The sequence below is a fragment of the Aotus nancymaae genome, unplaced genomic scaffold (assembly GCF_030222135.1).
Source record: "Aotus nancymaae isolate 86718 unplaced genomic scaffold, 86718_ANA_hifiasm-v0.15.2.pri h1tg000057l, whole genome shotgun sequence".
Classification (NCBI taxonomy): domain Eukaryota; kingdom Metazoa; phylum Chordata; class Mammalia; order Primates; family Aotidae; genus Aotus; species Aotus nancymaae.
Genome location: NW_026988471.1, coordinates 67,659,306 through 68,208,468, shown reverse-complemented (window position 1 = coordinate 68,208,468; position 549,163 = coordinate 67,659,306). Strand labels below are relative to the sequence as shown.

The 549,163-nt window shown below is 40.7% G+C and overlaps 5 protein-coding genes, 1 non-coding gene and 2 pseudogenes across 6 annotated transcripts; 4 read left to right on the top strand and 4 right to left on the bottom strand.

The window, feature by feature from the left end:
* Positions 1-75,228: 75,228 nt before the first annotated feature.
* Positions 75,229-335,615, bottom strand: ANTXR1 (ANTXR cell adhesion molecule 1). Its single transcript, XM_021671061.2, is given in 19 exon segments — positions 75,229-79,042; positions 79,044-79,175; positions 130,487-130,567; positions 141,980-142,147; positions 142,760-142,855; positions 154,417-154,458; positions 173,001-173,096; positions 199,766-199,844; positions 201,345-201,414; positions 225,331-225,429; positions 248,901-248,961; positions 264,068-264,148; positions 265,876-265,944; positions 268,630-268,709; positions 269,929-269,962; positions 270,936-271,017; positions 303,255-303,326; positions 307,895-307,966; positions 335,033-335,615. Coding segments are annotated over 19 exon segments (1,701 nt in total). The 5' UTR covers positions 335,191-335,615; the 3' UTR covers positions 75,229-78,913.
* LOC135269764 (U6 spliceosomal RNA) lies at positions 141,659-141,762 on the bottom strand. The gene has a single exon (XR_010338026.1). It is a non-coding gene; the product is annotated as a U6 spliceosomal RNA (small nuclear RNA).
* Positions 335,616-372,680: 37,065 nt separating the features above from the next.
* GKN1 (gastrokine 1) lies at positions 372,681-378,727 on the bottom strand. The gene is made up of 6 exons (XM_012433965.2): positions 378,665-378,727; positions 376,000-376,053; positions 375,774-375,911; positions 374,667-374,777; positions 373,591-373,738; positions 372,681-372,927 (listed from the first exon to the last, which is right to left on the bottom strand). The coding sequence occupies exons 1-6, from the start codon at positions 378,674-378,676 to the stop codon at positions 372,833-372,835; spliced, it is 558 nt and encodes a 185-aa protein (XP_012289388.1). The 5' UTR covers positions 378,677-378,727; the 3' UTR covers positions 372,681-372,832.
* A 19,495-nt stretch (positions 378,728-398,222) lies between these two features.
* Positions 398,223-405,813, top strand: GKN2 (gastrokine 2). The gene is made up of 6 exons (XM_012433926.2): positions 398,223-398,262; positions 400,327-400,380; positions 400,828-400,965; positions 403,811-403,921; positions 404,601-404,757; positions 405,596-405,813. Exons 1-6 carry the CDS (start codon positions 398,251-398,253, stop codon positions 405,676-405,678), a joined length of 555 nt encoding a protein of 184 aa, XP_012289349.2. The 5' UTR covers positions 398,223-398,250; the 3' UTR covers positions 405,679-405,813.
* Positions 405,814-475,892: 70,079 nt separating this feature from the next.
* BMP10 (bone morphogenetic protein 10) lies at positions 475,893-482,153 on the top strand. The gene is made up of 2 exons (XM_012433929.1): positions 475,893-476,305; positions 480,779-482,153. The coding sequence occupies exons 1-2, from the start codon at positions 475,972-475,974 to the stop codon at positions 481,717-481,719; spliced, it is 1,275 nt and encodes a 424-aa protein (XP_012289352.1). The 5' UTR covers positions 475,893-475,971; the 3' UTR covers positions 481,720-482,153.
* A 26,785-nt stretch (positions 482,154-508,938) lies between these two features.
* Positions 508,939-509,476, bottom strand: LOC105704620 (AP-1 complex subunit sigma-2-like; annotated as a pseudogene).
* Positions 509,477-510,890: 1,414 nt separating this feature from the next.
* Positions 510,891-543,493, top strand: LOC135269646 (ankyrin repeat domain-containing protein 36B-like). The gene is made up of 17 exons (XM_064363784.1): positions 510,891-511,153; positions 513,861-513,975; positions 514,143-514,316; positions 518,701-518,807; positions 520,056-520,193; positions 522,626-522,696; positions 532,195-532,223; positions 532,318-532,390; positions 534,354-534,382; positions 534,477-534,549; positions 537,376-537,404; positions 537,499-537,571; positions 539,169-539,197; positions 539,300-539,372; positions 540,330-540,358; positions 540,453-540,525; positions 543,380-543,493. Exons 1-17 carry the CDS (start codon positions 510,891-510,893, stop codon positions 543,484-543,486), a joined length of 1,485 nt encoding a protein of 494 aa, XP_064219854.1. The 3' UTR covers positions 543,487-543,493.
* LOC105710148 (U3 small nucleolar ribonucleoprotein protein IMP4-like) lies at positions 524,805-527,389 on the top strand (annotated as a pseudogene).
* Positions 543,494-549,163: the final 5,670 nt, after the last annotated feature.

The window sequence follows — 549,163 nt, the reverse complement described above, 5'->3', positions numbered from 1 at the left end:
GAGTGAGACCCTCCTTATTCAAAACAAAAAACATGGTTTCTCCTCTCTCTCCCATCTTCTTACTCTCTATCCTATTTGATGTAGTGATTTTTAAATGCTTTTATAAATTAATTCTTAACACAAAAGAGACTTTGTAATGAGGCAAACCACTAAGTGAGCCTGCCCAGTTAAAACCAGTGTAATACAGGATAAGGAAATCGGATTTTTCAAAAAAGATACTCTACATAAGTTCTTCATATACAAAGTTTTTTCTTGTAATACATTTAAAGTTTGTTTTTTGAATGAAATATTTCCCTTTAATAAAAATGTTCACATCATATATTTAACGGGAAACAAAATATCATCTGAACAGCCCAGAAATAAGATTGCCTTACCTTTCAGATGATCTTGTATTTTCTGCACAAAATCTGTGCATATTCTTTTGCTGCTTCCAAAACTGATTCTCGATTCTCATTTGCCTCGTATGCAAATCCTAGATGAGAAACTATACAGGATCCAGGCTCATATTCAGTAGCAGCTGCTACTCCTGTAGATATATCATTTTCCAACTTCCGCTGCATCTTGTAGTATTAGCAGTGGCTGGATATCTGGTCTTCTCTTTCTCCATAGGAAGCTGGGTACTGAGCTCTGCTATCATCGCATTGTTTCTTGTCACTTCATTTGACAAGGATCTTAGAGCTGTTACTTTTTCTTGGTAGAGTTCCTTATAGCTTTCCAATTCGGTTTTACAGTCAGCTTCTGAAATTTTTATTCTGGAGAGTTCAGATTCCACATCTTTGATTCTGAGTTCCATCTGAGGTTTTGCTGAAGTATTATCCGAAATTTTTATTCTGGAGAGTTCAGATTCCAGATCTTTGAATCTGAGTTCCGTCTGAGTTTTTGCTGAAGTATAATCATTCACCATTTGCGCTAACTGTTCTTGAGATGCTGCTTGAGTCTGTTTCAGCTGCTTATACTTCTTCTGTAGTGTTTCACATTTCTTTTCTATTGCTTTCATAGAGAATAATGTCTGCTGAAGAACTTCATTCTCTGTGTCCAGATGTAGACATTGTTGAAGGTGCAGTTTCCTGTGCTTCTGTAAGGTCATCCTCTGACGTACTCCAGGATCTTTGGGAGTTTCCTCCCCTAACCATGTCAACTTTTTTGGATTCTTGCTCTTGCATGCCTCCCTCTTCCTTTTTTCCACATTTAAAGTTTTAATTCACTCAGATATAACGGAGAGATCCTTATCCTCTGAGCCCTTTTTAGGCAGGGGAACATGTCAGTAAATGATTATTACATTGCAATCAGTTTTTCAATCTTTTTTTAAAAAAATTCTATGCCATAGGAATAAAACATAAAGAGAAAAATTAATGTTAACTATATTTAGGTTATTATAACTATGTCAACAAGTATTAATACCTATTACGGGCAAGTCACTGTGGCAGGTATTGCAAATTACATCATCTGTAAAGCAGTTTTTCTCCCCTTATTGGCTCATCACTAGCAAAGACTAGGTTCACTGGAAGGCACGGGGTGAGATAATGGGAAGATGGAGTGGAGGTGGGTTGTTAAAGTGCTGTGAGTGAGTGATTTTGTTTACTTGAATAGTGATCCATGTTTGGGGATATATTGTGTTCATAAGAAGTGAAAGGTATTTGCGAAGTGAGCTGTAAATGACCCATAAATCTGTTACAACAGCCCTTAATACACAAAGATGAAAAACAAGCATTACTGCTACCCAAAGGGAACTGATGTTTGGTGATGTGCAGATGGGGCTGTTAGTTAAAAGAGCTAATACAGATTTTCTCTGTTAGGTTTCATAGGAGGTAGTTTCTGAGATGAGATTGTTTTATCTTTTTGAATTTAGATGTCTTGTCCTGAGTTCTGAGGATGGGAGGACAGGAGTCTTTTTTTTTTTTTTTTTTGACTCCTTAGTAATACTCCTCTGACATTTATTTCTATTATTCTGCAAAGAAAGAAAACCAAATGAAATGTTTGCTTTAACAAACATTTTAAAAAGTTCTTTGGGTTGATTTTTTTCTCTTTTTTAAAAAATTAGGATATACCATAGCAATAAAATAACTAATGTTAACTATTGTATGCTACAATGTAAGTGATTTTTCTAAAGAAGCACAATGCCATTGAAAAGTATTATTGAAAAGGATCATAGTTCACGTTGAATTTGTGAAGGCCAAAGAAATTGAAAGGAGTGTGGTATTTTCATTTTATGATATTTACATATTTAGTAAATTTTGTGTACAAGAATACCTGGCATAGTGTTTTACCCGTGGAAACAGGTTTCAGATTACTTTGTTTGTACTGTTAGAGTCTGAAGTTTAGAAGTGTTAACATTTAAATCAGTTTTTTTTCTGACTATACTTAAAGATTGTTAATATTTTGATATCTTCCTAGCTTGATGAATTTAAACATATCTTCAGATGTGTGACAGTGACAACCAATAAGACTAATATTAGCTTCAAACCAGTAATATCCAGGGTTAAAAGTCATAGTGAAAGCACGATTGTAAAATTATGCCATATTAACTTTTAAGTCTTGATATCAAAATGTTATGTAATATACCATAAATAATGGCTATCGAGAACATCTTTGGAAATTCTCAAGTTACCTTTCTTACTACACTGTTTTCAGAATGAATGTAGAAATGATTCTGTTAGATTTTTGAATGTTCTGTGGTTGAATGTGTTTTTGCTTAAATAAAGCTTTTGGTATTTGTTTAAATTACACTTCTTGTGAGGTGGAAATTTTAGAATCATCTTTGCTTTGTTTCAGTTTTGTGTTTTTGAAATGAATATTTACTTTACTGAGCCAGTTGGTCATTTCTTCCTCATGTCTTGTTAAGTCCAGTGACTAAGCCTGAACTGTGAATAAATTACCAAAAACTTGCTTAGAATTTCATTTTGAGGCAATTTGCTAATATTTGAAGCGTCTATACATTTGTAGTCATGTTAAAAATTGTATTGTACTAAGAGTGTAGTCAATGTCTACTTTAGTTGTGAATATTTCTGATGTCAAAACTTCATTCGTTACTGTTGATTTTAAGAATAAGAAATCACTGCCTAAATATTACCAAAAAAGCCATGTCTTTACCCCAACTTCTCGGTTTGGGAAAGAATCACTAGATAAAACAAAGGCTCTGCCCTTTCTGATATCACACTCCACAGATATTTTTTCACATCTTTTTAAACATTTTGCAATAATATGTTCTTTATAGGAAGTTTACAGGATATGCAATGATTAAAAATTTTAAGTGAATTGATAGTTGCAAAAGAAGGATAATCTAAAGTTTCTGTAGCAAGACAATCTAAAGTTTCTGTATTATCTGGCACTCTTAATTATAGAGCAAAGATTCCCTTACAGAATCCTTTTATGAACAGCAAGCTAGAGTCTATCCCTAGTGGTTATAGCACTTGCTTTGTTTTTCAGGAGACAGTTATGGCAGGGTGATTTGAATTGATAGATGTGCTGTTTTGCCTGCTTGTAGATTAGCCCAGTCTTTGGTCTCTCTCTTTGTGTCTGTCTCTCCTTTGCCTCTCCCTCTGTCTTCTTCTGCAGCAGAGCCTAAGGCTGCCCCACCAACGTGTGTCATTTTTTCCAAAGCCTATATTTTTGACATAAAATTCAGCTTTACTTCTAGTGAACAATTTTCTTTAAATTCTACCCACTTGGCTCTCAGTAAGTACTTACTGAGTGCTTACTAAAAGCCAAGAAATGATTTCCCTAAAAATTAAGCAGCTGCTTTTCATTGAAGTGGCATTGAGAGAAAAGTAAATTCTTTAACTTGTTTGGATGAGAGAAAAAAATAAAGGTTAAGGTTCTCTCATTAATTGAAGATTAATAGTTTTCCTTCATTTTTTAAAAAGATGCTGTAGGAGCTTTAGTAGCTTAACAAGCATCCTGGAGTTGCAAACTTAATCTTGTGAGAGTACACAGAAAATTTCTAGGTTGTACGTTATTTAATCAGCTGAACCCTTCTGGGTAGTGTATATATAATAATTTTATTATTATTTTTTGGTTAGCATGAATACAACAGATTATTTCCAAGGTTGAAAAGGCACATTTGTGAACTTCATATTAACATAATTCATTGACTCAAATTCCAAGGTTTACTTATTTTCTCATAGAGAATGTTTTTATGTAGCCATACTTCCCTTTTTATACTCTAGGAGGTTTTGAATATGAAGTGTAGATGTGTAACTGAAAATATGGACTCAAATCCAAATAGGAAGCTTATAAGCAATTAGAGAAATCCTCTCTGGATAGAATTAGAGTTATTTCCTTCCCATTCATTTATCATTTGCCTTCCCTTGTATAAAATTAAAAAGATTGTGCTTATTAGGATGAAAACAGCTGGCATATTTTAATATGCTTTTAATTTTTGCAGTTTGCTGAAGAATTTAGAGGCATCCAACAGTCCAAAAAACAGAACCATGAAATAAGTTATTATAATGGAACTCACAGACATACCAATTTTTTTTCTTGAGGTGGAGTCTTGCTCTGTCACCCAGGCTGGGGTGTAGTGGCATGATATTGGCTCACTGCAACCTCTGCCTCCTGGGTTCAAGTGATTCTCATGCCTCAGCCTCCCGAGTAGCTGGGATTACAGGTGCCCACCACCATGCCCAGCTAATTTTTGTATTTGTAGTAGAGATGGAGTTTCACCATGTTGGCCAGGTTGGTCTCAAACTCGTCACCTCAAGTGATCCGCCCACCTTGGCCTTCCAAAGTGCTGGGATTACAGACGTGAGCCACTGCACCCTGCCCTGACATATCAAATTTGACAGGTATTGTATACCCTTTGGATCTTTAGGAGTTAATTTTTGCCTCTCAGTTTAGTATGTTTTGAAATGGAAATAAGTATAGCGAGGTCATGAAAGGAAAATTGCCAGAATTCCCAAAGCATGTAACACTCATTGAGAATTCCAGACCCAATATACCTAAAGGGCAAGTGAAGGAAACACTATTGTGAACTGGGTATAACTCCTTGGTTCTTAACTAGTACATTCTTATTTGTGAGACTCAAAGGTTGATATCCAATAATTTAAGATTGTACGGTACTCTAAACATCTGCAGAGGTCTAGATGTTATCAGTATCACTAGTTTTTATTTCTGCCAATAGCTCCCTTTTAGGTGACATCGTTCTCATTCCATTGTGGCATCTGTCATTGGTGTTTTACTATATGGCAAGTTCATTAAAAAGCTCCATTCATGATTGTCTTCAAGTAATGCCCATAAGGAGATGAAAGATATCTGAGACAATGAAGGCTTTAGTTTCTAGGCAAGAGACATAGCATTGCATTAAATTCTGAGTTTCTGCTAGACTTGAATGTGTCTAGCCACTCTAACTTATGGGGGCTTTTGGTTTTTTTCCTATTGTGCTTTGTATGTAGAATTGTTTTGAAATATCAAGTATATTTGCTTTGATTTTGAACTCTCTTAATTTTGTATTTATCCTTTGAATAAAATGTAAATCCAATATTTATCTTATTATTAATTTACTTTTATTGCTGCTCTGTAGAAATCTAGGCACTATTGGGAATCTTTGTAGGATTTCTATCTATTGTTCTTGGTTGTTAACTTGGACCCATGTGTTACTAAAGTTTAGAGCATTTATTTGAAAAAAATTAATTTAGGAACTTTTTCATATATGTAGTCTTTTTTTGGTGCTTGAAGTGGGGAAAATATGCTGGCCTCTGAATACAGAATTGACTTTGCTGACATAATACTTGAAATTTAAATTATTTTTGTTTTCTCAGCAGGGACAGATTTGTATAGTTTGTGCATTCCTAGTTCTATCAGAAGATAGGGCTGATTTTTTAAAATTATTACTATTTTGAGAAAGGGTCTCTCCCTGTTACCCAGGCTGGAAGGCAGTGGCATGATCATAGCTCACTGCAGCTTTGACCTACTAGGTTTAAGCTATCCTCCCACATCAGCCTTCCAAGTGGTTGAGACCACAGGTGTGCTCCAGTACACAGAGCTAATTTTTTTTGTGTGTGTAGAGACAGGGTCTCACCATGTTACCCAGACTGGTCCCCCAACTCGGCCCATGTGATCCCTCTGCCTTGGCCTCCCACAGTGCTGGGATTACAGGCATGAACAACTGTGCCCAGTCAATTTTACTATTTTTAAAATTAAAGAACCTAACCATGGCTTGGCTTTTGCCCAAATAGGATGCCTCAAAACTTGGATCATTATTTAAGAATTATTACATTCACAAAATGTAATAGCCACCTCTTGCAATTCTCCTCTCCTACCTTGTGTTGTCCAGTGTAGTGGGGACACTGGTCCATGAGCAGTACTTGGGGAAAAATGGACTCTGCCTAAATGACATACACGTTAGTGCCTGGGCACAGTGATTTCACCACAGTAGTTGCTTAATAGAATACTTACTAACCTAAGTTATACTTCAAATAGCATTTCTATTCCTTATTATTATTTTTAATGCCTTTACCTGCCAAGTTAGAGTTTGGTCAAGAAATCAGAAGTCACTGTTGTCATTTCCAGTAGGAAAGGATTTACATGAAAATTGGGCTTACCAGCTGTCTGATGCCTGTTAGCCTGATTGCAGTTACCACTGGAGAATACTCCTGCTTCTCTTTCCTTTCCTTTCCAAATTGTATATAAATGGTACTCAGATGTGAAATCTAATTTGATCTCTGTGGACAAGTATCCAGCAGCAGGGTGGGGATAGTACAGAATATTCAGCAGACACTGTCCAGCACATTTCACCCTTTGCAATATACATCTATATTCACCCTTGAACTCATGTTTAAATTTCCAAAGAGAAAGAATATGATGATTCTGCCTGTCATGCAGCAGCTATTCCTGTTGAAATGAAGACACACTTACTCTCTTCCCGAGGAGATCAGAAGTTTCACAAATTATTCTATCCATTTCTGTGTGATACTGTTCCTCTTGCTTAATCACAACCTCCCTTGATATAAAAATCTTATATACAGACATCCTCTCTTGTCCACAGGGGATATGTTCCAAGAACCCCAGTGGATACCTGAAACCGCAGATAGTACCAATCACTATACTGGTTTTTGAAAAATCTGATAACTGAGATAGCTACTAAGTGATTAATGGGCAGGTAGCATATAATGGATAGAGACACTGGACATAGGGGTGATTCGTGTCCTGGGTGGGACAGCTCAAGGTTTCATCATGCTACTCAGATGGCATGCAATCTAAAACTTTATTGAAGCCAGGCATGGTTGCTCATGCTTGTAATCTACACTTTGGGAGACCAAGGCGGGAAAATTGCATGAGGCCAGGAGTTTGAGACCAGCCTGGGCAAACATAGCAAGACCCCATCTCTACAGAAAGGAAAAAAATCAGGTGTGGTGGCATGTACCTGTAGTCCCAGCTACTCAGGAGGCTAAGATAGGAGGATTGCTTGAGTCTAGGAATTGAAGGCTGCAGTGAGCCGTGATTGCACTATGGCACTCCAGCCTGGGTGACGGAGTGAGACCCTGACTCAAAACTTATGAGTTGTTTACATCTAAAATTTTTTATTTAATATTTTCAGACTGTGGTGACTGCTGGTAGCTGAAGCCATGGAAAGTGAAATTGTGGATAAGGAAGGATTACTGTAGTGTTAGAGTAATTGGAAGGGGAGAGAGGAAAAGTTGATTAGTAGACATAAATGTGTATATACCAAATAGGGAAAGAGAATTATGCATTGTTACTAAGGCCTTTGTCAAGTGTCCATAGCTTATATAAATATATACATAGGTATATACAAATATGTATATTGTACATACTAATACATATGTTTTCCATTACTCATTTTATGTTCCCTTTGATGTCATCCAGCACCTAAGTAGTTGTGATTTTTTTTTGCCAGAACTTTTTGCTGCTTCTCTCTGTTAGTAAGATTGAGAAACCTCTCTACCTTTCGCATTCTTGTATGTAAGCTGGGGGTCATATGTATGGGGAATTTCTGGCAATATGGTAGGCTAGCTAACCTTTGGAAGTTCCCAGAACAGAAAACAGTGATGGATGAGAATGTAAAAGAAAAAAATTCCTCCCTTTAATCACATAGGTGAGTTGTCAAGAAATTCTCAGAAGCAAAAAGTAAGAAAACACTAGTTAGAGAAGTAACAAGTACTGCAGGTGCTGTTTACACTGGTGGGGACATCTGCTCTTAGAGATTAGATCTTTCCATTTTAACAGACAGCATATGGGGGACAGGAAGTAGACATGGACTGGAGAAAGGTGGGAAGTCTGTGCAAACTAGAAAATAATATTATTGGCAAGAGAGTAAATCAGGAAATAAAACATGTCAGAGATGGACATGATAAGGAAAACTGCAATCTTCAGCCTTGATAGTGGTGAATGGGAGAAGTCTTCCATGAGAATTCCTTACCACATCTACTTCCTGTGCAGGTTTTATGTAGAAGTTTGCCCTGCCTGTATGAACTGAAAAGCCTCAAACTGGGAATTTATTTTACAGCGATCCCAAGTTGATATTGCCCCCATGCATTTGGCAAAAGCAAACCCAAATCCTCTCTGGAGGAATGTACTTTAAACACAAGCCTAAAGGCATTCCCATAAGTATTCCAAGAGATAAAAGGTCAAAATCCAAAATCGTACACATGGGAGATAAGATAAATGATAGAATCAAATTTGCTAAGACTGCAAACATTTTAGGTACAATTTTTTTTTTTAAGGTATAGTTTTGCTCTTGTCACCCAGGCTGGAGTGCAATGGCACGATCTTGGCTCACTGCAACCTCTGCCTCCTAGGTTCAAGTGATTCTCTTGCCTCAGCCTCCTGAGTAGCTGGGATTACAGGCGCCTGCCACCATGCCCAGCTAAGTTTTGTATCCTTTTTTTTTTTTTTTTTTTTTTTTTGAGATAGAGTCTTGTTCTTGTCACCCAGGCTGGAGTGCAATGATGCAACCTCAGCTCCCTGCAACCTTTGCCTCCTGGGCTTAACCGGTTCTCCTGTCTCAATCTCTTGAGTAGCTGGGATTACAGGCACCCACCACCGTGCCCAGCTAATTTTTGTATTTTTAGTAGAGATGGGATTTTGCTATGTTGGCCAGGCTGGTCTCAAGCTCCTGACCTCACGTGATCCGCCTGCCTCGGCCTCCCAAAGTGCTGGGGTTACAGGTGTGAGCCACTGTGCCCTGCCTTAGGTACAATTTTTGTATTGAGTTGTCCTTCAGTATACATGGTTCCAGGACCCCCTGTGGATACCCAAATTCATGGATGTTCAAGTTCCTTATATGAAATAGTGTAGTATTTGCATATAAATTATGTACATCCTCCTGTATACTTTAAGTCATCTTGTTGGGGTGCAGAGAACAATATCCCGAAGTATGGTGCTTTGGCATTGCTAACCACTTTGGATTAAAAGAAATTGGAAGGCCTAGTAGCTGCCTCAGAACCAAGAACTTTCTAACCTTCTCTTGCTTCTTTCCCTCAAACCCCCTCTCGAAAGAAGAGGGGACTCTCTAGAATCTCTTTATCTAACTAAGGAAACGACTTTCCAAAGAAATGCAATTGTCTTAAGACCCCTCTTTCTAGGAATCTTATCAAATAACCAGGAGAGATTAAACCACTGGAGAAGAGAAAGAGACTAAAAGTTGTCACCATGCCCAGATAGACTTTTCATCTATTTTGAGAGCAGCTCTGAGAGTTTACTTGCAAGACTATTTGCATAAGGCAAACTTTGTTCACAGTGTAGTTCCACCCCCCTGTAATTTGTTGATCATAATGAGTTTTCTAAGAGAATCATTTATAAGATAATGTCTCCCTCCCAGGTTGAGTCATTTCCCCTTAAAATTATTTACTACCCTTCCAAAATTGCCTACAGCTCCTTACCCCATTTTCTTCTTCCTTATAAAGAGGGTGTTTGAATTTCAGCCATGTGTCCTTGCTTTGAGTCTCATATTTGTGGGACTCTTTTGTCCACATGCATGTGAAATTTGTATGCCTTTTCTCTTGTTAAACTGTCACCAGCTCATTTCAGCAAACCTTCAGAGAGAAAAGAAGGGAAGCTTTATTTCCATCTCAGCAATCTCTAGATTACTTATAATACCAAATACAACCAGGCATGGTGGCTCACATCTGCAATCCCAGTGCTTTGGGAGGCTGAGGCAGGAGGATTGCTTGATGCCAGGAGTTTGAGACTATCCTGGGCAATGAAATGAGGCACCATCTCTAGAAAAAAAAAAGAAATTAGCCAGGCATGGTGGCATGTGCCTGTAGTCCTACCTACTCAGGAGGCTGGGACAGGAGAATTGTTTTGAGCTTAGGAGTTCAAGGTTGCAGTGAGCTATGATTGTGTCGTTGCACTCCAGCCTGCATGACAGAACAAGACCCTGTCTCTAAACAGAACAGCCCAATACAATGTAAATGGTGTGTAAATAGTTGTTATACTGTATTTTAAAATTGGCATCTTTTTTTATTGTAATTTTACATATTTTTTTAAACAAATATTTTGGATCCATGGTTGGTTGAGTTGATGGATGCAGAACCCATGGATATAAAGGGCTGACTGTATCAGAAGCAATAAGGGGAATCAAATGTATGACAAAGGAATAAGACAATAAAGATGACAAGTCAGATCTCAGGAAGGACTAAAAATGAAATACAACAATTTAAATTAGAATGGATAAACAGATTAGACCCAGTTGAAAAGAGAATTAGTGAACAAAAACCTAGGTCTGACGAAATAATCCAGAATGCAGCATTTACTATAGAGAGTGATAGAAAATGAGAAGTTAAAAGTCAAAGCTTATTGACTTTTTAGAGAATATTCTGGGCCAGATTAAAGGCAAATCCTAGAATTTAGAGTGCTTTTTTTTTTTTTGAGACGGAGTTTCGCTCTTGTTACCCAGGCTGGAGGGCAATGGTGCGATCTTGGCTCACTGCAACCTCCACCTCCTGGGTTCAGGCAATTCTCCTGCCTCAGCCTCCTGAGTAGCTGGGATTACAGGCACGTGCCACCATGCCCAGCTAATTTTTTGCATTTTTAGTAGAGACGGGGTTTCACCATGTTGACCAGGATGGTCTCGATTTCATGACCTCGTGATCCACCCTCCTCAGCCTCCCAAAGTGCTGGGATTACAGGCGTGAGCCACCGCGCCAGGCCTTGTTCTAGTTTTGACCATTGGGAGTTTTTTCAGGTTGGCTCTTGTGTTCCCATGACTCTTTTTTTTCCCATTTTTCTTTTGGTAGAGATGGGAATTCAATGTGTTTGCCCAGGCTAGTCTCGAATGTCTAGTCCCAAATGATTCTCCTGTCGATCCTCCTCTGTGCCAGGATCAGACATGAGCCACCATGCCTGGCATATATATATATATACACACACACACACACATTTTTTTTTTTTGAGACAAGATCTCACCAAATGGTGAATAAATCTTTGTCTCTCATTATGGTTTTAATTATATTTCCTTGATTATTAATGATTTGAGCCTCTTATGTGTATTGACTGCTTTTTTTGTGATGAATCTGATTAAATCTTTTTAAAATCAGGTTTTTTGTTCGTTTGTTTGTTTTTGAGACGGAGTTTTGCTCTTGTTTCCTGAGCTGGAATGCAATGGCGCGACCTCGGCTCATTGCAACCTCCGCCTCCTGGGTTCAAGCAATTCTCCTGCTTCAGCCTCCTGAGTAGCTGGGATTACAGGCATGCACCACCATGCCTGGCTGGTTTTTGTATTTTCAGTAGAGGCAGGGTTTTTCCATGTTGGCCAGGCTGGTCTCGAACTCCTGACCTCAGGTGATCCACCTGTCTTGGCCTCCCAAAGCGCTGGGATTACAGGCATGAGCCACCATGCCCAGCCTAACATGTATTTTAATTGTATTTTCTATTTAACACCATAAATTATTATTATAGTTTAAAAAAGGTTTTTGTAGAGATAGGGTCTTGCTATTTTGACCAAGCCGGTCTTGAACTCCTGGCCTCAAGCAATCCTTCCACCTTGGCCTCCCAAAGTGCTAGGATTATAGGCATGAGCCAACTAATTAATAATTTAATTACTACACCTGGCCAAGAAGTTATTATAGTTTAATACATTCAATGTTTATTTAGACTTATCCATATTTGTCTTTATTCTTTCTTACTTCTCATACCTTGCATCTGGGAGCGCTTCCTTTGGATTTCCCTCAGTGACAAACTTCTGGAGGCAAACTCTGTTTGTGCTTGTCTGAGTATGTCTTTGTTTTGCTGAGCATAGAATTCTGAGTTGGCAGTTATTATAATATTTATTTTTGAGATGGAGTTTCACTCTTGTTGCCCAGGCTGGAGTGCAATGGCATGATCTCAGCTCACTGCAACCTCCACCTCCCAGGTTCAAGCGATTCTCCTGTCTCAGCCTCCTAAGTAGCTGGGATTACAGGCACCTGCCACCATGCCCGACTAATTTTTGAATTTTTTTTTTTTTTTAAGTAGAGACAGGGTTTCACCATGTTTGCCAGGCTGGCATTGAACTCCTGACCTCAGGTGATTCTCCTGCCTCAGCCTCCCCAAGTGCTAGGATTACAGGCATGAGCCACTGCACCCAGCTGGCCATTGTTACTATTTTTTAAAAAATATTATCTCTGGCTTCCATTGTTGCTATTGGGATGTCAGACTAACTCTTGCTCCTTGGAAGGCATCTGTTATTTCTCTGTGAATGCCTTTTAGGATCTTGACCTTGGTTTTGGTGGTCTGCCCCTTAGCCCTGTTGTTTCTCAGTTTGGATTTCTTTTCTTAACCTGTTTGGTGTTCACTGGATCTACAGATTTTGGATGGGAAAATTCTCATCGAATTATTTGAATATTGCCCCTTCCCCCTTCTCCTTTCCTTCTGGTATCCTGATTAGACGTATGTGAGACCATCTCACCCTATCCTCTGTGCCTTGTAACCTCCCATACATGTTTTTCATCTTTTTGTCTCTTTATGCTTCATTCTGGATAATGTCTTCTAATCTGTTTTCTGGTTTACCAATTTATTCTTAACCTTTCAGGTTTTTTTTTTTTAAATAGCTCTATTGAGGAATACTTCCTGTATCATAAACTGACCATTTTCATTGTACAGTTCATTAAGTTTTTGTGACTATATAAAGTTATACAATAATCAAACTTCAATTGTAGAACACTTTCATTGCTACAGAAAGTTCCTTTGTGCCTGATTGGAGTCAATCACTGATTTTTTAAAAAAATTTTTAGAGATGAAGTTTTGCTATGTTGCTCAGACTAGATTCATGAGAATCTAGACTCAGATTCCTGAGCTCAGGCGATTCTCCCATCTCAGCCTCCTAAGTAGCTGGGATACAGGCATGTGCCATTGCACTCAGATCCACTGACTTATAAATTTTAATTTTTTTTTTTTTTAACGGAGTCTTGCTCTGTTGCCAGTCTGGAGTGCAGTGGAGCGATCTCGGCTCACTGCAAATTCTGCCTCTAGGATTCAAAGCGATTCTCCTGCCTCAGCCGCGCAAGTAGCTGGGACTACAGGCACATGCCACCATGCCCAGCTAATTTTTGTATTTTTAGTAGAGATGAGGTTTCACCATGTTGGCCAGGATGGTCTCGATCTCTTGACCTTGTGATCCGCCTGCCTCAGTCTCCCAAAGTGCTGGATTACAGACGAGAGCCACCACGCCCCGCCAAATTTTAATTATTAATATATATATATGTTTGCTGAGAAGTCCTTTTCGGTTATTTGCAACTTTGGTCATTATGTCTTTTCTCTTCCGGAAACTATTTTTAACCTTGTCTTTTACTTCTTTACACATGGTATGCAGCTATTTTTAAGTCTTTTTTTTTTTTTTCTTTTTTTTGAGACAGGGCCTCACTCTGTCACTCAGGCTGGAGTGCAGTGGTTCGATCACTGTAAACTGCAGCCTTGAACTCCTGGGCTCAGGTGATCCTCCCAACTCAGCCTCCCTAGTAGCTGGGACAACAGGCACTTGGCACCATGCCCGGCTAACATTTTGTATTTTTAGTAGAGACGAGGTTTTGCCATGTTGCCTAGGATAGTCTCAAACTCTTGAGCTCAAGTGATCTGCCCTCCTCAGCCTCCCAAAGTGCTGGGATTACATGTGTGAGCCACCATGCTTATCTGATGTTTCCAATATCTGGATTGTCTGTTGTTTATGTTGACATTCACTCTCAGTGCATTGTTTCCTTGTGTGCTTTGTTGGTTTTGACAGTGAGTTCCCTGGACAATTACTTCTGTGCATTCTTTGAGGTTGAAGGTGACTTTTGTGAGAAAGACTTTCCATTTGTTTCTATGATATGCCTAAGACCCAGGTTCAGGATTACTTCCTGCATTTATTGCTTGAGGCTTTGTACCATCTACTGAGGTGAATTTGGGGCTTACATATGCACAGCTCTAACCACTAGAGGACCTGCTTGGTATCCTGGTCATCATTGTTTTCCAGCAGAGTACAACCTTGCAAAAAGATACTACTTAGTCTCTCTTCACTTCCTTTTATGCCTGAGCAAAGTACCTCTCAAATGTTAATGAGCCTGAGGAGCCTATTAAAAAGTAAAGATTCCCCAGTCAACATGGTTCAGTGGGTGGGGTTGTCGGCCAGGAATGTGCATTTTTAACAACCACCAAGGATGATCTGGATATAGGTGGCAGAGGTACATTTTGAGAAACATCGTCTTTATTTTTTTATTTTTTGAGATGGAGTCTCTCTCTGTTGCCCAGGCTGGAGTGCAGTGGCGTGATCTCGGCTCACTGCAACCTCTGCCTCCCAGGTTCAGACGATTCTCCTGTCTCAGCCTCCTAAGTATCTGGGATTACAGGTGCACGTCGCTACGCCTGGCTAATTTTTTCCATTTTAGTAGTGATGAGGTTTCTCACTGTGTTGCCCAGGCTGGTCTCAAACTCCTGAGCTCAGGCAGTCCACCTGCCTTGGCCTCCCAAAGTACTAGGATTATAGGAGTGAGCCACCGCAACTGGTCGAAACATCGTCTTTAGATCTCATAGTTTTAGTGTGTCCATTGTACAACCTCAGGCAAGAGTGTATAGGAGCCACAACTTTCTGTCTTCCTGTAGGGGAAATATCCATTGAAATGTGTTCAGGAACCATTTTCTCTTTATATACGTGGACGGAGCCACTTAAATCTACTGTTTGAACCTTGGTATGGGAGGGAGCACTGTGTGCTCATGCAGACCTGGATCTCAGTGACATAAGACGGGCAAAAGTACCTTGCATAGAGTTGCTCATATGCGGTGGCTCACGCCTGTAATCCGAGCACTTTGGAGGCCAAGGCAGGCGGATCACCTGAGGTCGGGAGTTCAAGACCAGCCCAACCAACATGGTGAAACCCCATCTTTAAAAAATAAAATAAAATAGAAAGATGTAAAAAAACCAAAAAACACTTTTTTTGTTCTGGAAGAAAGTAATGATGAAAAGTCCTGATTGATGCCAAAATTTTGTTTAGCTTCTCTCTCCCTGCTCCTCAATTGGTGCTAGAGCTAAAGAGAGAGACATCATTTTCTCAGTGTTATGTTTGAATTGAAATACCAGGAGAAGCCAGTTTGCTCTTATCTAAAAGTCATTTGATTTCCATCTACCCTGGGTTGAGCTGGAAACTGAGTTGAGGTGTAAAAAAGCAAATGAAGATCTTACACATGTATTCACTGAAAGAATGTCTATAAAAGGGCGTTTAGTGCTCTAATATATGTAACATGCGTAACACCTGTAACATGTGGAAGGTAAGACTCATCAGAAATGTGAATGGGAAGTAGATCATGGACAGGCAGAGACAGCATTATTTATTCTCTATTAAATGAAGAACTTTAAAAACGTTGAAAAGTAAGCAAAACTATGGCAGGCCAAGTAAGAGAAGCAGAGAAATACCAAAACTGACCAAACTCAATAAATAACTTTAACTTGGTTTATTGCAGAATCACTGTATCTCTGCAGGTCTGGTTCCATATCAGGCTGTTTTCCTAATGTATCTCTTGGAGAACATTTCAGGGCAAAGCCATGCTTTATGCTCAGCCATAAATCTCATGCTTTGTTGCTTGAAAATAATAAAAGTTCTAGAGTCCAGTTAATTTCACGTCTTTCTTTTATGTTATTAGTGCTCTTGTCCTTTTGGAGATTGGAATGTGGAATGCAATGTGGCAAATATTAAGAAGTGGGAAAAGATGTAGGAAAATAATCTGATGTCAATTTACTTTTCCCCTGGAGTGGAGCAATGCCTTCCCCCAGAGCTTAGGCTCAGCTTGGCTTCTTGGCAGCCTAGGGCAGCCACATGGAGAGGGTGGCTCTCCCTGCTGCCTTCTCGAATGGGCTTTCTCGGATGGAGAGGATGGAGAAGGGATGCCACTTGGGGCTAAGTGGAAACAGACATGCTTGGACATGTCGGAATGGGGTGGCTAGGCCACCCAAAAGACTTCTTGGGGTCAGGGCCTGAGGAACTTCCTGCAGGGCAGAAATGATGAGTTTGCCCTCAACCACAGGAAGGAGCTGAGAAGGGCCACGTGCCATCACTTGGACAGGCTCTGGGGTCTGTGGCTGGTAGGGGCGTGTGAGTAAACTCTAAGATCTGCTGCTGACAGTGCCTATGAGGCAGTGGGCAAGGCGGCCTCGTTGGGGACGTGTTTCTTGAGTGTAGCACGAAGGGAGGTGAGAAGTTGTCCTCGGCCTCCTCACCCACCACCAAGTGCCCTGACTTCCAGGGACAGCACAGAGGTGTAAAGTTGGGCCTGCCGGGCCCTGCTGCAGAGACAAGCCGCCCTGTGTCTGGCAGTGGATTTGTTCAGGGCCACATCCAGGCACACCCCCCAGATGACTCAGAGACCTCCTAGGAGGCAAGGCCCTTGCGAGCAAGTGGGAGAAACACCCGGAGCCCGTGGGATCTGCGTTCCCGTGGGTCACATATTAGTGTCATTTCATTGGCCCTGCAGGCTTGGGAGGCCCAAGGAAACTTGCGTTACATAAAAAAGGAAGAGCATACTGTAGTTTGGCAAACCAAATGTGTCTTTGTGTATAACAGTGTGTGTGAGAGAAATGAGCTTTCATTTAGAAGCATCGGCAGCGGTTCTAACTGGTTCCCAAGTCTTTTTTACATGATATTTTCTGAGCCTGGAAACCAAGCAGGCAGATCATGGAATTTTGGCTGGAGATGTTTTTTAAAAAATGTAGGCTAGCAATGAAAAAGGAGGTGGTGATTTGGCTCTGAGGCCTTTATGGGCTGCAGAGCAAACCCAGCAGGGTTACCATGGTGGCGCTTCTACTGTTTATATAAACAAAGGTTTTTTCTTCCCTGACAAACATACTTCATATTTAATAATCCTCAATCCGCAGGGGCCTCTTCCCTCTCTTTGTGTGTAGCCAGTTCATGCCATTTGGAACTGGGGAGAGTTTTATTATTGGATGTGGTCGTTTTTGGGCACCTAATACACTTCAGAATTAAGTGTTAAGTGCTGGTATCTTGAAGTGCAGGGTGAGAGGTGCTCAGTGATTGTGAGAGAGATGAACCTGTGTGAAAAAATGCAAAACAGGCTTTTCCTGGGTCCAGAGTCTCCTGGGCCAGCCACACCGAGCATTCAGAAGTACATGGAGTGAGGTCTTCACTGGAGAGTCTAACCTTGGGGACCCTCCACTGGAGGGGCTGAGGGGCCCCCAGTTGATGTAAAGAAGCCACTGGCTGCCAGAGGGGAAGGGGCATTTGAGGATGGCCTAGCAGGGGAGCGTGGGGCAGCCAGGCTTTGTGGTGGGGCCTTCCACAGGGGCACACTGGAACTCAGCACTCAGAGCACTGGGAAGAGAGGGACAGCTCTCAGCAGGAGAAGGTGTGACTGCCAGAATGGCCCAGACTCCTGGAATTTCTGAATTACCATTGCTCTGTGATTGGTTGAAATTTTGGGAGGTCTGCAGAATCCACAGTTCTCCAGGTAGAGCCGAACCAGAAAAATGCTACTTTGTGGTGTTATTGTGACCTCCAACCCCGCGCCGTATGCATCCCGGGTGGGTGTGAGCGGGGGAGCCGAGTCACACAAACGGACAGAGCGGCGCTTGTCACAGCGGAGAGGCGCCCCGCACGACAGCCTTGCGGTGACGGGCAGCGGCCACACGGGGGCAGCGCCTCCCTAGCCTGAATCAGCCCGGACGCGGCGAAGCCCCCGGGAGTTGGGAGGGAGCGCAGAGAGGCGGCCACGCGTCTAGGCCCTGTGCCCTTCCTTACAATTCTCTCTCTGGGGAGCGCGCCATGCCTGCAAACACAGGGCGTCAATGGCCCTGGGAGGCTGGGGTGTGGGGTGTGCTGAATCCACCCAACGCAGTCTAGGGCAGGACCCAAGGGACACCCTGTGGTGGTGCCCCGGGCTGGTCCCCTCCAAGTCCCTCTGCCCCCTTCCTGATCTCACCCAGATAGGCCTTCTCCCCTCAGTGAGCGGCCCCTGGGCTTCTGGCACTTTTCTAGGCCCTGGGGACACAGCCGTCCCGGGGCGCCCTCTGGAGGGCAGGGACAGTGAAGTCGCCGCAGCGCCTTCTACCTCGCCGCCACCTCCGCCTGTGCCGGGAGCCCCAGACCCGCCAGCCGAGCCCGGTGCGGAGGAGGCTGCAGGCGCTCGGGCCCGGCCTTCGGAAGCAGGGATCGCAGAGGGGCTCCGGCCTTGCGGGTTCTAGTGTCGGCCGCACCCCCGGGTGTGGTATGGGGCGGGGAGTGGGGAAGCTGCAGCGGCGCGCAGTGATCCCATAGGGGCGTCTGGAGACACAGAAGGGGCGGTGCTCACGGGACCGGCATCTTTCCCGGGGGCCACCGTCGGGCCAGCTCTGCTCGGGGGTTCACGCTTCCATCCTCGGCGCGGGCCCTCCCTGCCTCCCCGTCCGGAGCCCCCGAGCGGGTGTCTAGGGCAGCCGCACCCAGGCGGAAAGCTCAGTTTCCCCTCCTGTCCTTTAGGTTTCTGTGGCTTCTTTCTGCCTCCGTAGCTGGAACCAGGACGTGGCCGTGGTCCGGGAGAGCTGGGCCCAGAGTCCCGGCTTCCTGCGTGAGGAGGAGCGGCTGGGAAGCGGGTTCCTGGCGGCTAGACCACCGCCCCAGGTGGGCGTGGGGACTCAGGGGTTGGGTTCACACACACAAAGCCCTCCCGCAGCGGTGCACGCCCCGCGCCCTCCCCCTTTCCTGGTTTTTGGTGGATACAGCCAATCCCAGGCCCACCAGTTTAAGTGAGTTTAAATCCCCGTGCAGCCGACTTTGAGCAGAGAATTCAGGAAGCTGGCACGGCTGCGTCTCCAGCCAGAAGATTGTGTGTCTGACATTTGATTACAAATTGCAACGTTTTAAGGCTTTATAGTTGAGGGATTGAAGGCAGGAGAGGGAGCCTATCTGTAAATATCTTTCTCCTTAAAATGTGGTCTCTTGCTTTTTGGCACAGGAAGATGGCTGAGGGTTGTTTCCCTGCCCACAGTGCATTAGGGACCAGAAAAGAATGTTGGCGTCTCTAAGGTGAGCTGCTGTCGCCTCAGGGTCCCGGGCTGGGGGTGACAAGGGCTGAGCTAAGACGAGGACCCTAGGTGAGTGGGTTTTGGATTGATTTGGAAGTTGGATCTGGCTATTCAAATTCTTTGGTGTTGAGGTCGCTTTGGAACTCGAGGTCCCACTTATGCCTGCTTCTTACTCCAGGCGACGGGTTCTCGTGGAGAAAGGGATGCCGTGTAGTCTCTCAGGTGGCCGGATAGAGCTCTATCTGCCTCTCTTTATTCAGGAGAGAGGATGGGGGGTTCCATTCACCTTTGGAACAGCCTTTACTTTGTCCCACTAACCCACACTGGCAGCTTGTCTGAGGTCGGGTTGCAGAGCTGTCTGGAAGGAGCTGGGCTAGGAGATGCCGGTGGGGTGTCCCAGCCACACCAAACTGCAGGCACAAATGGGTTGACCATGCCTCAGTCTTGACTGCCCTCCTACTGCCCACCCCAATGCCTGACCAGCTTGCAATTGCCTGACCAGTCCATGTGACCCCCAGCAGTCACCTGCTAATATATACTCCCATTTCAATCCACTTCACATGCCCCTGCCCATGAAGGGCCCTCACCTTCAATGCCCTCCAACTCTGCCCCCATGCCAGCGTGCCTCAACTTTCCGAGTCTGGCTCAGCCTGTTGTCTTAGAAGAACTAGTTGTGTGTGGTCCTGGGCTCTGGCCTCTGCATGGTGTCAGCACGTGGCTGCCCTGGGCTAGAAGAGGGATATTGCTGTCCCTTCTGCTATTCTGTGCAAGTAGATGAGTAGGCTGTTCTCCAAGGTCCTGTAGCGCAGCTGAGATCAGGCTGAAATTTTTATCAGGACTGTCCTGGATGCTTGGACAAGCACAGGGCAGTGAGGTGCAGAGTGCCTATCTCCCAGAGTGGTGGCTGCTAGGGCCACAGGATCATCCTTGGGGAGATGGGGACCCCCTGCAAAGTGGTAGCTGCCATCATCTCTCCCCCAGAGAGAGGGCTCTATCTGCCTCTCTATCCAGCAGAGAGGATGGGGCTTCCATTCACCTTTGGGACAGCCTTTACTTTTTCTCCAGGCCCAAAGAGAAGAGAAAATTCTTCCTGTAGCCCAGGACTCAGATCCTCTCATTTCTGTGCCTTGGTCTGTCTGTACCTAGGACACTTGACGGTGGGGTTCATCCAGTTCTGGAGAGGGACAGTAGCCCCATGGTCAGCGACAGCAGCCCCACCCTCAATGACAGCCCCACCCTCGGCCCTGCAGGCTGCTCCACACAACTGCAGCTACTATCAGCACCCTCGGGCATTAGCCACACATGTGGGATGTCGGGAGTGCAGTCCGTTCCCTTCTCTCCACCTCCCCTCGGATCAGGCAGCTCTCAGGTCTGCCTGGAACATTTATGTTCAGGTTCCTGAAGGCTTCACAGTTACCTTCAGGGATAACATGGGCATTTGCTTCACTCAAGATGGTTTTCCTAGAAGAGGGTAAATCTGACTCTGGGGTGGATTTAGGCATCAACTCGTATGGACATAAACTGCTGGAGCCTTGAAGTACTGCTTATGCAGAGTTTAAAAATTCTCCAGGTTTGGGTCCAAGCTATAGTGTCACTTTCCATGGCTTTCTCTCCTCTCATCTGTCTCCTGTTCTCCACCCTACCTGTTTGAAAGCTCCCTATTCCCCTCAAATCTCCTACTAGCCCCTTCCCCAACTGCCTGCCCTCAATTCTGGGTGACTGTCCTAATTTGGGGTGAAAATGGAAGCCGTCAGTCCACCGTCCCTCAGATTCCCATCAACTCACCTACGCAAGGAGGCATGGTGGCTCCTAGCCTCTCCTTTTCTCCTGTCATGCTGGAGAAGGCTCACCACACTGCCAAGCCTGGCCCTCCTGCATCTGGGAGGAGGAGGGAGGCAGCAGGAGGCTGTGTAGACAGCCTCTGAAAGACCCTGGCTTCTGTCTTGCTTGCCCTCTCCTGCTCTTTGACTTGCTTACTCTGCTGCAAGCTGGCTACTGTGTTATGAGCTGCCTTGCAGAGAGACTCATGAGGCATGGAGCTGAGTTCCTTGGTTCAATAGCCTGTAAAAAACTGAATTCTGCCAACAACCACATGAAGGGCTTGGAAGTAAGTCCTCCTCCCTGGGTGAGCCTTCAGATGAGACTGCATCCCAGCTGACTGCAGCCTCATCAGAGACCCTGAGCCCAGGAACCCAGCTGCACCAGTTCAGATTCCTGGATCACAGGAATTGGGAGAAAATAAATGTTTATTATTTTCAACTGCAAAATTTGGGAATAATTTGTTGTACAGCTATAGATAACTAATACAATGGTTCTTAGATTTATTAATTTCTCAGCCCTGAAAATTTTGGAAAAAATTGGGGAGTCATATAAGTTTGCCAGATTCTTATTTTACAAAATAGGTCTTAAAAATGACAACCACTCTTTTCTTTCCTTATTGTTGTTATAAAAGAAGGATCATCATTTCATTTTAATTATTTTTTATGTAAATATTATTTTCACTTTAGGAGGCCGAAGTAGGAGGAAAACTTAAGGCTAGGAGTTGGAGACCAGCCTGTGCAACATAGTGAAACCCCATCTCAATGAAAAAGATATTATTTTCATACAATACAATTTATCTGTTTAAAATCTGAAGGTTGGCCGGGTGCAGTGACTCACACCTGTAATTCTAGCACTTTGGGAGGCCGAGGTGGGTGGATCACCTGAGGTCAGGAGTTCTAGATCAGGCTGACCAACATGGAGAAACCCTGTCTCTACTAAAAATATAAAATTAGCTGGTCATGGTAGCACATGCCAATACCAGCTGCTCAGGAGGCTGAGGCAGGAGAATTGCTTGAACCAGGGAGGCAGAGGTTGTGGTCAGCTGAGATCATACCATTGCGTTCTAACCTGGGCAACAAGAGTGAAACTCCATCTCAGAAAAAAAAAATCTGAAGGTCAAAAGTAGTTGCTACAATTTCCCAGCCAACAGGAAGGGAGAGGATGTGTCCGTAGCATATGTCTTCAAGGAAATAGCTTCAAAATTTCACACCTAACTTTTGCTGAGATATCATTGGCTCAACATAAGTCACATGAGCAACCTAACTGTATGGGAGGCTGGGAAATGAAGATTCTAGTTGGTTGACTAAATGCCCACTTAAAAGCCAGGGGATTCTATTATTTAATGAAAGGAGACAGTTCTGTGCTGTCTTCTAAATTGTCAGCCTCTGCCTCTCTTCTGGATTCTATCCATCGGCATGTCATGTGCTTCTCATAAACAAAAAACACTCCTTTGACTGCACATGATGCATGCCCCTCGTTAGCACCTGCCCATCCTCTTCCTCTAACTGCTTTTCATTCGTCCTCACTCCCATTGACTCCTCAGCCCTAAGCAGTGCAGTCCTTCCCTGACACTCCTCTGAGGCCAGTGATCACTTTTTGTTGAATTCATTCTTTTCAGAGCCTCCCTTACTGGCTGTCCCTGTAGCTGCCAGCATGTTGACACTCTTTCCTTGAATACTCTATGTCCTTCATTTATTTGCTTTTATAACCTCATGTTTTCTACATTAATTGTAGTTGCTCATGGTCAGCCCCTGCTATGAATGACTCCTTTCCTGCCTTCTTATTCTTTTTTTTTTTCTTTGAGATGGAGTTTTGCTCTTGTTGCACAGGCTGGAGTGCAATGGCGTGATCTAGGCTCACCACAACCTCTACCTCCTGGGTTCAAGTGATTCTCCTGCCTTAGCCTCCTGAGTAGCTGGGATTACAGGCACGTGCCACCGTGCCTGGCTAATTTTTTTGAATTTTTATTAGAGATAGGGTTTTACCATATTGGCCAGGCTGGTTTCGAACTCCTGACCTCAAGTGACTCATCTGCCTTGGCCTCCCAAAGTGCTGGGATTACAGGCGTAAGCCACCATGCCCCATCCTTTTCTGCCTTCTGTTATCTCTCAGCATTTCCCAGAGCACTCTCTTATATTCTTTTCTCCTTCCACTCCTTATACTTACTCTGGGCAGATCCACTTCTAGGATAAGCCAGTTAGGATTGTGTTTAGCTGCATGTAACAGAAACTCAATAAATAGTGGCCAGTACAAGCAAGGGGTTCATTTCTAATGTAGTAGGGAGACTGGGGGCCTGTCATCAGTCCAGAGCTCATTGGGCTCCTTCTGTATTCTGCTTTGCCATCTTTAATGTGTGTTTCTTTTCCCTATGGTGCAAGTTGGCTGCCACATCCTCAGGCATCACATCTATATTCCAGGCAGGAAGAAGGAAAAGGGAAAAAGGCAGGAGGCAAAGGGAGAGTGCTGACTGAGTCCATTACATTTTATAAAGCCTGTCTCAGGAGGCTTCCCGGTCCCTTCCGCCCCCATTTCACAGCCAGGTCCTGTGGCCTGCCCTAGGTATAAGAGTGTCATAGGAAATGAGTCATTTAGCTGGGCACAGTGCAGACCAAAACAAAACCAGGGGTCAGGGTGTTAATAAGAAAAAAGGAGAAGATAAATAGTGGGTGGGAAAGCAGCCATGGGTGCCACCTATGACTTTAATTGGCATCTATCTGCTGACAACTCAAAAAATCCATATCTTTTATATGAATGGCCAGTAAGCACATGAAACAATACTAACATCACTAATCACTAGGGAAATGCAAATAAAAACCATGATGAGATATCACATCACGCTCCTTAAGATGGCTATTATTTTAAGTAAACCCCAAACAAGTGTTGTACAGATGTGGAGAAATTGGAATTCTTGTGCATTGCTGGTGGGAATGTAAAATGGTGCAGCTTGTGTGAGAAACAGTCTGGCAATTCCCCCAAAATGAAACGTAGAATTACCATAGGATCTGGCAATTCCACTTGTAGGTATATACCCCAAGGAATTGACAGCAGGGACTTGAATAAACATTTGTGCACCTGTGTTCATAGAAGCATTATTCATAATAGCCAAAAGGTGAAAACAACCCAAGTGTCCATTAACAGATGAATGGATAAACAAAAGGTATATATGCATCCAGTGAAATATTATTTAGCTTTAAGTTTTTTTTTTTGAGATGGACTTTTTGCTCTTTTGCCCAGGCTGGAGTGCAGTGGTACAATCTTGGCTCACTGCAACCTCTGCCTTCTGGGTTCAAGCCATTCTCCTTCCTCAGCCTCCCAAGTAGCTGGGACTACAGGTGACCACCACCATAACTGGCTAATTTTTCCATTTTTAGTAGAGACAAGGTTTCACCATGTTGGTCAGGCTGGTATCTAACTCTTGATCTCAGGTGATCCAGCCACTTTGGCCTCCCAAAGTGCTGGGAGTACAGGTGTGAGCCACCACACCTGGCCTGAAAAATCATTGAAGTTCTGACACATGGTACAATATGAATGACCCTTGAAGACATTATACTAAATGAAACAGATCAGACACGAAAGGAAAATATTGAGTGATTCCACTTATACGAGGTACCTGGAATAGGCAAATTCACAGAGAATAAAGTAGGAAGTAGAACAGAGGTTACCAGGGGCTGGAGTGGGGGATGGGGAGTTACTGCTTAATGAGTACAGACAGTTTTAGTTTTGCAGGATGAAAAGAGTTCTGGAGGTGGATGGTAGTGATGGTTGCACAATAATGTGAATGTACTTAACACTACTGAACTGTACACTTAAAAGTGGCTAAAATGGTATTTTTTTGAGACAGGGTCTCTGGAATCTCACTATATTGCCCAGGCTGGTCTTGAACTCCTGGGCTTAAGCAATCCTCCTACCTCAGCCTCCTGAGTAGTTGGGACTACCTGCCACCATGTCTGACTTAAAATGATAAATTTTATGTTATACGTATGTTACCATAATAAGAAAAACTCCCTATCTTCAGTTTTGGACTCTCATACTTTCAAGGCTTGTTTATTCAAGCATTGGACATTTGACTTGGATGTCGCCTTAAGTTCTATGCTCAGAACTGAACTCATGAAGTCCCATGCTGGGCTCTACGTGTTAGCTCTCTGAGGTCACAGTCACAAGCTTCGTCACTGGCCTGCAAAGCCTCACACCTTTCCAAGACGGGAGGGCCCAGAGCTCCATGTCCCTCTGGAGTGGGAGGGTCTTAGAAGGTTCTGGCCTTAGCCCCAGGTCCAGGGGGCCCAGGCTTCTCCACCCTTGGCTTCCTTATCCAGTCCAGATCATCATCCCTCACCCTTCCAAAAACAAACAAAACACCTCCTTTCTCTTTCCCTCCTAAGTTCCTTTTCAGAACCCTTGGTGTCTATTCCTGCTTTGATCTTGAGGGAATACCATCCTGTCCATGTTGCCAGATTTGGGACAAGAGGTTGGGCTCTGCCCTTGGGACAGGGGCATGCCGCTCTGCCGTTTTCCAGAACGGGTCTCAGGGTGGGCAAAGGCTTGTCAAGCACCCAGGGTTCTGTCACATCCTTCCTCAAGACGAGGAGCTTCCCTAGGGGAGGACGTATCAGCCGGCGTCCTTCCTGGTCAGGGGCTGTTGACTATTACCCCAGCGTAGGACTGTGCCTACTCTCTGCACGTTCTCAAACAGGTGGTCTGCTGACTCCGATGAGGAGGAAGATTTACTCCAAAGGGACTTGTAGTGTCTGCCTACATATGAAAAAGTCTGGTGTCATGTAGACATTTCTGCTTCACTCAGCACTTCTACAAACAAAATGTAAGTCAATTCTTGGCCAGACAAGGTGGCTCATGCCTGTAATTCCAGCATTTCAAGAGGCCAAAGCTGGAGCATCACTTGAGGCCAGGAATTAAAGACTAGCCTGGGCAATACAGTGAGACCTTGTCTCTACAAAAAATATAAAAATTAGCCAGGCATGGTGATGTGCTTGTGGTCCCAGCTACTCGGGAGGCTGAAGCGAGAGGATCACTTGTGCTCAGGGAGTCAAGGCTGCAGTGAGCCCTGAATGTGCTATTGCACTTCAGCCTGGGAGACAGAGCAAGACCCTACCTCAAATAAAAAGAAAAAGAAAAAGATAACTCACTAGGAGACATGCTAATTAATAGTGAAGATGGGGAATTGACTGAGATTCGGGGACATTTCTGATCCTATCAGCCATAAGTCATTAGCTCAGGCACACACACAATCTTGTTTCTTAGACCTGAAAACCTGATTGAAAAGTATCTGTTATCTCCTGCTGCATAACAAATTCCCCTAAAACTCAGTGGTTCAAAATAACATTTATTATCTCACAGTGTCTGTGGGTTAGGAATACAGAATGGCTTGACTGAGTTACTGGCTCACGGTCTCGCAAGCTGCGATCGAAGCCTCAGCTGGGGTTGCAGTCATCTCTCGGCTCTCCAGGGCAGGATCCTCTTCTAAGTGCACTCGCTCGGTGTTGGTGAGAATCAGCTCATCGCTGGCTGTTGGCCAGAGGTTACCTCACTTCCTTGCCATGGGAGCCTCTCTGTAGGGCAGCTCACAGTAGCAGCCAGAGTGTGCACACTGGAGGGGCAGAAAGAGTGCGAACAGGAAGGTGGTCAGTCTTTTATACCCCAAGCACAGTTTTGCTGTATTCTCTTAATCAGAAGCAGGTCCGTAGATCTAGCCCCCATGCAAGGGGAGGGGAGGAGACTAATCAGAGCATAAATACCAGGAGCTGGGGGTTATTGGGAGTCATTTTAGAAGCTTCCCACCACCCCTGCTAAATAGCTACTGAGTTCTCTTTTGGCTTTGGATATTTCATCTTGCAAGGAACTTTGGTCAATCACTCAGATCAATCAGAGGTTAGTTCGTGGAGAAACAAGTAGACACAGGTTTGTGCAGCTCCCCCTGCCTTTCCCAATAGCTGTCTTTCCCACTTGTGTTGATTTCAGCATTTTCAGACACAGATGGTGAAGTTGCGCGTGTGTGTGAAGGGCCAGGGTTTCTCCTTGGCCTCTGAAGAAGGAAAGCACAGTGGTTCTCAGGGCTGCCTTCTCTCCCCTTGCTCTGACTCGCTCTGGTGGTTTGGCCTTGCTCTGTGGTTTGTTTATACGGCTGGGCAAGGAAGATGACTTACCCTATCCTGGCTCCTAAGCCACATGGAGCCCTGGTAGGGCTGATTTCAAAGTGAATCATCAGTCAAAATAAGTTCTAACCAGTGCCATGAGCGAGCATCCCTGTCTGTGGGGACGGTCTGTCTTTCCTGGAGACGCACATGACAAATCACACTTCTGGGTCTTTGCGTGTGCTATTCCTCATCTGTAAATCCCTTCCTACTGGCCCATCTATCCTTGCAGGTAGAAGTTCTCCTCTGGAGTTCGAGAGCAGGCAATGTCCGTGGCACGCAGTCTGGCTCCTGGTTCCATCTTGCCTCGAAGAGTTCTTCATTGCCCTCATGTGGGCCTTATGCCCTGCCTGCAGCGAGGCAGAAGCCTCTCCAGGGAAAGCCCTTTGTCTAATTCTTTCATCCCCACTTTGCTGCCCAGTCTTGGGTAGAGCTCGCAGATATTTGAGGGTAGAAGCCTGGTCAGGCCTTGTATTTGAAGCCTCCCTCTATCCCTCCCCCAATCCCCTTGCACAGCTTCAGGCCACAGCAGGCTTTTTCTGGGTAAATGTAAATTAGATGTTGGTGTTGCAGCATTTGCACTGATGGAACCTGTTCTAGAGGAGGCAGATGGAGAGGGGAGGCTGTGGCCTCTTCCTTCAGGCAGCAGTGATGACAGAGCCTGCTTTGACTCACATCTACCTCTGCCCATTCACTCACGGGGCGCTGTGATGCTGGCACCTACAGGGCATCTCGGTCAGACCCTCCCTCTGTGGGGTGCCCAGGAGGTGCTGCCTGTGGGGTGGTGCTCAGTCTGGGGAAAGGAAGTCTAGATCTTTACCTTCAGGCAAGCAACCCCCGCCCTCCCCCTACATTCCTGCCTTTTGGAAAGGGCAGCTGTTTTTTTGCTTTGAAGAAAGGAGAAGGAAAATGTGTGTGGGATCAGCAGGGAGGGGTTGGGCATCGCTCAGGAGCCTCCCTGCACAGGCACTGCCTGAGTGCTGAACAAGGGAGCTCTGGGTGGGGCATTCAAGGGCTGCTGCAGACAGAGGAGCCGGCCTGTGGCGAGGACCACGCCATGTATTCTATGCTCAGCTCCGCAGTTCCAAACTCACAGGACAAGGCCTAAAGTGTCCTGGTGCTTGGGTTGCCACTGGGAAGAGGAGGCAACGAGGTCCTTTTGATGGAACTCGTGTCTCTTGTGTGTGCTGGGGATCCTGGGGCTGCCTTGACTGGGTGGGTGCGAGGGCAGCACCTCTCGTGCTCTGCTGTAACCACATTTGGCAACAGCGTTTCTGGAGCCCTGGCTGTGCTCTGGCCTTCGGGGTGGTGGACCCTGAAACCGCAAAATCAGATGTGGCAGGTCCTTGCCCTGGAGCAACCCTTGCAGTCTAAAGGGAGAAAGGGTGACATCAGAGGTTTGTGTCCACTGCTGTGGGTGGTCAGAGGAGGGGGCATCAGGCAGGAGACGTCGTGTGTACCAAGGCAGAGTGAAGTAAAACTGCACAGTGTGTTTGGGGGTATAGAATAGGTTTGGCCTGACTGCAGTGTGAAGATTTCAACCAGGCATGAAACAGTCAGGCTTATATTTTAGAAAGATCACTGTGGCTGGTGTGGAAAGAGGGGGAGTACGGGGGGGTACCTGGAGGGCGGTGGCTGTGCTGGGTGGAGGCTCTGCGGCCATCCAGGGGAGTGCTTCCAAAGGGCAGAGAGCCGGGCAGGAGACATCAGGGAAAGCAGCTAGAGTTCCTCCTGTTTTGTGTGTGGTACATGTGCATGTGCATGTGGTTTTGATTGTGTGCATGCATGTGTATGTGCTCACATGTGTACCTATGTGCACATGTATGTGTGTGTGCACACATGAGTATATGTATATGCATGTGTGTGAGCATGTGTGTGGGCTGTGGGAGGGTATGAGAATGAACATTTACTGAACTTGCTATTGTAGTCTTCATTTTACATTTGAGTAAACTGAAGCTCAGATATTTTATTTTTTTTTTTGAGATGAAGTCTCCCTATGTTGCTCAGGCTGGAGTGCAGTGGTGCAATCTCTGCTCATTGCAACCTCCACATCCTGGCTAATTTTTGTATTTTTAGTAGATATGGGGTTTCATCATGTTGGCCAGCCTGGTCTAGAACACCTGACCTCAGGTGATCCACCTGTCATGGCCTTCCAAAGTGCTGGGATTAGAGGCATGAGCCACTGCAACTGACCTCAGATATGTTAAATACCTTCCCTTTTTTATTCAATGAATATTTGAGCATTGTCCATTTGGAGGGCATATTTTACATATTTTGCCACATTTAATCCTTACAGACACTTATAAAGGAGTTACTATCATCTCCTCATTTTGTAGATGAGGAAATTGACACTTAGATATAAATCTTGACAAGGTTGAACTGGGTGATGTATTTCTACATGGCAAATGTCATCTGAAACATTTTCAAATGATGGGCTTCTTATTTTGAATACTCAACATAGTCTTATTTTTTACACACAAAGGGCAATCTAGGTGCCTTTCATAATCCTCCAGAATGAAGGCAAGAAGGAGGGAGGGGATAGGTATGGATTTCATAAAACAATAGGAAGGCACAAAGTCAAGTCTACAAGCACACCATCCTTAAAGCAGCATCCTCTGACAAAGTCCAAAGCAATAAATGGGGGTGATGGAGGGTTCCACAAGGCCTGCATCAATGTATTTCTTCTTATTCTTCTTCTTTTTTTTTTTTTGAGATGGAGTTTCGCTCTTGTCGCCCATGCTGGAGTGCAATGGCACAATCTCGGCTCACTGCAACCTCCACCTCCCAGGTTCAGGTGGAGTAGTTCTCCTGCCTCAGCCTCCTGAGTAGCTGGGATTACAGGCATGAGCTACCAAGCCCTGCTAATTTTGTATTTTTAGTAGAGATGGGGTTTCGGGGTTTCTCCATGTTGGTCAGGCTGGTCTCCAACTCCTGACCTTAGGTGATCTGCCTGCCTTGGCCTCCCAAAGTGCTGGGATTACAGGTGTGAGCCACCGTGCCCGGTACTTCTTTCTGTTTTAATGTTAAGCCTCTAACTTTGGAATGTGCTAATACAACGTGAAAAGGAAAGGAGGAGTGGTTGTAAAATGTACTGTAAACTAGCACTTCCGGATTTAAACCCTTGCACGAGCCCCCTGGGTGTGATATTAGAAGGCAGATTCTGATCCAGTAGGTCTAGGTAAGGCCTGAGAGTCCCCATTTCTAACAAGCTCCCAGGAGATGTCTCTACTGCAAGGCTGTCAAGGAAGTGAAGAGGTCACAGGAGCCTGCCGTTAGTGGAGAGCGGGAATGTGGGTGAGAGAGGGGAGAAGATGAGTTTTGTTTTGGATGTGTTGCATTTGGGGCACTCTGATTTTTCCAGAAGAGTCAGGATGACAAAATACAAGTGAGACGAGTCAGTGGGATGCGTGGGCGTGCTGGTTGCTCCTGTTTGCCTCCAGATCCGCCACGCCCAGCTGTTCTCACTGTGCTGGCAGCCCGGGAGGAGCACCTGTCAGGGCTGTCAGCAACGGCTCTCTCGCCTTCTGGACTCTGGTTGGGTTCAAGCCAATGGGGAGCCCTGCAGGAGGGTGTTGGAAGTAGGCGAGTGGGTTGGGGTGTGTATTTCCCTGACCCTTACCCTCCATTGCAGGCCCCAGCTTGTTGGGGTGGGGGTTCTTCTCAACATAGCTCACTCCAGTGCTGGTAGCTTTTCTCTGTTACTGGCCCTGGAATACTGCACTGTTCCTTGTTAGTGAGGGGACTGTGTATAGAGATATGGGCTGGTGTGGACAAGCAACCAACTTGTGTGTGCCATCTGTATTCTGTTTGGCAGTGACCAATAGAGAGGACATGATTGACGATGCTAGATGTTGCAAGAAAAGGAATTGGAACCAGGACATCCGATTTTGCAATTAGAGCTCTGTTTCCCAAGAGCAATTCTCAAAATATTCCCAATATGATGGACATAGTGAATTGAGAGATGAATGAGGCTTGAGAAAGTGTTAGACGACTTCTCCAAAAAGTTTGGCTATGAAGAGAATGAGGGAAGCCGAGTAGTAGCCAGAGTGAACATTGGAATTGAGGAAGGGGATTTAGGATTGGAGACCCTGGAGTACATTTGCTGGCAGAGAGAAACGCCCTGTCAGAGACGGAGAGATTGAAGATGCAAAAGAGGAAGAGTGGATGATGGATGAAGGATCCCAGAGGTTCAAGGCCTCAGGATCAACACAAGACATGGAAGGCTCAGCTTTGGAAAGGAGGAGGCATGTTCCCTTATAGTGGATGAGAAGGAAGGGATAGCAAGTGATGAAACAAGGTCTTGGCACAGGGAAGGGCATCAGCTGATCTCCTCTTGGGTGATTATCTTTTCACTGATGGAGGAGGCAGATCTCCACCTGAGAGTGAAGGGGCAAAGGGCAGGTGTGGTAAGTTTAGCTGTTATAAGGAGGAAAATCAGAAATGTCTGGAGAAGTCTGGGCACGGCGGTTCACGCCTAAAATCCCAGCACTTTAGGAGGTTGAGGAGGGCGGATTACTTGAGTCTAGGAGTTCAGGACCAGCCTGGGCAACACGATGAAACCCTATTTCTACTAAAAATTCAAAAAATTAGCTGGGCATGGTGGCATGCACCTGTAGTTTCAGTTACTTGGGAGGCTGAGGTGGGAGGACCATGTGAGCCCAGGAGGTCAAGGTTGCAAATGAGTTGTGATTGTGCCACTGCCCTCCAGCCTAGGTGGCAGAATGAGAGCCCCTGTTTCAAAAATAAAATAATAAAATAAAATAAAAATATCTGGAGAAAAACGGAAAGTGATGTAACTGCCATGTGCTATGGCCTGAATGTTGATGTGCCCCTAAAAATCATGTGTTGGAAGCTAATCCTCAATGCGATAGTATTAACAGGTGGACCTTTTGGAAAGTGATTAGGTCATGAGGTCAGAGCCCTCGAATGGGGTTGGAGGCCTTAGAAAAGAGGCTGAAGGGAGCTGCCTCGCCCCTTCCACCACGTGAGGATGCAGTAACAAGGGGTGGTCTTTGACGTGGAGCGTCCTCACCAGACACTGAGTCTGCTGGTGCCTCAGTCTTGGACTTCTCAGTCTCCAGAACTGTAAGCAACATATTTTCTGTTGTTCATAGCAGCCCAAACAGACTAAGACACCATGTTACGTATTTCCTAATTGCTCTCACTGTGTGGCTGCCCTTTATGCATTTGCTCATTCCCTCTATCCTCACAACCACTTCCGTGGCAGCAGTCAATACCAGATGCCTTGTAATTATGAGGGCTTTTGCCTTTGTGGGGTAATTACTTGTTGTTCGGGATCTCTCTGTCGGCCCTCCTCTGTTCCTACCTGGTATCTGGTGCAGGATGAAGCACGTGAATCCTCATGGGGTTTGCCTGCTGGCTCTGGCTGACCTCAGGATGAGGTGCAGCCCACCTTCCCCGGTCTATGGGCATCTGGCTGCACCTTGCATTTCGTTCAGTTCACCATGGCACAGCTCTGGCATGACATGGAATTCCAGATCCAGTGCCTAGATCCATCTTATCCTTGGGGTCTCTCTTTTGAGAGGGAGAATCTAAGTGACTCAGGCCAACCAGTGAATTGGTTTCTCCTGGGCCAGATCTTCACTCGGGTTTCAGTTAGCTCTGGCCAGAGTGTGGGGTCCTGTGTTACAAACATCAGCCCACAGACCCACTCACCAGCAGAAATTGTGGATGGTGTTCCAGCAACTTTATAGAAGTTCTTTGTGAGATTAACACCCTCCTGAGAGTTTAGTACATTGGGCTTTAGACTGATGTGAATGAAATTGTTTGAGGAAAATTCCTTTGGTTGTTACCCTGGGATGCTGAAAGGTCCCTAAGGGATAGCAAGGAATTAGCTAATGGTTCCCTGAAGACATTTCATCATGAAGTAGAAATAAATCCCTTAGAGGAAAGGAGTGACTTGTGGGAGATGTGAATTTAGAGGCTGAGGCAGCAGAAATGGACCCTGGGCATGTTGATCGTCACTGCTTGCTCAGAGCAGTCATACCCATAGGCTGAGAAAGCATGAGATTGCAGGCTTGGCTGGACCTCATAGCTCAATGAAGAGGCTCCATCCCGTTCTTCCTAAGGAAGGAACCTGGGATTTGGAGTTGAAGTGTCTTGCTCTGCACCATGTAATTTTAGGCAAATCTTTATCTCACTGAGATCATAATCTTCAGAGACAACATCTTTGGACAAATAATACATTGGGTTAAATTCACACCAAGGTGTGGATGATAGACTACCCACATTTTCCTTGGAGCAAGACCATGGAGGGAAGATGTCAGGAGTTCTATTAAGGAGATTATTGCACACTTAGCCTTGGGCTGATTAAGCTTTGGCTCGAGTGCATAGGAATGGTGTTCACTGGCCTTTAAACGTTCATGTCTATGTGGAAGAAAACCATTACTTAGAAGGTCTGTAGGCCGGTTGTGGTGACTCACTCCTGTACTCCCAGCACTTTGGGAGGCCGAGGTGGGCAGATCGTGAGATCGGGAGATCGAGACCATCCAGGCTAACACGGTGAAACCCTTTCTCTACTGAAAATACAAAAAATTAGCCGGGTATGGCGGCAGGCGCCTGTAGTCCCAGCTACTTGGGAGGCTGAGGCAAGAGAATCACTTGAGCGTGGGAGGTGGAGGTTGTAGTGAGCCAAGATTGTGCGGCTGCATTCCAGCCTGGGTGACAAAGAGAGACTCTGCCTCAAAAAAAAAAAAAAAAAAAAAAAAAAGTCTGTAAGGTGTGTGTCTCCCTCAAGTACTTTAAAATTTGGGCCGTTTTCCATGACTGTCCTTTCCTGAGATAACTTGCTGATTTTCCTCTTGACTTTGTACACCAATCCTGTTTGAAACAAACAATTTCAAACGCTGTCAGCGTATTCAGCTGCGACTTTTCAGCCTGCACCCATGAAGGTATGTGTTCCCTCCACAAAGGGCCAATCTCCCTGGCTCATTGCTATTTTTATTTAAAAGCAAAGACAGAAACAAACTGGGAAGTTTCCTACCCAAAACAACAACAAAACCCCATTGGGTTTGTTTTTCAAGGAAAGGACCCATAGTTGAGTTATTTCAAATCTCACATGCCTCATGCGTTTCTTTTGCAAAAGATTCCTGACTTAATGTCTCTCCAAGGACCTTGCAAAGATGACCTCATCCCTTGAAATTGGCAGGGAAGAAGCATTCTGGCTCTGTTCCAGCACAAGAACAGAAAGGTGGTTGTTAAGCCGAAATTATCCAGTTAATAATCAAACAAACCCGGCCTCTTCTTCCCAGAAAGATTTTGTTCAAATTCTGGAGATACTTTCTGCAGGCTGGGTTTACCCGAGACCCCACAGGCATCTGAATCTGGCTTCTGTCAGAGGTTTAAAGGCCTGGTTGGTTTTGAGGGCCTCTGTGGAGGAAAAGGGGGCTGGAGAGGAGCAGACTAATGTGGAACCCTGCTACCCAAACACACAGAAATGCGGGATGAAAGGAAACCAAATTAGTCCAATTGCTGCTGGGACTGAATAGGGAATGGAAAATCATAGCTGGAAGGGGTGAGCAGCGCCACAGCAGACCTGGGGTGTGGGTGGGTCTGTCTGTGCTGTTATTAGGCTGGGTTAAGATCCACGCAGAGATGAGAATCAGAGGCTTGGGCTACTGCCATGCACGAGCCTAAACAAGAAAGCAAAAAGCTGGGCAATTGCAGGACTGAACTCTTAGGGAAAGGGAGACTAGGACAAAAAATCCACCCGCTGAATCAGGAAGATGCCAAGAAAGTTTGCTTGTGCTTAGGTTCTGGGTGAAAAAATAAAATCCTTTTGTGAGAAAGTAAAATCCCAAGCTAATGCTTTGGGAGGTTTGATGACTGAGTTTATACTGCCTGTAATCACGAACATCATAAAATAAGAGATGCACGTGAAAAGTGGGCCTGTGTATGTTACTGCTAAGGATACATGCTGACACAGATGAAAAATCACTCTGGTCATAAAAGATTTCCATTGAAAAATCAAGCTCAGCTGAAGATGAGCTTTCAGTAAATAATTACAATACACCTGGTAGGAAGACCCACTGTAAACAAGAGTTTTCAGACCCTTGTAGGAGGATCAGCAACCCCAAACTCTAGATCATAGAAAAACAATTTGAAAGAGATCATCAAAGATAGGGATGTTTAAATGATTAAAGAGATACAACAGCTGGGTGTGGTGGCTCACACCTGTAATCCTAGCACTAAGAGAGCTCGAGGCAGGAGGCTCAATTGAGCCCAGAAGTTTGAGACCAGCTTGGGCAACACATGGAGGCCCTGCCTCTACAAGAAATAAAAAACTAGCTGGTGTGGTGGTGTGCACCTGTAGTCCCAGCTACTCAGTAGGCTGACATGGAAGGGTCACTTTGTTGTAACCGAGCGAGCGCAAAATCACCACTGAGACAAAGACTAGGCCAAATTACAGAGTCTTTATTGCCAGTGGCCACGGAGGACTCACGGCTCTCTAACCTGTGGCCGCGAAAGGAGGGTTTCAAGACCTTTTATGCCTGCAAACCACCTCCTGGGCAGGGGTGAGGGCGAGGGGCTTTGGACATTCCGATTGTTACTTAAGTGGTTTACAGAAGTCAAGATAAGTGTTAGTTTACACATTGTCTGGGTAGGGTGGAAAATTACAGACCTTAGTTACTTATTACAAGTCTCAGTTTTTCTTAAAATGGCACAGGGGCCAAAATGGCGTTGGTTTGGACTGCTTGCCTGTCACATCAGTGTTACAGAGAGCAGTTTCAACGGAAAGCTGAGGTATGGTTGAGGCATGCAGTTTATGGGACAATTACCATGTCACAACTTGAGCCCAGGAGGTCAAGGCTGCAAGGAGCTGTGATTGTGCCACTGCACTCCAGCCTGGGCAACAGAGCAAGGCTCTGTTTCAATAAATAAATAAATAAATAAACAAAAAGAAAAAAGCCACGAAGAAAGAATAATACGTTATGAAAAGGAATAGGAGCAACACTGACAATAAAACATTTGTGTTCACGTTCAGACTTTAGAAATAAGTAGACTAAAACTGAGGATAACAGGTTGTCACCAAAATAAAATGCAAACACACAACGCCAACAATTCAGCAACACGGCCACGAGCCCCTAAAAAAAGCAACTCAAAAAACACCAAAATACAGACCTTGGAAAGAGAAACAGAATACTTACATCTTGTTCTTGCATATTTCAGCCCACTGAATTTAGTATAGTTTATATACCCTTATTAAATATACCAGCTAGCATTAGGATTATCATGAAGGAAAAACAATGCAGACACCAAATTGGGTTACCTAGGATACAAAAATAACATTTCTGTTATAACAAATGATAATGGAAGGAATTGAGAATACTGTACCAGTAGGGTCCTTGGATGAGCAGCTCCGTAAAACCATACAGTGGGAGATAGTGAGTCGAGAATTTGAGTGGAGTCATGGGATGGAAAACACATTAAAAGAAAATCATGTGTGCACGTTCCAGCATACATGTTGGAGAACTTCAGTATTAAACTTGCCTGATGATCAGCCACCATCAACGTAACGACTCAGAGTTAGCTTTGCCTCCTCCACTCCAGTGTTGCTATAGAGACTGTAGAGTCTACTCTCTTGTTAGTCCCTGTGTGCTGAGTTGGAATGGTCATGATTGCAGAAAAAAGGAAAAAAAGCTGAAAAGAAAATAAATTATCATTATTTGAGATTATTTGATGGCCATAATAGAACATTTATGAGAACCTACAGCCAAAATATTGGAAATAACAATGTTTAGTAAGATTACTGGAAACAAGAACAGTATACAAAACAATTAGTAAAGGCTAGGGGTGGCTCACATCTGTAATCCCATCACTTTGGGAGTCTGAGGACGGTAGATTGCTTGAGCCCAGGAGTTCGAGACCAGCCTGGACAACATGGTGAAACCCTGTCTCTATAAAAAAAAACAAAAAAACCACAAACCCACAAAATAAAATTAGACATGGTAGCATGTTCCTGTGGTCCCAGCTACTCAGGAGGCCGGGGTAGGAGGACTGCTTGAGCCCAGGAGATCAAGGGTGCAGTGAGCTGTGACTGCACTACAGCACTCCAGCCTGCGTGACAGAGGGAGACACTGTCTTAAAGCAACAACAACAACAAAACCAAAGGAATCAGTAAGAAAATTTGGAAAATTTACTTAAAATACATTTAAAATAACAATAGCAACAAAAACACTGTGACTATGCACATCTATTATATATCAATAAAAAAGTAAAAACACTACAAACTTCTAGAAAGAAATATGAGGATAAGACCTTTTAAGAAAAGATGAGAACAATTTTTTGAAAGACATAAAACAAGACCAGATAGTTGGGAGACAAAATATCATATTCATGGGTAAAAAGTCTTGGTACATAACATGTCAATTTTTGTCCAAATAAAATTAATTCAATCCCAACAAAAATGCCCGAGGTTTTTGACAGAACTTGACAAAATAGGTCCAAAAATTTGTATAAAAGAAAAAACAGTAACAGATTTCAAAAATCTTAATCATGATAATGCTGATAATGAGAAATATGCCCCTTCAGATTTCAAAAAAATTTTACAAGCTATAGAAACTAAAACAGTGTAATATTGGCATAGAAATAGAAAAAGCTACCAATGGGAAAAACTGGAGAGTGTAGAAAAAGACTTATGTAGATTAAGAATTTGGTTTATGACAAAAGTGGCATTCAAAGCGGTGTGAAGAAAGAATATTTAATAAATTGGTCTTGGACAATATGATAAAAGATAAAGTAGGATTCCCACCTCACTATACATACACACGTGTGCACATGCACACATATACAATTCCAGCTGGATTAAAATCTAAGTATAGAATGTAAATTTTTAAAATATTAAGAAAATAGAGACTCATTGTTATAACTTCAGGATATGGAAAATGTTTTAAACTGGACAACATAGGCAAAAAAGAAATTTGATAAATTTTCATGAAAATGGGAAGATACTTACTATATATAGCTAATAAAAAGTGTGCAGAATATATTGAAACTCTTAAAAATTAATGCTAAAGATACAGGCAATCCAATGGGCAATTCAAAGGAAAGAAGATTGAGGGAGTAATAGCCATATGAAGAGCAGCTTACTTTGTTAGTAAGGAGGGAAATGTAAAATAAAAGAAAAAAACAATTCACACTATCAGATTGACAAAAATTTAAAGTAATGGCTGGGCGCAGTGGCTCATGCCTGTGATCCCAGCAATTTGGGAGGCCAAGGCAGGCTGATCACTTGAAGTCAGGAGTTTGAGACCAGCCTGGCCAACATGGTGAAACACTATCACTACCAAAAATACAAAAATTAGGCATGGTGGTGGGTGCCTGTAATCCCAGCTACTTGGTAGGCTGAGGCAGGAGAATCAATTGAACCTGGGAGGTGGAGATTGCAGTGAGCAGAGATCGCACCGCTGTACTCTAGCCTGGGCAACAGAGTAAGGCTGACTCAAAAAAAACAAAACAAAACAAAACAAAACAAAACAAAAAAACTAGCCAGGCATGGTGGTGCATGACTGTAATCCCAACTACTTGGCAGGCCGAGGCATGAGAATAGCTTGAGCCCAGAAGGTAGAGGTTGCAGTGAGCTGAGATTGCATCACTACACTCCAGCCTGTGCAAAAGAGTGAGACTGCGTCTCAAAAACAAACAAAAAAAGTCTAATAACACTAAGTGATGGTTAAGATGCAGGGAAATACTTTTTATTAGTGCTGAAGGCAATGTAATTCATACCCGAATTTCTAGGAAAATTTAACAGTTATTTACTGTTGAGGTAAAAGTATTTAACTCAAATAACTTCACTCCAGATATGTATTCTAGAGAAACTTTTGTATTTATGTTCAAGAAAATTCACTGTAGGACATCTTGGAATCATGAAAATATGTGAAATATAAATAATCTATCCATAAATAAGAGAATTAAATATCAAGTAACAGCCTGGGTGACAGAGTGAGACTGTCTCAAAAAAAATTAATTATGACCTGTCTGTAGGTTATGAAATCAATTTAGTGGGTTACTGCCAACATCATAAATTAGAATAGAAAGAAAATATCAGGCCGGGCGCCTGTAATTCCAGCACTTTGAGAGGCTGAGGCAGGTGGATTACTTGAGGTCAGGAGTTTGAGAACAGCTTGGCCAACATGGTGAAACCCTGTCTCTACTAAAAATACAAAAATTAGCCAGATGTGGTGAGGTGCACCTGTAATCCCAGCTACTCAAGAGGCTGAGGGAGGAGAATTGCTTGAACCTGGAAAGTGGAGGTTGCAGTGAGCTGAGACCATGCACTCTAGCCTAGGCAACAGAGTGTGACTGTCTCAAAAAAAAAAAAAAAAAAAAAAAAAAAGGCCAGATGTGGTGGCTCACGCCTGTAATCCCAGCACTTTGGGAGGTTGACATGGTTGGATCACCTGAACTCAGAAGTTCAAGACCACCCTGGACAACATGGTGAAGCTCCCTCTACTAAAATACAAAAAATTAGCTGGGTGTGGTGGTGCATGCCTGTAGTCCAAGCTACTCGGGAGGCAGAGGCACGAGAATCATTTGAGCCTAGGACGTGGAGGTTGCAGTGAGCCAAGATCTCACCACTGCGCTCTAGCTTGGGCTACAGAATGAGACTGCATCTCAAAAAAAAAAAAAAAAAAAAAATCAGAATGTACCATAAGTAGTTAAGAGTGTTATTTCATGAAAATTGTGTTTTAGATTACATACGCACTCTCACACACAGGCATAGATGTCCACATGTGTGTGCGCGCACACGTGTATGTTTGCAAGGTCAAAGTATAAAATGCTTTTCTTGGGTTGAATGTGGTAAAAAGAAATTCGTTGTTTTACTACATTGTTTTACAATATTCTATGTTTATAGGTGCAAAAGTATGCATGGGAGAGATATAGTGTTAAGACAGTGGTTCCCTTCAGAGTGAGAGGGAAAGGGAAGACTTGGGGTCATGGTGTGAGGATTTGCTCCATCTATGTTGATATATTACAAATTATATCCAAAACAGAAATGCAAACTATGCTAACATCTATTGTCTAGGATGTCCTTGGGTGTTCATTACAGTATTATCTGTGCCTTTTCATATGCTTGAAATATATCATGATTAAAAATAAAAAATTAAACAAAACTTCACCAATGGCATGGCATGTGCCTGTAATCCTGGCTACTTGGGAGGCTGATGAGAGAGGACCACTTGAACTCAGGAGTTTGAGACCAGCCTGGGCAGCATAGTGAGACTCTGTCTCTAGAACAAAACAAAACAAAAAATTTAACCAACCATAAAAGGCATGGGGATGTGGATAGGGAGGGAACAGGGACTCAGATGTCTTCAAGAAGCTTGGAGCTTAGGGACCAGTTGTGTTGACTTCTCTGTGGCCAGATGTCCCAGCAGCCTCTGCGCCTGTGGGCTGGTGGCTGATGAGTGACTGCCACATGTTGTTGTGGCCTTGTTGCTTCACTCCTGACTGGCATTGCCACTGATTTTATTCTTATCCAGTTAGATCACAAGCCATCTGAGGGCAGCAATGAGTCTGAACATTTTCATCATCCTCCAGTTCCTGGCACCTGGCAGGGCCATAGCTCTGACAAAAGAAAAACTTGCTGCTTGCTTTTTATTGAACATTCTTTCCCCAGGAACCCACTGTGCCTCTGGTTCTATACTTCTCATTAGAAAAGTTTTTCCATTTTTTTATTATGAAAAAATTCAGACTTAAAGTTTGGAGAATATATATATATTTTGATACAGAGTCTCACTGTGTCACCCAGACTGGAGTGCAGTGGCACAATCTTGGCTCACTGCAGCCTCCGCTTCCTGGGTTCAAATGATTCTCCTGCTTCAGCCTCCTGAGTAGCTGGGACTACAGGCATCTGACACCACACCTGGTTAATTTTTGTATTTTTAGTAGAGACAGGGGTTTCACCATGTTGGCCAGGCTGGTCTTGAACTCCTGATCTCAAGTGATCTGCCCATCCTTGGCCTCCCAAAGTGCTGGGATTGTAGGCATGAGCCACTGTACCTGGCCTAGAGAATAATTTAATGGATACTGATGCGCCCACCATCTAGCTTAAAGAATTTAAAAAAATGCATTTAAAACTCCCTGTATCTCCTCCTCATCCCATTATCTCCTCTCCCCTCTAGTTTGAGGTTGGTGTTACCATGTCTCTGTATCTATTCATAGATTGATTACATATCGTATTAGCTCTAAGCAATACATAACACTGTTTTGCATGTTTGTAAACTTTATATACTGTAAATGATATAATAAATGCCATTTGCTTTTTTAAACTGAATGTTTATGAGAGTTATCCATGCAGATAACCACTATCCAGTTCATTTTTGTGAATATGCCACCATTTGTTTATCCATCTAGGTTGTTTTTATTGCTTACTATTGCAAATAATGCTGCAGAGAACATTCTGATTCATGTCTCCTGGAGGGTAGGGTGTGTATACCTAGGAGCAGATTGCTCAGTTGAAGGTGATATGGCTTGGCTTTACGTCCCCACCCAAATCTCATCTCTAATTGTAATCTCTATGTATGGAGGGAGGGAAGTGATTGGATTATGGGAGTGATTTTCTGCATGCTGTTCTCGTGATAGTGAGAGAGTTCTCATGAGATCTGATGGTTTTATAAATGGTAACTTTTCCTTTGCTGTCACACTATCTCTCTCCCCTGCTGCCGTGTAAGACATACTGCTTCCCTTTCCACCATGACTGTAAGTTTCCTGAGGCCTTCCTAGCCAAGTGGAACTGTGAGTCAATTAAAAACCTTTCCTTTATAAATTACACAGTCTCTGGCCAGGTGTGGTGACTCACACCTGTAATCCCACCACTTTGGGAGGCCGAGGTGGGTGGTGGATCACGAGGTTGGGAGTTTGAGACCAGTCTGGTCAATATGGTGAAACCCTGTATCAACTAAAAATACAAAAATCAGCCGGGCATGGTGGCAGGTGCCTGTAATCCCAGTTACTCAAGAGGCTGAGGCAGGAGAATCACTTGAACCTGGGAGGCGGAGGTTGCAGTGAGCAGAGATCACGCCACTTCACTCCAGCCTGGGCAACAGAGCAAGACTCCGTCTCAAAAAAATAAAAATAAAAATAAATAAATTACACAGTTTTGGGTAGTATCTTTATAGCAGTGTGAAAATGGACTAACATAGGCCATATTTCTTGAGAAACAGGATGTGAAATGCAGACTGTCCTATGATCTTATGGAGGAGGCCTCAACATCTGGGCCCAGTTTTTCCTGATGGGCAGTTGTTCTTATTTCTACTGACTGGTAGGAGCTTTAAAAATGTTTTCCGGATACCACTTCTTTGTCGATTATACTCACTGAGAATGCCAGCTTCTAGGCTGCATTTGCCTACGATTTCTTAGTTACACTTTCCTCTGCTTGAAAGTGTTTTTAAAATTCTATTTGAGTCAAATTTTTTTGTCTTTTTCTTATTGCTTGTGCTTTTTGGGTCTTGTGTGTGAACTTTTGTTAGAATTTCATCAAGCCCTGTTTAATGGAGAGATTATTCTCTGACTCAATTCTGGTAGTTTATTTTTAGTGGATAATGGGTTTTAGTTTATATCCTCTGGTAGGGTCCTCTAGCCAGGACTACTTCTATTATAATCCGTGTAAACTAGTACTTAGGCCTGCAGAGATCCAAGCAGCTTCAAGTCCTGCCAGACCCATTTCATCTCATGGGTGGGGCCCTCTTCACCTGTCTTTCATCATAATCCTCCAAAAGAGCTGCCACAATCTAGCCAGTGAGCTTGGCTGGAATTTTTCCAACAAGGGCAGATTGAAATTCTTTTCTGGAATAGAGTTAAAAGAAGAAAATAGAAAATAGGGGTGGTTTAGTTTGGATTTGGAACAAGGCAGTTCTTTGGAGCAAGAACTTGCTTTGAAATCCCAGTCATGTCATTAATTCTGTGTCTTACTTTTTAAACATCTATAATATAGGAAAAATAGGACCTCAGTTGAAGAATTTGTGATGAATATTAAATGTATAATTCTGGATATAGAACCACCACAACAAACAATAGTAGCTAAATTTGTTGAGTACTTAATATGTGCTAGTCACAGAGCTAAATATTTTGCATGAATTATCTCACTTGGTCCTTATGACAATTCTATGAAGTTAAGTACCACGACCATGTAATGTAAGGGTTAAGGTAAAGGTTTTAATTCTCAGCTCACCTACTTACTGTGTGACCTCAAGTTCTTGGGTATTGGTTTTCTTATCTGTAAAATGGAAATGCAATAACACATATATACATATAGTCATCCCTCAGTATTTATGGGGGGATTGGTTCTAGGATCTTCCATGGATATCAAAGTCCATCAGTGCTTAAGTCCCTTATATAAAATGGCTTAGGTCAGGCACAGTGGCTCATGCTTGTAATCTCAACACTTTGGGAGGCTGAGGTGGTTGGATTGATTGAGCCCAGGAATTTGAGACCAGTCTGGACAATATGGCAAAACCCCATCTCTACTAAAAATACAAACATTAGCCAGGTGTGATGGCAAGGACCTGTAATTCCAGCTACTTGGGAGCCTGAGGCAGGGAGGGTCTCTTGAGCCCAGCAGGTGGAGGTTGCAGTGAGCTGAGATTGTGCCACTGCACTCCAGCCTTGGCAACAGAGGGAGGTTCTGTCTGAAATTAAAAAAAAAAAAAAAAAAAAAAGGATTAGTATTTGCTTAGAACCTATGCACATCCTCACTTATACTTTAAATCATCTCTAGATTACTTACAGTACCTAATACAAAGTACATGCTATGTAAGCACTTGTTATACTGTAGTTTTTCAAATTTGTGTTTTTTATTGTTTTGTTTTTCTGAATATTTTTGATTTGTAGTTAATTAAATCTGCAAATGTGGAACTTGGAAATGGAAGGCTGACTATACATAGAGTCACAGGTTACTTAATAAAGGGGATATATTTTGAGACATGTGTCATTAGGCGATTTTGCGATTGTGTGAACATCAAGGAGTGTACTTACACAAACCTAGATGGTACGGTCTAATACACACCTAGGCTATTTGGTATAGTCTATTATTTCTAGCCTACAAACCTATACAACATGTTACTGTGCTGAATCCTGGGGCAGTTATAACACAATGGTAAGTATTTGTGCATCCAAATATATCTAAACATAGAAAAAGTACAGTAAAATATGGTACTGTTTATCTTATGGGACCATTGTTGAATATGAGATTTGTATTGATGGAAATACTGTTACGCAATGCATGACTGTACGTATTTGCTAGGGCTACCATAACAAAGTACCACAAACCAAGTGGTTTAACCAGCAGGAATTTATTGTCTCAGTTCTGCAGGCTAGAAGTCTAAGATCAGGGTGTCAGCAGGGTCATGCTCCCTCTGAAGGCACCAGAGAAAGACCTGTTCCTGGCCTCTCTCCTAGCTTCTGGGAGTTCCTTAACTTGTAGCAACATAATTTCAATCTTCGTGCGGCATTATCCCTACGTGTGTGTCTCTGAGTCCAAATTTCCTTTTTTATTTTATTTTTTTCTTTTTGAGACTAAGTCTTGCTCTGTTGCCCAGGCTGGAGTGCAGTGGTGTGATCTCAGCTCACTGCAACCTCTGCCTCCCAGGTTCAAGCAATTCTCCTGCCTCAGTCTCCTGAGTAGCTGGGATCACAGGTGCATGCCATCACACTCAGCTAATTTTTGTATTTTTAGTAGAGACTGGGTTTCACCATGTTGGCCAGGCTGGTCTCAAACTCCTGACCTCATGATCCACCTGCCTCAGCCTCCCAAAGTGCTGGGATTGTAGGTGTGAGCCACTGCGCCCAACCCAAATTTCCTCTTTTTGTAAGGATACCTTTCATATTGGATTAGGGGCTCATCCTACTCCAGTAAAATGTCATCTTAAATTTCTTCATTACTTCTACAACGATCCTGTTTCCAAATAAGGACACATTCTATGATACTGGGGGTTAGGATTTCAACACCTAAATGTTTGGGAAATACCATTCAACTCATAACAATATACATGAAAACTCTGTCATGAGATTGAAAAGAGTTGATGAACGTAGATGGCTTACAACATTGGTACATAGAAAATGATCAAGAAAGTCTTAGCTCTCATTATTACTACCATGAATTAGATGGAGAAACTGAAGCTCAGAGAGGTGGAGTGACTTTCCTAAGGTCACACAGCCACTACATGGCAGATTCTGGACTTTCACTCAGATATGGCTGATTTCAAAACTTCTGCACCATGTGTCTTCATTGCCTAAGAGGCTAGAAGACAGGGAGGCATTATAATTCAAGGTCCCATTCAGAAGAGAGGCTCACCTGGGTGTAATTATCTACAAAGAAGGTTCTGAAAATTGTCCTCAGTACTTCATTTGCATATTTGTATTGCATTTAAATTTTCTTATTTCCAAGTAAAATAGCTGTCAATGAATGAAATGAAATAAAGAAAAAATGAGCTGTAACAAATCATTGCGTCATTTTCTTTTTTATTTTTTCTATCAGTTGTTTACGGCATTGCATCACTTATGCTCCATTTCCTTCTTGCTATTTGCTCCACTTAGTATCGCTCAATGCAGGGTCCCACGTTTCCTTATCAGGGCTGCCCTCCTTGTAATATCTCTTATCGGGTTTTCCTTTCCTCCCAGTCAAAACCTGCCTCTCCTATGTCTCATTCTCATAACAGAGCTCTCACTTGGTTGTTTTGGTTGAAAAAAAAAAGTAATGCAGGTCAGGTGCAGTGCCTCATGCCTATAATCCCAGCACTTTGAGAGGCTGAGGTGGGAGGATTGCTTGAGCTCAGGAGTTTGAGACCAGCCTGGGTAACATAGTGAGACCATGTCTCTACAAAAAATTTAAAAATTAGTTAGGCATGGTAGTGCATGCCTGTATTCAGCTACTCAGGAGGCTGAGGTGGGAGAATCGCTTGAGCCCAAGAGGTCGAGGCTGCAGTGAGCCATGATTGTGTCACTGCACTCCAGCCTGGGCCACAGAGTGAGACCCTGTCTCAAAAAACAAAACAACAACAAAGAAAAACAGTGAGACAAGCTTTGCTGGGGTGTATTTGTTATACCCCTGGTGGCTTCCTAAAGGCTGTCCCTCTGACAGCCTAGGAACAGGTGGGGGTGGGGTTTACACCAGGGACAAGTGAAAGATGGTCATGACTGGGCAGGCCTGTTAGGGTTTGAAGGTTGAGAACAGCCTTTCCACTTCCAGCCTCAAGTTTTCAAATTCCTCATTGAGGTTCCAGGGTGGCTGGTCTTATCTCTCCCTCAAGACTCCCCAGTGAGGGTCCTCGTCTATGAGATTCATGTCTTCAGCCCCGTTTGGGAAGCCTTCCCTCAACGTGGTAACCTTTTGGGGTTCCACGAAGAGAGGTCCTGCTGTAAATCTGGATGGGCATCAGGCACTAAGGAATTATGATCTCCTTTTCCTTTTTTCCAGTGTGGTTCATTGCGCAGCTAATTCTCACTGGTTATGCTGAGCGAGGATTCTTTGAGATTTTGGAAGGAAATTTCCTCACATTTTCCATTCCTTTCTTCCCAGAGATATTTTGCTGGCAGAGCAGCAGCCACTTCTCTCAGCAGCCAGATGAGAAACAGAGCTTGGAGGCAGAGGCAGGAACAGTGCTGATGTGGCTGTGCTATTCCTTGGAATTAAAAAAAGGCAGTCCCACTTGGGGCCACTTTTCTGAAAAGTGAAGGAAAATGTAAAACGTAAAACAGACCTAATCTCAAGAAAAGTGGAACCTGCTATTTGGGGAGAGATGGTTCTGGGTGAGATGATGCCACAGTTCTCTATTAATATTTAGGTCATTGACACTCACTTTTTCATGTCACAAGCCTAGCCTTGGTCTCTGATCATGGACATGCCACACTCATGTGTCCTGAGGGTCAGCCGGCTGCCTTGTCTTCCCCAAAGATAGAGTCGCTGGCCCCTGACCCTCAGGGATCTCCAAAAAAGGGCCTTTTTTTGTGGGGACAGTCCCATCGTCCCAGCTGGTGGCCACCTCCCAGAAGGTGTTAATGTGGCCATGTCCCAGTTCCCAAATTGCTGACCTTGTGTGATGTCTTCCCACCTAATTCTGCTATGATGCTGGAATGACAACAGTTCCTCAAATCTGCAGGGCACTTTCGACTTTCAAAGGGCTTTGGCAAACACTGCCACAAATTTAATCCCCAACTTTCCATTAAGTTTGTGTTTAAGGAATTGTTATAACTTTTACAGAAAATTACAAAATCAAAACAGTATACATACATGGCTTTTAAAAAGCAGAAAATGTTACAGAGAGGCCAACAATGAAAACCTCCATTTCTCATGTCATCACCATCCACCCCATGTTCTCCTTCCCAGAGGAAACCAGTCTTAATAGTTTGTTTCTTTCTTTTTAATTTAGTTTTTATTTTATTTTACCATGACTTACAAGGCTTGTTATTAAAACAGCAGTATTATGTTTCTTATCAGGATGATGAAATGATCTAAAATTAGACTATGGTGATAGTTGCACGACTCTGTGAATATACTGAAACCCATTGAGTTGTATACTTTAAATGGATGAACTTTACAGTATGTGAATAATATCTCAATACAGAGCTGAACATTTTTCAGCAACTGATATGGTGATTTCAGTTGCTTTTATCTATAAGGCAGATAAAACCTTTGTGAGGGCTTTGAGAAGACACATAATCCCTAAATGGATAGACATATGGTATTAATTCTTGATCACAATAGTTACTATCCTTATAGTCACTGCTCTTAGAATAACAGAGTATTGTCTTTGGTCTACAAAGTCACATACACACAGAAAAATTCTTGTTTCTTTAGATATTGTCTTTGTTGACATATATTTAAAAATGTTGATGTTCTTTCACTTTACTGAGATCATATTAGTTTTCATTAAATATATGCTGCAGTATACTAAAAAAAAAATCTCGATAAAACTGTCAGAAAAGGAGGGGGAGGCCGGGCGCAGTGGCTTATGCCTGTAATCCCAGCACTTTGAGAGGCTGAGGCGGGTGGATCACTTGAGGTCAGGAGTTTGAGACCAGCCTAGCCAACATGGTGAAACCCTGTCTCTACTAAAGATACAAAAATGAACCAGGAGTGGTAGTGTGTACCTGTAATCCTAGCTACTTGGGAGGCTGAGGCAGGAGAATCCCTCGAACCTGGGAGGCGGAGGTTGTAGGGAGCTGAGATCACACCACTGCACTCCAGCCTGGGAGACAGAGTGATACTCCATCTCAAAAAAAAAAAAGAAAAAAAGAAAAGGGGGGATAATACTCTCCAAAAAAGCAGTCTCCTGACTCCCCACTTCCAACCCCTACCACTGTTTCACTTCCCAAAGGCCATCACTTTCAAGCAGTGTGATGTTTTCTTCCATATTGCTAAATTATTTGCTTGCAATGCTATTTCTTCATTACTTAATTTTAGGAATTTACTACTGACTTTCCATTAGATGAGGCTTTAACTTTCTTTCATATCACTGCCTTGGTCCCCACCACATCAAATATGCACTTCCCACCCCTCATCCTTCTCACATAGAGTTACAGATATCTTGGTTAGCTCAGTGTTCTGTTTATATTAATATAGTAACAAAAACACCACTGGTGGCTGTCCAGTTGTGTGGCATGGAGGAGGGCATTTGAAGTTTTCACTGATTGTTAATTTGTCAACTCCCTATCTTCCCCCATCTCTCATTCCTATTTCCCAAGGACCCTGGATTCCCAAATCTTTTGTTTAATCCAAGGTGTAAATGATGCTTCATTGAGGCTTTCTCTACTGTGAGCTTGTAATTCATTTTTTTTGTGAGGGTCTCTTTGGTTATTTATCACTCATCCATCTGCCATTCAATTTCTGAAATTTTGTTGCTATTTTTGCATCTCACATTCTCGTTTTCTCTTCTTGAAACAGATTTGTTGACATATAATTTATAGACCATACAATTTGTTCATTTAAAGAGTACAACTCAGTAGCTTTTAGTATATTCATAGAGTTGTGCATCCATCGCCACAATGAATTTTGGAATATTTTCATCTCTTTTTCTTTTCTTTTTATTCCTCCCATCCTTGGTATCCTATCATCTCTTTTCCTTTGTGAGTTTGTGCCTTTAAAAATTCTTTTCAGTTCTTTGAATTCCTTAGAATTTCCTTTGAATTCATCAGAGCCCAGGAGTTCGAGACAAGTCTGGGCAACACAGTGAGACTCAATCTCTACAAAAATAAAAAAACACTTGCTGGGTGTGGTGGTGTGCACCTGTAGTCCTAGTTACTCAGGAGGCTGAGGTGGGAGGATCACTTGAGCCTGGGAGTTGGAGGTTAGAAGTTTAACTTCCTGCATTGGATCTATTGCTTTCTGGGTCCTGTGTCTTATCCTTTCTTTTTTAATTGTCTTATTTTGCTGGACTATATCATCAAATATATTCATTAAAAGGTAGTAAATTTTTCATTCTTTCCAGGTCTGAAAATGTCTTTGTCCTAATTTTATACTTGATTGATTGATTGGCAAGGAATAGAATTCTAAATCGAAACTGAATTTTTTCTCAGGAGTTTGAAGGTTTTGTTCCACTGCTTTTTAGAATCTAAGATTTCTATTGAGAGGTCTCATACCAATCTAGTTCTTGTCCCCCTGTGGACAACTTTTTAAAACCTTTTTGGAAACTTTTAGCATTTTCTCTTTATCCTTGGGAGGTCTTAAAGTTTCACGATATGTCCGTCTGTCTGTATCTGTCTAGCTATCAATCTTCTTCTATCCATTCTCTTGTGCAGTGTACTTGGTTGATCCTTCAATCTGAAGACTTGTGTCTTTCAACTTGGGGATTTTGGGGTACTATTTTAAAAACAATTCTCTTCCTTCTGTTTCCCATATTCTCTCTTTTTCCTTTGGCTTTTACCAGTCAGATGATGAAAATTTCTGGATTGGTTCTCTGTCATACATATATACACACACATACATACATATATATATATACACATATATATGTATGTATATGTGTGTGTGTGTATATATGTGTATATGTATCTGTATATGTGCGTGTGTATGTATATATATGTATGTGTATATACATATATATACATATATATATATACACACATATATATAATATTTCTTTTTTTTTTTTTTTGAGATGGAGTCTTCCTCTGTTGCCCAGGCTGGAGTACAATGGCATGATCTCGGCTCACTGCAACCTCTGTTTCCCAGGTTTAGGCGATTCTCCTGTCTCAGCCTCCCAAGTAGCTGGGACTACAGGCACCCGCCACCACACCTGGCTAATTTTTTTTTTTTTTTTTGGTATTTTTAGTAGAGATGGGGTTTCACTATATTGGCCAGGCTGGTCTCGAACTCCTGACATGCAGTGATCCACCCACTTTGGCCTCCCAAAGTACTGGAATTACAGGCATGAGCCACTGTGCCCGGCTCTGCCTTAGATATATGTTTTTAAAAATTAAGATTTCCTTTTGTTCTCCTTGATGGAAAATTTTCCAAACATTGTTTTCCAATCATTCTGATGATTTTTTCTCTCTTCTTAGATTGTTCCTTTTGTTATTATTTTGTGTGACATTGTCTCAAATCTCTTTGAGTACTGTAGAGATCTCCTTCTCTTCTGCCTTTGAATTACCTGTTTCTGGTTGTTTGCATTGGTCTTTTTATTACACAGTATAGGCTTCCCTCAAGTATATAATGAGGTCTTAGTTGTTTGGTTATATTTGAGAATGAGGCAATAGGAAAAGGTGATTGTGAATCTCTGTGTGGAAGCAGAGCTTGTCAATAGGTAGATGTTCCTGTAAGGACAGTGGGCAGGAAGTTGAATCTTAGCAAGAAAACTGCAAATGCCCTACACTGACTGCTATAGCTTTTCCCAGTTTTACCACTCCCAAAGAGAAGAACCTTGTGCTTTGTTTCGAGTGGTGGTGGTGGTGGCGGGCGGGGGGCGGGGGGGTGGTTATTAGAGTACACCAGCCTGCTTGGAATTCTGTACGTGGTGGAAGTAGGAGATGAGTTGGAGATGACTGCTCTACATATAAACTTTCATTGATCTCTCTGTTTTCAGCCCTTCATCCCACTTCTTATGCTAGCACCTGGCATTTCTGAGTTGGGAGTCTTTCTTGGGCTGTTCAGGGCTGAGGTCTTCCCCTGTAACTGCCTCTACCTCCACTCATCAGTCTTACAGGCTGAAGCATCCTCTGCCTCATTTCATCTTTTGTCAGCTTCTTAAGTATTGTTTTTATTTTTCAGAAATCCATTGAAATCTATTGTCCCTTGCTGGCTACTCCCACTTTCGTCATGGTGATGGACTTTTAGATTTGATTACTGTCATTTTAATGTGGTCTTGCAAGACAATGTGCTATCTTGAATTAGAAACTGTTAGTTTCATCAGGTGTAGTGGAAAGATCTTGGGTTCCTTGACAGCTCTGGGTTCTAGTTATATAGTTCAATGCATTTTTATGTCCTATCATTCTTTCTAGCTGTGGTATTGTTACAATGTGGAAGACATGAGAAGTATTGAGAAGAGTTAGCTAATCAGTTTATCTTTCTGAGGTCCAGTTCCCTATTTTTAAGTTATTCCTGCTATTAGCTACCATGAATCTACTATGTATATGGTTTTGTGCAAAATGCTGAAAAAACAAAGAAGAATAAGTCATGGTTCCTTCCTGTCAGGTAATTAAGGTGGGGGTTGGGTAGAGACTAAAGAATAAGATTTTGTTGTGGGTGGTATGATAGAGATTTACCAGAATAGGAAAAATCAGGGAACGTTTCACAGAGAAAGTAATATTTAAGCTTTAAATTAGAGTTCTCCAGGCTTACAAGGGGGAAGGTAGGCATTCCAAGCAAATGGGCCAGCAAGTACCTAAATGGAGTCATGACAGAACTCGGTGGTTTCAGAGACTGAGCATAGGCTACTTGTAGAGGAATGGTGAGAAGTGAGACTGGAGAATTAGTAATGGCAGCCAAGGCGTCGTAGATGTGCAATCACTATTTATATTTACAGATGGGAAAACGGAGGCACAGACTTACCTGACCTTAAGGTCCCTTAGTTAATAAGTCAGGGAGCTGAGATTTGGTCCCTGGCAGTCTGGCTTAGAGCTCATTGTTTTTGTCAGGGGTTAGGTGATATGGTCTTATTTTTATTTTTTAAATGACACATAATAGGTGTACATATTTGAGGACACATGATATTTTGATTCATGCATATAATGTTTAATTTTCAAATCAGGGTAACTGGGATATTTATTACCTTAAACATTTATCTTTATGCAGAGAACATTTGAATTATTTTCTTCTAGTTATTTTGAAATAGCTAGTGTTCACACCAGACCTTATTTCTTCTATCTAACTGTATTTTTGTACACATCAATTAACCTCTCTTCATCCCTCCCCTTTCTCTACATTTCTTGGGTTCTGGTAACCATCATTCTACTCTCCATCTTCATGAGATCCACTTTTTTAGCTCCCAAATATAAGTGAAAACATGATATTTGTCTTTCTATGCCTGGCTTATGTCATTTCACATAACAACCTCCAGTTTCATCCACGTCGCTACAACTGCAAGATTGCATGTTCTGTTCATTTTCATGGATGAATAATACACATTTTCTTTTTTTTTCCCTCAAATACTTGTAATTTACTTGAAGGATTTAATTTTAACACAGTTTCATCAGATAATTTAGGTAAATATCTACTCTAGGCCCAGATTTATGGTGACTGATAATACACATTTTCTTTATCCATTCATCTATTGGTGAACACTTAGGTTGATTCCATATTTTGGCTATTGTGAGTACTGCTGCAATAAACATGGGAGTCCAGATATCTCTTCAATATATTGATTTCCTTTCTTTTGCATATATACCCAGTAGTGACATTGCTGGATCCTATGGTAGTTCTATTTTTAGCTTTTTGAGGAATCTCCATACTGTTTTCCATAGAGACTGTACTAATTTACATTCCCACCAAGAGTGTATGAGGGTTCTCCTTTCTCCATATCCTTGCCAGCATCTGTTATTCCTTGTCTTTTTTATGAAATCCATTTTAATTGGGGTGACATGATATCTCATGATGGTTTTGATTTTCATTTCTTCGGTGATTAGGGGAAAATGGTAAGTGTTTTGGTAAAGAGTTTGGGTTTGTTCCTGCATGCAGGCTTTAAGGTAGGTGAATAAAATAATCAATGCTGTGTTTGAGCCATAACTCTGGAGCCACCAGTTGAGAGAGTGTTAGACCAGAGTCAAGGAGCGCTGAGAGCAAGTTAGGGAATACTATGTACCAACACAGATGGTGGCTTCTGAATTTAGAAGAGGAAAGGGCTGCAATGGAAGAGGCAAGTATGAGAGTTATTTCAGAGATCAAATTAACACAACATGGTCTCCTACATAGGTGTAGGAGTTCGGAGAAAATTAGGGTCAGGATTAGGTGGCTAAGCCACTGGTAGTTTGCTAAGTTTGAGAGTGCAAGATGAGCATGCTTGGAGAGAAGAAAGAGAATGAGTCAATTCTGAGCATGGTGCAACTGAGGTGACTGCACAATATCCAGGTAGTCATGCCCAGAACTGGTTGGGAGGATGCGTCTGGGATGCTGGGAAGACATCTGTGTTGGAGGTACAGATTCAGGAGTCACTGGCTCATAAGGAACATTGAAATCATGGGCATGGATATGATGAGAATATATGTTATGGAAAGAGAGTCAAGCTCAGAGTCCTGGAAAGCATCAGATGTATGAAGACTGTGCCTGAGAAGTTGGTTGATGGCATCCTTGAGGAGGGGCAGAGAGGTATGGGTAGGGGAGGAGTTGGGAGGATTCCAGTAGTGCCTCCAGGGCTGTGGAACATGAGGCTGAGGACTGGGAGGGAGGTCCCTGAAGGGCAGGAGGAGGTCAGTGGTGAGGCAGTAATAGAGACAGGAACCTTCCCAGAGATGAGGACTTTTGGGGCAACAGAGGAAAGGGGTGGCAGGGAGGGTAGCATTCAGAAGTGCTGGAGTGAAGAGAAGATGCTTAATTGAGTTGAGTGACCAAAGGTGCCATAGAAGGTGGACGAGGGAAAGGCAGGAACCATTCCCAACTGGCCTCTCTTCTTCCAGCAATTTCTGGTCTGCTCAGGCGGGCTGCCTGTCCCTGTAGGTGGTCAGCCCATATAGATCTACAGGGTGGAATCTGGCTTACTGAAGTGCTGATGTGCTAGAACCACTGCAAACATTTACATCCACATATTTTGCTTCCCCTGACCTGTGGACAGATGTGGAAATAGGAAGCCTGGCCAGCCAAAGTAAGCAGAGAGGCTTACAGATCCAAACCCTCCTTCTGTTTTAACTGGAACACCAAGACCCTGCTTCATTCCTCTAATCTGTTCCAGTCTCAAGGAAAATAGACCACCTCTTGGCCTCATATTTTAGAGCAAAGCATGGTGACTGCACACCACATGTCCCACTGGCTGGTCTGTACTACCACATCTCCCTGTGCCCTGGCTGTACCAGAGAGTGCAGTGGGCGGCTCCAGTGGGCTGACACCCTGAGGGTGCGTTGAGTGGTTTCTGGGTATCTTCTACTTCTCATGACAACCCGTCTAGTAGGCATTAGATTAGTCCTGTTTACAACAAGTAAAAAAGGAAGCTCTGTATCATACAAACACTAATGGGAGAAGTGGAATTTGTTTTATCTAACTTTTCTTTTGTCAGAAAAATTTTTAAACAAACAAACATTCAAAGAATAATGTAACTGGAGCCAGGTGTGGTGTTGTGTGTCCATAGTCCCAGCTACTCAGGAGGGTGGGGTGGGAGGATTGCTTGAGTTCATGGGTTCAAGATTAGCCTGGGCAACAGAGTGAGACCCTGTCTCAAAAAAAAAAAAAAAAAAAAGAATAATATAACTGACACCTCTGTACCTACCAATAGTTCTTTAAGACTACTCTAACATGTAGCCATCCCTGCATCTGACTTTTTAAAGAAAATGAAATATTAAGATACACAGTGGAAACTCCCTTCCTGATGCATTTCCCCCCTCTCTTTAAAGCTCACCACTATTTGAAGTTAGCGTTTATTACGATGCAAGTGTTTTTATTTTTATCAAATATACTGTATTAAACAATCTGTTATTGTTTTGTATAATAACATAATTGTCTAGACTGCATTGCATGCTTTTAAATATTGAATAAATGGTATCACACTCTGCACTTCTTCTGAGTCTGTTTGAGTTTACTTAGGATTTTCATTGGAGATTGCAGACAGTGTTAACCTCACCTTGCACTGAGTAATCGGCCTTGGTCAACTCCCACATAAAGAGATTATAGGCCCTGCAAATTCAGTGTCTGACGATTCCTTCACAGTTTTAACCCAAATATCTAACTCCTCGAGTTCCTTATTTGGATGTTTAGGTCAATTTCCTCACTTCCCTGGATACTATTACAGGCTTTATTATTAAAAGTTTGTCTTTGTCAAGCCTTATTCTTGCCAAACCATTCTGTATAATGAACGAAATATGAACAGTATTTTCCACAGTGCAGAGGTGGGGTGGAGGGTGGTGGAAAATGCGGATCAACCACAAAGTCAAAGTCAGAGGACGGAGGAATATCAGGAGCTTCTCCACAATGTTTACAACAATCCCTATGCTCTTTCTACTCCTGTTTCTTGAGGAATCTCTCCCAATTTGGCACAGGACACTCTCCGAGTATTGAACCCAACAGGAAGTAGAATATCTGGGTTTTATTGAGGCTATTTCTCATGTTTTGCCTGATTTTTTCTTTCTGTGAGTCAAAGACCATGAAATAAAAAATTATAACTGTCTTCATCAATAATGAGCTCTTCAACTTTTAGAACAGTGATGTTCAATCTTTTCTGTAGAATTCTAGAATTTCCTGCAAAGATCAAAGTGTTCTATATCCATGGTGTGTACTACAATAGTCATTAGCTATTAGCCACATGTGGCTACTGAGAACTCAAAATGTGGCTAGTAGGACTGAGAACCGAAGTTTACATTTTATATAATTTCACTAGAGTAGTCACATGTGGCTAGTGACTACTACATTGAGCAGCACGGTTCTAGAGGATTTATACCAATATGTGTTGGTAGAATTTTAACAAATCTTAATACATCAAATAAGTTCACATAAATTGCAGTTGATTTATTTGCTCTTTCTTTCCCAACCTGAAGTTAATATATGAAACGGGGTAGCTTGGACTGCTATGCTTGCTCAGCCCACTCTATTATACACTGTATTGTTTCTCCAAGAGCTTCTGTTAATTTATTGTTTGTGATTTTGATGACACTGATGAGCATCAGCTATTGGTGGGTGCATCCTCCTGCACCCCATCATTGGACCTTGTCCCTCACATAGCTCACTCAGTCCACAACATCATCCAGCTTCATTGATTCTGCCTCCTTTAAATTCAGACTGTCTTTCTTTTCTGTCTGCCTCAGCACAGTCTCCCTTTGGGACATGAGCCATCATGATGGCTTAAAAAGAAAGCTAATTAGAGGGGATAAATCCATGAACAGGAAGATAGAGCTGAAGAAATTTTTCAGAATGCAAGCAGAGAGGCAAAGAGGTAGAAATATGAAAGGTTAAAAGACACGAATGATGGAGCGTGAGGGTCTGACATATATCTGATTGTCATTCTAGAAGGAAAAAAGAGGAGAGGATCGGCAATTTTTGATTTGATAACGACTGAGAATTTTTTCTAATTGGTGAAACATATATGCATACTTCAGATTCAGGTATCCTGATGAATTTATAACACTATAAACAAATTCATCCTTCATAGTGAAACTGAAGAACACTAAAATCATGGAAAGGTCTTAAAAATAATGAGAGAGTAAAGACAGATTAATACAAAGAAACTGCAATACCCACAGTTCACTTTTCCACAGCAAAATGGTATTCAGTAGACAAGGACATAAAATCTTCAGTATTATGAGAGAAAACAACTGTCAACCTAGAATTGTAGAAAGACTTTAGAAGAAAATATAGATGAATTTCTTTACAATCTTGGGGTAGAAAACTCACAATTTATATGGGAAAAGATTAATACATTTGATTACATTAAAATAAAGAGACTTCATTATCAGAAACATCTTAAAGACAGTGGAAAGAGAAATTATAGAATAGGAGAAAATATTTGCAGCACTTATAACAGTAAAAAGATTAGTATCCAGAATATATAAGCTCCCTTAAAAATGGATATGAAAATGATGAACGACCCAATAGGAAAATGAGTGAAATACTTGAGAGGCATGGTGGCATAGAAGGGGAGCACAGATAACCAATAATCACTCAGAGATAGTACAACTCATGAGAAACCACAGAAATGAAATTTTAAACTACAGCTACAATGAATTGTTAATATGTACCCACAAGATTGGTAAAAATCAATGGGTCTGATATGTTGACGTGGGTATGGAATAACAGAAACTCTTAAAGGCTTCTGGTCAAAGTGTAAATTGGTACCATAACTGAAAAAGAAGATCATTATTGACTGATGTTGAAAACGTGTGTGTCTTATGACCCATCAGTCCTGCTTTTTGGCATATACTCAACCATTATGTTGTGTAATGCAGTAGCCACTAGCCATATGTGGTTTTTGAGCCCATGAAATATGTCTAGACTGCATTGACATGTGCTGAAAGTATACTTTGAATTTTGAAGATTAATATAACAAAAATTAAAAATATCTCATTTAAATACACTTAAAAATAATGATTATAAGTTGAAATGATAATATTTTGGATATATTGGTTTAAATAAAATGTAGGATTAAAATCAATTTTATCTCATACTTTTTAATGTAGCTGAAATAAAATTTAAAATTACATATTGGGTCTCATACAGGTATCACCTTGTTTTACTTTTAGATAGCACTACTCTGGAGACATCCTAGGAGACAGGTACAAGATTGCAAACCGCAGCATTGTTTGAATTAGAAATAACCCAAATGCTCATTGAGAAGAGAATGCAGAAGTAAATTATGTTATATTAATTTAGTAATAAGGAACGTTATACTCATTCTGTGATAATCAATAAAACATGGCTTTTTTTATGAATGCTATGTTAAGGGGATGAAGCTAGTTGCAAAGAATACTGACAGCGTGATTCCATTCATTGAAATTTCAGATTAAATGCAATATTGAAAAATGCATTACTTAGGGATACATCCATAAATGGTAAAATCAAAAAGAAAAACAAGGGAGGAAGGTGGACGGGGAGAGGAAGAAGGGTGGTTACTTTGAAGGTACTAGAATATTCTGTCTTCAGCAATGTGGAGTTTACAAAGTGTACTTTTGTTGTTGTTCTCCAACTTAAACTATTCGGTGTTGCTTTTTTTTAAACCTGCAACTGGAGTTGAGGGACTGATTTTTGTGGGGGCAGGGAAGAGATTTTGACTACTGATTTAATTTCTTTTAGAGAAAGAGGGCAGTAGCACCATCTCTCAGCTCACTGCAGCCTCTGCCTCCTGGGTTCAAGTTATTCTTGTGCCTTAGCCTCCTGAGTAACTGGGACTACAGGTGCCACCATCATGCCCGGCTAATTTTTGTATTTTTAGTGGAGACGAGGTTTCATGACGTTGGCCAGGCTGGTCTCAAGCTCCTGACCTCAAGTGTCCCACCACCTTGGCCTCCCAAAGTGCTGGGATTACAGGCGTGAGTCACCGTACGCAGCATGATTTAATTTCTTTAATCATTTTTAAAATGTTTCCTATGTAAAGTGATTTTTGCTAATTAATATTTTTATAAGAAAGTTTTTCTTTTACCTAAGTATTCAAATTTATTTGCATTGGTTTTTTAATGTTTTTATATAATTTTAAAACATTTCTGCTGTTTCTATAGGTATATCTCCTTTTTAGATCCTTATATTTTTATTTATACATTTTCTCTTTACTAATGTTTGTTCTTGCTAGATGTTTGATCATTTTAATAATTTTTCCAAAGAAATAGTTTTTGGTTTTTGTGCATGGACTTTATTGTTTTCTTATTCATCAATTTCCGTCTCCATCTTTATTGTTTTCTTTCTATAACTCTCCTTAGATTTACTCAATTATTCTTTTGTACTTTTTTTTTTTGAGATGAAGTCTTGCTCTGTCACCCAGGCTGGAGTGCAGTGGCATGACCTCGGCTTACTGCAACCTCTGCCTCCTGGGTTCAAGTGATTCTCCTGCCTCAGCTTCCCGAGTAGCTGGGATTACAGGTGTGCACCACTGCACCTGGTTAATTTTTTTGTATTCGTAGTAGAGACGGGTTTCACCATATTGGCCAGGCTGGTCTTGAACTCCTGACCTCATATAATCTGCCCGCCTTGGCCTCCCAAAGTGCTAGGATTACAGGCATGAGCCACCGTGCCCAGCCTGTTCTTCCTTAAGTTAAATACTTGTTTATTTCTGGTCTTTATTGTTTAGTAATACTTTTTATGCTATTAATTTATCCATAACAAGTTTACTGTTTTTTCTTTTCATAGATTCTTGACTTGAATGTTTAACTCATTCACTTTCAATCATTCATGTTTTGTAACAAACGTATTTAATGCTACAAATTTGCTTCATCTCTTAAGTTTGGATATGTGATTCTTTGATAATTTCTCAATACAGTATTTTCTAGTTTCCTCCTTTCATCCTTGAACTATTTAGGAGTTTATTTAAATTTTTCCAAGCATAAATTTTAAAAACATTATTGTTAATTTATGACTTAATTGCACTATAGCTAGGTTGCACTGTCTGTTATGAAATTGGTTGAGAATTTTTTTGACATCTAGAAGGTGGTAGATTTTTATAAATATTGTACAGATCCTTGAAAAAAACACCTATTCTCTGTTTGTTAATTATGTGATTACATGAAGCTCTATTGGATCAGGGTTAGTTAACTGTGTTATTCGAAAGTTCTATACCCTAATAATTTTCATATTGCTTAATCTATTTCTAATAGAAATAAATTTAAAATCTCTTATCATTGTGGGTTTGACTATTTCTCCTTGAAATTCTCTGTTTTTGCTGTACATATTTCAAGTGTGTGATATTTAGGTACATTACAAACTTATGGTTTTTATATCTTCCTGGAAGCTTGTTCCTCTCATGTTTATCAGTTAGGATTTTGTGAAGGACACTGAAACTGCTCTGGGTGTCTTAGAAAGAGCTAGAGCAGAGAGAATTAGATGCTCTAAGATTGTTGGTCTAGTTGAAGGAGTTGGTTCTAGGCATTTTCAAGAATGATTCCTTGAGGAATATAGAACAGACTCAATAGAAGACCGATATTTCTAAGGCTACCATCTTGGCTGTGCCAAAATCAAGAAGCCACCCTTGCTGCACCAGTTTCCTCTCAGGATCCAAGAAGCTGGAGAACAGACATAGAAAAACGGCTACAGTCAAGCTGTCACTGCCACAACTCTGCTTGTTAGTGAAGACAGCCAACGAGTTTGCAGGAACATGGCCTCTGTCTCAGTTTCATCTTCTAACTCTTCAACTGGTATAAATGATGTGTAACCTCACTTGCATGCAAACCTTAGCCTCAGAGAAGATTGGGAAATGCCAGCCTTTCCAGCTAGAAATTGTCCATCTTTATTTTTACTACTTCCCTGCCTCTTTTCCTGTCTTCTATTAGACTCATAAAATTATCTATATTCTCTTTCTTTTTATTCTTTGCCAATTTGGAAGCTATAATTATATTGCTATTCTTTTAGTGAGTACCTTAATTTTTAAAGCTAAGTTTAAATTATTTTAATATTTTTATTTTATTTATTTATTTTATTTTTAAAATTTATTTATTTTACTTTAGGTGCATATTATATCTGGCATTTCTCCCCATGTTATCCCTCCTCACCCTCCCTTCCCTCCCCATACCCCATTCCCTCCCCATCCCCCACTGTCTCTCCCCTTACCACCCTCCGCAGCTTCCCCAGTGTTTGATGTTCCTCTCCCTGAGTCCGTGTGTTCTCATTGTACACCCACCTATGAGTGAGAACATATAGTGTTTGGCTTTCTGTTCTTGTGTCAGCTTGCTGAGAATGATGGTTTCCAGATTCATCCAAGTCCCTACGAAGGACACGAACTCATTGTTTTTTATGCCTGCATAGTATTCCATGGTATATATGTACCACATTTTCTTTGTCCAGTCTATCATTGATGGGCATTTGGGTTGGTTCCAGGTCTTTGCTATTGTACACAGGGCTGCAATGAACATACATGTGCATGTGTCTTTATAGTAGAACAATTTATAGTTCTTTGGATATATACCCAGTAATGGGATTGCTGGGTCAAATGGAATTTCTATTTCTAGATCCTTGAGAAATTGCCACACTGTCTTCCACATGGTTGAACTAATTTACACTCCCATCAACTGTGTAAGAGTGTTCCTATTTCTCCACATCCTTTCCAGCATCTGTTGTCTCCAGATTTTTTAACAGGCGTGAGATGATATCTCAGTGTGGTTTTGATTTGCATATCTCTAATGACCAGTGATGATGAGCATTTTTTCATATGTTTGTTGGCCTCATATATGTCTTCTTTTGAAAAATGTCTGTTCATATCCTTTGCCTACTTTTGAATGGGGTTGTTTGCTTCTTTCTTGTATATCTCTTTTAGTTCCTTGTAGATTCTGGATATTAGTCCTTTGTCAGATGGGCAGATTGCAAAAGTTTTTTCCCATTCTGTTGGTTGCTGATTCACTCTAATGATGGTTTCTTTTGCTGTACAGAAGCTCTGGAGTTTAATTAGATCCCATTTGTCTATTTTGGCTTTTGTTGCCAATGCTTTTGGTGTTTTGGTTTTGAAGTCCTTGCCTATGCCTATGAACCTGAATGGTTTTGCCTAGATTTTCTTCTAGGGTTTTTATGGCGTTAGGTCTTATGTTTAAGTCTTTAATCCATCTGGAGTTAATTTTAGTGTAAGGTGACAGGTAGGGGTCCAGTTTCTCCTTTCTGCACATTGCTAGCCAGTTTTCCCAGCACCATTTATTAAACAAGGAGTCCTTTCCCCATTGCTTGTTTTTGCTGGGTTTGTCAAAGATCAGATGGTTGTAGACGTGTGATGTTTCTTCTGGGATCTCTTTTCTGTTCTATTGGTCCATGTCTCTGTTTTGGTACCAGTACCATGCTGTTTTGATTACTGTAGCCTTGTAGTTTGAAGTCTGGCAGTGTGATGCCTCTGTCTTTGTTCTTTTTGCTTAGAATTGTCTTGGCTATGCGGGGTCTTTTGTGATTCCATATGAAGTTTAAAGTGGTTTTTTTTCCAGTTCTGTGAAGAAGGTCATTGGTAGCTTGATGGGGATAGCGTTGAATCTGTAAATTACTTTGGGCAGTATGGCCATTTTCATGATATTGATTCTTCCTAACCATGAGCATGGAATGTTTCTCCATCTGTTTGTATCCTAACTTATTTCCTTGAGCAGTGGTTTGTAGTTCTCCTTGAAGAGGTCCTTTACATCCTTTGTTAGTTGTATTCCTAGGTATTTATTCTCTTTGTAGTAATTGTGAATGGGAGTTCACTCTTGATTTGGCTGTTTGTCTGTTATTGGTATATAGGAATGCTTGTGATTTCTGCACATTGATTTTGTATCCTGAGACTTTGTTGAAGTTGCTTATCAGTTTGAGAAGATTTTGGGCTGAGATGATGAGGTCTTTTAGATATACAATCATGTCATCTGCAAATAGAGACAGTTTGACTTCCTCCTTTCCTAATTGAATATGCTTTATTTCTTTTTCTTGCCTGATTGCTCTGGCTAGAACTTCCAATACCATGTTGAATAGGAGTGGTGAGAGAGGGCATCCATGTCTAGTGCCTGATTTCAAAGACAATGCTTCCAACTTTTCCCGTTCAGTATGATATTGGCTGTAGGTTTGTCATATATAGCTTTTATCATTTTATGATACATTCTGTCAATACCTAGTTTGAGAGTTTTTAGCATGAAGGGCTGTTAAATTTTATCAAAGGCCTTCTCTGCATCAATTGAGATAATCATGTGGTTTTTGTCTTTGGTTCCGTTTATGTGATGGATTACATTTATGAATTTGCGTATGTTGAACCAACCTTGTGTCCCTGGGATGAAGCCTACTTGGTCATGATGGATGAGCTTCTTGATGTGCTGTTGCAATCTGTTTGCCAGTATTTCATTGAAGATTTTTGCGTCGATGTTCATCATGAATATTGGCCTGAAGTTTTCTTTTTCAGTTGAGTCTCTGCCTGGTTTTGGTATCAGGATGATGTTGGTCTCATAAAATGAGTTAGGGAGGATTCCCTCCTTTTGTATTGTTTGATACAGTTTCAGAAGGAATGGAAACAGCTCCTCTTTGTGTGTCTGGTAGAATTTGGCTGTGAACCTGTCTGGACCTGGACTTTTTTTGGTTGGTAGGCTACTGATTGCTGCCTCTACTTCAGCCCTTGTTATTGGTCTATTCAGGGTTTCAACTTCCTGCTGGTTTAGTCTTGGTAGAGTACAAGTGTCTAGGAATTTATCCATTTCTTCCTGGTTTACTGGTTTATGTGAGTAGAGCTGTTTGTAGTAATCTCTGATGGTAGTTTGTATTTCTGTGGGATCAGTGGTGATATCCCCTTTATTGTTTTTTATTGCATCTGATTCCTCCCCCCGCTTTTTTTTATTAATCTGGCTAGCAGTCTGTCTATTTTGTTGATCTTTTCGAAAAACCAGCTCCTGGATTTATTGATTTTTTGAAGGGTTTTTTGTGTCTCTATCTCCTTCAGTTTGGCTCTGATCTTAGTTATTTCTTGTCTTCTGCTAGCTTTTGAGTTTTTTGATCTTGCTCTCTAGCTCTTTCAATTTTGATTAATTTTAATATTTCTAAAATTACTTGGTATTTATCTTGTCTTTCTAAGCAAGGCAAGGACTATCATGTTGAATGATGCACTGACCATCCCCCTTTCTAATCTTGTTATTGTTGTAAAGTTTTATTCTTACATTTTAATACAGAAGTTAGCTTTACTGTTATTTCTTTGCTGTTGACAGTTAAATTTATACTATTTAAATGTGGGGTTTTTTTTTTTTTTTTTTTTTTTTTTGCTTACCATGGTTTATGGTAAACTGTACATTTACTGTTCTGTCTACTGAAGTACATCTTTTAGGGCACACACAGAACAAAAAGCTGACAGGCTGAGGCTGTTCCTAGCAATCCAAAGCATTAGTAATGGATATACTTACCTTGCAGTTTCATTGTGAAGATTAAATGAAAGAGCAAGAAAGTGTGGGACAGTTCCTAGCACATAGCTGGAGATCAGCAATATTCCTCCTCCTCTTCTTCTTTTTTTTTTTTTTTTTTGAGACAAAGTCTCACTCTGTCACCACCAGGCTGGAATACAGTGGCACAATCTCGGCTCACTGCAACCTCTGCCTCCTGAGTTCAAGTGATTCTCCTGCCTCAGCTGGGACTACAGTAGCACACCACCATGCCCAGCAAATTTTTGTATTTTTAATAGAGAAGGGGTTTCATCATGTTGGCCAGGATGGTCTCGATCTCTTGACCTCGTGATCTGCCCGCCTTGGCATCCCAAAGTGCTGAGATTACAGGTGTGAGTCACTGTGCCCGGCCACAATATTATTCTTAATATTACTGTCTTGGCCTGGGATGGGGTTTGGAGGAAGCAGTTTCAAAGGCTTCTGCTTGGCCTATCCCACTTCAATATTTCATAGCCCAAAAGCCAAGGAATCAATGTAAATGTTCTGCAATCTACAAGCATGTTCATTGCATTATACATTTGAGATCCAGTCTGTGGACCCAACTAGACCCACTGTGAGCTGAATCTGGGTCAAGACTCCATTTACTTAACCTGGCCCCCATATGGCCCTTCTCTAACAAGGGTCTATAACCTGTGATGCTTTGGGTCTCTGGTTACCAATGTGAATTTATATCTCAATTCCAACAATCCTCAAAAAGTCTGGAAAACTCTCCTTCTCCATTTTGTGAGTACCAGATAGCCTTTGGGGAAAGGTTGAGGAATTATTACTACAGTTGTTATGGTGTAGCAAGACTTTTTCTTATAGGAAATGGTCTCTCCTTCATCAGTGAATTCCTGGTCTGAGAACTCGTTAGATCCAGAAACTGGGCAACAGATTGAGATTTTGTTTATTGGGGTGGCTGTCCTCAGCTTCCTCATCCATCCTTGGTTCCTTTTGATTGTTTAAATTAAGCAACTTCTTTGTTGGCTGCCCATCTATCTTGCCCCTAGGGACCCTGTGTCCTATTAACCATCTTCACAACGTTCTGTGGGTTGGGTCCCCCACTTGTTACTGTGGTCTTCTGATCATTGTACCCATATTGCTTCTGATGGGTAAGTATCTCCATTTGGACTCCAACATGTTGGGATTCTGTACTTCTCATTGCTATCAGGGATTCTATTTCTACAGCAGCATCTCTTAATATCAACCCTGGCCTATAGAGGATAGCCCCACTGAGCTTCTCAGAAATGCTGGTGTTTCCTTACCCCAGTGCATTCCTTACTGTTCTGGTCACTGGAGTACTTCTGGCCCTCCCAGACAGCATAGTCAGCCAATAGGTTTTCCTGTCTTACTAGTATAACATGAAGCCATGCCTACTTCCCCAAGCCTTTTGATCCCTTCTTCCTCCATCTGCCATAGAAATTCTGGCTTTTCTAATTCACTTAGGGTAGGTCATTACTGTTTCCAAGCTTCCAAAACCTATCTTGGTGTATTAGTACCGTCTCCTGGGGTTCTTGCCAGAGTGTAAAGTCATTTGTTTCGGGAGAGTGTTCCCACATTGACAAACTCTCCTTTATTCTACCTTATCTCCTGCCTACTCCCCCTTGATCCAGGTTTCTCGGGGTTGAGGTCCAGGCATGTGCTCCTGGCTCCTTTTGGAACATGCTAGCCATGTCCTATAGCTTCTCTGGTGTGCCGATTCTTTCTTGCTTTAGCAGCACTTTGCCAGTTGGACCATGTTGGGATTCCACCCTTATGACTGGTCTGGTTGTCATGTTGGTAGGTGGAGGTCTATTCCAAGAGGGGCAAGCAGTGTCTGCAAGGCAACTGCCTCATCTGAGGTTTCTGCATGATTTTCAAGCAGAAAAGGCAGCAGTATCTTTTAAAAAAACTTCAAATTTAAATTAAAAAAATTAATTTTTGCGGGTACATAGTAGTTGTATATATTTATAGAGTATATGAGATATTTCGATACAGGCACATAATGTGTAATGATTAAATCAGAGTAAATAGGGTATCCATCACCTCAAGCATTTATCATTCCCTTGTGTTACGTGCAATCCAATTATACTCATAGCTATTTAAAAGTATACAATGAATTATTATTGACCACAGTCACCCTGCTGTGCTATCAAATATTATATCTTATTCTAACTATATTTTTGTACTCATTAACCCTTCCCACTTACCCCTCGCACCAACTACCCTTCCCAGCCTCTCTGGTAACCATCTTTCTGCTGTCTCTGTGAGTTCAATTGTTTTCGTTTTTAGCTCCCCCAAATAAGTGAGAACATGCAGTTTATCTTTTTGTGCCTGGCTTATTTCACTTAACATAATGACCTCCACTTCCATCCATGTTGTTGCAAATGACAGGATCTCTTCTTTTTTATGGCTGAATAGTATTTCACTGTGTATGTACCACATTTTTCTTATCCACTTGCTTGTTGATGGATACTTAGGTACTTCCAAATCTTGGCTATTGTGAATAGTGCTACAATAAACATGGGAGCACACATATCTCTTTAATATACTAATTTCCTTTCTTTTGGGTAGATACCTAGCAGTGGGATTGCTGGATCCTATGATTGTTCTATTTTCAGTTTTTTGAGGAACCTCCAAACTATTCTCCATAGTGGTTGTACTAATTCACATTCCCACAACAGTGTCCATTCCCACCACATTCTTGGCAGCATTTGTTGTCTGTCCTTTGGATAAAAGCAATTCTAACTGGGGTGAGATGACATCTCATTGTAGTTTTGATTTGCATTTCTCTGATGGTAATGATGTTGAGCACTTTTTCATATGCCTGTTTGCCATTTGTATGTCTTGGGAAGTGTCAATTCAGATGTTTTGCTCATTTTTAATTGGATTATTAGATTTCTTTCCTACAGAGTTGTTTGAGCTGCTTATATATTCTGGTTATTAATCCCTCATCAGCTGGATCGTTTGCAAATATTTTCTACCATTGTCTGTGGATTGTCTCTTCACTTTGTTAATTGTTTCCTTTGCTTTGCAGAAACTTTTTAACTTGATGTATGTTCCGATTTGTCTGTTTTTGCTTTGGTTGCCTGTGCTTGTAGGATATTGCTCAAGAAATCTTTGCCCAGTCCAATATCCTGGAGAGTTTCCCCACTGTTTTCTTTAGTAGTTTCATAGTTTGACAGCTTAAATTCTTTAATTCATTTTGATTTGATTTTTGTATATGATGATAGATAGATCTTCTAACTTTCATATTTTTCCTTGAATTGATTAATGACCCTGAGTCTGTTGTATCTTTCTTCAGTGAATCAAGTCATAGCAATGACTCTCAAATTTCATAGCCCTTATATTTACCATCTGTTATCCCTTTTAAATACCAGATATATTGCGCCAGCAAGTGCATCTCCTTCCACCAGTATCCCATCCCAGCTCACCACCTGTGAAAGTTTTAATAACTGTACCACCACAGGCAGCTAAGGGCTATCCATCCCCTACCTATCATAGGTGATGGGGTCCCCACTGCCCAGATGATTGCTGTAAGTGATCTAGAATTCAATGTAAGAGTTTGCTTCTAAGGTCTGTTTCTGGTAACAACTGTATTCGATCCCTGGGAACAGACACAGAGTTGGTGAGCTGTATTAGGAAATGCTCTCAAGAGATTAGAATGAAGGAAGGAAAGATTGGGTGGAAGGAGAAGCTGATTTGCAGTACAGTTACAACGGGAGCCTTAGCTGACCTCTGGAGCTGGCATGGCTCTTCTGAGTATTCCCCAATTTGGAGAAAGGGTGCCAAGCCTTTGTATTAAGCACCAGCTGGTCACTGGCCATAGGCCCACCGTGGGAAGGGACCATAACCTTGGCTAAGACCAAGAGTGAGTCCTAGTGAGGGATGCAGCTGTGAGCTGCCAGCAGCTGCTATTCCCAGCAGCTGGGGGTGGGTAGCAGGGGAAAGTACTTTGAAGAGGGGATCAGAGCAAAATACCTACACTGCCCCTATCCATTTTGTAATATTAAGTAAAAAATACAAGGTAGAAACTTGTATTTATAGAATTTCAATATGTTAAAATTAACTACATAAAAATGACTAGAAGGGAATTAAAATGGTTAAGAGGTTTTCATGCTGGGAAAATGAATGAAGTTCATTACTCACTTCTCACCACCTGTATCTTATAAACACATAAAAAAACCTTAGAATACTTTATTGAAAACACAAATCTTCCCATTGATTCCTCTCTATGGGCTTTTCAAATCAGTTAGAAAGTCAGCCTCAGTATTCCTTCATAGGTGGCTGGGTGAACAAGCTGTAATATATCCAGATAATTAAATATTATTCAGTGATTAAAAAACGAAATGAACTATCAAGCAATGAAAAGTCATGGAATAAATTTAAATGCATACTGCTAAGAGAAAGAAGCCAACCTAATAATCCCATGTACTGCATGATTCCAGCTATATGGCATTGTGGAAATGGCCAATTATGGAGACATTAAAAAAAATCATGGAGGCTGACACAGAAGGATATCTTGAGCTCAGGAGTGTGAGATCAGTCTGGGCAACATAGCGAGATCCTGTCTCTTCAAAAAGAAAAAATAAAAAAAATTAACTGGGCATGGCTATGTGTGTGTCTGTGGTCCCAGTTCCTTGGGAAGCTGAGGTGGGAGAATCGCTTAAGCCCAGGAGGCTGAGGCGGCAGGGAGCCATGATTGGGCCACTGCACTTCAGCCTGGCTGACAGAGCAAGACCCTGTCTGAAAAAAAAAAAAAAAAAAGATTAGGGGTTTACAGGGTTTGGGGAGGAAGAAGAGGATGGATGAATAGGTGAAGTGTAGGGGATATTTAGGGCAGTGGAACTATTCTGTATGATATGTGGATGTGTGTGCATGTGTCAAACCATAGAACTGTACTAATACAAAGAATGAACTCTCATGTACTAAACTATGAATTTTAGTAAATAATAATGTGGGCTGGGTGTGGTGGCTCATGCCTGTAATCTTAACACTTTGGGAGGCTAAGAGGGGCAGATTCTTGAGCCCAGGAGTTCAAGATCAGCCTGTGCAACATGGCGAAACCCCTTCTATCAAAAAAATACAAAAATTAGCCAGGTGTGGTGGTACATGCCTGTGGTCCTAGCTACTTGGGAGGCTAAGGTGGGAGGATGCTTGAGCCCAGGAGGTTGAGGTTGCAGTGAGCCATGATTGTGCCACTGCACTCCAGCCTGGTGACAGAGCAAGATTACCCTGTTTCAAAAAATAAATAATAAATAAATAAATAACAATGTGTCAGTTTTGATTCAACAATTATAACAAATGTATACCAATGGAAGATGTTAACAGCAGGAAAAACTGTGTGCAGGGAAGAGGGGATATCAGAGAACTCTGCATTATGTCCTCAATTTTTCTGTAAACTTAAAACTGTTCTAAAGAATAAAGTCTATTAAGAAAAAAAAGTAGGCATCAGTATAGTCTACTAGTAACGTCAGCAGTAGTTGTGACTGAATTAACAAATTGCGTGATTAGTGGGCAGAAGAGAGCCTTCCTTCTCATAGACCTTTCTGGCAGTTGTGAAATATCAGAACATAAATCTACAAATCAACAGCTGCCTTGTTTATGGACAAATTAATAGGTATCACAACAGCCTGACTCTTGATTCTGGAATCTTGCTGTTTCCTCAGTGAGCCATGACCCAACCATTGAGTCTTGCTCTATGCATTCAAAGAACGGCAGGGGATCGGTCCTGTGACAGGACATTTGATAAACAAATGAGACAAACTGGAGTTCAGTCTTCTGACTGCCAGGGCTGGCACCGTTTTTTCTTCTGGCACCTACCCCAAATTTCTGGCATCTACTCTTATTTTTCCTCTCAAGCCAAATGCAAATAGGACTTGACCTCAACTGACATAGATTGTGGAAGAATGTGTATGCATTGAAAAGTAATCCAGTAAATTGACAAAGTTAATGAATTTTCAGAGAAATCATTCAGTACCACCCAGGGAGAGTCAGCACTTTGAATATTTGCTCAAAGGCAATAGGCAATAAGAAAATGGGAACTTGTTTATTAACTTTGGCTTTTGAAAGAAAACATTGTTCCATACATAGCTTCCTTGTCTATTGTTGATTTGCTTAAACAATCTAAATTTTAAAACATTGAGATTCTTCATTTATAAGTTTATTCACTCATTAATTACTTTCAACTCTTTATAGTTTTATCACTGATTACTATGTGAAAGGTACCCTATGCATGAAATTATTAGTGGAGAAGTTGCAATAATATATGTTCTACTGTAGTACCAGAGTGTGGGCAGTGGAAGGACCCTTTTTCTTTTTTTCTCTTTATTCCTGACTCAACTACAGAGGAGACAACTCCTTTCTGCTCTTCCACTTCTCTCTCTACTCTTTTCTGGGAGATGAGATCTGTCTGATTGGCAAGATTATAAGAACCTTCCATTCATAAGACAGTGTTACTAAGGGACACTGTCACTGTTAATTAGAAGCAAGAAAACTTGGCATGCATTTGCTTTTATTTAATCCATTTGGAATTTATTTTTCTATGTAGCAGCGATAGGAATTTCATCTTGTTCTTCCCAATTACATGGTTGTTTATTCAAGAACTAGTTTTGGAAATGCCATTATTATGATAAACTAAACTTTCATTTATTTATAGGTCTGTTTCTGAAAACTATTCTGTCACCATATATCAACTATAGTTGTCCATTTTCTTTTCTAATTAAAACTTAGAATCAGCATTTGAAATTAGTTAAAAATCTTATTAATTTTTTTATTGGCACGATTTGAGTTTGTAGATTATTTGAGAGAGAACTGACGTCTTTTCAATATTAACTCTTTCCATTCAAGAATGTAGTATAGTTCTCCATTAAGAATATTTCATTAAAGTTTTATAGCTGTCTTTCTATAAGTTTTGCACATTTTTTTTGTTAGGTTTGTTTCTAGTTAATTTCTGGTTAATTTATACACACACACATGCACACACATGCATATATATAATTTTTTCTATTATGAATGAATAACTTTTTCTTATTTTCTAACTGATCATTGATAGTGTTTACCATGTACTTGGCCAACTTTCTCATTCTAATAATTTTTAAATTGATTCCATGGAATTTTTAGATAGTAAATTATATTTTCTTCAAATAATTAGTTTTTTCTTCCTGATAATTATAATTACTTTTTCATTTTGTTTTATTGCACTGGCTAGGAACAAAGATGGACAATAATAGTGATGGTTAGAATCTTTTTCTTTTTGATTTTAAAGGAAATATTTCAAAATATTTTTTATTAAGTATATTTCCTGTAGGTTCATGGTAGGTACATTTTATCAGGTTAACAATGTTGCTTTTTTCCTCCAAATTCCTAAATTGCTAAGGAAGTTAAAGATAAAAAAAATTAATTACACTAAGACATAGTGATATGATCACTTTTTGTTTTTACAAATGGTCCAAGATTAAATAAAGATAATTCTCTTTTAAGGATTTCGTAAAAGCAAATATTGAAGGAGCCTATAAAAATGCTGATCTGAACACTAGACTGCACTGAAAACCAACAGTCACAGCAAGTAACATGCAGCATGCCAGGGCGTGTTGAGAGTGAGCATTTGTTGAGGTAGCTTTCATGGGCAAGTGAAAGTGTCTGACAAGTATAGGAGGTGGAATCAAAATCTCGTGGAGCTCTGCAGTCTTATTTCTTGTAGCATCACTGGGGTCAGATATAACGCAGGCATTGACAATGGCCAGAAATACTCCTAACGTCCAATTCTGCCCATAAAAGAGAAGGCAATCTAGGGTATGGCATCAGAAAGGATTATTTGTGGCAAATGCTTACAATGCCTGTTTGAAGTAGGAAAAAGAATTTCTCTTCTTGGAGAGATGACTGGGACCCACATTATTCCCCTTAGGGATGGGTTTATTCACCTGAGGTTTGAGACCCACCATCTTCATCACCATTTAGAAGAAGAGGAATTGAACAGAGTTCACCCCAGTCAGGAGAAGCTCCTTCCCACAATTCAGATGAATGTGGGCGCTTCTGCCTCATCTTATTTATGAACCACGTTTTGGGTTTGCATGGAATATTTATCTTCACAAGAGCTTGGCTGGAAATGCAGATTATCATTAATTCCACACCAGTCTTATATTTGCAGGTATGCTGTAAATAATGTTATGAGTAAAACTAAGCAAAAAGACATGGGCTCTGTATCCTGCAAAGTTGGGGTAGGAATCACAGGGAAGCAAATGTCTCAGTGTTTGTGTTTTAAAAACAGGTAGGAGCTGTATAGGATTTCCTGGCTACTCTTGGGGATATACATTTTTGGAAGGGACTAATCATCATGAGTGGTTGACAGTTCTCTTGTCTTACGACTTCTCTTTCAGAAGAAAGTGAAATGTCTTCTGCACTCAGCCCTCACAATAGCATTTCTTGTACTTTAAAAATCCTTGGCTGGGTTTGGTGGCTCACGCCTGTAATCCCAGCACTTTGGGAGGCTGAGGCTGGTGGATCACAAGGTTAGGATATCAAGACCATCCTGGCCAACATAGTGAAACCCTGTCTCTACTAAAATACAAAAAATTAGCCAGGTGTGGTGGCATGTGCCTGTGGTCCCAGCTACTCAGGAGGCTGAGGCAGCAGAATTACTTGAACCCGGGAGGTGGAGGGTGCAGCAAGCAGAGATTGTGCCACTGCACTCCAGCCTGCTAACAGAGCGAGACTCCATCTAAAAAAAAAAAAGAAAAAGAAAAAAATCCTTTGCAAGAATGTAAACTTACCCAAAGGAAAATATATTTTATGAGTTGCATCTATTTTAATGTTTACAAGGAAGCCCTAACTAAAGATGTTGGCTAAAGTACTGAATGTGCACAATTAACCTACTATCTTTTAACAGATCCTTGCTTTGAGCTCTGAAGTGACTCAGAGGCTACTGTGTTAACTGAAGCGATTGCTTTATAAGTACACTGCGAAATGGCACTTAAAACCAAGTAAAGGAGATGCATACTTTCAAACTCCAAAAAAACGGAAATAAAATGTCCCAACTTAAGTAGAGAAGGAATAATCTTTATAACTTAGTGACCTTTATAACTCACTTGAATTTTGAGGAAAAAAAATTACAGTAGTGGAATCATAAGGCTTCTAATTCATTTAGATATGATAATCTGGGATGGGGTGTGGTGATTCAAAAGAACACAATACAATTGTAGTCAGAATAAAATTACAGTAGAATTGTAAAGAGAATAAAAATCATCTGTTTGACATATGCCAACTCTATACCATTATACCAAATATTTAGTAACTGTTAAGTGATACTGACCTTGTTTACAATGTATTTAGATGGACAAAGTGTTATTCTGATTGTTTTATCCCTAAGTGATACTCCACAAAACAGATTTATCTGAAGACAGATTAGTGAACAACTGTGGATCTCAAATTCATGTTCACAGTTAGCACCTGATAAATGATCTTATTCCTGTTATTAATGGTTCTTTTGTTTATTCAACTTAATGCACTGGAGCACTACTCAGGGTATTTCAAGCCATTTCATGTGAAAATTGATTGATCATGCAAACAATATGTAGAATTTTAACACACTTTATACTATACAGAAAACTTTTTTTCCTGTTTCTAGTACTTTCCTAGTTCTATTTTTTACACTTAAATTCAGTTGGAATTTATTTTGGTGTAAGCTTTTCTTTTTTCTTTTCAAATTTCTAACCCATTATCTCAAAGTCATTTACTATTGGGAGGCTGAGGCAGGAGGATCACTTGAGGCCAGGAGTTTGAGACCAGCCTGGGCAACACAGTGAGACCCTATCTCTAAAAACAAACAAACGAACAAACAAAAAAACAAAACAAAAAACCCCCAAATTAGTCAGGTGTGGCATATGCCCATAGGCCCATCTACTTGGGAAGGTGAAGTGGGAGAATTCTTGAGCCCAGGAGTTTGAGGCAGCACTGAGCCATGATTGCATCACTGCACTCCAGCCTGGGTGACAGAGCAAGATCCTGTCTCAAAACCCACCCCCAAAACATACTTATTAAAGATATAATTTTAAAATGGGTATGTGCCCAAATCTATTAAAAAGCAAATACTAATGAAAACTTAGAAAAACTTGTGGCATGACTTTCTGTTTGTTGATGGTTTTGTTCTAATTAAGATATATTCAAGGCTTAATGAAATCTTACAAAGAAATGAATTCAGGAACTAGAAGGAGATGCTCTTCTATCTGTAAAAAATTAAAATGGAGGAGCTGAATTAAAACTGCTAGGAGGGATAAAGTGACTTCTCTCAGAAATGCAGAAGCAATACAAAGATTCTGAGATGTACATAGAAGGGTATTTACTGCAGCACTGTCCACAACACTGCCTGGTTCTTGGGTTGCTGCAAATCTCTGGACTCCTTGTGAGTACAGTCAATTCTAGTTGCCTTTCTGCTATGTTAGTCAGACACAATCTTAACTGATGCAGTACATTTTTCCTGTGTGTTCTCTGTTTCCACTTTTTATTTATTTTCCCTTAGCATGGATTACATTTTTAATGTAAAATTTGTTATGAGAAATAAGAAATACTTACTAAAGAAGAAGTGACAGTAATCCAGACAATATAGAGTTTAGTGGAAGGCAAGAAATCATTTGAGAAACGTGATGTATAGCACGGCAACCACTGTATTATGATCAGGATATTGAGCACTTGAATATGTTGGACTTTATTTTTATAACAAACAGACAAATAACCAGAAAAAAGAAGTGATTTTAGAAATTTATTATTTTTTTAAAAAAAGCAACTTCCAGGGTTGTCATTGTACAGGTTTTGCCCAGTCTCCTGTAGCATGGTATAGTGATAACTGATTTTTTATAACAAGGACTCAGAGGCATTGAAGATCCATAACTATCTTCTGAATTATCACAGAAAGAAGAAAGAGTTAGAATAGTTTAATGTTAAGTGTATTTAAAACCATATTCTAATTCTTTTAATTTGGTTATCTGAGTATGATAATATAGAAGAGCTCAGATAACTAGAAAAGGCAATTGACTAGAACACTCCATTCCCACAGGATGTGCATTAACAGACTTTTTACTGCATATATCTTTATATAGTTTGCAAACTAATTCAACCCATTTTACACAGCATTAATTTTTGTTCTACTGACATTGGGCTGAAATATTTGCTTGTCGTCTTACAATTATTTTTTTCCAGTTCTTTAATGGATTTTACCCCCATCTGACATAGTGTTTGGACTTTGGTGTACGTGACACTTCAAGATCATCTCTGCCCATTCTAATCATAGTTACAATGAGGTTACCCATGGCCAGATACCCAAGACTGTTAATTAATCCACCAGCTCTGTTCTTGACTTTGGTAAAAGAGACATCTTGTGTCTTACTGGAGGGTGCGCCAAGCTTCAGGCAAGAAACTGTGAGCTGGTTGTCAACAGAGACTATGGTTCTTACCAAAGTTCTTATTAATGCTGTGCAAACAAGGGTCTCGTCATTTCAGTAACTATTTGTACATTTATAAAAGCAATACAGTCATGGGAAAAACCAACAAGCACAGCTTGGTAGAATAACCTGCCATGAAATATCATCGGCTTTATAATAATTTACTACAACTGTTTTTATTCACACTGGATAGGAAATGCTTCCATCTAACACATGGAATATGAATATATACAACAAAAATTTGGCTTTAATTAAAAAAAGTTCATAAGGACAATAACATGGGGGCTGAAAAAAATAATTTTGTGCAGTTTTCTGATCACAATCATATGTCTCCTGCCTTTTACAGGGAATGACACAAGTATTGATGGATTTTGTAAACCAGTTAAAAAATTTTCCTGCCTGTAATAGCCCACTATGAAGATAACACCTTTTTCATACAGTCTATAGAAGTTTCTCCTTAACTGTAATTCTAAGTGACTGGGGATGACACACTGAGTCAGTTTTAAGAACAAATCTTGCTAAACCTTTTCAAAATCATCATACATTTGCAGTTCCCTATTCCATCAAAACGCGTTGCAAAAACAACATCTTGTAACTGCACTGGGCGTATGACTGATGCACTGTTGAGATCCTGCATGGTGCATTTGCACTGATGCTCACCATCTCGTTGCTCAGCAACGTCAGCATCTTGGCGTGAACTTTTGAATGGCCGCAGGAATCATGTGGCAGCGGCACGGGGTGGGTGGACCGTTTTAGACTGCCAGCAGTCAAAACAGCTGTGATGGGCTCAACATCTCTACACTGTGAGCCTGGGGAACCCATTCTTCTATGGAATGGTTTTCAAGGGGCCCAGCAATGTTACTGCAGGTGGCTGAGATATTCTGGCCCCTGCTTATGAGGAACTACATGAAAGAAGAAGCCTAGTGTTCTAAAAATAGACAATGTGGCAGGGTTGGGGAGAGGCTGGGAGGTTGCTTTCATGAGTCTAGAAATCTCTGGTTTTAGCTCTCTGAGAAGGCTGGGAGACTCTGTTGCAGGCAGCTGTGGGAGAAGGTTAGGGTTGGAGGTACACTTGGAGATGTGTCAGTTTGGCGTTGGCACTGCAGATTCAGTGCCAGTGGTCCCTGACTAAGGCACTCTGCCTAGATCTATTTTCCCCTGACTGTACCTTTTATGCCCCCTGGCTTTCCTATTCTCCCTGGAAACTCCTGTTTGTTTTTGCTTTCTAAGATAGATAAAACAAGTAGGGTTCATTTCTCTTATCTGACTGTTGGGTCCATCTGACTGTTGAGTGGTGCCTCTCTGGAGTTGTAATTTGAGAAGGATTGTGAAGAAATCATTGGACTTAATAGGAAATAGTGCTGTGATTGATTAGCAATGTCTGCCATGGACACAAAAATTGGTATTGATAAAATAAATGCATTCCAGGCCCTTATATCTCTGTTCTAAGTAAAGTGAGAGAATGAAGCTGGGTTGATGTATTCTTGAAGGATCTTTGGAGACCACATCCCAAGCCACTATATTTACATTTATTTTATATTCTGTTTTGTTCTAGAAATGATGTGAGAATTTGGGGGGCTTGGGACAGGAATTTTAGGACTTGTGGAAGGCTGGAGAAGGAGATAATTTTGAACAGGCTGATGCAGGAGGCCCCTAACAGTGATCTCTGTTTTTACTCCTGGGTAATGAAGCCCAATGTTTAGTAAGTGATTATAGGGCTTATTGATTAAACAGATCCAGAAAGACCTGGAGAAACGAGGTGAGCCCAGGCATGGTAGGAATTTCAGGCAGAGCATCTCCGTGTTGCACATCTGATGTATTTCCCCTTGGTTAACAACTGATATTCTGTGTTGAAAAGCCAAAGAAAAATATGTTTGTGTACACACGCATGCCTTATGGAGGTTAATCAAAGAACCTGGGGATTATTTCCTTATTATGTCAGGATCATTGTCTCTCAGCTCTACCCAGAAGTCTCTGGTGCACAACTCTACCAAGAAAAAAACAAAACAAAACTAGTGATACAATGTGACAGTTTCTAATGATGCTATTTTGGAAAGATCATCTCATGTTTATCTCTGGAAAACAGGATAAACTTTATACCTCAAATGATTTAAACTGAAGCCAAACCTGATTTTTGACATGAATCATTCACAGGTTGCTCTTCGACAACAGCATTGTCTGTTGATCTAGGGACCACGTCTGGCCAAAGCCAGCCACCTCTAGCTGCGGATGGCCTGTGGGTTTTAGAAACTGGCTGATGCTCCCATAAATACGCCCGTCAATTGCACACAACTGATTTCACTTACACATCAACATAGCAACATACCTTTTCCATCAGTAAACACCTGCTCCCTTTCTCACTTGGAAACTGGAAGACTTTGCAAGGAAAAGATGGCATATATTTTTAGATACCTGCAAATATCAGGAGAATGTCCTTTTGCATACCCGTCTGATGTTGAGTTTCTTACCGCACCAGGGACCCCAGTATTTCCAAAGTTGTAGGCAAAGGTTTCCTCCTTCCTGGGTGGTGCACAGGGGTGAGGGTCCTTTGGCTCCCAGGCCAAGGGTCTAGGGTCCAGGGTCCAGGGATGGAGGTGGAGGAGAGGCGGGAAGGCAGCATTTTAGAAACCCAGCAATGTATTCCTTATCCAACGCTGCATTTCACCCTCAGATAAGTGATTTTCTTGCTGGTCTCCATGAGACACATTCCTGTTGAGAGCATCTTGCAGTTTCATGGTCTCTGGAACCTTCTAGAAGTGATAGATGGCTGGCTATAAAGGTGACTGTAGTTGCCTCATCATTTGCTTTCCGGCCACTTAAAATATCTGTTTCTTTCTGCTGATCATGATTGTCGTTATACTGGCATTGCCAACCAATTTTTAGAATGTGTGAAAGTCAGTGGGCTTTATCACCACTCCTCTCCTCTAACTGGAAAGACTTGTTCTAGCACCTCCCAAAGTTTCTGAGAGAGCCCAGAGCAGGAACTTTGGGCTCTAGACAGAAGGCCTTGGAGGAGGGCGGGAGGGAGGAGGCGCCCTGTTGGGAGGTGGAGCCTGGGGAGGAGGGGGAAGGATGGAAGGTGGGGATGGGATGGGAGGGGTGGGGGCACTGGGGGCGGGGGGGAGGGCAGTGGGGTGCAGGGGGTGGGGGCGTGTAGATGGGGGCAGGAGGCGGTGAGGAGGTGTGGTAGGCGTTGTTGAGTGGGTACTTGGCTGGCTGGTTGTTCTTGACCCTGGTGAAGTTGATGCAGCGCCCCTAGAAGACAATCAGAGAGAAGGAAACATGAGCAGACGGCTTCACATCAGGGCCTGTGGTGTGTGGTGGGAGGCTTGCAAGGAGTATGTGGAAAGCAGGCCCCTCTAGGTGACAACTCTCTAGTGGCACCTAGTAGAACCTGAGGACAAGTGGGCTCCCCGCTTCCTTTTCCTGGCTAAAGTTCATCTTTTCCTGGAGTCCAACTGTCTCAAGTTGGAGAAAGGGAAGGAGGCTGATATTAACTGGGTGCTGTGTACAGAGGTCATCAGATTGAATCTAACAGCCCTGCTAACCGGGAATTATTAACTGTTCCACTGTATGGATGAGAAAACAGGTTCAGAAAAGCGAAGTTAACTTTTTCAAGGCCATACAACTAGGAAGAGGTTGGATTGGTGATTCTAACCCAAAATAGACTCTAGAATTATTCTTCCTACTGCTACTTTGCCTTCTGGAAGGGGTCCTCATATTTCATAAACAAAAGTGATTTATTTTGATTCATTTCACTTACATGCCTGGAAATGGCAGAAGGTTAAGACCATGAGCTTCTCCTATATGGTAATTCAAGGATGTAGCTAGAATCTGTGATTGGAGTTGTCATGGATGTGGCCAATAGAGGTGGGCCTCAGAGGCCCTGATGCATTTACCTCGCCTGTGCCCACTCAACTGCTTGTCATGGGTAATAAATGAAGGAGGCAGCTATCTCTACTGATGTGATCAATACAGCTTCCCCATCCATGCCTTGCCTTCTCCAAAGTGTCCTTGTTCTGGCTGTGGGATTCCCTCTTCCACATGCGGCTGCACCTGTGCAGGTACCTTTAGTTGTCACAGGAAATGACAATCTATGTACCTTAAGAAATACAACCTGGGGACATTTTATTGCCAAGCAGGCATCTACCCTGAATTCTGCTTTTCCCCTACCCTTCCTGGGTACTCAACTGAACAATGCAGAGAAGACCCTGGAATCCTTTACAGCAACCTCCTGAAAGGCAGCGTCCAAAGCCAGCCTTAAGTAGCCCTGTCTCCCCTATAGTGTCTCTGCTCTGCTCTCCAGAGTAACAGCCATGCTTTCTCTGTCCTCCACCAGATACCCCCTAGTCTCAATTGGCACTCAGGAGCCTCTGTGCAACACTCAGCTCTGCAAGGGAGGGGAGACAGGGGCTCTCCTGCTCACCTCTTCCATGCTGGTATAAGCTCTCTTCACTTGGCCACTTGCCTGGTTGGGTACCCACTCCCCTGCAGGCTCCTGGCTCCCCTCACTTCCCATGCCTGTGGGTCGTCTTACTGTTCCCTCTCTGGCATGTCTGGATGCCTACAGAATCGCTCTCCACGGAGGCCAGGGTGGGGCCGCACCTCTCTGAGGCTGCCCTGTATGCTGAGCCTGGTGCTTGGGTGTGAAATTGTTCCTGGCCACATGCTCCAGGATGGACGCTATCCTGTGGTGTCCAGCCTGAATGAGACATGTCCAGAGAGCACAGAGTTTCCCTTTCCAGGCCTTTTAGGGACAAGCCTGAATGGGAATGAAGAGGGTAAGGTGTGGAATTTGGGGAACAATTGTTGCTTAAATTAGCTCCAGGACAAGAGGAAAATGAGAGTGTGTTGTTAGAGACTTGGCTCAGGATGGGCCGCAGCAGGGACAGGCTGCATGCTGGTGGGAAGCTGTGGGGCTGAGAAAACCTTCCCTCCCTGTACACAGCCCTGCGCCCACTTCAAGTCATGAATCATGTCCCTTTTCCTCCACACATTTTCCCCACAGCGACTCCAGCCTCCACTTGCCCTTTGCTTCCTTGAGTTCTCTAGTTCTCTACACCACACATTTGAGCCTGCATACTACAGTTATTTCATCTGTAAATGCGTTGCCTCCCTGTCCAGATGAGAAACTTTGGGAAGGCTACAGCCTTGTTTTGTGCTTTGCTGATCCGCAACTCACAGCCTCACAGGGTGTTCTCCATGGTATGGGGACTCTCGGTAAAAACGAAGTTATTTGAGCCACTTAGGAAAAGTAGGCGGTAGAGAACCTTAGCAATAAACTGAAAATTGCCTGTAATCCCAGCACTTTGGGAGGCCGAGGCGGGTGGATCACGAGGTCAGGAGATCGAGACCATCCTGGTCAACATGGTGAAACCTCGTCTCTACTAAAAATACAAAAAATTAGCTGGGCATGGTGGCGTGTGCCTGTAATCCCAGCTACTCAGGAGGCTGAGGCAGGAGAATTGCCTGAACTCGGGAGGCGGAGGTTGCGGTGAGCCGAGATCGCGCCATTGCACTCCAGCCTGGGTAACAAGAGCGAAACTCTGTCTCAAAAAAAAAAAAAAAAAAAAAAAAAAACTAAAATTACTTCCCAGGACATAGCATTAGCCAGAGGGAATCTCGGTGAGGAAGGGCCCAGCTTGATGGGACTGCAGTTGGTTTATGAGTTGCAATGTCATGTTTAGATGCCAGCACCCCGCTTCTCTGAGCTAGCATTACATGCGATGAAACCAGGGGCTAAGCAGGGGAGGCTCTGACTGGGGGTCCACTTACTGCAGAAAGAAGATCCCCTCTTCTTGCTGTACTGCCCAGAGCTCCTGGTTTATGTCCAGCCTCTCAGGCATGATGCTGATTTTGTAACCCAGTACTGTACATTCCCGGCTGTTCGAGCTGCCCTCTTTTATAGCTTTATAAATCTAAGCCTTGGTTACAGTTTATTTATGATTCTGGATAAAGCTTTCCTTTAAGATGTGAGGGCCCTAATGACTACCATCTGTGATGAATTCCTGTGACGACAGTTTTGAGCTGGGATTTACTGTGCTATCTGTTCTGCCCTTTGTTCCTAGACATGCTAAGTGAGACTGAGAGGCTCAAGAGATTATGTCCTTTAAAGATGATGGAAAACCTTCATCCTGGGGAAGGAGCTGCTGGTGCCTGGGGTTGAATGCCCATCTGGCTTCAGATCTTCTCTAGAGCTGGCCACTGGGTTGGGCAGAGGAAAGGCTAATTAATTAATCCAGAAGTTCATGTACTTATTCTCTTCCATTGAAATAAATCACTCTACTATTTTTACCAGAGGCTGTTGTGTCCAGAGACAAAATCAGAAGCTCCCAGCCTTCTTCTGCCAATACCTATGTTCATAATCCATGTTAGGATTCCCAGGTGTTTCCAAAAAGGTGTGAAAGTATCCACGGACTAAAAGATGGTCTCTCACATCTGTCAGCTGAAGATGGGATGAAAGAGGGCAGCGGGGGCTGGTGGGGGAGTGAGGTGGGGAGGAAGACCTCCCAAGGTCAGCACTTCTAGCTGCTGCCATGGTGTCTTGGCCAGAGCAGCAGAGGGACAGATGGGGTTGGGTAAAATGGTGATGGGGGAGGCAAAGAGTCCTCCTTCCTCTGGTTAGTAACACCCCAGGGGTGCACCCATGGGTCACCTACCACAGAGCATTGCACTGTGGTTCATTACAGCACCACACCCCCCTCCCCCCCAACCTGGTCCTTTGGATCTGAGCACAAAAGCCCAGAGCTCTCATCAAGCAGCCAGAGTGGACGGGGCAAGCTCATAGCTTCTGCCTTGCCCCCACTGTGGGACACCCCATAGTGTGATGTGAGGTGGGGGTAATTATAAGACCTGCCACTTACAGGTTTTAGGAGGACTCCCTTACCCAATGTTATGAAGGGCTTGGAACAGTGCCTGGCACATGCATTGTGTTTAGCAAATGAAGTTGAGTCTAACTCCGTCTCTCTGCAGGTGGGGATGTGCAGACATAATTATGACCCTGTCTATGGTGGAAAGGTCAGTGGGAGGTGGTATCAGGTGTTCCAAATCCTAGTTCAGTGCTTTCTGAGTGAGCTGCAGACTAGAGCTTCTACACTCCACACCTGGCTTCCATAATAAAATTGGTACATAGGAAAAAAGTAGCAAAATTGTAGGGAAAAACAAAGCAGTCCCTAGAGCCTGCTCTCTTATGTCTCTTCTCTCCTGTTGCCACTAAGTCCTGTAACTCATTTCTTATAGGACCTCCCACAGTGCACTGCACTGCACACACATTTGATTGATGATGAATTTACACGTACTTATCTTCCTGAAAAAAAAGGTGCAGACTAGGCATCAATAAATCCCTGGGGTAATATACAGTAAGACCCATAGTCTTTGTAAGAGGGGTGTGGTTACAATAAGTTCTTAAAACCTGGAGTCAGAAGCGCCAACACAAACACGGTAACACTTAGACCATATAATTGGCCTAAAGATCAGTTTATACAACATCGTTTTTTGCCTGCAAGAGGATAATAGAAAGGCCAGATGTTCTCAGTGTCAATGTAGGCCAGCAAATCTGCACCAGTGTTTGGTTAAAAGGTTGCTAGGACGATTGGAACTCTCACTTCATAACACTGGTCTTTGTGACCCAGTTTTATTTTCTGCAGTATTGGTTTTGGGTAGTTTGATTCAGATCCAAGATTTGGCTTTGACCTCAGTTTACCTCGGCGTCCTCATTTACGGGAATGAATGCTCATTATTTTCACACATTAGCAACAAAATTTTGAGATTAGATTCTAAGAAGAAAATGCAACAATATCTCCTGCTAAACGTAGGCTTAGCAGGATGCTAGCCAGCTTTCCTCCTAGGCTTAAAAGTGCCATTTTGATTTGCCTGTATCTAATGGTGGTGGGAGGACTATTTAAAATGTGCAGGTACATTAGCTTCTTTACTTATCATCAAAATTCTGTCAGTTAAGTATCATTATTTTCACTGTACAGAAAGCAAACTCAAGTCTCACACCTATTTAAATAACTCGCTCAAGACTACACAGCCAGTAAGTGGCAGAGTGGGATTAAAACCCAGCTCTGTTTGCCTCAGGAACTCATCCTCTTTATACTGTTTTCCTGAATATAGACTAAAAGTGCAAGTGATTTCTTGGAACACTTGTAGATAGCATCACACAGTGTAGCACCTGACCACAATCCATCAGCTCTTGACACAGCCAAGTGATTCTTCCAGAACCTAAGTGTGGTCAATTCACTCTCCATGTCAAAATTCTTCAGTGATTCCCCATCACCTTTAAAATAAAAGCCTAACACCTCCACTGGCATATGCAGCCCTTTGGGATCTGGTCTGTGCTTACATCTTTCAATCGATGTCCTATTCTTTTATTGCAGGATGTCCAGCTTGGTCTACCCTATCCCCTTCACAAATATTTGTCCAATGAAGAATATAATTTGCCATGTGGCACTCTTCTCTAAATGTTTCCCATTAGAAACATTGCTCCTTAACTGGTTGGTGAGCACCTCTGAGGCAGCCTCAAGGGCTTTTCCTCTGGAGCCTAGTACTGCTCTAAAAAGCTCAACGTTCAAGTTCAGGTTGGCACTCAGCAAATACTGCTCATACACTAGAGCTCCAAGGTGCAGCAAGATGTCTTAGAAAGCTCTGATTTTTCCCTGCAGGTTTAGGCTCTCCAGAGGTCCAGGATCCATGAACACAGCTGTGAGTTTAGGGCTTCTCAGTCACCTCTCCGTGGTCTCCTTGGACATCTCCTAGGTTCTTGGATAATAGAAGGCAAGAATCCTATGTACTCCCCTTGGCTTCCACACTTGAAATGTTAACATTACCTCTAAAAATACTTTTTGGGTTAACTTTGATTGCTTTATCAAAGGAAATTGTGCCTCAACAAAAATCTTTACCTAAATTGGAGGTGACACATTCTGAAATGCTTATGATGAAAAGGTTATGATGAAAAATCTTGTTGATCAGGTTCTGGATTTCCCTAGGTTTGAACTCCTGACATTGATGGTCCGAGGATTATAGAGACAGGACACTGGTGGTGGGGCTGTGGTCTGTGGGTTGCAGTTAGGAGACAGAGTGCTACCTCTAGTTCTGCCACTAACATACTCATTGTGAAACCTGGGGCAAGTCACTTTCTCTCTATGGACCTCAGTTTCTTCATCAGTACAATAAAGTTTTACCAGCTAGATGATGTTCAAGGACCTCCTAGCCCTAATATTCTCTAATTCCATCAATTTTTTTTTTGAGACAGAGTCTCACTCTGTCACCCAGGCTGGAGTGCAGTGGCATGATCTTGGCTCACTGCAACCTTTGCCTCTTGGGTTCAAGCGATTCTACTGCCTCCCAAGTAGCTGGAATTATAGGCATGCACCACCACACCCAGCTAATTTTTTTAATTTTTATTTTTAGTAAAGACAGGGTTTTGCCATGTTGGCCAGGCTGGTTTTGAACTCCTGAACTTAGGTGATCTGACTGCCTTGGCCTCCCAAAGTGCTGAGATTACAGTCATGAGCCACTACACCCAGCCTCTGTCAAAATTTGAATTCCTTTGAAACCTTTTCCTTGGATACTTTAATCTGAATTCTTTTGTGGGGCAGCCAGTTTGCATATTTCTTTATACTAATTAGTTTGGCTAATGCGTTGTAGTGCATATTTTCAGGTCATTAGATTTTTAAAAATATTAATACATTGAAAATTCAAAATTGGAGGTCTGCCTATTGCTTTTCTATTATTGTGGTAAGAGTTTGAGCTTGCCTACAAGTTCTGAATTTAGGTTTGTGGGTAGACAGGGAGATGTGAGAAGAGGTGTGGGCTGATTGTGTGCAAAAGACTTGCCAGTGGTGAGCTCATGTGTGCTGAGTGTTATGAGACATCTGTTTGGGCATCAGGCACGCTCAGTGGAGAGGGAGCTGGTCTTTGGAGATGGTTAAAAATATGCTATGGCTCCCACAGATTAAACCAAATGGTTTCCTATGAACAGAGGTCATCTGAGGAAATTGGATTTCACAGGAAGAACACTAAAATAATCAGATGGAAAAAGTATAACATATATGCCAAGTTTCCTGGGACAAATACCCTTTCTTTCTGGCCTAGTTCTCCTATTGATTGTCTTGTTTGGAGGGGTGTAGGTATTTCTCAAGTTACTAATGAATTAGGTTTCCAAAGTTTGTTTGGAAGTCAGTTGTTTGGAATTATAAGCATAGTTCGTAACTTAAATCATTCTTGTAAACTCGGGCTAGACCACAAAACCTCATCGACATATTGAAGGCAACTGACAGTCCTGCTGAAGGTGGTGCTCTAGTGATGAATTAAACAGAACAATGAATGGATGGCTGGGTTGGATGACTTAATAGTTAGCCTTCTATCCTGTCTATGATTCTCTTCATTTGTTAATTTATTTGTGCATTTATCCTTTTGACAAGTGGGTTTTGAGTACCAGCTGTGTCCTCAAAAGGTGCTGCAGACAGTATTGAGCAAATGTGAGGTCCCTGCCCTCATGAAGAATATAGTCTAGAGGTGAGGACAGACAGTAGTCAAATGACCCCACAAACAGATGGACCCCAGCAACCACATTTGTGATCTGTGACCCTGAGCTTGGCCACAGTTGATTGGACCAGAGGTGGACAACTGTGCTGAGCTAGACCCATCAGATTCTCTCTCCTGTGAATTTGGAATGACCACTGAGTGGTAGGTACTCAGGACTGATCATTTGAATAGAGGGAATGTAAAGTGGGATCTTGGGGATGAGGGGCAGCCATCTTCTGCCATAGTCAGGGAGAAGCAGAGAAAGCTCTGATTCGGTTTCTTAAATACCCTTCACACCCATTCATTCTGCCCCACCCTCATTGTTGCTCATCATCTATTACTTGGCCACCACTAAACCAGTCTTCCTGCTTTCAGCCTTTCCGTTTCACTTTGGTATTTTGGTTTTCCATAAAAAATTCATACGCATGCAAGCACACACACATATACACATATAAATAAAAATGTGCATATACATACACATATATGTATGTCAGCATATGTATAGATGGAGGCACGTATAGAATGTATGTATACCTGTATACACAAAATGTGTATATACACAGACACATTCAAAGTTATCTTCCTGGCCAGGCAAGGTGGCTCATGCCTATAATTCCAGCAATTTAGGAGGCTGACGCAGGAGGATCGCTTTAGCCCAGGAGTTACAGACCAGCCTAGGCAACACAGTGAGACCCTGTGTCTACAAAAAATTAAAAAAATTAGCCTGATGTGGTGATGTGTGCCTTTAGTCTTAGCTACTTGGGAGGCTGAGGCAGAAGGATGCCCAAGAGTTTGAGGCTGCAGTAGGCTATCATGGCACCACTGCAGTGCACTCCAGCCTGGGCAACAGAACGAGATCCTGTCTTGCTCCTTCCCCTTCCCCAAAGCTGGAGCAAAGAGAAGGGTGTGTTGTGAGTGGTGATGGTCTGATCCTTCTCGGCTCCCTTTTCTCCACCTCAAACTTGCCCTGCCTATAAATCTCATATAATAGCCTGCCTTTTATGCTCTGTTCATAGAAAGGGATCCAAGGTCAACTCTTTTAGTTATTTGATTCATTTTGCTGACACACATACTGGCACACTCTCCATAATAACGTCTTTGGATGCCAGAACTGAGGGTAAGATGAAAGCACACAGGAAATATTTGGTAACATGAGGAAACTAGAAAAATGAAGGAAAGGGTAGAAATAAAAATGGTATCTCTTTAGTGGGACATGTGTAAATACAAGGGTTGTCAAGAATTAATGTTGAGATATAACTTATTTAACAAAAAAATCCCCTTTTTTCATCTGATTACAAAGTTCTTTGTTTTCTTTGTTGAAAATTTGAAAAATACATAATGAAAAGAGAGGAAGGAAGAAGAGAATGTTAAATTACAGCATTCAGAATTAATGTTTTGTGCTTATATTTACAGAACAGAGGCACACACCCAGTGGTGGATATATTTGAGAAAATAGAATCATTCTGTATAAAAGTTTTACAGTAGTTTACTGTGACCATTTCTCCCTTGTCATTTTCAATGGTTGCATAATCTTCTATCACATGGAAGCACCAAATGCAGTTAAGAAGTTCTTTATTGTTGGGCATTAAGAGTTTATCTAATTTGTCTCTATTATAAACAATACTGTGATAAAACTATTCATCCATAAATATTTTCATACATCTGTCAATTGTTTTAGAACAAATTATTTGAGGTAGAATTTCTGGGTCAAAGTTTATGTACATTTTTACAGTGTTTGATAATATATTTGTAGTTGCAATAATAGTTTATGAGAATTTCTATTTCCCTACACTTTCAGAGTTTCAGAATTAAAAATTTACATTTCCCTACACTTTAAATTACAGAGTTTTAGAATTAAAAATTTTGCCAATTTGACTGTCTGAAGGAATTGTATGTTTCCATGTTCACTGTTTTATTTGTGAGATGAAAGTTTTAAAAATGTGTGTGTGTATATATGTAAAGATATATGTGTCACATATATATGTATGTATATATATGTCACTCATACACACATACACACATATATACACACACATAAATATATATATATTAGTCCTTTGTATTTCATCTTTAATGACTTGTCTGTTCATATGCTTTGCCCACTTTTACTGAGGTTTCGATTTTTTTATTAATCTTTTTTATGGATTTGTAAGAGCTCTTTATAGAGTAATAGTGAAACCGGTTGATATGGTTAGGCTTTGTGTTCCCACCCAAATCTGATCTTGAATTGTAATCCCCACACGTCGAGGGAGAGAAGTAAATGGATTATGGCGGCAGTTTCCCCCATGCTGTTCTCACGATAGTGAATACGTTTCTCGAGACCTGATGGTTTTTAAAGGGGAGTTCCCCTGTGCTTGCTCACACTCTCTCTCACCTGCCACCATGTAAGACATGCTTGCTTCCCCTTCTGCCATGATTGTGAATTCCCCTAGGATTCCCTAGCCATATGGAACTGTGAGTCAATTAAACATCTCTTCTTTCCAGTCTCGGGTAGTTCTTTATAGCTGTGTAAGAACAGACTAATACACTGGTTATGTAAGCTATTTTTTTTGTTTGTGATTTTAAAAATTTTACTGATGATATTTTTTATGTACAGAAGTTAAATATATTTATGTAGGTAGCTGATTTTATTAATCCAAAAAGTTTATTATTTTTTTTTTTTAGATGGGATTTCACTGTCACCCAGGTTAGAGTGCAGTGGCGCAATCTCAGCTCACTGCAACTTCTGCCTCCTGGGTTCAAGTGATCCTCTCACCTCAGCCTCCCAAGTAGCTGGGACTATGGGAGTGCACCATGACGCCTGGCTACTTGTTTTGTATATTTGGTAGAGACAGGGTTTCACCATGTTGGCCTGGCTGGTCTCAAACTCCTGAACTCAGATGGTCCACCAGCCTTGGCTTCCTAAAGTGCTGGGATTACAGGTGTGAGCCACTGCCCCTGGCTCACAGAGTCTGTTTTTCATAGGCCTTAGAAAGGCCCTCATCATTCTTTTCTAGTTATGTTATAGTTTCACTTTTCTATGTTTATAGAATGTGGACTCTAGAGCTAAACTACTAGGATTCAAGATCTGGTTCTGCAACTCATTGTTATCTTGGACAAATTAATTAACTTCTCTTTGTTTTCTGTAAAGTGGGTTAAATAATTGACCCTAGCTCATGGAATTATTGTTAAGGATTAATGAAAATGGTAAATAACTCTTTTTGAGATGAAGTTTTGCTCTTGTTGCCCAGGCTGGAGTGTAATAGAGCAATCCCATCTCCCAGGTTCAAGTGACTCTCCTGCCTCAGCCTCCCAAGTAGCTGGGATTACAGGAGTGCACCACCATGCCCGGCTAATTTTGTATTTTTAGTAGAGACAGGTTTTCACCATGTTGGTGAGGCTGGTCTCAAACTCCTGACCTCAAGTGATCCACCCGCCTCAGCCTCCCAAAGTGTTGGGATTACAGGCATGAGCCACCGCACCTGGCCTATAAGTAACTTTGAACAGTGCTGGACACATAAAATTACTCAATAAATGTTAACTATTATCATTCGGAATATATTTTGCTATAAGATGTGAGGTGCAAGTTCAAAGTTATTACATCTTTTTCTAAATTAGCCAGTTGTGCCAATACCATTTGTTAAATAATCTACCACCTTCCAGCTAATTTCATGCCAGCCTTATCATATAGCAAATCCTCACTTGTTCTTCTGTTTGTTTTTTCAGATCTCTGCTCCACTTCTCTGATGTGTCTGTCTATATCTAGCAGCAGTGTTGATTGTTAGTTTCGCAACGTATTGTGATATTGGTATTATATCTTTATTAGTTTTCAAGATTATCTGCACTAGTCTCATCTGATCGTTCTTCCAAACAACTGATTATTTATAATAGTGTGATTCATAAATTAAGTTGGAGAAAATGGCCTTTTATATTTTTATATTTTCTCATCTGTCAATAGCACATTCAAGATTTGTGATTTTCTAATATCCAGCCTTCTTTTAAACATTTATTCCTGTATTTATTTTATTGTTGGTATTGTAAAGTTTCTCTATTTTAGCATCCTACTCTTAGTATATTTATTTTGTATTTAAATAATTCTCATAGTATTTCTGTTGATATAATTTAATCTTTTCCATTTCTAATATTTATCTGTTCTTATTTTTCTTGTTTTATTGAATAGATTTGAAGTGATGTCAGGTGCTCTTATTACTGTCTTAGTAGGAATATCTTCAATATTTCATAATAAAGTAGTTTAGATATCCTTACTTCTGTTAAGAATACACTTTAATTTCATATAAGTGTTTAAAAATTTAAGCAATTATCAAATAACTTTTTGCTATAAAGTAAGATAACCATATTGATAGATAATTTTATTCATGTTAAGAAAATAATTTCCTCTTCACAGTCAGTTGATAGTTTCAAAAATAACATTTTAAATTGTATCAGATATCTTTTTGATATCAATCAAGATCATTATATTATTTCCATATTTTCACCTACTGTGAAAATGTATATTTTATAAATGTGTATTTAAGAGATAAAAAGAGATAAAATACACATTTGAAAAGTTCTGAAGTCAATTATTTTTGATTTAGGATTTTTGTACCCAAATTCATAGGTGAATTTGGCCATGTTTCTCTTGTTATGAGCTACTTTTCATCAAGATTATGTTAACTTCACAAAACAATTTGGGAGGATTTTCATCTTTATATATGTTCTATATTTCTGAAATAACATAAGAATTACTTGTTCTTATAACAAGTGGATAAGCATGGGATAATTCTCTCAAAAATTTCTGGATATGGTGTTATTTAAAAGCATAGTTCTTTGATGCCTTAAAAAATTTTTGCCACAGATATTGACCTATTCAGGTTTTGTACTTTTTTGGGGGTCAACTTCTATAATTTATCCATTCTTGAAAATCACTCATTCATCAAGATTTTAAAAGCATTTGCATAGATTTGTACTTTGTACATAGGGCATTCTTGTAGGTAAACAATTCTCCTTATTCGTTGTGATACACCTTATGTCATTCTTAATAATTACATATTTTCATTTTCTGACCTTCTTTTTTGGATTTGTCTTTCAAAGATTCATCAATGATACTGGTATTTCCAAAGAAAGTCTTAAAGACTTATTTCTCATTTCTACTGATTTTGCTTTGTTTTCATTAATTTGTTCTTTATTCATAGATTCCTTGTTTCTGTTGTCTGTAGATTTGTTTCATATTATTTTCTAAGTTTTAACTAATGCTTACCTCATTTGTTTCCATTTTTTCTTGTTTAATAATGAAAGAATTTAAGGTCATGATATTTCCAAATCCCATGAGTTTTTATTGAGATGTTCCAATTGTCATTATTTTCTAGGATCCCAGTTAATTGCAATTCTGATTTCCTCTTGGACTGAACAGTAACTTATGAGAGTGCTTCAAAACTTCAAAGTGCTTTTCTTTTTTTTTTTTTTTTTTGGGACAGAGTCTCTTTCTGTCATCTAAGCTGGAGTGCAGTGGCATCTAAGTGCTTTTTTAAAGCAAGAGTTTAATCCTTTATTGCTAACTTCTAGCTTTTTATTTTTATTTCTGGTAGTATATGTTTACAGTAAAAATTATATGTTCTCTTTTTTCAGGTTTTCTTTGTGGCCTAAGTTATAGTCAATTTTTACAAGTTAAGAAAATAATATGAATTATCTATTTGAAGGGTGCTGCTAAATAAATATTCATTAATCATTTTTTGATTAGATTTAATTAAAGTCTCTATATCTTTTACTTTTTCATCTGCTTGCTTTATTGAAGTCCAAAGGTGGTTGTGTTTATTAAGTTACTTTTCTCCAATGTTTTACACAATTATATCTGCACAAATTTTACTTTGCTCATTTAATCACTGGGCCACCCAAGAGTAGCAGGGAGGGTGCTCTTTGAGGGCTCTCTGGGAAGAGGGAAAAGCTTCCATCCCAAATAATTCTTGCTTCTTGTTTGTGGTGGTGGTAGCTTACTTGCAAAGTGGCTGCCATCCTTTCCCCCTGTAGGCCACATGTGCTGTGGTGAGGGGGAGCCCATGCCTCTACTCCCTCAAATCTAGGTTGGCTGTGATCGTTTTGAATGTAAAGGAAGTGATGTTGTGCTAGCTTTGAGCCTGCCTCTGAGGCCTGACAGTTTCTGCTTCCTGTTTTTGGTGCCCTCTGCCTCCATGTAAGAAATCCCAGCTAGTCTACTGCAGGAGGCCTGTTGAGGTACAATGAAGGGCAGTCAAAGGGGTGAAGAAGCCCTCTGGGATGTCCAGTCAACCTTCCAGTGATTCCAGCCCCAGCTGCCATCTGACACAACTTCATGAGAGACTCAAAATGAGAACTTTCCAATTGAGCCCAACTGACCCAAAAAATGTGAGGAAAAAATAGCAAATTGTAGTTTAAGTCACTAGGTTTTGGGATGGTTTGTTATGGAATAATACTGAAACAAGTAGCTACTCATCTCTTTGCCTAGTGGAGTCATTCATGGTATGTGGAAGCTGAGAATAAGTTGTAGGTTTCCCTTATTTTTGGATTCTGAACTTGGCACCCTTCCCAAAGGTGCTGTGAAGGATCTCAATGTGTGCTGTCATCATTGCCTGACACCGCTAGAACCAAGGTCCCCAGGAGAAAGATGGGATAACTGGATGACAGAAAGATATAATCCCAAAGGTAAACATCCCACACTTCCCTTTCTGTCCTCTGGATATTATCAAGCACTGTTCATTTTGAAATGTAGGTTATAGATTGGATAAGGAAAATGTGGTACATATACACCATGAAATACTATGCAGCCATAAAAAAGAATGGGATCATGTCTTTTGTGGGAACATGGATGGAGCTAGAGGCCATTATCTTTAGCAAATGAATGCAGGAACAGAAAACCAAATACTGCATGTTCTCACTTATAAGTGGGAGCTAAATGATAAGAACTTATGAACACAGAGACAGAAACAACAGACACTGGAGTCTACTTGAAGGGGGAGGGTAGGAGGAGAGAGAGGAGCAAAAAAGATAACTATTGGACACTAGGTTTAATACCTGGGTGATGAAATAATCTGTACAAAATCCCCCATGACACATGTTTACCTATGTAACCTTCACATGTACCCCCAAACCTAAAATAAAAGTTAAAAAAAAAAGAAATGTAGGTTATTATGGTGATGAGAAAGGGCTGAACTCAGAGAGGACTGGGAAAGATGCTACAACATGGAAAGGGGTTTTTGCCTCTTTACACACTTGTGCATGCTTACTTGTTGAGCCTATGATATCCTATCACCTTCACGCAGCCAGTGGGTAGCTCACGGTTGAAAAGTCTCTCCTGATTCTGCAGTTAGGCTAAATATATATACTCAAATTGCCATTTTGACTTGAAAATCTTAAAAAATATTAATGAATACCTAGAGGAAACACAGTAAGATAAAGTAGTCTTGCCATCAAAATAGGAATGAACAAACTCTGTCCTAAGGCTACATGAAATACTAAGTGTCCAAGTCTACCCTACGCATAAAGTTACAACTAATTACTTGTCATACAAATGAATACATTCGTAAGGCCAAATGGTGAAGGCCTCACTCTGATGGCCCCTGAGGAAGGTCAGTAAACCATCGTAGCCAAAAAGGGCAAAAATACATTAGGTGACATATGGAAATAAAATCTCCTTGTGTGTTGTTTAAATCCCTTCTTTAAATCTCATCACTATATAAAATCATGGCATGTTATGTTTGCACCTGTTTAGTTCTGACAAATTTCAAAAAATCAAGAAAAATAAGATTGGAGAAAGGAGATTTAGGAAAAGTGATCAGGTGGCCAAAATGCTGTCACTGAACAGGGGCTGGCTCTGAGAATTCACACCTTTCAAAGGGGCAAGAAAAAGACTTATGCAGAGATACCCTGGGGAGTATACTTTAGAGGTGGTGGAGAAGGTTGAAAACATTAAGAGGAAGCAAATCATGCTTGAGTGGTGACTCAGTGTGGCACATCCTAAATATTGTTTCTTAACTTTGCTCTTCTAAAAACCAGCCATTGGTACTGACTATCTTCTCATCAATGTCCATGGTATACTCCTGGGTCCTGCCAAGCAGTGTAGCAATTACTTTGCCAAAGAGCCTGGTTTTAATCAACATTTTGGATGGGTCAAATACTTTAGCTTTAATGCACTTTTCTAAGATTTACAAAACAAAACACCATGGCATGGTCATGCTGAGTGAGTGAAAGTCTGACTCAGGATGAACTAATATTATTTAGAGACTTCCTTCTTGCCCTTTCTGTCTCCCCCTGTTAAGAATCTTCAGGATATTTTTCCTGTTTCCAGTTAAACGACTCTAACTACTTAGAACCACCGTTAGTATAGTCTTTTGATTTATTATTTTATTTATGTTGAGGTATTGGCTTTAAATATTGGTGCCAGAAGATAAACTGACTAAGATTGTTTGGTCAAGAACGTTATTTAGCTTGGATGTGGAAATGTAAAATTATGAAATTACTGATTCATCTGGTGCACACCTCCAACCTCATCCTGCTCCATATGTACAAGCTCACGGATGAAGGTTTGTTTTCTTCTTTTGCACCAATATGAGGAATGGCATCTTCAGGATGAGTTCTTTTCCTATGTCTGTAGCTGTCAACATCTTTCCCCCAAAATGTAATATTAATTTTTTAAAAAAACAAATTTGCTTTTGTGCTTCCTGTATTGTTGCCAGTGAGTGGCACTGTTATGGACTGAATATGTGTCTCCCCACATCCATGTGTTGATGCCTTAGCCTCCAATGGGATGGTGTTTAGAGATGGGGTTTTTGGGAGGTACTTAGGGTTAGATGAAGTCACGAGGGTGGCTCCCTCATGACGGGGTTGGTCCCCTTTTAAGAAGAGTTTCCGCAGAGCTTCCTTTCATTCTTCACACATGTGCACCAAGAAGTGGCTATATGAGCACATAGCCTAGAAGAGGGGCCTCACCAGAACCTGATCCCACTGGCACCCTGATCTCAGACTTCTAGTCTCCAGCACTGAGAGAAAATAAATTTCTGTTGTTTAAGCCACACAGACCATAGTATTTTGTTATGGCAGCCTGAGCACACTAAGAGAAACATCCTAAATGGGCAGGAGTCTGCTAAGTTCTCAGCACTTCACACACACACTGCTTTCCTATCCCACGACATTGTCACACTGGCCAAGCCCCCTACTAGTATGTATTCATTTGAGGGACCAGCTGTTTGTGATGGAGTGAAAAGTTTTATAATAATCCCATCTGCCACTCACTGTGTGCTTACTCTGTGCCAGGCTTGGCATGAGCTGCCTTATATGCATCAACTCATTTTGTTCTCCTAAAAGCACTGTTAGTTCATATCCCCATTAACCTGATAAAAAATGTAGAAATGGCTCAGAAAGGCTAAGTAATTTTCCCAGGCTATCTCTGTAAGTGACCAAGAGAAGATATAAATCCAGGTCTGTTTAAACTCTATGCTCTTTCTTTTGAGAAGCATGTGCTTTTAGATTGGAATGAATGTAGGGCAGAATGAATCAAGAGGTATAGTCATGAAAAGAGTTGGCCACGAGTAATATTACCCATTTGAGAAGTTGCCGTGAGTCCCAACACTTGCCCAGTCTCCACCGTTCTGTTCCAGCTTTCCATGACTCTATTTCTTCCTTCTTTAGAATTTCAACGCCCTCCGGCAACCCTTCCTGGAGAATTGCCTTGTGTGTCCCTATCCCTTTTTCCAATCACAACTTGCTTGTCTTATGTGCCTCTCCCTTATAATCCTCTGTGCTTTCTAAGAGACAAACCTTTAATCTGATCAACAAGCTGGGTCCACTACGGTGGTTTATTTCTTAATCTATCTTTCCATAGACACAAAAATATACTATGACAGAGATTGACAACTGTCTCCCATATGCATTTTCACTTTCTTCCTTTAGTAGAATCCCTGAGTTTCACTGGCCACATGACCAGCCAGCAATGACTACATTTCCCAGCCTTCCATGCAAAAATTGGTTCAGGAGGCAGTAAATGATGCTGGGCTTGATGTAGCGTGGTGCGTGGATTGTAGATGGGTGTGGCCTACTTTACGTCAAGGTGTGGCCATGTAACCGATGCTCTGGCCAGCTGAATGTGAGCAGAAATGATATATCCAAATTCCAAGCTGTGCCTTAAAAGAAAGAGCACACGACTATGCAGACAAGAACCACACTCTTGGGTGGTGGAGAAACAAGATGGAAGGAGCCTGGGCATGTGACAGCATGGAGCTGCCATGTCGACCTGGATAGTTTATTCCCAGAGAGTTATATGTGAGAGGAAAAAAAAGTTCAATGGTTGAAACTTGTATTATTTTGGGCTTTTGGCAGGTCAGCTGAACTTCTAACCTAAATAATATAATTCAAGAAAGGAACCTTCTGATAACAGTATTTTATTCTAAAGGAGTGGCCCCAGTGCTGGGCATTTGGGGTGCCGTGATAGGCTCTTGTGGTGATCATCTGCGATCAGGCTGGGCTTTGGGCAGCTTCTCAATTTTGACCATGGCATTGGCTGCCCACTTTAAAGAGGTGAGACCTGCCCAGTTGGCTCCCAGAAGCCTCTAAACTGTTTCCTGGACTCATCTGCTTTTCAGGTAAGGGCTGCCATGATCCTGCCAGAGTGCCTCTCAGATTGAAACTAAAGGAAGACAGTAGTCAAAACCCTGAATGTCAGACAGAGAAATGGAAAATTTACAGCACTCAAAATCTGTGATTCATTTAGGAGTAAAAAAAAAAGCATTAAGTTATCCAACCTCAAAACTGTTTTCAGGCTTCCACTGGACCCCATACTCTTCCTAATTGCAAGACCATGCAGAGTTGGATCTGAAATAAGACCACGAGCCAGTTTCAAAATGCCCCATTTTCATGGTGCACAAAAGGCTTCACGAATCCAGCCTGCACTAATGAAATGTCTGTGATACTTCTCCCCAGGCTGGGCTGAGCTCATGTTCTACATGATCTGGGAAGAAGTGGTTTGTTGGACTCACATTAAGACCTTGTAAGAGGAAAAAAAAAAAAATACATGTTAAATCCTTTGGAAAGAGGTAGGGTAAAGCTTTGGGGATGATTTCAGCACCTGGATTATAAATAAAGAATGTTGCTAATTACTAATGAATTTTATTTGTTCATTAAAAGTGGACTCAGCAGAAAGCTCCACTGAGAGAGATGACAAATGGTATGTCCTCTAATTCATTTCTACTATTTAAATAGTTCTTCTTAGTTGCACATACTCTTACCAGGATAACAAGGTCACCCCAGGGGCCTTGATGGGCCTCTGACTCTAGAATTCTCAGCCTCCACTCACTGGTTATGTTGCTGCTCCTGGCTTGCAGCCCTCACCTCCCTTCCTCTTCTCTCCTCTCCCCTCCCCTCCCCTTCTGTCTTCTTTTCTTGCTCTGTCTTTCAGGCTGGAGTGCAGTGGGATGGTCTTGGCTCATTGCAACCTCCACCTCCCAGGTTCAAGTGATTATCCTGTCTCAGCCTCCTGAATAGCTGGGACTACAGGCACCTGTCACCGCATCTGGCTGTTTTTTTGTATTTTTAGTAGAGACGGGGTTTCACCATGTTGGCCAGGCAGGTCGCAAACTCCTGACCTCATGAGCCACCTGCCTTGGCCTCCCAAAGTGCTGGGATTACAGGTGTGAGCCACTGCACCCAGCCGGCTTACACCATTTCTTACCTCTCGACCACCATTTTGGCTCATAGGCTCTCCCATTTCCTACCGACTGATGAGGCCTTTGGAACTAGCCTTTGTCTTCTCCTGGCCTCATGGCCTGCTACACATCCTTCCCCAATTGACTGATCTTTTACCAGGTCCCATTCCACAGGGGATGAAGATTAGACCTGGAGGGGCCTCTCTGAGCTAGACCCCAGGGCCTGCTCACAGAGATCAGTCCTAGAGTGAATTCAGCCAGAGAACCCAAATAAACTGTGAACCCAGACAGTTCAGGAAAAAAAAGATGACCTCATGCTTAGTAAGAACAATCTTTGTTCAGTCTCCAAAGACCCTACAAAGAGTGGGGGTGCTCGTGGTTTGGCCCACTCCTCCTCCTCATACTATGGCTACCAACCCCCTCATTGAAGAAGAGGCTTCCTGAGGCTGAGAGATGTGGCTGGGACCGAGGCAGAGGAATGCAATTGAGAGGCAGTGTGGGGACACACTGAAGTTCTGAATAGCTTACTCTGATTTTCTGGGAGCCTTAGCTGTGCAGTGGTTGAAATTAAGAATAAGCAAAAAGCCTATAGTAACAGCAATACTCCTTGTCCTCTTTCTGGCCATCACAATTCCCACCTGGTCCTTTCCTGCTTTTCAGCCTTCTTTCTTTGAAGGCAGTGGCTCTGTCATACTATGTGGTCTAAAAGAAGCTTCTGGAATAGCATCCAACATTTTCTAGTGTTCAATGAATAAGCTCCCTGAAGAGGCTGAAGAACTACATTGTGAAGTTGGAGAGGGAGCTTGGGGGTTTGCATTGTCAGTTTCTCTAAACTTGCTGCTTTTTCTCAGCTCACCTCTCCCCTTTCTCTTACCTTCCTTGCTTCTCCCCTACCCATGAGGTTAATGAGTGCCTCTGGGAGTGGGCTGGCAGAACACCAAAATTTCCTTCCCTTGAGGCATCCTCTTCCTACTCTGTGTACCCTGGGCACATCCAGAGTACCGTTTGGTCTGATACATTTTAAAAAATTTGTTTATTTTTGAGACAGGGTCTCACTCTGTCGCCCAGGCTAGAGTGCAGTGTCACGATCATGGCTCACTGCAGCCTCAACCTCCTAGGCTCAAGTGATCCTCCTACCTTGGCCTCCTGAGTAGCTGGGACTACAGGCGTGTGCCACTGTGCCTGGCCCAATCTGATATTTTCAACGTTAGGGATCCACTGTTGTCATCTCATGGAGACCCCCTTTTTTTTTTTTGAGACAGAGTCTTGCTCTGTCACCAGGCTGGAGTGCAGTGGTGCAATCTTGGCTCACTGCAGCCTCTGCCTCCTGGGTTCAAGCGATTCTTCCACCTCAGCCTTCTGAGTAGTTGGGACCACAGGCGTGTGCCACCACGCCTGGCTAATTTTTTTGTATTTTTAGTAGAGATGAGGTTTCAACGTGTTGGCCAGGATGGTCTCGATCTCTTGAGCTCGTGATCCGCCCACCTCGGCCTCCCAAAGTGCTGGGATTACAGGCATGAGCCACCGCGCCCGGCTGGAGACTCCTTTTAAAATGCCAGAGTGTTACCCAGGAGACAAATTCCCTGGACACTAGCACCCAGTAACATGTGGGTTAGCCAGCATAAAGATCTATTCTTTTGAAGCCAGGGAAAGGGTGCTCAGGACGGTTAAATTGGAGTGGTAGTGATCTGGATAAAGGGACACAAGTCAAACTTTGAAGGAATGGGGGAGGCAAAAGGACCAAAGTGTGCAGAGCACTACAGAGAAGGGAAGGGAGGGGCTGGCCTGGAGGTTAGCACATGAGCCCGTTCTCACAGGCTGGGAGCATCACAGAAAACGGAGGGAGGGTGACGCTCAAGATCTCTCCAGGAGCTTCTGACCTGGGGCTTACTTCCCCAAACTGTGCAATGAGCCCAAGAGAGACTTGTTTAATCACTAAGAAGATTTCTCTTCATATGTTAGTCACACAGTATAATGTGGACTAAGCACAAACATTAATATTTTAGGAGGAATACTTTTGTAACAGAGAGTGGAACTGAGACTCTTCTACAGACGAAAAAGACATTTTCAAAGCTGCCAGGAGCCACAGATTTACGTGTTTGGGGATGGAAGAACAGCTGTATCTGAAGACTGCTGTGCAGGATCACACCAGGGTGTCTGACAATCGTTTATGCTCTGGTCAAAAGAGTGCCTGAGCAGGTGGTGCCCTGCAGGCTCTCCCTAGGGATGGAGTGGCATGCAAGCCCATGTTCTGGAACTTGGAAGCAGGGCACTTGCAGGGAGGTAGAGATTTGAGGGCAGGGGAGGGGAATAGGGAGGAAAAAAAGGTGATAAAACTAAAGTGAAGAGCAGCAGCAGGACATGGTACTTAATTCTTCCCGTAAACAGAACAATTTTATGGCCAATTACCATGTGGATTACCTTTCACCCACTCTCAAAGTGTGTTGCCACAACCTTCTGTCAACAAAAACCAACAGTGAGCTTAACCTTCTGCTTTCAGAAGGTGTAGTTACATGAACATTTCTTCTGATTTGAATCTCTGAAATAATTATCACACACAGTCTGACAATTGACAAGGATGGTATCAGAAGGAAAATTCCCAGTCTGTAAGCCTTGAAAGTACTTCTGAGGAGATTCTATTTGTGCTTTTGGCTTGCGTATGCCAGAGATAACCTGGAATCTGTATCAGTACAGGTCATCTCTCAAAGGCTATTGGCGCAGTAGCTGATTTTTTTCTATTACCTAAATGCTACTCAGGGGCCCTGGCCATGCAGTTATAGTAGACAGCATTCAACTTGTCATTGTCAGGACCAGGTGGACGTTAGAACACAGTTTATGTGCCAGAGTTTAAAACTCTTAAGCGAAGGGTTGGGGTGTGGTTTTTGCTCACTACATACCCAAAGGCTAATTGAAATTGGGTATACCTTACATTTGAGATTAAGCAAATCATCTGTAGTTTTTAGCCATTTCCTCCTTTAGGCAATTCATATTTCCCTAGGTAAAGTCTTGCCTGATTTTCTGATATTCTTTCTCTTAACACCTCAGTTCGATTATTCTGATTTAAAGAATCCAGTACACAATGAAAATATTAAAACCTTCTTCACTTTAAGCAAACCTCCTCAAAAATTAGAACGTTTTTGGATCATTGTGGTGGTGATGACGATGATGATGGTGATGACAATGATGTTGGCCCTTGTTTGAGCTAAGCTTCAGCGGTGACCTCCCAGTTTGCATCAGCCTTACTGGAGCTAAGGGAGACAAGCTTGAGTTGCTTTTCTCATGTACAGAGTGCTGTTCTTCCAATGATAGTTTTCCTTATTCCTCCATTTGTGTAATAAGGAAGTAGGAAAACTCAGGACTTTCATCTCTTCAGGTTGGTAAATTCATAGGAAAGAAAACTTACCAAACAAAAGAGAAAAGACAATGGGAGGAAGACTGCAGGGGACTTGGAGAGTGACACAGGAAATTGCTTCTAATCTCATCTAAAGAAGAGAAATTGGCTCTGAGTAAGGCATGGCATTTCCTTTGGTCTGTTCATGTCCAAGTTATAGGTCACATTAGTCTGCAGAGCTTTCCTCCCTATCCATGCACCCTTGAAGTGATCCCAAGTTCTGGGCCGTCTTCCAGCCTGCACAGGCCTCTGGGAGCCTTCTGAGTAGAGGTGACCTGACGCTGATCAGAGCTACTCCAGACTGAAGGAGAGCCCACTCCTTGCTTCTCCACACTGGATGTCAGGTCCCCAAAGCGTGGGACATGCTGATATTAAAGAGCCTCTTTCTGAAGGCAAATCATAAAGACATGTATTCTTTACAGAAATGAAAGGATGCCACCTCCCCTCATATCTGAATGCATGTTAAAGAGCACAAAAAGTAGTTATAAGAAGTGATTACAAAACTGTAATTTATGCAGAATGGAACCTCACAGAAGGTTCTGGGCATGCAAAAGTGGTTTATACACCATAGATGTCAGAGTCCCACAGCGTCAGAACATATCCCTTCCTTGTGAATGAGAAGAGTCCTCTGAGTTTCTCAGCTTGATGTGCAAGGGCTGGGGCTGGGTCCCTTCTGCAGGAGTCTGAGGCAACCTGGATAAGGATGCCTCCTCCTCCAGCATCCTTTCACTCTCCACCCCTTCTTCACCATCCAGTGACTCCAGGGTCACCCCCAACCCCCTTCTGGTCTGCTGTTATTCTGTCTGATATTACAGTAGCCTCCTAACTGGTCTCTGGAGAAAAGAAATTTTTCTGGGGTTGCTTATTTATAACTAGAGAGTTTATTACTGTTACAGAGAATGACTAACTACAACTTTGCTGTAGGGACAGATGGAGACAATGATAGTTCTGTCACTCTGGAATTAGCATCTGGGAAGACATCACTGTCTGCTTAAGATCACTGAGGGAATATTGAACACTGGCCTTTAAGCTCTCACTGTTTTTCACTTTTGAAGGTTTAAATCTTGGGAGAGTCTGCCAGAAAACATTATCTCATCACACTGTCACTGGGTGAAGAAAAAAATCATAAACTAAATGAAGATTGAATTTCATACCAAGGCTCTGGGTCCAAAAACCTTGGGGATCACTAGACAAGGAGAATGACAAGACCGGAGAGTGATTTTTAACAATGGGGAGCTTGCAAATGAGTGTCCTGGGAGACCTGGGCCACAGAAGTGAAGGTGGTGTTGGATGTAATATCAGCAGAAGTGACCACTGCAGAGAACCACTGTGTCCTAGTGTGACCAGTCACTCACACCTCGTCACTCAGGCTTTAAATTAATGGGGTGGAACATTTTTCCACCTGCCAAGGAGTCTAGTTCAGACATCATAGATCTGGATTTAAAGTCATCTCTTAACACTCACATCTGCTTCTCTCTCTCTCTTCTCTTAAATTACCATTTCTTTTATTAAATCAAAGCAATTAAAGGCATTAAAAACTTTATGGAAAAAAGAGAGGGGAAAATCCTAGGCTCATTATGCCAACACAGTCATTGTTATTATTTGGAAACTATATATTTATTTCCATATTTAATGATTTTCATATTTCAATGGATCTTCTATCTGGAGTGATGTAACACTGGTTTATAGTGGGTGAAAACTAAGTTTAGGCAAAATTTAATTGACTGAGAATCTCTCTTTGATCAGTTGTTCTATGATCAGAACTAAGATGCTACTGAGTCTCTTTTATTTTTAGATGCCCCTTTTACTCTTACTCAACTGAAAGTTGAATTATAATATAGGGACAAAATGGGGGTTAATCTGGAGAACTGAAAATAAGTAACTTTTCATATCAATATAACCGCCCCCGACTCTGATCTCTCCTTATGTGAGATTTTACTGTATTTTAGGTCCATAAAACTGTAAAGATTCTCTTTGAGAGGTATTATTAAGTAGGTCTCAATGAGAGATGACTATTTTGAGGAATAGCAACCTTTGGGCTCTGCTTCTCTGTAATTGGAGAGTCCCTTTATAGCTCTTGGTCAACAAGCAACTGTTATAAATGTGTAGTGTCATTTAAGAGCCCCATATTATTGCAAAAAATAAAAACCCCAAACAATGCCTTCCCATATGTTTCCACTTCTCAATGTATAAATGAATATTCATTGCACGTTCCTGTGGCATTATATTTATCTCCTCTATTCCTTAAATGATGTTTTCTTTAATAGGCTTTCATTTTATTAAGATGGTGTGTACGAGCAGTATTCTGAGGATATATCAAATAAAATCACCCTTTATATTTGAGGTAATAATGATCTCTTTAAGAGTCTCAAGATGATTTTGATATAGGGAGAGAAATCCCTGGAGCAAAGGGACTTCCAGAGGTCAGCTGTTCCGTCCTTCAGTTTCATAGTTAGCTTGGGTTGGCCCCCAACAATCTGCTCAGCGACAACTGACCCTGTCAGCACAGAGCAGAGTCGACTTGCTACATAAATTCATTCTAAGAAGTACATTCAACTTAAGCTAAGACACAGAACATATGTTTTGGAAAGTAGTTTTAAAGAATAAAGAACAATATATACACACTTGCTTTAAGAAAGATTATCATAATCTGTAATTATAGAGTATGAAGAGGCCTTTTATGTTCTACATACAAGCTGTAATCTTACTAGTGTCACAGACCCAGAGATTTCAGGGCAATGACTTGTTGCCCCATTGACAATACGTGGGAAAACTCTGGAAGTGTTTGTCTATTTAGCTACATTTAGGTGTTTCTCATCACTCCAGGCTCTAATGGTAATGTTTGGTGAATGAGGAAACCTACTTTAAGGGAACTATATTACCGCTGCAACGGTTTAATTTTGCTCAGGAAACTCGAAGTCCAGAACAGCCTTCTCTTAAGGATCCCTTCAGTAGCTCTATATAAAGAGGAGACAGCAAAAATCACACTCCCTTAGGTGGAAAAACTGAGCCACAAAGAGGAAGATCAGGGCATAGCACCAATGTATCTTTGCAGCCATGAGACTGTCTTGGCTTCCTATATGAATATTTCTGTTCACAATTTTTTCTTTTGAGAAAGTGGAACCATCAATAACAAAAATGGTAACTAAAATAGATTTCAAGTTACTTGGCCACCCATTGCTTTAAATCATGGCTCCAACTCTGTAGGTTTAATAAAATGCAAGAAGATACAGTCTGCAGTTTGAGAGAGTTTCCCTCCGATAAAACTTTGCTTTAAGGGTATTATTTTGGTTTTCAGCAGCTAAAAGCCTGTCCAAAAAAAAATCGCAGGAAGGATGGAGATGCTTATGGGAGGGCTCAACATACAGTGAAAGGGGACCCTCCTGATGGTGGAGTAGTCTGTGGTGAAGTTCAAAGCCGCAGGTCTGGGGAAGCTCCTGCCTCAGAGGGACAACAGGGGACATGGGCACTTTCCACCACGTCTGCTGATGATGACCCTTGGCTGGGAGGGGTGCCTTATGCATGGGAGGATGGAGTCCGGATGCTGATTAGAATTGGACAAGCTGGAACAACAGGCTAAAGTAGACAAGATGGTGGTTAGGATTAAAAACATAAAGTAAAGAAAATCCACCGATGAGGCACCATGATCTGGCATGGGGGTGGCGCCCTGGCCCAGTTCCAGCCTGCGTGAATTGGATCTGGGGGTTTCAGGCCATCTGGTCAACAGGCGGCAGCTTCATAACATGACTTCCTAAGGAAAGCAAATGGGTTCTTAGGCCATACTGGGAGGTTAGCATCCCTTCCTCAGGTTACCAGACTGCTCCATCCTGCCTGGCATGAGTTCATATCTGCTGAGGCACTGTGGGCACCTCAGTCAAGAGGTTTTAGACAAGCTGAGAAGTGTTCTAGGACAATGACTTGATCATAAGCATTCCTTGGGCTGCTTATTAAAAACAGAAGACAAAGCCCCACCCTGTATCTACTGAATCATGATTACTAAGAAAATTTGTAATTTTAATATACATTGATAACATACACTGAATAAGACAGTGCTGCTTCTAATCAGAAAGGCTTGTGATACACAAAGAGAATGAACTTGTTAAGCATATAGTATAGTGCCTCGCTCATGGTGAAGGACTCAATACAACCCAATAACCAAAACTCAGTATTGCTTACTGTGGCTTATTAGCAATATGAAAAATGGTGAATGCATTAAAGAACAAGATGTACTCTTAGCCAGTTGGTTAAGGGAGATAGATACCCTAATTTTCATCAGTAGGGGGTGCGTGTGTGTTCTCCTTCTGGTGGACATTGCGATGTTACCTATATGAATGGTGCCTCTTCGGTTCAAGTTCCTTAAGTCAGAGAGATTAACCTTTCTCCTTTTGGAGAATTTCTGGCAGGTTGAGGAGATGACTAGGCAAACAGAAGCCTTTATAATCACAGCAAGGGCCTACAGCCCATTTTGCTTATGAATGCTCTAAATCAACCCCAAATCAAATAGTAGGACCACCAGAACCCTGATTAGGGACCTGGGGACTGCCTCCCAAGAAGAGCCTGGCTCTGGGGCAAGCTGCCCTTCTGTGGTGGATGAGGAAGTTGTGATCTTGGGTCTTATTGTGGCTTAGTTCTTTTAAGCATTCATTAAGTCCATGAAATACTAATCATAAAAGAATCTCTACATCACAACCATTAACAGAACTTAGAGTGGGTTTCCCGATGTCAAAACAGAGCAGTTATGAAGGCTCTTGGCTTGTTTTAGTTGGACCTGGGCCTTTCAGACCAAAGTTGCTCCAGCCTTTGGAACCATTTATATTCCTTCTGCCTTGAGGGTCCCCACCCCAATTAAGTGGTGAGTCTAGGTGGGGCAGGGATATTTAATAGGCCTTTGGTTTTCTGTAAGCCTTTTATTAATGCCGTAAGTTACAATGGCCAAATAATCTGGGCTGGGTTTCACCTTCTGGTGCTGGGTTCCTGGCTGTCGTGGTTTTATTCCCAGTGTGATTTTCAAGTTGGTCAATATTAAAGCAGAGAGTATTGTCCTGCCTGGAACAGCCCAGGCTCACCTAGATGATATAGGTGCTTTAGGAAGAAGGAACCTGGCAGATACCCTTTCCCTTCTGCAGATCTTCCCTGCAGCTCTCTGCTCTTAACCTATCCACGTCACTGTCCAGTGTATTTTCCAGTGAAAAGGGCTAACTACTCTTGTATTTTTCAAGCAGTTTGAATTCATGACTATGGCACACTGAACTGATTACTTTTTACACCAACAAATGCAATGAAATCTCCTTACTGACTTATCCTCAGTATAAAAATACAAAAGGATATCCAACCCCCGCCTGCCTTTTTTTTTTCTCAGAACTGAAAACTTAAAATTCCCAGCTGTCATTTAGTACTATTGCCTTCAGCTCAAGGGCTTTTAAAAGAAATTGGTTTTAGAAAGTGACCCAGACCACCTAAAGCCCACTACAGCTGAATCTTGCTAGCTTAATTTTGATCTACAAAGGCATGGGGTGACTTTTCTGCAGTTATCACGAGGGCTGGGAGAATGAACTGTTAGAACCTTTGCCTCCTTGGTTGACCTCGTTGGTTTGAGGACCTCCCACCCGGCCCCTCTCTGCCTCCCTAACAGTTGCTGAAGGAGATGATGGGAAGCCCTTGTCCTGTGATCTCGAAGTGTTAGGAGCCACCCTGAAGAGCCTGTCCAGGAGATAACCTGTGTGCCCCTCTGAAAAGTAGCATCCTCTGGGAATCTGCCTGGGACCAGTCCAGTAGGGCCTTGGTTTCACCTGGGGGTAGCAAATTCAAAAACTAGGTGACTGAAAGGGAACAGACATTTTTTTTCATAATTTCTGCTCCATGAAATTTGAACTCTACAGGGAAGAGGGTCTTTTCTGTATACCACCTAGTGCCTAGAAAAAGAATTGAATATTTATGAGTAGCTCCCCTCACACACAGGCCCTCCAGCTAGGCCTGCTCCTGGCCCCATCCCCACCCTGACCTGCAGTAGTTATTAATAAGCCTATTTTCTTTTAATAATAACAATGCTGATACACACCAGCCACTGTGCTGAGCACTTCATACACAATATTGCGTGTAGTAATGACAACCATGAGCTCCCATGGGCTCATTTTACGAGTTCAGAGTCATTAGTCAAAACCACACAGTGAGTGGTAGGGCTAGGTTTCAAACCTAGCTCTGCTCATTGTAAAGTCTCTGTTCTTACACTCTCACCTAGGTGATCTTGAGCCTTGTTGATGTTGTTGATACAGAAATAATTACACAAAATTGAATACTCTGAGATTCACACTGTGCTCTTCCAGTGGGCGAGTGGCCCATCCTCTCTGGTAAAGCCTTGTTAGGGAGGAGGGGGCCACTTGTGTGAGCTGGACACTGGCCAGCAGCAGGGATGGGAGGCCCTGCGGCCCTAAGCACTTTTGGTGGGAACTGCTGACTGGTGAGATGCATGTCAGTCCTTGGCAGGAAGCTAGGACAGATTATTAAACAGATGGCTTATAAGTTCCAAAGACAGGAAACAGTGGTCATCCCTGGGAGCAGAGGTTCGCAGAGAGTAAATTGTGCCAAACCTCGTGTTTTTTGCAAGTCTCATTAGTTTCATATTTGGGGGCTGACAGATGTAGTTTATCTGCATTTCAGCAGATCAGTTCACATAGTGTCTCAAAGCACATTTAGGGGAAAGATGGAAAGATGTGGGTTAGATATTAAACTGCAACTGAGATGGCTCAGAGAAGGTTGAACAGGCAGTACTCAAAGAGTGTCGGTAACGTAGCAATGACAATGGTCACTTGTTCTGAGTGCCAAACACAGGTCAAGAATGTAGCAGGAACTGAGTAAATATTTGTTGTAGTATTAAACTCATGGGGGAAGTCTTCAGTGGTCCCATGAAAGGGCTTTCTTTGATTTAACAAACATTTACAGAGTAGATGAAGAGCTTGGGAAGTGGAGGTGACAAGGTCTGCTCCTTGATCAAGGGGACGAAGCAGTAGGTTCTAGTGTCATTCATTTTCTTTTGACCTCTGGAGCCCAGTCTCTTGGACATGGTGATAATTGAAGATGACTGCGGGTCTTTCATTGTATTTGGATACACTGTGTTTTGTGAGCACTTAGGGATGATGAGGCGGAGGTTTGGAGACTACTCTGAGAAAATCGTGTGTGTGTGTGTGTACATGTGTGTATATATGTGTATGTATGTATATATGTGTATGTATGTATGTGTATATATGTGTGTATATGCACACATGTATGCATTAATAGATATGTATGGGTATGTGCATGTTTGGTTTCCCAGCCCAAACATCTAGAACCTGTCTAAAACCGCCCATCTAGAACCAGATGATCTCTGCTTACCTGTTTTTCATATTGGCTTTCTGGTAAGATTTCATTGAAGAAGTTTTTTCAGTTCAAAAATGTTCGAAAACCATGGAATCTGATGATATCAAAGTTTCCTTCTAGCTCTAAAAATTAACTGGTTCTTAAAAATTGTGTAGGAGGAAGCTTGCTAAAGGCAAGCTCTAAAAAATACTGGCTTTATCTGCCACTTCCTTTTCACCTCCTGGCACTCTCAGTCTCCCTGGCAAGGCTCTGAAAGGGCTCCCACCCCTCGGCCTGTCATCTCCTTTCTCCTGAGTGCCTCCCAGTACTCTCCCAGGCTCTGACAGCCTTCCTCTACGTTCCTTGTATCAGATTGTCTTCTTAAGTGTAAATGACGGATGGGATGGCTTCCATTTTCTCAATGGAGATATCTTTGTTGTTAAAAAAGATTTGAACTGATAGAATATCTGATTAGTAGAGTTTTAAGCAGTGTAGTCAAGTGAAGAATTTGAAGAATGGGAGCGAGGTTTTGGGTCAGTGGAGCTTCCATTAAGCCTTCCTAGAGAAATGTAGCCTTTTGCCCAGGTTCAATAATTTTTTTCAAAGCCATTTTGAAAGTACCTACTATGGACCAGCATTCTACTAGACTTTACTGGGGGCAAATGCTGAGTAAACATAATCTCAGTTCCCACTCTCATATTGCTTGCAGGCTGAGGAGGGGAGGCTACTTTACTTGAACATTAATTTGTTAATTCAGTAATTATTCATTGAGTGCCTATCATAGCTGGATATAGTAGTGAATAAACCAGATGAGGTCTATAACCCCATGGGGCATATATTTAAATGACTGGATAATTAAAATCTGAGATAAGCATGTAATCAATGTTAAAATGGAAGTGTTGACCTATGCTCTGAGATGTAAGATATTCTAATAAGTTGCCTAATAAGGAAACATCTGTGAACTGGCTTCACGATGCTTGGACTCTTCAGCCAGATGAAGGCTATAAAAGGGGCCAGGATAGGAAGAAGGATTTATGAAGGGATTTCTTGGAGAGAAGAGTTGCTGTGTTGTGAGTCTCCAGAGACTCTTTCATTAGATTTCATCAGGGCTTCTCTGAGCTTCACCTTGAGTACAGTTAGGGTGTCTCCATGGGGCTACTTGGAGAGCTTGGAATGAGTTCCCTGAAGATGGCGAATACAGAGTTCTCATGTCTGAGAAAGTGGAGGCAGCCTGTACAGCAGGATGGAGAGGGCTGCAGTGGGGTTCGCCCAGCCATGCATCCTGTAAGTCTCTCTTGTGGACCAGATGTGGGCTGTGCAGAGGAAGTACAGAGTGGAGTCATCTTGGACACTGTCCAAGAGGCTATGTAATAGGACAGAGGGACTTTGGCAGTAAGAAGCTGGAGGTGACTGCTAGACCCAGAGGCTGTGGAAGCACCACAAGTAAACACTGGGAATACAGAAACATCTGCCCATGTCCAGGAAACTGCTGGAAGGAAGATCCCAAAGGAAGCACCAAGGAGCACCCCAGGGGAAAAAAAGTCAGTGTTAAACACAGGCCAGCTTATAATGGGACCAGTTCACGAAGGTCTACTTCTTCTCCTACCTCTGTTCACCTGCCCCTACCTAGGAGGGGTAAGAAATTGGCTAAGAGGCTGGAGTGGGGACTAGGAGGAGAACAGCAAAATGGAGAAATGGAGGAAAGACAACCTCATCCTCCGTGTTCACAGGGTAGGCTTGGGGTTTAGCCCAGGCCAGGGAGGAAGGAAGATTTACCCTGGCTCAAGTTGGAGGTTTTGATTAATCTCTCAGATTATACTTTCTGACTGAATTCGGAGTTTGTTTTTGAGGGTGGACCTTGCTTATAGCCTGAGTGCACTGAACAGTTATGGGGCCTGCCATGGCTGTATCTGGTGGCAGGAAAATAATCTCTCTCAATGAATAAAATTTACAAGGAGTAGAAGGGAATACAAACCAAAGCTTTGTTTTGATCATGTCACTTGTCTTCTTGTGCCACGTACCACATACCAGCGCTCAGAAGGAGAGAAACACAGTTACCTGGGAGCTGGTCACAGAGGAAGTGATACAGCTTGCAGGACAAGGAATGGCTTGGTTTTCTTGAATCTGGGGATTCCAGCGTCATTTTCTCTTCTTCCTCTTCACAAGCCCCAGAAATGCTCTCCTGGACTAGGCTTTTATGGATGCTCAGATTCTTACCCACATTCAGCTCTTTTTCTCCTATGGGGCTGCCTGTGACTCAGTGTGGAGGTGCTGCTCCGACCCTGGCCCCCATCCTGCCCTGGCTGAGCCTGCCTAGCTGTGGTCTGTCCTGGGGGCTGGCAGAGGGGGCCACAGCAGCTGGGCTGACTCCCTCCCATGCCCCGCACTGGCCCATTGTGCTCAGTGCTCCCATCCACGTCTCAAGGCTGCTGGCACGAGGGGCATGGTCATCCACTTGCAACTTGTAACAATTACAGGGAATGTTGACTGGAACCCAGGCCTCCTGGCATCCAGGCCTCAGCTCTTTCCACGAACCACATGTGGGAGACTGACTTAGGTGTTGCCCCAACACTCTGAAATGGAATTTCTGCACAAGCCTGAAAGAAATACATCTAGGCATTTAACAGTGTGTTAGAGACAGGAGTCTGGCGGCCCCACCAAGCTGTGCTTTCATAGGATGAGCTTTTCCAGGGTGGAGCTCTGGCAGGACTGCTGGTCTTTGAAGAAGGTATTAAGTCAATAGAACTGGACTCACAGCTTACAAAGAAGGGGCTTTTTGGGAAGATGTCTGTTGCATCTTGTTGACAGCATATGCCATTTTGTTTGGCATTTTTTAAATGCACCGAAAAAATAAAAAGAAGCTCTGGTCCCTTTAGGAAAATAGGTTTGTTAAACAGACTGGCCATTTTTATGTGAGTTAAAAGCATGAAGCAGACGTGGGAATGTTTTTTCTGTTTCCATCTCAGGCAACTGATCATCTGGCTGAGAATGAGATTATAGACTGCCCAGCCATGAGAAGCTAAGCTTCAGATGGTCTATGTAGTGAGTGCACTAGGCCACGTATTTGAGGTTCTAGCCCCAGCGCAAGCTGCTCTGTGGCTTTTAGGCCCTTCTGTAAAAGGAAGACACTGGCTTTGGTGGTAGGCCTTTTAACAGCAGTTGCTTCAGGGTTATATTTTATACTTTATGTGTTATGAATTTTGTTTCATAGTACTAGCCAGGTGCGGTGGTGGCTCATGCCTGTAATACCAGCATTTTGAAAAGCTGAGACAGGGGAGTTGCTTGAGGCCAGGAGTTTGAGATCAGACTGGACACTATAGTGATACCCTGTCTCTACAAAAAAAAAAAAAGGTGATGTACACCTGTAGTCTTAGCTACTTAGAAGGCTGAGGTAAGAGATCACTTGAGCTCAGGAGTTTGAGGTCGCAGTGAGCTATGTTCACCACTGCACTCTGGCCTGGGCACTATAGTGAGCCCCCATCTCTTTAAAAAAAAAATTAGCTAGGCTTGGTGGCATGCACCTGTGATCCCAGCTACTCAGGAGGCAGAGATAGGCGGATCACTTGAGTCCCAGAGGTTGAGGCTATAGTGAGCTGCAATCACTCTACTGCACTCCACCCTGGATAACGGAGCAAGACCTTATCTCAAAAACAAAACACCTCAGTACTAACTATATATTGTATTATGTTGTTTACAACAAAAACAAAAACAAAAACCAAGAAATGGATACACATGCTGTTTTCTGAATAGTGCCAATATAAATATGTACTATTTTATTATAAAGCATAGGTTAGGTTAAGGGGTCATAGACTGTGCCTACTCTAAGGTACTGCACTCACCAGTTAGCTGACACCCTACGAATGCGCACTGCCTTGCAGTGAAGTATAGCATGGAGCCAGGAATGCCTCTTGAGAGCTGCCTTGGATGGTTGTATATGCAGAACCTCATGGATCTTCTTTTCCACTAAGTACTCAAGGCTGTGCTCCCTGGGCTTTGTCTCTCATCTACACTCAAAGTACCATGTCCAAGATCCTGTGAAATTCTTTTTCCCACTGTCACCTCCCTGATTTTCTCCCCTCTTTCTCTACTCCTCCCCTGCTTCTTTGTGCTTCTCCTCTTTTACCTCCTTCCTGTTTTTCTTCTTTTTTAATAGAGAATTTACTGAACGCCTACCATGTGCAAGGTATTAGAGACAGAGGTAGAAATCAGCTATCAAAAGCTAAATGAGTATGCCATAAAGTAATATTACGATGATCTGAGGCACAAGGCATCTCTAGTCCTGGGATAAGCAAAGCTTTTTCAGAGAAGAAAGTACTTGGATTGACTTACAGTGAGAGGAGGAGCAGGATAATTTGGGCCAGGGATGGACGCGTGAGCAGAGGTCCACAAGTGGGAATACATATGGTGAGTAGGCTGAAACAGCGCCTTGGGGGCAGTCTGCCTTGTGCAGGACTCCTGAGAAGCAGGCAGCATCTGACTGTGGGGGGCACTAGAGGAAACCCTGCTTAGTCCTGCATTTCCCAAAGTGCCTTCCACAGACCATTATGATTTCACATTTCACAAAGGGCCTTCCACAGTCCCAAGTGATGCTCTATGAAAACAGATCAGTAATTTACACGTTTGGGAAATGCTACATATATTTCCCCTTTGGAGATTCCCAATGCATGTCAGCTTATTAAAGCCTCTTTGAAGTCCTGCAGAGAAAAAGCTCTCTTTAACATTAAGTGCAACAATTTCCAAATGTATTTGATACCTATGAACAGCTGCAGAATAAGTGTTCCACAAAACACACCTTGTGTGGGCAGGCAGTGGGAGACTGTAAAGGTGTTTAAGGGAGTGTAGTTCTTTGCTGTGTAGGAGTAAAAATTTCCTCACGTGAGAGAGAGATGGGTGTGGAGTCTACACAGATGTGCCCAACACCTGCTGCCACAGTTGATCCCCGTCTGTGTTCCGTGGAAGAGAGTTGCTGAGCCGGTAAGTGAAGAAGGGTGGGTTTGCATTCCTTAGTGCTGAGAGCATGTATTGCCCTTGGGTATTAATGAAGCTCAGCATATATGCCAAGAAAATGTTTTCACTGGCTGGAGAAGAAGTTGCATATACAAATGCAAGCACGTGTAACCTTTTGCTGACTGGCAACCCATTTTGATTCCATACGCTCCCTGTTTCTCTGTTTAGCTAGAGGCTGAGCATATCCTCTGAGGAAACCTTAGGTAACACCTTCTCTTCGTAGTCTTTTCAGACCAGCCTTTGCCTTTGGTTTGTCACCTCCACCCAAGAGCTCTCTCTCCTTTATCTTATTGTTAGTGGCAAACAAATAATCACTTTGTGGCACACCATCTGGTTCCTTTTTTGTTTCTTTGAGATAGAGTCTCACTCTGTTGCCCAGGCTGAAGTGCAGTGGCATGATCTTGGCTCACTGCAACCTCCACCTCCTGGGCTCAAGTGATTCTTGCGCCTCAGCCTCCCGAGTAGCTGGGACTACAGGCTTGTGCCACCATGCCCAGCTAATTTTTGTATTTGTAGTAGAGATGGGGTTTTGCTATGCTAGCCAGGCTGGTCTTGAACTACTGACCTCAAGTGATCCACCTGCCTTGGCCTCCCAAAGTGCTGGGATTACAGGCATAAGCCACCACCCCTGGCCAACATCTAGTTCTTAAATACAGTTTTCCTCCCCCATTCCCTACTCAGGAGTGTGCTGCAAGGTGCTTTGTACATTTGCTGATGACTGCATATATGACATTGCATGCTTGGTTTTTTTGGTTTTCATATGGTAGTAGGGCAAATGAATGTGTGAACAACTCATTTTCCTGCCAGTCAAAAGGAAAGTGAAAGAATAGAATCATTTTGCTTATTCTCACTGACACGATTTTGGAATATAGCAAGGCCTCCTTATTCATCTTGAATATGTTTCTAAAGGTCAGCGTGAACAATTAAGAGGCTAACAGCTAGGCAGGACAATGAATTAACAAAGCGAAACAAAGGGGTGATAAATAATGACAATCTGTCAGTGCCTCATTCTGCCTTCTGGGCATTATTACGGGGTGAACAGGAATTAGATTTCCCTGGGTAGTGTTTTTGGATGGACACTGCAGGAGTGAAAGGAGCTGGAGGGACAGTCAGGTGTAAAGAAGGATAAGCCATCCATCAGCCAGTCTCATTGGCTTTATCTCGGAAAAACTTCAGACTCCATCCACTTCTCACCATTCCCACTGGGTCCACACTGGACTACCACCATTGCCTCTCACCCATGACTGTTGCACCAACCTCGTCACTGACCTCCCAGTTTCACTCTGGCCTGATTCTTCAAAACTGATTCTTCCCACTTGATCCTGGGTGGTCCTTGTAGAATGTTAGAGGCAGGCAGTATCCAAGTGTGGAGGGCACAAAGGGCACTAGGGCACTTGTCTCTCCTCTGCTAAGCCCTCTACTCCAGGATGCCTTCATGTTACATCCAGAGTAAAATCCAAATGCCTTTCCTCAGGTTACAAGCCTGCCTGCATGGCCCTCTTCCCTGCCGTCTCTGACCTTACTGCCAACAGATCACCACTGGCCTCTGAGTTCCTCCAAGTGCCAAGCTCTTTCCAGCCTTGCAGGCTTTGCACCTGCTGCTGTCCCTTGATCTTAATGTGGCAGCTTCCTCTTGTAATTCAGATCTCATTTTCAATGAGACAAAGGAAGATATCCATTGTTTTTCCACTCAACACCCTGTTTTGATTCTTAGTAGAGCACTTAACACTCGGGTGCTGTGAATACTAGGGTACAAACTCCATGAAAGGACCATATCCTTGTTTACCAGTGCTTAGCACAACAAATAAATATGTGTTGAAAGAATAAATGCTAGTTCCTCTGTTTATCAGCTGCGGGCCAGGTGCTTGAGCCCTCTGTAAAGATAATTTCCTCGTTTGGAACACTTATATCATAGGGTTATCAGAAGAAATATATTGGAAATTAATTGCAAATTATGTGGCTCTCAGCAAATATGAGCCATCATTATTGCTCTAGTCAACTCAGGCTCCTTTTTAGTAAAGCGAGGATAATATTTGCGTCTCAGGAATTTTTCAAAGACAAAGTAGAACAGATAATCCAATAAATGTACAGGTACTTAGAACAAGGTTTTAAAGGATGCAAGTTTCTTTCTTCTTTGTGATGATGATGGAGGGAAGAAGCAGTACAGAGACCTTAAATGCTTGTTTGCTTTAATAAAACACTCAGCATTGTACCTGTAATCTCAGGTACTTGGGATGCTGAGGCAAAAGGATCACTTGAGCCTGAGAGGTTGGCGCTGCAGTGAGCTGTGATTGCCATTGCACTCCAGCCTGGGTTAATAGAGTGAAATGCCATCTCTGAAGAAAACACCCCAAACCCCTAACATGCTGACTTAGAGCATGCATGACTTCTGCCTCAGAATAAGAAGTTTGGGGTAGGAATTGGCCCAGAAAGGCAAAGTCATGGCTGACCTAATAGAAAACCAGAAAGGGCAAAGACCCATAATTTCTGAACTGTGAATAAAAATCAAAATAGTTGAATTCAGGGCTTGTATGGAAATCATGTCATTCCCCCTTCTCACAAGCATCTTCCAGACTAGTCCTCTGGACCAGCGTGTCCAACAGAAACGTAACATCAGCCACATGAGCCTTTTAAATTTTCTAGTAACCACAATTATAAAACATAAAAAGAGACAGGTAAAATTAATTTTACTAATATATCTTATTTAACCCAATATATGTAGAATGTTATTTTGACATATAATTAATATAAAAATCACTAAAGAAATATTTCTTGTTCTTTTTTTCATATTACTTCCCTGAAAATCCGGAGTGTATTTTGCATTTATAGCACATGTCATTTCTCACCAGCCACATTCAGGTACTCAATAGCCATATGTGACTAGTGGCTGCCTTTTTTGATAGTCAGCTCTAGATTTTACTTTTGAGATGTTCAGGATCTAAAAACATCTTTTGCTACTTGGGGCAGGGGTAAAAAGGGAGGCCACAATTTTTAAAAATGTGAGTCTATTTGTAATCCCACTGATAGAAGCGGGGGCAGACAAATGCCTAGGCAGATAGGGGCAAATCCCAGGTGAAACTCCACCTCCAAGCTGAAAAAGTTTAAAGTCTGAAAGCCATGCTACAAGTCAAATCCACAGACTGGATTGAGAACCCCTCTTCCTGTTTGGCACATTTTCCTCTGATTGATCCCGCCCTTTACCTATTTTACATATACCTACCCTTTCCTAATTGGTTTTCAACACTGTTGTGCCCACCTTTGAGTGTCTTTGCTTTAACCGTTTTTGAAAACTCGCAAACTGCATGCACTTGCCATGCTAAGTCCATAAAAAGGCCCAGAGTCAGTCACACTGGGAGAGAAACCACCTGACTGCATCTCCACTGAGAGCTGTTTTATCACTCAATAAAATTCTTCTCCACCCTTCTCACCCTTCAAATTGTCAGTGTATCCTCATTCTTCTTGGACGTGGGGCAAAAGCTTGGGAACCACTGAATGTGGGTACAAGCTATAACACAGGGCGGGGTATGGGAAGTGTTGCCAGCAGAGGTCCCAGTTGTCAAATTGGCCAAGAAAAATTCTGCATCAAAAGTGGCCAAGAAAAATTCTGCTGCACTACCAAGTTGCCTAGTGTTTTTCTATACATGAAGGAAAAAGCTGTGGTCAACTCTTCCACTGGCCAGTGAAGAGCTTAAAAGAAAATTCTCTTAAGATTTTAAGTTCCTGTCATGGAAATACTTTTATCCTCTGATCTCCACAGATGCTTTATGACATGTAAAACTGTATGTGAAATTGTATCTCTCTCTCTATTTCTCTCTCTTTGGGAAGTGCTAGGAAGATTACTCACTAAAATTCACATCACATCCCCTCCTCTAATGCTTGTGTTTCTGGGGAAGGCTTATGGAAAGCTGTGTTTCTTCATGGGGCAACAGTTTGTGCCATGATTTACAAAGCTAAAGAATTTCAATAATCAAATTGTTGCCATAAAAAAAATCAAACTTCGAAATAGAACTAAACATGTTATTAACAGAATGGGCTTGAGAGAGCAAGATAATTCTTTTGGAGTAAAGTTATCCAAAGTCTATGTGTTCTCCTTTGACACATAAATCTATCATCAACCTAGTCTTGGACTTTTTTGGGACAGAGATTTGGTAAGTTTTGCAAAATACAGGCACAGAGCCTGGCTGTGGATGACACCCTGAGGGTCAGAACATTCATTACAGCATTGGCATCTACAGAAATCTGAAAGCACAGCAATGTCGCTGGATAAAATTGGCATTTTCATTTGGACAAGGTAATCAGTTTGGAAGCCTTCATGTTGCTTTACGGTGGGCTGCTGTGGGACACAGATGTATAAGTTGCTGGCTTGATGTAAATTACCTGTAAGGTCCAGTTTTTGCTAGGAGATTCTATTTTGATCCATTAGTAAATATATTTGCAACTTGAGGCCCATTAGCAGCAGATCTGCAGAACATGCTAGTGCAGCTGATGAGGTGCGGTGGGACCGTGGGCTTATTCCTGATTTTATGGGGTGTGCTTATTGTTTACAAGCACAGAGAGTGGCCTCAGCTCTGCATCTTCCTTGGCTATCTCTGGAGGACTGCACGGCATCCCCTAGGCCTACAGATATGGTGGGACACTAAAGCAATGGCCTTAGGAACTCTGATAAGCTTGCTCCCACTACTCACTCCTCTTTCCATTGCTCTCCACCACCAGGCCTAAGGCAGCCAACCTGTTGGTCAGAACTACCTCCCTTGTTGGAGAAAGAAGGAGAATAATTTTTCTTGCATAGAAACACAGATAATCCCACAGTGGACTTTCCATTAGGCCCACTGTTACTGGTTATACCACTAAGGAGAATGCTGCCCATTATTATGTCCAATTTTCCAGACTCTCTGACATTTAGGGTTTCCATTATAATTCACCTTTAATAAGCAGGAGAGTAAATGGAAAAGCTTATATGAGATTTATTCCCATTTAAAGCTTGTGCTTAAGTCAGGGCCACAGAGTCCTTGAAACATAGGTGTGCCAGTAATTGAGGCCAGTCAATGCCTGGGTGCCAGATGGTGGGGCCACACCATTAGGTGAGGCAATGTAATTCAGACGCTGGGGGAAGCACAGAAATGGACAAAGGGACTGAATGCTAGAGGAATGGAATGAGCACCCCAAAACTAGCTCTCTCTTCACTGTGGATTCTCAATGTGACATCACTCTCAATGGTATTAGCCAAAAAGAAAAAAAATGGAAAAACACTAACATTAAACAAATGTTATAAGAACGAATTTGTAAAATGAGACTGGTAAAGCCTTGGAGAGTTTTTAAAAAATGAATCTTCTATTTTCAAACAAAAATAGAAAAAACCTATTAATAAATGGCAATGAAAAAAAGTATAAGTAGCAATTATAATAAAAGTTTACTGTTTTAAAGTTCTAATCAGCCTCATTTTATCTGGACATGTTCCTAGAAGACCTTGTGAATTCTCTCTCCTTATTAAAAGACAGAGGATTTATTCAGATATCTCTGCTTGTGACTCAAATGCAGTTTCCTGTGAAGACACATCATAAAAGTTTGCAAACAGCTGTGACCTGGAGGTTGCAGAAAAAGCCATGCTCCCTGGGACAGGGAAACAAATTGAGCTAGGTCCTCAGTGCTGTGAGGAAAAATTAAAAAAAAAAAAAAAAAGAAAAAGAAAAGTTAGTATTGGTTAAAGTTAACTTGGTGCTAAACTTTGTGGCTGTAAGCAGAGGAGGAAGGAAGGGCCAGACAATGAGCCTTGACTTGGAGAAGGTTTTGGGCTTTGGCTGAGTGCTGAGTGCCTGAAGGATCTGGGTGGACAAAGACTGGAGAAGGCAGAGCTTGCGAGTGGGGCAGAGCTTGCTGTATTCCCTACCTTCCCTGGTTGCAGGTTTGCGCATCCTCTCTCAGTTCCTCTCCCTTCTGGCCTTTTACACGTGCTGTTCCTCCAACTAGAAGGCCCTTCTCTCCCTTTACTGGGAGAGTTTGTCCTTTAAATCTCAGCCAAATAGTCTCTTCTTTTTGGAAGTCTGCCCTGATGCCCTAGCCTGGGTTAAATCTCCTGGCTCTATGCTCCCAGAAAATTCCATATTCCCCCTCATACCATCTACCACGTGGAACTGTAATTTAGTGATCTTTTCTGACCACCTCAATGTAAACTCCACAAGGGCAGGGATCTCGCCTTGTTCATGCTAAATCACCACTGCCTAGCCTGGTGCCTGCTGGATAGTGGGAGCTCTAGATTTATTAACTGGATGAATGGAGTCTCTGTCCTAGACACAGTGTTGGTGGTAAAGTGGGAGGCAGTGAGAGGTTGAATTAGGGAGAACAAAGGAGCATGAGGTGACCTGGGAGCACAGCATCCTGTGCAGGAGAGTAGGCCCATGTGGGAGGGCATCACTGGGTATGTCATCTTGGGCAGGGTATAAAAGTGGAAACGTACTAGGAGGTGGGAAGAGGTAGGAGGGCAAGAAGGAAGGGGTTGGGTGGCAAGGACTAACTCTGCCTTCTGAAGTTGTATCTGCTCCTGCCTTTTCCTCAAGAGATAAGGCCCAGTCCGGATGCTTATCCTCCTCTCCTGGCCTGGGCTGAGGACTCAAGGAGAGCCAGGCAGTGTCGAGCCAGTGGGTTTCCAGTCTTGTCACTTCCACCAACACTCTCTGTGACCTTGAAAAGAGCAGGGGACTTATCTGAGTCTCATCTTTCTTATATCAAAAGGAGGATAAAGTAAGGAAGTGATGGGGAACAGATGAGACAATGGACCTGTGAAGGCTTGGGAATCTCTCCAGACCACCTTTCCAGACCTCAGCTTTGGTGCCTCTAAAATGCAGGGTCTGTGATTATGAGGAACTGCCAGTCCATCTCCGAGACTGAGGGTCAGGTTGAGTTTGGGTGGTCATGGAGATGCCAAACGAAGATGGGTGTGTGTGGAAGTTTTATAGCAGGCTGACTTTTTCCCCACAATGTTCAAAAGCCCATCTCCTAGGTCAGATTTTGTCATCTATAATCTAACCCAATAGTTTCCTGCCAGGACAGAACTTCCCACCAGCCTGGGTTCTAATGATTTTTAATTGAGGCCTATCACAGAGATGCCAAATGTCCCCCGAGATGATCTTTTCCGGTGCCATCAGCTGGAGGAGCAGGCCCACAGAAGCCAAGTGGCTAGACATGAACATCATGCTTGGACAAAGTAGCAAACCTCAAATATTAGACATTTGGGTAAAATTCTGACCCTAGAGCTAAGCCCTACCTCCCTGATTTTGTTTGGAAGGGAAAAAATGAGGTCAGAGAATTTGAACAGGGTTGCTTTATTCTCATCCCTGTCTTGTTCAGCTTAGCATTTATTTCTCCTCTATTTGCTATTTGCAACCTGATTTCAGGACTTAACCTTCTGTTGTTGCAGCTGTTTGGGCGATGAGACAATCTGAAGTTGAAAGTCCTACATGTTGAAAGAAGCTACAAAATGATGATGATGATGATGATGATGATGATGATAGTGATGGTGATAAGGAGGAGGAGGAATGTGTGTGAATGTGAGCATGTAATGCTTGTGGAAAAAGGGATCAGATTGCAGGGACTGGAAGGCAGGGGAAAGAGACGGAGAGGAAAATAACCACAGCAATTGCTTTCATATGTGTTTCCTCAGAGACGCTTCCTACCATGGGAGAAGAAAATTGGTGCAAAAAAAAAAAAAAAAAAAATCCCAAGACGATATATTTTGTAGCATCAACTTTGGGTTTAACATCTCTGAAAAAAGTTAACTTTTCAGGTTTTGGGCACAGTTTGGTTTTTGCTATGGACAGAGAGTGTTTTGAACCTTTTCCTCCTTAAATTCAGTGAACTAAGCCAAGAATTCTAAGTACTCATGTCCCCCTCCAACGAGACAGCAAAGGAGAGGCTTCCAAGGGTGAGAACTGAATGAATACTACAGAGAATTCAAACATCCAGGGAAGATGCTGTGCCAGAATAAATCACACCCTCTAGGAACATTTCCTATAACTTGCTTCTTTTTCTTCCTTTTTCTTAAAATGATCCATTTCTTTCAAAAATTTATAAAAGATCAGGAGACTTTTCCTCTAGATCTGTTGGGACCTTACACCTGGTATCAGATAGGAATTCTGAAGATGTCCATTTACTCAAAGTAAAAAAAACTAATATAAACTTAACGGTTTATTGTGCAAGAAAACGACTTTCATGTAAGACTTCAATATGTAGATAACTTGATTCTTTTGGTCATTGCTGGTTTGAACATAAAATAATTCTGAAAAAAAGTTTTTTCTATAGGTTAAGAGGTGACTAAAATTCTCTGAAATCAATGACAGTTTTCAGGGGGAAGGAAGGGAAGAAAATAAACGCCCATCTTTTGAAATTACTTATTCCTATCATTTTGTTTAATCCTGAGACATTTACTCTGGAACGTGAAGAAGTACTGTCAGCACAGGAACAATGGGATTCCCAAGGTGTGGCTGTTTCCAGGAGCTCCAGTTCCAGCTGCCCCACTCCTCCAGCGGCATCGCAGGGAGAACAGAGAGCCCATCACATCCCATAGGGATGCCCTCACTTCCTGCCCTCTCACTCATACCTGGGCTCTGCAACCCATGTCACTAATGAACTGGCACTTCCTCCTAAGCCCTCCAACCACTTCTCCTAAGGGTTCCTGCAGTCTAACAGTGAGTTTTTGTCTTCAACCCCTTCCTCTACTGGGTCTCTGCCATATGCACTTAATCATGCTCAGTCTTATTAAGACAATGAACCCTTTCCAACTCTAGGATCTCCTCCAGCTACTGCCTTGGCTCTCCCTGCCATTGTCTGTTAAGCTTCACTCCCATCCCCATCATCCCACAGAGCTCAGGTCACTAAGGGCATCATAACCACCTTACTGCTAATCTTATTAGAGGATTGCTCTCAGTTTGCATCTTAATTTCCCATCATTTGACACCCCACCGTCCTCCATAATGTATTATCTTCCCTTGGCTTCCATGAACCCAGACTTTCCTGGGTGACTTCTCTTTCTCTTGGCTGGTCCTTCTTAGTCTCCTTGCTCTATTTCTTTTCTCTACCCTGACTTAAAGGATGTGACTCTCAGGTTCACTGCTTAGTTCTCTTCTCTCTACCTCTCTCCCTGGTATCCCCTCTATTCACATTGGTCTCAACTGCCATGGCCAATGACTCTCAAATCTTTGCCCTCAGCCCAGAACTCTCACTGGAGCAAAACTGCCCCATGAACAGGTTAAGACTAGGGTGAGGCACGTGAGGTGTCCAGGGCACAAAATTTAAGGAGGCATGTACTCTCGGGTCCCTGCTCTCACACAACCCTGACAGTGAACAACCCGTAGAGTACCTGCCCTGGATGCCTTCATGCTTCACCCTGGTCCTGACCTGCTGCAGGTCCTTTTTGCTTGGATGTCCCACAGGCACCACCAACTCCACAAGTTAAAAAGTGAGGTCCTCATCTTCCCTCCCAAAGCTCTCCTCATCCTGGTGAATGGCAGCACAGTCAGCTCTGTCACTTGGGCCAAATCCTGGAGGTCCTCCCCCACACCTTCTATCCTCCCATCCTCACACCCAGGCAGTTACTAAATCTGTGATTATTTGCTCAACATCTCATGAATCTAGGCTGTCTTCCTTGCTCACCACTCTGCACGTCAGGCGGCCAGCCTCTCTGCATCCACACTGCAGCCAGTGTGTGACCTTTCTAAAACCCACATCTGATCACACCTCTGCTTAAAACTCTTGCAGTAAGCTCCACTGTCCTAAGCGTGGAGCCCAGCCTCCTCAGGCTGGTAGACCAGACACCCATGGCCGGCACCTCAGGTGCCTCTTCAACGCAGTCCCTCTTCCCACTGCCTCCCACTCTGTCTTCCTCTGTACCCCATTCCTTGTGTCTCCCTGAAGGAGCCATAGTCTCACCTGCAGATCTGTACCCAAGCTTCCCTGTCACTAGAATATTCTCTCCCCAAACTCCATTCCCTCCTTTTGTCTCAGCTTAAATGTCCATTCAAGAAGCCATTTGGACTCCAAGGCTGATGAGATGCCCTTCCTGGGTGAAGCCCCCTCACAGAGGCTTTCACACCAGGCAGTGCTTGTGGGCTTCCTGTTTGTCCCTGTTCCTCAAGGGCAGGGACAGGGCTCATTCATTCATCTTGTATACCAAGCACTAACACAGTGCCCATTGGCTCCTAGAAGATGTCTAACAAGTATCTGTTGAATGCATGAAGGAGTTCAGGAATCCCTCGTATTGACTTTCAAGTCTGAACGTCCTAAATTCAAGCCCCAGACCTCCTTACCAGCTGTGTGTCCTTGGAAAAGTTAATAATTTTCCCTAAGCCTCAATTTCTGTTCTTTAAAATGGAGATATCATTACCCTAAGTTATCTTGAGTGGGTTTGTGCTTCTGTAAGCATTTGCAGTTCATACAATGGGTGACACTCTCTTCTCCTGCACACCATACATATATACATGAACTCCTGGAAGCCGGAATTTAGTCCTCTTCCAATGGATATCCCTAGTGTCCAGCCCAGAAATGGATTCTTAGTGGGAGTGCAATTGGTCTTTGTTGAGGAAAAGCAACCATGACAGGCCTTAGAAATTGGCAGTGAACAGGGAAAAGAAAAACAGGAAAGAGGTGAGAAGAAAGAGGGAATGCAGGAAATGTGAAGGAGAAAGAAGAGAGGAGAGAGAAAGTAAGAGTGCAGACACTTTCTCTGAGGCCTGCTTATGCTACAGGAGGCTCATCTGCTTTAGAAGGAGCAGGCAGAGGACGATCCCTCCCCTGGGGGATAACCTGCATAGGCTGTTCTTGCCTCTGCGACAGGAGGGAGACTTGGTGCCCATGTGACTGGCCTCACGCTCTTATTGGAAACAGCTGGGGAGGATTTCACAACCTCTCAGGCTTTACTTCGGATGAGTTTCAAACATTGTTTATGTACATTTACGTGTGTGTTTCCTTGGGTCTCTTCTGGTTGCAAAGAGACCCAGGCTTGCAAAACAAGTTCTGAGTGAGCTTTAGTATTTTGTTCTTGCAGATAGTAATGGAATGTACCAGCCTCCTGATGCCAGATCTGAAAACAGATGACATCCAAACCCAGTGGGTTCTCTGGGAGCACGTGAAGTGGGGTGGAGTCTGAACTGGGGTAAAAGTGACTGGGGAGGGTTCAGGCTAGTGGGTAGATTGATTAAATTCCATCCAGAAAAGACATATGAGGCCGAGTTCTATTTTCTCTTTTCCATCTTCTTTACTTAAGCAGTAACAATGACATGTCAGCCTCAGTCTAGGTTCACCATCTTCCTGATAGGAAAGGGACTGTTAAAAGCACATGAAGACTGTGATCAGCCTATCTTACTCAGGGTTTCTGAAGGAATGTGGAGAGTTGCCTTTAAACTGCTTCAAGAAGGAAAGAGAATATGCTGCCCTGAGTGAAAAAGAGGAAATTGGACCAGCTCACTGCTTCTCAATCTTGGATGCCTATTACAATCACCTGGGGAGCCTTTATGATTCCAGTGCCCAGACTTCATTTCAGAGCAATTAAACAGAACCTTTGGGGTGGGACCTTGAAAGCTCCCCAAGTGATAACAATATGCAAGCAGATGGAAAACCAGTGGAGTCCATGCTCTGATCTCTTAATTCCCTTACCTTTCTGTGTTTGGAATTCGTAATCTAGGAACAGAATGTCTGAAGATGGGAAGGATTTCTTTACAACTCAATGAGGCTTAATATTTAGATTTAAGGTAGACTAGTTATTCCCCAGTTGTGTCAATAGGTGTTCTATGGAGAAATATAGAAAAGGGATGACTTAGTGGTCAAATCAATATAGAAATATTGCTTAGAACCCCAAACTGGCAGGGTGAGAGGTACTCTGAAGTTTGTCTGGTTCCTTATCTTACTGGTTCTCAAAGTATAATCCCCAGACCAGCAGCAGCAGCGTCACCTGGGAGTTTGTCTTCAGAAATGTGAATTCCCAGGCTCCACCCCAGAACTTCCGAATCAGAAACTCTAAGCATGGGTTCAGCAAGCTGTGCTTTAACAAACCTTCTGATTCTGAGGCTTAAGTCTGAGAACCATTGATCTGCTACAGGAACCCCCTACTATGTCTTGGCCTTGTGGTTAATCCATTTTATCCATATTTGGTAACATTAGTCTCTGGGGCAGCCTGCTGCATTGTTGAAACTTGCATCCTCCAATTCTTCCTGATGAAATTTGTTTCACTGTTGTTTCTACCTGTGGGGCTAGCTCTCTTCATTGGGATGGCCCAGAGTAAATGCGAGTCACTTTCTATTAATACATCCACTTCAAGGCATTTAAGATAATTTTCTAGTACTTCTAGTTTAATACAACATATGGCCCATAGCTTCCAAAGGAGCCTTTTCCAAACCTGCACTAAAATACTCAGGAAGATACAGAAAAGGTGACAAATTCACATTACCATCAAAAGCAGACAGAGGGGCTAGAAGAAAATTTTTGTGAAAATTTCTGTTCTCTTGAAGTAGGTGAGACCGCTCTAAATTTGAAACCAAAGGCAGAAATCATAAATACTTATAGATTTGACTATAAAATTATAGATAACTTCAATGCATTTTAAAAAAGTTAAAAGGTAAATGGCAAACTAGAAAAAACTTTGGATATATGTTACATGGTTAGAATTTAAATGTCATAAGCAGTAATAAGTACCACGTAATAAGTACTGTGCAAGCACAGGATCGGACACATAGTAGACTTTCAAAACATTTCATTAATGTATGAATGAAGACTGATTAATTAAATGATCATATGAAACCAACACTAAAATATCCAGTGGAAAAATGAGACAAGTCAAACCAATTGACAAATGAGAAAATAAACTTAAAAAAATTGTTCTACCTCAGTAATAATAAAAAAATATGTTCACTCGGTAGAGAGGATGGGAAACGCATTCAAGCAGAGAAATCTAGCAAAGGCACAGAAATATCCTGGCATGTTCAGGGCATGGCCAGCAATTAATTCCACGTGCTCAGAGCCTATTTGGAGGTGATGAGGGAATCTGGGGTAAGCAGCGGATGATATGGAAAGGCATGCCTTTCTAAATCAAGCTAAGGATTCTGGGTTTTCCAACAGTTTTTGCAAGTCTGAAGTGGAGGCATGGTGTGTTGAGGTTTGGTTTTACAAGGAGCACTGTGGTGGCTATATACTGGGAGCAGGGGACACCACATGCTTAGTAAACTTTAAAAGTCTTAGAATCAGATGTGCTACTGCTTTGCTATTTAGGTGGTTTCCTTTGGTACTTTCTCTTTTATGATGGCCCAAGCATTTCCTGGTGGGCTCCAAGGAGCAATGGGACCACGAACCCACTGCAGGCAGAAAGAGGGAGATGGGTGATGGCAGATGGAAAACGTTCATGCTCCCTGCTGCCATCCCTGACCTGGGGCTGGGATGGCTCTGAGGTGGTGGGTGCCAATCCTAGGGAAGGTCGGTGGCTCTAGGCTCTGGCTCCCCGAACCCCTGCTCTGTGCTGGGGCTGGAGGCCTTTCAGCAGCCTCAGAGGCTCTGTTGGTGGGCTTGTGTCTGCATCTAGAGGGCTGGGGTGGAGTAGCTGGGGGGAGGATGAAGGAGACAGGAACTGAGGAGGAAAATTTGCCAGGTTTCTGTGAGATCAACATGTGTTTGAAGCAACTTAGAATGTAACCGAGAATGCAATTAGGTGATTTTTGTTTTTGTTTTGTTTTAAAGGAAAAATTCAGAACCTGTGACTCTTGTTCATGAGCACATGCCTGGATGGAGTCATTTTGAGTTTATGGAAAATGTGGTTAGCTCCATAAATCAGTGCTAAAGAATTCTTACAGACTCACCACCATGCAAGCAATGCAGGTCTCTAGTGAGTCTCCTAAGGTTATGCAAAACAAAACAGAAGAAGCATGTAGACAAAGCTACAATATTGCCCCCCAGCCTTCCCCTGGAATTCTTTCCGGAATAGCCATAGGCAGCTCTGAATTCTGGTTCTTACTTTGTCTGTGACCTTTCTTGTGTAACTCCATGTGTACATCATGTGGCTGTTGCCATAGCAACAAGGATGCACTTTTCTGCATCTATTTCTCTCATATATCTTATCACTTTAGCAAGACTTCCACAAATAAAGGGTACTTAAAAGTAAACTGGATAATTATAATTTGTGACAGTGATGACAGTATGTTCAAATGTATCCAAATTCCTAAGCTTCTTGTATTGCAAATCTATTATTTTGCATGGCTAGAGAGTAAAAGTTCAAGGTGGCATTGTGTTTCTCAAAAATGTTTCTCACATGAACATCTTCAGCTCTTAATACAAACTTTCATTCAGAATTGGTAAATAAGAGATTCAATTTAGGTGTGATTCATTAGAGGAAGTTCCATTTATTTTCATTCCATTGTTCTTGGCTTTATGTAACCAGCCTTTTGCTCCTAAACGGCATTGATTCTTCTGTCTTATAAATGATAATATTTCTTTCTGTCCAGGCTCTTTCCTATAACCCTCCCACTTCTTAGGTTGACCCAGTTTATGAATTTGTTTCTGGCAAACTGGTCCATGGAAAATGGAATGTTAACATATTTTAGTGGAGATGTTTTTCAATTGCTCTGAAAAAAAAAAATGGGATCATACACTGTATCAGCAGGTTCTATCACAAAAAATAGTGCTGCTGAACCTTAGTTTAGGTATCTTATTATTATTTTTTCTTAATCTGTTAGAGGAGTCTTATGCATGCTAAAAAGATTTCTTCATTTCCCGTAGAAAGCAGATACGTATTTTATAAGACCAAACACCTCCCCGAGTACTAACTTTATGGTCTATGTTCATTTCTCCTAACTGTAGAGTTTTAATTTAAAATTTGGTATACAAATTTGGTCTTGTTGACTGTCACAGACAAAAGCTCAAATTTCATCTGCGATGAGGGCCAAGTCAACCCAGCGTTTATATGAGCTGGTTTCACGTTTTTACTTGCCTGCCATCCTAGTTACAACAGGAACAGCTAATTGGGCAGTGGCTCACATAAGCTATGAAACTTTAGACCAAACCTCCTCAGCCACAAACCACCCACTGTCATCAGGTGTGAGGGGAGGAGGTGGCAGGGCCTGTCTATCGGGCTCTGCTCTAATGTTAGCTGTGTCATGCTGGAGAGTCAGCAGAGCACACATACCAACTGCAATATGGCTTGAAGTTCTGCATCAACCATCCCCAGACAGCAGAACAGCACACAGCAAATAACCATAAGGATATCTGCCATCGATGGAACATTTCTTTTTTAAAAACAATTTTTATTTTTTATTTTTTGAGACAGAGTCTCATTCTGTTGCCCAGACTGGAGTGCACTGGTGCAATCTCGGCTCACTGCAACCTCCACCTCCCTGGCTCAAGCAATTCTCCTGCCTCAGCCTCATGAGTAGCTGGGATTACAGGCATGTGCCATCACATCTGGCTAATTTTTATATTTTTAGTAGAGATGGGGTTTCCCCATATTGGCCGGGCTGGTCTTGAACTCCTGACCTCAAGTGATCTATCCGACTTGGTCTCCCAAAGTGCTGGGATTGCAGGTATGAACTATCACACCCGGCCTGATTGAGCATTTTCATGTGTTCAGCGGTGGGCCAAATGCTTTACAAACATTACCTTCTCCAACCAGTCACAGTAGGAAGTAGTCCATGCCATCTACTTTATAAGGCTGAAGTTGAGAGAGGTCAGGTAATTTGCCTGGAGTTTTCCAGCCAGGAAGGAAGGGTGGTTCAAACCCAAGTCTGCTTGATTTGGAAAGAGTTCTAAATGAGATACTTTTATTTTGCTTTTGGATTAATGTGCCTCATTCCCAAAGAAGTGGCTGGAAGATGCAGGTTGCTGGTAGTTGAGGGAGAACTTGGTCCCAAGTTTTGGTCTGTAAAATTTGTGGGAGACAGACTAGCTCTTACATAAACAAATAGCGATAGTGTTATTTCGGCAGAACTGAGGTTGTTTCCACTGTTACTTGTTACTCACATTTGAACCAGAACAAGCTTTTCAACGTCTCTTGTCTTTTGGAGAATGCAATTAGGTGACTTTTTGTTTTTGTTTGTTTTTCTTTCCTCATTTACAAAATGAAGCCGTGCGCTGGATGGTTTCGATCTGCTGGCTGGAGATATTCCAAGTCTAGCCTTGATGGTGCCTAGACAAACCCTCAACTGGGGTGAAAGATCCCTCTGTGGTCCTGGGCCAGCTGGGCCCAACACCTGCTGGGAAATGGTAGGTGTTTTCCATGGCCCCTTCCTTGCCCTCACCCTGTCCTTGCAGTGCTTGTGTGGCCGATGGCCAGCAGAGTTTCCCACTGAAACGGCCCCACGTAGGGGCCAGTCCTGCTTTATTCTCTCACTGTGCCTATACATTGAGAAGCTCAAATTCTACAAAGTTAAACCCAGCATATTTCTGTCAAAATCCTTTTCAGAAAAGCAAATCCAAACTCAAGATCTTGTAATAACCAACATTTTGAAAATTGGTATCTGATTTGTTGTAACATGAAATAATAGCTGGATTTGTATATTTGGAGTTATTCTAACTCTGTTTTAGAATCCAAAGTTATTCTAGCTCTACAAAGAGGGAGAGAGAAAGACAGAGGGAGAGAGAAAGAGAGAGAGAGAGACAGAGAGACCGACAGACACCATTAATGAATTAACCAGTCCTACCGTGTCTCCTGGCTGTGGACGCATCACAGAAACACGATCATATCCTTTCCTCAGTAGAACCCACAAGGCATCGAGTTTTCCCTGAAATAAAACAAATGCACCAAGATTACATATTTAAAGCAGACCTGGGGCTACCCCCTGCCGCCCCATAGGCACACAGAACTTCCTGTGCTGCTTCAGTCAGGCGAACAACACAACATTGCCAATATGGTAGTGATGGGATTAGTGACTCTGCAGTCCCTTAGTTCAAAACTGGAGCTTTGTGAATGGAGGAGGAGAAGAGACACACACACAGAAAGCTCTGATGTTTGTGAAGGACACACCCTGAGGTCTGAGTGCAGCCCCACATTTGCAAACATAACTTCATTCAAGATCTGGACTTTTGTCCTTATCACATTTCTGGGAATATCCTCACACCACAAGTCAATCTTTCCCAATTCCACTAAAGTTTTTTTTTTCCCACTTGGTACCCAGAGCTTATTAATGAAGACACTAATGACAAATTCTGGAAAATTACTGAACATAAGTGTCGACAGGGCAAGACCAATGAAAGGCCCCTGGAATGCACATCCCTGGCTATCTGCTAGGCTCACTCAGTAGCTATCACTTGCTCAGAAGCCTGGGCTCGAGAGATGAATTACCAAGCGTTACAGAGCACCAAAAACCACAAACCCTTTGGGATTGTGTGTAATTGGCTAAAATGGAGAAGAGTAAGTATGTCAGTGCCAAGGCTTTTCACAGCTGATGATAAAGAACACCTCTATAGGTGACTTTTATTTATATTCCCTGGAACCTGTGACTATGTTACCTTACATGGCAGAAAGTACTTTGCAGATGTGATTAAGGATCTTAACATGGGGAGAGTATCCTGAATTATCCAGTGGGCTCAATCTAATGACATGGGTCCTTCCTAGAGGACCCATGGTGGTTTTTGGCAGGTGAGTCAGATCTAGAGAGGGAGATGTGCGGATAGAAGCAGAGTCACAGTGACTGGGTGTGAGAAGGACTCAACCCAATGTTTCTGGGTTTGGAGATGGAGGGTGGCCATAAACCAGTGGGTGTGGGCAGCCTCTAGCATCTATAAAAGACAAGAAATAAATTCTCCTCTAGAGTCTCCAAAAGGAAAACAGCTCTGCCAACACCTTGATTTTAGCCCAGTGAGACCCGTTTTGGGCTTATGACATCTGGAACTGTAAGATAATAGATTTGTGCTGATTAAACCTTTAAGTTTGTGGTAATTCATTACAGCAACAAGAGGAAACTAACACAGTCCTTCTCACTCCCTGATATATTCTATGTTAATTTGCCGATTGTCTGTCTGTGCCCCCTGGAATGCCAGTTCCATGAAAGCAGTGGTATTGATGATTTTGTTCACTTCTGTCTGCCTAGCCCTTAGGACAACATCCCCTGCTCAATATGTATTTGTCAGATGAATGAATGTTCCTAAGTGGTAGGTGCTTCCATGACTGTCTTCTAAGTGCATTGTCCCAGCAGTCCCAGAGGGCTGTGGAGAGGAAAGGGAGGGTCAGAGAGATCAAGTAACTTGCGCAAAGGCAGACGGTTTATAAACCAGAGAGTTGAGATTGGAACCCATGTCTGTCTAATTCCAAATCACATATGCTTTCTATTACACCAACTCCAGATTCTTCCTCATGCAGATCTTCTGGCGAGAACGCTTTAATTTAGATCCTTTAGAACTTAGGGTTTCTCAGCTGTAGGTTGCAACCCTTTAAGCCCTCATGAAATCAATTTTGCATAGGAGCAGAACGTTTAAGAAATAGAAGAGAAAATATTAATTGCACATGGTGAGGATATTGTGAAAAATTTATTTCAGTTAAATGTGCCTGGGTGTGTGTACGACCATGTGTGCACAGATGTGTGGGCATAAACTGAACCAAAATGTAAAATGTATTTCCTATTCAAGCCTTAGGAACATTTGAAAATCCTAATCTTACAGAGGTCTTTGAATGACAGTGCTGGGAAGCCTGGAAAAGTCTAAAGAGTTCAACTTCCTGGACACAAAGCATTTATATAGGGGCAGTGTTAATTTAAGAATTATCTCGAAGATTTCAGGTTCTGAAATTTTCTGGTGGGATACATATACATATAAAATTGCACTCTTTAATCTTTATGAACTGTTGTTTGAGTTCTTGTGGGTTAAACTTTGTCTTGCCAAGTGTAGTGTTTCTCATCTGTTTTGGCAAGGAATTTACAAAAGCCTTGAAAAATATTTTGAAATGATTTTAGAATGCTGGATAGAACTGCTGCTGTGTGCAGGATAGTTTTCTGTATTAAACCGTTTCAATCATCAGCTCTATGTTTTCGTTTAAGGTTCTTTTGAATAAGCATTTATATTTTAGGATATAACCAGGTGGGTTTCCTGGATGAATGCCTCTTTTTTCTTTCCCCTTTTTTTCAGAGGGGGAGAGCTCCCAGCATTTGGCTTTGTAAATCAGCCCACCCACAGAGCTGTGTGTGCTAATCAGTCAACTCTGTGACAAAAGAGCAATGAGATGGGGCTGAAAGAACACTTGGCTGTTGAAGAAATGCATTAATTAACTCAGCAGAAATTTAAAGTTACATGCATAGCAAAAGAACAGAAACCACTTGGATGTATAATACCAGGAGAATAAGTAGTAAATGATGTTTCTTTGTGGCAACAGATCACCCTAGAGTGTAGTGTTTAAGCACAAAGTGACCGAAGCCAGGCAGCCCCAGTTTGTACTCTGGGTCTCCTTTTCACCAGCTCTACAGGTTGGATGAGTTGTGTCATCTCCCTAAGCCTTACTTTTCTCATCTTTAAAGTGGAGATAAATAATACTGTCTACTCTAGAGACATGCTATAAGACTTTAAATATTGAAGTTAGGTACTTGTCTCATAGAAGGTATTCATTAAATATTACCGACGATCATAGTAAAGTCATTAAAATGATCATTTGGGAGGCTCTGTAGAAAGATGGAAAAGAGTGTAATATGGAGTGTAGGAATCCAACAATTTGAACTTTGTAACCAAGCATCTGCCCATCTTCTATTCTGTGCTCCTCCAAGCCTATTTTCCTCTTACTCTCAAGCCACAGTTTTATCCCTTCTGCCCCAATCACGCCACCCAAATTGCTCATGCTAAGGCCACCCATGGCATCCTGACTGCCAAATGCCTTGACACTCATTTCACTTGGTTCTCTGGGGAGATTCCTGTGCTGGGCCTCCCCTCTGTACATTCTTCCTCAGCTTCTGTGCCACTAGCCTCCACCTGCTCCCTCTGACCTCTCTGCTGAGTCCTTCTCAGCTTCTTCTGCTCCTTTCCCATCTGCCTGCATGTGACATAGTGGCCTTTATTTGGCACCTCTATTCTCATCTCTCAGCTGAGTGCTCTCATCTAGTCTCATGGGTCCAACCTCCACCTATCTGTTGGCAACTCACAAATTCTATCCTCAGCCCAGTCCTCTCTTGAGCTCCAGATCTGGGTATCCATTTACCTATTGAATCTTAATTGTAATGTGGATGTATCACAGGTATTGAAAACTCAAACATCACAAATTGAACTAGCACTTCTCCCCATACCTGCTCCTCCTTTTGCACACCCTGCCTTGATTCATGGCACCTCCGTCTATCCTGATGGGCATGCTGGGTATCAGGAATCATTCTAACCTCCCTTCTCTCTGCCACCTGCTCACATCCAACGCCAACCGTGTCTCATGTATGTTCTCTCTGCAGCTCTGCTGCCACCTCTTCCCATCCACCCCTGACCCACCACCTCCACAGGCCCTCATCATCTGTCACTCATTCTGTGAATAGTTTCCTGATTGGCTTTTCATCTCCAGAGTCTCTCTCCTCTCTCCTATTGATTAATGACAAATTTCATTGCTAGGCCAAATGGATGCAGTGCAGTCAACAAAATGAACCATGAAACATCTCACTAGCAGTGTGCGTTTGGGCAAAGAACCTCTCTGTGCCTTGGTTTTCCATTTGTGGTTTCTACTGATCTGGGTATCTATTTACCTATGGAAAAGTAGTTTCTACTTTCAAGGACTGTTATCAATAATAAAGGCATTAGTGAATGAAAAGCGCTGCCTGACTTGCAGGGCGTGCTTGATCTGGGTGAGCTGTGGTCATTGGGCTCTCCTGGCCAAGGCGAGATTAGCTAGTTTCAGGTGTATCCTCAGCATTCTGAATTCTGGCTGTCCCACAAATGGACCCAAAGTCTCCAGTCTGTGGCATAGAAAACTGGGCAATGAATCAGTCAATCAATCAATCAATCAATCAATCAACACAACCTATCACCTCTTTCTGCTCTTACAACAGGTAGTTTTTATGCAAGAGTTTTAGAAAAACAGTGTTTGTATCTAAGAAGTAAGCTTTAGAAAAACAATGTTTACAACCAAAATGAGGATAAAAAATAATAACTCTCAAAAGTCAACGAGCACTGCATGACAAAGGCTCTTGGAACCTTGATTTTTCTGAATGTAGGCAGAAGTCTGTCATTTAAAGACTGTAGCAGTGTGCTCATTAATAACAACCCTTTGGGGCCAGATGTGCCACAGAAGAGTCTTCTAAACAGTCTCTGGGCTTCACCTAAGGTCTTGGAGGATCCTTCTCAGTTGCCTCCACTTTATCTATCTCAAACTCTGGTGCCCAACATGCACAAGCCTCTCCACAGCATGCATTTAAGACACTGGTCCTCACTCCCCGGCAAATGCACAACTGCTTCTGTGAAGCTAAGGCAAAGATTTCTCCATGAGCCTCAAGCCCTGTGCCAGATTGTATTAACTGACATTTATGAATAGCTTTCTTTCATTTGAAGTTGACAAATTTTGACTATAAAATGAGAAATTTATCAGTTCCAGGCTCCTGAACTGTATCTTAGCCACAGACAATACCTTCTAATTCACAAAGGCATAGTGGAAGTTCTATGTAAACGCTAGCTTCGGTTTTTTCTAAACAATAAGACTGTGCTGGGAATGATTATACAGCCAGCATTCATAGCACTCTGGAGGTAGAGGGCCGGGCGTGGTAGCTCATGCCTATAATCCCAGCACTTTGAGAGGCTGAGGTAGGAGGATCACTTGAGACCAGCTTGGACAACATAGTGAAATTCTCATCTTTACAAAAAATAAAAAAATTAGCTGGGTGTGATGGCTTATACCTCCCAGCTACTTGTGAGACTGAGGTGGTGGAAGGATCCCTTGAACCTAGGAGTTTGATGCTACAGTGAGTTATATGATTGCACCACTGCACTCCAGCCTGGGTGACAGAACAAGACCCTCTAAGACAAACAAACAAACAAACAAACAAACAAACAAACCCAAAGCACCCTGAGCCATCAGATTTTGTGGTGGGGTTTCCTGTTTTTTTTTTTTTTCTTTGCCAGGCAGCAGTTGAATCTTTTCTTCTGGTTTGTCTGCCTTAGCCAGTTGGAAGATAGAGATTGAGAATTTTGGGAGTAGTTCAACTTATAAGGCCACTATAAACTGACACCTGACTTTTTATACTTTGAAATACATGGTAGGCCAGGCACGGTGGCTCACACCTGTAATCCCAGCACTTTGGGAGGTTGAGGCGGGCAGATCGCAAGGTCAAGAGATCGAGAACTTCCTGGCCAACATGGGGAAACCCCATCTCTACTCAAAAAATACAAAAATTAGCTGGGTTAGCTGGGTGTGGTAGCAAGCGCCTGCAGTCCCGCTACTCAGGAGGCTGAGGCAGGAGAATTGCTTGAACCTGGGAGGTGGAGGTTGCAGTGAGGTGAGATCTCACCACTGCACTCCAGCCTGGTGACAGAGCGAGATGCAGTCTCAAAAAAGGAAGTAACATGGTAAATAGTGTGACCCAGGCTTTCTCTCAAAGGAAATAAATTAATTGATTTAATGGATAACGCTGGAAACTTTCCGTACACACAGACACACACACACTCACAGGGTAAGTTTTGTTGTGCTTTTTTATCTTTTGGTTTTTAAGAAAATTTTGCCCATATAGCTGGGCATGACTTCATTTGTCTGAAATGGTCAGCCCCAATTTAATGAGAAGCACGGGGTATTGTAAATCCAGGGGTGAAAACCAAGCAAAGGAAAATGCAGGCTAAATATCAGGGAAAATTTCCTGATCATGAGTCTGGAATGAGGAAGGGGGGAGGTGTGGTCGGTGTGGTCAGTGCCTTAAATTAGATGGGGAGATGGTGGGTGGAGAAGATCCCACTGTAGACTTCTTCCCTCCATGTGTTCTCTCTGGGTTTGCTTGGCAGATGTGCTCACCTGCTTCTCAAAAACTCCATTTCATGGGAACCAATGAGTCTAATGCAATGCAATTCAATAAGTATATGATTCTGGCTCCTTTCACTGGGGAGCCAGGAATCTTTCCAATACCTGCTGAGAGTTGTTGTGAGGTGGAGCTGTTCTCCTTGCTTATAGTGGAGATAGAAGGCAGGCAGCGAGTGGATGGGTCACTCTCCCTGACCTGCCAGCCCCCATTCATTCTCTGCCTGCCCCCATCCATTCTCTGCCTGCCTTCTTTATGCCTTGGAAGTCTGCCTCTGTATTACCTAGCTGCCCTTTGGTCTTGGTCTGTAAAAAGCCAGAGGGTCAAGATTTTAGGATTTTTAGGCCAAGATGCAACATTATATAGACACTTACATAACCATTAAAAAATATAAAAACCGGGGCTGGTTGCGGTGGCTCACACCTATAATCCCAGCACTTTGGGAGGCCGAGGCGGGTGGATCACGAGGTCAAGAGATCGAGACCATACTGGTCAACACGGTGAAACCCCGTCTCTACTAAAAAAAAAAAAAAAAAAAAAAAAAAATATATATATATATATATACCATTCTTTGTTTGCAGGTCATATAAAAACAGGTGGTGGGGTGGATTTAGATTGTCGACTAAAGAAACAGTTCCTGTTGAGTAGTCTCTTTGCAGGGTGCGGCTGTTCCCAGAACCCAGTAACACCATTTCCCCACGTGCTCTTCAGGTGTAATAGCTCTTGCTGTTGCCAGCTCCTGGGTGCCTCACCATCCCTGTGGGTTCCCTCAGCTCTGCCTACACCTCTGTTAGTTGAATTCTTTTCAGTGTGCTTTCTGCCTCCTATCAGGACCATGGCAAGTTCAGGGAGAGTTCAGGAAAGGGAAACACAGTTTATGGTACCACATAAGGCTAAATGTTTTGTCCAAGGCGGAGCAAATGTCCTTAGGCATTCTGGCTAGCACGGGACTCATTGTGGATTATACATCATGTAAAATAGTATGAAACCTGAGATTCCAGAAGCAAGCCTGCCTTATTTCTGGATAAAAGCACATGTGATTACTTTTGAATTTCTTTCTGCGCTTCCATCCTCCTCGTTGCATCTAAAACAACCTCTTTTTCTCTTCTCTCCTCAGAGAGATGGCATGAAGTATGTCACTTTCCTGGACAGAGTGTGCCAAAATGGTCTGTGTGTTTTGACTGGCTGGATGCTCTGGGGAGTGGTTTCATAATTACTGCTCATGCCTCAGCTCTTTAATAAGAGATGAGCCAGGTACAGCACTGTTTACTGGGGATTCAAAGCATACCTGGTGCCTGCAGGGGGTCAAATCTGGTGGAGAGAAGGCTCATAAACATGAGTAATCACACCAACGGCTATGTATGCATTTCCTCTACAGTAGAAGGAGCTGAGTAAGCATTAGCATTACTGTTCCACCAGGCAAAGGGAGGATTCTTGCTCTGCGCGTCCTAATGAGGCAGTCCTGCTGAGGAGCTCTGAGTCCACCGGCATCCTAGGTCATTTCCATCTGGCCTTTTAGCTGACTCCAAGACACTCAGATTCCCAACCACTTAACATTAATTCAGCAGTTGTGTTTGTGGTAAAAATGGACCCAGTGTGAACTTTAATGTGGCTCTCCTTGCTGAGATGCCTGAAAAATCACTGCAGTGCAATCATGCCCTCTTTGCCTATTTTAACAACCCAGGCACCACAGTTCCTGCCCGCCAAGAACTTCCTATGGAATGCTGGCTGGAACCTTTGGTGACAACTTTTTTTTTTTTTTTTTTTTTTGAGACAGAGTCTTGTCCTTTCACCCAGGTTGGAGTGCGCAGTGGCGTGATCTTGGCTCATTGTAACCTCTGCCTCCTGGGTTCAAACGATTCTCCTGCCTCAGCCTCCCGTGTAGCTGGGATTACTGGCACCTGCCACCACGTCCAGCTAATTTTTGTATTTTTAGTAGAGACAATGTTTCACTATGTTGAGCAGGCTGATCTCGAACTCCTTACTTTGTGATCTGCCTGCCTCTGCCTCCCGAAGTGCTGGGATTACAGTCATAAGCCATCATGCCCGGCGGGTGACAATTTCTTTTTTTTTTTTTGAGACGGAGTTTCGCTCTTGTTACCCAGGCTGGAGTGCAATGGCGCGATCTCGGCTCACCGCAACCTCTGCCTCCTGGGTTCAGGCAATTCTTCCACCTCAGCCTCCTGAGTAGGTGGGATTACAGGCACGCATCACCATGCCCAGCTAATTTTTTGTATTTTTAGTAGAGACGGGGTTTCACCATGTTGACCAGGATGGTCTCGATCTCTTGACCTCGTGATCCACCCGCCTCGGCCTCCCAAAGTGCTGGGATTACAGGCATGAGCCACCGCGCCTGGCGGTGACAACTTCTTAACTGAGCTTGTTAACATCCAGATGGCTGGGCCCCACTTCCAGAGCTTTTGATTTAGTAGATCTTGGATGAGGCCCAAGAATGTGCATTTCTAACAAATTCTTGGGTGATGCTGATGCTGCTGGTCCAGGGACCACCTTTGAGAACCAGTGCTTTAATACAGAGACTAAGAGGAAGCTCAAGAGCCAGGACTGCGGATGAAGTGATAATTGGAACAATAGAGGCATATCGCTCATGGAGTCTGAAAGTGAAATTAGAAAAGGAAGGCAATGGGAACAAAAGGAGTTTCACTTGATGAGAAAAAGTGGGCGAGTGGTGAAAGCCAGTGTGCTTTTGGAACCTTTTGTGAGATTCTGAGTCAACCTGGGAATCTGTATTTTTTAAAGCACTCCCAGGTGGTTCTGACAGTCACCCAGGTTTGAAATCCTCGGTATATTCAATATCCTATAGTGCCTGGCACACAGTAGCTGCACAACAAATACTCATTGAATTGATACTAATTCCAAGTGGGTGTTGGGAGTGCTTAATGTATTAGCCCATGTAGTTATTTATCTCATCAAATTCAGTCCCAAACCACCACTTAATAGAGGAATAATAGGCTCTCAAGCAGAAACTGGAGTGTTCAAACAGAATTAATGTTCTCTCAACATCCAAGATTACAGAAACAAAAACCTGGCTGTAACCAAAGATGTGGTGTTAGTCACAAGGTACAGATTCCTGAGGACGGCATAACAGAAAATCCCCTTTCTTCTTCATGGCTGAGAATCCACTTGGCTCCTTCCTGTCTGCACATGCATGCACGCCACTGCATGTTCTTCATTAGAAAATAATTAGAAGCAAACAGCTGTTAGTCAAGCGAGCTGCATTTTGCCCACATCTTTTCAGAGTTCAGGCCATTATCCCAGGGGGCAGGCTTATCCTAAAAAAAGAATCTCACTGCTTTAAACACGGCAAACCAAAATAGAAATGCGTGGCAATTCAGGTGAGACTGAGCTAGCTCAGCTGAGGAAACCAGTGATGTTTCGCTACACTGCCTGAAACGCTACTTCTTTTGATTTTGGAGGAGAAGAGCTGCTCCAAAATTAGCAAATTAACTCAGTAAATGATGAAAATAATCTTTGTTGCCATTGAAGAGGGGTAAGGCTGTGTGTGTGTGTGTGTTTGTGTGTGTGTGTGTGTGTGTGTGTGTTTGTGTATGGAGGTGACAGGAGCTGGCTCTATTGAGTCTTTTACTTGAGGCCTTAGAATTGGCTCAGTTTTGTTTGCAGCATGAAACTGGAATCTGTAGCCCTGAGTTGGGGGCCTTGGGTTCCAGACCTCAGCAGGACAAGGACTTTGCCTATCTCAGTAGGAGATCAGAGAGTGGAGATAGATTATGTCTAGAGTCTTTTCGGCTGTAATTTTCCAGTGCTCTCTGACAAGTGGCATAATGCAGATATTTACGGGCAAGGCTAAAGAGTGAAGGTGTTAACTGAATCATGTCAATTCAAAACCATTTGCACCAAGAAGAATAGAAAAGAGGCCTTCAGGCTGGGCACAGTGGCTCAGGCCTGTAATCCTAGCACTTTGGGAGGCCGAGGTAGACAGATTGCTTTAGATCAGGAGTGTAAGACAAGCCTGAGCAACATGACGAAACCCTGTCTCTCAAAAAAACAAAAAAACCCAAAAATTAGCTGGATGTGGTGGTGCATGCCTGTAGTCCTAGCTACTTGGGGGGCTGAGGCCGGGAGGATGACTTGAGCCTGGGAGGTCGAGGCTGCAGTGAGCAGAGATCACAACACCCCCTTCCAGCCTGGGTGACAGAGTGAGAACCTGTCTCAAAAAACAAACAAACAAACAAACAAACAAACAAAAAAGAGGCCTTTAGGAAGCATTAACTGCCTCCTATGGCTTACACTTCCCAATAAACCAAATAGGATTTTAAGCTCTGGAGGTGTGAAGGAAAGAAAGAGAGATGGTGGAGAAAAAAGATTTGCTCACAACCAGGAAGAGTGAGTCCTAGATCCATGGCCAATGAGATTTGCTGGTGAGCCCTGATACACTGGCAGGAGGATCAAATAAAAGGGAATGGGCTTATGTTATGGCCAAAGGAGTAGAGATTAGCATCAAGGAAAATTCTGCTGTTTTTCTTAGATAGTAGATTGTCTACTAAGTGAAGTTATGAGATGCTATGGAAATTTATGGTCACTCTCTGTAGTTACTACCCAAATTACTCGACTCATAGTCCATGCTTATTCTACTACTTTGCCATGGTGATTATTTTTTTCTTGTGGTCTATCACCCAGGCTGGAGTGCAGTGGTGTCATCTCAGCTCACTACAACCTCCACCTCCTGGGTTCAAGTGATTCGCCTGCCTCAGCCTCCTGAATAGCTGGGATTACAGGTGCGTGCCACCACATCTGGCTAATTTTTGTATTTTTAGTATAGACAGGGTTTCACCATGTTGGTCAGATTGGTCCTGGACTCCTGACCTCGTGATCCACTTGCCTCGGCCTCCCAAAGTGCTGGGATTACAGGCATGAGCCACCGTGCCCGGCCCAATTTTTAAAAAAAATATGGAACACTTCATGAATTTGCATGTCACCCTTGCCCAGGGGTCATGCTAATATCTATATCGTTTCAATTTTAGTATATATGCTACCGAAGTGAGCACCATGGTGATTTTTAAAAAGCCTAGTTTTCAACCCAGATTAAGTGGAAACTGACAAAGTAATTACTTGTATTTTCAAGTCCATAATTTTAGATAATTGTTCCACTGTGGTAAGCTGGATTTTGGGTTGGGATTTTATCATGTGGAAAGATTTTGATTCTTTACTATGTAAGTGTTTTATCAGGACTGACGATAGATCTCTGAGTAGAGAGAGACACACCTTGATTGGAGAGTACCACTTCCGGGGGGAAGAAGGCCGACGCATATTGTTGTTGAGATTTCGAGGCTCAGGGAATTCATATTCCTGCTCCGGCATCTTGACTCTTGCATTCTTTGCCTTTTCTAATTTAGCGCCTTCTTCTGTGGAGCCCTTTTCTCCCCAACGAACCTAAAATAAATAAAATACAATGAGACAAAATGACAAAATATGCTGCCCCTTGAGAATGGGAATGACAAATACGTGAATGACTTGCAATGTGAGTGCTATTCAACCCTGGATTCCTTTGGGTTTTGAGGGCCAGGAAAGAGGGAAACTGCGGGCAAAGAGAAAAGGGGAGGACTGAAGGAACAGAGAGCGTGAGCCACATGGATGGATATTTAGGGAAGGATTGTCCAGGCAGCGGGCACAGCACATGCAAAGACCTTGCAGGTCCAGGTAAGAACTTTGCATTTTATTCCAGTGAGAAAAGAAATCACGAGGAGGTTTGAGCCGGTGTGTGACCTGCTCTGACTCATGGTGGGTAAGACATGGGAGTGCACAGTTAAAAGCCTGTCCCTCCCATCTCTCCATCTTTCTGCCTTAAAATCCATATCCCCACCAGACCTCAAGCAGGTTTTCAGCAATTTGCTTTGGGTTTCTGACATTGAGTGGTCAGCATGGTCTATGGTCATACCGCCCTGAGCATGCCTGATCTCTAGAGGCTAAGTAGGGTAATGCCAGCTGGTACTTGGATGGGAGTAGTCGGTACATATGTAAGTGTACATTAAGCTGTCCTCTTACCTCCATCCTTTTAATGCCTCCAACACCTCTCCCACCATAATAAGAGGCATCTACCGTTGGCCACTTTTTCTTAGGCAGACCATCGTCATCTTCTTCCTGCAGAGAAATTGTGGCACATGAAGGAAGCAAAACAGCACTGCTGTGTGGACCTGCCTACTATGGCCAAGTGATTAGGAGTAGAGCTTTTAGAGTCAGACTGCCTGGATACAATGCCAGTGCTACTGTTTCCTGAGACCTTGGGCCAGTCACTGAAACCACCTAAGCTTGTTTTCCTGATGTGTAGAGTGGGGATGTAAGCAGTGCTACCTGGTAAGTTTGTGGTACAGTCTTCCTGTTCTCTTCTACAGCTCTGTTCCTTTGTGGGAATCGCATCTAACCCCACCTGTATGTGCTGATGACTTGTAAATTTACATCTTCAGCCCTGATGCCTCTGAGCTCCAACTGCTCACTTGACATTCACATTATTTGGGGGCTACAAACCATCTCAATAATACCACGGCAGAGAGTCCTGACTTCCCCACCCTAAATGTGCTCCTCCTGTAGTCTTCCCCACTGCCTAGAAGTCACTCTCTCTTCCTTACTGCCTTTCCCCTACTCACCCCCTACTCGACTTGCCAGCTAGTTCTGTTGCTACTACTTAAAGATCTAAAATCTGTTGGCTTCTCCACCCCTACCACTACCACACTGTGCCCACACCCCCATGCACTGGCTTCTGGACACCGTGGTAGCTTCTCAACTGGCCTCCTGCTGCCCTCAGACTCACCTACGATCTGTTCTTCATAAAGCAGCAGAGCAAGCGCAAACGCCAGCTCTGCCTTGTGTGTTCTGGCCTTGGCTCACCTTTCTAGACTTTTTTCTTATTACAGCCTCTCCTCCTGAGCTCCAGCCTGCCTGCCCTCTCTCTGTTCCTCAAAGACTCTGAGAAAATTCCTGTCTTGGGGTGCACAGTGTCCCCTTGTCCAGGAATGTACCTTCCCCACACCATCTTCTGATAGATGGATTTTCATATCGCTCCTCAGAGAAGCCTCCCCTGGAGAATTTCGTAAAGTAGCTACGGTCTCTCCATCCCATCAATCTGTTTTATTTTTAGTTAAGGATCTCATCATGGCTTGATATTTACTTAATATGTGTCTCTCCACACTAGAACGCATGGTCCACAGAGGCTTTTGTTTATTTGTCATGCTTACAATTGTATTCCCAGTTTTTAGAATAGCACTACTTAGTATGTGGTGGGTGCCCAAGAATTATCTGTTGAATTTACAAATAAGTTAAATGAGGCAACTCAAAGAAAGCAGTTAACTCAGTGTCTGCAACTTAGCTCAGTGACAGGAAGTTAGGGTTTATATTTTTTAAGATGAAGAAAGAAGACAAGAGGAACTTGTAACTGTATGGATAGAAAAAGGGAGGAGATGTGGCAACTACTCTTCATCTTGGCACTGTAATTATTCTTGTAGGGAGAAAAATATCACCATTTACAGCCATGGATGGATTATAAGGAAGTGGCATGCTTTCTCTCCTGGGTAGAGAAAGGAAGCTGGAAAAGGGGTTAATTTGGCAGAGGTATGAGCCAAACAGAGAGAAATTGCTCACAATGCCAAAGTCTGCTTCTCACAGCCTTGTTTTGGTGGCATTTGGGTGAAGTCCTATGCAGGGTACCACTGTGTGGGATGGGGTACCCTGTGCAGGAGGCAAGGTACAAAGAAGCAAAGACAGGGGCGGTCAGGACAAAAGGCGACAAGACAAAGCAGGAACATGTTGGGACATTAAGACTCCCTGAGTTACATGGGGGGATGGGTAGGCTTCATTAAAATGATTTTTAAAAAATTGAATACATCTTAAAGGACAGAGAGATCATAGCAGACTAGGACGTACGACATTCTGACAGCAGACGCTTGGGTCTCTCTCTCTCTCTCTCTCTCTCTCTCTCTCTCTCTCTCTCTCACTTGGTTGCTCTCTCTCAGATTCTGCTGACCCTTGTATTCTAAGTGCCAAGTAGGTGCTCAATAAACACATATTGCATTCATGATAACACACCATTGAATTTATGCAGCCTTTCCCATGTTATGTGCCAGTCACTCTTGTAAGTGCTTTACGTGTATTGTTAATCCTTTAATCTTGCAACCAGCCAGGAAGGTATGTGATGTTATTATTCCTATTTTAGAGAACCAGAATAGAGAGGTTAAATGACTTAGGTCAGCAGCTTGCATGTGGCAGAGCTGGATCTGAACTCATGCAACCTCATTCTCGTTTGATTGTTTCTCAGTCTGGATTTTGTTCTTTTGTGGTTTGCTTTTCCAGTCATTTGATGGCAACAAATACATGCTCATTTTTGACTTCTCACTCCTTGTACCTGCTAATTTTGATGATTTTTTTTTTTTTTTTTTTTTTTGAGAAAGAGTCTCCCTTTCTCACCCAGGCTGGAGTGCAGCCTGAGCCACCCCAGCTCAAGCAATTCTCTCACCTCAGCCTCCCTGAGTAGCTGGGACTACAGACACATACCAACATGCCCAGCTAATTTTTCTATTTTTTGTAGAGATGGGGTTTTGCCACGTTGCCCAGGCTGCTCACAAACTTCTGGGCTCAAATGATTCTCCCACCTCAGCCTCCCAATGTGCTGGGAATATAGGCATGAGCCACTGCAACTAACCTTAATTTTGATAATTTACAACTGCAAAATATGACAAAATAAAGTTCCCAACACAATAAAATATTATAGTTCATATTATCTTACCTTATAATTTCAGAGGTTTTTTTCACCTTAGGATGTGAAAGCAGGAATCTTATATATCCTATATGTGGTTAAACTTTACGCTGGAGGTGGATGTATGTTTCTGTGTGTCTGTGAACATAGATACACAAAATATGGCTCTGAAAGCCTGGGCATTTCTGGTCTGGGCAGTTTTCCAAAGGAGGTAACAAAAATTCTATCCCCTAAAACAACACAGCAGCACTACGAACGTTAAGAAACTCCAAGAATTAAGCTGCTTTATTTCATAGGGGACTGAACTAGGTTCATTGGCCTCCTAATTTTTTGGAGCTCATCTATTTAAGCCTTTTCACTGCACAGAAGAGGAGTCAGATCTAGAGAAATGAAGTGACTCCTGAAGGTGAAGTTCTGGTGTGGTTTTCTGCAGCCTTGCCCAGGGATTTGTTTCCCCCTATATTTTACGAAAAGAACTTAAAGAAGACTTTACAATTGGCTTTCTGTAATTAGCAACCCCCTGAGTACTGAGGATATAGTAAGATGCACGAAGCCGGTTTCCACCGCTTTCCAGGCTCCCTTGCACACCCGGGCATCCCTCCCTCTACTCCCTGATCCTGCCCTCTAGTCCCTGGCCCCTCCCTCTAGTCTCTGGCTCCTCCCTTTTGTCCCTGGGCTGGGGACGGAGACGTCGCCACCCCCTTGCACATGGGCCGGACCGGGCCTTCTAGAGACAGGAAATGCTTAGGACTTGGGCAATCTCCATAAGCTGCTGCGCCACTGAGCCCGTCGCTTAATCCCCTGACTGGAGCTGGCCTGCCAAGCTCAGACAACAGCACCAGGCAGCACAAAGGCCCAGGGGCTGACGGACGGGAGAGTCAGAGTTTCCCCTGCAGTTAGCATGGATCTGTTTACACATTCTGGAGACAGGAAGGTTTTGCAATCCCCAGGAAGAGAAGGGAATCTTTGATGTGTCTTTTCATTTGGCCAAAAATGGATGGAGTAGAATCCCAGCCCCTCAGCAAGGCCATGAAGAAATTCAGCAGCACCGAAGGGTGGATTTTTACATCTCATTAAATCATAAAGGCTCCTACACTGCCCTTCAAGGATGGTAGCAGGGAGGGAGAAAACCACCAATACAGAAATCCTCAGTGTAAGCTGGCTTTCTCCTAGTAAACAAAACCAAACAAAACTCTTGCTGTCCTCTATGGTGACCGGAGGATGAGACTGGATGATCCCAGTTGCTTTGGATGAGAAACCAGGGGATCAGGGGCTTGTGGGCAATGAGAAGATGAGCAGAACAGAGTGGGGCCAGGAGACCAGCAGACTGCTACAACTCCCTGAGTGGTGGGAGTGGCAGGTGGTAAAGAAGAGGCCCTTTACTCTTCCATCAGGGGTTGTTGGCTGCAGTCTACTTTTAAACCTTTAGTAAAATTTGCTGCACAGTTGGATTTGTGCCAGTGCTGCTAGATCGTGTCTAGCAAACCAAGAAGATGAGATAACACAGAAGAAGCTAGGAGTAGGAGTCAGTGGTGCCTGGGAGAAACCGCAGGGATTGGGGGAGGGAGGCTGGTTTCCCATCAAGGGAAGTTGTGTTTAAATCTGAAAGGATGTGGTGGCTCCAGACGTCCAGCTGGCTGGAGCTTGGGTAACACAAATGGCAGCACATTCCTCAGATGGTAGAGGCCCCTTCTGACCTGCGTGTCCTCAGGCAGACCTGGGTGTGCCTGCAGGCACAGTCCTGCTCGAGGAAGAAACAGCTGTAGAGGATGAAGTCTGTGAACTCACTTGGCCTGTAATTGGATTAGCCCTGTGCTGTCCTCAGATCCTGAACTTTTCCCATCTTTCCCAGTCATGCCAGACTTTTGTGCAGCTCTATGCTTCAACATACAGGCCTCCACAGGCCTGGAAAGCCCTTCTCCTATTTTTTCTACCCATCCCTTAATGTTGTTTAAGGGTAACCTATTCTGTGAAGAACTCCTGGATTCCCCAGAGAATGCAATGCTCCCTCCTTATGTTTCCACGACTCCTTGTATTACCTTCCACTCACTCAACAAATGTTTTACTGTTAGTTATTAAGCAAAGCAGAGGGTAGAAGGGATGAATTTTCAGATTCTGGGGCTGCCTCACTCCTGCATGTAGATGGTTCATGGAACAACTCCACAGACTTGACATGAATAGCGCCCCCTGGAGTTGTGCATAGGGTGGCCCTCTCAGACTCATTTGACAAGTTCCTTAACATTCCCGCTTTTCTGGTATCCATTTACTGGAAAAGCCACGTGGCCAGTTCGACCCAAAAAGGGCTCACAACTCCCAATTCACTGCAGGTTTCAACAGGAATGATCAATGAAAAGGAGCACATAACTGAAAAAGAAGCCCAAGGCAGTAGCTTTAAATCAGCTTTTAAATTAATTTTAAACGTCACTGAACTGGAGCACATCTTAAATTTACAAGCTCAACAAGGGCCTTTTATTTGTCAATTCCTTCACTAATTCAAGCAACTATCATTGAGTCCCCATCACCTGCCAGCGCAGTGTTATATTTTGAGAAAAAGAGAACTCAGCTGTCAACAATATTATTTACATTTATAGAGGAGTAAGTTTTGTGAGGATGATGCCGTAAATTAAAGGACTAAGGCTACAGAAACTCCTAGGTCTGGGAGGCTCTGAAGGGCAGAACTTAGTTAGAACTGGCGGGATTGTCTCATCTGGTCTTCAGGGGTAAGTCAGGGAGATCCCCACAACTAGGAGTGAATTGGCAAGTCAGAAAAATCCAGCAATACTTCTGTTTGTAAATATAGAAAATTCTGAAGGACTTAAGATTTCACTGTTCTGAGCTGCATTTGACATGTCACGGCACCATTTATCTGTTTACATAAACAAAGTGACTAAAGACAACACAAGGATTGTCCCGTATTCTTCCACAAAGAATAAGGTGTTTATTTTCCTAGCAGCAATGTTCCTTTTTTTTTTTTTAAACATAGAATACTGAATTTTGGGCCTTTTCTAGGACTTCTGTTTGGAGTGTATGTGTGTGTGAATGTGTTTGTGTTTGTGTGTGTGTGTGTGTGTGTGTGTGAGGATGTGTATTTAATGATCACTGGCAAGAAGATGCCTGACAGGCTACTCTGGGTGTCTGTGTAGATGTGGCTGGAAGGATGCCAGGCCTGTTGGTATTAGGAGTTCAACTTATCTGGCCCTGTATAATTTTCCATAGTTCAGTTTTCCTATCTAAAAATTTCTTCCTACAGAGAAATTTCTTTGTTAGGATCAGTGAGCATAATAATAAATCTGAAAATAATTTCATCCTTCGAATCCAGGTGCCTGCTGTTCACTGGATGGGCCTCAGTGCCTTCAATAGGCACTCCTCTCCCTTCAGATACAAAACACCAACCTACAGATGTCCACATATTCACATCCTCTCTCACTCTCACCTGTTCACCAGTGCATATATGCTAACCCATGATTAAAACAAGAAGACACATTCTTCTTTTTTTGGAAGAGTTGGGGTCTTGCTCTGTTGCCCAGGCTAGAGTGCAGTGGCATGAACATGGCTTATTGCAGTTTCCAACTTCTGGTCTTAAGTGACCCTCTAGCCTCAGCCTCTCGAGTAGCTGGGACCACATGAGTGAGAGCCACCATGTCAAGCTAATTTTTATTTTTGCAGGGATGGAGGGTCTCCCTATGTTGCTCAGGCTGGTCTCGAACTCCTGGCCCTAAGCAATCATGCTTCAGCCTCTCAAGGTGCTGGGATTACAGGAGTGACCCACCATATCAAGCTCCCAGATGCATTCTAAAGCTTCATGATGAAACATGGTGATGTGGGAACATGAAAGAGAAGACAGGCAGGAAACATGGATATAAGAGAGCTAAAGAGAATAGCTACACACTAGGGGCATGGACAGAGCACAGAAAATAAGTAGCCATCTTTACATCAGTCTTAAAAGGGGCTGTGTACTCTGTCTGAGTGACACCTGGGTCAGAGAGGGGTGACACCACCACTCAAGGAAAGAGCACCTGATGCTCCTACCAAGGTGTGTAGGCCTTGCTCTTGGATGCAGGAGCTACATCATCTTCAGGCCCAGGTGAGGAAAGACTGCTTTATGCTTCTGTTTCAAGTACAAGTTTGAATTCCAGTCCCATCACTTAATAACTGAAATCTTGGGGCAACTAGTATTTTAATCCAATTACACCTCAATTTTATATCTATAAAATGGGGAGTCATAATAGCACACTTTTGTTTCAGGGCTGCTGAATGATGAAATGAAATATACCAGAAAAAGTGCTTCAAATCATTGCCTGGATAGTTGTAAATGCTCAATAAATATCATCTTTAGTAATTAACCATTATTATTAATTTTCATACACTCACATGCAATATCCACCAGGAATTTCTATCTTTCTTCCCAATTAGGACTGATTAGGTCACCAACTTTATAAACCTCCAGTTACACACTCTTGTTTTGAGACGGAGTCTCACTCTGTCACCCAGGCTGGAGTGCAGTGGTGTAATCTTGGGTCACTGCAACTTCTGCCTCCCAGATTCAAGCAATTCTTCTGCCTTAGCCTCCCAATCAGCCGAGATTATAGGCATGCGCCACCATGCCCGGCTAATATTTTTTTGTTTGTTTTGAGATGGAGTATCGCTCTGTCGCCAGGCTGGAGTGCTGTGGCTCTATATTGGCTCACTGCAAATTCTGCTTCCTGGGTTCAAGCAATTCTTCTGCCTTAGCCTCCTGAGTAGATGGGACTACAGGCATGTGCCACCATGCCTGGATAATGTTTGTATTTTTAGTAGAGACGGGGTTTTGCCATGTTGGCCAGGCTGGTCTCAAGTGATCTGCCTGCCTCAACTTCCCAAAGTGCTGGACTTACAAGCGTGAGCCACTGCGCCCCGCCTAGTTATACACTCTATTAAGGTAACTCTGGCATGGACTCTCACACTTGCTATCAGCCCATAGGAGGCATTCATTCTAGAGTTGTTGAATACATAAGATTTTTAGTATCGAAAACCATTGGGGCTACTTACCTTTTACTCCTATCCTGTTTGACTTCTCTCATGTCCCTGATTCTTAGACCTTGATTTGCTCGATGCTAAAAAGCACAATGTTAACTATTATTGCCTAGGTCTCCAGTTTGGGTAGTTTCTGGATTTATTTCTGACATAATAGTTAGTTGATTAAGCCAGAAGATTTCAAAGGGAAATAAAGGAGGGGAGGCGCTCTAGGCTCCAGGAAAGGAATGTTTTGTTTTTCATCAGCAAATGAAATGTACTAGTCAACTGTCCAGCGCAGGTCTGGCCAAGGCAGTGTGATTAAGGAAGAAAATGGCAGGTATTCCCGGAGCTATCCTTTGATAGAGTGAGGGAGGACATGCGCAAGGAAGCATCTTCTCTTTCCAGCACATTTACTTCATGTGTAGGTCTGTGTGTGTCTGAGACGTGGAGCTGCTTGGGACTAAGCTGTAACCTACTTTCCGTTCATCGTGGGGCTTCCCGCTATCTATTCCCTTTCAAATATGTGTGAAGTTGGGAATGGTAGGATCTTTGGGAGCCTGTATAGGTGGCAGATGGAAGAAGAATGTGGCATGGATTCCTGGGTGCAGCTTTTATTTTGATAGTATTTAATGAGACCGAAGTTTAGTTTCTAAAACAATACTATTTTAGAGAGGCCACAGGGCCTGTACTAGGTCCCCTCCTCCTTCTGAGGCGAGCTATTCTCACCATGTCCGTGGGGCTTACTAGAAAGCTTCTCTTTGGCCAGATGTGAGCCAAGAGCACCACTCTGTTGGTTGGCTGCAAGCTGTGCCTTATGATCTATGGTCTGGAATGAAAAGATGAGCTGGATCAAGTATATTCCCTTGTTGGGAACTGGCAGATGAAAACTCAGAGACTCTGGCTATAAGCACTGGGGGCAGATGGTGAAATGAAGACAGGAAATATCTGATAGAGTCAGGGGAGAGGGCTCTGTACAAACCAGAGTTACGAGGGCAGAGAGGAGGCTGGTAAGAGAAAGCAGAAGGGAGTAAATTCCCAGGGAGAAGCAGAGCTGCTAGCAGTGAGATCCAAAGCCCAAGAGGAGGGTGGTGTCTGGAGCTGCCTCCGTTCTTTCCCCAGCCACAGTCTACCTCCATTCTTTAATCTTGGACTAGTCTGAACTGGGTCTCTGTTTTTTGCAGGCTAATGAAGCTGATAAAAACTCAAATATGGTCATAAATTTCATGGAAGGTGATTACATGCAGAACAAAACCATCAGGTGAAGTGCTCCATTACTGCATTCTCCCGTCAACTGCCAGTTATTGGGAATAACTGGAGACTTAGGGAGTTAGGGAGAGATCCTTGCTGCTGCCACTTGAGAAGATCCTTAGCCCAGGAAATGTCCCTCTTAGTTGTTAAAACTGACCTTCCTTGCTTTTGTTAAGCTCTTCAAGTTTCAAATAATTTCTCTTTTTACCCTCTTTATACAAGGATGTCACTACTGGTTACACAGAATGTCAGAATGTTATTTTTCTATTATGAATTTTTATATCTTCTGTTAAAAAGATCAGAGAGCTTTTATAAAGTTACCTTAATTCTCTAAGTTTAGTTATTTAAATAGTAGACATGCCTCTCTCAGAATATGATGCTTACAGAACTGACGAAAGTCTGGATAAATAACATTGAACGTTTTCATATATACAGCAGAGAGTGTTTGATTTCATACAGCTACTTATTGAGTGTTAGACACTGGGATTTGAATATAGGGAGCTAGAGGAAAAGACTGTCTAGATTGAGACTATGATTTTCAGAGCATTGTATAAAATACTTTGCATGGGCTATGTCAGGTTATCTATTTCTGTGGGATATCTTTCTTTCTTCTTCTTGTTCTTTTATTTTATTTTCCTGCCAAAATACATTAGGACGATTAGGCGGCCTAACTCACAGGGTCAGCACACATGCTAAGGCAATCAGCACATGCTAAAATTTCTGATGCTGAAAAGTAAAATGTTTAAATTTTAATTGCTTAGGTCTCCAGTTTGGGTAGTTTCTTGATTTATTTCTGACGTCATATTTAATTGATTAATTCAGAGGGTTTCAAAGGGAAATGTAGAAGGGGAGGGACTCTAGGCTCCAGGAAGGGAATGTTTTGTTTTTCATCAGCAAATGAAATGTACTAGTTATCTGTCCAGCCCAGGTTTGACCAAGTATAATTAAATGCTCATGTTCACGTGAGTTATCCCTTTGATAGAGTGACAGGGGAACTGTAACCCAAAAACTCCTGTAAGCCTAACATAACCCTTTAGATTTCAAGCATTCTGAGGTTGTTATTCTGTTTGGGAACTGAGGTGAGCTTTCTTTGGGTGAAATTACAACTTTAATGAAACTGAAAAAAATCAACTACTTCTCTTCCTTGCTTTTAGCTATTCTTCCTAGATGGTTTTCTAGTTTGGGCTTTTTTACTTGGCTCCAAAATTGTGTTGCTGGGTCCTTCATCCTAAAAGTCCCTGCTGGGCTTGAACTGTGTGTGAACCCCTAAGGCTAGATGCTGGACCTGGGGAAAGGCAGAGGCCCTGCCCAGTCTTACACCGACATCTCCAGGTGCACTTTGGCCACTGTGGCTGCCACATCACCTTCTAAAGGCAAACGCAGAGCAAGAGCCAGAAGAAAAAACAACCCCTCTACTTAAACACAACAAGGGAGGGAATGTTGTTTGCCTCTGGGCAAACAAAGCAGCCCCAATAAGGGAGCTCCTTGCTCTGTTTTCTTTTTTCTTTTTTGGAAGTCTAAGAGAGAGCCACACACAACAGAAACAAAGCCAACTGCAGTCGTGGAGCTAGCCGCGGTACTTTCTCCTGAAGGATTAAGGAAAGGTTTTCATGTATGTAAAGAAGGTATTTTCTCCTTCTTTGCACAGCGATGTAATTTCCTCCCTTGATTTCTGGGCAGAAAGTTAGCATTCCAACAAGATGTGCTTTAATTGATTACAGCTATTAAATCCCTTGGCTTACATGCATATGGTTCAGGATATAAGAGCCATATGGAATTTTAAATTTAATCATTACTCTTTCTGTATGTAGGAAACTTGACAAAGGCATTGGAAGGGGAAGGGTGAGGAACTGGCACTTGATTTGCACACAACAGACCTTAGGGATTGAGGACAAGAACTTGAAACCTTATTGATATATCTTATCTTGTGGTCTCACTGAGCGTTTAGATATGTAACCCTGGCTTCTGACTTGGTGGGTGTTGCTTCTAGAGACTCCAGCTGTACTGAGAGCGATCAGGTTAACAAAGCCACTTGCTAGGTACTCTTGCCTTTCTAATGATTAGCCTTTAATGCCTCCACTGTATTCTACTCCAGGCCACCCTTGCATCAGAACTGCTTACTGGCCAATTTAGTGGTAGAGTCCAAGAATTTGTTTCTTTAGATGATGAGGATTTGAGAGGAAGGCCAGGATATTAACATATCCCTCTCCAGCATATTTTCATTATTGCCTGGCAAATCTTTAGGTAGTATTGTTTTTAAATTAAAGAAAAATGAAATATTTGGCATCAGGCTATTCCTAGAACCAATGATTGGAGAATGTAGCAAATTATGCCTGATCTACACACACAAAGCATTAAGTCTCTGCAGGGAGAAGAGAATCTTAGGGTTTGTTTTAGAGGAATAGTCAGTATCTCAAAGCTCCAAATAACTGTATTGATAAAAACATTGACTTACGTCTCAAATTTTATCTCTGCAGGGAGGAAAACCTCCAAAGCCATTGTCTTTTCTGCAAGTTTTGTTCAGTTTCTTGTTCATCCCTGGTTAGAAAAGGCCAGAGACTTTCCTCCCTGCTGCTTCACAGGCAGGTATATTAAATCCTCTGGGCCTGACTTAGCTCTGCTCTGCAGGGGCTAAGTGTCTGGCCGCCCAGCCAGCTCTCCATCCCACTCTGCCACCCTGCCCACCCGCCGACATCCTCCTGTGGTCACTTACTTCACTCTCCTCAGCAGGGGGTGGAGGGACCTCCTTGATAATCTGAAAAGAAAACAAAGAACATGTCAGTGAAAATCTCTGGCTACCTGCCTTCCAAGAGGCCTGTTGTCAGGAGGTACCATGGTGGTGCTGCCATAATTACCATGGCAATGGCTCCAACAAGGCGGGCTTAGTCAGTGCCATGAGGTGTTTCTCTGGACAGAGGAGCTCCGTTAGTGTATGACTCAGGCTGAGGGTTCCAGTCTCAATTGTGTCTTTTGTGGTTTTGTATAGAGAAATAAATGTTCTGCAGGTAACAATTTCATTTCCTACCCCAGATAGCTATCATGCAAATTTATTCACTCATTTATTCACCCAGTCATCCATCTATCCAACCGTTTACACATTTAACAAAGAATTGTCATATAATGGAAGTTAAGATGGTGCTTTAGGAATGCGTCAAGCATGGACCCCACTCAGCCTGCTGGCAGTCCTTCAGCTGTCACTGGTCCCAGCGGATGCCTCTGCAGGGTGGATGTGCTACTTAGGCAGACCGATTCCTGACAGAGGCAGCAAAGGAGTATCCAGGGATTTCTTCAGGGCACTGACACTTAGGGGCACAAAGCTTTAACTAACAATGTTAGAGGACTCTGTGACTGTCTCATCTCTGGGGTTGAAGAAAGACATGTGGAAACTGTGGATGGGCATGTAGTTGGGAGACCATCTAACTCATGAGAGAAAGATGACACACAGAAGACAGAGTGGGGACAGCTGGGGCCAGTGAGCAGCCCCTCCTCCCTTGACCCCAACTTGTACCCCTCTGTCATAAAAGGAAAGCCCTCGCCATTAAATGGATTTAGAGTCTCTTACATGACATTTGTCAATTATCTACTATAATTCCACTCTGTCCTTTGGAGCGCTTCCTCTTCTCACCCCAAACTTACTATCAGAATGTTGGGTCCCCTACTCAGTCCTTTTACTTAGAGGACTTTTGGTAAATACAAATCTCATTCCATATCTCTTGATAACTTAATGCCAGGCACTGACTTTGTAGACAGGTGCTTGGGCACTGCCCACAGGACCCATTCTTTCTTCTTCCAGCTGGGGAGCCGGCCTCTCGCTGTAGGCCAGGCTGCTTAGCTGGCAGTAAGTGCCTCTTCAGCTTTCCCTACTCAGCACGTCTCCTCTGGGTTGATGATTATTCTGGGACCTCGTTAGGGCTCCAATCCCCATGCTGTTACCCACTCTCCCATTATCTGTAACTTCCCCTGGTTTGATGATTATCTTGGGACCTTGTTAGGGTTCCAATCCCCACGCTGTTACCCACCCTCCCTGCCGTTATCTGTAACGTCATCTCTGCATGAGGAGGCAGGTTTCCCACTCATGTTCTATTAACGTTAGCCAGTGGCCCAAGACTCCAGTCCTCTGAAAGTACAGAATTCAATTAATTGAAGAGGCAGAAGCGAAGGCCTCCAGGGATTTCAAACTCTCATTTCATCTGCCTCCACTTCCTGGCTGCTGTGAGACGCCTGGTGAAGGTCTCTGGAAAACGTGAAGCCATGATTGTGCTCACCCACTCAACCCTGGCTCAGAGTTCCCTAAGGAAATCTCTGGGGAGGATCGCTACTGCCAGGACTGACTTCCCATCATCCCAGAAGCAGTAAATTACTTTACAGCAGGAAATGTCTGGAAACTGGAGGGAGGGGTGAGGATCTGGGGACCCAGATCTGGAATGCATCTGTTCTCCTGGGTCAGGGGTAGGGAGGGGAGTGAGAGGGGGAACAGGATGTTTGGGAAGAGACAGATGTTGAGAGGGCCGTGTATGTGGCAGGGCCCCTGGGCATGAAGAGGTTCTGTGCTGAGCAGAGGGCTTTTGTCTCCATGGTGCTATGAGCTAAGCACAGCATAGATGTTACATGTGAATCCAGACCTGCCTTCTCCTGACTGTCAGGATTTGACAAGTCCCTTAACCCATCTGAACTCCACTGTCCTCATCTATTAAACGAAGTAATAGCATGAACCTTGCAGGAACTGAGTCATGATGAGCGATCATGTGTGTGAAGCATCTGGTAGCGAGTAGGTGCTCAGTAGATGCGCATGTTATTAGTACTTTCCTTTCCCTTTCTTTTTGTCTGTGTCTCTGGCCTTGATAACATCTTTCATACCTCCCTGCATATACTAAATTTCTTTGCATGATGGTTTCCAGACGGGGATGCCAAGGGGCCAGCACTTGATGAACTGAGTGAGACAGAGGCTGTTGTTCTGACAGTGGCCATGGGTTTTGGGGAAGTCAGTAGCAGTATGCCTGGCCACATATGTGTCAGCATATGACGCTGGGAAATGCAGGTGGCCCACCACTCACACCAACCCATCAATGCAGTTGCTGTTCACTTTAATGTATTAAGTATTAACTGAATATCTATTCTACATCCTGCAATGTGCCAGACCTTAAAGGGAACCCCAAACACCATGCTAAAATACATGACCTATTAAATATTGATAAAGAGGGACTGGTTTACAATTCAGATTTCACATGACTGTAAGTCGGGCACTGAGCTTTTGGAAAAATGCCACTCTGTTCAGGTAAATAGGAATTAACACCTTCAACCTGGCCTCACTGGCTAGGCATCTGGTTATGTTCAGGAGGAATGAGCAGGAAGTCTTTTCATTGCTTCAAGCCCATGTACCACCAACCTGTCCCTGGGGGCAGGGTGCAGCTCACCACAGGATGGCAGGACAGCTTTTAAAATTGGGATCTAGACAGGCTAAGCTTGGAGTCAGGGATGAGAATTCTAAGCAGTGAAGTTGGATAGGCTGTCTGTGAATGGGCCAAATCCTTGTGCCAACACCAGCACATGGGCAACCCAAGGAGGGTTCTGAGCACAGGGACTTGTCAGCTCTCTCAGCCCACCCCACTACCCTCAGGGCCAGAGCCTGTGTTGCCTGGAGGAGCAGCTTGGGCAAAAGCCTGCATTGCTCTGTAGCCTGCGGCACCACAGCAACACTGCTATGCACAGAGTAGCCTTAAAAATAGACATCTCTATGGTTGCTTCAGTACTTAAAACCTGCTAATGGCTTCCCAGGGCTTATAGGATAAAACGCAAACTGCCCCTATGTCCCACAAGGCCCGCATGATGCGGCTTTACTTCCTTCCCACTGCATCTCTTTCCTTCACTTTCTGCATTCCAGTCTTCTGGGCAGCTTCCTGTTCCTTTTACATGCTCTGCTGCTTCTCAAGTGCAGTCTCTTCTGCTCAGATGCTCTCTACCTTCTCCACGCTCAGTCCACAGCCTGCATGTTCCCTGGTGAACACCTTCTTATCAAGCAGGTCTCCAGTAAATGCACCTCCCCTGGGAATCTCACAGCAAAGACAAGATCCTCTTTGTGAGCTCCCACCATGTTTGATTTTTTGTAGCACTTTGAACCATAATTAAAAGGCAAAATGCAAAATTATTTGTTTCCAACCAGCATGACTAGAAAGCCTCTATTTCCAACTAGAATGCAAGCTAGAGTCAGCTTCCAAGCTCAGGGCTGGTTTGGCCCACTTTCCTTTTCTCAGGTTATGTGAATGTTGTCTTGGTTATGGGTGGGCTCTTTTGCACCTTCCTCGTTAGGGGGGACAAAGAAGATGGAGAAGGTTGAAGGATCATTAATAAAATATTTTAAAGGAAAATTCTCCAATAAACATACTTATAAACATAACATGGAAGAACTGAATGTTAACATTGGGAGGAAATCTGAGGACATTTTTCGTATTTCTTCTCTGGAGGCCAGCATCACTTCCCCACTTACTACCACCTTTAGACTGGGTATTTTGGAGAGGCAGAGTGTGACCATTTGCCTCCTTGGGATGGCTGCCCTAGAGTCCCTTTTGCACTAAGAGTTGGATGGTGAGGTAAAGAGGAGGGGAAAAATGAGATAGAATATGAAACTTCTGAATTCTATGGGTATTTCTTTGCTACCTGAGAATTTCTAGAAACCACTGTGTGTTGGGAGATGCATCTCCTATCCTCTCTTATCAGTGACTTTAATTCTGATTTTATCCATCTCTGTTCAGGCCAACATGAGTGGGGCCAGATTTGATGACAATCATTGCATAGATAAAGGAAAGTCAGAAAAGACCAAGTAGAATCCGATTAAATTGAAATGTTACTGACAGCTTCTTACTGAGTCAAACAAATTCCAGTTTTTATGAGCACCCCTGAGTTTGGCTGTTGGAAAGGCAATGATGGAAGATGTGGAGATGCAGCTAGTGTGGTATAACTAGAGTAGAAAGATCATGTACGCTCAGGGTCTGTTTGATGCCTGGGAAGTGGAACTACTTTGGTTTTATGAATTAAGTTCAACCATTTGGGTCTCTATAAAGCTCTCTCTAACAATTCATTTTATTCTTATAAATGGTTTTATAAACTGATTTTAGAAATTGTTAAGGTGAAATAAAGCACCTGATGAGTTTATTTTGCTTTTTCTTTCTCTAGAAGTATTGAAGTTTGATTCCTAATGTGTTGTCTTTGATCCTTGCCACTGTGTTCACCACTTGCTAACTCTACTGTTACAGTCTTGTGCAATGGAACACAGGATGCTACTGGTCCAGTTTTCAACACGGGTACCTCTCCCACCTCCCAGATGATAGCCGCACTGGCTCACTAGACATTCCATTTGAAGCCGCAAGTCAGACCCACATGCTGCTCTAGCAGCAAAAGGACGCCAGGCCTGGTGATTCCCCCGTGGCCCTTGTTTTGTCTCTATCACCTTGTTGAGAAATCCTCCACTACAATTTCACATCTCTCCTTATCTTTCTTGTCTCCTCACACTGTGACAGGGATTAGTTAATAAGGTAAGCTGTCCAGATAGGCTTATATGTTAGACAAGTACTCATCTCATGGCATGAGAAGTGGGACAAAACAAGGGATTCATTTTTTGGCCCCTTTCTTCTTAAATTGTATTTTGTGTCTCAGTGTCCTTTTTGCATCAGCTGAATGCAAGTACTCTGTGCTGAAGGCCTGATCTCTCGCTGCAAAGGAGATACTTCCTTGACACACAGGCATCTCTGCTGTCTAGACAAAGTCCAAGAGAGCAGCTTCAGATAACTCCTTTATTAACAAAATGAAGCACTTATTCTCTAATTTTAATGAGCGCAGTGGGTTTCAAACTTGTTTATCAGAATCACCTGGAGGGCTTCTTAAACCACATATTTCTGGCGTACATCTCTGAGTTCCCCATTGATGGGTTTGGGGAGGGGCACTTGCATTTCTGACAAGGTACCTGCTGGTCTATGGACCACACTTTGAGAACCATGAATTAGTTTATTTTTAGAAGCCTCATACCTCTCTTAGATATGTAGGCAGTATGTTTAGCTTCAAGTCAGACATTCCCATGAGTGCTCTGTTAAGACTTGCTTATAGCTGATTAGAAATACCAGCTTTGATGCTGTTTCATTCTAAAAATTATGGTGTCCCTGCTCCATTGTCAGGAACTCTGGGCTCTCCATTGCCTCCACTGTCCTGTGTGGGGGAAGACATAGAATTATTTCTGGAGGAAATTCTCAGCTCTGCATGCAGGCACTCCTTGGCTTTCGCTGATGTGCATTTTTGGTCATCTGCATACAAGGCTGGCATCGCTTGTATTTCTGGATTCAGCCCTGAAACAATCCCAGCCAGATGGCTCCCTGGGAATTACGGACATGGATCTTAGCTCTCTCTGTCTGCACTGTTGGCAGTTAACTCACTGATCTGTGTTTGTGCCTCTGTCTTCTGCACTGAAGTCTAAGCTCTTGAAGACATGGGCATACTTAACTCCTGACACACAGTTCAGTGCTTGTTACTTGGTTACTATTTCTGGAATAAATGAGTGTGTGTTCCTAAAAAGGGAGAGATAAAGGAAATATTTCTGATTATACTAAACTTCCTTGCCTCTCAAATAAGCACCATGTTCTGACCTTTTTCACATTCTAGCCTTCTGTTCTGGCTCCCAAACCTTGTATTCTTTTAATTGAAGTCAAGAAACCAAGGGAAAGTAGGCAACTGGATATGGAAAACATCTAGGAAAGGTGTTACAAGATTCAATTCTGGTCTCTTAACCCTCCATATAAATGTTTCTTCAGCAGTTAAGATGCTGAAAGTCCCAACTGCCAAGAGTGGGTTGTGATGCTTGGATGCATTGCATCATGGGAAACTCATCAGAGTCATGGGTTGGCCTTATGGTTAATTATGCCATCTTGTTAGATACCATCTGTATCCCCTAACCCAGGCTTCCATGTAAATTCACTTACCCTGTGATTCCAGACTCCACTTTCCAGTTTTGTATCCCAAATTAATTTCTTTCTTTTTTTTTTTTTTTTTGAGACAGAGTCTAGCTCTTGTTACCCAGGCTGGAGTGCAATGGCATGATCTCGGCTCACCACAACCTCCGGCTCACCGCAACCTCCGCCTCCTGGGTTCAGGCAATTCTCCTGCCTCAGCCTCCTGAGTAGCTGAGATTACAGGCATGTGCCACCATGCCCAGCTAATTTTTTGTATTTTTAGTAGAGACGGGGTTTCACCATGTTGACCAGGATGGTCTCGATCTCTTGACCTCGTGATCCGCCCACCTCGGCCTCCCAAAGTGCTGGGATTACAGGTGTGAGCCACCGCGCCTGGCCTCCAAATTAATTTCTAAGAAGACTTTTTGAAAATTTGAAAACTACATTCACAGTCTGTTTTGTTCCAACACAGATATGTAACATGTGACAGTTATATGTGGTAGGTAAACTGGGCAATAAAATCACTAAACTGCAAAACTGTGCTAGCTCAAAATATGATTTTCACAAGGTAAAGGAGAAGGTAATGTATATTTTTAGTTTTTTTTTCTTCATAATAAACTTCACGTAACACGTAACACTAATCATTGGACATTTAAAAGTGTGAGGTGACGGTATTTGGCACCACTGAGTAACATCAGGTGAATATGAAAATGCTGCCCAGCTGCCAGTAGTGACCTGGGGAGGCGTATGCAGAAACCGCACATACCTCTCTGCTTTCTCACTTAGGTGCATCCTTGTGCAAGTCCAGCATGTATGGCGCTCCTGAATGTGTGTACTTTTCCTCATAAAAACCTTTTACATAGCGTTGTCAATAGGAGTGTGTGTCCTGGTTCTAAAAATGCAGGGGTTGAATGAGGGAGGAAAGCCTTCAGCCTGTGCAGGAGATGTTTGTAAAGAGATAAGAGAAGATGAGATACTGTGAGAACAACAGGCATAAAGAAACACAAATGAGCTTCCTCAGAGACCATGCTGAAAAACCAAAGAAAAGAGAATGGAACTCATATGCACCACCATTTGCTTTAGAGGGGATTAGAGGCATGTGTGATGGAGCAAAGGAAAGGCAGTAATGCCGAGAGCAGAAGAATAGCACTTTCACGGCTTTCGGTCTTATTTAGAATGACACAAATGGCATTTTTTTTTTTTAAACTGAAAAGAGAAACATGGCAACACAACAAAAGCTGAAATTCTATTTTAAGCCAGTGAAGAAGGAATAACAAGACACTGAGTCATAGCATCCACCTCTGGTGTTGTGACACTTTGCCCTAAGAATGTCCTTCCTTCCGTCTTGTCTCTGTAGCTCAAAGCCACAGTGCTACATCAGACTCACGTCCACTAAGAAACTTCACCTGTTTATTTTAAAAAACCAAGGTAAAGAGTCATATTTACTGAAGTATCTTTTATTAAGAATTTAAGGTGTTTAAAATGGTGGCATTTTTATTGAGTTTAGTATTCTTTTTTAGTATTAGGTTGGTGCAAAAGTACTTGCAGTTTTGTCATTCCTTTCAATGGCAAAAACCACAATTACTTTTGTGCCAACCTAATATATTATTTTGTAAGACTGCAAGTTTTGAATGTTCTGCTCTGAACCCATTTCCCCCATCAGTCCTGTTATTTTCATGCACCAAAATTCCATAATGCAGTCATATCTTTAGGAACACACTTCATGATAAAGGAGAAATGATGATACGCAGAGAATTTTCATTGTATCTGCTATTTAACAATTATTGTTAACTTTCGACAGAGCAAAGGAAATAGTGCTGACAGGGACTGACTTCCTCATCTTTTTCCTGGTCTTTTGTGCTTTCTATGTGTATCATAAAATCCAAAGGGCCCAAATAATAATACTTCATGGGATTTTGGTAATTTGGGATTGTAAGCTCATGTGTAGTAAGCATTTGCCTATGAGAATTCGATGAGGCCTGGGTTGAGGGATGAACCTGCCAGAGGTTTCAGACTTCCTCTTGCAGATCCTAAACATTTTCAAACTTTTTCTCAGCCTGCAATTTACAAAACCTCAAGTAGTATAAGCTTGAACTCCAGACCTCTCAGAGGTTATGAATTCTTAGCACCCACATCAAACCCATAGCCCATGCTTTCACTAAGGCTTTAGGCAGATTTAGGCAGAAGACTCAGTTTCAACTCCCAAACTTTTATGGGCTCATGAAAGGCTTTAAGCCAAACATTTAAGTTATTGAGATAAAATCTCAGGCAGGAAGCCACTGCTTTAGGGTCAGCTGACCATCTGATTTCCAGATCCTGCTTTATTTGGGCCCTGGAAATGTCTCCTATTTTCTCATGAGCTTGGCTATGCATTTAAGGCAACTTCTATTATATTTTATCCAGGAATTTTTGTTTTTGTTTTGCTGTGGAGTCTGCTGCATAGTCAGTCAACAGTAATGGATTATTTTTTTCACAAATGATGACTTCCTGCATGCTCAGAGGTTAGCTCAAATAAATGTGTCTGTATTTAGATGACAAAGGTTTTTTTTTGAAGCCTTTGATTTAAAACATTGTACGTCCTGGGGGACTTCTTAAAGCCAACTCAACTGCTGTCCCCGCTGGCCTTTTAAATTCTGCATGAGGAGAAGCCATCAGAACAGTTATGTTTAGAAGAAATGCCAATTCAGATCTGAAAAGCCATCCAACAAAGGCTTTAATATCACAGCTAGAAGAGGATGCTTGCTCTGACCTTTTTTACATTCTAGCCTTCTGTTCTGGCTCCCAAACCTTGTATTCTTTCAATTGAAGTCAAGAAACCAAGGGAAAGTAGGCAACTTGATATGGAAAACATCTAGGAGAGATGAGATGCTAGTCAATGGCAGATAAAGGAATCTTTCCACCATACAGACAGCATCAGTTGAATACAGACCTCACGACTGACTGAGGTGGGTTAATGTTGGCCAACAACTGCCTGAATCTAGTAATTTTACACTGTAAAAGCTTAGCAAAGGATGGTACCAAGGGTGTTAATCTGGAATGTGGTACAATAAATTTTCAAAGAAATGAGTTCAACTTTTTTTTCCCTCCAATTTGGAACTCAAATTTCAAACGATGTTTGGTCTCTCATCTCATCTCCCTTATGATGGAGACTAAAAGGTCCAGTTCGTCAATATCTAAAGTGAGAACTGCAGTAGGAACTTTACCATTAGTTGATAAGGCCTAAGGGACTCACATGGTAATGTGAGAGAATGGCTGTGCATATTCTCCATCAGATGGTATGCCAGTGTCACTGCAAAATTCTGTGAACTGAAACAGTAAAATAAATCCACGAGTTCAGATTCCCCCAGGCTTGGAGGAGGAACCTCTGTCCTCTGCCTGGGTTGTGGGAAAGCCGATTTTAGAACTAGCAGTATGGGATCTGAGCAGGGCACGGAGGGAACAAGGGTGAGCTGATGATGTTCACAGGGTGTTCAAGCTTGTTGATACTGATACAGCCTCCAGGGAGGGCAGAAAAGAGGCTGCACCTTAGGATCCAGGAACCTGTTCTTTTAGCCACTTCAGTGTTCTCTAGGACTGTGTTTTCTCAAATAGTATTTGGCAGAATACTAGTGTCCTTCCAGATGTCAGTATGTCGATAGGTGTTTGGGAAAGCACAGGTAGTGACAAGCCAACAAAGAGTTCTAGGGTCAAAATAAATTTGAAGAGTCACATGCAAATTATCCTATTAATGACTCTGAGAAGTCCCACAGTAAAGACAGTTATTTAACTTAAAGATGATTTTTCAAACTCACCGCCTAAATATCTTGTTCTGAAATGCACCTATTCATACTTGCAGGGTATGATTGCCCTGACATAGTTTGGAAATGCAGCCCCTAAATACTTGTATCATATAAACAGTCCTCAGGTGGTTTCGATATGTAACCAGGTTTGAGAACCACAGACCAGGGAATCTTGACAGGGAGAAGTAGATTCACTTAGAGAAGGTACGAATATGAAGAAGCAACCTTAGAGACAATATGGTTCCAATTTTTTAGTTTTCCACATGGGGGAAATTAAGTTTAAAGGATTGGACTAGTCCTTTAACTGGCAGTGGAAGACGTGGCATTGAAACACAGTCAACTTTAACAACAGCTCAGCTCTTTCCATTTCACCAGCAGGCATGGGCATGGGGGTTGGGGGTTATCGCACAGCTCATAAAGGACGAGGGAAGCCAGAGATGAGAAAAAAAATGGGTGTGTGAGGTGGGTGGTGCACCTGCCCTCTGGAGGTGAGGGCAGGTCATGGCAGAGCTCTATGTGCTAGTGAGAAAAAAATCTTGTCAGCTGTAGGGTGAGGCGTGTCCAGATGGGAATGGGTGGGGGCTGGAACAGGATCAAGAAGGCATAATCAGTATTAGGCCCAAGATGCCTGCGTCAGAAGTTGCCTGTCCCAGTCATGTTTTTATTAAACTCTCAGTAAACCTTTTTGGTGATGTTAGGCTTGGGTTGTCTGGCCCTACAAATTAAATGTTATTCTTAAAGGCGTGAAGAGCATTATTTTAATACTTTATTTTTATTTCCATTTAAAGCATATCAAGTTCTTGATTAATTTTTGTTTTTTTGCAATTTGTCATTGGAGATGTCCAGTGGGCTTATTTGTTGAACTATCCTTGAAATTCAATTAAGTGAATTAAATATGATCTGTTACATAATTCTTTAAAAGCTGCTCATAAGATACCTACAAGGCCACTGAAAAAACAGGGAGAACAGAATTTTGTTTATATAGGAAGAAATTCTGAATGCATGCACGTGAGCCTCTCCCAATATACTGGGGGAAAAAATGCTGTTTTTTGAACAGAAATACAGTGATTTGATTTGACCTAAATAGTGTGGTGGTTTAACTAGTTGGATTCCAGAAAAATTGCTGATTTAAAAGCAGGATTTTTTTCTTTTTAACTGTGGTTGAAAACACTTAATATAAAATTTATTATTTTAATTATTTTTAAATGTACAGTTTAGTAGTGTTAAATATATTCACATAATTATGTAACCAAGTTCCAGAACTTTATTTATTTATTTATTTTTAAATAGAGATGCTGTCTTACCATGTTGCCTAGGTTAATCTCAAACTCTAGGGCTCATGTGATCTTCCTGCCTTGGCCTTCCAAAGTGTTGGGATTACAGGTGTGAGTCACTGCGCCCCATCCAGAACTTTGTCATTTTGCAAAATATGCTATGATCTTTTCACTTGGGGTTCCTCATATACCATTAACCTCTCAATAAAATGAGCATATTTCTAGAATTTTATTTAAAAGACTGGTTTAAATGTTCTTTGTTATGTAATATTAGATATATATAAAATATTGCATATAATGTACATGTAAGTCATGAAATAGAATAATACAAACACCCATGAAACAACCACTCATTACAGTTCCATGGTCTGTGGGCTCCTTCTGTATCTAACACTATTCTCCTAGTTTGATTTGGAAAATACACAAATAATAATATGTACTAGGCATTGTACCCTACTTTGGGATTAGTTTCTGTGACTAGTTTCTCCTTGCTGTGGAGGAGTTCATGGTACAGATTCTCCTCAATGTATGATGGGACTATGTCCAGATTAAACCCAGTGTAAGTTGAACATGTCATAAGTTGAACATGCATTCAATACAGCTAACCTAGTGAACATCATGGCTTAGCCTAGCCAACCTTAAACGTGCTCAGAACACCGACATTGGTCTCAACTTGAGCAAAATAGATAACACAAACTTAATAATGAACTATTGACTATCTTATGTAATTTATTGAATACTATACTGAAAGTGAAAAACAGGATGGTTGTATGGGTACCTGAAGTATGGTTTCTGTTGAATGCGCATAGCTTTTATACCATTGCGAAGTTGAAAAATTCTAAGTTGAACCACCATAAGTTGAGGACTGTCTGTACAGTGAGAGAAATAAACATAAATACTTGTTGTGATAGAATGAGTAAATGCTCTAATAGAGGTGTAAGAAAAATGCTGTGGAAACCAAGTGAGAGAGCAGCTGATCCTCCCCAGGTGAGGAAAAGGTGTGCAGGATGCTACTGAAATGGAGTGAACAGTGAGCTGGACTTTGAAAGAAGAATTGTTTATAAAGAAGATAAAGAAGGTGAAACTATTTCAGCAAGAGGAAATAACATGAGCAAAAAGATCATGATAAGGAAGTACCTGGTATGTTTAAGGAACCCCAAAGAGTAGAGCGTGCCCACAGCTGGCTCTCTGTCCACTTGGCTGCTAATGAATTTTGAGAAGCATTGAGCAGCAGCTTTGAGCCAGGCACCGTATTATGCTCTGGGGACCTACAGCCTTAGTTTCCAACAGCTTCAGCTTAACGGAAGAAGACACACAAGCAAACAGGCAATTGTCACAGCATGATCAGTGCTATGAAAGAAGCAGGCATGGGTGCTGAGGGAGACCCTGCACAAGAAGGGAAGGTAAGAGGCAAGCCTGGAGAAGTGGGGCCAGGATGGAAAAACCCTACACATGCCATATCAAGGAACTGGAACTCTTACAGCGCTGAACACTCAAGAGGATTCTGGGTGGGGCAGTGAGTAGGCTCATCACCTGACTATTGTTTTTAAAAATGAAAAGACTCTCTAATGAAGGGGAGAAAGACTAAAAGAGCATTATGAAATTGCTGAAATAATTCAGGTGGGAGATGTGGAATCCTACAGTAAGATAATGATATTCATTCATTCATTCCACAAATTCTTCTTAAGCATCTCTTCAGTGCCAGGCACCATGACTGTGCTGGGGTAGAGGGTGTGGACAGATGTGAGATAAGACGAGGTGTGGGAAAGGATGTGCTGTAGGCATCTCTGAAGTGACATAAGACAAGGAGGGACAGAAGAAGCATCAGCTGTCACTCTGTAGTCCCTAGTTTGGGCAGCCTGAAGGATAATGGCACATCCACTAATGAAAAACAGGTTCGGGGGTAATGTGAAGAGTTTAGTGGGGCGCATGTTGAGGGTGAGATGCCTGCATTTGAGATGTCCATTGGTCCCTTTACTGTAAGCTGGTCCTCTAGAGCCAAGGCCAGTGATGGATAAACACATTAAGTAGTTAAAGTTGTGGGGAGTTGGTGACATTGACCAGGGACAAAGTGTTAGAGAAGAGGGTGGAAGGTAACCGGAGGAAAATTGGCAAGCAGAGGAAAGAGAGCCCATGAGGGAGACAGGGAGAAACTGCACAGAGACGTAGGAGAAGAGCCAGCAGGCACCAGTGGAGGAGACAGTTTAAAGGAGAGAGAGGTTGAAAGTGCCTGCTGCTGAAAGAGGTAAAGAAGGATGAGAAATGAATGGAGACCAGTGGCTGGGAAATTCAGTTTTGAAAGCATAGGACTGGAGAAATAATGGTGATAGTGTTCAGGGTGCAGTGGGAGGAAGAGGCAATGGGGGAATTGTGGACAGTGGATGCTCTGCAAAGGAGTGTGTGGGTGAAAGGAAGGGGTGGGAAAAGAGAGTAGCATGAAGGAGAAATACGGTATGAGATTGACATGGTTTGGATTTGTGTTCTCATGCAATTCTCATGTGGAGTTGTAATCCCCAATGTTGGAGGATGGGCCTAGTGGGAGGTGATTGGCTGATTGTGGCCATCAGTCATCATCTGATCCATCAGGTGATTGGATCATGGGGGTGCGTTTAGCACTATCCCTTTGGTGCTGTTCTCATGATAGCATGTGAGTTTTCCTGAGATCTGGCTGTTGGAAAGTGTGTAGCACCTCCCACTTCATTCTTCTCTTCCTCCTGCTCCTGCCATGAGAGATGCCTCACTCCCCCTTTGCTGTCAGCCATGACTGGAACCTTCCTGAGGCCTCTCCAGAGGCAGGAGCCAATATGCTTCCTGTACAGCCTACAGAACTGTGAGTCAATTAAACCTCTTTTCTTTAAAAAGTACCCAGTCTCGATCGAGACCATCCTGGTCAACATTGTGAAACCCCGTCTCTATTAATACAAAAAAATTAGCTGGGCGTGCCTGTAATCCCAGCTACACAGGAGGCTGAGGCAGGAGAATTGCCTGAACCCAGGAGGCGGAGGTTGCGGTGAGCCGAGATCGCGCCATTGCACTCCAGCCTGGGTAACAAGAGCGAGACTCCGTCTCAAAAAAAAAAAAAAAAAGTACCCAGTCTCAGGTAAATGTTTTTGTAGCAGTGTGAGGACAGACTAACACAGAAATATTTTTAAAGGATGAAGGTGGCTGGCATATGTTTATAAGCAGAGGGAGGAAGCCAGTGGAAAGGAAAGGATGAAGATGCTGAAGTGAGAGGAGATGAAGTGAAGAACACCAGTGGAAAGGGAGGGAGAAGGGATGCTGGAGGAGGATGCACATATGATGGTGCTGGAGTGCAAGGATTTCTCATAGCACAGCCTCCGTTTTCTCGTGGAGATAGAACAGCAGGTTGTCTACTGAATATGAGAGGGTCAAAGGTAGGATAGGGAACTCAAGGGGAATGGTTGCAGTTTGGGAGGGGTTCTTATCTATAGAGGTAAGTTAGCAGTTTGCTAAACTATGAATGCTGAAGCCCTTGTAAATGTGCAGTGGCCCCATCAGCAAGCTGGGCCTTTCTCTTTTGAGGTGACTGGTATTTTGGGAGAGGAGAGGAGACCACATACAACTGGGAAGGTCTAGGTATAGGGAGATGAGGAATTGGGGTGTTCAGAGCATCAACATGAGGTCAGGAGACGGAGAGCCCCAAGAGGCTTTTCTTCTTTACCCCAGATTTCTCATTTCGGGGAGCCAGTCCCCATTGCTAATTGGAATCCTCCAGTGTCTTGCTACCTGCTGAAATTTAGGCAGGATACAATGGCCTTTGCCTGTATACATAAAGCTACCCTCTAGCTGGGCTGCAGGCTTCCATTGGGGTACTGGCTCTTAGATTAGGTAAGAGTAGACTCTCAGGGCAACCTGCATTTTCTACAGATGTTTAGTGCCCCAATGGCACTGATTCATGGACGACTTTTTTTCCCTACACATTCAAGCCATTCGTGACATTTACTCTTCTAATACGTTTCAATTTTTAAAAAAATGATCCTTTTCTGTTTCAGATTTCCTAGTCTTCCTCTTTTTAAAGTTCAGTTTAGAGATTTCAATAATATTGGACCAAACTATGAGTAGATGGAGTGGGCATGGCATGACTTGAAGCGTTCTGGAAATGTCCCTTATGGAACTGAGGCAGGGCTTTTATTATTATTATTATTATTGGGTAAAATATTAACCCCTTGAATTCCCTTTTTGAAAACGTGAATAAGCCCAGTATGCATATTCCAATGCCTCTTTCCCTTTTAAGGTGGGTGTTTTGTGCCAATGAATAAATATAGGACTCTTAAAAGCCAGAGGTCTGCCTGGGGATACTGAGGAACAAGCTGGGAAACACTAAAGCTTTCAGTTCAGGATGTGGTCAGTTTTCTCTCTCCCCATCAATCATTACTGGTAGATCACATCTGCTAGGCTGGCAATAAATTAATTCAGGTTCCATTTGGCTGGAAGTTAAGAGCCCAAATGGGGGAGTGGGCCTAAGGGAAAGGTCAAGTGCAGTGGGTCGGCATCATCTGTCACCTTCACTCATCAGGTTTCTTCTTCCAGACAGGACCAGCAGTAAGCAAGAGGATGCTGAGCAGAGGCAGGCCTGATAGCAGCCCCTGTGCCTGGTCTGCTCATCCTGGCCAGTACATCTAAAAATGCCCTTTGTAGTTAGTAACTGGGGCTGGCCTCCTACCCAGCTACCCTGAAGGACTTCATCTCCTACCCCTTCACATAGCCAGCCACTGTGGGTTAACGTGTGGCTCAGTGGGGTCGGGGACCTTGCAGGTTGTTAAATATGTTGACTATCACTCCTGGAGAAAAGATTACAACAGGAAGGAGAAGGCATATGGCAGACGTGTGCCCCACATATTGTAGGTCTTTTCTGCTTTCTGGCTTTTCCCCCAGCATTGACATGTGGCTTTGCTACTAGGCTAAGGGGCATTTCCCACCCTCGGGGTAGGTGCAGGAAGTGACAGAGGAAGGTTTGAGGACCATTGTTTACAAGAATGCCCTCTATTAATCTGGGGGCTGTGGGGAGGGTATCTTGTGGGCAGAGAAACTTCCCCACATCCTCCGAATGAAACTCTGATGGGAGGCCCATGTTTGCCTTTATTCCTGAGTATCCTGTTTAGAAACACATGAGCTTATCCTGCCCCACTCTGAGCATCACCTCTCATCAAGGAAGCAAGTGATCAGCAAGTAGTTTTAGGGAAAGACCAAGTACTGGAGCCCAAGCCAGCTTTCAGAAAGAGGGAGAGGGGGCAGCTTAAATAGACATCATAAACAGGAAAATGAATACCTAAGATCAACCCTCATAAGAAACCCTTCGAGACTTACAAAGTCAGACCACATTAAGACATTTTGGCTGCCATCCAAAGCAACAGGGACCTAACCAGATAAATTCATTGAAAAAATATTTTGAATACTGCAAAATAATTTGGCCTTGGGTGACACTGCTTCCAATAACAAAAGGTTTATTTTGAGAAACATTTCCCAACAATATAAACTGAATGCCATACAGTATCATAATAGATTCCTATTACAGTAAAATACTTTTAAATAATAATAATGTACAGCATTTACTATGTGTTAGGTGCTTTCTAAGCAGGTATATATACACTCCTTTATAGTCTTCACTATCTAACTATGAGGTGGGAGCTCTTATTGTCCACATTATACTAATGAGGACACTGAGACACAGAGAGGTTAAGAAATTTGCCCAAGATCACACAGCCAGCATTTGGTAGAGCACTGCTTGGCTGTTCTAATGTTCCCAGCTGTCCTCACCCAGAGGTAACTGTTTGTAAATGATCAAAGGGACTATAATAGTGTTCACTGCCTGCTGCTACCAGGCCTGCCCACCTCTTCTTTAAGAACCCACTGTAAGGTTTTTCTTTCCTTTTTCTGGACTTGAAAATGTGCTTGTTTTTGAATCTTCATAGAAAGCACTCAGGCTGACTCATAGGGATTTTTTACCATCAGAATAAAATGGTTATGCAGCCTTAAGTGTTTAAAACAACATTTAACTCTTGGAGCTGCTGTGGTAAGAATCTGTTTAAAATCTTGGTGAAATCCAGCCCGGCCTGGAGGGTACTAATTGACCTAAGACTTGTGCCTGTCCCGGGTCTCCCTTTCCACACTTGTCTGCTGCAAGTCAATCCTTTCCAGAAGTTCCTGCCACGTGGTCCACATCCTGACTGAGCTTCTCATCTCATTCATTTGCGCCTCTTTAACATGTCATCCGGAGCCATTTTCCCTTGCCTTTCAAGTCCAGTGCTATGTCTGTCTGTGGTCCTGATTCAGTTCAGCTGTACACACAGATGTGAACTCCCCTACACTGTGTGGTAAATGCTGACGTTCCAGAGATAAAATGAAAATGAGTCCCTGTCCTGGAGAGGTTCACTGTCTATTTTACCCTGCCGCCCTTTCCACGGAAGAACTAAAATATAGGAAATGGAAGATGCCATGGCAGTGGAGCAGTAGTCACTTCCAACTCACGGGCTTCACAGTACACACTGATTTGCAGAAAGGCAGGGCACAGGCTAGAACCAGACATGTCACAGCTAATGTTGTTTTTCTTTATTTGGCGATTACTTTGTTTGGACTTTTTCCTGTCTAAGGGCCAGGGAACAGAAATTGACAGCCAGACATTTACCATTTGGGATTGTCATCAGGGTGGGTTACTACAGGCACTAAGCTATTTTGGGGAGACACTGTCATGTGGTGACTCCATATGACAATGATGGGGAGGAGGCAGTTTTTTAATTGATCTTGTAGCCAAAGTGCTTAGCCCAGTGCTGGACACTTGTCCTACAAAAGTTGCTAAAATCAATGAAATAAAGGTGAGTGCCTTTCTTTATTGTTGAAAATAAAGAGGCCAGAGACACTTTCTCAGATGGGTAGACTAGTTGCTAAGACCAGGGTGGCCTTAGAAGAGGGCCACTCAACAAACGTGTGTGTGTATGTGTGCGTACCATATGTGTTCAGAGGCATATGTGCTCATTACATGTCAGATACCACTCATCATTTGTGGTATCCTGTGGATCTTTCCTAAGCACCAGAACTACAGCGGCCACCCCAGTTGCCCCACCCAAGGGGTATGGCCATTGGCAATCTCACACCCTAACTCATACTGACTGCTGATGACTCATGGTTCCATTGATCAGTATCAGTTCACATCGATTTTGTATAAACTGTATAAAAAACTGCAAGATTTGTCTTCCATCTTTAGTTTGTTTTTTAATCCCTTTCTCTCTATTCATGGTCTGTGAACTTTATGTCACGCTTTGCCTTGCATGGCCTGAAGTTTAGGGCACTTACCACGGTGCAGCAGAGGGGCCAGAACCACCAGAGGAGAGCCAGGGCTAGGAGCAGGAACAGGATCAGCAGGGCAATGGCCAGGATGGAACCGTCAGACTGTGGGGCAAAAGAGAGGTGGTCAGCAGCAGGATGGGACCACGTGTGGTCTTCTCTCCCCAAAGTCTCATCACTGATAATGCAGATTGAAGGCTCAGAGAACAGCACAATTTGTCAAGCAAATGGTTGAAACTCTGCCCATCATTCTGAGGCTCATGGCCCCATAACACACTGTTTAGCCAATTTTTAAGGGAAATGAATTTATCTTTTCAGAGAGGCCCTGCTCTTCTCTTTGAGGAACACTCTGAAGGACTCACTCTATAAGAGACAGAGCAGGTATGAACATGGACTCCCACTGCTCATCTGGCCCTGGGACACCATCCCCTGCTCCGTGACAGCTTCCTCACTGGGTTTGATGTTCCAGTCTCTGCCTGGACTCAGGACCATTATACTCTGAATTCAGCTTGCTCCCCCAAACCCGGTCACATAGGTACATGTCACAGATTCATAAAGCTGTGAATGGAAAGTCTGGAGCCTGCTGATGGGATGCCTTGTAGGGTCTGTGAATCCAGGGGGTGGGGGCAGAGCAACTGCTGCTGAACCTGGGAGGTGAGGGGTTACAGTCAGATCACATGGCTACATGGGAATGAAAAAGGGAGGGAAGGTACCCAAGACCCATTTTACCCACTTTAAAACATGCCTAGGCCAGTCCTAGACACAGTTTCTGTGGATTGAGATGGCTAACGTTTAGCAAACAGGCCCCACTTGGTATCAACATTCTGAGGTTGCTGGTTCAAGGAAGCTGCTTGAGTGAGAAAACTGGTCTAAGTCTCCTCAACCCTGCCTTCCTACAGCTACTGGGAGTGCAAATCAGCAAAACTTTCTAGGAGAGAAGGGGGGAAATTGTGATAGGTATCAAAAGCTTCCTTCTGCATAGAACTGGCTATTCCACTTTTAGTCTAAGAAAATAACCAAGTATGTTTACACAGATAATAAAAATAAAAACATAAATGGTTAACAATTAGAGAAAGCTAAATAATGCATTATAGAATTACCATGCAATCAGTTACTACATAGATATTATATTGTCAAATAATTTTATTCATATTTTTTTGTGACAGGGTTTCAGTCTGTCATTTGGGTTGGAGTGTAGTGGTGTGATCATAGCTCACTGCAGCCTTGAACTCCTGGGCTCGAGGGATCCACCCACCTCAGCCTCCTAAGTAGCTGGGACTGCATGTGCACGTGACCATGCCTAGCTAGTTATTATTTTTTTGTAGAGATGGAGTCTCACTTTGTTGTCCAGGCTTGTCTTGAACTTCAGGGCTCATGTGATCCTTCTGCCTTGGCCTCTGACTGTGCTGATACTATAGGTGTGAACCACTGTGCCTGGCCATATTGTCAAATAATATTTAAATGATATTTAAATGAGATGACAATACATTCCTGATATAATGGGTAGATTTATGTATATGTATGTTGAGAGAAATATTATCTGATATTTACTAAATTTTAAAATTTATATTTACCAAATTAATAGTAATTTTACTGGTAGTGGGTTTATGGTTATTTTCCTTTTGAAACAGATTTTCTTTCTTTTTTTTCATCTCATAATGAGAAAATAAACTACTGAAGTTTTCTTTAAAAAAATCTGTCTTTGGGGGTTTCCCCCTTTGGTGTTAGGGCTCACTAGGCCCAGAGATTCTTATTCAGAGGCAGGGGATCTATGGGGTACCCACGTGGGGTCAATGGATGGATGCTGTGATCCTTCTGAAATGACACCCGTGATCTTTAGTGCAAGTGTCTTCAGGGAAGACTGTTTACAGCACTATCAGATTCTCAAAGCTGCTCCCTCTCCCCCACTACAGGGAAGGGAGGCTGGGTGGTCTGTCCAGGGTAATGCAGCAGGTGAATAGCAGATGTGATTCACTCCCACTCTGAGTGCTCAGCAGGGGCTTCTGGAAGCTGTTTAAAGGCAGCTCTCACTCGCTGAAACTCCTTGGAATGTTTTGACCAAAAAGCCAGGGAACTAAACACCTCTGGTCCCTAGCCAGGGCTTGGGAGTGCCAGACTGCTCCCAAGGGAGCTGTAGCTTCACAAGTGCAGGTGCAGGGCTGGGCAGCGAAAGGCAATTGGGGGAGGGAAGAGAGTGCAGGGGCCAGATGGTGGATACGCCATGGCAGAGGGGTGCTCTGGGCTGCAACATTTATACATGGGTGATGGCCGAGAGCAATGGGCTCAGTGGTGACAGAATGAAATCACATGTGTTTTCCAAACTTACAGCTGGCCAAGGACAACCCTCTTAATCTCTCAGTCTCTACAGTCCACGTTCATAACATGAAGATAATAAACCTCACTTGCCTCACTACACTGACGTGGGGATAAAATGATGTAAGCTATTTTATCAAACACTGAGCTGTAACTCATTCTCTCTAGTTCTCCAGGGTAAAAAGCATGGTGAGCATTTCAGATCATACATCTATCTGCATTTGGAATAATAAGTGGTTCTGGTCAACGAGAGGCTTATAAAACAGCAGCACTTTAATAAAGGCTACAGACTAAGCTTATTCACACTAAACACAATTTCCCCTCAGCCTAGTTTTGTTTTTTCACTTTAGGTAGATGAACTAAAGCAGAGGGCTGATAAATCTTGGGGAATTATTTTACTTCCTTCTGGAAGAAGAAGGTTTTCCATGAAGTAGTGAGAGTGAAGGACTCGGCAATGGGAGAGAAGGGGCTTCCGCATTGGGAGAAGATTCCCTGGCTTTGGATAGAGTGATGGCTGGCTTTTCTCTGGCCAAGCTTGGTGCCCCTGATGAGGCCCAGTTCCTTCTGGCTGTGGTGGAGGAGGACAGCTGGGGTCTTGAGAAGGGGATAGGTGCAGGGTCCCGGAGGGTGGGAATGCACAGGGGCAGACACTCCTTGAGGAACTTTCTCCTCTGCTAAAGACAGCTCTGGGATAAAGCCCCCAAATGCACTGTCTGTTTTTTGAGATCTTCCAGAAACCACTGGCTATCCAGTTCAAAAGAACGAAGGGCATGACTTTTTGATAAACTTAGAACTAACGCTAATGTTTTAGAAGGAGATAACAGGTGCATACAACCTCAGAGGTTCATTCATTTATTCATTCTGCAAACGTTTATCGACGGTCTATTCTGTCCCCATTGAGCAGAACCAGAAAATACAGGATTGACTGGATAGTCAAGATGCTCGTGTTCTGCTGGCTGATGGGTCAGGAGCATTCATAGAAACAACCACATGCAGTGGTCTACATGGTACTCAGCAGCTGTCCATCCTGCCCCTTTTGTGTCAGGCAGTGAACAAAATAGGCAGTCTTTATTCTTAAAGAGCTTACATTTTGGTGGAATAATAATAACGGCAATGATGACAATAATGTTGTTGTTAGCAGGGTGAACATTCACTGAACATTTACTATGTGCTAAGCAGTGTTCTTTCTATGTACTAACATGCTTTCCTTATGCTAGCTCACTTAATTCTCACGAACAATCTTGTGAATTCAATAATATCATCTTTCCCATCTCACTAAAAAGTACCAAGGCAAGGAGAGATGGAGAAACTTGCTGGAGGCCACATGGAGAAGCCAGAATCTAAACATGGGTAGTTTGGCTCCATAGCTCACAGCAGACCAGCAGGCTATTGCTCTCTTAGCAAGTAGCCAAGTGCTAAAGAGCTGAGTGCCTGGGAACTAGCAATTCACTGAGGAGGTGACACTCTGTGGAGCAGGGCCAAGGAGAGGGTCAGCATTCCTGCACAAAAAAGGCAAGCACGAAGTCCTGGGGCGGGGCAGGGGCAGGGGCAGTGGAGGTCCACGTGCTGGCAGCACAGCATGAGTGTGGGTGGAAAGGAGGCAGGGTCCCCTCTGTGGGAGGACATGCAAGCCAGGCTGAGGAGTGTGGCTTCCATCCTGAGCTCACGGGAGCCCTTAGTGACTTTAACCCGGTGAGACTGACACATCGTGATCAGATTTGTTTCTTGGAAAGCAAATACTATTGACACTGTATAGTATGGACTGGAGGAGGGAAAGATTCAGAGTGGAAGGCCCAGGTGGAGGACGGCTGCAATTCTGCCCAGTTCTACTGGGTAGTGTCGTGTCATTTCCTGAGGTCACTCTTGAAATGCTTGTACATTTTCACGGCTGTGTTCAGTGCTAACTTACTTAACAACAGCTAACCACCGTGTTCAGTGCTGTCTATATGTTCTCTTATTTAATCAGTGAGCCTTGGTAAAACAGCCTTTTAGGAACTGTTACCCGCTTTTGCAGGTAAGAAAAACTGAGACTCAGTGAAGATATGTAACTCACTCAAGAACTTCACCTACCACCCATGGACATATTTATTTTTATGTCTACAATGTTAATGTTGCAAAACTGGGATTTGAATCCATGTGGTCTAATTTTAGAACCTTGACCCCCCCCACACTTAACCATTATACTATAACTTCAGATTTACAACAATTTAGTTAAGAAATAGCTGTACTTTAAAGACTAAACTTTAAGCAGATGCAACAGAAGGTGAGACCATGTTTGCAGTTGCTCCTTCTGCTCTGATAGAAGCAGTTCACTCACATGGCCCAGTGTGGATGTGCACATAGCATGGGTGAACGTGGACTTCAGAGGAAAGTTGGAGAGGGATAGGGACCTTGGCAGAGCCTGCCTTCCCTTTAGATTCTTGGGTGGGAGTTTTAACCACTAACCTTGTGAAGAGGGATTGACAGCTAATGTGAGAAAGGCTCTAGTTACCTGTTGAATATATATCAATATTAGAATGGAAATAGACACACATCTGCATTGTTTAGTAAATAGTATTTGCTTCACGCATGAAATTAGTTCAGGTAGTCTAAAGCAGTCCTTTTGCATCTTTACCAAGTTCCAAGATGAAGACATGCGGGTGCTAAGGAGCAGGCCCTGCCAGTGGCTGGGAGGCACGTGGAGTGCTCCAGAGCTTCACACAGCATGGTCTGACCCCCACAAAGCCTGGCTTCACTCTGCACTGTTTTCCTCTGGGGCAGACTGCCCTGACTCTTTGGGCTCTGGCCTCCATGCTGCCCTCCTGTGTCCCTGGCTCACTGTCTGCTGGCACACTCTGTGCTAACCATCACCAGCTCCCAAGATCTCCTTCCTGGATCGGACCCCAGGAGGGTCACGACTGCTGCTCACAGCCTAACTCAGGACTGGTGTGTGAGCTTGGCCTCTGTTCTCCCTTTTCACCAGGGGAAAGGGTGACCAGGACAGGTGAGACCTCAGGGCCACATAGACACCACTCTGGAACTAAGTGGGACCATCTGGGCCAGAGGTCCCCCTTGTGGAGTTGTGCCTGCCCAGCTCTCATCTCAGATGACAGCTGGCAGGGCGCAAGGTAGCTTCTGAGAATGGGTTCTCCCTGACCCGCAAGTTCAGATCCATACTCCATGATCGATCTGAGAGTATGCATTGGGCAGGGGGAGCCTGGAGTGGGGACTTGCATGGACCTGACTTTATGACACAGATGAGAGCGGAAGCTGACCTGTCTCACCCAGCAGACTCCCAGCGTTTGCTACCCCTGGCAGTGCCACCTGCGCTTTCCAGGCAGCCCCTGCACGAAGTTCACTGCAAACCTTCAAAAGAGATTCCAGAGGGGGAGAAAAGTAGCAAACAGCCACACATGGAGTCTTACCATTGTTATTTTCTCAGCAGCCTAATTATCAACACAAATCCAATTCTTATTTTATTTTAAAATACGGAAATAAAGTTTAAAAATGAACATGGCCTTTAATTTTAACGACTTTAACAGCAAGTGGCAGGGGGAGTTCTCAGATGAGTGACTAGAGCTGGAAGCACTTCTGTGGTCAAGGAGGCAGCCCAGGGGTGCATCTTCCTGTTGGGGAATCATCCATTTTCTTCAATGAATAGTTTTAAGCCTTGTCAAATGCTCACACAGAGGCCTGCTATTAAGGATGCAGACAGGCAATATTAGATATGAAGTCAGGGCAAGCCCAGCCCGCTCCTTCCTTTGGGCGTGTGTCATTAGGGATGACATTCTCTGAAGGCTGCCTGGCTTGAATGGCCAAATCCCTGCACTATGGCTTTCTTTAATTCCCTCTGCTCCCAACTCACAAAGTGAGGACCTCTCTTTTAAGATAAGAAGGCATTGTTCCCAAAGGTATAAAATTTGGAACTTCACTAATGAAAGCATCTCTTACTTGGCAGATGGAATGTAGGCAATTTTGGAGTTTTAATGCATGGCATGGGGCAGGAATGAAGAATCTTGCCCGGGCTTGTTTGCTGTATAATGGGAGAGAGCCAGGCCTCTGGATGATTGCAGCATCAAACACTGCTGCTCCTTTCTGTTTTGCTTTGTGGGAAAGGGAGGAGGATAGAATGGAGAGGAATTAGTGGGAGACTGGGGGAAATTCAGCATAAAGAAACTGAGATCCTCCACCTCAAAGTTGGGCCTGTGCCAGGATTCTGCGTGATGCCCACCGCATGGAGTTATTACATAGTCTATAAAGTGCCCTCCAGTGAGGCCTTGAAAACTGTGTTGGTTAAGGAGGGAATGTTTCCTGCCCCTCCTGACATTTCTTTCCATGTTGGGGCACTTGGTGTGCATAACGCCAGGCCTTTTCTGCCCTCCACTCATTCAGTAAATAAGGAAAGTGTAAACTGAGCATGTTTGGATCCTCTCTCTCCGTTTTTGGGAGTGTGCGGCCGGAGGGAGCAGTTGGTATTCTTGTTATTCCATGCAAGCAGGTGTTGAGGGGCCTGACGCAGTTTTATGAAGGCTCTTTAAGAAACAGAACATAAAAATACAAATACAAAATTATAAGGGCCCTTCCCATGGCCTTTAAAGGGCCTAGCAGAGACCCATCATGCAAGTGAGGGTCCCTAAAGCTTAAATGAATCAGCCCCCCATAACTCTGCCTCTGGCTGTGCATCTTCCCTGGACAGGCCCCCTGCCTGCAATCAGACTGGTTTAATTCTGGGCTTCAGTTTCCAGTCTGTTTGCTGCCACACTCAGCCAAAATCTCCAACTCACAGTAATAAAGGCAATACTGAGGTTTTCATGTATCATTTTTGGCCTCATTTTTCAGTTTATTCACAATCAAGGCAGGAAAGAGGCATGCTTTATTGCCCCCATGACAGTGACCCTAATATCTCCTATGTTAACTAACCCCAGGATAGGTTCTGGTAACTAAAACAATTACATTTCTACAACAACAGTATGGTAAATTTATTCAAAAAGACATTATCCGAAGCCTTTCTGGTTGCTGGTGGGTTTGCTGTAGTTCTACAGTCTTTGCTAGGTAGCGGAGATTCTGAGCAGCAACCCTGAATCACTGAAGCCATGGAAGATACTTGAATGCCTTCACATGGTTGGACTATTTTGTAAACATTTAACATGAAAGAATGAATTAGTAGGTTGATTCTGCCACATTGAAGAGATATTAGCCAATCTCTTCCAGAAATATGACAGGAAAATAGCTGAGGATCCATAGAGTTTCTTGAGAGCTAGCAAAGCTCTTTCTCTGGATTCTCTCCTCCACGAGGCATCTGGGGATGCAGCTGATGATGTGAGGCTCCCCAGAGGCCTGCCCTCCACTCCCTCTCCCCCTTTCTCTGGTACAGAGTGAGGGTGTCTGTGAAGGACTTTGGAACACCTTCAAGGGAAAGAGACTCTTTAGTGGTTCCACCGAACTTGTAACTCCATAGAAATCTGCTTGTTCTAATTACAAAGACTCAATCCTGCTGAGAGGGAAACAGCAGAGATTAAGGAAATATGTCCACTTCACTCTGCTCCAAGGGGAGTCCCTGAGGGCAGAGTAAAAGGCACAGCAGCCACTGGGCAGAGGGAGGCTGGAAGCCGCCACACACCTGCTGCTGTCCCTCTGTGAGCACCAGGAAGGGGTTCACAGGACCCCTTGGTGCCTTGGAGGCATCACATTCCAGGGCTCTGAAGTGGGAATTTAGAGCCATCCCAAGAAGCTGGCCTGAGCTGTTTCCTGCCTAGACAAAACTGGCAAAGCATGGGCAAGTTTTATTTTGAAAGATGAAATTTAAGCTATTTTATTACTGAGCAGTTCTAGATGGGCAAGCCTAGAGACCAAAATTCTCTCTCCCAGTGCTTATATATTCTGTTATTTCTGGTAAGCACCTTATGGATGATCTAACTCATCCACCCTCTCTGCTCTGCATGTTTTTGAAATTCTATTCTCCTGGCACCTTTTGAGTCTCCTGATCCCCCTCCTATCTCTGACCATTCATTTCAATTTTCCTCATGGGCTTCTTCTTGTACTCAACCCCTTAAATGTCAGTATGCTCTAGGAAGTCATCTTGTTCCTCCTCCTTAAAAATTGTGGAGCTATATACACAATTTTGTTAGTTTTAAATGTATAATTCAGTGGCATTAATTAAGTACATTTATGATATTGTGTGACCCATTGTAAATGTACTTAATGAAAACCAGCCATGGACAAGAATGACCCATTGTAATTGTGCTTAAAGAAATTCTTGTCCATGGCTGGTTTTCTTTCTAAAACTCTCCATGGGCTGTCTCATTTCCTCCCATAGTTTAAACTCTCATCTAGATATGGATGACTTAAATCTTTAGCTTCGATCTTTCCCCATGCTTCAGGGTCATATTCAGGACCATTCAGCTGTCCAGTAGGTCCTACTGATATGTCAAACTCAACTGTTCACACTGAACTCACTGTTTTCCACTTCAAAGCTGCCTGATCTCCTCCTCTCATGTGATGGCACTACTTATCAACCCAAGTTGGAAACTTGGAAGTCAACCTCAGGTGACTTTTCTTCCCTCTCTCCCTTCCCCAATATCACACCTACCATCAGAATATCCTGATCCTCTGATCTAAATATTTCTCAAATCTGCCCCTGTCTACTCCATCTCCAATACCACTGATCAGATTTAGGATCTCATTCTTTCTTTCCTGGACTGTTGCAATGATCTTTTTATTGGTTTCTCCACCACCAGTATTACTGCCAGGAATTTCCTCTTCTACGTTGCAGATGGAACCATTTATGGCTTTATACCATAAAATGATATTCTGATAGATTTGCCTGCCCATGAACTTTTCAGTAGCTCTTCATTGGCCACACAGTTCTAAACATTTGAGAATTTTGTGGAAGCGATATATCCCTTTCCTCATGAAAGTACACACTTGTATTTATGCACAGGCTCACACATTTTTTATGACCATTTCAGGGGTCCATGAAATCCCTGAAATCTATTTGTGAACTGCTAGGAACAAGGCTTTGAGCCTTTAGCCCAAACAAGCCCTCTCTTATCTCTCCAGCACCTCCCCCTGCCAACTTCGTCCTCACACTTTGTGCTTTGACAGAACTAAATGACATTAACTCCCTATGCCTCGCTCTTCTGTCATGGTCTTCTTCTCCCTGAGACACTCTTTCTAACTTTCGTTGCTTGGTTAACTGTTTTTCATCTTTCAAGTCTTGGTTCAGGCCCCACCTGATTTATTCATACCTAACGTATTTACTGAACACCCACCATGCACTAGGCCCTCTCCAAGTGCTAGAGAACAAGAGCGCAAAATGGATATGGTTTTGCCAATCATGGACTTTGTCATTGAGTGGGAAACAGAGACCAGTAAATAGCACCACTGAACTCTATGTTTGTGCTCTTATTTTATCCTAATCACAGCTCTATCTTATCATCTCTCACACTCTCTCTCCATATAAATATATAATTTTTTTTTCTAGTACCCAGGCTGGAGTACAGTGGTGTGATCTCGGCTCACTGCAACCTCTGCTTCCCAGGTTCAAGCAATTCTCCCTCAGTCTCTGGAGTAGCTGGGATTACAGGTGCCAGCCACCATGCGTGGCTAATTTTTGTATTATGTTTCCCGTGGCTGTTCAATTCCCCTCTATGGTCCCATTCCTGTTAATGACTGCATCAAACTCATTACAAAGAGCTTGGACTTTGGAGTCCAGAAAAGATGATTCAAACCCTAAACTTCTACTTACTAATATGTGGGCTTTGAGTAAGTTACACAACCTCTTTTAGTCTTCCTTTATGTATGTGAAATTGAGATAATTCCTGCTTTCCAGATTGGTTCTGTGGTGACATGACATAAGGTGTGCAGAGATCCCGACACACGGCCAGGCTTTAAAAAATGGCACTTCTGGCTGGGTGTGGTGGCTCACGCCTGTAATCCTAGCACTTTGGGAGGCAAGGCAGGTGGATCACGAGGTCAGGAGTTTGAGACCAGCCTGGCCAACACAGTGAAACCCCATCTCTAATAAAAATATAAAAATTAGCTGGGTGTGATGGCATGCGCCTATAGTCCTCGCTACTTGAGAGGCTGAGGCAGGAGAATCACTTGAACCCAGGAGGCGGAGGTTGCAGTGAGCCGAGATTGTGCCACTGCACTCCAGGCTGGGCAACAGAGTGAGACTCCTTCTCAAAAAAAAAAAAAAAAAAGGCACTTCCCTTTCCATCCTCCCCTTCCATCTACGTCCAAGCCAAGTTCCTGGTGATGTGCCCATGCTTGGCCAGGGTAAATGAAGTTGATTCCTGTGAACAACCTCATTCTAACTGTGGCTAGAGCTGTGGTGTTAGTGGGTGGTCCCAGATTACGCATTTGAGAAACTTAAGCTGCTAAGATTGCCATCCATGTGGCAAGAAAATAGAAACCCAAATGGATTTTCCAATGGTAAATTTAATATCATTGATCAAAGTTGATCAACCATCAATGAGGGTAACATAATGAAACATTATGATTTATTCTTACCACCTGAGAAGTAATATGGGCTAGAGATGGCAATTAAATTGATAAGTTTAATTAAACTGAAGATAGATTTCTTAACCCAAAAAGTGGGGCAGTATAGAAAAAGTATTAGGTACCTAAAGATTTGTGGAACTCTTTCTAAAAAGCTTTAGAGGTTGGAGACTCCCTCCAGTGATGCAGCCATTGCCCGAAGCAATTCTGAAACAACTCCCTTGTGACTGTTTCTAAAGTCAGTTTATCGGCCTCCAAAAGAAAATCCTATAATCTCTTAGTCTTGCTTTGCTTTTCATGAAGGAGGTGCTGAGCTTGATAATCCATCATTCACCAGAACTGGCTCCTGCAGCTTTTGGATTTTAGAAATCAAATGATGACAATATTCTCCTAATCCCCTGCTGAGGATGTTCAAATACTGTGCCTTTAAAGTTATGGCCATTTCGAAGCAGGAGTGCAGAATATATCTGGAATAGTGACAGCACTGTTGGGGAAAGCACATGGTTTCCCAAAGCAAATACTTTGATGGAGCAGAAATCATATGGATGTGTAAATCCTAGTTTGCTATAAATCTTACTTTATGCCTTATATGACTAATACCAGAAGGACTGAGAGAAGCCATCATTAGTATGCGTTTAAGGGGAAGATTGATGCCATACTCCTACAAACTAAAGCTGTGAGGCCCTTATCACAGAAGGTGATAAGTTCTCTTGTGGTACTCTTGTTACCCTGACCCAGTCATGACATTTCATGTTACCTAGGATGGTGAAGGTGATAAAAGTAAATCCTGGATTCATTCAGCACTTTCCTTTCTCTCCATAAAATGCATGGAGCTTGTTAATCAAAACCAGTTTTCAGAGAATAATGCAGACAAGATGTAGCTTGTTAGTACTTGGAATACTTTAGTTCTTGGAAGTGAGGTGTTGAAATAGGATTACAGGGAAGGTACTTAGTAATGCTCAAATATTATGACACTAAAAGAGAAAGGCTAGTTTCTCATTTTCATTTTTTGTTTTATTAAATATAGTGATTTGTATACTTATCTTTAATGTAGCCATTTATTTAATGTATATGCTCAGTTGGTTTGATTGATCACCCCTCATGTGTTAGTTTGCATCACTGTTACCTATTATTGGTAAGTAAATATCACTTACAATATACTGTGGGCTGTTGCTTTAGTTTATGAACTTGGAAAGGTGAATTTGGGTGGTGCCTCAAAAAGATGGATGCTTACCAGAGGTAACCATGATGATCAGTTCCTTAAAGCAATGTTGTTAAACTGTGTAACAGGGTGTCAGGAAACCAGCAAATTATTTCCCATTGGGTTTCTAATGCATGCTCAACAGTAGGAGGCACAGAAAGATGGACATCAGCTTCTAACCCTGAAAGATGTTATCAGAGTCCAATTACAAAATCAGGGCTGATTCTCAGGGCTTGGGTGAAATGCAGTTAAACTCTCAATGGTCCCGCCATCTGCAGTGCCTGAGCTCAGAGCAGAGGGAGTTCAGGAGGCTTGCTGAGGCTACTGAGTCATCCTGGGGTAGGTCCAGACAGCACTGGGCTAGGCCTTGAGGTCACAGTGAAATTGGATAGGTGAAAGAAGAGAGGGCATTCCAGAAGGAAAATGAAATGTGATCAAAGGCATGGAGCAGGAATGGACATAATTTTATTTAGAGTGAGGAGGTATGAAATACAAAATTGTCATTCAACATTTTTATCTGTTAGGGATCAGTGCATTCACAAATTTTAAGGCCAGTAGGTAGGGGTTAACCGGGGCTGCCAAGTCAAACTCCATCATAAGGAGCATTTTGTAGATATTTATTTTGGCTGAGTTTGTACCTTTTATATACAATCTCAAGAACCTTGAGCTTTATAGATACCTGTAAAGTATTCTAAGTCCATAAATTTGGGCAATGCAGGTAAAATAAAATTGCCCTTTCATATTTCTTCAGCCTGCAAATGAAGCAGTTTTCCTGATGTTGGGTTGTGTTGAAGAGAAACTCAGTAATATTTCAGCTGCCACTTATTCAAGTGCTTTTTATTTTAAATGAAACAAAACATGAAGCCCACTGCTTTGGGCACTGACTAAATTAACATCTGTTCTAGTAGCCACAGTAATGGCAAAGGAATGTACTTAGGTATTGCTGTGGCATTAACTCTTCTTTTGGGGAGAAATAAATTAACTGTCTTTCACATTTCCTTCGTGCCCTAATGAACAGGTGAGAAGATGGCTGCTTTGCAAAAGGAAAGGTATTTATATGCCCTCATAGGACCTTGTCATTCTCTAGAGAACAGAGGGAGGAGTTTGACTGTCTTTTGGGAATGTAAACAATATAAATCCTGTCAGTCCCAAATACTATCCTGATTAGAAAATACATATAAGGACACTGGAACGACTCATGATTTAGTGCAATACGACTGTAAGCTTGGTTTTCTGATATCCAGGTACCCAGAAGCTTAAACTGTCAAGTTAGAAGTGCAGAGGGAAGTATCTAGATTAGAAAACACAGTGTGATATTAAGAAGTGAGAGATCAAAAAAAGTAGAACCATAAACTTAAAAAAAAAAAACAAAAAACACAGTGATCAGAGCCTGCTGTAGGGACAAACAGCTTTGCAAATGGAAAGTTTCGTAGTAATTTGGCAAATTTTAGTTGGTGATAAAAATGGGAGAGAATGAAATATACACATTTTACAAAATTTTATAACAACCATTTTGTGTACAAAGGCTTTCTAGGAAGGAGACTTAGGAGTAGGTGAGGGATGAACTCAATTTGCATGTGTTTTCTTGGGTCTCTTGATTAATGATTTCTCTCCAGCCCCAAATCTATGACAGCGTTGACTTCAGCTTATCTTCCCATCCAGATTAACAAGAAAATACGCAGTTCTTTCTAAACACGTCTGTTTCTCTTTTCACCTCTTCTATGCCTAGCTAATAGTTTTGTTACCTCTTCATTTGTTTTCTATTCTATTCTTTCTTGTTTTTGGCCTTCTCTTTTTTGAAAGGGTTTACTCTGTCAGTCTTCTCTAATCTCCTGAGCTCTATGCTTGGCTAATTGTCTTAAACTTTTATTCTTTTCTAACATAAACCCTCAAGATGACAAATTTCCTTGTAAGGACCACTTTAGCTGTGTTCCAAGTTTTGGTTTGGGCATCTTCATAAGTGGTCAGTTCTAAGTATTTTCTAATTTACATTATGATATTACTTTGACTCATAATTGCTTTGAGTATGTGTTTGAAATTTCAAAATGTGAGATTTTCAAAATTGATTGGTAACTTGATTGGCTATTGATTTTTACTTGGTACCAGAATATGATCTATATGTCATTTTTATAAATTTGTTGAGAGTTGGCTTATGGTACATGACTACTTTTTTTAAAGTGTAAAAGTGTACTTGAAAAAGAATAGATATTCTCTGTTAGATGCAGATTTCCTACATATAGTAAGCCATTCCTCAAAGGGGAAAGGCTGGAGTTCTTATTTTCCACTGTGAATGGGGGTGGGCATGGAAAAGAAGTGACTGATCTGTTTCATTCAGGATATGTTTCATTATCTTTACTTCTGGTACAGTCCAGACTGATAGAAAATATTTCACTGCATTTCAGATGCATCTGTGGTAGGATGTCTCATTATTTTATGAGCTATTAAGGAAAAGCACTGACCATTATATCATTATATGTTATTATGATCTGAAACATCTCAATTTTAGAGATGTTAAAATGTGGAAAGAAAAGTGTGTCCTAGATTTGATGAAATATGATATTTTTGTCATTAGTCCTATAGTTGCATAACACTTCATCTTATGCAACCAAAAAATTTTGGACCCTATTTTGAATGTTACACTAGGGCTTTATCAAGTGTCCATTAGATTATGTCTAATTAAATTATTCAAATCATTTATATTGTATTAATTATTTTGGCTGCTTGATCTATTAATTACTGGGAAAACTGTATAGAAACCTCCTCCTGTGATGGTGAATTCATCAATTTCTCTGTGCAAATCTATCAGTTTTTGCTTTATACATGCTGAGGATATGTCATTAAGTGCAGATCAGAATTATTACAACTTTTAGGTTAACTGTTCTTTTTAACATGTAATGGCCCTCTTTATACCAATAATTTTTTTTGCCAATAAGTTTCTTATTGAATATCAATATAGCTATACTAGCTTTCTTTTGGTATTTGCCTGATAAAACTTTTCACATGCTTTTATTTTCAATCTTTCTGTATCCTTAAATTTTATGGAATATATGTTTTATTGTAAATCATACATGGCTGGGATATTTTAAAAACACAGTCTGTCAATCTGTGTTTTTAAACTGCTGAGTTTGGTCCATTATATTTATTTTGCTTATGGATTATTTTGATTTAACTTCTAGTTCTATCATCTTACTATTTGTTTATTCAGTGTTTTCTAAAGCATAGATTCATAAAAATGTTTTTTTCTCATTTACTCTCAAAACAAGGAAATTTCAAACTTAGGGCAAACATTCTTTAAAATACTTAGATACAAAAATATTGAAAGTCAATTGCTCAAATATCCAAGAAAAACAAATCAGCACGAATCATCCAAAACATATTTTAAAAGATATTTTTACACATACAAGGGTTATCAAAATAGAGATATTGGCAACTTCAGTTCATAAACAATATTTGAGATCTGGGTTCTATACTCTGATATTCCTGTGGTCTTATGATTTCTAATGACAGTATATGAAACCACAAGCCATCTTGTTAAAATAAAAATAATAATAATAAAGATACTAGGACATTGTAAAAAAAATACCTTGAATTATGTATGGCTCTATGGAGACGGGCTGACAAATAGAGGAGGCTGATTTGTGACCAATGTGTTGTCTGTAAATTACAGGATGTGTTTGGAGGTTTCTTGAAAACAGATTATTCTCAGGAGTGCGAGGCACTCTGGTCTGAAATATGATCCCACTTGTATCAGGTGGAGGTTGGCCAATCTGAACTGCACTAAGAAGCTGTCTCCACGATCACCAACAGAGCTCTCTTAGATTTATTTTCAAAACGTAAGAACCAAACTTGTTTGTGATACTGTATAGGCCTGAGAATATTTATTTTACTCCTTTCTAACATACTTCCGGGTCTGCAGTCACAGCCTCTCAGCAGCAGCAGGAGTCTGAAAGCTTTTCTAGTCCAGTTCTCCCTCTGAGGCATGAATGGTGGTTACATAATTCGGCCAAGTTGTCCTGCTGCCTGTGCTTGACTGCAACCATAGCAGGGAGCTCATTCCCACCCAGTGCAGCTAATTAAAAAGGCCTTTTAAAAACAGAGCCAGAAACTGTTCCTTTGAGCCTATTCTATGATATTGGATCTGTACAACAAATGATCTACAGAATTAGGGCTCTATGGGTACAGCCGCATATGTTTCGGAACAGCCCTTGAATCCTGTCTCTATGCTAAGTATGCCCCGGGCTAAAGAGCCCCGATTTTATATTCTACATAACATAATGTATTTGGTAGTATTTCTCATACATTCAGTTTCTCTATGTTCTCCCTTAGAATGTTCTTGGTACTGAACATAATACTAGAATGGAGATTTTATCTTCATCAAGTTGAGAGGTCCCATCACCTCCTTAGTTTCAGATACTGTACTTCTGCTAATTCAACCAGAAGTCAGAGTCTTTGGAAACCATCTTACCGTATAAATTCATATAAAGGCAACAACATCAGTGCAAGAAAACTAAGATTGGGCATCTACTGTGTGCCAGGCCCCATGCCAGCTATTCTAAGTACATTATCTCAGTCTAAAGTCATACACCCTGTAAGTAGCAGAACCATGATTTTAGCCACATTGATCTGGTCCCAAAGCCACAATGATTTGATCCCAAAGCCCGCTTTTCCTCTCTAAGTTTTTCCTCTGTGTTTTGCTAAGCCACATATTTCAAAGGACCTATCACCTATAATTACAGCAATAACAAAGTGCATCAGTGACCATCCTTTTTCAAGGGCTGAGTATGAGGCTCTAATGATTAGCTTGTAGCCCCAGTGCTGTGGATTGGTCACTCTGGGTACTAAGTTCCTTCAGCCCAAATAATGGAAAAGTAAACTAGAGCCTATTCCTTTTCAGGATGACCAAATTTGCAAATCAGTGGCATCCAAATTAATGTCATTTGTTATCATTAATATCCTTGAAGTATACACATGCTAAATTAATCCTCCTAAAATAATGCTTTGTGCTTTCCTCAAATGGCTTCCCATTGCCCAAACTCCGAATTCTGTCATTCATACCCTTTTCAAGGTGAGTCTCCCATCTCCCTTCTAGTTCAGTCTTGCCTCACTCTTCCAGGTTATGTGACACTGAATGAGTAAGAAGGGCTGGGTGTGGGAGAGTTGGACAGGAAGTGGAATAATATTGTTGGGGTGAAGGAACCTTCAGGGGAAAGTCAGTTATTGGGTCCTGGTTCTGTCCTCTGCAGTTGGTTGTTTGGAAGGGCCTTCTTTTCTTCAGAGGTTGTTTCCTGGTATTGAGAAGCAGTTTGGGGAGAGTCTTGTTGGGGAAAATACACTTATGGGATGGAGTTTTGGGGCTAGGTAATCAAGAGCTGCCTACTTGTTATACCTGAATTTCTGGAATAATCTGTCCAGCTTTCCTTTGCAGAAAGGGTGAAAGCCTTCTTAGGTAACTGGGAAGTAACCCACCAGGCCCATGAAGTGGACATTCCTCAGAGTGTGCCATGTTTGTGTCCATTGACTTACCTAAAGGCTCACGAGTCTTTGGAACAGATGGTGAATTTCTGGGTGCCTGTGTGATATTTGCTTTTAGACTCCAAATTGTATAATTACCTCTTGGAGTGTATATCCTGCCTTGGCAACTGTATTGTAAGCCTCTGGAGGGCAAGGACTGGCTATTCTTTGAGTCCCTAACACTTTGCCCAGAGTACATATTTAAAACACCTTGATCCTGATTGTTACAATATCGTTGGCTCCATTTGCCACCAGCAACCTCCTCCCTGTCCTTCTTTCCTTAATAAAGAGGCCCACATGCATATAGCACTGGTATGAATTGTCTATCCCAAAGGCAGCTACCTACTTTGATTGATGGACTGTTTGTTAGCCTTGGAAAAGAAATAGAAGAAAAAATGTCTCTGATTTCTACTTTCTCTGAAGCATACGCAATAATTTTTTATTATGTTGGAAGGTGAGATTGCTACTCAGCACAGACTACTGGATTCACTCCCTACCAGGCTGGTGAAATTCAAGAGATTTTGGCAAGGGCAGCCATGCCAGCTGTCTGTTTACCTAGAGAGTCATAATGACTACAAAACCAGGCTGGATTTGTATTTTCTCATTACTTCAAAGCAATTGGTAACAAAACTGAACTGACTTAGAAAACAGATCCCCGGAAACTGCCTCCAAAGACAGTGCAGAGGGGTGGTCACTGCCCTCCTCTGCTGCCTTTTACCGGCAGCCACTGTGGCCTCCACCTCTGGGCTCCAGCACATCCCCTTCTGAGCCAGCCCTCAGCAAAGCAGACTATGTAGCCTCAGCCCCAGCTGGCAGCATCCAGCTGAACTGCTGTAATCTAAGTTTCTGGTATTCAGGGTGAGCTCAGGCCACGCCAATGTTCCCTGGGTCACAGCTTTTCTGGAGTGATCTTGATTCTCAGTCTCAATGGTTCTGCTTGGCTTCCAGCCTTGTGCTGCAGACCCTCACAGACTAGAGGCCTGCCCAGAATCTTGATCCAGTTAGTGGGCTACTTTTACATCCTTCATCCAAGTCTGCATCCCAGGCAGGGGTCTGCTCCTAGTGGTGCTGGTGCTTTTATGATGATATTTTTGACTATTGCCTGGTAATGTTGGTTATAGTTTCTCACCTGGCAGATTTTTCCCCTTCTTTATGCTCAATTATGCTCAGCCTCCTTGGATATGAAGAGTGAATTGCTGGGCCATCCTTTTCTGAAGTCCTACCCCCCAACCAACTCAGAGCCCCCTGTTCTGATCCTACCTCCTTCTGGCTCCTTTCCTTTCCTGTCAGCAGGTGCCAACATGGTCCCAGTGTGACCCTTGATTGGATTTATTCATTTATTCACTCAACCATCATTATTTGCTGAGTAATGAGTAGGTGCAGACATTGTGCCAGGTGCTGGGTTGTGATGGTGAATAAGATGGTCTGTTTTGCCTCAAGAAACATAGGGGCTATATGCTTGAGAGACAGTTCGTCTTTCCAATGTCTGCATTTTCTTTATGACAAGTCTCCAGTTGTTTCCAAAGCTATAAACTACCTCTATTTGGCAGCCAGGGGCCCGCCTTCCTGTGAAACATACATAGCCATGAAGTGTTGAAAATAACCCTGGTGTTAACAGGATCTTTCTTCCTGAAACAATGAACAACAAATCTGTGGCTCTCCAGGGCCTTGGAAAGGAGAGGAGGAAGTGAAGGGACAACTTAGAGTACTGAAAAGAGGAATTTGGAGAGAAAATTTTGAAGTCTTTGGCAACACATAAGTGAAATGGTCCCTAGACTTGTCATACTGGGCTAAAATTACTCGTTTAGGCCAATTCCTATCTTTATATCAGGAAAAGGAGCCCCAAAGAAAGTACATATAGAATAGAAAAAAAGAACATTTAAGAATCCCATGATTCTGAATTTAAAAACCTTGGGATTCTTAAATGAACGAGATTGGGAGTGAATCAAAAGAATAATTCATTTTTCTTAAATGGATTTTAATCATGGCTTCATCCTGTGTGTTTAGGATTTATCTGGCAAGCTTATTAAAATGCAGAATCCTAGGCTCCCCCACTAAAATCCTGATTCTTTAGTATTTCTTTTTCTTCTTCTTTGGTTTTTATTTTGAGATGGAGTTTTACTCGTTGCCCAGGCTGGAGTGCAATGGCGTGATCTCGGCTCACTGCAAACTCCGCCTCCCAGGTTCAAGAGATTCTCCTGCCTCAGCCTCCCAAGTAGCTGGGACTACAGGCATATGCCACCACACCCCACTAATTTTGTATTTTTAGTAGAGATGGGGTTTCACCATATTGGTTAGACTGGTCTCGAACTCCTGACCTCAGGTGATCCACCCACCTTGGCCTCCCAAAGTGGTAAGATTACAGGCGTGAGCCACTGTGCCCAGCTAATTCTTTAGCTTTTCAACCATGGCACTATTGACATTTTGGACCATATAATTCTGTGCAGTGGGGCCGGGGGTGTCCTGTGCATTGTAGGTCACTCTCATTGTCTCTTTTTTACATACCTGCTGCCCACACACATATTCTCTCTTTTTTGAGAAACAAATATTTTTAGAAATACACCACTAGTTCAGGAAAAGATCAGTCTGAATTAATAAAAATCTGAGAAATAAAATGGTTAAAAATCTTGGGAAACAAGTTGGCACCATGTTCATCCTCATAGAAAGCAAACCATACTTCAAACCACCATGAATCATGGCTACTTTGGAAGATGTAGGAGGACCCAGTCTGTATGCAACCTTTTCTGAGGCTGCAGATGTCATCTGCAGGAAATGTACCTGCTCTGATAAAATGCCTCCAAATATGCCAGGTATGATAGAATTTTTTTTTGTGGCAATAAAAATTTGGCATGAGCTAATAATGTATCAAATTTACTTGCTTTGATTCATGTGTTTAATTTGTCTAAATATTTCCCTGTTACGATTTACTTGATTCATTAACTGGGGAAAACCCTTCAAAAGTAGCAAACAGACTGCAACCCAGTCTTGTTTGACTTAGCACCACATCTGATTTACTGGTGTTTTTCTTCCTAGTTATCCTGTGGGCAACATCTTCAAAGTTTTTTTCCAGCTTACTCCTAAAATCCAAGCTTATCATGGAGACTCAAAAGGAGCATGCTTCTTAATCAGGGTGAGATAGCCTGTTTATAAGCCACATGACATGTACAGTGAATCTAATGGGACAGGTCATTAGACTTTTACTTGGCAAGGATAGAGAATGAGGTCAATAACCTAATGCACAGCTGTCATTTTTTGACAGACTATTGAGTGAGTACCTCAAGCCCTTTATATACTTAATCTTTACTAAATACATGTGAGACGGGTTCTGAAACAGGCTCCAGGTAAACTTGTCCAAGATCACCCTGGAAAGTGAAGGGGCTGGGATGTGACATTAAGGTTTTTGACTCAATATCCTTATTCTTAATTCCTCCATAATGCTGCAATTATAGAGCAGTTGTTCTTGCTTTGATGTCTCAGGTCTGAGCTTGTTGAATTTCAGGTTTCATTCAAATGGCACTTCTCCAAACAGTGATATGACATGGATCCTCTCAAAGTTATTAAACCTTGGTGCTGTTTGCAGTCATGCTGTTTTTCATATAAATCAGGAGGAAAAAAACAGGGCAGTTCATTTATTTAATGTTGAATTTGGAACCTTACATCTAACTTTAGGTCTCTTTCTTTTCTCCAAAGATTGTGACTTTCCAACCCAGCAGCCAGTACAAAGCAAATCATGATCAGGGTTAACAGGGATGAGCATCAGGTGGGCCGCACTGTTATGTCTTGGGTGTTCAAGATCAATGGTGTGGAGTGTATATCCTAGGAGGATAGCTGCCAACTTGAGAAATGGCCCAAAATGGAAAGGCCCAAGAAATTGATGCAAAATGAGAAGAAAAAACAACAACAACAAAGACATAGGCTGGGAGAGCTCAAGAACGAATGATGCTCAGAGACATATCCAGCCGTGGTTCAGGCTGGTGTCTCTTTAGGGCATGGCCTCATCCCACTTCTTCACCTATAATTACTATATTTCAAATCACTCAAGTGATCTCTCTCCATGAAGCTCTCCTGACTTTTCTTGCCTTCATTCATCCTTTCTGCTCTGAATCCTACGGCATTTACACCTGACTCATACAATCTTTTTTTTTTTTTTTTTTTTTTTTTTGAGATGGAGTCTCACACTGTCACCAGGCTGGAGTACAGTGGCATAATTTTGCTCACTGCAACCTCTGCCTCCTGGGTTCAAGTGATTCTCCTGCCTCAGCCTCCCGAGTAGCTGGGGCTACAGATGCCTGCCGCCATGCCAGCTAATTTTTGTGTTTTTAGTAGAGAGGTGGTTTCACCATGTTGGCCAGGATGGTCTTGATCTCTTGACCTTGTGATCCGTCCACCTCAGCCTCCCAAAGTGCTAGAATTACAGACTTGAGCCACCGCGCCTGGCCTATTATACATTCTTTTATATGCTTGTTGGGCTTTTGGTCCAGCTGAATTGTAAGATCCTTAAGGACAGTGATTAGGAGACACAGTAGGAGTTCAAGACAAACTTGACTGATTTCCTGATTTTTGTACACTTTGGGTGGGAAATAATAGAATTTTTAAGTATCTATCTAAAAGAAAAAATCTTCATGAAAAGTTCTTTATGTTTCTAAAATTTGCTTGCTTTGTTGAAAAGGACAAATTTCTTTTCAATACGTCCCTTAAAGCAGTACTATATTAGTGATTTTCTCAACCTCTGGCTGGAGTTTGGTGAAGAAAAGGGAGGCAGTTAAGCTACAGAGATGGGTGTATTTAAATATCTGGTGAGAGAGGACTCTGGATGTTTTACCATTTTCTATAGTCATGGAGCTCACCAAAGTTTACCATTTGTATAGGAATCTTTTAGCTCTTGGATGGAAAAATCTTCCTGTAAAACTCCATGGAATTTCTGCTTCTGGCTCAGGCAACAGTTATTCATTGCAGATCTTGAAAACTTGTGACACGGGTGTCCAAATGGGCACCAAATAAAGTGAGGAAAGAAAAGTCTCAACTACATATTTTAAAATTATTTTTGGTTCCAGGTGATGAACTGGGCAAGTTGTGACTGGCATTGACAACATCCCTTTACTCAGACCCAGGGGATCACTTTTGATTGAAAAACCTTGTCCTCCAAACCAGCTTCCCAAGAAACAAATGCAAGTCCAAGACCTTACTTCATATTCTGGATGCCCACACGTTCCACCTGCATCTCTATTTTGCCCAGTGATAGTTTCAGCCTTTAATTTGAGCTGCTGTGTAGGACCTGGTAGGGGACTGGAGTTTGATGTTCGAATATAAGGCCCCTTTTCTGGATGAACTTGGCCATCTCTTCTTCCCCCTTTCAATCACCTGGGCTTGGTCAGTGATAAACATGTGCCCCCGGGATACATCTTGTGTCAGAGGAGCCCCTTGGTTATAATGAGACTCTGAAATAAAGAGCCAGCTCTCTAGGAAGAATCTCAAATTAGTTAAAAATTCTTTTATTAAGCTTCCACTATAAATAAAACATCTAACAATTGCTGAGCACTTACCACCTGCTAGGTCTTCTGCCAAACACTTTACAAATATTACTTCATTTAATGTTCACAATACGGATAGGAGTTGTAAATTTTTATTATGTTAGTTTTATTGATTAGGAAACTGAAGCATAAAGGGGCTAAACAATGTTTTTTTTTTTTGGAGATGGAGTCTCACTCTGTCAGGTTGGAGTACAATGGCGTGATCACTCACCCAGGTTGGAGTACAATGGTGTGATCTCAGCTCACTGCAACCTCCGCCTCCCCAATTCAGACTGATTCTCCTGTCTCAGCCTCCAGAGTATCTGGGATTACTGGTGTGCACCACCATGCCCTAATTTTTCTGTTTTCAGTAGTGGCAGAGTTTTGCCATGTTGGCCAGGCTGGTCTTGAACTGAACCTCAAGTGATAAGCCCACCTCGGCCTCCCAAAGTGTTGGGATTACAGGCATGAGCCATGGCACCTGGCTAGGGGTTAAACAACTTATCAAGGTCATATAACCAGTACACAGCAAAATTGATTCCCTGATTTTCCCCCTTCTTCCCTAAATCTTTTTCTCCTTCTGTCTTCCTCCTGTCTGCCAGCTATTGGCAACTCCATCCTTTCAGTTTCTTAGGCCAAAACCCTTGGGACATTCTTGATTCTTCTCTCTCTCTAAACCCTACATTCAATGCTTCGGAAAATTCATTAGCTCTGCTTTAAAAATATATCCAACTCTGACCACTTCTCTCCACCTCCATTGCCCTCCTCTGATTCAACCCTCCAACACCTTTTGCCTGAAATATTGCCATAGCCCTCCTAACTAGTCACACTGCTTCCGTCCTTGCCTCTTTGTCTACCCATGGCTGAGTAATCTTCCAAATGTAGGTCAGACCATGTTGCTCCTCTGCTCAAAAGCCAAAGTCCTTCCACAACCCTGCACATTTCATCCCTGGGCACCTCACTGCCTGATGCTATCCTGAGAGGGAATGAAGACAGCAGCAGATGTGTAAGTGCCAGGGGATGGCAGCTCCCTGACTGCTCTTCTGTGAACACCAAGGATCGCTGGCCACAGGGTCTTGGCATGTGGGCTCTTGGTTTGGGATGTCCCACTCTTCCCCATGCATGATTAACTTCCTCACCATCCAGGTCTCTACTCAAATACTACCTTTTCAGTGTATCCATTACTGTATTTACAATTGGAACCTACTCACCTAGGTAGTAGGCAATCCTCTCACTCTGCTCTAATTTTCCTATAGCATCTATTACCTTTTACCATGGCATATAGTTTGTTTACTGTGTTTATCACTCATTGTCTGCCCTTCTTTCATCACACAGATATTTTTATCTGTTGTGTTCTCTGATATATCCTAGGCATCCAGGGTGGTACCTAGCACACTGTGATCAATAAATATGTGTTGAATACACGAATGAAAGAACTTGGATCACAAATCTTAGAGTGGTTATAATTTTGTTGTAAACTGATACAGCATTCTCACATGAAAATGGAATGATGGAGAATATATTATGAGGTAGTCTTGATGAAGGGTCAATTGAAGAGAAGATTTAGTGGCACGTGCTCAGATGAGGGAGATGTAAGATGTAAATGCAGGCTGGCGTGGGTTGGGAAGGTGCAGTGGGACTCAATGGGAATTCTTTTAATTTTGCAATGCATTGGCAAGGACACCTTTTCTTCTTAATTAGAGGCCCATGATTTAAAGTTGTAGCCCTGTATTTGCCATACCACAAATTTAGTCCTGAGATGTTTCCCTTCCCACTTCCCCTGCTCTTCTGGTCTCAAGGGCAGTGGCTGTTTCTCGGTGGTATGGTCAGACATAATGAGAAATACAGATCCAAACTGTTGGATCACTCAAAAACTGGGAGGAATCTGGAATGGAGTTATTAGATTTGGGGTATTTGAATCATTTCCTGCAGGTTGGCAGGTCCCAGAAGGGTCAGTTTTCAACAGAATCAGGCAAGATATACTTGAAGAAATTTCAGCACTTCTGCCTACAGTTTTTCAAATTTGGTGGTGTCCTACTCAGGATTACAGACTGAGGGTTGACCAGATGCCTGAGACATGGACACTTCTCAGAGGTAACACTTCTCTGACACAATCCTAGTTTCTTGCTTTGGTTGAGTAAAACTTTCCCATCATCTGTACCATTCACCATGGGTTACTCTGCTTTCAAGAAAATTAGTTTGGTCCCAACACAAGATGAAAACTGGTGTTGGGGGCATTAGGAGGGAGATTATTGTCCATCATGAGGACTGGCTTCCTGTTCTTTTGTGATAACCCATTTCTATATTGTCTACGTTCAGCACACGCCTGCTCTTTCTTGTCCACCTGTGATGGTATTGAGGGCACAACTCCAATTACTGAGGGGTTCTATCAACACAGCTTCCAAAGGCCAACCAGGAAATGATACAGTATAATAAGTACCTAAGCTGACCATCAAGCCAAACATTAGTTTCTAGAATGAGCTAATGGAGAAATGTATTCAGTTAAAGAAACTGAATATACCAACAAAGGTTATTTTGGAAATGCTCATGTTAGGGCTGACTTTTTTTTTTTTTTTTTTTTTTGAGACAGGGTCTCACTTTGTCACCCAGGCTGGAGTGCAGTGGTGCAATCTCAGCTCACTGCAACCTCCGCCTCTTGGGCTTAAGCCATCCTCCCACCTCAGCCTCCTGAGTAGCTAGGACTACAGGCATGTGCCATCATGTCCAGCTAATTCTTATATTTTTTGTAGAGATGGGGTTTCACTATGTTGCCCAGGCTGGTCTCAAACTCCTGGGCTCAAGTGATCCACGTACCTCGGCCTCCCAAAGTGCTGGGATCGCAGGCATGAGCCACTGTGCCCAGCCAAGGCTGAGGTCTTGACATGAACTAACTAAGCCCTGACTGTTCCCTGACAGGCTGAGCTCTGAGACATCGAGAGTGGGCAGGACCAACTCCAGAGGCTAATGGGTTCTCAGTCATAGCTGCACACAACCACCTCCTGCAAAGCTAGGGCTCATGCCAGAGACTTAGGTTCAGTCAGTCTGGCATGAGATCAGGGTACCAATCTTTTTAAAAAGCTCTCCAGGTGATTTTATATATAGCCAGAAACAAAAACTACCTGATGTGAAGGCTCCGGAGAAGGGATATCTGAGGAGATGGGAGAGAACGCAGTCCCTACTCTTGCCTCACAATCCCTCTTATAGGGGCTCCTTCCCCACTCTCTCTCCTGCTTCATCAGTTTTTCGTTTTCTCCTGGATTATTTCCACAATAATAAACAAGTTGCAAATTCTCCCATCCTAAATAAAACGACCTCCCAAAACTCACATTTTCCTTCAGCTCATGGGCATTTTCCTGCAGTCCTTTAGAGATGAACTCCCTAAGACATTCTTTCTGTGTACGCTGTCCAAGTCCCTTCCATCTATTCTCTCCTAAACCCACTCCATCTGGGCCTCCGCCTCATTACCGCACAGACATAGCCCATCTTACCATCTGGTCAGGCCAGTGACTTTAGATCTCCCCTTCAGCAGAAGTGGGGAAGCTGGAGAACTTAACACAGACATGCCTGACATACTCTGGGGTACAGCACACCCCAATCCAGACTGTGGCTGCTTGAGCAGTGCTGGGATCAAAGCTCAGCAAGCAGAATGAAGAACCAAAAAACTTTCCAGGGCACCTTTGGAGAAGTTTGCTGCTTAAGAAACGTGGATGGTGACATTGATAATGAGGTCTTCAGTAAAGGGAAAGCTTATGACTTACACAGTGTGTGGTGGTGATGATGACAGAACTGGAGATGAAAGAGAGGCCATCGTTCATGCTGACTTGGAGTGCAGCTTTCCTGCAATGACAACAAGGGAAGCAGAGACTCTCAGCATGGTGTGCAATCAGCAACAGGCTGAGAGCCAGACACACAGGTCTCCTTTGGGCTCTGCTCTTAACTACCCTTGAGACTGGAGTCTCTTCTGGGGAGAAGGGGTCTGAGTTTCCTCTTCTGCAAAATGTGGAGGGTAGTCTGTATAGCCTATCCTCCTCTAAAGTTTGGAGAAATGTCAGGATATGCTTGGCTGGTATATTAAGGCAGTGCATTCAGACATTCTGGCATTGCAGTGAGTGGCATTGAATAGTCAAAGCTTACTTTCATCTAACTTACCTGTCACATTGTAATTGGACAAAGTATTATTACAAAAACAATCCAAGTCAATGGGGGATAAACTGGGCTAGCTATAAATGCAACATTCTGCTGTTATTATCTGGACTCTCAGTGATCTGATACGGGTAGCTTTGCTACCATCCAACAGACTTACAGAAGTAAAGCAGAAGATGAATTTGCCTTCTGTCACCTCCCACTCTAAGACACTCAACTGGAAATTGACCTTATGTTTTGTTGCATTTTGCAGCATGGACACTGAGCTAATTTGTGAAATCAGTGGCATTACAGGTTGATGCTGTGCACCCAGAGTTGGAGGTCTTACAATATGAACACATGACTAAAGGCAAAATTCAGGTGAACAGCTTTAACATTTTCCCCTTAAAGCCTCTATTCTGTGTCTAGCCTGTTATAGGCACAATTTTGGAGAGGTTATTATTATTATTATTATTATTGTTGTTATTTGTGGTTCTCTGCACCAGCATTGCCTCATTTCCCACATATTTCTTTTCTTGCTCAGGGTGTTCATTTGCTTTCTTCTGTTGATGGTTTTGATCTCATCTCATTAGTACTTATTATAATTGCACTACGATGAGATTTCCCCCCATAAATTAGTTCAGGGAATGTTTTCCGGTCTGGGTGAACATCTGATGCTGTGCAGCGTAGAGGAAGGAGCACTGTGTGGGACATCAGAAGGCACAAGTCTGGGGTCTTGGTTTGCCATGAACCAGCCATGGCCCCGCTTGGCCTTTTTGAGCCTCTCTTTCTCTAAGGAGGAGATAACAATCATCTAGCAGAGCAATGGTGATGGCGGAGCGAGGTCAAGTGTGTGAGAACTTTCTAGAAGTGTAGGTGTGATTAAGCCAGACAGACCTCAGATTGAGCCCAGACTCTTCTACTCACTGCTGTGTGACCTTAGGCAAGCTATTTAAAGTCTTGCAGCCACAGTCTCTACATCTGTAAAATTGGGATAGTGGGAATACCTGGTTCATGGAGAACCCGGGAGAAAGAAGTGAGATATTTTGTAAAACACTTATCCTGGTGTATGGCTCACTGTAAACATTGGCTCCATAATTAGCTGGAAGAACTAGAGAAAGGCTCCACTTTCTCTAGATACTTTCCTTTCCCCTGTCCCCCTCTGCCTCCTCTCTCCTCCCTGGCTGGGAGGTTCAGTTGCTAGTGAAAACTTACATGCCAACTTCTTTTAAGATAGGCGCTGGACATAGTAAATGAGTATCTTCCACAGCAAAGGGCTTCTCATCTGCAAAAAGGAAATCACTGGATTAAGAAGAGGGAGGCAAGTTTATAATTTCAAATTCAGTGACTTCTAGAGAACATCAACCAAGTCCAGGGAAATACCAGAAAAACAAAAATCAATCTTCTTGAGTTTAAAAACTCTTGAGCTGTAAAACCCATTAGCAGTGAACTCAAGTGCTCCTGCCTGAATCGTAGCTTCCTGTGGTATGTGCAGTTGAGTCAGCTGGTGAGAAAATAGTGAGTGAACTCCTAGACAGAGCAGGAATCACTGAGGGGAAACAAAATATTAGACTGGTCCTCAGGAGCTCCATGTCTAAGTCCAGTTTGAGAGAGAAGCCGTATTTGTGGAAAAAGTTTACTGACAAATGACTTCACCAAAATATCACTGGGTTTCATAAGACAGGGAACTTCCTTTACATGGGTGTCATAGTCAGGTCATAGCAAAGCACAAAACATGAGCTGTACTTTTGTGCAGAGATGGGGAAGAGACATTCTTGGTAGGAGAAATGGCATGAGGAAAGACAGGGCATATAAATGTATGTCACAAGGTAGGATATAAGAAGGATTTGAACAGATAATATAGAAAGTTTGGTCCAAGTTCTTTGAGTTAGCCTGAGGGATTTCGATAAAGTTCTCTAAGTTATAGAAAACACTGGTGGGTTTTTGAGTAAAACTGAAGCGATGATTTTGGAGGTCTTAGCAGACGTAGCTGTGAAAGGTGGATCAGAGTGGGGGACTTTTGGGGTGGGTAAGTTCTGCTCATTTTAATAGATGACTGGGAAAAAGCTTCAAGTGGCTTAAATTCAAGCTCCTTAAGAACTTCACTGTATCCATTTCTGGGGCCAGAGGCAGGGCTGAGAAGTTATTAAACAAAGTGTATAAAAGATATTCTATTATAGAAAATATTTAATAGTCATTCCTTCAAGCCTCAGCTTTTATCGGGTACACGTGCTGTACAAAAAGGCTGTGGTAGGGCCTATAGGTGAAATGAAGATGATTAAGATTTGTGTCATTAATCAGGTTGTGATTACAAATTCCTATAACTAGAAGATACAAAATAATACATATATTATTAAAGCATAATATTCTGCTTTTGTTGTGACATTGGTGTATTGATGTCTCTTATATCTACAAGTAACTGCAGAATATAGCTGACATTAAACTCTTGCCTGAGTGAAGATTAGGAAGCTGCCTGGGATGGGAGTTAGAGGACATATCTGAGTGCTAAGCACTACGTCCCCACTGGCAAGAGGAGGAAGATGTACAGGAAAATCTTCTAGTGGTGAAAAGTTAGGGAGGTTATTCCAGGTCATTTGTTTATACATTCATCCAATAAATATTTATTGAAGACCTACTATATACTAGAGATGTAGGCTTTGAGAAAAGAAACACAGTCTCTGCTTTCATGGATTTTATAGGAGCTGCAGGAGAGACACTTATTTAACATTATTAAAAAATAAATTCTTTGAGTGTGTACCATGTGCCAAGCAATGTGCTAGGGTTTGCAATGAACAAAACAGATAGAGTGCCTTGTCCAAGGGGCCAACATGCTAGTAATTACAGAAATTATGTAATTATAATTGTGATAAACACACAGAAGGAGAAGGAGGGGGGCTGGTCATCATCTGGGAGGTCGAGAAATGCTTCCTTGAGGAAAGACTTTTTTAAAAATTTTTATTTTTGAGATGGAGTTTCGCTCTTGTTGCCCAAGCTAGAGTGCAATGGCATGATTTCAGCTCACTGTAACCTCTGCCTCCTGGGTTCAAGTGATTCTCCTGCCTCAGCCTCCCAAGTAGCTGGGATTACAAGCACGTACCACTATGTCCAGCTAATTTTGTATTTTTAGTAGAGATGGGGTTTCTCCATGTTGGCCAGGTTGGTCTTGAACTCCCGACCTCAGGTGATCCACCTGCGTCTGCCTCCCAAAGTATTGGGATTACATGTGTGAGCCACTGCGTCTGGCAGAGGAAAGACTATTTAAGCTGAAACCTGAGGTTGGGTGAGGGGGTAGAGTGGGAGAGAGGGAGGCACTGCAAAGATCCTGGGGCAGGAAGGACCCCAGAACTTTTGAAAGCTAAAAGAGGACCAGTGAGGCTGTTGAATCTAAGTGAGACAGACAATGGCTCAAAATGAAGCTAAAAAAGGCAGCAGGGCCAGATGACCACAGCCACATAGGCCATGGTGAAGCTTTGGAGATTTTTTCTAAACACAACAGGGAACTACTACTGGAGGTTACCCCCATATTTAGAATCAGCTGTTGGCAGATTATGGAATGTTGCAGAAATGGTGACACTGTGTTGAGTAAAATTACAAATCTTATGATGACAGTGTAGGATCATGCAGTGCCTGAACTGAACATTATTATTTTCAAGATGTCCTGTCTGTGATGATAATACAGGCAGTCCCCGACAACAATGGTTCGACTTAAATATTGCAACTTTGTGAAGGTGCTTTCAGTTGTGTACATTAATGGTGAGTACCCATACTGACATTCTGTTTTTCACTTTCAGTACAATATTAAATAAATTACATGAGATAGTCAACACTTTATTATAAAATAGGCTTTGCGTTAGATGATTTTGCCCAACCATAGGCTAATGTCCATGTTCTGAACATATTTAACATAGGCGAGGCTAAGTGATGATATTTGGGAGGTTAGATGTATTAAATGCATTTTTGACTTATGATATTTTCAACTTATGATGGATTTATCAGGATGTAACCCCATCTCAAGTCGAGGAGTATCTACAATGACAGCCAGACTCGCTGGGGCATGTTGCATGCAGGCAGTCTCTAAGCACTTCTTGTAAGTCACTTAGTCAAATTTAAACTTCTGGCAGAGCTATCAGAAAGGAGTATTATTCCTTTCATTTTAAAGGTGAGGAATGGACATAGAGAGATTAAGTTACTTGCCCAAGGTTACCCATGGGATCTTGGATCTGCACCCAGGCAGTCTGGTTGCAGAGTCTGCATGATTATCTAATAGGCCAGAAGCATCAGCCTTGATAGAAGCTGTGCTTTGTTTCCTTCTAATGACAACCTCGTGAGTAAAGGCAGGGCAGGAATCCTTAGGCTCATATTCCAGATGCAAAATGGAGGCTGAGAGGGATGACAGTGATCTAAGGTTGCACAGCAAGCCAGAGGTAAAGCCAAGGCTAGAAATGAACTCTACATTACTCTTTCCTCACTAAAGAATTCTCCATTCCAGGAAAGGCTTGTATTAGAGAATAAACTGAACCAGGACAGGCGTGGCTGACTCAAACCTATATTTATTTCCTCGTGGCCATGGCTTATCCTGTTGCACATGCACTAGCAGTACCTGGGAGTACAGATCCCTGCCCACAGAGCCAGCCCACAGAGCCACGGGGCAGCCACAGAGTGGCCACAGGAGGCCTTGTGACTCCAGCTGCCTTCTTTGGGAAGAGCTGGGTCACGCCCAGGAGAGCGTCCAGGGCAGCACACTGCAGTACCACAGCCAGGGAGACTCCAGGCTGGCCTGCCCTGCTCCTGGGTTAGCATCTGGCCTCACTTCCGGCTGCCTCGGGACAACTCCTCTCTCCTCCCTCCATCTCAACTGGACAGGAGTGAGAGGATGAGTGTGGCCCAGGCCAGGCAGATGTTTCTCACTTTCTCCCCTCCTTTCCCTTTCCTTTTCTGCTTGGGAGACCAAATATTTCTGGAGCAAAACGGAGAACCTCACTGGGAGGCCTGCAAAGGCTTTGCTGAGGCTGTGGAAGACCTTCCTCCATCCGAGTGTATCAGCCTCGCAGGCTGTGGGCCTGCTGTGTGGAGCTGGCGTTTTCTGCTCCGAGAGGATTATTTGGTTTGGAGCCTGTTTTCACTTCACCACAAAAATGAGTGACTTTTTTTCTCTCTCTCTAAACAAAGGAGGACCATTTGGTTTCCATAACTCAGGTCATCTGACCCCTTCCTGGAACTCCATTTGGGAAGCAGGGCACAAAGCCTTCCTTGCTGTACCTCGGCATGCCACGTTTGGCCCCGGGGCTGTGCCAGCCTCGCTGCCACATCTGCCAAAACCAGTGGTGTTGTGACATATGTGGGGCTGTGATCCACTCCTGGGACAGCTGAGGCCTCTGGTGGTCCACCCGCTAGGTGGCCATTTCACTGCTCACTGGCACCGGGTGGGCACGGGAAGTGGAAGCCAGGAGCTCGAACTGGCCCACTTGGCTTTTGTTTGCAATTGGGGAGAAAATTAGGGAGGGGTGGGAGTTTGAAATCAGACATTCAGTGAAAATTTCATTTTTAAGTTTTTGTTATTTTCTTTTGAGATAGGCTCTCTGTTGCTTAGGCTGCAGTGCAGTGGTACAATCATGGCTCACTGTAGCCTCAACCTCCTGGGCTCACGTGATCCTCCCACCTTGTCCCCGCCCCACCCCCCAACCCTACTCACTGCATCACAAGAGTGCAGTGCCATACTTTGCTAATTAAAAAAAGTTTTTTTTTATAGAGACAAGGTCTCCTATGTTGCCCAGGCTGGTCTGGAACTCCTGGGCTCAAGCTATCTGCCTGCCTCAGCTTCCCAAAATGCTGGGATTACAGGCATGAACCACTGGGCCTAGCCAAATGTAATTTTTAGATAATCTTGAAATATAAATTTCCTTTGTCTATGACCAAAGATATTTTAGAATTCTGTGTGTACCCATGATATAGGTTTACCCAAGGCCTCTGTTTATAGGAGTCTGACAAAGCTTACTCAGGATTGGGGGATTTATCAGGATTTGGAGACCAATGAGTGTCATTACCTCAGAGTGCCAAACACCCCAGACTTGGGAGCTAGGTATTCCTCAAGTTGTGTACTGAGGGTACAGAGAGGGGCAGAGGAGATTTCAGATCACACAGAGTCAAATCCAGACCTTTCTCTTGCTAGTGTGTGACTAGGGACACATTTTCTCCATCTATAAACAGTGGTGATGAGTAAATAATATTGCATTCAAGTACAAAGCATGATACTTAGCACTTAAGCATTCAGTAAATATTATACATCTTTATTACATGGGCCTCCACACCTTTAAAATATGCTACATGGATGTGTGGTTTAAAATCAGAGGTATTAAGCATTAAAATTTTCAGTATGCCTGATTGCTTAATTATATCATTCTACCAAATTAACATCTTTGTGGGCATTAGGAATTAATAGGGAAATGAAAAGATTTGGTGAATTTGTGTGTATGTATAGATACACACATACACATATACCTGTCTATACAAACACACACATGCATGCATGTTGATTTTTTTCTAACATCATATACTCATGATCTCATTTGATGCTTCCACAACCCTGAGAGATATTATTATTATTTAGTTTGAGAAACTCAGAATCAGAAGGGTTAATTGAGTTAGTGCTGTACCACCTATAAGTGTCAGAGCCAGAATTCAAACCCAAGTTTTGTTGAAATAACTTGCCCAAGGTAAATCCAGCTAGTCTTATAATGTAGCTGGAAGCACACCAGGAGCTGAGGCTCATCATATTGACCACTCTGGAGGCACATGGCCAAGATCTTCAATGGGCAAGGCTGGATACCAGCAGGAGCTTGCCCTCCAGGAGAAGGGGCTAGGGATGAAGAGCTCGATGAAAAGGTTCAGGTGTCTTTTGAGAGGCCCGGATCATGCCAACTAGAATGAAGCCATGCTGTGGAACCATACAGGTTTAGACCTTGGGACAACGTAATCCTTTTCAGACTGGTGAATAAGAAAGTTCTCAGAATTCTTCCTGCAGTTTGGTGACTGTCTAATGGATTTGGGATAAAACCAGGGTTGAAATTCATTAGCCAATTCAAACACCAATCAGAAAAATCCTTTTATAAGGGCGGATTAAATAATTCAAATACTTTTCAAGTCTTGGCAATCTTTTCTTGATATAAATATTTATTTCTGGCAAAAAGGAAGAGAAAAATAATCCCTAGTCTTATGGAGGCAGGGGGAGGGTGTGTTGAAACCCTCCAAAGCTGATGTAAGCCCCAAAGTAGAGCTTACATTCCCATAGTGACATTTGCATTAGGTAGTGGGAAAAACAGTGGAGGTTATGAACTAAAATGAGCTCGCCATGCTGTTTCTCCTAATGTCCCCTGGGTCTAGGGAGCATTTTCAGGGCATTCCAGAGCCAAATATAACTGTTTGGCACCAAATTATCAGCTGGTTTGGGAATGTGTCTCCAAATGATGGACAACAGACAGGCTAGAGTTAGGCTGAATATTTCTATCTCCTTACTGCCTCCGAAAGTAACCAGCTTGAAAAAAGTTAGACTTGTAAAATATTGTGCAAAAATCTGAAATAAAATTATGTTCAGCAGGACTCCAAGTTGGTGAAATTCAAAGAATCTGGGCTGAGCTTTCTGGAGCTCCAGACAGAATGAAGGTGACTGATTGCCCACCTAGGGGCTGCCTCATTGATAATTCACAAATATGGGGGTTCTTATTACAAAGCAAAATGGGACCCATTGCTGAGAGTAGAAAGGAACGTACTATGTGTCAGGCCCTGGGCTAGCAGGTTTTCAGAGATGGGTGAAATAACAAGCTTAAGGTTTCTGTTGATAGAAGACATTAAGCTCTAGACAGATATTTTGAAAGTGGAGAAAACGGCTTCTACTTGGAAAGGCTGAACAGTGGTTGTGAAGTCAGGGAGGAATGAGAAGGTTCAAGGAGAGGAAGTAAAAGGTGAGGGACCATGAATCCATTCCTAGAGGAGTGAGGGCCCAGGATCTAGCAGCCCTGCAGATCTCTGAATGGTCTGTTGGGCTACACACTCCCAAGTTCTGCATAAGCTTGTGACCTCATAGCTCTAGGCACACCAGCATTCGGAACTGTTTGTCAGCACAGCTGGTCTGACTTCTCAGGATGTAAATTATTATCTGCCCATATGTGTTGTTATTCGTGTTAATTACAAAGTAATGCATATTAGTATAAAAGTCTGGGAAATATAGAGAAGTGTATAAAAAATTAAAATCCTTGATAATCCCAACTTCCAGTGATAAAATTAATGTCTTGGGGAATACTCTTTCAGAATTTTCCCATGTATATTATTTTTAACATAATTGGGATTACACTATATATAATTCTGTGGCATTTGGCATTTATCTCCATCTAAAGTTAATAGGTAGTTTTAGGTAGTGCAAAAAAAATGAAATGAAGCTAATGGGGTTCAGGGTTCTTGCAGAGTATTTTCTCCTCTCAATAAATCCACACCCACAACAAATCTTGACTGTTGACATTTATAGAACTTACAAATTATCTTCTAGGCAAAGCATCAGCTTGTTAAGATTTTGTAATGCTGAGGTCAGAATAACTGTAGCACTTAAAACAGCTATAACTTGCTAAGAAGAAAAATATTTTCAAAGCTTTGTTTTTACTTGGTAGAGGATAATTTAGGATTCACGCACAAGGTATGTGTCTCCTGACATGTGAACTCTTCCCGCTGTATACAAATTTGGAATAATTTTACCTTTGGAATTGGAACTGAGTGGCAAGTCTACCAAAATGGCTAAATTCTTCCACACACTCATGGCCACAGGTTATGGCAAATATTGACTGTTCTTAAGGACACGAATTTACACAGAAACTCAGAAGAGAGGTGGGAAGGAGATCGTGGGCACACACTTGAGCCACTGAGGTGCTGTGGGATGTATGCTGGCTTCCAGAGCTGAACTGCCTAGGGGAGACAGCTACCAGGAGCACTTTCTTCCTTCCCTTGGCAGTACACAACTTCTCTCAATGGATGTTGAACAAATATTTAAAGAATGTGAGTTTGTGTGTGGGGTGGGGGGGAATAGGGGAGGGACAGCTGGGGGTGGGGAGTTGGGGAGAGAGAGCATAGGGAGAAATGCCAGATATAGGTGATGGGGAGGAAGGCAGCAAATCACACTGCCATGTGTGTACCTATGCAACAATCTTGCATGTTCTTCACATGTACCCCAAAACCTAAAATGCAATTAAAAACAAAAGAATGTGAGTTTGAAGGGACACAGACTATTAGCCTGCCTGGGGTTCCCAGGAGTATGGCCTGTCTCTGAGTTAATTATCTTCTCTTCCGTGATCCTACTGAAATGGCAGAGAAGCAGTATTGTGTGGGGAAGGGCAGCATCCACCTGCTGGTCACCTTACATGAAAACTGAGCCATGGGGTGCAGAAATAGAGGGAGATGCCAACTTCCCCCTGCAGGACAGCAGGGCTGGGATGAAGGTAGGTTTCAGAGAAGTTCACAAGCAAATCTCTTCCAGCCATGCATAAAACAAATGCAGTGCATGCCTGGAGTCCTCATGGAGCTCACAATTTTCACATGGAGTTAATTTCAAACTTGTTAGAACAGGGGAAACGTCAAGGATGACTGTTTACCAGGGGCTGCGGCAGCTAACTTTGGACTGCGTCAACTCGCCCCCAGAATAAGCTCTTTTACTCCCACTGAAAACCCTTGCCACCTAGTTACCTCGGTGGCAACTTCCCTTTTGTCCCCCAACCATTCTAGATTATGGCAGTAAATTTCAATGTATATGTATTTTTCTAGGCCTGAAAGATGGGAACATGCACTAACATAGACTCTGCAGGAGCCACTTCAAAAATCAGTGGGCAAAAACCAGAGCTCTGTCTGAAAGAGGGCCAAAGGGGAAATACCACCAGATACACAAAATGCTCCTGAAGTTCGAGAAAAAGGGCCACTCAGGGAATGAGGAGAGGTGCCTTACCTGTGGTCACACAGCCAGCTACAGACACTGATGCTCTAATGCCTGGGGTTCTTCCCACCCTGGTTGGGGCTTTTTCTCTTGATCTTAAGTTCAAGTCTTGACTTTTCTACTAATGTGCCCTGTGACCTTAGGCAAGGAGTTAAGTCTCTAAGTTGTGATTATCTGTCGCAAAATGAGGGGGATCTGTTGAAATCGGGATCTCAGAATCAGGCACATATCTGTCCCCTGGGCATCTGGAGTCAGTGGACCCAGGGATCTTTGGGAATCTGTGTTTTGGAGGCAATGTACAGAAGTGGTCTAAAGCCTTCGGAGTCAGACTGCCCAGGTTCAAGTCCTTTCCTGCCATCTGGGTGGACTTGGGCACTTCCTCTCTCTGAGATCATCAGCAAAATGGGGATTGAAATAGATCCTCCCTCATTGGGCTGCAGTGATGGTGAAATGAGATAATACAGGAGGGCACCTGTCATGGCACCAGGTGCAGAGTAGGTACTCGACAATCAGTAGCTGCTATCACTTGGAGGAAGCTCCCTGGTGATTCTGATGTGCATCCCCATGAAGAACATGAGACTATATGCTCCTTTACATCTCATTCCGAGTTACACAAAATGGCATTTCATCACCTTCACATGATATCAAATCCCTAGGGATGCATTGAGTGTGTGTTAAGTATCTTTGATCAGTAAGACTCTAACCCATGACAAAGGAAACAATAGGCTTTTGTTTGGGAAGTTTATGTTCTCCTGCGCTTGGTCCTCCTCCCCATATGCATGTTAATAATCTTCTTAGGGTTCCCACAGCAGCCCTGGAGCCCAGCGTTTTCTAAGATGAAGTATAGTTTCTGGAAAACTGAGCAGAGTTTTGAAAACAACACCCTCTGGAACTTCTACATTTGAATGAATGTTACCTCCCTTTTTCCTAGAAAGCTGAGCCCCCTCTTCGAAACTCCTAGAACTGCCTTCCTGATCGATGTTCAGTTTGGGGAAATATGTTCAAATGGGACAAAGCTTTATCCTTTGAGAGTGTACAAAAGTAAACCAGAGCCATGCCTGGTCAATAGGATTGAAGATCAAGTTGCGAAATAAAATTTTGCATCAAAAGGTAAAGTGTGCCTGTAATATCATCAATCCAATTTCTTACATGACCTATAAACTAATTTTTAGTGAATTTGTTAAAATCTGTTTCTTTTGTTTACAGTCATACTTCATGTGTATCCATGCAACACCAGGATAGTCTAGCATATTTTTCATTATTGCATTAGTAAAACATCCATTTTTAATTGACATTGCATAAAATGGATCACCTCTCAGCTCATACTCCAGTGTCTCCTTTTTAGCATTCTGATATCTCTGAAAGTGTATCTCCAATAGAAAGTGGATCTTTTCTTGGCATGGTACATTGAATACTAAAGGAGGAAAAAGTGCAGCCAGAATAAATAGTTTGTGTGAAGATGTCCAAAATATTTTCTTGGCCAGCAGAGTTCAGCCTGGTGACTGAAGAACTAACCAGATGTTAAACTTAAGATGTATTCTAGACCTCAATAATTAACAAGAATTTAAAAATTAAGTTTTAAATCAATTTTGTGGATTCTTTTCTGATTACGTCAGGGACATATGATTGCAGAGAACTTAAAAAACACAGATAGATGGAAAAAAGAAAGTAAAAATAAATAGTAGTCTCATTCAGAGGTGAAGGCTGTTAACATTTTGATGTATATCTTTTCAGTCTCTTTGCATATAAATATTTGTGTTTAAAAAACAAAAATAGTATCAGTCTATTGTTTTGTAGTAACTTATTTCTAACACAGAATTCTATATTATTAACATTCCTCTTTCCCCACATCAGTAATTATTCTTCTACAATATTGTTTAATTATTTAAGGGTGAAGTATAATTTATGTAACAGATTACCTATTGTTAGACATTTAGGTGTTTTTCTTTTCCCTCTCTATCTTATTCCCTTTGTTCTTTCCATGTTTCTTTTGCTATTATGAACCACATTGTGATGAACGTCCTTGTAGGCAAGCCTCTGTAAACATTCCCAGTTACCTCCTTTTGATGAAGCTGAAATTGAAATTCTGGGTCAAAAATGTATAAAAGCAGTTGATTCATTTAAAAAATTGCCTTCCTAACGATTTAATGGTTTCTCACTGATGAGGAATGAAAACACCTGTTTTCCTACATCTTTGCCAAGACTGCACATTGTAGTTTTGTTAATCTTTGCTAGTCTGACAAAGTAAAAATGGCAATAGATTATTTCAATTTGTGTGATTTGCTGCCTTCCTCCCCATCACCTATATCTGGCATTTCTCCCCATGCTCTCTCTCCCCAACTCCCCACCCCCTGCTGTCCCTCCCCTATTTCCCCCCTACAGACCCCAGTGTGTGATGCTCCCCTCCCTGTGTCCATGTGTTCTCATTGTTCAACACCCACCTATGAGTGAGAACATGTGGTGTTTGATTTTCTGTTCTTGTGTCAGTTTGCTGAGAATGATGGTTTCCAGGTTCATCCATGTCCCTACAAAGGACACGAACTAATCATTTTTGATGGCTGCATAGTATTCCATGGTGTATATGTGCCACATTTTCCCTGTCCAGTCTTATCATCGATGGGTATTTGGGTTGGTTCCAGGTCTTTGCTAAACTGTGCAAATGTAAACTGTGCTGCAATGAACATTCGTGTGCATGTGTCCTTATAGTAGAACGATTTATAATCCTTTGGATATATACCCAGTAATGGGATTGCTGGGTCAAATGGAATTTCTATTTCTAGGTCCTTGAGGAAGTGCCACACTGTCTTCCACAATGGTTGAACTAATTTACACTCCCACCAACAGTGTAAAAGTGTTTTTATTTCTCCACATCCTCTCCAGCATCTATTGTCTCCAGATTTTTTAATGATCACCATTCTAACTGGCGTGAGATGGTATCTCAATGTAGTTTTGATTTGCATTTCTCTGATGACCAGTGATGATGAGCATTTTTTCATATGTTTGTTGGCCTCATGTATGTCTTCTTAAAGTGTCTGTTCATATCCTTCACCCACTTTTGAATGGGCTTGTTTGTTTTTTCCTTGTAAATCTGTTTTAGTTCTTTGTAAATTCTGGATATCAGCCCTTTGTCAGATGGGTAGACTGCAAAATTTTTTTCCCATTCTGTTGGTTGCTGATTCACTCTAATGAGTATTTCTTTTGCTGTGCAGAAGCTGCAGAGTTTGATTAGGTCCCATTTGTCTATTTTGGCTTTTGTTGCCAATGCTTTTGGTGTTTTGGTCATGAAGTCCTTGCCTACGCCTGTGTCCTGAATGGTTTTGCCTAGATTTTCTTCTAGGGTTTTTATGGTGTTAGGTCTTAGGTTTAAGTCTGTAATCTATCTGGAGTTAATTTTAGTGTAAGGTGTCAGGAAGGGGTCCAGTTTTCTGCTTTCTGCACATGGCTAGCCAGTTTTCCCAACACCATTTATTAAACAGGGAATTCTTTCCCCATTGCTTGTTTTTGTGAGGTTTGTCAAAGATCAGATGGTTGTAGATGTGTGGTGTTGCCTCCGAGGCCTCTGTTCTGTTGCATTGATTTATATCTCTGTTTTGGAACCAGTACCATGCTGTTTGATTACTGTAGCCTTGTAGTATAGTTTGAAGTCCGGCAGTGTGATGCCTCCCGTTTTGTTCTTTTTGCTTAAAATTGACTTTGCTATGCAGGCTCCCTTTTGGTTCCATATGAAGTTTAAGGTGGTTTTTTTCAGTTCAGTGAAGAAGATCATTGGTAGCTTGATGGGGATAGCATTGAATCTGTAAATTACTTTGGGCAGTATGGCCATTTTCACGATATTGATTCTTCCTAACCCTGAACATGGAATGTTTCTCCATCTGTTTGTTTCCTCTTTTATTTTGTTGAGCAGTGGTTTGTATTTCTCTTTGAAGAGGTCCTTTACATTCCTTGTTAGTTGTATTCCTAGGTATTTTATTCTCTTTGTAGCAATTGTGAATGGCAGTTTGTTCTTGATTTGGCTCTCTTTAAGTCTGTTATTGGTGTATAGGAATGCTTGTGATATTTGCACACTGATTTTGTATCCTGAGATTTGCTGAAGTCACTTATCAGTTTCAGGAGATTTTGGGCTGAGACGATGGGGTCTTCTAGATATACAATCATGTCATCTGCAAATAGAGACAATCTGACTTCCTCCTTTCCTATTTGAATACCCTTTATTTCTTTTTCTTGCCTGATTGCTCTGGCTAGAACTTCCAGTACTATATTGAATAGGCGTGGTGAGAGAGGGCATCCTTGTCTAGTGCCAGATTTCAAAGGGAATGCTTCCAGTTTTTGCCCATTCATTATGATATTGGCTGTTGGTTTGTCATAAATAGCTTTTATTATTTTGAGATACGTTCTGTCAATACTTAGTTTATTGAGGGTCTTTGTCATAAAAGGCTGTTGAATTTTGTCAAAGGCCTTCTCTGCATCAATTGAGATAATCATGTGGTTTTTGTCTTTGGTTCTGTTTATGTGGTGAACTATGTTTATAGACTCGCATATGTTGAACCAGCCTTGCATCCCCAGGATGAATCCTACTTGATCATGGTGGAGAAGCTTTTTGATGTGCTGTTGCAATCGGCTTGCCATTATTTTATTAAAGATTCTTGCATCTATGTTCATCATGGATATTGGCCTGTAGTTTTCTTTTCTTGTTGAGTCTCTGCTGGGTTTTGGTATCAGGATGATGTTGGTCTCATAAAATGATTTGGGAAGGATTCCCTCTTTGGATTGTTTGGAATAGTTTCAGAAGGAATGGTACCAGCTCCTCTTTGTATGTCTGGTAGAATTCGGCTGTGAACCCATCTGGACCTGGGCTTTTTTTGGGTGGTAGGCTCTTAATTGCTGCCTCAACTTCAGACCTTGTTATTGGTCTATTCAGGGTTTCAGCTTCTTCCTGGCTTAGGCTTGGGAGGATGCAAGTGTCCAGGAATTTACCCATTTCTTCCAGGTTTACTAGTTTATGTGCATAGAGTTGTTTGTAGTAATCTCTGATGATGGTTTGAATTTCTGTGGAATCTGTGGTGATATCCCCTTTATCTTTTTTATTGCATGTATTTGATTATTCTCTCTTTTCTTTTTTATTAATCTGGCTAGTGGTCTATTTTGTTGATCTTTTCGAAAAACCAGCTCCTGGATTTATTGATTTTTTGAAGGATTTTTGGTGTCTCTATCTCCTTCAGTTCTGCTCTGATCTTAGTTATTTCTTGTCTTCTGCTAGGTTTTGAATTTTTTTGATCCTGCTCCTCTAGCTCTTTCAAATTTGACGATACGGTGTCGATTTTAGACCTCTCCTTGCTTCTCCTTTGTGCATTTATTGCTATATATTTTCCTCTAGACACTGCTTTCAATGGGTTCCAGAGATTCTGGTATGTTGTGTCTTCATTTTTGTTGGATTCAAAGAACATCTTTATTTCTGCCTTCATTTCATTGTTTATCCAGTCAACATTCAAGAGCCAGTTGTTCAGTTTCCATGAAGCTGTGCAGTTCTGAGTTAGTTTCTGAATTCTGAGTTCTAACTTGATTGCTCTGTGGTCTGAGAGACTTTTTTTTTATGATTTCCATTCTTTTGCATTTGCTGAGGAGTGACTTACTTCCAATTATGTGGTCAATTTTAGAGTAACTGTGATGTGGTGCTGAGAAGAATGCATATTCTGTGGATTTGGGGTAGAGAGTTCTGTAAATGTCTATTAGGTTTGCTTGGTCCAGGTCTGAGTTCAAGTCCTGGATATCCTTGTTAATTTTCTGTCTCATTGATATGTCTAATATTGACAATGGAGTGTTAAAGTCTCCCACTATTATTGTGTGGGAGGTTTAAGTCTCTTTGTAAGTCATTAAGAACTTGCTTTATGTATCTGGGTGCTCCTGTATTCGGTGCGTATATGTTTAGGAATGTTAGCTCTTCTTGTTGCATTGATCCTTTTACCATTATGTAATATCCTTCTTTGTCTCTTTTGATCTTTGTTGCTTTAAAGTCTATTTTATCAGAGATGAGAATTGCAACTCCTGCTTTTTTTTGCTCTCCATTTTCTTGGTAAATCTTCCTCCATCCCTTTATTTTGAGCCTTGTGTATCCTTGCATGTGAGATGGGTTTCCTGGATACAGCACACTGATGGGTTTTTGCTTTTTATCCAATTTGCCCGTCTGTGTCTTTTGATTGGGGCATTTAGTCTATTTATGTTTAGGGTTAATATTGTTATGTGTGAATTTGATCCTGCCATTTTGATGCTAGCTGGCTGTTTTGCCCATTAGTTGATGCAGTTTCTTAATTGTGTTGATGGTCTTTACCATTTGGTATGTTTTTGGAGTGGCTGGTACTGGTTGTTCCTGTCTATGTTTAGTGTCTCTTTCAGGAGCTCTTGTAAAGCAAGCCTAGTGGTGATGAAATCTCTGAGTACTTGCTTGTTTGCAACGGATTTTATTTTTCCTTCACTTATGAAGCTTAGTTTGGCTGGATATGAAATTCTGGGTTGAAAGTTCTTTTCTTTAAGGATGTTGAATATTGGCCCCCACTCTCTTCCGGCTTGTAGGGTTTCTGCTGAGAGATCTGCTGTGAGTCTGATTGGCTTCCCTTTGTGGGTAACCCGACCTTTCTCTCTGGCTGCCCTTAGCATTGTCTCCTTCATTTCAACCCTGGTGAATCTGACGATTATGTGCTTTGGGGTTGCTCTTCTTGAGGAATATCTTTGTGGTGTTCTCTGTATTTCCTGGACTTGAATATTGGCCTGCCTTGCTAGGTTGGGGAAGTTTTCCTGGATAATATCCTGAAGAGTATTTTCCAGCTTGGATGCATTCTCTTCATCACATTCAGGTACACTTATCAAATGCAGTTTAGGTCTTTTCACATAGTCCCATATTTCTTGGAGACTTTGTTCATTCCTTTTTATCCTTTTTTCTCTAATCTTGCCTTCTCTTTTTATTTCATTGAGTTGATCTTTGACCTCTGATATCCTTTCTTATGCTTGATCAATTTGGCTGTTGAAACTTGTGTATGCTTCGTGAAGTTCTCGTGTTGTGTTTTTCAGCTCCATCAATTCACTTATATTCCTCTCTAAGTTGTTTATTCTCGTTAGCATTTCATCAAATCTTTTTTCAAGGTTCTTAGTTTCTTTGCATTGGGTTAGAACATGTTCTTTTAGCTCAGTGAAGTTTCTTATTACCCACTTTCTGAAGCCTGTTTCTGTCAATTCATCACACTCGTTCTCCATCTAGCCTTGTTCTCTTGCTGGTGAGGAGTTGTGATCCCTTGTAAGAGGAGAGGTGTTCTGGTTTCGGGTGTTTTCATCCTTTTTGCGCTGGTTTCTTCCCATCTTTGTGGATTTATCCACCTGTCATCTTTGTAGTTGTTGACTTTCAGATTGAGTCTCTGAGTGGACGTCCTGTTTGTTGATGAGAAGTTATTTCTTTCTGTTTCTTAGTTTTCCTTCTAACAGTCTGGCCCCTCTGCTGTAGGACTGCTGAGGTCCACTCCAGGCCCTGCTTGCCTGGGGCTCACCTGCAGTGGCTACAGAACAGTAAGTGTTGCTGCCAGTTTCTTTTCTGCTATCTTTGTCCCAGAAGGATACCCGCCAAATGTTAGTCTGAGCTCTCCTTTATGAGGTGACTCTTTGGATATATGGGGGTCAGGGAGCTGCTTGAGGAGATAGTCTGTCCTTTATAGGAGCTCAAGTGCTGAGTTGTGAGGTCCACTGTTCATTCAGAGCTGCTGGGCAGGTACCTTTAAATCTGCTGCATCAGAACTTATAACCTCTCTCCTTTTTTTTTTTTCCCAGGTGCTCTGTCCTGGGGAGTTAGGGCTTTATTTATGAGTTTCTGTTGTGCTGCTGCCTTTTTTCAGGGCTGCCCTGCCCAGCAAGGAGGTAGCCTACTCACTGTCTGCCTGCAGAGGCTTTGCTGAGCTGCTGTGGGCTCCGCCCAGCTGCCGTGTGAACTTCCCTGCAATCCTGTTTATATGGGTGTAGTTAGAACTGCCTTGGCAATGCGGCCCACTTCAATAATGGCCGTCTGTCTCTGTAATGGCGGGCTGCCTCGGCAATGGTGGGATGCCTCAGCAATGGCAAACTACCTCTGTAGTGGTGGACTGCCTTGGTAATGGTGGACGCCCCTCCCCCACAGAGCTGGACCGTCCTAGGTTCAGCTGTGCTTGCTGTGAAACTCTCAATCGAGAGCATTTCCGATTGCTGTTTTTTTGTGGGGGTGGGACCAGCCAAGCCTGATTACCTGGCTCCCTGCCTTAGAGCCTTTTTTATTTTTTATTTTTTTTAGTTGAATGGTTGACTGTCTCCCAGGTGTTCCATTCATCTGTTGAAAAGGCGCCGGGATCTGTGTGATTTCCCATGTGGTGACCCACTGCGCCAGCTGAAACAGCGGCACTGAGATTCGTGGCACTTTTTTGCCTGGGAATCTCCTGGCCTGGCTCCCTGTTTCAGTCCCCTTTTTAATCAGATCAATGGGTGACTCTGCCTTCCCGGAGCTCCAATTGCTAGCTAAAATGGTGCCTGGACCTGTGTATTTTGTATGGAGAACCGCCGTGCCAGGGCGCCAGCAAAACAGCTGCGCCGGCCAAAACGGCCGTGCTGGCAACCCATGGGGCTCCTCTGCCTGGGAATCTCCTGGTCTGTGGGCAATAAAAATCTGTCTGGAAATACGGCGTCCACTCACTCACCCTCCACGCTTTCACTGGGAGCTGCAATCCTGAGCTACTCCTAATCGACCATCTTGGATCTCTCCAAGGCTGCCTTATTTTATACTAAATTCACCTAAGTGTTTGGCTTTGTTTATGGGCTTTGTTCCAATGCTCAGTTTGCCTATTGTGGTGTGATCATACATTGTTCCAATTACTGTAGCTTTTTTTATACATCTTAAAATCGGCTAAGGCAAGTTTCCACATTTTTCTTGGCTATTCTTGTGTGTTTATTCTTCCATATAAACCTCAGAATTATTTTGTTAACTTAAAAAGTCCCATTGGAATTTTCATTCAGATTGTTATAAAAGTAGATATTAATATTTTTATGAAGACAATTGATATCTTTACAGTACCTTACTGCTCCATTTAATAACAGTGATGATAATACAGTTAATACCAGCAGCCAACACTGACTGACTCTTAACTATGCATCAGGTCCCATTCTAAGCCCTGCCTGCCACATTTAAACCTCATAACAATCCAAGGCATAGTATGGCTGTTACTGCCATACTTATTTTACAGAGAGAGAAACTGAGGTATGGGAATGTTAAATAACATGCCACAGTAACACAGCTAGATATGACAGAGCCAGGACTCTTTTTCCCAGGTGGTCTGGCTTCAGAGGTTGTACTATGCCATGGGTCTATGCCTCTCTAACTTCTTCACTCTTTATATCCCTCAGAAAGTTTTGTCACTATTATCATATATGTCTTTACAAATTTGATTAAATTAGTTCTTGTTACATTTTGTCTACCCATCAATGACTGGATAAAGAAAATGTGGTACATATACACCATGGAATATTATGTAGCCATAAAAAAGAATGAGATCATGTCCTTTGCAGGAACATGGTTGGAGCTGGAGGCCATTATCCTTAGAAAACTAACACAGGAACAGAAAACCAAATACTGCATGCTGTCACTTGTAAGTGGGAGTTAAACGATGAGAACACATGGACACAGAAGGGAACAACACACACTTGGGACTACCAGAGGGTGGAGGGTGGGAGGAGAGAGAGGATCAGGAAAAATAACTAATGGGTACTAGGCTTAATACCTGGGTGATGAAACAATCTGTATAACAAAACCCCATGACACAAGTTTACATATGTAACAAACCTGCACTTGTACTGCTGAACTTAAAAGTTAATAACAAATTTATTTGTTGTTGCTATATTTTTCTTGTGATGTTTTCTAATTGGTCATTGCTGAATAATGGCAAAGCTGTTGATTGTTAAAGCAAAGTATTTATTTTGAAGTCATCCAGCTTAAATACCCTCTTGGTAACCTAGTAGCTCTATTCATGCTCTAGTTTTCCAGGAAGACTTAAGCATTATTTTAGAGTAATGACGTTTGGTTGCCTTTCCTATATTTATATATCTCATCAGATTTCTGGTGTTATTATGTTCATGGTATTGTCTAATACGGTAGTCACTAGCCACATGTGGCTACTTAACATTTAAGTTAAAAATTAGATGAAGTTACTAATTCAGTTCCTCAATTGCACTAGTCACATTTCAAATGACCAGCAGCCAAATGTGGCTTGTGGCTACCATCTTAGAACATTTCCATCATTATAGAAAGTTCTGTTGGACAGTGCTGCAGAACTTTAAGATCTTTAAGATCAATACTAGATAATAGTGGTGAAATAGATTGTCCTGCTTTTTTCTTCTCAACTTTAAAGTGAATTCCTCTACATAGGGATTATTAGAATGATGCTGAGTCTTGAATTCAAATATATAGATATATTTTTATGTTAAAGGCGGCTTATCTTATTCCTAGTTTACTAGTATTTTTTAAAATTATGAATACATAATGAATTTTAATATCTTCTGGACATCAGTAACTTTTGCTACATGAGAAACTAATTCCCCCTCTGTCTTCAAAATTGTCTTAGCTATCTTGATCCTTTTAAAATACATTGCTGGATTTTGTTTGCCAATATTTGATTTAGATGTTTGTCATTAGTAAGCTTGATCTCAAATATTCTCTACTTTTAGTGCCTTTGTCCAGTTTTTTTGTTTTTTTAAACCAAGATTATGTTATTATCATAGAATGAATTTATATGCTTTTTTTTTGGCTGAGTGTGGTGGTTCACACCTGTAATTCCAGCATTTTGGGAGGCTGAGGTGGGGTGGATAGTTTGAGCCCAGGAGTTCAAGACCAGCCTGGGCAACACGGTGAAACTCTGTCTCTACAAAAGATACAAAAACTAGCCGAGTGTGGTGACTCACATCTATGGTTCCAGCTACTCAGGAAGCTAAGGTGGGAGCATTGCTTGAGCCTGGGAGGCAGAGGTTACAGTGAGCAGAGATTGTGCCACTGCACTCCAGCCTGGGTGACAGAGCTAGATCCTGTCTCAAAAAAAAGCCTTTTCTCTGGAACAGTGCATATCTGATATGGGTCATTTGTACCTCAAAACTTGGTAAAACTTAGTGAAAAAAAAATCTGGATGTGGTGCTTTGGTTGGTTGTGGGGGATGAAATTTCCTCAAATTCCCTTCTCGTTCATATATTTCATGTTCATCTCTGTCTAATCACACTGTTAAATCCATCCATGAAGTTTTATTTCAGTGAATAGACTTTTTCAAACCTAAAATTTATACTCGATTCTTCTGCAAATCTGCTTTTGATGAGTGTTTTTCCTCCAATGGTCTATTTGATCGTTTTACACATTTTAAACACATTTATTTTTCATTCTCTTTCAAATTTACTCTTGGATCCTCTCTTCTTGCTTGTTTTGTTTGTTTCATTAATCTTTACATGGTTTGTCATTTTGCGCCATCATCTGCCCACCTTTAGGGGGTTGTTTGGTGCAGGTTTGTTGTGGGCTTGGGCTATGTGGAAGACTCTCACAGGGTTGACGTGCATGGCCTCTGTAGCACCACAGGGATCAGAAAGGTCACGGACACATTTTTGGGCTAGTTTCTTGACTTGGTGCTTCTGTATCACATGGGTGGTATAACATTCTTACACCTGTGAATTTTCTTCCCCTGCCTGCTTCCTTGCCCTATTAAATGCTTGGTGTAGCCCACTGGAGCCTGATTTCTGCAGGGGACTCTGCTTTTGTGTGATGCCTTGGCACAGACCTGAGAGCTGGTGTTCTCCATTTGCATCAGCATCGGGATCACAGCCTTCGGCCTGGCCTGGAGCCCCTGGGACTTCTTTGTTTCTTACTTAGGTTTTTATTCCCATATTGTTTCCTGTACTCGAAGATTCCCACTTCTTTCCTTTGAGTGAGGCCACAAGATACAATTGTAAAAATCATATTTTATCCAGATTTTTGGATCTATTTTGTTGATCACAAATCTAGAAACTGTCTTCGATTTCTAAGTGGTGAATTGGTTGGTTTTATTTTTAAGCAAATACAAGGAAATTGGGAGAGAAGCATGTATTAAACCTGTATTCTGTTTATGCTTATTATCTAAGAATGTATCTAAACAATTTCTACTTTTGGCATTAATATACTGGCATTTTATCTACGTCTTAGCAAGATCAATTTGCAAAGTTGTTCATAGTCATTAAAGTATTATATGCTCTTTATCTTTACAGCATAAAGATATATGCTCTGTATCTTTAAAAATTTTTAAGATTTGAAAAATCATATTAATATCTCCCACTATACATATCATTCTTAATTTATTCTTTTAACAGATTTTGCTTTGTATACCTTGCTACTGCATTATTTTCTGAAGACTCTGAGGTCTGAATCATGTTTGAAGTGGCTAGAGCCACACAGCCTTAGCTTCATGATTGGGCTTTCAATTCAGTCTTTCTCATTAATAAGAGCACTTATATTCTCTTATTGTCACAAAATTCAGTGCAGCACTTAGGAAAAAAATCTCAACAAAGGAAATATGTGAAATAAAAATAACATAACATTTTAAAACTTGGGGTATAGAGGTGGGGAAGGAAAATGGGAAAGTAAAGGAATCTAAGTGTATTTTATTTTACAGAGAGGAATCAGTAGACTATGACATTTATAGGGTTGGTAGAAAAATGTAGATGTAAATGTGCTCCATGTTAAAATTTGTTCTTCTTTCCTTCCTCCACAGGTTCTTGTTCATATTATTTACTGCATGGAAATGAACAGATGAATTACTAACTAAAGGCCAAGTGTTTTCCTTAAATGCTTTTTTTCCCCTGAGAATACTTTAAATAGCTGTATGCTCAAGTTTTGGGGTGTTGCTTGCAGCATGTGATAAGATCAAATCACTGCCTTCACCTTATCCAAACTGTTAGCATTGTGCCAAAGGCACAAGTGAGTTTGTGATTTAAGCCAAATCCCTACTCCAACAACCTCTATTTCTTTTTGAATATGAATGAGGTGACAAGCCTATGCATATATTTGCAACTATATATTAGAAAAGGAAAAGAGGAGAGAGGGGATGGACTGGTTTCCCAAGAAAGAAAGAAAATTCACAGAGAAGTTGGAAAATAGGTCCTTGAGTACTCACTTTACAAATCCATAGTGAATTTGCATTTCATCTTAACTTTTTTTTTTTTTTTTTTTTTTTTTTTTTTAGATGGGTTCTCACTCTGTCACCCAGGCTGGAGTGCAGTGGCATGATCTCGGCTCACTGCAACCTCTGCCTTCTGGCGTCAAGTGATCCTCCAGCCCCAGGCTCCACAGTAGTTGGGACTATAGGTGTGTGCCACCACGCCCAGGTAATTTTTTGTATTTTGGTAGAGATGATGGGGTTTCACCACGTTGCCCAGGCTGGTCTCAAACTCCTGAGCTCAGGCCATACACCCACCTCAGGATTACAGGTGTGAGCCTGCTTGTCTGGGAAGTCTTCTTTGGAAGGTATTGATGACTTTGAGTTAAACCCTCAGGAGTTTTTGATGTTAGACTTGTGATTTTGGTTAAAGAGAGAGAGAAGGGGGACTTAAGTGACATAACAATTGAAAGGGAGAGAAAAGGAAGAACTCTGCCGGGGGCGCATGTTCAACTTTCACACTGTGACTACTCAGGGATATTTCAGAATGTTTTCAAATGGCACATACTTTTTGGATCTGTGAGAGCATTTCCAATTATTAAGAAAACTAACTGAATGTTTCCAATGTTTTTGAAATTATTCCAAGGCCAGGAATTCCAGATGTTTGTGAGGAAGCCACTGCATGTATCTGTTTAACTACTAAAGTGGGTTTTACGATGTCAAGAAGGAAAAATCCATACCCCCTTAATTCTTCTTTAAAAACAAGATAACCTCTTTCAAAAGGCTATCAGGCTAGGCATGGTGGCTCATGCCTGTAATCCCAGCACTTTCAGAGGCTGAGGTGGGTGGGTCACCTGAGGTAAGAAGTTTGAGACCAGCCTGGCCAACATGGTGAAACCCCTCTCTTCTAAAAATACAAAAAATTAGCTGGATATAGTGGTGCATGCCTGTAATCCCAGCTACTCGGGAGGCTGAGGCAGGAGAAACACTTGAACCTAGGAGGCGGAGGTTGCAGTGAGCCGAGTTCATGCCATTGCACTGTAGCTTGGGCAACAAGAGTGAAACTCCATCTCAAAAGAAGAAAAAGGCTATCAGGAGGAGAAAACTAATGTGAGTGGTTAGTCAGCAAATGTGTGTCCTCCTGTCCTCCTTGCTCTCTCTACTTCTCAGGGCTGTTGTTGTAGCAAAAAGATGTGAAGCATTTACAAAGTACATTATAAAAAATGCAGTATATTATGGTCATTATCGCTGCAGAAGTGGAATAAATAATCTGTATGACAGATGCCAGATGCAAATCATAACCAGGGTTCCTGGCATCTGTCCCTCCAATAATCGTCTTCCCCATCTCTCCTGGTCAACCACATGAAACACACACATCCTTAAATTAGGAACTTGACTGCTGCAAATGTCTTGTGAAGAAGCCAACGTTATGATAATTCACTTTTTTCTCATGAAATGCAGTTAGTTTTACTTCCATATTCCTGTATTTCATGTAAGATATTCACCATGATGAGAGTTTCTTGGCTACTCCAAGCAAGAATCATCCAGATTGAAAAAAGCTGCAGAATCTACATGTACAAGCCTAACCGTTTGGTTTTTGATTTATTCACAATTAATGCATTTAGACCATCTCTTTTTCACACTTACCCTTTGGAGTCTCTAATGCTTTATTAAGGAGCCTCAAGTTTTCCCAGCCATAACTAACCATCACCAGTACACCCACCTGAGAGTGAGCCACTGAATAGATGCAGGGGACAAGGAAACCAGTGCCATGCTGCTTCCTGAGGGCTGCTGCAGGACTGTGGTTTGCAGCTTTGTGTTTTGTGGAGGAAGGGGGCTCAAGTCCAGCCTTGCTCTGCTTATCAAGCTGGACACTCATGGGGTTTTGCCCTCCTAGATGGGTGATTTTTCTGACGGGAACCACTGTAGGGGCTCACTATGCCCTTGCTGGGGGTCTTTCCAGCAGGGAAAACTCTTTTCTGCTGGTTTCATGTGTGTGGCCTTGCTGGAAGACAAGGCTGGGAATTTCCCTCCCCTAAGCCAGTTGAAACCCATGGACTCTGCAAGGACTTACTGAGTGTGACTGAGTCGTTGATCCTGAAGCTGCAGAGGACCCTATCCACATTGCGGGCATGTCGGAAGCCGTTTCCTCTCACCACAACTTGAAATGACTCTGAAATAAAGAATAATGACAAGACTCATTACTTGACCGATAACCTTAAGCTTCCCATCTGCTCTGATTTATAGCATTTGTTCACTATTTCACCAGGCTTAAAATATTCAAAAATGAGTTCAGGTTGAAAACCAAAAGCAACCAGGTGGGTTCCTTTGACTACTTACCAGCTCATCCTCACTAGGTGTCCCAAAGAGGGCCTATTGCTTCTTATTTGAATTTTCACCCTTTTACCTTTGAGCTTACTGGTCCTCCTAACCTGGCACACCTTCCTCCCTCCTTTCTGTCCATTCAAATCTTAGCCAATTTTCAAGTCCAGGCAGTGTGAAAATCTGTGATTTCTGTAGCCAGAGGGACCCAGAGGGGAGGGGTCCTCCACTTCCTCTTTAATCAACTCAACTCCTCTGTGTCTGTTTTGCACACGGTACTTCCCTGAAAGGATTTCTTAAGAGCCCCACGGTGCCTACATTGTAGAAAGTCACTGCCTTAGGGCATTCACAGCTAGTCCTGAACGATGTAGGACTGTTACTATGTAGGGTCTGGTGTTGCTTTCCTGTCTTTTCTCTTCCAACTGGAAAAACATTCCTTTAGATCAGGAGTTGTTTGATATCTCTGTGGCACTCCTATCTCTGCTGGGCACACACTAGCAGTACACAGGCTGGGTAGAAATAATTGTACTTAGGAATGAACCAAAGTCTTGTTTAGCAATGATCAGTTACAAGCATTACCTACTTGAACTGATATCAGCCCCTCAGTGTGATACTCATTTTTCTCTGAATAGAAGAGATCATTTATCTTGCTGGTCTGCATATTAATTTCTCATTGGCATAATGTATGTTTGATTAATACATATGAATAAAATCCTTATTAAGTAAAAACAGTATCCTTTACAATAGTCCTACCATGAAAAAAAACCCAATAATTAGTTGGCTAAATGTTTAGGAATGTTTGCTTAAGTTTGTTAGTATCTAATTGTCTGTCAGTGTTCCACTTTATTTCACTTTTATCATCCTTTTGTACCTAAAAATTGGGGCTTGGGATAATGCTATGTGGGATATCACAAGATAAACAGACTAAAGGTCAGAAGAAAAAATGCAATGTTGCCCAGGCACAGTGGCTCAATTCTGTAATCCCAGCACCTTGGGAGGCTGAGGTGGGTGGATCACCCGAGGTTGGGAGTTCGAGACCAGCCTGACCAATGTAGAAAAACCCCGTCTCTACTAAAAATGCAAAATTAGCTGGGCGTAGTGGCGTGTGCCTGTAATCCCAGCTATTTGGGAGGTTGAGGCAGGAGAAGCGTTTGAACCGAGGAGGTGGAGGTTATGCTGAGCTGAGATCATGCCATCGCACAAGAGCAAAACCTCATCTCAAAAAAAAAAAAAAAAGCAGCCTTCCAAGCCTGTCCCAGAGCCTGGCAAGTCCCTTTCCTAGAAGACTAGCTCCTCAGCCCAGCAGGCCTGTGGCCCAGGTGGGATTCCCAGGACAGGCCCAGTCACCAAGAAGCCAGACGACCAACTGCCCTTCTCTTGTGCTAAGAGACAGGCTCCAGGAAATATCCAAGATGGCCAAATAGGAACAGCTCAGGAGTGCAGTTCCCAGTGAGAACGCAGAGGGTGAGTGATCACCGCATTTCCAAATAAGTTTTCATTGTCCACAGACCAGGAGATACCTGGAAGGAAAAGCACCACAAGTTTCCAGCACAGCTGTTTCAGCTGGCGCAGCGGGTCTCCACACAAAAACTCATACAAGGGAAGGGATCCAACATGGCCGAATAGGAACAGCTCTGGATTGCAGTTCCCAGTGAAAATGCAGAGGGATATCCACTCAGAGACCCCATCTGAAAGTCACCAACTACAAAGACCACAGGTAGATAAATCCACAAAGATGGAAACAAACCAGCGTAGAAAGGATGAAAACACCCAAAACCAGAACACTTCTCCTCCTCCAAGGGATCACAACTCCTCACCAGCAAGGGAACAATACTGGATGGAGAATGAGTCTGATAAATTGACAGAAACAGGTTTCAGAAGGTGGGTAATAAGAAACTTCTCTGAGCTAAAAGAACATGTTCTAACCCAATGCAAAGAAACTAAGAACCTTGAAAAAAAGGTTTGACAAAATGCTCATGAGAATAAACAGCTTAGAGAGGAATATAAATGAATTGATGGAGCTGAAAAACAAAACACAAGAACTTCGCAAAGCATACACAAGTTTCAATAGACAAACTGACCAAGCAGAAGAGAGGATATCAGAGATTGAAGATCAACTCAATGAAATCAAACAAGAAGGCAAGATTAGAGAAAATAAAAAGAAACAAACAAAGCCTACAAGAAATATGTGATTACGTGAAAAGACCTCATCTATGTTTGATAGGTGTACCTGAATGTGACAGGGAGAATGAATCCAAACTGGAAAACACTCTTCAGGATATTATCCAGGAAAACTTCCCCAACCTAGCAAGGCAGGCCAATATTCAAGTCCAGGAAATACAGAGAACACCACAAAGATACTCCTCGAGAAGAGCAACCCCAAGGCACATTATCATCAGATTCACCAGGGTTGAAATGAAGGAAAAAAAATGCTAAGGGCAGCCAGAGGGAAAGGTTGGGTTACCCACACAGGGAAGCCCATCAGACCCACAGGGGATCTCTCAGCAAAAACCCTACAAGCCAGAAGAGAGTGGGGGCCAATATTCAACATCCTAATAGAAAAGATCTTTCAACCTAGAATTTCATATCCAGCCAAACTAAGTCTCATAAGCGAAGGAGAAATAAAATCCCTTATGAACAAGCAATTGCTCAGAGATTTCATCACCACCAGGCCTGCTTTACAAGAGCTCCTGAAAGAAGTACTAAACATAGAAAGGAAAAACCACTACCAGCCACTCCAAAAACATACCAAATGGCAAAGAGCATTGACACAATAAAGAAACTGCATCGACTAACGGGCAAAACAATCACCTAGCATCAAAATGGCAGGATCAAATTCACACATAACAATACTAACCTTAAATGTAAATGGGCTAAATGCCCCAATCAAAAGACACAGACTGGCAAATTGGATAAAAAGTCAAGACCCATGGGTGTGCTGTATCCAGGAAACTCATCTCAAATGCAAGGATACAAATAGGCTTAAAATAAAGGGATGGAGGAAGTTTTACCAAGAAAATGGAAGGCAAAAAGAAGTAGGAGATGCAATTATAGTCTCTGATAAAAGAGACTTTAAAGCAACAAAGATCAAAAGAGAAAAAGAAGGACATTACATAATGGTAAAAGGATCAATGAAACAAGAAGAGCTAACAATCCTAAATGTATACACACCCAATACAGGAGCACCCAGATACATAAAGCAAGTTCTTAGTGACTTACAAGGAGACTTAGACTTCCACACAATAATAGTGGGAGACGTTAACACTCCATTGTCAATATGAGACAGATCAACGAGACAGAAAATTAACAAGGATATCCAGAACTTGAACTCAGACCTGGACCAAGCAAACCTAATAGACATTTACAGAACTCTCCACCTCAAAGCCACAGAATATACATTCTTCTCAGCACCACACCACGCCTATTCTAAAATTGACCACATAATTGGAAGTAAATCACTCCTCAGCAAATGCAAAAGAACAGAAATCATAACAAACAGTCTCTCAGACAACAGTGCAATCAAGTTAGAACTCAGAACTCAGAAACTAACTCAGAATCACACAACTTCATGGCAACTGAACAACTGGCTCTTTAATGTTGACTGGATAAACAATGAAATGAAGGCAGAAATAAAGATGTTCTTTGAAACCAATGAGAACGAAGACACAACATACCAGAATATCTGGGACACATTTAAAGCAGTGTCTAGAGGGAAATTTATAGCAATAAATGCCCACATGAGAAGCAAGGAAAGATCCAAACTCTATCATCAAAATTTAAAATAGCTAGAGGAGCAAGATCAAAAAACTCAAAAGCTAGCAGAAGATGAGAAATAACTAAGATCAGAGCAGAACTGAAGGAGATAGAGCACACAAAAAGCCCTTCAAAAAATCAATAAATCCAGGAGCTGGTTTTCTGAAAAGATCAACAAAACAGACCACTAGCCAGACTGATAAAAAAGAAAAGACAGAATAATCAAACAGATGCAATAAAAAACGATAAAGTGGGTATCGCCACAGATTCCACAGAAATACAAACCACCATCAGAGATTACTACAAACAACTCGATGCACATAAACCAGTAAACCTGAAAGAAATGGATAAATTCCTGGACACTTGCATCCTTCCAAGCCTAAACCAGGAAGAAGTCAAAACCGTGAATAGACCAATAACAAGGGCTGAAGTTGAGGCAGCAATTAATAGCCTACCAACCAAAAAAAGCCCAGGTCTAGATGGGTTCACAACTGAATTCTTCAAGATGTACAAAGAGGAATTGGCACCACTCCTTCTGAAACTATTCCAAATAATCCAAAAAGAGGGAATCCTTCCCAAATCATTTTATGAGACCGACATCATCCTGATACCAAAACCCCACAGAGACTCAACAAGAAAAGAAAACTTCAGGCCAATATCCATGATGAACATAGATGAAAAAATCTTCGATAAAATACTGGCAAACCTATTGCAACAGCACATCAAAAAGCTTATCCATGATCAAGTAGGCTTCATCCTGGGGATGCAAGGCTGGTTCAACATATGCAAGTCTATAAATGTAATTCACCACATAAACAAAACCAAAGACAAAAATCACATGATTATCTGAATAGATGCAGAGAAGGCCTTCGACAAAATTCAACAGCCCTTTATGCTAAAAACTCTCAATAAACTAGGTATCGATGGAACGTATCTCAAAATTATAATAGCTATTTACAACAAACCTACAGTCAATATCAGACTGAATGGGCAAAAACTGGAAGCATTCCCTTTGAAATCTGGCACTAGACAAGGATGCCCTCTCTCACCACTCCTATTCAATATAGTATTGGAAGTTCTAGCCACAGCAATCAGGCAAGAAAAAAAAAATAAAGCGTATTCAATTAGGAAAGGAGGAAGTCAAATTGTCTCTATTTGCAGATAACATGATTGTATATTTAGAAGACCTCAACGTACCAGCCCCAAATCTCCTGAAACTGATAAGCAATTTCAGCCAAGTCTCAGGACACAAAATCAATGTGCAGAAACCACAAGCATTCCTATACAATAAGAACAGACTTAAAGAGAGCCAAATCAAGAATGAACTGCCATTCACAGTTGCTACAAAGAGAATAAAATACCTAGGAATACAACTAGCAAAGGATGTAAAGGACCTTTTCAAGGAGAACTACAAAGCACTGCTCAACAAAATAAGAGAGGAAACAAACAGATGGAGAAACATTCCATGCTGATGGTTAGGAAGAATCAATATTGTCAAAATGGCTATACTGCCCAAAGTAATTTATAGGTTCAATGCTACCCCCATCAAGTTACCAATGACTTTCTTCACACATCTGGAAAAAAACACCTTAAACTTCATATGGAACCAAAATAGAGCCCACATAGCCAAGGCAATTCTAAGCAAAAAGAACAAAGTTGGAGGCATCATGCTATCTGACTTCAAACTACACTACAAAGCTACATAATCAAAACAGCATGGTTCTGGTACCAAAACAGAGATTTAGACCAATGGAACAGAACAGAGACCTCGGAGGCAATGCCACACATCTATGACCATCTGATATTTGACAAATCTGACAAAAACAAGCAATGGGGAAAGGATTCCCTGTTTAATAAATGGTGTTGGGAAAACTGGTTAGTTATGTGCAGAAAGCAGAAACTGGACCCCTTCCTGACACCTTACACTAAAATTAACTCCAGATGGATTAAAGACTTAAACATAAGACCTAACACCATAAAAACTCTAGAAGAAAACCTAGGCAAAACCATTCAGGACATAGGCATAGGCAAGGACTTCATTACTAAAACACCAAAAGCATTGGCAACAAAAGCCAAAATAGACAAATGGGACATAATTAAACTCCAGAGCCTCTGCACAGCAAAAGAAACAATGATTAGAGTGAATCGGCAATCAACAGAATGGGAAAAATTTTTTACAATCTACTGATCTGACAAAGGGCTAATATCCAGAATCTACAAAGAACTAAAACAGATTTAGAAGAAAAAAAACAAACAACCCCATTCAAAGTGGGTGAAGGATATGAACAGACACTTTCCAGAAGAAGACATATATGAAGCCAACAAACATATGAAGAAATGCTCATCATTATCGGTCATTAGAGAAATGCAAATCAAAACTGCATTGAGATACCATCTCACGCCAGTTAGAATAGCAATCATTAAAAAATGCAGGACAACAGATGCTGGAGAGGATGTGGAGAAATAGGAACACTTTTACACTGTTGGTGGCAGTGTAAACTAGTTCAACCGTTGTGGAAGACAGTGTGGCGACTCCTTGACAACCCAGAAATAGAAATTCCATTTGACCCAGCAATCCCATTACTGGGTATATATCCAGAGGATTATAAATCATTCTATTATAAGAACACATGCACACGAATGTTGATTGCGGCACTGTTTACAATAGCAAAGACATGGAACCAACCCAAATGCCCATCGGTGATAGACTGGAAAGGGAAAATATGGCACATATACACCCATGGAATAGTATACAGCCATCAAAAACGATGAGTTCGTGTCCTTTGTAGGGACATAGATGAACCTGGAAACCATCATTCTCAGTAAACTGACACAAGAGCAGAAAATCAAACATGGCACGTTCTCACTCATAGGTGGGTGTTGAACAATGGCAACACATGGACACAGGGAGGGGAGCCTCACACACTGGGGTATGTAGGGGGGAACTAGGGGTGGGACAGTGTGGGGAAGGGAGTTGGGGAAGGATAACATGGGGAGAAATGCCAGATATAGGCGATGGGGAGGAAGGCAGCAAACCATATTGCCATGTATGTACCTATGCAACAATCCTGCATGTTCTTCACATGTACCCCAAAACCTAAAACACAATAAAGTAATATTAAAAAAAAAGCCAAAATAGACTAATGGGATCTGATTAAACTCCAGAGCTTCTGCACAGCAAAAGAAATAGTCATTAGAGTGAACCGGCAACCAACAGAATGGGAAAAATTTTTGCAATCTACCCATCTGACAAAGGGCTAATATCCAGAATCCACAAAAAACTAAAACAGATTTAGAAGAAAAAAACAAATCCATTGAAAAGTGGGTGAAGGATATGAACAGATACTTTTCAGAAGAAGACATATATGAGGCCAACAAACATATGAAAATAAGCGCATCATCACTGGTCATTAGAGAAATGCAAATCAAAACTACATTGAGATACCATCTCATGCCAGTTAGAATGGCAATCATTAAAAAATCTGGGGACAACAGATGCTGGAGAGGATGTGGAAAAATAGGAACACTTTTACTCTGTTAGTCTAAGTGTAAGTTAGTTCAACCATTGTGTACGACAGTGTGGCGATTCCTCAAGGACCTAGAAATAGAAATTCCATTTGACCCAGCAATCACATTACTGGGTATATATCCAAAGGATTATAAATCATTTTATTATAAGAACACATGCACATGAATGTTCATTGCAGCACTGTTTACAATAGCGAAGACCTGGAACCAACCCAAATGCCCATCGATGATAGACTGGACAGGGAAAATGTGGCACATAAACACCATGGAATACTATGCAGCCATCAAAAATGATTAGTTCGTGTCCTTTGTAGGGACATGGATGAAGCTGGAAACCATCATTCTCAGCAAACAGACACAAGAACAGAAAATCAAACACCACATGTTCTCACTCATAGGTAGGTGTTGAAGAATGAGAACACATGGACACAGGGAGGGGAGCATCACACACTGGTGTCTGTGGTGGGAGGAAGTAGGGGAGGGACAGCAGGGGGTGGGGAGTTGGGGATGGATAACATGGGGAGAAATGCCAGATATAGGTGATGGGGAGGAAGGCAGCAAACCACATTGCCATGTATGTACCTATGCAACAATCCTGCATGTTCTTCACATGTACTCCAAAACTTAAAATGCAATTAAAAAAAAAAAAAAACACAAATCTGGGTGGCTGTTTCAACTGGGGCCTGGAATGCCTCAGAGACAGTCACTCATTTAACTAAAAAAAAAAAAAAAAAAAAAAAAAAGGGGCTATAACAGGGAGCCAGGTGATCTGGCTCAGCAGGTCCCAACCCCACAAAGACCATCAATCTGAAACACTTTGAATTGAGAGTTTCACAGCAAGCATAGCTGGACCCTGGACAGTCCATCTCTGTGGGGAGAAGGGCATCCGCCACTACTGAGGCAGTCCACCACTACTGAGGCAGTCTGCCATTACCGAGGATACCCACCATTACCAAGGCAGTCTGCCATTACAGAGGCAGTCCACCATTACCGAGGCAGACTGCCATTACCAAGGCAGTTATAACTACACCTCTATAAACAAAACCCCAAGGAAGTTCACACAGCAGCTGGTCAGAGCCCATGGCCACTCAGCAATGCCTCTGTCGGCAGACTGTGACTAGACTACCTCATTGTGCAGGGCATCTCTGAAAAAAGGCAGCAGCATGTCAGAAACTTATAAATAAAGCTCCACCTTCCCAGGACAGAGCACCTGGGAAAAAAAGGTGGTTATGAGTTCTGCTGAAGCAGACTTAAACATACCTGCTCAGCAGCTCTGAATGGAACAATGGAGCTCACAGCTCAACAACAGAGCTCCTATAAGGGACAGACTGTCTCCTCAAGCAGCTCTCTGACACCTGTATATCTAAAGAGACACCTCATAAAGGAAAGCTCAGACTGATATCTGGTGGGTATCCTTCTGGGACGAAGATAACAGAAGAAGAAACTGGCAGCAACCCTTATTGTTCTGTAGCCACTGCAGGTGATCCCCAGGCAAGCAGGGTCTGGAGTGGACCACCAGCAGTCCTACAGCAGAGGGGCCTGTTAGAAGGAAAATTAAAAAACAGAAAGAAAAAGCTTCATCATCAACAAAAAGGACGTTCACTCAGAGACCCCATCTAAAAGTCACCAACTACAAAGACCACAGGTAGATAAATCCACAAAGATGGGAAGAAACCAGCTCAAAAAGAATGAAAATACCCAAAACCAGAACACCTGTCCTCCTTGAAGGGCTCACAACTCCTCACCAGCAAGGGAACAAGGCTGGATGGAGAATGAGTCTGATGAATTGACAGAAACAGGCTTCAGAAAGTGGGTAATAACAAACTTTTCTGAGTTAAAAGAACATATTTTAACCCAACGCAAAGAAACTAAGAACCTTGAAAAACGGTTTGACAAAATGCTAATAAGAATAAACAGGTTAGAGAAGAATATAAATAAAATGATATAGCTGAAAAACACAACATGAGAACTTCGCGAAGCATATACGAGTTTCAATAGCTGAATCGACAAAGCAGAAGAAAGGATATTGGGGATTGATTATCAACTCAATGAAATAAAACAAGAAGGCAAGATTATAGAAAAAAGAGTAGAAAGAAACAAACAAAACCTCCAAAAAATATGGGATTATGTGAAAAGACCTAATCAATGTTTGATAGGTATACCTAAATGTGATGGAGAGAATGAATCTAAGCTGGAAAACACTCTTCAGGATATTATCCAGGAAAACTTCCCCAACCTAGCAAGGCAGGCCAATATTCAAGTTCAGAAAATACAGAGAACACCGCAAAGATATTCCTCAAGAAGAGCAACTCCAAGGCACATAATCGTCAGATTCACCAGGGTTGAAATGAAGAAAAAAATGCTAAGGGCAGCCAGAGAAAAAGGTTGGGTTATCCACAAAGGGAAGCCCATCAGACTCACAGTGGATCTCTCAGCAGAAACCCTACAAGCCAGAAGAGAGAGGGCGTCAATATTCAACATCCTCAAAGAAAAGAACTTTCAATCTAGAATTTCATATCCAGCCAAACTAAGTCTCATAAGTGAAGGAGAAATAAAATCCTTTGCTAACAAGGAATTGCTAAAAGATTTCATCACCACCAGGCCTGCCTTACAAGAGCTCCTGAAAGAAGTACTAAACATAGAAAGGAACAACCACTACCAGCCACTCCAAATGTGTACCAAATGGTAAAGAGCGTTGACACAATGAAGAAACTGCACCAATGAAAGGGCAAAACAACCAGCTAGCAGCATCAAAATGACAGGATCAAATTCACACATAACACTATTAACCTTAAGTGTAAATGGGCTAAATGCCCCATTCAAAAGACACAGACTGGCAAATTGGATAAAGTATCAAAACCCATTGGTGTGCTGTATCCAGGAAACACATTTCACCTGCAAGGACACACACAGGCTCAAAATAAAGGGATGGAGGAAGATCTACCAAGCAAATGGAGGGCAAAAAGAAGCAGGATTTGCAATCCTAGTCTCTGATAAAATAGACTTTAAACCAACAAAGATCAAAGGAGACAAAGAAGGGCATTACATAACGGTAAAAGGATCACTGCAACAAGAAGAGCTAACTATCCTAAGTATATACGCACCCAATACAGGAGCACCCAGATACATAAAGCAAGTTCTTAATGATCAGAAAGAGACTTAGACTCCCACACGGTAATAGTGGGAGACTTTAACACTCCACTGTCAATATCAGATCAATGAGACAGAAAATTAAAAGGATATCCAGGACCTGAACTAAGATCTGGACCAAGCAAACCTAACAGACATTTTCAGAACTCTCCACCCCAAATCCTCAGAATACACAATTCCTCTCAGCACCTCATCACATGTACTCTAAAATTGACCACATAATTGGAAGCAAATCACTCCTCAGCAAATGCAAAAGAATGGAAATCTTAACAGTCTCTCAGACCACGGTGCAATCAAATTAGAACTCAGGATTCAGAAACTAACTCAGAACGACACACTTCATGGAAACTGAACAACTGGCTCTTAAATGTTGACTGGATAAACAATGAAATGAAGGCAGAAATAAAGATGTTCTTTGAAACCAATGAGATCGAAGACACAACATACCAGAATCTCTGGGACACATTTAAAACAGTGTCTAGAGCAAAATTTATAGCAATAAATGCTCAAATTCGAGAAGCAAGGAAAGATCTAAAATCGACACCCTATCATTAAAATTGAAAGAGCTAGAGGAGCAAGATCAAAAAACTCAAAAGCTAGCAGAAGACAAGAAATAACTAAGATCAGAGCAGAACTGAAGGAGATAGAGCACACAAAAAAACCTTTAAAAAATCAATAAATCCAGGAGCTGATTGTTTGAAAAGATCAACAAAATAGACCACTAGCAAGATTAATAAAAAAGAAAAGAGAGAATAATCAAATAGATGCAATAAAAAAATGGTAAAGAGATATCACCACAGATTCCACAGAAATACAAACAACCATCAGAGATTACTACAAACAACTCTATGCACATAAGCCAGTAAACCTGAAAGAAATGGATAAATTCCTGGACACTTGCACCCTCACAAGGCTAAACCAGGAGGAAGTCAAAACTGTGAATAGACCAATACCGAGGGCTGAAGTTGAGGCAGCAATTAATAGCCTACCAACCAAAAAAAGCCCAGGTCCAGATGGGTTCACAGCTGAATTCTACCAGACATACAAAGAGGAGCTGGTATCACTCCTTCTGAAACTATTCCAAACAATCCAAAAAGAGGGAATCCTTCCCAAATCATTTTATGAGACCAACATCATCCGGATACCAAAACCCTGCAGAGACTCAACAAGAAAAGAAAATTTCAGGCCAATATCCATGATGAACATAGATGAAAAAATCTTTAATAAAATACTGGCAAACCAATTCTAACAGCACATCAAAAAGCTTATCCATCACAATCAAGTAGCCTTCATCCCGGGGATGCAAGGCTGGTTCAACATACGCAAGACTGTAAATGTAATTCACCACATAAACAGAACCAAAGACAAAAATCACATGATTATCTGAATAGATGCAGAGAAGGCCTTCGACAAAATTCAACAGCCCTTTATGCTAAAAACTCTCAATAAACTAGGTATCGATGGAATGTATCTCAAAATTATAAAAGCTATTTACAACAAACCTACAGCCAATATCAGACTGAATGGGCAAAAACTGGAAGCATTCCCTTTGAAATCTGGCACTAGACAAGGATGCCCTCTCTCATGACTCCTATTCAATATAGTACTGGAAGTTCTAGCCAGAGCAATTGGGCAAGAAAAAGAAATAAAGGATATTCAATTAGGAAAGGAGGAAGTCAAATTGTCTCTATTTGCAGATAACATGATTGTATATTTAGAAGACCTCAACGTACCAGCCCCAAATCTCCTGAAACTGATAAGCAATTTCAGCCAAGTCTCAGGACACAAAATCAATGTGCAGAAACCACAAGCATTCCTATACAAGAACAGACTTAAAGAGAGCCAAATCAAGAATGAACTGCCATTCACAGTTACTACAAAGAGAATAAAATACCTAGGAATACAACTAACAAAGGATGTAAAGGACCTCTTCAAGGAGAACTACAAAGCACTGCTCAACAAAATAAGAGAGGAAACAAACAGATGGAGAAACATTCCATGCTGATGGTTAGGAAGAATCAATATTGTCAAAATGGCCATAATGCCAAAGTAATTTATAGATTCAACGCTATCCCCATCAAGCTACCTATGACCCTCTTCACACATCTGGAAAAAAACACCTTAAACTTCATATGGAACCAAAATAGAGCCCACATAGCGAAGGCAATTTTAAGCAAAAAGAACAAAGCTGGAGGCATCACACTACCTGACTTCAAACTTACTACAAGGCTACAGTAATCAAAACAGCATGGTACTGGTACCAAAACAGAGAATTACACCAATGGAACAGAACAGAGACCTCAGAGGCAACATCACACAGCTACAACCATCTGATATTTGACAAACTTGACAAAAACAAGCAATGGGGAAAGGATTCCCTATTTAATAAATGGTGTTGGGCACAGTGGCTAGCCATGTGCAGAAAGCAGAAACTGGACCCCTTCCTGACACCTTACACTAAAATTAACTCCAGATGGATTAAAGACTTTAACATAAGACCTAACACCATAAAAACCCTAGAAGAAAATCTAGGCAAAACCATTCAGGGCATAGGCATAGGCAAGGACTTCATGACTAAAACACCAAAAACAATGGCAACAAAAGCCAAAATAGACAAATGAGATCTAATTAAACTCCAGAGCTTCTGCACAGCAAAAGAAACAATGATTAGAGTGAATCGGCAACCAACAGAATGGGAAAAAATTTTTGCCATCTACCCATCTGACAAAGGGCTAATATCCAGAATCTACAAAGGACTAAAACAGATTTACAAGAAAAAAACAAACAAACCCATTCAAAGTGGGTGAAGGATATGAACAGACACTTTACAAAAGAAGACATATATGAGGCCAACAAACATATGAAAAAATGCTCATCATCACTGGTCATTAGAGAAATGCAAATCACAACTGCATTGAGATACCATCTCACGCCAGTTAGAATGGCGAGCATTAAAAAATCTGGCGACAACAGATGCTGGAGAGGATATGGAGAAATAGGAACACTTTTACACTGTTGGTGGGAGTGTAAATTAGTTCAACCATTGTGGAAGACAGTGTGGCGATTCCTCAAGGACCTAGAAATAGAAATTCCATTTGACCCAGCAATCCCATTACTGGGTATATATCCAAAGGATTATAAATCATTCTATTATAAGAACACATGCACACGAATGTTCATTGCGGCACTGTTTACAATAGCAAAGGCTTGGAACCAACCCAAATGCCTACTGATGATAGACTAGACAGGGAAAATGTGGCATGTATACACCATGGAATACTATGCAGCCATTAAAAATGATGAGTCCGTGTCCTTTGTAGGGACATGGATGAACCTGGAAACCATCATTCTCAGCAAACTGACACAAGAACAGAAAATCAAACACTGCATGTTCTCATGCATAGGTGGGTGCTGAACCATGAGAACACATGGACACAGGGAGGGGAGCATCACACACTGAGGTGTGTTGTGGAGAATTAGGGGTGGGACAATGGGGTGTACGGAGTTGGGGAGGGATAACATGGGGAGAAATGCCAGGTATTGGTGACGGGCAGGATGGAGGCAGCAAACCACATTGCCATATGTGTACCTATGCAACAATCCTGCATGTTCTTCACATGTACCCCAGAACCTAAAGTGCAATTATAAAAAAAGCTATATTTGTGAATGTGGCTCTTAAAATGTAATAGCCACTAAATGTACACTTTTTGTTGGAGGAAGAATGAAATTAGAGAGTTAGCATATTAGACTCTGAAAGTTTAATAAACATCATGCGTGTGTGCAAGCTTCATTCCCAGGAAACTAACTTAGAGGTCATGTTTGCCAAGACAATAATAACTAATGCTAATTGCTCCCTCATTGTGAGTCAGGCCCTCTGTGAAATATTATACATGTTTGATGTCATTTAAACCTCACCACAGCCTGGGGAGGTACAGATGAGAAAACTGATCTCAGTGAAGTTGAGTAATTTGTCCAAGATCACACAGCTGGTAACTGTCAGAATCAGAACTAGAATCGAGGTCTGTTAGGCACCAAATGCCATGCCCTTAGAACTGAGCCATTATCTTCTGAACCACTATGCAAACATTAGGACTCATTTTGTCTTCCGAGAGATGCGTCATTTAGAAGTTGAGGTTGTGATTTTTTTTAAAGCTTATTTTAATTTTAGGCAGGTTTGCTCATTTTGCAGAAAAGTGGAATAGGTCTGGATGTGAAACAAGAGATTGAAATTTAAGTAAAAGAACGCAAAGGCACTACATGTGTCACAAAGAGTACAAGTTAGAGAAGAGTGCTTTTTAGAAGTATAAGAGACTTTCACAATAAGGAAATGGAGATTGTGACATTTTGAGTGACTTGCCCAGAGTCATGTCATTAGTAAAGCAGAAGAACTGGAACTCATATCCAAAAGTTCAATGCCTTGTTTTGAACTATGTTAATTAAGGTGATGGGCATATGATTTTTTCAGGAGTATGTCCTATGACTATGAAAGATTTATATATACACGTTGATGCATAATTGCTACATTTAGAAAGATGGGCTTAATAGTTTTCTTTAGATGCCTGCCAGGCATATGACAGATTCCTTGGTTGAATCAATAAGCCATTATCAATAAGCCAATATGACAATTTAGTACTGTCAAGCATTTGTAGAAGAATCTTATCTTCTCTTATTTGCTCAGTTAAGCCTATAGAAACCTATTTTTGTTTCCATTTTGAATGCCAGACACACAGACATGTGCTGTTTGATGTTTTTGCTGATTCCAAATGTTTTCTGCCTTACTGCTGTGCCTACTTCTCTTATTTCCTCAAAGATCAGCAAAGGAAGAGAAGACTGTGGAAATGCAGACCACATGCCAAACTCTCTTCTCTAACACCATGTTCTCTAACAGCAGTTGAGTTGCTAAATCCTCTATAAAAGGGGCTGCCTGCATGTCTGCTTGGCCCAACCTCAGGGAGTTTGGGGAAGAAAGACAGCAGGAATCCATGATGTGGCAATGATGGAAACCAAACAATTTAACCCCCTAGGCTAGGGAGAAGATGGAGGAAATGATACTCTGGGGATTACACCAGGGCAGAGGCGAGCTCCCATCCTGCCTGATAGAGTTCTGTGTTAGTGCACACATTTGGTTACCAGAAGAGCCCAAACATCTGGCCAAGCAGCCTGACTAGAATGTCAGCTCTTCACACATAGATGTTATGTAACAAAACCCTGTTGAATGAATCTGCAACATTCAAGTAATTTCAAGTAAGTGAAAACCAGGACACATTAGAACCAGGGCATATTGATTTAACTCCACTAATCTATAAAGCCCTGAACCCACCTTTCAAAATATGTATAACTAAGTGCTTTTAGGCAACTTGCATGTTGGCTTACAGGTTCTATAAGAAGTACTTCAAGATTGCAGGGCTTTAGAGAGGAATTTTCCACCTGAAAATTGTCTTTGATTTAATCTTTTAAGTTATATATCCTTTAAGGTTTCCTTAAGATCTATATTCTTTTGTCACTGTTATTCCTAATTACAATGAAAACTTCCTGATGGCAGAAGCCAACATTTCTATTTCTTCTGAATGCTGGGCTGTGCCTTAACCCAGGACTGAGTCAGTCTCAGGATGAGCTCATTGAGTGAATGAATAAATAACATACCTTGGCATAGAAAGAGAATAAAGGGGAAGGATAAGGTGGTCATTTATTCAGGTCTCAGCCAGGTCTAATCCTGTTTATTTTCTGAGGCTTAATAAGGTCCATGAATGAAAAGATACTCAACATCATTAGTCACCATGGAAATGCAAACTACAACCACATGGAGATATCACTTCACACTCACTATGATGGCTGTAAAAAAAGAGATGGACAATAGTATCTGCTGGTGAAGAAATTATAACCCACATACATTTCTGGTGGAAATGTAAAAATGCTGCAGCCTCTTTGAAAAATAGTTTGGCAGCTCTTCTAAAAAGTTAAACCTAGTTACCTTATGACCCCCAAATTCCATTCCTAGACATATACCCAAGAGAATTAAAAGTTATGTCTACACAAAAACTTATACATGTACTTTCACAGTGGCATTATTAAAAGCAGCCAAAATATGGAAATAACCCAAATGCTCATCAACTGATGAGTATGGTATTTCTATACAATGGAATATTATTCAGCCATAAAAAATCAAATTCTGATGACATGGATGAACCTTGAAAACATGCTAAATAAAAGGAGCTAGACACAAAAGGCCACATATTGCATGACTTCCTTTATATGATATGTTCAGATTAGCAAATCTACAGAGACAGGAAGTAAATTAGTGGCTGCCAGGACTGGAGGGAGGGAAAAATGGGGGAATAAATAGTTGCTTAATAGGTATAGGTTTCTTCTTGGAGTGATGAAAATATTCTGGAATTAGATAGTTATTATAGTTGTACAACTTTATGATATATTAAAAACCACTGAATTGTTCTTTTTATTTTATTTATTTATTGAGACCCAGTCTCACTCTGTCACCTAGGCTGGAGTGCAGTGATGTGATCTTGGCTCTCTGCAACCTCAGCCTATTCTCCTGCCTCAGCCTCCTGAGTAGCTGGGATTACATGTGTGTGCCACCACATCAGGTTAATTTTTGTATTTTTAGTAGACACAAGGTTTCCCCTTGTTGGCCATGGGAAACTGATCAAACTCCTGACTGCAAGTGATCCACCCATCTCACCCTCCCAAAATGCTGGGATTACAAGTGTGAGCCATATGTCCAGCCTGAATTGTACCTTTTAAAAGGGTGAATTTTATAGTATGTAAAATATAGCTCAATTTAAAAAAAAGAAAAAATAAAGTCAGTAAGTAGTTTGATAGACTTATTCCATTCTGTTCTCTTTTATTTCTTTGGTTTCTTTTTTTCTTTTTGGAAATGTGGAACACAGAGCTTTGAGATGACCTCAGTAATGATTGCCTATCGTTCACTGTGTCTGAAAATGAGACATCTGTATGTTCTTCACTTGCTCTGGCCACCCAAGACTTTTGTGCCAAATTATTGTTAGTGATATTTCATCTAGTGAGTCACTTTGAATTTGCTCTCCTCTTAGATGCTTAATGTGGCATGGAGTGTCAAAAATAAAATGTAGGGACTCACATATAATAGGTGTTTTCTCATGCCTGAATTGTTCTAGAACTTTTTTCAGTTGTAGCTTTTTATTTATGACAACTTCAGTGAGGCATAATCGATATACAATAACTTGCACATAAAGTGTAGGATTCTAAAAATTTTGACATATGTATACAATCATGAGACAATACCACAGTCAAGACAGTGAGCACAGCTGTCAACCCCAAAAGTTTCCTTGTACTGCTTTGTAATCTCTCTTCCCAGCCCTTCTACCTCCACAACCACTGGTCTGCTCTCTGGAACTGTATATTAGTTTGCATTTTCTGGAATTTTATGTAAATAGGATCATGCAGTAATTTTCTTGTCTGGGTTCTTTTACTCAGCATAATTATTTTAGGATACATCCACAATTATTTTGAGATTTATGTATAGTTTATGCTTTTATTGCTGAGTATTAATTAGTCCATCATACAGGTAAACCATAATTTGTTTATTCACCTACCTGTGGAGAGCATTTTAGTTGTTTTGGGCTATTAAAAATAGAGCTGCTATGAACATTTGTGCACAAGTCTTTCTTTGTCTGGACACAGATTTCCTTTTTGCTTAGGTAAAACCTCAGAGTGGAATGGCTGGGCCATATGGTAGGCGTATATTTAATTTTTTAAGAAAGAGCTAAAACTCTTCCAAAGTGTTGTGTTGTTTTATATTCCCATCAAAAGTGTGTGAGAGTCTTTTCTCCACATAGAAATGTCTTTAAATGAAAGGAAAGATCGAGCAGAGAATCAAGCAATCCATTTAGAAGAGGTGTGCAAAGGTCAGAAATCCATGCTTCAAAAACAATGAAAAGTGAGAGAAATATGCCACTATCTGATGTTGCTTGAATGTGTCTGTTTTAAACATCGAAATTTCCAAATGGTAAACATGACGCCTTAAGTTGACTTTCCTTCGTGCCAACTCACCCAGTTTTATCAGAAACAGTGGGAACCACAGTAGGAATACAACTGCTGCTGAAATGACAGTGAGGAGCTAATTATAACTTCCTTCCGCTTCTGAAATACAAGAACTTCAAGTGTTGAACAGTTGGCAAGTTGCACACTTGATTCCAATTAGTTCCTTCCTGGCATCCTTGCTTACACAGCACATTGTGAACTATGGAAGTCAGAGGCCAACTGACTGGGACCACAGACAGACTGTGCTCAGGCACAGGGTGCATTTCCCAGAGAGGGGCTAAATTAGGCAGGGCCAAATGGGTCCATATTCTTAATTACACAGAGGCTAATCTGCAAAAATACTTAATTAGAAACTTTAAAAAAGAGTCTCTGTTGGGAGAAAAGCAGAATTACTGAAGTACAGGTAATGTCAAAGTTGCTACAAAGGGTTTCCACATAGCAGGTCCTGCATGTTTTGGAACAGCGACTGTAAATACAGTGACATAATCACCATGCTAAATGGCAACCACATGCATGGCCTGGGTACTGGGGTGACAATGGGGAGTGGTGAGGAGTATGATGAACTGGAAAGTTATATGCTTCTTTTAAAGGAAGTTATTCAGTCCTCAATAACCATTAACTTGTAATACATACAGGTTTAGTGTTGTCAGTTCTGATTTTTCAAGACAAGATGAAAATTTGTATTTTTTAGGTGAAATCAGATTTCCTAATTGTTAGCAATAAATTTAAATAAAAAATGCAGTATAAATCAAAAAGAATATATATGCAGAGCTGATAGGACTTGTAGGCTACCAGTTTATAACCTCTGAGAGTGGAGGAGTTCTGGGAAGGTTCTCTCTCCCTATATATTTTCACCAATGCAGTGATTGGAATTCTTTTTGATGGCAGTATTTTAGACATTCTCTCCACTTCCTCTCCCCAATAAGAGTTCCAGTTAAAACGTAAAACAGTTCCAGGAATATTGGTTTCTTTAGTTACTGAGAAATAATCAGCCATTAATACCTTAGTGGAAACTGAATTAAGTCTTTAGAAATCTGAAGCTGTAAAGGAGACCCAGAGGAGGTTTTCTCCAAATAGCATCTGCTTACAGATGGCCATTCTGCCACTGCTCACATTATTCAATGGAAGGAGAGCTTAGACTATCCACTCCATTGTTGGAAAGCTTTGGTTGTACAAGTTGCATGTGGTAAGACAAAATCTGTCTCACTGAATTCCTCCCCAATGTCTCCATGGTGGTCTCCTGGAGCTATACATAATAAGCATAATAATTTCTTTCTGCATGAGAATCCTCCAAATAACTGAAGATGCTCTTGTGAGTATCTCAATTCCTGGCCTCAGTCTCCATGATGACTTCAGTTTTTCCTCATTGCACAGGCATCTCATTAGTGCTCTCACTACTCTGTAAGCAGTCCTCTGCTACAGTGCTTACCGCATGGTTTTGTAATTTATTTGAACATACGACTATTTCCCAGAGTGAACTATGAGTTTCATAGGAGTGTGAGTAAATTTGGGAGCAAGTCTTACGCATTTTGTATTCATATATTGTCACGTGGGTTGGTTCATAAAAGACACTAAGAATTGATGAAAAGAAAGGAAGAAAGGAAAACAGGAAGAAAAAGGGAAAGAAGAAAGAAAAGGAAAGAAAAAAGCAAGAAAAGAAGAAAGGAAATGACAGAATGAATCCATGAATGAATTATAATGTGATTTCCAGATCCATTACCTATTCGCCTATGGACATACCTTCGTCAATGCTATTGTTAAAATGTGGGACTTGAAAGCACGGTCTGAATATGGAATAGGGCTATTCTCCTGACCTGAACATGGGATGGCTATTGATGCACCCTAAGATTGTGTCAGCTTTTTCAAGTCAGAGGCATTCTTGTTGGGGAGCAAGTCAATTATGATCATTCTTGTCTTTTCTCCTATCTGCTGCTTAAGTCAGGATTCCCTAAACCTGCTTGTATGTGAAACTGGATATTTAAATCCAAGTTCAACACTTTATATTTGTCCCACGAAATTACATCTTGTTATGTGCCGCCCAACATTGGATTTTGGCTTCGTTGTCATTATCTCGCTGCCTCGCTCAAAGCTCAGTTTGCTGTCAGAACCAGTGCTGGTGCTGAGCTGCAGTTGAGAGCCAGTTGAGATCACTGTCTTAGGGGAGTGCAATCATCAGCATAGAATGTCTTGAGCAGGACAGACCTGGGTAGGGCTCCACAGCAGGGGCTGTTCAAGGGGCCAAGGAAAAGAAGGAATTCACAGAGAGTGAGGGGAGGGGGCTGAGATGAAAGGTTTTTGATGAAAGCAAATTTTGCCTTCTTCATAGATCTGTGTAGGGCTTGGTCCCACCATTATACGTTAGAAATGTGAACAATCAGTTATTTCCTTTTTACTATCTACCTCAATACATGTTGAGTTAATTAATCATTTTGCAGATAGTCCTCCCCAATTTTCTATCAGCAGAGAAACATACAGGAATGCTTTTCTTATCTAGGTATGACATTATCAACATCATGGCTCTAACACTGGCCTTTAATCCTTATCAAGATAATGCTGATAACAAGCCATCTTGTTGTGCACAACAGTTTTTACTTTTAAAAGCACGTTCACTAAATCCTTGTATCTTTGAACTAACCTAATGAAAGTCACAGAGGGGCTATGCCTCACTCTATAAGACAGGTGTCTGGACAATGAAATGGGCTCCCAGGCCTCATAAAACGATGCTTACTCCAGAGAATGGTCAACAAGAAATCTTCAAGGAAATCCATGGAAGAAATTTTGATGTAAGGATATCTTTTGGGAGTTTCATTATCTTCTTAGAAATGTTATTCTGTAATCAGCATGTTTAAACCCTTATGAATTAATTTGAGAGGTGACAGCTTGCCTTTTTCAAGACCTGGGGCTAGCTTTCATCATTGTGTCTTGTTTTAATTTTTTCTTTATAAGAAATAAAGATAATATGATTGGACAGTTTACTCTGATACAGATAACTTTGCTTATAAAATATGCAATTTTGCACATAAGCTAGAGATTTTAATATCAATTTTTTAGTGCATCTAACTCCCTGAAAATCTTTCAAGTGTTCTAAAATATAGCCCAGAAACTGGAATAAAATCCTTAAGGACTTCCCTCATTTATGCCAGTAAAGTATGCCATAAACATTGACATGTGTAATGTTTGAAGAAGCCTGAAAGTTCTTCCTTCAATGCTTCCTACCTTATCAGGTTGTATGATATATTTTCTGTCATAGATTGGATTTACCAGATTTGTCTATTTTATTGGTTCTACCAAATAAAAAACTCTTGGAATAATTTATCTGTTGAATTGCTTTAATTTGTGTAAATTTTTTAGTGCATTGTGTATTTGTTTCTTGTATTTTCCTTAGCTTTTCCAAAATCATCTTTAAATTAATTCTTAATTCATTTATTTTTCTTTTTCACTTGATGAGAAACATTGAAATCTGTGAATTTGATAGGCTCAGATCCTGTGGACCCTGGTATTTCTGTGTCATTTTTGTTTAGTTTATATAGGTGGTGTTTTTATTATCTTGAACATCTTAATGGTATATAAAGGATACTGTTTACTTTTTGAGGTTAGAATTACTTACAAAGGCATTTTTCTATTGTCTAAGCAGTTGAGATTTTTCGTTTTATTTTGGTCTTATTCTATCTTTGTCTCTTAATTTTAGATTTTGGTTTATTTTAATTGCAGTTCAAAGGTATGTTAACTTCTTATGACTGGTGAAAGGAGTTAAGAAGGATAAAATAGGCAAATATCAGTGGCATTGTTTTTTGAAGAAATACATGAATCAAGACATTTCCTTAACATTTATTGGCCACCTAGTAAGTGCCAGGTACTTTGCTAGGCAGTGAGAAGTAGAGAGAAATAAGATTCCTTCTCTGTCTTCAGGAGCCTACAGGAAGGGAATTGATTATACTAGTGAATTAGTAAATTAACACTGTCTTTAGACTTTTTGATTCATTACAAGGTTGCACAACATATCCAACTAGATTGCTAAACTGAAAGTCTGGGTTTTCTTCATGAATGCAATACTTGCACAATTAAGGAACTCCCTTGTTTTCTAATTGTTTTAAAATTACAGAACTATAAAATATATGTTTATGAAACAACTCACACACCCTACACAAGACTTAATTAATCTGAATATCCCACTCAATTCCTCTACCTGAAGCACACAAAGCCCAGAGGTGAATTACCTTGAAGCTCATGAAGTCTAACTGAGGTTCCTCACTGCACAGGCCCCTTACAAAGCCCTGACACTGCATTCATGTGGTCATATGTTTTTGTCTCACGAAAAACATAATTTTTTTTTTTTTTTTTTTAAGATGGCATCTTGCTCTGTTGCCCAGGCTGGAGTACAGTGGTGCAATCTTGGCTTACTGCAACATCCACCTCCTGGGTTCAAGTGATACTCCTGCCTCAGCCTCCCAAGTAGCTGGGACTATGGGTGAGCACCACCACACCCAGCTAATTTTTTGTATTTTTAGTAGGAACGGGGTTTCACCATGTTGGCCAGACTGGTCTCAAATTTCTGACCTCAAGTGATTTGCCTGCCTCGGCCTCCCAAAGCATTGGGATTACAGGCATGAGCCACTGTGCCCAGTGAAAGAAGAAAATTTGGACAGATTTTTTTTTAAAACTTTCAAACAACTGACATGTAGCTTCTTTCTTTCCTTTTTTCCTTGGAGCAAATTTGGTTAGCAATTTAGACTCCTTTTCGCCCTCCCCTTCCTGTTTCTTTTTCCCACACCACCACCAATGAAGTACATATGTGACTTGAACTCAAAATATCATCAATTGTATGAAAGCAATTAGCATTTCATTTCAACTTACCTCCTGCACATATGGTGGATGGTTCAGCGGCTAGAATTTCGATGCAGGACTTCTTCAAAATCTAGGAGGAGAGGAAATAAAAGAGTCAGTGCACAGTTTATTTTGTTCAAAGACAGAATTAGGGTTTTGCTTTTAGCTACTGAGACAGTGACAGGAAGGTTCAAGGACATTTGGTTGCAGTGGGGTTGGGAGGAGTCTAACATCTTGACTAGTACCAATGCCAAACATTTAATAAGCCAGATTGTGCTAGATGCTGTTGGGTCCTAAAAGCTCTAAGAATTATTCATTCATTTGCTCTTTTGCCAGGTATCTACTGAGCCTATGCTATGCCAGTTCTAGTTTTTCAGAGGTTTAACATAGGGTTGTGGAAATGGGACTTACACTGGAAATGATAAATGCCAATGGCCAGTCATACTGGTAGGTGCAAGGGTGAAAGAACAGAAAGTAGGAGCTGCAGAGTTCATGGAGGAGATGCTGGGGCAGGTATGCTAGGAAAAGCTTCATGGAAGAGGTGGGAGCTAAGGGTAGAACTCAAATGAAAGGGAGTGGGTTAGGGGAGGGTTACGGTCCAGGCAGGGAATGGTATGAGCAAAGGTGAGAAGGAAAAAGTACATAGATTTCTTGAACTGAAACAAAGGCAACTTGAAAAGCAGAATTAAAAGAGTGATACTAGATAGAGCTGAAAGATAGGATGGAGATGGTCAACTCTCCATGGGAGCTGCATAGACAGATGACTGAGAGTTTATTTTTGGCTTGAAAAGTCTAGAAAATGTGAGTGTGAAGGGGGCATGTTGTGCCTCACCCTTCAGGAAGACCTCCTGAGACTTAGTTAAATGGAAATGTACTCTCATCCACAAATGAGTCTTGTAGAGTTGAGTGGAGAGTTGGGGGAGCCCTGTGACTTCACAGGAGTTAAAAATGAAGATATTTGCTGGCTAGAGTAGGGTATCTCACTGGTAGTGACTAAGCTTCTCTCCACCATTTATAAATCCTACCTCGAGAATATTGATTCTAGAATTTGAACCAAGTATTTTAAACAAGTGTAAGACACTGAGTTAATTTACCAACTGAATGTAGTATCTACTAAATTTGGAATTTGAGATGATTTAGAGGGCTGAAGGAAACTCTTTGTCTATTCATGAAATGGGCATTTGTTAAAACAACTGATGATACAGTCATAAAATTTAGAGTCTGTTTAAAAGACGAAAGCATCTTTTAGCATTGGGAAATGCCCATTTATTTGCATTGTTGTATTTGTTTACATATGCTTCTTTGTTCCAGCTTAAGTAATACATACATCACAAGACACAAATGAAAGAGAATAAATGACAATGTGGGGCTGACTAAAGAGAAAATAAGGGGAAGATGATGCAAGAAGTGAGAATAGCATAGAAAAAATATGCTGTGAGGAACTTATTTCCTTGCTAGAGCAGACTTAGTTCCAAGCTTTCTAGTAGCAAACGAAAAGGACAGCCAATATTTATGAGCTTTCTCAATCTGTGGAATGAAAACAAAACAGTTTCTCCAAAGAGATAATATTTACCCATTCCAGAGAGAAATCTGGGCATCCTTATAGAGAAGCATTGCGAAAGAAAATGAACAAACATGCTTAAGAAAATATTAAGATGCATTTATTGAAATAGGTAATCTCCCAACCATGTATTTTAGGTAACTCTATGTACCTGAATGTCATCAAAAGCAACATTTCTTTCCTTAACAATTCTAGAATTCACATTTTCCAACTACTTTTCCTTTATTCTGTCCAACTTCACTGCATTTTTGTACTTTGATACCCTTATGTGTTTGTAGTGTCCTCCTGATTCCGCAGTTGGAAGTAATTTGTTCTTTCAGCTTCTGCCTCATTTCCTCAGCCTTTGTCTTACCTAGCCACCTCCACCCACCCCAGACACAGGTGCAGCCCCAGTTCCTCCCAGGTCCATATGTCTATCCTGACTGTAGCATGAAGGGAATGTTCTGGACTCCCATGTCCCTTGCTCATCTCTGTTAGAGTCAGCGGTCCTCACATACCTGGCTCTGGGCAGCTGGGGTCAAACACAGTTCCTGCTTTCTGCGTATTGTCAGTCTGATTTGGGATCAAGGACCTCAAGGATATATCTTGGGCACCTGTGTTTCCCTGCTGGCTTCCCCAGTGTCCTAAAGTTGATCTAGTCTTTTTGGTCTCTTGCACATGTAGCACCGTCCTAGGACTGGGGTTTGCTAGGATCCTGCTGCACGGTGATTCATCCCAGACTGCCCTGCCTGAATTGTGAAGACTGTCCATTCTCTCACCGCCGAACTTGCTGCTATTGGGCTTTTCCTGTTTGATGGGGTATTCAGCCAGTGGTTGCCATGATTGAGAGAGGAAGCCACCCCCTTTCACTTGTACTCAGGCACAAGTCTCCAAACAGCCCACATTTGAGAAACAGAGCTAGCCCAGAAGAAGAAACTTAAACAGTGATATTAGAACAACATGAAGCTGTTTTTTGATGTTTTAAATAAAATTCCTCAGGCATTTGACATCTCCTAATACATCATTTTATCATTCAAAACAAAAGACTTCAAAACAGTCCAAGAATGAAAAAAGAGCTTTTGGACTAGTCCTGTCCCCATTCCCTAAACACGCACGTGAAATTTTCACCCAGCCTGAGTTTCAACCAACCTTTTTAAACCAATTCTTATCCTTAACTAGGGATTGGTAAAGGAACCATCCATGGATCTTTGACCACAAAGACACACTAACAGGGGTTGTCATAATAAACACATGCTGTATTATTCCCTCAAAGTGTCTGCAATTAGCTGATAAATCTAAGGGGTGTATGGAGGGCCAAAAAATGTCAGCCAAGCACTGTGATTCAATCCAGTAAAAACACAGCTTTCTCAATCTTAACTTAAAACATCTGGAAGGATGCAATACAGCCAATAGAGTGAAATTTATCAGTAAGGGGGATGGGCAGGATTTGTCTGGGACTGGGGCTCCTACTCATTTGAAATGTCTGGTTTCAAAAGGTAGGAAGTCAAAATGGCTGTTGATGGATTTGAAGGGTTTTCATGGTTCTTAGCATCCCAGACTGTATGGTAATCAGCGTGTCTGAACTGTAGCAGACAGCACATCAGCTCAGGGACTGGAGACTGTGTGGGGGTGGGGAGGCCCGGGCAGTGGTAGCCATGGCGGAGGTGTAGATGCAGCACTGAAATCACTAGATACAGTGGAAGGGACTCACACAGGGTAGGGCTGATGTTAGAGGTAAGAGGCTTTGAGGTGAGGGTGTGATTGATCTGTAGAGGAGAAAGGGCTAAGATCACTGCACACCTCAAGTATAATCCCATGTGAAGAGTTGGGTCTTGGCCCTAGTCTGTATTTACTTGACTTATGCTCCTTGACAAATCCTTTAACTTTTCTGAACCCCAATTTTGGGAAGCAGTTTAACATCCTGAGTAATAGCTTGAAATCTGGAATCAAATAGCTGAGGTCAACTCACTCGTGAGCAGTGTGACCTTGGGCAGGTTCCATAACCTCTCTGTGTCTCTGTTTCTTCATCTAAGTGGGATAACAATAGCATCTACCTGAAGTACTAGCATAAAGTTGTTGTGTTGGGAAGATTAAATGAGATTACACAGGCGGAGCCCATAGCACAGTGCCTAGAACCTGATAAGTAATCAACTAATGGCATTTATTACTATCAAGAACTTAGGCTCTGGAAACCGAGAAGATAGATTTGGACTCTGAATGGATTTATACTTAAATCCAAACCCCATCACTTACTGGCCACGTGGACTTGGACAAGTTATCAAACCTCCAAATCTCAGTTTCCTCTTCTGCAAAATGGGATAAGAAAAATAGCGACTTCAAATGGCTGTATGATGGTTAAATGAATGCAGAGATATTTTGTTTGTGAAATCAATTGGATTTAGGTAACAAACTTCATATTGAATTGGATAGTGAGGGAGAACATGAGATCAAGGAAAACTGACAAGGTTTTTGTCGTATAGACACAACTAGACAGATGTGGTTGATCCACAGATCGTTAACAACCCTTGGGCCACCAGCCAGCATGAGCACCTCATGAAAATAAGGCACCAAGAAGAGTGGTCATAACGACCTTGGCAGGAAAGCACTTAAGAAAATGTCTGGCATGTATTCAAACAACAGTCACTGTTAACTATTCCTTTGTCATTACTATTGCTACTGCTGCTATTTTTGGGCATGGACCATGGTTCACATGTGCTTAAGCCCCATCGCCCACCACTGGCCTCCTGCTGAATCATATTTGCTGACAACAAAAACTGAACCAAGGTGGATGCTATTTTACTGCCAACTTTTGGACAGATTTCAAAGAAAACATTGATAGAAAAGTATGTTTGAAATCCATAAGGAACTAAATAATTGCAATGTGTTGTTACTTGTAAGGTTACTTTTACACATCTCATTGGATTATTGGTGGGAGGACGGGTAACAGAGGCAGCGGATGTACAAGAACTTTGCCAAGTTACAAGAGTTGTTTGATATATTTAAAGTGAACTCCACTGTGGACCAGTCTGGGTTGTATGTAAGAGTTAATTTTTTCAGATTCTAAAAATCTAATGTCCTTTGTCATGAAGTTCTCAGTTTATAGAGAGATTTCTCAAGAATATTTATAGAATTGTGACTATCTGCACAGAGTTATAAGGAAGCCTTCCCTTATCATAGGCACAGCATTTATTTTTTTCTATTTGCTCTGCTTCTTGCTCCAATAAACAACCAATCTTTATTTACTTGGCCATTTCCTGTTGGAGGACTTCTTTGTATGTTTATAATGGACCAGCTTCTTTTATCCATTCATGGTATAGGAGCCTTTTGCTTTCACACATCTTTCAGAAAGTCTTTCAGAGCATGTTCCTTGGTGTCTTTTTTTTTTTTTAATTGTACTTTAGGTTCAGGGGTACATGTGCAGATCATGCAGGATTATTGCATAGTTACACACATGGCAATGTTGTTTGCTGTCTCCATACCCCCGTCACCTACATCTGGCATTTCTCCCCATGTTATTCCTCCCCAACCTCCCCATCTGCCTGCTGTCCCTCCCTTGACCCCCACCAACAGACCCCAGTGTGTGATGCTCCCCTCCCTGTGTCCATGTGTTCTCATTGTTCATCACCCGCCTACGAGTGAGAACATGCGGTGTTTGATTTTCTGTTCTTGTGTCAGTTTGCCGAGAATGATGGTTTCCAGATTCATCCATGTCCCTACAAAGGACACAAACTCATCATTTTTTATGGCTGCATAGTATTCCATGGTGTATATGTGCCACATTTTCCTTGTCCAGTCTATCGTTGATGGGCATTTGGGTTGGTTCCAGGTCTTTGCTATTGTAAACAGTGCTGCTATGAACATATGTGTGCATGTGTCTTTATAATAGAATGATTGATAATCCTTTGGGTATATACCCAGTAGTGGGATTGCTGGGTCAAATGGAATTTCTATTTCTAGGTCCTTGAGGAAGTGCCACACTGTCTTCCACAATGGTTGAACTAGTTTACCTCCCACCAACAGTGTAAAAGTGTTCCTATTTCTCCACATCTTCTCCAGCTCCTGTTGTCTCCAGATTTTTTAGTGTTCGTCATTTTAACTGGTGTGAGATGGTATCTCAATGTGGTTTTGATTTGCATTTCTCTAATAATCAGTGATGATGAGCATTTTTTCATATGTTTGTTGGCTTCATATGTCTTCCTTTGAAAAGTGTCTGTTCATATTCTTTGCCCAGTTTTGAATGGATTTGTTTGATTTTTCCTTGTAAATCTGTTTTAGTTCTTTGTAGATTCTGGATATCAGCCCTTTGTCAGATGGGTAGATTGCACAAGTTTTTTCCCATTCTGTTGGTTGCTGGTTCACTCTAATGATTGTTTCTTTTGTTGTACAGAAGTTCTGGAGTTTAATTATGTCCCATTTGTCTATTTTGGCTTTTGTTGCCAATGCTTTTGGTGTTTTAGTCGTGAAGTCCTTGCCTATGCCTATGTCCTGAATGGTTTTGCCTAGGTTTTCTTCTAGGGTTTTTATGGTGTTAGGTCTTATGTTTAAGTCTTTAATCCATCTGGAGTTAAGTTTTGTATAAGGTGTCAGGAAGGGGTCTTTGGTGTCTTATTTGTTGTAAAGGGCAAATTCTGGTTTTAAGATGTGTGGGGCTTGAAGTATGCTGGTGCCAGGGTGGCCAACTATCTACTGACCACTTACATCTGTTCAGTTCTCTAAACTGGAAGTTTAACTTAACCTTGTTTTCTCTGCCACTTTCCAAATCCAATATGAGTTCTGCCACCAATGAAATATCTCTATATCCATGAACATTTTAATGTAAGCTACCATCCTTTAGATAACTTATCCTAGTTTATAATTTACAGTGTATTTTTTAAAATTGCTTGGTCACTGTCTTCTTGGATTATAAACTCTACAAAAAGAAAGACTGGGTTTGTTTTTACCCATTATAATATTCACAATGACTAGCCTGGCACATAGTAGGCATTAAATAAACATTGAATAAATGAATGACATACTTCCTGCATATCTTAATAAACTGGCATTATAGCATATTATGTATTAATTTCACTTTCGCCCTGCAAGTATAACCTTGGAGTCTTCTGAAATACAAGGCTGTGTTCTGCATCTTGTAATACTCCCCTCTTTTGATTAAGCACCACCATCTTTGCGTACTTGCTGCCTTCCCAAGAGGCCAATTTCAACAATTCCGTTTTTAAAAAATAGCTTCCTTAAAAAAATAATAATGTTGTAGGTATATCATTATCCCCTGTGTTAGGTTGGCCAGCTTTGTAAAAGGCCTCAATTCCTTTACTTGGGAAAAACAGAGATCTGTGGTTGGTGAGTGGGGCTCAGGCTCCCACAGAAGGGTCACACACATTATTACAGCTGACGGCAGAAAGCACGTTGGATAAGCCTGGACAGCTAGGCAGCTTGGGAACACACAACTGGCTCAAACACATCTTCAGGACTGTCAATGTTGACCCCATGAATTTTGAAATGATTTAATCTCTAATTAATAAAATATTTTAAAAGTTGCCTTTTCTAATTAAATTCCACTCCACACTTTAAACTAATAGGCACACATATTGTTAACCATGGACATTATCCTGGATCCATGTCAGTTCTATAGAGTCTGACTTTAAATAAAAATGGAATATGGCCAAGTGCAGTAGCTCACACCTGTAAGTCCAGCATTTTAGGAGGTGAAGGTGGGAGGATTGCTTGGGGCCGGGAGTTTGACACCAGCCTGGGCAACACAGCAAGACCCCATCTCTACAAAAAGAAAACCTTTACAAATACAAATATGGAATATTATACATATATATTTCTGGGATTCATATATGATTTTATGTACACTAATACATGATACCAAATACATTATACCATTCTTACATGCAAGAAAACACATTTTGAAGCAGTTTCTGTATCTTAAACAATAAAGTTTATCCTTAAAACATGCCAAAGTTTTTGTCTGAGTGAGGGCAGCACATTCATGCAAATAGATGCTACTCTGTTAGTTTCACACTCAATGATAATCTGATCCGAAGGAGTGTAGGATAAACAAGGTTCTAAAAGTGAGGACATTGATTTGTTTCCCCACTAAACCACTTTCCTCCCGTATTTGCAGAAGAAAAGCTCAGAGAGCTGGCAACTCCAAAATGTCGTTTATTTAGTAAGATGAGCTTGTTGACCCTCTGCAGATTGGGAAAGTGAGTGGCCCTCCTTGGGAGCTGATTTTATTATAAAATTCTGCTGTTGCTTTTGCAGTGGGTCTCAGCAGATTCCTGAATATAGGAGGAGGGGCTACAGGAAGAATGGGAATGATCTGAGTATTAACTGAACGTGCCCCTCTGCGATCTTTGTAGCTTCTTCAAGCTCTGAGAATTCTTGTTTCATCTGGGCTTTTTAATAAGCTGAATAGAAATAATAGTGTAGGAGAAATGCCTGGCCTGAGGGTCTGCAAAATCTGAATCTAATTAATGACTGCTGAGGCAAACGATTTTTTAAAAAAAGATTTTCTGCCCACTACAGAAATTACAATTGATTCTATTTATGTTTTGTATCCAAGCCTGCTAATGTGAATGGAGCTCAGAATGGCATGTTTTACAGCTGCAATCTTAGAAGAGAGGGGAGGGGCTGAGGGGATTTTACAAGAAACAGAGCCACAGACTGCCCTCTTGTTGTGCAGTGTAGGTCTTCCCTGGGTCACAAAAGCTGTATGGTACTCTGGGCTGTTCTATAATTAATAAATATGCAAAGCACAGTGCTGGATATCATGGGAAATATGACACACGGGACAGTCTTTGGGCTTGCACAACTTAGCATGTGACCAGGAGGAATGGCAGACAGCATGGAACAGATCCACATGCCTAGCAAGAGCTTCCAACAATTGGTGCCACTGGAGTACAAGGCAGGGAGAGCTCATGGAGGAGGATAAAGCAGGGCAGGCTTTGTAGAGATGAGACGACTGAAGGGTGCCTTGAGACAGGATTCAGATAGGGTGAAGGAAGGAAAGGAGGTTGCCTCCAGTGACCAACAAGCCTGATTTATGAGAAGAGCTGCTGCTGAAATGTGCCTCCTCATCTGCTAGGCCTGGAAAAGGAATTAGTTCAATAAAGGCAGGCACTTCCCAGGACTTCGGGAATGTGACATGAATTTTGATCATAGGAAAATCCTTTGCAGTTCCTGGTGGGGTCTTAGAAGAGTAGCTGGGAGGCAAGCCTGGAAGACAGACTTTGCCTTTTATCACAGCTTTGTTAGGGCCTGGGCCAGATTACGAGGTTACATTGCTTTCCAAAAGTGGAAGGGAGAATCAGCACAGGATCTGGTTTTCATAAATAAAATAAATTTATATATACCATGGAATAGATTGATTCCTTGGTTCCATTGATCTCACAGTTTCCCTGATAACAAGAATGGTCATGCCACAGCTTGCGAGAAATCCTTACAAACATAGTTGTGCTTGCTCAATGCTTGTTGTTTACTGTTGATCAAACATGCAGAAAGCTCTATGTGCTGACTCACTCTCATTAATAGGAAGCCCAATGTCGGCTTGAATATTTATTCCAGGGAAATGCTCCTAGATGGAGGTGGCTTGGTGCCAGCAACTACGGGCCCTCCTTTTCAGACAGTGGCCTTGGTTTCAGGCCCTACCCTCAATCGCACACCAAGCGGGGACAGCTGGGAGGAGGAACTGGCATCGTGGTAACCAGGCCAAGTGTTGGGATTCAAAGCTGCTGACCCATTTCGGTGTTATCTGAACCCAGCTTTCATGCAGGTTCCTGTTTCACTGCATGAAGCACTTTTGAAAAGGCAAACAAAGACCCAGGAGCCTTGCTGGACCTTTGCTTCATATTTTTGCTCGAGGGCTGGTGCTAAATTCACCAGCTGTGGTCAGTGGAAATTCCCTGAAGAAGCCACAATATGAGAAGGCACAGGAATAGTTTCTTCCTTTACAGTGTTACTGGCTTAAAGGGCTACAATCTTCCAACTATACAGACTTTTTCTTGTAATTTTATCACCATATTCTAAAGACGTGAGTAGGAAAACTGTCATGGTGCTCAGAAGTAGAGTCCCGTGCAAGTGTGCAAGGGTTTAAGAGTACAAGTGTGGAAGTTCCTTTCAGCCTGTGTCAATTCTCCAGCTTCCCAGAACAATGGCTCTTCATCCGTTCGGCAGTAATGATTTCTGGAGGTGCTTTCCACCTGATAGTAGTAAAAGGCAAAGTGCTCCCCTGCCCATCCATGATGTATTCAGATCAGGCCACATGGATTCTGGTCTTGCCTCTGTCAAGCCACTTCGCTTTTTCGGTCCTCAGTGTCTTCCTCTCTGAAATGGAGCTGCTTCCTGGCCTGCCCGCATTGTTTAGTAAAGCACAATGGGCACTCACATCGTGGGCATTAGAAAGACTTGAGTCTTTGGGATCACTACTCACTTGCTGTGTGGCCTTGGAGAAGTTAGTGAATCTCTCTGAACTTTTAGTATCTACTTCTATAAAAGGGGTAATGATTTCTACATCAAATGGCACCTGTGAGGATTCCAGGAGATGATTTTTTTTTTTTTTTTGTGAGACGTAGTCTTGCTCTGTCAGTGCAGGTTGGAGTGCAGTGGCATAATCTCAGCTCACTGCAATCTCCACCTCCCGGGTTCAAGCCATTCTCCTCCCTCAGCCTCCTGAGTAGCTGGGATTACAAGCATGTGGCACCACACCTGGCTAATTTTTGTATTTTAGTAGAGACAGGGCTTCTCCATGTTGATCAGGCTGGTCTCGAACCCCTGACCTCATGATCCATCTGCCTTGGCCTTCCAAAGTGCTAGGATTAAGGCATGAGCCGCTGCATCCAGCCTCAAGGAGATGATTACATGAAAGGATTTGAACAGTACCTGGCACATAGTAAGAACTCACTGAATAGTGGGTTTGATCATTTTTACCTTCCTAAGAAAATAGAGGTAGGAGAAATCATGGGCTCTGGAGTTAAAGGGAAAAGCAGGTTCTAATCCTGCTTTCCCCCTTAGGGCTGTGTGGTCTTGGGCAGGTTATCTGAGCTTCAGTTTCTTCATCTGTAAAATTGGAATAGGAACATTCGCTTTGCAGCATTGTTATGATTATCTATATCTATATCTATCTATCTATCTATCTATCTATCTATCTATCTATCTATCTATATAAATTGCATTTTAGGTTCTGGGGTACCTATGCAGAACATGCAGGATTGTGTTATGATTTTTTTTTTCTTTTTGAGATGGAGTCTTGCTCTGTTGCCAGGTTGGAGTGCAGTGGCGCAATCTTGGCTTACTGCAACCTCTGCCTCCTGGGTTCAAGCGATTCTTCCGCCTCAGCCTCCCAAGTAGCTGGGACCACAGGCACTTGCCACCACACCTGGCTACTTTTTGTATTTTTAGTAGAGATGGGGTTTCACCATGTTGGCCAGGATGGTCTCGATCTCTTGACCTTGTGATCTGCCCACCTCGGCCTCCCAAAGTGCTGGGATTACAGGTGTGAGCCACCGCGCCCAGCCTGTGTTATGATTTTTAAATGAGGTAATATTATATGGGAAAAGGGCAATGTCTGGTTCCAAAGTAAGTTCTCTACAGCTGTTAATTTCCCTCTGCCCTTTTCCTATCTCTCTCAGTTAAGAAACTAACATGGAAAACAAGTGGGAACGTTTTGAAAAATAATACATTATACAAATCTGACACATAAGTACTTCTTCCTGAAGGAGAGAGGATTGAAGAACATTGGAAAGATCAAACATGAGCATCAGATTGAGAAAGTAGAGCATCTGGGGATTTGATGAATCCAAGCCTTGGGCAACTGGCTCTTGGTAATCCAGTGGTGACTTTCCATTTCCTCAGACATTCATGGTCAAATGTCATGAAAAGAGCAGAATCTCTGGAACCAGAGCTGAGTTTAAATTCCCTACTCCACCATTATGAGAGGGCAGACCTGGGGGCCATTTCTTCAATCTTCTTGCACCTCAGTTTCCTCACCTGTAAAATGGGGATAATAAGTCCTTCTTCAGAGAGTGGTGGTGAAGTGCCTGGTAGAGGGAGCTGATAGAACATGTTCAAGTCATAGTGGGTTTTCTTCTTCAAAGGCCGAAATGCTGTTGATTCTGAGTGCCATGATGTCTAGATTTCCTGAGTCTTGATTTCAAGCCTGATTGCTCTATTGTCAGATTCAGACTAGCTATAGTTTCCTATTGTGCTTTGAGTAAATGCATGGCCTTCAAGGCTCCAGTGATTGAACGTCTGCCTGTTTCTTCATTTCATCTTCTGCCATTCTTCACTTTAAGCATTGGTCTTTCATTCTCCTATGCACTGTCCTGGGCTGTGCTCTGCCCATTCTATCCATGCCCTTCCAATGGATGGCTCCATTGCGACCTTCAGTTCATCTCTTCAAAGGAGACTGGGTTCTCTGTCAACCCTTTTAATCTCATGACCATTTTATTCCTTTTATTCCATTTGTCACAATTTTACTTATACATATTTATTTATTTACTTGTTTTTAATGTGTCTCTCCCACTGGACTGTAAGCTTTACCAGGACAGAGCCTCTACCTGCTTTCATTGTTATTGAATGGTCAGAGCCTGCCACAAAAGGTATTCAATGAGTATTTCAGGATAGCCCCTGCATATTAATTTAAGGTTTAAAAATATGGGCATAATGGACAGAAAACTTTGTGAGCCATTTGAGCTTATTAGAAGCTGCTCTGCAATCTTATTTTGGATAATTAAGCCCAGTCCTATTTTATTATGAGAAAATAACCAGCCATATAACAACATCTGTGGAAACAAGCTGGGATAGAGGCTTCAAATGGGGGGAAAACTGAGAGTTTTCTTTTCAATATCCAAAAAGGGAAATGAACCTACTTCTTAAAAATAGCCAACTTTTAGGCCATAATTATTTCTGTCTGATTTGAGAAAGATGAGCTTGCTCTACTTGTCCCTATTTCTCTGTCCAAGCAAACGAATTACCAACTGCCATAAACATGGGTTTTGAGTACTGGAAGGATCAAAACCACTAGCATAACTCACAGATAAAAGCTCACAAGAATGTTATCATTCAGCCAAAAGTTTGGACACTGAAGTCTCAAATTATTTTTCTTCCCTTTTTGAAAGATGGTTTCGCTAAAATTTCTTAAAGATCTTTGTAGTTATTTCCATTTGGGGATGGAGGAAGTTTTACAAACATTTGGGCTCATGTTGAGCTTGGGTGAGTTGCTAAGGCTGGCGTATTCAAGGACAACACTGATTTACACATACAAAAAGAGTCCAATCATCTGTGTGAGAACCAACTTTTGGTGTTAGGCACACGGCTCATAAGAACGTTTGAACAGTTAAGAGTTGTCCCTGTTCAGAATCTAGCCATCTTAAAGCAGGACTATTGCCTCCTAATTGGCCTACACTCTCTGGGTGTCCCGTCTCCCTCCTATGTGCACAAGCACTGTCATCAGATTATTTTCTTAACTTGTTTCAGTAATTACACCCACTGCCTATAGGTTAGAGCCAAAACCCCTTCAAGGCTCGTATTAATCTGGTTTCAACCCAATATTTAGGCTTATTTTCCATTACTCCTGACTCCTTTACCCAAACTGTCCCACCAGATGGATAGGTATTATTATTGATCCCTAAATATGCTTTTCTGTCTTCCAGCTTCTGGGCTAAGGTAGTATAATTTGGTGTTATTCATCAACTTTCCCTGGTCTTTCAATGATTCAGGTCTGCCCCGCCTTCTCATGAGGACTCCGCCCAGAATAATCCACCTCTGAGCTTCTTAAGGATCCATCATCAGTCCCCAATCCTGCTAGTAATCATGTTTTGCATCCCTTGGGTTGTTGTTTTACATGGCTATTGTAATTTGTGTTACTTACACTGTCAAGTATGCCACACTCACCCCAGAAATAATTTAGAGGAGGAGTCCTTCACCTGGGGACCCATAATTGGGTCTGATAATTCTCTATCCTATAAATAATTTTCACTTTCTGGTTACAGTAGTTTGAATAGGTATATATTCTTTGCAAACAAACTTCTTGAATAAAACGACTATCATTGGAATATAATTAAGATAGAAATTCCCAACCTGAGGTGGGATGATTTTTCACAATTCTGTATGCTTAAGGTCAGATATGTCAATGTTCTAAAAGCATATCTGGTGCACTTTTTTTTTTTTTTTTTTTAAAAAAAAGCAGATTTAAAATATACAGATTCCCTGGATCCATCTGAAACTCACTGCAATAGAATTTCTTGGGAATAGGTATTACAAACATAATTCTCAAGTTATTTTTACACATATTCAAGAATGTTTAGGGGATAAGGGGAAGCTGACATTAATATCCTTCATATGATGGGAAGGGAAGTGGAAGAGGCAATAATTCATATGCCTTGAGTACTTATTATGTATCTGGAAAAATATTAGGAATTTTCACCAGTAATCCTTGTAATCCTCAAACAAGCCTATGATGTAAGTCATCATTGGTTCCTGTTTCCAAACAAGAAGTGTCCAAGGATCTGTAAGTGGTAAGTACATGGGCCAGTTAAACTCTGAGTTGCCAGGCTCTGAGGTTCTTATTTCTCACTCTGCATTCCACTCTGCTGGAGCTCCTGGCAAACCTTGAAGGGAGAGCAGCATGGAAGCACAACCATGCTGGAGGTTTCCTGGGTTGGTCTGGGAGAGCTGGCAGATGCTGAGCCCCTGGCCGGTAAACCCTGGATCAAGACCCCTTTGACATCTAAAGAGGAAGGTGATCCCCTGAGCTTTGAATTTGCATCCTGGACCCCCAGTCTGGAGCCTGGTAAGCTTCTAATGAAGATCACAGATGCCTTTCTGGTCACAAAACTTAAAGGTGGAGGCTGCAGAACATCTGAACATCGTTGCAGTTGCAGCACGCATACTGACTTGCTGGCTGAGGCTTTAAGACAGCAGCATTCAATATTCCAGCTGGATCAAGGGCCTTGCCTGTGTGTGGGAGGTAGAGAATAGAAGCCCTGGAAGCCACTGTCCTGTTCACCATTCAGGAAAAGGTATGTAGAAAATCACCTGTGTGTGAAGGAGGACTGGTGACTGTGCAAACCCTAGAGCCCATGTATTTGAGGATTATAGGTCTAGAGCAGTGGTTCTCAACCTTGTCTCAACATTCAAATCACCAGGGGAGATTTAAAAAAAACTCTTGAGGTCCAGATTGTACCCTAGACCAGATGCCTAGGCAGCAGTGCTTTTTATATCTCTGCAGATGACTTCAATGGGCATCTTGGTCTAAAGTACATCCAATGACCACGTGATATAAGTCCAGCCTACAAGTGCTCTGAAGGCAGCTTGCATTCAGTCACAGTGGGAAAGCTGAGGTGGTCAAGCGTAAACCACCAGTCACAGTCTGCCCAGTTAGGAGAAAGGAGAGGGCCGCCTGAAGCTTGACTCAAGGCCTCCCCAGTGCCCCCTTTCAATTGTTAATTTTCCACTGCAGAGTACAATTGAGAAAGAAATATGCGTGAAAGGCAGAAGGGAGAGGTGGGACGTGGTAGACACAGAGATATAGGAAGAAATGGTGTTCTCTCGAGCAGAAAAACACCAGGCTTGGAGAGATGGAATTGAGTATTAATAGCAGATTGGAGACAGAAGGTGCCTGAATGTCCAGTCTCAGAGGAAGAGCTCTACTTACTGAGTGGATGATGCCTTGCAGAGCCTGAAAGCCGTCATTCACAGGAAACACATGATCCTTACTGTCCGCAATCCGGGCCAGCTGAGAACACAGCAAACACATGGGGAGACGTGTTAGGCTTGGATGTGGAAAACTTAGGAAAGTTGCTGGGTCTAGGAGGCTCTAGTTATATTCAGAACCTAGGGGAATATGAGGCCTTCACTGGGCTCAGGGGCTGCCCTGAAAAGCCATCAGTAATAATAAGCTCACCAGTGGCCTCTGGAGCAGGCCCAGGGTTGGCTCCAGCTTTTACATTTGTTTTAACACTTTTCTCCTCAGGAGCAGAGGTAGGAGTGCCCAGCTTGATGAAAGCTTGGCCTGGATTGATATGTTTATAAATCTGGGCACAGACCATGGGCTCATTTTTCTCCCATTCACCCAAATTCCCTTTGGCAGCTTTATCTGAATCAAGCAGATTCAAGTTCCCTTTCAGGGCAAACTTAAATTCAAACTTCAGTGTTGGGTGAGGCCATCTTCACCTTTCACCCAAACTACCATTAAAGAAAGGGCCCTTGCGGTTGGTTCAGGTGCTCCTGCTTTATGGAGCAGGAAATCGAGGGCTAGGAGAAACCGATGTATGGGCTTGTCTGACTCCAGATCTCTGTGCGGTTCTGTGACTCTGTGGCAGCAGAATCAGTGCCAGCAGGTGTATGTGGTTTCTAAAAAAATATGTTTTATTGTTTTTACTGATTGCAAAAGTAATACTTGTTTTAAAAACTTAAGAAAATTCAGGAGAGTTAAAATATAAAGAAAACAAAGGTTACTCATAAGCCTTCTGTCTGTTCATCTATCACCTATCTATCTTTATTAGCCATTTGATAGATACCATTCTTCCTACTTTTTCTGTGCAAACATACATATGTTTATTTTAGAAGTGGGCACATACTATTCTTACTGCTTTATAATCTTGTTTTATTCACTTAATGATATATCATAAGCATTTTCTTGTGCCATTTAAACAAAAAGAAACTATGAACTACATTGAGGAACATGTATTTAGATTGTTAGTAAGTTTTTACAACTTGCTTATTATATGCACTTGTACACACTTTTTTGCCCACTTGCCCAATTATTTCCATATTTTTGTGTTGAAAATGCATTGTATTTTTAATGGGTGAAACAGAACATTTGTTATTTGAATAAGAAAATCGTACTTGTCAAATTAAATTTGGCTAGGTGTTGTGGCTCACAACTATAATCTCAACAAGCTGGGAGGATCACTTGAGCCCAGGAGTTAGAGACCAGCCTGCGCAATACAGTGAGGCTTTATCTCTACAAAAAATTTAAAAAATAGCCAAGTGTGGTGGTGTGCATCTGTAGTCCCAGCTACTCAGGATGTGTACCTGTAGACCCCGCTAATCAGGAGTCAGGCAGGAGGATCACTTATGCCTGGGAGGCAGAGGCTGTAGTGTGCTGAGACAGCTTACTGTACTCCAGCCTGCATGACAGAATGAGAGCCTGTCTCAAAAAACAAAAAACAAAAAAACCAAGTTTTCCAAGTTAATTCAGATATCTTTTGACATTTGGCAATTTAATGTTTGCCAACAAAGATGCTGCCTTGATGGTCTGTGTTGAAGACCTCAAGTGAATCAGCAAATGACTTAATATTCCTTATATAACCAGTAATTCCTTCCTGCTTAGGATTTCTAGAAAAATAACCTATTTCAGGGGCATTGATTCCATTGATCTGCCCTCTGCACTGACTAAACATGTTCTCCATCATTCACAAACTCAGTTTGCTCCAAACCTGAGAAAGTCCATGACCATACCTGTGTCTCATTGAAATCTTTCACACCAACACAGTAAACAATTGCACCAAGATCTCGGGACCTATTAGCCTGGGAAAAGGAAAGAGAGGACATTAGAAAGAGAAGCAATGACAAATGAACTCCTTTTGGAGCTGCCTGATTAACTTCAATTATGAGGTATTTAATGAGCACCTACCAGGTACCAGGCGCCATATTGGAGAAGGCAATCCCTGTTCCCAAGAAGCTCAGACTTCAGTGGACATCACATTGTAACCTAACAAATGGTGGACCTGAGGGAAGTGGCTACTCCAATGGGAAGTAGCCATTTTTCGAGATGGAAAAAGACCCACTAAAGTAGTCTTGATGAAGGGCTTTGAAAGATGAGGGGAGGAAAGGGAAACTGCAGGCTAAGTTAAATATCCTGGGGAAATGATTAATTGCTCTGATGGATTTTTACTGACATATGTTTCTTTACAATAGGGCTGTGATATCACGAAAAGAATGGGGCCTTTGGAACTTGATATACTTGAGTTTCACACCTGGCTTTGCTCTGTAAAATGTTTTGGGGATTAAATGAAAGAACATTTACAGAGCTCTTCACACAAGGCTAGAACCACGTGGATACTCATAACATCAGCACATTTTTATTAAAGGCTCTGATAATCTGATTTCCAGATTCTCCAGTGTTTCAGAATGGAGAAAAATATTGGAAAGCCTTGGTGCATACAATGTACTCTTTTTTTTTTTTTTTTTTTTTGAGACGGAGTTTCGCTCTTGTTACCCAGGCTGGAGTGCAATGGTGCGATCTCGGCTCACTGCAACCTCCGCCTCCTGGGTTCAGGCAATTCTCCTGCCTCAGCCTCCTGAGTAGCTGGGATTACAGGCACGCGCCACCATGCCCAGCTAATTTTTTGTATTTTTAGTAGAGACGGGGTTTCACCATGTTGACCAGGATGGTCTCGATCTCTTGACCTCGTGATCCACCTGCCTCGGCCTCCCAAAGTGCTGGGATTACAGGCGTAAGCCACCGCGCCTGGCCACAATGTGTTCTTAATAACTGATAGCAAACATACGGTGAGTGCTCAATATACGCATATTGATTGGAATTGTGTTACTTTTTCCCTTTCTTAGTACTCAAATCTACTTCTGTTTAACACTGAATTCTAGAAGGGAAAAAAACATATGTCTTTTTTCCTTCATATTAGAAATATTCCCTGCTACTTATAGGATAAAATTAACTTTTAGACTCAGCGTAGCCCCAGTCTTATTTGCATCAACTCTGTGATTCTTCTCCTCCAGTTGGACTTTATATAGAATTGCCAAGAAGGGAAAAGTTCAATTCCTTTATATCTTGAGCTTTATCTTTCTTTTTCAGAAGGTCTCCTTATATTGGCATTGGCACTCTGAATATTTTTCTAAGTTTGTATGTGCCATACCTAAAATTCCTTCCCACTAACCCCTGTCTTAAGACTCTGACACGCTATCATTTATTTTAGTTTCAGTTCTTTCCTTATTAGGGTTTTTACTTTATTTGACTGTTATTTGGCACCCAAACAAGCCATCTTGCATTCCCATCACATAGTGAGTTTCCACTTTCAAATGCAGAGATGTATTATTTTCCAAATTCTCAGGCAGTGTCTGTCATATTACCTTGCGTATTTCCTCATTAGAGTTGCCTTTTGTACTAGTGGGAGGAGAGTTTACCTACATAATTTTCCTAAGCCCTCTGCCAGTGGAGGCTTCAAAAGGCTGATCATTATTTCATGGTAAGACTCATGAGGGCAGCAGCTGTGTCTCACTCACCTCTGTGCCTCTAGTGTCTAGCAAATGGCCAAGTATATGCCAAGCTCTCAATTAACACTGAATGAATAAGCAAATGAATATATACTTCACGTTTGCGGAAAGAGCTAATTTGAAGTAAACAGTTGTTCAGAGCTTGAGGTAAGTGTGATGCTACCATTAACTTCTCTCCCAGAGCCTGCATCTCTAGGATGTTGTTTCTTTCTACCTGGGTCCTGAATGACCCTTTGTCACTAATGAGGCTATGGTTTCAGTACATTTCTATGGATAACTTGTTTCCTTTCATACCAATTAGGCATATAGATGAAATGTGAAACTCGAAAGGAAAGGATTTCCTAAGTATAAACATTAGTTTTCAATTCTTTAGCAAACTTCTTTTTCTATGTCTACTTATACAAGCTAAAATCTTCATTTAGGGGAATTTTCCACTTGCCTTGAGGAATAATTTTTGAAAACACAAAGAAAAGGAAAAAAAGGAACTATTACAAGGAGATGACAATTTAACTTTGCTACCAGTTGCTGTTTAACTTTGGTTCTTAGAGTGAAAATCTCAGTGATTAATACATTCTGACAAGATTGGCTCTTACAGATTTCAAGTAATTCCCTTCCTCCTGTTTTAGTAGAAAATATAAGGAAAAATGGTATTAATGTTTGTTTATAAATGATATACTGTATTTAAAAACTGTTAGAACAGTATAACACCATCAATAAAGGCAGGGTAGATATTTTTAATCCCTCAAAACAGAATCATATGCAAAAATTTTGAAAGGAGAAAACATTTACCATGTGTAAGACACGAAAATTCACTTGTAAAACTTGAATTACTATTATTATTATTATTTCTACATATACAACTCTATTTCATTCATGGGATTTGCAACGAACACCTATCACCTGAGTAGAGAGAGTGTGGCCCACAGAAAGGAGAAGCCCTGTTCCATGTATATGTTTAGACGCAGCCAGGCTGTCGCTTACCTCCCTCTCTGAATAGAAAAAAAGATCTTCATGGAGTTCTCCATCAGTCAGAGCAATGATGACGCTGGCTGTCCTGTATCCTGTTTAACACAATACAGACTGGCTCAGTCCTCCCTGCCCCACCCAGAGAAACCCCTCTCAGTCCCAGGATTCGACCTCTTTGGAGTTCAACCGCCCAAAGTCAACACTGTGAGAATCACCAACTTTTCTTTTGGACCTGGAAGCAACTCCAGCATGAAGAAGAACCCTCCATGGAGACAGACTTTATGGGGAATAGGTTTTGCTTTTGCATTTCTCAGCCTCATCTCGAAAAATGGCCAAACCTGGTGAAATGGTCACTAAACCAACACTTGGGATCAGCACCAGTGAATCAAGTGTGATTATTTTCTATTCGCATACACATAACTGTCGCCCAAGCTGTGAGCAAACTCCCACCTGGGCTGTTCGGGAGTCCTTGTCACCTGCTGCAATAGACCATACATGCCACCCATTGAAGACAGTTTGGTGGAAAGTAATAGTCATTATGATTTACAAGTTGACTGGAAGAATTATAGTAATTGGCAAAACCTACTAGAATTGTTTCAGAGATTTTTAGGCTTCTCATATCGTGGTTGATTTATATTAGCAAGATCTGGTGTTGATATTGAGTCTGTTCTGTTTGTTGTAGGTTATAATGAAACAAGAAATGGATACCTCTCCAGGCCTGGAAGGAAAATCTGTACTGTAATATTGAATCTCCTTTTTAAGAGATTTGACTGAGATACAGAAATACTACTCATGAAAGAAACTGTAGTAATAATAGCTAAAATAATAATAAAAATTTCTATACTAAGTACATTTTATGCAGTTTTTTCATTTAAATAAAATAAAGTTTAATCAAACTGGTATCTTGATCTTAATGTTATGTCCAGTCACAGTAATGAAGAGGCTTGGGGCTCAGAGAAGGACAAGAAAATTAAGTTTTACATAAAAATCCAAGACTTTACTAACCTATGCAAGTATTTAACAATTTAATGAATTCAACATGCAAAACTGTCCATGGGAATTAGACTGTGGCTATAATGGGACTTAATTACTTTTAGATAACTTTTCTTGGCATCAACAGGACAGTGGAATTTGACCCAATACATGCCACCTTTCTATGCATTTCTTGTTTGTGATGAAATGTGTGTCTAAGGATTACAGATAATCTCATACATGTCTTTTGAAACATGAAATGACTGAAGCTACTTTTTTTTTTAGCAACAAACATGGAAAAAGTTAAATAATTCATAGGGGTAATTTATACTATAGTCTTACCTTGACTGTTTTCATAATAAATCTGCTCACTGGCCTGAAAAACACATGAACGAGCCATTAGACTTAAAACCACTGTTTGCCACTCCAAAAACCATAGTGGATAATGGGCTCTGTTGTTGAATATGCAGTCAATTCAGTCTTGATTCCTGATGTAATTCACCCAGGCTTTGCTCAAGTATCAGTGGCTGATATCCACGTAAAGTTACTCTCTCATTTAAGTAGTATGCAGTCATGTGCTGCATAGCAATGTTTTGGTCAAGGACAGACTACACATATGATGGTGGTCCCCTAGGATTATAATGGAGCTGAAAAATTCCAATCACCTAGTGACATCATAGCTGTGGTAACACTGTAGTTCAATGGATTACCATTTCTATGTTTAGAAACAAGTATCATTAGTGTAATAATTGCCTACAATGCATAGTACAGTAACATGCTGTATAGGTTTGTAGCCTAGGAGCAATGGGCTATACCATATAGCGTAGGTGTGTAATAGGCTATACTATCTAGGTTTGTGTAAGTACACACTATGATGCTGTCACAATGACAAAATTGCCTAACAAGGCATTTCGTTGAATGTATCCCTGTTGTTAAGTGACAGATGACTGTAGTTGTCAACATGGATTGATGTCTTGTTCCTTATGGCCTAGCATTTGTTTCCCTTAAAGCTGGAGTCCCTGAAATTCTGCCTCAATCACTGAAGCTGACATCCAGTGAAGGACATTTTTGGAATGGCAGGGACTTGTGTGTGGCAGGAATTTGTGACTGCCAGCCAACTATTGGCTAACAAATCATTCATCAGGGTCAGGGAAGGAGGAAGGGAATCCATTTCTTTAGTTCTTTTGGATATTGTTATCAGTGTACAAGCTTATGGGAAGAAAATGTACTCTCTTGCTATTGGGTGCTATTCAGCCCTTTTAATATATGTGCCTTACCTCATCAGTCACCCTATGTTGATTTTTCAATATCACACTTAATATTTGGATTTAAAACTGTTTTAAAATTACCCTTTCAAATCCTTCATGCATGTAAGTGTCTCCTCCTGGCAGAACTTTCTGGAGTTCTTCTAGGCCTTGACGGATTTGTTCTCTGAAATCCAAAGACACTCTGTCAGTCTTATTCGAGCATTTTTTTACTTTGCTGTTGTAGTCATACGTACTGGTCTTCTTCTTACCTCTGTGGATACTGCTATATAGTTCCACAAATTCCCCAAAAGCCTATCAAAGGGAAGGTCTTTATATTATCCATTCAGGGTCAGCCATAGCATAGGATGTGTGAGATTTCAAGGATTTAAGGGGAAAGACTCTTTTGCAGGAATCTCCATCTGCTTGTAAATACTTCCCTTTCCCTTAACACAGATAGCGTTTTCCTTCTACACTAGAAATGAGTCTTTAAATGCTGCTGCTGATGGGACACACAGCAACTTAGGCAACAATGCAAATGGTTCATGTGAGCCAGAAAGAGGTGAGACCCAAGAACCCAGGAAAAGGCTACCACAAGGACGCAGGCGGGAGAGGGTGGCGTCCAGAGCAAACTGCCACCTGTGCGGGTGTGCCAAAGGAAATGGAAAATAAAAGCCCAAGGAATCTTCCACTTTCCAGGATAGCCAAGAGTGTTTTCTGTGGGCCGGTGCCTGTGTTTTCCTACTTTGGTTGTTCAAGGTGACAGTGCGGGCAGGAAGAGGAAGTGGGATATGGCATTGGGAGAGAGTCCAACTGGCAGTGGGAAATATACGTGATATGGGGGCCAAATGCAATCTTTGTGGACCATTCTCTCTGGGATGTAAGAAGCCTACATTCATGTTCCTGTCTTTAAAATAGCTCCACATAGTACCAAAAAGGACACTAAAGTATAATTTCTGATTCACATACTTTATTCATAAACTGTAACCCTATGAAGGGTTTGAAATTTTGCCTTTCTCCCACTAGAGTCTTTTTAGTGGTAGAGGGTGGAGATGCTCTATTTAAATTAGGAAGAGAGACTCCTTTTGAATAGCAAAAACCTAACATTTATTGAGCATCCACTATATACAAAGTAGTGACCAAAGATTTCTGGTTCATCCTCATAATAATCACTCAAAGTGGGTATTACTGCCCTCACATTACAGGTAAGAAAACTTGGGCTCAGAGAGGTTAAGTAGGAGAGTGGAGACTTGAGTCAAATCTGTTTGACTCAAAAAAGGTTTTCTTCTCTGCAAAGCAGCATCCTAGGATGGAACAACGCTAGAGAAGTGGGAAGCTTGCATCAATGAAAGGCAATGGTAATTACTAACGCTGTCTGGGAACTTATGGCTCTGGGAACTCACGGTGCCAGACTCTGTCTAAATACAGGAAATACAGTTGATCCACTTAAGCCTTATGACAGCTCTTTGTGGTAGTACTATTGTTACCTCCATTTCACAGACAAGGAAACTGAGTCACAGAGCGGTTACAAAACTTACCCAAGGCTCCTGTAATTGGCAGAGGTAGGATTTAAGCCCAGAGGCCCTGCTTTTAATCAGGATGATAAATACTCTCTTTCTCTAATGTTTATCCTGGCATTGCTTGGAGGGGGAATTCTAAAGAAAATAGTAATCTTTCTTTAAAACTGATGTGATGGGGAGACTGTGGGTGAGGGTGGATTGCCAGACTGCTGGAGGTTTTAACAGACAAACTGAAAAGGCGTTTGCCTGAGCCTGTCCCTGGACCGCTGATGCTTCATGGGTGGAATATTTAATACCAAGTAACTCAGACTTTGGAAACTGACTATTGTCTTTTCAATGCCCATCTATCAGACCACACACCCAGCTGCCCAAGTCAGAAACTAGAAGCCTTCCTTGACCCACTACCTTGACTCTCCTCTCACCATCATCACATTCTGTTGGTTCTACTTCAAACATATCTTGAAATGGACTACTTCTCTATCTCTTCAGCCAACACCATTGTCCCAGCCACCATCATCTCTTGCTTAGCCACTGGGGTAGTCACCTTCTATCTTTTGACTGGCCTCTTGCCCCCTTTTCCATTCTTTTTCCATAAGGCTGCAAGAATATCCTTGAAGTACAGATCAAATCATGGCATTCACTCTCTGGCTCAAAGCCCTTCAACAGAAGCCCATTATACCTGGGATTATATCCCAAATCCTTGTCATGACCTTCCGGTGCCTACGTGGATGGCTCTTGCCCCCCTGTCCAGCCTCATCTCATATCGCTCTGCCCCCACTCTCTTGCCTTTAGCTACCCTGGTCTTCCCAAGCCACTTTCTCCAACAGTCACTTCATATCAGCAATCACTGCTGCCTGGGAACACTATTTGACCAGCTCTTCATGGGACTAATTCTTACCCAGCCTTCAGTTCCAAGTTAAATGCCACTTGCTCAGAGTAGTCTTACTTGAACTTCCTAATCTGAATTATCTTCCTCTATTAGACTTTTTCCTGGTACCCCACAATTTTTCTTTATGGCACTTAGGACATTTTATAATGAATAACATTTGATTATGCAATTATTTGTTTAGGTTTTGTTTGTTTGAGTTCTAGACTTTGTTAGGTTTTGTTTGCTTCAGTTCTAGACTTTAAATTCCATGAGGACTGGGCCATGACTGTTTTGGTCCCCACTATATATTCTGTGCCTACTGAAGGGGTGAGTGGAGGGAATGGATGTCTCCGTTGTTAATTATTCTGGGAAGAAGCCAATTTTGGGGCAGGGATGAGCTTCCCTTGGTCATGTGGAGGGAGGCCAAGCAGAACCTGACCTGGTCATTGGCCAGACCTGGTCACTGACAAGTCTGGGCCCATGTGGCGGTTAAAAATCATTCTCTATGTTATATTTCTTACATTACCTCCAATATTCCAATAAATCCCATCAAAAGGCATACTTTAATTTCAAACTCTGTTGTTTGGTAATGAGAAAGAGCATATATCTTGGAGGATAAAGATGAGAGCAGTGCCCCCCACCAAGACTATGTAGGGGGCAGTGCAAGGCACCACAGTCACCTGGCAGCAGGGAGCTCTGCCTCGTGGGTTGGCAGTTTCGTGAGGGTCCCAGAAGCAGAGGTAGTGGCAACGGGACATGAGGGGGAGGCTGGGATGGGAAAATTGGGGTCTGTATGTGAGCATACAGAGGCGGTACCATAGAATACCTCACAAGAGCTGGGGGGAATTATGGGGCAGAGGGCTAATTTCTGACAGGTGGGAGAAGGTTGGACATTAAAAGTAAATGTGATCTAAGTCTTTGGTCATTGACTAGAGAAGTCTGGGACATTTGGGTAACAGTAAAAGTGGACTATTGTGTTAAGACTTGAGATTTAAAAAGAGGGCAAAAAAAAAAAAAAAAAAAAAAGGCATCTTAGGGGGGTGTGGAAAAGTTTGCTTGGCTTCACTGTATTTTTTCCCTGCCAAATAAAGTCTGGGAACTGGAGTATTTTCTCTAAGCCTATTTCCTTTTCTTTACAAGTATTTGCTTGAGCTTTCTATTTTTTTGGTATCAGAACAAGCAAAGGCTGTTTTGGAAAATGTCCTTATCCTTGAAGCTTTTTATCTGGCAAGATATAAACTCACTAGTCGCGAGTGGTGATCACGACCTCCCCATTATACCGCCCTTACTGCTCAAAAGATCAAATAACACGCCCCCATCTCCCTACTCTCTGCCCTTCTTGAAGGACCCACATCTAAGCAAACAAAATGGATGGTTTCATAGGAATTGTGGGTGTGTTTTAGTTCTGGGATAAGGGAACTATTAATAAGGGTCTCTTCTTTATGTTTTCGGAAACTGAAGGACATTGGAAGAAAGATCTTTTAAGGGATGATAAGAACCTCTCTGAGGACTTGGTTATTACCAAGTGAAATGTTATCTTCCTGGGAAATGAAAGAGGCTGGGAATCCTATGAAGAGAGGCTGCTATTACAGAGTGCCTGTTTCCCTTGGTGATTTCACATGTCTGCCAGTGTTCCTATTTAGAAGCTAAGGGTTTCAGGCCACATGTTTTGTGTTCCTTTTGCAACTCCCACTACACTTAATAATTGGCATCAAGCAGGTGACTGTCGAATGAATGATAGGTGCATTCACCCATCATTCATTCATGGCCACTGCTATTTGTTGAGCATAGCACTATGCTGGTTTGTAGGAGTAGAAGGTGGGGGATTAAGTCACAGTGTCTTCTGGGCTTTCTGTTGTTCTGGGAATTTCTTTACTCTTCATGATTACTTTCTGGGATTCTGGTTGTGTTATGACAGTTTGATAACATTGCTGAAGAAAACATTAAAAGACGAACGCACATAGAATGTCAAGAAGTACTTCAACAAGCCTTTATCCTGAGTATTCTACTGAGGTTTCCACTGCAAAATCTCCCTTAGGATTCTGCAATGGCTACCTTATTTTGATTCTATAAAAACAACCTCCATCACCATCCAAAAATAATCCAGCATCAGCTCTGCATTGTCAAGTTCCTAGTCTTCTTGTAAAAGAGCTTCTGTGGAATTGGACTCTTCTCAAATGCTCTGCAGTTGTTGGCTTTGGTTCTCCACTTATATAGTAAACACCTATCGCTATTTATTACCACTAATGGCACACTTGCAACATTTCCAGATGGCCTTATGCCTCCAGTTGTTGACTACAAGTAAACAGTATAGTGAACAGAAGAACACAGATTAATTAAAGACATTTTGCTGTTACTTAGGAGTCACGAAGTTCTAAGACCAAATGTAATCATTTCTTTATAATGTATATAAAACATAGTCTCTTTGGGACTTTTACCTAAGGATAGGCCAACATGATTAATATAATATCAAGATGCATGCTGAACCAAAGCTCTTCTTGTGTACTTTTTAGTGAAATATAATTTATATATAGTAACATGCCTAGATATTTATTTCCTTTATAATTTTTGAATATATTTCTATGAAATTGTTTATAATATTCCTTTATTATCTTTTAACATTTTGTAGGATTTGTAGTAATAGTCCCTTTCCTGATATTATCTGTAAGTTGTATTTTCTCTCCTTTTAGAAAAATCACTCTTACTACCGGTTTATCAATTTATTCTTTTAAAATATTCAACTTTGAGCTTTGTGATTTTCTCTATTATTTGTCTTCTATTGTATGTCTATTTTCAATTTTACTGATTCACTTGTTATTATTTTCCTTTTCCTACTTACTTTGAGTTTAATAAGTTCTTTCTTTTTACTTTTCATTGGTTTAAAATCATTTAAGCTTTTCTTCTTTTCTAAGAAAAACATTTAAAGCTATATATTTCCCCTAGGCACTACTTTAGCTGCATCTCACAAATGCTGATATGTTGGGTTTTCGTTTTTTGTTGGATACATTTTCTAATTTCCCTTGTGATTTTTTCTTTAACCCATGGATTGTCTTTGACACACATATTTTCTTCAGTAACTTTTTATCTCTGGTAAATACTTTTTATCTTGAAGTCTGCTTTGTCTAATATCTATTCCAACTTTTTATGATTGGTGCTTGCACAGTATATCTTTTTCCATTCTTTCACTTTTAATCTATCAACATATTTACATTTAAAGTGTGTCTCTTTAACCATATATAATGTATGTGGTGGACGATTTACTAATGTCCCGAAAGATCGCCCCTCCCCCTGTATGGTCCTCTCCCATACTGGCTCTGCATGTGGCCATGCAACTTGCTTTAGCCCACAGGACATCAGTAAACATAACAAAAGCTAAGTCTCTATTAGCACGTGAATATGGGAGTTTATTGGACTGTTGCAGCCACAATGAGGGAAAACCTGGTCTTTTCAACTCTTTGAGAAGGAAGAACCATATTGAGAGAGAGATCTTCAGTTGTTCCAGATGCATTATATTTCCCAGTTGAGCCTAATCCCCAGCTGATCCTATATATAAGCTGCATAAATAAGTCCAGGTGAAATTAGCATAAGAAATTATTGTTTCAAGCTACTAATATTTGGGGTGTATTTTATGGAGCAATAGATCAATGATATGCTGGATCTTGCTTCTTTAGGCAGTGTGACATTCTCTGCTTTTTATCTGGAATCTTCAGTTCATTTTATATTTAATGTAAGTCTTGCCATGGTTGGGTTTAAGTCCATCAACTTGCTGTCTTGCTATTTGCTTTCTAATGGTCACTTATGTTCTTTGTTTCTCCTTTCCTATATTCTTTTGCATTGATCATGTACTTTTTGGTATTACATCTAGTATTCTCTATTAGCTTTTTAAAAACATAAAGCTATATATCTTTTTTGTCTTTTTTAAAGCAGTTGCTCTATGAATTATAATAGGCATCCTTATTTTATCACAAGTTACTATAAGTTAATATAATGCTACTTCTCATATAATGGAAGAAACTTTTAATATTATACTTCCATACAGTTCCCTCTTATCCTTTGGGCTATTATTGTCATATATTTTATTTCTCTAACAAATCCCAAAATAGTGTTATTATTTCTCTCTTAGTCAATTGTCTTTTTATGAAATTATTGAAAAGATAAAAAATAACCTTTTATATTTACCTAAATATTTATCATTTCTGGTACTCTTCTTCTTTCTTTATTTTTAATTTGTTTTTATGGATCTAGTTTATACCTCGTATCATTTTTCTTCACCCTAAATAATTTCTTTAGCATTTTTTTCATAGTGCAGATTTGCTGATGATGATTCTCTCAGGCATCTTCCCCCTTCAGAAAATGTCTTAATTCTGCCTTCAATATTTTAACTGGATATAGAATTCTAAGTTGATTTTTTTCTTTTCTCTCTTTAAAGATATTGGACTGTTGTTTTCTGGATTTCATTTTTTCTTTCCTAATGAAAAGAAAGTTATTACTTCCAATGTTGTTTCTCTTTAACATATATTTCCTCCCTTCCCTCTGGCCGCTTTTAAGATTTTTTGGAAATTTGACTATGACGTATTTAGGCAATGCTTTCTTTGTATTTGTCCTGCTGAGGTTCTTTGAGCTTCTGGGTCTGTGTGTGGATCAGGTTTGGTATTTCAATTACACTAATACATATTATCAAGTAGTATAGATCACTTGATATTATCCCATAAGTCACAGGACTGGTTCATTCTCTCCCTCTACTCCTCAAACTTTTCCCTTTCTGTCTTTCAGTTTGGATAATTTCTACTCAGTTGTTTTTAAATGTATTAATCCCTTTTTTGTGGTGTTCAATCTGCTTTTAAGCCCATCTAATAATTTTTTAATTTCAAATAGTGTATCTTTCAGTTCCACAGTTTTTACTTCATTCTTTCTTTCAGTTTTCTTTTTAAAATTTCTGATGACCCATATCTTCCCCTATTATATTCACCTTTTCCTGTAAGTTATTTATCCTATTTATAATAGTTGCTTAAAAGTCCCTGTTAATTCAAATAACTGAGTCATCTGTGGTTTGTTTCTATTAACTGTATCTTTTTAAAATTTTTTAAAATTGTGAGTAACATTGCCCTGCTTCTTCCCATTTTTCATAATAGTTTACATTTCAGTCACTGAGTACAAAAAAAGCAGTAGAGTCTTTGGTATAATATTGGTTTCTGTTGTTTACTCACTGCAGTGTAAGCCTTTCATTCTTTGTGAGCTAGGATGAGGGGCTGATCATTAGATTCCTCCTTGAGTCGGGCTGAGCTAATCATGTTTCCTGTTATTAGGCCAACTTCTGGCCTTTTGCCCTGCCCTGTCTTTGTGATCTCGGCATTTGAGTTCGAAGTGGCTAGGTGTAGCTTCAGATATTTTTGCTTGACCTTTGTATTTCAGTCTGGTAGGACTCCAGAATCCAAGCACAATGAGAATCCACCTAATTATGTAATTTCTCTCTACTTTGTAGGCAATTCCTTCACTGCTGCTTTCTTGGAAAATGCAGAAGTGTGGGTGAGCAGGGAGAACTTAGGCTGAGAGATTTCTTTTTCATTTCAGATTCTAATGCCTCCTTCTGGCACACCTGGTTATGTAAGACTTGGCTGATTTCTCCTTATCCCTGCAGAGTCTTTGTCTACGGCAGACCCACTGCTCCAATTACCCAAACATAGACCAGGCATCCACCTTTAAGCATAGAAGCTTCTGCAGAAGCGTCTCTGCTTAGCTATTAAAGAGCTTGTTTCTCTCCAATTCAGTTAATCAGTGCTTCTTTTGTCTCTACTAGCCTCATGGAAACATCAATTTTATTTTATCTGGGATTTTCTCGTTGACCATGGAAATGAAGGCTTTTCACATCTCTCAGTATCATAAGCAGAAGCAGACATACTTTACAGTTCTTTTCTAAATGTTTGTGACTACACATTTGTCAGAAAGAAAAATAATAGATGCTGATTACCAGCATACAAATATACTATAGTATCTCTTATCTTTTTTTTTTTTTTTTTTTTTTTTTTGAGACGGAGTTCCGCTCTTGATACCCAGGCTGGAGCGCAATGGCACGATCTCGGCTCACCGCAATCTCTGCCTCCTGGGTTCAGGCAATTCTCCTGCCTCAGCCTCCTGAGTAGCTGGGATTACAGGCACGCGCCACCGTGCCCAGCTAATTTTTTGTATTAGTAGAGACGGGGTTTCACCATGTTGACCAGGATGGTCTCGATCTCTTGACCTCGTGATCCACCCGCCTCGGCCTCCCAAAGTGCTGGGATTACAGGCTTGAGCCACCGCGCCCGGCCTAGTATCTCTTATCTTAAAAAAAAATTTTTTTAAGTCCTCTTTGACCCCACATCTCCCTCTAGCTACTGACCTATTTATTTGCATCTCCCTATAAGACACAGCTTCTTGAAACTTGTCTCCCCACTTCCCTGTCTTTTCTGGTGGGGTCCTTCTTCAAATGTTTAGTGATCTTTGGCTGTCTGTCCATATCAAATGAATGAGACTAAAAGCCTTATTGGAAATTCTGCATGATGGGATGCCAATTAATGAATGACCAGCTTTTTTTTTTTAAGCAGGTTTTTTGAAGACCTTTAAATATCACTGTATGTGCATATTTTTTTCCCTTTAAGGTATTTATTTCTACAGAGAAGTAGTTTTCACACGATTTTCTTAGATTTTAAGCTTGAAATTGGACAAGGAGGAAGGCTGGAAGTAGCAACATTTGTTTTGCAGATGTCTCTATAATTTCCCTGTGCCTGGTGTCCCTGACTATGAGACCATTCTTGTGCAATTTTGTCAGAAAATATGTTTCTCCTCTCTGGTGGAGGTAAAGAAAGGGTGATTTTCAAACTGTAGTGGGAGGGAGGGATGGTTTTAAAGGTTGAAGAGCTCAGACATTTTTAAACAATCAATATTCCAGTTTTCACTCTCTAACCCTTCTTTGCCTTTTGCGATATCCAGGTTTTCAGCTTTCCAGGATTCTACAAAGCTACATGTCTTGTTCACTTTCAGTATTTCCTTCCACAGGATTATATTTGACTTTTCTCCACCATGTCATATCATTTGCCACCCTTCCTTCCTTTCTATTCTTATATGTGGTGTTTTAATGGTTCAAATATTTCTCAGTTTCCTCAAAGATGGTCTTTGTCCTTTTGTTTCAGTTTTCCTGGTTTCGGTTTGGTTTTTTGAGAGAAAGGGGACAATATTTTAACTTACTATTTTTATTTAAAAATATTATTTTAAAATTGGAAGTCCTCCTTTTTTAACCCACTCTGCTCTGATTTTTGTCTCTACAACTCTGCCTCTGCTGAAACTGCTTCTGGCAAGGTCCTCTACGTTACCAATCCAAAGGTCACCTCTCTAGCTTCATCCTCTTCAACCTCTTTTGGCCTAAGACACAGTTGACCTCCCTCATTTATGCAATGCTTTCTTCTCTACAAGATTTGAGAGTAGATTTGTGTTTTATGGCATGATTTACATTATACCATACTCTCTCCTTCTACCTCACCATCTATTCTTTCTCACATTTCTATATAGGTTGTTCCATCTTATTTAAAACTCTGAAGATTGGAGTTCTAACTCCAGAAGTGAGTAAGATCACCCATCCTCACATCAACACTGTTTTACAAGGTCACCTCATTTTTCTATGACTTCAGTGCCAAACTCCATAAAAGCAGCATGAAGTTAGAAGGAAGACAGACTTGGGAGAGAGATCTTGTTCTACCATGTGCTAGGTATGTCAGCTAACCTCCCTGAACCTTAGCTTTCTCAAAGTAAAACAAATGTGTGGAATGCTAAGATCTACCAGATTTCTTCCAGCTTAGAATACTGCATCTGATTTGAACTGGGAACCAAAGAGCGAGCAAAATCGAACCTGGATATCTGCTGGGAACTGCAGAGGCCACACTTGGCAGACAGGAATAGGCCACGATATGACACGGGGTCCAGTGCAGAGCCGGAAGTGAAGCTGACAAAGAGGAGCCCATCAAGGAATTTTTAAAGGTTGCAGCATAAGCTGCCATAAAAGACAAAAGTGATGGTTTAATCAATCTTGGACAAGGTGAATTTGTCCAAACTCTTGTTTACACAGCTCTATTTTTGTTGGTCGCACATTTGTGCAGTGATTTTACCATGTGGTTTTCTATGGCACCATTTGATTTTTGAAATAAACCCTGTTAGACTGTCACATACCTTAAGACATAGCAATTTAACTCCTGGTTATCTACAGGCATACCTTGGATATATTGTGGGTTCTGTCTCAGACCACCAAAATAAAGTGAATATTGAAATAAAGTGAGTCTCACAATCTTTTTGGCTTCCCAGTGCATATAAAAGTTATGTTATACTATATTGTAGTCTATTAAGCATGTAATAGTATTATGTCTTTTAAAAGTACATACTTCAATGAAAAATACTTTATTGCTAAAAAATGCTAACAATCATCTGAGCCTTCAGTGAGTCATAATCTTTTTGCTGGTGGAGGGTCCTGCCTTGATACTGATGGCTACTGACTGATCAGAGTGGTGGTTGCTGAAGGTGGGGTGGCTGTGGCAATTTTTAAAAATAAGACAACAATGAAGTTTAACCCATCAGTTGACTCTTTCTTTCACAGAAGATTTCTCTGTAGCATGTGATGCTCTTTGATAGCATTTTACTTACCATAGAACTCCTTTCAAAATTGGAGTGAATCCACTCAAACCTTGTCACTGTTCTATAAACTAAGTTTATGGAATATTCTAAGTCCCTTGTAATTTCAACAATGTTAATAGCATCTTCACCAGCAGTAGGTTTCATCTCAAGAAACTACTTTCTTTGCTCATGACTAAGAATCAAGTCCTCAAGACTTCAAGTTTTATCATGAGATTGTAGCAATTAAGACACATCTTCAGGCTCCACTTCAAATTCTGGTTCTCTTGCTGTTTCCACCACATATGTGGTTACTTCCTCCACTAAAGCCTTGAACCCCTCAAAGTCAGTTGTGAGAATTAGAATCAACTTCTTCTAAACTGCTAATGTTGATATTTTTGCCTTCCCCCACCTCTGCCATGAAACACAAATGTTCCGATTGGCATCTACAATGGTGAATCCCTTCTCAAAGGTTTTCAATTTACTTTGTCCAGATCCATTAGAGGAATCACTATGTATGGCAGCTATAGATATGCATTTCTTAAATAATAATAATTGAAAGTCTAAATTATGCCTTGATCCATGGGCTACAGAATGGATATATTAGCAGGCATGAAAACAACATTAATCTCCTTGTACATCTCTATCAGATCTCTTAGGTGACCAGGTGCATCATTAATTAGTAATATTTTGAAAAGAATGATTTTTTTCAAGAAGTAGGTTTTAACAGTGGGCTTAAAATATTCAGTAAACCATGCTGTAAACTGATGTGTGGTCATCCAGGCTTTGTTGTTTATTTTATAGAGGATAGACAGAGTAGATTTAGCATCATTCTTAAGGGCCCTAGGATTTTCAGAATGGTAAATGAGCATTAGCTTCAACTTAGGGTCACTCAGCTACATTAGCTCCTTTGAAGCTATGAAAGTCCTAGATGACATCTTCTTCCAATAGAAGGCTGTTTCATCTCCATTGAAAATCTGTTGTTTAGTGTGGCCACCTTCACCGATGATTTTAGCTGAATCTTCTGGGTAACTTACTGCAGCTTCTCAATCAGCACTTCCTATTTCACCTTTTATGTTATGGAGATGGCATCATTCCTTAAACCTCATGAGCCCACATCTGCTTGCTCCAAACTTTTTTCTGCAGCTTCCTCATCTCTCTCAGCCTTCTAGAAATAAAGAGTTAGGGCCTTACTCTGTATTAGGCTTTGGCTTAGGGAATGTTGTGGCTGTTTTGATCTCTATCCAAACCACTAAAATCAGCAATAAGGTTGTTTTGCTTTTTAATCATTTGTGTGTTCACTGGAGTAGCACTTTTTGTTGCCTTTAAAAACATTTCCTTTGCATTCACAACTTAGCTAACAGGCACAAGAGATCTCGTTCTTGGCCTGTATTGAATTTTTACCTGCATTCCTCACTAAGCTTAATAATTTCTAGCTTTGAATTTAAACTGAGGGACTTGCAACTATTCGTTTCACTAGAGTACTTGGAGGCCATTGTAGTGTTGTTAACTGGCCTAATTTCAATATTGTTGTGTCTCAGGGAATAGGGAAGCCCAAGAGAGGGAGAGGGAAACAGATAGGGGAACTGGTCAATGGAGCAGTAAGAATACACACATTTGTCAATTAAGTTTGCTGACTTATATGTGTGTGGTTTGTGGCACCCCAAAACAATGACAATAGATAGTAACATTAAAGATGACTGATCACAGATCACCATAACAGATATAATAATAACGAAGCTTGAAATATTAAATGACCAAAATGTGACATAGAGACATATAGAGCATATGCTTTTGGAAAAATGGTGCCAACAGACTTGCTCAAATCATGGTTGCCGCAAACCTTCAATTTATAAAAAACACGGTACCTGTGAAGTACAATAAAGCAAAGTGCATAAAGAAATTCTTGCTTCTGCCCACCCTACCCTCAATGGAGGCAAGTATAAGAATGTTCATTTCAGCTCTGTTTATAATAGCAAAGAGTTAGAAACAAACTGTCTATGAATAATAGAGCAGGTAAGTACATGGTGGTATGTTATTACAATAAAATATGATAAAGTAGAAAAGTATGCAGTAGTTAAAATGAACCAAGCACAGCTATACGTATCTATGTGAAAAACATCTCAAAAACATTAAGTTCAAGAAAAATACATACAATATATCCATTTAAAAAATAAAGTTTAGGTCAGCTGTGGTGGCTTACACCTGGAACCCCAGCACTTTGGGAGGCCAAGTCGGGCATATCACTTGAGGGCAAAAATTCAAAACCAGCCTGGCTAACATGGAGAAACTCCATCTCTACTAAAATAATAATAATAAAATACCCCAAATATTAGCTGGGCATGGTGTCTTTTGCCTGTAGTACCAGCTACTCGCAAGGCTGAGGCATGAGAATTCAACCCAGGAGGTGGAGGTTGTAGTGAGCCAAGATTGCATGCTGCACTCTAGCCTGGGTGACAAAGCGAAGCTCTGTCTCAAAAATAAGTAATAAAATGAAAAAAATAGAGGCCAGGCGTGGTGGCTCAAGCTCGTAATCCCAGCACTTTGGCAGGCTGAGGCAGGCGGATCACGAGGTCAAGAGATCAAGACCATCCTGGCTAACATGGTGAAACCCCATCTCTACTAAAAATACAAAAAAAATTAGCTGAGCATGGTGGTGTGTGCCTGTAGTCCCAGCTACTGGGGAGGCTGAGGCAGGATAATTGCTTGAACTCGGGAGGCAGAGGTTGCAGTGAGCTAAGATTGCGCCACTGCCCTCCAGCCTGGTGCCTGGTGACAGCTGTCTCAAAAAAATAAAAATAATAAAAAAATAAAGTTTAATATGAACATATATATATATATGCATATATATTATAGCTTATGGGCATATGAAAGTATGCAATATCCATTAAAATGATAAACCCCTAAATCATGATAATGATTATCTCTGGTGAAGAAAAAGAAATGGGAAGTATACATAGGAGAAGCTGCCTGTAACTTATTTCACAAGTGTGGTGGCGGTAATGAGTGTTCATTAATGCTTTTTTCTATACTTTTGTTATACCTCAAATGTTTAATCACTTAAAAAATTGAAGGTGAGTAGCAAAGACTGAACCTGGAGTTCATGAGGAGGCATTCAGAAGCTATCAATATCAGTATTAAATACAAGGCTCAACAGTTCACCCACACTGGTGGCAAAGGAGTTGAGTCAGGTAAAAGCCATGTGGCTTCAGATGTAGAATTGTGGATGTTGACCAGTACTGGGATTGTTTTTACTGGGCCATAGAACATTTGTTGGTTTTGGCTAGCTAGCTTTGGATATGAGAACGCTACTGTTCTTTGGTTCTGTTGACTACTTCTAAAGTTTACCTTGCTGTCTCCATCCAGAAAACAGAAATGTTTCTGGGCACTGCTTTGTCAGTTTTTATTCTTAATTTGTATTTGCCACATGAGGAGTAGCAGGTGAAGGATGGTATCTATGATGTGCTAGGGTCTCTGTTAGGTGCTTTCCATACATTAATTCATGAAAGTCTCATAGCAACTCCATATGGTGGGCATTACTATCTTCATTTCACATATGAGAAAACAGATTCACAGAAGTACATGCACATGGTGGTGAAGCCCATGTTGGAAACCAGACTGGTTCCTGGTCCAAAGTCTGCATTTTCTCTATTACATCTGTGGTGCCCAAACATGGTATGTAACAGTGTACTACATACGAAGACACAGGAGACACATATTTTTTTTTTTCTGGAGCATAAATTGTACTCCAAAATTTAAGAAAGAACTTGACAGCATTTTATGTAATGTCCTATATAATGGAATTATATTATGGAATAGAATACAAATGCATGCATATTTTTAAGATGAAATAACTTTAAAGAAAGTTGTTGCTGAACAAGGAGGAGATCCAAGATGGCCAAATAGGAACAGCTCCGGATTACAGTTCCCAGTGAAAACGCAGAGGGTAAGTAATCAACACATTTCCAAATGAATATTTACTGCCCACAGACCAGGAGACTCCCGGGCGGAAAAGTGCTATGAGTTGCCAGCACTGCTGTCTCAGCCAGCGCAGCGGGTCTCCCCACAAAAACTCACACAAATCTGGATGCCATTTCAACTGGCGACTGGAATCCCTGGGAGACAGAGTCGTCCATTCAACTGGAAAAAAAGGGGATTGAAACAGGGAGCCAGGTGATCTGGCTCGGCGGGTCCCACCCCAACAAAGACCAGCAATCTGAAACGCTCTGGATAGAGAGTTTCACAGCAAGCACAGCTGGACCCGGGATGGTCCAGCTCAGTGGTGGGGAGGGTGTCTGCCATTACTGAGGCAGTCCACCACTACTGAGGCAGTCCGCCATTATTGAGGCAGGCCGCCATTACCGAGGCAGTTCACCATTACTGAGGCATCCCACCATTACTGGGGCAGTCTGCCATTACAGAGACAGTCTGCCGTTACTGAGGCAGGCCACCATTGCCAAGGCAGTTCTAACTATACCCCTATAAACAAAACTGCAAGCAAGTTCACACAGCAGCTGGGCAGAGCCCACGGCAGCTCAGCAATGCCTCTGCTGGCAGACTGTGACTAGGCTACCTCCTCGCTGGGCAGAGCATCTCTGAAAAAAGGCAGCAGCATGACAGGAACTTATAAGTAAAGCCCGACCTTCCAGGGACAGAGCACCTGGGGAAAAAAAGGCGGTTATGAGTTCCACAGTAGCAGACTTAAACGTACCTGCCCAGCAGCTCTGAATGGAACAATGGAGCTCACAGCTCAGAACTTGAGCTCCTATAAGGGACAGACTGTCTCCTCAAGCAGCTCCCCAACCCCCATATAGCCAAAGAGTCACCTCATCTCAGGCTGACATCTGGTGGGTATACCTCTGGGACAAAGATAGCAGAAAATAAACTGGCAGCAACCCTCACTGTTCTGCAGCCACTGCAGGTGATCCCCAGGCAAGCAGGGTCTGGAGTGGACCTCCAGCAGTCCTACAGCAGAGGGGCCTGACTGTTAGAAGGAAAACTAAGAAACAGAAAGAAATAAATTCATCATCAACAAACAGGATGTCCACTCAGAGACCTTATCTGAAAGTCACCAACTACAAATATCACAGGTAGATAAATCCACAAAGATGGGAAGAAACCAGTGCAAAAAGGATGAAAACACCCAAAACCAGAATGCCTCTCCTCCTCCAAGGGATCACAACTCCTCACCAACAAAGGAACAATGCTGGATGGAGAATTAGTCTGATGAATTGACAAAAACAAGCTTCAGAAGGTGGGTAAACTTCTCTGAGCTAAAAGAACATGTTCTAACCTAATGCAAAGAAACTAAGAACCTTGAAAAAAGGTTTGATGAAATGCTAACAAGAATAAACAACTTAGAGAGGAATATAAATGAATTGATTGAGCTGAAAAACACAACATGAGAACTTCACTAAGGAAATACAAGTTTCAATAGCTGAATTGACCAAGCAGAAGAAAGGATATCAGAGATTGAAGATCAACTCAATGAAATAAAACGAGAAGGCAAGATTAGAGAAAAAAGAGTAAAAAGAAATGAACGAAGCCTCAATGAAATATGGGATTATGAGAAAAGACCTAATCTACGTTTGATAGGTGTACCTGAATGTGATAGAGAGAATGAATCAAAGCTGGAAAACACTCTTCAGGATATTATCCAGGAGAACCTCCCCAACCTGGCAAGGCAGGCCACCATTCAAGTCTAGGAAATGCAGAGACCACCACAAAGATATTCCTCAAGAAGAGCAACCCCAAAGCACATAATCATCAGATTCATCAGAGTTGAAATTAAGAAAAAAATGCTAAGGGCAGCCAGAGAAAAAGGTTGGGTTGCCCACAAAGGGAAGCCCATCAGACTCACAGCAGATCTCTAAGTAGAAACCCTACAAGCCAGAAGAGAGTGGGGGCCAATATTCAACATCCTTAAAGAAAAGAACTTTCAACCTAGAAATTCATATCCAGCCAAACTAAGTTTCATGAGTGAAGGAGAAATAAAATCCTTTACAAACAAGCAATTGCTCAGAGATTACATCAACACCAGGCCTGCTTTACAAGAACTCCTGAAAGAAGTACTAAACATAGAAAGAAACAACCACTACCAGCCATTCCAAAAACATACCAAATGGCAAAAAGCATCAACACAATGAAGAAACTGCATCAACTAATGGGCAAAACAGCTAGCTAGCATCAAAATGGCAGGATCAAATTCACACATAACACTACTAACCTTAAATGTACATGGACTAAATGCCCCAATCAAAAGACACAGACTGGCAAATTGGATAAAAAGTCAAGACCCATTGGTGCATTGTATCCAGGAAACCCATCTCACATGCAAGGATACACAAAGGCTCAAAATAAAGGGATGGAGGAAGATTTACCAAGCAAATGGAGAGCAAAAAAAAAAAAAAGCAGGAGTTGCAATCCTAGTCTCTGATAAAATAGACTTTAAACCAACAAAGATCAAAAGAGACAAAGAAGGGCATTACATAATGGTAAAAGGACCAATGCAACAAGAAGAGCTAACGATCCTAAATGTATACACACCCAATACAGGAGCACCCAGATACATAAAGCAAGTTCTTAATGACTTACAAAGAGACTTAGACTCCCATACGATAATAGTGGGAGACTTTAACACTCCATTATCAGTATTAGACAGATCAACAAGACAGGAAATTAACAAGGATATCCAGGACTTGAACTCAGACCTGGACCAAGCAAACCTAACAGACATTTACAGAATTCTCCACCCCAAATCCACAGAATATACATTCTTCTCAGCACCACATCGCACCTATTCAAAAACTGACCACATAATTGGAAGTAAATCACTCCTCAGCAAATGCAAAAGAATGGAAATCATAACAAACAGTCTCTCAGACCACAGTGCAATCAAATTAGAACTCAGAATTCAGAAACTAACTCAGAACCACACAACTTCATGGCAACTGAACAACTGGCTCTTGAATGTTGACTGGATAAACAATGAAATAAAAGCAGAAATAAAGATGTTCTTTGAAACCAATGAGAACGAAGACACAACATACCAGAATCTCTGGGACACATTTAAAGTAGTGTCTAGAGGAAAATTTACAGCAATAATGCCCACATGAGCAGCAAGGAAAGAACTAAAAGCCATACCCTATTCTCAAAATTGAAAGAGCTATAGGAGCAAGATCAAAAAACTCAAAACCAAGCAGAAGACAAGAAATAACTAAGATCAGAGCAGAACTGAAGGAGATAGAGACACAAAAATACCTTCAAAAAATCAATAAATCCAGGAGCTGGTTTTTTGAGAAGATCAACAAAATAGACAGACCACTAGCCAGACTGATAAAAAAGAAAAGAGAGAATAATCAAATACATGCAATAAAAAAAGATAAAGGGGATATCACCACAGATTCCACAGAAACACAAACCACCATCAGAGATTACTACAAACAACTCAATGCACATAAACCAGTAAACCTGGAAGAAATGGATAAATTCCTGGACACTTGCATCCTCCCAAGCCTAAACCAGGCAGAAGTCCAAACTCTGAATAGACCAATAACAATGTCTGAAGTTGAGGCAGCAATTAATAGTCTACCAACCAAAAAAAGCCCAGGTCCAGATGGGTTCACAGCCGAATTCTACCAGACATACAAAGAGGAGCTGGTACCACTGCTTCTGAAACTATTTCAAACAATCCAAAATGAGGGAATCCTTCCCAAATCATTTTGTGACACCAACATCATCCCAATGCCAAAATCCAGCAGAGACTCAACAAGAAAAGAAAACTTCAGGCCAATATCCATGATGAACATAGATGCAAAAAATTGCTACAAAGAGAATAAAATACCTAGGAATACTATTAACAAAGCATGTAAAGGATCTCTTCAAGGAGAACTACAAATCACTGCTCAGTGAAATAAGAGAGGACACAAACAGATGGAGAAACATTCCACGCTCACGGTTAGGAAGAATCAATATTGTCAAAATGGCCATACTGCCCAAAGTAATTTATAGATTCAATGCTATCCCCATCAAGCTACCAATGACCTTCTTCACAGAACTGGAAAAAAACCACCTTAAACTTGATATGGAACTGAAAGAGAGCCCGCATAACCAAGTCAATTCTGAGCAAAAAGAACAAAGCTGGAGGCACCACGCTATCTGATTTCAAACTACACTACAAGGCTACAGTAATCAAAACAGCATGGTACTGGTACCAAAACGGAGATATAGACCAATGGAACAGAACAGAGTCCTCAGAGGCAACGCCACACAGCTACAACCATCTGATATTTGACAAACCTGACAAAAACAAGCAATGGGGAAAGGATTCCCTGTTTAATAAATGGTGTTGGGCAAACAGGCTAGCCATGTGCAGAAAGCAGAAACTGGACCCCTTCCTAACACTTTGCACTAACATTAACTCCAGATGGATTAAAGACTTTAACATAAGACCTAACACCATAAAAACTCTAGAAGAAAACCTAGGCAAAACCATTCAGGACATAGGCATAGGCAAGGACTTCATGACTAAAACACCAAAAGCATTGGCAACAAAAGCCAAAACAGACAAATGGGATCTAATTAAACTCCAGAGCTTCTGTACAGCAAAAGAAATCATTAGAGTGAACCTGCAACCAACAGAATGGGAAGAAATTTTTGCAATCTACCCATCTGACAAAGGACTTACATCCAGAATCTACAAAGAACTAAAACAGATTTACAAGAAACAAACAAACAAACCCATTCAGAAGTGGGCAAAAGATATGAACAGACACTTTACAAAAGAAGACATATATGAGGCCAACAAACATATGAAAAAATGCTCATCATCACTGGTCATTAGAGAAATGCAAATCAAAACTGCATTGAGATACCATCTCACCCCAGTTAGAATGGTGATCATTAAAAACTCTGGAGACAACAGATGCTGGAGAGGATGTGGAGAAATAGGAACACTTTTACACTATTGGTGGGAGTGTAAATTAGTTCACCCATTGTGGAAGACAGTGTGGTGATTCCTCAAGGACCTAGAAATAGAAATTCCATTTGACCCAGCAATCACATTACTGGGTATATATCCAAAGGATTATAAATTGTTCTGTTATAAGATCACATGCACATGAATGGTCATTGCAGCACTGTTTAGAATAGCAAAGACTTGGAACCAACCCAAATTCCCATAGATGATAGACTGGACAGGGAAAATGTGGCACATATACACCATGGAATACTACGCAGCCATAAAAAACGATGTTTGTGTTCTTTGTAGGGACATGGATGAACCTGGAAACCATCATTCTCAGCAAACTGACACAAGAACAGAAAATCAAACACCACATGTTCTCACTGATAGGCGGGTGATGAACAATGAGAACACATGGATACAGGGAGGGAAGCATCACACACTCAGGTGTGTTGGGGGGACTAGGGGAGAGACAGTAGGGGGTAGGGAGTTGGGGATGGATAACATGGGGAGAAATGCCAGATATAGGTGATGGGGATGAAGGCAGCAAACCACATTGCCATGAATGTACCTATGCAACAATCCTGCATGTTCTTCACATGTACCCTAGAACCAAAAATGCAATAAAATTTATAAATATATATATAAAGAAAGTTGTTGCTTTCAACCAGCCACTTCTAACTATACCGTGGGGCCCTGGGGGTACACTTTTCCTTTCTTCTACTAACAGGGGTACTCCAGAGGATGAGATTGAGAAGTAGTGGACTATACTACTCTCACAAATCAATCTCTTCCCAAACCTGCTAAATTGCTCCAAGGTGGTTTCTTTTTACCATTGTTATAACCAACATGGACACCCCTTAGACAAACCTTCTGTAGAGACATTGCCTGTGTGTCCTTATCTGGAAGAAGTCTCCCTATAACCATTACACAGAGAAAACAATAATTTTTATCTGGCCTCATATTGAGGCAGCATTTTCTACCTGCATCCCTCTATATAGGGATAGACTGGCCAAATGTTAAAACTTCAGAGAAGGATGTGGGCTGAGGAGAGCTGGGGATTCATCCTTTGAATTACTGTTGGGCCTGCTGTAATGATTTGAAGTAGGATTTGTCCAGGAGGATTTGGGGCCATTCCTTAGCTATTTATAAAAACCCCTAACAACAACCACAACAGTAACAACAACTAATGTTAACTGACCACTTATTATGTGCCTGCACGGTTGAGCCTTCCAACAGTTCTGTGAAGTGGGGATCATCATTGTATTCACTTTACAGACAAAGAAACAGAGGCAGAGACAGGTAAGGAACTTGCCTATGGACTCAGACCACATATTATCTCCCAATCAACAAGCCAAGAGAATAAACAAATGCTCCACTCCCTCGCCATTTCTCTTAATTTCACCATCAAGCCCTCACACAACTAAAAGAACAACACCTCAAAATGAAATGAATCCAAGTTCTTTCAAGCACTAAACATCTTAAGACTCTCCTTGTTATTTTTAAATTTAGAAAAGGCCTTTAGAACTATGTCTCTTGGTAATGGCAGCCTGTAATCATTCTGCTCCAGGAATCAAGTGATGTGTTCAGAGTATGTCATTTTCCTCTGTGACACTAATAGCAAAACCACACTCTCAACCAAACCAAAGGATGACTGAGAGGGAGACAGATGTGTGGTCTCTTGGTTTCCACATGGCAGTTGGAACCAAGTGTTCTTGGCTTAAGCAATAACCAAGATACTTCACCTCTTACCCCCATCTGTGAAATGCTGATGCTACCTCTTTACCTCTTTGTGAGGAGTATTTCCAAGCTCCGGTTTCCAAAAACCCATGAAGATGAAATGTGTAGAGGGCATAGGCTGCCTCAGGGAACTGTTTTCCTGAAGATGTCAGAGGGTTGGGGTGGTGAATTGTATATGCTTGGATGTGTTTTAAATTTAAAACTGTATATCATAGTAAAATCATGGGAAATCCTACAGTATAGTAATTAAGAATATGACCATAGAGATCATGCTTCTTGAGTTCAAATTCAGGTTCCTACCCTTTCACATTACAGTGGCTGTGAGCTTTCTCTATCTCAATATCCCTATCGTTGATAATACATATAATAAATGTAATTCTCAAAACTACTAAATTAGGTAGATACTATTAGGTAGATGAGGAAAGTATACTAGGCTACTGGGATATAATAACCCCTTAATAAAAGATTATATTTAGATATACACACATATATGCATATGTATGTACATACATATAGTAGTGGCTTCCATTTGAATATTACAGAGATGAGAATACATGCAGAGGGAGTGTGTACTGGGTAGGTATAGAGAAAATGTTTCTTCACTGCTGAAAAATAGACAAGGATTCCAGAAACTTAGAATTCCTGCACGATGTGAAGCTGCTGAAGTCAGAGTGAGGGAAGGACACAAGATCCTAGAGCACAAGAAGAAAAGCCTAGAGGATGGCAGGGAGGCAAAGGAAGCTAGTTCTAAACACAATGATTCAGCATCTACACCTGGCCATCTTCCTTTAGCTTCAACCTCCTCTTTGCCTTGGAGAGACTGCTGGGTCTCTAGTCTGCCTAAAATAAAATTTCACTACATTTGAATGTTCCCATTCTCCTTAGCCTGAGCTCTTAACATTTTCAACAAAGATCTTGCATAATCTGATGCAGAACTTTTCCCACATCCCAGTACTGAAAAGCCTATGTGGTTCCATTTTTAAGTCACTATACTCAGAAAAAGTCAGCAGTTTGAGAAGAAGAGGACCAATTTTAGGAATTTGAAAAATATCTCCCTTTGAAATAAAGTCATATAAAAAACAAGGCAGCACATAAAACCAATTCTAATTTATATTTATATTGAAGACATTCTAATTTATATTTATGTTGAAGACATACCTTCAACAGCAAGGTCATACACATGTGAAAAAATTTGGAAACAGAAAAGTATTTTTAGGGATGAAAGATATTAATTATCAGTTGAAAAATGCAATGGAAGCAGTGAAAAGTAAGCTGGTTTACTGGGAAAACAGAAACAAAAAACAAAATAAACAATTTAGACTAGCAATTATAGGACCTGAATGAAACATTCTCTCAGCTGTCAAAGAAAAATGATAGAAAGATTAAAAAATTACACTCAGAGTATAAAAGAGATATTGGTTAGATTCAAGAATTGAATGAATAGAAGAAATGTTAATCACAAAAGGTATAGAAGAAAAAGGTTTTAAGCTGAAAAAGTTTATTAAGTCTTCAGATAGAATGACTCAAGTACTATACGAAGTACTGTACGAAATTAATGAAAGCACTACACCTGGAAATATTCTGTTGACATTTAAAAAAGAAATGTATGATAAAGAGAAAAATTCTACAAGCAGCCGGGAGGAGAAAACAGGCTACCCACATAGGAGAAAGGTATTGTATTGACATCTCTCCTTTCTAATACATGCAAGTTGACTATGCCTTTAGAAAATTTAAGGGGAAAGATAGTTAAGCTATAAGAACTTTATATTCAATGGAAATATTTACCTGGAGGTGAACACAAAAAATTCTCATATAAATAAGGACTTAGAGGGCTTAATATTCACATATTCTTCAGAAAAATCTTACCTAAAAAAAAGACTCAGCAAACTGAGGAATTAAAAATATGAAACTAAAACTTAAGTACTGGAAAGGAAGTATGTGTGTGAATGTATGTGTGGGTATTCATATATATTCAATGAAATCAGTAAATCTTACAGTAAGTTTAAATAATCATTGTTGATATGTTTATAAAATATAATGCGAATATTCTTAAAAAGAAATTCAGCGTGTCATTTGTGAAACATTCCACATTTTTTACAAACCACTGCTCAACCAAATAAGAGAGGACACAAACAGATGGAGAAACATTCCATGCTCATAGTTAGGAAGAATCAATATCGTGGAAATGGCCATACTGCCCAAAGCAATTTATAGATTCAATGCTATCCCCATCAAGCTACTAATGACCTTCTTCACAGAACTGGAAAAAACCACCTTAAACTTCATATGGAACCAAAAGAGAGCCCACATAGCCAAGTCAATTCTGAGCAAAAAGAACAAAGCTGGAGGCATCATGCTACCTGACTTCAAACTACATTACAAGGCTACAGTAATCAAAACAACATGGTACTGGTACCAAAACAGAGATATAGACCAATGGAACAGAACAGAGTCCTCAGAGGCAACGCCACACAGCTACAACCAACTGATCTTTGACAAACCTGACAAAAACAAGCAATGGGGAAAGGATTCCCTGTTTAATAAATGGTGTTGGGAAAACTGGCTAGCCATGTAAGAAAGCAGAAACTGGACCCCTTCCTGACACCTTACACTAAAATTGACTCCAGATGGATTAAAGACTTAAACATAAGACCTAAGACCATAAAAACTCTAGAAGAAAACCTAGGCAAAACCATTCAGGACATAGGCATAGGCAAGCACTTCATTACTAAAACACCAAAAAGCACTGGCAACAAAAGCCAAAATAGACAAATGGGATCTAACTAAACTCCAGAACTTCTGCACAGCAAAAGAAACAATCATTAGAGTGAATTGGCAAGCAACAGAATGGGAAAAATTTTTTGCCATCTACCAATCTGACAAAGGGCTAATATCCAGAATCTACAAAGAACCAAAACAGATTTATAAGAAAAAAACAAGCCCATTCAAAAGTGGGCAAAGGATATGAACAGACACTTTACAAAAGAAGACATATATGAGGTCAACAAACATATGAAAAAATGCTCATCATCACTGGTCATTAGAGAAATGCAAATCAAAACTATAGTGAGATACCATCTCATGCCTGTTAGAATGGGGATCATTAAAAAATCTGGAGACGACAGATGCTGGAGAGGATGTGGAGAAATAGGAACACTTTTACACTGTTGGTGGGAGTGTAAATTAGTTCACCCATTGTGGAAGACAGTGTGGCAATTCCTCAAGGACCTAGAAATAGAAATTCCATTCGACCCAGCAATCCCATTACTGGGCATATATCCAAAGGATTATAAATCGTTCTACTATAAGGACACATGCACACGAATGTTCATTGCAGCACAGTTTACAATAGCAAAGACCTGGAACCAGCCCAAATGCCCATCGATGATAGACTGGACAGGAAAAATGTGGCACATATACACCATGGAATATTATGCAGTCATTAAAAACGAGGAGTTCACATCCTTCATAGGGACATGGATGAACCTGGAAAACATCATTCTCAGCAAACTGACACAAGAACACAAAATCAAACACCACATGTTCTCACTCATAGGTGGGTGTTGAACAAGGAGAACACATGGACACAGGGAGGGGAGCACTATACACGGGGGTCTGTTGCGGGGGAGGGGGGATAGTGGGGGGGGTGGGGAGTTGGGGAGGGATAGCATGGGGAGAAATGCCAGATATAGGTGAAGGGGAGGGAGGCAGCAAATCATACTGCCACATGTGCACCTGTGCAACAACCTTGCATGTTATTCGCATGTACCCCAAAAGCTAAAATGCAATTAAAAAAAAAAAAAAAAGAAATTCCATTTGACCCAGCAATCACATTACTGGGTATATATCCAAAGGATTATAAATCATTCTATTATAAGGACACATGCACAAGAATGGTCACTGCAGTACTGTTTACAATAGCAAAGACATGGAACCAACCCAAATGCCCATCAATGATAGACTGGACAGGGAAAATGTGGCACATATACACCATGGAATACTATGCAGCCATAAAAAATGATGAGTTCGTGTACTTTGTAGGGACATGGATGAAACTGGAAACCATCATTCTCAGCAACTGACACAAGAACAGAAAATCAAACACTGCATGTTCTCACTCATAGGCGGGTGATGAACAATGAGAACACATGGACACAGGGAGGGGAGCATCACACACTGAGGTCTGTGGGGGGGATCTAGGGGAGGGACAGTGGGGGATGGGGAGTTCGGGAGGGATAACATGGGAAGAAATGCCAGATATAGGTGATGGGGAGGAATGCAGTAAACCACATTGCCATGTATGTACTTATGCAACAATCTTGCATATTCTTCACATGTACCCCAAAACATAAAACGCAATAAAATGTATTTTTTAAAAAATCATGAGATCAATGTAAAAATAAAAAAAGAAATTCAGCAAGAAGGATCAACAGATATTTATTCAATTCTTGTCACTATCAAGACAAGAAAAATTCATTGGCAACTGTTATTAGAATGCAAATAAATTATACTTTTCAAATCATTGAAAAATTAAAATATCAATAAAAGTAAAAAATAAATGAATGAAAAAAGATATATCAGGAAATGCAAACAAAATTCAAGTTTAATAATATTAATTTTGGACAAATGATATAAAGCCAACAGCACTAAAGGTGGCAAAAAGATTATTTTATATTGACAAGAAGCACACTCTGTAATGAAAACACACATAAGCCAAGTAAGATGATGTAAATTAGAAAGGAGTGTGTTGGAAATGAAAATAAAACAGTGAAGGCAGAAAATGCAAAATGACTATCTTCACAGATCAAGTAAACAAAAATATAAAATATTTAAAAATTTAATGTTTCTTTTAACAAAATTTTATTCATCAAAGTATACGTACATATTTTCTAACATCCTAGGATACTAAATAAAATTTGATCATGTAGTAGTCCACCAACAAACATTAATAAACTAAAAAACAGAAATTATATAAATTGAATTTTTAAAAACTGCAGTCTCTTGAAATTGAGAAAAGGGTAAACAAAAATGTGAAAATTGTGAAACACTTTTCCTAAATCATCCTAAATGAAAAATAGTAAATATAGCTATTAAAAAATTAACAACATTAAGAACAGGACATGTCAAAACTATATCAGATTTAAAGTATAATTTATACTATTAAAGTTTTTATTATTTAGAAAGAAATAAAGTATAGTGGATAGTCTTTTTTGTTTTTTTGAGATGGAGTCTCGCTGTGCTGCTCAGGCTGGAGTGCAGTGGTGAGATGTCAGCTCACTGCAACCTCCACCTTCCGGGGTCAAGGGATTCTTGCCTTCCGAGTAGCTGGGATTACAGGTGCACACCAACATGCCCAACTAATTTTTGTATTTTTAGTTGAGATGGTGTTTCACCACATTGGCCAGGCTGGTCTCGAAATCCTGGCCTCAAGTGATCAGCCTGTGTTGGCATCCCAAAGTCCTGGGATTATAGGTGTGAGCCACCACACTGGGCAATTATCTTTTATTTTGAGAAGCCAGAAAAACTTGCAATATAAGAAGCAGACGGAATTAATAATAGTAAAAAAATAAAATGAATCATAAAATTTAAAAATATATAAAACAGAACTTATGAATAAATTTAAGAAAGAAACCATTAGGTAATTTGAATGGGGCAAATAAGAGAAAAGAAAATAGCTTTACAAGACTGTAGGAAAGGGATATAACCAAAGATACAGAAGAGCTTTTGAAAATTAAAACGATATGTGATAAATTTAAAATGTCAACATATTGGTAATTTCTACCATTTCTCAAGGTAGAAAACATGATAAAAACAGTAACACAAAAAGTTGAGGTAACTGTCAAAGAGCTTCTTCAATAATAATTTAAGCTTTGATGGTTTTCCTCTGAGTTGTATCAAACTTGGAACAAACATTTGCTTTCTATATTAGTTAAGCAATTCTGCAGCTTATAGAAAGATTGCCTACTCATTTTTCCAAGCTCATGTAATCCTTTTACTCCCAACCTGATAAAGATTGTATGAAATAAAGCCCCAGAATACTCTCACTATTAAATATTGATGAGTAATATCTTCCAGCTTATATTAAATTAAATCCAGAAACACAATAAAAACATAGCAAACTATGTTAAAGTTTATTCTAGGAATGTAAGGTTGGTTTTTCATTAGGATTGATTGATTAATTAATTAATTTATTATACAGCACACTCTGTTGCCCAGGCTGGAGCGCATTGGTGTGATTATGCCTCACTACATACAGCCTTTACCTCCCAGGCCTCAATCGATCCTCTCGCCTCAGCCTCCTGAGTAGCTGTGACCACAGATGTGTGACAACACACCTGGCTAATTTTTAATTTTTTTTTTTTTGATAGTGATAGGGTCTCCCTTTGTTGCTCAGGCTGGTCTTGAACTCCTGGGCTCAACTGATCCTCCTATCTCAGCTTCGCAAAGTGCTGGGATTACAGGTGTGAGCCACTGTGCCAGGCCCATTAGGAGAGCTTTTGATTTCAAATTTTACTTTGAGAGGTCAAAGGAGACAGAAGAAAGACATAATTATTTTCATGTGGCAAAAGGGCATTTAATGTAACGACTATTACAGATAATTTTTAATAATCTTGCATTTGAAGAATCCTTCCTTAACATAGTAGATAAAATTTATGAAGTTAGCATCCAATACAATGCATAATTGTAAAACCCAATAGAGAATTAAAGTCTGAAAATTTTAGAATGTAAGAAGATACACAGGAAGACATATTAGCTATAAATATTAGAAAAGAGAACAGAATTAATCACAGATATTACAATCACCACATTGGAAACCCACTTCAAAATTAACTGGAAAACTATTAGAACTAAGAAAATGTTTCATTAAAGTGGTGGGATAAGAGGGTAGGCATGGTGGCTCACGTCTGTAATCCCAGCACTTTGGGAGGCTGAGGTAGGCGGATTATTTAAGGTCAGGAGTTTGAGACCAGCCAGACCAACATGGTGAAACTCCCATCTCTACTAAAATACAAAAATTAGCCAGGTGTGGTGGTACGCACCTGTAATCCCAGCTACTAGGGAGGCTGAGGCAGGAGAATCATTTGAACTTGGGAGGTGGAGGTTGCAGTAAACTGAGATCGCATCATTGCACTCCAGCCTGGGTGACAGACCAAGACACCCTCTTAAATAAAAGAATAATAAAAATACAGAACTAAATCTACAAAAAACCTGTTGGAAACCTATTGTTTTCTCCAAAATTAATATTTCTTAAGCTTTTTTTTTTTTTTTTTTGGCAGGAGATGGGGATGGGGGCTGTAGGCCTCTTCTGCTACAGAAAACTCACCAACATGCACATTTTTGTAAATCATTTTATGGAGTTCAATAGAAGCCCATGGATCACAAACTATAGTTTCACCAGTCAAGAGTGAAGAATGACAATTTGGAAAATACAACAGAAAAACATTTCTTTCACAATAAAAGCAATACTTTCAGATGCCTGGGGAAAAAAAAGTTAACAATTAGACTAATTTGAAGAAAAGAATAAAACTGCACTGAGGGACATAAATGAGATGAGATATATCCCTAAATAAGGAAATAAGTATAGAAAATAATGCAGTGCCGTTGCTGCTGAGTTAATCTGTGTTTTTCATACAGTTCAAATGAAAATCCCAGGGATATCTGGAAACATAAAACGTTATTTAACATGTATATGGTTGGAAAAATCCAGTAAAGACCAAGGAGATTTTCACCCAAGATTAGAAATGTGGATAGACTGGTCCTCCAGATGTTAAAACTAATTAAAACAATGTGATCCAAGTATAGAAACAAACGGAAAAACAGAACAGAATAGAAAATCCAGTAATAAACCCAAGCCTAGCAAAGAGTTTAACTATTCAAATCGTTGGTAAAAGATTATTACGCAATGGTGTGGGAAGAACTGGCCAATCAATCAGGGAAAGAAACACTGGACATTGACCTTGTACCTTACATCATAATAAATTCTAGAAGAAATACAATTTAAATAAAAAAGAATAAAAAATATTATAAGAAAAGGTGGTAATAGAAAGGACAATGACAGCCCAATTGCAATTATAAATAGGGGTGCTAAATTTCTGAATAATATAAGAAACAGAATTCAGATATATGTTAAAAGAATATATCATAACCAGATGTATATAGAAATACTAGAATGATCCATTATTTAAAAATGATTTTTATGACATTCACTTTACTAGTAGGTAAAAGAAAAAATATCACATTCTTGACAGACAGCAAAATTGCATTTGATTAAATTGAGCATGTATTCTTTCAAATGAATAGTTGAACTTCTTGACATGGTCTCATTTCCAAATGATGACACATTTGAAGTATTTCAATTAATGTAAGAACAAGACTATTTTTGGGCTTCCAGGGAATCAAATGTAGTAGTTAACATTATTTTACTCTTACAGTACTTAAATTGACATCATACACTCTATTATACTAATGAAGTGACCTGCAAAATTTGTTAGAATCCGTCAACTGTTTAAACTGATGAAGCCAGGAAGTCTTGGAAGAGCAACATGATACAATACAAAGTACAGGAGGTGGACCAAATTTAGAATCCAGAATCAGAATACTAGTTTGGTGGAATACTGGCTATTTGACCTCGGCAGGTTACGTAAGCGTTTTGAACCTCAGTGTCCTTATCTGTAAAACTCAAGTAATAGCAGCCAAGATAGAATATACTTGCTACTGCCTATATCGCCTGCTTATTACAACAGAAAAAGCAACCAGCTACACTGGAAAGTAAACAAAACTGGTGGACTGGGGAGGAAAATTAAAACCAAGAGAAATGACCACAGTACCATGAGGTCCAGAATTTCCGTCCCCCAACTCAAGTAGCCGCAAACTCCCCAAATATGGTGACAGACACGTTTATAGAGTTAAGAAGCTTTGCAAAGTCAAAATTGGGTACCCTGAAAGAAAACCATGCCCCACACATAATCAAACGGCTAAGAACTAAAAAAGAAAAAACTGTGAAAGCAGTTAAACAACACATATATAAAACAATGATTCAAATGACTGTATAGTTCCTTCCCATTAGAAAATAGAGTACAATGGTTATATGAGGATAAATAAAAAATGATATGTAAAGTGCTTTGCAGATAAAAGACACAAATGGTAGGCATTATTAGTCTAATTATAGTTTCTTTACTATATCTTAACACATTATATTTATTTTCCATTCTATTTTTTCATCTTCTCATAGCTTTACCCTATGTGTATTTGATCTCAAGAACTAAATACAGATAGTCATTCCTCACTATAGGCAGAGGATTGGTTCATGATCCCTGAGCATACCAAAATCCATGCTGTCAGTCCTGCAGAACCTGCAGATACCAGAAGTCAGCCCTCCATATATGTGGGTTTTGCATCCCGCGAATACTGTATTTTTGATCTGCATTTGGTTAAAAAATACCCATGCATGAGTGGACCCATTCAGTTCAAAATGTTGTTTAAGGATCGGCTGTACATCTTTGATATTATTTCTTTTGATTTATCCAAAACCTTTTGCTGAAATGAAAGTCTTTGCCAATTCATGTCTTGCTTTTGAACAAGTTTTTCTTAATTTTATAAAGTTTCTCAAATATTATACAGGTATATTAATGGACCCTTAACTGTTTTATAGGGATATTGTGAAGATCAAGTGAGATAGAAAACTATGAATTTCTGTGCTCAACTAAAACACTGCAAGTCATATATTTCAGAAGCAGTACTAGCTTGGAAGATCTGAAAGCCTGATTCTTTTAGCCAGTCTCCTGAGAAAGAGTTTCAGAGAGCTCTGGCCCACATCTCTTCCATAGGCTGATGAGGTTGGGGGTGTGTCCATGAACCACACTGTGCTTCGCCAGCTGACCTAGGCCAAGCAGTCACTACATGAAATGCACACAGCCTTCAGCAAGGCATTTCTGGCTGTTGTTTCATGCACATTTGACCCATATGAAATGCTGCTTCCAGCAAACCAGGGACTGTACCCTCTGTCTTCTCTTCAGAACAGGAAAATAGCAGTAGTGAAGTTAAGGCACACAAAAATTAGATTCCAAGTAGATTCCGAGGATGACTAATTCCAACAAACATAACAAACCAAAACGGGTCTAGAAGCCTTGGCATTCTGATAGTGTTTATAAATACCTGACCCCTCTGCCCCCTTCAACTTCCCAGAAGCTGCAGGCATTAACACACAAAACACCTGCAAGTGATGTGTGAACCTGGTCTCTTGGCCAAACTCTCATGCAGGGAGCATGTAAGCCAGCATGAAGCTGCACTAGGAAGCCTTGGGTTGTAGCAGGATGTGAAGAACAGGTAAGAGGGGTGTTTAGCTCCCCATTGCTGAGCAAAAGACATCTCTGCCTAAAGGATGGCATTGTCTAAAGACTGAGCAAGATGAGGCATCTTGAGATGGCTAGAGACAACTCCTCAGAGCTTCTTAAAATCCTTGGCCAATATTGAAGGCAAGTCACACAAGTGTCTTGGATTTTATGATTCTCTGTTAAACAGAAGGCAGCAAGGTAAACTGGAAAGAATGTAGAGGCTGGCTGGGTCTGGTCTGGGTTCTGTTTACTATTCTCAGGAAGGTGATATGGCCTCAGTTTCTCCTTCTGTTAATAAGGGATCAGAAACTCCTGTTTTTTGAATGGGGTGATTGACTTTTTAACAACAGGGATGAGAAGTATGCTTACCTGTCTTCTGTCAGTTTCATTAAGGTTGTTCCTCGAGTGGAGAAGACAATAAAGGACATTCTCAGCTGTGGGCTGGAAAGAAAGAAGGTCTATGAGGACAGACAATAAGACTGTGCATGCCACTCCCTTCAGGCTCCCTCCCTGTCCCTCCAGTTCTATCATGGTTGCCAGAGCTGATGACCCCTAATGTACAGGGGGCCTCTAAGGCTGGCATTGTGGGTGTTGATTAGCCAGCAGTATATTTGAAGTGTAGGTCAAAGAGAAGACACCCTGGGTCTTCTTGGAGGCTGCTTCTGCTCGGGGAGTGTGGATTACGAGTTAGAATGATAAACTTCCTTGTTGCCCTGTGTTCTGTTTGAAGAAGTGTGTTCCAACAAGGGGACCAGTCTGTATGGTGTCTATAAAAGGGGATCCCAATAGACAAAATTTGATAATATTTCCACAGTAGTCTGGTGTATTCTCTAATGATGAGTTGCAGCTTGATGCCATCAGCCATTAACATCATATAACAAACTCCCTTTGATCTGAAAGTGGAATCACCATCAACTTTTAATTTCTCCTTGGCTTCCCAAGGAGATTATCCTCTAAGGAGAGAATGTGCTGACTGGTCATAAGAATATCTATTCCATTTGGCAGCATTATTAATGAATAAATTGGCATGGTTTTTATATGGCAGTGCTCAGGAGCATTCTCAATGTAAGAGTCACACTCTGGAGGCAGAAGCACTCTCACCTGAGGGTGAACTTGTTTCTCAGTCTGCAAGATGGACCATCAGACTGCACGGATTCAGTAGCGCAATGCCATTCTGTTGTTCAACTTGTTCTTCTGTGATAGCGTCAATCTATTTCTTCACAATGCAATAACCTCCCACACTTCATTGGGCTGTGAAACTTATAGTTCCAGTTCCCCAAGTGTTTCTCGAACCTGCCTCACTTCCCATTTCTTAACGTAAGATCCTGGCCTCAATTGTCTGACCACTACAATTTCCTCGCTGGCGTCTTGCCTAGGAGTGTTCTTTGCTCCAATTCACTCTTTACATTGCTCCCAGAATTATTTTCCTAAAACAAAAATTATATCCTGTCACTTAACTGCTATTAGATTTCCAGTGACTCCTACTGCCTCCAGGATAAAGTCTACATTTATTACCATGTGCCTGATGCATCTTTGGAAGCCCGTTGCATGATGTTCAACATTTGATGGAGTGCAGGCAATACCTGGTGAATTGAATATTGGTCCCTAAAAGAGACTTCAGTTTTCTTTTCATGACCCCATGCTGCCTGTAACTACTTCACCAGCACTGGGGCAGCAGACACTGTGTCCTAGAACTTGGGCTCCTAACTGCCACATTCTATACTGCTTCGCTTCCATCAAGTTCAGCTCTGGAAATAATAAACTTTAAATGTGTAAAACAAAGGTCTCCAAGAGGCAACTGGCATATGAGTCTAGGCTAGAGGCATAATTTGGAAGTCCTCAGCGTACTGATGTGGGCAAAGTTGTTCAGAGAGAGTGTCAGCAGTGAGGAGGGAAGTGAGCCAAATAGAAAACCACCATCAGTGTGGGAAGGGCTGGCTGAGGCCAGGGAGATGGAAGCAGAACCAGGGCCAGTGGAGGAGAGAGTTTCAAGGAAGGATAAGTCTGCATCCACTGAGACCCCTACATCCAGTGGACTAAGGGCTGCAAAGTGCTCCTGGATTTTTCCTCTGGGTCATCCCTTAGTGAACTTGGTGAGAGCAAGCAGTGAAGGGTGGGGATGAGGACCAGACAGCATTGGGTTAAGGAATGAAAGGGAAGTAAGGATATGCAGATGGCCAGTCTTCAAAGACATGTGAGTGAGAAACCAGTAAAGAAATAGGGTCTCATCTATAGGAAGACAAGAGCAAGAGATTCACTGTCATTGCTTTTTTGGGACAAGGGGCAGGAGAGACTAGTTTGTGTTTGTAGACTGTGGGGAAGGAGCCAGGGGAAAGGTAGAGAAGAATACAAGACAGAAACAAAGACCTGGAGGAGATTGGAGACGATGGGATAAAATTGGACTAAAATGGAGAGGTTGGCCTTATGTAGGAGGGATACTTGGATCTCAGAGGCTAGTGGGAAGGACATATATGCATCTTTTAGGAGTAGATTGGAACTTGAACTCATGTCCACTACTTGCTGGATTCTTGGTGAAGTAGGAGGTGAGGTTCCTTGCTGAGAGTGATGGGTGTGAGGTATAGGTTGAAGGCTTGAGGAAACAGCAAAGCATTAGAATCATTATCAGAGAAATGACCAAGAGTCAGAATAAAGATAAATAAAATGACTTAAAATGTCAAAAATCCCACTGAGATTAGAAATGATGTGCTGACATCAGCCACTGTTATTGAATGAATTTCTTCCCTGCAGTCCCAGCTGCCTTAGACTTTTTATTAAAATGAATAAATAAATGAAAATCGCCCATTCATTCAGTTGCCCATACTGACTGAGCATGGACTATGTGTCTGACACTGCTGTGGGCACTTGGACTGTGAATGTCATCAGACTACAGCCCAGCCTCTACCTCATGGAGTTTGTGTGTGGCAAGGTCTTGGTTCCACACTTTGAGGGGCTCCATGGCCAAGTGCGGTTAGCGGAGACAACCAGAGAAGGGTGCCTTGTCTGGATTAAGCCATGTCAACCTCCCTGGTCCTCAGTTTCTTTATCTATAAAGCACAGGAATTGGATTAAGTGTTCTCTTAATCCCCTCCCTTGCCCCTGCCAACAATTTTTTGATTCTAAGATAGTGAAGAGTCTGAAATTGCTGAAGGAACTGAAAAGATGTTGTGGGCCCATTCTAAGTCAGGTGCAGGACTAGTTGGCTTGCACATGTTTTCTCTTATAAGCCTCATATATAAACGAGGCTTCAGCCAAGGTTGGTGAATAGCTACGGTTGCACAATGGAACTTAGATTCAAACCCACATCTGCCTGACTTCAAAGCCTATTCCACTAGACTCCTCCGCTTCAGAGGGAGCAGAAGCCCAGATGAGCAATTAGAGACAGAGCAGATACTGTGAAGGGTGTGGAGGCAGACTTGTTTCATATTACTCCAAAAGACCAATGGCTGCGAGTGAGGAAAGGACATCTTGGCTTAATGACAAAAAGATTTATGAAAACTGGACTTGTCCAACTATTGGACCTTTGCCTCAAAAGGCAGTGATTTTTCACCAGAGCTATTCAAGTAGAGAGTTACACAATGCCTCCTAGGATAGGCTGGGAAGTCATTCCTTTCAATTCCTAGTTTCTATGATCCTTTCAAACATTTTCTACCACCACCCATGTACTTTTTTCTCCCCTCTGTACTCTCAGCATCTGTTTTTCCTATCATTGGGTTTAGATGCTTCCTGCTGCAGCTTCCAATTTTTGGCATAACAGACAAGCCACCTCCAACCCTTTCCCTCCAATTAGGCAGGTAGGTATGTGTCAATAACTGAATTTGAGGGGAAGCTGTCTGTCACTACCCAGGGCTTAGAGGATAACCTGTATTCTGAGATAAAGAACCTTACTTGGCTGGGCACAGTGGCTCACACCTGTAATCCCAGCACTTTGGGAGGCTGAGGCAGGTGGATCACGAGGTCAGGAGATTGAGACCATCCTGGCCAACATGGTGAAACCCCATCTCTACTAAAATACAAAAAATTAGCTGGGCATGGTGGCACCCAACTGTAGTCCCGCTACTCAGGAGGCTGAGGCAGGGGAATGGCTTGAACTTGGGAGGCGGAGGTTGCAGTGAGCTGAGATCACGCCATTGCACTCCAGCCTGGCCACAGAGTAAGACTCCGTCTCAAAAAAAAAAAGAACCTTATTCAAAGAAGAACTTGATGGTCACTCCTATCAACTAGAAGACTCTATGGAGGCTATCAGCATGAAGTGGAGCTGTGTTAGAATTTACGATGATCAGACCAATTTTACTGAAGACTTTGACAACTTCAAGCACTTCATGAAAACTATTACTGTTGTGTCATCCCTTGGAGGCTGCACACAGCAGGGCAAAATTACCTCATTTCCTTTACTAGTGAGCCTCCATATTCCCTGGAAAGTCCAAGACTCCCATGATATTTGCAGTGACTATGTTCAAAATTGCATTGTCTTGCTTGGGAAAGCGGTGTTGAAAATGCTCAGAGGATTCTACCTGATAGCACACCAATTGTGTGTGTAGTGACCAATTGTCACATTTTGCTCAGGACTAAGGAGCGTTCCTCCTAGGATGTGAGACTTTCAGTGCTAAAACTGGGAAATTTCTGGGCAAGCCAGGATGAATAGTTCATCCTACACACTGTACATCCTACAGGTGAGTCCAGCTAAGATGTACCAATTGCTGCAGCATGATGCACCGTGCAAGAAAAACGTTAAAGGTAATAAGCATATGCTATTCAGCAGAGAAGGGAGAATGCTAAATATTTTTGGTCTCATAACCATATTTGATTCCTCCCAAAAACATAAAGCCAAAAGTTACTTTAAAATGTGGCAAAGATGAAAACAAAGTAAACAGTCTCTGGTCTAAGACCTGAGAGCCCAACTTAGTTGAAAAACATCCCCAAAGTATTTAGTAATTAATAGAATAGCAAACATGACTGGTTTGACTCATGACAGAGAACTACAAGTGAAGCAAATGCATAGTGTTTCTCACCTGATGAATTTATGAGCCAACTGTTCCACAAAGTAGTAGATTTCATTCCAGTGGTGCAGCACACTTCCTGATCTAGGAAAACAAAAGCAGGTGTTGCTTGACTCAGGTGTTCACTTGTCTTTACCTTGTATTATTTATCTTCACATTCTGTTATTTTACATTTGACCTCTCCATTAACTGGACTCATTACCTGAAACTTTGGTAACTTTGGAAATTATTTGAAAGGCTGTTTTGACTTTCTGTTAGTGTTCTTTAAAATGTTGTAAAAGAACTCCCCTCACTCTACCTCACACCACCCCCACCCCAAATTCACACACCCAAACCCTGAAAAACAAGAGCAACAACAAACCCTGGGCCCAAAGAGATTCACAAGTAAGTTTCACATCTTTGAGAAACAGCTATTTTTGTGCTATTCAATTTTTCTCTGATTAGGAAAAAAAACTATTCCAATTCATTTAAATGAAATTAACACACACAATGATAAACACAACCCCTCCCCCAGTGAGTCCAACTTCATTTGTAAATATAGATGCAAAATCTCTAAAGCATATTAATGAAATGAATCCAGCAGGAATCCAAAAGAATAATAATTTATTGATGAAGTTTATTTCAGGAAGGTAGTGATAGTTGAACATTTAAGGAAATCTAATTTAGTCATATTAATAAATGAAAGAAGAAAAATGACACAGCTTTGCATTATATGAAAAAGGAATCCTCTTAGCGACAAGAGGGAAACTGTTTCCCTAGGACATATGGAATCATAGGATTTTAGATTTGGAAAGGGGCTTCCTTATTTCCCAAGTTTGACTTCTGTTTCACAGGTACCATTTCCTACTGCTTCAATCAGCTTATATTTCCATAGTGCTCATATTCAGTTTGTTGCAATAGTTCCTATTAGTTTTTTTCTATTTGAACCTACTCTTCAGTAGCTGTGATGCCTCCTCCCTTTCACTTAAGGATCCATTTCAGGCTAGCTCTGCATTTCTGCTTGCCAGTCTAATAACTGTTGAGGTTAGAGTTTGTTCTTTCTGCTCTGACATTTTGTACTGCAAACATTTTCCACTGATTTATGATGATTTTTATTTTTTATTTACTCATTCACAATTTTAACATCCAGAGAGTTATTTGTTGCTGTTTTTTCTTTGTTTCAAACTATTTTATAGATATTTAAGAGGACTTTTTGCCTTCCTTTTCATGGAATGATAGTCACAAGAATTCTCATTCTGATTGGGTGTATTCCATTTCTAGGAGAACAATTTATTTTTCTTCATCCCATATCCAGAAATAATACATCTCTCTGACCTGAAGAAAAGTAGTACAATATGTTATGGTTATGCCACTAGATACTCTGTGTCAAAAGGGTGTCTTACTTTCCTCAAATTAATCTAAAACTTCAATTCTAGGAAAAAATCTGAGAGGATTTTTTGTGAAACATAAAAACTGATTTTAAAAATAAGATAATGATTAAAGGTCTAAAAGTAGTCAAAGCAACTCTGAAAAGGACGAACAAGGTAAGAGAGCTTGCTCTACCAGCCATAATGACCGTATGTACATAATACATGATATAACAGAAGAGTCAGTGGGATAGAACAGAGATCCCAAACCCCAACCTATGTGATACATGGCTGTACAGCGAGAGAGGTGATTCATACAGGGGAGGGAGAATATATCCTTCAATAAATGATGCTGGGACAATTGGGTTATTAACTGAAAAAATAAATCAGATCAAAATCTCATACCAAATGAAGTTTAGATGTATTAAAAAAAGTAATGGGAAAAACACCTTTAAATCTGTTGGATGAATTACAGAAGATTATTATGTCCTAAGTTTAGCAAAGGGTTTCTTAAAGCAGATATATCCTTTTCAAGAAAAGGATAATTTTGACTACCTGAAGTATCTAAATTTCTGAATGACAGGACATCATAAGCAAGTGATGAGAAAAAAATAATAAGAGAAGGTGTTTGCAACACATTTAAAGGGCAAAAGATTACTGTCCAGTATATGTAAATAACTGATACATGTAGTTACTAAAAAGGCAAACAATAGAAAAATAGATAAAGGATCAGAGCATGTAATCTTTTGAAGGTTGGTAAATTAGCATGTGAAAAAATTCCAACTCCTCTAGTAAACAAATAAATACTTATTTGAACTATTGTGAAATACTACTTCATACCTTTCTGACAGGCAAAAATTAAAGTGCCTAACAATACTAAGTGTTGGTGAGAATATGGCTAAGTAGGAAAGTGTGTACATTGCTGGTAGATATGGAAACTGAACTTCTTCAGAGAGCAATTTGACAGTGCCTCATGAGGTTGAAGACAAGCACTTCCTATGACCCGCAACCCTGTTTCTAGGTTTACACTCTCCCATCCAAACAAGGGAATGTACATAAGCATCTTTTACAGTGATAACAATTGTTCCACTGTTAGAGAAAAAAATTATAAATTCGCCAGTACACAATTTCTGTGAATATATTCACACACACACTTATTTCTTTAAAAAATATGAAAATAAGTTAACATTTGCTCATTTTATGTGGAGAATTCATGGGTGTTCATTATATTATCCTTTGTTCTTTTTTGAAGAACACAGATTGTTCTAGAGTCTTATAATGGGCACTGTAAAAAAGGGTCAAAAGCAATAATTCAATTCTGGGTCCTTCTCCTCATACAAGAAATATTCATTATAATTATATTTTCATGTGCTCATCTTGAACCCCACTTTGGCTAATTTGAGATGATATCTGGCATAACCAGAGGTAGGAAGATTATACTGGGGATTTCATATTTCTTATTAACTATAAAAAATAACACCACCCTGCACTATTCTAGCTGCCTAAAGTGCAGAGATGGCTAAGAAATGGTGCTTTTCCCCCAAAAACTCAGAGTTGAGTGAGGAAGACAGAAGAATTAACATGTAACCTGTTATGAAAGTGCTGCAGTTGAGGACTATGCCTTTGGAAAAAAGAAAAGGAAACGATTCTTTGTGCCTGTGCAGGCTGTGAAGGGGGTTGGTTGAAGGACAGGTAGACATTTGTGAGGAAGACAAGGGGAGAAAGACCATCCTTGGTGTAAAACACAGAAGTTGGGGAAGAGCAAGCAGTTTCATGGTGCAGCACCATGGAGCCTGCAGAGAGGAGGTGAGGAGCTGGGGAGATTGGGAAGGAATCTAGAAGGAGCATATTAGCGTTACCTCCTGTCTAAAGCACCCTTTTGTCAATTCGGCTCGCTCAGCCTTTATACATACCCCATCTGCTTGGGATACTCATTGTCCACAGTGGCAAGTAACTCTTCATTCAAGACTCAGCTCAGTCTCTCCCCATTGCTTTTGACCAACACAGATAGGACTCACTGCCCCTGCCTTATGCTCTCAGGACCACTGTGTCCACCTCTCTGCCAGCATCCCCTGATATTGGGTGGCAATTGATCTAAAAGAAATTTGCCCCCCAAGCACTATCTGTTTATTGAACAAAAAAAGAAGAGCATGAAGAGGAAAAGGCTTTATTGCTCATGGAAACCTCTGGATCTTTTACCAACTGGACCTCACCTATTCCACCTTGGCTTGGATAAACAGTCTGGGTTTGGGACTCAGATGGTTCTCTCCAATTCCTGCGACTTATGTGAACTAAGAAGTCTTCCCAGATGGGTTACTGATTTTAGGGCATATCTAGCTCCTTGGTGACTGGGCCCACATGATCATTAATAGATCTCCGAGCTGAATGGCAGCTGGAGTCTCCCATGAGCTCACCAAAACTGCACATCCTAGCCCTGGGCTTAAAGCTTTAGAAATCTTTCATAAAGACCTGGCCAACCTCCTGGAAAGGATTCACTTGCATACTTCAAGTCACATAGACTGGTCCAGGCTGCTATCCTTCAGCCATGGGGTAGATCCTCTGGCCCTGGGGGTCCTGGGTAGTGATCTGGCAGAGATGCCAAATGCTGTTCAGGTTCCTCAGAAGATACACCACATGACTGGCTATAAGCCAATTCCAGTCTTCATGAGAATCAAGAGATTTCCTTGAAGATTGGCCATTAGTGGCCACTTCTGAAATGCAATGCTGTGTTTTGGTCCATACAACCAGGAAAATTGGTCTTTGAAATTCAGGTTACTGAGGGGTAGGGTAAGATGTCTACTGATTAGAGAGGAATCTCCAAGCCTTCTCTATCCCATGTCCAATTTCCTCATCAGTAAAGAATTTCTGCTGGGAGGAATTTATATTGGGAGTATGGTTAATGGGTACAAACAAAATTAGAAAGAATGAATAAGACCTAGTATCTGATAGCACAAGAGGGTGACCATAGTCAATCATAATAAATAATAATTTAATTGTACATATAAGCGTAACTTAAAAAGTATAATCGGATTGTTTGTTACACAAAGGATAAATGCTTGAGGGGATGGATACCCAATTTTACATGGTGTGCTTATTTCACATTACATGCCTGTATCAAAACATCTCATGTACCCTATAAATATATACACCCACCATGTACTCACAGAAATAAAAAAATTAAATAAAATAAGGAAATTATACTGGGAGGAGAAGCAATGTGTTGGCGAAATAGAAACTTGAACTAGAATTGGGAAATGATTAGTGACTCCCTGTTAAGGAGCAAGGGTTTGAAGTAAATCCTTTTTGGGTTACTATTTCCTTATTCTCAAGGAGTGGCCCTATTTCACAGACACAAATTAATTTATATTCCTTTACTTATTAAAGTGGGTCATCCAATGATAATTCACACTTTCAACTGTCTTAAAACATGTCATTTTGACTATACTTCTATCTGACTGATGTAAAATTTATATAATTTTGATGTTCACCTGATTTGTTGATGCTAGATACAGGGGAAGATCCAAAATATATCCATGGGTGTTGAGAAAAGTTTACCTCCATCAAAAACTGTCTTGCGTGGTGGCTCATGCCTGTAATCCAAGCACTTCGGAGGCCAAGGCAGGCGGATCACCTGAGGTCGGGAGTTCAAGACCAGCCTGACCAACATGGTGAAACCTTGTCTTTATATATATATAAACAAACAAACAAACAAAAAACTGTCTTGCTAATGGGCAAAAGCTGAATTTTCTGAAGAAGACAATAAAATGAGATCTCTAGACAAAACTGGAGGCAAGGAGGCATTGACAGGCTTGCTCCTCCCATCCTATCTCTGCTAACAGCTGCCCTGTCATTGCTGGGGTTTGTCACTTCATATATAAAAGCGATCATTCTTTACACAACTATTTAAGCCTTGCCCAAATTATACACCCTTTGAGCCACACTCAAGATGTACACAGTCTGCTTCCTCAAGCATCAAAGGTAAAAACAACCTTCTAAGATTCTAGGAACCAAACTGGGTTTGTCTTCTATGGGTTACCCTGGGATTCCAAGGAGCCTCAGCTACTAAAGGAAAAAGGGAATAAAGGGTTATCTCGATCTGCACTTTGGACTCCTTCTACTCATTATTTCTGAACCTTCTTAACCCACACATGCAGGCATTGCCCTATCCCAAGACCAAACCACTCCTTGGAAAAAGAAAGATCCCTATGTCCGTTGCTTATGGTTTCAGCATAGCAGCGAGCCTGTTGGGGGGTACAGCTTATATTTCTTTAACCCAAGTCCCCAGTGGCAGGAGGCTTACCTGCCTGGTGCCACAGTCCTCTCCTTCTCATCATCACCCTTCGATCCCAGCTGACTTCCTATCCCTGACCACCCCACCCCCTTCTCCCATAGGGATAAATTTGCTGGGTCTATGACCAGTGGCTACTGCCAGAATAATTGACTCAGGGTAGTTCAGACCCTTGGCTTCTTCTCAATCCTGAAGACCTCAGTGGACTCCTGGTTACAACCAGGTGTTGGCTGGGGTTAATGGCAGAGTGGATCCAATCCCAGTTTCTTCCTACCCTACAATGTGTAGAACATGCCATTTATCATGTCAGTATCTTTGTGAGTTAATGACCTTAAACTCCGGCTATGGAATCCTGATACCATCTTTAGACAGTATGGCCCACCCAGCCATTATTACCAAAGCTGCAAGGTAGAAATAAAAAACTTCTAAGCCCAAATATAAATAGTACTAGAAAATGTTCCATTGGACACTGTTGTAGATTTTTTTTTTCAGAATTGCCTTTAACATGTAACTGCTTGGCAAACTGTAGTCACAGAGTTGCAATGCCACACCCTAGAAATCAGTGGATGTAAAGGCCCCTAATTTTGACTCCCCTAAATCCTAACTCAAATGCAGTTCTAGCCCCTGAAGGCTATTACAGGCCAGCTTGGTCTCAGAATGCTACACATGGTCCAGGCTCCTTCTTTGGATTTTGTGCCTCTGTTTCACTGCACAAATCTCAGCAGAATTTGGAATTCAAGTAACCTCCTAGGAATTCTGCTTGAAGACAGTCTTACAGAGTTCTGTGCTTGAAGATGGTTTCAATACACTTGGGGCCACTCAAAACCAGAGTCAATGCCCTCCCATACTATCATCTGACTTGGCCTTGGAGAAGGGCCCACAAGACCATGGGGAGGGAAAGTCACCAGTCTTCACTACTAGTCCCAGAAGGTTGCTGCTGAAAGCAATTCCAGAGTGTCTTACTTATTTTTGTTTTTCTATGCTCTCTCTTGTGTTTGGAACATAAGAAGTCAAGACATTTTTGTGACATTGCACTCACTGGGTGTTCCCAGTGCAGGATTCTGCATGGAACCTGGCATTCCCCTCAGATTATTGTTCAGTTACTTCCAAGGGTCTAATATGCAAAGAGTAGAAGCAAAATAAGAACTCCAGATCTCATTCTGACTTGTTCTCTGAAGTGCATTCTTTTCTGTTTATGCGAGTTTCCAAACCTCCCTGTGGTCAAGCTCCTTAGAAAACACAGGCTCTTTCCATTAGCCACACATACAACCAGAGTCAGAAAGAATCAAGTTGGCCAAATTGAGTTTAAATTATCCTCCCTTCTTTTGCACATAGATTAGAATAGAATAAGAGGGAAAAAGAAAGTTTGCAGTTGGAACCATCACCGAGGAGTCTTTTAATCCTGGAAGGGCAGAGCAGTTCTAAGGATGGAAATTATAAAACTGTCAATTTCTACTTTTCCTTAGCCCCACCCGGTTGAAGTCACTGATGTCCTCAGTGACCCACTTGGGTCCCCCGCCAATCCTGAAAGGATACAGATATGTTCAGCAGCTTCAGGCGCATGTAATTGGAACCCACACTTAGTTCTGCTGTCAAAGACCCTGTGTTCATTTGCTGTTGTGCTCCCTCCCCAGCTTCTTCCAGGAAAAATATTGCACTTCAGAAAACAAGTTAAAATGAGATTTGGAGTTCTTATTTTGCTTCTACTCTTTACATATTAGACCCTTGGAAGTAATTGAACAATAATCTGAGGGCAATGTCTTCCTCTCCTTTCTCCTAGCCTTGCCCCCCTGTCCTCTGGCTGCCTGGAGTCTTAAACCTGGCCCAGGCCTTCGGGCCTTGTCTTCCTATCACTGATTTGAGTCACAGCCATGCCTCCCTCATGCTCACAAAGCTTGACCTTGACTCTTGCCTTCACTCCAACTTCGTTAGACACCAATACAGACCCAAACCAAGTCACTGAGCACTGTACTTTGAGTTGGGGCCACCCACCCTACTCCTGTCTGTGTCATAGAGACCCCAGTACAGGATGCCCAGTGCCAGTTAACTGACTTGTGATGGAATGTCCCATTAGTATATGTAATTGATGCCTATGGAAACAATAATTTTTAAGCCTCAGAACGCAACTTACTAGTGATTTGAGAAAGCAATTTCATGGGACATTGCCAACATTAAAAAATAGAATAGAATAGAAATACCAGAATATACTGCATACAGTAACAAAAAGAATGATATGCGTAACATTTGTTCAGTTACATGTAAGTATTGTATATATGTATTGTGTCAAGATGTAAAATGTACTTTTCTGTAGATCATGATCAAAAAGATATTACAGCAAAATATGTACTCAACTCCACTCTGCCTTTTTTCAACAGGCACATGCGCACGCGCACACACATACACATACACACACACACACACACAACATAAGCATACCAGGAGAACCCTAAAAACATTTTCTAATATCAACTATTGGTACTTTTGGTGCAGATTCAACACAAAAGTGCTGTTGTTAAGAATACAGACAATGGGTTAGTAACCCAAAAGGTATTTCCCATAATTGAAATGCACAGCTGTGGCTCCATTTCTCACACTCGCCAGATTCACAGAGATGAAGCACAGTAGCCACTTTGCATCCCCCAGAAAGATCAAAAGGGGATGGGTCAACATCGTCTAGTGAGGGTAGCTGTGGATGATGTCACTGGGGAGGAAATGACTCAGAATGAGGGCACCAAGGGAGAGGATTTACAAATATTGTATCACAAAAGCAGCAGGTCTGTTGTTAGACATTTTGGGGGAGGGGTGGGTGGAGAGGAGGGAAAGACAAACAAAAGGAAGAAAATAAAAATCACCCATCATCCCACAACTCAGATATAACCACTGCCCCACTGCAGTGACTACTTTCAGACGTTTCTCTGAGCATCTTCACCTTGCATATTTACAGATATGGTTTCTGCTCTTTTTACCTAATGTCATTATGATTATGAACAAATGTTTATTTCATTCACTAATCCTTCCCAGCATCACTTGTAAGTAACGTGCATTTTCTCCACTTTATAACTTGTATAATTATAACTTTATAACAGGTATAATTCCTTTTTGTACATTTGGTTGCTTCCACTTTTTCACTATTATAAAAGAATTACAATGAATATTTTAAACAGTATTTTTACACATATAATGGGGATGATATTTTGAATTTTTTATTGTGATTTTCTGTTTGGTATTTGCACGGAAAGTGACCCAGCACACCCTGGTCCATGTGAGACATCCATCTGGCAGGGGCCACACCAGAGCAGTGGGGGATTCTCTATTTCCAGCAGTGATGCAGAAAGGGGGAGAAAGTTAACATTTTAAATTCAAAATATGATTTTTGCAGCAAGACAACTGGTTTGGAAGCAAGACTTTGTCAAAGAGAGATTTTCTAAATTCCTTTCGCAGCTAAAGAACCAAACTTGGAAGATTAAGATCACAATAGAGAGAGGACCTAATTTCCTCTTGTGCCATTTGGTGAAGAAATCCATGCCTTAGGGTAGGCAATAGAGCAGAAGGATAGAAAGCTCTTTGCTATCTGAGGATTATGAAAAGAAATGAGAGACAGGGACAGATGCTAAGAATGAGGGGTTCATGTTTGGCTCTCCAGGAGCCAATTACCCTAGAGACTGTCCCCACATCAAAGTAATTAGACTGTGCAGTGAGGGTGGGCAGAGGAAGGATCGATTGATTTCATTATCATTTTAATTTGGATGTATTTAACTATAAGCCATAATTTTTCACATTTATAGTTCATTTTTCTTTGTATCAATTAGGACAAGCTACATAATTTGCAGAACCTAGGGTAAAATGAAAATGCAGGGTCTCTCATTCAAAACTTAGAAAATTCAAGATGGCAAGAACAAGGCATAAGATCAAGGGCCAGGCCCTTCGAAATGAGAGGCCCTGGGTGACTGACTGCACAGGTCTCATGCCCATGAAGCTGACCCTGGTATCAATAATCTTGGCCCATTTTATATTTGGTTGCAAATGTTTTCCTAGTCCAGGGGTGGGCAAGCTTTTTCTGTGAAGGGTCAGACAGTAAATATTTTAGGCTCTGGGGGCCATGTGGTCTCCATGGCAACTACTCAACTCTGCTTTTTGTAGCACAAAAGCAGCTATTGACAGTACATGAATAAAATGAGCATGGTTGTACTACAATAAAATTTTATTTACAAAAACAGGCTGCAGGCCATAGTTTGCCAACCTATGTCCAGACAATCAATTTCTTTCAGTCTTGTTTTTAATTTCTATATTCATTATCATGTCTTTCTCATGAAAAGATAATATATAAATCTGTATTTTTTTTTCCTGATAGCTGAAGTTTTGGTGGACTTTTCTATTCATTTCCTGGTTTTTATTGCTGATAATGTGGACTGGAAAAATTGTGCCTTAGGAGAAATATGGAGGCTTTCTTTGTGACCTAATAAATATTTCATGGGCATTTTGAAAGGATAGTTTGTTCTCTGTAGGGTATAGGTTTCAAAATATATTTATTAAATCAACCTCATTAATTATGATACATATCCCCTATATCCTTGAATGCTTATTCAGAGATGTCTTTCAGATTCTGCTGAGATACAGTTTTCATCTTCAGCAGTCAAAAAAATTGGAGTTATCTTAAGCATTTCCCAAATGTTGAAGCCCTGTTGCATTCCTAGGATAAATTTTACTTGGTCTTAGGATATTACCCTTCTACTATACTGTTAGTTTTTGTTGTTTTTTTTTTAACAAAATGTATTTAATTTAAAATTTAAAGTTTTTATTCAGAAGTTGGGAAGTTTTGCATATGAAGTTGTCATCTTTGGTAGATATGAATATTAGATATATGCTAGCTTCAAAAAGTGAATTGAAAACGATTTTTTCCTGCTCTCTGTATGCATTTAACACTAGTATTGAAATTTTCTGTTCCTTGAAGATGTGACAGAATTTTCAACTTTCCATTAAACCAACTGGTCCAAAATCGAAGGACTCCTTCACAGAGACAAATCCATCTCCTTCAAATACCCAGATTCTACTGGTGAGGCAAAGGCAATATTTGAAAGACTGAGCATTTTACCTAAAGGGATTTTTAAAAATCACCACAATGGACTATTATCACAACTTGGATTCAAAATTTATGGATTTCCCCCCCTCCTGCTACCCAGGAGGTGGACCTGGAAGGAAGAAAAGAGGAATCTGGGAGCTAAGAATAAACTGCATCTTCTTGTATATGTAAATGTAATATGAGTGATTTTTGCTACCTGGCATAAAAATTTTACATTTTTCATTTTCTCTGCTGACAATCCATTCTTTCAGTTTTATATTTTGATAAAGTCTCATTGATGGCCTTATTATGACTTCTTAACCTTTCTAGAACCATTACTTCTGTTTCTTTTATGCCATGTATTTTTCTTATATATGTTTTCATATATATTTTCCATTTTGATGTCAATATTTTCAAGTAATTTTTTTCAGTAAGTAATACAGTTTTAAAATGTGCATCATTTTAAAGCCTGGTAAGGAATTTTAAAATCACATTTCACTCAAGACCCTATAATTATTGAGCTTTTTTTGAACCTTTAATGTTGTAGAGTAAAAAAACTAATGCCAATCTGAATCTCACTTTCTTTTCTTGTTGAGAGGAGCCTGTTTTTCTTTCTTTGTTGGAAGAATGTAGACTTTTCTATTCTTATATTTTAAGAAATTATCTAAGACTGTGCAAGTCGTAGACCATTTAAAAAAACTAATTAGGCTGAGTATTTTACCTAAATCTTTCAAATCTAAAGACTCCAATCTTTCTACAGTTCAGGAAAATGATCTTCCTTTATTATTATTTTTTATTGTATCTCTTATAAGTGTTCTCTGTGCCCAGGATTATTATTGTGTGTATATACATTAGACATCCTGGACCTAGTCTTTGGATTACTTTTCTCTTTTTCATTATTTTATTCTATGTGAGGCAGGGTCTTGCTCTGTTGCCCAGGCTGAAGTGCAGTGGTGTGATCTTGGCTCCCTGTAACTTCCACCTCCCGAGTTCAAACAATTCTTGTGCCTCAGCCTCCCAAGTAACTGGGACTGCAGGCACGTGCCACCACACCCGGCTAATTATTTTTGTACTTTTAGTGGAGAAGGAGGGGTCTCAACATGTTGTCCAGGCTGATCTCGAACTACTGACCTCAGGTGATCTGCCCACCTCAGCCTTCCAAAGTGCTGGGATTACAGGTGTGAGCCACCGCATCTGGCCTCTTTTCTCATAATTTTAATCTCTGTTTCTTTTCAGCTTAAGTTCTGAGGAATTTTCTCAAACTGTCCTCTGTTGAACTGAATCTACTTTTTTGCAATATTAAATGTGGTGGTCACTGTTTCCAATGGATTTGAATTACTATTCAGAGATAGTGTATTTTTCCCCCCAGAGCTTCTTATTTTCAGCTTGTTCCTTTCTCATGACAGACTGCTTTTATCTGTTGATGCCATATTATTTCAAAATTTATTGAAAATACTATTTAGACATATATTTGCTTAAATCAAGCGAATGGTCATTTCCACTCCTTTTGTGTAATAACTATTATTATATTTTTAAACTTTGATTCACATTTGAGATAATTTTCTGAAGAAAATTATCCCTACTCCCTTTTCAAGAATCCATATGTATCTGAAAATCCTTTTTTTTCTTTTAAAATGTGTAAGTGATATCTTGGCTAGGTATAACATTTTAGTTTATAAATCCATCAAAATTTGTCCATCAAAAAATTTTATCCATCATAAAAGATTATGTCAATCAAAATTCACCATTTAATGTCTAGAGCCTTTGCAGATACCATGTGTTTTCTTCCCACTTATAAAGTTCTTCTTTTGTATTTTAAATTAAAGATTTTCACCAGAAAATATCTAAGTATTAGTGTCTTTTAATAAATAATTGAGATTATCACTTGATGAGCCTACTTAATCTCTATTTTCAAATTTTTCTTAAGTCAGAGAGTTTTCTTCCATTAAAGCTTTGAAAGTTTCTTCTAGACTATACTTTGGCAATGCAAAATTATCTGGTCTTTTGGATAGCTATTTTTTCATTCATTATTTATCATTTTCTCACTCATCACTATCCTCTAACTGCATTTTCCTCCTCAAATTATGAGAATTTCTTAAACATGCCTGCATCATTTATTTCATTTTCCGCATTATCAGTTCTGCTCTTTACTGCTTCTTTGGCGACTTAAAATTTTTCCATATTATTTTATATTTCCTTAACTGTTCTAGGTCCCTTATCATCTCGTTTTGTATTTTATCTCCTGTTTCACAAATTTATTGTTTTATTTAACTTCATTAAAGTCATATGTTGCTACAATTGACCCCCTTTATTTTTGGTACTGAAAATGCTGTCCATAAATATATTATTCTTCCACCTCAGAAATTTTGTTTAATCTCTTATCTTAAGGTGCTAAGAATGTGAGAATGTATAACTTGGCTTGGCATTTGCTTCCAAAATAGTTTACATGCGCGCGCGCACACATGCACACACACACACACACACACATTTGCATCATCTCACACCTACAAACTGCTCTAAGGAATTAATCTGGTGAAAGGGAGTTGGTCTTGATGGCTAAAGTAAGCTCATGTTCTTGTTCCATCAGTTAGGGGAGAGTGGGGATTGGAATTGACCCCAGTCATTTCCACAAAGGAACTTCATCTTTGCAAGGTTTGTTCGCTTGTTTTGGAAATGGTTACATCATTCCAGCTTGCCATATGTAGAGGTTGTTTATGGCCTGGCCTCTACCTCAGATTCGCATTGTGCTGTACCTGGCCTCATTCTTGATCCCTAGATATCCACATAATTAAACACAAAACTCTGCCATTTCCCTGGAGGCTCGTGATCTAGCAGGAGGACTCAGCAGTGCTGGGCAGGATCACAGTGACGGAGGTGCCAGGTTTTCATAGGCATCTCTTGTGGCTTGGTTTCTCTTTTGACCCCTGCAGAGCAGCCGCCTCTGCATGATGCTGATGCCCAATGGCAACAGGGCTCCAGGGGTATGATCCTCATCCCTCTCAGGTCCCACTCGACTGCAAACTCACTTCCAGATCTGGGATTATGCAAGGGGTTCCTCACAGTTCTTTCTCTGCATGTATTATTTTTTTTTTTTTTACAAATTGGCCAAAGAGTTGAAAGTAGACCCAGGCTTGACCTCCTTCATACTTAGTCCATCTGCTTTATTTCTAGTGCATTTCTAACGCATGTGTTGCATATCAGTGTCAATGCCCTTAGTCTCTGGACCTGATGCAGCTTCTCCTAGACACTTTCTTCATACTTTTTCTTTTGGGACAAGGACAGTTTTAGATGATAAGAGGGGTGGGGAAGGAGTGAGGGAGAAGCTGTCTATACTCCAGGTCTTTTTCTGAAGTTATAAACTTGCTTTTTCATCTCCCATTAAGCCCCTCAGCTCATTAATTTTTAGTTTCTGCTCTTATGATGCCCCAAGATAGCACTTCCAAAGCCACCAATGCCCTTACTTCTGCTAAAGCATATGGCTTTTCTTCAGTTCTCATATTGCTGGACCTACTTATAGTATGTTATTTATTGATCAGCAAACCAGTATTTGAATGCCTGGTTGGTCCTTTGGAGTCTATATAAAGATGAATAATTATGACACTTAACATTTACTGAGTACTTACTAAGCAGCAGGCATTGTGCTGGGCACTTTACATTCATTGCCATTTAATAATAACGGCTAGCACTTCCATTATGGCCAACACTGTTCTGAGCACAACAACCTTATGTGACACATACTATTTTTATCTCCCTTTTTCCAGATGAGGAAACTGAGTTCATAGAGAGGTTAAGTAGCTTACACAAGGACATATAGCTAGTATGTGGTAGGGCTGAGATTTGAACCCAGGTGGTCTAGACTTAGAGTCCATGTTGAAGTCCATGTTTGTCCAAACACTATGCTCATCAAGTCTTTCTGGGTTTAACCCTATGCTCTTAACCATTATGCAACACTGCCTCCCCATGGAAGAAGGGTCAGGAAATGTACAGTTACAGTTCAAAGTGTTAGGTGCTAAGACAGTGAGAAGTATTAAAGAACTTCCATTAATTGTTACAGGAATTTGGGAGTGAGATGCCAGAAAAGGCTTAACATTAGAGCACTTAAATGGAAGCAGGAGTGCTGAAATGGCTGCCCATTTTAATGGAACAAAGTGTGTAAGTTGCTTTACCTGTTTGACCTTCAAACCCCTCCCCTTTTGATACTATATTTTACAACAGTTAATAATCAGGATGACCATATAATTTAAAATCCAAACTGAGACACTTATGAGAGTAAAAGAAGAAGACATTCATAGTCATGCTGGGGCAACAAGCATAGACCAGACCTGTCCTGGGCAAATCAGGATGTTTGGTCACCCTGTTCACAATGAGCTTTAACATTTATTTATGCTTAGTGTGGTCTAATAGCATCTGAAGTTTCCTTTTACCTTATATTGTTTATTATTGTGACTGCTGTACAGTTACAGTTAAGATTCTTCACTTTTCTCTTATTTGCCATAGAATTTTTACTTTCTATGTAATTTCTATAAACCTGGAATCTGCATTATTTTTAATGTAAAGAGTGATGGTAGGCTGACTATGATTCTGATCCTAATCCTTTTGCAATCAAGATGTTGGGAAAGCCATCTTCCAGGAGGTCCCTACAGGTATTTATTAATAGGGCTGCATACCGCTAAATATCAGGGGAAAAAGAGGTCAGGTCATTGGATGAAACCCCATAGGACAAATACTAAGGGTTTTTCCTCACCATCTCTTGAAAATGGACCACTCCACTGCTTGTCATGTGAAATGAGTTGTTATGGGGTTAGGGGATTCTGAATAAGGAAGGAATTTTGAATGAAGACATAACATAGAAAAGTGGTTGTTCTTAATTTTTTTTGTTTGTTTGTTTACCTCAGGGAGCCCATAACTAGTGATAGGAGGGGACCATGTACTAGCAATTGTCTCAAAGGATAAGTGGGCAGGCATCACCTAGGTAAACACGGGTGTGGTGGTGAAGGGCATTACAGCTAAAGGCAAGAGAGGGTATGGGTTAGTTTGGGGAACTATGCGGTACAATTTTTTAGAAATTAAAAAGGTATGGGATATGATAAGATATGAAGTTTTAGAAATGCATAGTGACCTGAGCAATAAGGATCTTTGCTTATTGCTTTGCTGAAGAGTTTATACTTTATCTTGAAAGACCTTTGGAAATGTCTAAAGGGTAATGGGTGAGAATTAGGGAAGATGGTGTCAAGATTAGATGTGTGTTCTAAAAAGATCAATTTTAGAATTAATTGTCAAGAACACAAGGTGGGGAGAGGGGTAAAGAAAGGAAGCAAAGAGACCAATTTAGAGAATATTTCAGTGGAACTGGGTGAAAATGGTGAATGCCTGTGCTAAGACAATGACAAGGAAAACAACAAGGTCAACCTGGGAGAGATGTGGCAGTGGCTGTAATCAGGCTTGAGTGTGAAGAAGAGATTGCTCTCAGATCTCTGGCTTAAGTAGCTGGACTTGTCGTGCCACCATTTGCCAAGACCACAAAGGGAGGAGGAGATAATTTCAGGGGAAAACATCTGAATGATCACCGCCTCCCCGCCATTGAAATTCTGTCCCTCCTTGCCTCACTAATACATTCTTTGCCGGTTCTCCAACTGTTCTGCTTCTTCTCAGCTCTGTTTAGTGGAGTTTCTCCTCTTGCCTAGGCAATTCCTGTTGGCAATTCCTTTGGGTTGGACTTTGGCCATCTTCCTCTTCAAACTCCACCTCTTCTTGACGTTTGAAAATCCTGATATTATCTTGATACTATGTATTATCCATACCTGCATTTTCAGCTACTACCTTGGGCTTGCTTATAACACTCAATTTTTTATTTTCAGCTCCAGGGTATCAAGCCAACTGCCTACTCAGCATCTCCACGCACATGCCTTACATGATCAGACTCAGCACGCCCACACCAACTTCTCTTTCCTTCTGATACCATCATCATCATCATAGAGGTTTCCTCTATGAAGCCTCTTAAGTCCCGCTCATCTCAACCAAAATTAAATTATTTCAATGTTTCTCCATCTCTTCTATAAAACTATAAGCTCCGGCCGGGCGCGGTGGCTCAAGCCTGTAATCCCAGCACTTTGGGAGGCCGAGGCGGGTGGATCACGAGGTCAACAGATCGAGACCATCCTGGTCAACATGGTGAAACCCCGTCTCTACTAAAAATACAAAAAATTAGCTGGGCACGGTGGCGCGTGCCTGTAATCCCAGCTACTCAGGAGGCTGAGGCAGGAGAATTGCCTGAACCCAGGAGGCGGAGGTTGCGGTGAGCCGAGATCGCGCCATTGCACTCCAGCCTGGGTAACAAGAGCGAGACTCCGTCTCAAAAAAAAAAAACAAAAAAAAAACTATAAGCTCCTTGAGAATTGGCACTTGTCTTAGGCATTTTGTGATTCCTGAAGTCTAGTACAGTTTGATAAATATTGAATTGATATATTCCTTATCCTAGTAAGGTAGTCCTGCTTAGAATCTACAGAGGTATCTTTTATTAGAGGGCCATATTCTCTTTCTCCAGGGGTAATTACTACTACCACCAACACCACGATGACCAATGCCATCATCATCATCATCACCATTACCATCACAACCACCACCACAATCACCAACATCATCATTACCACAACCATCACTATCATCACCATCATATCACCATCACCACCACCACCATCATCCTTATTATCATCACCTCCACCTCCACCACCATCACCATCATCATTACTACCACCATCACTATCATTATCACTATCACTATCACCACCACCACTATCACCATTTTCCTTATCACCATCACCATCATCACAACTATCAACATCACCATAATCACCACTATCACTATCACCATCACCACCCCCACCTCATCCTTATCATCACCTCCACCTCCACCTCCAGCGCCATCATCATCACCATCACCATCATCTATCATCTCAGCACTCACATGCCAAATGCTTAATTAAAGGTTTTAATCTTTACAACACTTTTGTGAGGCAGACATTTTAATGCCTATTTTATTAACAATACTGAAGTTCAGAGAAGCTAAATAATTTGCCCAAAGTCACAATGCTTGGTGAAGCATTGAGCTGATATTTGAGCTGCAGATTCCTGATTCTGAAATTGGCCTTCTAAAGCCCTGTGTTAAGCATTCCCATGAGGCACATTTCATGTAGGGAGACTTATGAGAAAGGGAGAAAAGGAGTGTCCTGGTCAGTAAACATCATGGCTTAAATGTATATGTACACACAGCAGGACCTGGCAACACTGAAGGGCAAAACATGGCCTCTCAGTGACCTTTGCTCTTCTGCCTTCATATTGTGTGTGGCTTCTTCTGCCACCATCTAAAATAAGAGCTCTGCCTGTAGCCCAGCTCCAAGGTGTGTGCTGCCTCAGCCGTATCCTCATCATAAGGCCGTGAGTATGAGCCATCATTATGGGGCAACTTTTCTTGTCTTCGTGTTCAGTCTCATAACTTACTGAGGGAGCAACCTGAATCAGAATCACCTGGGAACTTTTCCAAAATACACATGTCTGCCTCAGTCCTCTGAAGTTCTGATCTGGCCCTTGGTTGAGAACCACTAGTTTGGCATATTCATTCCCAAGGTCTACAATTTCCACTGGACCTCTTATCATGGAAGCCTCCCAATTTCTTTCTTCAGACAAATGTTCACATGTGGTTCTTGGGTGATAGAAATCAACATCAATGGCATCCCCTGCTCTGCTTTGCCTTCTTTTAGTCAGGAGTTATCAACCAAGGTGGTACCACCCTTAGAAATAAGTGTAGAGGCTGTTATTTATTGGTCATCACAATGACTAGAAAGGCTAATGGCATTTAGAAAGCAAGGATGAGGAATGCTAAAGCATCCTACACTCCATCACAACAAAACACTGTGCCACCAAAAGTGCCAACAGCGTCCTCATTGAGAAGCACTAGTTGGAGCTCATATATTCTTGATTCAAACTCTGAATCAGCCCCTGCAGTATACGAGCATCCTCTGAGCTCTGCTGCCGTAGTGATCTATGTTCCATGGGCTGCTGTCTTTTCCCAGCCTTTCAAATTCCCTCATATTCCATAAACTATGGAAAAAGAGAATTTTATCCTTTACATATATTCATGTAACACTTAGGTGGCAGGAGAGCATGTCAAATCTCCATTTCTATTTTCCATTTAATCTAATGTAATCCCCTGCCCACCTCACTACATGTTTCATCTAAAGTATGGGGAGAATGGGAAAGGGAGGAAACGTGCAGGAGCTACCATTGCCTCTTGGGCTTATTTAAAATATCATGTCTGACAGTAATTCTAGGTTTGTGAATGCTGTATATCCAAGACATGGCTCAAAACTGAACTTTCCCGTGAAGTCTTATCTCTTTATTCTCTCTCAATGGCTACTTCTTTGTTTATTCAAGCCAAAGCAAGCTATAATTATACATTTTCAGTAGAAGCTTTTATTGTCCACCCAATCTGGCTTTCCCTTCCATCTGGGCACATGGGAGGATTATTCTTCAAGTCTTTTTCCATAGAGTGAGGCTATGTGACCAGTTCTGACCAATGGGCTATGAGTAGAAGGATGCATGTCACTTCTGGCTGGAGCATTTCATGGCCAGCGAGACATCATGTAGCATTCTCTTCCCTTGTAGCCTGGATGGTGGCAGCAGGTGTCAGGAAGGAGTTTCCACCAGCCTGCCTCCCAGAACCACCACAAGCAGAGCCCCGCTGATCCCTATCAGACATGTAGTATATGCAGAGAATAAAACTTCATTGTTTTGTGTAACTGAGATCCAGGGGTTGTTTGTTACCACAGCATAACCTGACCTTGCCTGGTTGATTTGATGTTCTTTTGCATATTTAGATTCTTTTTGTTTTTGTGCATAGATCATGAGTCAGAGCAGCTTGGGTTTGAGGCTTAGCTTCACCACTTAGATTGACCTTGGCTAACCTCTCTAAACCTCGGTTTCCTCATGTGTGAAATGGTAATGATGACTGTACAGACCTTATGGGCATTGTAAACACTAAACAGGATCATATGGGTGAAGTGTTTACTATAGTGTCTGGCAGGTAGCAAGGGCTCAGTAAATGTTACTTCTTATTTCTTATTGATCTAAAATTGCCTTTTCTTGGCCCCTGCCCCAAATCCTCATTGGAGCCTTTAGCTTTGGCTGCCTGGAGTCTTTCTAACACATTTCTCCATAAAAAGCTGATAGCCTGGGACTTCTTCCTGTTTATTTGGGATTTCTTGCCCCTCCCAGGACAGGACATCGCTTGCAATAGGCATTGTTTTATCCATGCCTGTATTAGTATATACACTTGTGATCAAATTTGAGTATAGCATCTATGCCAAATGAATGGAAGAATCTGCTGAGTCAAATTGGAGAAATCTAATTAATTTTTCACTATGAACCTGACATGTCTGAAAAACATGTCAAGAAATGTTCAAATATTTTCTTTGTCATTTATTGCAGAGTAATCAGTGGGAAAGGCGAGATCCAGTCTCTTGGCTGCACATCAAAAATAGACACACGTTCTAAATTAGCATAGAGTAAATCCGATTTGCATTTATGTGACAGCCAAGTCTCCCTAACTGATCCCAGAATTTGTTTCTGGACCACTAGGAGTCCTTTAGCATTTGGACATAATTACAGGTTATCTTGGGACAGGTGCCTTCCTCCAACACTCCTGGATTCTATTCTCAGCTTGACAATGAGTTTAACTAGGTCTCCACAGCTAAGAAAGTAGAGGTAGTTACTTGGCTGACCCAGACAGAAACACAAAACAAAACACTTTTGTCTAATTTATTTTTACTTTTGACCCATATGCCAAAGCATCTGATTTGCAGGCAGTTCTACCAACTGGCTTAAAAGGCCCTCCTGAAATGTGGAACCTAACTGGAGGAACATTTAAAACCAAGCATTAAGTCCATCTCAATAAAATAAATGAATGAATGAATGAATGAATGAATGAATGAATGAAATTCCTGGCCCCTGTAACTTTTCTTCTGATGCCCTTTAAAACGGTTATTGTAAAAGGTAGTGTGGCAATTCCTTAAAGATCTAAAGACAGAAATACCATTAGATTCAGCAATCTCATTACTGGATATATACCCAAAGGAATATAAATTGTGCTATTATAAAGACACATGCATGCATATGTTCATTGTAGCACTATTCACAATAGCAAAGACATAGAATCAACCTAAATGCTCATCAATGATAGACTGGATAAAGAAAATGTGGTACACAGACATCATGGCATTCTATGCAGCTATAAAAAAAAGAAGGAGATCATGTCCTTTGCAGGAACATAGATGGAGCTGGAGGCCATTATCCTTAGAAAACTAACTCAGGAACCGAAAATCAAATATCAAATGTTCTCATTTACAAGTGGGTGTTAAATGATGAAAACACATGGACACATAACGGGGAACAACCGACACCAGGGCCAGTCGGAGGGTGGAAGGTGACAGGAGGGAGAGGATCAGGAAAAATAACTAACAGGTACTAGGCTTAATACCTAGGTGATAAAATAATCTGTACAACAAACCCCCATGACACATGTTTATGTAATTTCTTTTAAGTTCAGGGGTACATATGCAGGATGGGCAGGTTTGTATGCACCCCTGAACTTAAAAGTTGAAAAAAAGAAATTAGAGTATGAAATGAGAAAAGAGGAGATAAAATTGTTATTTGCAGATTATACGATTATATATCCAGAAAACCCAAGAGAATCAACTAGGAAATTATTTGAAACAAGAAAATAATTCACAACAAAATCAACACAGATAGTTCTATCCTATATATGTCTAAGAGCAAACAAGTTAAAAGTTTAAATGGAAGAAAATTTCCTATTACAATAACTAAAATGATCAAATACTTAGAAATGAAATTTACAATAAATATGCAAGATTTATATGCATTAAAATGCAAAAAATAAAAATTATTGTAGCATCTTCAAGGTGCCTTCTATTGAACTCTTTGCTTTCTATTCAGAGCCAATTTTGCAGACACTGAGCCATCTTCTAATGTATTTCTGAAGACAAGCTACATCTGTGTGTTTTAGCACATTTACATACTTCAATTTCTCTTTTCCATCAGATTCAGTCTGAACAAATTACTAATTTATCATAATCAAATGCCCTTAAAGTCTGACTCAGCAACTAACTCCCTAGATTTCTGGAGCATTTCTCTAAGGTTGCAGGGGGTTGGAGTTCCTGATACTTTCCGTCAACTGCAGCTGATTTAACAGCAGAGTAGTAGCTCCTCAATTAAGTAACCTTAATCGCCTTATTCACCACGATTTACTGAAACTCTGATGCAGGGATTTTTAATTCCTGGAATCCACCCAGATCCTCCAGTTGTATTGGCATGTGCTTCTCATTATGGTCCAACTGTACAGGGCAGATGAGTGGAAAGAGCTGGTGTGGGAGTCAAGGGCAAACACTGTCCTGGCTCTGTCGTGATCTAATCCTAGGTCCGTGGGCAAGTCACTTAACCCAGTGGACTGAACAAAGTCCATTTATCTTCAAATTAGGGACAGTCATGCTTGCCCTACCTACCAAACAAGGATGTCTTTGGGACCCTTGTGAGAGAGCGTGAGTCTGCAAGACTCACACAAGTTCCCAATCCAGTACTGCTTTTTTAAGATAAGTAGTTGGGAACTCAGAAGATATTTTGCAGAAAAAAAAAGGCTAGTATTATAACTGATGGTGAAGTTTCCAGTCTAATGCTATAACAATCAGTCTGATGATCCTGTCCCTAGAGTACAATATATAACAGTGGTCCTGGAGATCAGCACCACCAGGGCATCACCCAGTTGTGGGTGCTATGGTTGGAACTCTGGGGGAGTGGCAACATGGAGTCCCTTTATACAGTGGAAGAAAGAGAAAATTGGTGCCGGACAGAAGCGGAGTGGCCGGGGATTCAGGGGATCTCATAGGGAAGAAGCACATGGTGAGCCTGTGGAGGGCCTTTATATACATAAGGATTTATTAGGTGCAGAAAATGAATGACAGGCAGTGGCTTTGGAAAGTCCAATAAATAAAGCTGCTCAGCATTTACTCCTCCCTTCCAGCCCACCATCTCCATTCCTCCTGCTCTCCTTCCCACATTCTGGTTTTTAAGTCTTTAGGGCCCACATAACATAGCTAGCCACTTGAGATTCATGATGCAGAATCCACTTTCTCCATTCAAGTGACTAATAGCTCCATGTAAAATAGGCCAATATGTTAATACATAAACATATACTGTAATAACAGAGGGTGGGGGGTGCTGTGAGAGAGGAAAGGTACAGTCATGTCCATGTGTTGGTCAAATGGGTGCACCCATCTTGGAAGATCCCCCGGAAGACTTAAAAGAGACCAGCTGCTTCTTTGCTTTTTGTTGAACAGAGCCTTCAAAATCTAACTTTTCAAATCCCTGATTGAATTCCCAGCAATCTATTTTTCCTGACTATAACCAGAAAAGCATGTTTAAGTGAACATCAAATTCCATCAGTATAAAGCCTTGTGCAGCCCAGTCCACCAGCCCAGTCGCCAAAGCCGCTAATAATGCCCTATTGTGTTACTGTGGTATTTTCTAGGTTATCATTATGAAGTCTTTGCTCCTGGTTGAGAAAACATGATGTTCCATTAAATGTATAATCTGGGTTCCCTCCAGGCCAGAGATGCAGCCTGCTTAAAGCTGAAATAAGCTGAGATTTAATGTCATGGAAAAGAAAACCAGTTGCTGGGGAAAAGGGAGTTCCAGGGATTGGGAGAAGAATGGTGGATTCAGTCCCCTATGATCCCTCGGTTTCAGACTGTAGACAGTGTCTTGCCAGCCAAAGGATCTAAGAAGCCTAAGGAAAAAATGAGTCAGCATTTTTTCAGTTTCCACTCTGGTTGTGGTTGGGTGCTGGACAGCACTGTGTGAGGAGGTTCTTTGGAGGACAGAAGATCATGTCTTTAGGGACCACCCAGGGGCCTGTTTGCTACCACTGCCTTTTGGTCCACCCCTCAGCTCTGGACTCATCAATCTCATAAATTAGCCTGGATCACAATGGTAAGCTAGTGGTGTGTGTACTATCACACCAAGTCCTAGCAAGTTTTTCATTCAGCACAAAAATATCCTTCTCTTCCAGCCATAGAACAGCTAAAGGAAGTCAGAGGCATCCACCTCAATGTCTGTGAAGGTCTCTCCACCATTTTTTTTCCTGGAGCATTTTTGGGTCCTCAGTTTGCTTCAAAGAATCCTATGGTGCATTTAGAAATTTACTCCAGGATTAAATGTAAAAGCAGTAGCATTCTTTATAATAGCAAGGGGCTTGGAAGTCAGCACGCTGGTTAGAGACCCACGTGACATGATTTTTTAAAAATTCAAAATAACTTAGTTTTGTTGAATATAAAAGTAATATATGTTCATTACAGAAAAGTTTGAAAATTAAGAAAAACATAAACAGAATTTGAAATTCTACCTGCTAGAGACAAATACTACTACCATATTGGTAAATAGAGACATACACGTGTGTGTTTAACTTTTTAAAACAGGTAGAAACATAATGCAGATGACATTTGGTAATTGCATTTTCATCTAAAAGTATGTAGTAAGAATAAAATAGCTTACAAGCATGTATAGCATGCAATGTACGTTCAATACTATACATATATCATGCCTTAGTAAATCCCCTGTTGTTAGACACATGTAATCCTCAGCTTTTTATTATAAATATCACCTCCATAAACATACATGTAGGTACTTCTTTGTGACTTGTATTTTTTCTTTAGGACATGAAATTGCTAGATGGAAAGGCAGACTCCTCATTTTTTAAAGGCATTTGATATACATGTTGCCAAATTATCTTCTTGTCTGCACTGTCCAGTACGGTAACCACATGTGGCTATTAAAGTTCAAGTTAGTTAAACTTAAAGAAAATTAAAAATTAACTTCCTTAATGGCACTAGCTGCATTTCAAGTGCTCAAGTTACATATGGCTAGGAGCTACTGTACTGAACTGCACAGACATAGAACTTTTCCACCCTCCTAGAAAGTTCTACTGGACAGCGCAAGTCTAGAAAGACTGCACCAATTTACATTTTCCCTAGTAAGAGATGACAGTGCCTACCTCCCGCAAATTGGCCAATATTCATTATTGTAATTCTTTAAAAGTTTTTGTCAACCTAATAAAAATTGTATTGTTTGATTTTTTCATTTTCTGATTAATAATGACCTTTTTAGTTCATTTATGGACTTTCATATTTTTTCTCTTGTGAATTATGCATTTAGGCTATTTCCTATCAGGATTTTTTTTACTACTTTTTATATACGGAAATCAATCTTTAGAGAGTAATTCATGTGGCAAAAGTTACTGTAACTTCTTATATTTTTCATTGCTTATTTTTCATTTATAGAAGTGTAAAATTGTAGTATATTCAAATCTCTCTTTATTTTCATTTATGGTTTCTGCTCTGTCATGTTTTAAAAGCTCTAGACCTAAGGTTACAGTAATATTCATCTAAATTAACTTCTAGTTCTTTCATCATTTCATTTTAAATATTTAGATTTTCAATGTTTCTGAAATTTATTTTTGTGTATGGTGTGTAAAGTATAAATCTAACCTTTTCCTTTCCCATGTTATCAATCACTTGTCTAAGAACCATTTTTTAAAAAATAATCATTATATACTAATTTGAAATTCCACTAAATGTTTACATGTACTTGGATCTACATGTACTTGTCTTTTTAGATTTTCTACTTTATCCACCTATTTGGTCTTTACCATCCTGTTTTTATTAATGTACACAGTAATACATTTTAATATTTGGAGAGAGAGTATGCCTTCATTATTCTTTTCCAAAAATGTTTCAGCCCTTTTTACCATTTTTTTTTCGCTAAGATAAGCCTAGAATCATTTTGTAAAATTCTTATCATCAAAACAAACTCTTTCAGAACTTTGACTGAAAAGTTGAATTCAATTTCTAAATTAATTTTGGGAAAACTGGTTATCTCTACAGTATCCATGACTCTGTAGTATCTCTACAGTCATCCATTCAGAGACATGGTGATTCTTTTTTCATATTTTCCTGAATATCATTCTGAATTGCTTTTTAAAAAAGCACGAATGAGGAGCACCTCCGACTGTTTCCATGCACTGTCTCCGAGTCTGTGAGCTGGCGCTCCTAGCTACTAGAAGTAACAAAAGAAATTCCATTCCTTAGCTCTGGAGCATATTTTCAGTATCCACCTTCTCATAAATCTGCAGAAAAGAAATCTCACTTTTCATCCAAAGAATCTGGAGTTCAAAACAGCCTTTACGGAAAAATCAAACTCCAGGGGCAACTGCAAAGCACATTTGGTGTCTAGCTAGCCAGCTTATTTTGCAGGACTCTTTTTCCAACTCCTAAATACTTTCCAGTCTGTGAAATCCATCTCCTCACCACTGTAACAGCAAAGCGCCTCTCCTGGCACTGGAGAGCTCACTCAGTTTTAATGAGCACGGATCTTCTATGAGGGGCTTTTATTGTTGAAGCTGGTTTTCAGCAGATAGCATGAAGCTTCCTTGGGTGACTGTGGGTTGGCAAACCTATGGGGATTTGGGAAATGCTTCATTGGTCGGAATTCAGCTCTCCCTTGAACAAATCCTAAAGCGTAACCATTATCCCTTTTTTTTTGCAAGGAAACCAGGGCTCCTGCACCTCCCTGGTAGCCCACCAGTCAAACGGCCAAAACCTTGAATTCACCTACATCTGGGGTTCTCAAGTCGAGGGGGAGGGACATTTGGCAGTGTCTGGAGGCTTTTTAGTAGTCACCACTAATAGAGAAAGAGTTGGGGCTGGGAGATGTTACTGGTATCCAGTGGGCAGAGGCCAAGGATCCTGCTAAACATCCTACAACGCATGGGACAGCCCCCACCACATAGAATTACTAGGATTCAATCTCAGAAGTGCCAAGGTAAGAAACCCTGCCTTTCATTTTCACTCAGTGCTCGGTGAGAAGCATGCATTATATGATTAGGAGCAAAGGTAATGCCTTCCGTGGAGCAATGTTTAAAAAAAAATGCGATGATTGACTTAAACATGCCCAAGCCTCTTACTTTAGGAGTGCCTGCAAGTTCTGTCTTTGGTAAGCAAGCCTTTCCCACCAACACCGGAGGGAGTCACAGAAACTCAGCGAGACAATAGCATCCTCCAAGTCCCTGGCACGCTCCTGGGACACAGAAAGCAAGGCAGAAAAGAAGTCTGTCCCCTTCCGAGCAAGCGGCGTGACCTTGGCTGCGGGCGCTGGAGCCGAGGCTGGGCGGAGTGCACCCCAACAAAGGCGCAGCGCTTCGCCGCCGCCTGCCGTGGTCTCCCTGCGCCCTTGGAGATGCGCGCCTGTCCCCAGGCGACCCTGCCCGCGAGCCCGGCCCGGGCGAAAGCATCCTCGCCCACTTAGCTTGGAGTGGGGGGACAAGTCGCCGCACTTACTTGTCCAAAATGAAGTACAGGTCGAATCCGCCGTAGCAGGCTGGACCCCCATCCTCCCTGCGTCCCCCGTGCCCGTGCCCGGCGCAGATGAGCACCAGAGTGGCCAAAGAGAGCCACTGGACGCCGATGCCTAGGGCTCTCCGCTCCGCCGTGGCCATGGCCCGCAGCCCGGGGAGAGCAGGGTCCGCTCCTTCCCACGCTCTGTGAACTCGCCACGATCCTCAGGGACGCGCCATCTGCGGGCCCCTCGTCGCGGGTCCTTTATTCCCCCTCGCTCCCTCGCAACTCCCCGGAAGCAATTGTCTGGAGGAGTTCAAGATTTTCCCTCTGGTTTCCGCTCCGATGCTGTTTCTGGGTTTCGGGTTTCAAGGATCCCAATCCGGTCCTCCGCTTCTTTAAAGGGGCTGCTCCAGACAGGGGCCGCCGGGACGCTCCCGAGGCCGCGCCGAGGTTTTGCAATGGAAGGAGTTCCGTCCCGACGGTTCTTTGTCCCAGATTTTAAATACGATGGGATGGGTTTTCAAATTGTTCTTGATGGGGGGAGTGCTTTGCCTTCTCTCCTTCCTCTCTGCCCCCCTTTCTCGTTCCCACAGGGAAGAAAGTTCAAAGGCTGCCACCTTGTGGACAAAAGCAGCGAAAGCACGCGTGGGACCCGTGGGAGTGCGGCGGGGGCAGGGGCCTTCCAGGCTTCGGGTATAAATCTCCTGTCCTTATCATTCTCATGTGAGCGGTGCATGTTTTCTTACTTCTTACTTCTTCCCACGCACTTTCCCTTTCTTTTTCCATAACCGCCTCTCCATTCTCTCTAGCCCTTTTATCCCTCCTTTTCCTTTCCTATCCCGCATCTGTTGATACATTCACTGAACATTGGATGAGAACTTGTTTCCTCCAAGCACAGTGGCTCCGGCTCCCCAGGCTAGGACCTTTGCAAACAAGCCACTGTGCGGATGAAGTAGGGAAAAACGAGGCCTTTGTGGTCTGAGTCATCAGAATGACCTTACATAGTTTTTGCCTGGACCATAAAAGAGACTGTCGGGGTCCGGTCTGAAAACAGCACAAACAACCCCACAGAGTGTGGTACTCAGGGCTGCTCCCGGCACGGAACAGCTGAGCCTTCTAGATTGCCACCATCTCCATCTTTTAGAGATTCTATGATAATAGTTCTTCTTTTCCGCCTGTGAACTTTGACTTTTTCTCTCTTTAGGACAGAGGAAGTAAACAGCTTACAAGAATCTAGACAGTCCAAGCAGTTTGGAACTGGCAGGAAAGTTCTGTGCTAGCCTCTCTAAAATGGAAAATCTTCCTTAGAGCAGCCTCTGAACCCCAGTTCCGGGTGGTACCCCAGTTCTAGCTTCCTATTGTCTTCCACTCTGGGAGCCCTCCGTGCCTATGCATGTACCGTTTTCCCAGGATTCTTCTTCCAGACACACATCTTCCCCTCCACTTGGGTGCCTCCCAGACCCTTACACTCCAATGTGACGGTCCATGGTGGTTTTCCCCAACATGTATACCATGGAATCCTAGTGCTTGGAATGGTCCACTAACCAATAATCATGTTGTCAAATCAGCCTTGAAGATTTGTTATCCATTGCACTGACCTGCCTCCAAAATGAACCCAGTGTGTTTCTCACCTCCTGGAATTCACACCCCTCCCACCTTGAGTGAGACTGAACTGTGAGTAATTAATAAGATGGTGTACGGCTTTTGAGGATAGGCCATGAGAGATGTTGCACTTCTTCCCTTCTGTCTTGCATCACTCATTGTAGGAGAGCCCACTGCCATGTCGGGAGAACATGCAAGCAGTCCCAAGGAGGGGTCCATGTGGCAAGGAACTGAGATCCCTGCTGGCAGCCGATATCATTTTGCCAGCCATGTGAGTGACCCATCTTGGACACAGGTACCCCAAGCTCCTGTGAAGCCTTCAGCTGACTGCAGCCCTGATTGACATCTTGACTGCAACCTCATGAGAGACCCCAAACCAGAACCACCCAGCTAAGCCATTCCCTGATTCCTGACCCACAGAAATAAGCTAATTTTTATTAGTTTAAGTCTGTAAGTTTGAGGGCAATTTTAAATGTAATAAAAGATAACTAACAAACGTCTAGTATCATGTTAAAGCCTTGAGAATTTCTGTAGGAAAAAATTGCTGAACTCTATTTCCCAGACTTACTTGACCATGAAATTATTGTTTCATAGATAACATGTATTAAACCCGTACTGTGAGAATTACTGCTCTCAGGAAAAAATAATTTGGGAGGAGATTAAAATACCCTAACCTTCCAAGTCCTCCTCTTCTGTATCTTCTTTCTCCTCAAAGGGTTGAAAACCCACGCTAACCCCACTGCAGCTCGCTGACTTGAAAGACAGTGAGGAAATCTATAGAAGTCAGATGGGTAAGGGAAAGCAGGAACACTGGTGGGAACTGGTTAAGAAGAAGAGGGATATGACAGTGTGATGGAGAGAGTGCTTATGGGATTGGCAAGGAATAGGAAAGGGCTTGAACGGGGAAAGGGGGTGGAGGGCAGGAGGAACCAGGGAAGCATTAACAATGTCTTCTCTCATCCTCATGCCCCCAAGGCCTCTCTCAGGTTGTTTAGAGCTTGGGTGACAGAGGAATGTGTTGAGAGCTTTACAGGCAAAATAGTTTAGAAAGTTAGCCCAGAAGGAAGCAGGAGGTGTCCTGATAGAGCTCTTCAAAGTTAGAGACACTCTTATCCAAGATAGATGAGGGCATAGTTCTCCCAGGAGTGAATGGAGAGAGGATATTCCATGGGAAACAAAGTTATGGGGAAGGGGAGAGAGAGTAACAGGCTCCTCTGGGACAAAGATGGTATTTTCCAGGGCAGACAGGCAGTGGGAGGGACTTAGATATTTAAATGTCCCAGTGTGTCTGCCTTTTTTTCCAGGATTATAGAAAAAAGTTCATCTCTAGATCTTAAAAGGGCTCCACACTTCTCTCCAGCCCGAGGAAATCCATTCCAGGCTGTTTCTTCTACCTAGAGGGCTTTGTGCCAGCCTCACTCACTGTGGGGGAGTGTCCTCCAAACATTCCTATGAACTGAACTTGAAGCTGAGCTACAGAGATATGTTATTTGCAGGGAGGGTTTAAATATGACAAAGATGTCCATAGTCCGTAACAGTGGTAAATGAAACCTCTTCTGTGATCCTAGCATGTTCGCTCAGTGGGAGATGTTGTCAGGTGTTATAAATTGGCAACAACTTTTGCCTTTGTTTGTTAGACTGTAGTGGCCTCATAATTAGTGCTTGTAGAGAAATTGGAGAGACACTGCAGGCTAGAGGAGGATTTGGGGAGAGTCTTGATGGGTTTCTGCTAGCATTTCCCAGATTGATTTCACAACCGAGAGACATCTAAATTTCAGGATCTTCCTACCCAAATGTTACCATCCTCTTGAGTTAATTCTCAGTGTTCTGACTTGATTGTGAATGTCCTGGTTCCTCATGCCTTTCAAGGACTCCAGTGTTCTGGAAGAGGTTGATCGGCCTTTTCAAGGTCCATAGAGACAGATACATGAGGTTTGGAAGGGACTCTTCTGATTCTCTAATTCAAGGCAGTGGAAGAATGATATACATGGTGATGTTTAGCCTATGGATGGATATTTCTGGAGTTGGAGAAGTACAGGAGAAAATTAACCATGCACATGAGAGTGTTTGAAGGGTAACCTGGAAGCCTAGGCAGGGAAGAGTTTCTTATATGAGGAAGTAGTCAACAGAGCCACATGCTGTGGAAGTTGGGAGGATAAGCCCTAAGAAAACTCCAGGAGGATTTGGCACAAGTGTCACTGTGTCACCAAGGAGCATCCCAGTAAAGTAGTGCAAAGAATGTTAGACTGTGCTGGGTTACCAGGAAGCAGAAGGCTCTTTCAATAAGATAAGGGGATAAGGGGTAACTTGTAAATGTTCAAATGTTTTATTTGCCACAAGGAAGAATCCCAAGATATTCAAAGTTACGAGGAATTTCAAGGTCCTACCTTTCAAAAGATTGGAGAGTTTGTCTGACTAGACTGATTGTCTCAAGGCTTTAGTCCTGCACTCTGATCACTCTTCTACCTGAATTTACAAGGCTTCCTACCTTGAGACAGTAATTATTAAATATGCCCTGCCTATCTATAATATTAGCCTCTTGGTAACTCACTCTCTGTTACTTGCCTTCTTCTTTTGAACACATGTGACCGAGCCCTTTCCCCCGGTTGTCAGATACAAAGTTTACTGCCCTAATAATCTATCAAGAACTCATTGGGCGCTAAGTATCATTTATCTGCATTCTTAACAAAGGTTTGGAAAAGGCTCCAGGTAATGCAGACTACCCCCAAAAAATTTGTGTAAAAAGCAATTTTTACCTAAAAAAGAAATATTTATCCAACCAAACTAAGCTTCATAAGTGAAGAAAAAATAAAATCCTTTGCAAACAAGCAAGTACTCAGAGAATTCATCACCACCAGGCCTGCTTTACAAGAGCTCCTGAAAGAGGCACTAAACGTAGAAAGAAACAACCAGTACCAGCCAATCCAAAACCATACCAAATGGTAAAGAGCATCAACACAATGAAGAATCTGCATCAACCAACGGGCAAAACAGCTGGCTAGCATCAAAATGGCAGGATCAAATTCACACATAACAATATTAACCCTAAACATAAATAGACTAAATGACCCAATCAAAAGACACAGACTGGCAAATTGGATAAAAAGCAAAAATCCATCGGTGTGCTGTATCCAGGAAATCCATCTCACATGCAAGGATACACAAAGGCTCAAAATAAAGGGATGGAGGAAGATTTACCAAGCAAATGGAGAGGAAAAAAAAGCAGGAGTTGCAATTCTCATCTCAGATAAAATAGACTTTAAAGCAACAAAGATCAAAAGAGACAAAGAAGGACATTACATAATGGTAAAAGGATCAATGCAACAAGAAGAGCTAATGATCCTAAATATATATGCACCTAATACAGCAGCACCCAGATACATAAGGCAAGTTCTTAATGACTTACAAAGAGACTTAGACTCCCAACAATAATAGTGGGAGACTTTAACACCCCATTGTCAACATTAGACAGATCAATGAGACAGAAAATTAACAAGGATATCCAGGACTTGAACTCAGACCTGGAACAAGCAAACCTAATAGACATTTACAGAACTCTCCAGCCCAAATCCACCGAATATACATTCTTCTCAGCACCACATCACACCTACTCTAAAATCGACCACATAATTGGAAGTAAATCACTCCTCAGCAAATGCAAAAGAACGGAAACCATAACAAACAGTCTCTCAGACCACAGTGCAATCAAGTTAGAACTCAGAATTCAGAAACCAACCCAGAACTGCACAGCTTCATGGAAACTGAACAACTTTCTCTTAAACGTTGACTGGATAAACAATGAAATGAAGGCAGAAATAAAGATGTTCTTCAAAACCAATGAAAACGAAGACACCACATACCAGAATCTCTGGGACACATTTAAAGCAGTCTCTAGAGGAAAATATATAGCGATAAGTGCCCACATTAGAAGCAAGGAGAGATCTAAAATTGACACCCTATCATCAAAATTGAAAGAGCTAGAGGAGCAAGATCAAAAAAACTCAAAACCTACAAGAAGACAAGAAATAACTAAGATCAGAGCAGAACTGAAGGAGATAGAGATACAAAAAACCCTTCAAAAAATCAATAAATCCAGGAGCTGGTTTTTCGAAAAGATCAACAAAATAGACCACTAGCCAGATTAATAAAAAAGAAAAGAGAGAATAACCAAATAGATGCAATAAAAAATGATAAAGGGGATATCACCACAGATTCCACAGAAATTCAAACCATCATGAGATTATTACAAACAACTCTATGCACATAAACTAGGAAACTTGGAAGAAATGGATAAATTCCTGGACACTTGCCTCCTCCCAAGCCTAAACCAGGAAGAAGTTGAAACCCTGAATAGACCAATAACAAGGTCTGAAGTCGAGGCAGCAATTAAGAGCCTACCACCCAAAAAAAGCCCAGGTCCAGATGGGTTCACAGCCGAATTCTACCAGACATACAAAGAGGAGCTGGTACCATTCCTTCTGAAACTATTTCAAATAATCCAAAAAGAGGGAATCCTTCCCAAATCATTTTATGAGACCAACATCATCCTGATACCAAAACCCTGCAGAGACTCAACAAGAAAAGAAAACTACAGGCCAATATCCATGATGAACATAGATGCAAAAATCTTCAATAAAATGCTGGCAAGCCGATTGCAACAGTACATCAAAAAGCTTATCCACCATGATCAAGTAGGATTCATCCCGAGGATGGAAGTCTGGTTCAACATACGCAAGTTTATGAATGTAATTCACCACATAAACAGAACCAAAGACAAAAACCACATGATTATCTCAATTGATGCAGAGAAGGCCTTCAACAAAATTCAACAGCCCTTTATGCTAAAAACCCTCAATAAACTAGGTATTGACGGAACGTATCCCAAAATGATAAAAGCTATTTATGACAAATCAACAGCCAATACCATACTGAATGGGCAAAAACTGGAAGCATTCCCTTTGAAATCTGGCACTAGACAAGGATGCCCTCTCTCACCACTCCTATTCAATATAGTAGTAGAAGTTCTATCCAGAGCAATCAGGCAAGAAAAAGAAATAAAGGGTATTCAAATAGGAAAGGAGGAAGTCAGATTGTCTCTATTTGCAGACGACATGATTGTATATCTAGAAGACCCCATTGTCTCAGCTCAAAATCTCCTGAAACTGATAAGCAACTTCAGCAAAGTCTAAGGCTACAAAATCAATGTGCAAAAATCACAAGCATTCCTATACACCAATAACAGACTTAAAGAGAGCCAAATCAAGAACGAACTGCCATTTACAATTGCTACAAAGAGAATAAAATAACTAGGAATACAACTAACAAGGAACGTAAAGGACCTCTTCAAGGAGAACTACAAACCACTGCTCAATGAAATAAGAGAGGACACAAATAGATGGAGAAACATTCCATGTTCATGGTTAGGAAGAATCAATATTGTGAAAATGGCCATACTGCCCAAAGTAGTTTACAGATTCAACGCTATCCCCATCAAGCTACTAATGACCTTCTTCACAGAACTGGAAAAAACCACCTTAAACTTCATATGGAACCAAAAGAGAGCCCGCATAGCCAAGTCAATTCTAAGCAAAAAGAACAAAGCAGGAGGCATCACACTACCAGACATCAAACTATACTACAAGGCTACAGTAATCAAAACAGCATGGTGCTGGTACCAAAACAGAGATATAGACCAATGGAACAGAACAGAGGCCTCAGAGGCAACACAACATATCTACAACCATCCGATCTTTGACAAACCAGACAAAAACAAGCAATGGGGAAAGGATTCCCTGTTTAATAAGTGGTGTTGGGAAAACTGGCTAGCCATATGCAGAAAGCAGAAACTGGACCCCTTCCTGACACCTTACACTAAAATTAACTCCAGATGCATTAAAGACTTAAACATAAGACTAACACCATAAAAACCCTAGAAGAAAACCTAGGCAAAACCATTCAGGACATAGGCGTAGGCAAGGACTTCATGACCAAAACACCAAAAGCATTGGCAACAAAAACCAAAATAGACAAATGGGACCTAATCAAACTCCACAGCTTCTGCAAGGCAAAAGAAACAGTCATTAGAGTGAATCGGCAACCAAGAGAATGGGAAAAAATTTTTGCAACTTACCCATCTGACAAAGGGCTGATATCCAGACTTTATAAAGAACTAAAACAGATTTACAAGAAAAAAAAAACAAGCCCATTCAAAAGTGGGCGAAGGATATGAACAGATACTTTACAAAAGAAGACATACATGAGGCCAACAAACATATGAAAAAATGCTCATCATCACTGGCCATTAGAGAAATGCAAATCAAAACTACATTCAGATACCATCTCACGCCCGTTAAAATGGCGATCATTAAAAAATCTGGAGACAACAGATGCTGGAGAGGATGTGGAGAAACAGGAACACTTTTACACTGTTGGTGGGAGTGTAAATTAGTTCAACCATTGTGGAAGACAGTGTGGCGATTCCTCAAGGACCTAGAAATAGAAATTCCATTTGACCCAGCAATCCCATTACTGGGCATATATCTAAAGGATTATAAATCGTTCTACTATAAGGACACATGCACACGAATGTTCATTGCAGCACAGTTTACAATAGCAAAGACCTGGAACCAACCCAAATGCCCATCGATGATACACTGGACAGGGAAAATGTGGCACATATACACCATGGAATATTATGCAGCCATCAAAAACCATGAGTTTGCGTCCTTTGTAGGGACATGGATGAACCTGGAAACCACCATTCTCAGCAAACTGACACAAGAACAGAAAATCAAACACCGCATGTTCTTACTTATAGGCAGGTGTTGAACAATGAGAACACATGGACACGGGGAGGGGAGCACTACACACTGGGGTCTGTTGGGGGAAAATAGGGGAGGGACAGCGGGAGTGGGGAGTTGGGGAGAGAGAGCATGGGGAAAAATGCCACATATAGGTGAAGGGGAGAAAGGCAGCAAATCACACTGCCACATATGCACCTATGCAACAATCTTGCATGTTCTTCACATGTACCCCAAAACCTAAAAAGCAATAATAAAAAAAAAGAAATATTTGCCACAATATGGAAAAATCTGATTCTCTCCATGAAGTTTTATGTCAATCAGGTAGGTCCAATGTTTGCCAGGTTCTTGGAGGACCCTCTAGTCCCTGGGACCACCATAGGCAAAAGGTGAAGTGAGCATTCCTAGAAGCAATTTATTATCTGGAACAACAAAGAAGTGTCTTAAGAATCTGAATCAGCTGAATATTGACTTTTGGTGACAGAGAAAACAAAGATACAGTAATAAAGTTAAGCCCAGAGGCAGATCCATAGGCTAGAGCAAGATGTCCTGATGGTATCCTATAAAGTCAAGCCAGCCACTTTAGCCCAGAAACAGTCAAAGCTTTGTTGAACTCAGCATCCGATTGATACCCTATCCAAAGCCCAACCAAGTCAACCTTAAACATAAATTCAGTCCAATAAATCCCTTGACTCATTTAAGGACAAACCAAAACTCATCGCAAAGCCCTGCAAACACCTACTCCAATGTAGTGATAAAACCCATTCTACACAGGCCCAATCAAACTGACCAATCCAGAGTCCTGCACAAAATGAGCCCATTTCCTATGTCAGTTAGTATCAGCCCAGAGGCAGATCCTGTTTAATCTGGTTTGCATGCCAGCTCAGAGCTCAGCTAAGGCCACACAACATCCCTGTGCATCTTAAGTCACAGCCAAGCCTCTAAAGAACACATTCTTACCAAGGATCCAGTTGAGAATAATCCATAATTTATAATAACATATCCTAAAATGTTCATTTCAGATGCTCAAAAGTACCCAAAGACTTGATGAACAAATGGTTCATTTCATTCAGACCAGAGACCAGGCCAATCCAACTCAGAACTCAGATGAGATGAGTGGAAATTGGAAGCCAGTATTAAACAAGTCAAAGCCAGCACAAATCTAGACACAAGACCAATTCCCCCCAGTCCCGTCCAGTTCTGCTCAATTCTGGCATAAGGAAACATATTTAAGACTAGGGTCTTATGTGGAGACACCAGATCAACTTACAACTGAAGATGCCAGCAAAAATCTGCCCAAACCCATCAAGCTTAAAACCCCTTGGATCATTTTGCTAATGGCCACTATCCAAGTCCCAAGCCAGAGGGACTAGTGGTTCTCAGAATGTGTGAGCATGTGTATGTTGTTGTTGATGTGGGGAGTGGGTACTGTGAAGGTGTGGACAAAAAGATTTGCTCACTCTGAAATAACCAGTGGAGCTTTTTCAGGGTACCTTTACCCGAAGAATATCAGTAATCAGTATGGGGTTTGAGGAACACATATATTTAAATACAGTGGCCCATTTTGTTTCCTTCTTGCTTCAGGCCCTCTTCTTCCTGATGCTATCTTTTGAAATATGTAGAATGAATGATCACTCCCATATACTGTTTGAGGCCTAGGCAGGACAACACGCTGGCTAATACTGTAACCTCATGTTAGGCTATTTGGAGCAAAGCACAAGTCCATCAGTTTTAACTGGATGACTGTGCCAGGTACTTGACTTGTCCATACCACAACTTCCTATCCACAACATGGGGATAATAATATTATGTACCTCACTGGGTTGTTACGCAGTTGCCATGAGATATGTATGTCATGTGTGGTCCTCAGGAAGCATGCAGTCAATGTTGGCTTTTATTGTTATTGGAGGGTTCTGGGAAATTGCAGGCGAATTTCTTCTAGATATGAGAAAAAGTTTTAGAAGAACTACTTTTAGAGTGGCTCACCAGTGAACCAAAGCTCTTTCTCTACTGTGGGTATTCACATTATCAACTTTGAGAAATGCAAAGATAAATATTCTAGCTCATCCAGGAACTACTTGGAGTTGTTGGTTTCCTAGGATGCATGCAGAAAACAAATAGAAAACATGCTTTGGGGATATCAGTTATCTATTGGTAGCCCTGCTGTTTCTGCTAGCCAAAAGTGCTGGATAGCTAAACTTTAGTGAAATGTCTTGAGTACATTCTAATAACCTATGATGCTTCTTTCTGATATTGGGTTTTGAGATCTAGGGATCCATAGGAAAGAGCTATTATTATTCATTCTCATTAACTCATTCATTCATTTAAAAATAGTTTTTGTATATCTATTACTATATGGCAGACCCTGTGTTTACATTGAAGATATAAAAATAAATATAACCTGGACCTTAACAGAGTTTAGTTAGGAGACAAACACATAAAACAGGTGTTGGTACAATAGCAAGTTTAGTCTATCTTTTAGAGGAAGCTCAACATGTTCCAATCACTGCACTGTGTCAATCCCAAGAAGAAGTAGTTCTGACATAGTGGGATTCTTAGTGAGGATCTTAATTGTAGTCATAAATATAAACACTTAAATTGTGAGCTTAACCCAAAGAAATAGTGGGGTCAATTAACAGATAAAGAAGATTAAGAGCCTTTATAGCATAGGGGAATTACTGTCTTGGCTTGAAATAGAGGGAAAAAACTCAATGAAATTATTACAAATCCAAGGGCCAAGAAGAAGGAAGTAAAGGTCCATCCGTAGGAAACTGTCCTCTAGAAATCAAATTTGCTCAGAGACAGAGGCAGAAACCTCAGGTGGTAGACAAGAAGGCTTTTTAATTTGCTGTCTGAACAGAAAATTATAAAACAGAAGTATGTCAGGAGGTCATTACAACCTGAGAAGGTAATGGTGTCAGCCTAAAGCAGTGTTTAATCATGTAGTCAGTTCAGAAACTGTGGGAAAGAGAAAAGGGGCAGAAATCCAAATCCTATAAATAGCAATACTCTATGCACATGTAGTAGACATATTTGGAATTTTTTTCCACATTTTGATAGTTACCCATAGATCATATTCTCCTAACGATTAAAACAACTACATTCTCTAGTCTTCATTGCTGCTAGAGTTCAGATTAAGAACTGCAATCCTACTATGCATCTTCAGTTGAATTACTTTCTCCTTCTCTGAGATGTTTCTTTGTATCTTTTCTTTAAAGTTTCCAGCGTATTCTTCACCCTTCGTTGATCCTGCTGCTTCATATTTAATTGTAAAATTATAATCCTGAAGACACTTATATGAATTTTATACTCAGGAACACTGCCTGACTAAAGAGCTTTGGAAGTCATGAATGTATGAGTTGAAGCTATGAGCATGCTTAAATACCACCATGGGCTAAGTGAAGAAAGTGTAAGAAATGAGGGTAAGGATGGAGCCTAGGGGAGCACCAACATCTTGACAGAGCTTGACTTGGAAAGAGGAAACAAGAAGGGAAAAAGGCATTTCTAGGAGAGAATGGTCATAAGTATCAATTGGGGTAGGGAGGTCAAGAAGATAAGAACTTAAAGCTGTTCATTAGATTTGGCAGCTAGGAGTTCTTTAGTGATCTTCATGAAAGAAGCTTTGTGGAAATGTGGGAGAAGAACTCATATTTCAGTGAACAGAAAAGTTTGTGAAGCATCAAGGTGAAGATGGTGGATGGAACACACCCATCTAAGTTTGCTCTCTCTCAGAATCTCACCCAAACCAAAGTATGGGAAGTAAACAACATCATCATCATTGTCAACAACAAACACAATGAGTCCCACAAAGATGGGAAAAAGAGGAAGAGGGAACAATGTCAATACAAATCTCACAGCTGGAAAGTTGCATCTAACCTGGCAATGGGAAAAGTGATGAATCCTCCTTATCTGTATTGCAGAATCACTAGTACTGAGGAATACAGCATGGGGCTAAAATAAAGAAGGTGATTGAAGGCTGTTTAAAAAGCAGTTAGATCCCCAGATGCTCTCTGGGTAGTCAGCCTTCCTCAACCTCAGCAGAAGACTGGAATATCATTCTCTGATAAAAATAAAACAGAGGGTTTGGACTGGGGGATGCCTGGCATAGCTGAGGCCATCGTTCTCTACTGAAAATAGGAGAGTTGTGGGACTAGAGGAGTACTGAAGGCTGAAGGCTCAGACCTTCAGCTCTGTTCCCTCATTGATCTCCCTGAGTGCTGGCAGCCAGACCATTACCTTCTAGGTAGGAAACTGAAATGTTTTTTATTGGAAATTTGTCATCCCAAGAGGAAAACTCTAAAGATACTAACATCAGGGCTTTCTCAATGACTGACACAGCCCAGTCACTCTGCAAAGAAGCCTTAAGGAGACAAGCTCTACTTACAAACTTTGAGCTTGTAATGATTTCCCACATTTAGACATGAGCAGGTGAACCATGATGACCACACACAGAAAGGGTGTGTTATGATTGGGCTCTGTGTCCCCACCCAAATTTCATGTCCAATTTAAATCCCCAGTGTTGGAGGAGGGGCCTGGTGGGAGATGATTGTGTTACTTCACCCTTGCTGTTCTCATGATAGTGAGTGAGTTCTCATGAGATCTGGTTATTTAAAAGTGAGTAGCACCTTCCTCTTCTCTCTCTTCCTCCTACTCCCACCATGTAAGATGTGTCTGCTTCCCTTTTACCTTCTGCTATGATTCTAAGTTTCCTGAGGCCTCCCAAGAAGCAGAAGCTTGTATGCCCACAGAACTGTGAGCTGGTTAAATGTCTTTTCTTTATAAATTACCCAGTCTCAGGTATGTCTTCGTAGTAGTGTGAGAATAGACTAACAGACTGTGTTATAAAAGATTGAGACAAACACACACATACACACAGAGAAAAGCACTTAGAGGTAACAGAGACTACGTTGAAAGAAGAGCTTCTTCCCCAAACTACTATTTTCAGAGTGTTGAGAAAAGATATTACATCCATAAAATAAAAAGATAATGCTAGAAAAAGGAACATTCAGATAAAAAAACTTTTAGAAATGACTATACCATAGTCTAATTGAAAAAACACAACAGAAGAAAAATAAGCATGAAAACTTTTTTTTGGAAGTAGAGCAAAAAAGGCAATGCAATGAAAAAGATAAAACATAAAATAATGCACAAGTGCAGAAGGTCCAACATTTGAATATGAATAATAGAATCATAGAATGGGAGACCAGAGAAAATGGAAGAAATGTGGCACATGTACACCAGAGAATGCTACAGAGCTGTAAAAAAAGAATGAGATCATGTCCTTTGCAGCAATGTGAATGGAGTTAGAGGCCATTATCCTAAGCGAATCAATGAGGAAACAGCAAACCAAATACTGCATGTTCTCACTTATAAGTGAGAGCTAAATACTGAGTACACATGGACTCAAAGAAGGGAACAGTAGACATTGGAACCTACTTGAGGGTGGAGGGTGGGAGGAGGATGAGGATCAAAAAACGACCTATTGGGTACTATGCTCATTATCTGGGTGACAAAATAATCTGTACACCAAACCCCAAGACATGCAATTTACCCATGTAACAAACCTGCACATGTACTCCCTGAATCTAGAATAAAAGTTGGAAATTTTGGCCAGGGCAATCAGGCAAGAAAAAGAAATAAAGGGTATTCAAATAGGAAGAGAGGAAGTCAGATTATCTGTGTTTGCAGAGGACATGATCCTATATCTAGAAAACCCCATTGTCAGCCCAAAAGCTTCTTAAGATGATAAGCAACTTCAGCAAAGTCTCAGGTTACAAAATCTATGTGCAAAATTTGCTTGCATTTCTATACACCAATAGGCATGCAGAGAGCCAAATCATGAATGAACTCCCATTCACACATTCTACAAAGAGAATAAAATACCTAAGAATACAGCTAAAAAGAAAGGTGAAGGACCTCTTCAAGGAAGACTACAAATCACTGCTCAAGGAAATCAGAACACACATGAATGGAAAGACATTCCATGCTCATGGATAGACATTCCATGCTCATGGATATTGTAAAAATGGCCATACTGCTCAAAGTAATTTATAGATTCAATGCTATTCCCATTAAATTACCATTGACATTCTTCACAGAATTAGAAAAAACTATTTTAAAATTCATATGGAACCAAAAAATAGCCTGTATAGCCAAGATAATCCTAAGCAAAAAGATCAAAGCTGGAGGCATCACACTACCTGACTTCAAATTATACTACAAGGCTACCATAACCAAACAGCATGGTACTGGCATAAAAACAGACACATAGACCAATGGAACAGAATAGACAACTCAGAAATAAGACTGTACACCCACAACCATGTGATCTTTGACAAACCTGACAACAACAAACAATGGACAACAAGTTTCATATTTAATAAATGGTGCTGAGAGAACTAGCTAGCCATATGCAGAAAATGGAAACTGGACCAGTTCCTTACACCTTCTGCAAAAATTAACTCAAGATGGAATAAAGACTTAAATGTAATACCCAAAACTATAAAAACCCTAGAAAAAAGTCTAGGCAGTACCATTCAGGGCATAGGCATAGGCAAAGATTTCATGACAAAAACAACAAAAGCAATTGCAAAAAAAGCAAAAACTGATAAATGGGATTTAATTAAATGAGAGAGCTTCTGTGTAGCAAAGAAACTATCATTAGAGTGAACAGACAACCTACAGAATAAGAGAAAATTTTTGCAATCTATCAATCTGACAAAGGTCTAATATCCAGGGCCTGCAAGGAACTTAAACAAATTTACAAGAAAAAAAAAAAAAAACCCACCCCATTAAAAAGTGGGAAAAGGACACGAACAGACACTTCTCAAAAGAAGACAGTGATGCCGCCAACAAACATGAAAAAAGTTCATCACTGATCATTAGAGAAATGCAAATCAAAACCACAATGAGATACTGTTTTACGGCAGTCAGAATGGCAACTATTAAAAAGGTAAGAAACGACAAATGCTGGCAAGATTGTGGAGACACAGGAATGTTTTTACATTATTAGTGGGAATGAAAATTAGTTCTATCATTGTGGAAAATAGTGTGGTGATTCCTCAAAGATCTAGAAGCAGAAATACCACTTGACCCAGCAATCCCATTACTGGGTACATACCCAAGGAATATAAATCATTCTATTATAAAGATACATGCATGTGTATGTTCATTGCAGCACTATTTTTAATAGCAACGACATGGAATCAATCCAAAAACCCATCAGTGATAGACTAAAGAAAATGTAGTACATACATACCACAGAATACTATGCAGCCATAAAAAGGAATGAAATCATGTCCTTTGCAGGGACATAGATGGAGCTAGCAGCTGTTATCCTCAGCAAACTAATACAGGAACAGTAAAACAAACACTGCATGTTCTTACTTATAAGTGGGAGCTGAATGATGAGAACACATGGGGAGGTAGGGAGCAACACACTCTGGGGCCATTCTGGGGTTTAGGGGGAAGGAGAGCATCAAAAAGAAAAGCTAATAAATACTGGGTTTAATACCTGGGTGATGAGTTGATCTGTGCAGCAAACCACTCTGGTACACATTTACCTATGTAACAAATCTGCAATTTCTGCATACGTACCCTGGAACTTAAAAGTTGATTTAAAAAAGAAAAAAAAATTATGGAGAAAATTTCCTAGAATGAAGGACATGAGTGTCTAGTTTGAAAGAATTTTCTGAGTTCCCTGAATAAAATTAAAAATAGACCTACTCCAAGCTCATTATTACATTTCAGAATATTTGGGACAGAGAGAAGGTTTTATAAGATTCTAGAGGGAAAAATTATGTCTTGTAAGGAGAATTAGGAATTAGAGTGACCTTGGGTTCCTCAACAGGAACATTTGAAGCCGGCAGATAAGGGAGGAAAATTATTTATAATCCAGAATACAACACACAGTCAAACTATCAGTGAAATGTTGGGATAGAATAAGACATGTTCCAATATGTGAGCTCTCAAGAAATTTACGTACCATGCATATGTTCTCAAGATCGTGCTGGAGGAGATACACCAAGATGAAAGAGGAAAGCAAGAAAGGAAGACTTGATACCAAAAAAACAGGGAACCCACCTGTGATGGTTCACTTTATGTGTCAACCTGGCTAAGCTATTGCGGCTAGCTGTTTGGACAAATATCAGCTTAGATTTTGCTGTGAAGGTGTTTTCTAGATGGTCTTAATCTTTAAATCATTAGACTTTGAGTAAAGCAGATTATCTGTCCTTTGGGTTGGGCTTCATCTAATCAGTTTAAGGCCTTGACAGAAAAGATTGAGGTCCTGTGAAGAAGGAATTCTGCTTCCAGAGCACCTGGGTCTCAAAACTGTAAGAATTCAACTCTTCCTTTGGTCTCTAGCTTGCTAGACTGCTCTATGGATTTTTGACTTGCCAGTCTCCACAATTGCATGAGTCAATTCTTTAAAATAAATCTCTTTCTTCCTCTTTCCCTTCCCCCATTTCCCTCTCTCTCTCCTAACACACATATACTGTTGGTTCTATTTCTCTGGAGAACCCTGGAGACTAATACACCAACTCAGGAGAAAGGCAAAGGGAATTCTGTGGATGACAGCAAAGGGCCACCCTAGGAGGATGGCTGTGCAGATGGCTTAGAGAACAGCTAGTCCAGAGAGGAGAAAGTTCCTAAAAGGATACTGCCAAGCGGGAAAAGAGGAATTATTAATAATAGCTACCTCGACACTGGAGAGCTAAATCTCACATCTAATAGTCAATAGATAATACTTGAGAATGATGACTCAAAATATATCAGTATATGCATATCATTGAGAAACATGGCAATGTAGAAATGACAAGATTTAGTTAAAATAGTTGAAAAGGTCTAGGAACAGGGAGAATGGTGAGGTAGAAAATGGGAGCATTTTGTTATGTGACTTAAAGACAATTGAATTTTAAACGATGTGTATTTATTATTGGGAGTAAAAATGTACAGTATTTTATATCTTTTTTAATTTTTTTTTTTGAGATGGGAGTCTCTGTCACCCAGGCTGGAGTGCAATCGCACAATCTCAGCTCACTGCAACCTCCACCTCCTAGATTGAAGCAATTCTCCTGCCTCAGTCTCCTGAGTAGCTGGGATTAGAGGCACCTGCCACCATGCTCAGCTATTTTGTTTTTCTCTTGCATTTTCAGTAGAGACAGGGTTTCACCATGTTGACCAGGCTGGTTTCTAACTCCTGGCCTCAAGTGTTCCTTCCGCCTTGGCTTCCCAAAATGCTGAGATTACAGGCAGGAGCCACTGTGCTTGGCCAAAAATTTACAGTATTTTAAAAAATGAGATGCTTCAGATTTTTCTAATGATTATGCTAAGGAATCCTGCTAAGACTGCTTCATCCTAATGTGCTATTAGCACAATGAAATGCTAGGTCATTAGAAGTGACAATCACAAGAACTAGATACCAATACATGAAGATATTTATAAAATAATGTTGACAAAATGAAAGAAGTTGAAAAAAACACTGCACAGAGTAACTTATAAACACTGAGAACAACACTAAAATCATATATATACATAAGTCATACATACATACACAGTAAAAATCATATATATAATACATTGCCTTCAATGTTTATAAATTACTCTGTGTGTTCTTTGTTTTATAAATACCTGACTGGAAACTTTGCCTTCGAAACAAGGTTCCAGAAGAAAAAAAACCAAAAAACAAACAAAAAGCCAAAACCCCCCCCTAAAAAAATAAATACCCACCCACCACACACACACACACACACACACACACACACCCCTCGAGTTATTATTAAAATGTAAAATAATGCCCAACATTAGGAGAATGATTCAATAAGTTTTGGATCAGTAACAAAATCTATGTAGCCATCACAAATAAAACACATGAAGCCTGTAAAGCATGAGAAAGTGATATCATTGTGGATTCTTACAAAAAATAAATGTAGGATATATGTAGCTTATGTTGGCAACTATGAAAAATGTTCATATGGATAAGAGCTCAAAAGTAGGGATCCTGTGCTTACCTTATCCCTCCTGCAACCCACGTCCACGAGAACCCTGCCAGACGGTGGGGCGCCGTTGGTAGTTGATGCAAATCTGAGCAATTTGAGCAGCGGCTATCGCCAGGTGCGGCAAGTTGTCGCAGGGACCTGGGCGGGAGTTTAACGCCAGCGGGATGGACTGTCCCACAGAGGTAGGCAGAGTAGAACGCAGGGAAACGGACCATAAGGCCTGGCAGGCCCCACCTCTACAGAGCTCAAACTGAAGCCCTTGCTAAAGAGCCTGGCAGTAAATACACCAGCTTGACCCCAACCAGGAAGCCCAAGCTCTGGGAGAGACGCCATTGGGAAGGCGGGGCCAATCTCACCTGCAAACAAACCCCTGGGAAGGACCACCCACCCAACAACCTGACTGAACCCGAGAGAGCCCAGCAACGCCCTCTACAGGCTAAAAAAGATACAGCTCCAACCTCAATAGAAAAAAAGTCCACTTAGAGACTCCTCCTGAAATCACCAACTTCAAAGATTAAAGGGAGATAAATCCACGAAAATGGGAAAAAACCAGCGCAAAAAGGATGAAACCACCAAAGGACAGAACACCTATTCTCCCAGAGTTCACAACTCCTCACCATCAAGGGAACAAAAAAGACAGAGAATGAATCTGACGAATTGACAGAAGCAGGCTTCAGAAGTTGGGTAATAACAAACTTTGAACCTTGAAAAAAGTTTAGACGAAATGCTAACTAGAATAACCAGCTTAGAGAAGAACATAAACAACTTGATGGAGCTGAAAAACAGCATGAGAACTTTGCAAGGCATACACAAGTTTCAACAGCTGAATTGATCAAGCAGAAGAAAGGATATCCAAGATAGAAGATCAAATCAATGAAATAAAACGAGAAGGCAAGATTAGAGAAAAAAGAGTGAAAAGAAATGAACAAAGCCTCCAAGAAATATGGGATTATGTGAAAAAACCTAATCTATGCTTGATCAGTGTACCTGAATGTGACGGGGAGAATGAATCCAAGTTGGAAAACACTCTTCAAGATATTATCCAAGAGAACTTTCCCAAGTTAACACGGTGGGCCAACATTCAAATCCAGGAAATACAGAGAACACCACAAAGATATTCCTCAAGAAGAGCAACCCCAAGTCACATAATTGTCAGATTCACCAGAGTTGAAATGAAGGAGAAAATGCTAAGGGCAGCCAGAGAGAAAGATCGAGTTCACCCACAAAGGAAAGACTATCAGACTCACAGCGGATCTCTCGGCAGAAACCCTGCAGGCTAGAAGGGAGTGGGGGCCAATATTCAATATCCTTAAAGAAAAGAATTTTCAACCCAGAATTTCATATCCAGCCAAACTAAGCTTCATAAGTGAAGGAAAAATAAAATCTTTTATGGATAAACAATTGCTGAGAGATTTTGTTGCCACAAGACCTGCCTTACAGGAACTACTGAAGGAAGTACTAAACAGAAAAAGGAACAACCAGTACCAGCTACTGCAAAAATGTACCAAATGGTAAAGAATAACAATGTAATGAAGGAGCCATGTCAATTAATGGGCAAAACAACCAGCCAGTAAAAAAATGGCAGAATCAAATTCAACCATAACAATATTAACGTTGAATGTAAATGGCCTAAATGCCCCAATCGAAAGACACAGACTGGCAAACTGGATAAAAGATCAAGACCCACTGGTGTGCTGTATTCAGGAGCCACATCTCACATGCGAAGACTCACACGGACTCAAAATAAAGGGATGGAAGAAGATTTACCAAGCAAATGGAGAGCAAAAAAAAAGCAGGGGTAGCAATCCTAGTCTCTGATAAAACGGACTTTAAACCAACAAAGATCAAAAGAGACAAAGAAGGGCATTATATAATGGTAAAATGATCAATGCAACAAGAAGAGCTAACTATCCTAAATATTTATGCACCCAATGTAGGAGCACCCAGATACATAAAGCAAGTTCTTAAAGACCTACAAAGAGACTTAGACTCCTGCACAATAACAGTGGGAGACTTTAACACTCCACTGACAATATTGGACAGATCAACGACACAGAAAGTCAACAAGGATATCCAGGACTTGAACGCAGATATGGACCAAGTGGACCTAATAGACATTTACAGGATACTCCACACAAAATCCACAGAATACACATTCTTCTCAGCACCACATTGCACTTCCAAAATTGACCACATAATTGGAAGTAAATCACTCCTCAGTAAATGCAAAAGGATGGAAATCATAACAAACACTCTCTCAGACCACAGCATAATAAATTAGAACTCAGGATTAAGAAAAGCACTCAAAACTGCACAATCACATGGAAACTGAACAACTTGCTCCTGAATGATGAATGGATAAACAATGAAATGAAGGCAGATATAAAAATGTTCTTTGAAACCAACAAGAATGAAGACACAACATACCAGATCCTATGGGACACACTTAAAGCAGTGTCTAGAGGAAATTCATAGCAATAAATGCCCACATGAGAAACAAGGAAAGATCTAAAATTGACACCCTATTGTCAAAATTGAAAGAGCTAGAGGAGCAAGTTCAAAAAAACTCAAAAGCAAGCAGAAGACAAGAAATAACTAAGATCAGAGCAGAACTGAAGGAGATAGAGACACAAAAAACCCTTCAAAAAAAATCAATAAATCCAGGAGCTTGTTTTTTGAGAAGATCAACAAAATAGACAGACCACTAGCTAGGCTAATAAAAAAGAAAAGAGAGAAGAATTGAATAGGTGCAATAAAAAACAATAAAGGGGAGATCATCACCAATTACTCAGAAATACAAACTACCATCAGAGATTACTACAAACAACTCTATGCACCAGTAAAATCTGGAAGAAATGGAAAAATTACTGGACACTTGCGCACTCCCAAGACTAAGCCAAGAAGAAGTTGAAACCCTGAATAGACCAATAACAAGGTCTGAAGATGAGGCAGCAATTAATGGCCTGCCAACCAAAAAAAGTCCAGGTCCAGACAGGTTCATAGCTGAATTCTACCAGACATACAAAGAGGAGCAGGTACCATTCCTGTTGAAGCTATTTCCAAACAATACAAAAAGAGGGAATCCTCCCTAACTCTTTCTATGAGACCAATATCATCCTGATACCAACATCTGGCAGAGACACAACTAAAAAAGAAAACTACAGGCCAATATCCATAATGAACATCGATGCAAAAATCTTCAATAAAATACAGGCAAACTGAATCCAACAGCACATCAAAAAGCTTATCCACCATGATCAAGCAGGCTTCATCCTGGGGATGCAAGCCTGGTTCAACATACACAAATCTATAAACGTAATTCATCACATAAACAGAACCAAAGACAAAAACCGCATGATTATCTCAATAGATGCAGAGAAGGCCTTTGACAAAATTCAACAGCCCTTTATGCTAAAAACTCTCAATAAACTAGGCATCAATGGAACATATCTCAAAACAATAAAAGCTATTTATGACAAACCCACAGCCAATATCATACTGAATGGGCAAAAATTAGAAGCATTGCCTTTAAAAATTGGTACTAGACAAGGATGCCCTCTCTCTCACTACTCCTATTCAACAAAGTATCGGAAGTTCTAACCAGAGAAATTAGGCAAGAAAAAGAAATGAAGGGTATTCAATTAGGAAAAGAAGAAGTCAAATTGTCCCTATTTGCAGATGACATGATTGTATATTTAGAAGACCCCATCATGTCAGCCCAAAACCTCCTTAAGCTGATAAGCAACTTTGGCAAAGTCTCAGGATACAAAATCAATGTGCAGAAATCACAAGCATTCCTATACACCAATAACAGACAAACAGAGAGCCAAATCATGAGTGAACTCCTATTTACAATTGCTACAAAGAGAATAAAATACCTAGGAATACAACTAACAAAGGAGGTAAAAGATTTCTTCAAGGAGAACTACAAACCACTGATCAAGGAAATAAGAGAGGACACAAAGAGATGGAAAAACATTTCATGCTCATGGTTAGGAAGAATCAATATCGTGAAAATGGCCATACTGCTCAAAGTAATTTATAGATTCAATACTCTCCCCATCAAGCTACCATTGACCTTCTTCACAGAACTGGAAATAAACACTTTAAACTTCATATGGGACCAAAAGTGAGCCCGCATAGCCAAGACAATCCTAAGCAAAAAGAACAAAGCTGGAGGTGTCACGCTACCTGACTTCAAACTATACTACAAGGCTACAGTAATCAAAACAGCATGGTACTGGTACCAAAACAGAGATATAGACTAATGGAACAGAACAGAGGACTTGGAAGCAATACCACACAGCTATAACTATCTGATATTTGAGAAACCAGACAAAAACAAGCAATGAGGAAAGGATTCCCTGTTTAATAAATGGTGTTAAACTGGCTAGCCATATGCAGGAAGCTGAAACTGGACCCCTTCCTTACACCTTATGCAAAAATTAACTCCAGATGGATTAAAGATTTAAACATAAGAACTAACACCATAGAAACCCTAGAAGAAAACCTAGGGAAAACCATTCAGGGCATAGGCATAGGCAAGGACTTCATGACTAAAACACCAAAAACAATGGCAACAAAAGCCAAAATAAACAAATGGGACCTAATTAAACTTAAGAGGTTCTGCACAGCAAAAGAAACAATCATTAGAGTGAATCAGCAACCAACAGAATGGGAAAAAATTTTTTTGCAATCTACCCATCAGACAAAGGGCCAATATCCAGAATCTTCAAATAACTAAAGCAGATTTACAGGAAACAAACAAACCCATTCAAAAGTGGGCAAAGGATATGAACACTTTTCAAAAGAAGACAAATATGTGGCCAAGAAATATATGAAAAAATGCTCATCATCATTGGTCGTTAGAGAAATGCAAATCAAAACCACACTGAGATACCATCTTACACCAGTTAGAATGGTGATCATTAAAAAATCTGGAGACAACAGATGCTGGAGAGGATGTGGAGAAATAGGAACACTTTTACAGTGTTGGTGGGAGTGTAAATTAGTTCACCCATTGTGGAAGACAGTGTGGTGATTCCTCAAGGACCTAGAAATAGAAATTCCATTTGACCCAGCAATCCCATTACTGGGTATACATCCAAAGGATTATAAATCGTCCTATCATAAAGGCACATGCACACATATGTTCATTGCGGCGCTGTTTATGACAGCAAAGACCTGGAACCAACCCAAATGCCCATCGACGATAGACTGGACAGGGAAAATGTGGCACATATACACCATGGAATACTATGCAGCCATAAAAAACGATGAGTTCATGTCCTTTGTAGAGACATGGATGAACCTAGAAACCATCATTCTCAGCAAACTGACACAAGAATAGAAAACCAAACACTGCATGTTTTCACTCATAGGCAGGTGATGAACAATAAGAACACATGGACACAGGGAAGGGAACAACACTCACAGGGCTAGATGGGGAGGTGGAGGGGAGGGGGGGGGGGACAGTTGGTGGGGAGGAGGGGGAGTTATAACACTGGGAGAAATGCCTGATATTGGCAATGAGGTGGGGGTATGGAGACAGCAAACCACCATGGCATGTATGTACTTATGCAACAATCCTGCAGGACGCAGGACGTGCACATGTACCCCAGAGCCCAAATACAATAAAAAAAAAAGAGCTCAAAAGTATATGTTACAAATCACATAGTGTTGAAAACAAACAGTAGATTGAAGGGGTGGCAGTAGATACAATGAGTGTAAAAAGTTAACTGTGAAGCTACAAAATGGGCAATAGTTGGGATAGAGTTGGAGGTAGGAAAGAAATAGGTTGAAGGAGCTTTTGTGTTTGCTTGTTTGTGTGATTTTTTTTTTAAGGTGGGAGGTGTTTAAGTAGATATCCTTGACTGAAAAGGGAGCTAAGGAAATGTAAAGGCTGGCGATGAGACAGAGAGAGAGAGAAAAAAAAGAGAAAGAGAGAGAGACAGAGAGAGTTGGATTCAGAGTATAGAGGGAGGGGTTAGCATTGACCAAAGAAATAAATTATTGTATGACAAGAATTCTGTTAAGGGCTCCCATGGATGCCACAGTTCCTTTAATACTCACAACTGTGATTTTGATATTATTATGCTCCTCATTCCATGAATGAAAATCTGACAGTAAATATCTTTGCTAAAAATCCATGTGCCGGTAAGGGATAGAGCTGGAATGCTCCTTTGTCCATGTCACCCATTGAGACAAAGAAAAGCATGTTGACAAGTCTGTAAATGGGAAGGTGAGGAGTTCAACAAGTTTGGAAAGTTTAGGTTTAAACCTGATAATCCTTTTTTTTTTTTTGCAATTTTTTCCAAGACTAGAACTTCTAGGAACTAGATTTTATGAATTCCATTCATAACACAGTGCTTGGCTTTATTTCTTTATTTTGCTGCAGGATGTTGATTTTTGTATCACCAACTTGCAATTTATCTAGTTCCTTTGAATCCTTTAAATAACTGTGCAACCCTCAAGTTTAGGTAAGTGGACAATGGGGCTTCTCCCTTTGATTCATATAAGGGCTGAAGGTCCTTGAATTCAAACAAGGGTTTGCTGCTTTATTTACTGTAAAATTACTTTTGCAGAGTATATATATAAAGCAAGTAAACAGGAAAAAACCACTTGAATAAAAGTGTTGTAATTGCATTGGGTTTCCAAGAACATTGTTGGGCTCCTGTGGACATCCTCTACGCTCTGATAGGTGGGGGTGTCATGAAGAACTGAGCCCCACAAGATCCACCAGGGCCTTTTCAGTTGCTCTCAGACCCTCTGTAGAGCTTCATGTGTCTTCCTCAGAGCTTGTGAAATAGGACACATCAGTGCAGAATTCTGGGGAATCAGATTCTCAGATGCCTCTTGAATATGGCATTAAGTACATTTAGGGTCAAATGCAAAGATCATCTACTAGTCAAAAGTCTGAGTCAATTCAATTCATCTTAAGTCTGAGTCATTCTGAGTCCCCTTGAATGCGGAGCATTAGGGAAATGTACATGCATCAGAACTCTGAACAGCCATCCCCTTTTCAACCCCTGGAAAGGCTTGAACTTGCATGTATTCACTCTCAGTGAGTTGCTGCCAAACTAATTTTGTTTACGTCTCACACCATGGACACCTTCCCCACTTTGAAGTAAAAGGAGTTGGAGAGGGAGCTGAGCTAATGCCCAAAGCCTTTTTAAAGGGTTCTGATAGCCCTGAAAAGGGGAGACAGGACCAACACCAACAGGGAGCTCTGTGAGTTTGGGGATGGGAAGATTCTCTGGCCACCAGGGTTCTGCATGGCTTTGGTGGCCAGTGGAAATATTAGCATTGGCCAGCCTTCTGCCTATCTGCTGTTGCAAAATAAACTACCCTAAAACATGATGACTTAAAGCAATGATTTATTATTTGCCATGGTTCTGAGGGCTGACTGGGGTTCATCTGGGAAGCTCTTATTTGGGCTCTTCCATGTGACAGCAGCAAGATAGCAGCTGGACTCTGGTCATCTGAAGGATCAACTGGACTGGATGTTTAAGTGGCCCACATGTATAGCTAACAGCTGATGCTGGCTGTTGGCTGGAAGCTCAGCTGGGGTTGTAAATTTTAACATGTATGTGTGGCCTCCCCATGTGGCTTGGGCTTTCTTCAGCTTGGCCACTGGGCTTTAAAAGGAGTGGTTCTAAAGTGATCATTCCAATGACTCAGGAAGAGGTGACAAGTCTTCTTATGTCTTAACCTTAGGAGTCTCAGACTGTCAATTCTGCTTCTCTATCTTGGTCAAGGGGAGTCACAAAGTTTAGCTTAGATTTGAAGGAAGAGAATTATACTCTCCTTTTTGATTCATGGAAAAGCATGCCAACAGAGTTAGGGAAGAAATTGATGGAAGCCATATTTGACTGCCTCCCACAGCCTGAATAGACTTCAGCCAGGGCACTATAGCAATGGGTCTGAAGTGCATGTAATGTAATGACATGAACGGTTATTAAATGCTTAATATGTATCACACATCATTGCATTTTATCTTTTCAATAACCCCATGCAGTAATGGGGAAGATTGAATTTTCAGCTCCAATTCTTTACCACCCCCTAGATCCATGCCCTTTGCCATCTAACTGTTGACTGCCTTTCATGTGAGAAATATCCAAAGTGGTTATTTCCCTGCACCTTGACTTTTGGCTTGATCATAAAATGTACTTTGGCCCATGGGATAAAAGTAAATGTGATGCAAACAGGGATTCATGTGGTCGACCATGCTCTCTGGTACTTCTGCCTTCTCCACAAGAAGGGCTTCTCCCTGGAGGTACTGTCCCTTCCACCTGGAGCCAAGAATGAGGAACATGGGGCAGACTGGAGCCAGATGGACTTACAGCTTGAAGCAGAGATGCTTAGCTGAGTCCAGCCTCATTCATCTAGTTTCCAGCTAGCCGACCATGGATGGGTGCAAAATGCTTGTTATTGAATGCTACTAAGAATTTGTGGTTGATTGTAATAGTTGACAACAGTAGGCATTATTTGTTCCATTTTCCCCTCTGAGTTCCCTGAGCAGTTAATTAACTTAGCTAGAAACCAGTTTTTGAATCCATCTCTGACTAGTCCATCATCCCACACTGTCTGCCACACGGGTATCATAGGCAAGTGTGGCCAAGGCCTTAGGAAGTTCTTAGAGATTGCTGACAATTTTTATATTGTGGAGCAGGTGTGCTGTGTGTTGGGAAAGAGGTTGCTGTACTAAGTGTCACTGCTTCTTGAGTAATTTCCACTGAAGAGATGAACAGCTGAGTAGGGAGGACCCATCTCCATTGCTCAAGCATGAAAGAGAGCATTGTTGATTTGACCGCCTTGTATGATTAGCTAAAGAACTCAAAAGGCCTGGGAGGGCATTGGTCTCACTGAGATTAGCTCTCATGTGTTTGTGTGTGTGTGTGCGGGTGCCTCAAAGCTCTGGCATTTGATACTCTTGACAATGAGAACAAAGGACTTAGCATTCATCTAAGACTTAGCTTTTGATATTGATGCAAATTAAAGCTCTTTTTTTCCATAAGTCATATTTGCTTTCCCACTGAATGATATTTGAATAAATGTCTGAGAGGAAAACACTGGAGTCAGAGAGAGCCAAATCCGAGGGCTGGTCCTGGTTTGGCCTGGGTGGTTCTGAGCGAGTCTCTTTGGCTTTCTAAGGCTCAGTTTCTGCACGGCATCATGGCATCTGCCTTTACCACCTCACGCCATGAGGGGCAGATGACACCCCCATGGTGGAAAAATGTACACCTTTATCCAACAGGTGGTAGATGAGCAAATCTGCATATTTCTGGAAAATAAATTAATTCATATCTAAGACCTAGATAGATGCTTTTTAATTTTTTTTTGCCTTTATAATAAAAAAAAATGCATGAGGGTCTGCCTCTGTTAGAATCTGGCTGCAGTCTTTCCAGGTCACTGCTAAACATGACCACTGTTCACTGCAGCCAAGACAGACCAAAGACAGAGATATCAGCAGCTCAACAACCATCCCTCCTGTTCCTCAGCTTTAGGGTCACCACTGCCCTGTCACAAGTGCCAGTCCCACTGGCCACCAGCCAGACCCTCAAAGCCTCTTGACAAGGCCATGGGTGGGGTCTGCCATGGACTCATCACCTTCTTCAGCCCCTGGCCAAGGCAGCATTTTAAGCCTATATATTAACTCCCCTCTCTTCCATATTCCCTTTGAATTGAACAAATAATACAAACATAGAGTAAAAATTTGTCCTAACAGTAGAATAGATGAAGGATGCTATTGAAAAGCCAAAATCTAAGAAGTTTTTGTTACATATAGTGTAATGAAGGACCAATCTGGGGGAAATACCAATCAGCTCATGATTCAATAAAGCTATACCTGAACAGTACATTAATGGGACTTAGAGCTAAGCCCCAAGGGGGCTGGATGTAAAAGCAGGACAAGGAGCATCTAGATGCAGTCAAACCTCTAATCTGCAAATGATTCATGGTCCATGCCAGCAGGAGAGTAGGTGACTGAAGCAACAGCCCCAGCTTCCATTTCACTCCAGTAACTTGCAAGATTTCAGCAACAGGGTTGTGATGAGAATTGCCATTGTAGGCAAGAAAGGGGCCATTGCCCAAGCCTAACTTCAGCAGCACCACCAAGACCCTGGCAAAGAAAACATTTGGTAAAGTGGGAATGTTTCCAATGTTGAGGGTGCCTCTGGCCAGACCTCTGCCCCAACACAAATACTGCCGTGTTCAGAGAAGGAGAGGACAGAACTGAAGGCAGTTGCCCCTAGGCAAGGTCTGACTCTGCCCATATTAGGATTTTCAAGAGTAATAGGCATGCAGGCTTTGATGCTTGTTGCAAGCAAGTGAAGCATGCTGATGCAGGAAAGACAACACTGGTGTCAGCTGCTTTAATGGTTGCCTAACTAGATAATACTATTAGTTAGAAGACCAAGTTAACTGTAAGCAGTACAACAGAAAAAGAAAATCTTGTGCCCAGTTGGGACATACCTGCTATGCTAAAGGGCTCTGTTTTGGGGTTTTCTGCATATTACTCACACATAATATGTATCAAGCAAGGTAACAAATTCAGAAAATTGCAAGGGAATTTTAGTTGCCAAAATTGATGGAGGTGAGGGCCACACTACATACCCGAGTTGTTTGAAGGGATGTTCTGCTAACTTTGTTTGATTGTGTTTACAGCTGCACATCATGAGAACTTATCCTGTGTTCCATCTGATTGTTTGTGCTTTTCTGAGGCAAGATATGAACTTGCTTCAAACATAAAGAAATTCACTTTTTAACTTTTTAGTAGGCACCAAAATTTTCAGAAATGCATGTAAATTTAGGGAAAGCTGTATTTCCTTTGTTGAGAACACTATCAGGAATTGTTTGCTGTTTCAGAAAAATCATGTCATCAATGCAACACAGCTCGGGACACTTAAGTTGTTTTTAAACCAGTTTTTTCATTAATGCCCTCTTTCTGCTCCAGGATCCAAGACAGGATTCCACATTACTTTCAGTCATCAGGGCTCCCTAGTTTTCCCCAATTTGTGACAGTTTCTCAGTCTCCTTGTCTTTCATGACCTTAGCAGATTGAATTGGGTTCTCCAATAAGACCTGTCCAAGCCCTAGCCTCTCATACCGTTGGAAGATCTAGGAAATAGGGTCTTTGTGGATATAATTAAGTTAAAGATTTCAGGATGAGATCATCTTGGATTTAGAGTAGGCCTTAAATCCAGTGACTGGTGTCCTTGTAAGAGAGAGGAGAAGAGGGTTTGAGACAGAGAGACATGCAGGGGGAAAGGCTGTGTGAAGATGGAAGCAGAGATTGGAATGGTGCTGCCATAAACCAAGTAACACCAGACACCACCAGAAACCGGAAGAAGCAAGGAGGGACTCTCCCCACAATCTCCAGAGGGAGTACAATCTTGCTGATGCCTCAACTTCAGACTTCTGGCTTCCAGAACTAGGAGAAAAGAAATTTCTGTTATTTTAAGCCACTGAGTTTGTAGTAATTAGATATGGCAGCCCTGAGAAACAAATACAATAACCTTGACACTTTTGAAGATTTCTATCAGATCTTTTGTAAAACGTCCCTTGGTTTGTATTTGTCTGAAGTTTTCTCATGATTATACTGGGGTTATGGGTTTGGGGGAAGAATATGAGCAAAGTGAAGGTCACATCATATGAGCGGTCACAAGATATCAACCTGATTTAATATTGATGATGTTCACCTTGATCACTTGCTTAAGGTGGTGTCAGCCAGGTTTCTGCACTGTAAAGTTGCTGTGTTTTCCTTTCTATGTTCTGTTTGCTAGAAGCGTGTCACTGAGTCCAACCTATGCTCAAGGGGAGAATTAAACATTCTACTTTGAATCTTGGAGTTGACACATCTTCTTTTTAAATATCCTTGGAATGCTTTCAAAAATTGATGTAGACTTAAGAAAAGCTCTGTAAATTCCAATTGGAGATTCACACGCCACATTCATTAACTATAATGAAATAAAACTATAAAGTAACAATAAAAGAACAAATGACATAAAAATTCAAAATATAGTCCTATTGTATTTTTTGTCATTGAAGACATAAAACATGTAGTTATTGGCCTTTTAAATAAATAATAATGATGTCAAGAATATGTGTCAAAAATTAAGGAATGAAGTCAGTTGTACACAGAGGAAATTAATGATGGTAAATGGTTTTATTATTTAATATAAAAGGCATGATAAATTAAGCTTAAAGAGAGTAAGAATTTTATAGATTAGTAAGTAATATTAAAAAATATATACCGATGAATTATAAAACAAAAAAAAAATGAGAGAATCGATAAGCAAACCCTAGAACTACTTATTTGGTTTGGAGCAGATCCCAGTATTAAGATGACACATACTTGGTTGCAGAAGTCATCTGGCTGAACTATTGCAGCTTGGGCAGGAATCTGCATCAGGAGCCAAACCTTGGCAACGCAGTGTTCAACTTTAACTTTGTGTCTGACAATCACAAGTTTCAGGAGGGGCAGCTTTGTTCTGATTCAATTGTGGGCTACAAGAGCAAGCAAACACCTCTCTTTCAAGTATCCAGATTTCAGCATCAGAACCAGACCTTCTGTTTAGGGGACAGCAGCAGCTGCAATTCAGCTTGTTCTGGCAGCCATTGCGGAGTCTTCCAGGCTCAGTGAGACATATGTTTTCATGTAGAACTGAGAGTGACCAGGAAGGCCCTTCAGACACAGACATACTCCAATGATGGTAGAGACATGGTAGGCAAAGTCCTAGGGAGACAGAAAGTCTAGAATCTGGCAAATCTTGGCAAGTGAGTTTTGAGTGTATTACCAGGGAGCTATTATTTGCACCCCAACTGTAAGGCAGGATACTCCAGTTAATTAGAAATAATGTATTAGGATCTGAAACCCATTTTCTGATTAAGTTAAATGTTTTATCTTGCATTATGAAACTGACCTTTTAATAATGCTGAAATCATAGGAAAGAATATTTAAAAAAATGAACAAAGTTCTAGTCTCCTAGTTCATTTAAAATAATCCATTTGAATATAAACATTTAAAAGTTTATCTTTTTAATTTCTTTTTTTTCCAAGTTAAGTTAATCTAACAAATATTAGATAAATTAGATAAAATAAGTCTTTCAATGTATCTATGACAAGCTGATTGTCGGAATTCTGTATAGTGGTGAAAAAAACGAAAATGTAAGTTGAGGATATCTGCTGTATTTTCTTTGTATTTAATGTTTTAGCCAATACAATTAGGCTAAAAAAAGTGAGAGAGAGAAAAAAGAAAGGAAAGAAGGAAGAAAGAAAGAAAGAGAGAGAGAAAGGGAGGGAGAGACAGAAAGGAAGAAAGAAAGAACATACAGTACATATTGTGAAAGGAAAGTACATGATCAAATTTGTAGACATTATTATCTCCACAAGAGTACCTTTACTTTGGAAACCAGTTGCATATCCAAGAGTCACCAGACCACCCTACTCTCTGACCAGCTGGCTACAAATTCAGCCCAGTTTGAATATGTGGGTAGATATTATTTAAATGTAAGGTCTGGCATATTTCCTCTTATACCTTAATTTTTTTTTTTTTTGAGAAGGAATCTTGCTCTGTCTCCCAAGCTGAAGTGCAGTGGCTCGATCTCCATTCAATGCAACCTCTGCCTCATGGGTTCAAGAGATTCTTCTGCCTCAGCCTCCCGAGTAGCTGGGATTACAGGCACTTGCCACCACACCCGGCTAATTTTTGTATTTTTAGTAGAGATGGGTTTTCAACATGTTCATCGGTTTGGTCTTGAACTCCTGACCTCAAGTGGTCCACCTGCCTCGACCTCCCAAAGTGCTGGGATTACAGGCAGGAGCCACCGCACCTGGCCTCTTATGCCTTAATTTGATTGTGCTCATATTCTTGATTGGTCATTTCTAAACTTTCAAATATTTGGGAAATGTAACACTCAGTTAATGAATATATATGTCTATCAATATAAAATTCTTTAGAAAAATTGACATAGATTAAAATTTATTAGTGAATGTTCTGGAAGGATCCAATTGCTGGAATTTGTTTTAAATAATCTAGTTACGTCAGATAAGCTCTTAGATAAGGCTTGGCCCATTATTACAGTATCTACAATTGAGCAGAGACCAGAAAGACACTGTAATAATGGGCAAGGGCTTATCTAAAATATTTTTTGTTAACTTTGCTCTCTGAGAGTCAGGCCTCTAATAGGATATTATCTGCTCCTCTCTGGCGTCTCTTGGGGTCATGAAGTCAGGAAAACTTCTGATGACCCTTCAAGGCAGCCAGCTCTGTGTATGCTCTGCATCTCCGGATCCCAATAGGCCAAGTGCAGAAGGTGAGCTGTGGCCTGGTGTTAGTTACTCAGGTCATCCTCAAGGCCAAACAAAACTGCAAATGAAAAGCTGTTGGAAAGCTGTGCACAGCAGGCTTCCCAGTAGTGATTTAGAATCTTGCGGAGAGCAGGGTTTGGCCCTGGCACAGCTCAGGAACAGTGACCTCTCTCTGTAGCTCTCTTGCACCCTGGTGCTGAATGAACTCATTTTCACTTACACCACCCTTCTGGGGATACAGGTCAAGGCTGAACGTTTGGAACCACCAAACATTGAGTTGAGCCAGCAATGAGAGGCCTCTGCCTCATGTTGGAAAGAAAAAGCAGTTTCTTTCCATCTGCACAGGTCTACTCTCTCATTGTGTTTATAACATGATCTTACTTGCCTTTTATATTTAGAGTTTTAATATACTTGGGATTAATTTTTTAATAAGGTGTGAAGTAGAGGTCTATTTCATTTTTTGGTTTGTTTTTATTCTATTTGGCTAATTGTTTTAATACCATTGATTAAAAAGCCCATGTTTCACCCACTGAACCTAGAGTGCAACCTATGTCCTATTCCAGACGTCTATAGATGTGCGAATTTATTTCTGGGCTTTCCATTTTGTTCCACTGATGAATTTGAATATCCAAATACACACATCACATCATCTTAATTATCATGTCTCTATCATAATTATGATAGGTCAAGTTCACTCACTTCATTGTTCTGCAGCAGTAACTTGGCTATTTTTGGCCTTTTCAAGAAGAGTCTGAAATTTTATCCTACTTGAAACCTATCGTTTCATGGATGATGACAGAAGACAGGAGACTTCTGGATCAGAGACAAAGGACTTTATTACTCATGTCACAGCAAGCAGTATGAGCATGAGCATGATTGTGTCAGTGCTCCTTGCATATGAGTCTCATAAAAGTGACTCATGTAGACCCAGATTGATGCTTGCACACATAGTGGATTGCATTACTGAGAGAAACCCTGAGCTTTGGGTACTTGAATCATTTATAATAGACAGTATGCTTGCTCTTTCCTCTAAAGAAAGACACTATCTCTATCTTCCAAAGCTATTTGCCATACAAAGAATCATTGCAAAAATTAGTTGAGAACAAAGGCCAGTCAGTGCTTCTACTCACAAGGTAGGTAGAAGTACCAACAAATCATGGAGAACTGTTTCCCAGCTGGCCCGTGATCTTCCATGTATATTCTAAATTTAGTTTGTTACTTACCACACACACACACACACAACACATACACACACATGCACACACATACAATATGTTGAAAATGTGTTTTCAATTTGCCTTGAATCTATAGATTGGAGAAGAGCTGACATTCTTGTAACATGAAATTCGTTCTTGTAATATTAAATCTTCTTGTAATGCATTCTTGTAATAGTAAAGCTTTTAATTCTTGGCTATGGTATATCTCTACATTTATTTAGTTTTACCTTAGCATCTCAGTAAAGTTGCCATAGAAGTCTAGCACTTCTTTTGTTAGTTATTACTTAGCAAAATGATACCTTATCTCTGCTCAAATTCCTGCAATGTCTATTTTACTCAGAGTAACACCCAAGGGGGATCTTCATGATCTAGTTTTCTATTACTCCTCTGCCCTCATCTCCTGTTACTCTCTGCTTTGCTCATTCTGCTTCGACCACATTGTCCTCCTTGCTGTGTTTTTAATGTACCAGACACACTTCTGTCTTAGGCCTTAGCACTGGCTGTTTCCTCTACTCATGATTCTTTTCTCTCTGAAATATTGGCATGGCTAACAACTTCATCTCAGTCTTTGTTCAAATGTCACCTTCTCATGATGCATATCCCAAACACCCTATTAAAAATTGCAAACCGCCTCTTACCTCCTGGCACTCTTGATTCCTCTTTCTCTGCTCAGTACTTTTTTTCTTAATACATATTACTTTTTATGCTACTATGTTACAGTATAAATTACTATTCTACCAAATATCCTACTGTTAATTAATTATGTTTATCATTATTTCTGTCTCCTCTAACTAAAATGTTAGCTATAAGAGGCAGAGATCTTTGCATTTTTATATACTGATGGATTTCTATAGTGGAATAGTGCTAAGGATGTAGCACTATTAAGGTGTTTAAGAAATATTATTAAATAGTTTTTCCTAGGTACGTCATATCTTTTGCAATTATAAGTGCATTTACAAAAAATTAAAATTTGTGTATTTGCTGCTGATGCATAAAAATGCAATTCATATTTGGTAGTCATTTTGGTACTCAGGACTCTCTAAATTCTCTAACTCTCATAACTTATATAGGTTTGTTTGAGTTTTTACACAGAAAATCATGTCATCTGGGCAGAATGATGGCTTTTTTCTTCTTTCTAATCTTTATATCTTTTTATTTATTTTTCTTGCTTCACTAACTTTCAGTACAATGTTTCCAGAAATTGTGATGGCGGGCATCTTGTTTTATTTCTTTTTGTTTTAAATAGGAATGCTTTCATTGTTTTATGTGACACAGTAGATTTTTTGGAGGGGGTGATCTTTGTTTAATGAAGTTTCTTCTGATTCCTAATTTTCTAATAATTACTTCTTTTAAGAATGAATATTCAAATTTACTATGTATTTTTTGTTACTATTGAGACACATTACAAAATTGTTGTCTTTTAATGCAGCAAATGACATTATTTCCTAGAACAAATCAACCTGAATTGCTTTGAAATATCCAACCTAATCATGCTATCTTATCTTTTGTATATGTTGCCCAATTGATTTGCAATTATTTTGTTAAGAAATTTTGCATCTATATTTATGATACAGATCACTCTTTAATTTCACTTTTTCATATAATTCATGTCAGGTTTTGAAATCAAGTTAATAATAGTCTTATGAAACAGGTTGGGAGTACTCCTGGCTTTGTTTTCCCCCTACACATTTGAATAATTTGAATAAGCTTAGAATAATTTGTATCTTAAATATTTGTTAGATTGCCTGTAAAAACCATCTTGATCTGAAATTTTCTCTTGTGAAGTATATAAACTTTTGACCCTATTCTTTTTCTACTATTGTATATTGGTTTTCAATTTTATTAATTTCTGAATTGTCAATATTAGTTCTTTCCTCATATGTATTTTGTATACAGTATGTTTTTCTCCCATTTGTAAAATTGAAGGCCTAACTCAATGTTCAGCCATTCTTCTTCTATAAAATAAAGATTCAAGGCTACCAGTTTTTCACTGCACATTGCTATTGCTACTACTCATAAGGTTTTATATGCAGTGCTTTCATTATTGCACAGTTCTAAATGTGGTTTACTTTTTCTCATGAATTTTTTTTAGCCCTTGTGGTATTTAGAATTAGTATACCTTATTTCAAAACAAATGGGGTAATTTGGTTTTATTTAGAGAAAAATATTTATTTTATCTTAATTAAAATTAGGTCAGAAAAATTTCTTCTTTTATGATGCCAAACATTTGAATTTTTTTTGAGATTTTATTTATGTTTCAGCAAGTGATCAGTATTTATAAATGTTTCATACATGCTTAATAGGATATATATTCTGCAGTGTTCTGCATATGTTCATTAACATAAGCTTGTTAATTGTGTGAAACATTATTTGTATCTGTAACTGCTTCATTTATAGGTTATCGAAAGGTATGTGTTAAAATCTTCAACTAGGATAATGGAATTGTTAAATTCTCCTGAAATTCTTATAATTTTTCTTTTATGTATTTTGGTAGGTATATATAATCTATAATTTTTATATATTCCTAGTGAATTTAATTTTTTATCCTGAAATAGAGGCTAGACAATTCTTCTAAGAAACGTGGGATTTACCAGTTCCCAAAAGTCAGGTACATGACATTGTATACAGTTTATGAGTCACAGTTTTATTTCTTTCTTACTCACAGTAGGGAAGTATCTAAGACCATGACCTTTGATAAATTTTTGACAAGGTTTTACCTTTCATGTCTTCAGAATATTTTGGAAGTTCTACTAACCTCATAGTACACTTCATGTGAACAGTAGTTAAATAACATCAGTATGAGGAAAAATATGACAGTTCCCTCCCAATAAAAACTGGTAAATATTAACATTTTTTTCAAATGGTGGGAATTGATGTCTTTAGTGTTATTTGTTAGGATTATTTGTGGCTATTTTACCTGACAACATGGGAGTGGATCAGATATTCCTTATGGCATTGGGGATTTAAAAAAGATATATGGGAGCAACTTTTAAAAATTAATGATTTTGTATTATAATACACAATATTTGAAGTCTCTATTTTCTCTGAGACCTTTCACTCTCCTGGCCATCAGTGAATGGAGGTTGTGAACTTTGAGCCAAACAGGATCAAGGAAAATGGAATAGAGATTCAACATGACATATTACCTCTTAAACTGGAAAGTCATGTAAACATGGGAGATGAGGCTGAAAATTTGGTTCAGCCATTCTCTACCATGAGCACAAAAAAAGCCATCTACAAGATGCTAAAAAGAAGGAAGTAAAATTTAGAGATGAAGAGAGTAGAGGTAATGTGTGGCTTCAGGGAGAGAAACAGACTTGGGTCTTGGTGTCAGTAGAGTTCCTGGTTTTAGTCTTTTTGATACCCAGCTGCTTTTCTTGCCCTCAGATTGTTTGAGATATTCTTATATCCTTGTAACAAACCACCCTTTCTGGCTTATGCGACTCTGAGTGAATTTCTGTCCTTGCTGATCTGAAATGTTACTGTGCACAACAACTATAAAGCAGCCTTCAGAGCAGCCGGGGAGTCTTGGAACCATGCCCAGGGTCGTGGTTAATAGAGTCTGAAGCACCTGAAGGGGTTCTTTACAGGAGACAGGTCTTGAATATAGGCTAACAGTTGAGTCTGACGCACTGCAACAACTTGCCACCACCACATTGCACTTTTGATCCTGTGCATTCCAAGTCATAAGAAATCATAAGAAATGTGAGTATACACTGAATTCAGTGCTAAATGCTTTTATTGAAACTTAAAGAAACCAAACATAACTAGCAGAAAAAATTTTCAGAATGACATGGTAAAAACCACTAGAGCCCATATTTTTCTGCATAACTTATTCAGATGACTAAATCCATAGTGGATTTAAACAATTGTTTAGTTCTCCACCGTTTTTCCACAGAAGGAAATGTTAACAATCCATAGTATATTGGTTTCGAAGCACTTTCCTGAGTAAAAAAACAGGCTTTCCCCTAATAGAAAGAAAAGAAGAAGCCTATATTAATGTCTATTCAAGAACTGTTTTCTTGCAGGGGGTTGAGGGAGTAGGGGTTTCCAAACTAGCTAGGCACTAATGTTAAGATTTATCTATCTGTTATGACGAAATCAATCAATTCGGAGACCTGGAAAATTGCTGTTAAGTTAGGTCACTAGGTAGACACTTTGTTTTTGTGCAGCTGTTCTTTGAATGTCCAGAAATTGATTGCTTGAGCTATAGAAAGTTAATAGATTCTGTTAGCATTTTCCTTTGATTTAGCCATTCATGCATTCTTTTGAATATGACTTGAATTTACTCTTGATTCACACTTGAAAGGCAGTGTTCCATAATATTTAAGGGCACAGAATCCAGAGCCAAAATGCTTGGATGAGTCAGGCAAGGACCTCTCTCTGTACCTCTCTCTGTTTCCTCATCCATAAGTAGGAATAAAATAGAGCCTGTAAGGTTTCTGTGAAGAAGCAATTGAGTTAACACACTTAAAGCACATAGAACACTGCCTGGCACAGAGCAAGCACTGCACAAATGTTGGCCTTGATGACCATCCCTGAATCACTGGTGTCCACTATGGACACATGCGAGAATAGTCTGACAATCCCACCAGCACTAACTTGGGGTGCACAGTAGGGATGCTACTGACCTTGCAGCTCCTCAGCCATGTATGTTGGAATCCCACGGCACATGTTTGCAATGTGTTTTCCTAACTTGCTCAGGTCATCGACTTTGTTTGGGTTGACTGAGTACATCAGGCTCTTGGGAGGTGCTCCTCCTGGTCCCTTACCCTGAAGCTGAGTGTGGGAAAGACAGGCAGAAAGGAAGAATGAGAGAGAATGAATGCCAAACCCAGTGGTTTGTTGACTTGAGGGGTATACAAGGCCAACAATGAGTACTGCTCAGCTAAATTTTTCCATAAGATGAAGAAGAGCCATTTCTAGCTTATTCTGTATATCTTAAAATTTCTAAGTGTCTTAAGAGATGTAGCTGGTTTGAAACCTCAGCTTCTCATAAAAACAGAAGTTTCAGGCTAAATTTATTCTGAAACTTGGACCTCATTTGGTCATCATAGATTCCTTGGATTAGATGATGTAATAATCATCTTCTGAGAATGCAGTTTATTTATTTTCTCTACCTTGTCAATGAAAGGTACCCATTTATCAGTTATAGGAATATGAACTCAGGCAAACATTTTAAAGCATTTAAAGCATTATGGATCCCTTCTTTTCACTCACCTGGAATAGTATGGCCAGACAAAATATATAATACCCAGTCACATTTGAATTTCAGATAAACAATGAATCCTTTTTCTGTTCCACATATTGCATAGGATATATTATACTAAAAAGACCTGCTGCTTACCTGAAATTCAAACTTAACTGGGTATCTTCTATTTTTATTTGCTAAATCTAATAACCCTAACTAACTCTTGTAGAAAAATGTCCTTGGCAAAGTACTGAGGGCTCCTACTGCTGTGAGCTTTGCTCCTCTAACAGTCAAGGTTTCAAATGTTCTGCTCAGCAGCTCTAGAGGTAGGCGTGAGTCACAGCATTTGATGTGGCAGAAGCTGACTTCCCTCAGGCAATCACCAATAACCTCCCCCTTTGTGCCGCACACTACAACATACTGTGGTCAAGAGGGAATGACTGTGATCTTCTCATTATTTACTGGTGATCATAAAACCTCTCCCCCCACCAAAAATCAAAAGCCTTTTATTTTTACCTTCTTTTCCTTGACCAGTGCATCAAGGGATTGAATGGAGGGCACGACCTCCTTGTTCATTTTGTGCACGATGCATGTCTTCTTTTGGAAGAGTCTGGTTGCAGCAAAGCCCTGTTAAAGAGATGGTAAATAGTGAGGCATGTGTTCTCCAAGGAGTTTTTCTTATCAGAAGTCAGTTCCACCAGCAGAGAGAAATGGAACTCCAAGATCATGATGAGCTGGGATAAGAGCACTGGTCGTAGACCTGTTTGGCAATCACATCTATTGCTGACATTTATGAGGACTGACTGCAAGTTCTCTGAGGGCAGAGACTGAACGTCTAACTTGTTTGCTTTATTTTCAGGTTCTAGTGTGGTAAGAACCCCTCTACATAAATCTGTTTTACTGAAATAGACTTTAAAACCTATAATGTTTTAGTCTCCTTTGATCCTCACATTTCAAGGAGACAGCTAAGACAAAAATTAGTTTTCCAATTGACCAGATAAAATGGAAACAATAAGGAGTTTGCTATTTAGAAGTAAGTTTGTTAAATATATATCTGGTAATTGCAGAGTTGGGTCTTCTAACTAGTGCCAAGTATTTCTTTCTTTGTTCCGCTCTCTTTCTTTGCTTCTCCTTTTCTTTCTTCCTTTCCTTCCTTCCTCCCTTACCAGTTAATATTGTCATTTACATTTCCTTTGGTCCTTTTGAGTTTTAGGTGAAATGTCAATTTCAACATCTTTAGAAGAAGGTCCTAAAAACTCCTTTGAAAACAAAATGAGATAGGCTAGGCTTTGGAAGCAGTAAAATTGTGTACGTCTTTCAGCATTATTGAGGGTATCTGCAAGCAGGCAAAAGGATGTTCCTATTTGTTGTATATACTCTCAATCCTTTGAACATAGTGTTTATTGGTTTGAATTTTAACTGATCATGCAACACATATTAACAGTAGTTATCTCTAGGGAACAAAGTTGGATGAGTAAAATAGGCATCTTTATTTATAACTGTATGCTTATGTGTAATTAGAATTTATTTTTAATTTTTTTATGGTTAGCATGCACATTTTTTGTTAAAAAAAGAAATTCCATTTTAAAATAATAGAGTAAAACTTGCATATTGACTACCTACACTTTCATAATCCCATATGGAATTCCAGGAGTCCCAGCCGTTGTTATTGTCAATGTTTGCCACGTTGTGTTCATTGTTGACACTCACTGACTGCTGCCCACTTCCAGCACTGTTGTCGTCATCACTGATGTTGATATTCTGAAGTTTATAAGGGATTGAGAGTGATTTAATACCATGTTTCTTTGCAAGTGCATTTTGGTAGCAAACTTGAAAAGGTGAGACTTACGTAGTCAGCAAGGGCAGGAGCTAAGAAGACTCCGAGAAGTCCAGCGAAGACAATCTGAAATCACAAATAACATTGGTCTCCCGTTACATGGCAAAATGATGTCTTCTTCTTCCTCTGTCCAAGCTTATAATAAATAGTCGCTAATTTTACTAATGTGTTGAGTTCTAGTTCAATGTGTTTTCTTCTTCTCTTACCTTGCATTTTTTAACCATAAAAAGTTTTAATGATAATGTGAAATTGCTGATTAATTATAAGTAATTATATTAATGCGATATATAGTTTTAGAATTTTTAGTGAAGGTCTTATGAAAAACTGGAAAAATTCATGAAGAAGGGAAGTTGAGAACCAGGAAAGCTGCTTTCATCTCACTGCCATCCAGTACTGAGGGAAAAAAAATGTAATTTTCAAGTAGTGACAAATGAAATCATTAAATTAAATCCTTTTTTAAATAAAACCCAGAATGTACCATCTTGTTTCCTCTCAGTTTAATAAATGGCATCCTAAAGATGACTTTGCTAAGATAATACTTCTGGAAATGTCAGAATAGAGTTTAAAATTTTTTAAGATTGATCAAAATATTAACTTTATAATGAAAATTCACTTGGCAAATGAATTTCCTATAAATTATCACTGGTCAGAATGCTATTTTGTTGAATTTTTCATGATTTTTCTATTTCTGATAAACTCAGCTATATTTAATGCCAGAGTATCCTACCTTGAGTAGATATTTGGATTATTTAAATCTAGTAAAAGAAGAAAGTTATACTTCCTGCGAGTATTAAGAGTTGGGAGTAGAGATTCACTTTTAAGTTATTGAAAATATGTGCATTCTCCTAAATATTAACAAAAATGATTTGGGGTAACTGACATGGCTTGGTCATTCAGCTTAAATTTGTACTGCAGCCTATGTTACACAGGCTGTTGATGTTCACCTGTCATTCCCTTGTTTCTAATCGTTTTATAAGGTTTAAAATTCTCTCTTTAGCGAAATTCAGAAAATTCGCCAGGCACATATTTTGACTTCCTAAGAAGCATATATTTGTATCAGTATTGAATTTTGGTCAGTGCCCCAATATAAGAAAGTTACTGTTTTAAAATAAAGCAAACTGTCTTATTTTCCTTGAAAAAAAAAAAAAAGGAGTAAGTTTTACAATGCGTAGTATAGAATAAATGAATACTTTGGTTTGAAATGGCTGTAAGTTCTAAAAATCACATCTGAAAATGATTTCAGTTAATTTTCCTATTTAACATGAGATGCTTTCTTCTTAATAGAAATAATATTTTTATTTGAGAAAAAAACAACTTTCTAAAGCAATGGATTAGTAGGCAGGTTGGATGCCGATGATGGGAAAGCAAGGATAAAAGCAAGGATAGAGTGTCTGGCTGGCAAGAGTGGTCAGCAGAGACGATGCCACTAGCAATGTCCCAGGATACTTGGTTTAATCATTTATCACAGGGTCCATGATATCGGTTGTCAGAGCATGAGCTTTATGCAGGGTGCCTCATTCTGGGTACCTAGTCTCATTTCCTTTGCCTGGTCCAAAATAGTTTTGAGAACTGCTCTAGAGATTCAAGGTAATTAAAAAAAAATATTTAAATTTTTCTCCCAATAGCTTAAAACGTAGTTAAAAATTAGTCTCCTAAAGAGTCAGAGGTAGAAGAAATTTTAGAGACCAACTAGTACAGTGCAATCATTTACAGATAAGGTAACTGAGCTTCGGGGGTTAAGTGAGTTGGCCAAACTTATATCTCTTGTTCACAGCAGAACTAGGAGAGAAATCAGATCTAACCTGTGTCTGGAGCTCCCTCTGACCCTTTTAAACTTTGCTGATATGAAGAAGACCTAGTTCTAGATAATTATCTTAAGATACCCCGCACTACTAGTTCCTTTGGCAGGGTTTATCAGTCCACCTCCTCCTACGCTCTCAGGCTTCTGCCTGGAACCAGGAGAGATGCTGTGGTAGCTTCATGCTTTAGATGCTTTCTTAAATAAATGGCCATGCTAGAGCCCAAGGCAAATCTTTCTTCCTTGCAGACCCATTTTACTGTAACAAATGTGACAAGAAGTCTCATTCACCCGCTTACTATGATAATAAGCTTTTTATCTTGCCTGAACATGCTGAAGAATTTTGGTAAAAGGAAGAATTCAAGAATGAGTATTATCAGGCACTTTCTTGGGCTTAGGGACTGCTTATCCTGCATGGAGACCTGAGTGAGGTGATGTGGAAAGTCATTTTGTTAAATATAAGTCAGTGTAAGATGCTCAGACAGCTGTCTAGTCTCAGCACGATTATCTTTCTCTAGAGAGATGCTTATGAAGGCCACGATTACATAAATATAAAATATAATTTTTTTCTTTATTTCTTCTTAAAAAAAACCCACAGAATATATGTGCAGAACGTGCAGGTTTGTTACATAGGTATACATGTGCAGAGGTGGTTTGCTGCACCTGTTGACCCATCCTCTAAGATCCCTCCCCTCACCTCCCACCCCCCAACAGGACCTGGAGTGCATTGTTCCCCTCTCTGTGTCCATGTGTTTGAAAACAGAATTTTGTAAAACAAATTTTCCGTTATGGTGCCATAAGAAGCAGACCTCCTAAATCTCAGAATATTGACAGTCTCCAGTTATATGGTGATAAATTCAAAAGGAAAAATCTACTTACTGTGAACTTCATCTTGTCTTCACAAAAGCAGTGGAGCAGAGGAGAAGGCAAGTGTGGACCTGAATGACAAGCTCTCTCATATTTGTACTTAACAAGCTTAACTCAAACTAGGTGTTATCTGGTGGGGTCAAAGACTTATCTTCCTCCATTTCTCCTATCTGTGCCATGTCTCAATGTACCAGGAAACCTTTCAGAATATCTGGCTGCTTAGCAAGCAACTTTCATGTGGAGTTGACCTGACTCATCCCTTGTTAAAGCTGAAGGTATTACAACAAACTCAATATGATTTATGATAACTTCTCACCCAGTCGAAGCTGTGGGTGTATTTTACACATTAACATTCTCAGATTCAGAAAAAGAATAATCCCTAAAACCAAACAAAATTACAGATGAAAAACCGTGTGTATACCAGGCCTTCCAGATAGCAGCTTCTATAGGAATGTGGAAATGGTTTCCTCTTCTTAACTTTTATCTAAGCCACGGCAATGGTTTTGCTTAGGCTAAGCATGTTCTGTGAGAAACCCCCACCAAACAGATCTCTTTTCTGCAATGTTGAGCTCTCTTAATGATAGCACCATATATCTGATACAGCCCTTTCTTCTCAGCCTCACATCCAGTTAGTTACTGTCATTTTATCTCTGAAATGCCTCTCAACTCTGACTTTGCCCACAGCTCCCCTCATCTGGACTTTCACAACAGTTGTGCAATTGATCACTCTGGTCACCAGTTTCTTTTATTCAAGTGCATTTTCTTCATTAACCCTAAAGTTGTCTTTCTGAAGTACATAGATAGACATGACTCCATCATGCTTGGAAATTTCACTGGCAGCCTACAGAAAGTTCAAACTCATTGGAATGGCAGCCAGGGTCCTTTTTCATAAGGTTTCCAAAGGCTGCCACTTTATGCCATGTACCTATATTCCAGCTCCACCAGCATTCCCACCATTCCTGGAGAAGTCAAGGTGTGTATGCCTCCGTGCCTTTGTACATGCTGTTGTTTTATTGTGGAGGGCCACCCCCTAGCCTTTCTCTTGGTAAACTCCTGTTCTTGTTCAAGGCTCAGCTCAGATATTGCTGCCTCCATCACATCTCCCCCATCTGCTAGATAGATGTTTCCTAGTGTTTGTTTTTTATTTCTGGAAACTATAAAAGAAATCTCTTTTTATTTGCTTCTAGATACTTTAGTTTTCAGAAGTTACATTAAAATAATAAAAAATGGGCCGGGTGCAGTGGCTTACGCCTGTAATCCCAGCACTTTGGGAGGCCGAGGCAGGTGGATCACGAGGTCAAGAGATCGAGACCATCCTGGTCAACATGGTGAAACCCCGTCTCTACTAAAAATACAAAAAATTAGCTGGGCATGGTGGCGCGTGCCTGTAATCCCAGCTACTTGGGAGGCTGAGGCAGGAGAATTGCCTGAACCCAGGAGGTGGAGGTTGCGGTGAGCCGAGATCGCACCATTGCACTCCAGCCTGGGTAACAAGAGTGAAATTCCGTCTCAAAAATAAAAAAATATATATATATATTTTCACCAAAAACAGAGAATAGAAACTGTCACTTGGGCAAACAAGTAAATGCTCAAAACAGTTTTAGAGGTGAGTTGGTTTTAATTTTTTTCCTGCTACTTCCTATAAGATGAAGCTACTAAATCCAATTTGCTGAAGAGGAAAACTGTATTTCATTACCTACCAATCTATAAATTTTCCCTTTGGAAACTTCGTGCCTACAATTTTCCTCCTGTGTGTGGATTGAAACCACAAGATGGGGTCACATGATTATAAAGCTTGATTCGCTATGAACATCTTTTCAAAAATATTGGTAAGAGGGGATTAGAACAGCTGCGGTAAGATATTACTGATGTTTTTTAATGCGTCCACTGATTTCTTTCAAACTCACTCTTTATCCAAAAAAGGTAATAAGCCTGGGGTAAGGGGAAGACATTTGTGAAGAGGTCTTCATCTGCTTTAGGAACCCTCATGTCACTGAGAAGTCAATGAGTGGGCAGCATGATCTCTATGTTTAAACTCAGCCACAGGTAGTCATCTTGGTATACAGTTCCAGTGCCCAGCACACATTTTGCAAGTCATACCAAGAACAAGGGCTTGAAGTTCTGCAGTGGACCTGTGAAATGATGGCCTGTAACATGTTCCATGACAGATAGACACATACATACACTTTCATAGATACATAGATACATACACATACATAGATACATAGGTAGAGTTCCGGGTCCAATAATCCCCCACTTAGAGACTGACAACTCACATTCACACATCAAATGGGCTAAGAAATCTATAGGGGAGAAATCTATGTCATATTGTTTTATCCAGATTCTTCTCCTCTTAGTTGACTACAAAACCTGATTGCTTTTCCTTTTTTTAAAATTTATTTGTCCTAACATCTAATAACAACTCTGGGGACATCTGACTTAATGAAACAATTGTGCCACCTATGAGGATGCACCCTGGATTTGAAAACCCATTTGGGGAGCTACTGGATGAAGCTAGGAGCCAAGAGGCCTAGATTCTATTTTCCCTTCTTTCAATGAGTCATTTTTTTTTCCCTTTAGGCCTTAGGTTTCCTGTGGGTAAAAGAGAAGAAATTCCTCCTTTATACAATATTGTTACTTCAATGGCTCTACAACCAGAGGAACCTCTTTTTCTGTACTTTGTGTGGTGTCAGGGGTTGGGGGAGAGGGAATGTGGGGGTTGGGGTGGGGATCAACCTTCACCTCAATCCTGGTCTCATCCAAGGCCAAAATGAAGCATGAGTAAGTCTCTTGCCCTGAGAACTTTTCTGTTTCGTTCTTTCCATGGGAGGAAGACAGAACATGTCACTGTTTTTGGTCACCTCCATAGAATCTAAAATATGCAGACACATATATGGTGCTCAGTAGGCACCGTATAAAAATTTGACTTTCGTAAAGGAGATGTTAAGCTACAGGTTAAAAAGTGCGTTATATTTATTCATTTCTGGTTTTCGTGCCAGCCTGAGAGAGGCTGCCCTACACTGGCTGTGATGACACATTAAGGGAGTCTCAGTTGATCGTGTGACCTCTGTGCCTTGGGTTAGTGTAGAAGAAACCAGCCCATGGGTAAATAGAGCCTGCCCTGCCTACAGAGATTGATGCCGGGCCGTGCCAAGAAACAAGCCCCTATCGTCATTTTATCTCACAGTGCACACACACCCAAGGCTTCATTCTACGCCACACCCTGTCATGTCGTGCTCAGTGGAAACTCCCTCCGTGTGGAGCAGATGAGATGCTTCCCATGTGCAATATGCTCGTGTGTGCAACTGGAGGGAGGTCTGCAAAGGACTAAACTGCTCATTAAAATCTGTCAATCAGATCCCAAATGGTTGGAACCGAAGTGCTTTCTCACAGAAATAGACTTTGCAAATTCCTTCTTGTTCTCTGACTGGAAGGAAATGTTTGCCTGTAGGGCATATTTTGATCATTAAATACTCTTACTCAAGATTTCGTCTCTGTACGGACCTGTTAACGGACTGACCTAGTGGTCATTAATACCTGTGAAGCCCTTAGTAACCTTGGCTTCCTTTTCATTCTTGCTCCATTTTCTGATAGTTAGGACTCAACTGGCCTTAGCCCATTTGCCTGCAAATGATAATTTATTTGTTTGAGTGTGGAAGTCCCTTTATGCAGAGACTCTATTTCAGTCTCCATGCCTTTACTGTCGTCTTTCTGAGCAAACTGCACACTAGTCTGATTGTCCTTTTGATGGTCCCAAGTCAAGTGGTTCATTGTGAGGTCTGAATACACTTCACTCTGGAGAAATCTCTGCCCCTCCCTGGCCTTGGTTTCCCAGCCTGCAGCTAAGACTCTCATGATGGTTCTGGTGACTACAGCCTTGGTGCTTGCAGCAGTGACACATTCTTATCAAAGCCTCCATAGGTACTTATGGCCAGGAATGGCACATCTAAAACATAGCCATAGAAACATATAAAATAATATTTTAATAGTTATTGCCAGAGGAGCTTCTAGTTCCAGAAAATCCAACCTTAATACATAATTATTTTTATATAGGGAAGAAATTCTTTTCAAATTACAGCAGAGTGGAGGGAGCACTTTGCTAAGGCATCACTGAGCAGATATTTTGTTGTTTCCTCTGGGACTATTGCCTTCCAAAATACATATAACTCTGACTTTCTGTGGCTGCTTATATGTCTGTTCAATTGCATTTGCCAAACCTTCTGGATCTCCTCAGAGGCAGACAGTGATACATTATGCTTAAGATTAGTTGTTACCTGGAGTTGTAGAGTGATGTAAACGGGGTTTGGAAAAATCTTGCTAAAAGATCTCCTGAGTAATTGCATCATGTGTCTAAAATAAATGAAAGTAGAGATAAAGAAAATGTTGACCAATAACTTCATTTTTATCATCATGAAGAATAATCAAGCCTGGTTAAGCACATCTGTTCTGAAAAAAATTTAAAGAAAGTAAGCCCATATGAGGAATAGAAATCACAAAGTGATAACAACGTGTTGCTTTATAATTTACCTCTTAGCTAATCCAGAAATAATAATGCTATACCTTATTCAGTGTTCATATTGAAGTAGTTTAGAGATAATGGTGTAACAGCACTCGTACTGATGGTGTGTTCATTAAATAACAGCAGTCAGCCCGGGAAATGACTAAACTGCTCATTGAAAGATGAGAATCAGATCCCAAGTGGTTGGTAGAGCTACGTCTACAGCCGGGGCCTTGCGAGGACCCGGGGGCCACCACGCTGTGGCTTCCCTGGCAGAAGAGGCCAAAGGAAAGGACTTGCCCTAAGGCCAGTGAACAATGAAGCAGTTTTGTGAATCATGGAGTTTTCTGCAGAGCGACTGGTCAGAATTGGCTTCCTTTTCTGCATCTTACATAGAACATAATACACACATCTGCAGTCTTTTCACTTCTGAAAGAACACATCTTCAGATGGTGACATTGGATCCTCAGGGGTGCCTCAGGGAATTTTGAGTTTCCATGTTTATTCAATTATGCTCTCTCCCTACCTACATTCCCAGTCTCTAATTCCTGGAAATGCTTAATAAAGCTTATTCATCAAGATTCATTCTGGAGTGTGCTTTTCCTTCCGAGGTCCCACTGGATTTGAATAAAAGCCAACTCCTCTCATCCAGGCCAGGAAAGTTCATTTGCTTGCTCAGAAATGGGTTACTGGGCCAACAACCCCCTACTCATTTTCTTATATTGCCCATTAAAAGCAATGCAGCATGCTGCAGCTAATGCCATGTCCCAATTAAACGCAACTGCTACAGAAGATTTAAAGATGTAAAACAACCAATGCTCACACTCCAGTATCCTGAAATCTATATGAGAGGCAGGGCTGGCTTTGTCGATATGTGACTAGTGCAGTTGCAGAGGGCCCACACTTGGAAGAGAGCCCCACACTTGGGTTTAGTGCTTCCCAGTTGCAATCTTGAAAATCCTAATATTTTTATTTTTGAATTTGTGTTTTCTAAATGGAGCGAATGGGACAATGGAGAATCTCTTTCATCCTTTGCGTTCTTCCTGCTTGGAGCCTTGGTTCACACGTGGTCCTGCTTGCCTATCTCCCTGGATGGGCTCTTGATCACCACTCCTCTACTTCTCTCTACAGGTGGTACACGGCTGCAGGTACAGGAAGAGTTAAGGTCAGACATATACACCCAGATGCTGAGTTGCAGGGGCCACTTACCTTGCAAAAATCCCTATGCCAAAGGGATTGTGTGACAACAAATAGCCAATAAAAAACACCATCACAAGTTGAGAGAAACAGAGAACCTATGGATCAAAGAAAAAAGCTTTTTTTCCCCTGCTCTTTGAACAAGAGGTCCCACATTTTCATTTTGCATTGAGCATTCCAAATTGCATAGCTAGTCCTGATGGGAGGCAAGACACACACATAGTATAGACACACCAAAAGAAGATGAGAAGTGAGTGAGGTTCTGAGAGGCTTTGAGCTATCCAAGGTCACATGCAGGTAAGAATGGAGTGATGAATTCACATAACCCTGGAGCCTGGGCTCTTTCCTTTATGCCAAATGAACAGTAGAGACAGACATTCAAAAGAATGTGCCATCTTTTAGCTGGAGTGGTTACAGAGGCTTCATGCAGCAGATAGGCCTTGGCTGAATCCTGTGGGATAGACTGACATAGACAGAGAGGATCAGACCACTCTAGCCTAGAGGAGCAGCAGAGCCAGGTGGTGTCAACTAGAGGTTCAGTAATTGTGAGAAGACTGTCTTATGGCATTCTTAACACTCTCAGCTTAACTTTTAAGGTTGCTAAAGATCTCATTCATTCGCAATTAGTTAGAGAAAAATTGACTCAGCATTATCCAACGTACCAAAAACCTACAATTTGCTGCACACTGAGATCAAGATATTACAGGGATTTAATCTTCACCAATTGCCACTTGAAACTCCCCTTTCTCTTTGACCCAATACTTCCCTGGATGTCTGAAGGTTCTTTTCTCTTTTCCACACCCACATGTTTCAACACCACTGAGCTCCTCCCAGTAAATTAATATTTTAGGTGGTGGCCATGGGTGTTTCTCTAAAAACGTAGTCACTTAACCTTTTTTATAATTGACACACCTTTCAATTTGATTTACTATTTTCATAAAGTAACATCAAGCACGTATAAAGTGTAAATAAGTATATACATTTTAGAAATGTAAATATACTTTATTATTTAGAATTTCATGACTCACCTTGAAATAGAATGCATATAGAGATGATATATGATGGAATCTCTGGATATCTATTAGACTGTGAGTTCCTTCCTTCCTTTCTTTTTTTTTCTCTCTCTCTTTCTTTCTTCCTTTCTCTTTCTTTCTCTCACTTTTTTCTCTCTCTCTTTTTTCTCTCTTCCTCTCTTTCTTTCTTTTCTCTCTCTCTTTCCTTCTTTCTTTCTCCATTCTTTCTCTTTCTTTCTTCTTCTTTCCTTCTTCATTCTTATTGCCCAGGTTGGAGTGTAATGATGTACTCTTGGCTCACTGCAACCTCTGCTTCCCGGGTTTAAGAGATTCTCCTGCCTCAGCCTCCCGAGTAGCTGAGATTACAGGTGCCTGCCACAATGCCTGGCTAATGTTTTGTATTTTTAGTAGAGACAGGGTTTCACCATGTTGGCCAGGCTGGTCTGGAACTCCTGACCTCAGGTGATCCACCCACCTCGGCCCCCAAAGTGCTGGGCTGTGAGTTTCTTGAGACAGAACTCATACTACTTGTGTCCAGCACACTTTCTGCCCTCAAATGAAATTCTGATACAAAAAAGGTTCTACTAATGTTGGCCACTTTTCTCAAATCTAGAAGTGGCCAATTTCCCAGAAAACCCCCTTCTCTCTTCTTGGGTGGGAGCCAATACAGAATATAGAAAAGAATTTAAACTTAAAACTGATTCTTCTCAGACCTGTCATAGCATCAGTGGAGCTCAGCTTTCACAACCTATAGTTAACTTCTTCCCTCTTCCCTTCAGTGACTGTTCAAATCCTTGCCAGATTATCCAAGTCTTCTCTATCACTCCAATCTTCAACCCAGTAGCCTATTGCATGGAGAAAATCAAAGGTATTAGGCTTCTTGAATTTTCCTCCCTCTATCTTCCTGTCTTCACCCAACTTCATTTCCTCTCATCTTGGAGGAATATATTCTTAAATATATCATTTCTAAGACCAACATTTCCATCTTTGATTTTCATCTTCCTCCATCAAATGGCTGTCCTTTTGCTCAAACTTTAGTGTCTTTCTTTTTGATTTGATCCTTCTTTTTGATTTGTATGGCCAAATTTTCTAAATATGAACAAAATAAAACAAAACATAAAAACTTTTCCTTAACTCTACCTTCCTCACAAATGGAGACCTTATATCTCTCCTCCCCTTTACATCCCTTAAAAGAATCACACACATTTTCTGATTCTACTTTCCGACATACCATCATGGCTCAGCCCACTGCAATTGGGCTCCATCCTTGGTCTTCTTTTTTCCACCTTTTGCATTCTTCCTGTATGACCTCCTCTATTCAAAATACTTGAGCCACCCATACAAGATAGAAAAACAGGTTCAATCCTACTGAGCTTCAGGCTTTAATTTATTCCATACGTTAGATGTATTTAATAATCATGTTTCAAAATCAAATAGACTCCAAATCAAAATATTTTCATTAGTTCCCAAACATGCTGTTTTTCTGTTATTTCTACTTATTTTAATGGCGCTTTAAACTCTGAGTCAATCAAAATAGATTCTTCAGATATTCTAAAATTAATTCACAATTGATAACTGTAGCCTGTAAATTCTTCTATCTTTTAAATATCTATTTAAAAAACCATCTAAAACTCTTTTCTGAGCATAAAAGTAACTCATAAGAAACTGTAGAAAACATAAAAATAATCAAAGAATAAGTGACACATATCATTTTGCTATGCAGAAATAATCACTATTAACTTTTTATCATATTTTTTTAAAAGTTGTCTTGTGACTTCTTTGATTCATGTGTTACTTAGAAATGTACTGTTTAGTCTTCAAATATTTTGAGATTTTTAAATTATCTTCCTGTCATTGGTTTGTATTGTAAATTCATTGTGAGTTGAGAACATACTTTGTATGATTCATATTTTTTTAATTTGTTAAGGTGGGTTTTGTGGCCTAGCATGTGGTCTAGCTTGGTGACTGTTCCATGGAAGCTTGAGATAAATGTATATTCTGCTGTTATTCAATGAAGTATTGTATAAATGTTGATTAGATACAATTTATTGATGGGACTGTTTAGTTTAATAATACCTTTACTGCTTTTCTGCCTACTTGATTTATTAATGCTTGAAAGAGGGATGTTGAAGTCTCCAGCTATAACAATGGTTTGTCTATTTCTCTTTGCAGTTTTATCGGTTTTAAAAAAATAGACTTTAATTTTTAGAGCAATTTTAGGTTCACAGCAAAATTGATTGGAAGGTACAAAGATTTACCAGTTCTGTTAGTTTTCATCTCACATATTTTGATGTCCTGGTGTTAGGTGCATACACGTTAAGGATTGTTACATCTTCTGGGAGACTTAAATTCTTTATAATTTTATGATGCCTCTCTTTATCTCTGATAATTTTCTTTATTTTGAAAATTTTGTCTAAAATTAATATAGCTACTTCAGCTTTCTTTGGATTAGTGTTAGATGGTGTATTTTCTCCACTCATTTACTTTTAATCTCTTTGTGTCTTTATATTTAAAGTGGGATTCTTATAGACAACATATAGTTTGGTGTGGTTTTATTTTATTTTATTTGAGATGGAGTTTTGCTCTTGTTGCCCAGGCTGGAGTGCAATGGTGCGATCTAAGCTTGCTGCAACTTCTGCTTCCCGGGTTCAAGTGATTCTCCTGCCTCAGTTTCCCAAGTAGCTGAGATTGCAGGCATGCACCACCATGCCCAGTTAATTTTTTATTTTTAGTAGAGACAGAGTTTCTCCATGCTGGTCAGGCTGGTCTCGAACTCCCGACCTCAGGTTGTTTGCCCACCTCAGCCTCCTAAAGTTCTGGAATTACAGGCGTGAGCCAAATTAATTCTGTCAATCTCTGTCTTTTACTTGGTATATTTATATCATTCACATCTAAAGTGATTATTGATACAATTGAATTAATATCTATCATGTCTGCAACTTCTCTGGCCACTCCATTTGTTGTTTCTGTTTTTCTTCCCTTCTTTTTTGCCTTCTCTGATTTTAATTGAGCATTTTACATGTTTCCATTTTCTCTCCTCTCTTAGCATATCAATTATACTCTTTAAGAAGTTTTTTAGTGATTGCTGATTTTGCAAGGTGCATTCACAACTAATCTAAATCTACTTTCAAATGCCACTATACTGCTCCATGGGTAGTACAGGTACCTTTTAACAGAGTACTTCCAATGCCTCCCTGCTATCCTTTATAGCCATTCATTTTACTTACTCATGTGCTGTAATCTCAAAATACAGTTACTATTATTACTTTGAATAAATATTGATCAATTAAGAATAATAAAAATAAAAGATTTTATTTTACCTTCATGTATTTCTTCTCTGATGCTTTTTTTTCTTTATGTAGATCTGAGTTTCTGAACTATATCCTTTTCCTTCTGCCTGAAAAACTTCCTTTGACATTTCCTTAGAGGGCTGGTTTGCTAATGATAAATTTCTTTACTTTTTGCTTGTCTAAGAAAGTCTTTGTTTCTCCTACTTTTTTTTAAGGATAATTGTTGCTAAACATATAATTCTCAATCACTGGTTTTTTTCTTTTACCACTTTAAATATCTCACTCCATTGTCTTTGTGCTTGCATGATTTCTGAGAGATGTCCACTGTAATTTTATCCTTTTTCCTTTATTGGTATGGTGTTTGTTTTTTCCTCCTGGCTTCTTTCAAGATTCTCTTTTTGTCTTTGTGTGTGCGCGTGCGTGTGTGTGTGTGTTTTCTAGTTTGAATATGATTTACCCAGGTGTAGATTTTTTGGTATTTATTCTGCTTAGTTTCATTAAACTTCCTGGATCTGTTGCTTGGTGTCTGTCATTGCATTTGGAATGTTCTTGGCCATTACTACTTCAGTGGTTTCTTCTGCTCCTTTTTCTCTTTATTTCCCTTCTGGTATTTCAGTTATACCTATTTTACATGTTTATAAAGTGCCTCATAATTCTTAAATAACTGTTCATTTAAAAAATTTTTCTTCTCTTTGTATTTCAATTTGAGAAGTTTCTGTTGGCATACCTTAAAGTTCACTCATTCTTTCATCCTCCATGCCCAATCTATCAATGAACTCATCAAAGGCATTGTTCATTTCTGTTCCAGTGTTTTTGATCTCTACTTTTTCCTTTTGATTCTTTCTAAGAGTTGCCATCTCTCTGCTTATATTATTCATCTGCTCTTGCATGTTGTCTACTTTTTCCATTAATGCTCTTGGTATTGTAATCATAGTTATTTTAAATTCCCTATTTGATAACTTCAACATCCTGCCATATGTGAGTCTGGTTCTATTGCTTGCTTTGTCTCTTCGGACAGTTTTAATTTTTTTTGACTTTTAGCATGACTTATAATTTTTTATTTAAAGTTGGATATGACCTATTGGGTAATAGAAACTGAGGTGAATAGCCATGTTGCATGAGGTTTTATGTTAGTCTGGTTAGGAATTGGATTGTGCTTACTCCTGTGTGTAGGTGATAAGAGCTTCACTCAGCATAATGCACTGAGATTTATATGTGTTGTGGCACATTCTAAAAAAAATGGGTTATTCCTTTTTTATTGTTAAGTACTATCCTAATATATAAATAGACCACGGTTCATTTGAAAAGCATTTGGGTTGTTTCCGGTTTCAGATGATTACAAGGAAAGCCACCGCTAATATTCATGTACAGGTTCTAATGGCCCCGTATATTTTCATTTCTCTTTGTTAAATACCTAGAAATGGGATTGCTAGGTCATATGATAATTATATTTAACTTTATGATGAATTATCAAATTGTTTTCCAAAGTGGTTTTACCATCTTACATTGCCACCAGCAATGCATGATTATTCTAGTTGCTCTGCTCTTTAATGTTGCTTGGACTTTTCAATTTTGTTTTGTTTTATTTGCTTATTTGTTGTTTTAGTCATTCAAATTCGTATATAGTGGCATCACATCATGGTTTTAATTTGCATTTTCCTAATTACTAATGATGCTGAGCATCTTTTTACGCACATGTTTGCCATCTGTACATCTTCTTTGGTAAACCATCTTTTCAAATCTTTGGCCTGTTTTTAAAATTGGAATGTATGTTTTCTTATTATGGAATTTGGGAGTTACATATATATTCTAGACATAAATTCTTTATCAGATGTATGTATCAGATATGTGTTTTGCAAGTTTTTTTTCCAGTCTGCCTCTTATTTTTATATTCTTGACTGTCTTTGGAAGAGCAAAAGTTTTTACTTTACTGAGCTCCAGTTTATTATTTTTTCATTTGTGAATTTTTAAGGATGATGTTAACTCAAGGTATTTCATAGATGTTCTTTCTCACAATGAGGACATTTCTTTCTACTTCTAGTTTTCTAAGAGCTTTATCATGAGTGTATGTTGAATTTTGTGTAATGATTTGCTGCACCCATCAAGATGAACACATGGTTTTTCATTTTAGTATATAATATATTGGATGACAGTAAGTCCTCACTTAACTCATAAATAGGTTCATGGAAACTGCAACTTTAAGTGAAATGACATATAAAAAGTCAATTTTACTATAGGATAATTGATTTAAACGAGAGTTAATTTCCTAAGGTCTATTTCTGGTCACAAAAACATCATCAAACTTCTAAATAAAGACTCAAAACATTTTTTAAGATATTAAACATTGAAACAAATTCGAGCTATACATACACTTAAGAAACATTCATAAAAACAAGTAAGATAATTGTTTACCCAGTTTCTGGTGAATCAGCAAGTGAAGGTGGTATAGTGGTGGGTTAAATCAAGGAAGAGATGTTGCTAAGAGACAATCACAGGGAACGCTTCTTACCACCATATAGTTAAAAAACAAACAATAACATACATGGTGGGATCACTGAGCATTGTTTATTGATATGTATTTATATGACTGTCATATACTTTCTGACTTTTTATTTGACAAACATCTGTATTCATTCCTTCATTTTCCAGTTGCTATTCTGGTTCAGGGTGGTGGATGTCTGGAGCCTATCCCAGAAGCTCAGAGCATAAGACAGGAACCCACCCTGGACAGGATGTCATCCCATTACAGGGCACACTCACTCACACACTCACACTCACTCATGTTCATGCCTATTCACTGAATGAGCACATCTCTAGGATGTGGGAGGAAACTGGAGTGCCTGGAAAAAACACACACAGACATGGAGAGGACATGTAAACTCCACACTGACAGTGTGTGACCTTGGCTGGAAATCAATTTTTTTCTCATCAGCATTATAACAAAACGCTTTGAACGAAACAATGTTATTTGATAACCTGCTGTGTACTGATTGATTTTCAAATGTTGAACAAACCTCATATTCCCAGGAAAAACTTCACTTGTGAGATGTATTATTGTTTTTATAAATTGTTGTATTCAACGTGCTAATATATATATTTTTTTCATCTGTGTTCAGGAAGAATACTGATCTGTAATTTCTTTTTTTTTTTAATGTAATCTTCATCTATTTTTGGTGTCAAAGTAATATTGGCATCATAGAATGAGTTGGGAAGTATGGTCTCCTCTTGTATTTTCTAGAATAATTCGTACATAATTCATGTTGTTTCTTCCTTAAATGTTTGGTAGGGTTCACCTGTGAAACAACCTGAGCCTCGAATTTCCTCTGTGGAAAGGTTTCTAACTACAAATTCAATTTCTTTCATTGATATAGGGCCATTCAGATTATTTATTTCTTCTTGAGTGATTTTCAGTGTTTGTGTCTTGCAAGCAGAATTCCAGCTACTCAGGAGGCTAAGGCAGGAGAATTACTTGAACCCAAGAGGTGGAAGTTGCAGTGAGCCGAGATTATGCCCCTGCACTCCAGCCTGGCGACAGAATGAGACTTTGCGAAAAACAACAACAACAACAACAACAACAACAAAACAACGACAACAAACCAGACATATAAGCCTAACTGAATGAAATTGCTTTTTAAAGATCATTAATTCCCTTTTTCAAAAGCAAAATTTAAAAGCAGGTGTGACTTTTCCATGTTATCAATCTGAATCTCCGCCTGCCAGCTGAGTGATGCCAGGAAAAACATGAAGCCATGTGGGAAGATGGAAAGCCACATAAGAAAAAAGTTAGAATCTCTGGAAACAACTTAAGCAGTGTTTGAGCAAAGAAAAGAAGAAAAAAAAAAAAAGAAAGAAAAAAGAATCCACAAATCATTCCTTGGAGGAGAGTTACCCACCATGAGCATCAACTTCTTTGGACTTTATGTGAGTGAGAAATAGAAGTTTATTTTGTGAAAGCACTGAGATTTTGGCATTGCTTGTTAGAGCAGTTAGTGTCAATATTCTGACTAATAAAAGTAACTGTGATAGGGACACTGTGCAGTAATAAGAACATACACTAGAGCTTGGGCTGATGGATTGGAAAAAAAGATAAATGAGAGAAGCATTACAGAGGAAAAATGGCAGAAGAATCAAGGATGACTTCAAGGGGAGTCCAAAGAACTAGAAAATTGTCAACAGAAATAACAATGTTCAGAAGAAAAGAACAACTTTGAGAAAGTAGTGTAGCAATTTTTATTTTAGACATGGAGCTTGATATAGTATATACTGCCTGGAAAATGAAAAAAGAGTTTGCAGAAGTGGAGAGAGAGAAAGAGCATGAGCGTGCTTCAGAGAAATATTGTAAAAATAGAGGATTTAAGTTTTGTAATTAAAAAAGTTATAGTTTAATGGGTTTAAATAGGTCTAAAATGGATCTGGTTGTCAAGAAATGAAACTAATCAAATCAATAGTTGGAGTGGATTTTACTATTTGGTTTGAACAGTAGGATAGTGGGAAAAAGACATCTGTAAAGATGCCTAAGATCCTTAAAGATATAAATGAAGGTATTATGTATATAAGGAAGAGTAAAATTAGTAAATAAAACAGGCTAAAATAAAACAGAATATTACTGTGAAAAAAATTGGAAACATTACATTACGCTGGGAGCAGGTTTCACAGCAGCAACAGTAAGTGCCAGAAGGCACTCTAGTAATATCTTCACAATGCTAGAAAGAAAATAACTGTCAGCCTATAACTACTATCCAAAAGTAAGGGGAAAATGAAGATTAATTAAACATAAAAAATTTAGCATCAATAGGCTTCCAATAAAGAACTATTAAGAGATATACTTAAGCAAAAAGAAAATAGAGTATTTGAGATATAAGAAATAATTAGCACAAAATTGTTAAAAATATCTTAGTAAATTTAATTATCCATTGATGGTATAATTAACTATTATGAGTTTTTTTTTCTTTTGTAATAGTCTCGCTCTGTTGCTCAGGCTGGAGTGCAGTGGCACGATCTCAGCTCACTGCAATCTCCACCTTCCAGTTTGAAGAGATTCTCCTGCCTCGGCCTCCCAAATAGCTGGGATTACAGGTGTGCACCACCATGCCCAGCTAATTTTTGTATTTTAGTAGAGACAGGGTTTTACCATGTTGGCCAGGCTGGTCTTCAATTCCTGACCTCAAGTGATCTGCTGGCCTCAGCCTCCCAAAGTGCTGGGATTACAGGCATGAGCCACCGTGGCTGGCCTGTGTGGTTTTTTTAAAGGTGACAATAAAACTACATAATTATAACACCCTTGGGATAGAAAGCATGCCAAATAAAAGTACTGAGTTCCTTGTGTCTTTTTGGAAGAACAAAATATAAGATGTCTTTTGGATTTGTAGGAAATGTGGTTAATAAAGTATGTTTGTTAAAATTCCAAAGGAAGCCCTAAATAATAAAAAATTTACATATTTCAGAAAGATAAGGGAAAAAGGAGACTATACAATCTCTATCAATATGAAGAAGGCAAAAAATATAGAAAAGAATGCTAAGAAAGCAGTAAATACACAATAAAATAAGACTAGAAAAAGTCTGAACTATATTAGTAATCACAATATAGGAAACAGATGACATTCACATATTAAAAGAGCTTTTCAGACTGTAGAAAAAATAAAACTTGGTAAAATACCATAAGCTAAAGAAACATCTAACGTAATACCACACAGAAAAGTTAAAAATAAAATGAACAAAGAAATCTACTACCCAAATATTACTAAAGAAAGGCAAACAAAAGACAAAAAGAAATGAACATAAATAGAGGCACAGTGGGACATATTACATGAGAATGAACGACAGTTCTCCAGGATGATATACTGAAGATGAATTTTCATATTCCAAAGAGCATTGCTGTGAAAGGTATCAAACAAAAACTCATAAACATTACATAGAAACAGACAAAAGTGCAATCCTAAGAAAGGTTTTTAACATGCCTCTAGTAGAATTAGTTAGATTTGGTAAATAAAAAAATTAGGAATAACGTAGAATATTTGAAAAGTAAAATTAACAAGCTTGATCTAATGGAAATATCCATTTTAAATGTAATCTGATGATATAAAATATACATTTATTTCAAACATATGGGGCATTTATAGATAATAAAAGAGAAAGAGAGGAAAAAGAGGAAATGGTGAAGAAAGAGAGAAAGGAGAAAAACCTTTACCAAGAAACTGAAAAATATTCTTGACAACTTGTGGACTAAAGAGAAAATCACTGTGGAAATCAAGAAATATTAAGAATTGATCAAAATAGTTATGAGATGCAAATAAAAAGTACTTGATGGTAAATAGTTATTGCTGAATGCTTTCCTTTAAAAAATAGCAAGAGATTTAATACAAATGGGTGGATTTCAGCTCAAGAAGTTAGAAATATAACAACAGAATAATTCTGAAGGAAGTGAAAATTAAAAAAAAAATAAAGGTAGAAATTAATGAAATAAAAAACAACTAAGCAATACTGAAAATTCACAAAAATGGCAAAGACAATTTTTAAAAATAGCAAGGTTGGAAGATTTGCTCTGCAAGATATTAAAACTTACTTATAAAGAGAGTGAAATTAAGACTGGGAGGCATTGTCATTTGGATGAAAAAATAGAACAATAGAACAGAGAGACAATAAACAGACTAGCACATACATGGAAACTATATGATATTTTAAATTAGTGGAAAAAACCTAAACTATGCAATAATGGATGCTGGGACAACTGGATACTCAAATGAAGAAAAAAATTGGATTGCAAACTAATACTATAGTCAAATATAATAGTAAAATTAAATGTAAAATGCAAGATTCTAAGAAAACAGAGGAAAATACATTAAAGAAATTGGAAGCATTTCTTAAGCAAGACTAAAAACCACAAATTAGAGAAGAAAATATTGCTCATTTCAACAATATTAAAATGTAAATGAAACTTCTGTATAGCAAAAACTCCATAAACAAAATTAAATGATGAGCTATAGACTAGGAGATTATTAGAGAATTCTTATTCAGAATATGTAAAGAACTCCTACATAGCAATAAAAAATGGACAAGAATTAGAAAAAGGGGAAAGGATATGAACTAGCAAGTAGTTGACTCTTCACACTCCTGTGACCCAAGCAAGACTACACTACAGGACACTCTTGAACAGGTGCGAAAGCATCTGTGTCCGCACCGTTTGTATCAGCAAAGCAATGATCCATATAGAAGAGTGGATAAATGAATACTAATATCTTCATTCATTGAAGTATTATTTAAACGTTTCAGTGCTTTACCAACTAAAGAATATTGGACTCAATGTCAGAAGGCCTGAGGGAGAGTTATCTTTGCCAAAAGCTATATACTAACTATACATGATCCTGGGCAAATTCCTTAACCTGTTTGGCTCTTAGTTTCCTTGGAAGAGGTTTAGATGGGACTTGAAACAGCGTTCAATCTGAATAACTCAAGGAAGTTTTAGAAGTCCACCTGCCTGCACCCCTTCTCAGACCTACTCCGTCAGTGTACCCAAGGGTGGGCATGGTCAGCACCAGGCCCTTCCAGGTCAGCAATTTCACTCCCTCAGCAGGGAGCTGGGAAGCTTAGACAGGAATTTCATTCAAAACAACGTTTACAAGCACCTCTTCTCATTTCGGTTTTCACTCTTGAGTTGTAGGTAGGCCTGACAGTTTCCAATTCTATCTTTCAGTCAGGAAGCATTCTGGAAGCAAAAGCCTCCTTGCTAATGCTGCTATCTCAGCAAGGCAAGGAGTTATGGTTACCCAGCAGCTAATCAGAGAGGCTGTATCATTTTCAGAGTTAAGAGTGTGGACTCCGGAGTTAAATTGGACTCAGATCCCCAAACCCTGCCTTTTGAAGTTGTGTGACCCAGAGAGTTATTAACTTCCCTGAACCATGGTTTTCCTATCTAAAAACCATGTTACCTTCTATCCTGTTTTGTAAAACAGAACAGGATAGAAGGTAACTTCTAGGGTTTTTATGAGTATCGGATGAATCAATATATCTGAGGTGTTTGGAAAGTGTTTAAACATACTAAGTGCTCTACAAAGCTAGCAACTATCATTATTAGACTATAGATCCAGAACTCCTGAAGACAGGAGGGGGACGTAGTAGAGGATAGCATGTAATACTTTCATTAGTCCTACTGTCTATGGGCATTGCTGGTTTGCCTTTTTGAGTCCCTGAAGCCACATATGAGAGAAAATTTGCAGGTGCATTACAAAACTGTAATCCTTTCTGTAACTGCTCTCTCAGAAAGATTTAATAAAGTTCACTGAAGAGCCAGGGTAGGGGGATTCCAGTGAACTAGGTAGCCCTTAAATTGCTTGAGAGCCCATTTTTATTTAAAGCTGCTAGTTAGGAAGTTGTTTCAACTGCAGAACCAGGACATTATTTCTGTTATCTGTTTGCTTACTGTGGTGATTATGAATATTTTATAATTTTACCATTTACTTTTTTTTCCTTTTTTTGAGATGGTGTCTTGCTGTGTCACCGAGGCTGGAGTGCAGTGGTGTGATATCGGCTCACTGCAACCTCTGCCTCACGAGTTCAAGCAATTCTCCTGCCTTAGTCTCCTGAGTAGGTGGGACTACAGGTGAGCACCACCACACCCAGCTAATTTTTTTTTTTGTATTTTTACTAGAAATGGGGTTTCACCATGTGGTCCAGGCTTGTCTCAAACTCCTGGCCTCAGGTGATCTGCCCGCCTTTGCCTTCCAAAGTGCCGGGATTACAGGCATAAGCCACTGCACCCAGCTGCAATTTACTGTTTTCTTTTTTTTTTCAAGTGTCCCCTCCTGAGTTTGTGATTATACGCTGACACTAGCCATTTCTAATTGTCATGTTAAAAAAAACTACACAAATGAAACTTTATTGTCTTTCTCTTTTTTAGTCTGAAAATCTTAACACCCTGCAAGATAACTAGAGCTCTCTAACTTGCAGTTTTGTGCAGTTTTGGGTGAAGCTTAACGTAAAAATTTGGTTAACCCTGGTAATTGGGGAGAGTGCTTTCTGAGCCTTGTTCCTCATGGATTTCTGGAAATTGACACCAATCTAAAGGGAAGAAGGAAGAAAGTTCTAGGTTGTTTGTTCTCAAAGTAGGCCTCCCCAGCAGATATGACTGGATATAAACCCAGTCTCATATCTGTTCCCTCTGTGGAAGAATTTAGCCAGCAGAACAGTGGTGAAAAGACATTGAGTGGGGGCCCAACTCAGGCCTTAAGGAAGCACTCTTGAGATGTTAGCAATTTGTCCTTATAGAGCTATAAAATGTGTGCATAGAACAAGCATCTTGCAATATTTTTAAAGGGTGGAAATTAAAATCTCAAATGCAGCATAGTGCAGATAGCAGGAAATATTTACAGAGTGACCAAGTGGTGAATTTTCATTACTGACTGATGAACTTTATTGATATCAGGTATGTGGTTGGATCTCAGTTCTGATAAAGGAGTTTACTGGGGTGTGTCAGAGATACAGACATATGGTCTTTTCCAAAGTGATCATTTGGAAAAGAGATTTCCACATCTTGAAGCCTATATAAAGAATAGAAGCTGCATGGGGCAGCTTTGCACACTCCAGCACCATCCTCCTTCAGGCAAAATGAAAATCCTTGTGAGTATTTGTTTCTGCTTCTTGATACTCTTGTGGTGACTACAGGAAATGCTCGTACCTAATATGACATGGATTTCGGGAGTCTTGGACAGATACTGTGCATGCTTCTAAGCTTATGTGATTGAATTAATGATATCTTGGCAGAAATAGTGTTGAATAAGTCTGACTTTTTTGTCTTTTGTCTGTTTTGAGATGTTTACTAAAAAAAATACAAAGAAATATCTAGAGAATTTTGATTTGGAGGATGTTTAATAATAATCCATTAATATGAGCTTCACAGGAAATGTGGGCTATTTAAAACAACTACATTTGCTATCTAACAGAGAAGTGGTAATTTAAAAATAATATCGTAATAGTAACAATACTACCTCTTATTTCTCAAATGCATATTAAGTCTTAGACTAAGCATTTCACATGAATAATTTCATCTATTCATTGCAACAACCCTACGAGCTGAGTAGTATTCTCTCCATTTTACCGATAAAGAGACTGAGAGGCAGAGGAATGTGATTTTCCCAAGCCCATAAATGTGGGATTTAGAATGTAATTTATCCATCTTAATCCCCACTTGCAGGTGTGATCATGGCAAATTTAAGCAGCCACAGTCTTCAATGGCCTTCCATTATGACTAAATTCTCCCTTAGGACAAAATGTTCCTTCTATGGCCACTCTACTCCTCCATCTGATACCAGCCTCCATAGTTCCACACTGCAGTGCCCTTTGGACAGTGGGCTGTGTTCTGACCTAGAATGGAACTCACTCCCCCAATCTCTGTCCTTTATTCTCATTCAGCTGCTAAGGGGAAAGCAAAATGTTAAGTATCTCTTTCTAAAATGTTTAAGACTGTCAGCTTAAAGAGCTCGCTCTCTTGGGGCTCTCTTGATTTTCCAAATTGAGACCCAACTCTGAAGCACAAAATTATTACATAACCATGGTGTATTAACCACGATGTTGGATGGGAGATCATTTTGGGGCACAGGACACTCCCCAAGGTCTCTCTAATCATAGCATTAAGGTGGTTTAGTCCTTCAACTACTTGTTCAAATCACTATTTTAGACTCATTCAATAGAATATACAGGAGTATCATATGCTGCTAGAGCTGGTCTGTGGTAAGAGAAGATGTATCCCTATGGCAGGTTGAATGACTGTGCACAGGTCTTCTTTAGATGCTCTACTGCCAGTCGCCAGAAGAGAAATATTAAGGGTGGGATGGAAAGGGAAATAGAAAAGTCCCACTGACAGTTCTTAAAAATATCCCCCTTCCCCAAGACTCCTTTCATCAGTGGTTTTCAATGAAAGTACAGTAAACCATGTACTGATGTAGTTTTCGGTGATAGTACAGTTCACCGATGTTCAGAAGAGAGGGTACAAAACCTGGGTTAGCATGTTGGAGCAGACTCTTACTAACTACAGCAAAATATCAGAACTGCCTCAGTGTCAGCCTCACGACCTGTAGGCCCAGCACTTGTAGGATAGTATCACTAAGGCATGGGTTGTAGGAGAATATGACAGTTTTGCTTGACGTCAGCTCGAAAGTTAATTGTGCTCTCAAGCATTCTATTTTCATAGCTTTCCTTAGGAACCTATTGTGTCTTCAACACCCATGATTCATTTTAAATCTATATTACACTCTCAGTCTTAAGGGATTAAAGTGGTTTTTTTTTTTTTTTAATTATTTTTTTTAACCAGAGGGCACAATTTGACCACAGTTATCCAAAGCCAGTATGAATCATATCTGGATATTTCCATAGTAAAATGAGTCCTTCACTGCTCACCTACTCCAAGTTTCTCCTACTATCTAGATGGTTATAATGCTAGAAACAGTTGGGAATTAGGTGGCAAATGTAGAGCTGTGTGTCTGGCAAATAGAATGAACTCAACAAATGCCTGTTAACTGAGTTAATGTGTGTGCTTCACGCTTTGGAAAGGGAGTGCTGACCATCTGTGGCCACTCAGTGTCTCGGTACATTTTCTGAGATATCTGTGCCTTTCCTGTCCAGTGTTCCCTCCTGCCCCCACCCTAGTGACTACCCTAGAATGGATGTGGTGGGTCTGTTTTTCAGGTGGCATTTCTGGTGGTGCTGACCATCTTTGGGATACAGTCTCAGGGATATGAGGTGAGTTGGTTCAGTTGGTTCCTTATGGGCTTTATCTCTTAGAGACGTTGGGAGAGAAAAGGGAAGGTACAAGAGAGCTTGAAAGACAGTAGAGAGGCCATATGCCTTATTTGGGATGGAATCTCAGAAATTATCAATAGTGGAAACAATGAGCTTGGCTGTTCCTCTCCAACCACAATACTTTGCAAATGTAAGCCATTGCTTTAAAATGTGGTCAGTCTCATTTCTCCTGTGATGTCACCGCTTCTTCCGTATATAATATAGTAAACTATAAGAAAAAGCTTTGCAGTCTTATGGCATCATAAGCTTTCGGACTGGGATCCCAGTGGAGAGTTTTAGTTTCTAATCCCTTGGTTATAGTAGGCAGAGGCTTTATTTTGTCAGAAGATTTGCCTTTCAAATGTATCAGATTTATGGAAAAACATTTTGTCTTCCCTTTCAATCTAGGTTTATAACATCATCAGCCCAAACAACAATGGTGGCAATCTTCAAGAGACAGTGACAATTGACAATGAAAAAAATATCGCCATTGTTAACATCCATGCAGGATCATGCTCATCTACCACAATTTTTGACTATAAACATGTAAGCACCAAATGAATTTTTGTGTTCTTCAGGACTAGTTTTCTTTCTTTTTTTTTAAATTGCATTTTAGGTTTTGGGGTACATGTGAAGAACATGCAAGATTGTTGCATAGGTACATACGTGGCAGTGTGATTTGCTGCCTTCCTCCCCTTCACCTATATCTGGCATTTCTCCCCATGCTATCTCTCCCCAACTCCCCACCCCCCGCTGTCCCTCCCCTATTTCCCCCTGACAGACCCCAGTGTGTAGTGCTCCCCTACCTGTGTCCATGTGTTCTCATTGTTCAACACCCACCTATGAATGAGAACATGCGGTGTTTAATTTTGTGTTCTTGTGTCAGTTTGCTGAGAATGATGGTTTCCAGGCAGGACTAGTTTTCTAAAGAGCAGAGGGATCTATATATACGGGACATACACACCTGAATTCTTAGATTTAACCCTGTAATTCTTTAAGAATTTCCTCACTTTTGCTTTTTTCTTTTAATAATCAAGCAATTGGTTAAAAAAAAAGCCATTTCGAAGAAAAACATATGACAGGAAACAGATGCATTTGCTTGACCTTTTCAGGTAGAAATTGGAAGAGTGATGCTATTATCCCACTACAGGCTCAGAAAGTACAGAGAAGAGTAACCAAAGCCCAAAGCAAAGCCCAGCATGTGGAGCTCAAACACATTTGTTGAGTGAATAAATGCATGAATAGGGCTTCTAACACAGAACATAATGCAGATAAAGAACAATTGGTTGGGCATGGTGGCTCATGCCTGTAATCCCAGCACATTGGGAGGCTGAGGCAGGAGGATCCTTTGAGCCTAGGAATTGGAGACTGGCCTAGGCAATATAGCGAAACCCCATGTCTACCAAAAATACAAAAATTAACTAGGTGTGGTGGTGCGTGCCTGTGGTCCCACCTACTCGGGAGGCTGAGGTGGGAGGATAGCTAGAGCTCAGGAAGTCAAGGCTGCAGTGAGTTGACACTGCACCATTACACTCCAGCCTGGGTGACAGAACAAGATCCTGAGTCAAAAAAAAAAGAATAAAAGAATAAAAAGAACAATCACAAAGCAATCACAACATAGCAGAAATCTAGAGCAATTATACACATTTAATTATGTACATAGAATAGACAATAAATCATACTTTTTCTGTAAGAAAGAAAGTCTGCTAATTAAAAGCACTAAACTATTTTCAAGTGTTAGATACTGACATTAAGAATAAGTCACAGAAAGCTGCTCAGAAAACTTATCTTTCATCCTTTATTTATTCATTTGTTTTCCATTTGTTCCACCAACGAATTGTGAACCTGCTTCTACCTAGGTTCAGAGCTATGCACTATGGCTAGACGTAGGTTCCAGCTTTTCTCACTAGACTTTTGAACATGCTTTTCTTTCCCTTTTCTTCTAGAAATATCTTTACATTCCTTTTCCCCGTTGGTGTTGACAGTTCAATGGCACATTTGAAAGTATAGAGTCATGTGGTTTAAAAGGAAGTGGCACTGAAATTGTTTTTAAGCAACCTTCATGGAAATCTCAAAAGTGTTCTTAAAAAATAAGAGTGGCAAGGATTTGCTTTAAGCTTCTTCCATTGTCACCAGGCTCAGCCTCTGTCTATTTTTGAATTTTAGGAACTGACAATTTGTGAGAATTGAAAAATAAGAAACAGAATGATTTCTATTAGATACAACTTTCTAGAGTGTATCATTACTTGGAACTCTGTAGAGACAATTTTCATTCCAGGTGAAGACTCAGTGGTCTTAGGTCCCTTCTGGCCCCAGGGTCTTTACCTTCCATTGCTCTTTTAATCCCACCTTATTCCAACCCATCTATCCAGCCAGCTTGGGTTTGAGGTGAAGGGATGGAAAAAACTGGAGAGGAAGAGAAGATGGTAGATGAGGGGAGGATAGTTGAGATGTGTGTCGGGCGGGGGGGCATAAGTGTGGGTATGGGTATGCATATGAGAGTTTCTAAATCAGCACTGTCTAACAGAACTTTCTGCAGTGGTGGAAGTGTTCTAGATTTGCATTTCTAGTAGGGAAACCCCCAGCCCCTTGTGGTTATTGAGTACTCAAAATGTGTGACAGAAGAAGTGCATTTTAAATTTTATCTAATTTAAATTTAAATTTGGATAGCAACATACAACTATTAACTATCATATTGAACAGCACAGTGCTAAAGAATATTGTATTTGCCCCAAACTGGGGAGGAGACAGAATAAAATTAGTAGAAAGAGGCCTGGTGCAGTAGCTCATGCCTATAATCTTAGCACATTGGGAGCCCGAGGTGGGTGGATCACTTGAGGTCAGGAGTTCAAGACCAGCCTGGCTAACATGGTGAAACTCCATCTCTACTAAAAATATAGAATTAGCTGGATGTGGTGGTGCACACCTGTAATCTCAGCTACTCGGGAGGCTGAAGCAGGAGAATTGCCTGAATCAGGGAGGTGGAAGCTTCAGTGAGCCGAGATTGCACCACTGCACTCCAGCCTGGGCAATAGAGTGAGATCTCTGGCTCAAAATAATAATAATAATAATAATAATAATAATAATAGAAAGAGATAGAGAACTGCTTGTTCTCAATCTTTCAAACCTCAAACTGCAGACTCTGGTTCTTTAACACGAAAAGGAGAATACAGTCTTGGGTTTGCACAATTTCAAAGGGGTAGAAATGACAAATGAAAATGTTATGTAAAATAAGTCAAGTAGATAAAATTGATTGCAGGTTGGAAAGCAAGTCCATTATATATTCACTGTGCATGTTCAAGCCTTTCCTCTGAGGTTGAGGCATCTTCTTCACCAAGTTCAGATCTCAGGGAGCTGGGGAAGATCAGTAACTGTACTCTTGCTGCCTCAGGGCTACATTGCATCCAGGGTGCTCTCCCGAAGAGCCTGCTTCATCCTGAAGATAGACCGTCAGAACATCCCTCCTCTGAACAATCTCCAACGGTACATCTACGAGAGACAGGTAATTCTGGGGTACTCTTGAGTATTCTCTGTTCTTAAGCCAGGCAATACTGGTGTTTATGGAGAAACGAAGAGGATGAGAGAGAAGATCATACTATCATGCCTTACCATAAATATGATACTCAAATTATCAAAGTTATTAAAGTGTTTTCATTTTTATTTTATTATTTTTTAAGAGCAGGAGTACATTTCAGCTTGATTTCCACCACATAGTCTTAAATACAAGAACTTATAATAAATTCCATATAACAAGGACTGACCAACTTCTCTCATCAGATCAGGGCTACGGGAAATAGTAATTGAAAGAATAATAAGAGAAGTTGTAATATTCAATGACACAAAGATGCAAAGAAATAATACAGTATAGTGAACATATATAAACACTGCACTGTGGCTAGAGACCCAAGGTCTAAGTCTGCCCCTTCAGCTTCTCATATGTGCCACCTTTGATGTGGGACTTACCTTCTTTGGGCTTCATTGCCACCAGAGGTAAAATAACACTGGTAATTACTAATGAGACTACTTCACAGATAGAATACTCAAAAAGAGATGATGCCTTGAGATCCCTAACTTCTTTCTGTTTAATAATCTGAATGAGAAAAATAGTCACAATTTAGAATAAGGTACACCAAATATTGTCAATTTATTTTATGTTGTTCTTCTCTGTTATACTGATCTAGGCTCTGAACAACATGTTCTCCAACAAATACACCTGGGTCAAGTATAACCCTCTGGAGTCTCTGATCACAGACGTGGATTGGTTCCTGTTTGGGTCACCCATTGAGAAACTCTGCAAACATATCCCCTTGTATAAGGGTGAAGTGGTTGAAAAAACACGTGAGTACCAATAAGTCATTCATTCACCAAATGTTTTCTGAAAACTACTGTGTGCTAGGTGCTCTGTTAGGTGCCATGTGAAACACAAATAAATGGGTACAGTATCAGTTCAGTTTGCTTTGGGAATTACTTACGTACCATGTGTGTAAATTGTGCTAAATGTTAGGAATACAGAAATAAATTAAACTGTCTCCAAGGAACACATAGTCTAGTGAAGAAGCTGACAAGTAAAAAAAGGGGATAGAATAAAAGATTCCTGGGTGCCAATGAAAAACTACTGGATTCTTGTATACTTTTATATGTAAGAATTTCAAGTAGCACAAAGTCTTCTGGGCCCTTAGAATAACATCTTTTGAAGATAAGAAGAAGGAAGTCACTAAGAAATGCTCTCAGGATTGAGAATAGAATTGGTACAGGAAAGAGGAGGCACTTACAACAGGGAATAAAAACCCTGATTCATCTGGTAACATATGCCACTGCAGATATTACTGTCATTTTTATACAAAGTTTCTAAATGTGGCAGAGCAGAGTGAAAGAGGTCGGGCCAACTGATGATGAATACAACAAAGGAAATTTCTCAGAGTAGTGGAAGGTAGATAAAGAAGAATTTATATTTATTGTATACCTACGGCCTAGAAAAAAATTTTAAGTGCTCATTCCTAAAGTAGACATCTATGTAGGTATGCCATTGACACAGAATGGCATAATATCACTGGGATTGAGCCAACCAGTGCTTCCAAAAATTGTCAGTTTTATTTAAGCAAATGTATTATTATTCTAATAATTCCAATAATATTTTTCTTAATGCTCTTTCTTTGAAAAATTTTACCTTTTCCAGATAATGTTGGTGCTGGAGGCTGTGCAAAGGCTGGGCTCCTGGGCATCTTGGGCATTTCTATCTGTGCAGACATTCATGTTTAGGATAATCAGCCCTCTTGTTTTACTTTTTCAAAGAAATACATCCTTGGTTTACACTCAAAAGTCAACTAAATTCTTTCCCAATGCCCCAACTTATTTTGATATTCAGTTGGAAAACATAAATGCTGTATTTACAGATTTTTTGGTGTTTGTTGCTGTTTGTAAGCAGCAAAGGGAATCCAAGCAATGTCTATGTCAGTATATAGAAGAAAAAAAATTCCCAGAATTTCAAATACGGTGCATAATGTGTGAAAATTCCTAGATGATACCACTGGGTCACATGCGGACTCATTAGCTGGGGTCAAATTTCCATCTCTGCATCTGCTCTCTGCACCAGCTTCCCATCTAATCATCCAAATATATGGGAGCAACCTGATAGAGCAGAGGCTCACATGGTGGTGGCCTTGACCTGGCCAGGGATGGGACATGGGATACCCTTATCAAACAACTTGAATGCTCAGGTGAAGGAAACTCTCTCCTGAAAAAGTGCCCAGCTTTTAGGGCCATTCTTATGAGTTAAAATGTTTTTTAACTCATCAAAGCAGTAGACTCAACCTGAATGAACATTATTATATTGTCCTGGAGTGAGGAGGGAGAAAGAAGCACCTGACATCCAGGCCAAGATGGGCCATACTGAAGATCATAACAGAAGTGAAAACCTAACTAGAAATGCCAAGTCAATACATAGCCGAAAAGCAACTTCCAATATTTCAAATAAATTGTACATTGTGTACAAATCTCAGATCGTGAAGCTGGGTCACATGCAAACGGTCGGCTGAATGCAAATTCAGAGCAAAGAGGAATTCTTTAACAACAATTTATTCTCTTGCCACAGACCTCTGGGATCCTAGCTGCAGAGGACTTCCTGTCTCCCCTGCTGAGCTGACATTAGATTCTCACTAGAGATTAAATGGGAAAGGGCTTCAGCAGGCACAGAGCTGGAGGCTTTGTCTGTGAGACAGCTCCAGGAGAGCCTGGCCACTGCCCGGGGAGAGCGTTCATCCCCCAGGGCTCCCTGTTCACCCTCTGAGAGGCTCTGGCCCCAAATAACTCTCAGAATGGGAGAAGAAGGGTTTCCCCGTAGGATTAGGGCACATCTGTCCCGCAGGCCCACCTGCCTGCCAGTCTCTCTCAGGGTTCCTGCCAGACCGCCCCATAGGAGAGTGTACACAGTGCAGCCTCAGCTGCTCCGACTGGGTACTTGGCTCCACTTGAGTGCATTCCGGCAGCCTAGGAGCTGTTTAGATCCCTCAGTGCACCCAGATCCTGACGCCGAGAGTCCCCAGGAGGGAGCTGTGAGCAGATCCGGACGTCCCAGGGCTAAGGTCTGTGGCTCCAGAGTACGGAACTGGGCCCGCTGCTTGAGTAGGAGAGGAGCCCATACTCTCAGAAAACTGTCAGAGGTGGGTGAGTCGCACAGGTTCGTGGGCTGCTGTGGAACCTAGGCATGCCTCCTGTGGGTGGGGCCTGTCTCCCTGCTGGACCTCTGCCTGAAGGAGCCCCACGACCTGAAATACCTAATAACAACAACAAAGTCGAAGCCACAGTGCCAGTGATCAGAGGTCGCTCCCCCCAAGACCCAGGAGGGGACCTGGTGGGGGGGGTCACCTCTCTCCCCCTTGCACCACAGAGCATGGCTTCAAAGGCCCGGATACCCAAAGGAGCCCGGTGGCAGAATGAGAGCGTAGCTTCCGCCCATTGCTCTCACGCGCCATCTACTGGATTTCAGCCCCAACTACAACACGAAAAACCGCTACTTTTCCTTCCTGTGAGTTAGAGCCTTAGCCCTCTGAAAACTTCCAGAAATGAAGCCAACTGACTATATTTAGTTTATACCACAGTTAAAGGAACACCAACCCTCCCAGATTAGAAAGAATCAGTGCAAGAACTGTGGCAATTCAAAGAGCCAGAGTGTCCTCTTATCTCTAAATGAGTCCACTAGCTCCCCAGCAATGGTTCTTAACCAAGCTGACTGAAATGACAGGCATGGAATGCAGAATCTGGATGGCAAGGAAGCTTATGGAGATCCAGGAGAAAGTTGAAATCCAATCCAAGGAAGTCAAGCAACCCAGTGAAATGATTTAAGAGCTGAAAGGTGAAATAGCAATTTTATAAAAGACCCAAACTGAGCTTGTTGAGTTGAAAAAAGAATTGCATAATACAATCAGAAGTACAGCAGAATAGACCAAGCTGAGGAAAGAATCTCAGAGCTCAAAGCCTGGTTCTTTGAATCAACTTAGTCAAAAATAAAAAAGAGTTTTAAGAAATGAACACAACCTCCTAGAAATATGAGATTATGTAAAGAGACCAAATCTATGACTAATTGTCATCTCTGAGAGAGGGAGAGAGAATAAGCAACTTGGAAAATGTATTTGGGACATAGCCCACAAAAATTTTTCTAATCTCTCTAGAGAGGTCGACATGTAAATTCAAGAAATACAGAAGACCTTGTCCAGATAATATGCAAGATGACCATCCCCAAAGCACGTAGTCATCAGATTCACCATGGCCAATGCAAAAGAAAAAATCTTAAAGGCGGCCAGGGAGAAGGTTCAAGTCACATTCAGAACACTCTCATTAGGCTGGCAGTGAACCTCTCAGTAGAAACCTTACAAGCCAGAAGAGATGGCAAGGGGAGGGTCTATATTTCTCATCCTTAAGGAAAAGAAATTCCCACCAAGAGTCTCATACACTGCCAAACTAAGCTTCCTAAGTGAAAGAGAAATAAAACCCTTCTCAGACAAGCAAATGCTGAAGGAATTTATTTCAACTAGTCCAACCTAACAAGAGGTCGTAAGGGAGTGTTGAATATGGACTCAAAGGAATAAAACCTGCTACCATAAATACTCACTTAAACACAAGGCCCACAAACACTATAGGCAAATTACACAATAAGTCTACATAACAACACAATGACAGTATCAAAATCTCACACATCAATACTAACCCTGAGTGTAAAGGGGCTAAATGCCCCACTTAAAAGACATAGAATGGCAAGCTTGATAAAAAGACAAGACCCAATCATCCTCTGTCTTCAAGAGCTCCATATCACATGTAATGATATTCACAGACTCAAAGTAAAAAGTTGGAGAAAGATTTACTGTGCAAATAGAAAACATAAAAGAGCAGGAGTCACTAGTTTTATATCAGACAAAACAGACTTTAAACAATTAAGAAGGACAAAGAAGAGTATTACCTGGACTGCAAAAGACTTATTGGGAAAAAAGAAGGGTATTACATAATGACAAAGGGTACAGTCCAACAAGAAGGCTTAACTATTCTAAATATATACACACCTCACTTTGGAGCACCGAGATTTGTAAAACAAGTTCTTGTCCTATAAGAAGGCTTAGACAGCCACACAATAATAGTGAGAGACTTTCACACCCTACTTACAGGTCATTGAGACAGAAAACTAAGAAGGAAACTCTGGACTTAAACTTGATACTTGACTAAGTGGACCTAATAGATATCCACAGAAAACTTCAACCAACAAAGACAGAATACACATTCTTCTCATATGCACATGGAACATATACCAAGATCAACCACATGCTAGGTAAGAAATCAAGTCTCAATAAATTAAAAAATATTAAAATAATATTAAGCTTAATATCAGACACAATGCAATTAAAAAGAAATATCAAGAAATCTCTCAAAACTACATAAATACATGGAAATTAAACAACTTCTAAATTACTCTAGCATGAACATCAAAATTCAGGCAGAAATAAAAATTTATTTGAAATTAATAAAATAGGAACATATCTTACCAAAATCTCTGGGGTACAGCTAAAGCAGTGTTAAGAGAAAAGTTTATTGCACTAAATCCCTTAATCGAGAAGTTAGGAAGACCTCAAATTAGCAGTCGAACTTTGCATCTAAAAGAACTAGAGAGAAAAGAACAAACCAAACCCAAACCTAGCAGAAGAAAAGAAGTCACTAAAATTAGAGAAGAACTGAATGAAATTGAGATGCACAATTCTTAAAAAAGATCAAATGAAACCAAGAGTTATTTCTTTGAAAGAATAAATAAAATGGATAGACCCACCTAGCTAGATAAACAAAAAAGAAAGAGAAGATCCAAATAAACACACTCAGAAATGGCAAAGGTGATGTTACAACTGATCCCACAGAAATACTGATCCTCAAAGACTACTATGAACAACTCTACACACACAAATTAGAACATATAGAGAAAATGGATAAATTCTTGGGAGCGCAAAGTCTCCTAAGATTGAATAAATGCAAAAATCCTCAACAAAATATTAACAAACCAAATCCAGCAGCACATCAAAAAGTGAATATATCATGATCAAGCCGTCTTCATTCCAGGAATGCAAGTCTGATTCAACATAGGCAAATCAATAAATATGATTCACCACATAAACAGAATTGAAAGCAAAACCCACATAGTTATCTCAATAAAGGCAGAAAAAAACTATCAATAAAAATTCAACATCTATCAAAGGAACATACCTCAAAATAATAATAACCATGTATGACAAATCCACATTAAATATCATACTGAATGGGCAAAGCTTGAGCCTTTCCTCTTGAGAACAGGAGAAGGCAAGATACCTACTCTCACAATTCCTATTCAAAATAGTACTATAAGTATTGGAGAGAAATAGGCAAGAGAAAGAAATAAAAGGCATCCAAATAGGAAAAGTAGTCAAACTATCTCTCTTTGCTGATGATACATTTCTATACCAAGAAAATCCTAAAGACTCTGTCAAAAGATCCTAAAAACTGATGAATGACTTTAGTAATGTCTTAGGATACAAAATTAATGTAGAAAAATTAGTAGCATTTCTATTCATCAACAGTGTCCAGGCTGAGAGTAAAATCAAGAACACAAACTCATTTAAATAGCCACAAAGAAAATGAAATATCTAGTAATACAGCTTTCACTAAGGAGCTGAAAGATCTGTACAGGCTTAAGGAAATCATAGATGACACAAACAAATGGAAAAAATTCATGATCATGGATTGGAAAAATTAATATTGTTAAAATGGCCATACTGCCCAAAGCAATATACAGATTCAATGCTATTCTTATCAAACTGGCAATGTCATTCTTCACTGAATTAGAAAAAAAACTATTCTAAAATTAATATAGAACCAAAAAAAGCCCAAACAGCCAAAGCAATCTTAAGCAAACAAAACAAAACAAACGAAAAAACAAACAAAAAACAAAGCTGAAGACATCACACTACCAGACTTCAAACTACACTATAAAGCAACCAAAACAGCATGTTACTGGTACAAAAACGGACACATAAACCAATGGAGCAAGTTACAGAACCCAGAAATTAAGCCACACACCTACATCTGATCTCCAACAAGGCTGACAAAAACAAGCAATGGGGTAAGGATTTCCTTCAATAAATGGTGCTGGGATAACTGGCTAGGCACATGCAGAAGATTGAAGCTGGACCCCTACCTCTCACCACATACAAAAATTAACTCAAAATGGATCAAAGACCTCAAAGACCTCAAACTAAAAAAATTCTAGAAGACAACGTAGGAAATACACCATCAGCCTTGGCAACACCAGCCTTGGCAAAGACTTTTTGGCTAAATCCCCAAAAGTGATTGCAACAAAAACAAAAGTAGACAAGTGGGATCTAATTAAAGAGCTACAGTACAGTAAAAAAAACTATTAAGACAGTAAACAGACAACCTACAGAATAAGAGAAGATATTCTCAAACTATGCATCTGATGAAGGCACAATATCTGTCCAGAATCTATAAGGACCTTAAACAAATCAACAAATGACAAACGAGTAACACCATTAAAAAACAGGCAAAGGAGATCAACTGATACTTCTTAAAAGAAGACATACAAGTGGCCAATAAACATATGAAAAAATTCTCAGCATCATTAATCATCAGAGAAATACCAGTAAAACCACTATGAGATACCATCTCACACTAGTCAAATGGCTATTATCAAAAAGTAAAAAAACTCACAGATGCTGGTGAGGCTGTGGAGAAAGGGGAACACTTATACACTGTTGGTGGAAATGTAAATTAGTTCAGCCACTGGAAATTGGTCTGGGGATTTCTCAAAGAACTTAAAACACAGCTACCATTTGACCCAGCAGTTTCGAGTATATACCCAGTGGAAAATAAATTATTCTACCAAAAAGCAAATATGCACTCATATGTTCATTGCTGCATTATTTGCAATAATAAAGACATGAAATCAACCAGGTGCCCATCAATTGTAGATTGGATAATGAAAATGTGGTACATATATACCACAGAATACTACACAGCCGTAAAAAGGAATGAAATCATGTCCTTTGCAGCAGCATGGATGAAGTTGGAGGCCATAATCCTAAGTGAATTAATGCAGGAAGAGAAAACCATGTTGTCTCAGTCTCCTGGATCCCAATACCTCTCCAGGCCTTCCATGTGTGCCCCTAGACCACACTACCCACCTTCACATCCCCATTCCACAACTGAGTCCAATGGCCAGCTTGTTGATACTTCCTTAATTGTCAGCAAGAGCAAGCCCTTGGATGGCCCAGTGGGTCTCGTCACTTCAGATGTGGCCTTGTGGGCATTTCCTGGCACCACTTTCTCTCTGGGTCCTGTAAGCTCCCCAAATGCAGGAGGTCATGGGGTACACCTGTGTGCTCAGCAACATCCAGCATTGTGTTTGCTGTTTCATCTAGGTGTCCTGTTGCTCCCATTGCCCCTTACAGGGCACCAAGCCTTCCCCAAAGGGAGGCAGCAACCCATGGTCTGAAGTTGATCTACCATTTCAGATCTCACCAGGGATAGCCTAGACTTCAACTTGCTTTTTAGGGTATTAGGGCCCCGATCCCTTAGTGCCCAGGGATTGAAAGTTTGGAGTAATCCCAGCCCTGCCAAACAGTAGGGGTGCTGGCGGGGAGTGTCTGCTGGCTGTTCATGAATCTCTGGTGTCCTGGGTCTCTCTCCATTGGACATGGCAGCATCTCTAAGTTACAGACTGCAATGTGCTGCCCTCCATGGTCGAACCACTTCTGACATCTGCTAAGCATCCCATCCCATGTGTCCTGTCCCCTCTTCAATGCCAGTGAGTCACGATGGCCTAGGCTTTTTCACAGCAATAATACCTAGGAAGTGCCCATGAAGCCCTTTAGTCCTGGTCCCTCGCTCTGCATGGGTCTTCTGGGAAGGCAGTCGCTGAGTGGGTCAGTTCATGAAAACCTGCATTTATGAAGCTCTGGACTGTGTAGGCATCATCCTGAGGTGGAGACAAGTGAGAGACCCAGCGCTTAGAGGAGCTATGACAGGGAGAGTGCCTTCCACCTTGAGGCCACCCCAGACCTGGAGGAGCTGCAGGCCCTGGCTCTGCAAAAGCACCTTTGAGGTGGGTAAGACTGTCTCACAAATGGGCAGCTCCTAGAAAGGATGCATGACCAATGTGTGTGCTCATTGCCTGCTCTGAGTCTCCATTGGTCCCCCTGTGTTCCTTTTCACATTCATGCATTTAAAATATAAAATATACTGATGTTTGTATTAAAAAAAAAATGCTAGCCTGAAGGAGCAGCCTAGCCCAGGATATAAGTGTGCCCAATGGAGCTTTCACAGGAAGCTGGGTGAGGCGCGTAGATGAGATTATTTCCCATACAATTGTGCTTCTCACAGTAAATGACATGTTATATGTCACGCAAACTCCTTTGCTCATCTGAGATAGAATTAAATACAGTTTGTTCATTCAGAGCTCCCAGGATTAGAATGCATGGACCCAAACAAATACTTTATTATACAAATATCTTTTTGGATAAACTGACTCAATGAATGAATTCAAGCATTTGTTAACTCAAACATAATAAATATAAACTAGTGAATTAATAAAATATTGAGACTTCTAGCTTCTAATACTGATGAAGTAGTTTATATCAGACTAACCTTCCTGCCATAACAATTGTAAACCTGGAAAAAAATATAAATAGTAGCCATTTGTAGACAAAAATATTTGATTATCCCCAACAGGCAGAAACTAAAGGGGATACGTGCTTTAAAAGAAATGCTTATTCATCTATTGCTGGTAAGAGTTGTCTAATATTACGTGGCAAAACAGTCCATTGATTACCCAATCCCTATCCCCCACCTCCCTCTCCTTCTAACACAGCTCCAATTTGTTTAAGTAGCAAGAATAACAACAACAAAAAACCCTTAATTTTAGAAAATGTATTCCTTTAGTTCCAGGGGATTGATCATGATTGGTCTGAATCAGTAGTTTTCAACTGGGGTGTGATTTTTCTCCCCTCCCCTGGAGACATCTAGTGGTGTTTGGAGACATTTTTGGTTGTTATAGCTGGAGGGTACGCTACTGGGATCTAATGGGTAGACACCAGAGATGTTACCAAACATTCTACAATACCCAGGGCACCACCCCACAGCAAAGAATGTTCTGGCTTCAAATGTTTACTGTGCCAAGGCTGAGAAAGCCTGGGCTAAATCAGTCTTGGTTTCTTTTAAGAAAATAAAATAATACTATTTCCTTAGCCTGTGATTGGCCAGTGGGTGGCCATATGATCTTGGTTCCTGCCAATGAGTTGTAAATAGAAATTTGCTAAGTGGGGCTTTCAGGAAAGATATCTCTTTCCTGATAAGGAAGAAGAGAGTCAGCTGACATATGACTCTGCCCTTTGCGTGTTCCTATCATCCTTCCCTCAATGAGGATATGAGGCTGGGGTCAAGAGATGATCGGCCATCTTAGGGCCATGAGGCAACAATACTAGAGAAGGAAGATTCAGGAAAGAAAGAAAGAGCTAGAATGGCTGACTGCATTATTCCAGAGCTGTACCAGCTTGGACTGCCTTCCTCTGTACTCACATGATCTGGATCAATCTTTACCTGTTTAGGCCACTGGGACTTAGTTCTCTTTTTTCACCGCTGAAAACATTCCTTACAGATACTCCTGAAAGAGGCTGGATAACTCCAATGAGCACACGTGCCTCCACACCCGGACCCACCTCAGCACTGGTGACTCCACTTCCTTTACTCCTAAAGCCCCTTTGAAAGTTCCAGGCTCACCACATTCCTGTACTCATGCTGCGGAAACCCAATACCGAAGGTTACTCCTGGGATAACTTCAAGCAAATGTCACTTGAAGCTCACTGTCCAGCTCTGTTTGGCCTGCCATTCCTTCTTATCAGTCCAGACACTGTCCCTAATTCTCCCTTGGCTCTTGGGGAAATGTCTGATGTTGCAGCAACGCTGATGCAAAGGACTCAGCACACCTTCAGGAATGGAATCAAGGGCTTCTTGGGGTTTAGGGTCTAGGTGTACCCCATTTTAAGGTTGTAAGCCCATTTCCTCAGCATGCTTTTAACCACTAGGTAAGATTCCCTGGCTGCAGCATGGCCCTTCCAGTTCATGCAGTAGCATATGACCCCAAGAAGGGACACCCCAAGAATTCTCCCCTCACTGCCTTTAATGATGCAAATTATCCCTCAATCTTCCTCTGAAAAGTTACTGTTGCTACACCCATAAGGGCATAGTCTTAGTACACAATGCTTGGTCAATGGACAATCATCCTGTCTTCTTGTTCATGACCTTTGGTAGCTTCTCTTTTCTCCTGTTTGACCCAAGCTAATCGCAATAGGGAGAATCCTGGGCTACTTGCCAAGTCCTTACAGTCTGAAGTTGATCCCTACCTCAAGAGACTTGCCAGAGTGTGTTTCATTTTTGCTGAGAGCTCCTCGGCATATTCCATTATGCTGAGGATAAATTAAAGGATAATTCCATTTCCACTCCCTTGGGGTTAAGCGTGAGGGTTGGGTATTGCCTGGGAGTGGCGTGAAGAAACCTTCTGGGGCATTGGAAATGTTCTGCATATTCCTCTGGTTGATGGCGATGTTGGATGTATACATGTAAATATTCATTGAGCTGTGTACTTAAAATTTGCACTTTATTGCATAGTTCAATAAAAATGTTAATATATTTTAAAAACGTAAAACACAAAATAAAAAGGAGGCCCACCCAGTCTTCAGCAGTCTCAAGATACACACAAGTTGGCCATGGCTTGAGCCCATCAGCACTGAAAGGCTCAGGTTCCAGCTGCCTAGTGCCTGGAGCCAGGCCAGAAGACCCAGAGCTGTGGTCTTCCTTCAGGGATGTGGAGGATGTGAGTCCATGGATAGCTACAGCTCTACCTGCTGTGGACGGCTGGGGTACTGCCTGTGTGTAAAATATCAACCAAACTAATTCAACCCATTGGAGGGGCTCAACACGAATAACTACTGACATATGGGTTCAGTTATGGGGAGGATCTCTCTGCCCTAAGCAGACAGCAAGACAAGGAGAAGCAGCACATTCCAGGCAGGATAAGGGGCACTGCTCCTGATACCTTGGGAAGGAAACAAGAGCACAGAGTGAGCAGGGAGCCAGAAAATGAACACTGGGCAGCTGCCACCCAGGGTTGGTGAGCCAGCTTGCCTGTACCCATGGTCCTGAGCTTGGGCACAGCTGGCTCTTTCCTGGGCTGCAGAGAAGCAGAAGGGGCAGGGAGAATTAGAAGTGACACCATCTGGGGTGGAAAGGACTAGTGAAAGATTTAAGATGTTCCCCCCTAAAGGGAAGTCTGTCAATGGAGTACCTTTCTCAAAACAAGGAGGCCAGGAAATTTGACCTCTGTTTTAGATCTCCTCTCCTTTCTGCATTGGGTCCAGAGGGCTCATACACCTTAAGCCCCCTGAGGCTCTCCAGATCAGTGGCAGAGATGGAAGTATTGGCCCAAAAGGCAGCCAGCACTCCACTGAGGGACAGCAGATGTGAATGACAGGGGCTGACCCAAGGGAGCAAGAAAAGAAAAGAGATGATTTTCCTGCTTGGAAGATGACTGTACTCATTCTTAGCTACTTTTAGGCACTCCCAGAGAGACTCAAAAATTATTTCAATGCACTCAGCAAGAAGCTTAAGTTCCTTAATCACAGGTGGAACATACAATCTGTTATTAGTGTTCATATGATCCTCTTATAAACAGAAGGCTTGTGGCCTTAATAAACATGGAATATATTTGGGTCAGGGACACCGATTTGAGATTCGAATATGGCAAATTTCACTGAGTGCTGAATTAGATATATTCTGAGGATAAATGTTAACAATGGCTATCAGTAGGATGGCAACATCTTGAATGCTATTTTTTGCCATCACAACCCCAACTCCCAAAGGACCTGAATTCTTGTACATGGAAGATTCTTTATAAGGACCCAAATCTACCTTGACAAGTCCACTAAGGTCTAGAGGACTGTGCTGGCTCTTTCTCAAGAGGGAGCTATCACAGCCCAGCCAATGACAGCCAAGTGTGACGATGCATATCAGGAGGGCAGCAGGCCTTGAACCTGGCATTTCTGGAAGGAAACCAGTCCCAGCTGAAAAGCAAGTATCTGCAGGGAAGTAACAGGTGGAGATAAGCATGGTGTGGGGGTGAGGGAGTCTTGAAGTCTCCTGGAAGTAACAGGTGTGCTATAATTATTGGATGGCGTCTGGAGGTAATGGGAAATTCAGTAGCAGCTGAAGCTCAGAAGCCCAGAAGATGGAGATTGGCATCAGAGCAGTCAGTAGGTGGCAGGCCCCCACCATCCCAGAGGGGTCAGGAGCGGGGATCTAGTAACTGTAACAGGGACTTAGGCACATATGACAAGACGGGGACTGCTTCCCAGAGCTCAGGTTGAAGATGGAGGCTGGGTGTCAGGGATGAGGTGGGTACAGGATGCACTGACAGTCATGGTGATTTGACTCTGGGGATTCACTGGGCTTAGCGTTGGGGTCTAGACCCTGCCTCATGGTGCTCTCAGGGCCTTGGGGTGACCGAGCCTTGGTATATTGCATCTAAGATTTCCACATAGAATGTGGCTGTGTACATATCTCCACTTGCTTTGCCCTCAACGAGTCGTATGTGACCAACTCCAACTCCAGAGGCTCAGAGCCTCTGGCTTGCCCAACCACATCCTGTGTGCACCTTGGTAGAGGTTCATCTTGGGCCTTTCTGATGCAATCGCCTTTCATTCCTGGCTCCAGGCAGCCAACCACTGCTCCACCTCCTCGGCAGAACTGAGTCCTAGCAGCACGGTCATCCCCCAGAGCCCTCCTGCTGCATACACACACACTATGCAACACCTCACCCAGTCCTGCTCTATTTTATAGTCCTCCAAACTCCAGCGTGACCTTCTGTGGACATCTGCGCATGTGTCCCCAACACTCCTTCCCCATTTATTCTTGTTCCTGAGGTGAGAGGAGCCAGGGATGTCTGTGGTTTGGATAGGCGTGACTTGGCCCCTCCCAGGTATAGGAATGGACAGTTAAAAAATAAAAATCCAATTTCAACAAGAGAGAAAGAAAAAGAAAGATTTAAAAAACCTGGGCAACAAGTTGCTCTGCTTTTGGTAGAGCAACATGGTCTCTACCAAAAAAATGTTTTTAATTAGCCTGGCATGGTGGCTCAGACCTATAGTTGTAGCTACTTGTGGGGCTGAGAGAGGAGGATCACTTGAGCCCAGGAGTCCGAGGCTGCATTGAGTATGATCACACCACTGTACTCCAGCCTGGGTGACACAGCAAGACCCTGTCTCCAAAAAATAAAAATAAATAAATAAATAAAAGGAGTGCTGAAAATCCATGGCCCTTATTCATTTGCAATGGAGAGAAATGCCTGGAAGTTACCACTAAAGGGCTTAGGCCAGTTCCAAAGGGAGGTTCACCTGGATTTCTCTCAGGGATTTTCATGATACAGGCTGGGCCACCACAGAGAACAGTCTTCCTTGGAATCTGGAGATTATTGGGAGACTGAGATATAGCCTCAGACCCAACAGCTAAGTCTGTGCTACGGATAGTGTTTTTGTTTATTTTTGTTTGATTGATTTTTCTTTTTTTGGCTAAAATTTCCTAGAAATTTCTCAAAAGATACTCTAGAAAGAAGCCCCTAGAGATGGGGTGTCCTGGGAGAGGCGTGCCAGTTCCTTTGTACCATGCCACTGTGGGAGGTCCTGGACTGCATGCGGCAGGGAATGCTGAGAGAGGACAGGGCAGCCAGGGGGGACTCATTTGCTAGGCCAGTGAGGAAAGAAACTTTATTGTTCTAACCCAGAGGGAGAAAGTGGACCCACTTTTTCAGATTACAGAGCCAGGTATTGGGACAAAAGGCAGAAGGTAAAGGACTAAAAGGAGCAGCTTTCCATGGGCAGAGGGAGGGCAGGGTCCTAGCACTGGCCTCAGGCCAGGTGAGTCCACATGCTTCACAGTCAGCCTGGAGGTTCAGAGCCCAGGGATCTCACCGCAGATGGAGAGTCCCATAAAGGACAGAAGTTGTACTTCAAAACAAGAATCAGGATCAACTGCGAGGGCAGTACCTTTAAAAAGAAAGAGAAGGATTTTATTTTTTAAAAATAGCACTTTAAGACCCCCAAACAGAGCGGCTATGTTATGAGTTGTAACTAACACCATTGTGGTGCTCAGGACAGCTCTTCTAGCAAAAGACTGGGACTAAAATGAAAGATCCTACTATCCCCTTCCCCTGCAATCATTGGCCTCATGTCTCCTTTTTCTATTTCTTTAAGTGATCCTTAAGCATCCTTCTGAATTCCAGCCTCTCAAGTTCTCCCTGTTTTCCTGCTGGATCCTCCTGTCATAACAAGAAACCTTGTTCATTGGGTTAACTTATATTAAGATGTAATTGACTGGCAGCAGCCTAATGGGAAGTGGTTACTATCTGGACTAGGAAGCAGCTCTTTAAGTCTTGTCTAGTAGATTTCCAAGCTAGATACCACTGATCCCCCAACACATCCCTAGTAGGAGTGCCAGCCACTGAGATTTTCCTTCTCCAGAGTGGTCTGTAACCATTAGAGTTTTGTCTTCTAACCCCTGAGCAGCTTGCAGAAGAGGAAAACTGGGGATCCCAAAGCAATGGGGCTCTAATGATGGGATGTTGGGCACTGTGTTGCTTGGCAGGGGGTGATGAGGCTTTGGGTCGAGCAAGGATATCTATCCATCCACTCTCAAGTCCCACTGATGAGATTTTCATGATACAGGCTGGGTCACCACAGAGCACAGGCTTCCCTGGAATCTAGAGATTTTCAGGAGACTTAGATATAGTCTCAGACCCAATAGCTAAGTCTATGCTATGGATAATGTCTTTGTTTATTTTTGATTTGTTTGATTGATTTTTTTTTTTGGCCAAAATTCTCAAGTAATTTCTCAAGAGATACCCCAGAAAGAAGTACTTGACCTCCTGATAAAGCTAAGTTAACTCAGGTCCCCATTCTCAACAAATCCCACTATCAGGAAATCATCTCCACCAGAGGAGGAATGCAACCTAGGCCCCATTATTTTTATATCCAGTAACAAATAAATAGAACAAACCCAACATCTGGTATTAGAATTTGTCGATGACTTAAAATTCATACTGTGCCTTTTAACTCACCCATAGTCTTGGGTTTCTAGTTAAATTGCTAACACACCTCCTTTATGCTGCCAGGCAAAGTAAGTGGGGACATCTCTGCACATGTCCATGATGGGCATTCCATACTGTGCTAAGTTCTTGACCCGGCTGGGTAAAACAGTGTAGGTCAGGCCACGAGTAGACGGGTAATGCTTAAAAGCCTGGAAGGAGTAGCACATCAAAATGATGAGACAGCATTTGGGGGTGGCACAGCAGGCAGGACAAAAAGGATCCCGAGACCCCGGCCCATGAGTAAGTGGAGGCAGTGCAGGGGGTGATAAGACTAACGAAAATAGCTCTGAACCCAAACACACCCTTGAGTTGGTTCTCTAACTGCAATATTCTGTCTGGCCACAAGGTGATGACATTAATCCAGAAAAATCTGTCTGTGCGTTCAGGTGACTTTTCCTGTCCATTCCTTCCACCCTTTTAAACTTCGTAATTCATCAGTCTTCAATGCTTTCTCATATCTAATGAGAATATAGAATGCTTGAATTTTTTGTTGCATGATATTATGTTTTTGCTTGTTAAATCGGATAGGATACTTTTAGCTTCTCTCTTTAAAAAATTGATAAATTGCCTTATTTTCACATGACCTGAAGTCTATCTTTTTCCTCCCGGAGAGTCAGCACCTCCTGCCATGGATATCAGTGTTGGCCAAATGTCCTGCGCAGGCTGTGTAAGCAAATGACAGCAGATTTAAATAACGTGCCCAGGACCACCCGCTGGTTTTTAACTTACTGGACTACCTTTGTCATTTAGGAAGCTGAGGGGAAGAGTGCTTCAGCAGTCCTGGCTCATTTTCAACTGAAGAGAATATGTGTGAATATGTTTAGGGGGTAAGCAGAGGAGGAAAGAAAGTAGGGGAATGTGAATATTCTATCAATTCACTCTAACGTGTACATTCAACAATTTAAATTCACTAACATGTAGCTCAAACCCTTCTGGAATTCATCAAAATGAGATCACTGCATAGGACTTATATTTGATTAAATTATGATTTGACTTGAATGAGCCATTGACTGCACCTGGAGTCCTTGGTATGATGGTGGAATTTCATGGGCATTAGGAACAAGCATGACCCAAGTCTTTGTCCTAGGAGGTTGGAGGCAGAGTTGGAAAACACCAGACTAAAAGGGTGCCACAGTGAGCTGGTCTCACTTACCTGTTTGTCCAAGGCCTTGCTAATGTCATCCAGACTTGGGAAGACTGCTTGGTCCATCTTGGCCAGGACACAGGCCATCTTGCTAAACAGCTTAGCTGCCAAGAGGGCCTTAAAGCAACACAGCAGAAACGTGTTATTCATGTAGTGCACTATTAATGGACACCCACTGTCTATCAGTGTGCTGCTTTTCTGACTGTGATGTACAGCACCCAGAAGAGTGCCACTATGGGCACCAGAGAAAGGCCAGCATCAGGAGTGGTAACACGTGCAGAGCCCTGCTACTTCCAGGGCTTTGTGGCACTGCCCCCTGATGTGGGTGAGGAAAGGAATCTCTCAGGGCATTCTGCATACAATGAATGGACAGGTGGGAGGGGAGGGACAGGGAGTTAGATCTAATTATAAGGCTGACTTGCAGGTTCTGTTCTGCAACTGTCACAGTCCTCAGTGGGCTCCATGATCCTCTGTTTTTTCATCTGAAAGCAGGAATAATAATAGCCCCTCTCTCACGGAGTTGCTGTGAGGATGAGAGGAGATACTAACTACTTGTGAGAGCTTGTGAGAACACTGTGAAAATTACAGAGTGCTCTCTGAATGTATGAGGTTGTCAGGAACCTTGGGCCAGGCCTTCTGGACTCAGATTCTAGCCCTGGACCTGCCACTAACCATCCCCTTCCATAATTTATTTGATTAAATTATGATTTGACTTGAATGAGCCACTGACTGCACCTGGAGTCCTTGGTATGACAGTGGAATTTCATGGGCTCATGAGTCTCCAGGCATGTCATCTGGCCCCTCACAGCCTGGAGCAGAGCAGCAGTTCTCCAGCTGTGTCTGACTGAGTCCAAGGTTCGCCTGCATCTCCTTCCTCCAGCCAGAGTAGTTCTGGCTTCTTCTGTTCCATGTCATAGACTACTGTGGAACATTTTTGTTTGAAAAAAAGTCTCCATGGCATAGAGCAGAGTTGAAAATTACTAGCCTGTGTAGACTGTGTGCCCTCTAACAGGATTCAGGGGACATTTCCTCGAGGAAATCAGGAGTGGGTTAAGTGAATAGTGAGGAACGTGGTCAGGGAAGGGAGCATAGCAGGCACAAGTGGGAGCAGAGAGAAAGCCTGTGCCTGAGATATCCGTCCTGAGATGTCCAGAGTGTCTGGAGGGAATGCCATGGATGTGGGTGGGGGCGAGGCCAGATGGGAGAGGGCCTTGCAGGACAGAACAAGGAGTGTGGGCTTCTGCTTCACTTAACCCTTCAGAGTCCTGCCAGGTAGGAATGGCAGCTGTGGATGCTATTTTGTGGACAAGGAAACTGAGACACACAAAGGCTAAGTGATGTCCCTGTGGTTATAGCGCTTCAGAGAGCCAGGCCACACACACAGGTGGAGCCTTCTCAATATTGTGTCTTTCTGCTAGCTCTTACTATTGAAAGTGATGGGCAAGTTGTAGTCAGATTTCTAAAAAATGAAAATATATCATTCTTCTTCTTTGGAAATTAACATTAAAATTTGGAGTCAAGTCAAAATAACCTCTACAGCACATACCAGTTACAAGACATGGGGCCTTCTGAGATCGGAGGCCTTTGGTGGCCGTGTGACGTCAACACCTCACAGGAACATAGGGGATGTAGGGTCCCTGTAGACCAGCTGGAATTCCCCCTATATTTTCTGGCTCCAAAAGAAGTCACTGCAATTGCAAGAAAGCTGTTCCCTTATCTAATGATGTACATGTTTATCCAGGGCCTAAACCTAGAGAAGGCAAATGTCTTCTTTTCTCTGGAAAAACATAAGGCTACGTTTTGGACCAGACATGGCCTTCTTTCACATTGTAATAAACGTGCTTCTCATCGTACATTCTTGTAGTCCAGGATTCCGTCCCATTCACTGAAAACATTGTTGTCTCGGATGCTGACCATACCTTGGAAGGCGCTGACATGGATACTTTGAGTCCCAACAGATCCATCTGGAGGATGATTGTCACTGATGTTCTGCAGAAAACCAAGCAACAGTGAGAAAAGTTGAAAGTTCAGAGTTCCTGCTTTGCCCATGCCTTGCAGGTTTTAGGGGTACCTGCAGGAAATTTGAGGCCATTGCCCTTAATTAACAACTTTTAAAATCCTTCTGCTAAAGGAGTACTAGACAGGTTGGGCTCTCTCCATCCTCACTTACCATCATGGCCAGAGATGGGGTTAGGATGAAGACCACAAGAATGGAAGATACAACCTGAAATGGAAACAAATATCAGGGCACTTTCGCCTTAGCTTCAGGTGAGCTCAGAGTCCAGAGCCCTAAGCTCTGCTGGGACTGGAACCTTCTTTAAATGATCTCTAAATCTCATCATTTTTCATGGCATGGGGGACCCAGTGTATCAGGAGGCTGTCACTCAGTATGGCTGATATGCTGGCTACTCAGGACATAAAGCTTTATATAGTTCAGTCAAGGATAACTTTTGCTTCACTCTACAGGTATTGCTAATGACTGGGCTAAATATTAGGCAACCTGACTGACCACTTGATGTGCACATGGGGAAGGACCACCTCAGGCCAAATTGTAAAATAAGTGATGGTAACTCAGGTTCTGTCTTCTTTTTCTGCATCTTCCTCTCTCTTTCCAAGCATTCGAGACTCCCTCTCTGCCCTCTCTGGAAACTGATATCCTCCTAATTTCCTTTCCTCTACATTTTTCACCTTGCCTGAGAATAAAAGACCATGAACTGCTTGTTTGCACTTTATTTTGAAATAGATTGTGCTAATTAAATGTGATTAATTATTGAAATATTTGCAGTTAATCATTTCTTCTCAGTGTGGCCTACCTCGCTTGTTGAGGAAATTTTAAGCATCAGAGAGTAAGTGAGAGAGAATTGGTGGGCAGAAACAGGCCAAGGTGAGAAAGTGCACAATGAACGATTCTCCACATCCCACAGCTCATCATCTGGTCAACTGAAGGCTCGGGAACTCACCTTCTCACTCACCCCACAATATCCCACGCAATATTCCACATGCAACGAAAGCAAACGAAGGCGAGATACGTATACAAAAGAAAAGAAAACAGCTACTCTATGAATAATTATCTCGATGCTGTAAGGTTAATAGAGTAGATATATGAGCTGCACCTAGCAACACTATTTCATGAAACTATTGGAGTTGGTATTATGTATTAAATATATCTGAAACTTCCCTTCACTGGAAATTTGTAAATAAGACAAGTCTAGGAACAGAGGACCCTAAAATATGAATATCTACCTAACTCCAAAGATTCTGGACCTTTAAGAATTTAGTTATGACTTCCTTTGGGAGAGACTCTTTGTTCAGATGTTCCAAAACAGAGAGGCTATGTTTTTTCAAAAAAAATTTGAAAATTCTAAATTCTATTTGAGCTTCATTTGAAGAGTCCATGGGGAAAAGTAACTTCTCCCTGGCTATTTTGGGTCTGAGAACATAATCACTACATTTGAAATTAGAAAATATACTTACAAGGTGTTTCAGGTGTCTCATACCCCACGCCACAGCATGCACAGGAGAATTTTCTATGGCCCACTTATTTTCTAAATCTGGCTTATATAGTCCTATGCCTTTCAACTGTTGCCATGATAAGGGGTTCTGGGGTAGGTTCCTATGATCTGAACACCGTTCAGGGAGGAAAAAGGCAAATTTATGTAATCACAGTTATCACTTTTCTTTAACCAAGGTAAACATTGGTTCCAAGGTAAACACGGCGCATGAGCAAGTCTTTGTGGGCCGGCATGCCCATGACTGTAGCAACTGAAGTGAGCATTGCGAACACTGATCTCACAAAATAGTTCTGATATAAAAATCAATGAGCTCATTGTTTCTACTTCTCAATTCCCTAAAAGTTTTTACTAATGGTGTGGGTGATTGAAACAAACCTCATGAAACCAAAAACCTGAACTACACAATTAGAGTGATTGAAAAGCAGTCTGGTCCAGCTGTTCGTCCAAACCAAAAATCATGTGGTTGGCCTTGCGTGGTCCTCTGTCTACTCACCAAGCTGACCTCATTTCACCTCTCCAAGCATCCACCCTGGTGGACTTGCCTGCTCTCCAGATATTTTGCTCCTGCTTCATGGTTTGTTTCTGTCCTCTGGCCTCCCATTTCAGGGCACATTTTTTCCATAAAGGACACTTTGACCAGCCCTAGAAGTCCTGAGACATGGGAAAATATTGCCTTTCTATGATAAGTCAAGCATCAGGTCAGGCCTTTTCATACATTATCTTTTTTTTTCCTTTAAGTTCTGACTAGTGGTGGCCCAGCTATCTGGATCAAATTCCAGAAGGCCAGAGCCAAACAGGCATTTCTTCTGAGAACATGTGCTCTGGATGGGCAAGCCTGGGCACTGGAATGACCCAAGGAGGAAAGACAGATCAGTCCTTACAGTGCTTAATAAAAATTGGCCACAAGAACATCAAGTAGTTGTATTTTGGGGGCTACAGGTCACCCAGGGCTCAGATAATATCATACTCATATCTCTTTTGCTCTCAGTACTTCAAAACACCATGCACAGACCACAAACTCAATAGTTATTGAATTATTAAAGATGTTATTAAAGAAGTCGGAGACCGCATGTGGTGGCTCACACCTGTAATCCCAGCACTTTGGGAGGCTAAGAGTGGATCACCTGAAGTCAGGAGTTACTGTTATATCTATTTGTACAGTGTCTGATTAGGATGTTAAATTGTACATTTATGTCACTTGACTATCAGCTTTGTGAGGTTAGAGACTTTGTTTTGTTCTCTGCTGTAGTTCTAGTGTCTAATATTTAAAACAGTACCTGACACAGAGTAGGTTTTTAAAAATATCTATGTTAAGTGAATTAATGAACAGATTGCACTGATGGTATACTATTCACCTCTGAATCTCCTGAAGTACTTAGCAGTGTCTGGTACATAGTCAGTGCACAGTAAATATTTATTGAATTTAATGGCAAATAATGGAATCAAGTATGTAATGACAATATGAATGAGGAAGACAATTAAAAGCTGAACAGCACAGCATGTACAAAGAAAAATGGCCTGCTTTATAAACTCCAGTTATGGGTCAATTGCAAGGTTGGCAGAGAGACATGACTAATATTTTTGTTCTTGGATTTCAGGGTAGGAGGTGAAGAAAAAGGAAAACAAAAGTCAGGTGTCTGCAAAGTTGTTTGCCATTTATCTTGCATCCTGGAACCTTTGGCAAGAACAAGACTCTTTTGTGGATCTCTGGTTCTCCTTGGTGTTTGCTAAACATGATTTGATATTCTGCTTAATGTACTTACTGCCTGTTGTAAACCAGGAACTTCCTCATCCTTATTTCTCACTTTCTAGTTTCATTCTGAAAGGCAGACTTCTATATTTATCCCTGTAATGGTACTGCTATTTCCCTAGTCTTTCCACCTTAGTAGAGCTCAGTGGGCTCTGTGCTCCTGTTATCTCTTCTCCTTCTGGCTTCGTTTCCCTGGATGTTTCTGTGCCTTTTCTTTCATCCTTAATATTTTCTCTAAAGTGGGAACCTCTGGGTAGGCACAGTATTTTAACACACATTATCTTGCTGCATCTCGTATCTATCCTGAGCTATTTATTTTTTTCTCTATGTGCACCCAACCTCAATGGCTTGATTTACCCCACTTCCTGAAGTTCATTCTAGGTAAATTGGTAGCCAGGGTTCCCAGTCCATCCTATCTTGTTAGGCAGCTGACATAGTCTTTTACAAAGCTGAATTATCTTATTTCTATTTTTTTAATTCAGTTAAAAACTTCAAACAGCCTGATCATTTTCTTTTTCTCTCCAAATGAAAAGTGGCCAGCCTTTGGCTCTCTTGCTTCCATGAAAGCATCCAAATAGTGTTATACCCAAGTCAAGGTTTTGGTAACATTTCAGTGATCTGGCTAACTTTCAGGAATGTGCTGATCAGCAATCTGATTGGGGCAGGATCTTGGAAGCTCTGACTCATGAGAGGACACAACCATGCCTATTGTCTTATTGGAGTAGCTTCTGGGCCCTGAGTGTTGTAACCTTGGTAAAATTGCCATTTCAGAGAAGAGAGGGAAGTAGCCCTGGGCTTGGGCAGTAGGACAGGTCTAGGAGCTGTTGAGGAAGCTGTGTGCTAGTACGTAATAACCTGTGAAAGAAAACTGGGAGACAAGAAGAGGGGGCAAGTCCCCTTACCTCGTTCCCTTACAACATCCGCATTATGCTATTACGAGTTAGATGTCTTGTTATCAGAGAGAAATACTCCCATTACTTAGGAGAGTCTTGCCTCAAATAAACTTGGGGTTTCCAGGAAATTGTTGCAAGATACAGGTTCTCATTATAACACATGTGCATGAAGCAAGTTCTGCATATACTCAGTCATGATCTACTCATTCCTCCAACAGATGCTATTCACATGCAATGTTTCCCATGCTTTCTATCACGTTTTCCCAAGGCTGCCTCCTGAATTCCACCTTTGGTGATCAAATTTAGGCTGAGTGGATGATGCACTAATTCATGATTATCTCTTATGTAAGGGAGAATGGGGTGTGGTCACTAGATTTCCAGATGATATCTAAGGATACTTGCTTCCAGGAATTCATATCCTTGTATAGGTCCCAGTCACTCTGAATAGGGCTGACATGTGCAATAAATGGGATATTGTAGAAATAATGGTATGAAACTTTCTAGGTTAATTCATAAAAGACATTGTGACTTCTGCCTTGTACACTCATGGATCACTGACTTTGAAGGAACCATCTGCCATGTTTTAAGATGCTCAAGTAGGCTCATGGAGAGATCTATGTAGCAAGAAACTGAGGCCTTCTGCCAAGAGCATATGAGGAGCCATCTTGGAAGCAGATCTGCCAGCCCCAGTCAAGCCTTCAGAGGACTGCCACCATGGGCAACATCTTGACTAAAACTCAATGAACTACTCTCGCCAGAACCACTCAGCTAAGCCCTCCTGTATTCCTGACTCAAAAACTGTGTAATGTAATACATGTTAATTGGGTTCATGTTTTGGATAATTCATTATGCCACAAGAGACAGGTCATTTTTTAAAAAATTGAGATGAAATTCATATAAAATGAAATTAACTATTTTGAAGTGACAATTCATTGGCATTTAGCACAGCCAAAAAGTTGTGCAACCATCACTTGGGTCTAGCTCTAAAACATTTTCATCACAACAAAAGGAAACTTGATATGCATTAAGCAGTTACTTTCATTCTCCCTTCCCCCAGACGTTGGTATGCACCAATCTGTCTGTATGGATTTACCTATTCTGTATATTTTATACAAGTGGAATCCTCCTGTGCCTGGATTTTTTTTACTTAACATAGTGTGTCTTCAAGGTTCATTCACATGACAATATCAGTATTTCATTCCATTTTATCACTGAACACTATTGCTTTGTATGCATATGTCATAGTTTGCTTACCCATTGATCTGTTGATGGACATTTGGGTTGCTTCTACTTTTTGGCTATTGTGAATAGTGCTGCTATGAATATGTGTGTACATGTACGTGTTTGGGTACTTGCTTTCAATTCTCTTGGGCATACACACACCCAGGAAAGTGGAATTTCTGGGTCCTATTGGTAATTTGATGTTTAGCTTTTTGAGGAACCATCAAACCATCCTCATCAAAACTTATTTTTTTGATTATATCCATCCTAGTGGGGGTAGGATGGTACCCCATTGTGGTTTTAATTTGCATTTTCCTAATGAAGGAATAAGTTATTTAAAATTTATTCCAATTTTATGCTATCAAGGCAAAAATTTGGTCCATAAGAGAAATGATATATTGAAGTGTGCCAGTCATTAACTCATTAATTAGCTTACTTCTTGAACAAACATTCCTTGAGCATCTTCTACAGAATAGGTCCTGGGAGTGTGGAGTTCTCAAAGTTGAATAAAACAAAGTCTTTTCCCCTAAAGAGGTTTCTGTCAACTAGGGGAGGTGAGATGTTTATCATAGCATAGATTTGTCATCTATTCCAACTGTAAGCAGTTTTGAAAGGGACATGAGGAAGTGTTAGAGGACTTAACCTCACATCACGGAGAGCAGATTTAAGACTTATCTGGGATCCAGAAGCCAAGCTTCTGAGAGTTCATGAACCAACATTGCTAACTTCATGATTTTGTCCAGGGCTAAACTCTCCCAGGCTGAATAAGTGAGCACTTGCTGTGGCTCCCGCCCACTCCTCTTCACCTGTCAACACATTTGGGCTCCCTGGGCCTGGCCTGGCCTTCCCTCTCCTGGAGGACAGCCCAGTTGGCAATACACCTGCATTGCTTGTATCGTAAGTTTAGGATTTGGGAGTTCGTAGGAGAGAGTATTGGGGTTTTCTTGGCCTGTCGACTCTCAAGTTCAAACCCTGAGCCTGGACTTTGAATCGAGCTTCATTCATTTTGCCCCTGGTATCAACAACAGTCTTTGCCTGTGCCAAGAATGACCCCTGCCTGTTCTTGTGCTGCCATATTTCTTTCCATTCCTTCAGCTGAGACAGATTGGGAAGTGTAACATCTTCTTAGATTCAACTTGGGTTTGGCATTTTACTGGATTATGTTGATCGTCACCAGGCCTTAATTTGTTCTCTCTCTTCTGGCTAGAGTCTGTAAGTCCTACACAACCTACCCTATATCTTTTATGACATTATCTTCTTTTGTTTGCTTTTTTGCCTTTCCAATGGATTCAATTCATTTAATTTTAACAAATATATCCAAGTATCTACAATGTGCCAGGCACTATAATAGTATTGAGGAGACAGAAATGAACACGTTAGACATGGTCTGTGACCTAATACTGCTGACAGCCTATTAGGGAATATGGCATCCATTCATTTAATTGGTCATTTACCCAACAAATGTTTATTGAGTTCTTACTGTGTGCTAGGTGGAATTCTGCATGTTAGGAATACAATGGTGAGCTGTATAGATTTAATCCTTCACATCAAGGAATTCTTAGTTTGTGGAGGAGATAAGAACTTAGTACATAAACATGTGCGTTATCTATCCCTCCTCCACATCTTTACTTCCTTCCACATGCAGCTTAAATTCTCTGGCCAATCACCTTCTTGTATTATATCACTTCATTGAATATACCCTCCAGTTCCTTGGAAGGTATATTTCTATCACCTCCCATTCTTGGTTCAGTGAACTCTCTTAATTAAACCACATCTTTGCCTACTTGGTGGCTATGCCGAGTGGTCTAACTTTTAAACTAAAGTTAGTGGTCTAACTAACTTTAGTTTAAAAGTTACCTCTAGGGTGGCCTTCAAGCTCACAGGAAATTGTACTGTATTTTTCAAGTCCAATCACACTGTTATTCTGCCAGACAACTATTGCATGTCTTTATGTCTCCCCAAATTTCCACTATCTCTCCCATATCCTCATTCTCAGATGGCAGTCTTGTGTGGTTTGTGGCATTTAGCTTGATTCCTGACTTTTCAACATCTTTCTTGTATCACAGGGGGCAGAAGTCTCAAAACTTTACTTTCCAAACTGTTGTTAGCTGCTTTCCAGTTAGCATCTGCTAAGGAGGCCCTGACACAGATTAGAAAGCAGGAGGAGGGGAGAAGCCATTCTTATTCTGGATTTGACATTGGCAGCTGCCTGCAGGCAAGTGCAGGTTCCAGCCACACCAGCATTTACAGCACTTATTGAGGAGATGGCTCTTGCTCAGCACTGGCAGCAGCTCAGCCTGCAAGTCACTGGTCCCCTTATAGGTCCCCTCTCTCCCACTGTCTTTTTCAGTGCTTCCAACCTTTTGTACTCAGTTCCTTCCATTAATATTCTCTCTACTTGAGAATGTTTCATGTTTCCCAAATTGATCACTGATTGATAAAACTTCTTCCTTATTTCATTGAGAATATGGAAGCTATCTGAAAGAAAACTTCCACATCCTCCCCCCACTATGTCTACCCACCTTCCAGCATCTGTGTTTATAAACTATAGCTTCTCTCCTATTTCTTAGGACTGGCTGTGTGTTGCTAGCTCAGTTTCCATCTCTGCTTTGATCCCAGACCCTATTCCTTCTCATTTGTTCATGCATCTCTATCCCCATCAATTTTTCTTCCTTGCATTGCCTATTTTTGCTTCTTTTCCAGATCACTCCTGTGAGCGAAAATATATGCTGTTTTGCCTCCCACATTCAAACAAAATAAAAAGACAATAATAACAGAAATAAAACAGAAGAAAAATCCTTTCCTTTCTGTACATCCCACCCTAAGTACTACCCTCTTTTCTATTCTTCCATTAACAGCAGAATCCTTGGAAGAGAGGTTCATACTGTGTCCTCCTGGTTTTCCTTGAACCTACTCCAATCAAGCTTAAGCTCAAACATTCCACTGAAACTGCCCTAAATACATCTAATGACCTCCACAACTCTAAATGCAATGGTCAGTTCTCAGCCCCATTCTTCCTTGACAAACCAGCAGTCTTTGACACAGCTGAGTCCCCTCCAACCCCTCAATGGGCCTCCAGGACACCACACTTGCATGGCTTTATCTATCCTTCTGACCACTCCTTCTGCTTTCCATCTTCCAAATCCCAAATGAAGGAGTGTCCTCAACCTTAGCTCCTGGGCCTTTCCTCTTTTCTGTCTCTATTTAGCTTATTTTGTGATTGCATTCAGTGTCGTGGTTTTAAATATAATCTCTACTCTGACAACTTCCCTCAGGTCTCTTTCTTGAGCTCTAGACTCATACGTATAACTCTCTGCTTGATGTTTAATGATCTAAAAATCAGCCTGTTCAAAAGTGATTGCCAAATTGGCAATCACTTTTGAACAGGCTGATTTTTAGATCACACTGTTATTTCCACTATCTCTTCCACCTCCACCCCCCACCCACAAACCTACTGCCTCACAGTCTTTCTTATGTCAGTGAATGAAACCACCATGACATTGGAACCATCTTGACTCTGTTTCACACCCGATTTGGTTTGACTATGTCCCTACTCAAATCTCACTTTGAATAGCAAAAAGGGTAGGACCAGGTGGATATTATGAAATCATGGGGGCAGTTTCCCGCATACTATTCTCGTGATAGTGAAAAGTCTCATGAGATCTGGTAGTTTTATAAATGGGAGCTCCCCTGCACAAGCCCTCTTGCCTGTCACCATGTAAGACGTCCCTTTGTTCTTTCTTCTTCTTCAGCCATGATTGTGAGGCCACCCCAGCTGTGTGAAACTGTAAGTCAGTTAAACCTCTTTCCTTTATAAATTACCCCTCCTCTGGCATGTCTTTATTAGCAGCATGAGAACAGATTAATACACCACTCATAACCACTGTATCAGGAAATCTTCCCAGCCCTACCCTCAAAATATACATGGGATAAAATAACTTCTCATCAACTCTACTGCTTCTACCCTTGTTTAATCCACCCCACCTCTTACCCAGAATATTTTGAAAGTCTCTTAACAGGTGTTTGCCAGGGTGCCCTTTTTAAACTGTAAGGCAGATCATGTCACTCCCCTGATTCAAACCCAGCTTAGCTTCCCATCTCACTCAGCATAAAAGCCATATGAGCCACGTGGCCTACCAGGTCCCACACCCACAAAGTCAGGCCTCCACTTCCTCTGCCTTCACCTCCTGCTACTTCTCCTCTGCACCCTCAGCTCCTGTCATCCTGGCTTCTTTGCTGTTCTTTACCCGGGGCTTTTGCATTTCTGTTCCATCAGTCTGGAATATTTTCCCTCAGGAACTCTTTTCCTTGTTCCCTACTTTTTTGTTTTTTTAGGTCTTTATAAAAATGTAACCTCAGAGAGATCCAATATGGCCGATTACTAGCAGCTCAGGATTGTAGCTCCCAGTGAAAGCATAGAGAATGAGAGGATGCCACACTTGCAGATGAATATTTGTTGCTCACGGACCAGGAGATTCCCAGTGGAGGAGCCCCACGGGTCACCAGCGTGACTCTTGTGGCCGGCGCGGTAGTTTTGCCGGTGCCCTGGCACAGCGGTTCTTGGTGCAGAGTAAACGGGACTGGGTCTCCTTTTGGTCAACGTTTGGAGCTCTGGGAAGGCAGAGTAGCCTATTCAGCTGATTGAAAAAGGGACTCAAGAAGGAAGCCAGACCGGAGATTCCCAGACAGAAAACACCATCAATCTTAACGCCACTGTTTTGGCCGGCACAGTGGGTTGCTCAGATTCCGGTGCTGGGAATCAACAAGTTGGACGTCCACTCAGAGACCTACTTTAAAAGTCAGTAATTACAAAGACGACAGGTGGATAAATTCACAATGATGGGAAGAAACCAGTGTAAAAAGGCTGAGAATACCCAAAATCAGAATGCCTCTCCTTCTACGGGGTATCACAGTTCCTCATCTACAAGGGATCAAGGCCTGATGGAGAACGAGTGCGTTCCAATAACAGAATTAGGCTTCAGAAAGTGGATAATAAGAAACTTCTGTGAGTTAAAAGAACATGTCCTAGCCCAATGTAAAGAAACTAAGAACCTTGAAAAAAGGTTTGACGAAATCCTAACGAGAATAGACAATTTAAAGAGGCATATAAGTGAATTAATGGAACTGAAGAATAGAATACGAGAACTCCGCGAAGTATGCACAAGTTTTAACAGTCGAATTGATCAAGCAGAAGAAAGGATATCAGAGGTTGAAGACCAACTTAATGAAATGAAACAAGAAGACAAAATTAGAGAAGAAAGAGTAAAAAGGATTGAGCAAAGTCTCCAAGAAATATGGGACTATGTGAAAAGACCTAATTTATGTTTGATAGGTTTACCTGAATGTCATGAAGAGAATGAATCCAAGCTGGAAAATATTCTTCAGGATATTATTCAGGAAAACTTTCCCAACCTAGTAAGGCGGGACAATACTCAACTCCAGGTAATACAGAGAACACCACAAAGATATTCCTCAAGTAGAGCAACCCCAAGACACATAATCGTTAGATTCGCCAGGGTTGAAATAAAGGAGAAAATTCTAAGGGCAGCTAGAGAGAAAGGTCAGGTTACCCATAAAGGGAAGCCTATCAGACTCACAGCAGATGTCTCAGCAGAAACCCTACAAACTAGAAGAGAGTGGGGGTCAATATTCAATATCCTCAAAGAAAAGAATTTTCAACCCAGAAAGAATCTCATATCCAGCCAAACTAAGCTTCACAAATGAAGGAAAAATAAAATTTTTCACAAACAAGTAAGCACTCAGAGATTTCATCACCACCAGGCCTGCTTTACAGGAGCTTCTGAAAGAAGCACTATACACAGAAAGGAACAATCAGTATCAGTCATCCCAAAAACTTACCAAAAGGTAAAGAGTATCTCCATAATGAAGAATCTACAACAACTAATGGGCAAAATAGCCAGCTAGAATTAAACGACAATATTAAACTCACAAATATCAAGATTAATCCTAAATTTAAATGGATTAAATGCCCCAATCAAAGACACAGACAGGCAAAATGAATAAAAAGTCAAAACCCATCAGTATGCTGTATCCAGATCCATCTCATAAGCAAGGACACACAAAGACTCAAAACAAAGAGTTGGTGGAAGACTTACTAATCAAATGGAGAGCAAAAAAAAAAAAAAAAAAAAACCAAAAAACCAAAGAACCAAAAAACAGGAGTTGTAACTTTCGTCTCTGACAAAATAGACTGTAACAGTAACATAGACTAAAAGAAACAGAGAAGGACATTACATAATGGTAAAAGGTTCAATGCAACAACAGGAGTCAATGATCATAAATATATATGCACCCAATTTAGGAACACCCAGATACATAAGACAAGTTTTTAATGACTTATAAAGAGACTTGGACTCCTGCACAATAATAGCGGGAGACTTTGACACCATATTGTTAATATTCGAATGATCAACGAGATAGAAAATTAACAGGGACAGCTATGATTTGAACTCAGATCATTAACAGGGACAGCTATGATTTGAACTCAGATCTGGAACAAGTAAACTCAGTGAATATTTATAGAATTCTTCACCCCAGGTCCACAGAACATACATTTTTCTCAGTATCACATTACACCTAATTTGAAAGTGACTACATAATTGGAAGTAAATCACTCTTCAGTATTTGCATAGCATTTCACAGACTTAAATAAAATATTGGTTGGCTGTTTGTTTGTTATTTTCTTCTCTTATTCCTTCCTGTCTCCGCTGTTAAGCACAATTATCGGCAAAAAAGAGGTTTTTAACACCTATTTTTAGATTGCATTCCAGCCTAGGCAATAGAGCAAGACTCCTGTTGTCTCTCCCTCTTTCTCTTTCTTTCTTTCAAAAAAAAAACAAAAAACAAAAACGTAACCTCTATTAGGCCACCCCTGGGGCCCTATTGAAAATTGCAAACTGCATCCTTAACCCTGACGTCTCTATCCCTGCCCCCTGCTTTGTTTTTCTCTTTCACACCCATTGTAACCTAACATACTGTGTGTTTTACCTATGGATTCATTTGCTTATACTCTTGCCTTTCACTGGGATGTAAGCTCCCGAAGACAGGGACTTTGTCTACTCAGCTTCCTGTTTCCCAGCCCATAACACCATGCAGAGCCCATAGGAGAAATTCAGTAAATAATTGTGAATGAAGGAACAAATAACTAAAAGGTGCCTCAAGCAAAAGAAGAGTGTTATGAGAGAGAATAGCAGTCAGGACCCACTTTAGATATGGTGGGCTTGGGGGAGGTGGGAGGAGCCAGGCCTCTGGGAAGTGGCTTTTAGGATAAGACCTTGCAGAAGCATGGGTGTCGCAGATTAGGAGTGTGGGCTGGGGAATAAAAAGTAGCTTGATCCACTGCTTTGGTTTGCTGGGCAATGAGAGGTTTCCCAGGATGTGGGATTTTCAATGCTAAAAGGAAAGTGCCAGGCAAACCAGGGTGAATTGGTGACTTTAGGGGAAGGCAAAGAGAGTGGCCCTGGTGGAAGGTGGGACAAGTTCAAGGGCTCTGCTGGAAAAGCCTTAGGAGCCAGGTTAGGCAGAGCCCTGTAGGGTGGGGCAGCGGTGTTTTCTATCACCTGTGCAATGGGAGGCCACCAGAGGGTTTTTGTAGAAGCCTTTCTAGCTCTCGTGTGGAGAATGGGTTGGAACCTGGTAAGAGGGAAGTGTGAAAGTGGGGGAAGCCATTTTCTCCAGGGGAGGAAGGTTGTGAAAGATAGTTTGGGTTCTGTGGAGGACCTAGTCAGATTCACCCTAGGGGCTTGGAAGGGCTGAGGTTGAGTTATTGCTTCCTTGTCTCTGGGAGCTGAGAAGAGTGGGCAGACTCTGAATCTACCTATTATAATTTTGTTTAATGCCAGCACTTACTGCAAATTGCAAAGTAGGTGAGATTGGAGTGGTTTTTTGATAAGGAGAGAGCTTGTCAAGGGGAATTTCTGAGCCATTTTCTTTATCGACTCAATAGAGGTGTTAATCCTCAATCTGGATAACAGAATAATTCAACTACTGACTTTGGCTTTAAACTCCGCCGCAAATTAACCAACTGTCAAGGACCTCATCTGCCAGCAAACAGGCCTCGATGATGAAGAATGTCAGACACCCATGGCAGTGACCGTGGACACTCCAGGCCTGATTCTTCCCCATGGAAGGCACAGGAGCAGTGCTGGTGAACTTCTGGATGGCTCTGGGTACTTGATTGCTGGCTGCCATCAAACCCCAATAGAGCAGGAAGAAACCTGTTTTGTGCCAGATGACAGAGTGGGATTTCCGAGCTCTGACTCTTTAAGACAAAAATTGTGATTTAGAAAGAGACTGGCCTGCAGAGGAGCATCATCAAAACAGTTCTGTTCTTCTAAAAGTAAATTTTAAACAGAATGACAAAATTATCAAGCATCTTGAAAATTGAGTTGACTTTAGTGCTCTTACATGCTATGATTATTTTTGCATAATCTCTCCTGTTATTTTCCTATGCAAAATTATGTTAACATAGTTTCTGTAAATAAAAGTGTGTCCTTATTTCTTTTATTATGTATTTCAATTACTCATTCATATTCTGATATAAAATAGATTACCTTTTCTAATAATACACTTAACTTTGCAGAGAACATCTTTGTGTGAAAACAATGTTATTGTTTAGAATTATTTCCTTAAGATAAACTCTTAGAAGTAGATCTAAGTCAAACTTTTACACACAGTGTGATACATATATATCATCACTGCCACATTGTTTTCTGAAGTATTAAATTTATCTTCTCCTCATAGTATATGAGTATATACATTTTGCAGTAACAACAATTTCTTTTATTTTTCAGTTTTGTAATTTAGTAATGACATCACATCTCATCTTTGTTTCAATTTTATTTCCTTGATTACTGATGAGATCAAATATGTTTTCATAAAATCTTTCTTTCTTCTTTCTTTATTTTTTCCTTTCCTATCAGGTGCAATTTGCAATTCTTGTATAAGCCCCATCTCCTTTCCAATAGGTATACCAGCAATATTACCTAGTAGGATTATTGAAAGCATTGACTACTCAGAACAATGCTGGTGAATAGCCATGGACTTGAGTTTGGATGTCATCAACTGCCTGGCTTTGAATGCTGGCTCTGACATTTGAATGCTAACGAGGCATAGAAAGGTCCTTTTGCCAAAAGCAAGTGGGATTGGAGATATCCCTGTGGCTGTCTTTGAAAAATGCCATCTGTCACATTAATCATTTCTTTTCAAAAATAAAGACACAGTCTCACTGTGTTGCTCAGCCTGGTCTCAAACTCCTGGGCTCAAACAATCCTCTTACCTTGGCCTCCCAAACTGCTGGGATTACAGATGTAAGTCACTGTCCCCAGCAATCATTTTCCTCTTTAAATTGCATTTCTTCTTTAGAACACGTTGCTAATTATACAGAAAATGCACCCTATTAAAGCATAAAACAAAAGTCCCTTTTAACCAGCACCTCTGTCAGTCTCCCCTCAAAGGTGACCACCAAGTTCCATTGGCAGATATATAACAGAACCTTTTGTATGCACGTACACACACACACACACGTATACCCATTCCCACACACACCCAGACAAAATCTGTAGTGTTTCTATGATTCACATAAATAGCATCATACTGTATACTGTACATATTTTATTTCAACATTTTTCTCTCAGTATGTACTATGTCCTACATTGAAATCTATTTTATCTGCCTCTGCGCATAGTAATTGCATAGTACAGGTATTACATAGTTTATTGAGTAATTCCACTATTCACCAGTGGAGAATGAGAGTGTCCTTTTCCTTAGATTCCCACCGACAACTATGAAAACATTTTCAATTTTTGTCAGATTGATGAAGATGATATCATTATTGTTTTAATTTGCCTTTTCCTGGTTATTAGTGACTATTTCATCTTTTTCATAAGTTTACTGACCATTTGCTTTTCTTTTGTGAATTTCTTGTTTTTGTACTTTGCTAATTTTAAATTCAGTCATTTAAAAATTAAATTTAAGTGCTTCTTTTTATACTATTTCTTTGTTGCAAAATTTTCCTCTCAGACTTTGACTTATCTTTTAGCTTTATTTATGGCATTTTATTACATAGAATTTTCCAGTTTTGATGCAATTATTTTTTCCAATCATTTTATTTAAGGCAATTAAAATATTTTGTTTAGACTTTCCTACCCCCCGAAATATTTTCTTTTAATAGTATATAGTTATATTTTAAAAGTTTAGATCTATGCCAGGCGTGGTGGCTCATGCCTGTAATCTCAGCAGTTTAGGAGGTCGAGGCGGGCAGATTGCTTGAGGTCAGAAGTTCGTGACTAGCCTGGTCAGCATGGCAAAAACATGTCTCTACTAAACAAACAAAAATTAGCTGAGCATGGTGGCACGTGCCTGTAATCCCAGCTACTCAGGAAGTTAAGGCAGGAGAATCGCTTGAACCTGGGAGGCGGATGTTGCAGTCAGCTGAGATCAGGCCATTGCACTCCAGTCTGGGCAACAGATTGAGACTCCATCTCAAAAAGAAAAAGAATAAAAAAAAAAGTTTAGACCTAGAATTCATTTAGGATTTAGCTTGTGAATGTGTGATTTATGTTTTAATGGACAACCAGTTGTTTCTATCCCATTCATTGAATTGATTTGAAGTATCACCTTTGTTGTATACCAGATTCCAATATGTATAGATGTGTTTTTAGGTTTTCCATTGTGTGACATTGATCTATTTGTCTATTCTTGTGACAGTACCACAGTTTTTATAACAGTAGCTTTTTTTTTTTTTTTTTTTTTTTTTTGAGACGTAGTCTTACTCTGTCACCCAGGCTGGAGTACAGTGGAGTACAGTGATCTTGGCTTACTGCAACATCTGCTTTCTGGGTTTAAGCAGTTCTCCTCCCTCAGCCTCCCACATAGCTGGGACTACAGGCCTGTGCCACCACACCTGCACACCTGACTAATTTTTTTTTCTTTCAGTAGAGATAGGGTTTCACCATGTCGGCCAGGCTGTTCTCAAACTCCTGACCTCAAGTGTTCTGCCTGTCTTGGCCTCCCAAAGTGCTGAGATTATAGGCATGAGCCACCACACTGGACCTTTAACTGTAGCTTTTGAATATTATTTTTCTCTCCCTCTTTCTTATTTTTCAAATTTATCTTGGTTATTCTTGCTCGTTTATTCTTCCATATGAATTTTAGAACCATCTTATCAAGGGCTTTTGACTGGCAATGCATTGACTTATTAATTAAATTGGGGGAGGGAATAATGAACAAATCATTTTCTATGTAAATTTGCCAAGTCTTTTCGTTTTGTTTTTGCTTACCATCCCTTAACTGTAACACGCCATTCACAAGGCGGCCACAAGGTGGCTATAGGAGCAAGGAAGGTGAACCTCGGGCCCTTTTTGGTGTTTCTTGAGACCTGGTAAGAGGTACAAGGGAAAGAGTGAGTCCGCTAGACAGAATGAGGCTGCAATTATCTGCGCATAATATCTTGCACTTATTTTGCCTAGCTTACAAACATTTCAATTTCGTTATTTTCTTTGGATAAATGAAGAGTGACCTTTCTTCATTTTATTTATTTTTTACTTATTTACTTTTTTAATTTTTGAGACAAGAATCCTGCTCTATTGCCCAGGCTGGAGTGCAGTGGCACAATCTCAACTCACTGCAACCTCCGCCTCCTAGGTTCCAGCAATTCTCCTACCTCAGCCTCCTGAGTAGCTGGGATTACAAGGGGCACACCACCATGCCCGGCTAATTTTGTAATTTTTTAGTAGAGACAGGGTTTCACCATGTTGGCCAGGCTGGTCTTGATCTCCTGACGTCAGGTCATCCACCCATCTCAGCCTCTCAAAGTGTAGAGATTACAGGCATGAGCCATCGCGCCTGGCCTCTTTCTCCATTTTCCAGATGACAAAGTGAAGCCCTCAGAAGTGAGACGACTTCTTTACAAGGAGGACACAGAGCCCATGTCCTCTTGTATCAAGGTTACTCTTTTCCACACTATCTAAAAGGAATAAAAAAAAGTGGAAATGAAATGCAAAGCAATCGCAAGAAAATGGGTGCAGGACCATCATCCCCATGTTCAGAATCCTGGCCTCAGCTTCCACGTGCCTCTCATCTTTGTGTAGGTAGTTATCCCACCTGGGCATTGTCCTTCATGTGTATCTCACATCTTTCTTTCCTCTGCTCCCAATGTCATCACCTTCTTCTCACTTCTGAATGGTATCCAGGACCCAGTTTTTCCCTCCAGTCCATCCCCTTCCTTAGGGTAATAATTTTCATTAGTTAGAGGTGGGGGAATGGGGACAAGCAAGGTTATTGTTTCCAGGATGAGGTGCCTGGGGTTGAGCTAGCTAACGGGCCTTCAGAAGCAGGCTGGGGCAGAATTCTGGGAACATTTGGGTAGGTCGATGGATGAGGTGTCAAGGGCATGCCTACCGCACCTCTCCTGGCTCCCACTGGGACACCCACAAGGAGCCTCCTGAAGATTCTCCAAGGGGCTGGGCCTTATTGTCTGTTGACTCCAGGGCATGGGCAGAGCAGGCAAGCAAATTGGGGACAATCGCCAGACAGCTCCCAGCAGCAGCAGGCAGCACAGGGCAACCCCTCTGGTGCCTATTATGGAAAGGCTGCTGAAGAAAGAACAGCCACATTGGGGCTTGCTTTCCAAAATGACTCTTGCTGAGTCACTGTGGCAACGTGACCCTGGGCCATGCCTCTTGGAACCTGCTATTTTAATTTCCAATAGCCTGAAGAAGAGAAATTAGAAGCCTCAGTGTTGCCTTATAAGGCAAATTGTGGCCATTCTTTGGGAAGGAAGGGCTGTGACTCACGAAGGCCTGCAGAGGGGAGGGAGAAGTGGCTGCGCACGGATCAGAGGTTTGCATACGCACAGGCACACATATGCTCACACATGAGCAGGGGACACGCTTCCTTCACCCATTCCACATACATTACACCCTTTTGTATTTTGTGGATTCTTTTCCTTTTAAACTCACAGAACATGGATTCACCTGTACCAGTATGATGGTATGGGGATTTGGGGGGATGTTTATTTCCACCCTTCAGGAAGCAGCTCTGCATAAATTGTGCCTTGAAGAAGAAGACCTCAGATCTGAGGTAAGAAGGCCACTGCTTGTGATGCACTGAGGCTCAGAAGTCATCCCTCATCCGACTCTCCACAACATCCCTCAGAAAACCGCCTCTATGATCCAAAACAGGGACTCAGATGTATGATGGAAGAGGTCCTGGACCCCAGAGATACAATTACCAGCTCCTTAGAAGCTCTCCAGGGTTTATCAAAGCCTACTTCAGCTGGGGGAAAGCTCTGTGCCTCCCCTCAGCAGCTACCCATGATGTCGGCCCATGGCTGGTTCTCCAAGTCCCCTGCCAGACTCCACCTTCAGGAGCTGGGATTGGGATGAGTAAAGTTTCCACAGCTACTTTCTTAGTGTCAGGAATCACTCCAAGGCCCTGCGTACCCCGTACTTGACACCTTTCTTCTCAAATACTCCCATTGCCTCTGTCTGGCTTGATTCAGTGTCCAGTCCATACCTTGTTCCCAGGTCCATTCACTTAAGGCTGAGTCACCTGCCTCCTTCATGTCTGACACTGCCCTCCATAAGAGTGGCTAACCCAGGACAACAGAGGGGAAGACAAGGATGAAAATAGACCATTCCATTGCACCCTCATCCCCAAGCTACTAAGGCGATCAGGTTACCTTCCTCCATCAGGAGAGGACAATGACCTTCGATAGAATATTACATATGAGTTGTGCATTAAAAAAGAGAATCAGAGAGGTTATATAGTTTATTGAAGGCCACATAGCTATTGTTTCTGTGCCTCCTTTCAAACTAAATAGTAATCATGAAAGTCACAATTTATTGATTGCTATGAATCTAACCTCTTGCTAACCTCTTGTCATATATCTTCTCATTTAATTTTCATTATTATGGTTATTAATGTTAAGTATGAGGAAACTTAGATAAATTTTGAAGCTTACTCAAATTCTGATTCAATGATTGTATAAGTCATTCTATACAGTTATATTACCAAAGTTAGTATTATTAAATTATAATATTGTATTAGAAAACTTAGAACTTAAGTTTGAGAGCTGCTCTGTGTCTTGTATTTGGGGATTCAGATCTCATTCAAAAAAATTTTTTTTGAGAAGGTGAGGATGTTAGAGCTAGAATGCTTTAGCAAATGCCTGCCCTTGCTGGGCCCCTGTACCAACCCTTCCTCCTCTACAACCACCCTGTGCGCGCACACACACACATCCTGAAGATTTTCAATGTGAACTGCCATAGAGAAAAAGATTCTCAGGGGGGCCAACAACAGTTCCAACTTGTTCTCATATCAATGATGTCACCTGACCAAGAAGTCTACTCCAGTTGGTTCCCTGAATTAAGTCAAAAACTGAGCAGCAGAGGTAGTTAGCTTCCCTTAGGGTATTTACTTTTAAAAGCCAAACAGCATGCTGGTAAATTTAATATCATCACTTCTCATGACTTAGTTAAGAAAGATAAATGCTGAAATAATCACTAAGTAGGGGCTTTTATTGTTCAAAGTAACGATGCAATTTTGATCAAATAAAGTAACATTCGGGTGGGTGCAGTGGCTCATGCCTGTAATCCCAGAACTTTGAGAGGTTGAGATGGTCTAATCACTTGAGGCCAGGAGTTTGAGACCAACCTGGTCAACATGGTGAAGCCCCATCTCTACTAAAAATACAAAAATTATCAGGGCATGGTGGCGCAGCCACTTGGAAGGCTGAGGCATGAGAATTGCTTGAACCTGGAAGGCAGAGGTTGCAGTAAGCCAAGATTGCATCACTGTACTTTAGCCTGGGTGACAGAGTGAGACACTAATATTCCTTTTTAATGGTATCATTTGGTGGGAACATATATTATTGGAAGAAATAATATATGAAACAGAATATACTGTAATTTTGTTTAATTGGGCACCAATTCCATAACAATTATGTATCATTTATTTTTATTTTGACACAATTATAAAGTTATACGCAAGTTGCAAGTAGGAGGAAAAGAGCTTTATTTTCCTGACCCATTTGAGTATAAACTGGCATCTTAACATCCATTATTCCTGAATATTTTTAATTTTTATGAATACATAATAGTTGTACATATTTATGAGGAACATGTAATATTTTGACACATGCACACAATGTGTAATGACTGAATCAGCGTAATTGAGATATCCATCACCTCAAGAATTTATTATTTCTCTATGTTGGGAATATTCCAAATCCATTCTTCTAGTTATTTTGAAATATACAATAAATTATTGTTAACTGCACTCTCCCTGGTATGCTACTGAACACTAGATCTTATTTCTACTATTTAGCTGCATTTTTGTTCCAGTGACTCAACCCCTTTTTATCTCCACCTGTTCACTACCCTTACCAGACTCTGGTAATCATCATTCTGCTTCCTACTTCCACAAGATCAATTTTTTAGATCTTCACTATGGATGAGAACATGTGATATTTCTTTCTATGTTTGGCTTATTTTACTTAACATGAAGTCCTCCTGTTCCATTCATGTTGTTACAAATAATAGAATTTAATTCTTTTTTATGGCTGAATAATACTCCATTGGGTATACATTTTCTTGATCCATTCCTCCATTGATAGACACTTAGATTAATTCCATACCTTGGCTATTGTGAATAGTGCTATAATAAACATGGGAGCGCAGATATCTCTTCAATGTACTGATTTCGTTTCTTTTGGATATATACCCAACAGTGGGACTGTTGTATCATATGGTAGCTGTAATTTTAGTTTCTTGAGGAACCTCCAAACTGTTTTTATACTGTACTAATTCACATTCCCATCAACAGTATATGAGCATTCCCATTTCTTGGCATTCTTGCCAGAATCTTTCTCTCTTTATTTTTTGTAAAAGACATTTTAACTGGGGTGAGATTGTATCTCATTGTGGTTTTGATTTGCATTTTTCTGATGATTAGTGATGTTAAGCATTTTTCATATACCTGTTGGACATTTGTACATCTTCTTTTAAGAAATGTCTATTCACATGTTTTGCCTATTTTTAATCAGATTATTTTATTTTTTCTTATTGAGTTGTATGAGTTTCTTATGTGTCTGGTTATTAATCCCTTGTCAGTTGAATAATTTTCAAGTATTTTCTCTTATTCTGTAGGTTGCTTCTTTGCTGATTGTTTCTTTTGCTGTTCAGAAACTTTTTAGCTTGTTGTGATCCTATTTGTCCATTTTTGCTTTAGTTGCCTGTGCTATTGAGTTCTTACTCAAAAATTCGTTGCTCAGATCAATGTCCTGAAATGTTTCCCCAATGTTTCCTTCTAGTAGTTTAATAGTTTTAGGTCTTACATTTAAGTATTTAATCCATTTTGATTTGATTTTCATATATAATAAGAGATAAGAATCTAGTTTCATTCTTCTGCACATTGATATCCAGTTTTCCCAATATTATATGCAGAAGAGACTGTCCTTTCCCCAATATATGGTCTTGGTGCCTTTGTCAAAAACAAATTTGTTTGTTTGTTTGTAAATGTGTAGATTATTTCTGGGTTCTCTGTTCTGTTCCATTGGTCTATGTGTCTGCTTTTATGCCAGTACCATGCTGATTTTGCTACTGTAGCTTTGTAGCATAATTTGAAGTCAGGTAATGTGATGCCTCCAACTTTGTTCTTTTTGGTGAGGATTACTTTGTCTACTCAGGGTCTTTTGTAGTTCCATACAAATTTTAGGATTTTTTTTCTATTTGCAAGAAGAATACCATTGGCATTTTGATAGGGATTATATTGAATCTGCATATCGCTTTGGATAGTATGGACATTTTAACAATATTGATTGTTCCAATCCATGAACATGGGGGCTATCTTTCTGTTTTTGTGTGTTCTCTTCAATATCTTTCATCAATGTTTTACAGCTTTCATTGTAGAGATCTTTCACTGCTTTGGTTAAGTTTATTTCTAGGTTTTTTGTTGTTGGTTTTTTTTTGGTAGCTATTGTTAATAGGATTGCTTTCTTGGTTTCTTTTTCAGATGGTTTACTGTTGGCTTATAGAAAACTATTGATTTTGGTCTGTTGTTTTTGTATCCTGCAGCTTTGCTGAATTTATTTATCAGTTCTAATTATTTTTTAGTTGAGTCTTTAGGTTTTTCTAAATATAAGATTATACCATGTGCAAACAAGAATAATTTGACTTCTTCCTTCCTAGTTTGGATGTCCTTTGTTTCCTTTTCTTGTCTAATTGCCCTGAGTAGGGCTCCCCATACCATGTTCAAGCAAAGTCGTAAAAGCGGGCATCCTTGTCTTGTTCTAGATCTTAGAGGAGAAGATTTCAGTTTTTCCCTGTTAAGTATGATACAAGCTGTGGATTTCTTGTATATGGCCTTTATTATGTTGAGATATGTTCCTTTTACACCCAGATTGTTGAGAGAATTTTTATCATAAAGGGATGTTGAATTTTATTAAATGCCATTTTGACATCTTTTGAAATAATCATGTAGTTTTTATCCTTCATTCTGTTGGTATAATGTATCATGTCTACTGATTTGCATATGTTGGAATCATCTTTGCAGCCTATCTTTTTATTGTGAGGTTGAATTTGGTTTCCTAGTATTTTATTGAGGATTTTTACATCTATGTTCATTAGAGATGTTGACATATAGTTTTCTTTTTCTTTTGTTGTGTCTTTGCATGGTTTTGGTATTAGGGTAATGCTGGCCTCATAGACTGAATTTGAAAGTGTTCTCTCTTCTGTGGTTTTTTGGGAATTGTTTGAGTAGGTTTGTTATTAGTTCTTTAAATATTTGGTAGAATTCAGCAGGGAATTCATCAGGTTCTAGGCTTTACTTTGATGGGAGACTTTTTTTACTGTTTCTAGCTCATTACTGTTTCTATTTAAGGCTTTGTGCAGCTTCATGGTTCAATATTGATAGGTTTTATGCATCTAGAAATTTATGCATTTCTTCTAGATTTTCCAGTTCATTGGTGCACAGTTGTTAATAGTCACTAATGATTCTTTGTATTTCCGTGGTCTCAGCTGTTACATCTCCTTTTTTTTTTCCCTGATTTTATTAATTTAGATTGTCTCTCTTTTTTCTTTGCTTAACTAAAAGTTTGTCATTTTGTTTATTTTTTCAAAATATCAGCTTTTATTTCATTGATCTTCTTTATTGATTTTTTAGTCTCAGTTTCATTTATTTCTGCTTTGATCTTTGTCATTTCTTTTCTCTTACTAACTTTGCATTTGATTTGTTCTTGCTTTTCTAGTTCCTTGAGGTTCATCATTAGCTTGTTTAATCTCTACTCTTTTGATATAGGTACTTATTACTATAAACTTCTCCCTTAGTACTGCTTTTGCTGTATCCCATAGATTTTAGGATATTTCCACTTTCATTGCTTTAGGAAATTTTAAATTTTTCTTCTTAATTTCTTCATTGACCTATTGATCATTCAGGAGCACGTTGTTTAATTTCCATGTTTGTATGGTTTCCAAGATTCCTGTTGTTATTGATTTCTAGTTTTATTTATTTGTGGTTAGAAAAGATACTTGACATGATTTCAATTTTTTTAAAACAATTTTGAGACTTATATTGTGGCTTAACATATGATCTATTCTTGAGACTGTTTTATGTCCTGTGGAGAAGAATGCGTATTCTGCAGCCATTGAATGAAATGTTATATAAATGTGTGTTAGGACCATTTAGTCTATAGTACAGATTAAATCCAATATTTCTTTGTTGATTTTCTGGCTAGATGACCTGTGCAATGCTGAAAGTGGGGTGTTGAAGTCCCCAACTATTATTGTATTAGAGTCTATCTCGCTTTAGCCCTAATAATATTTGATTTCTATATCTGTGTGCTCCAGCATCAGGTGCCTATATGTTTACAATTGTTATATCCTCTGCTGAAATAATTCCTTTATCATTATATAATAGCTTTCTCTGTCTCTTTTTAGAGTTTTTTCTTAAAATCTGTTTTGTCTGAGATAACCATAGTTACTCCTTGCTATTTTTCTTTTCTTTTCTTTTCTTTTTCTTTTGGTTTTCATTTGCATGGATTTTTTTTTTCCATTATCTTTATTTTCCATTTGTGTGTGTCTTCATTGGTAAAGTGACTTTCTTTAGCATGTAATTGGATCTTGTTTTTTGTAAATTCATTCAGCCACTTTATATGTCTTTTAATTAGAAAATTTAGTTCATTTACAATGTTATTATTGACAAGTAAGGACTTATTACTGCCATTTTGTCATTTGTTTCTGATCATTTTTTCCTTTTTTCCCTTGTGTATAAGTGACTTTCTCAGGTATTTCAATCTTTTTGATTTGTATTTTTTGTGTATCTATTACAGGTTTTTACTTTGTGGTTACTATGAGGTTTGAAAAATCGTCTTATAACCAACTATTTTGAACTGATGACAACTTAACTCTGATCACAAAGAAAAAGAAAAACAAACAAGCAAAGAGAAAATAAAAAAAACTACATTTTAAATCCATCTTTCTTCCATTTTTTGATCTTTTGTTGCCTCTATTTATATCTTTTTACATTGTCTATCTCTTAACAAATAACTGTAGTTATTATTTTAGTCTTCATATTAAATACATGAGTGATTTATACAGCATAATTGCAGTAGTAACATATTGTGCTTGTCTGTATACTTACTTTTATATGAGTTTTATACTTTCAGATGATTTTATATTGACCACAAGCATCTTTTTATTTCAGATTAAGGAACTCTCTTTAGCATTTCTTTTAAGGCAGGTCTAGTGTTGATAAATTTCCTTAGCTTTGGTTTGTGTGAGAAAGTTGTTACTTCTCTTTCATGTTCTACAGATAACTTTGCTGGATACAGTGTTCTAGGTTGAAAGTTATTTTTCTTCATCACTTTTAATATGTCATCCTACTCCCTCCTGACTTAAAAGGTCTCTACTGAAAATTCTTCTTCCAGATGTGTCAGAGTTCCTTTATATGTTATTTGCTTCTTTTATCTTGCTGCTTTTAGAATCCTTTCTTTGTTATTGACCTTTGAGAATTTGATTTTCATATGCCTTGATGTAGTCTTATTTGAATGGAATCTTCTCAGTGTTCTTTGACCTTCCCATGCCTGAATATTCATATCTTTCTCTGGATTTGGAAACTTCTTTGTTACTATTCCTTTGAATAACTTTCTGCTTTTATCTCTTTACATCCTCTTTGAGGCCAACAACTCTTCATTTGCCATTTTGAGGTTATTTTGTAGATCTCATAGGGGTATTTTAATTCTTTTGTCTTCTCTGACTGCATATTTTCAAATAGCTTGTCTTCAAGCTCACTAATTATTTCTCCTGCTTAATCAATTCTGCTGTTGAGACACTCTGATGCACTTTGCAGTTCGTTGATTGAATTTTTTAACTCCAGGATTTCTGTTTAATTTTAAACATTATTTCAATCTCCTTGTTAAATTTCTCTGATAGAATTCTGATCCTTTTCTCTGTTATCTTGAAGGTAATTGAGCTTTGTCAAAACCTCCATTTTGTCTGAGAGGTTACATGTTGGTCACTCTGCGATTGATAACTGGTGCCTTATTTAGTTTGTTTGTTGATGTCACATTTTCCTCGATGTTCCTGATGCTTGTGGACATTTGTCAATGTCTTAGCAGTAAAGAGTTAGGTGTTTATCCCAGCTTTTGCATGCTGGCCTTGTTTATATTCATTCTTTGTGAGAAGACTTTCCAAGAATTCAAAAAGGATTAAGTGTTTTTACCTAAGCCTATGATCACTTCAGCATTTCAGCCATTTCAGCACTAGAGGACACCCTAAGCCCAGGTATGCTGCAACTTTTGCAGACTCACTGATACACAGCCTTAGCGATCTTGGGGAAGATAGAAAATTCCCTAGGTTCCCAAGCAAAGTCCATCACCCTCTTCTCTCTCTTTGCCCCAAGCAGGAGTCTCTCTCTCTATGCTGGACTGTGTGGAGTTTAGGGAGAAGTGACACAGGCACTTCTGTAGCCACCACAGTTAGCACCACTCTGGGTTGTGCCTGAAACCCACGTCCTCATAGACCAGCACAGTACTGAGGCTCATCCAAGGCCCATACCTGCTACTGCCTGGCTGCTGCTGATGTTTATTCAGATCTAAGGCAATTTTAGTCAGCAGGTGGTGAATCCTGTTGGACCTCAGTCCATCCCACCTGGGCAGCAGATTCCTTTCTGGCCTGAGGTGAGCCTAGAAATGCTTTGGGAGCAACGACCTGTAGTAGAAGGCTTCAGGATTCCACCCAGTGCTTTAGTGTGGCTGAGCTGGTACCCAGTTATAAAACAAAGTCCTCTGTAATCTTCCCTCCCCTTCCCCTAAGCAGGAGGAGTCTCCTTCCATCCTGTGCTGCCTAGATTAGGGGAGGGATGATGCAGGAACTTCCCTGGTTATTGCAGCTGGTGTCACACAGGGTTGCACTGCAAACCCACAGCCTCCAAGAATAATGGAGCACCAGGGCTTGCCCAAGAACTTCAGTTCTTGTGGCATGACTGTCACTTACATTTGGAGTCCCAGGTCACTATAGTCAGGTGATGTTAAAGCTAGTCAGGACTTGGTTTCCTCCTTCTGGAGCAGTGGATTTCCCTCTGGCCCAGTGCTGGTCTAAATTCTTCCTCCATGGGCACTGGTAGACTTCTGCCTAGTGTTGTGTTTCATCATGACAGGCAACATGGAATTTCAATGCAAAGTCCCATACTCACTTTGCCATCATTCCCTCAAGCTCACAGATTCTCTCTGCTCTGCACTGCCTAGGTTTGGGGTAATGGTGGTGTAGGCAATGAAAGACTGTCCTTCCTACACTCTTCAATGTGTCTTTCCTTGTTATTATGTTAAAACCAGGTACTGTGATTGCTTCTATCTCTCTCTCTCTCTCTCTTTTGTTTTTGGTTCTTATGAATGTGCTTTCTTGTGTAAACAGTCATTCAATTTTATATTTCTAAGGGAGGCATGAATGCTGTATGGTTCTATTCAGCCATCTGGCTCTGCCTCCTCTTTTTCTTGAATCCTTTTTTGTATTTTTTACAAACCAGGACATTTTTCTAGATTTTCTACCACAAAACAGCTAGCACAATCAGGAAATGGACATTGGTACGTTGTTGCCATATAATTTTTAAGCCCCCAATCAAGTTTTGCCAACTATCCCGTCCTTTTTAGAAAAGAAGCCAGTTCAGAATCATGAGTTAGTTGGTTGTCATGCTTCTTTAGTACCTTCCAGTTTGGAACACTTCCTCAGTCTTTCTTTTACTTTAATGATCTTAACATGTTTGAAGATTACACACCAGTTATTTAGTGGAATGTCCCTGAGTTTACAGTTCAGTTGATGCATCCTTATGGTTGTATTCCAGCTGTTATTCAGGTTGGATTAATCCTTGTCAAAAATAGCACTAAAGTGTTGCTGTGTTCTTCATGTTGCCTTTCATCAGGTGGCACATGATTTTGTCTTGTCCTAACACTGTTACTGCTCACTTGTATCACTTGACTAGGATGGCTTCTGCCAAGCTTTTCCACTGTAGCTATTCTTTTCCCTTTTTACTTACTAAGAATTTTGTTGAGAGATACTTGGGAACTATGTAAATATTCCCTTTTTCATCAAAGGTTCAATTTATTCATTTATTTTATTTATATCAGCATGAACTTGGCATCATATTTGATTCAGTGGGTTATAATCCATTACTATTAATTTTCTTTTTCATGCTCAAATTATTCCTGATTTGCCCAGAGAGATCACCTCACACTGACTTCTGTGTCCTATAGACATGCTGTTATTATGCTTTGAGTACTTTCTATTGCTAGGCACAAGATATTCCAGGCTTATCTTATAATTTCCCTGCCCTGATCCCGCAATCAGCCATTTCTTCAAGTAGCAATGGTTCCTTTAATGAGAGAATAATATTCAGAAGCCAGGATCTGAGCTCAATATGTACTCATTGCTATTGGAGTATGTCTGCTCCAGGCCTTCTCAGTGGACAGAGATAGGGAATCTGTGAATGCATATACATACACATATATATTTAGAAATATAAAGACATAGATGGAAATATACTGCATAATATTTTTATATTGATAAGTTATCAATTCATTATATACCTCTCATGTCTACATATCTAATGAAAACCTCAGCTCACACCAATATCTCCAATTTATTTGTTTCCTTTTTCTCTTTTATTTACTGAGATGGAGGTCTCACTATGTTGCCCAGGCTGGTCTCAAACTCCTGGGCTCAAGTGATCCTCCTGCCTTGCCCTCCCAAAGTGCTGGGATTATAGTCATGAGCTACTGTGCTTGGCCCCTTCAATTTAAATTTAATACTAGGGCTCATTTTAGTTTCTCACTTTCCATATTTGTAACTCCCTTATCTGACAGTGAGAAACTTGGCTCCATTTATCCTTCATATTTTATTTGCTCAGCCATCCTGCATGCCACCAATTTCCCATGGCCACCAGCACCCCTTCCCCTGTGTGGATGCCCTCATTACCACACTCAGGCTCTGCTTGGCCACCCTGGCCATGATCTTTTCCTTACCCTATGGGCACCCTTCTTGCCTATGTAGATCCTGACACCCTACATCAGGTGATAAAGTTTGGATGTTGTCCCTTCTAAATCTCATGATGAATTGTAATCACCAATGTTGGAAGTGGAGCTTGGCGGGAGGTGTTTGAGTCATTGGAGCTGATTCTTCATAGCAGAGGTTGCAGTGAGCCAAGGTCACACCGTGACACTCCAACCTGGGTTACAGAGCAAGACCCTGTCTCAAAAACCAAACCAAAACAAACCAAAACAAAAAAACCCAAAGTACACAGGCAACAAAGAGCATGATGAATGCAATGGCACCTTACATTTCAATACTACCATTGAATGTAAGTGGCCTAAATGCTCCACTTAAAATATACTGCAGAATGGATACTTACCCACCAACTGTCTGCTGCCTTCAGGAGACTCACCTAACACATAAGGACTCACATAAACTTAAAGTAAAAGGATAGAAAAAGGCATTTCATGCAAATGGACACCAAAAGTGAGCAGGGTAGCTATTCTCATATCAGACAAAACAAACTTTAAAGCATAAGCAGTTAAAAAAGCCAAAGAGGGACATTATATAATGATAAAAGGCCTTGTCCAACAGGAAAATATCACAATCCTAAACATCTATGCACCTAATACTGGAGCTCCCAAATTTATAAAACAATTACTAATAGACCTAAGAAATGAGATAGACAACAACACAATAATGGGGGGGACTTCAATACTCCACTGATAGCACTAGACAGGCCATCAAGACAGAAAGTCAGCAAAGAAACAATGGATTTAAACTATACCTTGGAATGACTGAACTTAACAGATATATACAGAACATTTCATCCAATAACCACAGAATACACATTCTATTCAACAGCGCATGAAACTTTCTCCATGTGATAGTCCATAAAACCAGCCTCAATAAATTTAAGAAAATTGAAATTATATCAAGCATGCTCTCAGATCACAGTGGAATAAAACTGGAAATCAACTCCAGAAGGAACCTTCAAAACCATGTAAATACATGGAAATTAAGTAACCTGCTCCTGTCTGAGCATTGGGTCAAAAACAAAATCAAGATGGAAATTAAAAAATTATTGAAACTGAATAACAGTAATGACACAGCCTATCAAAACCTCTGGGATACAGCAAAGGCTGTGCTAAGAGGAAAGTCTACAGGCCTAAACACCTATATGAAGAAGACTGAAAGAACACAAACTGACATTCTAAGGCCATACCTCAAGGAACTAGAGAAACAAAGACCAACTAAACTCAAACCCAGCAGAAGAAAGAAAATAAGATCAGAGAAGAGCTAAATGAAATTAAAACAAAAAATTACAAAAGATAAATGAAACAAAAAGCTAGTTCTTTGAAAAGATAAATAAAATTGATAGACATTAGCAAGATTAACCAAGAAAATAAGAGAGAAAATCCAAAAACCTCGCTAAGAAACGAAACGAGATTTTACAACTGACACCACTGAAATACAAAAGACCATTCAAGGCTAGTATGAACACCTTTACACACATAAACTAGAAAACCTAGAAGAAATGGATAAATTCCTGGGAAAATACAACCCTCCTAGCTTAAATAAGGAAGAATTAGATACCCTGAACAGATCAGTAACAAGCAGCAAGATTGAAATGGTATTTTTCAAAATTACCAACAAAAATGTTTAGGACCAGACAGATTTCACAACAGAATTCTACCAGACATTCAGAGAATTGGTACCAATCCTTTGACACTATTCCACAAGACAGAGAAAGAAGGAACATTCCCTAATTCATTCTATGAAGCTAGCATCACCCTGATACCAAAACCAGGAAAGAACATAACCAAAAAAGAAAACTACAGACCAATATCCTTGATGAATAGATGCTAAAATCCTTAACAAAATACTAGCTAGCTGAATCCAACAACATTTCAAAAAGATAATCCACTGTGATCAAGTGGGTTTCATACCAGGGATGCAGGGATGGTTTAATATACACAAGTCAATAAATGTGATACACCACATAAACAGAATTAAAACAAAATCACATGATCATCTCAATAGATGTAGAAAACACATTAGACAAAATCCAGCATCCTTTATGATTAAAACTCAGCAAAACTGGCATACAAGGGACATATCTTAATATGATAAAAGCCATCTATGACAAACCCACAGCCAACATAATATTGAATGGGGAAAAGTTGAAAGCATTCCCTCTGAGAACTAGAACAAGACAAGAATGTCCACTCTCACCACTCCTCTTCAACATACTACTGGAAGTACTAGCCAGAGCAATCAAACAAGAGAAATACATAAAATAAAGGGCATCCAAATTCATAAAGAGGAAGTCAAATTGTCACTGTTTGCTGATGACATGATCATTTACCTTGGAAATCCTAAGGACTCCTACAGAAAACTCCTAGAACTGATAAAAGAATTCAGCAAAGTTTCTGGATACAAGATTAATATACACAAATCAGTAGCTCTTCTATACATCAACAGCAAGAAAACAGAGAATAAAATCAAGAACTCAACCCCTTTTACAATGGCTACAAAAAAATAAAATAAAATACTTAGGAATATACCTAACCAAGGAGTTGAAATACTTCTGTGAGGAAAACTGTAAAACACTGCTGAAAGAAATAATAAATGACATGGACAAATTGAAACACATCCCATGCTCATGGATGGGTAGAATCAATATTGTGAAATTGATCATAGTGCCAAAAATGGTCTACAAATTCAATGCAATCCCCATCCAAATACCACCATCATTCTTCACAGAATTAGAAAAAACAATTCTAAAATTCACATGGAACCAAAAAAGAGCCCACATAGACAAAGCAAGATAACCAAAAAGAACAAATCTGGAGGTATCACACTACCTGATTTCAAGCTATACTATAAGGCCATAGTCATCAAAGCATGGTACTGTTATAAAAATAGGCACATAGACCAATGGAACATAATAGAGAATCCAGAAATAAAGCCAAATGCTTGCAGCCAACTCATTGACAAAACAACAACAACAACAACAACAACAAAACAAACAAACAAACAGAAAACCATAAAGTGGGGAAAAGACACTCTTTTCAACAAATGATGCTGGGAAAATTGGCTAGCCCTATGTAGGAGAATGAAACTGGATCCTCATCTCTTACCTTATACAAAAATCAACAAAAATCAACTCAAGATGGATTAAGGACTTAGACCTAAGACCTGAAATGATAAAAATCCTAGAAGATAACATTAGAAAAACCCTTTTAGATATTGGCTTAGGCAAGGGTTTCATGACCAAGAACCCAAAAACAAATGCAATAAAAACAAAGATAAATAGCTGGAATCCAAATAATTAATTAGTTAATTAATTAATTGCTCTTGCATGGCAAAAGGAACAGTCAGCAGAGTAAACAGACAACCCACAGAGTGGAAGAAAATCTTCACAATCAATACATCTGACAAAGGACTAATATACAGAAGTGACAATAAACTCAAGCAAATCAGTAAGAAAAAAAACAATCCCATAAAAAAGTGGGCTAAGGACATGAATAGACAATTCTGAAAAGAAGATACACAAATGGCCAACAGACATATAAAAAATGCTGAACATCACTAATGATCAGGGAAATGCAAATCAAAACCACAGTGTGACACCATCTTACTCCTGCAAGAATGGCCATAATAAAACCAAAGCAAACAAAACAAAACAAAACCAGTAGATGTTGGTGTGGATACAGTGAACCAGAAACACTTCTACACTGCTGGTGGGAATGTAAACTAGTACAGTCACTGTGGAAAACAGTGTGGAGATTCCTTAAAGAACTAAAAGTAGATTCACCATTTGATCCAGCAATCCCACGACTGGTTATCTACCCTGAGGAAAAAAGTCATTGTTCTAAAAAGATACTTGCACATGCATGTTTATAGCAGAATAATTCACAATTGCAAAATTATGGAACCAACCCAAATGTCCATCAATCAATGAATGATAAAGAAACTTTGATTGAGACATGATGTCATATGACAGATATATATATTATATATATATATATATATATATATATGATGGAATACTATGCAGCCATAAAAAGGAATGAATTAACAGCATTTGCAGTGACGTGGATAAGATTGGAGACTATTATTCTAAGTGAAGTAACTCAGGAATGGAAAATCAAACATCATATGTTCTCACTAAGCTATGAGAACGCAAAGGCATAGGAATGATACAGTGGACTTCAGGGACTTGGGGGAAAGAGTGAGATGGGAGTGAGGGATAAAAGACTACAAATCTGGTGCAATGTATGGGTGACGGGTGCACCAAAATCTCACAAATGATAAAGAAACTGTGACTGAGACATGATAGGACAGATATATATATATGATAGAAAACTATGCAGCCATAAAAAGGAATGAATTAACATCATTTGGATGAGATTGGAGACTATTATTCTAAGTGAAGTAACTCAGGAATGGAAAATCAAACATCGTATGTTCTTACTGATATGTGGGAGCTAAGCTATGGCATAGGAATGATACAATGGACTTCAGGGACTTTGGGGGAAGAGTAAGATGGGAGTGAGGGATAAAAGACTACAAATCTGGTGCAGTGTATGGGTGATAGGTGCACCAAAATCTCACAAATCACCACTAAAGAATTTACTCATGTAACCACATACCACCTATACCCCAATAACTTATGGGAAAAAAATGACAGAAGCAATCTGTGAATAAGAACCCAGTGAAAATCTCTCTTTGTGATTTGTTCCTCATCCTTCAGACTCACAGTAGGGACAGTGGGGAGTATGGACAGTGGGGAATACGGGAATCAGCTCGGGGTTCTAATCTTGGCTGCATAACCCATTCATGGAGGGCGATAGGACAAATCATTCACCTGCTGAGTGTCAGCTGTCTTGTGAGTCAAACCTGATAATCCCTGGGTCTTCTTAGAATTGGACAGCTCATTCCCACAGCACTCTATACAATCTTCACGTTATCCACAATGCTCCCCTTGAGGGCAAAGAGCAGGCTTTGCTCACGGTCTCTGATGTGCCAGTCCAGGTCTGGCAAATATAGGCATTGAATGGGCCTTTGTAGGTGAATGAATGCGTTACTGAATGGGTCTCTGCTTGTCAGGTCTCTCTCCCTCTTTGGAAGAACTAAAAGTAGTTAGCACACATGAGAGCTCACTCCAGACTGCATTTCCAAGAAGTCATGCTTATTAGGACAGCTGGTGCACTGGAAGGGCTTACATCCACCCGCCCTCATCAAAATCCCCGATTCCCAGATAAGGAGAGGAAGTGGCTGCCGCAGGAATTTGATCTGAGATAACCCGTTCCACCACGCTTGGTGGACTGTGATGCGCATCTGCAATGTGCAGCCACTTGTCGCACAAGGCAGCGGCCGCCACAGGCTCTAAAGGAATGTGTGTCCAATATTGGGTGCTGAAAGGCTGGAAGGAGAAGCAGATCTGAGGACGTGTCAGGGTGGCTGATTTGCTGTGATGGAAAAAGTGTGATCCTCTCCTTGGTAGCAAGTGGGGGACAGGGTCGTGGGGAAGAATGTGGAGGGGATTAGAAGGGCTTGCTTCCCTTTTCTAACATTTCATATCTATTTCCCTTTAATCTGTTGACCTGACCTTTTCTAAAACTGGATTTTAATAAGCTAAAAGTGAACAACGCCTCTTGTACTCATTTATGGAGTTTGTGAAGAGCCTGTCTTCTTGGAGATGAGGAAACAATGTAAGACAGTAGCCGCAGGAGGCCAGATTCTTCAGCTTCACAGCGGTGGTGATGGGGGCAGCAAATTTTCAGAAAAACCAACTGGTTGACTCCCATTCTTGAGGAGAAGGGGATAATTTACACTTACCAAAAATACCCTGACACGCATCCCATCCATTTAATTGGATACTTTATAATTGGAAAGATACTTGGATTTATGACCGAAGATCTGGGTGTCTACCCCAGCTTTGCCACTTACTGGTTCTGTCTAGGGAAAAGAAGACACCCTGAGCCTTAGCGTTGCCATCTGTACAGTTAATATCCTACACAGCTCCAATATGAAAGTGGCTTTCTAAAAGCCAAAGGACTACAAATATGCAAAAATAGACATTATTATCGACTTCTCTGCTAAAACACACGTGTTCCTTGGAGGATTAAACCTATTTTTCCGCTGAGCTCATACCACAAGCTGATGGGGAGGGGTTTTGGAGTGGGGCAGTTGCTAGGAAGGTGTTACAGAGAAATTTGCTGTTGGATGCTAGTGTGGCATGGCGGAAATGCTATGGACTCACCGAGAGTTTGGTTCAACTCTTAGTTCTGTTAGATTCTGACTATGTCACTTGGGAAAAGTCATTAAACATTCATCTTCAGGCCTAAGGTTTTTCATTGATAATAAAATGATGTAGGGCTTCAATGAATGATCTGTCAGCACTAATATTCTTGGATTCTCTGCTTAAGTTGTGACAGTAAAATACAGCTTAGAAAAATTCACTACTGTCTAGTTTGTGACATACTGTTATCCGGAATTATTACCTAAAAAGAGTTAGGAAGATTGCCTACGAAGTGGTATTTCAGGCCTGAGCTAAGGATAGATAATTTCTGTCATCTGTAGAATCCCCTGCACAAAGTGCAGTACCTGGCACACAGTAGGTGTTTATGTGTCATACAGACTATTTATACAGTGCAAACCTTTATTTTAGTGGAAGGAGAAGGTCAACTCTTGCACCCCTGAGTGTTTTTAGTTAGTTCAGTTTGTTTATTGGGGATTCTCACTGCTAATTTTTCTTTTTGTAGATACAAAAGAGTATTTTAATAATTTAAAAAAAGCAATCTGAATGTTTAACAATAAAAGATTCACTAAGCAAGCCTAGGGATATGCAAATAACTGGAATATTATACAACAATTTAATAAAGATTATATAAATGTACATTGGCATTAAAAGGTATTTGGGTTACATCAGTAAGTTAAAAAAGTAGCTCACCAAACAGCTCCCATAGCATGGGAAAAAGTCCAGAAGGTTACACACTAAAATGCTTAGAGAAGTTGTATATATTCATGGAAGGATTAAAGGTTTTCAAAATGAATTTTTTCTTCTTTTCTTTTGTGATTTTTAAAAGCTTAATTGAGATATAATTTGCATACCCTATAACACACCATCTAAAATATATAATTTAATGACTTTTAATATATTTCTAGGGTGGTGCAAACATCATCATGATCAATTTTAGAATGTTTTCATTACCACAAAAAGAAACCTCCTATCACTTAGCAATCAACCCCTGTGCCACCTCCCCCCAGCATCCTGTCAGCAACCTCCAATCTACTTTCAGTCTCTATAGATTTGCAAACGTCCTCCTAATTTATGTTTGACATTCAAATTTACAACAATCAAGTTTGGTTTTCAGTAGACTTTTGTCAGAGAGCCCATCGTGCATCAAAACAACTATCACTTCACTGTCTCCTCTGGACAAAAACCAGGGAGCAGTGTCAGGTCTACAATTAAGGGTGGTTTTTAGACCTGTTAGTAATGCTGCTTAGTGTATGGGTTGAGGTGTGGGGATCCCAAGCTTCCTTTCGCTTCTCATGGTGCTCTCATCCCTAACTGGAGAGAGAGCTTTGTACCTTCTATGTCCTTTCATTTCTAATCTGAGATATCTTTTCATTTTTTAAAGAGAGGCAGAGATATAAGTGAAACCCTTACCCTTAATACGTATTGCCATGTTATGATTTTCACAGCCTTGTTTTTCATCAAGAATCACTGGTTTGAAATCAAATGGTTTACATATGACAGATATAGTTCCCAAACTCAACCAGGCCAGCTCATAAATGTTTACTATTCATGTTTTTTAAATGATTGTGTCAACTTGATCTTAGGTATCAGAAATGAAATTTTATAGCCAAGGAAAATGGGATAATTAAAAAGAATTGCCTATTTCCTAAAGTCCAAATATCTCATACATATGAATTTATTATTCTTATTTTCATTAGCCATCTCTTATGTACAGAGCCCCAAGTTAAGTGCTCAATTACACAAAGTATAATCCTGGCTTAAATAAACTTATAATTTGGAGGCCTGGCTCCCGTCCTTGGACACCATGGTTCCGAAGACTCTCATTTATACTATAAAGGAGATTTGTGTTGACAAGCAATATAAACCTGTCTAGAAAACAAAGCATATATTAAGTCGATTCACAGGAAGTTACCAATATTCTACCATTTTGACATCCAAAAATGGCAATTTCAAAAGTTTCGGTCCAATAAAAAAAAAAAAGCTTGCACTAAATAATGACAGTGATTGCTTACAATTTATCAGAAATTGAACCTAAAATATGTTTTAATTATTATTTGATTTGATCTCACAACAACCATATAATGAAGGAAATATTCTGATCTCCATTTTTTGGAAATGAAAACAGTCTCAGAAGATTCAGTCATTGTTCAAGTTCATATGGTCAATAAGTAGTCTTATTGTGTGATACACCAAAAGATCTGTGTGATGCAAAAAAAGACCATGCTCTTAAATATTGTATTAAATAAAACATTAAAGGAACTGGAGAGAAAATAAGGGCTGTGAAGAAGTTCTCATTCAAGTTTCTAGCACACAGTTTATGCTTAGTAAATGTTAGTGGAATACATGAGCAAGAAAGCAGAGAAATGGTTAATGCTAATAAAAGCTCAGTGAAATCTTTCCATATTTTTATTGTATTCCAAAGGGTACAGAACAATCTTAACATCTCCCAGTGGGTCCCATCTACACCCCTTTGTCAGTTATCTCTGATTCCTGTCAAGAATCTTGAACCTGTTGGACAAGAATCTCATTTCCACATTAAGCTCCTGTCTTTCCAATGGTGGCCCAAACAGTCCTAGGTTTCCAATCATAAACCAATTAGGAGATAAGATATAAACTCATGAAAATTGAATAGCAACATGAAACATCAGGAGAAGACATGTATATGAAATATGAATGGGTCCTGCCCTAACACACTCCTATCAGATTGCTATATTGCATTGGTGATTCAGGCAGTGTTTGGGCAGAGGATATCTGCCTGGTAGGATGCCTCTGAGTTTACTAACAATAATCACCAACTGGGAAAATGCCAATGTGTGAACCACTTGATTCCATCTTGTGATGAATACTCTTCATTAAAGTTCTGTCATTGCAATCCACCACTCTATAAGTTTTGCTTGCAAAATGTGTGCTGGCAGCAGCTTCTACAGCTATTTCAGAATCCTGACATCTATCGATGCTTTTTGGGCAATAGGATGATACACATCATTCTCATAGTCATTGGTCTCTAAGGGCAATGCTGTTTTTACAAAACATTTTGGGAAGAGCATGATGAAGATGTTCATAAATGCTATCAGGCACTGCCTGCCGCATGAGCAAACCGTTTGGTGAGAGGTGAGATATAGAGGAGTGTGACGAGGGTGAGCATGTGCAGGATGACTAAAATTAGTTTCCAATCTGAGATGTGCATTTCTGCTGTCTCTGGAACAGCCGTCATCATCCACATTTTTCCCCATACATGGTCCATTCTGAAATAATCCTGATTCAGAGGTCTAAATGTCAACTGCTCTGAAAAAAGTTTCTGAAATGATGATGATGAATGAATGTGTAACATTTCAAACAGATACTCTGTGGAATCTTATCACCACTTCCAGAAAGTAGCCAGCAAGAGAACCATGGCCATAAACTGAAGCAAGGCCTGGTTTCTGGCCTTGTAAAGTGATGTCTCGAACGTGTATGTGCAGGTTGATACCTCATCTCACTGACAGATTTCTATCCTGACCTGAAGTTCTCCAGCTTTCCCAGTGTTGCATGTAGGCAGCCCCATTCCCTGGGAATGTCAGAGATTGGGCTGTTAAACCCAACTGGAAAAATTCTCTCCTAGAGACACAGAGCACAAAGCTCTTCACCTGTTATACAGACCCAAGGATTTCTCCCAAAGTTTTACTGCAGAAAGGCGAGGATGTCCCCCAAAGTTCTATTGCAGACAAGAGGAGTAATTTTATATTTAAGGTCTTGCAAAGTCTTATGTTGCAATTACAAGAGGATAAAGTCTGGAAGCTATACTAAATGACTCAAAAAATGCCTCAAGTGATGACACTGAGTTCACTTGAAGAGTTTGAACGCAATTTTAAAAGAAAATGTGAAAGTGGAAACATTCTAATTTTTTATTTTATTTTATGTAACATTAAAATATATGTGTAGTAAAATTATTAAATAAATAAACATTTGACTCTTCCATCTACATCCTTAAAAGTTATATATACAAAATTCCCCCAAATCTCTCTATCTCTTTTTAAATCTTTTATTGGGAAAATGAGGGAATCATTTTATCTGGGGGTATATATGGAAGTTAAGAAATATTTGTAAAGTAGTATAGGGAAGAGTCAGGTGTCATTTATATGAGAGAGATTGGATGTTATTGTGTCTAATTTTGCCTGTCTATTGATTTTAATTTTAAAAATACTCTCAACAAAAATTTTATAGAATATTAAAATCTGCATTAAGTGTCTGAAATTATTAAAACCGTTAACCAACCTACTAAGTTTAATGTTCTGATGCTACCCAGCAGGTTTTCCGTTTGAAAATAATCCTTTGCCTATTTCCTCATTTGCTTTAGCTTAGACTTAGTTTAATTGTGAGACCTCAGCCCCAATTCTTATGACCACTGACAGAGGTGTTAGACAAGGGCGTTATTTGGGAATAATCATTTCACCATACTGGGTTTTGGTTTCCCTACTTATATAAAAGGATGATTTTTGTCTGTCTCACCTATTCTGATTACTGTGAGTGTCAGATGACACGAACGTGAACTCTTCGGAGAGTAGTATACTAACCAAGGTTTCTTTCCACGTGTGTGTGTGTGCACGTGTGTGTGTATGTGTGTATAATATATATAACTGTATAAAGCATATAACGTATATTTTAAATTAACAATCTGAAACACTCCAAGCATATATTTAGGAAGCGAGGAAGGGAAGATGGAAAGGAGGAGGTAAGGGAAGAAAGGAGAAAGAAAGGGAGAAAGGAAAAGAGAATAGGAGGAAGAGAGGACACAGCAAATAAACTATTCATAAGCCCGTATTATCAAGGTTGTAAATTCCCATACTCTTTCACCTTTACTTTGCCTCTTTTGTCTCTGGCCATTTCATTCACATCCACGTATCCATGAGAGGACAGGCTACAGGATATCTCAGATTTCTCCTGTTTTTGCAAGCTGCAATTTCTCATTAACCTTATTTTATAGTGTTTTCCTTTGGCAAACATAGCTGCGAAAGGAATGGGGATTTAGTTGGAGTTCAGGATTTGACCTTCTCTTCTACAGTATATTTTTTTGAGAAAATATAGTAAGATTTACCTATAATATTTAATCATTATATTTAAATTAGAATGTTTAAAATTTCTATATAAACCATTGTCTACTCAGCACATTTCAAACATATGGGCTTATTTGATCCTCAGTAATCTCTATTAGTTTCTAGCTATTATATTCCATAGTGCCACTGGTATTGTATGCTTCAACCTCATTGTGGTTTAAATATACTTTTATGAACTTGTTGGAGAATCCAACCACCAACATGATGATGTAATGAGAAAATGTGTTCTGGGTTCCAAACAGCTGTGTAACAAAAGAGTACACGGAAGTCAAAAGTTGTATGGCATTTTCCAATAGCTATATTAACCCAACATAAATCAATCAAGCTATTCCAATGGAATTCTTTCATTGAATGATAATTAGCTATGTATTTATTTAATCATTTAAAAAAATTTCTAAGCAGTTTTCAAGAGAGTTTGAATCACTTACAGATTAGGGTATGATAAAAGACACAGTAGAGACTAAATTTTAAAACAAGATGTCATTTAAAAGGGAGAATAAACAGTTTCAAAGCCTGGAGCTGAATAGATCTGCACATTTATAATAACAATTATTAGAACCAAGGTTTTTTATGCCAAGCACTGTTATTCCCAGTTCATAGATGACAAAAATACAGTTTTTGAGGGGTTAAGAAAAACTACCTAATCAAAGCAAAGTTCAAGTTTTCTGACCACAGGGTCACACTCTGAAGAGTAGGAAACCCTAGGTTAGATTGTGTCTGATTCTGGCAATACATTTTAAATGATATTTTGTGGGTTATGAAGGTGAAAAGAAAAATATTCAAAGTTTATTTTTTTATTTTTATTTTTCAACAGTGTTTGTAGAAAGTGATTTATTTAGAGACAGAGAGAGAAACAGGAGGAGGAGAGAGAAAGAAACAGCTAACTCTCACACTGAGTGAGAGAATCCAGAAAGATGGAATCCAGGAGAAGGAAAGCAGCTTCCACACTGAGTGGAAAGGAATAGAGAGAGATGTAGTTTAGGAGGCGAAGACAGGCTTCCGTGAGAGAGTGTGGAAGGGGACTCCAGAGGGGAAATCCAGGAAAGAGAAAGATGGCTTCCACAAAGGGAGTGTTTGTGGAAGAGGATCCAAACATGGAATCACTCAAAGTTAAAAAAAAATTTCCTGGGAATAAAAAGAACAGAAATTTCTCCACAGATTCCATTCGCAGCTGAAGTGGGAACACCACTTCTTGGCCTGGATGATAAATATTGAAGTTGCTGTGATGGAGACCCCCCAAAGGTTGACAACTTGTTGAGAGCCCCGTGGATGAAGTTTCCTTCCTTGGAATGTGGAAACAAGTGGACTATGAGTGCACAGTAAGAGAGTTTATGGGCCTGGTTGATGATAGGACAGGGTTGATGAAGGGTCCTGGAGAGGAACAGATGGAAGAAGTCTGAGAAGTACCAGTTAAAAAAAATGGAAGATAATGTTAAAACATTTGGCCAAGGAACCAGAGACATTCATCAATCTAAAAAAACTCTTGAGTAGGTGACACTGAAACCTGGCATCTTCTACAGTAACAATTCAGCAGTGAAAGGACTTCTTTCTACAGAGGAATTGGTCTCTCATTGGCTCTGTACAAAGAAAAGAGTAGCAAGCAGCAAAGGAAAAGCAGGAGCCAATCTTTAGTTTTCCCTGCAAGAACTGCTGTCTCTCCAAGGTCCCCTCTCTCTGGTCCTTGGCAGCCTCCTTCCCAGTCATCCTTCCCCTCTTCTCACCATTTAACTCACTGGGAAGACCTTGTTATCTGGGAACTTGACTGCTTCCAGTGCTACAGATCATCTATTTTCTTCATTCCAATGCTCAGCTTATGGACGAGCAGCTCACATCACTTCCCATCATCCCTTTGATCCTTCAGGTGCAGTTTATTTTACCACTGAGCTTTATAGTATTTCTTCAGTGTTGCTGAAATTCAAAGTAGAATTGAATTCAATAATTATGGAAATGACTCTAGTCCTACTTGTATAGACTGGTTAAGATTCCTAAAGAGTTGCTTGAAATTTATGTAATGTTTTATTGAATTTTAAGGGAAAAATCGTATGTTTTAGTGCTATTTATAAATATCGGGATTTATACATGTCTTGAATTGTATCATTAAGTCAAAATTTTGGTGCAATAGCAAATTATAAATATATATGGTGTATTGTTACTATTAAAACTATGCCTAATTTCTCTCTTGAACTTTAGTTTCAGCATATTTATCTCCTTGACATATTGACCTAGCTGTTCCATTTTTAGTTCAAACATGCTAAGCCAAAAATTTCCTCCAACCACCTCTTAGACCACCACTTTTCAAATTTTTATGTTTTAAATGAAAAGTAAATTAAACGCTATGCTTTTACATATTTCTAATCAGCTTACTTTCTCCTTAGAAGCTTGGCTTCTGGAGTCAGACTTCCTGGGTTAAAATCCCCGATCTACTATTTAGTAACTGTTCTACAATGTGCATATTATTTTATTCCTTTGAGCCTCAGTTTCCTTAGGTGTGAAATAGTGTTTGACTTATTGAATTGTGAGAATTAAAATAAGAATTTTAGACACACAGTAATTCAATTTTTGCTGCTATCATTACCATATCTATCATCATTATTATTTTTACCCCTACCCCAGCTTTGTGCTTTGTTTTGTTTTGTTATAAGATCTCACTATCTTCCAGGCTGAAGTGCAGTGGCGCGGTCACGGTTCACTACAGCCTCAACCTCCTATGCCCAAGCAATCGTCCTACCTCAGCCTCTCAAGTAGCTGGGACCACAAGCATGTGGCACCATGTCTGGCTAATGCGTGTGTGTGTGTAGACAGAGTCTTACTATGTTGTCCAGGCTGGGCACTTGTTTTTTACCAAATGACTTTGCCTCTTAATTCCCAGAAGAAATTGAGAATATTAAGAATGATGTTTCTGAACTTCTTCATTTACCATTTCATCTATCTTTTCCTCTCTCCCCCAACTACAGACCAAAGTGCTCCCTTTCTTCTGCCTTATCCTTTTCCCCCAACTGTATTCTTTCTGCCATGTCATCACTCTATCAAATCAGCTCCCCTTTGGAAAGTAGAGTGTGTTTAACTGAAAGATGGGTTTAGGGAATGAACAGAGCATGTGTCAATCTTGGATCTTCCTCTTCCTGGCTCTTTGGCCAGTAGCCTCATTTGTAAAATGGAGATGATGGTAGCACCTATGTTGTAGGGTTTAGGGGAGAAGCAGATGAGATAATGACCATAAAGAATGGGGCTTCAGTGCCTGGCACAGAGTAGGGCTTGGATAAATGGTAACTTTTTATTGTTATTTTGATTAGTATTGAACACCCTTCCTCGCTAGCCTAGTGCCACTGTGCATTACACAGCAGAGTAGGTGCTTAATAAACATTTGTTCTAGTGGTGGTGAAGGATGAATTATTACCCATGATAAGTTGCCCCTGGCTGGGGCTCAAGATTTTTGGCTCCTCTTTTAGCTGCTTGACATCACCACCATGAGTTCCAGAGAACAACATTTATGCAGAAGGGGGACACTCCAGGCAAATTCATTTTATTTCTATGAGGATTTTCCCCAAAACCTAATGCGATCTCCTGATGAGGAACTAGACTTTTGCTTTGGCTGTAAGCAGGTTCAAGGCGTAGAACCCAAGGACAGCAGCTGTCTATTTATCTCTTTTCTCTAGGAAAATACTGCAATCCATTTCAGAAGAAAGAAATTTAAAGTAAGCACAGTAGGAAAAAAGAAACGATACAAGGAAGTTCCTCTTGAGGGCTTTGGGGCAGGACCATTGGGGTAGGGGAGGGATGCACCTTCTTAACTGGAGGATGCCCTGACCCTCCTTGTTTCATCATCCACTTGGAGGACCACGATTCCCATGAGTCAAGCCCTGGCCAGTAGTCCCCACTGTCCCAAAGAGAAATAGCCAGAGAGAGAACCTTGATATTATCAAAGGAAGTACAGTGAGTGGGTGTGGAGTGGGGCAGAAGATGGATGGCAAGAGGCAAGACATGCAAGTGCCTTTAGTGACTAGAAGGCACCTGCAGTTTTGAGGAAGATTGTGACATTTAGGAAGGTTGATATCCTTATTTAAATGTAGATTATACTTAAGCTTAATTCTCCGTAGAGTACCTTGTAAAACTGAAAGCAGATGAATATGCCATAGTGCCATTCTCAAGTGTACACTTTTGTTTATTGATTCGTTGAGCATGTGCTATGTCTCAAGCCTTAAACTAGGTTCCAAGGAAACATGAATGGAAAACAGCCCCTGCTCTTAAGCTGTCTGTGGTATTTGAGAAGAACGACATTCTAACCTTATCTCAGAGAAGCTGATAAAACTCACAAGTATGTCAACCATGCAACAGAGAATGACCATTCTTGTGCCTGGAATAACAGCTTGGGGATACAGATTTTGGAATTATTTTTGTCACAGATTTGGTCATTTGGCTTTATTACAAAGTTCACTTGGGTGTCTTGTCTTAGCTAAGGAGATGATTGCTGTGTGGCAAGAATGGTACAATAGAATCAAGGTAATTGCAGAAATCTTCTGGGAAAAAAAGCCCTATATTTTCTGAGAATTCAGCTATCCAAGTTCCATTTAGCTGTCTGGTTGGCTATTTGAAGAGTTCTGTTGTTATCTTTCACTAGAATCCCTTTTAGGTGCTGTTATCAATCCCAACTGCACAAAATCCCCAGGGATAATTAACCAGTGAGTCCTAAACACATACTGCTTACAGATAATTCACTAATCTTGGAGGGCATATGGAGGGCCACATAAATGGCCTTGGTTCCCTGGACTTCCACACAATGTAAATTGTACCAGAACAAGCTTAATTGAAGGCACTTATCTAAAATTCACTTTGTCATTTTCAGCCATATATTCACAATGCTTTGTAAAGCTTGCTTAAACAGAATTGCAGTCTTATGACATCATATAATTAGAATGGAGCTTGACTCTTATAAATCTGACCTTTTTTCATTGAAGGGAAGAAAGAAAAAGATATTTTCTTGGGGGATAAATTAGTCCTTTAAGGCAGAAGTGATCATCTCTTTCTTTTTAGGAATCAGAAGGCTGTTTCTGTAAATAGATTTACCAACATTACCTAAAACTGAAGATGGTCCATGGCTTCAAGTTTTTTTCCCCTTTCTTTTATACATGGCATTGAAGAAATATGGGTCACATGTAGACACTGATTTCACAAAGAAATGTATGATGCCCAGCAACAGGCCTGTCATAACACACTTAAGCTATCACTCTCATGCGGAAGATCTTCTCCAAGAAATCCTTCTGGCATGCAACTTTCTGAACTTGTCAAGTGAAAGTGAGCCCAAAAGTGGCAGCCCATTGATAAGACAGGTCCCAGTTATTTCTCTCTCCTTCCTTCTGTCTTCCTGCAGCGTGTCAAAGGCTAGCCCAGCTGAACCCTGATAGTCCTTTCATCTTCGAAAGTTGATAATTCTTAGTTACAGGGTTTGACTTAGTGGGTCATGAAACTGGGCAGGAAGGGGTTATTCTTGTAACATTCCACATGGTTTATAGTCTCAGACTGTGACACAGAAATTTGCAAATGGATTTGGCTGAGATGAATCTTTTTTATAAAACCACATCCTTTTTTCTTTCAGATATATTCATCATCATGTAGTAGTCACTTTCCAAGTTCAATACTATGAGTATGGTTTGCCTTGACCTTCCAGCTCTCCAGGCAAGGTCCTGGGGGGAACACTTGAAGAGGGGATGTGTGTTTTTTCTTTGAAATGTATGTACGCTGAGTTCTACTGGTAAGGTAATCCTATTTTCTTAATGGAAAAAAAAGGGGGACTCATGTTTTGCCTATTCTTCTGGGGAAATAGGACAGAACACTTGAAATTGGATCTATCCTAGGAAATCTCAAAACATTAGAGGGTTCATTCAGCTTTCAGGGAAATCACTGTTAATAGCTAGTACACAAAGGCCCAACAATACACCCAAATTATGTGATACTCATACTATGGTAAAGGGTTATGTCATGTCCCATTCATCTCAGAGTCCAACCCAAATGGACTATAAGTTAACAAAGGCTGTTTAGAGAACTATGAAAGAACAGCGGCAAGAATGTGAATTTGGATCCCCAAGTTTCCCCAGCAGTGTGATTTGAGGCAACTCATTTAATCAGTTATACCTCAGTTTCATCTGTAAAATGGAGAAACAAATGCCTTCGTACACAGTGAAGCTCAGGCAGTGAGTGTAAAAGGCAGACATATAGTGCAATTCAGTGTAGGGCCTGGGTTATTCCTCTTAGTCCACATGAACATGCTTGGAAAAGCCAGCCTTCCAAGAAACATGGATTTTGATGGCTGTTCATGGAAGTGAAATCAAACAACTTGAAATCTGCTAATTTCTTCACTGAAATAATTGTACGATTTCGCATCTCTTACTTTTTCCTCTGGGCTGCTGTCCAGATCTGAGTGTCTTGTGAGGCGTGAATGGCAGCTTATCTTGCTGAGAGTGTGGAATAAACCCTTAGCAGCCTCTGGTGTTAAGGGCTTGACTTATCTCAGTGTGGTGGCAGAATGCCCTGGCTGGGTTTACTTCTTTGTCTTTGCATTCTGTTGTTGCTTAGCACAGCTGTCAAACACCTCTATTGATTCTAAGAGCACATTGATGGACAGTCAATTCCACCCCTGGGATATCCTAGGTCAGTGAGCATTTTCATTTTTAGCATTTACAAATTACGAAGCACATGCAAAAAGGATTTTGTTAGCTTTAAGAACTATGCATATATAACTTAAAATACAGATAATATAATCTTTTCTGTAACATGTAAAAGTTGCCTCACTCCGTGCTGTAAATGTGTTTCTGAAAGGTGGGTAAGTGAAACGATTATGATGTAAAATGTAATTGGAAGGTGGGTGTGGTGGCTTATGCCTGTAATCCCACATTTGGGAAGCTGAGGTGGGCGGATCACCTGAGGTCAGGAGTTTGATACCAGCCTACCCAACATGGCGAAATCCCGTCTCCACCAAAAAATATAAAAATAGTCAGATATGGTGGCATATGCCTGTAGTCCCAGCTACTTGGGAGGCTGAAATGGAAGGATCATTTGAACCCAGGAGGCAGAGGTTGCAGTGAGCTTAGATAGTGCCTCTGCACTCCAGCCTAGGTGACAGAATGAAACCCTGTCTCAAGAAAAAAAAAAATGTAATTGAGGAACTCACTATTTCAAGAAACCCTTGGTGAAGCTTTTTCTGAAGCTAATAATAATATTATTATTTTTGCTACTTTGGAATTTGACAGATAACATCAGGTATATACTTTTTCTAATGTGAGCTGTCCTTTTCTACTTTTTTTTTTTTTTGAGGAAATGGGGATAAGATAATCATTTATTTCCTTGTTAACCTCAAGGGTTGGAGATAGTACATGAGGTGATAATTCTCAGGGCAAAAGAAACACTTCTCCCAGGATTTCTCCAAGACCAAGTCTCAAAATTGTTCTTTCATATGAAGTGTCAAGTCTATCTGGATTTAATTTTTGCATAAAGTACAAAGTAGTCAATCAATATTTCCCATAAATGATCCCTGCATTATTCATGAAATCATCTTTTTCCCACTGATTTGCGGTATCAGGTATTCTATGTCAATTTTTTGTATTTATGTGAGTCCTTTTCCAGATAGATTTTTTATTCTATTGATCTATTCCTACACCAGTGCCATGCTATCTTTATCATTACTGATTTTTAATAGATTTTAATATTTGGTAAGAAATTTCTCCTATTTAATTCTTCTCTAAGAGTACCCTTACTTACTCATAATCCTTTGCTCCTACATATAGCTTTTAGAATCAGCTTTTCAAGTTCTGTGAAAAGTCCTGTTAGGATTGTGATTGACATTTTATTGAGTTTATATATTGATTTGGGGATTTTTGACATCTTTATTATATTGTCTTCTTATCCATTGACTTGGAATATTGTTGAATTCATGCAAGTCTCCATTCCTGTCCTTCAATAAATTTTTTTGCTCTTGGACACCATGAGCTGAGTCATTTAATATAGGGTGTACGAGCCAACACAGTACTTTAAAACAGTGCTTTCCAGTCCAAACTATGGCTTTTTTCAAGGTGATAATGTACATGCTCTGCTGCATCTCTCAGGAGTGGGTGAGAGAGAACAGCAGCAGAAGAGGGAGTCTCCGAGGCTCAACCACAGTCTCCAAAGTCAACCAGACAAGCACTGTCAAGGATGTGGCACAACGGGAGCTCTTGCTGGGAGACACAGCATTGGAAAAACCATTTTGGAAAACAATCTGGCATTATGTAAAATTGTTGGAGTCTTTTCTATCAACCAGCAATTCTATTCTGATGTTTACTTTTACTAAATGAAGTCTAGACTTGCACTGTCCAACATGGTGGTTACTAGCCACTTATGGCTATTTAAATATAGGTATAAATTAATTAAAATTAAATGAAATTTAAAAATTCAGTTCCTCACTTGTACTATCCACATTAAAATGTTCAATATCCACATGCAGTTTCAGTGGCTGCTGCATTGAACAACTTAAATAGAGGATATTTCTTTTATAACAGGATGTTCTATTGGATTGCAATGCCTACAGAATCTCTTAAACAGAAAATAACAGTAAAATTATTCACCATAGTGCTGTATATAATGAGAAAAAAGAAACAAAGTATCAACAGTATAATGTACAAATAAATTTTTATGTATTTACAAAGCTAACAACCATTCAGTGAAAATCAATGAACTCAGCTACACACATCAACTTATGTGCATTGGAAAAATCCTGTTGAGTGCAAAAAACTAAGTCTTGGAAGAAAACATGTAGCATGATTCAATTTATATATAAGTTAAATGGACAAAACCTATCATTCAGCTTGTTAAATTTTTTAAATTATCACACCTGGTCCTGAGAAGACAGCAGGAGCAATGTAATGCTTCTGTAGTGGGACCCAAGGTAGAGAGGCTTCCAAGAACCTGGAGTCATGTTCAAAGCCCTCCTGAATTCATTGTCTCTTTTCATTCAGGAGAATTTTATTGGTTGCATTTATTCAGGGGGTGCAGTACTCACAGGGAATAGCAGAATTCATCAGGATGCTGTTCAGTGGCTCTGACCATGTCTGGATCCCAGATCCCTTTGATAGCTCAATGAAGTTCAATGTTAGATCCTTCAAGTTTGTACAGTTATGGAACTAGTTTCAAAAACTGATCCAGAACTTTGCAAATCAGAGGTTCTGGAGCATTTTCCAGTGGGGTTGAAAGACATGATGTGTAATTAACATTTTGCTTTCCACATGTATGGGTTCTTTCAAAACGTTTAAACATACCTTTTACATCTTTGGCTCACAAAACTATAATCCCCTGTCTACTCTGAATGAACTGTAAAACATTCTAAATGAGAAGGATACAAATAATGAGATAAGTGCTAAAGAACAGAATGAATTGCATCCAGAAAGATCAAAATAGGGGTAGGAATGTGAAGACATTTGGATCTTTTAGAGTCAGGTAAGAGTCATCAGAAAAAGCTTCTAGAGAAAAACATGGGATAAAGAGACTGCAACTAAGATGTGAGGTGTCCCAGGCCTGGAAGAAGGAGAGAGATTATGTCCCCTTCTTCCAAGCATGAAGCCAACCTCTTTCTTTGTCCACCCAGCACAGGTGTGTGTTTAAGAACCTTCACCGAGCATGCATCTCAAGATATTCTGATATCTTGTGATATCTGAGATATGGCTATAGTCATTTTTCTATGGCTATAGTCATTTCCCTACTGTATCTCTTAATCATCCCCAAAGATAAACATGGATCCAAATATTTAACCCTATAGTTTTTCTAACACCAAGTATAGGTAAGCCAGTGAATTCTCAGTTAATGTTTTTATGCCCAAGAGTGTAAAGAACTAGAACTCTGCAATGTGGGATGTATGTCTCTCCCTATGACATTTGAAATCAGTGTGCTCAGAGGTTATATGTGCCACCACTTACACAGCTGTCCTGTGGCAGTTACACACACATGCCTGTCATTCAGAGTTTTGGAGTGTGCGTTGACTTCTGTGTGTGTATAAAGATAAATGGGTGCTTATTTGGATGCAAGACATGATACAAGGCATTGCTGGTATGCTGTCAGGAACCTTATGTTAAAACAAACCACCTGAGGGATGGCTTCTGGCCCTTGGACTCTCTCACTCACTTGTGGGACTATTCAGGATATAATCTGTCTCCAGTCTACAGTTGTCTTTTCACTATGGGAGCAGAAGTTTGAATCAAAATAGAACATTAAACCAAAATCAACAGCTATTAAACAAATGGACAATTAACAACTACTAAACAAAATATGGTTCTTTCTATGGTAATAAAAAAATGGCTGTAACATTGTACATTTTAGGAGGAAAAAGAATCAGAAGATGACTAGAAACCTAAGGGAGCCTGGAGGAAAAGCCAAGTGGAAACATTGTAGCTAATCAAATTAGAATGAACATAGGAAAATTTAACATCGAAACTGAGAAAGTATTCCAGTGAACCGAATATCTCCACACAGCCCTCTGAACACAGCACAGGATGTATCAGTAATGGAACAGGGTGTGCACTGGGCAAGTCAGAAAGATACCAGTACTACCGCCTCAGTGGGAAAAACATCCCCTGAGGTTGTCCACAGGGCCACTCTGGCTGTACCATGGCTGCTACTGTCACTAGTTAGAGTGGAAAATGTGATGAACCTGATTTGTCTTTCCTAATCTGTACACACAATCAATTATACCATTTTCGAATTTTTAGGTCCAAGGCATTTGGCATTTTTTGTGTGCCTGGTAATGTTGTTTGCCAAGTGTATTAGTCAGAGTTCTCTAGAGGGACAGAGATTTGATTCAATGCTCATATATATATGTGTATATATATATACACACACATATATATATGGGAGTTTATTAAGTATTAACTCACATGATCACAAGGTCCCACAATAGGCTGTGTGCAAGCTGAGGGGCAAGGAGAGCCAGTCCAAGTCTCAAAACTGAAGAACTTGGAATCCGATGTTTGAGGGCAGGAAACATCCAGCACGGGAGAAAAATGTAGGCTGGGTGGTTAGGCCAGTCTAGTCTTTTCACATTTTTCTGCCTGCTTTATATTCTAGCCTCACTGGTAGGTGATTAGATGGTGCCCACCCAGATTAAGGGTGAGTCTGCCTTCCCCAGCCCACTGACTCAAATGTTAATCTCCTTTGGCAACGCCCTCACAGACACACCCAGGATCAATACTTTGCATCCTGCAATCCAATCAAGTTGACAATCAGTATTAACCATCACACCAAGCTTTTGCTGGAGCCTCTAGATGACAATTTTGATTGAGTCAGAAGGATGAATTGGGCAGAGATGTTGGTCATATTAACAATTCATTGCACAGGTGGAGGACCTGAGGTAAACATCCAGCTCCAAACTGCTGTCTGCCTCCTGCCTCTTGCCTCCGGGCTGATCTGGGATGGGCTGGCCTCTCACCATTATTGCCCATGCCCTAGTCTGGTGGAATATAAGTGGTTTAAAAGTGTGACTGTTTTCTTTTTCGTAAGAATCAGACTGTCTTGGTTCAAACTGTAGCTCCATCACCTTGCAGCTTTGTGGCCTCTGGCAATCTATGGAACCTCACTGACCAATATATGTGATGGAGACAATGATAGGGTTATTGCAGGAGCACACTAGAAGATAGATGTAAAGCACTCAGTACAATGCCTGTTTGTAGGAAGCATCTACTAAATTTTAGTTGCCCCTATAATCAAGCACTTGCCCTATTTTTCAAATGCCATTTTAGCCAGATCAAATAGGTAGGAAAGAGACTATGGATCATAAAGTTTATACTTTCTTGTTTCTAAAAATGTATGCTTGGAAAAATTTATATAAATTCATTTATAGCTGAATGAAAGTTTGGACATTTGGTCTGTCTTCAGAAGTATTTATTTGAGGATGTAGGCCCTACCACTCAAATTAATATGTATCACCACTGATGTGCGTTATGTTGCTTCTTATACCTATTATATGTATGTGTGAAACTAAGCCCATAAAAACAGAATTTAGACATTCCTGCTGAAAGGAAGTGAATCAAAGGGAAGAGAAGCAGAGCCTTTGCAAGGAGAAAATTGTCCTATCTTTCAACCAGTGTCAGAATGTGGAAATGTTTACAAAATGCTCATTAAAAGAAATAGGGATTACAAGATAGAAACAAATTCTGGTCCACAAGTTTACACTAGGGAGATAAGAAAGGCTAGGCCCCTATAGGGAATTTTGTTATCCAATTACTGCAACCTGACTTTTAGGGGGAGAGGAAGAGTGGTAGGGGGAGGAAGAGAGAGAGGAAGAGTTTCCAAACTTGTCTCTAGTGACAGGAGACATTTACGCCCCACAAGATAAAACTGCCACTTAGAGCCCAGGAGAGCTAAACCTTCCTGGCTTGGCCTAGGGGCTTGAGCGGAGTCATGGGCTCTCCGGTCCTGACACTGTGTGCTCTTCTCTGCCTAGTGGCTCACTTGGTTTCTGGCAGCCCCATCATGAGCCTAGACCAGTCTCCTCTAGAAGAAGATATGCCCCTCTTTGATGATGTTTTCTCAGAGCAAGATGGTGTTGACTTTAGCACATTGCTCCAGAGCATGAAGAATGAGTTTCTCAAGACACTGAACCTGTCTGACATCCCCACGGAGGAATCAGCCAAGGTAGACCCACCAGAGTACATGCTGGAACTCTATAACAAATTTGCAACAGATCGAACCTCCATGCCCTCTGCCAACATCATTAGGAGTTTCAAGAATGAAGGTAAGTTTTTGCTGATGAAATTTGGCTTGGAATTTTTTCAAGACATGATAAGTAGATTTACAATGCATGGGAATGATATAGGTAAGGGTAAATACATCTATATAAGGATGTTAAATACATACGGATACACAAAAACAAGGTACAATTTGGTCTATACTATTTATGTAGTCATTTCAGAACCTCAAAAATACTTACAAACATCTTTAACCGAAAGCCACAAAACACCTATCAATTTGACATTATAAATGGGTTCTTTTTAAAAATGGTAATTTGAACACCAAGTAATACAAAGCATTAATGTTGCTGTATCTTTGTCATTTTCCAGATAGGCCTTGGTTGCCTAGGCGTTTAATTAGCTAAAAAATTTCTCAACTTCTACTTAAAATAAAAAGAATAAAAACAGTCAAAAAACATCAAGTTGTGATGTGTGTTTTGTTCAAACTTTTGATGTTTTTATTTTGTGATGTTATTTAAGAAATGTTCAAACAGTATGGAAATATATTTTAGAGATTCTTCCTAAGGCTGTGTAGTTTGATGTGTCATGTACATCCTTAAAGCACTGTTTACAGTTTCCAGGAAGTGTGATTGGCCCATTAATCATCCAGCTCATCATTTCCATCTTTATGAAGAGTGATGTACAAGATTGAATTATTGGTGAGAAAAGTGTGTTTTCTTCTCCTAGGTGTTTAAATTTGGTAACTAAATCTAATGAGTTATTTTTTTTCCTTAATAGCTTAATATGGTCCTATTGGGGGAAAGAAAATCCTGATATCTAGATATCTATGATAGAAGCTGAAGGACCAAATAAACTATTTCTTTAATATTTGTCAATTATGCCATTATAGTCACTAACCAGGTACAAAAGAGGCTTCTGATTAATGTGGGCCAGATGCTCTTGAAAGAAGAAAGACAGTGGTGAAGAAATAGCTCAGGATATGGAATTTTGAGAGCTGGTTGGCTTAGTGGTTGTGAATAATTAGCTGATGTCTCAGACTCTCAATTTCCTCATCTGTAAAGCGGAGGTAATAATACCTACATAACAAAGTTGAGTGACTCAAAAGAGGTTACAGGTAAGAAAGTACTCCATTTACTATGAAGTGCTGATCAAACTTCAGTGATTACTAATGAGTTACTTAATATTCTAGTTGCTGGAATAAATGTTGAGTGGGTATTCCTTAGTCCCTAAGATGTTGTTTGCCTTTAAAATTGAGTTGGCTGCCAAAAGTTCTGTTTCATAACATCTTTCTCATGGAAATGGTAAGCTGAGATTACAGATTCCTTTTGGAGGTGAGTCTGAATTGAAAATGAATAACCTCCTCCTGTAAGAATCCCCCCCACCTCAATACTTCTCAGACCTGAGCCCTAAGTGTCTGGTTCAGGATGCAGGTGAGAAAATGTTGTTTGCATCCCCCAGAAAAGTAGAAAGGTTTTCAGTTCTTACTTCTCTCAGAGAGCATCTGGATAACCCAGGTCAGTATGTGGAGTTTACTGTGTTTATTATTACTGGAGATTATTGAGGGCAGGAACACATCTCTCAGTAAACAATTCAGCCGCCAGCACCTCTGCCAGTCTGTAGGAAATGTGCAGCTTGAGGACAGAAATTGCTGCACAGGGCATGCCCTGTTGGCTACTATTGCCTCTCTTCTGACTCTTTGGGTCTGCTTAATGCAGCTCTCTAGGAGACAAAGACCAAGAAAAAAAAAATGTCAAAACTTACCTCATCTTGGGAAAAAAGTGCCACCTCCAAGGTGAAAAAAGCATGCCTTCAATTCCTAGCACTGTTCCTTTATCACCTTGTCATCTGGGGAAGTCAGTTCTCTGCATCAGGGCTTGATTTCTTCTGGTGCAAAATGGGTAGAGAATCAATATCTGTATTATGGGGTCATTGTGAGAACCAGAGAAGATCATGCTTGCAAAGCACCTGGCATGAGAAATTTGTCAACAAATATTAGTTCTCTTGCCCGAAATGTAACTCTTCCATTTACTGCTTACTGCATTTGCATATTCACAAAACTTCCCAGTGAACTTACTTTTTCAAAACAGTTTTATTGAGGTATAATTGACTTATAGAAAATATGACATATAAAAATATTGATGTATAAAAGTATAATTGCACATAAAGTGTATAATTGGAAAGGTTTTGACTTCTGTAAACATTCATTGAAACCCTCAGCACAATCAAGATCATGAATTTATACATTAGCACCAAAAGCTTCCTTGTATGCTTTGTAATGCCTTCCTCCCACTACAGTGAGCTTTTATTCTATACTTCTCTCCTGGGTAGAGCAACCAGCCTACCTCTATTTTGTGTCTTCTCATGTTCCCTGCCCATGGGGAGTCAAGTCTCCTCCCTTCTTAGAGTGGGAGAATAAATCCCAAGCCACTTACTCAAGAGCTTGATGATGGATTAAGGTCATATGTCATGCCCATAAATCAATTTAGTCGGATGCCTAAAATCATCAGCTAATCAATATTTTTAAAGCACTACCTCTGTTTAAGCCCTTATAGTAGGATAGAGACACAGAAGGGAGTTTTGAGCCATTCACACCAGGAGGATGGCAGTCTAGTTGGGAAAATCCATTCATAAAAAGACAACTGAAATATAAGGTTGTAAATGACAAGGATCAAAGGAGATATAAAATGCTCAAGTGATTCAGAGGGGAGGGGAGGGAATTTTCAGAAAGAGAAGTAAGGAAGGGAGGCTTTTTATAGATGTCAGAGCTGGGTAGGTGGAGATGAGGTGAAAGGGCTTTCCAAGGGTCAGAAGAACATGTGAAAGGTGAAAATTACAGGGAAAAAAAGAATGCTTGACAGGTGGTAAAGATATCAATGTAGTTGAAACAGAAGGGTTTACAAATCCATTCAATTGTTCACAAATATTATTGAGTGATCACAATGTTCCATGCATGTATGGAAGCCATGGCTGATCAGGAGGCTAAGACCCAGATATAGCTGGCCTTGAGAGCCTTGCCAGGGAGTTTAAATTCATTCTGTAGGTCAGCATTTCCCACTGGCAATGTGTAAGATGATTTTAGGTGGTACCCATAGAAAGCTATTAATTATGTGAAATCATTTCATATGGATTTTAGCAAACACACATAAGTATCACCTCAAATCTCTCCTTTTATGAATGACGTTGCTTAGGATAAGTCTAAAATAGATAATAAATGCAAAATAATCAGAGCAAGTTAGAGGAAAATATTAAAAGATTATAATCTGGAACAGGGACTCACTGAGATCACGAATTAAGTATAAACTTGGTGAAATGCTGCCAAAGATGACAGAGAACCCCTCAATTGGTGGTCTTTAGCATCTTTGGTGCCGTAGATCCCTTTGAGAATCTGATGGCAAATGCCTTCAGCGCTTCCTTGTAGACTCATTACCTGAGACAAGTGTGCAGAAGCTTTGGGCTCACTGTAACATCTTCAGATAGGAAGTCAACATGACAGTATTTGGAAGTGTGCTTCCAAGACTAAGATTAGAAGGTGTGCTTCTAAGACTTTACAGAGTTGTTTCATAAACATTCTTGAGTGAGTTGCATGTGCCATACTTCATGCCAGGTGCTAGGGGTATAAAACTAGTGCTAGGGGTATAAGACTAAGGCAACCAGTCTAGTTCCAGGATTCATTTTCTCCCATTCCTCTTTACAGAGGACCATATAATCAAAAATTGACTGCTGTGACCTTCTTGGTTTATGGCTGTCTTATTGACCTTGTCAGGCTTTGTTGCTGAGAACAGAAGTCAGCAAGCTTCTTCTGTAAAGGGTCAGACAGATAATAACTATTTTAAGCTTTGCAGGCCATATGCTCTCTGTTGTGACTATTGAACTCTGCCATTTTAGTGCAAAAGTAGCCATAGACAATACAAAAACAAGGTATGAGGCTGTGTTCCAATAAAACTTTATCCAGAAACAGGTAGCAGGCCAATTTTGGCCCATAGGCTAAAGTTTACCAAACTCTGATTCATATGGAAGGCTTTTAGGAAGACCAGTGCCCAGCCAACTATGTGGGGATCTCCACCCACTACAAACACAAACATTAAAACACCATGAAGTCCTCATCCCTGAAAACCTTCAAGAAAAGAACAATCACCACATGTCCCATTTGGTGGCTCTTTGTTGGTTAGGAAATTTGGGGACTTGCCTACACAATTTCCAAAGTCCCTCCCAGTTCTGTAATTCTGTGGCTGATGAGCTATTCAAAAGCAAGGCTGGCTAAGTTTTATCCCATCCATTAGACCCCCACTTTCTATTTTAGTCTTGGCAGCTGAACTCTTTTGGGCATTCTACCACCGACCTTTTGGGATTTCCTGTGTTACAGAATGCTGACATTGTGTTTGTTCTCACTGATCTTCTCCCTTCATTCTTTCTGCATTAAGCTTAATGCATGGGAAGGCCTTCTTATTACATAAATAAGCATCTGTTTTTCCCTGGGACCCACTGCAAATCTGATTTTTGCAAATTTCTTTTTTCAGATCTGTTTTCCCAACCAGCCAGTTTTAATGGGCTCCGAAAATATCCTCTCCTCTTCAATGTGTCCATTCCTCATCATGAAGAGATCATCATGGCTGAACTTAGACTGTACACACTGGTGCAAAGGGATCGTATGATATACAATGTTGTAGACCAAAGAATTACCATCTTCGAAGTGCTGGAGAGCAAAGGGGATAATGAGGGAGATAGAAACATGCTGGTCTTGGTGTCAGAGGAGATCTATGGAACCAACAGTGAGTGGGAGACTTTTGATGTCACAGATGCCATCAGAGGTTGGCAAAAGTCAGGCTTATCCACCCACCAGCTGGAGGTTCGCATTGAGAGTAAACACGGTGAAGCTGAGGACGCCAGCAATGGACGGCTGGAAATAGATACCAATGCCCAGAATAAGCATAACCCTTTGCTAATCGTGTTTTCTGATGACCAAAGCAGCGACAAGGAGAGGAAAGAGGAACTGAATGAAATGATTTCCCATGAGCAACTTCAAGAGCTGGACAACTTGGGCCTGGATGACTATTCCAGTGGACCTGGGGAAGAGGCTTTGTTGCAGATGAGATCCAACATCATCTATGACTCCACTGCCCGAATCAGAAGGAATGCCAAAGGAAACTACTGCAAGAGAACCCCGCTCTACATCGACTTCAAGGAGATTGGGTGGGACTCCTGGATCATCGCTCCGCCCGGATACGAAGCCTATGAATGTCGTGGTGTTTGTAACTACCCCCTGGCAGAGCATCTCACACCCACAAAGCATGCAATTATCCAGGCCTTGGTCCATCTCAAGAATTCCCAGAAAGCTTCCAAAGTCTGCTGTGTGCCCACAAAGCTAGAGCCCATCTCCATCCTCTATTTAGACAAAGGTGTCGTCACCTACAAGTTTAAATACGAAGGCATGGCCGTCTCCGAATGTGGCTGTAGATAGAAGAGGAATCCTGTGGCTTATTTAATAACTGTAAATGTGTATATTTGGTGTTCCTATTTAATAAGATTATTTAATAAGGGTGTACAGTACTAGAGGCTTGCTGTCTTCCAGAAATGGACAGGTCAGTTTGATGTAGGAAACGCATATTTTGCTTTATAGTTAAGTCCCTTTCAATGTTTTCTCTTTGGACTTGCCATTTCCTGGCAATGCCACCTCCATGTTGATTTGAAAACGACCCCAAGGCAAAATACAGTATCAAAAGATACATACTTGTGTATGTATATGTGTACATACATGAACTTATGAAAATCTTTTGGTTCTGTGCAGGCAGATTATACTCATCTACATGCATGACCCACTCAAATGCGTGTATATTAAAGGCCAATGGCATGCTCTCTGTTACCTCTTCTCTGAGTAGGATTTATGTTAAGATAATTTGCATCAGGGATTTAATCATCCTTGGGAGTATTATACTTCCTAAATACTCTAGAAATGTAAGTGTAGCTTTTGTCACTTGACTTTCTGTGGTTGCTCAGAGACTCAGGGCCTGGCAAGGGATGCTTGAAGGGAAGGGTTCATTGATGTAGAAACCAAATGGACTCAAGAGGTCTTAGAGGTACAACAGGAAAAATGAGCCCATTGGGGACCAATGTGCTCCAGAGGGCAGCTCCTGGCCAAGGAAGGAAAACAGAAGAAATCACATGAAATCTGTTCCTGAGACAATAGGAAAGCAAGGTCATGTGTACTGGCCGTTGCTACTGCAGAGGGTAGAGGGATCCCGAGGGCACTTGAGGGAAGAAAGGAAGAAAGGGAAGAGGATATTGATGCTATCTTCAGAGGCTATCCCTAGATGTGTCCGTAACATCATAAACGGTTTTATTTAAAGAATTAAATATTTTGGACAAAATAAAACTATCAAAGACTAAGAGGAGAAAAATTAGAAGGGACCTATTTGTTGGAAGAAAGGATGTTAATATCTTTCTTCACCTGTTAACGCTGTTCCCTTGTCCCCACAACCCTGCTTTTCTCTCTGCTCCATCCTCTTCCTTCCCTCTTTCTTCTTTGCCCTAGTGCCTCATGTCTTCCTCCCATGCCTGTATCCCACTCTTCCCTGGCCTTCATTACACATGCTGTGAGCTGCAAAGGGGCACCTAAATGCCTTCGCTGTCAGAGTGAAAGGAATTTGTGTTTTAATTTCTAATTCTTCCTCTATTTAATTTGATTTTATTTTAATAATATCCTTTATCAAATGTTTTGCTCATGAAAAATACTTAGGTATAAGAAAAAAGAAAACCAGAATAAGTAAGTATAAGAAAAAGAAAACCAGAGTCCAAATGAATGGATGAATGAATAAACAAAAAAAAAACAGATTTATGAATACACACACAACAAAATGACTTAAAAGCTAAGGCTGAGTTTTGAAATAATGTTTGCTTTATGGTAGACACCTGGTAACTTTCACATCTTCTCATTTTACCATCGTCCCATTTTGCAACTGGTCAGGACTGAAAGTATTGGGGAAGTGTTCCAGACAGGAAGAGTCCGGTGGGTTTTCCTGGCAGGTGGCAGGCTCCAGTCTTAACCCCCACCATTTCCCTCTACCCTGCAAGCATATCCTGGGCTTTGTGCAGGAGGAACCAGAGCAGAGCAGTTTCCAAACCATTCCAGAATCTCCAGGCAGGGAATGTCGATTGTTCATGTTAGAACCAGGAACGTGGTTTCCAGTACATCATCCCCCATTCACCCCTGCTCATCTTAAGGAATGCTTCCTTAAGAAGTCTGGCACTTTTTTTTTTTGGACCCTGGAAAACAATCAGCCCCTTTTACAAATCTCTTAAGGTTATAAACACAAACTGCACTAGACAACAGAGGCAAGGAAAACTATTTGGAAGAACTTTTGCCCAATTTGAACCTCAGCTGTCTAGATCTATTGTCCACTGAGTGAATCCTGGGGAATTCATTGCTCCTGGAAGAGTGATATTTTGACCATCAGTGGGTATTCAGTGATTGATACTTTGAGAAAGTCATGCAACTCAGAATCACTATTTGTGGAATAGCCTCCATATAACATAATGTGTGTGTGTGTTTGTGTGTGTGATGTATAGCTGGCTTTGGACAGCCACACTTAGTGCCCTCAGTGGAATGTGGTGCATCCTTAATACTCCATGGTACACAGTGTATACTCACATACTCCAAGGTACTTCTTATCCTTTCTAAAAGACACTGTAATAGATACACAGTAAAACCTCAGCTGACCAGGATAGTCCTGGTTAGATAAAAATTAAGCATAATTTTCTTTACGTCTAATACATATGACAGTAGTGTGCTGGTAAATGCCTTTCAACCAGCAATCCAGGGTGGGAAAAAGCCCCGATTTGTGGATTTCAATGCTGTAAATGCTCTTACTATAGTCTATCTTGAGCTACCAATGTGATGTCAACTGGCTTGCAAAATTAAAACTTAAGTCAGGTCTTGGGGACTGTGCACTGGCACTGGCACACCGCTGACATTTAGTATCCCACTGACATTAGCACACCGCTAACATTAGCACCCTGATACTAGAATGTTAAGGATGTGCCAGCCCTGCTTTCCACTATGTGCGCTGCTGGCTCTGGGCTTCTGGAGTAATCTTGTCTCGAGCACTTACAGTCACTCTTCTGTTAAAGAGATATGAAAATATAGGCTGTTGGCGATGAGGCTTCATAGCCCAGTTGTTTCTCTTTTTGCCCATAAACCAGCATTTCTATTATTTTCTGCTTCCCTGTGGAAAGGAAGTACAGAGAGCAACATATTGGTTATTCAAATGTTGCTAGTTGTATTTTTTTTTTTTTTGGCTTTCTTTTTATCAGGAAGTGCAAAGACACAGTCCATAAAGGAATTCTCCCAGCTCCCATGGGGTCCCTGGCTGCACACCTGCATCACTTCCAACTCACTGCATTGACAGGATGCCAGAATATTGTCAGATCCTTAAAAGGGCAGAAACTTACTAATGTTTCTCTTGTCATAGACCTTCTGCTAGGTCCCATGCCAATATATATATTTTTTACCCTTTTATGGCAGAATTATTATCGCCAAAGTTGATATATCTCCACAACTCTCAAAGAGAATTATAGCAGAGGGACCTGGGCAGCCCACAGCCAAAATATTCATGTAAAAGTTTCTAGACTTCCCACTATTTATTGATTGATATATTTATTTTTGTAATATATTGTAGAATATCAAATATTTTATTTTTATGTCTGTGATTCCCTTTTGGATAGAGAGTCTTCTGGCTTCAGAGTATGGCTCATATATAATATATGGCCTGTGTTTCCATCTCTCTTTTTTTGCATCAGAATGTTCTGTTGGTTTAAGGTATCTTGCCATAGCTTGCCATAATTTCATATATTTGTGTCTTGCAGGCATGCTGTGCCTACAAACATGCTTTGTAGTTTATTTTCTGATTTGTAAATAGTACAATTTTAACTGAAGTGTAGACGTTCCAGAAAATATTTAATCAATACATTGTCATGCATTTCCATTAAGTGATGTTGTCAGTTTATCATGAGAGGCAAATATTGTCAGGCTGTGAGAGAATATGATTGCTACTCAGTAAATGGAGATACCATTTAAATGAATCTTTTTATCCCCCAAAGCTGGTACTTCCCCTCTGAATTTACCTATTGCCTTCACTAACCCAGAAATTCTAGACATAATTGGTCAAATTCATTTGTAATTGGACCAATTACTTTGTAAATGTCAAAAATGTTAGCTTAATGAACTCCAAAAGATTTTGCCCCAAAGTGCCTGATTCTTTCCTGATGTGTAAATTTTGGTCTGGGGAATCAATAAAAAAACTATTTTTTTTTTTTTAGAACTGTTACTAAATGTTTCAGTATTTGTTATGATTTATATTCTTCAAGTAAAAGGTATTTTCATTTAAGAGAATTTTATGTATCACTTCTTACTTAATTCATCAACAAACTATAAAGCCAGCAGAGTTTTGGTCAACCCTTTTTGACTTGTCTAGAACACAGAAGGGATGTTGCCCTTTTTATGGACTGTAGATATTTTCAGAGTCACTGTGGGTCATTCTTAACCCTTTGCAGTTCTGCAAGCTCACGTGTGGTGCAAGAGGAAATGCTGCTATGACTCTATTCATTTCCTTGCCCCTAGACAAAAACAATTGATTTCATACATTAAATGGAAGGTAGATAAGACTATGCAAGAGAAGCATACAGGGGTGTTTCTACATGTGGACATATTTTTCATTAGTTAAAAATCCATCATGGAATAACTGTTTGTTGTGATTAGCATGTTTTTATCACGCATGAGCACTGGTTTTGTGAGCACCTGGCTTGATGGTAGTGGGGTGGTCAGTGTGCCAGTGCCCGCCCACTGAGCATTCGTGGACGTTGGAAATCAGCGAACACCACCGACACACCAAATCAGCTGACACATGTTCATGTTCTCGGGTAAAACCTGTTCATTATCTATGTCCAGATTTGTATAGTTATCACTAGACTAAAGTGAAGATGGAAATAAATATTTTACCCTGTGTTCATGAACCAAATGTGTACAGAGTCTTTTCAAATAAAATAAAAAAATATTTTGATGATAGTTATTTGCAGCTTATTTTTCCTTGAAGTGAAATATTGAGTTTTGCACATACCTCTCTTTTTCATTTTTCTACTTGATTACATACCTAGATGGAATAAAACTAATTGCTATATTAATAGAGAACGGTCCAAAGAAACCGTAAGTTGTTTTGAGCTTGTAAGTGACCTCAGTAGAGAGTGGGATTTTGTTGTTCCATGGTTCTCCCACTTTATATGACTTTGTGTAATTCCCATTAATGCCACAGGCATTCATAGAAAATACAACTAGCTCCCCTTTGTCAGTAGGGGAAATATTTCTTCTTTGAATAAATACCAAATGAGGCAGATTAAATGTAACAGTCCTGGCCAACAGACAGACCCTGCCCCTTGTCGAAGAAGGAGATTCATTCTTATGGCAGAATGCAGAATTTGAAGGACATAGGGACAGCCCCAGGTAGAATAAAATTTCTTCCATCAGAAAATCATCCTGCATCTCTTTTTTGAGGGGAAGCCTCACATATCTCAGCTGGCAGGCTGAATCTGTCAAGTGCATCGGAGGGGAGCACAGCCTTCATCCCTGGATGAGCTCTGATAAGGTGAGACAGGGTTCTAGCCATGGAGGAAAGGGAGCTGAGAGCCCAAGATGGGGCTGAGCCCAGGGCTGGACTACACAGGCCTGAAAAGCCACTCCTGTAACTTGATTTTGAATTCTTTAGCAGCCTATACATTCTCTTCTTTAAATAAGTCAATTTATAAAAGTTTGTCACAGTGTGGAGTCTGGAACCCTTCTTTGCAATTGGTTTGACCTTAGCACAGCTATGCTGGACCAGCCACCTTGTGCTTGGATTTTTTTCCCGCTGATACAGCTGAAATTGCACTGGGCAGACACAGGGCTGCAAGTTATTTGGGGGGTAGTTTGTTTACAAAGACAAACAATTATTTTCAACGTGCAAATTATACACTTGTAATATGTTACAAGTTCTAATAGTATTCTTAATGCAGATTGAGCTTTGTGGTATGGGGAAATCATGCCATGAGATTGCGGCATGTGACTCCAGTCACATGAACAAGAACTCACTTTCATATAGAAGTGACTATGAACGAGAATCCACTTTCATATAGAAGTGACTATTTGTAAATAAGGGGCCTATTTGAAGAAGGTGAGAGCTTGTTAACTTGGGTGGTTATAAATGGATTATGTGATTATCACCAACTCACTCTCCTGAACTGTCAGTTTACAAGAAACAGTTCCTGCCCTCTCTCTTAACCTTCCTCAGACCATTTACACAGATCTAAAGTAGCTCATCTCATTGGAAGAAGAAAGCCCACAAAGACATGGAAACTTCAATACATTTTACTCTTAAATGTGATTCTGAGAATCTTATAAAAAATTTAGGCCACTCAGTTCAAATTAAGATTGATGGGAGGTGTGAAGTACCACTGTCAACTCAAGATTCACTAGAAAGTTTTCACACACCAAACACCGACCCCACTTCCTTGTATAATATGGGAATGGTTTTAGAAAATTTAGTTCTAACTCCTTATTAGTATCTCTGCCTAAAATGTATAACATAACCTTACTAATTATGAGAAAACATCAGATAAACCTATTTTAAGAAGATTCTGCACTCTTAAAAAGTCAAAGGCAAAGAAAGATTGAGAAACTCTTACAGATTAAAAGAGACTAAAGAATCATGACAACTAAGTGCAGCACGTGGTTCTGAGTTGGATCCCAGACCCCCACAAAAACTGGCAAAAAGCACATTATCTTTTGTTAAGTTCTTTGCTGCCACAGCTGGTAGAGAGTCCAGCTTTATCCATTGTTAACTCTCAAATGACATTAATTTGTAAAAGTCTTCTGCATGGTTATTGCCCCGTTTATGAAGCCGTGAGAAGCTGTACAGGAGTAATGAGACTTTTGCTCAATGCAATGTCCAAGAAGCAGGTAGGCAGCATTAGAAATGAAAACGTTCTTTGCCCAGTAGCCAAACTCAACGCAAGGAACAGAGCAGAAGGGAAAGTGCTCATCACATGGCAAACCTGATGTTAATAAATGAGCTGCAACCAAACATTTTCCTGAAATAACCAAGCTCAACATGCTTTTCAGGCAATAAGCCATCTGTTTCAACTGTTTAGAAAATGGAACTCTGATCACTGGTAATTTGAACTTCCTTATACCCCAGTTCAATGTTTGATAAGGCAAGAGTGCGAACAGCATGGGAACTGAGTTACTATATTAAGAAATGCAGCAAGAACGAAAACCAGCCCCCTGCAGCTATTTTGTTTATATCCGGACCCATCTGTTTTAACTAACATAATATTTACATGAGACCAGCTCCTGTTACGTCTTTTGCTGCAAATGTCACATGTTTTATTCTTTGTTGTTGTTGTTCTTGCTTTTAAAAGAGATCCTGCAAAAGCACAATTGCAGACCGTGCCCGAATGAGGTGTACACAGTAAAATTACACCTGCATTAGTTTATTTACACTAAACAAATTATTCTAGTAAGATTCATCATTGAAGAATAGCTTTGAGATTTGAAGTGGAAATTTACTTGACCATGTCTGCCAATGCTAAAAACAGTAGTAAAACCCCAAAATCATCATGCCCAGCTTATATGTGAAGAAACTGAGTCACAGAGAAGGAGGCATACTTTCACAATATTGATTCTTCCTAACCATGAGCATCATGGAATGTTTCTCCATTTGTTGTGTCCACTCTTATTTCCTTGAGCAGTGGTTTGTAGTTCTCCTTGAAGAGGTCCTTTACCTCCTTTGTTAGTTGTATTCTTAGGTATTTTATTCTCTTTGTAGCAATTTTGAATGGGAGTTTGCTCATGATTTGGATCTCTGTTAGTCTGTTATTGGTGTATAGGAATGCTTGTGATTTCTGCACATTGATTTTGTATCCTAGGACTTTGCTGAAATTGCTTATCAGTTTCAGGAGATTTTGGTCTGAGATGAAAGGGTCTTCTAAATATACAATCATGTCATCTGCAAATAGAGACAATTTGACTTCCTCTTTTTCTAATTGAATACCTTTTTTTTTCTTACCTAATTGCTCTGGCTAGAACTTCCAATACTATATTGAATAGGAGTGGTGAGAGAGGGCATCCTTGTCTAGCGCCAGATTTCAAAGGGAATGCTTCCAGTTTTTGCCCATTCAGTATGATATTGGCTGTAGGTTTGTCGTAAATAGCTTTTATTGTTTTGAGATATGTTCCTTCGATACCTAGTTTATTGAGAGTTTTTAGCATAAAGCGCTGTTAGATTTTGTTGAAGGCCTTCTATGCATCTATTGAGATAATCATGTGGTGTTTGTCTTTGGTTCTGTTTATGTGGTGGATTATGTTTATAGACTTGTGTATGTTGCACCAGCCTTGCATCCCTGGAATGAAGCCTACTTGATCGTGATGGATAAGCTTTTTGATGTGCTGTTGTAATCAGTTTGCCAGTATTTTATTGAAGATTTTTGCATCTATTTTCATCATGGATATTGTCCTGAAGTTTTCTTTTTTTGTTGAGTCTCTGCCAGATTTTGGTATCAGGATGATGTTGGTCTCATAAAATGATTTGGGAAGGATTCACTCTTTTTGGATTATCTGGAATAGTTTCAGAAGGAATGGTCCCAGCTCCTCTTTGTATGTCTGGTAGAATTCAGCTGTGAACCCATTTGGTCCTGGACTGTTTTTGGTTGGTAGGCTATTAATTGCTGCCTCAACTTCAGGCCTTGTTATTGGTCTATTCAAGTTTTCAACTTCTTCCTGGTTTAGGCTTGGGAGGGTGTAATGCCCACGAATTTATCCGATTTCTTCCAGGTTTACTGGTTTATGTGCATAGGGTTGTTTGTAGTAATCTCTGATTGTAGTTTGTATTTCTGTGGAATCTATGGTGATATTCCCTTTATTGTTTTTTATTGCATCTATTTGATTCTTCTCCCTTCTCTTTTTTATTAATCTGGCTAGTGGTCTGTCTATTTTGTTGATCTTTTCAAAAAACCAGCTCCTGGATTTATTGATTTTTTGAAGGATTTTTTTTGTGTCTCTATCTCCTTCAGTTCTGCTCTGATCTTAGTTATTTCTTGTCTTCTGCTAGGTTTTGAGTTTTTTTTTCATCTTGCTCCTCTAGCTCCTTCAATTTTGACAATAGGGTGTCGATTTTAGATCTTTCCTCACTTCTCATGTGGGCACTTATTGCTATAAATTTCCCTCTAGACACTGCTTTAAATGTGTCCCAGAGATTCTGGTATGCTGTGTCTTCATTCTCATTGGTTTCAAACAACATCTTTATTTCTGCCTTCATTTCATTGTTTATCAATGTTCAGGATTGATAAACATTGTTTGTCAATGTTTAGTCAATGTTCAGGAGCCAGTTGTTCAGTTTCCATGAAGCTGTGTGGTTCTGAGTTCGTTTCTTAATTCTGAGTTCTAATTTGATCGGCCTGTGGTCTGAGAGACTCTTATGATTTCCATTCTTTTGCATTGGCTGAGGAGTGATTTACTTCCAATTATGTGGTCAGTTTTAGAGTAGGGCAATGTGGTGCTGAGAAGAATGTATATTCTGTGGATTTGGGGTGGAGATTTCTGTAGATGTCTATTAGGTCCAGTTGGTCCAGATCTGAGTTCAAGTCCTGGATATCCTTGTTGATTTTCTGTCTCGTTGATCTGTCTAACATTGACAATGGAGTGTTAAAGTCTCCCACAATTATCGTATGGGAGTCTAAGTCTCTTTGTAGGTCATTAAGAACTTGTTTTATGTACTTGTGTGCTCCTGTATTGGGTGTGTATATATTTAGGATTGTTAGCTTTTCTTGATGCATTGATCCTTTTACCATTATATAATGCCTTTCTTTGTCTCTTTTGATCTTTGTTGGTTTAAAGTTCATTTTATCAGAGACTAGGATTGCAACTCCTGCTTTTTATTGCTCTCCATTTGCTTGATAATTCTTCCTCCAACCCTTTATTTTTAGCCTATGTATGTCCTTGCACATGAGATGGATATCCTGAATACAGCACACTGATGGGCCTTGACTTTTTATCCAATTTGCCAGTCTGTGTCTTTTGATTGGGGCATTTAGCCCATTTACATTTAAGGTTAATATTGTTATGTGTGAATTTGATCCTGCCATTTTGATGCTAGTTGGATGTTTGCCTGTTAGTTGATGCATTTTTTTTTCATTGTGTCGATGGTCTTTACCATTTGGTATGGTTTTGGAGTGGCTAGTACTGGTTGTTCCTTTCCTTGTCTAGTGCTTCTTTCTGGAGCTTTTGTAAGGCAGGCCTGGTGGTAACGAAATCTCTCAGCAATTGCTTGTCCATAAAGGATTTTCTTTCTCCTTCGCTTATGAAGCTTAGTTTGGCTGGATATGAAATTCTAGGTTGAAAGTTCTTTTCTTTAAGGATGTTGAATATAGGCCCCCACTCTTTTCTGGCTTGTAGGGTTTCTGCTGAGAGATCCACTGTGAGTCTGATGGGCTTCCCTTTTTGGGTAACCCGACCTTTCTCTCTGGCTGCTCTTAGCATTTTTTCCTTCATTTCAACCCTGGTGAATCTGATGATTATGTGCCTTGGGGTTGCTCTTCTTGAGGCATATCTTTGTGGTGTTCTCTGTATTTCCTGGATTTGAATGTTGGCCTGCCTTGCTAGGTTGGGGAAGCTCTCCTGGATAATATCCTGAAGAGTGTTTTCCAGCTTGGATTCATTCTCTCTGTCACATTCAGGTACACCTATCAAACACAGATTAGGTCTTTTTACATAATCCCATATTTCTTGGAGGCTTTGTTCATTTCTTTTCACTCTTTTTTCTCTATTCTTGCCTTCTCATTTTATTTCATTGAGTTGTTCTTCGACCTCTGATATCCTTTCTTCTGTTTGGTTGATTTGGCTATTGAAACTTGTGTATGCTCCGGGAAGTTCTTGTGCTGTGTTTTTTTGGTTCTATGAAGTTGTTTATATTCTTCTCTAAGTTGTTTATTCTAGTTAGCATCTCATCTAACCTTTTTTCTAGGTTCTTAGTTTCTCTGTATTGGGTTAGTACGTGTTCTTTTAGCTCTAAGAAGTTTGTTATTACCCACCTTCTTAAGCCTGTTTCTATCAATTCATCAGATTCATTCTCCATCCATCTTTGATCCCTAGCTGGTGAGGAGTTGTGATCCTTTGGAGGAGGAGCGGCTTCATGGTTTTTGGTGTTTTCATCCTTTTTGCACTGGTTTCTTCCTATCTTGGTGGCTTTGTCTACCTGTGGTCTTTGCAGTTGGTGACTTTCAGATGGGGTCTCTGAGTGGACGTCCTTTTTGTTGATGATGAAGTTATTTCCTTCTGTTTCTTAGTTTTCCTTCTAACAGACAGGCCCTCTGTTGCAGGACTGCTGGAGGTCCACTCCAGACCCTGCTTGCCTGGGGATCACCCTTGGGGTCAGCAGAACAGTAAGGGTTGCTGCCGGTTTCTTCTTCTGTTATCTTCGTCCCAGAAGGGTACCTGCCACATATTTACCTGAGCTGTCCTTTATAAGGTGTCTCTTTGGGTATATGGGGTCAGGGAGCTGTTTGAGGAGACAGTCTATCCCTTATAGGAGCTCAAGTGCTGTGCTAGCAGCTCTGTGGTGCTGTGCAGAGATGCTGGGCATGTACTTTTAGGTCTGCTGCAGCGTCACTCATAACTGCCTCTTTTCCCAGGTGCTCTGTCCTAGGAAGGTCGGCTTTATTTATAAGTTCCTGTCATGCTGCTGCCTTTTTTCATAGATACCCTGCCCTGCACAGAGTAGTCTAGTCACAGTCTGCCAGCAGAGGTGGTCCTGAACCGCCGCAGGCTCTGCCCAGCTGCTGTGTGAACTGCCTTGGTAGTGGTGGTTGCCCTTCCCCCCACTGAGCTGGAATGTCCTGGGTCCAGCTGTGCTTTCTGGGAAACTCTCAATCCAGAGCATTTCAGATTGCTTGTTTTGTGGGGGTGGTACCGGCCAAGCCAGATTGCCTGGCTCCCTGTCTCTGCCCCCTCCCTTTTAGTTGAATAGGCGGCTCTGTCTCCCAGGCATTCCAGATGCCAGTTGAGATGGCTGCCCAGATTTGTGTGAGTTTCTGTGTGCCAAGCAGGTATTGGCTGAAACCGCTGTGCTGAAAACTCCTGGTGCTTTTCGGCCTCAGAATCTCCTGGTCTGTGGGCAGTGAAAATTTATTTGGAAATGCGGTGGGCACTCACCCTCTGCATTGTTCTTGCTGGGAAATGCACTCCGGAGCTGTTCCTATTCTGCCATCTTGGATGGGGATCTTCTTTAATGATTTAAATTTACTTAAAATTAAAATTTATTTCTTTAATGATTGGTGAGTTTGAACGTATTTTGACATATTTCTTAACCAGTTTTCTTCATTCCACAGCTAAACTTTTCCTTTTACCTAGTGTTCATATTTTTCTGGCTAATTTGTTGGAATTCTATATATTATGCTCAATCCATTGTCTTATGCTATGAATAGTTTTTCCAGTTTGTTTATCTTTTAACTTTTTAAAAATATTACATTTTGTTGTTAAAAAAGTTTACATTTTTATTTAGTCAACTCTGTCAGTCTTTTCCTTTGTGGCTTCTTTACTTAGGTGCATCATGCTTAGAAGTGGTTTCTCCATGTCCAAATTATTAAAAGGTTTCATTGGCAAAGTCACTGTCATTTTTTGGCCTAGTCTAATGTAACTGCCAAGGGAAGGAGAAAAGGTAGAGGGAAAAGGAAAGTGTTTTCTATTTCTGTCTCTTCCTTGGACTATCCTAGACCAAGTTCACATCATCTGAGCCTGGAAGAAGTTTAAAGCTTTACTTTCTCTGGAGATTTCTCCTGGAAAACCTCTCAATCTGCAGTTCCTGTGACATGAGGCCTGGCTGCTTCCTCCTGCAAAGCCCAGAGAACCTGCAGTCCAGCCAGGCTCCTCTGTGCTAACGTCCCCTTATGCCTCTAGGCAGTCTTATTGGAGTGTCCCGTTGTGGTTATCTATCACTGTGTAACAAACCACATCCAAACAGTGCTTTCAACAATAGCAATAATTTATTTTGCTCATGAATCTTAGGGTTGATTGGGCTTAGGGAGAAGATTCTCCCTTAAGATCTCATACCATCTGATGGTAACAGGGATGTCATCATTTTGAAGGCACCTGGGTTGGGGCTTCTTAGGTCTCTTTGCCTGTTCCCTTCACACTGTCTCTCTCATGGCTACCTCAGGGTAACCAGAATTTCTGTTCAGGAGACAAACAGAGAGAGAGAGAGTGGGGGAGAGAGAGAGAAAGAAAGAGAGAGAGAGAGAGAGAGAGAGAGAGACTGTATTGCCTTTTATTACCTAACCTTGAGAGACATGCAGCATTCCTTTCTCCTGGCCCCATATGGTAGGAGTGAGTCACAAGGCCAGCTTATAATCAGGAGGAGGAGAATTAGACTTCACCTCCTGATGGGAAGTGTGCTGATGAATTTTCAGACATCTTTGAAAACTCCCACAGATAAATTGTAGGAATCCACCAAATGGATTCTCTCTCTTCCATGCACTGCCTGTGCAGGGTCTATAGGAAACACCCCTATCTTCCTTGCCCTGATGAACCAGAAGGGTGCAAGCCAGTCCCTGCTCAAAAATAGCTTCTCTTCTTCGCTCCTCCACCAGACCAGGCTGCCAGTCTCTCTCTTGACCTCAGAATTCAGAGTGGGCTCAGACTTGAGTCCTCTATGCCCCCTCTACTCCCAAATGTAGAAACACATATCAAATTATCGCAGGGGTATCATTTGAATAACTTTTCCTACACCTGAAGTAAAGGACAGGCATTCCTCCTTCCCTCCCCTAAATTCCAATGATCAGCATTTGGCTAAGTAAATTAAGATTCACCCAAAAATGAATTTGTTGACTAAAATCAAGGTTTGAAAAATACTTGTAGGCATAGAAAATATTCCTTAATGGGATAACAATTTTTCTTAAGTCGAATCATGACAGGTTTTTAAAACTTGGTGACCCAAGGTGGCTGAATGATGTATTTAAGTGAGAGCCAAAAGTCCCTTTCAGTTCCTTTGGTTTACTAGTATATTTTAAAGCTGTATTTGGAATGCTTGCACTTTGGACAGAGTAATCACAGAAAAATTAAGTAACTTAACTAAAGTCACTTTTCAATCAGAGAAAGGATTAATCACAAGATCTGGATTTCTCAACTTCTAGTATTAAAACTCAACCTTTTGCAATGAAAACTATATTTGGAATTCTTGCACTTTGGACAAAGGAATCACAGAAAAATTAACTTAACTAAAGTCACCTTTCAATCAGTGAAAGGATTAATCACAAGATCTGGATTTCTCAACCTCTGGTATTGAGACTTAACCTTTCGCAATGAAGGTGTTTCAGTGAAATTTTTTTGAAGATTTGCCTCAATACCTTTTCTGTCTCAATGAGGCAGAAAATAAATAACAAAGAAAAATTTTCAGATTCTACTAGATAATATTCTGCTTTTCTAAACTTTCAGGAGTATACTTGAACAAAAACTGGATTTTTAACAAATAAATGCTGCCAAGAAATATTATTTAATAAGTAGAGATCCACATGATGCAGCAGAATGTAATTTGCTTGAGGAGCTGCAAAGTGAGAAGCAAAGTGCTTTTGATACAACCCAGGGCATGGTGTTGAAAAGCTGTGTGTGACGTTAAGTAAAGGGTGAAGGCAGTGTGGATTTGCACAGCAAGTACAGTAACCAAGTCCCATTATCTATCACCTTTGGGTTTGTTGTGTTTTGCCATGACAACTGCTTATCTTTGGTAGATGTTTTAGGATCCACAGCTGTCACTTGAGTAAGTGACTTTCCTTAAGTGACTTGACAGACAAAGACCAAATACAAAACTTGAGCAGCAGAGCCAGAGATTTCCATATGGGAGATATTATGAGGTTTGTTAGAACTGCTATTTCCATGGGCATACAACTGATATAGAAAAAGACACAGTGGCCAATACTGGTTACTCTGAACTCTGATATTCACCAAAAAGATGAGGTTACTCAACCACCTACAGCTAATTTGAACCCTTTAGAGCTATTACAAGTGCTATTACTGATAGGACAACTTAAAATCAGTAATAGGAAGGTTGAAATGTTTGCCTGTAATTCCTGTGCTCCAGGCAAATTAAACCAACCTGAAGTCGCAATGCCAGATTACAGAGTCTTCTATACCATCTCATCCTGTATGGCCATCTTGTTGTCCATCAACACAGCCCTAGTTCCTGTCTCCTTCTTAGACCATCCAAGGATCCCAGGGTTCTCTTGAGCTTCCTAGAACAGAATGGCAACCCAGGGGCCAAGCAACATAAAAAAAGGAAAGTTGCCCGGGGACCATTGGACAGCTCAGGCCTCAGCCTGGACAGCTCAGGCCATAGCAGCAGCTATGAAGTTCCGGACAATTGTTGCCATAATGGAGTTCAGACCTGTGTGTGCCAGATATTCCAATTTTTAAGATAAACTAGAAATACGGAATTTAAAAGTTTTTGAATTTTTCCATCTGGTTATAGAAAGTGTTTACATGCTGGGAAGTATAAATAATGCCCATTGTGAGTCAAATTTGGCTCCAACACTACCCGTTTACCCTCTCTGGCCTTGAAATTAGTGCCAATACTGGGAGAATCACATTCCTTTTGACTGAGACTAGGGCCTTTTCCACTAAGCCCATAATCCTGCCAATATTGCTGAGAGTTGGAACTGTTCCTTCTGGCTCATTCGTCCGTTTAATGTGCAGCTGCCTTTCTTGGTTAAGACAGATCAAAAGTTGCATTGGGTGCCTCCTTCCTCCCTCATTCTGGGGCAATGTATATCTGTTTCCTGTTGACACAGAACCAACAGCATCCTTGAAGTTCTCAAAGAACTGCCCTTGATCCTAACATTGTTCCTATAGCCCAACATTAGAATGGGACTTTCTTCAACAAAGATACCCTCTGTTTCAATGGTTTTCAAGCTAGTTTGTGCATCAGAATCATCCGAAGAGTAATTTAAAAGCTCGATTCCCTGGTCTCACCCGGGAGAATGAGATGTAGTCAAATGGGTATGATGTAGAGCAGCAGTTCCCAGATGTTTTATTCTCAGAAGCTCTTTATCTCCTTAAAAATCACTTACCCCAAAGAGCAAGTGTTTATGTGTGTTGTATCTGTTGCTATTTACCATATTAGGAATTAAAACTGAAAATTAAAATATCTATGTATTAATTCATTCTAAAATTAACAAACTCATTGCACATTAATATAAATAACAGTTTTGAGAATGATATGTTTTTTCAAAACAAAATTAGTTTCATGAGAACAGTGGCATTGCTTTACAATTTTGTAAATCTCATCAGTGTCTGACTTAATATAAGATACCTGGGGGCCAGGCGTGGTGTCTCATGCCTATAATCCCAGCACTTTGGGAGGCCAAGGCAGGCAGATAATGAGACCACGAGTTTGAGACCAGACTGGCTAGCATGGTGAAACCCATCTATACTAAAAATACAAAAAATTACCCAGGCATGGTGGTGTGCACCTGTAGTCTCAGCTACTCAGGGGGCTGAGGCAGGAGAATTGCTTACACCCAGTGAGTAGAGGTTGCAGTGAGCCAAGATTGTGCCATTGCACTCCAGCCTGGTGACAGAGTGTCAAAAAACAACAAAGAAAAGGACACCTGAATTGCCCTATCTGCTTTGCATTCAATGCTTTGCAATATGTTGTTTTGGTTGAAGTATATGATAAAAACTAGGCTTCACACAAATTTGTGACTGAAAAAGGAAATCATATTTTAGTCACCTGTTCAGATAATTGTGAATATTCTTCTTTGACACTACACTAAAACTTAATGAATGGTAGTTTCTTCAATGTTAGTTGGAAGAGAAAATCTAAAATCTTTTAGTAAACTCTTTGTAATTTGTTATATTAAAAGCCATTGGTCTTGTACTTTTAATGAATCTTTTACCCAAGCATAATTCTATAACATCATATATTTGTCATTTTGAAAATGTTTGTCATCAGACCTAAATGTTGACATATTTCATCAAACAATATTATCACATATCTGGAAAACTGTTGTATACTCAGTGAGAGAATGGTATCGATACAAGCAAATAATGTCCTGGCATTATAGTTTTGACCTCTGTGGACTCTCTGGTCTATAGAGCCTTCCCCAGCGAAAAAAAACAGACTCTTTCCTGTAGGTGTATAAAACTAGATTCAGCTTCAGACTGTGCTATTAACTAGCTAAGACACCTTAAGAATGGTTCTTTATCTTTCTACAATTCATTTTCTCAACCGTAAATTAAAAGTGTTGAACATCAGTTGTTGTTTATCAAGGGAGCACAATTAGCAATTGAAGCAGAAAAAGTTGCTGTTGTGAGGGACTGTCCCTCACGTTACATTATATTTATTATTCCTGGCTTCCCTAAATATCAGTAGCACCACACTCCACCCTCAAACACTGTAAAAACCCAGAGCCCTCAAGAGAACTCTTTGGAGGGAGCTATTACCTCTAGTTGAGACCCATTGGACAAAAGGAATTTTAAGTTTCTTTTCATTTCTGAAGCCAATTCTATTAAAATAGGATAAATGACTACTTTGAAAGCTATTGAAAGCACTTTGAATTTCTCTTTTGCTGTGTGTGTGTGTGTACATCTACTTAGGTATTATAGATGTCCTTAAATACATTTGATTGGACAAATGTTTGTGACCACATGGAAAGTAATAAATTAGAAGAGCTGGGAGTTGGATTAGGGAAAATAAAGCAGATATAGGAAACAACCCTCACATTTTCCTGGACACATAGTTGCAAATTAAGAATTCTTGAAATCTTTATTAGTTGATAGTGCTTTGCACATTCCCTTGTTCAGCTGACCAGAGGTGTCGAAAGGAAGAGATAAGGTCTCCCTAGCCTGCCAAGCTTCAGGAAAACTAGATGGCCATGAGCTGGTCCCTCAGCCCTGACTCCCCCCACTCTTGAAAGGGCTGTGTAGCTCAGAGGGTAAAAGCCTGAGCTGGATCCAGTCTGCCTGGGTTTGAATGCCAGCGTTGCCACTTCCTGGCTGCATTTCCTTAGAAAATCACTTCCCCTCTCTGTGTCTGAGTTCCCTCATTTGCTTACTGAAAGGAACAAAAGCACTGACTTTATGACTTACAATGAAGATTAAATGTGTTGATGCATTCAAGGTACTTGGAACAATGTGTGTCAATGGATAAGGAAGCAATAAATGTCAAGGAATAGCATTCCTAAGTGAAGGCGGGAAGCCCTGCCCCCCTTCACTGAAAACCCTGGTTTACCTTTCCCTGTTACATACTTTATTTCTTTTCCCATAAGGCTGAACATGAGGCTGAGTTTTATCTTACTCTTATGTGTACACATGAGTTGTTGGTTATGATTCAGGGAAGCATCATTTTATAACCCTGCAGGGCATCAGGAAGGACGCCCTCCTGATGCAATTCCCAGTGAAGGCAAAGACATTTCCCAAAGCCTAGTAGACTCCAACAGAGCTGGCACACCAGAATTTGCAGAGTTGGAACACACACATTTTTAAATGTGGTTTGCCTGAAATGGTCTCCTTTGGCAATGAATGTACGATAGAAAAAGGCCGAAATGAAATTCCCAAGATTTTTAGTTTGGCAATGACTAGTGAGAAAATAATTCTCACTAGTCATTAAAAAAACATAAGACCATCCTTGACAAGACTTTTCCACAGGAAGCATTTGAAAAAGTTTGGAGGTAAATTCTGGAGGAGGACTGCCTCTTCTAAATGTGGCAGTTTCCACAAAGGGCATATCTTCTGTCTTGTGTAAAAAAAAAAAAAGTTTGCTATACATTAGTATATTCTGCTCTTTGCAGAACCTCCTTCTGAACTCCAGAGAATTTTCACTTTCACATCACCAGATAAATGAGGGTGGTAGGAAGATAAGAAAGCAGGGGCTCCTACTTCTTGAGTTAATTGTGGACCTATTTGGCTTGGCTTCCGGCTGACTCACAGATTCTGAGAGAATTCCAACAAATGAGTATATTCCATCAGCAGTGCAGAGATAAGTGAAGGTGACCTCATGGTAAAGCTTCTGTATGTTTGTGTATCTCTGAATAAACACTCTCCAGTGGGCCTTCTTGGTCTGAGTTTCTCATTTTTCTTCCTAAGTGTTCCTGACACTTGCTGCTCCTTCCTTAAGATTCTACTAATGACTGATTTAAGGACTGAGTGTAATTAGCAAGATGACTTCAGGGTCACTTCCAACCATGTGAGTGTACAAATTTATGTATTTTGTAGAACTGAAAATGGCTTCAGAATTCATCTAGTTCAACCCTTTTATTTTCAGAAACCAGAAAGGCTAAATGAACTTCTGAGATCAGAAAACACTTTCAGGCAGGGCTGGGTTCAGAACTCCCAAATCATAACCCTTTCTATAACTTACTCTAAGGTTCTTGAAATTGGGGTCCATGTGCTCCCCTGGGTTGGCCACGTATACAAGGCACACAGAAGTTACAGGACATAATTTGAAGCATGTTCTTACAGCTTCCAGTTCACACTAAGGCCAGTGCTCAGGTGATTTTCATATCAACATACCACTGATTCCTCAGCTCCCAGAACAGTATCTGGCATAGTAGGCAATCAATAAATATTTGTTGAATTAATGAGTGTTAAAAATAAAATATGATGATTTCATCAAAGACTTTAGCTTGCAATGGGATCTTCTGCCATTGGAGATATCAGCCAATATATTTGAGAAAATCATGGTGAAGCTAAAACCAGGGTTCTCCAAGAAGCAGCTATACTGTGGCCATGTGCCTCATCTGAAAATCTCTCTACACATTTCCAAGGACAAATGTGTTTTGAAATTGGACAAATAATAAAATTGCATCTTTCGTTTCTTTCCCTGGAACATAATTCCTCCTCTTCCCACCCATTATGGGCATTCCCTACTTGTATAATTTTTATTTTTAATTTCATTTTTCCATAAGCTATTGGGGTACAGGTCGTATTTGATTACATGAGTAAGCTCTTTAATGGTGATTTTGGTGTACCTATCACCTGAGTAGTATACACTGTACCATATTTATAGACTTTTATCCCTCGCTCCCCACCCATTCTTCCTCCAAACCCCCAAAGTCTATTGTATGATTCTTATGCCTTTGCACCCTCATAGCTTAGCTCCCACATATCAGTGAGAACATACGATGTTTGGTTTTCCATTACTGAGTTACTTCACTTAGAATAACAGTCTCTAATCTCATCCAGGTCACTGCAAATGCTGTTAATTCATTCCTTTTTAACTACTTACATAATCTTTTCTTATCACTTCCACAGTAAGCCTTCCTTGAACCCCTAGACTAGGTTAAGTCTTACAGGTATATGCTCCACTGGACCCTGACTTTCTTCTTTATAACACTCAACACATTTGATTAATATGCCTTCCTGGCTAGAATGTAAGTTTCTTTCATGCGGCATGACCCATGCTGTTCTCATGCATTGCCTGATATCCCTATGGTTTTGACCAGGACCTGAAACATGATAGGTACTCAATGAATAGCACTTAATAAAACAGAATTTAATCACCTGTGCTAATCATAGTAGCAATTGGAGGGAACTGGTGGATCCTGCTCCAGTCTGCAAACAATGGTGCTCTGCCTGCCAGAGTATCAGCAGCTCATTTCACACCAGATACTGGACAGTATCTCTTGCGTCTTATTTCCAGGTGCTGAAACAGCTACAGGTCCCTGAGTCTTCTTTTTTTTTTTTTTTTTTTTTTTTTGAGACGGAGTTTCGCTCGTTACCCAGGGTGGAGTGCAATGGCGCAATCTCGGCTCACCGCAACCTCCGCCTCCTGGGTTCAGGCGATTCTCCTGCCTCAGCCTCCTGAGTAGCTGGGATTACAGGCACGCGCCACCATGCCCAGCTAATTTTTTGTGTTAGTAGAGACGGGGTTTCACCATGTTGACCAGGATGGTCTCGATCTCTTGACCTCGTGATCCACCCGCCTCGGCCTCCCAAAGTGCTGGGATTACAGGTTTGACCCTGAGTCTTCTGATCAGTGACCACTCACTGTCACTCAGGCTTTCTGTCCGCCTCCTTCTACCAGGGTCACTGTTCTCCAGAGTTGTCCTGTTTCCTTGTTCAGAGCTATTGGAGAGTTGATACTAGTCTGAGGCAATATAAATGCTTGACGTTGGGAGAGGATTGGTTAGAGATATTTTCAGAAATAGAATTGCCTGAGCTTGGTGAGAAAACAGATGTGACAGGAACAGAGTGCAGGGCATGGAAAACTCCAGATGATTTCGTGTTTTCTAGCAGCAGTGACTTGTTGAATGGCAACATATTACCTAAAAATTGCAAAGGAGAGAAGCATGACTGAAGGGAAAAACCAACGATTCCAGTTTGAAAACACTGAGTGTGAGATCCCAGCCTTACTCTAAGGTTCCTGAAATTGGGGTCCATGTGCTCCCCTGGGTTGGCCATGTATACAAGGCACACAGAAGTTACAGGACACGATTTGAGGCATGTTCTTACAGCTTCCATTTTACACTAAAGCCAGTGCTCAGATAATTTTTATATCACACATACCACTGATTCCTCAGCTCCCAGAACAGTACCTGGCATAGTAGGTAATCAATAGATATGTGTTGGTGGATGTGTCCAGGAGTTAGAAAATGGGAAAAGGGTCAGAGATGAAGACCCACACTGGGAAGATGGTAGCTGGCCTTGGTCTACCAGTCACCACCAGAAGACTGTGCTCTTCACAGTTGACTACCCATCTCTCTACCCAAGACCCCTACTGAATCTATTCTTTCTCTGAGTAATTGGCCAGCATAGCTGTTGCCTTTTGGTCACCATGACAAAATGTCAGTGGCTGTGGCAGCCACCATGGGAGACGTGGGTCAAGGCACTAGGATTGCCCCAGCCCTGGTTGAATGATCATCCCCAGGCATGATCTAAGAGGAGGCAGGGAAGTCTTGGGAGCACTGTGGGTCTTGGCTCTGCTGGGGATGCTTTGAGAGATAGAACACATCAGTGAAAGTGCAATAGAAATATGTGGGGATTTGAAATCTTGATGGAAAAATAGAAACTTGGGAACAATTTTATGGAAACATATGTCAAACCTGTGGGTAGGCCTGTGATGTGTGGTACAGGAATACATTTATTCAGTCCTCATTTTGCAGGTTTCTATTCTTCTGGCTCTCTCTTCCCTCTCACTGACTGTACTTGTTATTTGACTTAAAAAGACACTAGGTCCCTTGACCAGATTCTTCATTTTATCCTAATTTATCAGCCCCTCCCAGGTTCATTCCCATGTCTGTCATGGATCCACTAGCCATCAGTTTATCCACTTTCTCAAGTCTCCTTGTCCTTTCAGCTCACCCACAAGGCAAAGCTCCAAGCCTGGATTTGTATTACTTCCTGCCTTCTTCACTCCTGCACTTTGGCTTCTTTGGGGGAAACCAAAGTCAAGAGATTGATGCAGATTATCTCTAGTCTCATAGTGTCTGGACCACAGATTGCCTAACAACCTTTTCAAGTGTCACCAGTGGTCTCCATGTTCCATTTGGTTAAAGAGTATTCTAGACTCCTAACTCTCTTTCCTTGCTCTGGGCCCCTGTCCTTCCTATGGATCTCATCTACCACTACAGCTTTACCCATAAACACGAGCTGTCTTTGTCTATGCTGCAGGCAGCACAGGGGTGCACACCTCAGAGTGAATGTGAAATGGTTATGCATAAGACTCCAGGCTGCTGGCTGGGCGCTGTGGCTCATGCCTGTAATCCCAGAACTTTGGGAGGCTGAGGCAGGTGGATCATGAGGTCAGGAGTTCGAGATCAGCCTGGCCAAGATGTTGGCCTGACTCTACTAAAAATACAAAAATTAGCCAGACATGGTGGCATGTGCCTGTAATCCCAGCTATTTGGGAGGCTGAGGCAGGAGAATCGCTTGAACCAGGGAGGCAGAGGTTGCAGTGAGCCAAGATCTCGCCATTACATTCCAGCCTGGGGGACAGAGTAAGACTGTCTCAAAAAAAAAAAAAAAAAAAAAAAAAAAAGACTCCAGGCTGCTACAGCAAGGAGTGATGAGGCAATATCAAACATAATTAAGATAAAAATAAAAAATAGTAGCTAACACTAAGCTCTTACTAAGTCCCAGGCAGTGCTCCAAGGCTGTCACCTCAGTTAATCCTCATGACAACATCATGAAGTGGGTAAAAACAGATCCCTGTTTACTCATGCTTCTTTGCTAAGAGAACTCCAATTTAGTTCGCACCCATGGTGTGACTCATAATTGACCTGAATGCACCACTGTGTTCTGGCCTGCTTTGCTTTGCGAGATAGGCACGTCCTCAGCTGCTTGTCCAACAAGAGGTGGCCATGTGGCTGAGTTCTGAGCAATGGGAGGTCAGGGAAAGTTTTCTGGGATGCTTCTTTTTGCAGATGAAAAGACGGTGCCTCAAAAAGTGGAAGGCATTTGTCCTGTACCCCTTGACTTTGAAAGTGGTCAAATGGCCTGGGGCTGTGGGGGTCACCTTAGAAACGTGAAGTAACCAGCATGACCAGCATGAGACAAGCCAAAGGCTGAGGATGGTAAAGGAGGGGGAGCTGGGGTAGAGCCAGTGCCTCTAAGACATTGCGGAGCTGCCCTCCCACATCTGTACCTCCTATTTCCAGATTTCTCATTAGGAAAGAGAGTTACCCGTCTATACTGCAGGGCTTATGTTTAGTTCAATGTCCTGTTATTTGCAGTCAAACATTCTTAACTGAATCAGGTCATTATCACTATTAGTCCCCTTTTGTTGAAGAAACTAAGACTTGAAGAAGGTAAGTGACTTTGCCAAGGCTGGCCAGTGGGGAGGGAGTCTCACCTGAAACACACGCGGCCTGATTCCAGGGCCTGCTTTCTGGGTTCTGTCTCTGCCCACCAGGTTCCAGGTACTAAACTTTGGTGATGCAAATTTGGATGATGGGCAAAGGAAGACAGAACCAGACAGAGGGGAGTAACAAGGAGAGGACAAATTAAAAGAAGGCCACCATGTTGGCCAGACTGGTCTCAAACTCTTGACCTCAAGTGATCCACCTGCCTCGGGCTCCCAAAGTGTTGGCATTACAGGCATGAGCCACTGTGCCCAGTCCAACACCTGGGGCTTTTAGGATGGATGCCTTTTGTCCAGGTCCCAGGCTGCTTAAAACCTGGAAGCAGGCTGCCTAGCTTCTTGGGCCTCTGTCCTCTGGCCCCCACCCTCATCTCTAGAACCCTGTTTTTCAAACTCACAATGGGGTTCAAAAGGTAGGGAAAGGCAGCAGGCCTCTCTTGCCAAACTAGCTGTGTGGAGTAACAGGATTCTGGAAAGATAATATTGCAGGGGAGAGTTTTGACCTTAGTCTCTTCTCCCCTAATGTCAGGCTCCATCCTTACCTTGTGCTCTACCCCATTCTCGGGTTGATGGAGTCGGATGAACCCAGAGCTCCCACTAGTGGCAGGGAGTGGGCCACCAACATCTCCTGCCTTTTTTATTTGTTTCTTCCCTTCTACATACTGGACCAACAGCCAGGCTTATGGTATACCAGAAGTATCCCAAAATGCTGTCTCCACACTGGGGGGCATTTCTACAAATTGGAAATTTTCCACGGACTTGCAGGGAGCCATGGATACCTCCAGGCCTTAGGAACATCTTTTCGTTGTTGGCCCCCAAAGCCTCAGTTAGCAGGAGGGAAGTTTAAAGCTGGGTAGGAAGACTGGGTAGGTCTTGAGTGAGTAGCTTAGAAAAGCACTACAGCAAGGATTAAGAAAAGCATGTTCTTCTCTTCCTGTCCTCAGTGATGTTTCCTTAGTGTCAGAATGGTGAGATTGGGGGAGCCCAGCATGAAGGGGTAGGAGAGGCTGCTCAGCCTTCCTGGAGTGTAGGCTGCAGATCCATCCGGAGCCCAGGTGCAATGGGCCCCTGTGCTAGACCCCTCGAGGTCCAGTGCTAGACCCCTCGAGGTCCAGTGCAGGTCCTGGGAGAATTTTGCTCCCAACAGTTGTTGGGAGCAAAATCATTACAGTAAAAACAAATATGCTTGTCTGGCATATCTCTGCAAACCCATCATAGTAATAGCTGGATGAGTATAGAATCAGGCATTCAGGGTTTCTGGGTCAAGTTAATACTGCCTCATCACACCAAACTAATACAAATATATTGTGAATAATAATAGCTGAATAAATAATCTCATAATTAAAAGTAACAATGAAAAGCCAGGTTTACTGACCCTGATCCAGGGCCTTCATCATGACGTCTATGGGTTAGCAAGACTTTAGAATTCTGGTCTTATTTATCTTCTATGACAGAACATTTAAAACACAATGAAACAACCACTTGTGTTTTCTAGTTATGAAGACACTAAGCTGTTTGCTCATCTTCAGGGGAGATTCTAAAAGATTCTGACAGTTCTGCCCTTTTGCTAGAGAAATAAGTGACAGTCTTAAAAAGGTTAGTTGTGGGCTCAATTGTGTTACTCCAAAATTCATATGTTGAAGTCCTAACCCCCAATACCTCAGAATGTGACTGTATTTAGACATAGAGCCTTCCAAGATAATTAAGGTAAAATGTGGTCATGCTCTCATTAGCAGGCCCCAATCCAATATGGCTGATGCTCTTATAAAAAGAGACTGGGATTCAGATGTACACAGTGGGATGACCATGTGAACACACAGGGAGATGTCGACTATGATTCTTCTGCAAGTCAAGGAGAGAGGCCTCAGAATAAATCAATCCTGCCAACACCCTGAGCTCAGACTTCTAGCCCCAGAATTGCAAGGAAATAAATTTCTGTTGCTCAAGCCACTGAATCTGTGATACTTCATTATGGCAGTCCTAGAAAACAAGACAAGACATTATGGCGGTCCTAGAAAACAAATCCAGCCCTAGCAAACCGAGATGCCATCACCCACATTTCCTTTCTTTCCATTTTATTTTATTACAGTGACTTGCCTTTGACATCAAACAGCATATCATCTAGGGCTGAAACTACAAACTACCTCAGGCTTGGAGTGCACACGGTGTGGGCCAGTGTCAAGCATCACAATCTTCTCCACTAGAATTTGAAATACCCCAGGGACTCTGAATTTGCTGTAGTATTCCAGGGCACTGCAATTTGGGAACCTATGGCTCTTGAAGGAGAAAGACATAATGTGTGTGTGTGTTTTCTTTTTTGAAGGTTTTAAAAGCAGCATTTACTGATTGAAAATAAATGTGTAGATAAGCTCACAACAGCATAGAATCCATTATTTAATGAAGTGCATGAAGACTCCTTAGATCTTCCACCATGTATCTTGTGTGTGCTTATAACAACCACCGTATTCAAATGGAGGGGAATTTTCAATATTTTACTGAAAAAAATTAGAAATTCTTTCTTCAGCAGCTCTCCATAGTTTGACAAACTTTTGGAAAGAGATAAAAACACACGCCAGTATTTGTACGTCGAACGTTTATTACAACTAATTGGCGAAGTGATAAGACAGTGCTCACGTGGCCTGAATATTGGTCACAATCACAACAAAGCTTAATCCAGCCCAGCATATACAAGTGAAAGTATAAACCATGAAGACACGTTTAGAGATGTATAAGTACTTAGAAAAGTGACGCTGAACAATTATATAGCTTTAAAAAATATAGGGCCAACTAAGGCCATTTTACCTCATTCAACTCTCACTTTTTTATACGAAACATGTCTTTTTAAATTTTTATGAGACTTCTGTTAACTAGGCAGTGCCATGGAAAGAAAGGAAGCTGCTGTAAAATTTGCAGCACTTCTAAGTGGAGGGAAACAAATAGGGAAGCAAAATAAATTTGGCATTAACAAGCATCCCAGAAGGAACATTCATGCTTTAAACAATGGCTTTACACATAACACTGTGAAGAGAGCAACATGTTTTCTGTAAGATACTGTTATGAAGAATTCCTGGCAAATTAACATTCTCACTTTATTTTGGGCATCAAAAACAACTACGTATGTCATTATGACCACAAAAAAATTCATCTCAGGAATCAAATGTGCCTTGGCCTTAAAAATTATGTGCTTATTATTATGAAACAATCCTGTTTCTCATCCCAGATTCAGAATGCCTAAGAAATAATTTTTAGTGTAAAAGTATCATTCCAATTAAGTCATTAAAATAATTCTCTTTATTTTTGAAAATATTCCCTTTTATTTAAAGGTATGTAATTTCCAATAGGAGTCTTTGGAGTAAATTTGGTTTTTAAAGTTTCAACAAAGTTAAGTCTCCATTCATTTGATATGTGACATGTAATTCCCTTCATATATATATATATATATACCGAAATGCTGCACTAATCTTTGGTTTCATAAAACCAGGTTTCACATTATAATTTAAGTTTCCTTTGTCAAATACAGTAATTAGTAAATGTATTCTGCCTGATTTTACATGTATATGTGCCATTTTCTTATGAGCACATAATCAGATTAAGAGAAACTGACCTTTAAACTTTAAAATATCCAGAAAAGGTATCTTTTTCTGCTACCATTCTAATTCATATTTAAGTCCCTTATCACTTGATTAACTAAAGTTCCCTTTAAAAAAAATTATGTAGGCATGAATGAAGCAGCTTAGCAAAACAGTAACACTGACAAGACATCTGACAAAATAGTAACACTGACAAGACATCATCTTACACCATTAGCTAACATGGACATGAAGGGAGTGACCATCTACAGTGCGTGAAATGCCACAAGAAGTCGACAAGGGAGGAGAGTTATGTCAGTCCAATTTCTTTAAGAACACTACGTGGGGTTTCAGCTTCCTCCTGCAGTAGATCGGCCTGCTCAATTGCTTTAAGGACATTTTTCTTGGATGTTTCCTGAACTTCCCCTCCCAAAAGAAACTCATCCAAAATAAAATAAGCCTTCTCAAAATTAAAGATGATATCTAGTTCACAGACACTGTCAAAATACTTGTCAAGTAATTCCACATAGCGATGAATTATTTCCAGGGTAATTAGTTCATTGTCCTGATCCTCAATAGCACAGCAAAAATACAGGCTAGCATATCTTTTGTAAACAATCTTCAGATCTCACCACTCAAGGAGGCTGCACATTTTAGGTTTCCGTGCTAAAACGGTCTGAACAAGTTCTCTGGTGATCTTTTTCTTCTCTTTGTCTGATAGTGGGACATACCATTTTTGCAGTCAAAGCTTCCCCTGACGACTAAAAAGCAACATGAACTGCATGGCGGCTGCGGGCCACGGGCGCGGCGGAGCTTGGCCGGCGGCGGAGGCTAAGGGGAAGTCCCTGCGGCCTTGCTGAGGAAGAAAAGCCGTGGTGCTGTGGGGAGGGGACCCGGCTGGCGGAGCAGACATAATGTTTTTTATCTGATGCCATAGTTCCCAAACTGTAGTGCCCATGGCATCAGATTAAAAAAAAATTACATCTTTCTCTTTGAAGACCAGGGGTTTAGTGATTGATATGGGTTAATTTTTTTTTTTTTTTTTTTACATATCCATCCTTACTACTGGGTTCATTTGACAAATAATCTGCATCAGCATAGTATTACACTTGATGGCCAAGCCCCAGTCATAGAGGTAATACCACGCTCTGAATTACTGCTCTTCTATAAACCCCTTTTCTGCCAAATTATTTAGCAGTATTGTTCTCACTCTGGTTTCCATCACGCAACTTGGGTGTCGCGGTGGTAGTCAGACTGTAGCCCCAGTGGCACCACGAGGCTGAGAACCGGCGCTCAGTTTCATCTCCGTGGCTGCAGAGTGCCCAGCCCCAGATTCTGTGCCCGCAATTCAGGAGCAGCGGGCCAGAGCAGCGCAGTCTGCGGTGCCCTTGGACGTGGCCGGGCGCGGCTCTGGGAATCCATGTCAGCCCAAGGGCGCCGCAGCTGCAGCCGCCACGAGCACATGGACCAGCGGTCGCCGCGGATTGGGAATCCCCCACCAGGACCGCGTGGACCCCGGAGCCAGCTGGGCAGCGAGCGGCACGTCAGGCAGTCAGCAGCAGGTGCGCAGGGCCTGGACTTCAGCCCCTGGTGCAGGAGGCAAACACCCTCGGCCGGGTGGGCCGCACGCTCAGCGACCAGGAGCCCCGCCGGCCCGCGACGGAGCCCGAGCTGCAGCCGCCACCTGCAAGTGGGGTGCGGGCTGCAGCGGTGGCAACCCCGGATCCCGCCCTCCAGCCTAGCGCCCATCAGCACGGACCCCGGGACGACGCAGCACAAAGTCGGGCTGTGGCCTGGGCGGCTGCACCACGCGAAGGCCACTCAGCCCCATCTCTGGGCTGCAGAGGGCCCAGCGCAGGGGGGTCCGCGTGTCGGGAGCCGGTGGAGGAAAGTAAGGGGGCGCGGGCGACAGTCAGACGGGCCCTGGGGCAGCGAGGAGCCTCGCGCTCCAAGGAGCCCAGCCAGCCTGAGGCGCCTCTGCAGCAACCTCCGCCTGCACGTGGCCCGCTAGAGAGCCATTGTCACCATTTCTCCGCCTCGGGCCTGTGACGCGGGACGGCTGAGGTGCGCGCGCACGCTGGTCCTAACAGTTCTGTTGGGCGTTTCCGTGGAGACGCGGGAGGCACTGAGCGTCTGTGCGAAGGTCCGTGGCCTGAGCACGTTGTTGTTGCACTTTGGAGGCGGCGATCCCCGAAGACATGTCTGAAAGTAGAAACTTTAACTTCATCCACAACTTGCTGCTGAGGAACCGCCTACAGATTAGCGAGGACTGTTCAATCTGGCAGCGGACGAACCATCCCTTGCGGCACTTGTGGGGCGACGGCTTCTCGTGTGCCGAATATGACGTTAAACGACGGCATCTGAAAAAGATCCACAGAGCTGCCGTCTATGGTCAACTAGAGAAACTAGACACCATTCTAATAACAGAAAATTGTCTTGATAAGAAAGACAAGAAGAACAGGTAAGGGGGCTGGGAGCTGGGGCTGCGGGAGGAGGCCTTCGGATGTGGGCCAAGTGCCCCTTCCAGGCTGAGGGCTGCGGGGTGGATGGTCTGGGGCTCGGGGTATGGATTTGGGGGAGAGGGGGTGCCTGACAGGGGTGGGAATGAGTGGAGTGGGACCTGGGGAGTGGGGGTAAATTGAGTGGTGGGGTGGGGAGTGAGTTGGGGAATGGGAGTGGGGAGTAGGGGATGAGATGGGGGGTTGAATGGACTTAGATGGATGGAATGAAGGCTTGGGGGTAGGGGCAAGGACGGTGTGGGGTGGGGAGATGGGGTGAGGGTTCATTGGGGTAGAGGACTGGAGCTGGGGGTGAAGGGTGGAAGTGGATGGGTTGGGGGACAGGGATGTAGGGGTGAGGGTGGGGGCGAGTCCTCTCACCAAAGGGGCTGGACTTTCTTCCCTGGCCGGCTCAGCTGCACCTGGGATGTGGAAACCTTGGCAGGGGTGAGCACCCAGGCTCAAAGACTGTGTATATGTATAATCAAAAAAAAATTGGTTTGATTATACATATACACAGTCTATGGTGTTTGTAAGCCAAATATGTGTACAAAATATAACATTTTTTCTTTTCTGGCAGGTATATTGTGATTTTTTCTTGTTATGATGTATAAATGATGAACATGTATAAAACTTCTAGTAAATTTTTTTTATTAAGGAAATTATCCTTGGGAAGAGAAGAAATATAAATCTTGCACAGAACAAGATAATTCTCACTTTCTATTTTATTTTATTTTTATTTATTTGTTTATTTACTTACTTTGAGGTGGAGTCTTGCCCTGTCACCTAGCCTGGAGTGCAGTGGCATGATCTCAGCTCACTACAACCTCCACCTCCCAGGTTCAAGCAATTTTCCCAGCTCTGCCTCCTGAGTAGCTGGGATTATAGGTGTGCACCACCATGCCTGGCTAATTTTTGTATATTTTAGCAGAGACGGGGTTTCACCATGTTGGCCAGGCTGGTCTCAAACTCCTGACCTCAAGTGATTCCCCCCACCTTGGCCTCGCAGAGGGCTGGGATTACAGGGGTGAGCCATCGTGCCTGGCCTCATTTTTATTTTTGTTTATTGGTATCTTTTGTGAACTTTTAGCCTCTTCAGAGGTAGAGAGAATATTTTTATTTGTGCTCATTTATTATGCATAGATTTTAGTATATAAATGTTTTTATTATAGTTTTATTACATATATGCAAACAATTTTAAGTTCATTTACCAGTGTCCTCATGAAAATGAAAATGAGCAAATATAAATGATTATTACTATTCCATAACCACTGCTTTAATTTATAGTTTTCTTTCATAATAAACTCCCCAACTGTATGTGTGCATTCTTTCAATCCAGTTATTCATCAAACATAATCTGATACCTATTGTGTAGCAGACACATTCCACTGTCTCTCAGGACTGTTCAACTTCACGTTGAACAACTTCATGTTGAACAACTTCATGTTTACCTTCCCAGCCTGAGCAAGCTGAGAGATTTAAAATGGAAGTATTAGGACTGAATCCCAGCTGAATCTTTTATTCCTTTTTTTTTTTTTTTGAAAGAAAAGCACTTCTGAAGTTAGAAAATAGTAAAAGGTAACTAACTGCCTTTTCAAAAACTGTGACAGTCTTAACTATTAATCATTGCAAATACCTAATTTACATAACAGTCTATAAATCTAAGTATTGAAAAAAATGAGCCATACCTATTCATTTGAATCCTGAGTTTTCTTTGGGTTAATTTTTTTTTGTAAATTGAAGTAAGAATTACTTCGTTTTAAGAATTTGTTGTTTTGATTACATATCTAAGGTGTGTTAATTTGTTGTTTTTATTTTGGTCTTCTTTTTCCATAGTACTTTATTTAGGTGCTAATTACATGAGTAGAACTGCCTGTTCTATGTACTGTATCCCATTTAATGTAAGGCACTATGGATTGGGTGATACCACATTACTTTATATATCATTAAGAGAATGTTTAAAATGTTGCCAGTTATAATTGTAATAAATAATGAATTGTAAATGGTATTCCAGTTTCAGGAGATGTTAATATATAAGATAATAGTAGCTTATATAAGAGAATAATGAGAACATGAACATCTGAAAATGATTGAAATGCAGTGATACTTCTAATCTTTAATACGTACCTCAATGTAGTTATGATTGTATCATCTTACCTAAATAAAATGTCTTTGTAAGTAGTAATGTCTAAAAATTATTGAGCTGTCGTTTGTGTGAGGAACTGTTCTAAATGCCATACATAGATTCTCATGTAAGCATCACAGTGTTGTTCTGTGGGATAACTACTATTCTCTTATATATTTTCTTGATGAGGAAATTGAAGCAAAGAAAGGCTAAATTTTAGCTAAAATAAAGTAAAATTTATTAAAAAGAGCTTAAAGTAAAATTCAGGCCGCCAATTAAACTGAATCCAAAGGCCAAGCTTTTTGTGTTAAATAGCCTGCTCTTTTATTAATAGGGTGAGTATTAAGGGCTAACAAAGACTATACTTTCTTTACAAGAAAATTAAATATTTTTTTTGAAGACAGAGATATAGCATGCAAATTAAGTTCTGGGATACATGTGCAGGACATGCAGGCTTGTTACATAGGTATACACATGCAATGGTAGTTGGCTGCATCCATCACCCTGTCAATTACATTTTTTAAAAAGTCCTTTCATTCTCACAGGACTGCTCTACATTTGGCCTGTGCCACTGGCCAATATGAAGTGGTAAAACTCCTGGTGACCAACAATTGCCAGCTTAACCTTCTCGACAGTGAATGCAGGACACCTCTGATCAAGGTATATAGAAGCCAACTCTGAGCATGAGATGGATTTGGCTTAAGTACATAGAATAAAATGAATTTGTCTCATTGTAATACCACTATATAACTAGTTGGTAAACCCTGTGGAGTGTTTATTTTGATTTTCCAGTATTTACAATCTTTTTCTTGGTCTAATATTGACAGGCTATACAACTTAAGCAGGTGTTTCGTGCAACTATTCTGCTGGAAAAAGGCACCAATCCAAATATTACAGATTACTACGGCAGGACTGCTCTACACTACGCTGTGTACAATGAAGATACAGACATGATAGAAAGACTACTTTCACATGGTACAGATATTGAAAGAAGCAGCAAGGTATAGATCAACCAATGTTATTTTCAAACTACCTGAAATGCATTTATTTTAGCATATAAGGGTCATTTTTTCATATTTGGAATCTCAAATATTCCTTGAATGAAAATATTTTTAAATGCCTTAACTGTGTAAGATTTTACTTTAAATATTGGAACTTTTAAAGAAGCATTACAGGGTACAGCTTTCTTTCAGGCACTTATGGTAAATAATTATAACAAAAAATGAATTGCAATAAATTTGTAATTCATGGTAACTGAATTTGGGAAAGGTAATAGTTAAGTTTTTTTCCACTAAATTGCTCTTTTTTTCTGATTAGTGTAAAGTGACACAGGAAAGTAAAATTTGCCCTTGTAAATATGCTTTATTTTAAATTTCAAAGAAAATTAAAGCATTTCACAATAAATGTAAATCTTGCTGCTGTTGACAAGTAAGGTATGTGAAGGTGATTTCATTTGAAAGTGCACTTTGGGGGGCCAAGGTGGGCAGATCACGAGGTCAGGAGTTCGAGACCAGCCTGACCAACGTGGTGAAACCCCATCTCTACTAAAAATACAAAAATTAGCTGGGCGTGGTGGTGCATGCCTGTAATCCCAGCTACTCAGGAGGCTGAGGCAGGAGAATCACTTGAACCCAGGAGGCAGAGGTTATAATGAGCCAAGATAACGCTACTGCACTCCAGCCTGGGTGACAGAGCAAGACTCCGTCTCAAAAAAAAAAAAAAGTGATTCCCCTGTGGAAAGGCAGCTTAAGAGGGAAAAATGAAAAGGAGAGCAATCAGAAATACACAAGCTAATTTGGAAATTAGGTGATGAGGGAAAATACTGAGAAGAGGTTTTTTGTGTTGTTTTCAATTTATATGTTTAGACCAGTTTCTTACTTTGGGAAAGAGTTTGTAAGTTGTAAAATTGCCTATGGATCAATTTTGGTAGGACTCTGAGGAAACCAGATTGGCAGTGAATAGTGGGGATGAAGTGGGACACAGTTCAGCAAAGAGAAGAACACATAAATAATGGACATTATTCAATTCTGGCAGAAACAGCCACCTAGATAAGCATCTAAACTGTACTCTCAAGTTCAGAATGTCTTTATGGGCAGGTGAGAGATAAGGAGCTTATATATAGTAAAATCAAGTTGGATTTTGAGTTTACTATTCTCTTCTCTATCCCTACCCAGGAAAAGTAAATGGAGTTTTCAGTGAATGGCTCTATCTTTTGCTTTTTACTCTTTTTGGCCAAATCCCAAATGATAAAGGGGATTTGCTATGTGGATGAGAGATGAGACTGAAGTGATTATCAACTGCACTAGTTCAAAGCTAGAATTGTGCATGAGAGTAACCTGAGGAAATTAAAAGCAAATCTATAAGTCTAGAATATCCCCTGAAGATTTTAATATAGCAAATCTAATATAGCCTGGACATGTATGTTTTAAAATATTTCCTTGAAGCTGGGCATGGAAGTACATCTAGCTAGAGCAACAGAATAAGAACCTGTCTCTAACAACAAAAACAACAAGTTTCTTGAGATACTGATACACTACTAGTTAAGAACCACTGTATAGATAAGTATAATATAAATTCCCCTATCTCAAAAACTTAAGAAATCTCCAGAAGAGTTGGAGTTTGATAGGTGCTGCTTCCTTTAAATCTTTCCTTCCCAATAATATTAGCCTAACTTTTATCTGTCTCTACCTCTGTGGTTGGGAGGTTAAAAGGACTATTATTTGCAGTATCTATCAGCTTAAGACTAACATCTTTTCTTTGCCACCATCACTTATTCACTGCCATTCAGAGGGTTGTTAGAAATTTGCTATTGAGTAGTCTTTTAATAAGTAGAGACTGACTCAGGATTCTGAGTCTCTTTGTTATCATTCTGGTGATTAGGTCAATACATCATTATTAAAAGCAGGGTTCTCTCAATTACAATAGTAATAAATTCTAAACCTTTTTTTAAAGCTGAAGCTCTATTATGGACTGTTTCAGTATGTCAAGTACATAGAACAATGCATAATCAGGATAGCAGTTTTAAACACTGAAAACCATGAAGTTAGTAAGAATATGGAGAGGTATCCTTTTAATGATTTAGTTTCAGTAGTCCTATAAACTAATTATCCATTTGGTGAACAGTCTGGGTTTTTTTGTTTTTGTGGTAGAAGGAGTCTCACTCTGTCTCGCCCAGGCTGGAGTGCAAGTGGCATGATCTCAGCTCACTGCACCCTCTGCTTCCCCAGGTTCAAGCAATTCTCTGCCTCAGCCTCCCAAGTAGCTGGGATTTTAGGCATCCACCACCATGCCTGGCTAATTTTTGTATTTTTAGTAGAGATGGGGTTTCACTGTGTTGCCCAGGCTGGTCTCGAACTCCTGATCTCATGATCCACCCGCCTTGGCCTCTCAAAGTGCTGGGATTATAGGCGTGAGCCATCACACCTGGCTAATCTGGGAAAAGTAAACATAAATTATAGATGAATGAATGTTGTAAAAGTGCTTGAAGTGGGTACTATGACTCTTAATAATAATTTTTATTGCATTTTTGAGCCTGTTTTAGAAAAAAAAAATCTGAAACAAAAGAAAAGAAGTATTTTGCATGAAAATACTTGCTTTATGCACAACCGCTTAGAGACATATCCATAGCAAATATAAAAATACAAGATCTATAGTCTAAATGTGGCCCATAGACGTGTTTGGTTTGCCTCTATAAATTGTGTCAACATGTAAGGTTTGGGAGACTGTACACAGATCTGGATTCCAGGCTTCTTTTAAAGGATCTAGTCTGGTGTCCCTTGAGCCCATCTCACTGTTAAGGATGCTGTCCAGAGGTTGCCCCTTTCTATGAGGCATGTGGTCTTCATTTTGCTACTGTGCCTACTTAGGTACTTCACTTCCTTGGGTCATCTCCCTTGCCTCTGTAAGGATGATTTTACAAGCCCTGTTTTATAGTATATTTTAGTAAATATTTCAAGGTTTTCAAGATATTTTATATTTATTCAAATATGTAGTCTATATTTTATATAAATTCTTTAGTAATGGGGTTGAACTTTTGAATTTAGACAGTGTTTTATAAACTATTTTTCTTTATATATACTATAAAGAATCATCTTCCCATTAGAATGCAGGTAAGCTTTTTCAGGTTTATCAGTTGGTATAGTTGCATAGGTTATGCATATTGCCAACAATATTATATCTTTCTCTTCAGCATTGTCTCCTAAAAATGCAGGTAATTTAGTGGCTTTTATTATGCTATAAATAATTCATATAGGTAATTATTAGAGCTTTAATTGATTAGCCATTGTATTTTTATTTCTGATTTATATTTTATCTAAAATAAAAATATTTTAAGTAACAATATGAAAACTAGAATACAAATAAATTTTAAAACGAGTTATGTACCGGGGCCCTAAGATTATAATTACATAATTATTTGCACCAGGGTCCTAATATTGTAGTTGAGAATAACATTTCATATAGAGCTTTCTCACAGCTAAGATAAAAATGCTACTAGAGAAAACCCATGGACTATTTAATAATAAGGAGTGAAAGTTTATTTGAAGCCTATCTCCTTTAATTCAGAGCCCAGCTCTCTGAATTAAAAAGAGATAGGCTTCAAATGAACTGTCAATCATGTCAGAATCTCAGATGACAATATCAGGTGCTCCCCAGGAGATTCTGACACCGTTGATAGAAACAAGCAAATGTGTATCACCCAGAGGAAACCTCCACCTTTACTGGTAAGCTCTCACAACTGTATCCCTGAAACTCTAATTCCTCAAATGTTAATGTTCTACATGAAAAGTATTGACAAATAGGGATTAGGTGAAGTTCAAAAGATTTCTCAAATACTAGTTACATACGGCACAGTTTTGTAACATTTTTCAAACTTGGGTGATCATGGAGTCTTTCGTTTGGAGTCTTTCTTCAACTTCTGGTAAAGTAAATATTCTTTGGAATATATTAATAGTTTAAGAAACACTGCTCATAGATAATAATTTAGATCATTAATAAAAATACCTGAAACATTTATTACTGTGTCTTAGGACATAGAGAAAAAAATACAGCTCTTGCTCTGAAGAAGCTCTTGGTTCAGGTGGGAATCAATAAAATCCTTACAAAATACCATGCTAAATGCGGTGACAGAAGCAAAGATTCCTGGAACTGGTAGATGTTTGAAATGAGTTTTGGAGATGACCAGAGTTCTTACAGTGAGGCAGAGAAGAGTTGTTTCCAGGGGAAGGAGCAGCACATAGAAAAGCACCGAGGAGTGAAAAGAAAGAGACACCTCTTATGTTATTTCAATTGTATATATTTAAACTCATAGGATCTTGTATAAGGTTTTCAATTCAGTTGATAAATATGTGATTTTGTGAATTATAAATTGTTGCTGTTGTTTTACAGGAAGAACCTCCACCACTTTTACTTGCTGTGAGTCAAGGAAAACTGAAGATGGTGGAATTTTTATTAAAGAAAAATGCAAATATAAATGCACTTGATTCCCTTAAAAGGTACAGACCTTAGTTCTTGTTGCATTGTTTTAAAACCTGAGTGTCATTTTAGAGTGACGGCAGTCACTCAAGTCAGAAATAGTACATTAATAAGAAGACTAACTTTTAATTATTGGGATATAGTGAGAAATATCAACACAGATTATAATTTAGGTAGAAAAACAATTATTTGGATGAATAACATAAAGAAGAGTGTTGGTAGGATTTGTCTCTATATATAGACATACACATAGAAGGCTTCTATATATAGAAGTCTCTGTATATTGACAGATGTTTGTTATTTGTAATATGATGTGTTATTTATAATGTAATAATGTGATGTTTTTGATTGTATGATTTTATGTTAGCTAAAGGAGTTTCATGTTTTTCATTTCTACTGTGTTTTGATGTTGTTTTTAATTGATATGGGGAGAGGGAGAAAAGATAGCTTTAAATGAGTAAAACTTTAATGAAGACAAGCTTTAGGTTCACACAGGACTGGGTTTAATCCCAAGCTTTCCCACTTGCTAGATGTGTGACCTTGGGAATATTACTTATCACCAAGTATGTTTTCTTATGTGAAAAGAAGGATAATATATTCTTCAAGGGTGATTGTGTATAAGTCATTATATATATATAACGTTAGAATGTCCAGCTAACACAGCAAGGTGCTGGTGTTTTGGAAACAATGGCTAAGCATGTAAGTATGTGCTCATATATATATATATGTGTGTGTGTGTGTGTGTGTGTGTGTGTGTGTATGGTTACACACAACCACCCTTAAAGGATATATTATCTTCCACATATATATGTGACATTTAATTAAATGCCTAGCACATGCTTATCAGTGTCATTAACTGAAGCTAAGGCTTTATTGTTTTAAGCCTACAGATAGCTCTTATCTGACCCCTTAGTTGATTTTGCATTATAATATATCAGACTAGGGAAGAAATGAATAATTCTTCACTTAAAATTGCCTACTTTAGATAGGTGGCCAGAGCACAGTTTCTTGCCCATCAAAGGACTTTAAGTCAACAACTTTAACTGTGTCATACCACAGTGGGACAAGAGGCTTCCTTTTTGTTCATTGCTTTTAACCTTTGTGATAATTTACAAAGATAAACCCTTGAGCACCCAAGATGCTTGTTTATTAGTACATGTAATTGTGTTAATTCTACATGGACAAGCAAGATATTAAGTTAATAAAGTATATACATTTAGCTTTTAAAAACATTATTAAAGTTCTTAATTATCTCTCTGTTATTTTAGATCAGCCCTCACACTTGCTGTTCGTCTTGAAAAAAGAGATATAGTCATTCTTCTTCTGCAGCACAATATTGATGTGTTTTCTCAAGATGTATATGGGGAGACCACAGAAAATTATGCTGCTGCTACTAAAAATGAAATGTAAGTCTTTACATAAAAAGGCTAGTGAACACTAAATTGAAGTTTAAAATAATTGTAACAATTGCATCTTATGTATCAGGTGAGATTTCATAGTTTGGTTCAGGTAGTTTTCAAGTGGCAAATTTTTAAGTTTTCAAGAGTTATGGAACTTCATCAGCCAGAAATCAAAAAAAAATAAGTAGCAGTAGGTACAGGATTCTTGATATTGAAACTTTTAAGACTTTTCTCATTAGGGATTCCAATGTTCTTTTTATTTCAAGTATAACCCCTATGCATAGGATAAAGTAGTTTCACATCTTTGATTTTTCTAATTAGTTATTTGGATCTTGAAATGTCCAGTTTATCAAAAAAACCTTGTGCTGTTTACTGGGGACCATCGACTATAGCCTGATCCTTGAATTTTTCAAGAACCTAAGGGGTTCCCTAAGTTCAAGGAAGACAAATAGTTTCTATAAGTCAGAAAGGGAGGGGGAAAGGACATGTTAATCATTGTTTTGTTTTCATTGATTCTGTTGCTGCTTTCTTGCCATTGAAAGTGCTCCTACAGTCTGGTAATGATTAACCTTTGCCACCCAGGTTGCCCCGATGCCCTTTCTGTTTGAGATCGCTTAATCTTCACAGTGATCCATTAAAAAACTTCAAAGTTACAACTGTTTTTTAGTTCACATGCATATACTTATATGTTCAGCCATTGTTTCCAAAACACCAGAACCTTGCTCTGTTAGCTGGAATTCTAACTTTATGAATACACATAGTGAGCAAATTGACACTTTCACCCACACTCAAAACCTGATGTAGAGCCCACATTTTAAGCTGGACTTCAAGACCTTCGTGGTGAGTTATTTTTTGAGTCCCTTGGTTTTTTTGTTGTTTTCTTTTTCTCTTTAAAGCAAATATTAGTTGGGATAGTTCTAAACTGTCAGAGATATTCAAATAATGTTGTAGAAAGAAATTACAGGTTTTTTTTATTGCTACCAGATATGTACCCTGAGACTTTTAAAATAAACAGTGTAAGAGTTTTTCTCAGGTAGTGGAAGCTTCTATGCCATCCTTCCTTAGAGCAGTAGGCATCAACTTGTGGTTGGCCCCTCAAGTGGTCTGTTTTCTATAATAAAGAAGATCTCTCAAGCTGCTTGCATCACTATCTCAAGTTTTTAAAATATTTGTAAATTCTGCTTTATAGGAAGTCATTCATCAGAATTATCTGAGTCTCAAGTTGGTTAGTTAGATTTAACAGAACTAAGTCTCATCCATGGCTCATCAGCATTTATATGTAAAAGGTTTTGTGCTTGCTTTGGCAGCACAAATACTAAAATTGGAACAATACAAAGAAAATTAGCATGGCGAAGCATTTCATATTTTGCAGTCACAGGAAGGTCATTTGGCTGCTGGCCAGCTAAGTAATAGTTTGAATCAAAACAAAATGGATGGCACCTTATATTAGAATTGTGATTTTCGTTACAAAGGTGATCTATAAACTGAGAATGGAGCTAAGTAACACATGGGGTGTTGCGTAAATATTTTGTTAGTATGTATCTTGAAATGAGAAAATGTCAACTTTCATCTATTTTATGGAACTTAAAAAAATGAAAGTAGGGCTTTATCTTCCATGTCAGTTGGAGATAACATGGAGATTAACTATCACTCTAGCAAACGTCTGCTGGTTCAGTTGAAATCTATAGACAAGTGATAGTGGTAGCCCAAGCCAGATCTTGACATGTTAGTTTTCTCTCCTTGGAATTGATGAGCTCAGTAATAGTGGACAATCATGTTACCTATTTTAATGAAATAATGGTATTCATAAATAAATTGATTTACAAATTATGAAATAATTGAGATGCCCTGAATTATAAGCCACAAATAATAGAACAATAAACAAAATTAGGACAACATTTTTCTTAAACTGAAGCATTTGAATATTAGAACCTATGAAAAAACACACATTGGGTTTGATTTGGGATTTCAAAATAGTTCCAGCAATAAAATTTAAGAACAGATTCCACTACTTTACTATTTCTCTGTGAATGTTAAAAATGCTACTTCATTAAACCTGTAAAACAACCTCATGAAAGAAGACAGTACAATCTAGAAGAAGACATTGCGCCTAAGAGAAGCGACCTGTTTAACAGCAAATACCTGTAGGCTATAGAGCCAGGACTTATCAGTAAGAGCCAGGAAGGTGACTTTCTATTATGTCAAGGTGATGTGAGTTAGTTTATGAGCTATACTGCCTTCACTTCATGAGTACTTCACCTGTCGTTATTATTTAATTAGAAAGGTACTAAGAAGTTTGTAGAGCTCACAGAACAGAAGTGTATAGGATAATTAACATCCCGATACTGTTTAAAATACTCTAGTAATTTAGTATGTTTGGTAAATTTTTTTAATAATAGTATTAAAATATAAATTTTCTTTATTAATTTTATGCATAGCATTCTCAAACTAATTTCTGAATACAAAGAAGAAAAGAAATCTAAAGCGCTTTCTATAAATAGCAATCCAGGTAAGATTTCTAACAGTGAATTACTCTTGATGGTATTACCATAGATAAAAAAGAATAAGGATGTTTTGATTACAAAAAAGTACTGTTTAAATGGCATGCATTTAAAAAAATACTTTCTTAGTAGTCTAGATTTCATAATTATTTAAAAAGTTAATTGTAAATGATTTATAATCTGAAATAATATTGTTTGAAAAAATTGTTACTTAATTATGGTTCCTAATATTCTAGATGATCTTTTTGTGTAAATAAGAAAACAAATTTTAAGTTATGCTGTATGTTTTCTTTATAGTCACATTAAAATGAATTAGACTTTTTAATTAGAACTTCTATTTAATTTGTATAATAAATTCTTTGCAGCTAGTAAATGAACAATAATTACAATTGACCCTTGAATAGCATGCTATTTAGCTCTACCAATCCCCATGCAGTTGAAAATACATATTTGGTATGTTACATGTATTATATTCTGTATTCTGCATACAAGAAAATAAACTAGAGAAAGGAAGCTTTTGCAGTAGTTAAAGCTGTAGTTTCCTTGTAGTTCAATCCTTGAACTACTATCAAGCTAGTGTGAGGTATTTACCCTTCCATGGTAAAATAAATAAATAAATAAAGTAAGCTCCATTTACTCATTTTAAAATGTTGGCCTTTTTCTTGGCCTTGTGCCTTCTTCATTTGTTTTGCTTAATTTTTCCTTATATTTATAAAAATACAATAATAATTGACAGGGATTTTTCTCTTGTGAAAGCCATCAGTGAAGAGGCCATGTTGACTTAGGAAATATAAACATATTTATGTTGTGGCAGTAGATACATAAAGCAGAAGCAGAAAAGAGGTACAGTTAATATGATTTAGTGAACACTGAATGTAAAACACTAGGGTGCAGAGAGAAATCCTGGACCATTCATAGGTTTCCAGGTTGTGTACTAGCCTTTATACTGCACACGAGAAAGGAGTAGGACATGTTCAGTGAATGGAGAAGTACAGCTGGTCAACAGGGAAGAATAATTTCCCTTCCCTCCAACTCTGAGGTTGGAGATGCAGACATAGATTGATGTTATTCTAATTATTAGGCAAAGTCATTGATCTCAATGAGCTGTCCATGATGCAGACGTAGAATGAGATGGCATCCAGTGACAAAACCCCAGGAATGTCAATATTTCCCCCCTACCCCCAGAAAAAAAAGAGTTGGTTAAGGAGAATGAGCAGTGGCTAGAAAAAAGTAGGAGAGGAGTCAGAGGAAGTGATGTTGCAAAAATAAAAAATGTGAGAATTTCAAGGAGGGAGTATCAATTCTAACAAGTAAGATGACTAAAAAGTCAATTAGATTTAACTTGTAAAAGCTCTTTGGTGGTGCCCTTTTCAAAAGAACCATTTATGAGGTGTAAGGTGCACTATTGATGTGATTGGTATGTTTGGTGTCCAAATATGGAGGAATAAATCTATCAAGATCCTGCGTAACTCTTTTGTAACTGCAGAAACTATGTGCACAGGGTCAGGGAAAATGTCTTGACTTCTGAGTACATGTACCAACACTTTTACAGAATTGTCAAAACCTAAGGGTAATGTGTGAGAAAAAACTGTGGCCTCCTTATCTGCTCCTTGTGGAAATACTTAATTTGTACTGAAGCCCCTATTAAGTTCTTCTGGATGCATTCTGAAACAAAAGTCTGGTAGCAATAACTGCACCCAACTTCTCCAAAGCACATACACCCCAACTCACTCCAACATGGAATCATAACACAGCTGCATTTCAAGAGTTTCTAGTTTCAGTCAGAAGTAGTTTACAGATCAGCAGTTTGGAGAAGCTAACGTCTTTTATATAATATGGAGAAAAATGTAAGTTGATATGCTAAATATACCAGTTCTCTGTGTTCTGGGACAATTTGTTTTAGTGCATTTTCCTTTTCATTGCCTCTTACAATATCTGCTTTTACTGCTTTCTTTTGAATTTCATCCCTAAAGAAATATTATTAGAACACATTTCTAACACAGGCATGTTTGACAACTATATATTATTTCCTTTTAAGAGAATTAGCTACCTATTCTAAAGTATATCTGGTATTCTATTAATCTTTAATGCTAAACTTCTTGATATCTTTAGCACAATGACATTGTAAGTGATGACAGTCCTTTATGATTTTGAGTGTCTTTTAAATTTTCAAATTTTAAATGTCTTTTAAATTTTCAAACTTGACATAGTTTTAATGTAAAACACTTTCCTGGTATTACCTTTCTTCAAATATTGCTAATCTGTTACTTAGCTGGAATATTTGGTCAATTGGATTACGAGACTTTTAACCATTTATATATCACTTTCTTTCTTTCTTTTTTTTTTTTTTGAGATTGAGTCTTTTGCTGTCCCCCAGGCTGGAGTGCAATAGTGTGATCATAGCTCACTGCAGCCTCAAACTCCTGATTTCAAGTGATCTTCCTACCTCAGCCTCCTGAGTCGCTGAAACTGCTATAAGCATATGCCACTGCATCCAGCTAACTTTTTTCTTTTTTTTATTTTTCAGAGACAAAGGTCTCTCTCTGTTGGCCAGGCAAGTCTTAAACTTTTGCCTTCAAGTGATGCTCCTGCCCAGCCTCCCAAAGTGGTAAAATTATAGGCATGAGCTATGGTGCAGGTCCATAACTTCCGTTATTCCCCAAATAAGTTTAAAGTCCTCTTGACCCTTGATAATAAAAATCCACTGTTTGGGAGGAGAAGTGGATAACTCATCCTACATTTCAAATGCAGTTTTTGACTTTTTGACCTGTTCTGTGAAGAACGGCCTTTAACAGATGATTTTTAGTTTTAATAGACATTTTTAGTCTTATAAGAAGCTAAAAAAAAAAGATTAGAAACAAATTAATTGAGCTCTATGATCAGTGGTACAGTATTATACTATATCCAAGGGCTACATATATTTCTATAATTATCACAATGACTTGAATAATGCAAATTATTTTATCTATGTTTTCACTAATACTTTTTTTTTTTTTTTGAGCCAGAGTCTCTCTCTGTTGCCCATGCTGGAGTGCAGTGGTGCAATCTCGGCTCACTGCAACCTCCGCATCCTGGGTTCAAGCGATTTTCCTGCTTCAGCCTCCTGAGTAGCTGGGAGTACAGGTGTGCACCACCATGCCTGGCTAATTTTTATATTTTTAGTAGAGACGGGGTTTACGCCGTGTTAGCCAGGATTGTCTTGATATCCTGACCTCGTGATCCACCAGCCTTGGTCCCCCAAAGTGCTGGGATTACAGGTGTAAGCCACCGTGTCCAGCCTACTAATACATTTTAGAGATAGAGTCTCACTCTGTTTTCCAGGCTGGAATGCAATGGTTATTCACAGGCACAATCTGCACTGTAGCCTGGAACTTTTGATCTCAAGCAGTCTTCCTGCCTCAGCCTTTGGAGTAGTTGGGACTGCAGGTGCGTCTCACTGCACCTGACCTGCCTGATACCTAATTATTATAAAAGAAACCTTGCTGAGCTGAAGAAAATTGACTGTGATCTGTTTGTTTCTCTTCTAGAATATTTCATACTATGGGATATATTTTTAATTATCCACATTCTCAATTTTTTTATTCTGGTTAAAATAGGATTGCTGCTTGTTTTTCATTTTTTTGGCATAATTGTTTCTATTTCTTTTATGGATTTATTCAAGCAGAAATACAGGAATCTTAAAGGCAACTGTCAAGGAAAACAGATTAGGGAAAGGTATTTTGTAAAACAGCTTTCTGATTGTAGTCACATGTCACATCACTTTAAAGAAAACAAATTTCGAGGCGGAACCCACAGATTTTCCCGGACCCAAGTGGAAGCGGCGCTCGAGATGCTGCGCCGCGAGCCCGCCTGCGCCGCGAGTACCTGTATCGCAAGGCCCGCAAGGAGGCGCAGCGCTCGGCCCAGGAGAGGAAGGAGCGGCTGCGGTGCGCACTCAAAGAAAACCGCCTGATTCTTACTGAGTTACGCCGGGAAGCTCTGACCTTACAGGGGTCCCTGGAGTTTGATGATGCTAGCGGTGAAGGCGTGACCAGCCACGTGGATGACGAATACCGATGGGCAGGAGTCGAGGATCCCAAGGTCATGATCACTACCTCCTGAGACCCCAGTTCCCGCCTCAAGATGTTTGCAAAGGAGCTGAAGCTGGTGTTCCCGGGAGCCCAGCGAATGAACGGAGGTCGACATGAAGTGGGGGCGCTGGTGCGAGCCTGCAAAGCCAACGGCGTGAGCGACCTGCTGGTGGTCCACAAGCATCGAGGCACACCTGTGGGGCTCATCGTCAGCCACCTGCCCTTTGGCCCTACTGCCTGCTTCACGCTGTGCAACGTGGTCATGCGGCATGACATCCCAGACCTGGGCACCATGTCGGAGGCCAAGCCCCGCCTCATCACACACGGCTTCTCCTCCCGCCTGGGCAAGCGGGTCTCTGACATCCTCTGATACCTATTTCCTGTGCCCAAAGATGACAGCCACCGGGTCATCACCTTCGCAAACCAGGATGACTACATATCATTCCGGCACCATGTGTACAAGAAGACAGACCACCGCAACGTGGAGCTCACTGAGGTCGGGCCCCGCTTTGAGCTGAAGTTGTACATGATCCTCCTGGGCATGCTGGAGCAAGAGGCCACCACAGACGTGGAGTGGCGCTGGCACCCTTACACCAATACCGCACGCGAGAGGGTCTTCCTGAGCAACTGAGCCCACTCACCACTTAGTCAGGACGTGGACTTGGAACTCAGGACGGGGACTCTCATAGACAGACCTGCCAGGAGGGGCTCACCAACAGGCCCACTGAACTGGGATGTGGAACTGTGGCAGGTGGAGAGGTGTGAATAAACCGTCTGTGTCATGTGAAGGAAAAAAAAAATTCATGTAATGCAATTGTGTCAGGGTTTCCCAAGACTGCCTCTATGTTTGGTGATTCACTTAGAAGGATTCAGCAAACAGTCATACTCAGGGCTTTGATTTGTTACAGTGAAAGAATACAAAATAAAATTAGCTCAGGGCAAAGGGACATGTGGCATATCTGGGGGAAGCCAGGCACAAGCTTCCAGGAGCCCTCCTGTGGAGTTACCAGGATGTGCTTAATTCCTGTAGCCTTGAATTTTGACAGCATACGTGCAATGTTGTTTACCACTATGAGTCTCATAGAGACTTACACAGTATCCAAAGATTTTATGGAAGCTAGTTACATAGGCATCCTCTCTCACACGTGCAAAAGTTCCAGACTTCCAGAAGAAAAGCAGCTATTCAGAGTCAACTACATTGTTTATGGAAACAGTTTAGGTACAGTGATCTACTTTTCTCAGAAAACGGTGAGAAACCTTTAAAATATAAATTTCCAAACACCAGTGAAAGGCCAGTTTTGCATGTAGGTCTTTCTAAAATGACAGTCTTATGACTGTCACGTGAATTATTTTCTTTACAGCAGTTATAGCCCCAACTTAATTTTAGGTATTGTCTTAAAAGTTCTATTTTAATAGTGAATAGTATAGTGATATAGCATGCTGCTTATTTCATTTGCATGAGTTTCAATTTAATATGAAATATTAAGTTTCTGTGCTGTTAGATTTTTGACTTTTGGTGAATATTTAACAGATTTCTATACAGAAGTTACTATGGCAATATTAGGTAATTATAATCTGTTCTTATTTGATTAACCTTTCAGCAAAATTGTTAAACTAAGTAATAATTTCTGATTTAAAATTAAAATAAAAAATTTATTTCGTTTTAATTATATAGCTGGTTCAGTTTTGTTTTATATTTTGTTAAATTTCTGTTTATAATTATGAAATTAAAAAAATCAATCATGTATTAGTTATTTTCTTGCCTACTAATACAATTATTTCCTTTATGTATTTTTATATACTATAATTCTGCAGTGAATATTCCTATTCTGTTTCAAATTGAGTGTATCTTGCTATAATATATGGTAGTAGAAGATTTAGTGACAATCTTCTTTTTTTAAGTTATACTTTAAGTTGTGGGGTTCATGTGTAGAATGTGCAGGTTTGTTTCATAGCGTAATGGTGGTTTGCTGCATCCATCATCCTGTCATCTGCATTAGGTATTTCTCCCAATGCTATCCCTCTCCAGCCCTCCACCCACCGACAGGCTCTGGTGTGTAATATTCCCCTCCCTATGTCCATATAACTCCCACTTATGAGTGAGAACATGTGGCATGTGGTTTTTTGTTCTCATGTTAGTTTGCTGAGAATGATCGTTTTCAGCTTCATCCATGTCCCTGCAGAGAACAAGAACACATTCTTTTTGATGGCTGCATAGTATTCCATGGTGTATATGTGCCACATTTTCTTTATCCAGTCTATCATTGATGGGCATTTGGGTTGCTTCCAAGTCTTTGCTATGTGAACAGTGCTTAGATAATCATATGTGTGCATGTGTCTTTGCAATAGAACGATATATAAATTTTGGGTATATACCCAGTAATGGGATTGCCAGGTCAAATAGTATTTCTGGTTCTAGATCCTTGAGGAATCACCACACTGTCTTCTACAATGGTTGAACTGATTGATACTCCCACCAACAGTGTAAAAGCATTCCTATTTCTCCACATGCTCTCCAGCATCTGTTGTATCCTGATTTTTTAATGATTGCCATTCTAACTGACGTGGGATGGTATCTCATTGTGGTTTTGTTTGCATTTCTCTAATGACCACTGATGATAAGCTTTTCTTCATATGTTTGTTGGCTGCATAAATGTCTTCCTTTGTGAATTGTCTGTTCGTTTCCTTCACCCATTCTTTTGATGAGGTTGTTTGTTTCTTTCTTGTAAATTTAAGTTCTCCATAGATTCTGGATATTAGCCCTTTGTCAGATGGGTAGATTGCAAAACTTTTTTCCCATTCTGTTGGTCGCTGGTTCACTCTATTGATAGTTTTGCTGTGCAGAAGCTCTTAAGTTTAATTAGTTCCCATTTGTCTATTTTGGCTTTTGTTGCTATTGCTTTTAGTGTTTTAGTCATGAAGTCCTTGCCCATGCCTATGTCCCGAATGATATTGCCTAAGTTTTCTTCAAGAGTTTTATGGTGTTAGGCCTCATGTTTAAATTTTTATATCCATTTGAAGTTAATTTGTGTATAAGGTGTGGGGAAGGGATCTAGTTTTGTCTTTCTGCACATGGCTAGCCAGTTTTCCCAATACCATTTATTAAATAGGGAATCCTTTCCCCATTGCTTTTCTCTGGTTTGTCAAAGATCAGATGGTTATAGTTGTGTGGTGTTCTTTCAGAGGCCTCTATTTATTCCATTGGTCTATATCTCTGTTTTGGTACCAGTACCATGCTGTTTTGAGTACAGTAGCCTTGTGATATAGTTTGAAGTCAGTAACATGATGACTCCAGCTTTGTTTTGTTGTTGTTGTTGTTGTTGTTTTGCTTTGGATTGTCTTGGCTATGCAAGCTATTTTTTGGTTCCATATGAAGTTTAAGGTGTTTTTTTTGAATTCTGTGAAGAGGGTCACAGGTAGCTTGATGGAGATAGCATTGAATCTATAAATTCTTTTGGGCAGTATGGCCATTTTCACAATATTGATTCTTCCTAACCATGAGCATGGAATGATTTTTCATATGTTTGTGTCCTCTCTTATTTCCTTGAGCAGTGGATTGTAGTTCTTCTTGAAGAGGTCCTTCACATCCATTGTTAGTTGTATTCCTAGGAAACATTATTTGTTGACGTGTATGTTTTTGCAAAACTGGACAAACAGATGGCAAGAGTGCTGAACTGCTGAACTCAGAAAATGTAGGTATATCAGGAGACTTGAGGAGTATAAAGAAAATGATTTTTAAAATTTTGACTCAAGTATAAATGAACTCACTTCAGATGTATTTAGAATATTTGCATAAAAGGTGATTTGATTTTGGCTGCTCCAGGAACTACTGGAAGCAGTAAAGAGTGCTAGAATTAGGATAAACCACAGTAACTGATTACTACTCTTATTTACTATTGGGCATCAGAGATACATGTTTTGTTGATATTAGTTATTCAAATGAGATAAACATGAATATATATACATTAACTTTGTTTCTCCAGAAGCTAACTTTTGGATGAAATAGCAATTTAATAAAAATTTTTAAGAGAATAGTATACTTCAAGCTAGACTATTTTGGAAACAAAAATAATGTTGAATTCATTAATTGACTCCTAAAAGGTTTGTTTTCAATGAATATTAGAGTGAGTTTCAAATGTAAAAGCTTATTCATATCTATCCTTGTAGCAACTTTATTTTGCATAAGTATGTCAAATTTGATAATTTATTATACTTTTTGAAGAGATTTATATATTGTATATTCTTGCCATGAGCAAAATGAAGAAAGTTTCTGAAGATTAAACTAGAGGATACAAGAAATGTAGGCACATTGTTATACCACATGTAAGGTTTGTTCTTGGGTTCTTGCCAAGTTTAAAAAGAAGAAACTGAGGCCAACACAAGAAGATCCAATATGAAGGAATTTATTCAGGCTCCCAGGTGAGGTTCTGTGGTCCAACAGGAGGGGCCAGAGAAGTCTCACGGACTCCTCTCAGATGTGGGGTTTTATAGGGAGTGAAGGAGCTCGATTGGTTTTGGGACAGCAGGACTGCTATTGGGTAAGGTTACAAGCCTTTGTTTGCATACAGGACTTGGCTGCTATTGGTTAGAATTACTCGGCTGCTATTGGCTAGAAAGACTCAGCTGCTATTGGCTAGAAAGACTCGGCTGCTATTGGCTAGAAAGACTTGACTGCTATTGGCTAGAATCACAAGACTCTGCTTGCATACTGCATTCTTTAAGGGAAGGCCAGGCTGTGCGAGAAGGGGAGAAGGGAACATGCCCAAGTAGGTGCAAGCTTTCAGACAAAAGGTGGGGGCGTGTGCGTCTGAGCTCGTGGCGAGGCAACCAACCTTACACCACATGGGTATGAGGAATAAAGAATATTATATACTAGGATTCACCAAACCTATATCCAAGCTGATCATTCTGGGACATGTCCACTGAGGAGTTGTGAAGCGTTCATTCAACTAAAGCGTCATAGTCATTGCGCACCTGCTCAATTATCAGGCAAGTAGAAGAGCGTAATGAATATTTGTAGTATAATGGTACAAATCCTTCTGATGCCTTGCATGAAAGACATGACATGCAGGAGCATTTACCACCTGCTTTGACATTGATTCCCAGACGTATGAGTTGCTCCTCTGATTTTAGATCACATTTATTCCTAATCACTCAGCATATCCACATGCACAATGACACTATTTTATTGTGGTAATAGACATATAAAGAATAATATCACATTTAAAATTATAAGTGTATGTTTCACGACACCTGTATTTCTGTTCTCTTCGGTGTATTTCTGTCATGTTCCTGTTCCAAGACACAAAGTATGAAACATCAAAGCCTATGCTAATACAGGCAGGGGAATAAAGCTTGATGCTAACACTACATGAATGTATGGTTAACTTTATCGTATTTACATATGATTGATTATGTATCCCTTTTTCTTTTCAGTATCTTCTCTGAAACAACTAGGCTACAGGGTAATTACACTCTCATTTATATTTCTAATTATTAACTCCATAGTCTATGAAATATACTTAATGTATTGATTATTTTGTTTCAAATTCTATTCAGGCTCCACGTGACAAGAAAACATCTGTTTCAGTTATAGCCAGAGAAGTAAAGGATGGAGACCAATCTGGGACAGGTAATTTTGCAATACACATTTAATGTCATGTTCCCTCAAGATTGAAGAGAACTTCTATTTTTTGAATAAATCAGTGGAAGGCTCAGTGAAGCTGCACATTCTGATTGAACAGGCCTGGGCTTCTGCATTAATAATAATTTCTTGGTTGACACTGGTACTGCTAGTCCTTGGCCTTGATCTGAGTAGTAAGATTATAGACTTCCCTACATTGAAATTGGGAAGAAGAACCATTAAAGAGCAGTTGAAGACATACCAGTCTCAGGGACAGCATAATTTTGCTTTAGTTCTACAGCATGTTTTCATCAAGGGGGAAAGAGAAGGAGATGAAGTAATAGAAATTATAGGCATCAGACCATATTGCCAAAACCAGAGGGAAGAAGTGATCGTAATAACCCGTAAACACTGTAGAAAACAACTAAGGACACCACTGATGGAGTAATTACTTTCCTTAAGGAAGAGAGATTGTGAGGCAGGAAGGAGGGAAAAGAAGGTATTTATGCAATTTTGGGGATTCTGCTGAGGAAACCTGAGTGAACTCCCTTCAGATGCATTTAGAATATTTGCATAAAAGAAGATTTGACTGTGGCTGCTCCAGGAACTACTGGAAGCAGAAAGAGTGCTGTAATTGAGATAAACCACACTGACTCATTGCTCCTCTTTGTTACTGTTAGGCCACAGAGATACATTTTTTTTTTTTTTGTTATCAAAATGAGATAAACTTGAATATGAATACATTGTCTTTATTGTTTAAGGAGCTAACTCTTGGATAAAATAGCTATTTAATGGAAATTCTTTAGAAAATAATATGGTACTTCAAACAAGACTTTTAGAAATAAAAGTATTGTTGAATTCATTAATATACTCTAAAATGAGTTTTTCAATGCATTCTGGAGTAATTTTTGAATGTAAAAGCATATTAATATCTAATGTGGTTTTGTTTTGTAGAAGTATGTCAAAATTGATAGTTGATGATACTTTTTATTGAGGTTTTTATATAATAGCTTATTGTCATGAGTGGATCATGAAACTTTCGTAAAGCTAAACAACAGGATATGAGAAACGTGGGCTAATTATTACACCACATGGATGTGAGAAATAATGAATGCTATTTACTGGGATTCACCAAACATATCCAAGCTGATCAATTAGGGACACTTCCACTGAAGAGATGTGAAGTGTACATTCAACTGAAGTGTACTTGTAATTGTGTACCTTCTCAGTTATTGGGCTAGTGAAAGAGCATGATGAATGTTTGTAGTATAATGTTATAAATAGGCCGGGCGCGGTGGCTCAAGCCTGTAATCCCAGCACTTTGGGAGGCCGAGGCGGGTGGATCACGAGGTCAAGAGATCGAGACCATCCTGGTCAACATGGTGAAACCCCGTCTCTACTAATACAAAAAATTAGCTGGGCACGGTGGCGCGTGCCTGTAATCCCAGCTACTCAGGAGGCTGAGGCAGGAGAATTGCCTGAACCCAGGAGGCGGAGGTTGCGGTGAGCCGAGATCGCGCCATTGCACTCCAGCCTGGGTATCAAGAGCGAAACTCCGTCTCAAAAAAAAAAATAATAATAATGTTATAAATCCTTCTGATGTCTTGCATGAAAGATATGCAGGAGTGTGTCCCACCTGCTTTGACATTGATTCCCAGGTGTATGAGTTGCTCCTCTGATTTTAGATCACATTGGTTCTCATCACTAAGGATATCCACATTGCTATTGATACTCTCTTATTTTAGAAGTAGATATATGACAAATTATATTATGTTGGAATTTGTGAAGCCTCTATTCCTGTTTTCTTCAGTGTGTTTCTGTCATGTTGCTGTCCCAAGACACAAAGTATAAAACATCAAAGCCTACACTAATACAGGCAGGAAAATACAGGTTGATGCTAACACTGCATCAATGTATGGATATCTTTATCATATTTACATATGATTTATTATGTATCCCTTTCTCTTTTCAGTGTCTTCTCAGAAAGAACGGGCCTCAAAGGTAATTACACTCTCATTTGTCTTTTGAACTATTAACTGTATAGTCTGTGAAATATACTTTATGTGCTGATTATTTTGCTTCAAATCCCATTCAGACTACACGTGATGAGAAAGATCCTGTTTCAAATACAGCCACAGAAAAAAAGGATGAATCAAAATCTGGGACAGGTAATTTTGCAATACACATTTAATGTTCTGTTCACTGAAGATAAAAGGGAACTTCCCTTCCCAAATAAATCAGCAGGGGGCTCATTGAAAGTGTACGTTGTGATTCAGGAAGCCTGAGATTCTGCATTTGTAATAAGTTATTTAGCACCAGTGATGCTGCTGGTCCTTGTCCGTGATCTGAGTAGTACGATTATAAACTTTTCTACATTGAAATTAAATAGAAGAACCTCTTGAAGAGCAATTCAAGACATAGCAAGCTCAAGGGACAGCGTAATTTTGCTTTAATTCTACAGCATGTTTTCTTCAGGAAGGAAAGGAAAAAGAGATGTAGTAATAGGGATGATAGACACTAGGTTGTTTTGCTGAAACCAGAGGGAAGAAGTGATTGTAATAAACCATAAACACTGTAGAATTAGAGAACTAATGAGACCATTGATGTAGTAATTATTTTCTCCAAGGAAGAGGGATTGTGAGGCAGCAAGGAGGGAAAAGAAGAGGTTATGTATGTAATTTAGGGTTTTCTGCTGAGGAAACGCGCGTGAACTCACTTTGGATTTATTTAGAATATTTGCGTAAAAAAAGATTTGATTTTGGCTGCTCCAGAAACTACCGGAAACAGGAAAGAGTGCTAGAACTGGGATAAACCACGGTGACTCATTACTCTTCTTTGTTGCTATTAGGCATCAGAGATAGATGTTTTGTTGATTTTAATTATTAAAAATAAGATAAACTGGAATATGAATACATGGGCTCCATTGGTCAAGGAGCTAACTCTTGGATAAAATAGGTATTTAATGAAATTTCTTTAGAGGATAACATGATACCTCTAAGAAGACTATTTTAGAAACAAAAATTATGTTGAATTCATTTACTGACTCCAAAAATGGTTATTTTCAATGAATATTGGAGTGATATCTGAATGTAAAAGCTTATTAATATCTAATGCTTGTAGTAGTTTTTTTTAGGTGAGAAGAATGTCAAAAGCGATAAAGGCTGATACTGTTTATTGAGGCTTAAGTGTCATATCGTGTTGCATGAGTGTGTGACGAAACTTTCAGAAAGCTCAAGTAGAGGATTCCCTAAATGTAGGAAAGTCATTACACCACATGGGTGTGAGTAATAATGAATATTATGTAGGAATATTCAGCAAACATACATCCAAGCTGATCTATTTAGGACCTTTCCTCTGCAGAGACATGAAGTATACATTCAACTGAAGTGTCATTGTAATTGTGTACCTTCTCAGTTGTCGGGCAAGTTAAAGAGCATGATGAATATTTGTAGTACAATGGTATAAATTCTTCTGATGTGTTGCACGAAAGACATGCCAGAGGAGTACCACCTGCTTTGACATTGACTCCCAGGTGTATGAGTTGCTCCTCTGATTTTAGATCATATTGGTCCTCATCACTTGGTGTATCCACATTGCTATTGACACTCAGTGTTTTAGAAATAGGCATATGACAGGTGTGCGCCATCAGACCTGACTACTTTTTGTATTTTTATTAGAGACGGGGTTTCACCATGTTGACCAGGCTTGTCTTCATCTCCTGACCTCAAGTGTTCCACCTACTTTGGCCTCCCAAAGTGCTGGTATTACAGGCACAAGCCACCACACCCAGCCTGCATGATTATTTTTATAAAGATAGAATCTTGCTGTGTTTCCCAGGCTGGTCTCAAACTCCTGGGATGCTCAAGTGATACTTCTGTCTCAGTCTTCTGAGTAGCTGAGATTATATTAACAAGCCACTGTGTCCTTTTATGTTTTTAATATTCTATCCTGTCTTTGTCTATACTAGCCTTTGTTACTCTTGGGCATCAGAGATACATGTTTTGTTGATATTAGTTATTCGAATGAGATAAACATGAATATACATACATTGACATTGTTTTTCGAGGAGCTAACTTTGGATCAAATATCAATTTAATAAAAATTATTTAGGTAAAAACGTAATACTTCAAACCAGACCATATTGGAAAGAAAATAATTTGAAATCATTAATTGACTCCTAAACAGTTTATTTTCAGTGAATATTGGAGTGAGATTGAAATGTAAAAGCTTATTCATATCTAATCCTTGTAGCAACATTATTTGGTATAAGTATGTCAAATTTGATAATTTATTATACTTTTTGAAGAGGTTAATATATTATGTCTTCTTGCCATGAGTGAATGAAGAAAATTTCTGATGATTAAACTAGAGGATGCAAGAAATGTAGGCACATTATTATACCACATGAGTATGAGAAATAAAGAATATTATATACTAGGATTCACCAAACCTGTATCCAAGCTGATCGTTCTGGGACACTTCCACTGAGTAGTTGTCAAGCATACATTCAACTAAAGCATCATAGTCATTGTGCACCTGCTCAATTATCAGGCAAGTAGAAGAGCATGATGAATATTTGTAGTCTAATGGTATAAACCCTACTGATGTCTTGCATGAAAGACATGACAGGCAGGAGGATTTACCACATGCTTTGACATTGATTCCCAGATGCATGAGTTGCTCCTCTGATTTTGATCACATGATTTCCTAATCACTCGGCATATCCACATGCACACTGATACTGTTTTATTGCGGTAATAGACATATAAAGAAAAATATCACATTTGAAATTATAAGTATGTTTCATGACACCTGTATTTCTGTTCTCCTCAGTGTATTTCTGTCATGTCCAGCTCCAACACACAAAGTATGAAACATCAAAGCCTACACTAATACAGGCAGGAAAATACAGGTTGATGCTAACACTGCATCAATGTATGGATATCTTTATCATATTTACATATGATTTATTATGTATCCCTTTCTCTTTTCAGTGTCTTCTCAGAAAGAACGGGTCTCAAAGGTAATTACACTCTCATTTGTCTTTTGAACTATTAACTGTATAGTCTGTGAAATATACTTTATGTGCTGATTATTTTGCTTCAAATCCCATTCAGGCTACACGTAAAAAGAAAGACCCTGTTTCGAATACAGCCACAGAAAAAAAGGATGGACTAAAATCTGAGACAGGTAATTTTGCAATACACATTTAATGTCGTGTTCACTCAGGATAAAAGGGAACTTCCCTTCCCAAATAAATCAGCAGGGGACTCATTGAAAGTGTACATTGTGATTCAGGAAGCCTGAGATTCTGCATTTGTAATAAGTTATTTAGCACCAGTGATGCTGCTGGTCCTTGTCCGTGATCTGAGTAGTACGATTATAAACTTTTCTACATTGAAATTAAATAGAAGAACCTCTTGAAGAGCAATTCAAGACATAGCAAGCTCAAGGGACAGCATAATTTTGCTTTAATTCTACAGCATGTTTTCTTCAGGAAGGAAAGGAAAAAGAGATGTAGTAATAGGGATGATAGACACTAGGTTGTTTTGCTGAAACCAGAGGGAAGAAGTGATTGTAATAACCCATAAATACTGTAGAATGAGAGAACTAATGAAACCACTGATGTAGTAATTATTCTCTCCAAGGAAGAGGGATTGTGAGGCAGCAAGGAGGGAAAAGAAGAGGTTATGTATGTAATTTAGGGTTTTCTGCTGAGGAAACGCGCGTGAACTCACTTTGGATTTATTTAGAATATTTGCGTAAAAAAAGATTTGATTTTGGCTGTTCCAGAAACTACCGGAAACAGGAAAGAGTGCTAGAACTGGGATAAACCACGGTGACTCATTACTCTTCTTTGTTGCTATTAGGCATCAGAGATAGACGTTTTGTTGATTTTAATTATTGAAAATAAGATAAACTGGAATATGAATACATGGGCTCCATTGGTCAAGGAGCTAACTCTTGGATAAAATAGCTATTTAATGAAATTTCTTTAGAGGATAACATGATATCTCTAAGAAGACTATTTTAGAAACAAAAATTATGTTGAATTCATTTACTGACTCCAAAAATGGTTATTTTCAATGAATATTGGAGTGATATCTGAATGTAAAAGCTTATTAATATCTAATGCTTGTAGTAGTTTTTTTTAGTAGAAGTATGTCAAAAGCGATAAAGGCTGATACTGTTTATTGAGGCTTATGTGTCATATCGTGTTGCATGAGTGTGTGAAGAAACCTCCAGAAAGCTAAACTAGGGGATACCAGAAATGTTGAAAATTATTACACCATATGGGTGTGAGTAATAATGAATATTATGTAGGAATATTCAGCAAACATATATCCAAGCTGATCTATTTAGGACCTTTCCCCTGCAGAGACATGAAGTATACATTCAACTGAAGTGTCATTGTAATTGTGTACCTTCTCAGTTGTTGGGCAAGTTACAGAGCCTGATGAATATTTGTAGTACAATGGTATAAATTCTTCTGATGTGTTGCATGAAAGACAGGCGGGAATAGTACCACCTGCTTTGACATTGATTCCCAGGTGTATGAGTTGCTCCTCTGATTTTAGATCGGTGAGTGTATGTTTCATGACGCCTGTATTTCTGTTCTCCTCAGTGTATTTCTGTCATGTTCCTGTTCCAAAACACAAAGTATGAAACATCAAAGCCTACGCTCATACAGGCAGGGGGATAAAGCTTGATGCTAACACTGCATGAAGGTATGGTTAACTTTATCGTATTTACATATGATTGATTATATATCCCTTTTTCTTTTCAGTGTCTTCTGTGAAACAACCAGCCTCGAAGGTAATTACACTCTTATTTATATTTTTAATTATTCACTCTCTCTCTATATAGTCTATGAAATATACTTAATGTATTGATTATTTTGTTTCAAATCCCATTCAGGCTCCACGTGACAAGAAAACATCTGTTTCAGTTATAGCCAGAGAAGTAAAGGATGGAGACCAATCTGGGACAGGTAATTTTGCAATACACATTTAATGTCATGTTCCCTCAAGATTGAAGAGAACTTCTATTTTTTGAACAAATCAGCAGAAGGCTCAGTGAAGCTGCGCATTGTGATTGAGCAGGCCTGGGTTTCTGCATTCGTAATAATTTCTCGGTTGATGCTGATGCTGCTGGTCCTTGGCCTTGATCTGAGTAGTAACATTATAGACTTCCCTACATTGAAATTGGGAAGAAGAACCATTAAAGAGCAGTTGAAGACATACCAGACTCAGGGGACAGCATAATTTTGCTTTAGTTCTACAGCATGTTTTCATCAAGAGGGAAAAGAGGAGATGAAGTAATAGAAATTATAGGCCTCAGACGATATTGCCAAAACCAGAGGGAAGAAGTGATCGTAATAACCCGTAAACACTGTAGAACAACAACTAAGGACACCACTGATGGAGTAATTACTTTCCTTAAGGAGGAGAGATTGTGAGGCAGGAAGGAGGGAAAAGAAGAAGGTATTTATGCAATTTTGGGGATTCTGCTGAGGAAACCTGAGTGAACTCCCTTCAGATGCATTTAGAATATTTGCATAAAAGAAGATTTGACTGTGGCTGCTCCAGGAACTACTGGAAGCAGAAAGAGTGCTGGAATTGAGATAAACCACACTGACTCATTGCTCCTCTTTGTTACTGTTAGGCAACAGAGAGATATATTTTCTTGTTTTAGTTACAAAAATGAGATAAACTTGAATATGAATACATTGTCTTTGTTGTTCAAGGAGCTAACTCTTGGAAGCCTGTTTTCCTGTTTTCTTCAGTGTTTTTCTGTCACGTTCCTGTCCCAAGACAGAAAGTATGAAACATCAAAGCCTACACTAATACAGGCAGGAAAATACAGGTTGATGCTAACACTGCATCAATGTATGGATATCTTTATCATATTTACATATGATTTATTATGTATCCCTTTCTCTTTTCAGTGTCTTCTCAGAAAGAACGGGCCTCAAAGGTAATTACACTCTCATTTGTCTTTTGAACTATTAACTGTATAGTCTGTGAAATATACTTTATGTGCTGATTATTTTGCTTCAAATCCCATTCAGGTCACACATGACAAGAAAGATCCTGTTTCAAATACAGCCACAGGAAAAAAGGATGGATCAAAATCTGGGATAGGTAATTTTGCAATACACATTTAATGTCATGTTCACTCAGGATAAAAGACAACTTCCCTTCTCAAGTAAATCAGCAGAGGGCTCATTGAAAGTGTACATTGTGATTCAGGAAGCCTGAGATTCTGCATTTGTAATAAGTTATTTAGCACCAGTGATGCTGCTGGTCCTTGTCCATGATCTGAGTAGTATGATTATAAACTTTTCTACATTGAAATTAAATAGAAGAACCTCTGAAGAGCAATTCAAGACATAGCAAGCTCAAGGGACAGTGTAATTTTGCTTTAATTCTACAGCATGTTTTCTTCAGGAAGGAAAGGAAAAAGAGATGTAGTAATAGGGATGATAGACACTAGGTTGTTTTGCTGAAACTGGAGGGAAGAAGTGATTGTAATAACCCATAAACACTGTAGAATGAGAGAACTAATGAGACCATTGATGCAAAAATTATTTTCTCCAAGGAAGAGGGATTGTGAGGCAGCAAGGAGGGAAAAGAAGAGGTTATGTATGTAATTTAGGGTTTTCTGCTGAGGAAACGCGCGTGAACTCACTTTGGATTTATTTAGAATATTTGCGTAAAAGAAGATTTGATTTTGGCTGCTCCAGAAACTACCGGAAACAGGAAAGAGTGCTAGAACTGGGATAAACCACGGTGACTCATTACTCTTCTTTGTTGCTATTAGGCATCAGAGATAGATGTTTTGTTGATTTTAATTATTAAAAAGAAGATAAGCTAGAATATGAATACATTGGCTCCATTGGTAAAGGAGCTAACTCTTGGATAAAATAGGTATTTAATGAAATTTCTTTAGAGGATAACATGATACCTCTAAGAAGACTATTTTAGAAACAAAAATTATGTTGAATTCATTTACTGACTCCAAAAATGGTTATTTTCAATGAATATTGGAGTGATATCTGAATGTAAAAGCTTATTAATATAAGTCGCTGATTAAGATCAGGATACAGGGATGGGTCCTTCAGCCTCTGTGCTCCCAGTCATCCTCATCCAGCTGTCAGATCCCCACAATTTCCACCTTGTCTTCCTAGATGCTCCACATTTTATTACAGTAGCCAATCACAGCATGCTCCATCGTCCTCAGGTCCTGGATCATGAACGCATTAAAAGCCATCACTCCGAATATCCACACTACAAACTTTGTGTAATAAACACAATGAGGAACGTGGGGAGAAGGATTTTCCTGATTGTGCCAGGCCCCACCAGCATGCTCAGTGGTCTCGCTGTCCCTGCGCACACTTTCCCAGGCCTGGTCCCACTTCTTAAAGTAAAGCACAGCCCTTTGCTCCATTGTGAGGGGCAGCAGCTGGGTCTTCCCCTTGGTGAAGCACACCTTAATCTGCAGACATCAAGAGGCATCCAGGACCCCGGTCCTGGGAAGGCCTTTTATTGTTTAAGATCATGCAATCGAAACAGAGACATTGAAAAGATCCCACTTCGAATGTGTCAGAGGACTCTCCTGATTCCTGGAAACCCATGGTTGTCAGGACCCTTCAATGGATATCTTTTAAAAAAATTAATTCACTTGTGATTCAAGTTCATAATATTTTCCACTTGACTGTGTTCTAGGTCAGTGGTTCTCAGCCTTGACTGCCTATTAGAATTACCTGGCATTCTTTTTAAAACTGTCAGTGTCCTCGCCCCATTTCAGCACCAGCTGAGAACTTGTGGGAATGCAAACTCTCAGGCCCTACCTTAGAACTCTTGAATCAGATGCTCTGATAGGGTCCAATAATCTGTGTTTTAACAAGCCCTCCACATGATTCTAATACCCATCCAAGTTTCCGAACCTATGCCCACCTCAGAACAATCGATTCAGAGTGTCTGGGGCTGGGTGAGGAGGCGGCCTTAGCTAAAAGCTCCCCAGCTGATCCTCAAGTCCAGTGAAGGCTGGGCTGGGGATAGCCCTGCCTGGAAAGAAGGGGCTACTGGAAGTCAGAGTAAGGGGAATCGTCAGGCCTGAGAGATGGGAAAAGGAGAAATGGGAGGAAGCAGAGGAAATTAGGAAGCTGTTTTAAAAACTACCTGGGACTTTGTTTAAATCACATATAGTAAAGCATGACAGACATGGAGAAAACATCCTTGAAAGGAGAGTTTATTGCAGTTCCCTAGAGCAGGGGGCAGGGCAGGCCATGGGGTCACAGGAGGAAGCACTGGAGTCAGAGGCAGAAGGGGTGAGGAAAAGCAAGGGTCGGAAACTTTATTGTGATTTTCATGGGAAGGAATGGGTGAGGGAGGGTAGGCATGCCAAGCACGCTTAGGATTGCAGGTCTGAACAATTTAAGCAGAGTCTGGGCCATAGGGATAGGCTGTAGTTGTCTGGTTCCTACCTGGCCATAGGGTGATCTGGGGGAATAGGGAAGTATGGGCTCTGGATTGATTGATCTGCACATCACAGTTATGGGGCAGCCAGTTGTTTGTTATTGCTAGGAATTAGCTAACCCTGAGAGGGATAGTTCTTCCCAGACTCCACAAGGCCCCGATATATATGTGTCTATGGTTTAGAGCCTGCTCCAAACATAAATTAAAAAAGAAAAACGTGATTAGTACATGTAAGGCCGGATGCCTCGCTGGGAGCCAAATGGACACACCCTTCTCTCTCCGAGCCTGAAAACTACGTCACCATTCTGAGCACATTACTCAGCATTTGCCCTCTCCACGCGGGGTCCCTGTACCCAGTTCTGTATTCCAATCTCAGTCCTGTACCCACCGAAATTTTGAAAAAGCCCACCAAAGGTCTGCCCTATGGCTGCTTGCCCTGTACATCCTCGACCAGCCCCTTGCCAGTGCCCAGTCCCTTCATAACCAATGAAACTATTTCCTCTTTGTTTCCCCGCAGCCGATCAAGTACCTCCACTCCCTATAAAACCCACACCCCAAGAAGAGAGGTGCGACTTCTCCGGCCCCTCCTGTAGGACCATAGAACCTCGCCCAGGAGCCGATTAAATTTCTTTGTTCCAATAACTGGCCTCAGTTGCTTCATTCAAACCTTACAGTACAGAAGTTAAGTCATTCAGACCCAGGTTTGGCTCTCAGGCCTGCTACTTACCAGCCATGCAAACTTGACTTCTTCCTCTCTAAAATGGGGATAATAACACCTACATAATTTCTACACAGGGTTTGTAGCAAGTATACGAGATAGACTACAGTCTGGCTCAACTGGCAAGTGTTTAATAAATGAGAATGATGATAAAAATGCACAATAGAACACTGGACTTGGAACCTGAAGTAAGGAGCCATGAGTCAAATACAGCTTACACTTTGGAGCTTAAGAAAATCATAGCTGGTGCAGTGGCTCACACCTGTAATCCCAGCACCGTGGGAGGCCAAGGCAGGCAGATCACTTGAGGTCAAGGATTCAAGACCAGCCTGGCCAACATGGTGAAACTCTGTCTCTACTAAATACACAAAAATTAGCCTGGCGTAGTGGTACATGCCTGTAGTAATCACAGCTACTTGGGAGGCTGAGGCAGGGAGAATTGCTTGAACCCAAGAGGCAGAGGTTTCTGTGAGCCAAGATTAAGCCACTGCAATCCAGCCTGGGTGACAAAATGAGACTGTCTCAAAAAAAACAAAAAAGAAAAAAGAAAATCAGAGAGCCACTGGCAAACAAGTGGCAGACAAGAAGTGGTGGATGAGTGGACACGGAGGGCAGGCTACTCTGACAGGGAAGGTGTGGACATAGCAGTGAAGGTCATCTCTGAGGCCAATTGGGGACTGGGGAGAAAGAGATCTTGGTGTGGGGGAGGTCGACAGTGCCAGAAAGGTGACAGTTGAATCAAAGGGCTTATTATAAGAGACCCAAAACAGTGGTGCTTCAGGAAGGCCAGGACAAAAGTCCCTAGAGAAGTCAAGGAGAGCAAAGTCCTCATCCGAGCAGGGCATAACACTGTTCTCTGAGCACCTTTGGAAAGAGACAAAGATGATCCTCTCCTCCTTCTTCTCAACCCACCTGGTTGATCTGCTCAAGGCGGAGACCATCTTTTGTGTCTCTGTATTTATAGGACTAACATGATGCATAATCCAGTAAAGAATTTTTTAATGTAATGAGACTGAAACTTGGGGATAACTTAGGCATCATTCTGTTTAGAGAAGTGCTTTAACTTTTGGAGTGATATTAGAGAAAGCTTTTATCCCCTTTCATTTTTAGGGTGTGTGCATGTGTGTGTGTGTGTGTGTGTGTGTGTGTGTGTAATAGAAGCCATGGGACGAAATACACGAGGCAGAAGGCACTGAGCCCACCCTTCCTGAAATACAGTCTGGCAGAGCCTGCAGCCCGAGTTCTGGAACTAGTTTGCCATCTAATTGACCATGTAGCCTGGTGCATGTTCCCTATTCCATCTTTATGTTAATAACTTCTTTAAAAACAATTTGGGAATAGATATGCTAAACTTACACTGCTTGGGCTTGGTGATTAAGCATTGACATTTTCTGGGCTATAGTTATCTTTTACAAATCTTATTATTGAACAGATGTTATTAATTTCATTTTGGAGGAGTGTATTCATTCCCTATGGCTACTATGACAAATTACCACAAATTTAGTGACTTTAAACAACACAAATTTATCATCATACAGTTCTAGGGGTCAGAAGTCTGACAGGAGTTTCAGCTGGCTAAGATCCAGATCTTGGCAGTTCGTTTTGGAGGTTGTAGGGGAAAATCTGTTTCCCCTCCTTTTCCAGCTTCTAGAGGCTGCCTGCACTCCTTGGCTCACAGCCCCTTCCTGCATCTTCAAAGCCAGCAATGTCTGGCTGAGCCCTCCTCCTGCTGCCACCTCTCTGACTCTGTACTTCCCTCGTCATAACTCTCTCTAACCCTCCTGCCTCCTTCTTGTCCCTAATAAAGACTCTTGTGATATTTTGGGCCCAAGTAGGATTATCTCCAGTGTTGTTAATGTAATCATATCTGCAAAGTCCCTTATGCCATGTAAGGAACGTACTCACAGGTTTTGGGAATCAGAATGTGGACATTTGTGGGGGTAGGAGTAAAGAGGGCATGATTCTGCCTACCCACCAGGAGGAAGAGACGAACACACACACAGGCACAGGCTTGTTGTGGGGAGCCTGGACTTTTCTCAAGATGTGCAGACAGATGCAAAGACAGCATCTGCAGGATTCCTGCATGATGGAATGTGGGTGCAGTCATTTTGTTACTGGCAGCCGGCTCTGGTTCCTCACTAGGTAGATGATTAGGGGAAGGAAAAGACAAGAGCAGTCACTGAGATGACAGTGTGGTCATTTGGGTTCAAGTGCTTCTGTGAACAGAGGAGGTGAAGTTTCTCTGAGTTTGGACAACCTCCCATCTCTCTTATTAATCCATGAAAATCAAGAAAAGTCATTAGCTCAAGAATGCTCCTCATCCAGTGCTCAACCTGTATATCCAGTCAAAAGATCACAGATTAGAAGCACTGAAATCTCCTCCAAAATAGTGACCCCAGCCCCACAGCCTAAGCCCCACAGCTAAGGCTGAGAGAGGTGCCATAAACTCCCCGGAGCTGGAAATGCCTGCCTTGAGTGTGCTTAGACTGGAACGGAAAGCTTACAGAATTTAAGAATAGTGGATGAAGGCTTTTGTAGAGACAGATATGGCAGAAATAACTGTTTTAGTTAGAGACATCTAAGCAGAATGAGAAGAAATAAAACTCCATTTTCAGGTCATTCGTTTTTTATTTTATTGCAATATGCTGTGTCTTCCGGGAGGAGGGTGTTCGCAGGCCACCTGTAGGGCGTGCAGGTCTTCTTCCTGAGAGCGTGCTGGAGGTGCCAGTGCTACCTTGTTCAGCCCTTCTTATTCCCAAAGGACCCTGCTTAAGAGACCACAGGCCATCCCGGTTACGCACACTGTGTGGTGCTAAATGAGCCACTGACGGAGGGAGCAAGAAACTACTCGGTGATGTCTGCCAAGCTCAGCCACTTCCCCTCCAGCCCAGTGTCCTCTCCCCCTGAGACTCTGCTCCCAAACCACCACTGTTCAACGTGCTTTCCTTTGGGTTAAACATTACCTAAACGTTAAGCACAGTTAGTGTTAATGTTAATGTTACTGAGTTGGAAACATTAGAACTGATTACTACTATCTGTAGAAGGAGGTGGGCACTGAGTCACTGGGGATGGGGAAGAAGTGCTGAAATCTGGAAAAATGGCGTCAGGAAACTCATTTCCTGAAGGTGTTGTATCTGCAAGGCACTGCTTTGCATGCTCCTTGAGTCTCTTCAACAACCTTGTATTCCCAGGTGTTGTTACCTCTTTGTGCAGAGAAGACTAAGGCTGATGGGGTCCTCTCTAGCACTCACTCCTGGCCAGCCTATGTGAGGAGTGATTCTGGGATCTGAGTCTGCTCAGAGAGCATCTGTAATTCCTGAGTCCAAAAGATTCCTCAGGTCTTGCTCTGGGGCTGGGCACTGAAGGCAGCTGAGCAGAGGTTCCTGGGCTCATGGCTCAATAGCTGTCACAGAACAGGCCTGTTTGTTGTGGAACTCTGAAAAGTCTCTTTTGTAGAAAATGCAATATGAACCTGATTCACACACACACCGTGTGTGGTGTAAGTAAGCCCCTTCTGCTATTTGAATGTTATTCAAATAAAGGATTACAAATCATCTCAGTAGCTTACATTACCATTTCCAAATGCAAAAACAAAAAAGATCTAGTGTTTAGAACAGGGAATTTACTATTGGACCATGAGAAACAAAGGCATCGTTTTCATTTTGAAATAATAGAAACTCAGGTATGGAAAGTACTAAAGAGACATTCTAGACTAATCCCTTCTCTTTGCCCAACCTCCTACCCACACAAAAATGCAAATTCCTTCCAAAACATCTCTGACAAGCAACCTCAAACTCCTTCAAGTGGTGAGAATAGCCCTCTGCTGTGCAGCTAGCTCCATTTGGTTTGATGGTAAATAAGCCCACAATTCACATTGTAACAATGTAGAAGGAAGCAAAGTTTGTGAGTTTCATCCTCTTTCCTCTCTCTACCCACCCTGCAGGAAAGGAGACCCTTATTGTTTTCCTGTTGCTGCCATAACAAATTAATACAAACTTACCAAATTAAAGCTACACAAGTGTACTTTCTTATAGCTATGGAGGTCAAAAGTCTGAAATGGGTCTAACTAGGCTAAAATCAAAGCATCCACAGAGCTATGTTCCCTCCAGAGGCTCTAGGGAAGAATATTTTGTTGCCTTTTCCAGCTTCTAGAGACCACCTGCTTTTCTTGGCTCATGGCCCATTCCTCTGTCTTGAGCCAGCAGCACAGCATCTTCAAACCCTTCTGACTCTCAGCCCTCCCTATTTCATTATAAAGACACCTGGTATTACGTTGAGCCTTCCCAGATAACCCAAGATAATCTCTCCATTTCAAAATCCTTAACCACATTGCTAAGTCCCTTTTGCCATATAAAGTTACATATTCACAATTTCCAGATATTAGGACATGGATGTCTTTGGGAGCCATTAAACCTCCTTTGTTTATAAATTACCTTGCCTTGATTTTAAAGGCAAGTTGAGGGAACACCAGGTGGAACCCTCCCAGAAGCTGAGGAAATAGAGGTCAGGCTTGCAGTGGTAGAGGACGAAGTGGATGCGACACCCCAGTATCCTGGGAAGAGCCAGGAGATGCTGGATGTTCCACAACGCAGGTGGAAAGGAACCCTAGGCCGAGGGCTCTCAACCTAATCCCAGGGTCCTATTCCAAACTTGGCACAGAAGCAATACAGACTCTGTTTAAGGGATGCCAGAACTTAGGCAATGAAGATATCAACAGGGCTCAGCATGGGCTAGAGAACAGGGAACTCTGCCAGAAAAAGTTCCAGGGCTTCTGCATGGCTCAGATGGTGATGAGGGAGCCCCAGTGATGGCTGGAGTGAGACTTCTCTGCATCCTAGCAACTGAGACTTGGGCACTGGGCAGAGTGTTAATACGATTTAGAAAAATTAAGTAATGTGACATTTCTTTACCTGAGTATGGAAATCCCTAATCTACAATTGTGTGTCATTAATGGTTCTACAATGTTACAAGTGTAGCTAAGAATCAGCCTAAGTAGTTTCTTCCACTGACAGAAGCAGAGGGGCAATTGAAGACCCACCTCCAACCCCACCTTCTCTAAATGTCTTCTCTACAAGTCGAGCTACAGCAACACCTCCCTCTCCCTTAGCATTTACTTACTCTCCTTGTATTTGGCATTTGGCTCGAATGTCCTTGGGTTGTAATTCTATTGAATGTCGACACAATCAATATCCCACCTTCCCAATCTAACTGTAGACATTAAGAAGGGCAAGTGTATACATTGTGCATCCCTGAGTCCCCTTTCAATGCCTGTACCACCACTAGCATAGTAGATCCTAGAAAAATGTTTATTGACAATGAAGATTCCAAGAAAGCCCAAGAGGATCGGAACGAGAAAGTACAATCCTGTGCAACAGAAGCAAGAAAGTACATGGTGTAAGGCCGGTCGCCCAGCCAGGAGCTCGGACACATCCCCCGTCCCTCGCCGGGAGCTCAGACACACCCCCTCCCTCGCCGGGAGCTCGGACACACCCCTCATCCTGACCGGGAGCTCGGACACACCTCCCCTCTCTCTGGGAGCTCAGACACACCCCTCTCTTTCTCCGGGAGCTTGGACACACCCCC

Coding starts and splice junctions, on each gene's coding strand:
- GKN1 (XM_012433965.2), bottom strand. Junction 375,912..375,999: donor CTCCTGCCCTTGCTGACTAC/GTAAGTCTCACC, acceptor TATAAACTTCAG/AATATCAACATCAGTGATGA. Junction 372,928..373,590: donor CATGGCTGAGGAGCTGCAAG/GTCAGTAGCATC, acceptor TCTTTCTATTAG/GGGAAAGCCTGTTTTTTTAC.
- GKN2 (XM_012433926.2), top strand. Junction 400,381..400,827: donor TACAGTCTCAGGGATATGAG/GTGAGTTGGTTC, acceptor CTTTCAATCTAG/GTTTATAACATCATCAGCCC. Junction 400,966..403,810: donor CAATTTTTGACTATAAACAT/GTAAGCACCAAA, acceptor TTGCTGCCTCAG/GGCTACATTGCATCCAGGGT.
- BMP10 (XM_012433929.1), top strand. CDS start 475,972: ATGGGCTCTCCGGTCCTGACACTGTGTGCTCTTCTCTGCCTAGTGGCT. Junction 476,306..480,778: donor TAGGAGTTTCAAGAATGAAG/GTAAGTTTTTGC, acceptor TTCTTTTTTCAG/ATCTGTTTTCCCAACCAGCC.
- LOC135269646 (XM_064363784.1), top strand. CDS start 510,891: ATGTCTGAAAGTAGAAACTTTAACTTCATCCACAACTTGCTGCTGAGG. Junction 520,194..522,625: donor GCTGCTACTAAAAATGAAAT/GTAAGTCTTTAC, acceptor TTTTATGCATAG/CATTCTCAAACTAATTTCTG. Junction 534,550..537,375: donor TGAATCAAAATCTGGGACAG/GTAATTTTGCAA, acceptor TTCTCTTTTCAG/TGTCTTCTCAGAAAGAACGG.